At 41.9% G+C, this 523,125-nt stretch overlaps 7 protein-coding genes, 4 long non-coding RNA genes and 3 pseudogenes across 26 annotated transcripts; 5 read left to right on the plus strand and 9 right to left on the minus strand.

Annotated features, from left to right (window-relative positions):
* The first annotated feature begins 9,754 nt into the window (after positions 1-9,754).
* LOC147796778 (uncharacterized) lies at positions 9,755-14,854 on the plus strand. Its single transcript, XM_087145796.1, has 2 exons — positions 9,755-10,042; positions 10,535-14,854. The coding sequence occupies exons 1-2, from the start codon at positions 9,755-9,757 to the stop codon at positions 14,852-14,854; spliced, it is 4,608 nt and encodes a 1,535-aa protein (XP_087001922.1).
* Positions 14,855-23,240: 8,386 nt separating this feature from the next.
* Positions 23,241-24,215, minus strand: LOC147796779 (uncharacterized). Its single transcript, XM_087145797.1, has 2 exons — positions 23,635-24,215; positions 23,241-23,418 (listed from the first exon to the last, which is right to left on the minus strand). The coding sequence occupies exons 1-2, from the start codon at positions 24,213-24,215 to the stop codon at positions 23,241-23,243; spliced, it is 759 nt and encodes a 252-aa protein (XP_087001923.1).
* A 218-nt stretch (positions 24,216-24,433) lies between these two features.
* On the minus strand, positions 24,434-26,268 carry LOC147796780 (uncharacterized). Its single transcript, XM_087145798.1, has 3 exons — positions 26,038-26,268; positions 25,454-25,636; positions 24,434-24,760 (listed from the first exon to the last, which is right to left on the minus strand). The coding sequence occupies exons 1-3, from the start codon at positions 26,266-26,268 to the stop codon at positions 24,434-24,436; spliced, it is 741 nt and encodes a 246-aa protein (XP_087001924.1).
* Positions 26,269-31,246: 4,978 nt separating this feature from the next.
* On the minus strand, positions 31,247-479,050 carry lipt2 (lipoyl(octanoyl) transferase 2). Of its 8 annotated transcripts, none has more exons than XR_002598697.2 (4): positions 55,314-55,432; positions 44,193-44,450; positions 40,742-40,928; positions 36,748-40,342 (listed from the first exon to the last, which is right to left on the minus strand). XR_002598697.2 is itself a non-coding variant. In XM_022242322.2 (3 exons), exons 2-3 carry the CDS (start codon positions 35,582-35,584, stop codon positions 32,066-32,068), a joined length of 717 nt encoding a protein of 238 aa, XP_022098014.1. In that variant the 5' UTR covers positions 35,585-35,597; positions 55,314-55,445; the 3' UTR covers positions 31,247-32,065. The 8 variants fall into 8 exon arrangements, 3 of the variants coding, with proteins under 3 accessions (XP_022098014.1, XP_022098015.1, XP_087001666.1); XR_002598698.2 differs by having other exon boundaries at positions 44,193-44,411; positions 55,314-55,430; XM_022242322.2 differs by lacking the exons at positions 36,748-40,342; positions 40,742-40,928; positions 44,193-44,450 and adding exons at positions 31,247-32,316; positions 35,119-35,597 and having other exon boundaries at positions 55,314-55,445.
* On the plus strand, positions 63,238-118,491 carry dtymk (deoxythymidylate kinase). Of its 4 annotated transcripts, XR_002598692.2 has the most exons (6): positions 63,244-63,522; positions 76,656-76,764; positions 87,881-87,971; positions 96,013-96,201; positions 112,767-112,941; positions 117,067-118,491. XR_002598692.2 is itself a non-coding variant. In XM_022242308.2 (5 exons), the coding sequence occupies exons 1-5, from the start codon at positions 63,399-63,401 to the stop codon at positions 112,875-112,877; spliced, it is 624 nt and encodes a 207-aa protein (XP_022098000.1). In that variant the 5' UTR covers positions 63,244-63,398; the 3' UTR covers positions 112,878-118,491. The 4 variants fall into 4 exon arrangements, 3 of the variants coding, with proteins under 3 accessions (XP_087001570.1, XP_087001569.1, XP_022098000.1); XM_022242308.2 differs by having other exon boundaries at positions 112,767-118,491; XM_087145444.1 differs by lacking the exon at positions 87,881-87,971 and having other exon boundaries at positions 63,238-63,522; positions 112,767-118,491.
* On the minus strand, positions 98,535-127,887 carry LOC110983226 (uncharacterized). The gene is made up of 3 exons (XR_002598693.2): positions 127,736-127,887; positions 99,407-99,544; positions 98,535-99,285 (listed from the first exon to the last, which is right to left on the minus strand). It is a non-coding gene; the product is annotated as an uncharacterized LOC110983226 (long non-coding RNA).
* LOC110983222 (uncharacterized) lies at positions 131,154-135,725 on the plus strand. 2 transcript variants are annotated; one of them, XR_002598683.2, is made up of 3 exons: positions 131,154-132,060; positions 132,958-134,787; positions 135,452-135,725. It is a non-coding gene; the product is annotated as an uncharacterized LOC110983222 (long non-coding RNA). The 2 variants fall into 2 exon arrangements; XR_002598682.2 differs by having other exon boundaries at positions 132,958-134,420; positions 134,667-135,725.
* cog6 (component of oligomeric golgi complex 6) lies at positions 143,734-348,456 on the plus strand. The gene is given in 20 exon segments (XM_022242307.2): positions 143,734-144,089; positions 160,371-160,514; positions 180,686-180,757; positions 191,921-191,979; positions 196,645-196,756; positions 210,025-210,107; positions 216,631-216,701; positions 224,064-224,157; positions 226,058-226,134; positions 237,947-238,041; positions 238,044-238,092; positions 255,121-255,185; positions 277,155-277,246; positions 288,265-288,379; positions 305,788-305,919; positions 319,124-319,291; positions 320,140-320,247; positions 322,310-322,363; positions 338,138-338,217; positions 346,941-348,456. Coding segments are annotated over 20 exon segments (2,007 nt in total). The 5' UTR covers positions 143,734-143,900; the 3' UTR covers positions 347,089-348,456.
* Positions 144,096-153,284, plus strand: LOC110983224 (uncharacterized). Of its 4 annotated transcripts, XR_015427714.1 has the most exons (5): positions 144,096-148,619; positions 149,280-149,455; positions 149,820-149,967; positions 150,370-150,492; positions 150,781-153,284. It is a non-coding gene; the product is annotated as an uncharacterized LOC110983224 (long non-coding RNA). The 4 variants fall into 4 exon arrangements; XR_002598689.2 differs by having other exon boundaries at positions 144,096-149,455; XR_015427715.1 differs by having other exon boundaries at positions 144,096-149,455; positions 149,820-149,954.
* LOC147796781 (uncharacterized) lies at positions 149,462-170,149 on the minus strand. Its single transcript, XR_015427716.1, has 3 exons — positions 169,878-170,149; positions 150,294-150,466; positions 149,462-149,894 (listed from the first exon to the last, which is right to left on the minus strand). It is a non-coding gene; the product is annotated as an uncharacterized LOC147796781 (long non-coding RNA).
* On the minus strand, positions 232,253-233,184 carry LOC147796782 (uncharacterized; annotated as a pseudogene).
* Positions 316,914-317,694, minus strand: LOC147796783 (uncharacterized; annotated as a pseudogene).
* Positions 391,730-484,854, minus strand: LOC110983239 (phospholipid scramblase 1-like). 2 transcript variants are annotated; one of them, XM_087145538.1, is made up of 7 exons: positions 484,687-484,850; positions 470,994-471,214; positions 448,567-448,644; positions 425,152-425,281; positions 408,381-408,555; positions 403,981-404,142; positions 391,730-397,763 (listed from the first exon to the last, which is right to left on the minus strand). In XM_087145538.1, the coding sequence occupies exons 2-7, from the start codon at positions 471,196-471,198 to the stop codon at positions 397,701-397,703; spliced, it is 813 nt and encodes a 270-aa protein (XP_087001664.1). In that variant the 5' UTR covers positions 471,199-471,214; positions 484,687-484,850; the 3' UTR covers positions 391,730-397,700. The 2 variants fall into 2 exon arrangements, with proteins under 2 accessions (XP_087001664.1, XP_087001665.1); XM_087145539.1 differs by lacking the exon at positions 403,981-404,142 and having other exon boundaries at positions 484,687-484,854.
* A 5,116-nt stretch (positions 484,855-489,970) lies between these two features.
* Positions 489,971-491,748, minus strand: LOC147796784 (uncharacterized; annotated as a pseudogene).
* Positions 491,749-523,125: the final 31,377 nt, after the last annotated feature.

Here is a 523,125-nt window from a genome sequence, read left to right on the forward strand (position 1 = left end):
TGTCTTTAAAGTTGTGAAACACGTCAGCATCGATGCAACTCGAGATATAGAATGACCCCGGAGTTTTACAGAAATTTCTTTGACCAAATTACGAGCTAGGTTTTTATATACACTTCAATTATCATCTGTTCCCCCATCTAGATCCAGTTTAAACGCAAGTTTAATCATTCCCGGAACGATCATGTCGTCTACGCCCAACGGAGGCAACCTACGATTAGCTTTTGATTTGCAGCAATTACAATCGGTTGTGGGTAATAAATACTTCGCGTCTTTCACTTTTGATGGATCCGGGTACTTTGGGTCGACGATTTGGATTGAGCTTCTTGCCTTAGTTCCTGCTTTTATTACTAACTTTAAAAAATGGTTTGCTTTGTTGTTTAAAAAGATGGCGAGTGTTGCAATGATGGTCGGTAGAGTGCTGGTGAATGCGTTAGCGTCTAAGGGTAGTAACTTTTTGTTTAGCATGATTGGAAAAGGAAATGTTGACGAGGAACGTAAGATCACGATTTAGAACAATTAGTTCAAGCCAAAGAAGAACGGTACGAAAATTGTACCCGACGTTTAGATTTTTTAAACGGGATAATTCAAAAAATAAAAGTGTCAGAGAAAACGTTTAAAGATGTAGACGAGGCCTTGATGGTGTACAGCAAAATCACGGGTACCAATCACTTGGGACTTCCACCAAAACCTACGTTGAGCGATTTTTACACGCCAAGCAACGACCAACGAGAAAGAAAACTAGTGTTTGTGTGGGTGAAAGTGTACTTTTTGGTTATGTCGAATTATCGGTATTGGTAAAACGGTATTGGTAAAATAGTATTGGTAAAATGGTATTGGTAAAAACGTTTTACTTGTTTTTTAAACGAGAGAAATGGAAGCGAGTGAAACAAGCGAGCCAGAGTAGTGTGTGGGGACTGTATGGCACAATAGCAAAAGGTCACATCAATAATAAGCATAAGCATAATAATTATGATCATATGGATATGAATAGGAATTAGGTGTAGGGTAAAATGTTTGGCACAAGATGACCTTTTGTATTGGGATAGGCATAGCATGGGGTCAGAAGGTGTGGTACAAGATGACCTTGTGCAGGGATAAATATGAATGAGGCATATCATGGGGTAAAAAGTTTCGGCACAATTTGACCTTTTTATGAAACAGGATGATAAAAAATAGTTGATGAGCCACAGGTGGTGTGATGTCGTGGAGAAAAAAACTGACAGGCCCACCAGGAGGTCCTACGGTAATCAAGGAGTAGGAAGCGATAATCTGTAAGCCAAGGGCCATACGTGCCGCCAGGTAACGAGAGGGATAATCCCCAGACAACGGACGGTACGTAGTGCATGAGCTGTGTCGGCGGACTACTGTGTTAATGATCATAATTATTGTGTACGTCGGAAGTGAGTGATGGTCTGACTTTATCCTTGGACACTAAAGGAGAGAGGGCGCCCACATAATAATGGTCTTGCGTTCGGCTTACTATGGCTACTGAGATCTGATCAATACAGGAGGAAGACCCTCCTGTCCCTAGCTGAGTTTCTTAATCCTCTGAACTAGTGTTTAACGTCCCGTTGCCCTGTACATGTATATGATTTTACTCTGGCTGAATCTGTTTTAAATCTTTTGAACTGGTGTTTTACGTTGGTGACGTTAACCTGTATATGTATACGGTTTTACAAATTCAAACATTGCCCCCAAACAAAACGAGTAGGGCAAAAATCAACTTCTGATCCAACCTTCTTGCCCTATCAGAAACCGTACGCGTATTCTAGCAACTATAGTGACAGAAAGCGGTCACGGACTAGTTATTCGAGAACATCGCAGTGCTCGTCCCGCCCTACAGTAGCTCAAAAAAAATGGAAAAGCTACAATGTGGGTCGCCACCCTCAGACATGACCGAGAGGCAACCAGCAGAGCAAGTGCGAATCAGGCAAAATCAGCCTTATCGACCCTGCAAGATGGGGTAAGCATGCTTAATGTGCAGTCATTTGAAGCAGGTCGATTGATGGAGTTTGCCTCCAACTGGGAAAAACTTACATCGGACAAATGGATCCTCGAAATAGTCAACAGTTACAAAATCGAATTTACAGAAATTCAAGTTCACTGAGAAAGCCCCGTGCTTTGTGTGGCGGGCGCGCTCCCATTCGGAGGTTATTTTAACAGGGTTCTTTGTTCAGCACTCTGAAGAGGCGTTGTAAGAAAGTCCCTCACTGTCGTCTGACCGCGCAATAGTTGGTGGGGCGCCCTCAGTAGTTTGCTCATTCTCGCACCGTACATTCCGTTCTAAAGTCAGGTTTACCAAGCACATGTCCAATTAAAATACCTCCAAATTTGCCCTTACCGTGCGTTACTGACAATTGTGAGTACACCCATATGTTCTTTAATGTTTACAGTATAAGATCATATAGTGATTCTTGTGTTAGTATGTAAAATAGAGGAGTTTAGCGTACAAACCTTAGCCTTAATCGGGGCCAATTGTTGCAACGTTACATGTACAATTATGTTGTCGTCTAGTGGGCACATGTACGTGCATTCCAGTTAATTTAAGCTGCTGAAGAAGAGGCACTTGCAGCTAGAAGACGAGCAGAGAAAATTGAAAGAGAGGCCCAGCGCCGGCGAGAACAGCTGAATACACAGCTCTCCAGGAGAAAATGACTATTAAGAGAGGCCGAGCATGAGCTAGGTGAGTCAAGTGACACCTTACCTCAGCCACAGACACTTCAACCAGAGGTTTCCACTGTGTCCCCAGAAGAAAGGGCACAATCCACACCCAACGAGGCCCATGCCAAGTCACCTGCCATACACAAAGAGCAAATCCAGAAGCTAGTTGATGCAGGCTACGTGAGAGTCCTTAGTGATGCAGAAGCCCAGCAGACTGAGGAGTCATGGTACTTTCCACATCGCATTGTTGAAACCAGCAGTAACCCACGTTTGGTGTTCAACTGCTCATTCGAACATGATGGACAGGTGCTGAACAACCATCTCCTACCCGGACCCAAGTATGGAGCATCCCTCCTTGGAGTCCTCCCCAGATTTAAGAAGCACCCCGTGGCAATATCCGGGGATATCCAAGCAATGTTCCACCAGATACGTCTCCTACCAGCTGACAAGCCCCTCTTGAGATTCATCTGGCAGAACATGGACAGAGCATCTAAGCATGATGTCTATGAGTGGCAGGTTCTTCCGTTCGGCACAACCTGTAGCCCCTGCTGCGCCTCATTTGCCCTGCAAAGGCATGTACTCGACCACCAGAAGGGCAACAAAGAGGTCGCACGTGCTGTCCAACAATCCTTTTATGTAGACAACTGCCTGGACAGTCTGCCTTCAGCCAAAGCAGCTAAAGAACTGGTCATGAAAATACGCACACTGCTTGCAACAGGTGGCTTCAACATTCACCAATGGGCAAGCAATATCCCCTCAGTAGTGGCAGATCTGCCAGCTGCTGCCAGATCTGACAGATTTGACCTTTGGCATGTCTTTGGTCAGAGTGACACACCCAAGGCCACACTTGGACTGCAGTGGCAGTGCGATGCAGATGGCCTTGGCTACAAGCACCGACCCATTGCTTACCAAATGCTCAACATCAGAACTGTCTACAAAATCATGGCCAGCCAATATGATCCGATTGCTTTCCTTGCACCATTCACTGCAAGAGCTAAGGTAATCGTCCAGGATCTGTGGAAGTCAAAGAGAACCTGGGATGACCCGATAGAGCCTGGAGATATCCTCACCAGATGGCACACATGGGAACAGGAACTGGCTGACCTACCAAAGCTTTGACTGCCAAGGTGTTACACACCACCTGAAGTTGACACCAAGACGACCAACCGAGAAGTCCACATCTTCAGTGATGCCTCAGAAAGAGTCTATGGCTCGCTCCATACTAGTTTCATCCTCTCACGTTCCAGGGTAGCTCCCAAGCGGCAACTTTCCATCCCAAGGTTGGAACTTTCTGCTGAACTGGTCGGTGCACAGTTGGCAGATTTGCTCAGAAAGGAGTTGACCCTTTCCATCCAGAAGATTACCGTGTGGAGTGATTCCACTACAGTACTATGCTGGCTGAAGTCCGACTCCTGCAGATACAAGGTGTTTGTCGGGACACGAGTAGTAGATACAAGGTGTTTGTCGGGACACGAGTAACAGTCCCTGAGCAATCCAGAGAATTGGCGTTATGTTGAAACAGCCAACAACCCTGCTGATGACATCACTCGGGGTAAGACCGTGTCTGAACTCTCTAATGAACAAAGATGGAGAAATGGCCCATGCTTTCTGTCCTTACCTCCTCATCACTGGCCCGGCAAGCCCCTTGGTCGACGAACCGGAAGACACCGTAGAACTGAAGGGAGCAACATTCTGTGGAGCGATCACCGCAAAAGAGCCCCAGTTTCCAAACCCGGAACAGTACCGTAGTTAGAATAGCCTCATCTGGGCTTTCAAGGAGCTTCATGACGCAGCGGCAACTGCTGACATATCTCCTTCAACACTGGTTGAGAGGGAAGAAGCCATCAAGACCAAACTTTTGCTTCAGGTACAAGTACACTGCTTCCCATAGGAGGTCCATGCTCTGATGCAGAACAAGCAGTTACCTTCTGGGAGCAGATTAGCACAGCTCAGCCCCGAGTATGATGAAACCTCTGGACTGATCAGAGTGGGAGGCCAATTGCGACAGGCAGAGGACCTCCCGCACGAAGTTAAGCACCCAATCATTCTTGACCCGAAGCATCATATCACCAAGCTTCTTATCCGAGACTATGATCAGCGACTCCTTCATCCTGGAGCTGAACATGTTCTTGCCGATCAGTTCTGGGCTCACTTCATCAAATCGTACCTTCCCAGTCTACAGAGTCGGCAAAAGTGGCAGACTGAATCCAGAGACCTGGCCTGTGGAGACGTCGTCATGGTCGTGGACCCCCAGCTGGTTAGAGCTCAGTGGCCAGTAGAGAAGATATGTGAGACACATCCTGGAACTGATAGACATGTGAGAGCGGTCAAGGTCCGAGTCTGTGACAAGGTGTACACCAGACCAGTCGCCCGCCTGATCCATCTGCCAGAATGCAAGGACGAGGACAACTGCCCGTCTGAGGACCATCCACAGACTGAACACTAACTTAAGACTTTCTTGGTTTCACATTTAGTACCCAAATGTGGGGGAGGCTGTAAGAAAGTCCCCTCACTGTCGACTGACCGCGCAATAGTTGGTGGGGCGCCCTCAGTAGGTTGCTCATTCTCGCACCGTACATTCCGTTTTACCAAGCACATTTCCAATCAGAATACCTCCAAATTTGCCCTTACCGTGCATTACTGACAATTGTGAGTGCAGCCATATGTTCTTTAATGTTTATAGTATAAGATCATATAGTGATTCTTGTGTTAGTATGTAAATAGAGGAGTTTAGAGTACAAACCTTAGCCTTAATCGGGGATAATTGTTGCAATGTTACATGTACAATTATGTTGTCGTCTAGTGGGCACATGTACGTGCATTCCAGTTAATTTATTAGTGTTTAATTCTGTTTATTCCCCAGTCACCACGGTTTCCTGTTCCATATATTTCCAAGACTTCATCACTGGTTTCAGCTCCACCATTCCCTTCACAAATCACAGTTTCCCCAAGATTGCTACGGTATCGTGGCCAATTGCAAGTTACTACCCCCTGTTTCTAATTATCTGGGTATAATAAACAGACAGTTTCTTCATTAAACCATCCTGCTCATCAGTTTAATCGCTGCCATAGTGTCGTTGTGTTTCCCCTTTGAGCCACGCCTCCCTTTCCAAGTGAACCTTGTTACTTCTTCACAGGCGTGGAGAGTCACGTTTCCACTCACGAGGCAGGCAGGCGATTTTTTTTATTCCAATCACACAAGCATAAAGAGAAAGAGGGAAATTATACAAAATTAGCCACTTAATATTCAAAATAAGTACAGTCATGTTACTCAAACATAAATAAATTGGTAAAGAGTACGGCCCTAAGCAGACTACCATGAGGGACAGTGATGTCACAACTGGAAAACCTCAGGAGATTCATGGATGAACATGTGTCGTTATATGTGGTGCAGTGATAAGCAGATGACACAAGGACTGGGAAGCAAGTCTATTGTTTGCCAGGGAATCTAAAATGCACAGCAGTAATACACATTCCTAACTGTGTCATCCACATTCCAGCAAAACATATGTAAATGGACATTATTCAAGATGAATATCTATTGATAATACAATGCAGTTTGAGTTGATACACTGTACTTTTCATCTACTTGCAGTAATTTATAAAGAAAATCTGCGAGCACACTCGATCACATGAAACAAAATTTAAGGCCTAAACACAGTACAAATTGTTACTGACTCTACATAAATATACTGTGGCCTAACTATAAACCAAGGCAATTTAGTTAATGCGCATGTGAGGACATAAATCGTAGCATATGTGCACAATGACAATAAATCTCGATCAATTATCTCGTGTAGGCCTATGTCATGTGTAAACACAGAGCACAGCGTTCTATGGGCGGCGACATGTTGGAATAAAACTTCGGCCTAATTTTGATCCTTACGAGGCTTTAAAAAGTACATTAACACCTTTACAAGCACTACACAAAGATATAGGAAAACTTTGTGAACTCTGGTTGCATCCATATTATGTAAAAATAAAGAAATTCTCATACCTGAAGAGGCGTGGAGAGGTATGTTTCCACACACGAGGCTGGCAGGCGATATTTTGCCCACTGCCGCGTGGTGGCGCCGTGACTACTCCGTGGTGGGTCACGCAAGGGATGTCGCCTTACCGCCCCTACATTTGCATATCCAATCATTAAGTGAGGGGCTTGCCATAGATAGATTTGGAGATCCAGAAGTTACTGGAATTCGGATTAATAGTTGGAGCACAACACTCCAAAGATGAATTTGTATCCACTATTTTTGTTCACCTTAAGAAGGATGGTTCTTACCGCATGATTCTCAAACCCTAAAACAATTAAATCAATTGGTTGAATACTGTAACGGAATCCATGAAGGACCCCGATAACAAACGTGGGATCAAAGAAAATAACTGAAATGTATGATACTTGGCCAACTTGCCAATCCGCAGAAATCTTTCAGCGGCTTATTTATTTTCTAAAAAATAATAAACAAAATCAAGTAATTAATCACACAGGAATATGGCTATAGAGATAACAAATTAACTTAACTACAAGCAGTTGCTCCCTGCACCATGCAGGGTGCAGTGACATTAAATATGCTCCTGTACATGTTGGCCATTTTAAATCACACACATGTGAACACAAACTACCTCAAACCCAAAGCGGGCGACGCCCTCCCCCCAGAAATGGACCTGTAACAGGAGAAAAATACCCTGGCCACATGCACAAGAGCATAGCAGTCCAGATATAAGGAATGGCTGGAGCGGAGTATCCCAAATTTTTGTTAAAGAAATAAACACAAAAACTTACATACAGAAAAGATACAGGACCATCCCAGTTGTGGATGTTCCCTTAAGCGTCCCAGTCAAAGAAGTCCCTAGTGAGAATTTTTACACTCCAGTTTTAAGGATAGCCCAATGAATGCAAACAATAAGAGTGTGGCATGCCAAGTCCCAGGAATCTTTGTACAATACAAGATCATTGAACCAAGGTAGTAGTCCCCAGTAGGCTAATTAACTTAACAATGAAAGGTGTGGCATGTTGGACTGTTCCATTTAGTGGGACTTAACATAGTGGTATAGTCCTACATTTAAATCCAGATCAACTGATATGGAAAGCAAACTACACATATACATGAACATCAAAAATATAACAATTTAAAATAAAATCTGTAACACACAACAAAAATTAAAATAAAACTAATTTTGTTACAATACCACCATTTTAAAATGGATACTATTCACACGGTTCTCAAAGTGGTGAAGCCCAGCTGTTTAATGGCATCAGTAGATTTACGGTGTGCATATTATTTGGTTTCTATTAACAAAAGTTATCAGCATTTACTCAGGTTTGAGTGGAAAGGAATGCTCTTTCAATATACCTGCTTACCTAATGGTTTAGCATCTGCCCTACGGGTGTTCACAAAGTTACTTAAGCCTCTGTATGCTTCTTTATGTCAGAAGGGACACACATCAGTTGCATATATCGATGACATATTTGTAAGGTAGCTCTTTCCAAAATTGTGAGTGGAATGTTAGAGACACCATTGTATTATGTACGGATCTAGGGTTTACCGTACACAGCTAGAAATCTGTACTTTGTCCCACTCGGAAACTGTTTTCTTTGGTTTTGTCATAGATTCCTTGAAAACGATCGTGTCTCTGACAAAATAAAACTTGGCTGGGCTAAGAAAAGCTTTTCAATCCCTTTGTGACACCAGCTGTCAAACTATACAAGAGATAGCTTACGTGATAGGGTGTATGGTCTCTGTCTTTTCAGTAGTAGCCTTTGGACAACTGTTCTACCGACAGCTTGAGACTGATAAAATTGAGGCGTTAAAACATAATGCCAATGATTTTCAGGCTTAAGCTTCTCTGTCTAGCCGCTCCAGGCAAGACATTCAGAGGTGGATCAAACATCTTGTGAGGGGCCTGATTATGCGCTTTGCTCTGATGCATCCACAGAAGGATGGGGGACATCGTGTTCCAAAGACTCCACTGGAGGCCGCTGGTTAGGGAACGAGTCAAGTTTTCATAATGTACTTAAGGATTAAGGCTGCTTACTTTGCCATCAAGGCCTTTTCCATGCGTCGAAGGGCATCCACTTATTGTTAAAAATAGCACAGCAGTACATGTAACGCACATTAATAATGTGGGTGGCACACTCTCTAAAGGCTGTAACGCACTAGTCGAGACCACCACAAGACCACGCAGAAGACCAGTCACAAGCAACAGGGTGAACAATGACACAGGAATGCTTTTTTGCCGTTCATTCGAATAGCTTGGGGCTTGAATTCAGACTAGAGGTCTTGTGCTGGTCTTGTGCTGGTCTTGTGAAGGTCTTAAGTGGTCTCGACTACAACACTGAACGCAGTCACAAGAGAACTCTGGCTATGGTGTAGAGATCCCAATACTTGTGTAGCGGCGTAAAACTGTTTTTGCGCCCTCTTTCGGGTGATTAGTGAAATGCACCGTTCGCTTCTTCCACTCGATGATCCGCTACGTACATGAGCGACATCTTTCCTTTCGATTAAGTAAACCCCCAGGAATGCAACAGTTGGTAAGACAAAGGAATTCTCCCATATTATGTGTCATAAAGGGATATTAGAATAAGCTTAAGGGTCATCTGGAGAATAAGGGTTAATTTGGGAGAAATAATGGGACGTTGTAGCGCTAGTAAATTATGAAGGGCCGTTATTACTGGGTTCATGTAGGCCTATTACCCTACTGCTCGGATTTACCTGTACATGTACTTATATCATAAGTCACGTGGTCATTTGGCATTTACACAGTAAGACAGTTTATGGGGGCACATAGTAAGGGTAAATTTATTCATAGGGATGTGTAGTCAACCGTTTCTTTATTTCATCATAATGGATTTGACTAAGCCTTTATGTACATGTATTGCTACATAAGGTGTACTTCTATTTTCTCTATCCATTGTAGTGAACCGCTGACTTGGGACTTGGAATGGGCTGCCATCATTAAGGGTAGCGAATAAACAGTTCAAGTTCTGGAGAGAGCTGTTTCCACGGGCCAAGTTTTTTATCAGTGTGTTCACACTTGCGTTCCTTGTGTAATTTAAGAGGTTACATAAAAGTTCGCAACTGCATTATTCGTGGAGATGGATGCACCGAGTCACGTGCATCAGGATGCAGAGATGGCTGGAAAGGCAGATTCCAGAGCGACGGCGGGTGGAACGACCGGGGCCGGCACGGAGAGGAGCATCACCGGGGCCGGAGTTGCTGGTGGGGCTGTGCCTGCAGCAGACGACGACATCAAATCAGTGACCTCGTCAAGAACTTCAAGAGGTAGCATCTCAAGCACCAAGCTTGAGAGTGCAAATGTAGAAGCTGCCATCTGGCAGCAAGAGGCCATGGATCAGGAATTAGGAATCAGGAATGATGCACAGGTGCATGTGACAAATAGAACAAATGATTGGTGTGAAAAGAGTCAGTTGTATGCAGCTAACCATCCAGTGGTACCTATACCTGCAAATTATTGTAATGATACAGATGCTGTATTCAACGTACCTGTAAATCATGGTGTTGATAATGGTGCTGTTGTAAACATGCCTGCTACTCAGAATTCTGACAGTGCTTTAGTGGATATGCCTTTAAATAGGATTCATGACAATGCTGCAGTAAACGTGCCTATTGATCAGAGTCATGACAAGGCCGTGACGAACATGCCTGTAATTCAAAGTCACGACATTGGTATTACACGTGATGTACATCCAAACCAAGGTTCACAGCAGGGTATTTGTGGTGGCACATGTACAAATTATCACTCCCAGATGTATATGGCCATGAACTTGCCAAAACCAGAGATAAAGAGTTTCTCAGGTGATCCAGTAGAGTATTGGGGATTCATAAATAACTTTGAGGTTAATATTGCATCCAAGGTTCAGACCGATAGGGAGAAACTAGCTTACCTTATCCAGTTCTGTAAAGGTAAGGCACATAATGCCATAGAAAACTGTGTTCTGTTAGAACCCTCTAAGGGTTACCAAGATGCAAAGAGCATATTGTATGACCAGTTTGGCAGGAATTACATTGTTGCACGTGCCCATATAGCAAAGGTGGTTGATCGTCCTGCCATCAGAGCGGGTGAAGGTGGGAGTTTGTGGGACCTTGCACGAGACATGAGGCGATGTCAGATGACCCTTACACAGATGGGTTACACTGCAGACTTGAGTTCAACCGACAACTTGCTGAAGATACAGCGACTTCTGCCAGTCTATCTTCAATCCAAGTGGGCTACCACCGCTCACAAGTTCATGGAGGGAAAGGTTGTACCCAACTTTTCTCACATGACCAACTTCGTTGAAGAACACGCCAAGGTCGGGAGCAATGCCTATGGCCAGAATATTGGAAGATCTGTTAAATCGCACACCAAGTTCGGTCCCCCCTCGAGCAAAGGGAACAGCAACAAGGTGTCATCTTTCACAGTGCAAGAGAGGACGGAGAACAGGCCCATGGGGACATGTCCATGCTGCATGGGAAAACATACAATTTACAAGTGTGACAAGTTTAAGGCCAAAAATCTAAAGGACAGGTTGGAGCTGGTGAGACAGAAAGGGTTGTGTTTCAACTGCCTCCAAGGAACCCACCTTGCAGTCAGATGTAATTCTAAATGGGTGTGCAGCCGAGAAGGATGTAAGAGAAAACATCATACACTCCTGCACGCAGAGACACAACCCAAGGAGGAATCAAGTAAGGCACCAGGGGCTAACCAGGAATCGGCGACAAGCCCACAGAAAGCAGAATGTAACTCCGTCGGATCAAGCAGGGGTGTTTGCCTGAGAGTACTTCCTGTTAAGATTTGGAATGAAGGTAAAGCTGTAACAACTTGGGCCCTCTTGGATGAGGGAAGCGACATCTCCCTGTGTGAAGAAGGGATTGCGGAGGAGCTTGGCCTTCAAGGGAACAAGAAGAAGTTCACTTTGACGACGGTGAACAGCGCAGAAGTTGAAACTCAAGGTATGGAAGTAAGCCTGTCCATTGAAGGGGCTCAAGGAGGACAAACCATAGAAATGCCAAAGGTGTGGACCGTGAAGAAACTACCTGTCTCACGCCACAGCATTCCTACGCAAGAAGATATCACCAGATGGTCTCACTTAGATGGGATATTTCTTCCGCCAACTGAAGATGCCAATGTGAGATTGCTCATTGGAAGTGACATGCCTGAGGCCTTTTGGGTACAAGAGGAAAGGAGAGGTGGCAAGAAGGAGCCGTATGCCGTCCGTTCACCTTTGGGGTGGACTCTGTTAGGACCAGTGTCTAGATTCAAGGGACGACATACCTTTGCAGTTAACCATGTCCATGCCGATGAGGAGCTGAATGACCAGGTGAGGCGCTTCTGGAAGTTGGATTTCGGCCTTGATGACAAAGACGAAAGGTTTGGAGAGTCAGTTGAAGATCGAAAGGCGAGAGCAGCCATGGAGGAGTCCGTAACCCTGGAGGATGGTCACTATCAGATGTGCTTACCTTGGCGGCAGTATCCACCATCCTTGCCAAACAACCGGCAATTGGCCGAAAAGAGGCTCCTATCTCTGAAGAGGAGATTGGAGAAGGATGAAGGCCTACACGAAGGCTATAAGTGTACTATTCAAGAGTACACCAGGAAGGGCCACGCTAAGGAAGTTGACGAAGGAATTAAGAAGGACGCCCAAACTGGGGCAGTCTGGTACCTCCCCCACCATCCTGTTACTCACCCCATGAAACCGAAGAAGGTCCGGGTGGTGTTTGATTGTGCTGCTACTTGCCGAGGTGTCTCCCTGAACAGCCAACTCCTGCAGGGGCCTGACTTCACCAACAAGTTGGTAGGAGTGTTAATGCGTTTTCGCCAGGAGAGAGTGGCCTTAGTAGCCGATGTGGAAGGAATGTTTCATCAGGTCAGGGTGTTACCACGAGATACTGATGTACTGCGGTTTCTGTGGTGGGAGGACGGAGACATGTCAAGAACCCCAAAGGAGTACAAGATGCTTGTTCACCTGTTTGGAGCTACCTCCTCACCTAGCTGTGCAGGCTTTGCACTACATAGAGCAGTGCAAGACAACAAACACGACTTCGATGTAGATGTGGCAAAGACCGTCCTCGAGAACTTCTACGTCGATGATTTGTTGACATCGGTTCCCACAACTATGGACGGGATGAGGCTGGTTCCCCAGTTGTGTGACATGTTGAGAAGAGGCGGCTTCAGGCTTACCAAATGGGTAAGCAATGACAGGGAAGTGCTGTCTAGTGTTCCAGCTATGGAAATAGCTGCATCAGTCGTCGACCTAGACCTAGACCGCCTACCCAGTGAGAGAACTCTTGGAGTTCTGTGGGACGTTGACGCAGATGAGTTTGGTTTCAAAGTATCTATTAAGGATACGCAGTTGACAAGGAGAGGGATTCTCTCAGCGACAAGTTCCCTCTATGATCCTTTGGGCTTTGTAGCTCCCTTCATCCTCAAGGCAAAGCTGCTACTACAGGACCTTTGTGCTCAGGGCAAAGGTTGGGATGAGAGGGTTGGTGACGAAGAATTACAGCGTTGGAAGAACTGGATCCTTGAGCTTCCAGAGTTGACAGCTATAAAGGTTGCCAGATGTTTTAAGCCTCTCGAGTTCAAGGAAGCCAACATTGAACTTCACACATTCTGTGACGCATCAGAGAGAGCCTACGCGGCATGTGCCTATTTGAGAAGTGTCAGCCTTGAAGGCAACATCCACTGTGCCTTTGTTATGGGCAAGACCAGGCTCTGCCCTCTTAAGCAGATAACGATTCCCAGGCTCGAGTTGTCTGCGGCCGTGCTGGCAGTGAAATTGGTTCAGGTCATAAAGGAAGAGCTGAGACTGTCGTTATGGGATGTAACCTACTGGACGGACTCAACCTCAGTTTTGCAGTACATCAGTAATGAGAGCAGAAGATTCCGCACTTTCGTTGCCAACCGGGTTGCCAAGATACATGAACTGAGTGAGGTGTCCCAGTGGAGACATATTGACTCGAGCAGGAACCCTGCAGATGATGGTTCCAGAGGAGTGCATGTAAAGAACCTGTCACGTTGGCTTACAGGACCAGAGTTTTTGGTTGAAGAAAGGAGCAGTTGGCCTGACAAACCATTTGTCTCTGGTGGAGGGACAGTTCCCAAGGAAGATTTGCAGAGTGACCCAGAGTTTAAGAAGTCACAAGTGTATGCAGCTGTCTCTTCGAGTCCCACACAGGATCTGTTGTCAGACTATTCCTCGTGGTCCCGCCTGAAGCAGGCAGTTGTGTGGATGCTACGGTTCATGAAGTACCTTGCCTCTCGTGTTAGAGAGAAGCCAACATTCAAGGAGACGGGTCCCCCGACTGCCCAAGAGTTGGACATAGCTGAAAGGCGCATAATTAAGTTCGTGCAGAGGCAGTCGTTCCCGAGCGAGTTCCAGCCAGACGCAGGAGATGAGAAGAGGGCTCGAAATTCATCCAAGGGCCTTGAAAGAACAAATCCCATTCTATGTGACGGCCTACTTCGTGTGGGCGGTAGGTTGGAAAGGTCACCACTGTCTGATGAGCAGAAACACCCTCTAATCCTTCCTGGTGACAATCACATCACCAAGCTCTTGATAGTTCACTACCACCTCAGGATTGGACACTGTGGATCGGGAATGACATGGACAGCTCTCAGGCAGAAGTATTGGATAATCAAGGGTGGCGCTTCTGTACGACATGTGATTGGGAGTTGCATACACTGCAAGAAGCGGAATGCGAGACGAAGCCAACAGTTCATGGCCAACCTACCAGAAGCAAGAGTAACGCCAGACAAACCACCTTTCAGCAGTACCGGGGTTGATTACTTTGGTCCATTCTTGGTGAAGCAAGGACGAAGCCAGCTGAAAAGATATGGCTGCATTTTCACGTGTATGTCCAGCAGGGCAGTTCATTTGGAGGTGGCCTTTTCACTTGAGACGGATTCATTCATCCAAGCCTTCCGCCGATTCATAAATCGTCGAGGACCTCCTGAACACATGTACAGCGACAACGGGACAAACTTCAAAGGGGGCCACAAGGAGCTTCAAGACGGTCTAGCTGCGGTGAATAAGAGAAGGGTCAACAATTTCCTTGTCCAGCGGGGTATCGAATGGCACTTCAACCCCCCAGGAGCTAGCCACATGGGCGGGGTTTGGGAAAGAATCATACGGTCAGTCAGAAAGATCTTGGAAGGTCTCTTGCAACAGCAGATAGTCACCGACGAGAGCTAGATCACCATCATGACAGAGGTTGAGGCAATCCTTAACGCACGACCCCTCACGCAGTTAAGTATGGATCCAAAGGATGACGAACTGCTAACACCGAGCCACCTGCTCCTGATGAGACGAAACCCAAGCTTACCACCTGACGTATTCTGCAAAGAGGACAACTACAGCAGAAGGAGATGGAGACAAGCCCAATACATTGCAGACCAGTTCTGGAGAAGATGGGTTCGAGAGTATCTGCCACTTCTCCAACAGAGGCAGAAATGGACCAAACCCGAAAGGAACTTTGAAGTCGACGATTTGGTGCTTGTGGCGGATGACAGTGCTCCGCGTGGTCATTGGCCCTTGGGGAGAGTGGTCAACATGTACCCAGATAGGCATGGCATGACAAGACAAGTTGAAGTCAGAGTTTGATCTAAGTTCTATCGGAGGCCAATTTCCAAGCTTTGCCTCTTGGAGCCAAGTGTAGGAGACTGAGCCCACTTAAGTAAAGAGTGTGGGACACGTGACCAAGAAAGCCATTACATTAAAGACATGATGCATGTAGTCAACTCAGTAATTAGTAAGCAGTTGCCGTTTAGTCTAAGGTGTATTCTTATGATGTAACCACGTTTGGAAGTAGTTACGCCGCTTTATTGTTGTTAAAAATGAGTTAATTGTTATTAAGCTCATTTGGGGCCGGTTATGTAGCGGCGTAAAACTGTTATAGCGCCCTCTTTCGGGTGATTAGTGAAATGCACTGTTCGCTTCTTCCACTCGATGATCCGCTACGTACATGAGCGACATCTTTCCTTTCGATTAAGTAAACCCCCAGGAATGCAACAGTTGGTAAGACAAAGGAATTCTCCCATATTATGTGTCATAAAGGGATATTAGAATAAGCTTAAGGGTCATCTGGAGAATAAGGGTTAATTTGGGAGAAATAATGGGACGTTGTAACGCTAGTAAATTATGAAGGGCCGTTATTACTGGGTTCATGTAGGCCTATTACCCTACTGCTCGGATTTACATGTACATATACTTATATCATAAGTCACGTGGTCATTTGGCATTTACACAGTAAGACAGTTTATGGGGGCACATAGTAAGGGTAAATTTATTCATAGGGATGTGTAGTCAACCGTTTCTTTATTTCATCATAATGGATTTGACTAAGCCTTTATGTACATGTATTGCTACATAAGGTGTACTTCTATTTTCTCTATCCATTGTAGCGAACCGCTGACTTGGGACTTGGAATGGGCTGCCATCATTAAGGGTAGCGAATAAACAGTTCAAGTTCAAGTTCTGGAGAGAGCTGTTTCCACGGGCCAAGTTTTTTATCAGTGTGTTCACACTTGCGTTCCTTGTGTAATTTAAGAGGTTACAACTTGTATTTGGCTTCTCAGAACAACACACAGTGGCAACTCAATGAGAGCGTTTTCATGTTAATGCTCTTTGTTAGCCCAGATATCGACTTTTTTCCTCACGCATCAACCATCATTTTAATACAGAAATATGTGTCTTGGCATCCAGATCCACAAGCGTACGCAACTGATGCATTTACTTTTAACTTGGGTCATCATTTAGTGTATGTGTAGCAGGGGCAGATTTAACTTAGTTTTTTTCCTTTGTACTAAATGCAAATATCCAGGCACTGTATAGGAGTAGCACCCCCTAGTCTACCCATCCTAAAGTTGCATGGTGCCCCTCATAATTGTTTACTTGATGACGACTCATGCAACTGGACAGGCACTGTGGGCATGCTTTGAGCCCAAGTCTCAGTAAGCAGGTTGGCAGTCGGTGAAGTAACACACCTATTAAATACCAGTCAAATTCTGCCCTGAAAGCTCAGACCTGTGGTGGACTTGGTGAGTTTACTTTTATTTCTGCATTAATCTGTATTGTTAAAGAGAAAGACTTTTGTATTGTATGTCAGCTGACTGCTTTTGATGATAGATGTCACTTTCATTGTTTGAGGTACTGTTTCATCTTTACTCACATTATTGGCCAAGTGTTCTTTTGTAAGATTTGAACCAAATTCTAGCCAGATGACTGTAACTTTTACAAGGTGTTTTGCTCATTGCTGAAAACTTTTGGGCTACTCGGATATTTTTGTTATTGTTGCTTAGCCTGTTTAAATATGAACATAGTGTTTGTATTCACACAAGTGCATTTTTTTTGGAAGTTCTTCACTAGGAAGATTGACGATGGAGTCTATGCAGTTCTTTTTTTAGCAACAAATAGATTGAAAGTGAAGCAGAATAAATTGAGCTGAAGTGTATTTCTGCTGACTTAGTTGGTACATATGACAGAACACGGATAGATTTGTTTTACTTTTCTTCATTATGTAGTCTTGAACTCGAGTGCGTATATTCTATTATCAATTTTTTGTGCTTTTACCTGTGTGTAGTATGTACATGTATTTTGTAACCATGTGGCCAGTACATGCATCCTGTGCAAGTCAGTTTTCTTTGTTCATGGACTCCCATATGCTTGTGCACATGTTTCAGCAGGAGGCTTAGGTAATTGCAGGGATTAAGGATTAGTGTGGCCTGCCTTCTTGGAAGTGGTCTCACCTTTTGTTTATTACCTCATTGACATTCACGAGTTTTGGCAGGTCTCAGCCTTACTGCACATTTGTTACCGAAGCTAAAATAGTTTGTGATGCAGATTGAGCAACTGTGGATGTGCAGAGTAGCACTTTGTGCATTGGATAATTTCTTTGTCTTCAACTTGTAATTATATGGTTTTTATTACTTTTCCTTTGATTACAGGTAGTTAACGCTTGAGTTGAATTGATCTGTAACTTTTCTTAGGTGCTGTGTTGGTTTTGTTGGTTCTTGTTTTCTTCTTTTTAGTTTGGGTTGGTCTTGTTTTAGATTGGTTAAGCCTTACTCTGTTGCGGGTTTCCTTTGGTCTAGGATTGGTCTAATTTCTAAATTTAATTTTGGTCTTGGTCATATTTCTCTTACATTTTAGGTTTGGTTGCAACAATTCTCTGATTTTCGACCTAGTCCTGTTTCTTTTAGTTCTCCAGTTGCATTATTTTTTTGGGGGGATATTTCTTAGAAAAAAATAAAAGATTGTGCTGTTGGAATCAAGTTTCAGCTTCTGTATCCCTATTCTTTTAGACTTCTTGCGACTCCTCCCTTTTGATCCTTTTGAAAGTTTTTTAGCAAGTTCCCCAAGTGTTTTATTTTCTTCAAGTCTCTTCTTTATTTTTTTATTTTCATCTGAAGTGTGCCATTTTTCCCCGTTACATATGCATTCCTGCCATTTTCACTCATGACTACAGTCTTGCAAAAATTGGAAGAGGACTCTGCAGAGGCAGTCGTGGTTGTCCCTTATTGGCCCACCCAACCCTGGTACCCATTGCTCATAAACCTTTGTGTTTCTCCTCTGTTTTTCTTGCCCAGAAATGGCAAGACTCTAAGGATCCCTCACGATCCAACAGCAGTTCATCCCGCCACTGCACAGGAAGATGCAACTCATGGGGTGTCCGGCACCCACAGTCACTACAGAATAAAGGGATTTCAGACGCAAAAGCAAGATTGATCGAACCATCCCGCAGGGACGGAACTGCCTAGCAGTATCATCGTGTATATCTTAGAAAATGGCAACAATACTGGTGTCACAGAGTGATATTAAATTGAAATTACTTTTAAATTATTAATACCATATAATTTTGGCCCTAATTGTTGAAAAGATAGACATGCTATTTAGTGGTGAAACAAGATTTTATTTTCTTGAGCTGCCACACCCAAACATTCCTGAAGTCAGTCAACCTTACCAGAATGATGGGCTGAGTGCCAGTTGAGTTGTTATTGGTAGATGTAGCCACTTATGCATTAATTTGAATAATGAATATTTATGAGGGGTATAGTAAACAAAACATTTTGAGTTCTTTGGAATAAGGCGTGGCAGTGCTGGAATTTTTCCTTCGGGTTTAAAAGAAAAGATATGGGGTGATGTGATCCGTTCATTGCTAGATTCCGAGGAGAGGGTAGCGGCCAGCCTCGATGACTTGTAGTCGTGAGTCGAGTTAGTCTTGAGATAAGTGACTTCTAATTATGGAAGTAGAATAAACTACATGTACGTTTGGACTGTTCTGAGAAACAGAAAGCCAGGAAATGCCCAGTTCCTGTAAGTTAGCCATGTATAAATATGATATATTGGATATTTATTTTATACATTTATTCCTTGCAAAACCAGATCTTGATCGAGCCAGTGAAAATGAGATTTGCCAAGATATTGAATAAAATCCTTATTGATTTAAGTAATTTAAGTTGAGTATTGCAGCACTGAAACAGTTATCTTGAAAGTTGACACACTTCATCACTCTTCAAATCCATTAATGAATATTTTGCGTTAAATGTAACTTGGCCAGAAAAACCAGAAACATGGGAATATGGTGGTAATTTTCAGGGTTTAAGTTAAGAGGAAGAGGGAGTCGGTTGACTGGTGGTGACAGAAGGGTTGGACCGCGGTGGCGGGATGCAGAAACTTGCCGAGTCGGCCACAGGCCACAGAAGCCGACTACAACGCAAGAGACAGAAGCAACATGGAGGCGGGACATTGAGGCACTCATCACCACATTTACTCAGTAACAATGTAAATGTAAGAAATAATCCTTATTTGGTGTTACTTTATAAATAAATGGAAATATTGTACAGGCAAAATAAATTTTCAGCAACAGGTGTGTATATATTCGTGTCTCAGCTACCAAAGGTCTGTCCCTAAGGGTAGGACAACTCTAGGGGTGTGACAACGGGTGTCTCATGCGCCAGGTTGATCTGTTTACACCACAGTTAAATAGCGGTCTTGATTCCTTGACTAGTTTATACAATGATGGCGCAGGTTATACGCCCTCAATACTGCTCGTTCAGCTCTGTCTCCCATTGTTTCCTTGTCCGATGATATTGTTCCTTTCGGACAATATCCACTTGTTTCCCGTACATGTATGTTTAAAGGTTGTTTCCAGTTACGGCCTTGTCTTCCCCGCTATCACAAAATCTGGGACGTTAGTATTTTGTTACGTCAGACTGAAAGATGATGATCGAAATAAATTACCTTTGAAACAGTTAACAATGAAATCAGCAACGCTAATTATGCTATTGTTACCCGGGCAAAGCATTCAAACCATACACTCTTTGGACCTAGGTTTCATGCAAGTCACAGAGTCCAGATATTCTTTTCGAATACCTGCATTGATGAAGCAATCGTGGCCAGGAGTCCATGATAATCTTTCCTGGTTACCCAAAGAACAGAAACCTTCGTGTTGTGACCATGCTACAGAGATACTTCCAACTAACGGGTAGTTTCCGTAATGGAGAAAAAAAAACGTTTTTAAACCGTGTCAGAGCCTCATCGAGTGGCATCAGACACTATCTTTCACTGGGTAGCCTAAAGTGTACACTGGAAGAGGCTGGCATTGATACAGCGGGGTTTAAATCTCAAAGCTTACGAGCATCGTCCACAACAGCGGCACACCTCAGCGGACTGCCTTTTGACTTTATCGTGAAGTGTGCAGGATGGTCAAATGCATCGACATTTGCTACTAGTTATAATAAACCAGTAATTCCTCACGATGTCGGGGGCACGTTTGCTAATGCACTGCTGGATATGTCGCAGTGGTGAGCAATTATTGTTGCTTAGGGTCAATTGACCTATTGATGGAAAGTTTTGATGGAAAGCTTTGATGGAAAGTTTTATTTCATTTTGTTCTAGTGGAGTTCAAGTATAATTTTGTAAAGTTAACAGTACAGTTTCAGTGCTTTCTGAGGTAACCTGCTTACCGAGAATTGCTTTGTAGTCAGAAGAACCTATGTTTGAAGATGCCTGACTAAACATGGTCATTTAAGTACCTTTGATGGTTATGGTGATTGTTATTTGAAAACATGTAATAAAACAGTAAAGTTGTTTGACGTACACCACGCACCTCCTGTTCTTTTGCTTTTCTTGGGTGTCATATTCACGCATATTTTTGAACATCTCACGTGATCACGGAGTTACGTAATACTGCGCGAGGTAGAATCCTAAACTTAAACGAGCTTCACAAAAGTGAAGTTTGATTGGGATTCTGCCAAGCCTTATTACGGCACGGAGGGATTACGTGCCCTCCCCGCCATCTTAAAATGACACCCGCCCTATGGTCGATATTATTTCTGTGGTGTTGCTACGTACCTTGGGTCATCAGAAACAGAAGTTTAAAAAACACAGCTCTGGCGTTCGTTGAGTGCTTGGTAAACAAAATGGAACACAGCAGTTCACATGGACCATTTCGGACGATAATCAGGAATTTCTTTTTTTTTAAATTTTCTTCGTGTCAGGTCGATACACACACCATATAGTACACGTTACACATAACGTGTCACGTCGACGCGTTCCTGCAACATCCCAACCTTTCATCCACAATGCACCGTGGTAAACACTGCATTACGTCATTATGTTGTAGGTCTATAACCAGAACGATGTATAGACCGTGAGTGTAAGTTCTCAGTGGGATTTGCAGGCAAGAATTGGGTCAAGTTGGACATGCACAGGTCTATGATTTGTCACTCTTGGTCTTTATTCCTTGTGACTCCCATCCACAAACATGCATGCGGTCAACTAGAACAGTAAAAACATAAACCACGTTGCTACATACTAAACTACAATAACGCCATTACAAAAACCATGCGAATTCTCATGCAAGGCTATTTATCACAGCTATCTAAATAACAATCAGAGTCAGCCTAAAGGGCTACAGAACTAAATAAGAACGTGTGAAAAAGAAGCAGGACTCTCAGACTGCAGTCCAATTCACGAGAAATCCCGAAAAGCAATGTTCTTTACATGTATATAGCGAGAACCCATGCACATGTAAATTCACACGGCATTCCAACGTAACCTGTGCATAACACGTGCAAACTTGCTGCAGAAATTCACTAACTTTAATCCCAATAATCGCCTTGAATAACTCTGAAATATAACAGGCCTCAACGGAAGTAGGTCATCAGCACTCGGACTAAGGAAACACAATGGAGGACTGTTGTAAATAAGCTCACACTCTGCGACCACTGTAGCCGGCTGGTCCTCAGCAGGTGTCTGTCCCTTTGATACAGTCAGAAGGCCACGTCGAAGTGCCCGGAACGGTCATTCGAAAAAGGCCATTTCTTGCAGAAGCCTTCGGCACATTTGGTTGCCACACAATCTCTTGTTGCCTCGTGAAGTTTGCAACCTTGCTGCTGTTCCACACCCTCACCAAGATGTTCATCTCCACAACGCCTGCGGCGAAGTTGCCAGCGTTGTCAGTGACCATCTCGGTAGGTAGGGATCTTCTTGAAATGAAGCGACGTAATGCATTCAGAAAGCTGGCAGTATCCAGTGATGGGAGGAGCTCGAAGTGCACTGCTTTGACTGAAAATGATACAATGCCCAGTATCCAACGCTTGACATTTGATCGGCCAATAGGGATCATAACAGGACCCATGACATCTGCTCCAACAACACCCCCGAGTGAGTTGGACTCCACACGACTTTCAGGTAGGCTTCCCTGGAGCTGTTCCTTGGGCTGTACGATTACTCGTTGACACTCAATGCATCATTTCTCCACTCCATACGCCAACTTGGGTCCATCAATGGACACTCACGCAGCAGACACAACATCGTACGTGAAGGAGCATGGTCATAGGTGACATGATACTCTCGGCTAATGATGGTGGTCACGTGATGGCTCTTGGGAAGGATGATCTGGTGCTTTTTTCCATAGCTGATATTTGCCTTGTCCAGACGCCCACTCGTAACAGCCCCACTCCATCGATGAAAGGTCGGAGGTTGTTTATCTCTTTATGCTTCATCCTAGGCCCGCCCTTACTCAGCTTACTTATGACATCAGCAAAGCATCGGCTCTGGATGTATTTGAGGATTAACTCTTCGCTCTTCCTCATCTCTGCTACAGAAATATGATCGGCAAGTGCTGACTTCTCTGTGCCACACATCCCTTTGTTTGCTGACAGCCAATTCACAAACCTCACCAGCCACGCCATTGCAATCTTCAACTTTGTCCACGATGAATACCTCTTCACCAGCTTCATCAGACTATCTCCTGCAGTTGTGACGCATACTGATGCTTCCTTTCTAAACTCTGGGTAGTAATTTGGTAGCTCTTCAACGATTGGAGATTTTGGCCAAGCAGACGGCGGTTCCCATAGAAATGCTGGTCCCTATAGTAGCGTTCGTTGCTAACAAATTGCTCCACTGTCTGTCCTCTCGAACAGTCATCGGCAACGTTCTCCTGGCTGGGCACGTGTCGCATCTCCACCTTCAGCTCATGGATGATCTCTCTCATGTCTTGTACTCTATTCGCTACGAACATTTGGAAGCGTCTGGTCTGGTTTTGAAGCATCTGAAGGACGACAGCGCTGTCCGTCTACTGGTAAACCGAGTCAATTCCTACATCGGCTTCAGCCATCACAAAGCTGCAGGCTCTCAGAGACAGCAGGCAGGCCTGCAGTTCTAGACGTGGGATCGTCTTGATTCGCTTCGGAGCCACCAGTGCCTTTCCGAGTAGAAAAGTGACATGGGTCTTTCCGTCATCGTGTACAACTCTGTTGCGCAGGAACAGGACCAGTATAGCACAGACAGTCAGAATAAAAAGAAGCCATAACCCGCTTCTGCACCATCGGACATTGCATGTAACTCCACCCTGACTATCATACCGAATCCCTTTGGGATGTGGTATTTACTTCTGCGTATGGCAGACAGCTTCTCCAGTGATGCTAGCCAACAACACAACCATTCTTCGTGAGCTTATGCAGCAGTACCTTCGGTGGTAAGAGCACCGGAGCCAAGTTTCCTTCTGGATCAAACAGGGAGGCAATCTGTCCAAGAAGTCCTCTTCTGGTGAACTGCCTCTCCTTGGTGTCAACAATAGGGTATCCTCTGTTGCATTCCAGACAACTCCAAGCACCCGACCCGTATCATCTCTAGGAAGATCTCTGTCCAGTGACTCTTTGGACAGGCGGTCAAAAGGAATCATTTCCCGCATCTCCAGGTCTGACATCAAAAATTTGGCCAGCCGGAATCCATCCCTCTCCAGTAATGGAACAATCTGGGACACTGTGACCTTCATGACTTCATGAGACCCAGACTTTAAGAAGTTGTCCATGTAGAAATTCCGCTTCACTGACTTGCACACTTCTGCATCAAAGTCTTGTCGACTGTCATCTGCTGTGCGATACAGCGCGTAAGTAGCATTTCCCGGCAAATGTGCTCCACCGAAGAACGTGACTGTCTGCTGGTACTCAACAACAATTCCATTAATATTGTGATTCTCGTACCACAGAAATCTCATGAGATTCCAATCTTCCCTGAGGGCACAGACTCTATTGAACTTCGCGTTCATGTCAGCTTGTACTGCAACTTCCCCACCAAGTCGAAATCGCAGCAGGACACCAAACAAGGAGTTCAGATGGTCTTCACCAATGTATACATGGTCGTTTAGGGAAGTCCGAAGGTACTTGGTGGCTGCATCCCACACAATTTGAATCTTTCCTGGTTTCCTTGGATGGGTGACGTGATGGAACGGTAAGTAGTTCACAACATTATCTGTCTCCAATTCCTCTATCCATCAAAAGTCTTCTTGTACTCTTCATGGACCTTGGGGTCTTTGCGTAGTTTCCTTGTTGTGCTACACAAGCGTCTCGCCGCCACTGCTCGATTGTTGGGCAGGTTCTTGTAAGAGCCCTTCAAAGGCATAGGAACATAATACTGGCCGTGGCACCAATAGGACTTCTTCTCCAGAATCTCTTTGGCCACCACATCCTCCACAGAGACAGGGCGGTCAAACATGTTCTTGGTGCCGGCATACTCCAATTCAGCAATGCCCTCCAGCTGCTGGCTCAGTTCCTCCAATTCTCCCTTCACCTCTGCTCTCCTGGACGTTTGGTGCTAAATGTGATTGCATTCGATCCATGGAACATTCCCACTACTGCCAAGCAGGCTCCATCCCCATAAGTTGCAAAATGCAACTGGTTGCCCATCTCGGTCTTCACGGCACTCCAGCTGAACATGTGCCCTGGGCACATCACTCCCTACCAACAGGCCAATCCTTCTATTAGCAGTAAATCGCATAGGCAGATCCTGTAGTTGAGGGTATCCACGCCAGACTTTCTCACACGGTATGCGACTGCTCTCCACAGGGATTTCACTCCACGAGTAGACTCTGGGAATTATCAGTCGACCATCACCATCTAGGTTCGACACTTCAAGTGACGTCAGAGTGCTGGGCTGTTCCTTCCATCCATGAGCAGTCCTCAAATTGAGTGATTGAGGATTACTCGGCACCCCCAACTCTCACAGGAGAACTCCAGAGCAGAGACTGGTTGATAAACAAGAATCCACGACTGCGCAGGTTTCAACTGTCTTGCCCGTCACAGGACTGTACACTCTCACCCCCAAAACTTGGAAGAAGACAGCATCGCTTGAGGAAGCCACACAGCTTTTCACTTTGCCATCTCCTCCTGATCCTGCTGACTGGTTTCCATCCCCATCAGCCTTTCCTCGGTGCAAGAGGGTATGGTGCTTGGACTGAGATTGACAACCTGGGATGCCGCATTCCTTTCCCAAAGGACAATCCTTCACCATCGAGTGGGTATGATCACCTTCGTTGAGGTAATTATAGCATAATCTATAACGTGCGATCTCCCTCAGCCTGGCTCGAACTGGCTTCTTGGCAAACTTCAGACATTTCCAGAAGATGTGCTCGGCCTGCCCGGGACAACTCCTGCAATTAGTCGACTTCTTGGAGCCACTGGGAGGACTCATCTGGGACACAGAGGAACAGACATTTTGACCGCAATCCTCACGTGACATGGCATGTGATGTTTTCCTTCGCGGGTCTCCCCGTTGAACATCTCCCGACTTCTTATTGTCAAGCACAGTACGAAACTCCTTGTCATTCAGGGTTTGGACAACTCTTTGATGAATTCGGTGACGTCCCAAAACTATACTGCTTGCTGCTTGCCACGGATCTCTCTTGCTTTCTTCAGCCAAGAACGCCTATCGCACGGTGGTAATTTGGAAACGATGTTCACCAAATACGTGGGATGGTCCATAGCGTCTTCCTTTTCCAGGCTTTTTGGTGAGATGAGTGATGAGTCAAGTAGCTCTGCATATTTTTTCATCATCGCCCAGTCACCTGTCCTCATCTCGGAGAACTGACTGACTTTCTTCTTGATTTCCTGGATGATGATATGTGGTTGTCCAAAGTTCGTCCAAAGTGCTTGTTTGGCTTGGTTCCATGCCTTCACTGGATCCAGAATCACATCAAACTTCTTTATGACATCAGCTGCTCGGTCCATGCAGTACTTATGGAGGTACTGGTACAGCTCCGCTGGATCTGAAGTGCAAGCTTCAACATACGAACGAAATGCCATCTGGAATCGCGCGTAGTCCATCAGGTCTCCATGTCAGAATTCTCCATTAATTAATTCCATATTTTATTCCTATTTTTCTATCAGGTCAATTAATGTCAGATATTTTCTATTTCAGTGTCAGCTCCTGTGCCCAATTTATTTGAACTAAACTTTGGCATGTATTATTCACTAGATTTTCTCTTCATGTTTAATTCATCACTTTACTTCTTCAGGTTACACATCAATGAACAGGGCCATGGCTTTCTGTACTTAGGAATTTGGATGTACTACCTTGTCCTTTTGTATTGCAGTGGAGCTTTCTTTTGTAAAGACTTGTCACAGGTTGTGTAGATAAAGAAAATAAGGCTGGAGTTCTGTGGGCGATTTGAATGTGAACAGAGCACAACTGAGTATAAATGTGATGAACAGTGATAGACATTAGAGAACTGAGAGATGCATCATGATGATGAGGTGTGTGGGCGGAGTTGATAGTCCCTATCCCAGTGCCGCGCGAGTTTTGTACTTTGGTTGCGCCATTTGCCACAGCCAGTAGCAGATTTGTCAGGCTGCTTATGAGGCAAAATTGGTTGTCAGGATCATCGTAGCGGCTGATTGACATTCCAAGATTAGAAAACTGAAGAAAACCGTAAGTTTAAATTCAAGTTATTTTGTCATTTATCAGTGCTTTTTGTTGTGACTCTCAAGAAACTGGATGGAGTGATATTTTGAACTTTAACAGCATCAACTAATTTGTTAAAGAGGTGTTCGAAATCAACTTGACGCTAAATTACTGATCGTAGTTGTTTGAGTTCTGACAAGTTTTCTTTGAAATGACTGTTCGAGATTGAGATACAAATTTTTGTTGTTGTACTATACTATTTGGCATTTTGGTGAATTATTGATTCAATTAGATGGCCTTGAAGATCTGAGCTTGGCTCAAAGACTGGTTGAGTTCCGTTCCTCCTCATGCTCGATGGCTAGTTCTTGAATTCCGATGTAACCGTGGTCACAGCACACTGCAGTGAGGGTTCACATCTAAGTTGCGGAAGTGGTCCCGCAGATGTACCAGAGTCGATGATCAAGCTAGCAAGGGCAGATTCTTATCAAGGAGAGACGAACTGATATTACGTCGAACTGTATGTCATATTTTAAATTTGAGAGCAGACGTACACTTGCGAATTTTGACTGAAAGATCTACTATTACATGTACATGCCTTGAACCTTTCAAGTTATTTGACCAACCTTGTTTTTTTTCTGGAGTTTATACTGACATTTGTTTAGAAGTTTTCTTTTGAATACTTATTTTCCTGGGAGGAACTTTGATTGCTAATTCTTTTATTTTGAGGTAGTTTTCAGAGCTAAAGATTTACAGCATTGTATTAAAGAAATTGTAAACTATCAAGTGTATCTCTTTGATGCACTAGTTTGTGAATTGACTGAATTCAAAGTTTTAATTCACTCACACCTATACTTAACTGTACATACTTGAATTGCAAATACTGATTTTCATGCGGGGGTAAATAGACATTCATTTGATTAATGTAATTTAATTCTGAGTTGTAGCTACACTCACTTGGGAGACATCTGATTGTAAATACGGAGGTGTATATTTTGTATTATAGAATAGAGAAATTTTGTAAATAAATTCGTATCAAATATTGTAAATAGTATAGATTGGGTGTTGTTACAATCATTTTTCTGGCCTGCATCCAGTCCTTCTGTTGCAGTGTCCGTAAAGTGACCACACTGTGACACTCCATAGAACCCCTTTATGTCGGGGTGTGGTAGTTCCAATCGAGACGAGAGACTTCGCAGGTATGAGACCATCTCCAAGTTGAAACCAAGTCCCGTCTGTTCAATCCAGCTACTGCCCTTCATCGCCATCAAGCTCTGGGGGTCAAGGGCATTTGCTTGGTCGGACTTATTGCCATCACCGTCTTTCTGCATTGATCTCTCCACTGCTGGCTGTATGGCCCAAATGTCCACGAGCCTTTCCCCGTTGGACAAATGTCGGATGAGCTTCTCTCGCCCTCTGCAAACCTGAGGTAGGCTTTCCTTCTCCTGCAGATTCTGTGACCCCCTGCTGATGACCGTGTTTGCCACTGGACTGGATTTTTTCAAACGACGTAGACTTCTGTGGCTTCTTGATGGGACCAGAATTCGTGGTTCCCCTTTGAAACAACTGATTCTGGTGCCACGAACCCAGCTACCTGTATACGACTCCACCCACTTTTCTGACGAGGCCTGATGGACATACTGTCTTTCAGCCGTTTTCTGCTTGCAAGTCAACTCTCTGTGCAGACCATTTGAGTTCGGTTCTTCACGTTTCTGGCCTTGTTCACCCTTGTGCGATGGCTCATCCATAGCTAGTGCTGGCTTCAGTTGCTCCTTATGGCAGCTGTCACGTGACTCTGAGTCAAGGTCACCATTGTAAGCAGAATCCTCATCTGAGAAATCGTGTTTTATCGAGTCGTCACTGGATCCTCAGTCGTCATCTTCCACAACGTTGTCGAGGCCTTCCCTTTGTAATTCGAAGACCCTTCATCTATATTCAGCCTTTGCTGTTTTTCTTCAATTTCAGCCATCCTCAAAGCTGCTTCTAATTTAGCCCTCTTTTGTGCTGCCTCCAGCTCAGCTCGGTGTTTCGCCATGTCTGCCTCCCTACAAGTGCGCTCAATTTCAAGCTCTCTTCTGAGTGCAGTTGACCTTGAAGATTTGCTTGAGGACTTGGAAAATGTGCTGCCTTTCTTGCCTGAAGACCTTGTCTTTACTGAACGGTTACCGGTAGCACTCTTTATTTGTGATGACTCTGCCATAACATTGGAAACTTTGGTGGACTTACCGGATGATAACTGACCCTGATCCGGTAAAACTGTAGCAGCTCTATTGACGTTCTTGCCCGACATCTTGCTGAAGGACCGAGGCTTGAATCTGGCACTTTCCAACTTCACACCACTCCGCAACAGCATGCCATGCAGCACTGAAGGAAGTGTTGACTGTAAGTTCTCAGTGGGATTTGCAGGCAAGAATTGGGTCAAGTTGGACACGCACAGGTCTATGGTTTGTCACTCTTGGTCTCTATTCCTTGTGACTCCCATCCACAAACATGCATGCGGTCAACTAGAACAGTAAAAACATAAACCACGTTGCTATATACTAAACTACAATAACACCATTACAAAAAAACATGCGAATTCTCATACAAGGTTATTTATCACAGCTATCTAAATAATAATCAGAGTCAGCCTAAAGGGCTACAGAACTAAATAAAAAGGTGTGGAAAAGAAGCAGGACTCTCGGACTGCAGTCCAATCCACGAGAAATCCCGAAAAGCAATGTTCTTTACATGTATATAGTGAGAACCCATGCACATGTAAATTCACATGGCATTCCAATGTAACCTGTGCATAACACGTGCAAACTTGCTGCAGAAATTCACTAACTTTAATCCCTTGAATAACTCTGAAATATAAAGCCAAATTCTGACCACTTTTCCCCTTCCCCACTGAGGTTACGATACATCGGTGAGAGGACTACATCCTATCTTTAGGGCAAGGGATTGTTATAAATCTGAACGGTACGTGGTCTAGAAATTTCGATCAAAGTGGAAGTTGCACCTACTCTGCTACCAGGCCCGTGCAAGGGCAAGGGCGCCACCAGTCAGATTGATACTGCTGAAACTTACAGTAAGAGACAGATGTCCCAAAGTAGCCTGAAATTTAGTTTCTGTGATGACCACATGACATCAGTTTTATTGGAAATACTATTTCTTATGATAAAACTTGTTACTACTCATAAATTTTACGGGTTTTGATAAAAATAGTGATTTTGGTGAAATAGTGTGGAGGCAGAGTCAGCCTCCCCAATACATGTACATGTTCTGTGATATATCTTTATAACAGTTTTCTTTTTATTGTAATACCTCGATATTGTGGCGAAACAGGGTAGCTGCGCAGACTTGTGTTTATTTCAGGTCATTAATAATTCAGGCACGTGTAAATCATGCTTTAAACATGCCCGCGGCAACCAATCAGAGGCACGCATTACCTTAGGTCTGGGCGCTGGCTGTGCGGGTTGTCAGGACTTCTCAAGATGGCAGCGTACTAACCAGAGCTCTGCGGAGTTGTGTTGTCTTCTGAGTTGTGAGTGCTAACTCTGACGCACGACCTCTAGTGGTTGGGGATCTACCTCAGGTGTGCCTGGTGCGATCGCTTAGTGTGGTGCTTGTTCTCAGTTGCCGGAGCTGCCGATTATATCACATCTCTTTGAAGATTGGGGGATTGTTAGACAGTCTCATTTATTTAAGAAGTGATAGATTATAGGGTTAGGGAACCCGTGTGAACCAGTTAATTGAGGAAATAGCGGAGCTTAGACTGGAAGGATTGTATGCTGTTGTTCCATGCTTGTTGGCATAGCGACGGTTGCAGTCCTGGTCTGGGAGCTTGCTTTCCTCATTGAGGTTTACTGGGTGCAGGTTTCCGTTAGAGTTTGGTGAGGACTATTATAATCGCCTCCTTAACTTACCTGTGTTATTTCATAATGATTTGAAGTGGGTGAGGGTTATTAGTTACCTGGAACCTTGTTGCAGTTTGGGAACTGTGTTGCTTAGTAAGGCAGTAGAGATTATTGTTATATAAGTCTACCCTCAGTCTGTTGTGCTGTATAATTGCAAGGATTGTATTAGCTAGTGTGGTCAAGACTTATCAGTTATAAGCCATCGGTAGATTATTTATTCAGACTTGAGGGTTACCTGGTTATTGTAAGGGTTACCCTGATCACTGGGAGGGTTACCTGGTTATTGTGAGGGTTACCCTGATCGCTGTGAGGGGTACCATGATCACCGTGAGGGTTACCCAGGTGTAGGTTAAGGATAAGGTTGATTAATCACGTTAGTGGTGCAGTTGACCATGTAGGACTACCTCCCCGTGAGGATAATTTTGTATATAATTAATTGCTGTTGTATAAAAAGGATAACGGAGCACTGACATTGAATAAATCAATCATATAAATGCCTTAGAAATCACTGGTCACCATGAGATTTAGTTCAGTCCTGTATCACTTGTATTGACATTTATTGTAATCTTTATTGACATTGGGATCAATTACCTAATCACAGAGCAGTGGTAAACTTCCACCAAACGAACAGCCCCTAGGGACATAGTCCACCGTTCGTTAACTGATATCCCCCCTTGCGTTTGGATAGCCGCTCATTCTTGGGTAAGGTTAAATAAATATATTTGTGGTGTTCGGCCAGGTCAATTCCATCTCCGATCAGCCAGTCTGCTGGTCCGCCACAAAAAGGTGTCAGTTGTCCCGCCACAATGTGTGCTTCGGGTGATGTACACGTATCAATTATTTAAACACCAATTTTGTGAACATTTCAAATCACATGGCGGGGAAGGGGGGCTGTACCCCCATCCTCATCCATGAGATGATGAGTGAAGGCCTTTTTAATAGTTTAATTATGCACAATCTGCTTCTCTCCTCTTTTGGAAGTTTTATGCAGGGTTTATAAACTTAACCACCTTCAAGGAAATGCAGCTGTACAATAAGCTAAAACCTACGCCAACAATTCATTTCAGTTATGGACTGCTATTCACAAACCAGTAATTGTGCTTTTCATTGATATAAATTACATGTATTTATGGTAGTTCTGGTGTCTAGTTTTCAAGTACGATATACAAGTAACATTTTTAATAATTAAAAACTCATACGTTCAATATCATGGAGAATAAGTTGACAAGAGTGCTGACAAAAGACCAACAAGATGCAATTCTGCCCCTGCATACAGATCAGTGCTTACATTTTCATAAAAGCTATGATTAAAATTGTTGGCTGTTTATGAGGAAAAATTTCTTGGTAGATCTGTCTCCTTTGATTCTACAAGCAAACAGCTGAATTGTTTAGCAAAAGCCTCTAAAAAAACAGGTAGTACTTCCTGTACAGTAATATTTTGTTTTAGTTCAAGACTGAGAGAAGTAACACCTTTGTTTTTTACTCCACAAGGAACAATATGGTCAAACCAGGACAGTTCTGTGTTGCAGTTCAAGCTCAGTCCATGCATCGTGACATATCTGCTGCACTGAATGCCTGTTAATTGAGGGAAAAAAAGGTTGAATAAACCACTGCAGCAAGTTGGGAAATAAAAACTTCATAAAAACATCTTCTGTATGTTAACTATCAAAGTACATGAACATGCCAAGGTTAAGTACAACATATGAACCAGTGGTCACTCTTACAACAACTACTGCTTTTACACTTTGCAACCAAAAACTTGTGACAAGGGGAAAGTGAAAATACAGTGCCATTCACATGTATGCTCTATTAACATGACGGAACATTTCTCTCATAAAACTGTATACATGTTCCTGTTTCTGGGCAAAATATTTTTTATAAAAAGGCAGTAAACAACCTTAAAAGCAATAACTATTCTCTCAGCAACAAACTTATTAAAGATCTTTTGGACCCTAACTTATAGCCCTAATTAACATCAGAACATGGGAATGTGGATCAATTGCTTCTGCATGCATGAGGCATATTTCATAGAGTGCTTGAATTGCAACACTTTGGCTGAGTTCAGGCGGCTTGTTCCCGTATGTTCAGGAACAGCTCGATTTGTTGTTCGTGGGTCTGCCACTCAAACGCCGGGAACAAACAACCGGTTATCGCTGGTAGTTAGTGATGAGCAACATGCAACATGGTGGCATCCATGTAGGCTACGTTATTTGAGAGTTAATGTTTGGATGGGCTGAATTCTCTTCTATATAAACAGGAACATTCATTTCTGTGTCACAGAAAATTCTTAATGTTAACTTTGCAAAAGTTCCCATAGTCTATGGCTTTGGAAGCCATGTCTTTACTTTTTACAGCTGTTCAAAAATCAAAATCTCACGAGTTTTTCCGTGTGTTCCTGTAAAACCCTGACGAGGAGGTGGTGTGTGATCCTGTTCCGAGAACAGTGTTCTTGAGTCATATTCCCGCCGTTCGAGCGCGAGAACAAGAAACCCGTGTCAAGAACAGGCCGCCCAAACTCGACCTATGATAGAGTTTCCCTATTCAACAACATGCAAGGTTGTCATGTTTTACGTGTACATTTGATAATGCCCAATACATAAAAATGTAGTGACACAGTTTAATCCATTCCTATTAGTCAAAAGTCTGTGTGTGCCACGGCATGCTAAACTTACTATGCACGTGCCAAGTCCACATCAGGAGTTTCTTCTGGACTACTTGCACAAGAAATAAACCATAAAATGGACAGGAGAGTCCAGGAAAATATAAGTTGAATTATTGAACAAAACCCTCCAATATTTATCACACGTTGACTTTGTTTGACTCTCTGACTAAAAGGGTACTTATGAATGGGAATAATTATATGCTTGGTCAGTCTAAACTAACGTTTAAGACGGGCCAAGGAGAATGAACATTGATAATGCCGGAGTTACAGTCAAGGGCATTCATCATGTCCTTTTTGCTGAGCTGGTCTGAACACGTTGACTGCCAACTGCAAGTATATTGCAGTAACTGGTGTGACAGGTCACTTTTTATGTTATTTGCCTAGTGCCCTCATTTGGCTGTGCCAAGTCAGCTGTTTTGTGAGTTCATTCTGAGACCCCCTCTTGGACCTTGTGAGTTCATTTAGTGACCCCCTCTGCGCACCTGTGTAGCACATTGTCCTTTGTTTCATTGCACACTGAGTCTTCAACCAGTAAACACTAAGAGTTCACCCGGCTAAATAACTGCATTTAGCATCAAGTTCTTCAGAGGTTTGAGATAGCCAAGGCTGGGGTAAGTTTATTATATTGTACATGTATAAAGTGCCCGAGAAAGTTGAGGGTTGCCACTTGAAAAATGGCTGCAATCAGACTTGGGAAAAAATCACTTTTTGGGGGGTGATTTTGTTTTGTAGGAATAATTAAAAATGTGATTGGTTAACCCACAATAAATTGAAAAGAAATTGAAAGATGAGTGACCAGACAAGAGTTTCATTTGTGTTTCAGAAATCTCAGGGATGTTGGCGTGCATGTTATTGGGCCCTGAACAGTGCTGATTTTACACAGTTTTCAATGGGGCTCGAATTAGTGGACTGGACCCAGAAGGCCTGGAGTGAATAGTTCATTGCCCTTTAAGTACACCCTTTAAGTACACCCATGTGCTTAGCTTTCCCTTGTGTATTAGTTGTGCAATGGAAGAATTGATATTTTGTGTCTTTTAATATAGGCTTCTTGCTATAAATTGGTAATTTCCAATGCAGAGGTGTACACAGAAAGCGGACCAGATTTAAGTTGCAGTTTTTGCCAGAGTTTATATCTGTATTTATGTTTAAGCTCAATTTACCCAAGCAGTTTGCTTTGACATAATTATTTGAACTGCTAGTTTCTCCATATTGTGCGTTGTTATCTCAGGGCATTTTCATTTAATATTTCTTTAATTTTGTATCTTTCAGGGTCTTCTTTTCCTGCAATGCAGCAACGCCATTAAAAGAACCAGACCAGTAAATGTACACCATCCTTGTCGTGCATTTTCTTGTGTCACACAGGTGTATCAGTTTCTGCTACGAGTATACTCACAGGAAATGAAAGGCTATTGTAATGTAAATTGAAAAGACTGGCACCAAGGACACAACAAATATGTTGCTGGCAGTGGAGGGTACACATCAGTAAACCGTGACACTCATGTTCAAATCGACACCTGAAAAGTGCCCATTAAACATAAAGCGCATGCATACAATGCTTCGCAAATGGGAATGCCCTGTGAATTTATGCACGGCAGTAAATGTGTTAAACGCACGTTTAAGACTAGCCAAGCACAAATTTATTCCCTAGTCAAGGCATTGCAGACAAAATAAAACACTAACTGTTAAAGAATGTATACATGTATTTTATACCATACCTATTGCTGCTAGTTTGTTGTCCTTTACCCAAACACCTCTATCGGATGATTGTATGTTGGCGGCAACTCCAAATTCTTTGGATGTGTTAATAACTGTCTTTTCAAGCTGAGAAATGTACCATCGCACACTCTTATTGTAATGAGTCAAATTGATGATCGGATATGCAATTAACTGTCCAGGTCCATGGAATGTTATTAAACCACCACGATTTGTTCGATGAAAGTCAGCTCCTAATGCCTTGAGTCTTTGCTCCTCAGTGGCTGGGTAATCTGTATTCCTTACACCAACAGTGAATACTGGTTCATGTTCACATATCAGCAACATATCGCTCACTTGTGAGTGACCAGTTTGAGCTGAATAAAGCCTGTCCAATAAGCATCTCTTCAACAGTTTCTGTAGTTTCAAGGCCCTATGGTAAGCAATCCGACCAAGTACAACAAAGGAGACGGAATGATTAACGACCATGACTTCGCACTCCCTGCAAAAGAGCAAGAAGACAGAAAGCACATATAGTATAAATCTCTGTTTACTAGTATGTAAATGTACTTCTCAGAATGACATAGGCCTGCATTAACTGTTGTCTGTTCTGAAGATAATAAACAAGAATGGCAAAGATGCCATGGCTTGCTGCTTCATACACATCTAAATTTCTTCACAGCAAAAATAGCTCATGTTAAGAAACTTCGGCCCCCTACTCCTTATCCTTTCTATCTCCTCCTCTGGCACCTTCCCATGGCATTCCCTCATTATTAATTTGCTTCATTTGTTATTTTTTATTGACTCCAACACTTAATTACAGAGTGTGAAATTTTCTGATTTGTGGCTTCAGAGGATTTTTCTTTTCGGGAAAAAAGTCATAAATGAATAGAAAGTTAAGATGACTATGTTGGTAAAGATATGTCACAGTTTCCGGACAATATGTTTAGTTAAAGTTGCTGGCGACGGCTTAATATCCACTCCCATTTTTGAAGGACACCAATCACTCTGGGCTGAAAATGAGTGTGACTGGGTTAATACTGGACAAATGAGTGAGGCTTACAAGTTATGATTCTGATTGGAAAATACTAATTCATAAATGTTCATGACAAAAACTGGTGTTCTTGGAAGAGTTTTAAAATTCGAAGTTTGTGAATGTGTATATCCAAAATCTATAATGCAACATTGTGTGCAAATGGCTTAATGGATTAAGAGCTGTACGTCAAAGTGGAAACAGATTAATTAATGTTTTGCAGGTTCACTTCTCCCATAGGGTTGGGCATAAAATTAATTTGCTCTTTTTTGTCATCCAAACTCACTTAATCTAATATTTAACAATGTAGCTACAAATACAGTACATTACTTGTAACGTGACTTCTAAGTTCTCTAGTTACAGCACTGCATAATTTCACTGCCAATCTATATAATTAAGTTTCAATTTCGTATTGGCAATGCCACTGATGAATGGCAGTTACTATGATTTTGAAAGTTTAGACACATTTCTGTCCACTTTCTTGCACCAGTCGATACATTGGAAACAGGAACCAGGCCAGTCTACAACAAATGGATCTTGAACTTAATTTCCCTTTTCACCAAGGTTATTTTAACAGTTGGATACAAATTTAAGGTTTGGACAGCTCAACCAGATATGATTTCAATTTCATCATCAAACATGAATGATTTATTTTTGGAATCACATGAGAAAATCACAATTTACCAATTCCTAGCCATCTTTGATTACACATGTATCCCAGCATCCTTTACTATGTTTACATGTACATGTATTTAGTCTTTAGTTGAGTAATTATGTCAGCATGTTCATTGTTATGTAGTCCAAGTACACAGTCACGTCTGGTCTGTGACAGTATGAATCTACCCAAAGAGAAAAGAAAAACATGCAAAACAAGACAAACGTTGCGTTAAACACTGTGCTGTTTCGGGAAACTCTTTGGTTTGAAAAAAATTAAATAAGAACGGGCAGGAATCGAACAGCTCTCGTTAATTCTGCAGTTCAAATTTAACACTTACAATATATGCAGGGTCCAAACATGCATGGAATTCAGAAGATACAGTGCATTTAACATCACAGAACAGGCCAGCATAAAATTTGGGTCAGAGTGTGGCAATACACAATCAAATATTTTCCCTGCCACGTGCATGGCATTTTGCCAGATTCCCCCAAAAAAGTGGGGCTCTGTTACACGCTTTACATGTACAAAGCATACATGTACATGTATATAGCACTTAATACTGCCTCAGCTCTTGCCCATACGTGCTGTGTTGCTGGCACTGGTAGTGGAAGTCAGGGTTGATTTTATGAGGATTTTTGAAGATTTTGTATTTTAAGAGCTTGCAATTTGACATCAGGTGATGGCATGACATCATTTTTTTAGTACATTGTTGCTGTCTAAGGATTTGCTTTGTGTAACTTTGATGAAGTTGCAAGATTACCATGTGGTCCAAAAGCACTGTCAAAAGCGTGAAAACCTATAGGAAAAAATTAAATATTAAAGATTTCACAATATATCAGTTGATGACGTCATGATTCACCATACATCTTCAGATGGTAGTCTATGTGCCAGGTTTGAAGGCCCTTCAATGAAGAGGATGGACCTCAAGAGGCAAAAGTCGTAGGTAGAACGACCCTGTGATATGTCAATAGGTAAAAACTGGAAAAAGAAAAACGAGCTAATGTCTTGCAACAGAACATAGGCCCTTTTCCCAATTCTAAGCTTTGAAATTAAAATTACCTTACCATGTCTGCACATTCCATAGGCCTATTAGATGAGACACAGAGATTTAAATGGTCACCCTTGATGTCCCCTGATTTGGAACTTGATGATATCATCATCACATGATATCAATTTTCGTCTATAACACATCCCCTTCCAGATACCTGCAAATTTTCAACCCAATTTGATGTGTACCTTAGGAAAAATAGGGCTTTAAAGGATGCACCTTTAATGTCATATGATTTCTCGATTGATGACGCCATGATCACAGGCGGTCAATATTCGTCTATAGCACTGCCCTTTCAAGACATCTGCAAAAATTTCAACCCAATGGGACATGTGCCTCAGGAAATATAGGGCTTTAAAGGATGCAACTTTAATGTCACGTGACTTGTCAACTGATGACATCATCAAGACACGAGGATTAATATTCGTCTGTAACACATCTCCTTCTAGATATCTGCAAAGTTTCAACCCAGTGTAAAATGTACTTCAAGAGATGTAGGGCTTTGAAAGATGCACCTTAGATATCGCATGACTTGTGACCTGATGACGTCATTATCACATGAGGTAAATTTTCCCCTATGACTTCTCTTTTTCTATTTATCTGCAAAGATTCACCTGAATGGGATATGTACTTCAGGCTTTAAAGGATACACGTTTAATGTCACGTGACTTGTCACCTGATAACATCAGTATGACGATTTTGTTCTTGGACCCTCCCCAGATGGTGGACTAAGAATATGTTCCTGTATATAATGTAGTTAGTCAGATCAATAAAAATGCTGCAGCCTGCTGTAAAAAAACGTGTACAAAACACATGGGAAAAATGAAATATTCAAAATTTTATTTTAAAAAAAAATGGATGAACCATTTTTGAGATATTGGTCTATGAAACATTCCACCTGGCAAGCATGTCACGTGACTTCTCAAAATCCCCATTCTAAGTAAATGTTTGGGAAAAACACTTGGTTTGCTCAGGAGATATGTCGAAAACATTTTGAACTAATGAGCAGCAGTTTTTCGAAATATTTCTATTTTGCTCCATCCCCAATACCTGGCTACAAAAATTTAACGTCATGGCTGATACCGGAGTTTAAAATTGCCTTTTGCAGAAACAAACCCTCCTCGGTTGAAAAGTACAATGTCAGTAGGGAGTGTTCATTCTGGTTTTAGCGACGCGACCTAAACACATGCATTTGATAGTCGTTTGTGAACAAAGTAGTTTCCATCAAAGGAGGTTCCCTCAGTCTAGCTCTTGAACTGACCACGCCACACTGCCTTTACAATGCTTGCTTTCCTATCATCATTCTCAGTAGATTGTGGACCCACACTAGCTCCGAAGGAAAATGCATATGTAAACAAAAAGTGACTTGATCAGTACATACATGCAGCTATTTTCCCAAACTAAGTTATTACAATCAAATTATAAGTCACTAAATTTGCTTCAGGTTCTTACATTTTTATCACTAAGCAAGAGAAGAGGAAGCATTTGTCTTTGACAAGATTGCTCAGGTACTCAACAGAAATTTACATCATCAGAAAAAGTCATTACATTTAGAATAGGAAATAGGTACTTAAATCCTTTGGTTTATTTGTGTAAACCAGAAGACCCTACGTTTCAGACCAAGGGTACAATCAATTTTCTAAATATGAAAAAGAAGCAAAGGGGATTATGTTAAGAAACCGGCCTGCAAGCATTTAAATCTGCGTGTTGTGTCTTTAGCTCTTCAAATACTAGCTTGTAAATTGTGCACAAAAAGGCATTCCAAATCTGAGGTTTTCAAGCACATGGGTGCCTGCAAATTCGACACAATGGGACTTTCAATTAACGAGGACAATGATTTTACTTGTTATAAATCTATTCAGGTTGACCCCAATGATAATGGGCAATGGTTTCAACCATCTTTCTCAGCACATTCATCACTTCAGAGAAAAAGCTTAAAACATTTACATGTTTGGAGTAAAAATTGAGAGGTACATTCAAGATTTCTCTTTTGATTAGGATTGCTTTTGTGATCAAGTTGAACAAAACCAAAACTAAGTTCAATCACAACTTCAGGTCTGGAGTGTGTCTATCCTTCATACAGGCTTAGTAATTATTTATGTCACAAGTCTCTCAGCTTATCCAGTTGCTTGAGGCCAAAAGTTACTTTAAACAAGTTCCATATAAACTGATGCATAAGACAGCATGCTTGAAAAGTCATGTCACCTTTTGTTAAGGTCAATGTTTCTTAATGTTTATTTCTTATTATGGTATATGTACTCATGAAAAGCAAGACCTTAAGTGACCTCTCAGAATCACAGCTTAAAACTTAAAAGGTCAATATTTCTTGCAGCTTATTGTTTTTTCAACAGCGTACATTTAAACAGTACGTATGTGAATCAATGACCGAGTCAAACAAAGACTGCTCTTTTCAGTTGACCTTGTCACACTGTTATCAGAAGCATCTTCCATGCAGTTTGCTGGTCTTCCAGTTAGTCTGCTAGCACCAGCTGCAAACATGTGTACCACCTGAAAAGAAATGAAACCATTTTATCATTGTCTATTGTTTAATATTTCCTTGTGAAGATTTAAGGGGTAATTTTTGTTCTGTAGAGTAGCTTGTTTATCGCTGAAAGAACTTGGGTTGCATTGGTTTACATTTTTCAGAAAAATTGAAAATATCGCCGATAAAACAGAGCGAAATTTTTCTGGAGTCATTCATGCAAGTTTGGTAATGCTTGACAAATGCAAAGGACATCATGATCCAATGATGACATGTGTATGCGTACATATCATCAGTTGATCCTATGCACAGTCCATTGATCATGGGTGTCCTCACTAATCGATTACAATGTGCCTGAATCCTTACATGCTCAAAGTCGAAACATTTAACGCATACATTCCGACAGACATCTTACGTTTACTTACCTGAACAAGTCAAATCCATCGTCAAGTATAGATTGTGTGAGAAGTGAGCTGGTGCTCTTTTGCTTTAAAGGACAACTGCTTTTGTCAGTAGGGGGACCCCAGCATGTACACACATCGAGACTTGACTAATGCATGCTGCCCGAAAGTGTCTGCCTGATGTTTGACGAAGAGTGCCACAAGCTGTCAGCTGACAGGAAAAAAAAGTATGTTAGCAATATATGGAGGTAATACTGTAATATTCTTGCAAAGGTGAATCATGGGTTATTTTCTATTTGTTAGAGGGGCTCATTTACTATGTAAAGATTATTCCTGGGATTACACTGATTTTTTTTTTCTGAAACACTGAAAAAAATCTAAGACAAAACAAAATGGATGAGTTTTTTAATCACTCATTCAAGTTTGGTAATGCTTCACAAAAAACAAAAGACACTGATGTTAATCACAATCTGTCGATCTGTATGATCACTTGATCTTTGTGTGATATTTTGATCTTATTGCAAAACGTGCCAATAACTGTCATCAGCTTGTACTTTGTGATTGTTGAAGAATGATGGTATCAACCAATAGTGCAATGCGATTATTCTGAGTGACAATTGTGCCGATTAAGCCCAACATATGAAGGTCTTGTGTTTTTTTTATATACATGTATGACCACTAGAGTACATAAATATCATTCCATGCATCATTTTTTGGTGAATGCGCAAACAACATGCACAACTGCTCCTGTTTCTGTTCATATGCACACAGATACACGTATGTGTAACTCCTGCATGCACATGTACATGTATGCCACGGAAGATTTGGCTTTAATACCTTTACTGAAACCAGTTTGGAACAGCAGAGTCTTTTAAAATAACTATCCAGTTGTGTTCAGAATTACATAAATACTTGGCAAAACCTGCAGTTTTAACACTTTAATTAGGAAATCTTCACACGATACATGGGAAGGAAGTTCCAGTTTTCTGTGTTAGATGTTCTTGGCACTGCATGGTGACTCAAAGCTTTCACGGATCATAGGTAGGCCCATTTTCTGCCCGATTTTTCACCTGTTTTGATGAAACAAATCTGGAAATGACAGACTAGGCCAAGCGTGTCCAAACATGTATGTAATTGCGAACACAACTGGACAGTTACATGAATGTACAAAGCTTTTGATGTTCCTGACCATTTCTGGTGGGCAGGGTTCTCCCACACTACACATTTGTGTATCGGCCCGATAGGCGAAATTCCTTTCCCGATCATCACTAATATAAAAAAATAATGCTTGATACCCATTTTTTGGCCCCAATATGCACGTTATTGGGCCTACCATTGCACAGCCAAAAGTACATGTAGGAAACAAAATGGGATACTGCACACACATTGTGTGAATGGATCTTTTTTGTGTATGGTTCCTCGTCTCCCTATTATATGATGAACCAAAAAAGATTTCTTCCCCAGGGACCACACTATTTCCATTGGTTTTTGGCATGAATGGATATTGTTTGAGTTGCCTAAACCACATGCCTCAACTACTTGTCAACGACAAAAGTTCCATGAAGAAAATGTGAAGTTTTCTGGAGGTTTCATTTGTGAAAATGGGTATTTTTTCAAATACATGTAGCATTTTGAAGGCTTTCTGTGACATCTACAGGAACAAGAAACTAGGTATCATTTTAAAAAAAATTGGATCAAAAATACCTTAAAAAGACTGAGGTTTACATCATGAGTGTGAGGCATTTGACTGTAGAGCAATAAAAGTTCATTGTGATTGTCCAAGTGGCTGCCGCAGGGCCCTGCATGTGCAGGGCCTCACGGCAGACCCTGCATGCACGGCAGCCAGTCAACACACACAGTGGTCTGTGTATGGTAGCTTAGCATGTGCCACGTGCAATACACGGGCAGATATGGATTGCCTTTTGTGATTTTCTCCATGGTTGTCATGTGTTCACGGTTAGCACTAAGCACTTTTTCCAAAGAAATAACATGAATTATTCTCTGAAAACCTTTCTGACTTTTTCATCTCAATTTCAATGGAAAAAGGTACATTCAAACACAAATTTATGTGGTTTGAGAGAGATTTTGGCAGCTTTGCAGGTACATGTAAACATGTACATGAGATATGAACTTGACTTCACGACAAATTTCGATGCCCTGCATCTGAGCCTGACGTGCCTGACCTCCATACCATTGTTTTCCTTTCAAAAATTTGAAAAATTATGGGTATTGTAATAATGTTAAGTGCATTTACCTATACATGTAAGTTGAGTCGTGGCTGAGAAGAGATTTCTCTATGCTCAAGATTTTCCAAATGTCTCACTGTTCGTTCATAGTTGTGATTGACAGGGGGCACTAGTTTTTTAATTTCAAATGTTTTTCCCCCAATTCTTCACTGCAGGCATGTTTATAAATTCATCTAAACTTACATACATGTACATAATAAAATAAAACATTTGATGAACATGCATCAGCAAATATTAGATGTATGCCCTATAAGTGTAATGCACATCATGTACTGAAAACTTGAAAATTGCTGAATATTCTGCTCCAATATCAACTTCATTTTGCTTTAATTAGTACAGCAAATGACAATGACTTAAAAGACTGATCATAAATGAGAGGGAGGCAATCACACTGTCTCAACTTGCAAGAAATTTAAAAAATGAAACTTTGCAACACCTGCCAATCAAGAGATATGTCCATTTGAGATCATTTCACCTGAGATCATTCACCGGTGCCAACTTGTTTTTTCAATGTGGAAAATAACAAATCATTGGAAAAATCGAACATACCGGTAGCACTGAATTACTTTTAAATGTCATTTTCCATGGCTATTAACTCACAAAAAGCTCAGAAATGCTCTAGAATGCACTAGAGCACCTACATATAAAGTTCAAAATTTTTCGGGGCCCCTCAGAGAACAAGGACAGAAATCTCCCACACTTTGGAAAAATCCTGGGGAGAAAGCTGGGTGGGAGTATTAACCCTAACAGTACCAGCTTAGAGTACTCAGTACTACAAAATACTATGTAACATTCTGAGGCTGAAGGACCTAGCGCTACAAATTACTATTTCTGGCTAGGTTTATCCCATTGTTACTTGTACAGACAACAATGAGACCATGCATTCATAGTGCCACAGCATTGTATGGTACATTGTCTTTCCTATTGTATTTTATGACTTCAGAGAATAATAATGTCATGTCTTCTTACAAGCGACAGGGCTGAGTACTACATTTACTACTAAGTAGCACTTTATAGCATTCGGGACTGTTAGGGTTAAAGAAAAACCTGCTCTCCCTGTACAAACATAACTGTCATTGGTTGATTCCGTAAAGTATGGGCTGCCATTGCTAATTCATTGATCTCAGTTATCCTGTATCCACATCGTTACATACATGTAGCCTACTTAATCTTGGGATATTGTACACATTAAATTCAGAAAGGGGTCTATTAAATGTACATGTACTTACCAGTGCAATACAAGTCTTCTGTCACGTATTGTTTGAAAGAGAAAAGGGGGCTATTCCTCTCTTGCATTCGGCAACCGCGTGTGCATGTGATGTGCTACTACACACCGTGGAACGTGTGCTGTGCTGAGCAAGTGTACTTGCCCCATGTAGGCCTACATGTACATGTATATGTACATTGTACATGGCGGATCGGAGTGTGGATACCGCACAAACTGTCAGCTGAGGGCAAAGGTTACCATGTACAGTCCACAGGGTCAGCTACATGTAGTGAAAATTGTTGCAAATAATCATAGAATACATCACGATATAAGTTATAACTTCACATACTTGCAACTTCACCATAAATTCTGCTAACCTAAATGTAGTGCTCACCAGTGTCTACATGTATGTGCAGAATAACATTGATTTATCATGATTTATCAAAGTATTTTGACTTAAATAAATATTATTGAATGACGTCATGATGACGAAGTTTCATAGATATGATCAGGGAGATCAACACAGCAAATCTGGTATCAATCTGATATGTCAATCAAAAATTGCATTTTTGATGACGTCATCATGAGTTCAAACAATTTTCCAAACATCCAACACATTTACTGGGCCTACCCATGGTCTTGCCAAAATATGTCAAAAATACCTTGTTTCATTCAGAAAATACACTGAAAAGAATGTCACAAATCTGAAAAATGAAAAGATCTTAAAAATCGTGTGATGTCAATTTTTACATATGACACATCTTGATTTATGTCTGTACCAAGTTTGAACCCAGTTGGACCAATGGTTCTGGAGATATATGTGTATGTGTGCCTGCAAAGAAATCAATATTGAGGGCTTCAAGACAGGTCTTTGCTTGAGTCAACATTGATGAAGATACAGTACGGACTTGCAAACTGGCTGAAGTCGTGGATAGAAAAACCCTGTACAAAATGAATGGGATTTTGGAAGAAAAACATGGACAAAAATGTGAAAAAGGAGCCAAAACAAAAACAAACAAACAAAAATAGAATGAAAAAAATTTATGAAAAACAACAGCTGGTTGGGCCGGTGCCTGAAAGAACTAAAAGTAAAAAGGGAACAACTAAAATAACAAGAAAATAAAACCTTAATTCACAAAACAAAAGCTGTTTCATCATATTTTGATGGTTTTTGGTTTTATGCTAATGTTATTTGCATATTCATGAGCAAAACTATGATGTCATCCAAGGCACTGAATCTCAATGTTGCACTGATTTGTGCGCAGAAAATTTCTAGATTTTTTTTACCACTGCTGCGGCAGATTTTATTTTCTTTGGCAATTTATTGCTGTCTAAGTATATGGCAATAATCCAGCAAAAATTCTTTGCACAGAAATGTTCCCAGATAGCAAATTTGGGGTTCACAATTTGAACATGAAAACATGCAACCTGAACCATGTCTTCCTGGATTTACATCAAGGCAAAAGCGCCCTCACTTGTTCAGAAATGCTTGGTAAATTATCAATGTTTGAAAAAGTGCACCATTTAGTTCACGTAACTCAAAAAAAGATGTCAAACAGTCTTCACACATGGAAGAAGAGTACAGAGATACACAAAAAGTGATTCTCGGATAAATTCATTTTCCGGTTCCTTTAACATTTCCCCGATGCACAGTACATGTACCAGTAAATCTTGAATTAGTTTGCAGTACCCGTTGCTGAATCTGACCCTGACCGGCAGTGGTTACACTGTGTGCACTAGTAACGGGGGGGGGTTGTGGGTTTGAGTCCCGCCCAAATAAAGGCCAGTTCATACTTTGCACAAAAACAAAAATAAATGCTAATTTGCTGTTCGCTGCAAATACTGCTGTTCAACTCGAGCCAAATTTCACAGCAAATTTTTCATGACATCGAATGAGCTTTGCTTTTACCTGAAGTATGAACCAGCCTGGAGCTTGTGAATTTTTTTTTTAAGTGCTCAGCAGTAAACAGTGTTAATGAATATATGTCAGAGTAATTAAAATTGCTCTGGTTCCTGTTTTCAATGGACAATGCACAAGACGAGTGTAAAACAAGTAGACTAGACTTACACTTACAATAAAGGCCTCTCACCCATAATATCATGGGCATTGATTACCTTTCGTACCCTGCTCCTATAAAAAGGAAACAAAGTCCACTTTCTCAAACTAACATTTTGACCTTAAGGAACCATTACTCAATCCTGATAGACCTAGTTTATTAATTTTGACAATATTTAAGCAAGAAACTTCAAATAGGTAGGTTCATGCAAGCCACCACTGCAGGTGCCCTATATGACACCGCGCGCGTGTACATGAAGTTGTGTCGGCATCACAATATCCGTGTCACTTACCTAACAGGACCATTTGCACACCTTGCGGAATAATATGTTTTTCTTTGACTGTAAAGCGGTCCAGTCCTGCAATCCACCATTTTGGTTTATTCATAAGTTTGTGTGCCATTGTGCGTGATCAGTGACCGGCTTGGAAAGTTTTTCCCATGCCAAAATTGAAATCGTTTGAAGTCCTGTTTTCGAGGATTTTGGTTCAACGTTCAGCTGCAAGGTACGTAATTAAAACATCATTTTATCAACTGAAAACTATGAAAAACAGAAACTAGATGTCGTTATTGTGCTAAAAAAGCATCATTTTGAATTGCAGCAACACTTGCACTTTTGTGATAAATGTCGGAAATTGCGAATGCCGTGCCAATGGGCAAAGCAAGTGGCAGGATGGTGGTTAGCCGTGCCGATCCCGATGGGCAAGACCCAGCGATCAAGGTCGCCATTTCTATCATATTTTACATTTTTGGGCACGTTTCAGTGTTGTAGTCGAGACCTTTATGTCCGAGACCGAGACCAAGGCATTCGAGACCGAAACCGAGACCAGCTCTTTCAAGACCGAGACCAGAACTTCGAGACCGAGACTTTTGCAGTTCGAGACCGAGACTGAGACCAAAATAAGATATCCAACACTTGGAGACTCTGTTACACCTCGCGCCATGGAGTGCTTTCATGGACGATCGTGATCCTGAGGCATCCTGGGAGGGCTTCACTGATATACTTGATGCAGCCATTCGCGACAGCATTCCGTGGAAGACTTGTGGTCGACGCATCTCTCCGTGGATTACCCCGGCATTGAAATGGCTTATAAAACAGAAAAGAGCGCTCTTCATCAAAGCTAAATCATCTGGTAACAGCGATGTCTGGAGGAACTATAGGCAAACACGGAATGAGGTTAAGAACACAACGAAAAAAGAATACTGGAAGTATGTCAATAGTCTGTTCAATTTACCAGACAATAAACGCAGCTTTTGGAAATTCGTCAAAGAACAAAGGAAATCCAGATGCCCACCAGCATTCAAGATTGGCGATGTGCAGGTTAACAAACCTGTTGATATCTGTGAAGCATTCAACAATTTTTTCACTTCCGTCCTTACCCCCTCAACGGCTTCTGCTGAAATATCACCGGCATGCAGTCTACCTATCCCAGAGATGCCTCCTGTAACTGTAAACCTTGGCTGGCTTATCAAGTCCTGGTCTAACCTGAATCCCCAGAAAGCACCAGGTTATGACGCCATACCACCGAGAGTACTCAAAGCAACTGCATCATCAATCGCTCCGCCACTAATGCGATTGATGAACACTTCATTAGTTACCGGTGTCCTCCCTACTGATTGGAAGCGTTCACAAATCACTCCAGTGTACAAGTCTGGCAGCCGAACGGACATCAAGAACTACCGCCCCGTCTCACTAACTTCAGTTATTTGCAAGGTTTTGGAAAGGGCTGTTGCCGACAATATTAACAGCCATATTACAGCATACTGCCTCAATAACCCTCAGCAACATGGATTTACACATGGAAAATCATGTGTTACTCAACTGGCCAACACAATTCACGATTGGACATCTATCACGGATAAACCACAACCTCCACGCATTGACGTCATTTTCCTGGACTTCAGTAAGGCATTTGACACCATGCCACACCACATCCTACTTAACAAGCTAGCCAGCAACTACAACATCAGGGGACCAACCTGGGCATGGATAAAGTCATTTCTAACAGGGCGTCAACAACGAGTTGTTTACCAGGGATGTTTCTCTCAATGGGCACCAGTTACTTCTGGTGTCCCACAGGGGAGTGTCCTTGGCCCCCTCTTGTTCAATTTGTTCGTTGGTGATATTGCCCGCAACATTACCACCAACTGCTTGCTGTTTGCAGACGATACGCTCCTGTACCAACCAATCACATCTCGTGATGACCAGGAGTCTCTTCAATTAGACCTTGCAGAAGTCCAACGATGGAGTGAATGCAACGGCGTGCAGTTAAACCCTACAAAATCCAAGGTCATGCACATTTCAAGATCTCGGAAAGCAACTGCTCTTCCCAAATATGAACTGCACGGAACCCCTTTGACTCCAACTTCAACATTCAAATATCTAGGTGTTACCCTCAATGACTCACTGAACTGGAACGATCATGTGGCCACCACTGTATCTAAGGCAAACAGAACTCTTAGCTTCATTTGGCAGACTGCCGGTGGATCATCACCTAAAGCCTTGGCATCCTTGTATCGTTCACTTGTTTTGCCAATACTGGAATACGGCCTGCCAGCATGGCACCCTTACACCGAGTCAAATGCTGCCAAACTGGAGAAAGTTCAAAGAAGGGCGAGTAGGGTGTGCCTAAAGCAGCATAAAGGGGAGATGCCCTATGAGGAGAGACTTCAAAAACTAAACTGGATGACTTTGCAAGCACGCAGAGACAGAAACATGATCATGTTCACAGTGAAATGTCTGTTTGGCTTGGTAGACTGTCAGTCTGTCAAAGCCAACATAACAGTTAACACTCGGCATCAAGATATTCTCTCGTTTAACCATCAATTTGCCAGGACTCTTGCTTTTAAGAACACCTAGCCATGTCTTTCCAAGGATTTGGAGTAGTTTGCCATCAAATATTAAGGACTCCCTTCTAATAGGTTCCTTGAATCACTTCAATGCAGCTCTATCCACTCATTTTCACGAAGCCTAAGTGTTGAGTTTCCTCTAGCACATATGTATTGCTCTGTTTTGTTCCCCTTACACTCGGTTCATCCTCAAAGAGTAATTTATTTTGCTACTACTGATTTCTTGTTATGGAGGAGTTTTTGTTTGTTGCTTTTTTTCATTTGTCGTATCATGCATTATGCAACCGTAGCTACCGCTTAATTTGTATTTTCCTGCTTGTTCATTTTGTTCGTGTATTTGTTTCTTTTTAATACTCTGTCTCGATTCTGTGTTTTACTGCCTTTTTATTGCTCTGTTCTTTATGCTATTTTTGCCTTTTCCCCTTGCATATTACTCTTGCTCTCTTCTTGCTGTCCCTGTGTTTATTAGTTTTTGTATAAATGTATTCTTTTTATTCAGAGGTCATGTAGATGCTCTTCTAGTTTTTATTTTATGCTTGCTCTTTTATGCATTTTATTGCTTTTTTATTTGCTCTGCTCTCTAATGCCATTCTTGCTTGTTTATCCGATTTTTTGTTTTGCTTTGATTTATAAATGTGAGAAATTTATTTAGTTTATTTTGTTTGAATTTATGTAATATATTTATATTTCATGTTTATTTATTTTGTTGTACTTGTAATATTGTCGCTTAAGATCTTCTTGTGTTTCCCTCCAAGTTAGGATTGGCAGGCCCTTGGGTCACAGTGTTTTATTATACTTTTGTCATTCCGGGCCGACTTGGTTGGGGTTATGTCTTGTTTTTGTTTTTGTTTTTTTTTCCTTTTAACTCGTCTTACTTCTTTTATCACTTGTTTTTGCTGTCATTGTCTTGTTGAAGGCCGAATAAATAATAATAATAATAAAATGACTGAGACCGAGACCTTGCACAACATATACATGTACAATATATAGGCCTGCATGTAGTTCATTAATGGTAAACGTGGTGGACAATTGGCATTAAACAGCAAAATTAAGTGCAGATTTTACATGTAAAGCACACAACATATTCCATATTCCATGAAGGAGTTTTATTTGAACTCTGGGAAAAAACAGCACACAATTATTTTGACCATGAAGGCATGGACTGCCGATGCTATAGAATTTTGTATAGAGTATACGGCATAATTGTATATTAAACATGTACATGTACAGAGTTTTTGTGTTCCATATGTATAGAAAAATTAACGTGGGCGGGCCATGTCCAAATGTTTAAAAAGGCAAAACGTGGGGTCTGAGTTGCTCGGACTATGCCAAAAGGTGTGCATGAGTTCAGTTTATGAGTTATACTCTGTAATGATCAATGGACAGGTTAGTAGGGTCACACAACATCGTGGGCAGTTCCCTATTAAAAGTACATGTACATGTAGCCTATATAAAAATCAGGATTTTACCAATCCAAGTTTCCTCACTGATGTGTAAACATTCTACCGTAAGAATACTTTCCTGACACTTTGTTTGGAACAAGAGTGAAGAAAGACAAAAGACGACCACAATTTAAGTTTCTAACAAAGAATTGTACTATCCAGATGGTACCTGACTCATCAACTGTGTAAAAGGGTCATTAAGATGAATGCACTCTCCTCTATTTGTACAATTGGCATGAGAACGAGTTCTGTCGGCCGGCCACGTGTAATTTGCTATGCGTGGCGTGCGTGCAGCCGGCCCGGCGTGTCATGTGCATAGTACAGTGTGTACATGTACATGTATGCATACACACAACTGACGTATGTGTACCAGTGAAATGAAAGAGGTGCTGCACGCAGGGTACCAGTGCTCCGGGCGGAGAATATGCATTAGTCTCCATTCCAGCTTTGATTTCATTCTTTATCATGAATACCATGTCATACATGTTCCAAGCATACATGCGGAAGTGCGTGCAGTTCGGAACAAGACTCATTCGGAGGTAAACTTGCACTGCAAGCAGCACTGCTGTATACATACAGTATGTGTGCTGTATTTACCGTACGATCCGCGTACGTGATTTTGCCGCAGCTGAGCATGAATTGTTGTCGCACATTTTCTGCATTTCTGTCATGGTCTCGGCAGGTCTCGGGTCTCCTACCCGAGACCTCGGCATCCGAGACCGAGACCAAGACCGAGACCAGCCCTCCCGAAACCGAGACCAACCCTCCCGAGACCGAGACTCTTGTAGGCCGAGACCAAGACCGAGACCGAGACCTCAAAAAAACGTCTCGAGACCAGACCTCCAACACTGGCACGTTTGTGGTTGAAAACATTTTTAGCCCATCAAATCTGGATTTTGAAAGAATTACAATTACATGTACCCAAACACTACATGGAACAGTCTGCCTGCTTCACAAACGTCTTGTAAGTGGACTCTTCCATTACTTAATATAGGTGTGGAGTTATTAAAAAGTGGCAGGGGTTGTCCCATATTTCATTAAGTGGGCCTATTTTACTTCTTTTCATATTTCTTCACCAAATTCACATTTTAATGAAAACTGAACCTTCCCTAAATTTAATACTCTTGTGTTCTGAATTGATGCTTTAGATTTTTGGTTCTTTTTTTTTGTTTGTTGGTATGTTTGCCATTGTTGAGTGTTGTAGGCCTAGGCCTATTTTTATTTTTTATATGTATTTTTTTTGGCAATGAAAAAACAACTGCTTGGTTCTTTTATAAAGGGTTTAATTTCTTTGAACATAACATGCAGAAATAGGGCCCATTAGAATACTCAAATGTCAATAATTGATGTCAATAAAGTAGTTTCTTAAATTAAAAAGATTTTTTCTTTCTTTCTTCTGTGAAAAAGACAGCAAGATGGCAGCCATGTTGGTAACAATATGGTGACTATTTTGAAAAAAAATGGCAATCATGCACTTTCAATAATGTGAATGCCTATTATCACTGTGCACGGGCCTAGCAAGTCAGCTACATGTATATGCACTGCATACAGCTGATAATTGTCACAAGAACTTTGGACCTTGCCCCATAGTAAAATTTCAGATGTAACATAAAACTTTTGCCATAACTTTTGAACAAATTGCTCATTTTAATACAAATAGTGAGCTCTATAAAACTGAACAGAAATAATAGTGATTGAATGTATTCTGAAATTTCATGAACCTGCCTAGAAAAGACAACTGCTCAGCTGAATCACATCATTTTGTTTTTTATCTGGTTATCTGACTCAGGAATTTTGGATCCATCACTACAAATATCCATCCAGGTCGAGGAACCAGACTACATTCGCCAATTTGTTTTTGGGGCGGTGATGTGCGCTGCCGTTTTACCTCAAAATTTCCGTCAAAAACTAAAAGCCCTGTTCCCTTTTCTTTCTGATATGAAAGAGGACATCACTAAAAACCTGTTCAGATAAGTTGTTTCAAAAAAGTAGAATTTGTTCCCTTTTTTGTATAGGCCTAATAGGAACAGGGTCCTATAGGTATGTAGCCCAACCCATCTTAACTCTTGCAACAAAGTAGGCCTACTGCGACTTTAAGCCTTATCACAAATACTGCATAGGTGATTCATGGTAGAAAGGCATCGTGGGAAGGAAAAAGGGACAATGTTTGCTCCTTTTGCCTTCCCACAATGCCTTTCTACCATTGTGCAAAATCACCCATGCAGTATTTGTGATGAGACTTATGGAGATGGGCACCCCCACAACCATGTGTGGTCATGCTATTTAGGTCAATACGCATCAACATACCCCCAGAACTGTGGGGTCCACAGGGTTCTGCCCAGGATGGTTTTAGTGCCGGCAGGACTATCTAAGCGGAGCGCAACCATCGGTTGGCGCGGAGCGTACCAGAAAATTTTTGGAATCTAAAAGCCCCCAGATGGCTGGAAACAGCACTTTTTGGGTGTTTTTAGCTGTGTATACACAGCCTAGAATTAGGGATCTCATGTCTGAAATTTCTGAAATTTAATAAAAAAGTTGAAAATTTGTAATTTTGGTCAACTAGGATGAGGTGATAATTTTAGACGGGCAATTGAATTAGAAAAAAAGAGTAGAAATAAATATGATTTTATTCTGTAAATCCCTTAAATATTGAATTAATTTCTATCTCTATGATGCCCATAATTTTTCATTGCTATTCAAATCATTTTTCATTTTTTTTGTGTGTGTTGAATATGAGGCGAAACATGCAAAATCTTGGTGGAATATTTTCCTTATTTTCTTTGTACGAAAGTTCGTACAGTATGCATATGGGATAACGACATTCATAAATGTGTGCAGGGATTTTCTGAACAGTCATTTTAAAGTCTACATGAACATAATGTAGATTGGCCATTTGCTTTTCTGACGCATCTGGCCATGTGTCACGTGCATACTGAGCGCGTGTATCTTGCCATATGGAACTCGTTCACGGAAAAGGCAAAATCATGCTGTTACTTTTGAATAAAAATTTGCGGAGTTAATATTTTCACCGTGGGATAAACAACAATTAACGAATGCGGTGCGATCGTTGGTTTAAAAAATGATCGCAGTGATCGTTTTATGCAACATCGAGCAGAAAATGCATGCACCGAATGTTGCATGGTCGGCGCGGCGAAAAACAGTCACGGTCGATTGTCTGTTTTGCAAGTACATGTACAATTGTTTTTCTGCCAGATTTTTAAGTGTTTAAACGAAGTGTGAATGGGGTCATTTGCAATTTTATCTTTCTGAAAGTTAAGCCAAATTTTCTTTTCAAGTTGTAGAACTGGGTAAAATGCGGAACTGGACAAACAACGCTGTACATCATGGAGAGGGGGTTTTCCGATCTTTGCGCACTGAGCGTTGCATACGCAAGCCTATGTGTGGCCTTCCAACCAGTGGAAAGATTCGTTACACATTATGTACACGTGCATTGCGCGTAACAAAGCCTCCTATTGGTTCATGTTAATATTTGGTCCAGGTATGTTGCATATGCATGTACGTGGGTGCGCAGATAATATGTATGGCAGTGCAAAGTGAAATTTACGAAGAAATTTTACCGTTTCTTCACGATCTTCATATCTTCACGATCGATCCCTCGACCAAGATGCTATTTTATTTGGGTTCTTATCGGGAATACGTGCCGGTCGGAAAAGTTGATTTGGCAGATTGTGGCGGTCGGCAATTCTGCGTGCCGGTCGGGCCCGACCGGCGCCGACCGTCAGCGGCAGATCCCTGGGTCCGACGTCCGCTCTTCTCCCACAAATCGAACATGTGAGCGGAGTCGAACAGATGTAGGCCTACGTCGGATGGCGGACCCCACAGTTCTGGGGATACAGGTAGGGGGTAGCCCCACAAATAGGGCTTGCAGTGGCTCGCTTGTGGTGGTGACAGATAAGAGACAGATTGTAAAAGCGAGCCACTACAGCCCTATTTGTGGGGCTAGGGTAGGGGGCTGCTTAGCCCCACTAGTGTGACATGGACTCTCACTCCCGATCCATCCTTAGCCACACATCCGTATGCGCAACTTTGCGTTGGCGTACTGAACATTTTCGGTGCACCCACTTATCATCGTGGGCACAATTTCTTTTGCACACGGACATGATCCTTGACCTTTCCGTTTTCTAAAAACCATTTATTTAATGATTTCACTCACGTTATTCGGGTATTTTCCAGTCTTTTTGTCTTTATCTATTCAATCTAACGGGCTCGCTCTCGACAGCTGTTCCATGTCAAGACATCTAAACTGCTGCCAAAGTTTTGAAAGAGCCCATTGGTATGTGTAGTATCTTATCCCTCTTCCGCATATTACAAATGTCTTGACATGTAAGAGCCGTCGAGACGATAAGGGGTCAAGTGACGTATTGTTCAACAATCTTATTTTAAAGATGACGACTTAGAGCGAGCCCGTAAGATTGAATGGATAAAGGCAAAAAGACTGGAAAATACCTGAATAACGTGAGTGAAATCATTCAATAAATGGTTTTCCGAAAACGGACAGGTCAAGGATTATGTTTGTGTGCAAAAGAAATTGCACCCACGATGATAAGTGGATGCGCCGAAAATTTTACGCCGACACGAAATTGCGCATACGGATGTGTGGCTAAGGATCGATCGGGAGTGAGAGTCCGTGCCACACTGGGGCTAGGGGCTGCTAAGTTAAGTTTGGCTAAATTGCGAACGTCGTCGTCGATAAGACCAGGGTTTAGAGTATTTGTAGAATACCTGCGAACTCAGAAAATCCTGTGATGTGACATGTGCAACGGGGATGTTACTTACTTGAAGCCTTTTGATGTTAATTCAAGCGATTTTCACCACATCACGACAATACGAAATAAGCAGTAAGAAATAGCCACTCAAGTCACACCACGTTCACGCGTAGTCTGGTTACCAGACCCGATGATTCAGACTACCCGACGAGTCGCAAGGTACCGGCGGTGGTTCGATTAGCTTCCCTGAATACACCAGTGTTACATCAAGGGGAGCCTCGAAATGAGGCTAATCGAACACTTCAGCGCTGCAGCGCGCGTATTCGCAAAGGCAATCTGGGAAAAAGGTCAAGCCCCCGCTACGCGTAAGTGAGCGCTCGTTCCGTTCACTGATCTCTATTAATATATGTCTTATTTTTACTCCACTCCACTTATTACACGAACACCTTATACTGAGCAATAGCACATCACTGGAGACACGAGGTCCCTTTATTGAAGGCTCTATACAACAGTCTGATAAGACTTACAAATAGTATGTTATAACGTGACGCAAACACTTCGTGAACTGGCAAACATCTGGAGGTGCGCCGGTACTCTCTTAAAAGCAATAAGGCCAGTTACCATGGCTGAAATAGGTTGAAAACCAATAACAAAATCTCCAGCCATTTCAAAAACTTGAACGCTTCATCGGGGGATTCGATGTCCAGGAAAACAACAGAGATAAAATAACAAAAATGCTCTGAAAAACCTGTGCCCCAAAACATTCAGAATCCTCCTCCGCGAGGGTGTTGGGCTTCACCCTAAAATTATTGAATATTTATGCCAATAAAATAAATGTACGCGTGTCTCGTGAAGAGTGCTTGCTAGAACTGATTACAATTACTACTTTCTTCCCTATTATATGCAGATCCCAACGCCCCATTACGCAACGACCTGTGCGTTGCTCGAATTCCTAAGACAATAGTTTCCCGCTATTTTCAAAACGCGGGAGTCTTATTTTTACTCCACTTGTAATTATACACACAGATTCTTATATTACGCGGGCAATAGCACAGCACTAGCTGCAGTACCTTAGAACGTTACCAAAGCATGGGATTAGGAAAGTTAACTTAAAACATTATTTTATAAACCCAGTTTTTGGGTCACTTCTCGCCTCCTAGGCTTTTCTAGTGAATCTTCCACATATCCAACTTTACTCTCATCACGCTTCCAGTGCCCATTTCGCGCCATATCTCGAGAACCGCTTGTTATCTCCGTTAGGTTTATTCTTGATGTGAAAATTTAGTTTCTCAGCTCCAAAAACGTGTATTTTTCATTGTATCAGCAATGAAACAAGCCTGTCAAAATCGATTCGAAAAGAAATGAAATCCAACTTTTGTCTGTGGGCCGCCCGTTTTTTGTTTTTTTGGTTTTTTTTAGCTTTTTGAGAGTGTAGCGTTTTCTGCACAATTACTTGAATTATTTGCATTTATTTCTTTTAGTGAATTTAGCTTTCAGAATGTTCTTTTTGAGTTTGATAACTTTTTCATTTCCTATATATATCCTGTTTGCCATTTCTTAGACACATTACTCCCTGCATTTTCCTTGTAAGAGTTCACCCACACAGTGTCTTGTACAGTGTATATTGCTTCCGCCTATTTCACCTTGTTAGCCCAGAGGCTGTGGCACACTTCAGCATGCTTCATTTAAGCTTGTACTATCATCCACCAAGGACTTTGTTTTAAGGTGAAATTATTCATTCACAGTCATTATTCTAAGAATCCAGCTAAGACATGTGACTAAGACTTTCCTTTCTTAAGTTTTGTGACTTTAACTGCATCCTGTTTCTAACCGTATATAAGTCCTGCATCATCGTACAGTTCCTCAGTATCCCCGGTATCCAGATCCAGTATCCAGTATGCAGTTTTAGCAAAGATGATGTAGCGGGTAATTCTGCTATAAAGGTGTTATCACGATAGGCGCCATTCGAGTGTGAACGTTAATGTGTGGGCGTGCCTGTCGATGTCGCGGCGCCTGTGCCTGTCGCGGCGCCTGCGCCTGTGCATTAACATGCACTGCGCAGGCGTAGTCTAACCAGAATGGCGCCCATGTAATAACAATGTTTTACGCGTATTCATGGTGAAGTTCCCCATCTTGCGCGCTACATGGTGCTATACGATCTTTGGTATTAGTCTGCTTTTCAATTTCCAATTCAGTCAACAGTTAGCTTGCAATTCTATCGCAACCTTCTCGGTCGTTCTTGCAAATAAAGTTGGTGACAACGCTGAATTAGTACTGACTCTCATGACAACCCTATAAGAGCCTAGGGGTGCAGACCACTAATTCAAGTGAGAATTTTGCTGCCACAAGCAGCTTTAAACCCAAGAAATTTTCATAAATATGTAAAACAATGGATTTAACTGCCATCTTGTTGCCTTATTATTCATGCTAAATTAACTGTAACATTTGCTTCGTTTTTTCTTCCAAAACTATGGTTGCAAGCTATCAAAACCATACATTTAACTGTGACTTAATAGATTGTATATGTACGGTATATTGAAATATATTTCATTCTCTATATATTCCATAGGCTCACACAATGTCCACGCATAGTGCGGCCTAGAGTTTGGCTGTGTCTTTAGGTTTACAATTGACTCCAAACAAATTGATGTACTTAGCATTTTGTCTTTGGAAATTAATTGGCAACTGTTGCTTGATCTAAAAGCGGGTTTGAACAAATGAGCAGAAGTGGTATTATCTACGCCAGCGGCTGACATATTATATCCCAGCAACATAGAATATGGACCTGCCGAATTAGAACCTTTGGAAATTACCACTTCTATACCAGAATGGTAGTGATCCGTTTTGCCCTTTTTTTTAATCATGACAGTTAAATATGGTGTACTATTTACGAATCACATTTCTCTCTCTCTCTAGTCTCCCTCCAGGCGACACAACTACACGACGCGACGGCACGACGGTTCCCTTGTGTCGTGCTGTCGGGTTGCACCGTCGCCTTCTTGCCATTACTTTTGTACACACACGACGTGTCGCGTCATGCGTCGCGTTGTGCCGTCCGTCACCCGTCGCGTCATGCTGCCTCGGGTCCTTTCCATGTTGCATTTTCCCGCCTAAACGTCGCCCCTTCCGTCGCCCGTCTCGTCGTACCGTCGTGCGTTACGTCGTGTCGTGCATTGCGTCGCCTGTTACGTTGCCTGAAGTACGACACGACGCACAATGGGACGCGTTGTGTGCTGTCGCCCTTTGCTTCTTGGCGTTTATAGAGGGCGACTTCACTGTTTTCTTTCATTTCCGCCCCCCGTACTTGCATAGTAGGGTACCGTGAGTCCACTAATTCAAGCCCCATTGAAAACAGTGTAAAATCGGCACTCTTCAGGGCCCAATAACAAACATACCGTTAACATCTTTGAGATTGCTGAAACACAAATAAAATTATTGCATGGTCCCTTATCTTTCGATTTCTTTTCAATTTTTTGTGGGTTAACCGATTCAAATTTTAATTATTCCCACTAAACAACCCCCCCCAAAAAAAGTGATTTTTCCGAAGTCTGATTGCAGCCGTTTTTCAAGTAGCAACCCTCAACTTTCTCAGGCACTTAGGCCTATTTTTCTGTTGTAGTTTTTAGCCATTCTGCTCTCATAGGATAGCTCAAAGACCCAGACAGTTGATCCTGGGCTGCTACTTTTAATGCTAATGAGCTGACCAGAAATTCTCACTTGAATAGTGGACTACATGCAACCAGTATATTACAGCGTGTCCGCCTTATTGGGCTCTGAAACTGTCACAGATACACACAGTCAACCACAAATCGCTGTTCCGGGCAAGAAACCTCTGTTTATTTTCTCCGACGTTAACAACACTGTTTTTCATACACAAGCTCTAGACACGAGGTGTCTGCGGGGACTGTGCAGGCGCGAGGCTGGAAAACCGCAGGCCGTTCGCATACCATCGGGGGCAGCCAGCTAGCTCCATGCGGGTCCGAGCTGGCGCCCCCACCGGCCGCCCCCACCGGCCGGACCCACCGGCGCTACACCGCCCCCTCTGAGGACTCTTGTTCGTCCCCGAACGAGGCGGCGCGACCCGGCGGGCCAGCCCGCAGCCATCCCAGTCGCCCCTGCGCAGCTTACAAGGCAGGGAATTAGCAAAAGCAGCAAGTACAAGAACTACAACAACAAAAAAGAAATGTCTACACAAAGGGAAAGCTATGACTAAAACTGGTAGTCCGGTGGGCTCCACGAGTCTTTTCCGCTACCACGGGAGGGGATCCAGGGGTCCAATGTGGAGGAGACTCCGGTCGCCGTGGCGCCCCCCGGCGTTGCCTCGCTGCTCGGGGGGGGGGCGGACTCCGTTCGGCGGTGATGGTGCTCACAGAGGGGCGGGTCCATCATCTGCGTCTCTGGTGGCCCACTCCTCCTGCAGGGTGGCTCGCAGCCCCAGTCGCAGGCGGACGCCCCCCACACAGCTACACCCATATACACACATACGTCTCCCAGGAGCCGGGGGCAGACTCCGGTGGCCCCCGCTCCAAACTGAGGCTGGGGGCTCTACCTAGGTCTGCGTCCCCGTTTCTACTGAGTGACGCAGGGGGGCGGTTCCGGCCGTGGCGGCCGCCGTGGGGGCCGAGGGCCCGGGGCCGCACCGGAAGGCGAGTCCGACTGGTCTCGTCGATCCGGCCGGCCCCGCGACCCCCGCCTTTGGCGACGAGAGGACACCGGCGGCGACGGCTCCCCTGCAGCAGCTGACCGGGGGCGGGTCCGGGCGGCTCCCTCCAGAGGGCAGGCAGGGGGGGGCAACCAATCCATCCTTGGGAGAGAAACAGAGGGAGATTCAGGAGTAAGTGTGGAGCAGAATCGCGCCGGGCGCCGAACCCGCCGCCCCTTGCGAGTCACACGCGCGCCCCCCCGCCTCCGGCTCGCATGGCGATGGCTCCGCTGGCGCGCTGCCTCCACGGCTGCCTGTGTCTGAGTTCTTTCCGCTCGACACGCCGCCGCTCCTGCCCGGCTGTCCCGACTTCGTCCCGTCAACAGGTTCCAGTACGGTCCCTTCGTCAACAGGGGGAGACAGCCCCCGTGGGCAGGACTGGGGGCCGGATCCGCTAGCTCCTTGCACCCCTGCAGGCGCGGGCGCCTCCTCGGCCAGGGCTCCGCAGGCCGCGCGCTCCCATCATCCGAGCAGCACGTCGCCCAGGTAGCACTTGAGCCGATTGCGATGCACGATCTGAGGCTTCGCTCGGGCAGTACGCTGCACTTTGTAGGTCACATCGTTGAGGCGTTGTAGCACCGCAAAGGGCCCGTCCCACCACCGTTGCAGCTTGGGGGCGCGACCGACCTTCTTCTTGGGGGTGAACAGCCAAACAGCCTGGCCGGGCTCGAACCCGGCCCCTTGAGCGCGACGGTCGTACTGTTGCTTCTGGTAGCTCTGAGTCCACCTCAGGTGTCGCCGGGAAAACTCGTGGGCCCACGTGTGCCTCGCTCTTAGCTCGTCGACGTAATTTAGTGCCTCAGTAGTCTCTGTCTGCTCCTCCGGTGACCCGACTACGACGTCCAGGGCCACCAGCGACGACCACAGGCTGTGCAACGGTTCAATTACCTCATCCGCTAGCATCTGGTCCACCTTCCTCTGGGCCTCCAACCGCTTGTGGATCGGAAACCGCCGAGGAGGTTGCTGGATGGGCGGCGTCGTCCCTGTTGTCGGTTTGGCCGAGCCTGCCGTCCGGCCCGGTGAAGGCACCCTGGAACTCTACCAGCAGGCTCGCCAGTCGTGCATGCCCCCACCGTCCAGATGGGCGGCTCCACGGTCCAGCAGGTCCTGCAGGTGGGCGGGCACACTATCGCCCAAGCTCTGAGAGGAACCTCCCTGCAACTGTGGCCCGCCGGACCGCCCTCGGGGCTCCAAATGGAACCTTCCGTAGGGCAGGGCTCTGAAACCACCCGTTGAGAACTCTCCTCGGGGTCGATCACGGCACCTTCTTCCGCGGGGGCGAACATGGCCAGACAACTTCCCTTATAGACTGTAACTGGGTCTCCCGTCGGGTTGAATACTCGCACCGGCACGGCCCCGTGACTGGTATCCACGAGGCCCGTCGCGACGGCCACCTGGCAGTGGTCCGTGGCCGCCAGGCTGGGGTACACCATCCCCACTCCGCGGGCACGATCCCCGCAGACTTTCCCGGTCACGATCGCCTCGTGCCCAGCGGGGATTACCACGCTCTCAGCCACCTGGACCCGTGCCACCACTGGCTTGCAGCTCGGCCCCTCCAGGAAAACCAGCTTGCCGTCAACTACGAGCGAGTTGTCACTCAACCTCCACTCGCAGCGGTATTAAGCCAGGAAGTCTATCCCCATAATGACGTCGGGTTCGATATCCGCGAAAGAGAGAAATGTTTGTCGTAAATAGTACACCATAGTAAAATAATCGGATGCAATAGTAATATCAGAACAACGCAGAGAACTCAATTCGTTAAACCGAAGAAATCCTGCAAATGCTAAAGTTACTATAGCTAGATCTCTAATAGGCCTAACTAATAAATCTGTTTCGTCGGCATACATATCACAAAGCTTGACCAACATCTCAGATGTTACTGCATCTTTTTTTCTGCGTCATGAGCCCGGTTGTACGACTTGATGAATCTGCCAACCGTTTGTACATAGCGATGGGCTCATCTACCAAAAGTGGTAGCAGCCAATCACATTGCCGGACTTGTTTTTACGTCGTTCATATTATGCAAGATCATGTCGTTCACATGCAATAATGAATAACTACATATCACCAACAGGGGTCCTATTGGCTTATCCGTCAAGTCGGACTTCCTGACAGGTTACGTACTACACGCGTTGTACAATAAAGGCTATAACAAGGGCGCCTTATGGGGGTTATATTAAATGAGTTGCCAGGCCGAACGCGACCACCGTGTAGTGCGTACCGGTTGAAGGGATGGTTAAGGAAAAGCAACGTAAGTCCGACTTGATTAAAGTCAAATGGAGTCGAGGATAGCCCTAACCGTTTAGGAAAAAATTACCCCACCCGAACAGGGCGGTGGGAAGGGCTGATGGCCTGTGTGCGTCACGCTAACATGTTTATTAGTCTTAGCCAAAAGCATGCAGTTGAGAGGGAAGATTGTTTGATCGTGTGCGGAGCTTGTGGGCGAAAATGTCGTCTGCTAAAGAAATACTTATTTTATCAGCTGAGACTATAAACAATTTGTAATCAAGCTGAATTATAGTCTTGTTGCTTTCCATATACACTTTTATTTGCCGTACTTTCGTTCGTTTCAAGTTGAGTTTCAGGCCTGATTTGTTAAAAGCACCACTTTGGCCCCGCTTTCATCCATTTTGAAAGTTGGCAAACACGTCAGTGAGCGTTTCCCAAATTTTTGCTGACGCTGCCTTCGTACTTGACGCCAAACGTGTTCCTGTTTGAAAAAGTGTGCATAAAACACGCAACTTTCGGGTAGAATTTCCCCTTTTTGGGGTACATTAATTTATAATGCCATTTGTATAATATATTTTTCGTTTGTGTAAATATTAGCCGCCTCTCTATTTCTCATTTATATTTGTAGGCTTACACGTTTCGTTTGTATATTTTTGTTCGTAAGGGCTTATATTTTTCGTTCATGTATTTTTAGGTATGTATCATATTTATATTATTTTTATATTATGTATATTTATATTTTGTGGTTTCATTTATAATTTTAGTTTTGCCTTTTTTGCCTCAAAGACCGCCCATATGATAGCCTTTGATCAAGGCACCCGCGGCGATATGGATAGTAGCTTAAGAGCGAGGAGCTGGAGGAGACTACTTCAAGCACCAAACCAACGCACGAAGAAAGACTACACGACTGTGGCGCGCACAGTCAGTCCCACCGTCAGCTCTCGGCTGCTGGCTGCTTGCGCATGACTGGTTGCATGCAGTTCGTCGTGTGGTCTTGATCATTACGCCGCTGGCGCCTTGATCCAAGGCTACCATATGAATGAGGGGTCATTGACTGATCGCGCGGGAAATGTCGAAGCCGTGCTATCTGTGGTAGCATTATGTAATGTATTCGTGGAGGAGTGCGAGCGCCTGACGTTCACTTGCTGCAGACGGCGTGTTGTTTCTCTTTTTACCGAACACTTTCCTACCACAGTCCAATTTGAAAATCTTATTTCTTTCAGAATGAAAAGGGGTGCTTTAATTGTTTTTGAAGGTTGTGATCGTGCAGGCAAGTCAACGCAATGTCGAAAGCTTGTTAAAGCCCTCGAAACGAAAGGGAGAACAGCTGAGCTGATCCGATTTCCAGGTAACAATGTAGGGCCTAGGCACAGATTGTAGCGCCCCACATGCACACGGGCTGTTGTGGCTCTCTTTTACAATCTGTCTCCGCTCCCGGTACATGCCGGTTTTTTTCAAGGCGCCATATATCGGAAAATAGACGATTCTGGAAAGCATTAGGGTGCTTGTATGAAAGTCCAAACTCTGAGAAATACTATTGTATAAGTAAAATTGTCGAGTTATTCTCATTTCGGAAGATATTAGGATTCAAAGTTTGTGACAATCCTGCAGTTTGGATTTCAGGCATTTAAGACATGCCTTGAACTGAAGTAGGGCTGTGGTGGCGACAGATAAGAGACATTGTAAAAGAGAGCCACCACAGCCCTATTTGTGGGGCTACTTCCAGGCATGACTTTAATGCCAGAAATCCAAACTGCAGGATTGTCGCAAACTTTGAATCCTAATATCTTCCGAAATGAGAATAGGCCCAACTCGAAAATTTAGGCCTATTTTGACTTTTATATGAGCACCCTAAACTTGAAAAACCGTATATTTTCTGATGTAGGCCCTATGGCACCTGAAAAACGGTGTGTGATATTTATATGCAGACCATGGGCAGTGCCATTTTAAAAAACGATAGCCACCCTTCCGGGTGCCTAGACCCATAAACCCGTAAACAGGGCCCAATGAATAGGGATTTCTTTCGAAAACTTTATCCGGGACATCTGGGGCATGACTAAACATCTGTTTAATTTTATGAGCTGAAATTGCACCAGTATGTTCACTACTTACACTGTGAAAAATCCACTCGGTTGCTAATTGTACAAAACTGGCCTTTTCTTCCTTTGGAGGAAAAAAGTTGCCTTTTTTGCTGTTTTGCCACTCCGTACAAATTTTCGCCTGACTTGTACGTTACACAGACTCCTTTGTATGGTTAAGTATGGTACCCTGTGCGATAGCCCCACTAGTGTGGCACAGCCTCTCATTCCCGGCATCCTTAACCACACATCCATATACGCAATTTTGTGTCGGCGTACTGAACATTTTCGTAATACATGGACTGAGCGATAAGATACTACATGTACTAATGGGCTCTTCGAAAACTTTGGCAGCTTAGATGTATTGACACGGAACAGCCGTCGAGACAATAAGGGGTCAAGTGACTTAATGTTCAATGACCTTATTTTAAAGATGGCACTGTGAGAGCGAAACCGTTAGATTGAATGGATAAAGGCAAAAAGACTAGAAAATACCTGAATAACGTGAGTGAAATCATTCAATAAATGGTTTTTAGAAAGCAGAAAGGTCAAGGATCATGTCCGTGTGCAAAAGAAATTGCACCCACGATGATAAGTGGGTGCGCCGAAAATGTTCAATACGCCGACATACATTGCGTATGCGGATGTGTGGCTGAGGATGGATCGGGAGTGAGAGTCCGTGCCACACTAGTCGGGCTACCCGTATGAGAGCCTGTCTAGTTTGCACCCAGACTTCAGCACCTATGGATCTCGTTCAGATCTTCGAGAGTACCTGTCGATCTAAGTACTCGTAGAAAATTATAGCTGTTTTGTGTCGCAGCTAATACGTAACGCCCTTAGCTGGTTCCCGTCCAGACACACTGTTTGCAGCAAATCATTGGTAGCGCGGCTCGCTCTCTGTAACGTGACACGAAAGTGATGAAACAGCCGTCGCTTTTGTGCAAGTGGGGCAAATTTCGGAGTGGGAAAATGGCAAAAAAAGCAACATTTTTTTTCTCAAATGAGGAAAAGGCGAGTTTTCTACAGTTAACAACCCAGTGGATGGTTTACACTGTAAGTAGTGAACATACCGGTGCAATTTCAGCTCATCAAATCAAGCGGATGTTTAGTTATGCCACCGGATATCCCGAATAACTTTTTTGAAAGAAATATGAATGAATCAGGACAGGGCCCAGTATACAACAGAGGAGTATTTGTTGGGTTCGTTTTCGTGTCTACTGGGTGCCAGACCACTACTTGCGTCGGATTTCAAGGCACCTGACTGGCGCTCTGGTATAGGTTGTATCATACAAAAGTGGTTCCCCATCACATCTTGCGTGACAGACAAACAAGGAACCGGAGAAATTAAATTTGAACAACATTAATACATGTAATATGCATGTAACTGTATCATGCTCCACAGCACACACATGCTATTGGCGTGCTGTACATGAGCAAAGAGCACAATACTAAGCAATACTGTGACAAGAAGGTTTTGTCTTGATCTGAAACCGACCCAGAACTAGGAAAGGTGTCGTTGTGGCTTTCGTGGATCCTGTGATTCCAAATATAAAAGCTTAGACTTCGGGAAAAAATTAAGGTAAACACAAATTTGACTTCTGACCATATTTCACTTGAATTTGAGGATTTGTGGAGCTGCAATCTTACTGAATAATTTTGGCAATCTGGAACTAGGAAAATGAATGTACCAAACCTATGAATAAGAGACTGAAGGAATTTTGTCTTCTGAGGTGGAAGTGCTTTCGATGTACACTTGTATGACTGTATTTGTAACTTTCAAACCCAGTTGACCCAAATGACTTTTATACGGAAGTGGTAGTGTTTATTTTTGATCCTCTGGGTTGCCGCCATGACCATGGCCATTACCGTAGAGTTGCAAAATCTCTACCTGAGTGTATTCTGGTTCGAGCTGACAAGGCAATATTTCTTGTGCCTCATCAGCTCCTTCAATGTCGCTTTCTTCGTCGAATGAATAAGACGAACCTGATCGCTGTCATAATCAAAAAAAGCATCAATGCTGGAATTATCGTCTTTTGAGTCTGACATGATTGCACATGCTACCGCTACTACATGTACGTACATATCGATGCGTCATTGCATAACAGTAAACAGTCACCGGATAAAGGACTCCGTCCTATGACGTCATGATTCTTGGGAATTTCTTCAGACAACTATCTGTACCCGAAGGCTGTGGTTTAGCTTTTGCTTCGAGAAGGGAGTGCAACAGGGTCGTGAAAACTATAAATTACGCTGATTTTTGTTTTTGTTATTGTTATACATGTACACGTATATACATGTACAGGCCTCGATCTTGGGGAAAAAAGGGACAGGCCACTTTGACCTTGCCTTCATCAAATTTCAACAGAGCACCAGGCCAGCTCGAGGGGGCACCAAGGCTAATTATTTCGAAACCTTTGATTAACATTTTTGACAACCAGTCATGTCATGAGTAGACCTATAAGCTATTGTTCAGTTTTTGTACACCGTGCCATCCCCCTTCAATAAAAGGCATTTATCATGCTGCTATTATTTGTCGCATTCCCTGTATTAAATTGTAATGTTCATTTTTAATTAATTACAATTGCCCGGACGATTTTTTTTCTTCCGAATCCAGTCTCTGATTTAATGCTTGCTTGGATTTTATATCCCTTTCCCATTAGAATTCATGGATTCCTAAACCCCTTAAACTAAGTTTAAAATATACTAAATAGTGTTTATCCTTTTATGTAAATGAAATGGGGATCCTCATAAAATGTCCTGTTTGCTAAATGGTTACGAAAACTCTGGTCAAGTTGGCATCGTGCAACTCGTAAGTCGGCCTTTCGCGTGTTGTATATTTCCATTGATAATGTTTAAGTGGGCCTTTATAAGCCGTCGTTTCGTTCAAGTCGGCATGTTCTCTCGGTTCCTTTTCCACAAAACCACAAAAAAAATCCTCGGTATAAAGTGGGCTGTAAACAAACAATTGATTTCCTGATTGCCTACGTGGCATAGGCCTACATGTACATTGCGTGTGCGCGAGCATGACCACAAATGGGTTTTCCCAATATTTGCATCAATACCAGTACCCCCTGTAGTGCACACGCATGCGATCTTTCCCTTTTTGGGGTCGTCCTATTGAACAAAGTTTTTACTTGCGGCCGGCACAAGATCTCACGTGCACATGCCAGTGCATGACGTGTGCTGTGTGTGCTAGTATTATGTCAGTTCAAACGGCATGCACGGGTCGTCCTTAGTACGGAGCGATGATCAAAATCGAGGACAAACTTACCTGAATCGACAACGGAGATAGAAATAAACCAGGGCAGATCAAAGCAATTAAACTGGTGCAATGAATTATACATGTATGAATGGTATTACCACATAAGTCGGCAAGCAGCACATGTCTGCATTTCGAAGTCACTATTTTTTCGAGTCAAGACTGAGTACCGACTTTGCCAGAGTTTACAAGTTTATAAATACTTGATCCTTACTTTTTCTGGAAAACAGGTTTTCAAGCTTCTGATACTTTGAACTCTCCTGTAAGAAAGCATCCTTTTAGTGTTTCTTTATACGATCGTGCGATGGCTTGATTTTGAGATATAGGCGTAGGCCTAGCAAATGGTCAATACTTATTCTTAACACAATAAGTGCTCGCCTGGTTTCCGACTTTAGTTGTGCAAATTTGCATTTAAGATATGCTGTTCACCCGTGCGGCGCTGCTAATGATATCTAAGGCTGCATTTGCGCAGTTACTCCTGATAACCTGAGTGTGGATGCACGTGCATTACACTCGGGTCAGGCGTATACACCTCTGTGATGGGGAGTATACTCTTGCTGACCCGAGGACGGTACTCCTGCCATTCGTGCGCTCAGGATAGTACTCGGGTTAGCAGGAGTAGCTCGATCGAACACAGCCCAAAAGGTTGAACTCACCCCAATTCGAGTCGCACTGCATGCATTGACTTACTGTACATGGTACACTCTCATTACACATACAGCCGGCTGCAAAGGGGGAAGGGCACGCTGGCCAAGGTAGCTGCGAAATGTGAGCTTTTTGGAAGGGCATTACGGCAAACTGGGAAGGGCATGTGGCCATTGGCCGCAGTAAAGAGCGAGGCCGGCATGTATGTTTGTTTTATGTGTTGATGCATGTTTTACAAGAAATCTTCCCAGCTCGGCCCATCCCCTTTAACGGAAAGGACAAGGGATCATGCAGTTGACCTGCAGACGATCCACATGGCAGAGTTTGACAACATAGGGGCGGATGCACTCTCCCTGGGATGATAGAGCAGCCTTACATCGATCTCTTCGCTTCCTTGCACAACGCTCACCTTCCCACGATCTTCCTCTTTGGCAGGACTTTCTAGCAACGCTTCAGCCGTGGTCACACGGGGTGTCTTCTGCCGACTTTTCAAATTTGTGACAGCAGATTTTAGCATTTTATTTTGTGCGATAGTCAGGCTTTGGCTCGAGCTAACGCTCCTATGAGTGCGATATAACAGACTTCCTTCTGTACTTCTTTCATTTGGAGCTACAAGTATCTACAACGTTGGTTTCAAAATCAGTTCAACTGCCCTTAACAGCATGACATTCCATCACCTTTAGTATGATATATTTATCCAGTGTCCCCTTGTTGGGAAATTGGTCTGGTCATAAGACCTAAGCTATTCTCCTGATGACGAGCAGAGCATACTGCTTAAAACGTCGAGTACCACTGGTTCTTTTCAGAACCGTAAATACTCACAAAAGAGATACGTCCATGGTGCTACCGCAAACCTACTTTCTATTAAGACCTAAGCTAGGTTCTCTAGATGCTTTCCGGTCATTTCTTTTGAACCCTACATGTGTAGATAATGCCTGCATTACACACACCCGTGTCAGGTTGGCCTTTCTCGTGAAAATAGTTACCTCCAGAGGAGGCAGCAAACTACATGATAGGCTCTCCCATTGCCAAAGGCCCTTTACATTGGAAGACGCATGATGTTCACCTCATTCTTTCGATTGGCTTCCTGAATATCAGACTTCCTCACCCGATCTTTCTGATATCTTTGCACTCACCCCTCCTTACATCCTGGAGATGATAGGGATAAACTTTGGGGCCCTGTTCATGTCCTGAAGTGGTACCTGACTAAAACAATAGCATGAGAGGGACGATATTAACCCTGTCGCTTATCACTATTGTGACAAAAATCACTTTGCCTTCGAAGTAATTCCAGAAATTAGTCAAATGACTCTTACTGTAGAAATTAGTCTTACTTAAAAACACATTCTTGACATTTCTTTTAGCCATGGTAGCGCTTACCAACTTTTCAGGGACACTAGGACACATCCCAGATACATGTAATTGTCTTGAAAGCATGTATTTATCTTGCAGTGTTGACTAATTTCCTGAAGAGGAATTGTTTCTCTACAGATCCTATTGACAATGATTTTTACATAACACAACTGGTTAATGGCAGAAGTGTGTGTATGCAGGCATTGCATTATGCTCAAGTGTACAGTACATGTATTAATTAGGATTTGTGTGTTAAACAAATACTGTACCTAGGTACATGTAAATGGCAACAGCTGATCAGTATGAGTGACTCATTTGCATATAAGCCATGCACACGTAGCCATTTGTAGCATGTGTGATGTATGTGGCCTAGTCCTACCCTGCCAGAAATCTATAAAAGGCGTGTACAACCAGCATTTGGGTGGCTCGGTTCTTATGAACGAGTCCTGTGTGCTGAAGGAACGGCTCGCAAGTGCCGTGTGTGCAAGGCTGACCAACACTGCTTATGAAGTCAGCAAATAAGTGCCATGAAGATTAATTAGCTTACAAGTGCTGTCGGCAAAGAAGTGCCGCAAAGATTAATTAGCTTGCAAGAGCTGTGAAGAATAAGTTGGCAAAGAAGTGCCCTGAAAATAATTATAATCAGTTGGCAGAGAAGTGCCGTGAAGTTTATTGGTCAGCGTCTTTTGAGATCAGCGTAACAGCTACATGTTGTTTGCTCAAGTTAGTTTTGACCAGCCTGCCCAGCCTAATTACTGAAGCACGTGTAGTAACAATTAGTCCTGCAGACTGTTGTGATATGTAAAATAGGGGCTATTTTACTTAGCGTATGCATACTATGCCATCCGGCTTCCCACCTTTTTCTTCTCTTCATTCCTGGGTGTGTATGAATAAAACTGCTAGGCAGTGGCACAGGAAAAGAACTTTCTTTGTCCTGAATATCCTAGATTCATCACACTTCACAGACCAGCATTTTAGAATGTGTAACAGGCTAGCTGCGGCGACCTGAGTCACTCATTCTGACCAGCGAGTTGGATGAACTAAATGTAAATAATTCTTTACATGTGATAGAGACACCCAAGTGATTTCTTAAATAAATGAGATAATTTTGAGTTGCTTTCTGAATACAGAAGCTGTTTCAACGAGTAATTCTCTTCATGGTCCGTCACTCATGCATGCATGTGCCTGCACAATTTTATTAGTTGACTGCTTCTTCTTCTGGTGGCGAAACCTTTCTGGTGAGCCTGGACTACCTGAACCCCTCCCCGACCCTTCGAGCTCGCATAATCAGGAAAGTTGTTTGACACTTTAGATTTCTCCCCCTCCGTCGCTCGTCCCCGCCCTTTCCCCATCGGCTGACTGTGACTGAGACTACAGACAGCAGGCAAGACAGCTGTAAGTATACGGTGGGTATATACGCCAGGTTCTCATCATTCTCAGACTCAATGGGCCCCCTCACCCGTCACACTATCATGATACCACACCGTCCAGTAGTGTCAGTACACTTTTGCCCGCTGGATGGCTTCGGACATTAGATTTGCCAACCTGACTCTCGGGGAGTCAGGTTGGCTAGGTAGTTCTTTCCTCCCCTTCCACCTCTGTGGTTCCAGGTTTGATTCCTGGCCCGGTCCTCATGTGAATTGGGTTTTCAGTCCCTACCTGACTCTGTGGGTTTTACCCAGAATATTTCTCTGGGGTTTTTCTCCCACCTCTAAAACTGTAACTGCTTCTTACTATCTCCCCTTTACTGATGTTTGTGAATGTGGGTCGTTTGGCGGTTGCCCGAGGCGCCCTTGTATGCCATTGGCTCAACCGTGTTTAAATGTATTCACTGTTCCAATGTCTTCATTGTCTTCATTGTACAGCGCATTTGAACATATCTATATGAAATTTTTGCTTTATAAATGAATAAATTATATTTTATTTGGTAATCCAGGCTGGCCGTCAAGCTTTGATGAATGTAGTCAATACTTCATCAGGGTTCATGATGTAAGAGCAGTATCTGCATCTTGGTCTTACTCTTGAGATGTTTCCATTGCAGACATCTACAAAACTGTGTGTTGGAAGTCTCCTTCTACCTCCTGCAACTTGAGGGATGTCCTGCAGAGCAACATCACAAATGGCAGGCCAATCCTACTGTCTGCAGCGCAGAGGTCATAGGGACCTCCTGTAGGATGGACAACAAGTCATGAAGTTCCTTTACTATTTCTTAAATTTGTACATTCATCCTTGTCTATATGTAAACGTGTATTCTCGGCATTATATGTCATTACCAACCCCCCACCTAGACCGGTGCTACTCTGCACATGTAGTGACTGTTTGGGTACGTAGAACGCCGTAGACTCCTTTCCCACATTAAGTGTGGGTTGGGTCTACTAGAGAATACCTACCCAATGAGTCCTCTCCCGCCCGCCCTCCCCACTCTGGCTCCTACCTTTAAGTTGCTTTCGAAAAGGACGATTATGGCGGCTAGGCCGTGTTGCCTTGTAGGAGGTCAGGGTGATCAAATCTTTTCAGGGAATGAATAATAGGTGCATGGGAAATTTGCATATGTAGTGACTGTTTGGGTAGGTACATGTACTCTCTAGTAGACCCAACCCACACTTAATGTGGGGAAGGATTTAAGAAAATCATGACTAAACCATAGTTTTCAGTCCCAAAATGTTTAAGAAAATAACATCCACAAATTTTGAAGAAAAAAGTGCATCCCTCGCTAATAATCTTTCACCATACCCAAAATGTCTTTCCAAAGTAAAATAAGATACTCGCCATCTGCTGTCCACACCACCAATACATGTAGCTGGTTTCCTCCCATTTTTATGTGCAACAAGCACAGGTCTGGTGTTGGTTACCAACTAAAATGTTTGTGCGTGCATGTGGATCTCATGAGAGCATGCAGGGCCAGGGAGGTGTGATACAGCATCACTCCGAATCGACAGGACTGGTGAAAATTCCACTTCCTCCTTTCTTGCATTTTATAATTTTTCTTTAGTACAAGTCTTTATTCATGGCTTTGGATGTAGACCAGAGGGGATTTCGAGACTGCCCCCATCCCCTTGGGTCTGATGCCAATGGTTACATTGCTTTGCAGGTGCCTTCAATACCCAAATTTCTAGGCACTATCTACAGTAGCAATGTTCTAGCAGATATTTACTCAGTCGGATGAATACCTTTGTCTGCTCATTCGGCTACCCTCCCGCAGTCATGGCTGCCTTTCGTTCGACTGGGGTCATTATTGGATTCCTACCTTTGTTGATACAGGTAATTGTTACATGTGCATGAGTTCCTGTCACAGCAACTTGATTCCTGTCAGGATCAATCCATACTTCGTTGGAATGTTGTTTTACTTCCCACTTCCATCCTCTCACCTGGGCTTTTTATCCCACATACATATCTTCGGCCCTAGGGCAAATCCTTGCAAACATTTCGTACAGCCGCCCTTTGTTGCTCCCAATAGCTGCTTCATTCCTGGATAGTGGTCTGTTGATATCCGCTACGCAGACTCTCATAGGGGGATAGTTCCACTGCGCCCTTTTTATCTTCGTCATAGGAAAGCTACAATTCAAGGCCCTGTTCACCCTCTCGGTACTAATAGTGGGCCAGGAATCAAAGCTGAGAGGTATTGTGCTTCAACTCTCATTACCCTCAACCCTAACTCCCAAGGGTGTATGTAATTGGAGGATTTGGACTGTTAGGGTTAAGGTGAGAGTTCGCCCTCGTTATTTGGATTTCCTCGGCCATAAGCATAATTTGTTCCAAATGGCTGATTTTCACAGATATCAAATCTTTCCACCCTATCACGATCCTTGACGCTAGGTTTATATACATGCACAATGTCGACATCTTCCGTTAGTGTATGTCAGCGGTTATCTACATGGAAATATGTTAGATTTCATTACAACTATTTACCTCAGGCTATGGATTCTGTAATGAGTTCTGCAGAGACATGCCAATAATACCCTCTTCGCCGAGACCAAAAGAACAAGTAGTCTCCCTTCAGCTCTACTCCGTATCTTCGGGTGCCCTCCTTTCATGGTCCTACACACTATTGAGTTTGGTACAGTATGTTGACTGGCCATGTGGCCCAGACAACCAATGTACATGTAAATGACACATTTGCAGTGTTGTAGTCGAGACCTTTATGTCCGAGACCAAGGCATTCGAGACTAAGACCGAGACCAGCTCTTTCAAGACCGAGACCAGGAACTTCGAGACCGAGACTTTTGCAGTTCGAGACCGAGACCAAGATGACCGAGACTTTGCACAACATACACAATATATATAGGCCTACATGTAGTTCATTGATAGTAAACGTGGTGGACATTTGGCATTAAACAGCAAAATTAAGTGCAAATTTTACATGTAAAGCACACAACATATTCAATATTCCATGAAAGAGTTTTATTTGAACTCTGGGAAAAAACAGCACACAGTTATTTTGACCATGAAGGCATGGACTGCCGATGCTATAGAATTTTGTATAGAGTATATGGCATAATCGTACATTAAACATGTACATGTACCGAGTTTTTGTGTAGGTACTACATACCTACCAGATTACCAATCTCCCTCCCTCCTTCCCACACGACCTCGGCACACTTCGCACTATGAAAAAGAGGACGAATATGGCTGACGCCTTAGTGGGGGGAGAGTGAGCGGGGGTACACTATTGGTGATCGAGAATTTAGCAAGTTGAAGTAATGGACCAGGAAATAATGCGTAGGTATTGGTAATCTGGTAGGTGTGCAGTAGTAGAACCCGCATTTACATGTACGTGTAGGTTGGGGGAGACTTTAGCTTATTAGCTACATGTATTCTTTGGACATACATGCAGCATTTCTAATCAATGTTTTGCTAGATATTTGGAAGTGTTGTTTATCCCCAACAGTCCTAAATCCTTTGATTTCAATATGATTTTACATACTCCCTGGGGATTAGGCTTTTGGTCTTGTTATTTCTCATGGGAATGTATTCTCCCTGATTTTAAATATGGCAGCTGGGTTCAGGTTGGAAAGATTTGTATGTGAATTACATGTACCCAACCCTGTTTTATTATCTATGGAAAATTACTTTGGAATTTGCACTAAAGCTTGGTGGTGTGGCCAACAGAGTGAACTTGCAAAGAGTTCTTCTGTGTACTGTATATTTCTTCCTCCGGAGCCAATTACATGTAATGATCGCTAAACAAATTTTTGATGACAGTAGAAGTACCTTGTTTGAAGTAGACTAGTTGTTCAAAGAATGGGAAAAACCCCTCTGCTCTGTTGGCAGACGATCAAGCTTTAGTTTTTATTAGCTGTTTCGGCCACTCTGCTGAAGCAATTCTTGTTTTCATTAAGATTTTTTTCTTTTCCTTTTTTTTTCTTTTTCAGTAATCGTCCTACCAGTTGACTTTGGTAATTTACTAAATCTGTTCAACTTCAAACTTGGCAGACCTTCAGAGAATCATCCATGGATGTTTGTAGAACAAATTTGTAATGATGACATCATCACGTGATTTCTTATTGATTTTTTTTCTCACATTGATTTTTGAATATTTAATTTGTTGCCATTGGGTTTGTACACGTTTTTCTCCCGTCAGTCAACTTTGGAAGTTTACTAAATCTGATACGCTTCAGACTTGGTTGTGTGCACTCGGACATTCATAAAGGAATGATCTTAGAAAAAAATTTGTCCTGATTACATCGTCACATGATTTATTTTTGAATTTTCAAACTTTAATATTTTGCCATGGGGTTTGTACACGTTTTTCTACTACTCACTATTATCATTAACTTAATGAATGAGTAGTCTTCAACTTCGACCGAAATTTACTACCACAACGAAAGAGAAATCAGACTAAATTTTCCCTTCTGTTCAATTACAAATATACCCACGAGTCAAAATATCAAGCAATATTTCATAAAAATCTTTCAGTTTAAATGCAAGTCACGTGACATGAAGTGAAAGGAGCAGTTTCCCTTCATATGTGTTTTAGCTCATTGACTTTGTACATGTTTTCAAGCCACTATTATGGTAACTTCACGGTGATTGATCATTATCAGAGTGAAAGTCAACAAAGACCCTGATACAAGAATTATTGCAAATGAATAACGTCATGATGACGCCATCATGTAATTTTTTATTGATTTTTAAATATTTATTTCAGCCCATTGACTTTGTATTCAATTTCAAGCCACAATTTGAATAACTTTGAGATGTTTGATTATCATCAAAGTTACAGCCAACCAAAACCCTCATAAAAATTATTAGCTTAATGTATGACATCATGATGACATCATTGCCTTATTTCTTATTGATTTTGATTATTTAATTTCCCCTATATGTTTTGTACACGTTTTTCAACAGCCGGTCTTCAGCACTCTGGTCAATCTGACTGAACTATGTACATTGTAACATTCATGAAATGTCAGTGTTTTCTGTTCGGTCTGATATTTTCATGGTTATATGTTTTTTCAATGCCTTCTCAAAAATGCCGAAACAGGTTGCAGTTGTTTTAACAACCGTCAAACCTCTAGTTGTTATTATTGTTTTCTGTTAGTTTTCAATGAAAGCAAATTTTTCCTGCTGTTGAGTCCAGTTCATACTTCAAGCAAAAGCGACTGCGAAGCAAATTTGTCAGGGAATTTGGCACACGTCACAATGGAACTTCAAATGCTGATGTCGATGAAATTTGCTTCACATTCACATTTTCTTGAAGTATTAACCAGGCTTTAAGAAAGCAGATAGATTTTTGTGACTCGGTTGTTGTGTTCTTTGTATCCAAAGGAATTCCACTTCACTTGCACTTGTATATAACAGATTTTACCACGCATCAAGCTTGCTTGAAGATAAATTTGTTGTCACCGTCGCGCTCTTGGAATACAGACTAATGTACTGGTTGTGCATTTGCGTCCCGTATATCACAAGTATATCACAAGGACACGGACGCACTGCATTTACATTCCACTCACACTCGTATGACAACTAATAATGTAAATATATTGTTAAAAGCAGGAATTCAAAATAAATTTAGAAATTTAACCAAACCAAAACAACTCCCCCTCTCCAAAAAAATGACTACATGTTTTTACTGCATTTTCTTCATCTGGAAACAACTGTCTTTGTTGCCTATTTATACATGTATGTACACTTTTTTCCTTTCAGACAGAACCACTTTAACCGGCAAGACGATTGATGCTTACTTAGAGAAGAAAATTGAATTGCAAGATAATGCAATTCACCTATTGTTCTCAGCAAATCGATGGGAACTAGTGTAAGTTACATGTACTTCTGCTTCTTTGTTTAGAACATACCGGTAGTGGTAATTAGTTTGTACTGGCCAACCACACTCTAAATGTAAGCAGCAGTGTAACCCGTAGTTCACATTTCAAAATAGCAGGAAACAAATTTTGTATTAATTTGATTCCTTTGAAAAAACTCTCAACTTCACACAAGTCAGGATTCACATGTATATACAAAAGAGATTTTGTTTTATTGGAGGGAATAAACAAGTCAATCAATACAAAAAATATGAAGTGAATGCAGAAAACACCAATTCAGATGGCCATAAATTAAGATGTGAGATAAACATGCATAGAAAGCACAAGATTCTGTTAAATTAGAATACAATCTGAACTCAAGAAAAAAATTGGCGCCAAAGTTCTAAATGTAGGGATGAATCGCGACAAGCCGTTCCAAGGTAGGAAAACAGGAGTCCATCATGTTGAGTAGCCAGTTGATAAAAGTGAAGAGCAAATGTTCAGCAGAAGAAATGTAACACAAAGGAATACATGTACATGTACTTGCAGATCTTGCAAGATCGATGCCGGTGATTAATGCCACGGATGCCTTGGTGTACTGATAATGTACAATGTACCTGCAAGTCACAATAGCTCGGTGGCTGGGATGCCTGGGGACAGCTCTTCAGGTGGACTGCAGATACTCCCCTTTAGACACTCTTTCATAACATGCAGTTCAGTAACTAAAATAGAGTACATGTATAGTGGTCCATGCCACATTACTAATCTGAATGCATATATACGAAGTCAGGATAACGCAACCGACTTTCATAATCATCAAAAAAGCATTACAAAAACATCAGTCCAAACTGTAGGGCTGTCTATCACACACCATGGATATGATGGGTGATAAGTCCTGACTTAATTTCACTTAAACATACATATACATGTACCGGTACACGCATACATACAAAAATCTGCAAATATTTCTCAACGCAGTAAAGGGCACAACTTATTCCCAGCCTCTACTAAGTTATGTCTAAGTGATTGGAAAGTACACAATCTCAAATATCTCATTAAACACAAGCAAAGCTTTCCGAGGAAGCATCTCTTTTTGATCTAGTCTCAGAACATTACTGACAAGTGGAAATTACGAGATACCTAACCTTCAACATCATAAATTTGCTTGGGCTTCTCAAAATATCCCAAAGTCCAGACTTCATTAAAATCAATTGGTACACTTCTTTTCACAATTTACAACATGTGTCACAGTGAAAAATGCAATGACTAAACCCCAGACAAGACACACAATAGAATGAACACATGAATATTCCTTTAGCTCCGCGTTCAGAATGCACAAATTTAGTTTAGGTCATTAAATATCAATGTCAACTGGACAGCCCATGATTGGGAATGGCTGATTCAAAGACCTGTGTGTACCAGAGAGGCTGGCCAAACCGTGATCGGAACGGCATGTTCATTAATGGTTGGTCATTATGCTATGATCTGAATTTGGAACTCCTGACATAAATAATTGGGTGGTTCAGTGATGATAGTAGGCCCATGCGACTCGTCAAATGTATGTGCCCTCAACTACACAGTGGATGGAGTACCTGCCAGGCCCCACAGAGCATGCAGCACAGCGCTGCGCCAGGTGTGCTCAAAATGCACTCACGATCGCCAGTTCAGAGCAGCCACACGCTGGCAATGCACCTTGCCCATGTAAAGTTTGTACACACCAAGCTTGGCTAGTCAGTTCGCACACACTACACAACTAGACAGCGTGAATGACCACTACCTTGTCTCTTTTCTCCGTAGTCTGATGGTATGGACTAGTTGAGTCTTGTTGGCCAAGTGCCAGTGGATTACAGCCAGGACTAGTCCGATATCCAGATATGATTGCACAGAGCGTGGCGCAAACATGATCCTTCTTGCTGGAAGATATTTTTATTCACAAGCGGGGCCATGTTACTGTGCTTTAAGCTTTGGGATTCTTGCATTTTCAAGATTTCTGCAGAAATTGTAAACACAGGTTTCACAGCTGCATTGTGCAAAGTTTTCAATGGTCATAAGTTGCTGATATTTTAAAACTGCTCCCATGTTTCTTAAGTACATGTATCTAGGGCACAAAATGTTTACCGGTATTTACATGTACATGTATATAATATACAATAGTGAAATGCCCTGATGCAGTTTTTCTCTTTTCTTTTATAAATAGTAAGGACACTTTAACATTCTTGAACATAACTTTAACAAGACGTCTTTCAGTGTTCAACATTTTGAGCACTTGCAAGATACAGTTGTTAAAAGTCATCATTTGTCCAATTCTGTTGATAGGAAATAAATATTTTTTGAAGAATTGTGTGAAATTGATGTTTGCATTATTTGTCTTCCCGTCTTTGAAATCAACCTCTCTTAGTTTGTGTATTTTGATGGCCCTAACAGTCCCATATCCTCTGGTGTTAAGATGATTTTACATCGTCACGGTTGCAAAGCCGTACACCCAATTGCAGAAAATTCTCCCGGCAATCAAACCCTTTACAAGAAAACTGAAGTGCGCCCTCACTTGATGCAGTTCCATGTTTTGTTTTACCTGACTGATAATTTCCCTACATTCGATCATATTTTTGCCAGGGCTGAGGCAAGAAAGTACACAGTGATTGAATTAAGCATTAGCATTTGAAATAACTATTCATGGTTTGTTGCCCATTTTTCTATTTTTCTTCAAAGTAGGCAAGGGAAACATTGTGTTTGTCTCTGAGATCCCAATCAAGGTCATCTTATTCTAAACAGATATTAAAGGGACGTTGATTTTTGGTCTTGCGTACAAATGAAACTGAACTGTCTAATAACACGTTTGTGAAGTCCTTTGTCAGTAGCCGAATACACGTATCTCCTGAACAACAAATGCACATATTCCATCAGGATGAAATTTTGCAGATAATTGGAAAAGCGAAATGTTAAAGCCGAAGGTTGACCTCGTTATGATCTCATGATCATCAGGTGACAATTCACGTGACATTAATACATGTATATGTATTGCATTCTTTGACATGCTATATCTTCTGAAATACATGTCTGATCAGGTTGAAACTTTAAGATACATGTACATATACATGTATCTAGATGTAGATGTGTGATAGATGAAAATTGACCACACAAGATGTCGTCATTAGTTGAAAAGTCACATATGACATTAAAGATGCATCCTTTGCAGCCCTATATTTTGAAAAGTAAACATTCCAGCGGGCTGAAGGTGAAATTTTGCAGATACTGTACATGTATCTTCAAGGAATGTGTAATAGATGGAAATTGACCTCATGGGATAATGACGTCATCAAATTACAAGTCATGTGACATTAAATATACATCATTTCAATCTCTGTATCTCTTGAAGTACATGTCTCAGCCAGTTGAAACTTTGTAGATATCTGTAACGGGGTGTGTGATAGACAAAACTGGACCTCGTGGGTTGATGACCTCATCAGATGACAAGTCATGTGACATTGAATATGCGTCATTGAAAGCTCTATATCTCTTGAAGTACATGCCCCAGCCGGTTGAAACTTTGTAGATATCTGTTAGGGGGTGTGATAGACGAAAATTGACCTCATGGGATGATGACGTCATCAGTTGACAAGTCACATGACATTAAAAGTGCATTCTTTAAAGCCCTCTCCAAAAGTACATATCCCGGCAGATTGAAACTTGCAGATACGCAATCACGACAAACAAAAGGAACAGCTCTGTGATTGTCCACAAATACATCTCATTTTACACTGTTTCGAGTGAGACATTGGTTTGTTAGTGAAATGTTTTTTCAAAATGTCCTCTCCTGAACATGGTTTTGCTTCTAGAATGGAAAGAAATGAAATGTACATGATGTAACTCATTATCCGTCAACACAACACTACACACTCTAGTAACCTAATGGGTAGTTCCACGGTGTCGAACATACATTCTGGACACTTCAACAGTGTGTGCTATTATACTTATAATCCTGAAGCAGAATATGATTTTGATAAAAGACATCAGCTAGTTGGTACATTCATTTAATAAGCAAATTCCTCACCCAGAATTATTATCCTTGTAGAAGCTGACTCATAACACCATGGTGTTGGACGTACTCGGAGAAAGTTAAATTTTTGAGTTTCCATTTTTGTATCGCAAACTCTGTGAAATGCTGGGACCTGAAGTAGTTTTCCTGTGTTTAGTTTTAGCAGACCCTTGTTAATAAACTTCAGGGCAAGACACATTTTCATCTTGTTGTGACTTGCAGATAAAGTATTTATTATATTGGTGTCAGACGTACATGCACATTTTTTGGTGTCGGACGTACACGTCCAAACTGACTTTTCAGAATAGAAGGTAATCAGTTCAAACCCAAGCTTGTCTCATTTTTCTACCTTCATGAAGGCTCTTGTAAACTTTCCAAACCAAAAGAAAATGCCAAGCCATACAAAAATCATCAAAAGCAACTAGAAAGGAATTGGATGATGGGGCATTTAATGAAACAGTATGAAGGAAAATATTGTCTAGAAGTATTTATGCAAATTTTGCTCACTTAAACAAGTCATGTACTGTCAAACATTTAAACTGAAATAAGTTTTCTACAGTTGACAGTCCTTTAGATAAATAAATTAAATTAAAAGACAATTGCATACATGTACCGGTAAGATCTTTTGGTTTTAGAACATGAAATTAAACATTTTTGTATGCAAATGCTGCGTGTGTACTAAGCTGCAATTTTAAAGATTTCCAGTTCACACTTCACAGGTTCTAGTACACATGTAAAATCCAAAAAGAAGCTGAATGAGTAGATGTACATGTACATGTATATACCCTTCAAGTTGATTGCAAAATCAAAGGAATGGGCTAGCAATTAGGCTGAGAGATTATCCTTTTTACTGAAATTTAAGACTAATGGCATAATGCTTTTAAAACTAGTCTTACATTGTATGTTTCATGATAGATACTGTACATGTATATGCCATGGAAAGCATATAAGTGGAACACCCCTTTTAATTCCTCAAGCAACACAAAGTGCAACCAATTGATTTTACATGTACATGTACCTTTAACAAAGGTATAAAAACACATCTTTGTTTAGTCTTTGACAATTCTTCTTTCTTGATGTGTATTACATATACATGTATACAACACCTACATTGTAGAACTTTACTTGTCTTCATCAAAGCTCACACTGACATGACTTACTTCTGAATACATGCAAAGCACATGTTTGTCCACACATGACACACGTGGAATGGTTTTGAGCCCTAATTATGTCCAAATAGTCAAATTTATGCAAATTAGTAAAAAACAAAAGTGAAGCCTATTTGGTACTTTAACAAAAGGTTCCATCATGCAAATGAGGTGGTAGTGGTTTTTGTACAGTGTAAAAGCATTGTATTGCCAGCAATGCATGGTTCTGACAGTGTCGGACGTACACGGTGTCGAACGTGCACATCTGATTCCACAATTTTTGAGTATTTGAACAAATAATTGGGGGAGTTAAGCCGATGTCTAGAAAGAAGGAACTCATTGTGCTTTGTATTAAAAATTTGGCAGTCTTTTGCTAAAGGGTGCACTGAGGGGATAAAAAACTACGTCATTTTGGTGTCGGACGTACATAAGAAAAGTAAGTGTTACGAAATAAGATTTGACATAGAATTTCAAAAGGAGAATGAAAAGTCATCTCTGTCATTGTGTACTTATTGGGGCACTCTTCAAACTGTAACAAAACTGGAACAAAAAAATTATTATCAGGCTAAAAAACAGAAAATCTTTCACAGGGGAAATATTTTCCCCAATTTCTCGGTATTTAAAACCAATTTTTCAGTATCTTATAAAAGCCAAATTCTTGAATGTTGTTAGAAATGAGGTATGTTTCATGAAAGTGTACACCATAAGCTTTAAAATGATATATAATTTGTCACATTTGGACCAGTTTGAAATTTTGGCCCAGAGGTTGATGTTTCCGTGGAACTGCCCTAATATAAAAATGTTGTACTGCAGTGATCACAAGTAAATAAGATATAATTGCTCATGAATATGCCATGCAAATGTTAGTTAAAAACGTCCTTTCCATGGCATTCCATGATTTGCAGAAAGTCTGAAAAATTGTTTTGGGGGCATTAACTGGTAGCTTGGCATAGACTTACATGTACAAGATCAAACAGACACTGTTTGTCACGGCATTGCTGTCATGGCATTGTCGTTAAACTTCATCGTCCTTTCCTGAACATTTAGTACCCAGTTAAGCCTCTGTTGCTTAAATTTGATGAAGTGTATGCTTACATAAATATTGTCTGTAGAGTTTGTGTTTTAAAATTAAAACCAATTAATTGGCCCAAAAATGCTGGTATTTTTTTTTGGGGGGGGGTTCATTTACTTGAGCATTATGTCCACATAACATGAATAATATATGCCATATCAAGTATCCATCTAATTCATACTTAATCAAATATTTATCAGAAATTGGCTGATTTACAGTTTCATACATGTACAGGCAAATTCACAAAATTAATGCATCAGTTTGTCCTAATTTCAGTATGATTTACTGTTTCAGACAAATTTTTGGTTATTAGAGTGTTCAGGAAAGAACACTTTTTTAAACAAGTTTAAAACCATCTACATGTACCTACGCGAGTTTTAAACATAACATTCTGTTCACAGCCATTTCATTGGTTTTACCATAGAGCTGTGTGATTTTATCTATGAAAAATGGAACAATTCAGCTTATCATGCACGGATCATGTGCTGATCACTCTTCTGTTTTAATTTTTTACATTTTAAAGCATCCTTCCAGGATACATGTGTAGCTTTCACCATGTAGATGTATGCATGCACTGTGGACACCAAATGTACAGTACATGTATGAGCCAAAGTGCACTGTTAAACAAGCAACCTTAACATGGCAGAGAAACTACACGTTAAATTTAACTGGGGCCTCAGGAAGAGAAAGAAATGTCTGAAGAAGGAGCTTTGCAGGACAATTGTGTATTTAAACAAACTGAAGGAAGAAAACCCAGTGATGTACAATGTACATGTACATGTATGAAGAACACAAAGCAAAGGAGAGAAAGGCGAAAAGCTATGAAAGTTTATGGCAGAAGTAAACCTGCTGAGGTTCATATTCTTTAAAATGATAAGCGCAAATAATTTGTTCCTGTACAGTTTACATGTACATGTATGTATTCATACGTATGCATTTCTTTGTAGGGGCTACCATAGACCAACATCAGTACTCGTGCCACTGTTTTAAAGTTGTGATTTTACCATCACATGATTAGTAAATCATCCTACTAATAGCCACAATGGCCATAATTACTTCAGTCTACATGTACTTCATTATTACATCTATACATGTACACTGTAAGAGAAGGACAGTATCATTCTACACCTTATTAAATATTGTGTCCATTCCTGAATACATGTACACAGCAGCTAGCTAGAGCATAACAAGTTACAAAATTCTTCTTAAAACCATTATTCTCGAACACATATTTTACTCAAGTGTGTTTTTGGTATTTCAATATCTGAAGTTTGTTGATTTATACGTGCATAGTACAGTGTTCTAGCTAGGACCATTTTAGTGCCGGGTAAATTTTTGGATTATCAAGCGTAGTGAGTGGAACTCTCACAGCCCATACATGTACATGTAGCTGGGTTTTTAGGGGAATACCAGAAGGGATTTCCCCCACGTCATTCTGAAGGCATGTTTACAATAATGCTTTTGCAATCAGCTGCTGATTTGTGAGAAATATATTTCTTAGGTCTTTACTTACTTGTTTAAATTGTAAAATAGTGCAAAACTACAATTTTGTAAGCTTGAAATATGATCAAATTGGTACATTTTTAGCAATATTTCAGTTAATTATTTGGAAAATCTGTGCTGGGCAGCACAGCCAATTTGAACCCAAGAGCTGGGCGGAAATTTACAGTACCAGTTGGTGCCGCCCGGCGGCACCTATCGTGGCTAGAACGCTGGCATAGAATATAAATATGTGGACCATATCACACATGTTTACTACTTTTATTTTGCACTTCATAGCAAAACATGTTCAAGTGTTTATACTGGTCCTGTCTGTCCATCTAATTAGCTTTATGATAAAATTTCTCAAAATATTGCTTTATAAGATCAAACTTGATGGAAGGTAGCATTACGTTAAAATTGTGTCCTTTCCTGAACAAAATGAACCGTTTTCATAGCATCAAGAGAGGCCACCATAACTCTTGAATGCAGTAACCTAGGAAAACAATTCTTTGACTGCTGTTCTCCCATATACATGTATGTACATGTAGCCCCTGGACAAAGGAGAACATACTGAGCAGGATGCATGATTGTCTGAATCAGCAGAAATGACAGGTGGTGTTTTAAGAAAAAAAGAGAGTAAAAAACTTAATTTTCCCAAAATATCAGAAAAAATGCATTGTGTTTTACGGCATAACTTGCATTAGCGTTGAAGACATGACTATTGTGGTGGCTGTCAACCAGTTCAAAGCAACTTCAAATATGTCTGGAATGTGGAAATAGCAGTTTATGATACCTTCAGTTGACAAAGTTTATGAAATGCCAAATGCAAAGTGTCTTGAAATTAAAACAGGAAAAGGTTTAAGCCTTGAAATTAACATTTTCTGTTACCTTTATTCATACACTTACAATAGCCAAACACGGTTTATTGATATAACAAGTTTCATTTCTGACCCCCCGTGAGACTTTTTTGCAACCTTTCCCGTGAAACTGCCCCAAATATCCCACAAGTTTGAAATTGCCAGGACAAACACAGATTCTCCTTTCACCTCAAACTTCATCCGCAGGGGTGATCATCTGACAAAACTGTACTCAAGAGCAGGAATGTCCGTAACGCTGGCTGAGTACTTATTGGACTAGCTGCAGGTTTGCCTGATTGAGAACCCTCAATCTATGGAGGATGCACTCCATCAGGAATGTGCTGAGGAGGTTGTTCATTGCCGTGAGCACTTGATGAAGGTGCTGGTGAAATGACAAAACTATCTGCTGTTGGTGCCTCTTTTAAATCTGTGTCAGGCAGGAAAAAGTTCAGTGGCACTGGGTACGCCATTTGGGTTCTAGATGACTCTTCAGTGCTATCTGGGATTTCCCCACAGGGAGACGAAAGTTGTTTAGAGGATGGGTTTTCCCCAACATCACAAACTTCCTCACAAGAAGGTGGAGGATATTATGGGATTATAAGCATGGTTCACCAACTTGTGGCAGAGGAACAAACTCAGGGGCCTCTGCATTAAAGTGAGGACTGCAGCAGTTGTTTGGGGATGACTACAACCAGCTCATCATCACTGGAATCTGGACTTCCAGACAAATCAGATGGACATTGTGAAACCTTTGCCTTACCTGTGGCTCTCGTTACGGGACAATTTGGTTTGGTGCCTGAATGGTGGGACTCTTTGCCATTAAGATAGTCAGTGGGTAAAAGGATATTTCTGTGCAGGGTTCGGACACACCCATCACTGCTGGTTTGACACGATAGACTGGCATGTCTGGACTAATCCGATCTACAGTTAAGTGAACTGTTGAATCCCATTGATTGGGATCTTGTGCTTTCCTTTCAGACCAAGATTTCTGACTAGAACACGATCTCCAGGTGTCCAGTCATTTCCTTGCACACGTCCATCATGACGTACTTTGTTAGCATGTAAAGCTGACTTAGCTGACTCTTTGGTTGCCAGCTAATATGCCCTCGCCAGTTGTTCTCTTAGGCCCTTGACATATTGGACATGGTCACTATGGGAAAACCCATCTAGGCTCACACCAAGACGCAAATCCACCGGGAGTCTCACCTCTCTGCCAAACATAAGGAAATAAGGCGAGAAAGCTACATGTACATGTATGCTGTCATGCCTAGTGCAATTGTACTGCATGCATGAACCAATGCACCTACGTGCTTACTCCAGTTGGCTTTCTTCTCATTGTCTATTCAGCAAAGTATGGTTGAATCGCTCTGGCTTTGCATCAGCCCACTAATGCAAAGCTTCCAGGCTCTTTTGGATTTTGCTCAATGTTACATACATGTACATGTAACTCTGCCCCTTGCAAATCGTCAGGCTATCAACATACATGTGTTTCTAAACGTGGATATATCTGAATTCTTATATTTATTCAAAGCACTGTTAAGCATGCAGAGAAATATAATCAGAGCTAAAATGGCCCCCTGTGAAACCCCTTCCAAATGCATTATCCAATCAAATAAGTTTGTACATGTATTTGACACATTGCTTCCTACCAGAGATACCTGTTACGTCAACCACCCAGCGCACAATAGGAGACCACCCAGATCAATTAGATTGGCATAAGCGATGTGAGCGATAACATAAAATGCCTTTGAGAAATCAGTTTGTACCAATGTGTTAATGTTGCCTGATTTCTCAGCTGACAACATCAGTTCATCAGTCCTTTCTTGTTCCTATACTGTGTACTACATGTATCAATGTGACGCTGAATTGGATTCAACACAAATCAGGCAATACTGTTTTCAGCAGTTTTAGCCAAAACTACAAGTCAATGAGATTGGCCTCAATTTATCAAGTGAGGGTGGTGTCTGTTACGTGTAGGTACTGGGATTACATTAGCAAGTTTGTACTGACTTGGAACAAACCCCTTGTTCAGTGATATTAATAATTTTGGTAACCGGGTTGCTGAGCTCACATACAAATTCTTTTATCACTCTCTGAGGAATGTTATCCGGCTCTCTTGCCTTGGAAATAGACACTGCCTTCAGTTTCTTATAAGTATCCCAGACTTGGAATTGAGGAGGTGCTTCAGGACTTGGGAACTGAGCCAGTAATTGATTTGACTTGCATGTATTGTTTACTGTACCCTTTAGAAACTGGCAAAAGTTGATTAACTGCATCAGCAACAGCATCATGGTTACCTGATTCAATTCCTGATACTGATATCGGCCTTGTGATCTAATTTCCTCATGCCATTTCCCATTTATAGTTTCCCTCAAACTTGTCTTTGTCTCTGTCAAACCAATTAAAACAAGCCATCAAACTCACTGATGTGCTAATAATATCAAGATAGTGTACCAAAATAAAATGAAATTTATAACTACTGTACATGTATACGAGATGTAGATGTAACGAGGCGTTATTTTTTTCCTTGCATAGGCCATATATGCAAAAACAGCTGAGTCAGGGTAAAACTCTGGTGGTTGACAGATATTCTTACTCTGGTGTTGCATTCACAGCAGCGAAACAAGTAAGTGAAGTTCATTAAACCTTACATTGTTCATCTACAGTATAGGCCTTTTCACACAAACGGCTTGAAACACGCATCTGCAATGTTTGGCACTGAGTATCTCCCAAGGGTCGCCTGCGATTTCATCACAAGCTTCACCATAATGTACATCTAGCATGTTAGCAAACATCCGTTTTGCAGGGTTGACGTTTGCGTCACTGGTACTGCAATATTCTTTGAATGTATGGATTACTGGTGAACTTCCAGCCATGATATACATGTACAGGAATGCTTTCTGTACATGTAAGTTTCCACAAACATTTGTGTAAAAATTCCGCAATGAAAAAACTTTGCCTGTCGACAGCTGCCTTAGCTTTGTGCCTCCTTACAAAAAGTCTTATAGGAATCCAACAGGACTGTACTGAATCCTATAGGAGTCCAAAAGGACATGTGAAGGACTGCAGTAATTTCTATAGGATCTGTTAAAGGAACCAGGAAATGAATTTTTCATATGATAACTTTTAGTGTATCTCTGTACTCTTCTTCCATGTATGAAGACTGTTTGACAACTTTTTTGAGTTACCTGAACTGAACGGAGCACTTTTTCAAACATTAATAATTGAGCAAGCATTTCTGGACAAGTGAGGGCACTTTTCCTTTATTGTAAATCCAGGAAGACATGGTTCAGGTTGCATGTTTTCATGTTCAAATTGTGAACCCCAAATCTGGGAGCATTTCTGTGCAAAGAATTTTTGCTGGATTATTGCCATACACTTACACTGCAATAAATTGCCAAAGAAAATAAAAACTGTCATAGAAGCAGTTAAAAAATCTAGAATTGTTCTGTGCACAAATCAGTGCAACATTGAGATTCAGTGCCTTGGATGACATCATAGTTCTGGTAATGAATATGCAAATAGCATTAGCATAAAAAAACAAAAAAATCAAAATCTACTGCACTCTACCTACCCAAACAGTCACTACATACGCAAATTTCCCATGCGCGCATGGGCATTCACTGAATAAGACTTTATCATCCGAGATGCTCTATGACCTCCCACTATGCACTGCGGTCTCGCCACCATGATCGTCCTTCTTTTCGCAACGCCGTATTGCAACTGATGTGTCATTTAGACATCTTCAAATTTTTCGAGTTTTCTGTTTATGCTACACAGTTCTGTGTTGACTTTATCATCCAGTCATCGTTTCTGAATAAACCTTTACCTTGTGTGATTTCATTTGTGTTGGTAAGAGTGTTATTTCCTTGTTTCTTGGTGCCCTTTTTCTCTTTTTGTTTGTGTGTGCATTCTGCAGGTGTTTACAGAGAGTGCTACGAGGAACGGTCAACCCTACACTCCCCATAGGCCGGGCCGTTTGTGTGGTCCGTTCGTTCTATAAAGCGGCCCGTAATATCCACACAACACTTGCTGCATGAGAGAGCGTGCGTTTTCCATATTGTAGCAGCAATTGCGGGTTATGGCCTAACCGCTTGAGAGAGTGCTTCCTATTTAAAACAGTTTAACGGGGACAAGGCCTAGCCTCATGGGTGCTTCACCCCTATATGTGGCCCTGACGAGGATATAGGCCTTAGCCGCAAGCGGGAGGGGCCCTTACTGGGATCAGTGCCTCCTGCTCAACAGTCATGCTCAGGAGCCAACTGATGCGGCTAGATCGAGCCCACGTGTTCATGCCTGAGCTCTGATCACTGACAGAATGAGGGCAAGGCCAAGCCACACAAGAGAGTGCTCCATTTCCAAAGCGGCTCAGACGAGGACTCCGGCCTTAACCACGACACTCATTTCCATGGTAGTCAGACTCCCATGGGGAATTTTCTGACTTATAATTTCTATTTCTCCGCTCCCAACAGACCGCCTAGTGAACTGAGCCAGCGCTTCCTACGACCGTCGAAGACCCAACGAGTCGACTGACAGAACACCCGTGGCTCACAAAAGCCAGCGGACCAACAGGCTCCTCTTCCCCCGCCACCCACAAGGGCTTCCGGCTGCTGTAGCTCTGCTACACGCAAGGCCGCATCCTTGGTAATGCCGGCCAACCCGACACCTAACCAGCCTCATACCGACGACATCAGGGTGGGCTCCCCGCGCTCCACCGGGTCAGGACCGCCTGATGGTTCTCGCCAAGCAAGAACTTGCTGGGCACCGCGGAACCCACGGGACTACTTTGCCGACGTGGCTTCATTCCTCCGCAACCCATCCGCGGCTCTGGCTTCCGGCTCGGCATTCCCGGTAATTTGGGACCCTTCTCGGCTGGCCCGCCATCCCAAGAAGATGGCGTCCAACTCCCGTCTGCCCTCTGGGGGATCAGCCTTCGACTTTACCTGCTGCATCGACTGCTGAATCTCCCCCTCGTTCCAGACCAGAAAGCAAGTGCTCTTCTTCCCATTCAGCGGTTGCTTCGACGACCAAGAAGAGACGTCATCCTAAACAATGCAAACGCTCCCCCTGAGCTATGGATGACAGTGCTCCAGTCCATCAATGAATCTCTGTCCTCCTTAGTTCGCTGCCTGAGCGACAGACCCATGCCAGTTTTCACCGCTCCAGACCCAGGCCTTTCGCCCCCGGCTCCCGCAACCTCAACCCGCTCCGTGGTTATGGACAACTACTTGGAGCGTGGTACTCACCGAAGCCTGGGCCAAGGTGGTGTCCCCTTCCGGAACCTTCAGTCACATACGGGAGCACCCATGGATCTGACCCTGGAATGGCTGCACCTCACTCTGAGCAACAGACACCATCGTCAGGAGAAGACGACGCCGACTCGACGGGCGACTACACCCCTTCTGAATGCCGGCTTCATCTCCTGCAGCGTGATATGATCCAAGTCCTGGGCCTTCCAGCTCCCGCTCCCCCCGAGAGGGGCACTGGCTGTGCCCCCTTCAAGCGCCACGCGACCAGGTTGGAGTCTTCGGGTCCAACTTTCTCAGAGATATCCCGCTTGACCGCTCTTGCACCGAGATCTTCGATTCAATCAGCAAGGCCACACGCTGGTGCCCTTGTCCTCCTAGGGCCCTGGCTTATTACCACTTCCCGAGGGAGGACTACGATAACTTCTTATCGGTGCCGGAAATTCCAGATGCAGTTTGGGACAAAATCATCACTGACTCGGGCAAGGCTCCTCAAAAGTCGATCTTCCGCAATAGTGACAAGTCCCGCCTCGATTACCACTTCCTGAGGGAGCACTACGATAACTTCTCATCGGTACCGTAAATTCCAGACACAGCGCGGAGCAAAATCATCTCCGACTTGGGCAAGGCTTCTTGCCTTAGCCTTCGCTGTTCAGCCTTCCTCCTCCTCTCGGAATACATCGCATGTGCATGCGAGGAGAATTCACCATTGTGCCCAGACTTTGCGGCTCTGGCACTCCGGGGCCTAGATGAGGGCTTGGCCCTCACCTTCGAGCAATTCACTCAGATCTCCTGCCTGGCTTCCTCCACCTGCAGAGCTAATGCCTTGGAGGCGATGCATATCCCTTTGTGAAGGTGTGAAGTCTAGACTTCAAGGTCTCCCACTTTCTGGCAAGGATCTCTTCGCCGGCAAGTTTCTGGAATCTCTTTAGGCCGACTGAACAGCAGAACAAAGGGTTTGCTGCAAGTGTTATCGTCACCGATAAGTTATTTTCCTTGTAGTTTTAGTGTAATGTAATTTGCATAGTACAGTACATGTATGTCTAGTCCAGCTGGGTTTAACTTTTTTGAATTCTTGCCTTTGAAGATTCTTTTTATGACTGGGTTAAATTTGCATACGATGTCAGGCCACACGGTTCTTACCTTCTTTATGTATTATTAATTGGTATGTAATTTGCAATGCATATTAAGTCATCATTAAATATCATTCGGCCAATCACGTTGCACTATTCCTGTACCATGTGAACGTACTGAGTATATCATTTCGGGAAGTTCCAATTGAGGTCAGTCTATGGGCGTATCAACTGTACGGAATTGCATGTGTGTTTGTGCATGTATAAGTTGTGATATGTCATTTGTGACGTTTATTTTCTTATAGTTGCTCGGTTTATTTTTGTATTTTTGGCACCGGAATGTCGCTGTAAACCCTGAAACCTCCTGCTGGCCCATTTATTTCAGTATCCATCTTGAATACCATTCACTGTGTGTATTCCAGGGGGTGTTGATGCCGCAAACGATTTCTAAGTGTGTAATTGAAGCATATGTTGTAATGATACATATAATGATGTGTGTACAACTGACGGAGCGATTAATTTATTGGATATTAAAGATGTTGTAAATTCATTTGAAAGTACAACTGCTGGCAACAAAATCAGTTTTTAGTAAAGCGGCAAAATTCCTGAATTTTTGATAGAAGATGGTACGTATGGTTAATGTGTAGTTTGGACTTACACGTAATTATAATTGGGGTTTAATTTTTTATACTTATTATTAATGTCTAATCTATTTAAATGTATCAATGTTTATTTCAGTTTCACCGATTCCTCATGGAATTGTTATTAAACTAATGGATTGGCATCTTGCGTCACCGTTTCTCATTCTCTGGTGTTTCCACGTGCCCGTCATTGACAGCAAGTTTTGTGGTCAATGCAGACACAGGAGACACCATTCGTAGGGAAGTAGGAAACAGCCTCAACTTTGAATTGGTGAAAAAAATGTAAGAAAAATGCATCCAGGATACCATTGATATACAAATGCCCTCAAAATTGTGAGGCTCTTGTTGTACCCAAAATTTACCCACAAATCTGGGAAAACATCAACTCCAGGTCACACAATCTGAGCTCCGAAGAGTCCAAAAGTCTATTTTTAATTTTGTGTAGTCTTCATTTTTAATTCTTGTGATTATCTTCAATTTTTTTAACCATCGTGTTTTATACGATGTGTGAAGGAATCTGTTGGCGTTTTCTGTTTCTGTATGTGTGACTTTTGTGCCAACTTGTCTTCTTCAAGAAGATTTTTGATCAACTTTTTAGCACCCTTTGAGCATATCATGTTGGCTAAAATTTGGACAGGACTTCTGCTTTTCATATATGCCTCCCAGCTTATGTAAGTACTTCATCGAATCAAGCTTTATTGCTTGTGAACAGAGTGACCATTGCTGACAAGTTTTCAAGCTTTTCTCTACCCTGGGTTGTTACACCTCTACTGATGAACGTACGGGTAGGCGTTCACGTTGAAATGAAATCTAACTTTCGTCATAAAATTTTTCTTGGGAGGTGGAATGAACATGTCTATACATCTTTACAACTAGCTGGGCTAAACCCTCCTTTGGATCTCACAGTTTGTGTCGGCATTTCTCTGAGCCCTGGACCGGAAGTATCAGTGAAGTTGAACACAAACCGGAGCTAATATCATGCAATTCAAAGAATACGAAACAGATAAAGAATTCACTGCATCAACTGTTCCCTTATTGTTGTGCTCACCCTGATCATCACATTTTTGGAATACTTAAGAAGAATGGCCTCTTAAGATACAGGGGAAAGAGAGCTGGTCGCCATGCCTGTACAACTTATGTCCTGGGCATCAGCATTACCCAATTGCTACCTTAAAGGAAACCCGTCGATTGAATACTAAGCCCATTTCTCGTCCAATCGACAGATCTCTGTTAGTTAACATCAAAACAGTACAAGTCCTACCTTCAACTTCGGGGCCACTTTATGATAACCCAGATACTCGAACTACCAGAAGTCCTGAACTTAATGACCAACCTGGAAAACATTTGATGGCCTTGACATCATTGGACATTAGGTATATTAAAGGTATCAAGATTTTACATTTGAATACTAGATCTTTGTACATCAAACTTGATGAGATACGCTTGCTTGTAGTGGAAAGCAATCCTGACATTCTGCGAATCTCCGAAACATGGCTGCACGATGGGATTGATGACTCGGAGATACACATACCGAGTTTTACTTTACTACGGAAGGATAGAGGAGACGGCCATGGTGGTGTGGCACTAGACATGTATGTCAACAACAGATTGACTGTAGACCTAATTAATGTGCCAGATTATCAGCATACCAAAGTTGAAAGCTTATGGGTTAAGCTGAGTCTACCGCATACTTGTCCTATTCACACCGGAATTGTCTATGGGCCAAATGTCTGTAACCAGGTTTTTTGAGGAACTGGAGGTTGTGCTGGACGAGATTATGGAATGCTGTGCAGAATCAAGATCGCATGGAGAAATTGTTTGCGTTGGGGACTTCAATTGTGATGCTCTCAAACACTTTGACTGGCAGTGGAAAAAGCTTAACGAGCTAATGTCAGCAAGGCATTTATCGCAGATCATCTCGAAACTTACCAGGGTTACTGATAATTCAGAAACACTGATTGATCATGTCTGGACCACCCATCCGGATATGTACACATATAATGGTGTGTTAGCGTCAGTTATTAGCCACCACTCACTAATTTATGCTATTCGCAAAGCACTGACACTTCTAAGGGTCCCGCTCGTATTATTAGGTGTAGGTCCTATCGGTCATTTGATGAAATGGACTTTACTAATGATCTGGGATTAATCTCTCGGGCAGATGTTCGAAATGCTGGAAGTCCTGGCGTAGCATGGACATCTTTTGAGGAAACTCTTGGCAAAGTCTGTGCAAAACATGCTCCTTTTAAACAATTTAAAATCCCTAATAGGGGTCCCAACTGGTTCAATGATGAGTATCTTGTCTTAAGAAAACGGTTAGTGCAAATCAGATGTCGCGCCTAGTTTACAAGTTCTTGAACTGATTGGGCTGCTTTCCGTCAGATGAGAAACAGGGTTAATAATCTAGCTCAAAAGCTGAAGTGTGAAGTTTATGAGACGACAATCAACAATGCACCCTCTGAATTAAAAAAAACTTTGGAAGGTAATAAAACCCTTATGCCCTCAAATAAAAATAAAAATGTTACCGAAAAATACAACTCTCATGGGCAGCCAAAAATGTAATACGGTGGTAAATAGAACATATTGATACTGCCTTTTCCAAAATCATGGGGTGGGAGAGCACGTGATTTCAAAATCAAGAAATGTAGGAGTTTTCAAGATGAGACAAAATGGATACTGAACCCAGAAGTTTTCCAGATACTTTCCAAAGAATGTGAACCTGATATTAATGCACAGGCGCTGCAGCAGGCACGTGCACCTGGTGAGTCTGCACCTAGGTGTTGCCATAAACTGCGCAGGCATATCGCCTGCTCAAATGGCGCCCATGGTAATTAAACCCTTTAGGCAGAGTTATTCATCTTGCGCCTTCAGTGCTATACGATCTTTGCTGTTGGTTATCAACAATTGATGAACCATCGAGGGTGCTGTCAAATTGCCACTCAGTGATTTTTAAAGTCTAAGTTGACTTCGTGTTGATGTGGAACATTTTTCTTCCCGTCATAGTTGAAAGCTCCTACTTTGAATGTTGACATCAGTTGAACTTACTTGTAAGAGAGGTTTACATGAATAAACAGATATTCCTGTGTTTCTGCATCGTGTGGACATCGTTTGTTCACAAGTCCTCACTAGCACATACCTGTTTTACATACAAAGTGTGGACGTTTCTTTATTCTCCTGTGGTTTAAGGAAACTTGAGGAAAATGCTCCTTTTTTGTCCAACTTGATGACTTCCTGGACTGTTCTTCATTTTGCCATGGATAACCTTGATTCCAAATGGCGGTGAAACTTTTCCAGAGAGGGGAAAACATTGTGTGGACATGTGCGAGTCCACACAATGCCATCATACGTACATATACATGTATGTGGACTTCTTTTGCGCAGAGGTCCATACTATGTATGCTCACACACATATAACCTTTTTAACATACTAGACATCAGAGCCACTTTTTGAGTTACAGGCCTTTTTAAGATTCTTACAGTGTTAAAATCATAAGGAACTCTCAACACTTTCATCTACAACAATGTCCATTTTTATCAGGTACCAAAATCAAAACAAAAAGATTTGCTAGCTCTTTCTAGTGCAAACGTAAACACAATCAGATGGCTATGACTTATTTCACATTGGTTCGCATTTAAGAATGAATAAAATGTACATGTATATTTTATGTTTGGACTTTGCACTTATCGTGCTATGTGTTTGATCACAGGGTATTGATCTATGTTGGTGCAAACAGCCAGAAGTCGGCCTCCCAAAACCAGACCTCGTGTTCTTTCTAGACATCAGAGCGGGAGATGCTGAGAATAGAGCAAATTTTGGAGAAGAACGTTATGAAAGTGCCCTCTTCCAGAGCAAAGTGAAGGACATCTTCTATCAATTAAAAGATAGCAGTTGGAAGGTTAGTCAGCATTTTTTTCAGAAATGTATAGTGTGTACATACATGTACATGTATGTAAAATACAGAGTCACTGCAAACAATTTGCTCATGCATTGTGAAATACTGCGCAGCGCATTCTTCCTTCACGTTGTTGCTTTGTAGTCAGCTCCCCTGTGACCTGTACACAACAATCTGTACGGGACAAGTATTGGTACGAGAACAAGATCTCGTTGGAAGTCTGCGCACCCTGCGAGGTCCGTGTTGTTGCAAAGTAAAATTTTGCTCGCACTTTTTTCCCCCCGTCGCAGTAATTGTTGGCTTCAAATCCCCGTGACTATGGCAAAATCAGGTTTCCTACTCGAGGTCGCCAAGTATCACCAGGATAAGTAACAGTATCACCCACACTGCAGAGCTTGACACATTTGCTTTTATATATTCACTTGTCAGCGTATGGGGTAAAGTAGGCAGTGAATTAAGGTCAAATCAGACAACATTAAATAAACTTTAGTGCAATTATTTTCAGAAAAACGCGACATTTACAGCTAAAGGAAATAATGACTAAAGAAATAAATACCTGTATAGGCCTATGGTTTAAAATGAATTCAACAATAATTAAATGAGTCAGAAACATCTGGATAGCGCAGTGTTAAAAATTCATCACAGTAGAAAGTAACATTTTTAATACCTACATTATGCGGAAAGCTTCTCCCACTATACTTTGGAAGGCCAGTGAAGTTCTACAATAAAACTTTTTTTCCTCCCCATTATTAAATATATTTTCCGACCCGTATCATTCTCTCAAAGCGCATGGGAAAAATTATGTCAATCTAAAACTCAATAAAATATATAAGAAAGTGGTTTTCGACAGCATCAAAGCGAAAGAAACATGGGCTTCAAGAAAAAAAAGAGGGCTACCGACAAAGTATGAATGGACGCTAAAGAAGTCAAAAGAATGTTTGAGAAGCCCGCATGAACTGCCCAGAAATGCCTGTGGTTTATGAACTAAAAGAGCTTCCAACATATTGGCCACAAAGAGATTGGAGCAGCAGTTAGTCCACGAACCTTGCGGAGTCGCTAGTGTTGACTCAGCAGACCTGGAAAATTAGCATAACAAAGCCTTTTGTTAGGTGACGATCGGTTGCCAAGGTCCACATTTTGTCCGTGAGCTACGCGGAGTTTACAGACTGTCAATTTTGACAAGAACCCTAAGGGTGGGAATTGACATTTAATTTTAAAAATGTTTAGAAAACTTCCCCACACCGTTTAAATATGTAAATGTCCCACACTTAGGGAGCTTGTCCAAAAGGTTGAACCGCGGTTTGAACGCAGACACCACTGTTTTCACAGGTCCTTACCAACCAGCCGACTGTCCACTGCCCGTGCTAATTTACCCTATCAAAGGAACTGACTAACAAAGCCCCCTATTGTTATTTAAATTTTACATGGGTCCACCTAGCAGAATCCGGCTGCGGTCGGTTCCTCGGATGCTTTGGAGAGCCACGGTCACCGTGTCTATTTTAATTTACTGGAATCCAGTCCCCTATAGCCCTTAATTGTTTCACAAGAGTGATGTTCAGTTGACTTGTAGTCCTTGAGGTCCTTCTTTACACGTTGCACTTTTGTACCTCAGAGTTTGTCAGTGCGTGATTGGCTACCTAAATTCATGCACTTTGAAATAGTTGGCACTGACCAAACCCTTTCACTGCTGTAATTACAGCGTCAGTTGTCATCATTCAGAGGCCCACTTTAAAATTCCCAACAACTTCCAGTATTCCGATAGGAGCTTTCTATCCAACCTCAAAGAAATGCTTTGTATAAATGTTTGAGGAGAGCCACCGCCAATTTGAATAAAATCTGGTACACTGAGTTCTTTTAATTCACGTGAACATAACTTGAATTCTCCATACTAAAACCACTGTTGCTATACCCAAGCTTTTGCTTAGTTACATTGGAGACGCCTTGCAACAATACACTGTTCTCAATGGATAAGAACGGCACAAAGGGACCAGTCCATTCCAGAGTTGGTGGTCACGATGCAAAAGCTTGCCCCGAATCACGAGGTATAGCAACAGTGTCTTTAGTCTGAGGAATTCAAATTGTTACGTTCCTGTGCAATCAGATAACACAGTGTACCGGATATTATTCAAATTTAACTCGCAAGTGGCTTATTCTTGGAACCGGTCGGAGAAGTACACACACTGTTTAGAAAGGGGATTTTTTTTTCTTTGCACATTGGATAATTTTTTTACTTTTGTTCTGGTTGAAAAGGGCCCTCGGCCGTTAAAAATTAAATGCCCCAACTGGAATTCTTTTTTGTCTAAGAAAATGATAATTGTTGGTCATTTTTTGCAGAATTTTTCAGGTAGCAGGGGGTAAGTTGATTGTTTTCAATCTGAAAACAAAGACTGAGCATTTATTTCAGAAATGTTGCATGTCGTAGCACCTCAAATAAGCATTTTTCCCCCCAATGCTTAATGACAGCAAACCCGTTTTCTGCTTTAGATTTTTTGTGAGTTCGCCCGCCCGCGCTGTGAACAGGTTTTGCGGTTTATATGCTGCCAAGTGTTTTCATGGTTCAATGCTGGAGGTATTCAAGTAAAAAGACAAGGTCATGCTTATGATGGGTTTTATATCACAGCGGCTGGGACTCCATCCTTGCCACTTGATTTCATATTGCCAACTGATACTTAGTCTTCATAATGGTTTTAGTAATAAGCCCACGATCAGTAAAGCAGTTCAGTTATCAACAAGCATAAGTGTATGGTTTTGCCTTAAAAATAGGGATTTTTCATTCTAAAAGCAGTTTTTGGGGGTAGGCATGTTTTTCTATTATAGCAATAGACACTGGAATTAAACCGTCCAAAAGTGGACATAAGTTGGCATGATGAAAGTCCTAAGCATAAAGCACTAAGGCAGAAATCCCAAGCGAAATGAACTTAGGGTAGTCCTGCACTAAAGGAACTGTATCCTGAAGTCATGGACACTGCACGCTCCTTCATTGAGAGCAACACGTTTAAGGCTCATAGAAGATGGCAGGAAGATACTGGCACTTGTGGTACTACCTTGAAGGAAGTGAAGTAACACCTGCTTCAAACCATCCCAAACCTGCAAAATGAAAGGCCAAATATAGGTATGTGAACACTCACAGGTCAACTTGTACCCATACTAACTCGCACCACTAGGTCTAAAAGTTGATTTACATATAAAATCTATTTGAATTGGATACCTCCTTGTCCTATCGGGATATCTCAGGATGAAGCCGTCCACTCAGATGACCAAAGATCACCTTGGAAGAGACCAGTTTGTGTAAGTAGAACTGGTTACACTTCTTAGCGTCAACCTGTGTGTACACACATAATTGGGCCTGTCAACAAAGCGTCAAAAAAAAAAAAAACGCTTTCATTTATTGAAATTATTCCATCAACTTAAGATCCAAGAATATGCCAATATAGTGTCAGAAAACTTGCTAATTTACTTCCTGATTCTTGCAGTTACTGGTTTTCATCTATCTTGTCGCTTTTTCAATGGAAGAACAATATGGCAGCTGGTAAGGCTGTGCTAGGAGTGGTAGTGACTTAAAGTTAAATTTAAAAAACCAGACTATATTGTACGATTTCATTCTGACGCCCCAAAATCACCTGGTAGCATTCCATAACGAGTTTAAAATTTACACTGCTGCAAATATCACACAAGGGTGTTGCAACACGGACGTATATAAAAAACCTGGACTTGCAATGCCTTTGTATGAAAAAGAAGCCAACCAATGGCCATTTTATGGAGCCGAATACAAAAGCATGGGTTGGCTCCCTTCTTTTGACGTCAGGAAGAACAAAGGCAGGCATTGCCAGGAAAGCTTTGTATTTGGCTCGGTAAAATGGCCGCGAGTGGATTCAATGACTCTATAGCTGATTAAGGGCATTGCGACTCCAGATTTTATTATACACTTCCGTGCATTGCAGGTCCAGATTTTTTTTTTATATGTATACAGTACATGTACATCCATGACCAGTTCCCATAGGAAAGCATACATGTACACAAACTTTAAGCCATGGCTTCCCAATAGGCACACTCCATTTGGCTCCGTTTCAGGCTTCAACTGTTTCTTAACTGCCTGACTTTGAGGTAAGCGCAATAGTAAGTCTGATAATGGCACAAAACATCAAGTAGGATGTAAAAGAACCAAACAATACAGTACTTCAATTTAATTTAAATATTTTAGGCCTACAATCGGGTATTGGTTTTGGAAACGCAGCCTGAGTCGGAGACAAAGTTGAATATGGGGGGGTTTGGTATCCCGAATTGTAGGGGCTGGCCAGCAGCTACCTTGATTGATGCACCAATTCACGCAGCAAATGCATCGCACCGAGACATTTCTCCTAAGTTTAATTAGGATCGTGGCTATAACCCAGCAAGCATGGCAAACATTAAAATCAAATAAAAATTTTTAAAAACCTTGTAATCTTTTTATCCTAATTCTTGTCTACTTTGTTGTGTTTCCTTGTTCTTTTAGACTTCCAAAAAATGATCAGGCGACCGTCGTTCTTCAGAGCCCTCACTCACCGTGCACGATTGCAACGCACATCGACGATATCTTAGGGGAGCTCAACTTGGCCGTAGATGTATCAGCTGGTAGATCGTTGATGGTGATGATCGCTGATGGTGGGGCTGACTTCAATGTAAATCACACCGTCAATGAAATCTACTACGCCTGCCTTTTCCGAAATGCTGGGCTTGATGCTTTGGTGGTGACATCATAATGCCCTGGACATTCAGCAAAAAACCCATTCGAACGAGTCTGGGCACCGTGCACCAAAGCGTTAACGTCTGTCCGTCTGCCTGCATGCGTAGATGGTGAGACCAGCCCCCCGTGCTCAAAGGCATCTCTCAAAAGACGAAAGGGAAGAACGGGAACATCGTGTTTTCAACAGCACCATGAGCCTCATTAAGGACATGTACTGGGCAGGGATCACTCTTGCCTGTAAAACAATCAGGACAGTTGTGCGTGACAGTGGGTCTGCAGAGCAACCATACAGTCATGACAACTACCTCAAGACTCATAAGGCTGTATCGGGGTCTGCCAAGAAGTTGTTGGAAGATGCTAGAAGCCGCAAGGACTACTTATTCACGATGAAGCACAGCGACACAAGAATAGGGATGTGCATATACATGTATACAAAGTGCAGCAACGCTACATGCACTCACTGCGCAGCCAACCCTCCCCGCAAAGAGTCTTGAGAAATGCTTGAATGTGTTCGTAGGTTCCCCTCCCCCAAACCATCCATGGACAACCCAGGACATTTCATGACTTTCGCCGAGGCCCTAAACTCCAGCCATGCACCAGCATGTGACCACCTTCCCATATTCCAGCAAAAGGGACTAGGTACATGTACAGTAGGTGCCTTGAATCTAACTGCAAGTATGTTTTCACAAGCAAGAAAGACATCGGCGACCATAGAGCAAAGGTTCATGGCAGGTATTCAACATAGAAGTACATGTACATGTCAACAATATCTGTTGGGGTCCCATATTGTATTTTAGGTGAATTTTGCAATGGGAATATTTTGAAACAGGAATATTTATACATTATTGAGGTTTGTGTAGGTACATGTACAGTATACTGTAATGTATGCGCGTCATTCCCGCCTACTGGGTCTAAACAAGATAGCATGTATTTCTCAGGGTAGACGAAAGTAGATACGATGGAAACATTTATCATATTTTAAACATCCAAGTTTATTTAAAACCTTCAACATGTATATGTACACTCGTATGTCAGGCCCGTCCAGCTCACAGTTTGTAGTGTCTCATCCTTTACAGATTATTAGCTGTTATGATTGTAATAACAAAACTCACCTTTCAGTTTATTCTGTGTTGTACTCCTAAGATAGGCGTAGACCATGAAAACGATAGTCGGAAGCACAAGTGCGTATAATAGTTATTTTTAATGCTCTGCCATTTTTGCGATTAGTCCAGTATCTGTATATATACAAGCTCAGTTTTGTTTTGAGCATGAGACGTAAGGCATTAAAATAAAGTTGGTCTGATATTTAAGAAACGTATTCCATCCAACATACAACCTCCACGTTCCATATAAGGCAAATGAGGTCATTAAGTTGTCAAACAGAACAAGTTTTGAATGGATGCTGCGTTCTATATACTCGCAGCTGGCCGGCCAAAGCGAGTTGACACGCAACGGGACGGAAGCTGCACGGCATCGCAGTGCTAACGGATTGCTTGCACAATATGGCCGGGCCAGGTCAGTGCTTTACACGAAGGCATTATCAGTCTTACAGAATTTGATCGTTTGTGTAGTAGGTAGGTATGCGTAGATATACATGTACATATATAGGACCCTTTGGCTTTTGCTGCAGTATGATTTAGTATTTGAAATGGATTTTTTTATTCCTGCATTTTTCTGAAAATAATGAATTTTTTTGAAATAATGAACTTTTTCGGCTGGGTGTTTTGGACAATGCGGGCAGTGGATGCAAATCTAAAATTTTCATTCTCATGGCTTAAGTTGGTGCTCGGATTTTTGCTATAACGTTAAAAGAAGGTAAAAAAAAAGTTACATTGCCTAAAATGGGTATTCAAGTCGGAAAGAATGTATTTTTTAAAGTAGGAAAGAGGTATCCCTCACCACTTCCACTACCTGACGGGAACCAAAGTGCACACAATTGAAATGGGGGCTTCATAGTCGATCAGATAGTAAAGCCAAAGCAAAAAAAATAATCACATTGGATATCTGTAAACTTCTGGTCAGCGGATACAAGACTTCTCTCTCATCATTTTCAATTTCTGACTCCGGAAGGTCAGCAGGTCTGAGTACCACCTTAAAAACTCTTGCCCGTTAAATGCAGGCCGATTTTTTTACTTTGATTTCATTGAACCTTTCTCAAACATTTCGTCTGCCACAAAACCTATATTTTAAAAGGGCAGGAGTTCTTCATGTCTTTCCCATGAAACTTTTGAACTGTGCATCATTTTGCGGAAAAGTTTTACCTTGAGATACACCTGCAAAAGAAATGGAAAAGTGTGGTTAAAAAACATTCCACAGATTTACAAGTGTTCTGTATCCATAGGAAATCAAACCGTGAGCGCCGATATGTAAGTTTATCGGATACTTCTTGTAGGGTCGATCAATGTGTGTTCACACACCGTGACCGTGCTAATATATTGCTGCCTACCAGACACGCTTGAAGCATGGGGCGTGTTGTGCAAGTGAAAGAACGGTGAGATTAAAGAACAATAGGGCGTTCCATCCCATTCTCACACGTGAGAACAGGAAGAATGTTTTTGGTCTTGTCCCTAACTGTTTTATGTGTCTTCGGTAAAGGATGTAAGTTTCTGAAGAGTAAAAGAGGCAAGTCAGAACCACTGCTTTGTAAACTGTGCACTTGGTAGCCAAGCTGATGCCGTGTTTTTTCCAGAGGAGGCAGTGACTGCGCCAATACACTAGTCAACTTCTTTGTCAAGGCTGTTGTCACTTGAGACTGTGCTGTCAAGATATATGTAGATGAAGTGCTTGACTGCATTCAAGCGGCTGCCATTCAGCTTTACGGTGGGTTCAGGGGCTTCTGAGTTGCAGGCATGACTTCTGTCATGCAGCTGTCCAGCATTCTCTGCAGGTCATCTTCTGAGTGGGACACCATGGCAGTGTCATTGGAATAGAGGAGGCAATAGGCATTGAACAGCTTTCATCTGAGCGGGGGGTCAGGATACACACCCCCATTTGCTGGGCAGTACTGCTTTAAGGCACAGTGAGAACAGTGAGGGGCAAGGACACATCCTTGTTAATGTTTTGCAAATTGGTTCACAGTGAAGCATTCAGAGGGGATGCATTGAGAGACAGTTGAGCCTTCATTCCAATGTGAAGGTTAGAGATGAGCCTGACAATGCTATCAGGGCAGCCATATCGTCTGAAGAGTGACCATAGACATTCCCTGTTGACGTTGTCAACAGCTTTAGTAAAGTCTATAAACGCTATGAAGAGGGGCATTTTCTGTTCGATGGCCTTTTCCTGTTGTTTCATAGTAAAGATCATGTCAGTGGTTGACCTGGAGCTACGAAAGCCACATTGAGATTCAGGGATCATGGTTTCTAGCACAGGTTGAAGGTGTTTTAGAATGACCTTCCCCAAGACCTTACCAGACAAGAGGGATATTCCCCAACACAACAGATTACTGTATGCATCCCTCAGTAGAAGAGGGAACATGACTTCTTCTTGTATTGTCAAACAAAAATGCCTGTATTGTCAAATAAAATAATCATGTATTTACCGTGCAAAGAACTGGAAAAGAAAGATTAATGAATGAATATGGATGCAAAGTGTTGCGTAACTACTGAGAGCATAACAGGGGACTTTTGACAGAGAAAAAAAAGACAAACTAAAACATTTTTTTTTTCAATGTTCTTGTACACTTGAACATTTTGAAATACTTAATGGTGCACCCTGAAGCACTTTAAAAGAGCTTAAACTGGAAAACCCCGGGCCTGGCCAAGCGAGAGAGCAAGGGCTCATGGCATTGCCCTGTGTACAAAATGAAACAACGTGAAAAAGTGTGGCAAAAAGGTACACAGTTTTGGTTTATGTCTCATATGTCAGTAGTATAGAAAATTTTATGTAAGAAAAACATGAAACTCGGCTGATTCTTCAACATATTTATTCGTTGATATACATGTACATGTGAGGAAATAACCATTCATAATGTCTTCAATAGCTACTGCGACAGAGTGGGCCATAACATGATCAAAGTGCATCAAAACAGGGACTTAGTGAATGTCATTTTTCCCAATTCGGGATGTTTTTTATGAAAGGTCAGACCCCAACAGATATTGAGAATATTTTACTGAGCAATAACATTCAGTTTTTTTTTACTTAAAAAATGAGGAAATAGTCCAGTCAATTTACATGTATCACCCAGAAAGGCCCTGACCTACATATAGAACAAATTGCAATAGAATTTAGTTTAGCAGTTCCATGTATAAAAAAATCACTGATCATCATACTAAAAATCAAATTTTATCCATGGAGTGCAAATGTGGTTTTACTCACCATTCCTTGGCTGATATTCAGCAAGTAATTAAAACGTAAACTGTCATTTGGACCGTGTCATGGTTTTTCGCTTCACGTCTGTTCCGCACCATGGCTTACAGGTTCACATAATGTGGGACACGTCAGGGAACGCTTATTAATAAAGACATTTTAACCCTAACTGTTCTCAATCCTTCATCTGTTGGAGGACTCAGGACTGTTTTATGGTTAATGAAATCCTGAGATTTAACTGCCTGGTAGCTGCCGCGCTAAAATAACACGTGTTTCGCTGTTATTCCTCAATCACCTTGTTTGTTTATATTGTTCTGACTCTTGTGAATGGTAAGATTGTTCCTTTTTCATTTTATTTCTGGATATTTTACTGTTGCCTTTTCAGGTGGCAGACTGACCTTACATTGACCTATTCTCAGAGTTCGCCAGGTGGCGCTACTGTTTGTGGATAAATATATTTTCGTTGCTTTAATACACATTGAGAATGTGTGGATAGGACAACGGATGACTCATCAAGATCAAAATTGCATATTCATAAGCAAATAATGACCGCGTCATTGTCACCGCTAGCTAATGATCAATCTGGTTCTGCAATGATGACCCCCAGATCCGAACATAAATCAAGAACAACTGAATGAATGAAAAGAGACCAATGAATTCTTTTTAAATTCGTGTATTTACACTCTATTTACACATCTATTTACAAATTTACAGAGGAGACATGAATCTGAGAAATATGCCCAATAACTGTTCAGCGAATCTGTTCTCGTATTTAACTTCACTCCAAATCAGTGCACTTAAGTTTTGTCTATTTACAAATTCACTCGGTTTACAGTTTGGAGATTCTAACTCTTCAAGTCGGCAAATAAGCGAACAACTACAGAATTTACAAATAATACAGGTATTCTTAATTTGACTTACTTCGAATTGAGTGAATAACCAACAGTTAAGTTTATACCAAATTTATTTAGTTGATGAATATGGAGCCGGGTTCTCCCTCAATGTGTGAAAATAATACCGACGCTCTCGTGTCCAGCTAGTTCAGCCTGACTAGGAGTAGGAAGCCCCAGTTGGAGAACACAAGTCTCGTAGCCTTCTCTCAAGGATGGAAATGGAGTCCTAGCTAGTGCGTCACATGGTGGGGAGGGAGACGTCAAACCCAACAGTTACAGCCATCTATTAAAGTAAAATTCAACCGAATACATGCAAGTATCGTGCCGACATTACCAATCATTCGTTAAAACTCTTCTCAATTCTGTGACATTACTCATCTTTCTTACAGTATCCTTCAATAAATATACAGGTCAGTCAATTTTCCTTCATAATCCAATCATCAGGTCAGCTATTCTTCTATCGACGTCAATGTTACAAAAAAATGATGAATTATTTCCTCATACACAGCTTCGTTTATTTTCACAGTTAAAGTTGTACTAATTCAATAAGTTATATCTTCTAAGTTCAAAATATTTTCTTCAGTTTTACATTCTTAAGTACAAAATTCGTTCAACTTATGGTTATGTCCATCGTAACTAGACAACGTCTAGGCTGATTGTTGCAGAGAAGGGGATCGGTTTCCTGACAGATCGTATTGGCACTGAATTTTGCCAAAACTCGATCTGATCGTGCCGGGACTGAAATTCTCCGGCCGATCATCGCCTGCTGGATCAGGGACTTCAGCGAAGTTGACACCGGTCACAAATCTCTCACTCAGCTCAGCTTTTAGGATGTTGTCACTTTAGGATGTTGTCAGATTGAGAATCAAAAATCTTCTGCCAACACTTCTCATACACACCAAACTCAACTCCAAAAAAAAACTACACCATCCTACGAATACAGATAAAGAAATTGGTGGGGGGAAAAAACCGGACCCTAACACAAAGACAAAAGTATGTTTGGACAATAACCATGGCCGGTGGTTTTACGTAATTCATGGCAATGAAACCGCGCATCTCTCGATCGCGATTAAGACGCCCGATCCGTGTTCGACGAAGTTCTACTGGCTGCTAGGAAAACAAGCGCGAAATTTTGATTGGTTAAAGAAGTGACGCGTAAGAGAGCGAGACTATTTGCTGCCAGGGGAGAAATTTAACAGACAAAAACAACAAATAAATAAAACTACCAATATTTTCAGAGGGATCTTAACAGTCATCAATGAAATTTGACACGCACGCGCAAACTCAGTTGTGTCGCCATTGGAACGTGTGTACTCGTCAACAGCGAGCCACGGGCGGACTGTCCTCCATTTCTGGCCCTGCCCTGGTGGCTGTGCCGTTCGTATTTGGTCCTTCTGTTGCTTTCTCCAATCCACATCCACATTTTAGGTGTCCAAATTCACAAAACTTTACACCGTAGAAGATTCCAAATGCTTCTTGTTATTCAGACACAAGATCCTCTGATGTGGGCTCGTCCAAATCCACATATAGTCACTGTTACGAGGTCCAACAAAAGTTGGACTACTGTCGGCCGCAATTTTGGTTATGAATGCCCTTGGGTTCCCTCTTCCGATTACACCCACGTGATTGATATGAAGAGATATACTCGGAAGGGTTTTGTCCAATTTTCAAATTTATACTTCCCTTCATCAGAAAATAATTTGGAACATCGGAATGGATTTTTTATGTCCGGTGGTCCTGACTGTGGGTATGTTGGGGTTAAATTTGTCCCTGTCAGGCAGGACCAGCATTGGGTGACTAATACTTTTATTTCTCACAGATGCACCATTTGAGACTAAGCTTTTTCTGTCTTTGGCCAGGTGCATGCACTCAGACTTTAAGTCCCCATGCATGCGGTAAAACAGCTGGAGTCCTTTAATAAAGAAACGTTTACGGCTATCCTATGTATAAGACATCACTCATTTTTTCATTCTCCAGAAATGTTTCACCGACATTCGCATGTGCTGGAGCTATTCATTTTCACGAGGTGCAACTTCCATCTGACGTAACTAGTCTTCCAGCAATGACTCCTTGCTCAATAAATATAGCCTAACCTCCTTCATATATCTGGGCCACACAGAGTTTTCTGCGACGTTTTCATTGTTCATAGCTTATCAGAGTACCTTCCTTTTGCTTGGTAGCAATTTCCCTTGTTGTCCAGCCCTCCCTCACTGCAGTCATACTTGGGTAAAAAAAAAAAGTTCACCTCTTTCTTGATAATTCATGACGTTTTCCTGTCTATCCACACCTACACATAAGACTTTGCTCAGGAATGGGTGTGGAGTAATTTCCATGTGAAAAGGGTTGATTTAATTCTACCCATCTCTAGACAGGAGAAACCCATTGCTAACTTACTGGTGGTCATGAAGGATTTGGAGGAGATACAATGGAACAGTTCTGGTCCTCTCGCTGATTTTTTTGTCATGGGCAGGGCTTTGGATGTAGACCAGAGGGGACTTCGAGACTGCCCCAATCCCCTTGGGTCTGATGCCAATGGTTACATTGCTTTGCAGGTGCCTTCAATACCCAAATTTTTAGGCACTATCTATGGTAGCAATGGTCCAGCAGATATTTACACAGATGAATACCTTTGTCTGCTCATTTGGCTACCCTCCCGCAGTCATGGCTGCCCTTCGTTCGACTGGGGTCATTATTGGATTCCTACCTTTGTTGATACAGGTAATTGTTACATGTGCATGAGTTCCTGTTACTGCAACTTGATTCCTGTAAGGATCAATCCAGACTTCGTTGGAATGTTGTTTTACTTCCCACTACCATCCTCTCACCTGGGCTTTTTATCCCACATACATATCTTCGGCCCAAGGGCAAATCCTCAAAACCTGATACCTCTTGCCATCAAGACACACTTTGTTAACAGTTGAAATTGACAGATGGGTCCTCAACTACTGGTTTCTACTGGCACTTCCTGAGATTCATGGGGCACACCTGTTCCCAAACTTTCAAATTTCAGGCGCATGGGAGTATGTGGGTTAGTACATTGTAGTTTCATCAGATAAATCACTATGGAGGTACACTCTCACTACGCCTCAACCTCCTGAAAGTTGGATGTTCCGTTGAGCCCTAGGCTTTGGGATTAACCTGAAGGTAACTCATGTCTCGAAGCCAATAACTCCTTCACAGACGTCTGCTCCAACCGAAAGTTTCAATGTGACTGAGCCAGTCCCTTGGTACCGGACCGTCTGCATATTGCTGGCTCTGCCTTGACATGGATCTAGTTTCTGTTATTCTGCACCAGACTCTGAGCGATTTTGTCAATATTGGCCAGAGAAAACATCTGCTATTCAGACCATTAGACCTTCCTAACCCTGAGAATTAATTTACCCAGATTCCTAGGGTAACATTTATACTGGAGTACACAGTGTCAGCTACCTATGTGCTAACCAAATTAAGTGCTATCCCTTAGACAACACTTACTCCATGTATCCTCTTCCTGGCAAACATTTTGGTACTGCCGCCCTTTGTTTCTCCCAATAGCTGCTTCATTCCTGTATAGTGGTCTGTTGATGATATCCTCTACACAAACTTTTATTGGATAGTAGTCCCACGGCTCCCCTTTCATCTTCCCCGTAGGCTACAATTCAAGGCCCTCTATATTCTCTCTGTACTAATAGTAGGCCTGGAATCAAAGCCGAGAGGTATTGTGCTTCTATCATTACCACGTTAAACCTTGCCACCCTATCACAATCCCCGACGCTAGACTTATATACATGCACAATGCCAACATCTTCCATATGTATACATGTATGTTGGCGGTTATCTACATGGCTATATGTTACATAACGTTTTTACCTCAGGCTACCTATAGCATGGGTTTTGCAATGAGTTCTGCAGAGATGTGCCAATAATACCCTCTTTGCCAAGACCAAAAGAACAAGTAGTTAGTCTCCCTTCAGCGCTACTCTGTATCCTTGGATGTCCTTCTTTCATGGTCCTACACACTATTAAGTTTGGAACATTGACTGGCCTTCTGGTGTAGATGACACATTTTTGCCCATGATGTCCTGGCCGTTTCATCAGTAGGGGCCTATTTCAAAGGGTTTCCTGAAATAGAGATTTGTAGAGAGCCTTGTTGGGAAACCCATACCCCATTCACCTCCTGTTACGTGTATGATGTTAGCAGGAGGGCCATACACATGGACTGATTGTACGCTGTAGGGCATTGCAGTACATGTAGCTCCATTCCAGACCATCCTCTACCCATGCAGGAGGAGGTACTCGAGCAGTCACTATAAGTTGGCTAGATACTACATGTATATGATCTTATACTATAACACTAAAGAACATATGGCTGTACTCACAATTGTCAATAACACTCGGTAAGGGCAAATTTTGAGGTATTCTGATTGGAAATGTGCTTGGTAAACCTGATTTTAGGACGGAACGTACGTTGAGAGAATGAGCAAACTACTGAGGGCGCGCCAACTATTGCGCGGTCAGTCGACAGTGAGGGACTTTCTTACAGTAATGAAACTATCCATTTCATGATACCCTTTCCCCACAAATGCTCTCTTCTCAGTTCCCAATAGAACCATGTTGGAAAATCATGTGCACTATGTCTGAGCTTGGCAATGGTTTGGTCAACAATTTTTGCATGAGTTATTTCCCAATCAATTACACGATGATGCATGTCCTACTGTCGAACATTGAAGTAACAGCCATTAAGATGCCCACGCTTCCATTGCTACACAATAAAATCATTTGTGACAGTTAGTACTCTTCAAAGTGATGTGATGGATATTCCAAGGAAAACTTGATAAAAGTGAGAAAATAGGGTTCAGAGTAAGACAAAATCTACAAGAATTTCATTATTTCTTGTTCCACCTTTTGTTGTAAAAATCATTCTTATCACTGTGTCATATCTTTTCCAAGTGTCATATTTGCACAGCAGCAATTATCACAGTTTTAAAGACTTTTCAAGTTTTATTCTGCTAGTTAGTTTGCAGGGAAGTGCTTATACAAATTCATCATGTGTAGTCATTGATGTGTCTTGTCTGCTACATTGACATATCATTTAGAGGCACACAGCCGATAGGTCACCACTGCACATGTGCACAAACACTAACTACAAGTACCTGTAAAGCTTAAGACTCCTGTTTAAAACAATCGGGACTAACACCTTTACTTTCTTTGTAATACTTGAAGGGAAAATGTTTTGGCACAGGGCAATTTATCCAAGGTGTTGGCCAAGGAGAATTAGACAAACTTGTTGAACATTGCTGACCATGTTACAGAGCTGAAGCTCAACTACGGTATGTATGTAAAATTTATCATGAAATGGCACCGGACTATGTCAGTGATAAATTTAGAAAGGTTTCAGACATGCATTGTCCTTCTACCAGGGGTAGTTTTATCAATTTTGTAGTTCCTAGAATAAGAGGACCAGAGTGCAATACATTTTTGTACTGAAATTCCTGAATGGAACTTATTACCTGATGGGATCAGATACTGCAACGATTACTATCAATTTGAAAAAGCAGTGAAAAGCCATCTCTCTTTTCAGTCTAGTTATTAAATGGTTTAAGGGTTCTTTCAAACTTGACCGTCCGCGAACTCCGCTGAGCTCGCGGACTAGCCCTTGGCAGCCGATCATCAGCGTGCAGGCAAGCTTATCTATCCCATTTACTACTTCCCAAGCAATGTTCTATATCATTTTGTATTGTATATGCTAACTTGTGTTCTTAAGGCCCAAACGGAAATAAGCCACTTTTTTTGCAACTAGGTTTGTAATTGTTACGTATTTTGGATGTAAGTACGTGTGTGTGTCTTTTATTGATGTGGTTCCCTAGTTTACTTTTGCAATAAATGCATGTTAGGTCAATGGGGTGACATGTGCAGCTGCATACCATTTCCCACACTGTATTCAGTTATAATTAATCTGTGCAGTGTTTTATGAATTTAAAAGATCCAGGAAATGAATTTTTCATAGAATAACTTTTTGTGTATCTCTGTACTCTTCTTCCATGTATGAAGACGGTTTGACATCTTTTTTGAGTTACATGAACTGAACGGTGCACTTTTTCAAACATTAAAAATTGACCAATCATTGCTGGACAAGTAAGGGCGCTTTTCCTTTGATGTAAATCCAGGAAGACATGGTTCAGGTTGCATGTTTTCATGTTAAAAAAATTTTGAACCCCAAATTTGCTATCTGGGAACATTTCTGTACAAAGGATTTTTGCTGGATTATTGTCACATACTTACACAGCAATGAATTGCCAAAGAAAATAAAATCTGCCATAGCAGTGATTAAAAAATCTAGAAATTTTCTGTGCACAAATAAGTGCAACATTGAGATTCAGTGCTTTGGATGACATCATAGTTCTGCTCATGAATATGCAAATATGCATCAGCATAAAAACAAAAAAAATCAAAATATGGGTTAAAATTGAAAAAATAAAATTTAAAATCAGGTTAATTGAAACGCAAAGATGCAATTTCAAGGGTTTTAGTAAAATTTATAAAATTCTTTTCTACAGGTATTTCCTGGTTCCTTCAAGTAGCATCAAAATGACATTTTTACTGTAAAAAATGTTGTCATAGACTTCAGTTCTAATTGAATTTCATACATTTCCAATTCCTTTCGACAGGTTCTTGATGGAAGTCAGGGCATTGAAGATATCCATCATCTGGTTCTACCAATCGCAGAAGATACTATTGATGGAGACTTACCAAACCCAATGGACAAACTGTGGAGCTAGAGTTCTGCAGTGTTTGCAGTGGCACTGAACGTGTAAACTTTTCACATGTAATTTAACTGGAAAGGTTTGTACATGTAAAAACTCCATTCTAAAGTGCATCAACGCATGTGGTAGAAATACATTGTACTTGTAGTTATATCCTCACTGTTTGCACTGCTGGACTCTCAAAGACACTTTTAGTATTTGTCACAGCATGTACAACATGACCAATATTGAGCAAATGCTAGCTTTTGTGATATGTACATGTAGCATATTGTGCTTGATTGTACCTACATGTACATGTAAGTGCATATAATGTATTATTCATTCCATTAGGGGCAACAAGATGTAAAGCAATCGATTGTTTGATGTATTATGCCATAATAAGTCAAAAAGATAACTTTTGACATACTTAGTACAATATGAATTAACCACTTCCTGCCGGGGACTCCGGATCCGGACACGCATGCTTTATATGCGTGGCCGGGGTCTCTGAACTGGGACAAAGGGAACAGGGCCTTGTAACAAAAGACCGTACTCCGAACAAAAGACCAGGCTGCTAGGCATTACCGACATTTTTCACTCTCAAAAGTCGAGATAATCCTGCCTTGTTTTGAAACAGTATACCACGGTTTGGGGCATTTCGAGCCAGTGGATTACCACCAGGGACAAAAGCGCTCCGCAGCCATGAGCCACACAGCACCGCTGCATGCTAATCTGACCCCTATTGAAAAGAGGTCAGCGGCGCACTGAGCCTTGTTCGTGAACAAAAGAAACTTACATAACACCGCACAATCTTATCTCTTTTTACAAGGCTGCAGGCCTGGCTGAAATACTCGGGTGTCAATAGATTTTGTCTGTCTGGCTAGAGTGGAAACCAGACATGCCTTCACGTGTTTGTAAGTTTCCAGTAAACGATAGCAATTTTTTAAGAATTTTGAAAACAGAAAGAAATGATAAATATTCCGCCCCAGTATCATCAACATTGATGAATGCCCTAGCAGGAAGTGGTTAGAGCTAAAACGTCATGACTTTTTTTTTTTTGGATCAAACACAAATTAAGAAATTGTAGGATAATATTTACTGCATTCTCTGGACTATTCATTCAGTGTTTTGTCAAAGGCACATACTTCTTTTCCGACTGATAAAATGCACAGCAACACTTTCGATTTTTAATCACACAAATCAAGTTCATTTTTCTTTACAACTTGGCATATGACTGTATGTACATTGAACTGATGAAACTTAAAAATCCGAGCAATAAATTTTACTTAGACTTAATTTTTTTGTACGTTTACTCTCTGCTGGAATGTATAAAAACAGTCAGAAATCCTTTTTGAAGATGAGTATACTGAAACTTGTCCTGGACAAGTGGGGCCACTGTTATTGTTGTGTAATTTCATTTATTGCGATATGCTTCACATATGTTGGCGTCCCATTGCCAGATGGAAATTTAGTTGATTTAGAACAGTTGTGCATGGTCAGTACGTAACTGCTGCAGACAGCAGCGTTTTTTGGCGTGAGCAGACAATGCATTTTGTGGCTGTCTATAAAAATTGAACAGTGAAAAAACAAGGATTTTCACCAAACTATGGTTATTTAAAAGAAAAAGTATGTATATGTAAAGAGTAGGGTGTGTTTCTTGCATGAAATTCAGGGAAGAAAATAGACAAGTGCAAATAATTAAAATGTGATTTTATTGACTCACTAACCATGACCAAAATTTAAAAAAATGCGAATTTGATAGCAAAAATGTCTTCACTGATATCTCTCCATATTGAGTTTTCCTTGCGTAATGCACCAAGCCATAACATAGTAAAGGTTCTGAAAAATCTTCCTGACATTCCACCATAGCCACAACACTCTTTTTGCAAAGGGCTGATCAAATAGTCTCGATTCTTGCTCTTAGTATCGAAACAAGGCATAGTTGTACTCAAATGAATATTGCTGTTCTCACTGTTGCCTTTGGTATGGATACTAGCGATACCAGTTGCACTGTAATTCGAATACAGGCAACTTATGGTGAACACGATTATTGATGGGAAGCTTGGACCGGAAATATCTTAGTAAACTTTGTCAGGCTTGCAGGAACAGAAATTCAACATTCAGGGCAAATGTCAACAAAAGCAAAGATTTATTGCCCCCCAGTGAGGAAAAGAGAAGTGTTTGAAAGGCATTTAGAACTGAAAATTTCAATGAGTACGGTGACCCACTAATATCATGGAATGTAGAATGGAAAAATAATTCCCCTGTTCTATATCTGTGCCCCTAATTTAAAATGTAAGTTTACATTATACAAATACACACAAATAGTGTCTCCTAAAATCATATATCACATTCCTGTGTACCCCACGTATGTTCGGTCCCCATAGACTGTGCATGCATTTAGCCTGTGTATTCGCGCATGCGCATTAGTGGCATAATGAAAAAGTTATTCTAGCAGACAACACATATCAGTGGTGACCCATGTGAGGGATTTGTCCTGCCATTTCCCTTGAAGACCTCGTGTGTGAATAAATTGCTGAGAGGCTATCAATTGATGATATTTAATAGCTTCTGGTAAAAAAGATCGCTGGAAAATAATTTTAAAAAGTGACAAGGTTGATTTTATGACAAAATATGATCATGAAAAATTATCAGTTTTTTTTACGAAGCTTTGTGTCTAATTTTCACAATTTTGCCGAGTTTACCATCAAATAACTTTGATGCCACATGAAAGACTAGTAAAAAAAAATAGTTTTTTTGAAATTCACCCCATTTTTCTTTGGGACCCATTTTCGTCATTTTCCATGTTTTTACCTTACTAACATGTAGTGTCCAATTTCAACACTTGTGTCGAATTCCACTCAGATCATTGGTGATACTGTCTGGAAGACTAATAATTTTTTTGCATCTATCAGCTCATTTTTTTCAAGATTGAGAGCCAACTGCTTTGTTAATAAATGTGAACATTGTAATTGAAATGACACTACCCTAATTGGCTTTTTTGCAATTTTGCGAAAAAAGGCCTTCTTTTTCTTCTTTTTTTTTTTTTTTTTGGCTTCTTCTTCTTCTTCTGCTCAAAAGCCTGTTTGTTTTGTAAACGTTTTTTGTCACCGCCACAACTTAGGATTTTCATCAAACTTATGCCGATGAAGAACCCTTATGCACAGATGGTCCTAGAAACATGATGTTATAATGACATCATCAAGCAATTTATTTTATTTGAGCCCATTGACTTTGTACACGTTTTCGAGGCGCTATTTTCCTACCTTAGTTATCGTTGATCATCGTCAAATTTACAGCAAGCACTAACTATAAAACAAAGATAATTCTGAAATATTTACGTCATGATGACGTCATCCAGTGATTTATTATTAAATTTTGAATATTTATATATTCAGCTAAATGTATAAAAATCCATATAAAATCAACTGTGGCCTCCCGCAATATCCTGTTTGCAGCAAGTGCCAGGATAAAATGTGGTCTTGAATTCATCTTGTGGGGGTCATATCATGTGACCCTTCCTTCCAGTCGAAACCGGAAGTGGCCTTATTGTTTAAAAGTGGTAATAGGTATCAAGTTGTTTTCAACGGTTTTAGTCTGTTGGGTCATAGTATTCTTCAAATCATCCACTGATGACGTCACGTAATTGTCGAGCGCCCTCTAGCACAGGTTAAAAATTACGAAAAATGAATTTTGAATAGATGTCTGTGGCGAAGTTTGTCCGAATCGCCTGAAAAATGATGTACATGACCATTTTTACCCAGTCAACGTGTATAAAGTTTGGGGCTGATGACGTGATCAGACCAGAAGTTACAATAAAAACTTCTTTTATTCTTCAAAATTCGGTAAAAAATCAACCATAAGAGATATAAGCGTGAATTGTGCATGAGATGACAGCTAAAACATTGAAGTCAGCTTCATGAAGTGCATAACTGATGTACTTTTTCACATATGTGAAGCGCCGTCGACAAAAACCCCTAAAATATAAATTGCCAACTCGAAAATCCAATTCGCATGCTGGGCACATGCTACTGAGTGTGTGTGGACGCCCAATATCTGCCTGCAACATAGACGGCGCACCATGCGTATGCCATATACTCGGGACCTGGCAAAATGCCGACCACGTGCTGCAGACAGCAGATCATATTGTACATGTATGGAACGCCAAAAGGGACAATTGTTTAAGATACCTAATCTCTAGCATTATATGTGATATTGTTTTCAGATCATACCAAGCATCATCGGTTGCATGAATATTAAACTTCCTGTACTTCAGGGCACAACATTTTAAGGATGCAGATTACCAGCAAAAAATTGCGGTGATGATCATAGGGTATAAAAGGTGCTTATGGTTGTGAAACAGATGGTGTGTAGCAAGCATCCACTGCGCTCTGGCTATGGATGTACCGGACACGCCAGAAAGCGGTAATTGGCCAGATGTTATAGCCTGGGCAGTTTAAACTCCTCCATGGTTTAACATGGTAAAGTATCAGTACACATTAACCTTTTACATCTCTACAAGTACATGTATACATGTATTTTATTGAGATTAGAAATGTTGGCCATTATAGCGTGATTTCTAATCAAGCCTAAGTCATTGCTCTTTGAAGCTGGATCACAAACAAAATGAGACTGCTTTTTATACATAAAGCAAGGTAAAATACTAGCATTTTGTACCTACACCTGTAGCATACAAAATAAGTGCATACATGATGTTCATGGCATGTTTCTCACTCGGTCATTTTATGCATGTATAAGTACCCTATTAACAAATTCTTGTGAACTCTACTTTTGTCTAAACTTAAGAGTTAAGTTTCAAACCTGATATGCACTTTATCCTTGGTATGTGTGCACGTACTTGTCTCTCAAGGAAGTGTCTTCTCTAAGGGTGCATGTACTGGCAGGTGTTATACCGTGTTAATTTCACCAAGGCTGAGACATGGGGGTTTGTGAATTTAATCAAATTCCTTGATTTAACTTTCTTAATTTAAGTTCAAATTTGTTTAATTTTGTCACAAAACAATAAAACTATTACACATGCAACTAATATGCTTGCTTTTGAATAGACGTTTGAGCCAACTTATCTCACATTTTTATAAACATAAAAAATCTGATTTAAATTTTAAAAATCTGATGTTTCTTATTTAAAAAAAAATCAACAACCCTGCCTAAAATTGTTGTCTCTGAACAGAACATGTGGATCCATCCTCATTATTTAAAACCTGTTCTGACTAATATTTGAAGGTGAATTGTAAGGTGATGTACATCAAACAATCCCAGTCATAATTTATTAGTTGACAGTGAAAACTTTATAACATAGATTCCTGCCAGTTGCGGGTAGTTCACAGATAGTTAGTTCTGATATACTGGCAATTAAAGTTCTTCTTTTACACTATGTATATAGCTGCAGATGACCCATGACAACTTTATACAGGTTTATACAAACAAAATGTATTCAACAAATAGAAGACTTTTGAGACACTTGATAGCAATACATGTCCTGCTCTCATGGCAGCGGTGCACTAATGTTTGTCATGTACAATCAACAAATGCATGCTCATAATGATGTTAACAAGAGTGGACTGGTCACATTGGATAAGTATGTTTGCAGTTATTAAATATCTTGAAAGTCTCATGCCATGACAAGGCAGCATATGTTATGTGGAGCTGTATGATCATGATGGTGAACCAGGACAGGGTTAAAGCCACAGTTGTGTACACATGTACCGGTACATGTCTGGTGACTTAATTCCTCTTCCCCCTTCCACTTGGCTGTGAATTTTTTTTCACCTCAAATTGTACATACTAATGCGCAGTGATATCGACTGAACACAACAGTGGGACACTTAACAAAATATGTAGAATATTCCCAAAATGGTTTATTAGGCATTTCATGTGGACAACTTATTCAATTACTCAACTTCAGGGGTTTGAAGTTCATCAAAACAGCATTTGTGTGATATAATTGAAGGAAATCGGAAAACATGACGTCGTACAGTGCAAAATATGCCACTATCCCGTACTACATCGATTTGCAATTTAAAAACAATCTAATGAAGTTGCCGTGATGAAAGTTAAAAGGAAGCTTGATCAACATCTAAACTACACACGAACATGTGTTCTTTTCCCAGAAAAATGCAGTATTTGAGTGAAATAAAGAAAAAAAGGTGGTTTGGGCCATTTTTAGAAGGAAAAAGTTACAGTTTAAAAACCACAATTTTGATAATTCCAAGCACATTTGAAATGTTCAAACAAGAATCCTCACATTTAAGTAAAACTTTCACTTTGAATTTAAATGATAAACTTTTGTAGCCCAATCACCATATATTTATCAGTATTAGAAAAGTTCGTTTACTTTCGTTGCTCAAACCGCCCGAAAACAAGAAAACAAAATTTCGGTAGCGAATATACGTGACTTGCACTAAAAACATACATTTAAAACTTACAAACTTACATTTAAACATTTTGATACAAAACATAAACACAGTATTTAACCAGCTCACGCTGGATTACCTTAAAGTTTCTGTCGAGGGGTTCTCCAACTGGTTAATTAAGGAATAGGGAAATATATATATATAAACGTTAAAAATGCAAAGACTGAAATCCTATAAAACAAATACACGTGTAAACCCAATATGCGGGCTTTTGTTATAAGCGCACATTGTTTCTTTTGAACCCCAAATGTGATAAATACTTAAACTGTCATTTGAAGATTTGAGTGAGATCATAGCGTGATTATCTTGGACGGAGATTTCTTGTTACGTTGGAGGGATGAGTTCTGAAAGATCGTTCTTCTGCAGAGCTGAACATGGCAGGGTCCAGGGTCCTACTTCGATTAGGGGAAGGTATAATCAGTGCCTGAGAAGTGTAGGGGGCCATATTGGTAATCCTCTAGTTTAAAAAATGAGGGAGGTGCCCATCCCCGAGATTCCACCCATGGTCATCAAGATCAAGTCGCTGCAGGCCCATAAACTCGAAATTTCTCAGGCCAGTATATCCAGAATCGGAGGTCCGTCTCCAATGACACTCGACATGGACCCAAACCTGGATGTATCACAGACTACATTTATATCCGGTGACCGGAATCAAAGCCATGACCACGCTTTCATCCTGTCCTTACACAGGGAATACGCGTACATGTAGCCTATGTTATATATGTTTCACCAACAGAGCACTGTGACATGTCAAAAGGTGTGCATGCATTCACATTAAACTGTGCTTGATGAGTGTGATGGGCTCCCACAGGAATGGAATCTAAAGTGATTCTGGTATTATGATTTCATCAGCAGAATGTTAAGGTTTTTTACACATTTTTCAACTGCCAGAATGGTAAAGAATTTGGTCACTTCACAAAATGAAACTTGGTCCAAGCAAAGACCATATTGCATAGATGAACTTAGAAGCATCATTTTTGCAGTCTCGCGTCAACACCTGGATTCGATCGGGATGATGTTTTCGACAGGCCCGTGTGTTTTCTCAGGGTAATTGGTCACTTCGGCACCTTGCCAGCACGGCACCCGCCAACTCGGCACCTATACTAAAACTTCGATAACGAGCTTTCATAGAATTGCCAAGACGAAGCAAGGGTTATTTTTCTCTGTTTAAAATTAAAATCGGACTATAATTTCAAAAATGGGTTTCCTTCAATCTTCCCTTTTACGTAAGAAACTCGTTCCTTTATGAATTTCCACGTTGTAATAATTGCGTTGCCATAACCCTTACAAAAATGTCCCATGAGAGTATCCGATGGGAAAATTTCCCATGGGATTACATGGTGAATTTGCCACCATGTAGCGTGGGATTTTGCCCATGTGTATTTCAAGAACCCCATGTAATCTCGCAAAATATTCCCATATTTCATATTTTTTATATTTTAAATATTTCATTGGTGATTTTCCCGCACATCCAATGGTGATTGTCCCATGCATCCCATGGTCAGTGTCCTGTGCATCTGGTGTCCTGGTGACGGGTAAAGTTGCAGTCATCGAATCAACATTCCATTCCACACTGTGTACTGTAGTTCGTGCCAATGCATTTTAATGCCAGCAGCTACTGTGGTTTACAATACAACAAAGCCTCTAAGTGTACCTGTGTAGATGCCACATCAATGCAAATCCCAGTGTTTTCTTGATGATTGCAAAAATTTGAATAGTGTTTGTGTGACGTTTCCATGGTGTCCGCATACAAATTACATTGTATTCCCATGTAGAGTATAAAAACCCTATGGTGTTCCCATGCTGATCCTAAAAGCCCCATGGTGTTCCCATGCTGATCATGAAAACCCCATGGTGTTCCCATGCTGATTATAAAAACCCCATGGTGTTCCTATGCTGATCATAAAAGCCTCATGGTGTTGCTATGGTATCCACAAAATGTCCCATGGTGATCACTTCAACCAACATTATTTTTTGCCAGTCCCATGGCGTACACATGGGGTCCCATGGGCAGCCCGTGGGATGCCCATAGGATCTGCAAGGGACATTTTTGTGAGGGAATCCATGCGGATTACCCAATCTCCAAATCAACCCGAATTAACTAAGCACATGTCCAGAATTAATACCAATTGCTTCGGTTCGAGCGCCGAGTTGCTAGGTGCCGAGTTGGCACCGGACAGGGGTCCGGACAATTGGACCGCTTGCCAACTCGACTTCTGACAACTCGACCGTTGAGACAAGTCATTCATCCGTTGAGACAAGTTGTCCGTTGGGACACTGATCCCCTCAGCCCAGTCGTCTACTGAGGCCACAGTGTAAATGAGAAACATGTATGCCTTAATGATGGGATGGAATTTCACGTAGTAGATATAGACAAGCCTAATTTCTGAGGTATTTATAAAAATGGTGGCTGTAGTAAGTCAATCTTTGCGCAATCAACGATCTTGCACCCGCGCAGCATGTGTATGACCCGTAAACATTACAATCGTTTCCCTAGTTCCAGATAGCTTGGAATAAAAACCTACCTTCTTGGTGTTTGTCTTTCAGTTCTACATTCTCAGACAGGGTTTGGTTTAAAGTGAAATGTAAACTTTGTGTTGAACAAAACTCTGGGAAAATTCCTAGTACAAAACAAATTATGGCCAGAATTCTGATTTGCACTTTGACATTTTGGCTGGTAGCGGGAAAAACTTGCGCATAGTTATAAGGCGATATGTCACTCACTACGAGTGATTCCAAATACTTTTTTCATACTCAACAGTCATATAAACTTTTGCATCTAATATTTGTTTAATCAAAAGGACTTTCAAAGTTCCGTTTTATTAAAACTGGCCGAAAACTAACGCATATTGTTCCTAGTTGTGGATCACGCATAAAGTGCATGCACCCAATATACTGTGGCGGGACAACTGACACCTTTTTGTGGCGGACCAGCAGACTGGCCGGATTGGAGATAGAATTGACCTGGCCTACCCCACAAATATATTTATCAACCTTACGCAAGATTGAGCGGTTATCCTGACGCAAGGGGGGATATCAGTTAACGAACGGTGGACTATGCCTTAGGGGCTGTTCGTTTGGTGGAAGTTTACCACCGCTCTGTGATTAGGTAATTGATCCCAATGTCAATAAAGATTACAGTGTGGTTTGGCAAAGATGCCCCTCACGTCTGCCTCAGGAACTGCTAAGTCAGAGTCAACCTCACGGCGACTCTCCTTCTCAGACACAACCGTTGGATTTCCGGCAACTTCCGTTGCCCTTTCATATCAGACCGACCACACTGTTTACAGACCTTCCTAGACAACCCGTCAGCATTTCCATGCTTACGTCCAGGTCTGTGCTGAATGGACACGCCATACTCGGAGATTACCTCAAGCCACCGAGCAAACTGACCCTCGGGGTTCTTAAAATTAAGTAATCACCTAAGAGCAGCATGATCGGTGCGAAGCAAAACTTTCCGACCATACAGATACTGTTTGAACTTCTTCAGATAGACAACTACCGCTAAAAAATCTCTCCAGGTAACACAATAGTTCCTCTCGGCCTTGCTGAGCTTGCGGCTTGCAAAGGCCAGGACCTTCTCATGACCCTCATGGACCTGGGACAAAACTGCCCCCAGTCCATCCCCACTTGCGTCCGTGTCCAAAACGTAATCAGAGTCAGGTATGGGATATGCCAACACAGGTGCAGTCTGCAGCCTCAGTTTCAACTCTTCAAATGCCTCTTGGCAGGCACCCGTCCAGCGAAACTCTCTTGACTTTTCAGTCAGCGCATGCAGAGGCGATGCTACCTCGGCAAATCCCCTGATAAACTTCAGATAATAAGAAGCGAGGCCTAAAAAGCTTCGAACTTCTGGGACACACTTAGGTGTCGGCCACTCAGCCACTGCCCGAACCTTTTCAGGGTCGGTAGCCACACCTTCAGACGACACTACATGTCCCAAATAGGTCACAGAGCGCTGGAACAAAAAGCACTTACTAGGCTTCAACTTCTATCCAGCTTTTCGGAGTCTGGAGAGAACGACTCGAAGCCGTTCAATCTTCTCTCTCTCAGTCCTGCCATAAACAATGACATCATCCAGGTAGATGAGCAGTATCTCCCACCGGAGACCCGCCATCACCTTCTCCATCAACCTCTCGAACGTCGCAGGGGCGTTACAAAGACCAAAGGGCATGCAACGCCACCTATACAACCCGTTCCGCACCACAAAGGTTGATTTCTGGCTCGCGTCCTCGTCAAGGGCGACCTGCCAATATCCCGACACCAAATCAAGCGTCGAGAACCACTTTGCCCCTGCTAACGCATCTAGCGTCTCATCAATACGAGGGACAGGGTAAGCATCTTTGATTGTTACCCTATTCAACCCTCTGTAATCGACACAAAATCGTCGGGTCCCGTCCTTCTTCCGGACCAGCACCACGTTTGCAGCCCAGGGACTGTCAGATGGTTCTATAATGCCCCTCTTCTGCAAATCTTCCACCTGCCTCATTATTTCCTGTTGGTTACACAGGGGATGACGCCTTGGCCGCTCCTTAATAGGCCTCGCGGCGCCAGTATTGATCTGGTGCTTTACCACATCAGTCCGCCCTATGTCTTCATTACCACGGGAAAATACGTCCTGATATTCAATCAAACAAGCCTTCACCTCCTCATGATACTCCTCACCAATGTTGATCTTACACTGGTCACACAAATCATGCAGGTGACTCGGCAGGTCTCCATAGACCTCACACTCATGGTTTTCACCAAGCAGGACTGTGGAGTCAGCCTCAACCGCAGCAATTGTACCAACAGCTGTCCCCTTTCGGACAACGCGTCTCTCCTCATTCGGATTAAATATCCGCAGCGGTAGAGACTCGGCGTTTGGCTCCACCAGCGACCGGGCTAAAACTAACCCTCGCTGAGCCAATTCGCCACCACCTTCCACAGGTTCAACCAAGGCCGGCTGTCGCATTGCCTCACAGGTACTAACTACAGTACCAGGCACAATAGCCTCATGGCCCGCTGGGATCTCGGTGGTTTCCGCCACCAATACTCGACCGACACACGGCTCACCAGCACCATTAGTACACCTTGATCTTTCTCCATTCAGCCTCAACTCCAAAATCTAAATTACCTCTGGTAGGTAACAGAAAGTCCATCCCCAATATACCCTCACACTTCATGTCGGCAAAATTACCCTAACCGGGTAAACCGTTTTGCCTATTTGTATATCGACCCAAGCAGTAGCCATTGTTGCTAATGGACTGCCATCCACTTGCCGAATACTGGCCTCTTCCGCTTCAAGCACAGGCCTTTGCTCCTTGGGAATTTTATGATAAACAACACTACTGATTTAAGTGTCTATTGACCCTGAATCAACTAAGAACCGACACTTCGCCCCTCTAACGACTCCATCGACAAACAGCCCACACCTTGGCCGGGAAACAGACTTGGGCTGAGCACCTAGTGTCTCTCTGCCTTTTTCTGTCCTGTGCCTCTGGTTGGCTTCGTTTGTCCCTTGTTTGGGCACTCGGGGAGGTCCAGCCTGCCCCTTTCTCTCTTTCCGAGGCTTGGTACATTCCTTGGCAAAATGATCAACCTCTTTACACCTGAAGCACTTCAACAAACAAGGCTTCTTTTTCTCTAGTTTCGGCGACAGCCTCGCTGGAGGCTTTTCGTCACCCTGGCTCGGCCCCTTACTCGTGAACTCAGTCAACATCTTGACCACCTGATCTATCTTCTTGGCTTGCTGCCCAGCACTCTCCTCCAACTTCTGCAAACGCTCTTTGGTGCCCAAGTCCATAGCCCTTGTGAATTTCGTTGGCTTCTTCCCTATTTGCCTTTCACTCTCAATTTTCTCGAAATTCTCCGTCTCTATAGCTGCACGTATCGCCTCGTCCAGTGTCTTCGGACGGGTGCGATAAATGCCTTCCCGGACTACCTGACTCGACACAGCATCCATGAAGTGATTTTTCCCCAGGCGCTCACGTGCCTCTTCGGGAATCTCAGGATAGGATTTTACCACCAACTCACGGACTGCCTGCCCCAGTTCTTGAAGACTGTCCTTCAACCCCTGACGTCGGCTCCTTAAGTCCACGAGGTAGTTCTCAGCCTGTTGGCTGGGACCAAACCTCCTGTTTAGAACCTGAACAAGTTCTTCAAACGTGAACTTCTTGGACCCGTCGCCAAGAATGCGGAGCGCATCACCCTGGAGGCTAGCAGCCAAGAACTCGGTTGCCTGCTCCTCACTCCACTGATTCACCTTCCTACACGCCTCAAAGTGGCGGTAGTACTCGTTCCAAAGAACCTTACCGTTATACCGATCGGGGGTAATCGTAGGCCTTCGAGGCCTACCGCCGGGTGTACCATAACCCTCACTACCCACCAACCTAGACTCCCTTTTTAGTGGCCAAGGGCCAACTCCAGGTGAGTCCACCTCATCGACAACTTTGTCAGATTTCTCCACAGTAGGGCGAGTACGAAAACTCAACAACTCACTGTGTAACCCTCGCTCCTTCTCGGCGCAATCAACCTCATGGTTCAAAAACGGATTGGTGCTAGGACTACGCATGGGAATAGGCCTCACAGGCGTACTATCAGCGTACCTCGGCACTTCCTTCGAAACCAATTCTGGCGATGTGCCGAGACAGGAACGCTCTCTTGCCTTCAAGTCATACCCGAGGGTACCCTTAGGCAATTTCCAGCTAATTTCAGAGTCAACTTCAACCAGAGGTGTATCCCTACTCTTAGGGGTATCCTCATTCGTTTTAGGCTGTGTACCTTTCTTTACAGCCTCCAACTCTGCGGACAAACGGTCCCTCTCCCACTTTAACCACTGAACCTCCATTCTTGAACGGTTCAGCTCGTCCAGGACAGAACCCTTGTCAGTCCCTATCGAGCTAACACCACTGTCCTTAACCACGCTCATACTGGAGTTCCCTCCTGAGCAGGGATCTCAGTCTCAACTAGACTCTCTAGACTCGGCCACTGGCCACTTGGCGATACTGGTAACTCACAGGCAAACTCAGGCTGCGGGACTCCCAGTCCCAAGCCTCCAGAATTTACCAAGCTTTGTATACCTACTACCACCCGGTGAGTTCTCGACAGGATTGGCAGTTGCTGTCCTGCAGTACGTCGCAAGGATCGCAACTCCGCTCGAATCCTAAACAGAATCCCCACCAATGTCACCAACCCAATAAGGAATACAATGTACAAGGCAGTAACAACCCCAGTAAGCATAACCCGCCTACCTCGCTACAATTACCCTCGCTGTGCACCTTTGTGAGGCACATCCACTTCACAACAAATTACAAAAATTTTACTCTTTATTGGTAAACACAACTATAACAAAATCACAGAGTATCCCACTTCTGACACCATTTGTGGCGGGGCAACTGACACCTTTTTGTGGCGGACCAGCAGACTGGCCGGATCGGAGATAGAATTGACCTGGCCTACCCCACAAATATATTTATTAACCTTACGCAAGAATGAGCGACTATCCTGACGCAAGGGGGGATATCAGTTAACGAACGGTGGACTATGCCTTAGGGGCTGCTCGTTTGGTGGAAGTTTACCACCGCTCTGTGATTAGGTAATTGATCCCAATGTCAATAAAGATTACAATTAATGTCAATACAAGTGATACAGGACTGACTAAATCTCACGGTGACCAGTGATCTCTAAGGCAATTATATGATTGGTTTATTCAATGTCAGTGCTCAGTTATCCGTTATATACAACAGCAATTAATTATATACAAAATTATCCTCAGAGGGAGGTAGTCCTACATGTACGTGGTCAACTGCACCACGAACGTGATTAATAAGCCTAATCCTTAACCTACACCAGAATAACCCTCACGGTGATCAGGGTAAACCTCACAGCGATCAGGGTAACCCTCACAATAACCAGGTAACCCTCACAGTGATCAGGGTAGCCCTCAAGTCTAAATAAATAATCTACTGATGGCTTATAACTGATAAGTCTTGACCACACAAGCAATTACAATCTTCGTAACTGTACAATACAACAAGGTACACTTATACAAGAATAATCTCTACTGCCTTACGCAGCAACACAGTTCCCGAATCGCAACAAGGTTTAAGGCAACTTACAAAACCCTCACCCACTTCAAGTTATTTATGGAATAACAAAGGTAAGTTGATTAAGAAGGCGATTATAATAGTCCTCACTAGACTCTAACGGAAACCTGCACCCGCTAAACCTCAACAAGGAAAGCAAGCTCCCAGACCAGGACCGCAACCAACCGTCGCTATGCCAACAAGCGTGGAACAACGGCACACAATCCTTCTAGTCTAAGCTTCGCTAATTCCCCAATTAACTGGTTCGCTCGGGTTCCCTAACCCTATAATCTACCGCTTCTTAAATAAACGAGACTGTCTAACGATTCCCATTCTTCAAAGAGATCTGATATAATCGGCAGCTCCAGCAACTGAGAACATGCACCACACTTACCGATCGCACCAGGTACACTTGAGGTAGATCCCCAACCACCAGCGGTCGTACGTCAGATTTACTCTCGAAACACAACACAACTCCACAGAGCTCTGGTTAGCACGCTGCCATCTTGAGAAGTCCCGGCAACCCACGCAGCAAGCGCCCAGACCTAAGGTAATACACGCTTCTGATTGGTTGCCGCGCGCATGTTTAATGCATGAATTAGACGGACCTGAATTATTAATGACCCAGACTAAACACAAGTCTGCGCAGCTACCCTGTTTCGCCACAATACTTTGCGAACTCGTCTCGCTACACGGACGTTGCAGAAATGTTCGTGAGCATGACGTAATGAGTTCGTCAACTGTGCGGGGTCAGGACAACCCGACCGTTTGCCAACTCAACTTCGGACATTTCGACCGTTGAGACAACGCGTCCGTTGAGGTCATTTATAAACGACTTGTCCGCTTCGCCAGGTGGTTTGTGTATAAGTTGAATAATGGAATTTCACATTTATATAGGCCCTTGGTCTGAGTTAATGTAATATAATGATGGCAGTAAGTAGCTTTGTGTAATCTACGGTCTTTATCAGGCGGGGAGCAATTTACATATCGCAGTTCTATTCCAAATCCCTGCTTCGTTTTACAACGGACGATCTGCTGGCCCAGCTATTTCTCGTCCTCTCTAAATACTGACAAGGGGGAACTGGGTGGTACTCGAATATTGCAATGAAAACGGGCTAGAATTTTGGGGGTGTAGGGATTAAATTGCATATGGATTAAATGGGACTTTTAAACACTGTCTAATCAAAAGGGATGGCTATCCGGCTTTTTTTTCTTTTGATACAAACTCACGTCAATTAACAGCACTGCGGTTTCCGTGGCGCGGCAAAAGACTTGCCGCCATAGACTGGTACAATAGGAAGAGCTCCAGAGTGACAGGACAAGGATCATTAACCAATCATCGTAAGTTACCTGATGACTTTGCTTTTACTTAACAATAAAACATGTCATTCACTCACGGTACCGTAAAGTGAAATTTTTTTCGCTGGACATTAATTATCGTCTTGCGTTTAATGTTTGCCAAATTAGTTACTATTTTCAAAGGTATTGAGCTTAAATGTGTAACACTGTCATACTATGACCAGTTCCACCATTCTGTGTTTAATTGCAACAAAAAAAATGACTTCATGCAATTATCCTTCATAATTTTTCTTGACGATCTACCATGTCGGATTTGTGGCCTTGCGTTGTACAGCCGTTTGTCTTCGACAGCAGGCAATCCAATGCGACAACTGCGAACAGTGGCAGCATTGCCTCTGCGACGCAGGTATTTCTTTTTGGGGGGCGTGAGAGAAATTAACAATTCTGTTGAAATATTTGTGAGGGCTCCACAACGTCACCATTTCCGACTCGGTTCTTGATTTACATGTGCCTATTGGAAAGCAAGAAGCCTTCAGTGCCCAAGTTGACAAAACAAAAATTGGCAAATTCGAAATTAGAATTGAGAGACACGTACATTGACCTCATCCTGTCATTATCTACTCCGTGCACCTTTAGGGTGTATTGCGGGTTGATGGTAAAAACAAGAATTCTGCCCGATAATACCAATCGATTAGCGAACTGGTATCTTCAGGTTTGCTCTCTCTCGAACAGGATTGTAACATCCTCCAGATTGATCACCACATTTTTGTCCTTGAACTGACCCACAGCACAACGTATCCCCAGTGGCAGTATACCCTAGGCCTTCCCCGCCCACAGTATAGCATACCTGCCAAGTCTCATGCATAAGGCGTGTGACACACGTATTTTGACCAAATCTCACGTTCTCACGCATCAAGCTCAAAATCTCACGCATTCTGCAAATGATAACGACAATGCACAAAAACCACGCATTGGACAACAAGGTCGGTCGCGCGCATCAATTTGCTTTCTATATACTGTACTGCACGCGCGCACTGCACTGTATAACAGTATTAGCCTTCAGTCAAGGCTTACCTGGACACATGGCGCATACATGAGGAAGACAGGCTGTGCAAAGCGAGTGGCAAAGCTCGTGAATTTTGTGGAGAACACGTGTGGAGCTAATCGCCACGCGCGCCTTGACTAACGACTATTCACGCCACGTGTAGGCCGTCTCCGAAACCGGCTTCTAGAGCTTTGGCTAGGTCTATTTTCTCGGCGTCTCCGCATACAGCGAAGACCTAGACCTAGGTCTAAACAACAGATCCAGATGCAGCATAAATAGCCCGGCATTGCATGCTGTACTGCCGCGTTATAAATTATCCGTTCCGTTGTGGATGGGCGCTGTAGAATGTAGTACATGTGCTATGCACTCAAAACGTTGTATAAATGTTAACTTGAAAACATCATTTTCACGACAAACTTGAAAACATATCGTGATGTGATTTAGTCTTGCGCATGGGAATTTCTGAAACTTGGCAGTTCTGGTATAGTCTACACCGGGTATCTTTATTGGAACAAAACTTGGCAACCCCAAACATGTCAAAGGAATACAAACTTTCAACATGTTTCCACGTCAGTAACCACGATAGGGTCCTGGCCCCACACCAAGTGCCAATTTCCCGCCTAATAATTAACCAAAACATGTCCAAGGAAGGCAATTTCCCTACAAGTTTCCACATCGGTGACCACACTGGGATCCTGGCCGCGTATTTTTTATTTACACCGTAGCCTAGGGTTTTTCGACTGCTAATTCGCGCTTGAAAAGAGACTAATGCTGACTGAACCAGTCAGAGCAAGCGCGCGAAAACACGAAACGACGGTGTCTGTACTTCAACAAATAAATCTCTGTATTTAGTTCCAACAATTGATACTTCAGAGGTGATAGACTGATGGATTGTGACAGTGTCGGGGTGATTCCTCTTCCTCTTATGGTCAAGTTATTTCTGTGGTGTGTGTGAAAAAAAGTAGAATTTTAATCACCACCGTAATCGCTGGCTTGATGAGCTAGGTTAGCCAAGCTCACGCAATGTTTTTTAGCATTATTACTTTTTTTCGGGAGAGGGGGATAAAATACAAGTGCGATGTGACAAACATTATGAACAATTTAGGTGGGTCATTAATGAGGGCTGTTTTCAAGCAGATTGAGATTTCCAGCCCTTTCGTCTCTCTTATTTCATTTTTTGTTTCCATTAAAAAAATCAATATTTCAAAATATTTTACTTGAAATGTGTTCAGGGTGTCATGTTCTTGAAGTCTTGATTGCAACCTCGTCTGCGTCATTTCCTCTAAGCGTTCAGCTTACAGAGTCGAACAAGCAGACAGGTTACGGCTTTGCAAAGTGCGTCAATATTGCTACATATACCTATGGTAAAAGACTCCCGATATCAAAAATTATAACTGCTAGCTGTGCACTGTATAGCACAGCAAAAAATGATATAAAAAATTCGAATCCTTGGTGCACTACTGTTTTTGCCTGTATGCATTTGAAGCATGGAAGAAGGAAAACGGTCTAAAGACTGAATAAAAACTTTACTCATTATGAGCCTTGTATTTCGGTCGCGAAGTTACGTTTGGTTTTTTCACGTTTTGTATTGCGTAGGCCTACCACGATTCCTGGCGGAGCTCTCACGTGTCATTTAGCAGTATCTAAAGCTATGCAATAAGGAGACGTTTTCCAGTTTTTAGTGACATGCATTAAAACCCTTAAACTGTCTTAACAATTATGTCATGTTTCCGCCCCCACGTTAAATATGCGTTCGCGTACGTACTCAGCACCAGTCTCTTTTCATGTGCGAATTGGCACCACCACAGAAAAGATCCCAGGCTACGGTGTAAATAAAATACGCATCCTGGCCCCACACCAAGCGCCAACTTCCCGCCAAAACACTGAGCCGAGTTTCTCCACGCACACGCACCACTGAACTTCAATCGGCCATCCACAGACACTCGCGTGATTTCTTAGTGATTTCTCCAAAGTCTGCAACACATGCTCGAGAAAGGCTGAAGCCACTGTAATGACATATGACTCCACCATGTCAAGTCCTGCTTTAAACCTTTCGTCTTCTCCTCTCCAGTGCTCTCAACGCTTTATCCTTGAAACTGATCTGTTGGATTCAGTATACATTCCGATGACCCCGAATTAGACGAGCTTGCCAAAGAAATGAAAACTTCTCTATAAAGCCAGCTCATTGAACGGGACCAAGATCAAGGAAATGGATCAACAGCGAAGAAGGACAAGAGCGGAAGTAGCAGCTGAGGCACTGACTTGAGAACGAAGATTATAAATTCACTCGACATCTTGCGGGGCCACTCAAAGCACTGACCGCCGGACGCCTTTCAGTCAGCCAACAGACCAAGAAGCTGGAGCAAGCTTTACAAGTATGTACTAAACCACCGAGCCATTGTTCAAAACAAGTTGTGCAATTCATCATTCACAGGTCCCACTAGTCTTCATTTTGATAGCTGAGAGGAAGAAGAGAGACTACAAGGCAGTTCAGAAGGCCGGCCGTGCGACGGCTTCTTCAAGAAGAGATCTGCCTCAAGGAGGTCCTCACTGACTTTGAGGCTGCACACTGGGGGGCTTTGGCATCAGTGTTTCCAGGTATTTCTGTGAAGGGCTGCTGTTTCCACTGGAAGCAAGCAGTCTGGAGAAAGATCCAGGAAACGTGGCTCCAACCAGCTTACATGGAGAAAGACAATTCGTACAAGCTGCTACAGAATCTGATATGGGGCTGCCGTACCTGCCTCATGAGCTTATCCCAGCCATGTTTGAATAGAGGGAAGGCTCAAACTACAATGCTGTACAGGGTATTTTAATACTTTTCCTATAGACCAATCCGTTTAAACGCCATAACTGCGGTGGCACCACACTCACACGCACAATCCTTCGGCTTCACGCGCGCGTACATTTGGTAGACCACGACACCATATTGGTCCTAAAAGTGTCTGCTTCTGTAAATGTATTTGTTTCTTTATCTGCTGGTTAACCCCACATCCCATGTACGTATATTACATAATTCTGAATGTCTATTAAACCATTGACTTTTTACAAGGTTTTAGGAGTGACTTTTGTTGATGCATGTGATGTGAATTATAATGTACATCCTCAGAACTATCATTCAAATCAGTATGAAAGTGATGTCACAATGATACCGACTGTCAGTGCAGTTTGTGATACTGAGTTGTAAATCAAGCTGGAAAACAAATATGAAGTAAGGACAAAACTTTTTTATTACAAAATACATAAATATGTTTTTCTTCTATCTTTACCTGTAGTTCTTTGACTATGTGGCATCAACATGGATCTACTCAGATGTGTGGCCTCCAGCACGAACAATGACTGTGAAGGTTGGCTCCGCAGACTTAAGACCAAGGCCCAGAAATCAATGTGCCAATGTACATGTTGATTCAGCTCCTTCACTCTGAGGCCAGGTTCGTTGATGTACAAGTCAATCTGGTCTCAGAGAAGAAGCTCCATCGCCACCAGCGGAGGAAGTTTAAGAACTCACAAGGACGGATCTTCCGCTATTGGCAGGAGTTTCAAGGAGAGTGAACTCCCAAGTCCCGGCCTAAAGCATGTGCCCATGTACCCGTTTGTAAACCTGTTTGCATATTTTGTCAAAACTCGTTAATAAGAACACTGTTAAAACAAGATTCTGCTTATAACAAGGGAATTGTAAGTCTGAATACACTGTTTTTTATTGTTTAATTACTGATAATTCAAGGTTCCTGTTATAACAAAGTTCAAAGGACATCGTATTAACGAGGGTGAACTGTATATGACATTTTTAGTTATGAAATTTTAAATCATTAGGCCTATGAACTCTTTGATATCGGTATGTCTATCTTGTACTTGATGTGGAACTGGAAGAGAAATAAATCAAGTGATATCAGTTTTGTGAGATGAAACAATTTTTGTTCCAATCTGCTTAGTTTTCAGTGAAATTAAGATCAGGAGCATTGGGATAGTATCAAGGTTTCTTAGAAAACGAGGGTCAACTGTATATGACATTTTTAGTCATGAAATTTTAAATTATTAGGCCTATGAACTCTTTGATATCGGTATGTCTATCTTGTACTTGATGTGGAACTGGAAGAGATATAAATCGTGATATCAGTTTTGTGAGATGAAACAATTTTTCTTCCAATCTGCTTAGTTTTCAGTGGAATTAAGATTAGGAGCATTGGGATAGCATCAAGGTTTCTTAGGAAAAAAACAGACTTTATTTCTCTAAGTAGAAAAGGATTTGATTTTCTAAGCAATTTAGATAAAATGTCAATACTCTCATATACATGTAAAAGGTTATCAAATCATGCTACTTACGTACGTGCCATGCCTTTACCACCAATGATCTTTTTTTTTTCAGCCTCATAATTCCGACACCTCAAAGGTCCGAAGCCTCATAAATCCGACGTCGGACCAACGAGGCGTCGGTCTTGATATGAGGCTTCAGTGCAATCGACTGTGAAACATGGAGGAGTGCGGGCCCGCGCGACGCGTCGCCCGCGAGCGAGATTCAACTTTGTTCCCAACTCGTGCTCATAGTTATGGTGTACTATTTACGACAAACATTTCTCTCTCTCTTTAGCCTCCCTCTAGGCGACGCGACCAGACGACGCGACGGCACGACGGCTCTCTTGCGTCGTTTTCTTCGTAATGACGACATCCAGAGAGTCCCCTTGTTGCGGTCTGAGCACCAGTCTGGTGTTTTCCTGCGTGTTTCTTGAGTTCGTTGTATGTAGGTCGATCTCGTTTACTCACTTTTTATAAGTTTTCTGTTAAAAGGGTGTGATGTGGTTCTCATATTTTGTTTTGAGGGGACTACAGAGTGATCTATATGTTAGTAATTCCTTGCGTTGGGACATGGGGTACGTGGCTGTGGTAGTGAAGCGTTGTTCGCGGCTGAGGTTTTACTACATTCACTTACAATCGGGGCTTTCAATAATGGACAAATGTTTCTCTGTCTCTCTCTTTAATCCTTTAGAGTAATCATGCCTAACTCTACAGACTCAACGGTTCCTGTCTTTATATCTGTGGACCATACACTCGTATTCGGGAAATAAAAAGGAGGGACAAAGAGTGGCATTTGCGAAGATGTCAAGAAAGTAACTACTTTGGTTCCCTAGATCATTTACTGAAAGCTGAGACTGCCTATTCTGTTTCTTTTGTATCATTTTCAAAATACATGTAGTGGACTCGGTGAGCTTGCATGCCATATAGTAAAAAGATTATTATCATAGATTTCACCGTTCACATTATGCTATTGTGTGCAGGTTACTTTTTTGGTGGGTTCGGCTGTTTAATCCCATTGTCGGTAATTGGTTTCTTAACAGCTATTCTGTGATGTGCCATCAGTGTATACTCGGTCATTGATTTTCTAGTATGAAGACTTGGAGTGGAATGAGTGGGTTGAAATTCAAGAGGAGTAAATTTGCAGGTTTTCTGCGGATCGATTTAGCTATCGTGTGGTTGAACAGAATATGCACTCACTTAAAAAAAAGCCATTTACTGACAGTTTGGTCAGTGCCATCTCATTTTGCATAGTCTTGTCTTATTCTCTCTGTCATACCTAACCTTGTTCACACACTGCAGAACCAGAAGTGGGAAAGGGTCCTGCAGAGGAGCGTGATAAAACCGAGAAAGAAAAGCTCCGGGTTATATGTACATGTGTCTACGCTAGGATTTTCTGTTGCCTCAGTGTTCTGCTGTTTTGAGACCACATGACTTGTGAAATTAAATACTAAATTATGACATCTTCTTTCACCTCAGAGACAAGCCACCCCTGCCAAAATGCCCTTGACCACCGTGGGTGCAGGTATGGTTTAGTTAATAGGGTTACAATCTCTGTCTAGGCCAATCTGCGTGTGTTTGGAGAAGAGGTGCATGCATGTTGATGTATTGGCTTGTATCATGAGCTTGTTTCAGTCCGGTTACAGAGGGGTGGCGGTGTGAGATTTGTAACATTTTAGTGAGACATTACATACAGCAACCTGCAGAACAAGATCATTCCACTGTATTTTTTTTCCTGAGGGAAGTCAAGGACCAAAGGATAATATGGAAATAGAGCTCGCAAACGGCCAAGGGCACAGTATACCAGAAGAGGAGTTTGTAGACAGATTAATTGAAGAGAAGGGGTTGAAAACAAGGATTTACCTGAAAACAAAGAAATCAGAGGTTTGTATAAATTTACATTAACCTGAACTTTACTGTTTGCCCTATTATTTTTTTATTAATGAAGTCAAAGTAAGTTGGAATGTACAAATGTGGCCTTGATGCTTTGATTATTAAATGGGGATGCCATCAAGCCTTAAGAGTCGTTGATACATCTTGATACTTGATGATACATCTTTAGGAGCATTCAGTAACGTGACTCAAATACTTTGAGTCTGAGCAGCCATATAGGAAGAGAAGTAGCTTACGGAAGTAATAAAAAATAGATTTTTCCACTGAAAATATACTCAAACTGCATCAGCACTAAAACAACCAAGGCAATATAACATATTCCTTTTCATTGAACTTGTAAACATTGCCATTTTTGCAGTAAGAAGTGATTAAAAATGACTTGCATACTACTCCCATCATGACAGCATAAAAGTTGAGAAGAGAGATGAATTCAGTAACTGAATGAAAACTTGCATTCATTTGTTGTGTGTATTTAAATGGGTGATTTCTTCTTCGTCGCCCTCAAGCCAAGCAGACATCCCCCAGCCTGACATTTCTATTTCTAGTGAAGTCTCCGGACCTGACTCAGTGGCTGCTGTAGTCATCATTGATGACAGCTCTGCCGCAGAAGAAACTGTAGGGCAGGATGACAGCCTTCCCGTTACATTCGATGAAGCAGACACACCCACGGTAATGTAATATCAGCCGTGAAAATACTTACTACAAGGAATAATCAGTTTAGACCAGGATTTTTGTGCAAATCTTTCAGTGACATTCATTACTTATATACCATGTACATAAAGTTACTAGGCAGAAGTTTGTGTCAAAGGGGAGTTCTTATAATCTTTTTGCATTCTATGTTTTCTCTTAACTTTTGAACTGCTGCACAGTATAGAATCAGAAATTTAAAGAAAGGATTTTGTAGCTAGTTATGGCAGATGGAGATATGCCACAGTACCAATAATTGTCAGTATAACATTTTTACTCGTACATTTCCAGGTTCTCTTCAGGAAGACAGGAGGTACAAGTCAGCCGCAGCAAGTTCAGGCTGATGCTTCTCAAGCCTTCCAACAGCGGTGCACCTCCTAATCCATATTCACCCAGTTCAAAGTGTGCCATCTGTTGTGACAGGGACAAGCAGTCTTTTTTATTCCTTGTGGCACTTCTTGTGCACAGTCAGTTCAAGTGCCGTGGAAATGAACGGTAGTCCATGCCCATTTTGCATGATATAAATCACAAAAATCGGGAATATTTTTAAACACAACTGATACACAATTTGAAGCAAAGCTCAATATTTAACATAAAGAACTAAGAATTTTAATTCTTTGCTTTTTATGATACTCTGTTATGACATGTAAGTTCTCGATTGATGCTTAAATGTCCAAGGTTTGGAGTGGGTTCAAATTTATTTTTAGATGTTTGAATAATCTGTATTCACCGATCACTAATCTTCTCAATGCACGGTCAGTGTTTGTGTTTCATCTGCAGCATTATCAATATGGGTATCCTGGTATATAAAGCTAGGAGGAAACTAAGTCAGTTAATTGCTACCACCTTGCATATATTGAAATCACTATTATTAAAAGCACGAAATTATTTTCACACAGGTCTATGTGCATTTTCCTCATTGTTCCATGCATTTTAACATACACAAATTGGTTTATAATTTTTTATTATGTTGTTGAACTGTTCCTACTTGGTTTTGAATAATGTATACGTTCTACATTATACTAACTCCAGTTATATAAAGTACTTGTATAATAGTTACACTTCGGCAGCTGTGTCTTAATGTTTTTTAGCATTTCTCACTGTGTATTTTATCAAAAAGTTCTTGTTAACTTTTTAAATGTGTGAGAGTCAATACTGACACTTAGGCATGAGAAAACCAGTGTCATTTGCTGATTTATAAAGGAAACTGACGGTTGTAGGAAGAGACAAATTATTTTTCTGTCACATCATCATGAATAACTAAAAGGAGCACCAATTTGAACCAATTATTTCACAATTGTGACATTTCCTCCCACTTTGATATTATTGTACAATTGAAACCATTCACATCATGTCTTTTCTGAGATTTTTTTCCCTTGGCCCTTTTCCCCTTGCTTGTACACAATCACACAAACAGAGGATGGGTCAAACCACCAGAGTAACAGGCATGTTTTCCTTAAATATCCACGCAGGTCATGCCTGTCTAAGGGAAGGTCAGCCAGCGCTTTGAAATGTGGTGCTGCCCGGGGAAGATATTTTCAGAAAATGCATTAAAAGTTGAATGGGGGCCTGCTTATTATTAACTTGTGAGGAGACTTTTTAAAAGATTTTTAAAGGTCAGGCAACTTGAGAACATTTGATGGGTCGTGAACAGGAGGGTTTTCAAGAGGTGTAAACCACACAGGTGTAAATCTCGCACATTCGACGTGAAGATCGTTGGAAGTATCAACCCCCCCCCGAGTCTCGTCAATCCTTGAAAAATTGTATCCACTCCAGTCCACTTAAACGCTTCATTTGAGACCATCATGCTTCAAATCCGTTGATTGACATCTGAACGACCGTGCATAAATCCAAAGATCGTATAGGCGTAGTGCCGAAGGCGCAAGATGGATAACTCTGCCCAAAAGGTGTAATTACCATGGGCGCCATTTGAGCAAGCGATACGCCTGCGCGGTTTACGGTAATGCTTCGGCGCAGGCTCACCAGGTGCACGTGCCTGCCGCGGCGCCTGCACCTATGCAGTAACGTGCATTGCGCAGGCGTACCGCTTGCTCAGATGGCGCCTACGCGATTGCAACAGTATTCGTGGTGAAGTTCGCGGCGCTAGCGATCTTTGCATGAAACTTCCTTCAGCACTAAAATGAATCGTAGTGGTATAAACGGGATGCTGTTTGGATATCTCACACCAAGGAGTTTCCGGTCGCTCTTACTATTTTAGGAACACCTTGCAGCCTCTCGATATACTCCAAGAAAAAAAAGTGCGATATTTCTTGGATTTTCATTCGAAGGTCCCACAGGATCCGTCTTGAAAACCCGTCAATCGCGGCACAAACAGATATTCCAAACGGCTTCAGTTTATCAAAACCGTCTACATGGATCAGATAATTGGACCCCTTTGAAATGTAGTGTCGCCGCCTGAAGCGATGAATGGATCTCAGTCGTACTCCCTCTGGACCAAGGGCTTTCAAGAGCTGCCTGACGGTATGCTGGGAAACACGCAAGTTGTACTGGGTTGTCAAAAGTCGCCACAAGAAACTGTACCCCAGGGTGCACCCTGGTAATTAGGCCCTAAATATGTCCGCCGAGCTCATTAATAAAAGTTATACACTCAAAATATTCTATATTAGAGAGTCCTGAGAGCCATGAAATTGAGGAATTGGGGAAATATGGCACTGAACCCCTGGCCCGGACTCTGGGCATCAAATTCCGAGTAATTTGGGTGCAGTTGGGTCCGAAAATGGCACTATGCAGAGGGATGGTTTTTCAAAATGGCAACTTTTCTGGGCAGGGACATTTTCTTCATTTTAGGGGTGGTCTGCTTCTGGTGAAAATTTCTCAAAAATTCATTGGTCAACCCCCCGAAATTGAAAGGAAAATGAAAGGGGACATGTCGATCATCATATTTCTGTGCAGCCTGGACACCTGTGAGAGTTGTGAGTATTTTTAAAATTATTGCAAAGTGTGGGGATTTATCATTGCAGTCTATGGGAATTTATTTGTAGTGGTGCACCCCCCAAAGAGTTTGATGTGTTCTTGAGTACCAGAGCCGTTACCTCAGCAACATATCGTAGATCTGATTCCAGGCGACGACGTAATCCAAGCTGTCTAAGAATTCTACGCAAGTGACGTAGACTTATAGTAATGTCATGCCGAAAACAAAGAAATGCGATGATTTCATACGCAGTGTAGCCACTTAAAAAGTAATCAGCAGTCAATTCCTCCCCTGTAACACCATCACATATGCAGCAAGGTATGAGACGGAGAGAACCCCCCCCCTGCTTTGTGTTGGTCATTGTCTCGCAGGAATCTGGGGAATTCCTTTCAGACATCTTGGGGGGGTGTTAAGTAACAAAAGTCTGGAATGTGTATAGGGATTGGACATGTTGGGGGGTACCCCTCGGTCTCATTTCCTGCTGGGTATACACCATCATGTCCTGCTATTTCGGCAGCTCTGCCAGCTGTAGCAGTCGCAAAGGTGAACACGACTACCTGGAACACACGAGGGAATAAGGATCATTGTATCTAACCTTGGAAACGAGATGTTGCAAATAAGTTACCTTGTAAGCTTGTGTGTGACGACGTTTATTGCGAAAACTTGAACGGGAAACGAAAAGGGGGATATGAACATGTTGTGAATTTCATTTATTTATTCAACTCCCATTGTAATGTGTCATGGAATGGGTGGAAAACAGTGACCAAGCTCAGCTACAAAATGACTTAAGGCACAAAGTTTTTAAAAGGATCAACAATGATTGAGGGATACTTCAAGACTGAATCAAACAATAAGGAATTATTTCAAGGAATTCGAAGAACTTCCCTAAATATAACCAAAGACACTTACTAACAGCAGGCAGTAAGGCATTATGACAGCCAGGGTTAAGATCATGTACGTGTATGTACGGCAATAGGAAGACAATACTTTCGAAGCAGCACTTCAGGCCACCTATGCTTACTCAAGATGGTTTGTCAATGTGCCACTGACAAAACATATGCAACAAATATGATGTCGTCAGGCTGTGATAAATTATATCAGGATGTCGACATCCAATTTTCACGATGTCGTCATCCCATGAAAATTATCTGAGGATGTTGTCGACCACCTTCACGATGTCGTCATCTCATGATATATTATCTCAGGATCTTGTCATCTCCATTCGAGGGTCTTCATCCCGCGATAAAATATGTCAGGATCTCAACAAGTCGGATGGCACTTCCACAGATCCGTATTTTTTATACTAAGTGTCGAGTTCCTAATTTAAACTCAAATTTACGAGTCTCATCAGAACAAACATTTCGAGAACGTGGTTGATATTGTACGTTGTGCAGTATATCCAAAAACATTCGATACAGTTTTATTCCAACAAAGCAACAGAGACTTTCAAATTCACTCTGCACTCTATTCTAAATTAGCTGGAACAATCGAATAAAACACGCAGCCCCGAACCGAGCTTATCATCAACAGTCGTAATTCTTCAGCGCCTGCCTGTCAATCATCCTGTCAGGCAGAGTGGAAAGTCATTAAATTAGGGACAAGAGTAAACAAGGAACCTACGGAGGGAATTAAGGCAATTAAGGTAACAAAAAGAAAGAAAAGCGAGAGATCTTTCTTAGTTTTAGTGCATTTGCTGGGTTGACACAAGTCCTACCTTTTTGAAGGAGGGTTTAATCTTATTTTTTGAAGTTGTCTCTGAAGAAATCCAAATGTATTGAGTGTGTCCACATCTGGTTACATCATGCTATACCTCCCCTTAATACTAACAAAGGGTAGGCTAAATCTCTTGCAAGCTACTAAAATGTTTCCGGGGTTACTTTTTAAGCCACTCAACTTGTTTAGTTTCTATGTTGAACCGTTTGCAGGTAACGAGATCGAGGAATATATCGGGCCTGGACTAACCATACTATCACTAACAATCACCTCATTGATAATTTATTCATTAGCTTAATGTCACAGTCACACAGGCAAACAAAAATCAAATGAAGTTGCAACATCCCCACGTGGCTGCTTTGTAGTGAGTGATGCGTGTACTAGCACGTATGTGCATTAAGGTAAACAACATTGTGGTATTTCCCCTGAAATTGTCATTGTTCGTTTCACATTTAGAACGCAGATGTTGCAACTTGCTAAATGATGAACATGACTAATAGGCGCCTTGCTTCTCCACAGCTCTGATTGTATGTACATGTACCTTTTTCCTTTTGATCGAAGCTTGCATCATCCTTTAAAACGGTGTCATTGATATATGATCCTGTCATTAGTTCAGTTTTGTTTCTTCTGATGAGACTCGTAAACTCGAGTTTAAAATAGCAACTCGACACTTAGTATAACTACAAATCCTCTTTCCTCCATGCTCCCACGCCTCTAAAGTCTGAATTTTTGGACCTATGAGGCGTTGGAATTATGAGGCGTCGGACTTACGAGCCGACCCCAGAGCCTCCATGGTCAAAATTGTGCTGCCTCACCACCGGGGTTAGCTCGGAAGTCTGATGCCTCATACTAATTCCCACGCCTCATAAGTCCGAAAAAGGGTTTTAAAAGTCCATAAGTGCGACGCCTCATAAGTCCATCGCCTTATAAGTCGGACGCCTCACAGGTCCGACGCTTCATTAGTCCGACAAATGCGTTGAAAAGTTCCAACGGTTTTTTCGAGGCCCGTGGCACAGATCCTACGCTTCAAAAAATCCGACGCCTCGAAAGTCCGACGTTTGATTTCACGCTCGTTCCGAGCGTACTTACATGTACATGTATATGAAGACGGCGCTAGGAACAAGACTGGTTCCTCGTATCAAGTATGGTGTACTATTTATGACGCATACAAACATTTTTAAGATTTCAAAAGTATTACTTTGGAAAAACATGCACTTTATTGGAATCTAGAATGGTACAAAATCGTTTGAACAAGGACATCGCTACAGAAACTGATTTTCAGGGATTTGTTTCTATTTGGGGTGCGTCGTCGGCTCCTGAAATCAAGACCGCCTATGGGCCAAATCATTCGGGGCGCTCATTAAGTGTGCCTGGGCGTCCTCCCTACACACTCTTTTGTTGAAAAATGCACTTTTCTAGAATCTAGGAATGTACAAAATCGTTTGAAAATGGACATCAGCCCAAAAAGTGATTTTCAGGGTTTTGTTCCTAATCAGGTGCTTTGGCTTCTGAAATCAATTGGACTGAGACCGCCTTTGGGCCGAAAAGGGGGCGCTTATGTGCCTGGGCCGACTCTGACTTTTCCATTAACGTTCCTTATGTTTGATCTTACCCCGAAATCAAAGATCGTATAGCGATTGAAATTATCAATAAAGAGGTTTTATTTCCAGTCGCTGTGGCGCGTTGTGAGAATTGATGCCTACGCGTATTTGCTAAATAAAACGATTTTCGCGTTTTCTTGTCTGATAATTTCGAAATAAAGCGTATTGTAGTATCATTCAATCATATTTATGTATTTATTAAAAGTTTTATTTTCGTGTGTGATTTTTATGCTGTAGAAAATGAAATAAATCTTGAATCTTGAAATAGATTTCGGCACTCTTTTAAATCCCATGCTTCTTCTTTACAAACCATCGAGTTCATGTACCGCGAAATTCCAGATTAAAAGAAAACTTGATGCAAATTGTCAATCAGTCCGGGAAGGCATTATTTTGGGACCACCTCTGGCCGGAAATTATGTCTGTACCACGGACGTATATAAAAAAAAAACCTGGACTTGCAACGCCTTTGTATGAAAAAGAAGCCAACCAGCGGCCATCATGATTTTACCGAGCCGAATACAAACGCGTGGGATGGCTCCCTACTATTGACGTCAAGAAGAACAAAGGCGGGCATTACCAGGAAAGCTTTGTATTCGGCTCGGTAAAATGGCTGCGAGTGGATTCAATGACTCTATAAGCTGATTAAGGGCATTGCGAGTCCAGATTTTATTATACACCGTTACACGTCCGATCTGAAAGCGCCCCCATCCATTTTGCACGAAGGCCGAATGTTTTATTTGTTCGTGTTCCAGTCTGTGTTTCCTGTTGGTGAAATTAAAGAACCAAATTCTCAATTGTCTCCTTTGTTTTATAGCTAAGATACATGCCAAGGAAGGATTTATTTAAACCTTTTCCCTCTGTATTTTGTTGTTTGCTGTATTCTGTAGTTTACGAGCTCTTGCTACTACGCTGTGATCGGCCTCCGTAGAATTTATGGCCGGTTAATTAATTACGTGAACGTATATTTGCAGCCGTAGAAATAGCGTCTGGCCCGAAAATCGGCAAGCCGAAAATTGAGCCCGCAATTCGTGCCAGCTTCAACCTGGTTAATGCCAAATTTAGCACGACCGCTTGTATTGAACTTGAAAAAGAAATTGCTAAGATGTCTGCCAGCCCGGCGATGCTTCGATCGCGATATGTATTGTCAACTGACATCTCAAGTGAGCACCATGAACACGAAGTTGCTGGACATAGCCAGCATGATACATCAACCCAAGACAGTGTTCAGTTGGCAAACCCACTTTCAAGAAAACTGAATAAAATACTTGATATAAGGCTTGAAAACGACAAGGTAGGCCACTAAAATTTCCTTCATTAACAATTCTGGCAGCTGCCTAGTATTTTTGTACCCTACACTACAGTCCTACAGGTTTACAGTCACTTCGCCCCATTTCCACATCGCCCCATGGGCAATTCCACGCCAACTGTGACATAAATGCCAAAATTCAAAATTGATTGTATAGTTTTTTTCTCCACTATGTTTGGTTAGGGGTATACCTATACTTAATTAATCTGAAAAGATTTTACCTCGGAATGTGCGTTTTACTAATTATATTGTTCTCTGAATATGGGTATGTCGAAATGCGACAAACGGTAGACGTATCAAAAAATAATGAAGAAAATAAAGAATGTCCTAAAAATTCTTCATTTATCTCTTTAAAAGGGGCGTGGGATTGTTATTTGAGATATTGGGTATAAGAAAGCAAGCTTCAGATAAATGGAAAAAGAACAAAATTATATCTCATCAGCGAAGTCCAATATGCGTAATTGGGCCTAACTTCCGGTGCCATTTTTCCACTGAACTATGTAACGTCCGTAACAATGTATGCACTCTTTTTAGCTACAATGAAATAAATTGACTGACTTTCATCATACCACATATTTACCGCCAACTTGCCATGGGTTAACTTATAGAGTAAGACTGTTTTAATTATGATAATTAGAAATAGACTAACACGCGTTACAGATGTTACATAAATTGTTACGGATGTTACGTTACGGACGTTACAGCTTTACTTAAGACACTACAGAACTTTATTTTTATTTACCACCTACACTGTATGTAAGATATCACCCACTTTACAAATGCTACACCCTGGAAGTGCCTACAGCATAACTCATGACCCTGAGGTCACAAGGTCATGTGGTCACTTCTCCTCAGGTTGCAAGGAACCAATTCAAGCTCCATTGAAAATAGTGTAAAATCAACCAACTTTGGAGCCCCATGGCAGGCAACAGGTGAGGTTGCACTGATGGTTCCCTTGTATTAATAAACTGCTTGCCGAACCGCACCGCTTATGCTTCACGAGGAAGGTGAACTACACCCAGCCAATTACCGACTTGATTTCAAGTCTAGGCTGGGGCGTGCATTCGTGACGGTTGGCCTAGTGTACCTGCATGCAACTGCAAGCCTACTGTGGGGAAGCTGAAATTTAGATTTGTCTGGCCTGGTCATTTTTGCAGTACATGTATCTACATGTACATTGCAAGCCTTTGTATAATACATGTATGTCAGCAGGTGGACTTTAACCCTAACCCCCTAGTCCTTTTTACTAGGAATCATTTTGAATCCTATGAAATCCTCAGATTTTCAGTATGAAAACATTGCATTCAGCTAAAATCCTCCAAAATTTCTTGAAAATGTCATTTTGAGGTGTGCCTAACTGCCCAAATCCTTCAAAATCATCTGGCAAATCCTGTCATTATGTTAAGGCAGTGTGAATGGCACTCTTGAGCTGTTTAGTTGATTCAAACATCAGGCTGAATTTGTGCTTGACTAAGCACAAACAACATAAGGTCAAATCCACGACCTTCATGTGTAGAATCCTTCAAAATCAGCCATGCACTTTTGCCATACACCCTGAATCCTCCAGATTCCTCCACTTAGCAGAAAAGGATTTTGGAGGATTTGGGAGGGTTAGGGTTAAAAAACAGTCTGACAAAACCTGGTCGAAATTTTATCTGCGGGGCGAGATGCTTTCCCCGGGGCGAGCAGGTGAGTGGGAAACGGGTCGGGGGGTGAGTTCGCCCTGGGGTGAACAATGGCACAAGGGTCACTATGAGCACAGGCTAATCGGAAAATTTGCATACAAACCACAACGAGAGCAGAACATACCCTGTAATCAAGTGACACAGGCATGAGTTGTCATTTCGATTCTTTAGAAAATGTCTTCTTTAGAACCTTATGTTTATCCCCTTCTTTGGTTCAGCTGTCTGTCACGTCGTCTCCTATCGCTTATCCCAATCCATCAACTGACATTCAAATGCATTTACATTTGTCTTGCTCGCAATTGAGGCATGTTACTTGACTCGCATCTCACTTCATAAATCGGATTTAAGGTTTCACTATAGAGAGGTTTTCTACAGAAAATTTGAGTGGATTTCATGCTATTGCCTTCAGTGAACTAAAGGAAAGATGTATTGCCATGACGAAGGCCTACAGGTTCCATTTTTACGTCAGTCCAATTTCTATATAAAGTTCCTGCTAAAAATGTGGTGATCTGGAGGTGAGAATTTCAAGTGGGAAACGTAGCAGATTTTCACCCCCTCATCACCCCAGGGCCACCCCCGAGATATGGTGCAGTTGGAAAAGGCCTTAAGAGCTCAGTCTCCCTAATACTGTAACATGTTGCCACCATTGGTTAACAAAGTGGATATTTTGGAGTCCATATATTCTATTGTCCTATTGATAATTTCCAAGGGAATGGAACATATGGAACATGGTTGCAATGACTCGGGCTTGAAACTTTTGATAGTTCTGGGAATAAAACGTGATGTGTGATGGCATCCTTCTTTTGTTTCTCTCCAACAAGTTTGAAAATGTTTTCGATGGGATTCAAGTTAAGGCTCCTCGGAGGAATAGGCATCAGTTCTGCAGTTTGTATCCCGTCTCAGGTCAATCAGATCAAAGAAAGTGTGAAAGTCCAAAAGAAAAGCACCTTTAGTAGCGGTATGAAATAACTGGTCATCATCTGAAATGAGGTGATCGCATCATCATGACATCACTGCAGTCTTCATTGACATATAGAGCATCATAATTTGTGTCTGTGCCAAGTTTCAATGGAATTGGACAAACATGTATCATTCTGTAAATAGAGGCCTGCAAAGAAAGATGACGTCATTATTTTGCATAGCTCAGAGGTCCAGTTTTTAATTATGTTCCAGTCACATCTGACATGTTTTTTGTAAGTTCAGGACACATTCTGTAATTTCCAAGGAAGATGAATTGATGCAAATTACCTTCCAAACAAATAAAAATACTTGTACATGTAGTTTGAAATCAATTTCATTAATATGTTCCATGTCAAATTACACTGTTTAGGTATAACAGGGACATAAAATGTCACACTTGGACCCTGAATTATAGAATGACCTACATTGCATAACACATCTTCACAGACCATCCTTCAGTTCATGTCCTTGGGTGGTGGTTTAGGTACATTTACACATGTACATGTATGACAATTTTAAGGTGATCACACTTACATGTATAACGTTTTGAACAAAAAAGCATTCTAACCCTCATTCTGCCAGCAGGTAAAGTAATGTGTATAATGGGGCAGTGACTTTGGTCATTTAAAACACAATTTGCACCAAGTTTTAAGTCAAATATTTGTACGTGTACAAGATCACTTGATTCCAAAACTTCTCTCAGCAACAAAGAAAATTTAGTATACAGTACAGTTGAACCTTGTTAATAAGAGCACTGTTAATACAAGATTCTGCTTGAATAACAAGGAAAATTTTAGGTCCTAATCCTCCGGTCTCTGGCCGAAATAGATACTGTTTTTCTTACATGTTTTTTTCTTTTTATTTTATTTTCTTAAATTTCATTTCTTCTTCTTTTTCAAATTTTTCCTATTGACATAACACAGGGTCGTTCTATACACCACTTTTGATCGGGCCGATTTACCTCAAACCTGGCACATTGTTAGACTACCTTCCAAGGATGTATGCCGAATCATGACATCATCATGATGACATCACCTGATTTATTATAGAATTTTGAATATTTAATTTTTCCCCACATGTTTGTACACGTTTTTCAACTGCCAGAATGGCATGCTCTTTGGCCACTCCACAAAAGAAACTTGGTCCAAGCAAAGACCATACAGCATAGAGGGCCATAGAGGAATGACGTCAGTTTGACCTCATAATTAGATTTATCATTTAATTTTGAAGATTTAATTTCTTCCATTGACTTTGTACACATTTTGAAACCCATTGACTTTGTACATACACCCTGTACGCGATCGGTCGATGCATGGAGCATTATGGCCGATGTGAGCATTGTCGCACAGTCTTAATGCAGGAAGACCTAAATAATTTGGCTAGAAGGTTGTGAAAAAAATCGTGCAAAATATATCGAGGGGAATGAACTCTGAGATTTCATGTTTCAGGCCTCAACCAATTTTGATTCTCGACATAAATCATCCGTGCTTGTTTTATTCCTCCATGGTGCATGTATAGACCATTTGCGTGGTCTCGCGTCAATACATGGATTTGATACGGACAATAATTTAGACGGGCCCATGTGTTCAGGATCTCTTGGGACTTCCCGGACCCAAAAATATACCGATTGAGTTCTTACATGTCTGAATGGATTTTTCTTGATTGGAAGATTCGAAAGGTAATTCTATGAAAGCTGAACTGAAACCAAATTCATGCAAAATGCTGGAGTTGTTGACACCTAATAAGCATGCATGATCACAGTGATCGTTGGCAAGGGTGCACCGAGCCCAACAGCTACACGTAGTGCGGCGGGCAGGTGGGTTTGGAAGCTGGATGGATGAAGTGCTGGAACTGGGTCTGGTAGGCAAAGGTATATGTATTACAAAACATTCTCAATTGCAAGTTTTTGTCTGCACTTTCTGTGCTAAGTCTGGACAGTGATGTTAGGGGAAGAAAGCTCACTCAAATTAGCTCTGAATTTGCTCTGACATACACGTACATGACATATCCCAAGAAAGTTGAACTCTACAAATGGCCTTTTTAAAATTTCAATATGCACACCTTAGCTTACATGTATGTCCAAATGATGAACAATGAAAAAGGCGATTAACAGTGATTAGTAAGTCCTACGTGTTCAGCACAATCCAGTGATCAACTTGCACATATTCATCAACTCCCTCCTGTGTACATTATTCAATGGTTTTAGAGTGATGGATTTTATTCAAAGGCATGTCAAATCAGGATGGAGCACATATGCAATACATGTACATGTGCAAGTTTTACAATTGCGCTGAATGTAGAAATCGAACTGACTAAAGTCCCTCACGGTCCATACCGTATTTCATAACTATGCCCCCGAGAACAAACCTTGTCATTACGGGTTTACGATACATATGTAAATATCCAAAAATGTATGAATTCGAAATCAAATGTAGACCTATGATTCTTTATACATGTCAATTAACGTAGCGTAAGCTGATTACACGAAATAATTGAATATCTTTGTTTTCTTTCTTGTGTATACATGTAGGTGTCCTTTTTACTACTGCTGGAGTGAAAGCTACAGATAAATCTGTTCTCCATGTTAGTTCTTAGCATTGGAATTCAACGTACATGTACATGTAACTACAGTTACTTGTAGATGTCAGAGGCATGGGTACCAGTGATAAAGGAAGCTGCTGTAGAACAAAGCAAGGAAATTAACAGGTGATGGTGAAAATGCCTACTGTTGCATTGACATACAGACAGATTGCCAGTTCTGATTAATGCAGTCATGAATTAAAGTTTGTGTGTACAATGTATGTGCGTGGGAGGGGGGGTACATCCATGTACCACCATCATAAATGGTTCATCCATCGACATCCATGCGCATGGTCCTCCACTTAAACATTCAGGTCTCCTGTACCCCCCATTTAGTGAGAACACAACGTTGCTATGCCAATGAACATATGTGCACATGTACGCTATATTTGTGTTCAAGTTTTGACACAAGTTTTCCCATGCATCAACACATGAACTGCTGCACTTGTAATGAATGTTTTTCTTTTGCAATGATACACATGTTCATCAGCACAGACATGAGGACGGTCTTCACACGTTTTGGATGTCCCCGTTATGATTGAGTGCAGTCAAAGCAGGACTGATCCTGAAAAGGATAAGAACAGCTTTATAAAACTACTTGTAGCAAGACTGCAACCATCAGGAAGTGAGATTTACTTGTATGTATACTTGTAACAGCTAACATTTATCGAAAGACAACTGCAGAAATTGTTCAAACTGGTTTCAGAAGAATAGTGCAAAGTTATCAGCCTTTAAAACATCCCAAAGTTTTCAATTGGTCCCCATGTCATTTGAAGTCTCTGCAAATCTTCAGAACAGAAAGGAGTTGGCGGTTTTTGTATGATACACTTCACAAAAATGTATACCCCAAATCATAAAAGTAGATTTTTCTTTCATCTTTTCAAAACACTCCAAGTGCATATTTCATTGTTATTCCCCCCAACAAACCCATAGTATTACTGGTTCATGGTTTTTTATGATTTACTTGTTGATATAAGCTGAATGTTCCAATTTCCTTATCTGTTTCTTGTATATGGGCATCCTTTATGCTGCTGCTGAAGTGAAAGCCACAGATCTCCATTTTAGGAATTGAATGTCGTTGCAGTTACATGTAGATCAGATGCACAGCTACCAGTGATAAGGGAAGCTGCTGTAGGCCTACAACGAAGCAAGGAAATTCACAGGTAATGGTGAAAAGGCCTACTGTTGAACTGACATACAAACAGACTGCCAGTTCTGATTAATGCAGTCATGAAGCAAAGAGAGGAGGGGGACCCATGCATGTACTAATGTAAATCACTCATTGATCAACATCCATGTGTCCAGTCCCCCATTGTAGCCATTGAGGAATAAGAACGAGTTCCTACTCATAGCCAAGTGATATCAAAAGTGTTGAAAGTTCCTACACCTTTTTTCCATGCATCAACATGTAACTGACACACAATGAATTAATATTTTCCTTTTTTTTCTAGATGACACTGAAAAATGTTTACCAGCACATACACGAAGGAAGTCTTTCACCAAGTAGGTGTTGTCGATGGAAATGCAATTCGTACCAAGACTGTTCTACAGAAGGACTTCATCAAAATAACATGATCATCTGCAACAAACAGCAACCACTAGGACATGAGATAGATGTATCTGTACATGTCCCTGGCCTATTTTGTTCAAGATTTCTGCAGAAAATGTGAACACAGGTTTTGGAGCATTATGCAAAGTTTCAACGGTCACAAGTTGCTGATATTTTAAAACTCTTCCCATGTTTCTTAACTATCTAGGGCATAAAAAAATTACCGGTATTTATATAATGTACAATAGTGAAATGCCCTAAGGCAGTTTTTCCCTTTTCTTTTATAAATATTAAGGACACTTTAACATTCTGTAACATAACTTGAACAAGGCCGCTTTCATTGTTCAATATTTTGAGTATACATGTATTTCTTAACATACACTTAATCTGAGTTTGTGGTGCTGTACGCTCGCAAATACAGTTGTTAAAAGTAATAATTTGTCCAGTTACTGTTGATATGAAATAAGCACTTTTGAAAGAATTGTGTGAAATTGCTGTTTGCATTATTTTTCTTCTGTCTTTGGAATCGACGTCTCTTAGTTTGTGTATACCGATGGCTCTAACAGTCCCATATCCTCTGGTGTTAAGATGATTTTACATCGTCACGGTTACAAAGCCGTACACCCTATTGCAGAGATTCTTCCCGGCAATCAAACCCCTTACAAGAAAACTGAAGTGCGCCCTTACTTGATGCTATTCCACGTCTTGTGTTACCTGACTGATAATTTCCCTACATTCAATCATATTTTCGCCAGGGATAAGGCAAGAAAGTACGCAGTGATTGAATTAATCATTAGCATTTGAAATAACTATTCATTGTTCGTTGCAACTGATAGTCTAATAACAAGTTTGTGAAGTCACGTATTTCCTGAATAACAAATACACATATTCCATCGGAATGAAATTTTGCAGATAATTAGAAAAGCGAAATGTTATAGTCGAACCTTGAACTCGTTATGATCTCATGATCATCAGGTGACAATTCACGTGACATTAATACATAAAGATAAGGTGCTTGCAGACGAAAGTGCATCCAGCTCATCCCATAGTCTGTTTGCTGGCCGTGCCAAACAGAAACTGGAGACTGTCCTCAAGAAAGCTGACTGAGCCTCCAGATTTGATGTGTGTGCCACATCCTTCATGCTCCTGCTGTCTGAATATCTTGTCCGGGGCTGCGAGGTTGGCACTACCATTACCACTGATATACTGTTTAGGACCTTTTACTGTCTCGACAATTTGCGTACACAACACTCATGACTTCCTGTCGATGGAGCAACACTTTATGTGCCTTCTTTCTTCAGTCTGAAGGAGCCAGAAAGCATCTTGAAGCTCTCCCCTTGACGCTATGAACTTTCAACACCGTGAAAATGCAGTTTCACCATTAAATCACCGTGAAATTTTTTTCAAAGCAATGTAAGCCCGTTTTCACGGCGGAAGGTTGGTCAGTTTGGGAGCGGATTAGCTCACGGCAGTTTCACAGCATTTTCACGTCAACTTCTTGGTAGCTTGTGGTCCTATTGTTATTTATAACGGTACACCGGTTCAGCTTCCCACCATGGAAGGTGTGAAAACAGCAGATTAACTGTCGACGTGTACTAAAAGAGTAATGTGATAGATAGCCAGGAATTAGCGCATCAGTTACCAACAAAATGAGCGATTGAATACCCCCGTTTAGGTCTGGAGTGTAAACTCCTCGCTCATGAACTCAACGGACTGTACCGTAGCAAGATCCGCTGTCGGCCCTTGACACTCATGCCACATGTAAACACGTAGCTAGCACGCGGCACGACTGTTCATTGTACGGTCGAATGTTGTCCATATGGCTCATTCTCTTGCAAATGACCTGAGTAGATGTTGGCTGGTATCATTTTCTAACAGTGCCAGTTTACATATATTCTTTGCCAGTTTATATATATTCCTTCGCATGGTGCAACCGCAAGCTTTTCCACCTATTGCTGTCTTTCACCATGAATAGCCTGAAATTCCATCCAATGCCTGTTTAACGTTATCTCCCACGGACACCAATGAAAACCGTAGTGAGGTCATGTCGTGCCTCGGGCTGATCAAGCAACATACATGTAACCTCGAATTAAATTTGTGAACACAAAAAGATAGATACATTTTGTATATCCAACTAATCAAGTTCTGGGAAGTACACGTACATGTAACTTGTACTTCCTGTGACATCATTTTTCTATGTGAAGCCACATAGAGTTTTGTGTGGGTGTATGGTGAATTGCACAATCCTATTTTAATGCATGGGCTGGTTGCTGCGTTACCATCACACCTTTTTGGCAGTGGCGCGGCGCAGCGGGAACCAGCGGAAACCTTGCTTCCATGCATCAAGCAATATTGCGCGCCTGTTTTCACCACTGCAATAGCGAAATGCAAAGGGAACTTGTGAAAACCACAAAACTTTCTTTCCACATGTTGGGAATGTAAAGCAGGTGTTTTGTGAAGACGGGATCCTGTCTTTCCTGGGAAAGACAGGATTTATTTTTCCATTTTTGAGTTGTGAGAAGAGATGGATACACGTACGATGGCTTAATTTCCTGGATGCAGCTGAAAAATTCTGTATATTTCCAACTTTTGTGGGCAAAACTAACTTTTGTGATTATTCACTCTACAGCCAGGGCAGAATGTTGAATCGACCTTTTCAGCCCTAAAGTGTGACACGATTTAGGTAATCAAGATCATGCAGTGCATGTATCTGTAATGCATCAGATTTAACGGAAGTCTTACGGTTTTGAAAAGACCAATGCTTACCTTCGATTTGATACCAAAATTTCAATTCTCGAGAAGAATTAATGTTACTTTGTTTACACTGGAGGTGAGGGCCCACATAAATCATAACTTCCAAGTTTGAGCTCGCAGAAAATAATGTTTTCATGAAATATCAAATAAAGTAGGCATATGAAATTAAAAATGAGTTTGCAGGGCAGGAAGATAAAATGCATAATACACAATGAAACTGTCCAGTTACACAATGTGCATGTATTTCCAAATATTGAATTATGATATTGTCAGACTAATGAAATGGTGAAAATGACCAGCTCAGCGATGAAATAGATTAATTGAAAGTAGAAAATGGCACATGGAGTGTTGAAGTTACCACACCGAATCATAGAATTGCCGAAAGACTGTGAAACTGTATACAAAGTGGTGGAATTAACAAAGCCAACAATGTAGCATCAGAGCGAGCAAGGATAGCAACGGTGTGTACATTGTTTTCTGATCCAGCACGCGCAGGGTACATATGACATCGTGCATCATGGACAGGGTTTGCGCGTAACTTTTGTTTTCACTTGCCAGCCGGACCAGTAGTGATGGCTTTTTACTAGTCCATGAGCAGCATTTTCACTAGTCCGCGTCTTCCCCCAAATTTCAACATTCTTTTTGGCACTAGTGTTTTCTGCTCCAACATCATGCATAACAGTGTGCACTCGGTGCTGACTGTTTAATTGTTGATGAGTAATCATAAATGGCCATGGGAATTGTAAATTTCCAGAATATTCATGAGTATAACTCTACTCAAGCAAATTAAACACACAAAGTGGTTACCTGCTGAAATGGTTTATTTGATTCACAATCGGAGACAGAAAAAAACAAATCTTTATGAACAGTTTATGTACATGTATGTTTTATGCAGTATGCACATGTACACGCACATACATGTATGTACAAGTGCATGTACATGTACGCCGCGCCCGACAAAATGTACAAAGTATGTACATACACTACATGTTCGTTCTCGACTGTGTCCAGTACCCTTGAGGTGCATTCCACCAAATGGTTGTGCGGGGATTTTACAATAAGACACGCCATCATCAGGAGGGATCATAAAAATATTTCTATAAATCCCAAATTAGGGACTGATAATTTCCAGTTCGGGGTATTTCTTTCAAAAGTAGCAGGCGGCTACATTCAGAGCTGAGCGCCAAGTGTTACTACTATTTTGGAGGTACATGTATCTTCGGGGAAAGGCAAATGAAAAAGAATCATGGCAAACCCCCATAAAATTGAAATGAAAAATGATCTTCTGGCCACAATCTTGAATTTCCAGTGAAAAAAACGGAGGCCAACCTCTTTCCAAGAGTCAACAGGGAGCGCTGTTTCGGTCTGATTTTGCAATGTTTTCTACGGGCGTGTATTTGGTGTAGCGCAACCCATAGCGTGCGAACCCAACACAAAATCACAGCCGTGACATTGCTAGTGTAACAAGTACCAGTGACCAATCAGAAAAATCAGTACTGCATAGTCATAGTAACGTAATGCGTATACACACACTGTACACACTCAGTACGTCATACACGTGGGATGCATATTCATGACTTCCGTGTACCTCTACGATGCAGTGCATGAAAGCATGTGCTGATTTAGATCTTGTACACACAACCATTGTCAAGTCATGGCGTTGTCCAGTCGCACCGGCCACATGCAGTAGTGCTGTACAGTAAACAGCCCTCGATGACGCTGCAAAGGCATTGCGGAACAGAAGTTTCATACAATTTACTTTACTTCCAAAAGACAAAACCTTGCAAATTGAAGCCTCTCCGGTCTCTTTCTGGACACCCTGCAAGGTCCTCCCAAGCCAGGCCTTTTTGCTGTTGCGTTTCCGCTTCAGTCAATACAGAAACAATGGCACATACCTCTGACCAATGCAGCTGCTCCAAAAATCAAGTTACACTGTTTTGCCTTGAGAGGGCCTAGTTCTCTGGGGGTTGGCACCGCTGACTTTCCAGAGCCTTGGTGACCCCTACTCCTGGACCCGTGGGCAGCTGCCTTCCGTGTTTCCAGAGGTCCTGGTACCGGACCGTCTCCAACCGGTGGGTGTTCCAATTCAGTTCCGCAACCTTCTGGAATTCACAAGCATCCCCTTCCCCCATCAGACACCATCATTTATCAAACCAAAATCACAACCCACCCGGCAAAACACCCAGCCTTGGAAGTAGAAATTGAGTCCCTCTTCACCAAGACTGCAACTCATATAGTTCCATCGGGAGACAGATCGTCAGGTTTCCTGTCAACCTTTTCTGACACTCAAAAGGGACATCACAGCATGGCGGCCTATCCTAAACCTAAAACCACGCAATGCGATCCTCGATTCAATCCAGATACGATCTTGGGCCACATCCTTCAGTCTCAAAGATGCATATCTTCATGTGCGCATTCATCCTCAACATTACCAGTTCCTTAGATTCCAAAAGAAGGGAGTGACATATGAATTCACAGTACTCCTTTTCGGTCTGTTAACTTCTCGTTGGGTCTTTACATGAATTGTAAAGGCCGTGGGGGCAGTGCTTCACAGGAACAATGTCGCAGTTTTCCAATATCTCGAGGACTGGCATGCACGAAAACGAAAGCCAACGATGCCCTCCAGGAAACACTGACCATGACCACACAATTGGGGTTCCATGTCAACATGAAGAAATCAAATCTAATCCCCACGCAGACAAATGTTTCACGCTGTGTTCACAAAAGATGCACACTGTTTTTACACGATTTTGCACTGTTTTCACACCTCATTCGCCCCTTTTGCATCCGATTCGCTGCAAATTCTCAAGGGGGAAAAGTTGTGGTCAAAATGCAAAATGCGAATGTGGATTCCTTTCGCTTTATTTCCCATTCCTTTTCACAGCGCTAACTTTCAAATGCAACGTACTGTAACCTTGGAACCATCCCATGAACATTATTTTTCCCAAATAATCTTCCCCATAATTATAAAATATACAGACACAAGATGAACACCAGAAAAATTTTTCTCACATTGCTTCTTCTCTTGATGACTTGTCATTTCTTTTTTTGTTTTCTTATATCTTTAATTCTATGTACACTTTCTACACCCTTACATTAAAAAAAGGGGGGGGGGAAAGGAGAGTAGTTGCATTACACAATGTCTTGAATTTAGAGAAAACTTTTGTAAAAAACGTAGCCGATAAAGGAAAGAAAATGTCCTGTGCATGCATAAGTAATTGATTCAAGTAAAATAAACCTTGAAGGAGTTGCCCTAAAATTTCATGTACTATTTCATTTACAATATCTTGGAATAAAGGAAACTTGGCCTAAATAAGCAATTGATTCAAGTGTGATAAACTTGAAACAAAGAGCAGCGCAAAGTGGAACTTCCCACATTTCTCTCATAAATTTAGTCTCTTTTCTTTTACCATTTCTAGAACAAACATCACACCAGCTGTATGTCAGTACCACCAATTTCCTTACACACAAGATAAGAGTTTACAAGAGCAACATCAAGCAAAAATAAGAACCATTTGCTTGATTTCCTGACTGAACGGTGTGATGATGCCAGCTGGTCTGCAATGTCCACACCCTTCATCCCCTTGTTGTTGTCGAGTACACACTTGGGTTTCTCCAAAGTGATGCCATCATGGTTCCGCTTGCCAGTGTTGGTCATCTCGGCTGTATGCATCCTTGACAACATACGGACATCTTTTTTGTCTCGCCAGACCAAGGCGAGCAAGCCTTTGTCGCTGGAGAGGTGAACAACATCACCTCTCTCGAGTTTCAAGGAGAACAAGTCCTTGGGCATGTCTTGACGATTTTGTCATATCGTCCTGATGACGTTCATCTTCTGGTCATGTAGTTTCAGGTACAGATCTGGGCTGCTGAACCAGCTGTCCAGGAAAATGGTGTACCCTTTGCCAAGAAGATCGGCATTCAAGTCAAGTACGATTTTCGTACTTGCCAATTCAACAGTCTGGTCTTGACAGGTGTAAACCTTGAAGTTCCAGGTGTATCCAACGGCAACTCCCGTGCTGTGGTAGACTCGATACTTCTTTGGGTTGTACTGCTTGAACTTCAGTCTCCCTTTGAATTTCCAAAGGGACTCATCAGTAGTAATCTTGCTAGACGGAATGTAGATGGACTTGAACTTCTCGGCCAGTTCTTCTACCACCGTGCAGAGATTGTATAGTCGATTGGTCGCCTCTGCACGGCTGTTATTGACGAAATGCAGATAGGACAGCAAGTCCATAAATCTGTCGCATGGCATGGTGTTAGGAAAAAATGGAGTCTCAAGTATTGAGTCTTTCGTCCAGTGGACTTCAAGTTGAGTTTCGGCGTCAGTTCCATGATGAAAGTCATGGACAGGAACACTGACATCTCGTCTGGTGTTGTGTCAAACTAGCTTCGCGTGTGACTTGGACTTGCATCTGATTGACTTTTCGGGTGTTCAGCGGCATAGCGGTTGTCTTGTTGGCAATGTGCATTCAGCTCTGGGGTGAAGAACTGCTTGAAGATATCGAGAGGAGTGCTGTTCTCGTCTAGTTCTTCAACTTGAACACCTGCTGTGCCTTGAAAGCTGTGTTGGCAGGAGAAGTTGCCATCAGCCTTCCATTGAATGGACAAAGTCTTGGCCTTCTTGGGAGGCCTCGCTAATGGTGGTTGCCTGTTAGAATCGCTGTCACTAGTTTCAATTTCTGAACTATGTTCAGATTCCGATGTGAAAGCTGAACCACTAGTCACCGTCAAAGTTCTCTTCACTTGAAGACATCGTGTAATGCAGCTGAAGGGCCGGGAAGTGGCCAAGCAAATATATACCCAGCTAGGGTGCTGCCCACGTGTTCCCAGCCCAGCAGGACAGTAAACAATGGCATGCACACCATGTCAATGGCCTGTATTCATCGTTCGTGCTCCGCGCCTCAAGCGATGCTCCACGGAGATTACCCAGGGTATTCAATCAAAGACAGTGGGGTGTCCTGACGAAAAAAAGTCTCATTTACCGAGTATCAGGGGATCAACCAACTCTCCAGGTTGCCCCAAATTTCCATTCAGTGCAAAGGTCTCATTAATTACAGATGTACACTGAATAACAGTTGCATGTGTGGTATGGTGCTACAGCAATCTCCTGGTAATAAGACTTTTCTCCAGGCGCGACTGTTGCCGTTTCCCGGCCGGAAGGGGTTAATAATCCAATCAGAACAACAATCAGTTCACCGTTGCCTAAGTAGTAATTTTACCCATACATGCCATATACAAATGAAATTGTCGTAGCATGTGATGTATGGACCGGATCATGTGTACTTGTTGAACATGTACAAACACATCGTAAATGGCCATGGACCATGTATAAACTGGTCATGGTAGGCACTAGGTATTCGTCCACAGTTGGCTCTCATATGTACCTGTAAATATAAACTCGAAACGACCATACATGTATGTCTGCTATCTTGTAAGCGGTACCACTGCCCGTGTCCATGCATGGAATCAGGTCCATGCATGGAACTGGCTCTGCGCTATTGCTTATCAAGTGAGAAGTTGAGAACCAGGACCCTCGCTGGAATAGCTGAAAAAAAAAAAAACTTAAAAGAGAAAATTATGCAAGGTACATGACACAACAAGGTGAACATTATTCAGAATACAAGATCAGACAGTCCAGTGGCCTCTTTACTTGCGAATCGGGTTCTCTTGGCAGTTGCTGCACTCCCAGACATCTAAAATCAGCAGACGGTATGTGTTGTTGCTACTCAGGATGAATACATGTATGTAAAGATGTGGTAAGTATTCACAGAAGATCAACAGTAAACATGCAACATACTGTATTCCTTGAGCATGACACTGCCAAATTCTCCCTTCATTCAATTTTGGTTGTGTATATTTATTCCAGTATTCTGCATACCAGCTGCCTCATAGCCATGCTGTTGTGTTCCATATAAGGCCAAAGAGATCATCAAGTGGACAAACAAAGCCACTTTTGATTGGATGGTGTGCTCTGAACGCCACACTATTTAACTGGAAAGCAGAAACTGCACTGCCACTGAAACTGCAAACACGTGCACCTTAACACACAGGCATTGTACCCTGTGCATGATGTACATGTATGTACATGTACAATGTCACTACACAAGGGTGTGGTAGGTACATGTAGGCTGGAGTGGTGACTTGGATTTAATGTTTGGAGTTGTCACTCACAGGCACGGTAGGCCTGCCTTAGGTGGACTTAGACTTGGATTTGATGTTTGGAATTGGCTCTTTGAAGGTGGAACCGCTGATGGTAGATATGCGGTTCTTCACAAAAGCGGAGCCGCTGATTCTGATTTTCTTTGGAACCGCGATTCCACTCAGAGCCTGAAGTGCCGCCCAAGCCGAATGGCTTATACTTGTATATTTTGTGGAACCTGCCATACCAGGATTAACTCCAATCAGACTGACAAATCTAAGTTTTTGACACTTGTTTGGGTCAGTAGGCACTGATATCAGATGTCTGTCAATCTAAGTGTTGACTGTCATTGGAATTTTCATTATCATTTACTGTAACTGCTCAAAGACTTTCATTTTCAGCGACTGCATTTGAACTTTACAAGTAACGAATGATAACCGTAAACTGTATATTTCAAGTAGAAAAACTGAATGTCCTACATGTAGCGGTACATACATGTAAATGGTGCATTCATACATGTGTAAGAAGTTCTTGATGTGGTCCTACACTTTCTGTGATTTCATTTTCTTAATAACTAAATTATGATCTGTTTGTAGGATATTTTGGAAGCGTTAAAGGTATTGTCAGCATTTTTTGGCAAGAACACCTTGAGGAGCCGTCGGAATCTGCGTGGTGACATTGAACGACGAAGTCTTGCAATAAGTGAAGATTTTGCACAAGCATTCAAAAAAATGAAAGAGGTACAGTAATTTTGTTTTTCTTCTGTAAGAGTATAATTATTCAAAATCATTCATTGGTATTGTACAATTAGTTGGGTGCACATTGGCCATAGAGGATGGAATGGACACAGTGGACACTTTTTGCCTGTTGCCACAACTGCCACTGCGGAGATTTATTTCCAACAAACTGCTTTAGGTCTAATCACAAGCTCAGTTTACTAGTTCAGCAGTACATGTACAGTACAGTGTATTTCACTCATTGCTAATGTAGTAATAAACAATTACGGCTGACTCGCCTTTCCAACATGGTTAAAACTGACCGGCCTTAACCCCCAATAACATATCAAGTTTCATATACAGTAGATTCCCATTATACATGTAGTTTTCCCTAATACAATGCTCTTGCCGATGTAAAGCTCTTTTTTCATTTCCTCAACTGCACACTCATTCACTGTGTACATTTATCTGTGGTTATAGCTGCCCTGTTTATAACACTTTTGGGGATATAATGCTCACTATTTTAGACCCAGAGAACCATATTGAACATGTGAAATGATTCTGGTTACAATGCTCTTTTACCTTGGACAGTCAGATTCTTTGAAAATTGACAAAACCGTACTGCGTGGCCACCGCAATTGGCTGTCCTCTGCGCCGGACACCAGCAGTACAAGCGATTCGACACGCACCCGGCCGTCCGTAAGCTTGACCCGAATACCCTCCATAGACTTGATGTCATGCACTGCAGGTGTGTTGTGCTGGACCTACATGTATAAGCATACAACATTACTATGGTTCATGTCTGCTAAGCTGTTCGCGAAACCCATTGCCATTAGTGGCTTGATTTCAAATCTAAAATGTACATATACGTTGCATGTTTTACAGTTTTACAGCATTGCAAAAATCAAACTAAAAGTGACAAGTACCCAGTAACTAGCCTCCATCACAAGTGCTGCATAGTTGTATATTCATTTTAATTTTGAGTTACCATCTTGTAAAAAATTACTGATTTCGCACTTCTCAGCCACACCATGCACTTGCGGCATTGGGTACTGCCTTGAATGAAGCCTAGAAGCTCACTTCCGCCCAGTGCAATCGCGAGCACATGTTAACCATTGTGAGATTGCCAACTTGACACAAACTGGCATACAATGACATGTGTACTTGTGCTTTTCCTCAACGTTATTTGTAATGATGTTCAGAGAGATGGGTAAGGTTGACAAGTTTTCCCGATTCTTGATGTTCATACAAACAAGCAAAATATCCATCTGGATGTTAATTGTTATGCATTTAACAGCAGAGAGATTTTTTAATCACAAGTCCAAGATGAATTGTAAGTTGGCTGAATACATGTATTAGCAGCTTGGGAAATGATATACATGTATGTACGCGTAGTTGTTTTTAAGAATTAAAAACGAACTCCACAAATTCCTTCATAATTTACTCGACTGTTTTATTTGAATCTTCAAAATTCACGTATCTGTACTGCATGTACATGTAATTTTGTTTTGCAAAGTGTGGCAATTGTAGACCTTGCATCTCACATTTGCAACAAAATGAATTAATACTAAATGCCAAGTTCTAATCAACGCATGCAACCAGTTCTACACTTGTGTACAATTATACATCTGCTGGTACATGTACACATAATGCACATACACAACATAGATATCTGTTCATGTATGTGTACTATACATGTGCATTGTTCATGTTGCATGTCCAGTCTGTTGTACCGGTAGCGCTGTGCGGTAATATTATGCTCAATGCAATTCAGTCCCGTTGGGAGCGCTGTAACGTGAATCTACACTGTACATGTACTGTAGTGCATTAACCACTTCGTGCCGGGCATTTTTCAACGTTGATGATGGGCCTGCATAACTATCATTTTTTCCGTTTTCAAAATCCTTTAAAAATTCATCATTCCATTTAACAGTCGTTTATAGCTGAACGAAGTAATCTTTAGGCACTACTCTAAGTTGACAGGTGACCTTTATTGACGCCCGAGTATTTCAGCCAGGCCTGCAGCCTTTTAAACAGACCCCAGATTGTGCAGTGATATACAACTGTCTTTTGTTCACGAACCTGGCTCAGTGCACTGCTGACCTCTTTCCCATAGGGACCAGATTAGCGTGCAGCGGTGCGGTGTGGCTTATCGCTGCGGTGGTGGAGTGCTTTTGTCCCCGGTGGTAATCCGCTTGCTCTCAATGCCCCAAATCCTGGTGTACGGTTTCAAAATAATGCTGGACTATCACCACTTTTGAGAGTGAAAAATGCCGGTAATGCCCAGCAGCCTGGTCTTTCGTTCGGAGTACGGTCTTTTGTTACAGGGCCCTGTTTCCTTTGTCCGAGTTCGGAGACCCCAGCCACCCATATAAAGCATACGGCTCTGATTTCGGAGTCCCCGGCTGGTAGTGGTTAACTGCGATCATAGGAAGGACTTTACATTTGACAACATTCTCTTGTACATGTACATTACACATGACATCATGCATAAAAGTGATCAGCTTGTAGGAAAGTAAGTTACTTGTAAGTATGATCAGTCCAATATGCTCACTCTATCCTGTCAAAGGATGGTCTGCACATTGAGGCTAAAAACTGCAATAAGGAGGTGGTAAGAAGATGCCAAACTAACCTGTTATAAGATGTACCAAAGGACCACTTTACTACTCGAATATAGCATAACCTAGCTTTCTGCGCCAAAAAAGTTTGGTGTTAAATGGTGTTATATGTAAACTTGGCTTGGGCGGTATTTCGGTATTACCAAATACCGCGCTTTTTTTTCAATACCGAACAATACCGACTAACAATCCATGAATACTGGAATACCGACTAATTCAGTATGGAAATTCAACACCGCGGTATTCTGGCTAATTTGTTCAGAATGTTCCCACAACCCTCATAAGATGAAAGCAGACAATCATTTCCACAACAGTGGCTGCATACTTTGTGGTTTCAGTCATCCAGCATCACATTTGTATTGTCTCTTTTGGTGAGGAGAAGTAGTAGGTAGAAGCAGGTTCTGGCTCAATCCCCTTTTCCACTCTGCTTCCACGCTTCACCGCCCACAGGCCCATTCACATCCGTGCCAGGGTTTCCCACTTCACCCACCTTGACCTTTGACCCCGGCGCTTCCTCTTCACCCACCTTGACCTTTGACCCTAGTGTAAACAACTTGTGACTCTCAAAGAAAAAAGGGAATTCCCCTCTTTTTCGCTCCTGCCACAAGTCTCGACTTGCCCGGCCGAACTTGCGTCTCCTACTTCCCGGAAAAATTCTTTTTGCACTGAAGCTCTGAGAAAAAATGAGATTTATTGTGGAGATATATAAAAATAACTAACGATGAACATAACCGCCAGAGCTTTTAAAAAAATGAGAAAAATTTTAAAAACCTATATATAAATAGAGACAATAGAGACTACGTCAAAAGCCAAATGAAAGTCAATTCATTTTTTAGAATGCAAAAGGAGCGCACCTCGACTTACACAGAAGCAGATGACCTAAATTTCACAAACATAAGCTTTCCAGTGCCCATTTTGCAAATTCCACGAATCAAATCACAAAATACAATCAACATATTTGGTTACGACAAAAAAGATGGCGTTTACATACTTTACAAAACTAAGGGCATAGGTGAACTGTTAAATTTACTTTATTTTACCCAAGGTGAAAAGAGTCATTACTGTTGGATCAAAACTTTTCCCGGTTGACTGGTGACATTTATAAACAAAAAAGTAAGAAATACTGGTGCTTTAATTGCATGTCGCTCTTTCAAACAGAAGAAAAGTTAAGCAGGCACAAAATAGATTGCCAAGGGTTAGACGCAGCACCCTGTAAAGTCGAATTACCCGTCAACGGCAAAAACATTTTCCAGTTTGAAAATTACAAAAACAAACAAGATGCACCTTTTGTCATTTACGCAGATTTTGAGTCGGTTTTAGAGCACCTTCCTCCGACTTCACCAAACACGGTTAAGACCCAGATCCACAAACCCTGCGGCTATTCTTACACAGTCGTTAGATGCGACGGTAAATGCACGAGTCAAAAGACGTACAGACCTAACCTGGTCGCGCGAGTTACAAAAAATTTACGAAAATTGCAGTCGCTACTGGATTTGTGAAAAGCTTATCTGGCAAGATAAAAGAATTGCATTGCCAGTGCCCAATTCCAAACGAGCCAAAGACCAAAGGCGATCAAGCTGCTTATAGTTCTGGTTTCAGAGAACTGCTCTGTATGACATGCACAAAGCCAATTAACAGATTCCTTAAGGTCAGATATCATTGTCATCATTGTCATTGTGGGACACTCTGTTAAAGCACTTGGGCATAAAATTGGAACTATTGATAAACATTGATAAGCACCTGTTCTTAAAAAGGGCTAAACGAGGCGGTATCTCGAACATGGGTGCCAAGCGCTATGCCAAGGCGAACAATCCCAAATAACCATACTACGATCCAAAAAAGCCAGAATCGGCATATTCTTTACCTGGACGCGAATAACCTGTACGGCTGGGCCATGTCACAATCATTACCTGTGGGTGAATTCCAGTGTGTTGGAAACTTAGACAAGTTTACTCCTGATTTCATTTTTAAACTTTCGCCGGAACCCACTTTAGATTTGCGGGGGTACATGTTTGAGGTCACTTTGGACTATCCGCAAGACCTTCATTCATCACACAACGACTTCCCACTGGCGCCTGAGAACTTAGTACATGTAGTTCCCAATGAATGGTTTTCAAACTACCAACAAAAATTAATCGACAAAGGTGAGCAAGTAACTTCTGTAGATAAACTTGTCGCGACTTTAGGCACTAAACATAAATATGTAGTTCATTACCGAACGTTGCAAAAGTACGTTAAAAGAGGTGCTCCGTGTAATATCGTGTAAACAGGCCCCGTGGATGAAAAGTTATATTGATAAAAATACCGAATTGCGCAAATTGGCCAAATCTGATTTGTCTAAGACCTTAATGTATGATTTCTATTATAACAAATAAAAAAATTAATTTTGGTAATAAAGCAAATTTACTTTACACGGACTCTTTGTTGGTCGAAATTCAAACTGGCGATTTAAACGGCTACTTGAATAACAAACGTGAGCTATTTGACTTTATTAATTACCTGCCCGACCATAAACTTTTCGACCCCAAAAACAAAAAAGTAATCGGTAAAATGAAAGAGGAATTCGGGGGTAAGGTTATTTTAGAAGTCGTCTGCATTAGGCAAAAAATGTATTCGATTTTAACGGAAGATCAAAATTTAAAGAAGGCAAAAGGCGTCACTAAAGTCGTAACCGAGAAACGGTTGTCGCATGAAGGGTATAAAAGCTGCCTATTTGAAGGGGTGCAACATGTTAATCAGCAGTTATTTAGATCAGATAAACATCAAGTGTACACCATCACACAAAATAAGCTGAGTCTTTCACCGCTAGACACTAAGCGTTACATATTACCAAACGGCATAGATACGTTGGCTTACGGGCACTGTCAATCATTAATTCGCGAGTTTAAGGTGACTGACCTAGAGCGCGCCAAGCAAGCGTTACAAGGCATTTAGGTCCTAGACAAAAGAACAATCATCATTCATCTATCACTGGGTGTATAACTCAGATTTTAAAGATAAAGAAAAGGCCCTTAATTCAGTTTTTGTGCAGTTAAGCCTAAAAAGCTAAGCTGTCTCGGGCAGTAATTCAGTATCCTCGGGCACTACTTGAAGCTCTTCTTTGATGAAACTTCTGTTTGGCCTGTTTAACAGATAGTACAAAGTAGGCCCCGTTTTTACCCGTTTGCACCGGACTCGTTTAAATTGGCTAGTGTGTTTTTCAATTTGGTAAATGTCTACAAACCAAACGGGATCTGTTGCCCTTCTGACGGTCCCACCTTCCTTCTCACCCGGGTAATAAAGGTAACGCACGACCACGCCTGGAGGAAGTTCTGGCTCACTCGCTTTTGGGGGTGCTGCATGTGTTTGTTTCACTCGGTCTAATTTGACAGCTTCTGCGGGTTCTTTATCGATTAAACACGTTTTTTCCTTGTTTAGCAATTTTATTACTTGAGGTAAATGCTCTACCCATTCTACATGTACGTTACGAACGCCTACATTTAACATTTCCTGCGCGTATTGATGACCGAATAAATGCTCGGCCAAAGTCCTATTAAACTGTTCTTTGATTCCCTGTGACCTATGAATGCCTGGTTCACCTACTTGCACCGAAACGCCTTTCTTAGCAAACGCCTTTTTAAACTCGCCTTTAAATTCTGACCCCGAGTCTACGCCCTCCGCTGCACAGGGCCTACATTTTAGGGTTAATGCTCGAACATGATACAATTGAGATTCCGTCATTATAACCCTTTTCCCAAATCCACATTCCCTTCTACTGGCCTTTAAATTGATCAGAGGGTGTCCCCAAGTGCCTACAAATAAAAAGACCTGCACAAAAAAGGACAGAGTATGGTCACGGTACCCTTTTTCCAGTCAAAGGGGGGGGTCCCACCACAATCAACAAAAATTTGACACCCCCCAACGCAGTGAAACTACTCAGACAGCTGTCTAGACAGCTCAAAGACACATCAGAGAGACCGACCATTGATATAAGACAGGCCCAGGTTTGCCCAGGCACTTGGTTTGTCAATAACCATTATCAGCACGTGGCTTAGATATTTACATACAATCCCCAAGGGACTTGGCTGGAGGCAGGCTCTGGAAAAGAATTAGAGAAGTCCCCTTGTTAAAGGTGACTAAACTAGGCTGTTCAGCATCTGCAGAGAGACAAATTAAAAGGAGGTTTTCGCATTTGGCCGAAAAGTTTTTTAATTACGTAATTAGAAAAAATTGGATCCCCATGGGAGCAACTCCACTCTACGTCAGGTTAATTAACTTGGGTCAAGTCAAGGGCGACCTTTTATAAATTTGTTTCATAGCTTCTAACGCTTGATCAGCAGTTTTACTGGTCAACGGTTCTGCTTTTTTGTACTGCAAACCAACGTCTACTACGGTTAAGGCATATTTAAAAGTTTTACGATTTACTCGGTTCCAAGGCAAGTATAAAATAATTGATGCGCTTCATTCGGACTAACATATTCGGTTTGCAACATTGTAGGTCTCAGCACGTAATCGGGTGCAGGTAAATAAATTTGCCAAATAGCCTGCTTTTTTAACCAGTTTTTAATACTTGACTTGTCTGCGCAGGTTTTTTCTTGTAAATGGTCGACGGCGCTTTCACCTTTCCAGTTTTTAAAAGTTTCTTCTTTTCCTTGGTTCATTGAATTTATAAACGGTATATTTTTAAAAATGGCGAGTGTTTTAATGATGGTAGGAGGAGCTACATGTATAGTAAACGCTTTAGCTTTCACTGGCAGTAATTTTTTGTTTAGAATTTTTACACAAAGTAAAGTCGACGAAGAACGCAAATGTCACGACCTAGCGTTAAAACAACTGGCTCAAGCAAAACAAGCTTGGAGCAAAATCACGTACACGTTAGACTTTCTAAACGAATGCATGAAGCAAGAGCGTATTAGCCAACACACATTTGTAAACGTGGACGAAGCCTTGTGAACTTACAGTGAATTGACGGGTAAACAGGTGTTGCCGTTGCCTCCAGAGCCAAAGTTATCCGATTTCTACGTACCTTCTGAAGATCAAAAGGTGAGAGAATAAGTATGGACTCTAGGTGGAACTGCTGTGGTGTTTTTTTTGGTTTACCGGTACAGTTAAGTAAGTTTAACTTACTTTATTTCAAAAGAATGGATCATCAATTGAGTGAACTGAAAGCTGACGTAAGCAATATCGAGCAAATGCTTGGCGACATGCGTGCGGATGTGGATCATTGCGCCGATATGCTTCTAGATATCCAGAATGAAACGTTTTGTAACTTGTAAGCGAAATAAATTAATTGAATACGAAGAAATGTTCTTTGCAGTGGGTACATCGTTCATCTGGTTTTCTTTCTTGTTTAAAATTTTCCAGTAAGAAGTAAGATTTAAAAATCATAGAAATAAAAATTGTATAAATAAAAATCATATATATTAAGAAAATGTCGCAACAATACACTAAAAAACTAAACCCGAGTCGCAGGCTCAAAGTACCTCGCGCGATCAAAGGCGAAAGACACAAATTAACCAACACGCATAATCCGAGCACAATAGCTGCAGGTAACACGTTGACTGTAAAATTTCCCGCTTTAGGCATTGATGACGTAATCGTACCCGGCACCGTGAAACTGGCCTTCAAGTTGGACCTAGATGGAGCATCAGACGATAATCAAACTGTGTATAATAATGTGGCAAGAAATTTGATAAAAAAATCAACGTCAGCTTTAAGGGAAACAAAATCGTCAGTTAAAGAGATGCAGACTTGTTTCACAATTTTAAGGATAATTGATTGCCTCTGCCGCAGACTAAAAATATGGCTTACTTTGGTCTAGAACGAGAAAACGTCGCAAAGTTACGTCTCGGGGCGGGCGACAAAAACAAAGCTGCGAACAACGGCAAAGATAAAGCTAAAGAGCCTTTGACGTATCAGTTAACTTTTAACTCTCATGATAAAGTTGTCAATTCAGCAGATACATCAGCGGAATATTTGATTTCAGACATGACTTTAGAATGCGAAGTCGTCACAAACCGAGACCTGGCAATGAGTATCCGGCAGAAACATAAAGGGCTGGTGTATTATTTATTTGACAGGATACACTCGTGGAAGAAACAAGCAGTTAATAAATCAGACACGTTATGGAACATTAGCATAGATCAGACGATTAAAAGTTTGAAATGCTTTTTGATTTTGTTCAAAGGTCTGGCGGTTAAAAACCATCAAAGATTTTACAACCCACACATAACTAAAATTGTAGTCACGGTCGAAGGCAAGCCGAATCAGCTGTATTCACAGGGACTTTTCGAATACCAACTTCTTCGGTGACTTGGAAACTGAATCGGCTCGATCGGTAGTCAAAGACATAAATTTAACCAGAGTAGACATGGCTGATTATCTAATAGACAAGTACGGACTCTGGCTCAATTTTAGAAGTTCAGATGATAATTCTGCGCACGGATCGGGTAGGCCTCTCAGTGGCGGCGGTGACATATCTATAGAAATGGAGCGACATGCAGGCAGAGACTGCAGGGTCTTTGACGATGTACATGTTTTTGGTGATGGATGTGCGATTAACGGGAGGACAGGAATTTCAAGAGCTTAGTGTATTAAGTAGAGTTAAAAAAAAAAAACTGGTTTAAAATAAATGAACCAAATGTTTAAATCACCTCACTGCGCTTTAGTCATAGGCGATACGTGCAGCGGGAAGACACAGTGGATTTTGGATCTTTTAGAGACTGAGTATAAATTTACTTTTGGAGCAGTAGTAATTATTTGTCCCACGTTATTTAAGAACAAAACTTACCTAGAGCGGCTATGGATCTACGCAGACGACAACGTTTATATGTGCGACCTGTTCGAATTAAATTAAGCGATCGATCTATACCAAAAAGTTTTTGATGGAGTAAATACGCTTTTTATTATCGATGACTGCACCTCAGATCAGATTATAAAGTATAGAAAAAAATCCAAAGGAAGCAGTACATGTGCCTTGAGCAAAATGGCTTTCAGTGGTAGACATTACTTGCACTCGTGCTGGCTTCTTACACAAAAATACAATGCCATTTTAAAAGACTTTAGGAGTAATACAGCGTGGGCAGCTATATTTTACTGCAAAGATAAATCGTCTTTTGATCAAATGCTTTATGAAAATGATGTTGTGCCCTATAAAGAACACGATCGATTGAAACAGCATGTACGTAGTTGTAAATTTAGTAAATTAGTTGTAAATACTCGGCCGCCGGTAAATTATATGCTCAAATAAAAATGAGATTTATTTTGGAAACTTATATAAAAGTAGAAAGATGGAGAATAAAATGTGTAATCGTTGTCAAAAAGTAAAAGACCTTTCTAATTTTAGAGTTAGATTAAGTGGTACTATTAATTTTGGGTGCAATGAATGTCTTAATAAAGATATAGAGAGACATCATAATAACAGGTGGGTGCATGGCAGACAGAAGTGTATGTGCAAGTTATGCAATGATCCCATCAAAGTCACGATTTACGAATGGCTTTATCACTCCAGCCAAGAGGATTAGAAGCGTGGCCGATTTGACCCAGACCGTTTTATAGACACAGACGTTTGTCGCGGTTTGATCGAAGATTACAAATGCTGCTATTACGACGACTGTGGACAAAAGCTCCAGTACATAGAGTATAAATCTAACTTGGGCACTAGAGCGACAACAAAATTGGTCACATTAAGTCCAACTGCGTACTCTGCTGCCTAAGTTGTAATAAGAAGAAGACTTGCTTTGCAGATTAGTTAAATTAACCACTTCCGGGATCGGAGACATACGGTTTATATGGGTGGCCGGGGTCTCCGAACTCGGAAAAAGGAAACAGGGCCCTGTAACAAAAGATTGTACTCTGAACAAAAGACTAGGCTAGGCTGCTGGGCATTACTGACTTTTTCTTTCTCAAAAGCGGTGATAATCCAGCCTTGTTTTGAAACCGTATACCAAGGTTTGGGGCATTGAGAGTGAGCAGATTACCATCGGAGACAAAAGCGCTCCACCATCGCAGCGATGAGCCACACAGCACCGCTGCAAGCTAATCTGGCCCCTATTGGAAAGAGGTCAGAAGTGCACTAAGCCAGGTTCGTGAGCAAAAGACAGTTATACAACACTGCACAATCTGGGTTCTGTTTACAAGGCTGCTGGCCTGGCTGAAATACTCGGGCGTCAATGGAGGTTAACTGTCAACTTAGAATAGTGCCTAAAGATTGCTTGGTGCGGCTATAAACGACCATTAAATGAAATGACGAATTTTTGAAGGATTTTGAAAACGGAAAAAATGATAGTCATGCCGGCCCAGCATCATCAACATTGAAAAATGCCCCGACATGAAGTGGTTAATGATTAATTACTTACTCTTTGCGATAGTTGGGCTGTGCGTGCTTGGCTGTAGCTTTTTTAAGTTTAGTTATAAATAAAGAACAGCAATGCTACAATTGATTCAAGGAGTTACTGAGCTAATTATCGCAGCTAACTTGACTTGTTACACCCACAAATACGTACGACTTAAATTAACGTTCAGTTCAAAATTTAAAACGTATATATTAAAATGGATATCAAATCAATTATTAACGACACAAAAGACGAAACCACAGAATCAAAGGCCAACATCAAAGACCACTTCTGTTCAGTAGTTGCCTCGGGAGAAAGTAAATAATACCTGGGCAAAGAATTCACTGTTAAAGACATAGAATCTTTGAATCCGGCAGAGCAGGAAAAATTGTTTAATTTGTAAATAGTCAAATTTGGCAAAGAGATTGTTAAAACTTTAGGTCACTTGATTTGCAGTTTACATGCACGTTTATTAGGAATAGCTAATCCAGTAGATCTCTTAGGATTCAACGTGGACTTGAAATCTGAAGAAGCGTTAGCTAAGGACCTAAACGACGACCCTATCATTAGTCAGACGATGGGTCATGTTTTATGGGAATTTTGCTACAAGTATGTGTATACCTATCACCACTGGTAGCAACCTTAATTTAAACTAAACATTTGGAATTCAACAAGAGTTCTCTTATAATAAAAGAAGATGTCTACAGAAGAAGTAACACGGAGTCTGATAAAGATGCAAGTTCAAACGGTAGCCAAGACTAAGCATCCAAAACGCGTAGAGCAAGGCAAAAAATTAGCCAAGCATAACAAAAAGATGAAACAACAGCTTGCTAAAATGGCAACGAGTGAACCGATGAAAGTGAAGTCTACGCGAATGTGTTTCGTAATTTTAAAGACCAACCAACAACCAACATTTGATCCTGGGCGGGTTATTTCTCGGGGGAATTTTACTTGCGTTTTACTTGAAAAGGAAGCCCGGCCAACAAAAACAGCCGGTTCAAACAAAGCCGTCACCTAAAGGGAGCGTAGCGAGCGACCAAGAAGTTTTAGACACGGAGTAAATTTAAAAACAGTATATTTAAAATTACTATATGTTAAGAATGAGTAACACATATATAAACGTAAACAGGATTGCCAATACGGTCTACCACGGTGCCGTAGTTTCTGCAATTTCCATGGGATACGTCATGCTCGGTAAAAGGCTGTTAAAAATTAAACCCCAAGATTTGGATCGGTTGAGTATCAAAGACTAGCAAAAATGACCGCACTCGCTAGTGGTGCGTTAACTACCCAGGGGTGGCTTGTGGCGCAAGGTGTATTACCTGCAAGTTGCCCAGTAGTTAAAGTACAGGTTTAATTTGTTTATTTTAAAGTTAAGTAAAAGTTGAAGTAAAATGGCAGAAGGTGAATTTAAACCAGTCGATTTTGACCCAAATGATGATATACCCCTAGAAGAACGAGAAGAAGCCGATAAAGAAGACGTGACATGGGATGACTTTTCTAGAAAGACGGGGGCTAGACCTGTCAGATTTAAGGCAGGCGTTAATTGAAGGGAAAGTAGACGACTTTTACGACGCGAAAAGAAACTAGGTATGAAGCATTAATTAGGGATCCAAACGTATTTAATTTAGATAGCAAAGACCGCCTGTACGTCAAGTTCGAAGGTAAAAAAGTTCTCTTAACGGAAGAAAATAGAAACGTATTTCTTAGCCTAAACAGAAGTAGGCAAAAAACAAATATAGATTGTATAAGACGCGTCCTGGGCTTACGAGACTATGTTTCTGGTAAAACAAAACAGGAAGTTCAGGAGATAACCCGTGTACTTCAACCCGAAAGTATAGATTTAAGAGAACTTCCACAAGCATCAGATCGAGTCATTGATATCGTAGAAGAGCTCACTCAAGATACAGAAGGACTAAATGACTGGGAGCTCGTAGCTTTAGACAAATCGTTACAGACGTTCAAAGGAGAATTAACTTTAAACCAGGGCAAATTAGATCAGTTGGACGCAAAGATTCGACAAGTCAAAACCGAGCTAGAAGAAGCGGCATCTGAAGGAGAACGTATGGAACTTCAACAACAGTTGGACGACTTATGAGTCGAAAGACGGGGTAGGTTAGAAGTCATTAATAGGAACACGGACCAATTAAGGAGCCAAATCAATCCCATTAAGGGAACAATTGAAAAGGTCATGAATTACGACACAACTTTACGTGGGAAGATTTGAACTTTGTTTTGAGGGCAGGGCGTAACGATCGTAAGCATTTTGACGGAATCATTTGCAGTATTTTAAGCTGGATTTTCAACGTGGCGAGTAAAGCAGTTGGTTGGATCAGTGAGCACGTGTGGACTTTCTTTGTAGGCGCGGGTGTTTTGATTTTGACTTACGTGCAGAGGATGCAAGCAGGTAAAGTAGGGCAAAAAAATATTTAAACTCCTCTTCAAATTTGAGGAAGGTTTTTTACGTCTTAAGTTATTCCATTTAAGTTAAAACTTTGTATCTAAGTTAATGCTTTATACAACATGAAACCGATTCCACCTACGGCAATGGCTCCTACGGTTAAAGGCAGTTTTTCTTTGTTGTGGATGTCTAACATTTTTTTCGGTTGAGGCCGTAGTTGAGTGGTTAAAGGTTCCGGTTGCTTTGGTTCTTCCACTTCATCGTTAAAATCACTATAAACTGAAACTCCACCAGAATTTAAAGTCGGAACGTAGCCCGTCTACATGTCTGTGGTCGCAATCTGCAAATTGTTGTTGTATCCTTCAAACATACCGATACGTAAATCCATGTCAGAGGGCACCAAGTACAGAACCCGGCGCAATATGAAGTTTAAAGGTATTTTTGCATATTGTAGCAAATCTTGAAATTGGTTTATCGATTGTTCTAAATTTGGTTCTGAGTTGATTAAAGATTCTACGATCATAATAAATTGTCGTTGTGCGTCTAATCCGGTGCCAGGAGCTAAAATGCTGGTCTTGGTCTGAGCTTGTGCACCCAATAACACGTATACGTAAGCCCTAATAGACTCGTTTACCTTTGTAATCCCCACGTCTGTCAACCTAGACTTTTTAGGAATAAAATCCCACCAGGCCAGTGTGACCATGTTCGACTGTTGTTAAAAAGACACTTTGTACACGGTTGGGAGATCGGTATCTATCCACATGTACATGTATATCAGGCCAGCGTTTCTCCCGCTAACTATGTGCATGTCACATCTGTTATAATTTTTATCGGGAACAAAGTTGGTTCCTGTATTTTGCTCTATTTTTCGTTCCTCTTCGTTGGCTGGCGATTCTGCAGAGCTTGCCGCACATTTTCTAAAGGCCGCAATTTCGTCTGTACTTAACCCAAAAAAACCACTAGCTTTACCCAGCATACAAAAAGCAGCCCCTAATCCATTTGACAAAGTATCCCTCTTTTGTTTGTAGGACTTATTTGGGTCTACTTCATACAATAGACAAGTTTCTATAAACTTCTGATGATCGTAACTGTTGTGCAATGCGTCAAATACGTCATCACTCGGAATAGGCATCACGCAGTCATAGAATATTTCCTCACGGTGTAATATACGTGAAAGTTGAATAAAGCCGATACGTATGGATTGCGATCGGACAGTAGATCAAAACCTACGCCACAGGCCGTCGTTGCACAGTAGACAACAAAGTTAAATTGATTTTGGTAGAACGAAATCGGCTCTGTAACCCAGTGATTGACAGCTTTGTTTGTCTTGACTTTCGGTAATTTATACGCTTGAGTTAAATTTGGAAACTCAGCTGAAAATCAGTTATCCTTATTGACTACAATCAATAATTGACTTAAGTTAGCTCCTATGTTTAATATACACACTTTTTATTCACTGCTCTACGCTTTAAAAGGAGGCGCGGTGGGTTTTACTTCTTGGTAAGCAGGTGGTTTATCTTTGGGCTGTTCTTGGTATCGGACCGACTTTGTAAAACTTACTCGCCAAGTTTTTTCATAAGGTCTTTTTTTAAAACGGCTGCCCTTTCGTTGGCTAGCGTTTCTGCTCTTTCCTTTACTTACTTGACATTCAAATTTTTCTTTACTGAACGTTTTAGCTTCTTGTAATTTGGTAGACGTACAGTGTACTTGACCTAATTTTTTCCTTCATTTCGTTAAACTTTTTCAGTTTGGATAAAATCTGTACAAATTCTTCTTGTGAAATGTCACTTTCTTCTATAGTGTGAGAAACATATTCCTCGATAGTGTTTAGCTTGGAGTCTGCCAACATTCGAATTTGGTCGTGTTTTTTAGTTTTGTGCGACAGCCTGCGACTGGCGTACTTTAGCAAAGCATAGGCACCAAACGCGCCGATAGCAATTCCTTCCATCACTAGTCCCACGGGAGCCAACACGCTGCCCAAAAAGAGCAGGAATTCTGACGGTTGCCAAAGTAGCGCCCAATTCTTCTACGCCATATTCCACATAACCGAGTGCAGTGACTGAGTGCAGTGTTGCGACATGACTGCATGATTTGCTGGTCATAATTGTTAGGAACTACTAGTGTGAAATGTCCATACTTGAATCATATTTTAACACTTTCTTTGAAAATTATGGTTTAATGCTGAATAAGTGTAGAAAGTTTTGGATTTACAGTAAACTGTAACATTAAACGGTGGCGTTAGTACCTTTGCCCTTATCCCACTGAAAAGGAAATCTCATGGTGCTCCTCCCAAAATGTACAATAATATAACAGAATCTTGGCATTTATGGCATAATTATAGGTGGTTTTCCATTTTAGGGCACACAAGGGGACAACTGTGCCACAACGCACAAAGCTATTAAAACAAATAAAGCTACAGAAACCAAACATACTAAAGTGTTTTTTCTCGTGGACGTTGGTGTACTCAGCAGCCATATAAGCCCAATTGTCATAGGAAAAAACATGGCCGGTACAGTCATGCTGCCACTCCGTCAAAGTTCTAACATAGGCCTGAAGTACTACGTGGCTGTACATCAGTGATGTGATTGGAGAAAAGACAAACAGAAGACAGGTTTACACCATCCGGAGTCATATCAATTGTTGTCTAAAATGAAGTACATGTATGTCTGCCTCCTCTAGATAAATATTCAATTATCTACGATGTGAATATAATGCTCATGGCACATTATTAATCAGCAGAATAAAGTCTCTGAGCTGGCTGGCACGTCAGCGCGGTCGAACATGTTTGCAAGCATGGTTTCCGTGTTCCTTGTGTTCTTATACCTAATTCAGTGCAGTTTTTTGGACGGCGAACAGACTATCTGAAAAAGCAGAAATTGCATACTAACATCATGGGAAAGTCCCAACTTAAAAGCTGTTTAATGTATGATGGAATTGTTTTATGGTGAAAGAACGAAACTACGAAAGCGTTCAAATCCGAACAAAAACTTAAACAAAAACCTTAAAAACTAATCCAGATGTTCACACAATAAATCATGTTTTGAAATGCCAGTAACAATTGTAAAACAAACTTCACGAAACAGGGATTGAATTCTGTGCCCGCGTCATGCCTGCTGCTTGGGAAAATCGGTGGTATTGTTGTTGGTGTGATATGCTTGCTGACTGTTTTCGGATGACTTTACTATCTTAGGCAGTCTAAGTGGCAGCATGAACAAGAAATTTTGCATGCTTGAACAAGTTTGCTGACGATCAAGGATCAATGAATTTTTTTTCCCTGCAGTGACGAGAAATATATTACTGCTAGTTATCTACGTTTGGTACAAAATTAAGCTATTCCTTTCATGGTCAATTGTAGGCCGAAAGTAGCCTGGTAGCAATTTTTTTTCCGAGCCAGGAATCTGCGAAATGTCAGGCATATTCATGAGACTGGTAATTTACATGAACCTTGCATATTGCGTTCCATCCGCTGGCACGCCCGGTTGTCAAGGGGGTCTTTTGTTTCGTGGGGACTGGCGTGCTCGCCGTGATCCTGTGGGATGTCCGCGGCACGGAACGGTTGGTCAATTTTGCGATGCCACCTAAGCTTAGCTTCCAGGAATCTCCACCAGCGACTCCACCTTGCCAATCCCATCCTGATGACCGCCAGGCTCAACCCTTCAGACATCCGCATCATGGGCAATTCTTGTTCCTTTCGCCCCTTTTGTCAACCCAGTTACCAGACAGATCACGGCCGTCCATCCTCCTCTTGACCTACTAAACCACACCAGAGAAGCTTCAAGAGAAGAACTACTGATCTATAGTAAAGATTGCGGTAACACCATGTATTTATCTCTTCTTTGAGTATGTGTGGTTCTGAGAAGAACCGGGGAATAACTCGACGTTTCGAACAGTGTACTCTGTCCGTCTCTCCTGAAGACGGACAGAGTACACTGTTCGAAACGTCGAGTTAGTCCCCGGTTCTTCTCAGAACCACACATACTCAAAGAAGAGATAAATACATGGTGTTACCGCAATCTTTACTATAGATCTAGTTTCTTTCACCATGAAAACCTTTAAGTCTTATAAGAACTACTGAGTCGTGCTGCCCGCGACCTCCCGAGGGTAGACGTCGCTCACTATTCAGCCCTGCCTCTGCCTGCCGATCCGGGACCTGTTGGTGGACGACTTCAACTCTTTGTAGGGTCTTGGGAGAAAGTCACATTGGACAACTGGGTGCTCAGGACCATTTGTTACAGATACGCCCTCGAATTCACAAGCATCCCTCTGTCTGTACCTATCTTCCGTCCGACTTCAGTTCCTCCCGACAGAAGCAAACAACAGGAACTGGAATCCGAGATAGACCCTCTCCTTCAGAAACATGCTATCTGCCCGGTTCTCAAATTTTAAGCGAACAAGGGCTTCATTTCAACGTTCTTCCTTACTCTAAAGAAGGAAGTCAACAGGTAGCAACCTATTGTCAACCTCAAAATTCTGCCTGGAAATCCTTCGGACGGTCACCCAATCTCTACAGATTCCATGTTGGGCCTCTTCCATAGACTTGAAAGATGCCTACCTTCTCATCCCGATTAACCCATGAAGCTATGAATACATGTACCTACGTTTCCTATACAACAGGAACCTTTTTGAATTCACAGCTCTCCCCTTCGGCCTCTCCGCTTCACCAAGAGTGTTTTCCAGGATTACAAAGATCGTTCCTGCTCACCTTCGAAAGCGGGACGTCATGCTGTTCTAGTACTTGGATGACTGGCTGATTATTGGTAGATCTGCCAATGAAGTAGAGGTTTCTACCTTCCTTAATTGCGATATCACAAATCGCCTGGGCTTCTGGGCCTACGCTTTCCCTCCAATATCCCTAATACCGGCAGTTCTCTTCGAGATCGAACGGGAATGCTGTCGTGTCCTTCTCATGGCCCACTTCTGGCCACACCAGCCATGGTTCCCATGTCTGACCAGACTTCTTGTCCGGGTACCGATGATCCTTCCTAACAGATCGATCTGTACATCAACCGAAGTTGGGCATGCTTCACCCTCCTCTGACATCACTACACCTGACCTGTTGGCCTTGTCAAACAGTCTTCCAGATCTGCAGGACTTTCTGATGAAGCTGCCGAAATGGCCTCAAAGAGTCGATGCCAGTCTACATGCAGCATCTATGTTTCCAGATTACGACATTTTACTTCGTGGTGTTCAGAGTGAGGTCTTGGTAGGACCAAAGTTTCTGTGACTTCTTTAGCTGACTTCCTCATGCACCTGTTCAAATCAGATCTCCAGGTTTCAAGTATCCGTAACTACCGGTCAGCCATTGGGGCTATACATGATGACTTCCCAGATGGCTCGACTGTGTCCGACAATAATGCTTTTAAACATGTACTCTGGGGAAAGTTTCTTGAGCGTCCCCCAACTAAGAGACTAATCCCTTCATGGAACTTGTCAGCTGTTCTCCAACTGCTTGCTGGTCCCCCCTTTTAGCCTGGCATTCCTGCTGGCAGTTACTACCTCACGACGTGGCAGTGAACTGAAAGCATTGCCCATCACAGGCCACATTTGATGGGAACCCCATGGTGTTCTTCTCATCCCAGTCAGTTTCCTCCCATCTTCCTGACATTTTTGTACCAGACATTACCAAACACACTAGGACTCCTGACGACGAAGCATGGTGCCCTGTGCAAACTCTTAAATGGTACTTAGCCAAAACCAGAAAACTCAGAGGTACAACTTTGCGGCTTTTCATCACCGACCTGCTACCAGAGACACTGTAGCCAGATAGATAGTTTCGGCTATCAAGTTAGCCAACCCAGATTGGCTGAACTCTGTGGACAGTGAAACACGACGCCTCATCAGAGCTCATGATATCCAACCAGTTTCCACATCATGGACCTACTTCAGGGGTGTACCAATGGAGGAAATGTGCATGGCAGCATGCTGAAAGACCCCATCTACTTTCACCACATGCTATCTCACCAATATTCTTCAAAAGGACTCCGCACATGGCAGAGCGGTCCTAACGTCAGCCACATCGATGCCAAAGGGTTCCTCATCAAAGCAGTCCACCACTGGAATGACATAACAACTCCATTATTTTGTAAATCTGCAATTAAGTTTAGACAATTTCATACTCCTCTGGCACTCATGTTTAATATGTAGTATGTCCTCGCCGCACCCCCCTCCAAGGGCTCAGTGCTACTCTGCATATTTAGCGACTGTTTGGGGTATGCTGATAGCAGAAGACTCCTCCCCACAGAAAAGTGGCGAGGTCTGCTATTGAATACCTACCCCAAACAGTTGGCTCCCTCCCATCCTTCCCTACCTTTGGCTTGGATGGTTTTAATACTGGAAAAAAAAGTGATAATGGCAGCCATTCCGCTATGCATCATGAGACTAGAGGGCGCACTGCGGTTGATCAGAAGTTTTAGCGAATTGAATCAGCTGCAAAGGAATTTGCATATTTAGTGACTATTTGGGGTAGGTATTCAATAGCAGACCTCACCAACATTTCTGTGGGGGAGGAGTTTGAAGGTCAGGACATTTGTGATGAAAATTGCAAAAATTTTGCATAATATTTTTTAGTAATTTACAGGAGGCATGATATTCGGGTATGTGTTGCTGATTTTTAGAATGTTAAAATTCAATTAAGTTAAAGATTTGTTTGAAGAGAATTGCAGCATTAATAAGAAAAAGAAAAGCCTAAACAGTGTTACAGTATGACTTTGTTATGCATGTTATCAGCCTATATGTTCATTGTAAATATACATGTACTAAAAACTACTATGTACGTACACAGTACATTTACATGTATGTACAATACCAGCTAACTATAAAAGTGTGTATTCCAACTTGTAACCAATACTGCAACATTTTTTTCAGGGCCTAGACAGTATTCACAATGATGTTGAGTCTATGAGATCAAGTTGTCAAGATATGACAGGAAGACTTAAGGTGAGTAGAACCCATGAAGGTATTATATGCCATATGTTTAGGACTTATGAACTAAATGTACATGTATACAAGTCCAGTGTTCTCAGGAAAGTCTTTAGCATGATGGACTACCTTGCCAAAATATTATGCTGCCCCCTGTAAAATTTTGCCACCCAGCTAAAATTTTCACTGCCTTGCTTTTTTTTTTCTGCTGTATTTTTTTTGCTGTTTTCGTGACAGCTCTAGCACAAGGAAATTTACTGCACACTGTGGAACAAGCATGAAAAGTTTGCCAGCATTAATATTCAGCAGTATTAGAGTAACATTTCTAGATCAGGACCCAACATAAACTTTATGCAGCATGTAATATTGTGGATAAATAAATGGTAATACATGCACATACGTTTTCCTAGATTCATATCGTAAAATGACTCAGTCAGACAACAGCTCAACAATCCAAAAATTAATCACCCACTTTAAAAGGAGATACCACAAAATTATTGTCTTGTGGAACTCATCCACAAGATGAAAAAGACTTCGAAGTTTGATCAATTTTTCCTTCTCATAGAGTAAAATATCAAGTCTACAGTGCTCATCTTACCCATAAAGCCACTACATGTACATGTACCTAAAGGCTACCCACAATAGGCTACCCACCGTGCCCTGCAATATGCCTACCATCTTATTTTCTTCTTTCCTCTTAGTGTCGGATGGTGACAGATTGTAAAATATCTGTGTCATTTTTGGTGAGCTGTGAAGCAAATGCGAGCCTATGTAATACCGATTTCCATCCGTCCGTCCTCAAATGTAAAAGTTTTTCCTTGCGAGTACATACATGTAGGTGGTACAATGTACCATTGAGTGCTTGTTTGCTTTCCCTCTTGAAATTTTATCAGTGTACAAATAGTCTCATATGACATTAACGCTTAAAATATTGAGAGCCAAGGACGATGTTCGGTATGGCCGAATGTTTGAAATAGCGGTGTTCAATATAGTGATATTCCACTGTATTGTGTACTTACCCTGTAGTACATACTGTACATGTATATGTACCCACTTGTACACATGTACTGAGCACTCCTCCAAGTGACAGATACGGATGTTTGTTGGGGGAGGGGTACCTGTTGGAGGAGGATCATTGGGACAAGGTACGTGTATGTAAAAGTGGATGAAATGCTGGATTGCGTTGGTGTAATGGTTGGGCTGGATAAGTGGGATGATAGGACAGCCAGAGTAAGAAGTGAAGGGAATGATGGGAAGGGGTGGAGTAAGAGATGAATGGGATGATGGGGAGGGGGCGGAGTAGGAGATGGATAGGATGATGGGGAGGGGGCGGAGTAGGAGATGGATAGGATGATGGGGAGGGGCGGAGTAGGAGATGGATAGGATGATGGGGAGGGGGTGGAGTAGGAGATGGATAGGATGATGGGGAGGGGCGAAGTAGGAGATGGATAGGATGGTGGGAGGGGGTGGAGTAGGAGATGGATAGGATGATGGGAGGGGGCAGAATAGGAGATGGATGGGATGGTAGGGATGGGTGGAGAAGCTGATGAATCGGATGATAGGATGGGACAAATTAGGAGATAGACAAGATGAGGGAGGGGTAGAGTACCATATGGATGGAAAGATAACATGGATGTGGGATTGGGGATGGAGTCAAAGCAGAAATGGTAGATATGGGATGATGGGGGGGTTAGAATTGTAGAGGATAGGATGATGGGGTTGGATGCAAAGTGCAAAACTGTACTTATGAGGAATTTTAATTATGCACCATCCATCAAACTCACAAATGCACTGCTTATCTAGGTATCCTTGGCTGGATAATGTGCACCCACATTATTATAGGCATTCCTCTCCTGTTAAAATTGTGAAGCCTTTGTATGCTTATTTTTCCTTGTTGGTGGTCTTATGTTTATTCACTTTTAGGGATTTGATTGCATAATCCTTTTGAAAGGGAAAGAAAAGAAGACAGTTTTGTCCTTTGCTGTGGTCATCTGGGTATGCTCTCCCTTCGAAGACAGAATTTAATTACCCTGTTGACAGAATAGTGTATTCCAGAACAGGGTGGACTTCATTTTGTATAACTTGGATGTCTCTTAATAAGCTGCTATTACAGGAAAGAAATTCAAATTCTGTGGTGGTTTTGCCGTTCTAGTTTTTGGGTTTCTCTCCACCATCCTCCATCTGCTTGTATTAATTTTATCGATTTAATAAAGAGTAGAGGTTGCCTCTGTTTTTTATTCTGTATCTTTAGTTTTTGTCCCCTGTAAGTACAGATTTTCATTATTTTTCTACACATTCGATTATGGGAAGATCCGTGAAGAGGAGATTGGCTGGAGCCACTGTGATCAGTGGACATGGGACTCCCAGCATCTGTAGAAGTATTTCCCTCTCCTGGGTCAAACCTTGAATGTGAATGTGCTGGGAGCTCTCTCTCATTGGCAGAATTTATCCTATCACCTGAGACATGGAGATAGTGTCCCAATAGTCTGGGAGCCAGGCCACAGTAATACCACCCCGCTTTTTGGGAGGAATGACAGCTGATAGAAAAGTTCTCCAGTAAGAGCCACCAACATGGGACCGCAGCAGTAAATTTCATGGGCAAGTGGGGCACCCCCCTCCCTGCAGATTTGCCTTTCCAGGCCTCAGCGCAAGCTCCTGTTTCGAGCTCCATGTCCAAGGCCCCTGACATGCCTGATGTGGGCAGTCGAACAGACATATCCCATGGGAGAAAGATTCCCAGCAGAGAAAGATCCTCTGGCTCACAACAGCCCATGGCTTCCCCGAGTTTACCATCAACTTCAGAACTTATTTGTTGCTAGGGAACTCCCACGGTTCTGCCTATAGGCCTATCTGAACCTGCCTTGGAAGAGCAGCACAGTCACCGGGCCAAGAAAGGGAAGTCTCACTGTAAAAATATGCAGCAGCCTATCGGTGTCTGAGTCATCCTCAGACTGATCCCTGCACCAGGCCAAATTGCAAAGGTATTGCAAGAAAAGTTTGCAGAAGAGTTTTGTTCAGAAAATACTTTGAGAAGAGGGCTACAAACAGAACATTTACAAAATATCATAAGAATCAGTTAGGGACAACATCAAAAATACATCAACCGGTCACACGTGTGCAAATGCCAGGAACGCCATCTTTAGTTCAAGCTGCCTCCATTGGCAGGCGTCCGAACGGCCCTCCTGTTCTTTCACGTTCCCTTACAACAAAAGGCCGGTCATGGTCTTTGCAGTCAGCGTGCAGCAGGCTTGGGTGAATCCATGCTGGAATCAAGTAGAATCGATTCCAAATTGGGAATCGGAGTCACGATTCCACTTTTTTGAGGCGTCAAATCCACACCACCGCCGATTCCATAACCTTGAGATCCGATTTCAGGAAAAGTCCAGTGATTCCAAAAGACTGCCGTTTAAAACAATCTGTCGATTTTTGAAGAAAATGTGTGGTTTTATATCAAATAAAGGAACCTAAACCACATGGCTTTATTTGCATTGCCAAAAATTGAAGTTCATTATGCGACTTTGCAGAATCATAGCAGGTCCGTGCACGGCGTGCTGTAATCTGACCCATTCGTCTGCAGCACACCAATGGCCCACTGTTGGCTTCCTGCCATTTGTGACTCCTTAATATGCTGGGCATTTGGGTGCTACATTTTGTGCGATGAAAACTACATCAGAGTTTTTCCCAGATGCCAAATTGCTCGCAATGAAAAATTTCTTGTCGCTGATTACCCCGTATTTCTTATTGGAAACTCAACTGCAATATCTGAAGGATCGACACAAATTAGTAACTCATTGCTTGGAGTGTTAATGTCTTCCAAGAAAATCTTCTGCTGGACCAACATCATGGCTTAATCTTCAAGAATCAAAGCAAACTGTCGTGGAAAAAGTAGGCCTACATGTACTTCGTCACATATGACCAAAATTTGCTGAGAACTGAAAAAACCTAAACGATGCAGCCCTTTAGCCTGACATAAATTCTTCCTTTACCTTAAAAAACTTGAAATGCAAGTAATTGTTGAAGCATTTGAAATTCCCATGGTGCCAGCTTTTGAAAAATTCTTTAAATCCCACAAACCTTGGCAGTGTAATCTCCCATAAAATCAGCGATCCAAAGTTATTTAAAGTCAAACAGGGTTTGACAACTGAACCTAAACCATTCATAATAGAGAGAAGCTGGTGAGATCGGAAATGGCATCGGTCCAGGTGGAGATCGGTGTTCATGCATGTTTCTAATAGTCATGCATGCATCAACTGCTCTCCGTTGGTGCACGGACATGTGGTTTTGGGCCGGCTGCAAGTGTTTCATTGCGAATGCTTCGTTTTTGAGTCTGTGAGATATGCACCATAATAACTATCATTCACTCTGCCAAACACAAATCTTTGACTACTTTCCATCATTCATTTCTACCATGAAGGAAAGAAATTCTACTTAAACCTATTGAATGAATTGAAGGTCAAATGAGCAGTTCTTAAAGTTTTCCATCTCCACCTTGGAACAAGACTAACGGCCACATGTTGAAGCTGGTATTCGGCACAAAGGAAGAATGTAGCTTTAGCCATGTTCACCAGTGATTGCACAAATAGACGCAAGGGGTGCGGTACGGCGCGCGATGTAGTCCAATTTTTGATGGAATTTACAATCAAAAGATCAAGAAAACTATAAAAGGTCATCGTCGGTGGAATAATGTCACTTTTTGGGGGACTTTTAAGGAAATAAATATTTCTTCAGTAGGGTTTGGGCAGCATGAAAATAAAGGTACGTACATTAAGTTTCTTCCTTGTCAAATATGCATTTTAGAACTCATGCTCAATTCTATAAAAACTAAAAAAATTGAAAGCTGGTGGGCTACGTAGGTGGATAATCTTTTCCCATAAATGGTGTGCTTCTATGAAGTTAAAATTTTCAATTTAAAAATCTGTAATGATAATAAATCTTTCATTTTTCAGATGCAATAAGAGGATAATTTTTAATGACAGGCACGACTTTTGAGGAAATAACTTACAAGTGCATTATGTATCATCTCGGGCATGCTCAACATGGCATTCGCACACATTATGTAAAAACTGGAATCATGATTCCTGGACAGAATTGGAATCGATTCCAAAAATGCTGGAATCGCCCAACACCAGCGCGCAGCCCTCTGTTAATAAGCATTTTTGGCAATTCCATTTGGGAGTACATGGGAGTTTGCGAGAAAAAATGAGAATACAGTAGTGTCCAGCCAGGAAACCTGTTGCTTCATTTGTGGGTCGAAATGGCTTGGTGTGTAGATAGTTGACGTTTTTCACTATCAATAAAGTTATGTTTCGGCGATGATCAACGATTTATTTGGATGCAAACTTAGTGTTTTTCATGACAATTGCAGGCCGCTTCTTTTTTAAGTGCAACTGACTGTTTTGGAATAACTGGATAAAGTTGAGACTTACAATTCTTCACGAAAAGAATTAAATATCCGTTTAATACTAACATTTTCACTGCCGGGCCAATCAAATTTTTAAAGTTTTATGCATTACTCACTCAGCGATCCCATTAGTGTTTACATTTTTGCAAGACGAATGGTACGTCTGGTTCTCCAGTAAATGACTGACCTGATTCACTAGGTTTCCTTCAATGCAAAGTCTGGGTTCCCGATTTTGGTCACACGCATTTACGCGTATCTCTGATGTCATTTGATCAACATATTCTCTCTAATACTGGCCAATCAACCAATCACAGATAGTCTTTCACGAAACACATACGGCAGTTTTCTCAGTTAATCTCACAAAGTCTAAACCTGTGATAATGAAATATTTCAGGTGCACTTGACTGTTTCGCAATGACTTGAAAAGCAAAAACTTATTATTTGGCTGGATGTATGACATATCTATCTTTCTGCTGTCAAGAAAATTCTACCGGCCCAGATTTGGATTCACTAAAACCATTTTTTTTGGTACCCTCATTTTTACACACGAAAGCCTACGTTCAAAAGAGACTTTGTATTTTTTACAAAGGACATGAGACTCGTATCTTAAGTGTTCATTTATGTAAAGATATTCCATTCTTAAAGGTAATACAAGGTGGTATACAATTTTGAAAAGTCCACTAAGCTAAAACTAAAATTTGTTCATCTGTCAGTGGGTACACGTATGTAGGCATACATGTAGTGTCCAGTCCATCTACATGTACATTTCTTTTGATGCAGCTATTTGTGGTAACCAGGGACACAGTCTGCCTTGTAATTGACCAACGTGTAGTATCTCCTGAAGCAGGGTGCTGGGACACATGGGTTTCTTCCATTCAATGCACAGGTGTTGAGCTTGGTGATGTTTGATGGCTGGGTTTGAACAGACAACAAAGTCTGGTTTCAGTGGATATCCAGCTGGTGTCAGGTCATTGTTGATGGCCAGGAAGTGATGTTCTGTCAGGCGGGAAGGGGCGTCAGTTGGCCGATGCCCAGGTCTCCCACCTGGCCTTGTGTATCCCTCCAGTAGCCCATGAATGACCTCATAGTAGAATTTCTGTTATACATTAGATTGAATTATGCTCTAAAAACTCATAAGTGCCAGTCTGGAAAAAAAGCATCCTGACATGAGGTTTTTTTGGTGCCTGACCTAGTGCATCACAATATCATTCGGCACAGTCTCAATGAACTGAGGTAAAACTGCGGCTGGGAGCGTATGTCCTTAACATATTGCAGTTACAAGCACATTGTGATGAAAGACTTTTTGGGGGGTCTTGTAGTCAGCAAACAGTCTATGGTTTCGCAAGTAGTGTAAATAGGGCTAATGTCTCAGAGGGGGCACCTAGGGGTGCACACATTTTTGTCAAGTGGCACCAAAATAAAATAAGCTGCAGCTGCATAGGTATTCAAGCTCAACAGAATTTATTCACAGATTTCAAATGTGGCCATCCCTGGGGCACAGGCATTCGCTGAGGGTAGGTGGCACGCGCAATCCCCAAGGCCAAGGTTGGAAATTTTTGTTTGGCCCATTTTTTGTTCTGATTGAATGGGAGCAAATCTAAAAAACATTAAAACAGACAAATGATAAAAACTTGCATTAATCAATATAAAAATACCTACAGGCAACAGTACTTAAGAATATTGGACAATCCACACGACCATGTTCAAATTTGTTTGGTTATCACGACATGAAACTGACAGACAATGTTCATATATCCTGTGGTAAGCATGCGTGATGCATTTAGAGGGGTGGGCGCTAAACCTTGTGCCATGGCAGTAATTTTTGTGGAGCAGTACAACCTCAAGTTGAATTCATGAATACAGAAGATACATCAAGTTCTGTGAATTAACTTGCAAAGATCTTACAACATCAATTTTTTTCTTTACAATGTGCTACTGTAGAGTTGCTTGCATGTACATTGCAGTTTTAATTGGAAAAATGGCACACTATGGGGAACTCGCCAAACAACAAAAACTCTAACTAAACCAAGGATCTTTGAAGGAAAAGTCGCAGGAACTGAATTAATAAGGACTCATACACCAATATTTGACTGTTGAAAAAAGGACAAAAAAAATAATTTACTAATAAAAAGTACTTAAAAAATAAAAAAAACAAAAGGACCAAAGGACTTAAAAGAAATTAAACCAAAAGGCTAAAAACCAAACCCAAAACCCAACATAGTATGTAAAATGGACTGAATGAGTTTACACTCGGACTTCCATCACTGACTTCTAGCAGAATAGGGCTCAAACAGAAAACCACACTCCAGTTAGGAGGAATAATACATGTGAAGGTGATTGGTCTCTGCTGATCTGCTGAACTGAGTTCGGCCAGACCATGTGGCCAAGTTATATGGGTAGAAGCAAGGGACAAAGTAGCACACTACTAGAAAAAAATCAAGAACTCTAAACTAAAAAAGCTAAACATTTTTAAAGGGGAACTACTTCTATGCAAAACATGTATTTAATAACATCATCATTTCTGGCTGTGGCAGTTATGGCACTATTTTCACACGGATGCATTGACTGGTTGCCGCAGTATCAATGTGCCTTCTTTGCCAGGCAATGCGGGGCATGGTGCAAACTAGTGCCATTTACTTGGATGCATTAAGCATCATTGAGCACGTGTTTTCACCACCGCAATAGTGAAAGGCAAAGGGAACTTGTGAAAGTAAGGAAGTTCCTTTCAAAAGTTCCAAATGTAAGTTGGCAAACATATTAATACAAGTGTTTAGATGTGAAAAAAGTTGTTGCAGGTGTTTTGTGAAGACAGAAAAGACAAGATTTTTGTCTGCAATTTTTAAATTTATGTTAATTTATTTTTTAACTTGCCAATGCAAATTTTATGGTTGTATCAACAAATTGGGATCAGTCGGGAAATCAGAAGCCTTAAAAATGCATTTAAATCCAGTTGGGATTGCCAAGAAGCTGTTTTGGTAAAGGAGTTTGACTGACACAAATGGGCATGTGTGATGGGCCTCATCAATTTCAATACATATAAACTCAACCCAGACCACTACATTTTCAATGTGGTGCACTTCCCACTGACCCTGTGGGCAACCAAGAGCTTTTAACCACTTGCTGCTGGGGAGCCCGGTTTCATGCACATACTGTAGGACAAAGGAGCTTGGCCTTGTAACAAAAGACCGTACTTGGAATAAAGGACTGAGCTGCTGGGAATTGCCAACTTTTCAAACAATTTTTGGAAAGAAATTTGAAAACGGAAAATCTTGAAAATCCCCTGGTTTTATGTCATACAACTTCAAATTCCACCTGGCAGCAAGTGGTTAAGTTAATTTTGACCCTTGTGATTCAGCTACAGTAAATGTCTATTGTAATCCTGGCCTTGACCATGCCAAGGCATTGGACTTGTTAATAGTGTTTACAGTCACTCTGCTGGTGATAAACAACTAAACTTTTGCCTAATTAGTGGCACATTGTCTGCATATCCAATATAATCTGTAATGTCATAACTCTCACCCTTAACCATTTCATGCTGGGTGGAGTTACCGGCATGCATGACCTGATGCCGGGTGGTTTTTCATGATTTTCTGGTTTCAAAATTCTTCAAAAATTCATATTTTCATTTACTGGATGTATACACCCAAACGAATGACTGTCTTGTGACAAGTCTAATCTGACAGGCAACCTCCATTGCTGCGTAATTATTGCAGCCACGCCTGCTGCTTAGTAAAGAGCCCCCATTGTGCGGTGTTGCTTAATTTCCTCTTTGTTCTGGAAATTTGTCCGGTGCGTTGCTGGATGGTGGTGTTGTCTTTAGTAATGCGGCCAGGTTCCACAAATGCACAGTGGTATTGTATCACCCGTCGCTGGAGTGCTTTTGTCCCCACTGATTATCCGCAAGCACTAACAGTGGCAAACAATGGTACTATTTCAAAACAATGACAGATTACCTCCGCTAATGCCAGCACTCTGCACTGACTGCATATGAACCTTTATCGGCAAGTCCCAGCAGCTCAGTCTTTTGTTGCCAGTTTGGTCACCCTGGCCATGAATAAACGCCCAGTTTCAAAGTTTGATTTCGGGCACCCCAGCCATAAATATAGGCCAAGGTCTCTGGTATTGGGAACCCCAGCAACAAGTGGATAATAGTGATGTAGCCCTCTGCATGTATGCACATTGGTCTTTCAACCTGTGTGTGACACATAACATGTGCATGCATGATAATACAGGGATTTGTATTGGTGGACTTAACATAATATGGGGTTAGTACATGTCCATGTATGCTGTTCTGTGGTTTGCACGTGTGGGGTGCGTATTGTAAGTCCGACACCTCATAGGTCCGATGCCTCAAAGGTCTGACGCCTCATAAATCCAACATTGGACCAACTAGGTGTTTGACTTAATAATGAGGTGTCAGTGCGATTGACTGTGAAACATGGAGGAGTGCGGGCCCGCGCGACGCGTCGCCCGCGAGGGAGATTCAACTTCGTTCCCAACTCGTGCCCACGGTACTGGCCCTGTTAGGAAAACTAAATCAAGCAGACTACCTGCACAGTTCGTACACTGGTCCAGTATTTGTTTAATCCAAAACACCACTACATGTATGTGTAAGAATGATGTGCGATACTTCGCTAAATATAAAAAGCATTTTTTCGACTGTAATACCTTTGAAATCTTAAAAATTTTTATAAATAGTACACCATACTTGCACCGGGAACCAGTCTTGTTCCTAGCGCTGTCTTTGTACGCTCGTAACAAGCGTCAAATCAAGCGTCAAACTTTCGAGGCATTGGATTTTTTGAGGCGTTAGATCGATGCCATGGGCCGAAAAAACGGAACTTTTAAACGCTTCTTTTGGACTTATGAGGTGTCGGAATTATGAAGCGTCAGAATTATGAGGCATCAGACTTACGGGCTGACCCCGCATGTGTGTAGGTCCAATTGTCTCTCATGGATAAAAAGCCATAGAAACTGAGCAGTGCAGTCTTCAAAAATTCTTTGTCATTGAAAATTATTTTGCAATTGTTTTTTCCCTGTACTGCATTTTACATATTTTGGGAAAATCTTTTTAAAAATTGCCCCGACACATTTTTTGAGTGAAGTGAATCAAAAAAGCCATAGTATGAATACACCACCGACTATCACTGGTTTTCTGTTACAAAATATGCTTCGTAATTTTTGTGATGCTCTGACCCTGAAAAGTTAAGTGATTGTTAAAATTTCCATTTTTGTTCTGCCCTTAAAACTTCAATGCTACTTTAATTAAACATCATTGGCAATTTGCAAACTCAATGCAGTGGTCAGGCCAATGAGACTGTACATGTACATGATGCATGCATTTTGGAAATATTATAAAAAATTGAGTCCAAGGCCAAAACTATGCATGATGTTTATTGAAGCACAATACACTGTATGTACTTGTATTTGATGTGGCAATTTGAATTGTCACATGGTGACATGGGTGAATTTCAGTAGATATCTGTTTCTTGTGTGTCAGTGTTCAAGCAGTCAGTTGCCAATTTTGCCACAAAGGCAAAGAGTTTAACTTCAGCAATTTGAGTCATCTTGGGGAGTCAGCAAAGAAGTTTTGCACATGCGTTTAGCAGAAAAAGTAAGGTGACTCCAAAAAAAGTGAATTAAGCTAAGGCCTTGGCCAGTACTTAAGATTTCCATGTTTGTAGCAGGTACTATATAATCACACTACGCATCACATACTCTTTGAGTTGTTTATTATTTTTTGATGAGTATTTTTCTTTCAAATGAATTTTAATTCTCAGGCCGCACGTGAACAGACATCAGATTTGATCAGCAAGACAACAGATCTTCACAAAGAGCGGTGAGTATGGTAAATGCCAGTCATTGTGTTGGCTGAATATTGAAATGATTGGAAGCCTTTGTACAACTCAGCATAAACCAAGGTCACGTTTCAGTGATTGTCAAGATGGCAACTGAAGGGCCTTACAGGGTCTGTGCTTTCTATGCCTCAGTTATTTTAGTTGTATGTATCACCAGTCAAATAGAAGAGAAAATGTTGCTGTTCATTGCCTAGGTGTTGGACTGGTTCATTTGTTCATGAATGTGACCCCCCAACCAAAGATTAGAGCACCCAATCAACCAATCAAACAATAAAGGTTTATTGAAATATCCACCTTTAGTGACACAAGGCCAAATTGTGGTTGAATTTCTGACAAACGTAAAAAAAATAAAGTTTTTACCATTGAAATAAATGGAAAAACCTTCTTAATAAAATTGTATATAAATATATATGCATGACAAGTATCTGTGGATGGCCTTGCTAAGGGTGTGTGTAAAATGCTTACACTGGACATTGGCATCAGAATGTTGGATTAGTTCAGATCAGTTGCGGTCCGCCAGCTAATTGTCAAAAGCTCTCATTGTACTATCAAGCATACATGTATGTTGACCATACTGATAGTTGGTCTGGTTGGATTTCATTGTGCACTCCAACTTGGGTGACCAGTAAAGGGCATTGTCATCAGACAAACCAGCAGGAGATTTCATTTGTACACCATTATACCAAAAACTCATATTAGTAATTATCTTATATAAGGTGTTTGCCCCTCTAGTAGGAAGGTCAGCAATTTGACCATACATCTAATCATCCATCCCCCATAATGCAAAAATCAGCATGTTATAATGGCACAGCCCTGTCTCTGACCGCTCAGCCAGCATTTTCTTCCGAGGAGGACAAAGTTGACTCAATTAGTACCCTCTCTCCATCTGAGGGCCGCCTCTGTCTTCTTCAGCGGGACATGATTCAAGTGCTCGGCCTGCCATCAGCCGCCCCCCCAGAAGAGGACACGAGCCACAGCTGGTTCAAATACCACATGGCTTGAATGGAATCTCCCAGACCAATTTTTCCTGAACTCCCGCTCGATCGGTCATGCATGGAGATTTCCAAGTGCCTTGTCAAGGCCAAGCAATGACGTGCACTTGCCAACCGAACCGGTGTTCTATTATTTGCCAGCAGAAGATTTCCAGAATTTCCTGTCGGTCCCGGACCTTCCAGATGCAGCCAAAGACAAAACTTCTGCTGATTTGGGAAAACTGTCTGCTATTAAAGACGCCTTTCCAGGATTACGACAAATCCCTGCTAGAATCCACACTCGCAAAACTCAACAAAACCTCCCACTTTGGGCTGCAGTGTACTGCCTTCCTACTCCTCTTATTGGAGTTCATCCCATCCAAATTTTCTGGTTCTACAATTCTGGACAAATCTCGTTGGAACATGTCTCCCCTCACCCCCTGTCAATGTTGCTTCTCATTGGGTAAGCTGGGCTAAATGACCGCAATATTGAATGGGGGAGAGGGGATCTTTTCACCACGCTTCCCACAAGGTGTTCCAACTATTTTGTCCAGGATTGCCTGAGTTTTAGTGGAAAGTGGGTGTCATGAGTGTGGGTCTGTGTTACCTTGGAGGGCGGGGCTTGCCGCGTTGCTGTTTTGGGCACTGCTGTGTGCTATAAACATTAGATGGTTATGGAATGGAATAAATAATGACTACTATTGGCAAGGTGTGGTAGTATGCCCTGTCAAGAGCATAATACCCCCACCAAAAAAAAAGAAAGTACAAGTAAATGCATAGTTATTTAATATTTAGTTATACAACAGCTATGGGTTATGATCACCCATTGGAACGGGATTGTTTAAGTGGAAGGGTTCATAGTAAATTTGCATGGATGGGATTACTGCTCGCAGGTATCAGCAACAAGAGTTAACTTGGCAATTGAAAATGGGATAAATTGGGTGCATTTTGAACTGTGCACCATACAATCTCAGCACACATCTCTCTCAAATGAAGTTTTTTATTCGCTCTGAAGGGTTATATGGCTACATGAGGAGTACACACTTCTCCCTGAGCTCTTGAAGCATAAACATATTCATCTGCCCCAAGAACAGCTCAATTTAAATCCTCATGGCTGGCTGATTCCTTAAATTGCTGACTTCCTCACTGGCCGCACCCAATGTGTGTGATATCGTGGTTGCTTGTCCGATTGCTCCCCAGTTACAGTGGGAGTTCCTCAGGGAACATGGTTCTTGTTCTTATGATGCTCTCGCCTCTGTAGGACCTCAGTGTTGGAAGTACTGTATGTCGACGACATGACAATCGCTGAGTCAACACAGCGGGGCACTGAAGCCCACACCACACTTAATACGTTATTATAATATGGTGTACAGAAAACAACATGTGTCTTTATATTAACAAATGCCATGCTATGAGAGTTTATTTTGGTAAAAATGTTCTTCAGCCACTCCATCTGACTATTGACGACCAGGTATTACAGCAAATTGACTCTGTGAGAGTTTTGAGTGTTCTTATTCAGTCTAACCTTAAATGGAAAAACATATCCAATAAATTGTTTAAAAAGCGAATATCAGAGTTGCGTATGTTACGTCAACTGATTCCGTTCAACCTGCCTAGGTGTGATCTCATTACAGTATACATCTATAGGGAACATTCGGCCACTTCTTGAGTATGCTGCCCCTGCTTGGCATCCAGTTCTTACTCGAAGCCAAAGTCACCAAATTGAAAGGGTTCAGAAACAAGTGTTACGTTTAATTTTAGGCATCCAGTATCAAACATACAAAATTGCTCTGACCCTTGTTCAACTTGAAACACTCTGTGATAGAATAATTAAACTTTGCCTAAAGTTCACTCAGTCACTTGCGAAATCTCCTCAGTTTTGTCACTGGTTGCCACTAAATAATGCCACATCTGGGAAGTTAAGAAATCGTAACCCGTTTAAGGAAATCATGTGTAAACCTGAGCAGTTTAAAAATAGCCTGATTCTTTTCTTTACCAGGCTTTTGAACACACGTAATTAAATCCATCTGGCCTTAGACCTTGTTAGCTGATAATAATTACCACAGAGGTTTGTTTTTTTATTTGTCTTTGTATTTCTGTTTGTTTTTTTAATTTAAATATTATATTGTTTCTTGTCTTTAATATTATCCTTGTGAAATCATGTGCAATTCAGCCTGTTTGGCTGCAATGATGATTGAATTAAACACCATAATAATAATTTTGTTTTATTTTTATTTTATTGTTTTTATTAATTTTTAATCATTTTACTTGTGTATATTGAATTATAGCGTATGATTTTCATAATTTTAACCTGTTCATATTTATATGCAAATTGTCACTTTTATGTTTTAGTTGTCTAGGTATTTTCTTTTTGAAATTTTCATTTAGCCAAATTATTAAGGGAATAAATATGTGCTAAATATGTGTTTTAAAAGTGCATTTACATGTAAAACTAGTCGAGGAGAATGGACGTGACTAATGCTCGAGCCGCAGGCAAGGGCATTATCAGCATTCATTCTCCTTAACAAGGAAACGGGCCAAAAGAAGTCAGCATACGATGGATTTCCAACGATTTTGTTCTAAAACTTTACTTCATTTTCCCAAACACCCCCGTCCATTTTCTGGTATATTCCTTTTGAAGATTGTCCAGTGGAATACCTTTCAATGAACTTGGGGCACGCTTGGCGTGTCGCGTGCACACTGACTCCTGACCAATCAGACCCGATTAAACAGTCTTGTATCCATATACCAGCGTGTAATTTATTTAGCGGGCATTATCACTTCTAAGCGGGTATTATCAAACATACACGATCATGTTACGCGTTTCGACCAACAGGAATAGAAAACTGTCCCAGGTATTTATGAATTATGGTTGAATCTCAGTTTAAACTCTTCTTCTGAAAACCAATTCTTTAAAATAACTTTGACAATAATTCATGGATAATTTATGGAACAGGTTTAATTATTTTAAACCTTATGTGTGATATTTCTGACATGATATTCCAAATGCATGAATTTTCCAAACTAAATAATCTCCTATGATGACCGAGGGAGTTTGATGAGTAAGCATGTGTAATTCCAAAGTTGTAAACGTGGTCTTCATCTGAAGAGACCGTGAACTGTGATTCCCAAATTAGCTGCTTGACAAACTTGCTTGTTGGTGGTGTAAAAGTTCCCACTCCCATACAGTCATATCAATAGCATTTGATGTGAATTTATTTCATTTCTGCAGCTAACATATAGATCCATTTGGACTTGAGAGGAAGTGAAGACAGTTTGTGCACACTGTGACCCACTGTTGGTGCCGACTGCATGTGTCTGTGTGTGACTTTATAAGCATGCATGAACTGTGCATGTGAATGTAAAAAATAGTTGTGCACCCAGCCGAAAAGTTACTCATCAAAATTGCCAGGGCCAGGAGTAAAGCTTTTATGTACATGCGGATGTGCATAGCTAAGCAACGCTGGTCAAAGGACGGAATTCATCCCTCATGGCTCAAAGCATAGTAAAGACTGTTTTCCTCTTGTGCAATATGGACAGTAGCGAGGGAGGGACTTTCAGTCTGAGAAACAACTCAAAAGTTGGAGATTCTGTTTCGTTATTTCTCCTTAACGTAAATGCACTGATACGGTGCTGAGTTTTTATAATTATTTGTTGGTTTGTTGTATTTTCTAGGCAGCAACTTGATATGAGAGCAAGTGTAACTGATGCATTTCTGGAGAAGTTCCAGCTAACAACAGATGAAATCATTGCTTTAAGAGGACCAAGAAGTGGGAAGTTGCTGGAGGTTTGTTCACTTTGCTTTTAAGTGAATGTTAACATGGAAGATTTGATACAGCTGATGAACATGTGCATGTACAGTACAGGCCAGAATTTTTAGCCGGCACGCAAACACAAACAGTTAACCTAACACGCTGTTCAATACAGTATTTTTTTGCATGCATTGCTTGTCCAATGCACGATAAGCCAGGCTGTGAACCTCATCATCTCGATGGGCTTACAGATCACAGATGTCACTGACAACATACAGTATAGTGAACAACTGCACATGCAGTGCTGTGGGTCTGACTTTGTGCATGATGTAATGAAAACACCAATAAGTAAAATCATGGAAGGTAAAAGCATGTAGTGCTGGCTGACTGCGTGTAGATGACTAGAACTGGTGATGAAGTGTCATGATACAGCTTTTTTCTTAGTTCTTGATCATTAACATTATTCAGTGTCATTGCATCTAAAATTTTTCAAAATCCAATGAAATTGGTCACTTTAATATACATGTACATGTACCGTAGTGCACCTTGTGTGTTTGGATACTACAGATTTATTTTCCAAATTTTAGCTTGGGATCGACTGAAGTGACGGTGACGCTTTTCCTGGTTCTGGATTACTTTTGAGCAATTCTGGGTCTTAACAAAAACTCCTACACAAATAAAAAGTAATCATAGAAGAAATCTATTTCTCATCCAGAGTCATTATAACAAGCTGATTTTCTAAAGTAGGCCGTCATCTGAGACTAAGAAACAGGCTGTAAAAATGAGTTCCGTTCCAGCAATGCCGGGAATACTTTTGAATGCATAAATGTGAGGTTCTGTACATCCGAAACACCAGTTGGATGTTTTGTACATCACGTTTAAATGTATATGCTTTGACCGTTGTCGACATGGGGCGACAGCCGAAAAAAAAGTCGGAAGCCGTTAAACAGATTTACAAAATGTCGCCTGTGACTTGGCCTTAATTTGTCATGGTGGATGCAGGGTCGGAATTTAAAGGCAAATTTAAAAAGTTGTTGGCCAAACACGCAGTTGAAATTCAAGTGGGCAAACCCGACGTCCATAGGTCGTTGGGAATTGTCGAACGGTTTAACCGCACATGGGCCAAGCATTTATTTTGTCATCAATGCGAAGAAATGTTAAATGTAGGTGAACGAAATGTAGAACGGGTGAAGCATCTGCATCAAGTAATAAAATTGCTCAACGAGGAAAAGACTAGATTAATTGACGAAGATCCCGCAGCAGCCATCAAGTTGGACCGTGTGAAACAAGCATCCAGTGCGCCTCCTAGGGTTAGTGATAAACAACTAAAAGAACTTTTCCAAAAAGAACTTTCTTCAGATGTTTTGGTTTAATTTAGGTGTCTCTATTACCCGGGTGAACAAGAAGGCGGCACCCTCAAAAGGGTGACCGATCCAGTCTGGTCCGTAGACGTTTATCAAATGGAGAAGCGCACGAGTCAATTTAAACAGGTCAATGGCAAGAGGGTGAAAACGGGGCCCACTTTGTACTATCTACTCGAGGGACCCAAACAAAGTTTTGTCAGTGAAGAACTTCCGGAAGACACCGAATTGCCGCCTTCTCGAACAGATAAATAATGCCCGTAGGCCTACGTATCAACGCCATTTTGCAATCGGTAACACTTTGTGTCCAATGGGGAAAGGCTCAGCTTATTTTGCGAGACTGTAAATAACAGATGTTTATCTGATCTGAAAAGTTGTTGTTTTTTAAAATGTTGCGGTTTTTCAAATAGGCACCTTTTAAAAGCCTCGTGCGTTACGCATTTTTCAGTTATTACTTTAGTAACTCCCTTTGCCTTTTTCAAATTTTGTTGTTCCGTTAAAATGGAGTACATTTTCGGGCGTAGGCAAATGGCTTCCGATATCACTTGACCAACAAATTCTTCTTTCGTTTTGCCGATGACTTTTTATTTTTTGAATCGTAAAGTCGATGATCCGCTGGGTAATTGCTCAAACCAAATAACTTGCGCTTTTTACATAGGTAATTGGTCAAATCATTGATTTTGAATCTCAACTAATAGGCTGTCGGTGTCAGTGTACAAAAGACAGACGTCCGAGCCAAAACCCGCTTTTAACTCTTGTAGTAGAAGTCGAACATTAAAGTTTTGAATAGATCTAACACACTTACAACACAGTAAATTGGCTTATTTAACTTTGCTTTTGTGCGGTACATTTCGACAAATGAGAGATCAATGAGAGATCGCACTCTTTAAACGGAGTCGTCGTTTTATAGTTTGGTTTAAAAGTTAGTTTCTTGTACCTTTCGGTGTCTTGAAAATCTCTCAGCAAATGTCCGTTGATGCGATATCTAACATTTTCCATTGTCTTGCCAAATACTGAATTATTCATCAATTTGATAAAGTTCTTTTTGAAATTGGACTTGCCCAATTTTCGCAACTTGGTATTTTTGTCGATGTAATTTTTAAAAGACATTGCTCGTTGAACCTCTTGTAGTTGTAAACCGAGTTCCAGGTACTTTTGCAACGTGCGATAGTGTACCACATATTTGTTCTTGGTGCCCAAAGTCGTCACCAGCTTGTCTATTAAAGTAACCCTATCTCTGCTCGATAGCAAGTCACTTTGATAATCCGAAAGCCATTTGTTGAGGACCGAAATATTTTTGGGTGCCAGCGGGAAATCGTTGTGTTTGTCGTGTAAGTGTTTTGGATAATCTAAAGTTAGGGCCGGCGACCAGTTAGACCCGGTTTGAAAAGGGCCCCCCGGTAAGCTCGCCCTGTTGCAAAAATCCCTTTCATACCGGCCTCGCTACCGGACTGGGATGCTGGACTGGTTGTTGATCTCAAACTTCTCCATCCTGGGGTCTATTGTTTGCAAGTACTGGTACATGTAATCTATCCCAGAAGGAACCTGCTTGTGGTTTTTAATCCTTCAGCTCTATACAATGTTTACACTAATTCGCTTAGACCCCTTTTCATTTGTGGAAGCGTGGTGGGAGAAGCCTTTCATCAGGGACTTTGAAATGCCAATGTGCAGACAGGCCTGATACCGGCCTGGAGTAGCCTGAATACCGGGCAGGCATTATACAGGGTGGGCTACCAGGGGGCCCTTTTCAAACCGGGTCTAAATGGTCGCCGGCCCTTACTTCGAGCATATAGCCTTTCGACGCTTTCGGTGAAAGTTTTGAAATTTACCTGGGAGTAAATTTGGCCATGTCTTTTGTTTATCGAAAGTTTCTTACGGGTAACGGTTGACTCATGGCCCAACCATACAAGTTATTTGCGTCCAGATACATGATGTAAGACGTCTGAATATTTGGATCGTAGTCTTTTAAATCTGGATTATTAGCTTGGGCAAAACATTTCGGCCCGACACTCGAAATGCCGCCTCTTTTGGCCCTTTCGAAAAATAGGTGCTTGTCAATGTGGCCAGGTCCAAACAGTACTTCTTCTTACAGACTTTACGAAAATTTTCAAATACGCCTGCTAAAAGCAAAGTATCCGTATAGATCGTGGTAGTCTCCGAGATTTTGACAGTCGAAAGCTTGCCACACGTGTCAGGCTCTTGTATATTCTTCTTTGCGTACGGTTTGCTGCTTCAACGAGCCATAAAAAGCGTCTATAGGAGGCAGTTTGATTTCTTCAAATCAGTCAAAGGAGTCTATGTACTCGTAAGGATAAATTCCTTTCTCTAAAAGCAAGTCCAAGTTGTCTGGGAACCTTGCACAGAGCAGGTTGAAATCTTCCGGAGAACAATTTTTAACCAATCTATCGAGTGATGCAGCCATGAAATGAAACGAGTCGAGGAATCTGAGTTGGTCGAGGCTAAACGAAATGTAAGTTTCGGTGTTTTGGGCAATGACGTTGATTTTACCACCGTCGAATGCTCAAGCTCCTTGCATAATTAAATGCACGTTGTATTTCTCCAAGTTGTGTAAAATAAAGGGGACTGGCATCTGATTGGGCACCACTCGTAGTTTTAAATTACAGCGTGTGCAGGACCCCTATATTTGCCCGTTACGTGACAGTGATCTCTGACTTTGCAAAACTTGTAGATGGGCTTTTCGCAAGTCATGCAAATGTTGTCTCTGAAACCGCGATCTTTTAAGGAACTAAAAGCCACCCTTTTGCCTTTATTTTTTGGCTCGTCCGGAATTTCGCATCGACACTGAGGTTCTTTGGTTTGGTAAATTGGCTTTTCGCAAATCCAGCAGTCGTTGCGTTTGTTGTGGAGTTTCTGTAGCTCGGGCGACCAAACAAGGGGCTTTGGATCGGCAAATGTTTTGTTGATCGCGTCAACTTCTCTGGACAGCGATTGCACAAATTTAACGGCCGTGTCTTGGCCTCTGTAGTTTTTGCAACTGGTACAAATACCGTCACATTTAACGATCGCATAAGAATAGCCGCATGGCTTGGGTGCTGTACTTTGACCGTGTTTGATGGTTTTGGCGGGAGACGCTCCAAAACAGATTCAAAATCCGCGTAGATGATGAAAGGGGTGTCTTGCTTATTTTTGTAATTTTCAAACTTGAGAATATTTTGACACTTGATAGGTAATTCTACTTTACAAGGCGCCATGTCTATTCCTTGACAATCTTCTTGGTTTCTGCTGAGTCTTTCTTTCTATAGAAAGTGAGACAGGCAATTGAAGCACCAATACGATTTGCTGTCATGCTTGTTGACGTCGCCCATCAACCGAGAGACATTTTTAATCCAACAGTAATGGCCCGTTTCACCTCGGGTAAAATAGAGTAAATTGACGGGCTCACCAATGCGTTTAGTTTTGTAAAGTATATATTTGCCGTCCTTGCTCGTGTAACCAAGTATGTTAATAGCTAAATTGTTTTGTGATTCGATGCGTGGAATCTGCAACACGGGTGTGGGAAAGTCCACGTTTGCAAAATTTAAGCCGTCGTCTGTTGTGCAAGTTTTAGTTCTATCCTCGTGTATCTTATAATTTGGATTAGTTTCTAACTGATTTTTGACGTAGTCTGATATGATTTTAAAGCAGCTCTCAATGCCCAGCGAATGCACTCAGAATCATTTTTGTTTTGAACGTAAGTCGCTCCGACTGGGTTATACTTTACCACGTTGATGTAAAATGTGACAACTTTATAAAACACCCAGCTGGATTCTCGTTGCTCGTGAGCTTCCACGTCTTCTAGGTGCTTTGCAATTTGTTGGTTTAATGCATTTTTGACTTGTTGTTTAGAAATGACTACATTATTTTTACTCGTAAATGTGAAAACGCCTAGTTTAGTTTCGACTCCGGGCTTTTCCATTTTGAATTTGACTTTGATGGCCGTTTGCAACTTGTAAGAACCAATATCTTTAAACTAGGCCAATGTTTTGTCTTGGATATACTTTTTGTAAAAAACGAAAAAGTGAATCAATCGTCAGCAATGAAAGTAGGTGTCAATTCCCAGTTTCTATAGTTGCCTTTAAAGCGCCTGATTCTTTAGATGTTTACCTCTTCGATTGCTTCCGGTTTAATGTATGATTTAATCGCGGTGATTAGGTCTTTTCGTAATACGTTGCCTTTTGTGCCAGTGGCTGTAAATGATATGTCGTTGTCTTGTGCTATTTTTAAAAGCTGATGATACGATTTGCAGGTAAGATTTCTAAATTGTTGTTGGCTCGCTTGAATCGCTCGTACGAGCTTGGGCTTGGCGTGACTTTTTTTACGAGATGGAGATAATGGAATGTGATATTGTTTGACAAACTTGGATAGAAATGATTTTTTCAATCGTCTAAAGTCTGCTAAGATAGGGCGTCATTGTGATTTTTTGGAGTGTTCATGTCTCTATTTATATAAAGGGTTTTCTTTCTCCATTTTTTGTCACTTGAAAATCAGCAGTTGTTTGTTTTAAATTTACATGTAATATGGTGGAATCATGCAAGAGTAAGCTCTGTGTTAATCCACCCAGTTTTGTTACATTCGGTTTGTGTCACCACATCAAACCCAGAACTTGATCGGAACCACGTGACTTTTGTCCCCGCTGCCAACCTTGTATGCCCGAAAACACCTGTAGAATCTGCCATACACGGGTGATGAGGATTGGGACTCAGTAACCACTTAGCTTAATTCCCGGTCCGCATCAGTTGATTTGACTGCCTGTACTTCACCAGACTCTTTGTGTCACAAGCGGTCGTCAAAGTAAAAATCGGGGTCATCTGAGTCACTTACCGGGGACACACTTCCTGGGCCTCTAAACCCCTGGTATAAATGCTCTACAGGGTTGCCCATGTACCGAAGACATGCATTCCGGGCCTCCAGCACCCTATTCCCAGTAAACAAAGAAATAAGAGCTAAGACCACGCTGGAGCTGCACTCCCTGGACCTCCACTCCCTGGACCTCCAGTCTCCAGCCCCTCATGTGGCAGAAATACATGTACCTTCTTGGAAATGATGTGATTGCTTAACATACACTGTACTGCCAACAGATGATCCGGCAGCAAACCTAAATGACCAGCGTTCTTTAAAAAAATATACAGGCCCACCAGATTCACAGGATCCAGATTTCCCGGCATTTCTTATTGCCTGCTGTTGTGTCGACCCGATCCAAACATGAGCGGCTGTACAAAAATGGCAGCCATTTGTGGCAAGAGATGTTTGGCCCTTTCGGGTGCTGTGGTCTGACTCTGATGGTTTTCTGACACTCCTGACGATGTCAGACACCGTCAGAGATAAAATCATGGCCGCATGGCACATAAATCCCCATTTGCCAGTCGTGAAAGGAATAAAATTTAAGAACCGCCGAGGTTCTTGGAGGAAATGACTATTCAACTCCTGTTGGCTCCTATTCGGGGCCAGTAGGGAGCCATCTGAAACATGTCACAAAGACTTGGGTCCATTTTTTGTCAAGACAAGTGGGTACTCAATATCATCGGACTGGGATACACTCAAAGTTTACAAACAGGCCTCAACTAGCATTTTTGGCTCATCCAACACCTATTTCTGTCGACACCCAACAGCGTCTTGTTCTCAAACAAAATTCAAACCTTACTTCAAAAGAAAGCAATTCACCTTGTAAAACCTCAAGATGCCAATCGAGGATTCCTCTCATCATTCTTCCTCATGCCAAAGTGCAAGTAGCATCCCATTCTAAACCTGAAAGCATTAAACAGATACATTTGCCCGAGAAGATTTAGAATGGAATCTCTGCGCACAGTTCTTGATGCTCTACCAGTACCAGCCTGGGCAGCCTCACTAGACTTTAATGTAGGATGTATACCTTCATGTCCCAATTCACAAGGAACACACTCAATTTCTTCAGTTGCTGTATAGTGGCCCAACTTACAAGTTCAGTTGCCAACCATAGGCTCTCAACAGCCCGAGGAATGTTTACCAGATTAGCCCAAACTGTAGCCTCAGTTCTGTAGAGACAGAATATTCAGATCTTTGTTCATCTCGACAACTGGCTCATCGTGGGTTCTTCAAGGGAACAGACTGTGAAAGCGGTCAGTTTAACACAAAATTAAACTCGTCACCTGGGGTTTCTGATAAATCCAAAGAAACCAAAGCTAGAACCCTCCCCAAATCCAGTTTATCTTCGAGTGGAGCTAGATCTTGTGTGCGGCGTGGCCAAAACCCACTTAACGCAGAATTAACAATCTAATAGAGTGTGTTGCTCTTTTCCTTTCCACCGAAAGCTACCAGCTTTGGCTTGGCTGTGCCTTCTGAGTTTCATTGCAAGTCTGATCGATCAACAGTCTTGAATAACATTTAACTTTTATGACATCTAAACCAGGGCATGTTCATAAGTTGCCCACCTTTGCGCCCGCTTAGTTCCCTCTTGGGACTTGGTCTTAGTCCTTACAACCTTGACCAAATCTCTGGTTGAACCCCGGGCTGATGCTTCTCTGCTTTTAACTTTTGACAGTACATTTACCCTTGAAAACACTTTTTCTGGTACACTCCAAACTCCGAATTGAGCGTTATAACCGCACAGCGTCATAACTAACTGGATATGCAACATGTAAAACGCACATGTGTACATGTATCTATGTCATGTGTGTACATTACGAGTGCATTTACTGGTAGATGTACTTGTGTGTAAGTGTAATAATAATTCGGATAATTTATTTTATCGTTTTGGGATAAAATGCATTATTCACTACAACGCACATTGTTTAGTCTTTGAAACAGTCCGGGTCATCTGGCTTATACCATGGTGAACAAGGCACTACTGTCTCACCCATCACTGTCTTGCACTAGCTGGCTTAATGGGATCAGCAAAGTGGCTGCATGGCCTTGCATCAATCAGCAGAGGCCTCACAGGGTTCAGAGAATGTGGCACATCTTGGGGCCCAGAAACCTAAACTGTCTGAGGGGAATAATTGGTGAAGCCAGAAGACCTCAAGGAAATAATGGTTGAACCACAGCAAGTTTAAAATGGGCCACTTCGGCTTAGATTTTCGAGGCGGCAACACACAAATTAAACCCACCACCTCCCCATCTCCACCATAATTTTTTGACTATAAATTTAGCTTTTACTGGTTTAATGGCAGGAACTACCTGGGAGCGACACACAGTTTCCGAAGTAAACAAATAAACAATTTAGGCGACTTATCTTGCAGGGATTATAACGTTAGTTGTTAGTAATGGTTCGTTTTGTTTTTCTTAAACACTATGCCAAGCACCCTCTTGTTCTGGTGGGGCTTATTCCAACCGCCTGTTCAAGCGGTGGAAAAAAACGGCGTGCTTTACGTATGATTTTCTTAATTCATAGGATAAATAGAATCACATGACGATTAATTATAGGACAAGCACCTACTGGTTCCGGTGGGATTTGTCTGCATGGCAAGTGTGCCAAGGAATTCCAACCTGCTATGCCAAGTGTGGCAAGTCTTTCTGCTAACAACCTTGCCTTTTTCTGCCAAGTATGGCAAGCCTTTGGCGAGTTTGTTCCTGTTTTTCTGCCAAGTGTGGCAAATATCTCTTTGGCAAGTGTGCCTGAGTTTCTGCCAAGTGTGGCAAGTATGGCAAGTGTGCCAGGAAAATCTTACAGAATTTCTGCCAAGTGTGGCAATAGAAAGTGGCTTTGAAATCGGCAAAAACAAATAAACCTGCTGTTCGGAATCTTTGCCAAAAACCGAAACGTGTGGTGTCAATGCGTGGTTTGTGCACATATAGTTGGAGCATAATTGTCCGCCTAATGTGAGTTCCTTTCTTACCCAAAAATGCAGCTGTGCACCTCCTACAGATGGGGGAAATCATGGAATATAATGGTCGGTAATGGTACTTTAATAGTACAATACAATGGTCAAGTACTTTTAGGAAAACAAGTAGATTAAAAAAAAAGTATTTATGGAAGACCCGTTGTTATGAGAATAATCACTGGCCATTCATAATTGTTCAAATCAAGAGAAAAATAAAAGTAGCAAGGGAATACAATCAGGAGAGTATTCCAAATAAAGTCTCTGAGGAGCTTTCATCCAACCAAAGATTGACAGCTGACCGACCATCATGTATTACAATTGCTCCACCAGACTTGGTTGGGTGGTCTGATTGATAGCCCCCTTGGCATTTCTTCATCGAAACTTTGGGCGACGACGTTTGGCTTTTGTTTTCCTTGTCAAAATATTGCTTCTTGCCTCTTAGGCATTTTCTATCCAAACCTAGACCAGGTGTGGTTTTGTATTTTTCACTTACACAACCTTCAAATTATTTTATTTGGAGCACCCCACCAAAGATATTGATTCTTCCCCCCTCTTCTCTAAGGTTTTTATTTTTTTCTGCAACACAGCTCTTTTTTATTCCTGGGACCCAACCCACCAAAAATATTAATTCTTCCCTCCTCGACATTTCTTTTCTATCCACACCTTGATCACTTGTGGTTTTTATTTTTTCTCGGAACCACTGCATTTTTCTTTAGAACATCCATCCCAACCCATGAAAATAAATTAATTCTTTCCTCTTCGTTTATTTTCTGTCCAAACCAAGACCATGCACCTTTTTTTTCCTGTACCTGTGCACATTTTTTTCCTTATTCCGAGCACCCAAACTGTCAAAATATATTATTTCTTTGCTCCTCAACATGTTTTTTTATCCCAACCTTGACCATGAGGGTTTTTAATTTTTTTTCTTGCACGACTGCACATTTTTATTCCGAGCACCCAACCCCCCAAATATTAATTCGTCCCTCCTCAGCGGTTCTCTATTCAAACCAGGACATTTGAGGAAGAATGTATAAAATGTGGGAAGTTGGTAAATCAAAGGGATAGTATGAGCGTTTATAAGAGGCAGGAAAAAAATCTTATTGGACCAAACACTGGCGACACTTATTTAGCCAACAGACTCAAGAACAGCTTGTATGCATCTTCTTGGCATCTTTGTTGTGACGCTGCCGTTCTCGCACACACAGAAACAGCTGATTAAAATAGCAATACTCTCTGAATCACTCATATAAGAGAACGGACGACAACGCGTTCTGAAGTGCCCTTCAGAATGGGGGTGAATAGTAGGGCGTGTAGAACAGAAGGGAAAGCATGTGAACTATATTTTTGATTCCGTCCCTTAATTTATGGCGGCGGTTCTGTAAGCAAAATTGCTCTATAGATGCATGTATATAAGTAAGGAACACGAAGCAAAGACAATGCATGCATGTGTATTAAGTTCGGGAAGGCATGGCAATTTGCAGTGATAAACTAAAGCTGTGTGTTCAACATCCAGGTTATCCCTAATTACATACGACATGTGTGGACATTTTAGACTTGAAATCAAGGTACATGTACTAACGGCCAGGAGTTTCGTAAACAGCTCATGGGTATTCCAACACAATTATACCTCTGCATGATATCAAGTCTGTGGATGGTATTTGGGCCTACGTGCGGACAGCTGGGTGCATGTCTGCACTCTGTGTGATCGCTTCTACTACAACTGCTGGTGTCCCAGAGGACAGTCAATCGCAGCGGTCTCGCGATGCAGTTTCGTCGATTTTCAAAGAATCTGACTTTCCGAGGTAGAGAGCTCTGTAAACGGAATCATTTCACATGCTTAATATGGTTCCCGGAGCCTAAAATAGTGGGTGTTTGAATTGGCCAACACAGACTGATAACTTTACCCATGCTCATGATGCGAGAGCAATGACAACATCATAGGCATTCTTAAAAAATGTTCCTCTACTGAACCTCTTGCAGGTGGCCGCTTTGAAAATGCCGTCAACCTTTGTCTCGTGCTACCTGTAGGATGTGCTACAGTGAGATGGCCAAATAGGTCGAGTAGCCCTCACAGCTGCCATGGCATCTCACCCCATCAGTCAATACAGGATAACTGCCACTTTCACTCAGACGTCTGGAATGCATTGAGTTCCTATTCTTCATATTTGCCATTTTATACCACAATTTGCATGGGGACATGCTAGTCTGTTAATATATGTATTGCTTGGTAGATCCTTGCATTATGGCAGCTTTGCCCTACCCCTCCATCACAAATGGTGCTATTTTATGCAAAAGTAAAGTTAACAAAGGTAGTCCCAGAAGTGGACTCCCCCAAATCAAAGGTGATTTAGGAGTCCACAGGAGACAATACTTACCTGTTAACCCTCTCCCTTTCCCCACATGGGACTCGGCTGACAGGAGCTGTTTAAGTGCTCGTAATAGAGACAAGGGATAAAGGAACCAGATTAATGTGGGTGGTAGGACCTGGATGCTATTAACTGTGGTTTTAAAAAAACAAACAGTTGGGATCCTTAGTTGGAGAATATGCAGAAAATAGGTTTAACAGGTAAAGTATCGTTCCCTCATGGACTCCCAAATTACCTTTGATTTGGTGGAATGTATGTAAAGACACTCATTATCACTACAAATGTGAAGTTGAACCCACTCCAGTACATGATTTAGTAACTACAGTCATTTGAAGTTCAAGCCTACATGCATGCAAGCCCACATTTTGAGCATGGTAGTGAAAAAATACACATTTGTGGCTGACCTGTCTCAGAAAAATTGGTACTGCTAAGAACAGTTTGTTCAATGAGCCAGTTCGGTATTTCAAAATGCCAAGGTCTTTTGGGAACAAAGCAGGCGCCTGAATCAGTGTATGGCTGCGCTGATAGGACAGACTATCACACCCTATTCTATCGGATTCTGACCTTCAGTCTGTTGGGGCTTGAACGAGGCACACTGTCCATTGGCAATACTAAGTTTCCTGACCGTCAGGCTTCACGTGTGCCCGTGGACCGGCTGTCCCATCCTGCATGTACATGTAGGCCATGCTGTACCATGTTAACTGGTCTGCTAGCTAGTTCCGCACATTTGTCCACTCGTTGTCCACCCAGTTTTGCAAGTGTTGGCTGTTGGAAGTCACTTCTCAAGCTAATCTATTGAGACCAAGAACTCTCGCGGCTCCAAACTCTTTGTCCCCCACAAACTCAAGATCAGGATTCCACCATGGAGGTACATCTACATGTACATGTATCTCCCCTCTCACTATGGCCACCAATTAAATTATCTTTTTCAATAGTTCATTTAGCTTGAAGTGCCTGTCTTGTTCTGTTAATTTGTATTTAATAAAACAATTTTAATTTCTTTCTACTTTACTTTCGTTCCCATTTCCTTTACTTTACGTTTGTCTGTTATGTCATTTTCTGACATTTGAAGTGACTTTTTAACACTGTTCACGAATAGCCTTGTGCTGGGCATGCACTGTGGTCATTGTTATGAAATTGGTGTCAAAAGTGACTGAAATTTTTTTAAAGCTCGGCTCGTGAAAAAGAAATGCATCACGGTAATATGTGGAAAAAAAAGGGAGAGTGGGGAGCTGGATTGTGCCCCCCATATCTTTATGGTTAAACACCCAACATCATCATAAGCATGCAAAGTTAAAAGCCAACAATTTTTGCTCCACTTTTTTCCTCAAAATGATTGGTCTTTTAGCACATGCTTTGTGTTTAGAAAAACATTAACTAGCAACAAAATGGGTAGCTTTTTCCTAATTGTAGTGACCATATTCGATAACCACATGATTAAAAAGCCAAACTTGTGGCTTTATATTTTATTAAACAACCCCTTCAAAGTGTACCACTGAGATTGGTTTCCTTGGAATCTTTACAAAAACAGATATATCCATGTTTATATTTTCTGAAAGAAGGTATTTTATCATGACAGTGTTTTTGCAGGCACTTATATCTAATGCAGTGCTAAAGACAACTTTTTATTTCTCAGAACTGTAGCTAATGGTAGTAAATATTTCTATTTGCCAATAAGAAATCTATGTGTATCTGTGATGATGGCAGTTTGCTGCTTTTAAAGCTCTCTTGTGAATAACAAATGATGCTTGATCTTGTAAATTTTTTTTTTCAATTGCAGAACTTCTTTGCAGCTCTGGAACGAGTGAAACAGATACATAATGATTGCAAGATTCTGTTGCGTACAAATCAACAAACTGCAGGGTATGTATAAGTACTGGTACCTCACATTTGTGAAGAGTAGGGGATTTTTTTTAATCATTGGCATTCTATCAATGGGAAAAAAAATTAACAAAAAACAGTGATGGATGTACTCTCAAGAAGCCATGTTTATAAATGTAGATACTTTTACATGTACCTGTGTTGCATTTCTTAGCACCAGGGTAGGAAGGGGGATAGTCAGTTGGCATTAAATTAACCAATGAATCTTTTTACCACACTTGATTCATTGAATGTTTATAAATATCATTTAAAATGTTGTCATGGAAACTGACTATGGGGATGACAGAGCTAATCAAATTCTTCGTATGTACCAGTATCCTAAGTTGGCACAACACTTGTTTTAAACACTTTTGTCACCGAACATCTTTATTGTTGAGCCTTTTTTTTTTTTGAAAATTATTAAGTTATTTTTTTAACGTTAACAAAACAGTCAAGATGTTTGATGTTTAGGTGATTTAAAATTTAAGCTTAAAAGTCACAAAAATGAAGTCCGGAAACTGGGCATCTGACCTCATTTAATAATTTAATTTTCAATCATATTCATGAATATTTATCTCACTCATCCTTTGTGGCGTGCATGGCCAAATTGCTGGAAGTTTACATCAATTAGCAGTTAAATCAAAAAAGATAAAAACCTTACAATAACCATCAGAATGTACATTATACATGTATTTACAGTTGAAACTAAAAAGTCATACTGTAATAACCTTAAAGGGTCCATGAAGACCTCTGTGGGAAAAATGTTGATTAATTGTTCTAAGTGTTCAATAGAATGCCAACAACATGATCTGGGGTGTAAAAATGGAATAAAATTCCCTTTGTTGTGGTTGAGGATATTCTCCGTTCAATTTGGCATGCGGAACAGAAATGATGTCATTTTTTTAACATTTTGGTGACTTTGAAGAAATGATTCATGAAACAAAACATGAATTTATTGGAATATGGATATTACCACAGACACAGGCATAGTTTTTATTCACATCTTTATTGCATTTAATGATCAATAGGAATAAATATTTTGTATAAGTAGGTGCCATCAGACTTTTGCACGGCAGCGTACATTATTTAGTCACAGAATCTACTTCTTTGCATCCTCCCAACGCAGCACTTTCATCAAAAGCAACTGGATGGGCTTCTTATTTTCTCTTAGCTATACCAGGGAAATAAAGATCTACATGATGTTATCAGCGATTCAAAACTGACACACATGTTCAGTGTGTGTGCTATTGTTTATGACCCTATCATGATCCGTGATGCTAGGCTTATATACATGCACAATGTCGACATCTTCCATTTGTGTATGTTGGCGGGTATCTACATGGTTTTATGTTAGATAACGCTACGACCATTTACCTCAGGCTACCTTTAGCATGGCTTGTAATGAGCTATGCTGAGACGTGCCAATAATACCCGCTTAGCCAAGACCCTATGGTAAGATCTAGCACTTGTCTACTTTCAGTTATACTCCGTATCTTTGGGTTTCTTTTCGTGGTCCTACACACTATTAAGTTTGCTATGTTGACTAGCTTTCTGGCCCAGATGACAAATTTAGATGACACATTTGTGCCCATGATGTCCAGGCTGTTTCATCAGCAGGGGCCTATTTCAAAGGTTTACTGTAATAGAGATTTGTAGAGAGCCTTGTTGGGAAACCCATACCCTATACACCTCCTGTTACCTCTATGATGTTTGCAAGGGGACCATACACACGGACTGACTGTAGGGTGGACGGCATTGCAGTTGCACCGTTGGAAGCCAGTCTCTACCCCTGCAGGAGGAGGCACTCAAGCAGTCACTATAAGATGGCTAGATACTGGTAGTGCGTCCTCGCCTTCCAACCGTCTATTGGTTCAGTGCTACTCTGCATAGGTATTGGTAATCTGCATAGGTTGCAGGCACAGTAGACTCTCCCCTACCTAATGTGGGTTGAGTCTACTACTGCATACCTACCAGATTACCAATCTCCCTCCCCGGCACACTTCACGCATTGAAAAAGAGGATGAACATGGCCAATGTTTTTGTGGGGGGAAGGGGGGTGAGTGGGAGCACACTATTAGTGATTGAGAATTTAGCGCATGGAAGTAATTGACTAGGAAATAAGGCATAGGTATTGGTAATCTAGTAGGTATGCAGTAGTAGACTCAACCCACAATTGATCAACTACCATTTGTCAAAGGACAACCTAGATGAACTATTGAACCTTTTGAGCTCATCAGTGGAAGAAATTAACCCAGGAGTAGACTGACTGGGCTCAGTTTTTTGTTCATGTTCAGTGTTGGTGCATGGGTGTGACACTGTCAGAGATGGACCAGGATTTGGATAATGCTGCCAGACTTGAGTAGTTGGATTTGCTGAGTTGCTGTAGATTTACTGTAGTAAGGTAACCAACCTCCGTTAAATTGATGGTAAACACGCTGTTTGTAATAGACATGGAAGTTTGAGCCACCAAACATTGTGACACACTAATTCCGAGTAAGGTACAGCACAAGTAGAAGGCAGAAAGCAGGTCCTATTGTTTGAAAACAATTGTTTGATGCACCAGGGAGATAGTAGGTGAATGCTTGCTATCTTTCAATGTTCAGTCAAGTGGAGAATCCAATTATGTTGCTTACACCACTAATCCAGTATGAATGTCTGTAGAGGATCTTAAGATGCCAAGATGTCTGTGCAGGGTATTGGTAGCACTTAGGCTCACATATATGACAAATAAGTCACATCAAGTTGTTCAAAACCTGGCCCAGAATCCCGGGTAGAAATGGACATATGGTATCAGTTCCCATTAGCAAGGCTCCCAATACTAGTTTCAAAGCAATGGAAACCACAGATTGCAAAATCTGAAGAAAAACTAGGAGCAGTTTGTTGAATATGGCAGCATTTTAGGCGCACATACTTTGACATGAATGTCCCATCTGAGGTCATTTTGAATCCATATCCCCAATAACTTAACTTACATCTAGAGTGTAACTGCCAGTACAAATTTCAGGTTGTTGGGGTTGAGTGTTCTTAAAACACAATTTTTTGTTATTTTCGTGAGCCTCCTCTAACAGCATTCCCAGGCCATGACTTTTGTTTGCTGAGATCAACTTAGCACGATGGGCAAGAAGCTGGTGAATGGAGCATGTGAATCTGAAGTTTGGGAAGTGCTCAAGAAACAGCATGTTTGTGTCTTTGCAAAGTGTATCTAATTTGTCAGGATTGACAAATACTGTGGATGATACCAGATGGAGAATAATCGTAACATTTGCAATGATCTAAGAGAGTTGTGATCTGTCGTCACCTTGTTTTAGTACACATTCCATGAGGACTTGACATTTTTCACTCTCGTGAAGCAAGCGCCTGGAAATTAGGCCAGTTGTAGATGTTCCACCTTTGCCGATTGGATCTGGTTCGTCAACCTGTATGCCTGTTTTTTCGTATAAGTAGGACTGCACCTTCTCTTTAGCTTTCTTAATCATTCCCTCATTCATGAAGTTTTATTTCCAGCTTCTTATGCCAGCAGGCAAGTGGTACATGATCTTCAAAATCCACTCTCATAATCTCCGAGTCAGGTCTTGACTTGCCCTTTGGTCTTGCAGATCTTGAAAGAGATTCTTCAGAGCTTCATTATTTACTTCTCCAATTTGGAAATCATCCTCAATGGGTTCCAGATTATGGCTTCCTTCTCTAGATGTTGGACAAAGGACACAATACCAAAAAGCAACATTTTGTTTTAAAACAAAATGTTTTTGGCCTCGGCAGATATTTTATATTGAAACAGAATGTGAATCCTTTTTGTATTCTACTCTTGTTAATTTGTACACGTACATGGCAACTGTAATACATGTATCCCCAAAACAGAGGTTTGAATTTCAAAATGTAGTTTTCTATACTTAAAACTTGTGTTTTTCAGACTCCAATGAAATTTTTTTTGCTGTATGAAAAACAAAAAACTAAAATCAGACTGAATGTCTGGGTCTTAAACCACTGTGCCATGTCTATGCTTGTACCGGTAGTGGTTATTTTGGGATGATGTCACACTGTGCATTCCGCTTATTTCATTTTGGTGGTTGGACTTTGAGTTTACACTTTCTTGAATGAAATATGAGGCCGTTTTGCAAAATAAAAAAATTCGTCAAAAACACTTGTGATATTTCTGATTTGTTTCTTTGTTTACTAACAACCACTTTTTTGAAGGAAACCTTGATTGTTTTCCACAAGGTGATTGGCAACAAGTACTTAAAGATGACAATCCCATGCGTTTATACAGTTATCAATGTCTGAATGGTGCCGACTTGCTCAAACGGTGTCTGACTTGCTTAAAGCATGGGTACATGTACATGGCCCTGCTAATAAATAAAAATCTTCAAGCAAGGAGGAATCGTGAAAAACAAAGTAGTGTAAGTTCGCGCCCTCTTGGTGTTCTGTGCAATTTTTCTGGATCGGACCAGTCGTCCGTATTAAGTATGTACTGTACTGGCACATTGTGTGTATGCATACTATTTACAGTGTACGTGAGATGCTCAGCAAATCTCTGTGGACAAACTGTACGTCATAATACATTGTGCATTGCTAACTTTTGCTGCACTACACAAGATGAGAGTTGTGTTACGGTGCTGCGCTGCGTGGACTGGATACTCCACTGTGTAGTTGTATTGGCATGAATGTACAGTTGTGGGATCAGGCCACAAGTTTCAACCACTTACTAGTCGCCGCATCACGACTAATTGATTATCTGGAAATTGATAGCTGTGACCACCAGTACCTTTTGTGTTGTGACTAGTCGCATGGGTTTAATTGCAACCAGGGACAAAAAAGGTAATGTAGCCATGCTTAGACCACTTTATTAGTGGTCTTTTTGACACGAAGAACCCTTTGCTGCACACTTTATCCTGGACATGAAATTCACCGTAGCTTCATTAACAGGTTTAAGCGTGATAAAAGTGGCAAATTCGGCAGACCTTCAATGAAAATATGCTACCTTACAATTTGTAACAATCTGTAGAGACAGTAATATGTAAAGTGTGTTGCAATAGCGTCACCACAAGGATCAAGCAGGGATGATGAAAATTCAATTAAAAAAAACACCAGGTGACAGTCAAAACAGCATGAAATCACACAAAGAAGGTGGACTTTCAAGTACAAGTCGCATCAGAATGGAAATTAGCACAAGATGGCAAGAACAAAGTGTAGATTTTAGACAATCATAAAATTAAAAATGTAGAGAGTTAAAAAAGTCAGATGTGACAGCAGATCAACAGCCCCCCATGCCTTTAGCAAATGTCAGTCAATTCCAATCAGGTAGTTGAGAAATTTTTTCCCTGAAATTAAAGTGGATGTGATTACCGATTATTTTCTACTTTCACATTTTCACATTCATACATACATGTATATTTCCATGCATCATTATTAGGGATAAGGTGCCTGATTTTTGCACCCACTTCTGGGCATCATTCTTCTAACTTTCAGCCATAATTTAAGGACGTTTAAACATCAATCATATTTTGTTTGTGGTTATTTTCAAGATATATATGTATATTGCAGATTAGCACATTAAAAGCACTGTTTTTTAAAATCAGGAATAAAGATGCTTGGTAACAAAAGCGTGAAATACATATAGTCAAGTTCTCTTCTGGCTACTGATGCAGCAGATCCAATCAATTTCCACCATGTATGCTATTTTTGTATGAGTGGCAAATAAACCAAGAATATATGTATTATATACACTGTATATTGCAGTGGTATTGGTTCATGTTTGTGTGCTGTTCTGATGACTGTTCTACCAGTTGTCAAGAGTATGCCATTTCAGGGCAATTAATATTTTCACTACTGTATTTAGATTTCTCGAATTGTGGAAGCTGCCATCCTACTGCCCCCCCCACAAAAAAATGACACACACAGCAATAAAGAGATACTGTCTGCAAACTGAATTTATCTGGTTGAAATAAACAACCCACTCCATGCCACACAGTTTCTCTAATTCAGATTGAGAGCAGTTAAAACATGCATTTCACCATCACAAGGCACACACCTAAATTAGCCTGAGCTCGGCATAACAATACAATAATCTTTTGCAAATTTGGCCAAACTGAATGCAACATTATCTTGAATACATGCATCTGGAAGTGTATACTACTAGCTTTTAAATGGTTTAAGTTTCCCCAAATTTTGCTGATAACATAAAGTTATCCACCAGAGAATGTTTTGAACTGAATCTGCTTGCCCTGAAGAAGGTACTCAGTTACCGAAAGCTCGGCAATCATATATTTCAGAGCACTGATTTATTCCTGTATTCTTGTCGAGAGAATGTTGTGGTGTTGTTTTCTTTTTCATTTTTGATTTTTTAGTGGTAACAATTCTACCTTTCCACAGTAAAACCCATTTAATTCTCTCCACAGCTACTCATGCGTGTAAGATATGTAGTTGGAACTTTTAAAATGTTAAAATGAAAATGAACTTACATGTAGCATGTACATTCAATTTCACCTTGTGAATTTGGAATCAAATCCATGCATTTTGCATCCCACAGGCTGGAAATAATGGAGTCCATGGCCCTTCATGAGGAAACTGCATATGAACGCTTGTATCGATGGATTCAAGGTATGCATTTAAGAATCATTTTACTGCTTCTTACCAGAAGATATATCTGCAACACAGGTACAGCTGAGAGATAAGTGTCTAGCATGCTTCAACTCACCTCTGGCTGAGGTCTCAACATGCTAATTCCCTAGTTGCTTCGTGCACACAAGTCACAAAGTATTTGGAGGCAGACTGTGAGTTAAACATGAATTTGGCAGGTCAAGTGCTGCTGTAGCGAAGATCACTGAGGGATGCTCCCTGAAGTTTTGAAAGGGTGCAGTAGGAAATGTGGTACAGACACTGTTGACACTAAATGACTCTTGCAAATCAGTGTATGTGGCATTTATATGTGGCTGTATATTTTTCTTATAAACTCAAAATTTTCAGCAAAAAATAATACTGACAACTGGTCAGTTTTAAACAAATATCAAGATGTTAATCTAAATTTAAGTTTATTATGAAAAAAATATAAATTTTCACAAATTCCAAACTTTCTGTCAATTTTTATCTCGTGACACGTTTCTTTTGCAAAACAATGCAAGCCTCTGTAATACCAAAGTAAGGGTCAAGTGATTTTAATACATACACAAAAAAAACAACAAAAAGAAAAAATCTTTAAAAAAAGAAGCTATTTCAGCTGGTGTACAAATCAGCTAGTGCGACGAACGTTGTGTCTGTCAGTAGACAAACACTGTGCTGTTTCGGGAAACTCGGTTTTATAATAAATGAAGTCGGAATGTGTGGGAATTGATCAGCTGTCATTAAGTCTGCAGTTCAACATTTAACACTCACAGTATATGCAGGACTCAATCATACATGCGCTTCAGAAGATACAGTGTATTTACCAGCACAGAATAGGCCAGAATCAAAATCGGGTCAGTGGAACCACTACCTTTTTTTGCTACAGCAGAGTATGACAGTACATGATCACACGCTTTCCCTGCCACGTGTTTGGTAGTTTGCCAGATTCCCCCAAGTTAGGGCTCCGTTATACACTTCACATGTACAAAGCATATGGCTCTTACCGCTATGGCTTTTACCCCTACGGGTTGTGTTGCAGGCATCAGCAGCATAATACAATGTTGTCATTATTGGTGCGTGGTGAGTATGTAAAATAAAACAAGCCCAACATCTTGGACAACGGATGCAGATAATTACTCTTTTATTTGATGAGCAGTTTCAGACTGTAGCTGTCGAAATTGATTTTTTAAAATTTCTAATGAGTTAAAGGTTTTTCATTATTACTTCCAGTCTGATGACATCATCAGTCTAAATTTTTGCACAAACTTTACAGGCACAAAGGTCATTACATCTACCGATTTTCAAGAAATTCCAGCAAACTTCACAACGGACATCTGTTCAAAATAGATTTTAAAATTCAAAAATCTATCGTAGAGGGTGCTTGAGTGTTGCATGTTGTTACCAATAGATGTTTTGAGGAAAACTATTGGGTCGGAGACTAACACCGTTGGAAGCAGTTTCATATCTATTATCAATTTCAAATTATGAAGCACTTCTGATTTGGACTTGTTTGGAGCGGGAGTAAGGGTCAAGAGATTTTACCTACACGAGAAGAAATGACCAATTATCACTCTATCACTAGGCACAAAATAGAAGCTGCAGGAAGTCATGGTTGATTTTATGAGGATTTTTTAAGATTTCATATTTTAAGTGCTTGTAATTTGACAGCTGATAACGTCATCATGACAATTTTTCCAGAACATTTTTGCTGTCTAAGGATTTGCTTTGTGTAACTTTGAAGTTGCCAGATTGCCAAGTGGCCCAAAAGGGTTTTCAAACATGCGTACAAAAGAGATAATTTCAGACACTTTATGCTGGAATATATGGAGCCTTGTCTTGGCAGGACAGGATGGGTATAACTCATACAGGTTCAGGATTACGCAAAAATATTAAGCAGTTGTACAAAACACATGCATTCTTTTGCAGATATTTACCTAACTACATGTACATGTACATGTACTTGCAGTATGGATATGAATTTTACATGAATGGATAGATGAACATGTTCCCTTTTAAATGACATCTGGATAGCTAGATTTAGATAATTTTCGGACATTTTATACTTGAATATATGGAGCCTTGTCTAGGAAGGACAGGACCGGTATAGCGCACACAACTTGAGATTTACACAAAAATAGGAAACAGTTGCACACAAGCTCGTTTGTTGTGGCAGGTTTGAAGGGGATGGACCATAAGGCAGGGAAGAAGTCAAGTGTAGAATAACCCTGTGTTATGTCTATGGGGGGGGAAAGTGGGGGAAAAAAGAACAACATCCTAGGTAAATAATGACCAGCATTTAGAACACTCTTTTAAGTAAACTAAATCACAGCGCTTACAAATGAAAATTAGTTGAATAATTACATAAACTTAATCAATAAGCTTATTAAGCAAATATGGTTCCTGTTCCAAAGGTTATTCCATCCACACCTGAGAAACTTAGACTTATCTCACTTACATCCTTTTTATCCCAGACAGCCAAAGGTTTTTTAGTAAATGGGTCGTAAATTTCATTAAGCCAAATACTGACCTTAGCAATTTGGGAATCAAAAGGGTATTTCTACTAGCCATTGTCTTGTTGACTTTTACCATTATTTGATTTCAAATGTAAATAATGTTGTTGGTATTTTAGTGTTAACCACTTTCTGCCGGGGAACCTGGTTTCCGGTTCGTTTTCTTTATACCTAATGCCGGGCAGCCCGAAACCAGACAAAAGAGCTGGGCTTTGTAACAAAAGGCCATATTTAGAACAAAAGACCGAGCTGCTGGGAATTTCCAACATTTTTTCAGTTGTCAATAGCGGAGTAAATCCATCATTGTATTGAAAGATTATACCTCTGTTTATGGCATTCATCACAAGCGCATTACCACCAGGGACAAAAGTGCTCCAGCATTCAAGTGATGAGCAATGCAATACTGCTGCACACTAATCTGGCCCCTACTGAAAAGACGTCAGCATTGCACTGTGCTGGTTTCAGGAACAAAAGAAAATTACATGACACCGCATAATCTGGGCTCTTTTTACAAGGTGGCAGGCCTGGCTAATATAATCAGGCCTGAATAGATGTTGTCTGTCAGATTAGAGTAGTCATCAGACAGTCATTTGTGTGGGTGTAAACGTCTAGTAAATGAAGTTTTGAATTTGTAAAGAATTTTGAAAACAGAAAAAAAGAAAAATTAATTGGCCCGGCAGAATCAACATGCATAAATAAACCCGGCAGGAAATGGTTAACTGATTTCAGCAAAGCCTTTGATACAATTAATCACCAAATTGCTGACGTAATTACTGATCAAATTGAGGCTATTCAAAGAGAATTTGTCAAATAATTCTCGGAGGCAAATACATGAGTTACAGTAAAGCAATGACATTATTGGGAATTCAGCCTTTCCTTGATTGACGAACTAGTTTGTGTCAAAAATTTGCTTTGAAAACGTATAGGTCGGGTAATTTTTGTCACTTGTTTCCAGAGTCTAAAAGGAATCATAACATGTCCCTCAGGTCTAGCGGTACTAGAGAAGGACAAACTAGCTGTACTAAAAGATTCAAAAACAGTCCAATACCAAATTTTACAAGAATTTTGAATCAATTGTTAGGTTAAATTTGAGGGTAAAGGTACAGTAGAGTGTTCTTAAATTTGTATTGTGGTTTTGGATCTGATGATGGTTTTAATTAGTTGAATTACCATAGTTGTCTTCTGTTTTAATGTGTTTCATAGTTTTTATATAGGTCATTTATCAAAGGAATTTTTATATTTAAAAAACAATGTACTTAATTCATGCCTACTGAACGGGATGGAAATAAACCAGTAATAATAATAATAATCAATGCATTAATAAAGTTAACATCGAAAACATATTATTATCGCTATCATTACTGATAGAACAGGTAGGTTTTAGCATTTTCTCAAATTGCCCTAATGATATGGCACTCTGAATGTGAAAGGGCCAACTGTTCCATTCCTCTGCTGTAGAGACTGTGAATGTCTGTTGTCAGCTTTGTTGTGGGTACATGGGAAGGTCAATCAAAAGGATTAGTATGAGCAATAGCTTTGGTCTAGAAGGAACATATGGCAGAATACAGGACTGCATATATTATTACCGGTTTCACACAGTGCTTTTACCTGGGTAATCTCGGGGTTAGCAAAAAATAAACCCTGAGATTACCCGGGTATCTTGGAGCATTCACACAACTCTTCTCAGGGTTAGAAATTCTCAGGGTTAACTGCCTCAAAACCCCACTTAACCCAGGTAATTTCTAACCCTGCCCTTAGGTGGGTTAACCCACCAATCTTGGGGTTAATGGCGGCCTTGAGACGATTCTCCGGGTTGACTTTGGGTATGTGAACACTCGCCTAATAATCAAACCCGGGTATGTTCGTCCCTGGTTCGTTGAGCTGTCTGCGTGCTCTCTGATCTGCACTAAAGATGGTATAGCAGTGCACGGCATGATGTCTTGTCTCAATGCGCTGATTGGGCTGCAGTGACGCAACTATCTTCCATAGCTGGTACCTTGTTGCAGCGGGTTTACGTCCGTCTGGTAACTTGTGTTGTTTATTTGTTTACCGCACAAAAAATTACAGGGCACCAGTCTTGACCGCAACGATAATGTATATATATGTCAAGGGTGCATTCCACCAAATCATAGCATTTCTGCGCGCGAGCTCATTACTATTTTGTGATCCCACAGAATTTTTACAAAAAGACAGGCCATAATCAGGAGGCAGCATAGAAATATTTGAATAAATCCCGAATTTGGGACTGATAGTTGCCAGTGTGGGGCATTTCTTTCACCAAAAGCTCCAAATTGTGGACCTATTTTGGATAGAGGCGGGAGGCTACATTCAGAAATGAGCGATTAGTTTAACTGCTATTTTGGGGGTATCTTCGTTCAAAGGCGAATAAAAAAAATTTTTGTGGCTAACAATTGAAACGAAAAGTGATCTTTTGGCCATAATCTTGAATTTCCAGTGAAAAAAACGGAGGCCAACCTCTTCATGAGAGTCAACAGGCGGCACTATTTTGGTCCGATTTTGCACTGTTTTTTATGGGTGCGTATATGCCCTTTTCCAGTACTCGACTTGGGCTCCGTCTCAGGCTTCGTTCCCAAAACCAATCCCCGAATGTGGGCCTGAAGCGTTTAAATTAAATTGGATTACTATAATTTCTGGCTTTTTTGCATCTTATTTGATGTTTTGTGGCACTATTAGACTAATTACTGCGCTTACAGCTTCAAAGTCAGCTAGTTAAAAACAGGTGAAGCCTGAGACGGAGCCGAAGTTGAGTATTGGAAAACGGCCTTGGTGTAGTGCAACCCCAAGTGACAGCGCAATGCACTGTGGGAAGGCAAAGGTCAAGCGATGCTATTCTCAGGGTTCACATTTGCGATCGCGCTCGGTGTGTGAAAGCTGTCGATTATTTACCCGGGTACGGACCAAAGCGGGTAAGATGAATTGCGGGGTTAAGCATGTTGTGTGAAACCATTTCTCCGGGTTATTTTTTACCCAGGTGTGGACAACTACCCGGGTAATTATGTACCCAGGTAATAAGAGCACTGTGTGAAACCGGAATCTGATGACTGATTATGAAATGATTTGTATACTTGAAGTAATAAACTGTAGCAAGTTCATTTGAAAATGGGTAGCTGTTGTAGTGATTGTAGCAAAAGAGTGGTATCCTGCCTGCGGTTAGTTTTATAAATTAGACGAGCTGCCCACTTCTGAAGGCTCTGGAATCTTTTAAGATAACTTACTGGAAGAGATGTGAGAAGCCCATTACAGTAGTCCAACCTTGATAGGATAACACTTTTGACTTTATGTTTGTTAGTATTCTGATTGATGAATTTTCTAATTTTTGAAATATTGCAAATGTGAAATTTAACAACATTGCATAATTGAGTAATGTGAGATGACATGGGCATATTAGAATCAAAATGTACATCAAGATTCCCGGCAGATACTGATGGTTTGACAATTGTGTGACCTACTTCAAGTACAGTTTCTTGAGGTCTGTTAAAGTTAGAAGGTGAACCTATTATGAAAAACTCGGTTTTGTCTTCCTTAAGTTTCAGATTGCCACATTTCATTCAAGATTCAATATCAACCAGACATTTACTTAAAGTTTCAAAGGCGTGAATTCTATCATTTGAAGATTTGGGATCAAACGAAATATAGCAGTGATGTGACATACCATGATAACAAGCTCTATCTCCACCAGAAAGTGTTTAGATAAAATAACTAAGTGGCCCAAAAATGGAACCCTGTGGTAATCCTAAAGTTACTTCTATGGGTTGAGACTTCTTGCCCTCAATTTCCTACTGTTGTTTACCAACTTGCAAGATATGACTTAAACCACTTCAGTGCAACATCCTGAAAACCAATTCTAGATGAGAGACGAGATATTAAAATCTCTCTGTTTATGGTATCAAAAGCTGCTGAAAGATCTAATAGTACTAGGAAGGTAACCCGATTCAAAGCAAGGTCGATCATAGTGTCATTTTTCACTTTGATGAGCAGAGTTTCTGTACTGTGGCGCATCCTACACGCTGATTGATGGAGATCTATCTGTTTGTTGCATCCATGTGGGCTATTAGTCTCGAACAGACAAGTTTCTCAATGATCTTTCCCAGAAAAGACAGGTTAGAAACTGCAACATCTCCACCACTTCCAGGGGTACACTCGCCTATGACAAACCACATCCAGGGGTACACTCGCCTATGACAAACCACATCCAGGGGTACACTCGCCTATATGACAAACCTCATTCAGGGGTACACTCACCTATGACAAATCACATCCAAGGGTACACTCGCCTGTGACAATGGGATCATCTTCATACAGCCAACTTTCAGTGTTTGCAGTGATGTCTATATCATGTTCAATAATTTAGTTACACATTGAGAGTGACTTATTCCGGAGGTAGTGGGCATTCCAGATGTATATTTTGGAGTTGGTTGCATTCGTGCTGTGATTCTGTTGTGGGATATATCATAGATTTTCATAATTGATGCCACGAAGTTTAAAGCTAAAGCCAAAACTGTTTCAGCCGGTACTCAAAACAGGTAATTATAGCTGTGTAATACTAACAAATTTGAATGCATGAAATCTGTGTTACCTGTGATTGTAAGTTCATTCAAATGAAAAGTCAGTTGAATGAACGTACAATCACAGGTGACACAGTTAAACAGCTCTTATTGACGTTATTTAATGGTGGTATAGAACAGATTGGGATGTTCTGATCACTTTGAATGAGAAACCTTATCACAGTGATGTTGCAATGATTGAAAATCAAGAAGAAAACTTTTCTAGAATTCTACTCGGTAGTTAAGCTTGATGTGACAAACAGAGCCTTCCTTGATTACCATGACAGGAGAGTGCCGAGCTCTAACTGGGGACACAGTTGAGATATCTGCCCTACACTGTCAAGCAGTGGCAGCTTTACAAGACAGAGCTGTGCTCTTTAGGTGAGAGTTATTTTGCTTTTTCCTGTTAAAGACTAAAAGAGTATGCTTTCCTTACGAAGATCTTCTGATGATAGACAGAGCATAATGTCAAAAACATTGACTGCCTTCCACACACGTTCACAAAAGAGGCATTTGTATGTGTATGGTGCTCTTGCAAACTTTTGACTTAACTTGAAGATTTTATGTTTTGGTTGCTCTGTTTACACGTACATGTAGATGCACTCACATGTAGATGTGCTTGGGGGGAAAGAGGTTTTATTTCAGTGTCCTGCCATGAAGTGCTTTCCTCCAAATAATTTACAGTCTCAGTTCATGGATACTGATGTACATGTAGGCTCTCATGGTTTTACAAGTTTTTAAAATGACAGTGATTTTAACATTCTTTTTAGGTGAAGTTACCCAGGAATGTACAATGTACACTTAATTTTAAGGTGGTTGTTCAGCACAAAGTACAATCCACCGTCTAGTCATGCATACTTATGTATAGCACCTGAAGAAACATCATTACATACATGGACATCAAGCTGTTGTGAATGACTCAGAGAGGAAGTATCCCCCCACTTGTTAATCAGTCTTGCTGTGTTTGTTTCCTGTATTTTCACAATGGGGCAAAAAAGAAAGAGGAAAGGTACCTGTTTACAAACTACATACATACATGAACTATGACATATTTTGCATAAAAACGTCTAAATTTAATGGTTCAATAAATTGCAATGAAGTGTTTGAATAGCTCTGAAAAATTGGGAAATCAAAAGAAGAAGGATATTGCTTTGTGTGACTAAAGCATAAAACAATTCATACCACCTTGGTATTATGAATTGTTTTATGCTTTATTTTGAATAAAGCATAAAACAATTCATACCACCTTGGTATTATGAATTGTTTTATGCTTTATTTTGAATTGTTTTATGCTTTATTGTGAATTATTTTATGCTTTACACCAAGCAATGTTTGTCAAAATATTTTCTGATAATCAAAGGCATTTACATTTAATTAATTGATCACATTTCAGCATTTCACATGTGTACGCTTACAATGATGTTACCTGTGGATTGAGGACTTTTTCATGTGAAGAAAACTCTGTGAAATTAATCCCAACTCAAAAATGCCTCTAGAACTGTTTTCCAGAAAGGGAGACACCTTGGTGTGGTGTTGGCTTTGTAGTCCACAAAAGGTTTGCACGACCTGCATTGTGTGGACCTTTTTTGTTTGGGGTGTACAACACGGATGTGTGGTTAATCAACACACATGCCAGTCAAGTCACACTACCAATATTTCATACTGTCGCCACCCAAATTCTGATACAGACTGTACGGACTCCACATGTGAGCACCACAGTAAATGGAAAAGTGTGCTCTGCTGGCCCTTCACAGATAAAAGTATTGAGACACTAAAAATGAAAAATAAATATGTGTGCTTTGTAAATGTACATATAAAACCAAAAATAGTCGAATTCATGAAGTAAATGTATTTCTCAGAAGTCCTAACATTTCAATAGTTTTCAGTGCTTATCACTTTGTAATGACGTTTTTTTATCACTGAAGATGAGACATGAACTCGTCCCATGTGGGTCCATTGCTATAGTCTGGGTCCCAATCCATTCATTATTGCTGCTGTTCCTAAAACTGCTCCTTCAGCCAAAGGAAGTGTTGCAAAGGTGTGGAATATGAGGTTTGAACACCCTTAGGGACTTCTTGAGGACTTCACCTCGGATACTGTGAGTCCTCGGATGTTAAAACATCATACTTCACGTAACAGCAGTCAATAACGAATACATCCAACACTCAGAGAGATGTATTTTATTGACACAATTTGTATTTAAACACTTAAACATAATTTTGCAAATTTGGGTGTACAGATCAAACTGAAGTGGGTTATTGTTTCATTCATTTGATTACAGGTACACACTAGATGAATTTGGTACTGCAAGGAGAAGTGCAATGGTTAGAGGATTTATTGAGGCTTTAACCAAAGGAGGTATGAACAGTAGTGGTATGGGAAACAAGAAAATTTGAAAGATGGATTTGCGCCGGGGAGATGGATGTCTTAACCACTTGAACCAGCCAGCTGACACCGGTAAGCTCGGTGGTCTAGTGGTTAAGACATCTATGTATGCCCGTGTTTTTTCACAAGCCTTTGGTGGCTTAAAATGAGTATACAGTGTTAAAATATACTCTTCGGGCAGACAAAAATCCAAAATTAAAGAAAATTTGAAATCCTACAAAAAAAAATCACCATTTGTTCCTTAGGTTTAGCATCCAATTTCTAAAGTCTACATTAAGCCAAGCTTGTGAAGTAAGAATTACCCATCTACTCAGTGCTCAATTGTAGGAGTCTACACAGTGTACTGGCACATTTGAGGTACTTTGAAGAGTCGCTTTGCCGAACACCGCTATATCGAACATTCGGCTGTACTGAAAATCGTCCTTGGCTCCCAGTATTTTGTGCACAAAACCTACCGAACATTATGTAGTTGCAAATTATAAACCGAGATTCGCCACAGTATGCATCACAGATCCTGAGCAGTAGCTTCACAACTTTTAAGATAAACTAAATACCAATTTTGTAACTCAAGATTTAATAAAAAACAAAAATAATTAACAGATACATGTACATTTCTAGAAACCTCAAATGCGAATGCAACCGCAAAATATCAGGAAAACAGAAGAGGGTGCAATTCAATAGACAATAGAGGGCACTATTCAACATGGCAAAGAAATGTTTGCCAGTTAATTTCACTGCCATAATGACCAGCCACAAATGCTCTCCAGGTCAATCGGGAAGGGATGCTGGGCTACGCCTCTCCGCCAACATCCCTGATCCCAGCAGTTCTCTCAAAGTTAGAGCAGGAGCTTTGCCGGGTACTTCTCATCGCCCCATTTTGGCTAGTCGTTCAGACACCACTCGTCCTGCCTTCCAAACCAGACCTCATCCATCCGCCGAAGTCCAGCATACTCTACACCTGACCAGCTCAGCGGGACTTTCTGAAGAAGCTGCTGAGCTGGCTGAAAGAAGCCGATGCCAATCAACATGCAGCGTCTGCAGCAGTAGAATATGACATTTTGCTTCATAGAGTGCAGAGCAGGGTCTTGCCCAAACCGAAGCCCCTGTGACCACAGTTGCTGATTTTTTCATGTACGTGTTCAAATCAGGCCTACAAGTAGCAACCATCGTATCTACTGGTCCGTCATTACAGCTATACATGACAGCTTTCCTGATGGCTCGACTCTGTCAGATAATTACACACTTAAACATCTTCTCCATGGAATGTTTATAGAGTGTCTCCCTACCAAACGACTTGTTCCTTCCTGGGACTTATCAGCCATCCTCCAGCTCCTCGCCGCCTCTCTATTTGAGCCCCTCAGGGAGGCCTTGTTACTACACACAACAGTGAAGCTGGCCTTCTTATCAGCAGTTACCACTTCACACCTGGGCAGCAAACTGAAATCACTATCCATTGTCAATGGCCACATCAGATAGAAACCCTATGGTGTATGCCTCTTTCCAGCCCTGGGTTTCCTCACCAAGAACCAGTTGGCTTCTTTGCACCCTCCTGGTATATTCGCTCGTGTTATAACCAAATGTGCTGGAGCCCCAGATAAGAAACTATAGGTTTCAACCCTCCTCATTTGATGTCATCATCACATCAGGTATATTTTCATCTAGAATACTTCCTTTCTTTGATATCTTCAAAGTTTTAAATGGATGGGATTTGTACTTCGGGAGACACGGTGCTTTAAATAGTGCACCTTAATGTCACGTGACTTGTCACCTGATGACATCATCATCTCATCAGGTAAATATTCGATTACAATTACAACACTTCCTTTTCTTGTTATCTCTAAAGTTTCAACTAGATGAGATATGTACTTCAGGAGAAAGAGGGCTCAGTTTTTAAGGTCACAGGACTTGTCACCTGATGACGTCAACATCAAATGAGATCAATAATCGTCTAAATCACTTCCTTTCCAAGAGATCAGCAAGGCTTGAACCCAATTGGAGATATCCTTCAGGAGATATAGAGTTTTAAATAGTGCACCTTTAATGTCATGTGACTTGTCTCTGGATGATGTCATCATTACATGAGGTAAATATTTGCCTAAAACACTTCCTTTCCAAGATATCAATGAGGTTTGAACCCAATTGGACATGCACTTCACGAGATATGGAATTTTAAATAGTGCACCTTTAATGTCTCATGACTTGTCAAAAGATGACGTCATCATCACTCACATCAAGTCAATTTTTGTCTAAAGCACTCCCCTTCAAAGGTATCTGGAAGGTTTGAACCCAATCGGATAAGTACTTCATGAGATACAGTGCGTTGAAGAGTGCACCTTTAATGTCACGTGTTTTATCACAAGATGACGTCGTCATCACACTAGGTCAATATTTGCCTGAAGCACCTCCTTTCCAAAGTATCAGCAAGGTTTCAACCAATCAGACATGCACTTCAAGAGATATAGTGATTTGAAGAGTGCACCTTTAATGTCACGTGACTTGTCACCTGATGGCATCATCATCACATGAGGTCAATCATCGTCTAAATCATTCCCTTTCAAGATATATACAAGGTTTGAACACAATTGGACATATACTTCAGGAAATATTACTTTAAAGGATTAAACTTAAATGTCACATGACTCCTTTTCTGACAATATTGTCATCACCTGAGGTCAATCTCCCTTTATAAACCTTCCCTTTCTAACTATATGCAAGGTTTCAACCCAATCAAACGTATACAATACAAAATACAACACACTGCATTATTGTTATCGCAGAAATAGCACAAATTAGAGATTTAAAACATTTATCCCTTTTGGCATTCCATACAATGCGATCTGCGATCAGCACCACATGCTCGGCATTTTGCCAGGTCCTGAGTATATGCTGCAGGAAGTCATGGTTAATTTTATATGGATTTTTACGTTAACCTAATATTTAAATATTCAGAAATTAATAATAAATCACTGGTTGATGTCATCATGACATAATTATTTTAGTATTATCATTGCTTCCAATTCTTTCCTTTGTGTAACTTTGAGGACGATTGAAGATTGCTTAGTTACCAAAATTTGGCCTTGAAAATGTGTACAAATTCAATCGGCTGAAATAAATATTTAAAAATCATTAAAAAATCAGTTAATGACATCATCATGACGTCATTCTTCTATGCACATCTTTGAACTGAGGTCCTTCGTTGATGTAAGTTTGATGAAGATCCGAAGTTGCAAAAGGACTAAATTCAATGGTGGAAGAAATGTGCACAAAACAAATGGGCTTTTGGTCAGAAGAGGAAGAAAGAGACGAAGGAAGGAAAAAAACAAAACAAAAAGAATGCCTTTTTTTGCAAAATTGAAAAAAAAAAGAAAACACATAGCTGTTCCCAAAGTGTTTTTTATTGTCTTTTGATGACTGTCAATGAGCATCATAAGTTTGCAATGAATTGGATTACAAATAATTGCCAAAGGGACATGTATAACGAAAAACCAATTATCACTGCAATTGAATGTATAGTGCATGAGATATGACAATTTGTGTGTTAAAATACAAGTTCTGGTCAAACCGGAAGTAGAGGTCACATGCGGTCAAGATATCAATTTTCATCTATAACACGTCCCAGACTATGTGCATACCAAATTTGAGTGAAATCTGTCAAATAGTTTACTAGTTATTAGACTGTGAAGAATGAACATTTGAATTGAGGTCACGTGACCCCTGATGATGTCACGATTACAAAAAGTTTTGGGGCACATCTTCTGATGATGGTTAATTACTATACCAAGTTTGAAATTGATCGGACGTAAAATAATTGCCAAATAAGCACCTTGTAGGAAAAACAGTGGAAAAAGGAAAAAAGGGGAAAAAAAGGAAAAAGAAAAACTTTTTCACGATTACAAAAAAAAAATAATCAGAAAAGCAATAGCTGTTTCGGCTGGCTTGCCAAACAACTAACAAACTGCTGCTTTAAGTGCATGTCACGTGATTTGTGATCAAACTGAAGAACTCTTAGTTATATGTGTAATTGGATGAAATGGAAAAGTTAGTTTGATTTCTCTTTCATTCTCATAGTAATCTTGAGCCGAAGAGAGGACTAGTCAGTCTTTAGTTTTTAAGTTGAAAAATATGTACAAAACCTATGGAGAAGACTGCAGCTTTAATCTCATGTCACATGCCTCAGATAACACAGTGTAAAGTAACTAATTTTTCTTTCGTTATTATAGTAATCGTGAGCTGAAGTAAAGGGCTATTCTTTTACTAATGTCAAGTAGAAAAATGTGTACAAAATCAATGGAAAAAATAAAATATTCAAAAATCAACATAAAATAAGGTGATGACGATTACAATAGCTGTTTAGGCAAGTTGCCGAAATGGCATGTAAAGGTTTGATGGTTTTCAAAACAACCGCAGGCTGTTTTGGGATTTTTGAGAAAGTATTTAAAAAAATTTAATTATGAAAATATCACAACAACGGTATAAACCTTGACATTTCATGAATGTTACATAATTCAATCAGATGGGCAAGAGTGCCAAGCACTGGCCCTTTAAAAATGTGTACAAAAAACTAAATATTCAAAAATCAATTAAAAAATTGTTTGACTTCATCATGACATCATAAATTAAATTAAACATTTTTATCAAGGTCTTTAGTTGGCTGTAACTTTTAAAATGATAAAACATCTCAAAGCTACCCAAATTGTAGCTGGAAAACGTGGACAAAGTCAATGGGCTTAAATAACACGATGACATCATCATTCATGATGTCATTTATTTGCTGCAAATTCTGTATCAGGCTCTTTGGCCCCAGAGGAAATAAGAATACAGAGATAACTTTCTGCCATTTCTTTGGTTGTCCACCACCGAATTTATTTTCTTGACTTTTTTCCAAACTTTTTCAACAAGCAAGAACACTGAACAAGTACATGATTTAAAGTATTAAAATCTGTAAGAGATCAGATGAAGTTCGAACTAAACTGCCAGCTGGGCTTTAATTGATGATCAGATTTACCGGTTTTCTGGTTCTACTTGAAACAAGAAAGCAACACTTTGATCAAAATAAGGAATGCTCTGTCGCCTGGAACAGCCCTGTGCTTCAACGAAAACTAAACAAAAAAGAGGCCCCATTTGGGAAAAATTGCTAACCTGTAGCGATCTGGCAGACTCCGCCTCCCGACGGGAAGGTCCCTTCCCACAACCACCTCCCCAAGGCACAGGGAGGCTAGCCCCAGGAAGATGTCCCCAGGCTGGAGAAGGGGCATTTCCTACTCAAATTGAATAGACATACCACCAAACAAGTTGACATTCAGGAAACTTGCCAACCCCCCCAAAAAAACAAAACAAAACGAAACAAAATTAACCAGACTAAATAGCCAAACCGGTACCGGCTCCCGGGGGTGTGTGAAACCTCTAAACATTAAGCTGGGTAACACGGTGCATCTGAATAGAGTGAAAAGAAGGCCAGCGCGTTGTGCAAATTCTCGCAGAACCTTATATTGCCAACATTGGAGAGGTGTAGGCCATCGCGCCAGAATAGGGATTGATCTGATCTATGTTGTATGCATGAATGATTGCACTGGCATTGCCAATTTGGTGGCAAACCCTGTGAGCAAACTTGTTTAAAGCACAAACATTGGTCTTGCCAACCCCATGTTTTGTCTCCCCATGATGAAACAATCGATATAAGATATCAGACCAAACAATGAGTGGTTGGAGTATTTTCCGAACAGTATAGAGGTACATTTTCATCTTACGACGTAGCTCCCTGACCGGGGTTGAGAACAAGTCGTTTGTACCCAAATGAATGACAAGGGTTTTTGGCGCTGGCCTTGATTTCAAAAGACGGTTAAGCATGGGAACTAGCTCTATCAGTTTTGCTCCCCTCACGCCAAACCACTGGAGGCACTGTGTAGCTGAACATCGAGGGTCGGACCGACTGGTTCTGAAGACGATGCTGTCTCCAATTACCCATGTGCGTGTAGTGCCTGTGGATAAATAAAATAAGGGAATGAGAGCAAAGGCCTTTCCAAAACCCAGTGTTAAAGTCAATTACCCGGTGAATTGTACTTAGCAATAAAGGAATGAAATATTTTCCTAACTAGACCCTATGGGGACGGATGTAGAGATTTACCGCTGGGGACTTCCAACGACACAGAGTCTGAATCTCTGAGACTGAAATACCATTAAGGGCCGCGGATGTGGCGGCTCCTATGCGGAAGCTGTGACCGCTGAAGCCTGCTGAGGGAACTCCTGCTGCTTCCAATGGCTTTTTGAGCATGTGACGGAACTGAAAGGCAGTTAGGGGGGATCCATCGAAGTGGATGAATAGAGGGCCCCCTGAAGTGGGCCGCTTGTGCAAATAGCCTGCTAGTGAGTGTACTGGGCAGAAGGAAGGGGGGAGCGTACTATGAAAACGGAGAATTGCAGTCCCTCCCCGCTGATCAGTTTTAGAAAAACGGAGTCTTACAGTCATGACTAATGGATCGGAGCCCTCAAACCAAACATCATTGAGCCCCAGAGTGCGAGAGCTGTCGGCATGTTTACTGCCTACAGTAAACTCACCTACCCGTAAAAATCCATAGAACGCTAAGAGGAAAGCAGAACAAAACAAGGAACGTTCGAAATCCGATGAAGTGATGTGGCCTAATATGGTGCAGATCTTCTGCAAGAGGCCAGCTGTGATGGGGCGACGGCTGTCTGACTGATGAGGCTGCCTTCGGTGACCCTCCCAAATTTTTTGAACCAAGAAGTTATTAGTTGGATCGGGCCAGTTGTGTATGTTGTGAACAAACGAAATAGCAGAGGTGTAGGAACTAATTGTGGAGGAGGCCAGGCCTTGCAGGGACAAATGAGCTATGAATGCCACAACCTGGCCATATGGAGCCGGCCAGCAAGTCTGTAAGCAGGTTTGAAGGTGAAATTCTTGAACAGTGAAACCCCTCTATTGTAGCTCACCCACATGCTGCTGGCCATGGAAGCTCCAAGGAGTCGCTCTGCCTCGCCCATTAAATTTTCCAAAGGAAGGCTGGGATTTCCGTACCCTGAATGGCCGCATGTGGAGCCAGCTCCCGAAACCGGGTCATCTGGGAACGAGACAAGGCGTCAGCAATTTGGTTTTTAACACCTGGAATGTGAGTGGCCTTGAAGGAGACATTGTCCGAGAGGCACCGCAGGACAAAGAATCTGACCAAATGCATAATCTTAGGGCACTTGGAAGACTGTTTATTAACAATAGCAACTACAGCCTTGCTGTCAGAGCGAATGATAATCCGCTTACCTGTCAGACGCCTGCCCCACAGAGCTAGTGCAACAACTACCGGAAAGAATTCCAGCCGTGCGATTGACTGAGAATCAGCCAAAACGGACTGGGGCCAAGTGTCACAGAACCAATTTCCATTGATGTAGCCACCAAACCCGATGCCACCGCTTGCATCCGTGAATAACTGCAGGTCGGTGTCTTCCAACCAAAGCCGATCTGGAATGATGGCCCTTCCATTGAAACTACGCAGAAATACCAGCCACATATTCAGGTCGGCTTTGGCACCCCGCGACATTTGAATGAAGTGCCAGGGCTTCTTAACACCTGAGAGTAGGTCAATGAGGCGTCTGAGGAATGCCCGCCCAGGGGGAATAAGGTAACTTTCTTTGACTGAGCTACAGACTGAACCTTATCTATGATGTTTTGGAGTTTCGTTTCTGGAACCGAAATCATTTGGGTTACTGAATTTATCTCAAGTCCAAGGAACGTCAGCTTAGTGGACGGCCCGATTGTTTTGTCTTCTGCCAACGGAATTCCAAACTCTTTGCAAACTTTTCTTAAACAGTTTAAGATTTCCTGGCAGGAGATACCCCCCGATGAGTTTGAACTCCCTATGAACAAGAAATCATCCACATAATGACAGATGCGATCTGTACCTGACTCTTTCCTTACCCATTCGAGAAAGGTGGAAAATGTTTCAAACAATGCAGGGGCACAGGAAGCCCCCCCATTGGCAGAGCTTTGTCAACTTAAAAGTGATCGAGCAATTTGATGCCCAAGAGACAAAAATCGTCAGGGTGAACAGGGAGCAGACAGAATGGTGATTTTACATCTGCTTTAGCCAAAAATGCACCTTTTCCTGCCCCTACTACCAAGTCAACCGCGTGATCAAAACTTGTGTAATGCACCGTGCAAAGCTGTGTGTCGATCCCTTCATTAACTGACCCAGATTCTGGATAAGACAAATTATGTATAAGACGATAGTGTCCTGGTTCCGGTTTCGGGACAAGCCCTATTGGGGAAATTCTGAGATTTGGCAATCTGTAAAGGGACCCGCCATGCGACCATGAGCAATCTCATTGGATAATTTATCTAGGGCAGCAGAAGTGTGTTTGTTGACAGATTGAGCATTGGGAGAATCAAAACGAGTCCTTGCTCCTTGGAACCCCAGTTTGAACCCAGCGGAAAACCCATTACATAGGCACGTCGCAGCCTCTTTATTAGGGTACAGGTCAAGAAATGGTAATAAAGCAGATGACTGTACTGGAGTATATGCTGGGCAGCATAAACAGTGGGTTTTATTAATGCAAGTTTTTGAGATGTTCGGGTTACAAGGACTAGGAGTGGGAAGTAGCGCCTTAGCGGCGGGAGACATTAGATTTGCTGTTTTGTGCTGTGTATGAGGCGCCCCCAGGTTCGGGGGATTGGCAGGAGGAACACTTGTGGGCGTACTTGCATTGGGAATTGGTACACCCTGTACGGTTGAATGCGAAACAAAATCCGGATCCACTGGACGAAGCCCTGCCACAAAAGGAGTTGAAAGGGTGCTGCTTGGGAAAGCTAGAATTGACCCCTTTTTGGGTCTCAAGGCTGAAGCTGGGGCAAGCGGGGGCGGTCACAAACAGGGCCCACAGTTCGCCGTCAATGATAGCCCAGGATCTATTATGGTGGAATTGTTGGCGCAACCTGAATTGGCAATCGTATTCTAACCAGCCCTTACCCGCAAACCGCGCTGCGGCCATCCTAATCACATGCATGTACTTAAGGAGTTCTTGGGCCCGCTCGGGGTGCACACCGATAAATATCGAGGAAAAGACAAGAAAAGAATCCGTCCAGCCCAAAATAGATGTAATTCGGGGCTTTTTCTTGGTGTCTTTTAATAGTAACTGCCCAGAGTTGTCAAAACTAAGTGTGAGGTTTGAATTGGGGGAACTGTGAAAGTGGCGCTCCAGAAGCAGATCTAATTCAATGAATTCACTTTTTATGATCCTCTCTCTAGTACTAGCTAGAATTGTAGCCCCCAAGGGATCACAAACTGAAACTAAGGGACCCTCATCCACCCGTTGTGTAGAGGTGTTGTGCCAAGCAAAAGGAGGCCCCTGAATAGGAATGCCATACTCACCAAGAGGGCGGTGACTCAAGCCAGGCACCACTGAACTTGGAGGGGATCCGACCCCACATGCTCCACCTGGTCATGGTGGAAGAGATGGTACACCTGTGGGTTGGGATGTCACCATAGCTGGGGCTCCAGAAACGACCTGCTGAAGGGGAAGAGCATCAAGACTGCGCCTGCTGGGATGAGTTGATGGATGACTAATCGACCGAATGATCGGCGCTGACGATGCTGGAATGGCTGGCGGGCACTCTAGACCGCTCGTTTGCGACTGGCATTGGCAAGACTGGCAAGTTCCTGAGGGACCAAGTTGGCTTAATTCTGGCAGCGGAGTGCTGAGTGAACGTTGAGGAAGGGGCCCCTGAGATACCAGCACTGGAATAGGCTGAAGGGAGCTCGGAGGGGCCGACGAAGATGCTACACTTGGGGCCAGAACGGGCGACGAGATCGGCTGAGGACGGCATGGTGTACATGTTGCAGTGCTCGCGCTCTGCGAACCCTGGCCACGAGAGGGCGCTGCTACGATCATCTGACTCTGCTGACTTGTTACCACGGGGTCATCGGGGCCGCTGTAAGCATGTACGTCTGGCGGGCGTGCAGCCAGTGACGGCGGGGCGAGCAATGCCTGCATAGCTCTGGCCTGTGACCGAGTCTGACGTGGAGGACGTGAAGCGTTGGCCGAATTTCCCTTCTTTTTGGCCGCTCCGGTGCTCTCAGGAGCGTTTCTCTTCCGACCTCGTCCGCTCTTCACCATCGAGGATTCGAGAAATTAGGTTGATAGGCAGGATTTTTGACAAAAATTACGATGTGAACCGAGATGAAATTTTGATGCAAACATGTATGGTGGGGAAAACCAAGAAAGTGACGGCCTTCCCGCGCAAACTGGGAAAGCGCGCGACGAAGCCCAGCCTGTGACTGGTCTGATCCGCATACCAGCTGATCCAGCTTGGCATGGACCATACTTAGAATGCCCGTTCTCACTCCCCCTGGACCCAAATTATGTTCTTCGGAGACGAGCACCGAAAAACTGTATTCTTGGCTCTCACTTTGATAACGATCAAACATCTCGAAGCTACCATAATGCTGGCTTGAAAACATGTACAAAGTCAATTGGCTAAAATCACCAGTTCAGAAAAACTGCTCCTTTAATGAGAATAGTCCTGATCTTCGGCTGAGGATTACTATGAGAACAAAAAAGATTTTTTTTGTCTTCGTTTGATTACAGTTATACCCAAGAATCCAAATATTAAACAATATTTCATAATTTTTAATGTAAATGCAAATAATGTGGCATGGCTTCAAAGCTTTGTGTACGTCTACATACAGTGGAACGCCCCTATAACGAACATGACGGAGTCCACACTAAATGTTCGGTACAGCGGTGGTTTGGTAGAGCAAAATTTAACTGCCGAACGTTTTGTTGCCATGTTTAATAGCCCCCTGTCTTGTCTAACTGAAGTCTACCTTCTTGTGATACTATGATTTGCTGTTTTCCTGATGTTTTGCCGTTGCATTCACGTTTGAGGTTTCTTGAAATGTATCTGTTAATTATTTTTGTTTTTTAATAAATCTAGAGTTACAAAATTGATATTTAGTTTATCCTAAAAGTCCTTAAGCTACCACTAACGATCGATCTCTGATGCATGCTGTGGCGAACCTCGGTTGATTTGCAACTACGTAATGTTCGGTAGGTTTGTGTACAAAATATTGAGAGCAAAGGACGATGTTCAGTACAGCCAAATGTTCAGTATAGCGGTGTTCGGTATAGCGACGTTCCACTGGACCTCTGAGTGACTTTGTATTGGGAGCCCATGGGGCTGTCAAAATAAAATTGTCATACTGACATCATCAGGGGTCACGTGACATTAGATTAAAGTTGCAGTTTGCTTCCTAGGTTTTGTACACATATTTCTACTATGCAATATTATTAGTCCTGAATTTCAAATATCAAATCAAAATATCAAATAATATTTCATAAATTGTTTTTCAATATAAACACACAAATCATGTGACATGATTTTAAAGCTGCAGTTTTTTCTCCATAGGTTTTGTGCACGTTTTTCTGAAGTCAAAGACTAGTGCACTCATAAATCTGAATGACTTTGAATTGGGAGCACGCGTAGTCCATCAACTGATGGAGCTGTCAAAATAAATTTGTCATGGTGATGTCATCAGGGGTCATGTGACACGAGATTAAAGCTGGAGTCTTTTTCCGTAGGTTTTGTTTACCGTTTTTCTCTTCACACTTTTATCGATCTTATCGTTGGTTCGCCAGGGGATTACTGTGAGAATTCGAGACAAATCAGAGGAAACTTTCACTTTTAAAAATTGACAAAGCTGAAAAATGAAACACTCCTAAACAGCTCTGTGTTTGTGCACAAACACATTTTGTTTTTTTCGTTTTTGTTTGTTTTGCTTAGGACCAGGTGGAACTCCTCGTCCCATTGAATTACACTGCCATGAGCCACTTCGCTATGTAGGTGATATGTTTGCCTGGTTACATCAGACAACAGCATCACGAAAAAGGAGCATATTCACAGTTTCCTTAAACTTGCTTCATCACAGCGTAAGTAAACTTTGTACCCTTTCCATTGTCCTCTCAGTTTTTCCTAACTCATCTTGTCTGTCTGATTTGTAGTTGCCTTTACTTGCAACTAATAAAGTAATTTAAAGATGTACATTTAACCTGTGATTTAGTTCCAATTAGCAGGAAACAATCTTTTAATCAACTCCTTTTGGAATAGGGTGATGTCTCCACTCAAGACTCAAGTGCATAGTCAGTCAATCTGTTTTAATGCATGCTACCCGAATAATGATAATTAATCAACCCTGCCTACAGCAATAGCTGCTCCATTTTGGAGTGCCGAATTACTTGATTAAAAAAAAAATACGGCCAACTATCAAAACCTTCCATGATTTCCTCCCTCTGTTCATGCTGAAAAGCCTGGTTTAGTCGCTGTACACACAGGGGCTTCCCCTCAGCCATGAAAAAATATTCGAGCCGGTCCCTGAGTAAGGCCCATTGAATTGTGTACAAACATCTTCCAGATGTGAGGCCCAAGTGATTGTTTACATCAGGCATGCACTTATCAGTGAAAATGCCCTCCAAACACCCTTTCAAGGGGGTGGGGCCCCTTTCATGTTTGTGGCTTGGGCTGACCATAGAGACACATGTCTATACATGCATTAACCAAATCAGCTGTGCTCATAGCCAGTCAGATCTTCGGTTGCACCCCACTTCACCCCCTTCCCCAGCACCTAAAAAAAATTTCAATGCCATTTCTTTTCTTTGGAAGTGTGGAGGACATCCATGTAGCAACTTTGAACCATTTACCACAGCTTTTGGGTCAAAACAAATACAATTCACAACGTTGTAATACCACTCTCCAAAATGGAGCGTCTAACTGGCACCGGGGAAATCAGAGGAAACAATGCTGCTTAGGGTTCAGTGACACAAGATATCATTCTGTTGATCATTATTTATTGTTTAATACAGCAATAATGCAATGAAAATACTATTTCCTTTAAAGATGAACTTTTCTCAGTTCAGTATCTAAGGAGCAAATCAAAGTAAATGCAGGTATTGATCCAGTGGGGTCAGGAGGTGGAAAGTGTCATTTGTTATGAGACCCCCCAAAAAAATTTAAAAATGGGGAAAATAATAAAAACTACAAAAGTGCACCATTGCCTTTGTAATTCTTGGATTCACCCCTGAAATGTTGCCATGTATACAGGCACCATCACACAATAGGAATAAAAATAGATGTCATGATGACATCATCACGTCATGTGACATTACCCTCAATTAGGATACCTAATGTTACAAGGTATAAGATCATTTGAGATAGTATTTTGCAGAAAGGATGGTACAAACTAGATTTTCCTGATGACTTACACCAAAATTCTTTGACACTTTCAAACCAGAGGTTGATATCACTTAGTCCTCTCATGTTTGTAACTGAAACAGCACAAAGGTGTGGTTGCTCTTAAAAAGTTTTTTAATTCTTCATAATTTTTTTTTAATTCTGACTGTACTAATTCTTAACATGTGCTGCTAGGTAAAATATCTCTACCCATAGGAAGCCTTCAACAAAATGGATTTCCAGGAGTGTTTCCTTCACCAGACAAGTCTGGCAAGAAAGCTTTCAGTTGACCCACTGTTACTTCATTATTCCACTACGTTCAACCTTCCCAAACAGTCAATACATTTGCAAATTTCCCACGCATCTAGTGTTATCGCTGAAAACACTTGATCATCCATGGTGCACCCTGACCTCCCACAGTGTATTGCGGTCATGCCACCAATTTCGTCCTTTTCTTTAATAGCACCGTAACATAACGGATATGTCTTTTAGGCATTTTCGAGTTTAAAAGTTTACTGTTCTTGCTACACGGTTCTGTGTCAACTTGATCATCAGTTACTTCTTTTGAATAAAATATTCTCTTGATTTCACCTATTTTTTGGTAAGAGTGTGGTTTTACATATTTTTGGGGCTTTTCTTTCTTCAGTTTCTGTGTCTACGGGCTTTGGAAAATATATGCTAGTATATCAATTTATAGAAACTGAAAAATCACCTGACCTAAAAGAGAAATATCCTGCCAAAAATTGACCCATCATTTCCGAAAATCTAAAATACATGAAGAACAGTGCGATGAGGCAGTCTCGTACGCAGATGAAAGTTTACGGTTTGAAATTTTATGGTAGTCCATCGGTAAATGCTGAAATAAAAAACAGATAAAAATATTTTACAATTAAGTAATAATTGAAAGCAACATTCTCCTTCAATTTCGAAAGATCCTAATTTTTTAACTTACCTTTGCTGACAACAACTGTGTGATGTCAACTCAACGGAATCTGGAACCCATCAACTGCAAGGAGGTAAATCTTTGCAATGTTGCACAATCTTGTTTTCACGTAAGCACAGGCAGTGAAAACAAACGTGCATGAACAGGGAGACCTAGGTATGATATCGCCGGAGGTGCTGTTAAGAGAATTTGTTTTTTTACCTATCTCCATGTGACTTTTCCTAAATATTACTTGAAGATGACAAAGGTAAAATTCCAATATGAGTGTTTCATTGGGTGGTTTCAGTTAGGAATTATTCTTCCAAAAATTATCGAACGTGATAGGACGGCCCTATGTAAAATTCCCATAGGAGGACCTTGCGAGGGTTCCGGAAGCTCGCTGTGTAATCTTTTACTTTCAGGCTCTATTGCTCAAGAATACGAGATTGGCCGCTCAATGGTCAATGAAATCTACAAGTTGCCGCAGGACAACATCATGGAATTTCTGGATACCCAGATAGACACCCCAGTTGGCATGATGCAGAAGAAGATGCTGCAGCTTCAACTGGCTGGTTGAAGAGATTTAAAGAAAGGCACGGGATATGCAAACTTACCATGTCAGGAGAGTGCCTATCCATGCCAAGTGAGGATTCCATGTCCGAGTTCCAAAACTCATATCATCGCTACCTAGATGAAAGAGAACTGTTGCCAGAGCAGTGCTACAATGCTGATGAAACTGGTTTGTTTTGGAGACTTGCTACTCAACGAAACTCTCGCCCATAGCTGTGAGAGCAACGCACTGGGCCACAAGCAGGCAAAGGACCAGGTGACACTGCTCTGCTGCACCAATGAAACTGGTGACCACAAGCTGAAAATTACTATGTTGGGCAAGGCTAGAAACCCACAATGTGTTCATCACATTGACCACAAGACCTTGCCCGTTGTCTACAAGAGCCAAGCAAATGCATGGGTGGACTCAGAACTGGTCAAGCACTTGGTTCTTCCAAGAGTTTGTCCCACAAGTGAAACATTTCCTGACAAATAAGAACATGCCTCATAAGGCAGTTCTACTGCTTGACATCTGCTCAGGACACATGCCCAAGAACCCCTTTATGAGCCACTGTGGGAGAATTCAGTGCAAGTTTCTTCCTCCAAACACTACATCGAAGATGCAGCCGATGGACTATGGTGTGATGCAGCCCACAAAGAAAGTCTGCCAGAAACATCTTCTCTGCCAGAAACATCTTCTCTGCCGGGTATTAGACGACAATGTGGACACTGACTTCAGTTTTGAAGTCTGTCACTCTCAAGGACTTATGCTACATGATTGCGGAAGTATAAAAAGTGGAAGCATGGCAAGGAGTCAAGCCAAAATGCATTCAAGATGCCTGGAAGAAGACCTTTGGCACTCCAGTTCAAAGCAACGATACGGCAGAAGATGATGATTGAAGTACCCCTTGCACAGCTGGTTTGGCTGCTTGAAAACCAAGGGAACTTGGAAGGGATGGGTGAACCAGCAGTTATTGCTGCATGGGAAGCCCTCGATGACAATATGCCAACGGATGCTGAAATGGAATGGAGTGATGACGAGATTGTGCAGGTTGTGACAGGAGGGCCTGTTCCAGTGGCAGATCCGATCTCTGGGGATTATAGTGATGACAAAGCAGAGCTTCCCCCACTTGCTACTGAGGCCCTGGCAGGTTTTGGTCTTGTTCTGCGCTTTCTATAAATCTCAGGAAAACATTGACCCCATAACAATCCTCAACACGCAGTACATCAAGAATGTCATCAGATGGAAGAGAGATGAGGCAATGAAGCAGAAAAAGCTGACAGACTTTTTCAAGATGTGTACGGCCTCCATCAGCTTAAAACCAAACGGTTCTTTTCAGAGATCCTGTGCAACTGCTCTGAGCCCCAATCCACTCCCTCAAAAAGGGATAGAAATGTAAATAAAACACAAGCACCTCCTTCTCCCTTCCCTTCATCATGTTGTCATTTATTATACATTCATTTATTTTATTGTTTTTACAAGTACATTTCATTTTAAAAACGACATTAAGACTGAACAGAGATTAATCACGCCTTTTAGGATAAACTTGAAACCAATTTTGTAACTTAATATTTAATGAAAAAAAAATTAAACAAATATGCGTTTTTAGAAATTTTAAAACATGAGTGCAACAGCAAAGCATCAGGAAAACAGTGAAGCATAGCATCACAAGAGGGCACACTTCAGTTAGGGGGCTTACCAGTAAGGCTTTATCATTCTGCGGCGTAAAATCGGCTTTTTTCACGGCAAGTCTGCCGCAAGGGGAAAGAAAGTTCTCAAACTGCACACCCGTGCGCACTCAAGCACGCAACGAGTTAAAGAGCTGGCCCAGCCAGATGCTATTGTTGCAGAGCAACTACATCATGAGACACAGAGACATTTACATACTGCATTCTTTCTGCGGACTTGACAATGTTGGAAAGTACGATCGACTCGGAGATACATTTACATATTGTGTTTTTTCTGCAGACCGTTCAATGCTGGAATAAAATGATCAACTCAGAGAAACATTCACATAATACGTTCTTTCTGCAGATTTTAATGCAGTTGACTGTCATTATTATGAAATCAGCCATAACAAAATTCCGGTTATAATAAACACAAGTCTGGTCTGGTGAAAAGGTGCATGTTGCTATGAGGGGAAAATTTGTTAAGCGAAATCGCATTGTACAAAATTCCTGTTACAACAAATGGTTTTTGTGACTCTGTTGCATGAAAAACCATTGTTGACGACCCATTTATAATGAGCATTTACAAATTGCAGTGGTGAAAACATGTGCGCAGTACATCACACTGGTTCCTGCCGGGCTGAACTGTTGCCAAAGAAGGCATGAGGGAAATGCGGCAACCAGTCAATGTACAGTTCCTGTCAAAAAGGGTCGCAAACATTCCACTACATGTACATGAAGATTGTATACGAATGCAGCTCTTTAGCTGCAAGTCCAAAAAAATACTGCTTTTTCTGCAGGTTCATTCACAAATATTGATCTGTCCATATTTGGGTTTTCTGTCTTCATATATTTACTTTGAAGATGTACTGCACGTAAGCAAATTGCCTGAATGCCAATGAGTTTATAAACATTCATGATGCATGTTGACGTATGAGGTGGGTCTGGATAGTCAGCCACAATCACATGACTCAGACTCTTCCGTTTTCTTTAAGGAGAGAGATGAAACCCTATTTTTATATAAACAATGTCGGGAAAGCTTATAGTGAATAAAATATTTTTAAATCACTTTGCATAGAAAGTAATTATTACTATATGCAAACAAAACTTCTTATTTCACAAATGTTCATACATGAAAAAATTAAATACAAAAAAAGAATAAATGATCCCTATTTTGATGAATGAATTCTACTGGGCACCAAACAGTTTACAATTCAGCCTTTTTATGGCGGAGGAATTACGAGGAACCATTTGGAATCACACATCACAAAATAAAGCACCGATTTGTAAATTACAACTGACAAATAAAGAAGACTCCATCACAATGTGTACATTCATTGGGCATGGTGCAATACCAGGATGTGGCTGCTCAGAACAGGCGATTGTGAGTGTATTTTGTGCACATGTGGCACTGCATGCTCTGCAGGGTCTGGCAGGTACTGTGTAGTTGCGGGTACATATACATGTATGTACAGGTACATGTACAGTACATGTACATTCAACTGGTCGCATGGGCCTACTATCATCACTGAACCTACCAATCATTTATATCAGGAGTTCCAAACTCAGATTAGCATTATAGCCGACCATTATAATGAACATGCTGTTCCAGTCGCGGATTGGCCAGACTCTCCAGTACAGACAGGCCATGGAATCAGCCGTTCCAATCACGGACTTTCCTGTTGATATTGATATTTAAATGACCTGATCTAAATTTGGGTAGGGCATTCTGAACATGGAATGAATGGAATATTCATGTTTACTCTTGCCTCGTACGGTCGTCATTGTCAAGTGCTCTTTTGTGTAATAAAAAAATTTGCAGACTCCAGCGGACTTCCCCCAGGATTTCTTCCTAGGGGAAATCCGCTGGAGTCTGCAAATTTTCAGGCCTTACTGGTAAACCCCCTTAGGCAAGAGAGGGCAATATTCAACATGACAACAAAATGTTCGGCAGTTAATTTCGCTATACAGTGGACGTCACTGTACCGAACATTTAACGTGGACCCTGTTGTGTTTGTAATATTGCGGCATTCCACTGTATTTCTCATGACCACGAAGCCCCATCGCCCAGCGGCAAGAGACACCATTGCCTGCTAGATAGTCTTGGTCATCAAATTTGCCAACGCAGACTGGCCATCATGCCCTGATGAACAAAGTCAATGCTACATCTGGGCCCATTGCTTAAGGTTAGGTAACTACATCTTGGTCCTATCTTCAGGGGCTTTCCACTGCAGACATCTGCAAGGCTGTGTGTTAGAAGTTTCCCTCTACCTTCACCATTAGCTATCTGATGGATGTCTTGTAAAGCGACCTTTACCATTAGCTATCTGATGGATGTCTTGCAAAGCGACCTTCACCATTAGCCATCTGATGGATGTCTTGCAAAGTGACCTTCACCATTAGCTATCTGATGGATGTCTTGCAAAGCGACCTTCACCATTAGCTATCTGATGGATGTCTTGCAAAGCCACCCTCACCATTAGCTATCTGATGGATGTCTTGCAAAGCCACCTTCACCATTAGCTATCTGATGGATGTCCTGCAAAGCCACCTTCACCATTAGCTATCTGATGGATGTCTTGCAAAGCCACCTTCACCATTAGCTATCTGATGGATGTCTTGCAAAGCCACCTTCACCATTAGCTATCTGATGGATGTCTTGCAAAGCGACCTTCACCATTAGCTATCTGATGGATGTCCTGCAAAGCCACCTTCACTATTAGCTATCTGATGGATGTCTTGCAAAGCGACCTTCACCATTAGCTGTCTGATTGATGTCCTGCAAAGCGACCTCCACTATTAGCTATCTGATGGATGTCTTGCAAAGCCACCTTCACCGTTAGCTATCTGATGGATGTCTTGCAAAGCCACCTTCACCGTTAGCTATCTGATGGATGTCTTGCAAAGCCACCTTCACCGTTAGCTATCTGATGGATGTCTTGCAAAGCGACCTTCACCATTAGCTATCTGATGGATATCTTGCAAAGCCACCTTCACTATTAGCTATCTGATGGATGTCTTGCAAAGCCACCTTCACCGTTAGCTATCTGATGGATGTCTTGCAAAGCCACCTTCACCATTACCTATCTGATGGATGTCTTGCAAAGCGACCTTCACCATTAGCTATCTGATGGATGTCTTGCAAAGCGACTCTGCACATGGTGAGACGATCTTACTGTCAGCCGCACAGAGGTCAAGGGGACTTCCTGCAGACCAGGCGGACGGCAAGTCATCCTAATGACCTAATTATGATGAGTCTGGTCTTTGACCCACTCTAATACGTAAGTCTATCATTTACATTTCAAGAATTTGTACTCATAATTTCCAGTGCATGTGTTGTAGCCAACCAATGGCATTCTGCATATGTATTGACTGTTTGGGTATTGACGAGTCTGCTAGAGAATACCTACCCAAACTTCAACCGCTCGTCCTCCCCACTCTGGCTTCAACCCGAGTTGCTCTTGAAAAGAAGGACAACACGGCCACGTGCAATGCATTGTGGGGGGTCAGGCTGCACCATTGATGATCAAGTATTGTCTGCGAATAACAATAGGCACATGGGAAATTTGCATATATATTGACTGTTTGGGTAAGCATTCTCTAGCAGACTCATCCCACATGTATGTGGGGGACTCTTTTCTCCCATTTCCTTAGTCCCTTCTGTGGCAATATTGTATGCCTGTCATCAGGGACTGTTGCCTCCCTCCTCCCCCAAAGTGTGATAAAGTTCTGCCTTCAGTACCAGATCTGGGGCCCCTCCACTGCAGCCTAGTGTAGCTTGAACTTAACCCTAGCCAAGTGGAAGAAAAACACACAAGCATTCCTGTGGCCTTTGCAGTGGTAGGCAGCTACCAACCCTACTTTTCCTTTATGTTGTGTGGCTCCATGATATGAAAAGCCATTCTTCTCTGTAAAAGAGAGCCCCTCTCACTAACCCAGATTCATTCTCCAATCTATCCAGAGGTAATGTGATAAGGATGCCTTGTCATGTGACAAGCCCTTAATTTTGCGAAAGCCACCATGTAATTTTTCTTATTTTATTCTTTTTATCTGCTGAATTGCTGTGATGTAATGATGACATTATCACATAGTTTATTTTCTAAAACACATATGTGTACAAGGCAACATTGGATCATCACCCAAATTGGTGTGCACATCACTTACTTGGCCGTGCAATGTAAAAGTAGTAATGTATTGCAACAAAGATCTCCATTAACAATCACATTAATCCCAAAACAATCAAGTCCAAATCATTCGGCCATTGTAGTCTACTGTGTTTAATTTATGTGAATCACCTGCTAATGCATTATTTCCCCAATGCCAGTTAACCACTCACTTAAACTTAATCAATTGCTGTACGCCCTCATCCGTCACAAATCTACGGATCGTTGCCGCCATGATCGTAATCCTTTTTCTTAGCGCCATAGTTCACGGACGTGTATATAATATGTCTCGATGTTTCGGCATCCCTGTTTCACTTCCTGTGTTTCTTGATCAACTGAGCTTATAATAAGTTTGTCTTTCTATACAGTCTTGTCTTTTCTCTATTCTGTCATCTGAGAAAATAAATGTGTAGTAAATATCCCACTTTTCTGTGTGGGTGCTTGCCTGATTTGCTTGTATACATTAGGGTGTATGTGCATTAGGGAGTGTCTAGTTGCCTACCATGCCATCTATGAGACCCACTGGTTGTTCATAGGAAAATACTTGGTTACACTGCATGGAACAATGAATTCCTACTCCCCTACAGTTTTTATTAGATGTTGACAACGACAGTCTTCTAAGATAATCTGTTTGTTCCAATGGTGTATGATACAAGCTTTTGAGTTGCCACCTGCAAGCTTATCTTGTTGACCTTACTAAGCATCATAAATGGTGTACAGTCTAAGCATCATAAATGATGTACAGTCTTATGACAGACTGAATTTCAGTCTCCCCACAACTCTTACATGAGGAAACCTGCACCGAGAGCATGGAACGTTTGGCCAAGGCTTTAACTTGGCAAACCTCTACTAACCAATCTAAAGAGAATATGACCTTCTCCGGTTACTGGTTTAGGCTTCTATATCTGTATGAAGAATGTGGGGTCTTCTTTGAGCAGTTCAGCCACATCTTACTTTTGACAACTATAAATTGAGGTTCCATCTGCCTAGAAGTGTTGAAGTACCATTTGAGGTTTGTTTATGTCAAGTCCTGCCTACATGGCTTTTCACTCCTTGGGAAAGATGTATATATTTGACCGATTTATGGAGCAATTTCTCCCACTTAGACATGCATCCCACCCACAACCCGTAGATAAAAAACCAGTGTTGCAGTTAAGACCATCACAAGACCACACACAAGACCAGGCTCAAGACCAGTCACAATTAATAGGGTGAACAATGACAAAGGAATGCTTTTGTTGCAGTTCATTTAAATAGCTTGTGGCTTGACTTCAGACTAGAGGTCTTGTGTTATTATTATTGTTATTATTATTGGTTTATTATTTCATTCCTTCACCGCCAGTGGTGGAATTGCAGAATAATTACATAAAAGACACACACACACACACTGAGATTAAAAAGATTTACAGGGTGTAGAAAATATAAAAATAAATCCAAGTAGCGCAAAGTCAAAGCATTGTCAAATTGCAAAAGTGAACAAAGAACAATACATAAATGATAAAAACTAGCAGTCATAAAATAAACAAAAACATTTAGAATGTACAAATTGATATGATTATGAGAACCTGGGAAGTAAAACAAATGGACAGAATTGGGGGTTGATGGATGTGGAACATAATGTATATGAGAGGAATGGGGAAGAGGGAGAATGTTAGGAGAGAGGAAGGGGGGTTAAAACTGGTAAAAAGGAGTATCGATAGAATATCATCCAATAAAAGAGCCAATACTTAAGATATAGATCTAATAATAGCCCTAGAACTAATAATATAGAACTAACTAATAGAACAATTGTGTAACAAATATGAGTTGTAGTTCAGTCCTAGATTACACCATATCAATGACTTTCATTCCACTTCTAAGTCGTATACATTATGGGACTTTTTTGGTACTGCCTTGTTCTACAGAAAGGCAAGGAGAACTTGTCAGAATTTCTAATATCTCGCTGATGCATCTCTTTTCTACTTGGGGTAGCCAACTGCTGAAGTGTTCAGATGCGATAAGGGTTTCAAAGAACTTCATGCCCATCTGCTCCCTGCTTTCAGCCAAAGTATTGAGGTTGCAGGCAAGAAGTGCATGTTCATAGTCTGTGTACTGCCCGCCCTGCATAATTGTACAGACTCGACGATGATTTTTTTCGAGCATTTCTCTTTCTCCAGCAGTTAGCCCTGAATGCAAAGTGGGAGCTGAATACTCAGCTATGGGTCTGATATAACTTGAATGAATTGTAACCATGTCCTGCAATGGAATTTTAAAATGCTTCAATGTCTTTACCATATGAATCTTTCAGTTTGCTTTTTTCAAAATGGATTTAACATGAGTGTTCAATCTTAAGTCTTTGGTTATTTCGAGTCCCAAAATCTTAACTGCATTTGCTGACCAAAGGACTGTAGAATGATCACTTGCCCCGACGGGAGCAGGTTTCCGGAGTGTGATAATGTTTTGATATATTAGTGATAATCTTATCCAGGATCACTGCGTTGCGGGTAGGCTGCTTAACGACTTGGGTAAATTCAGTTCCTGCACAGAGTTGACTCGTGTCAATCCGGTTAATGTCACCCAAAATAGTGATCCAGCTCAAGGATAATTGGTATTGACATAGTCGATATTGTCCAAGAGATGGTCGATGAGGGCCTGTTCATGTGGGTTGTCCGATGATCTGAATTCATCAAACTTGTTTACTAGAGAACGTGGGTTGCATAAGTAAAAAACAGGCAGGTCTGACTTTCACATTCTATCCTTGGCAATTTGGACAGGTTTGCGAGACAGACATTACGGGTATAATGGCTAAAATAGTGACGGTGCACAGTTATGTGGTTTTTGATGATCCTTTGTCTCTACCTGCTCTGCATCCACGTTTTGTGACTTTCCCTATGCCTGATTGCTTGATAATTGTCTACACTTCCTGGTCAATCCTGTTCTTCATGCTTTAAAAGATGATTTCCAGTGTTTCACAAAGAGTCTCTGGTAAACCGATACATAGTGGCTCAGTCTATCATGGATATGAAGTGCCCTTCAAGATAAGTCACAAAAACTGGCGCCTAAATGGAATGTGGGTAGTGAAATGTATTGAACGCCATTCAGACTGAATGGGTGTGGCATATATACACGTTGCAGTCATACAGTCAGTGTTCCCGAGAAAACTCAATTACCAAAAATCAGTGGAATCCAGTCAAATTTGGTGATAATTGTAAGTAGAACATTCAGTTGAAATACTCACAGGTGCAGTGATGGTAGAACATAAAGGAAAAAACGAACATTAGAGATAAGAAAACTGACTATAAAACTATTGGAAATCAAGAGCCAAAAAAAAATAGTAGTGCTGCCACATGAAGGGCGCCATCTATTTATGTGCTGGTCATGTGCTGGTCTTGTGAAGGTCTTAAAGTGGTCTTGACTACAACACTGATGAAAACCTTCTTTTTGTGTGACCCACACACGCTTTTCAACCTACTCAGACTCTTCAGTGGGAGCTTAAACCAACCTCCTCATTTCACCAGACATTCTTCTAACCCAACTGTATTCCATGTGGATGCGCTTAAAGTTCTGCACTAAGACATGTGCCTCCTGCTTTGGAGGATGGCGTAAATAACACTACTCTGCACCAGCCCCCGCCTCTGAACTTGTTGGTGGCCAACCGCAACATTTCATAGAGTCATAATCAGCGGTAACTCTGAATGGATGGCTGTTGCTGCAATTTGTTACAACCACTGGCTCAAAGTCTCAGGCACACTTGGCCCTGTCCAACGCCAATCGTGAATGACAAGAACAATTGTCGAGCCTTAGAATAGGACATGCACTCCTTCCTACAGAATCAGTGTTATTTATAGTCCCTTTGGGCACTCAAGACATTGACTTTCAATCTACTTTCTCAGTCCTTGCGATTTTGAAAAATGAATCAAAACCTTGGGTCAATCAAGACATAGTAAAATAAAACATACATGTATAAACAATCAACAAAACCAACAAAAAAAAGGTGCATTAGTTTTAGATCCTACCCGCTCCAATACTTCAAGCAAACTTGAAGAGATCCAATACATGTAAAAAGATTCAAAGTTTTATGACAGTCACAAAATCATGCCCTTTCCTTAACCACTACCAGTCGGGGACTCCGGGATTGGAGCCGTATGGTTTATATGTGTGGCCGGGGTCTCTGAACTCGGACAAAGGAAACAGGGCCCTGTAACAAAAGACCGTACTCCGAACAAAAGACCAGGCTGCTGGGCATGACCGGCATTTTTTGCTCTCAAAAGTGGTGATAATCCAGCGTTATTTAGAAACCGTATACCAGGGTTTGGGGTATTTAGAGCAAGCGGATTACCACCGGGGACAAAAGCTCTCCACCACCGCAGCGATGAGCCACACAGCACCACTGCATGCTAATCTGGCCCCTATTGAAAAGAGGTCAGCAGTGCACTGAGCCAGGTTCGCGAACAAAAGACAGCTGTATAACACCGCACAATCTGGGCTCTGTTTACAAGGCTGCAGGCCTGGCTGAAATATTCGGGCATCAATGAAGGTCACCTGTCAACTAAGAGAAGTGCCTGAAGATTACTCCGTGCGGCTATAAACGACTGTTAAATGGAATGATGAATTGTTGAAGGATTTTGAAAACGGAAAAAATGATAGTCATGCCGGCCCAGCATCCTCAACGTTGAAAAATGTCCCGGTCCGAAGTGGTTAATAGCAGCCTCAACAGACCATGCAGAGCTCCTCTGAGCCACAAGATCACTCCAATTCTCCATTAAATTTTTCAAATAAATCTCCTGATTTTCCAGAGGTTTCTCTTCGCCAGATCTCCCTCCTGTGAGTTATTTCTGTTCATAACACTAAAAATGTTTATTGGGAAATATCAGGATGTTTACGTGTCTGCACACAAAAATCTGCTGCGATCCACTTTGGCATGATTTCTCCGTGGCTGATCGCACAATGTTGTGCATCATGATTGACTGGTCTGGTCCCTTTAAAGGAATTAGTTGTTTCACAACGCATAGGGCGCGGGAGCCTGCATCGTGAAAGGATTATGAGTTCTGGAGATCATTTCGTGCAGATGCGAGTAAAAGCCCAAGTTTTTTATGAAAAATGCCATTGTTGTAATCGGAACAACTTACAGGACAGACATCTCTATGAAAAACTTGGGATAATCAGGGAATTCATTGGGAAAATTTGACTGAAAAGTGGTGGGATCTCGTGGCACTGTGTTTGACATATAGAAGCACGTAAAGCCATGTACAGTCTAGTGTATGTAGCATTACGCATGCAGCAATGTTTGCTGCAGTGCTGTGTGACGTGGGTGTGCTGAACGATTGTACACTGACAGAGCTGTTGCACTCAACTGTTTCGCGGGGAGAATAAAAAATGATTCTGTCATCACTAATTGTTAGGAAGGCGTAATGTTCGATTCTTTTTGTTTCATTTTTCTCACAAATTGCTAAGCATAATTATAAAGTAAACTCATGTCGATGAGTGCGGTACGGATGGTTTCAGACATGCAATTATTTGCACTTCTCCGGAAGCTTTTAGGCGTGTGATGGCGTGGGAGTGAAATCGCACACCTTAAAACAACAGGACTAAAGTCCTGACACCAAAGAAAGATTCAGGCAAAAAGTGTTATAAGCATCAATTGGAACCGCTCAACAAATTCATTCAGATCTGGAAAAGAAATTGAAAGCCATTCATGACTCCCAGTCTAACACTTTTTGATGTGGTAGTATTGTTGCCTAGCAATGTGGTTCCAAAACCAGCACCTTGAATAGTCTTCTTGGTAATGGCCCTAGTCTGCTAATAACGACTGTTTGCTGAGTAGGCTGAACATAAAAGGGAAAAACTTGAACATTGGGTACTTAAAAGTTTCACGGTTACAAAGTCTTCTTGTGTTCCTCAGTAAATTTCCACCTTCTCTTTGTTGAGAGGCAGAATCCTTGTGCCTGTTTTATTACAAATCATAAAATTTCCTGTCATCTTCAACTGATGTGGTCTAAACAAAGCATAACTTAAGAGATATCGATGATGAAACGCTTGCCCCACAAATATCTCCTTCCCTTGTTGGAAGTCTGGAGGTCATGAAAAGGAGTTGTGTCAGGCCATGACTTCATGATTTGCTGATCATAATTCTTTTTAACTAGGAAGTCCATACTCTCTGACCTGTAACACTTTCTTTGAAAATGATGGTTTAGTGCTGAATAAGTTGAAAATAAAGTACACTTATTTTAATGTTACAGTAAATACATTTACAGCATTAATCCACTGATGACAGCAGACTGCTCAAGCCACGGCTCAATGGGAGGATTATTGCATACCACACATGTCACATACTTTCTATTCATCATGCACCTGCAGTTTCAATGTTGGCCTGCTGCTGGCCATGGCTCTGCATACAGAGCACATCGCAGCCCATGGGATTGATCCTGATTCCATGGGATGTTCTTGGCGCAGAACAGTTGATCAATTGCGCGATGCTGCCAAATAGTGATAGCTTAGGTGGCACTTGCCTAACCTGTCTATGTTAATATGCACGGCATCTTCTCAGCTGGGCAGTGGCCAGTGCAATGAATCTCTTGACCACCCGCAATCCAGGCACTTCAAACAATCTGGCAGATACTCAGCAGACACTTCACCAAGAATTAACCCAGTCAGTATTTACCCTAAAAATGGGATATGTCCGGGACCAAGGAACTCAAAGAGTACAATTTGACCAAGAGTACAATTCCTGACTTCAACTCAACCCCTTGTCTAGTGACATGTGATACCATTGCCCAATGCAATAACCAATGTCAAATTTATAAGTACAAATTGGCCTCATGTTGGTAATTTTCAAACTCTGTTTGGATGATGCGCACATCATGGGCATACTGCAAAAGTGTGCCTATTGCTGACATCTGCAAAGCGGCATGTTGGAAATTGCCTTCTATATATACATGTATTCCCTGTCCCCTGGCAGGCATCTTATAAACAGAATCTGTCCACTGCAGGACAGTTCTTACATCAGCAATACCAAAGTCCCACAATCCCATTTTGGTGAAGTCCACCTGCAAGATATCTAGCATCCTTTGTGGGTTAATGTCATTTAAACCTCACAATTTATATTATAGTGTTTTCATGTACCCTTTGGTCAGGTGTGATTTATATTAAATGTCAGGATCTGTATCTAATAGAATTTATCACATGACCCTAAGATTTGTGTGTCCATGCCGACCCTCTTTTGGCATGTTTGGTAAACAGTGCTGTTCTGCATTGGTAGATGATTCAGGTAAGTTGAACACAGTAGACTCCCCCACCCCACAGTAGGGTGGTACAAGTGTACTGGAGAATACTTACCTGAATCATGTACTCCCTCCCATCCCTCACCACTCTGGCTATGACACTGGAATGCTTTTGAAAATGAGGGACAAATATGGTGGCAATGATACATGTACATTGCATTGTGGCAGGTGACAGTGCACTGCAGTTGATTAAGTTTTAGCGAATAGCTAACTGGCATTTGGGAAATAACGCATAAGTAGGTGATTCAGATAAGAATTCTCTAATAGACTCGTACCACACTACTGTGGGGGGGGGATGAGGGGAATTTAATGGAAGATTTGTAGTAGAACATAATTTTCACTGTCCAAATATCATTAAGACGAGTAAGGATCTTTAGATAATAATATAACTGCCATTCAGTGTCCTAAGTGATACAAACTGTACAAGAAAATAATAACAGTAAGCTCAAACTTACGGTCTGCTGGCAGAGATATCGGTTATTGCTCCTGGAGCCCACCGCCGGCCCAAAATGTGGTCATCTGTGTTTTTATTAATTTAAGCAAGCTTGCGAAGCCATGATTTGCAAAGCTTCCGATTGCAACCGATATAAGAGAAGCGTATATTTTGTCATTTTAAAATCCACAGGCTTAGATTGCATGACTCCATGGTTCAGAAGACGATCCTTAGAACATCCAAATGATGCAGACCATGGCGACATAAATATTTATTTGGAATCATGCATTATTTATTAGTTCTCACCGTACACATTTTATCTGGGTATACAACGAACATGAGCGACACACACAGCACAATCTACAAACACTGGACACACAATACTGAAGCATTGCAGGATCTGTTGCTAGGACAATGCTGACACCTCTCCAAGTTTGGCGTGGGCCTGGTGAATCCTTGCCATAGTGTTATTGACTTCACTCATACCTTGTTATACTTTTCCCGCCACTTTGCTTGTTTTGCATTACAAATTATGCAATGTGTCTTGTTTGTTTCAGGATTTAGACAGTCTGAGAGTTTTAAGAGTGGTCCATGAAACTTTACATTTCCAACTGATTTTTATTTAAGGAGCAACACTGCAATAGTAATCATGATTGAATAATTGACTTCAATTATCTATATGATACAAAGATGCCACATTGTTTTGATTTGTCTGCAATGGTTTGCTTGTTCAACAGCAAGAAAAAGTGACATCGAGGATGTTCTTGGGCATATTACAGAAGGAGTATGTAGGCCACTGAAGGTTAGTATTTATCAAGTATTTAATAATATGATATCTTGCCACTTACCCTGTTTGACATGTCATTTTATGTTTCATTAGCATGGAATTTTGTACAAATAATGAATGTTTCATATTTGTGCAATGGTAAGTAATTTCATTAGGTAACAGATGACATGTCATTTCAAGTGTGGAACATGTCATCTGTCGCCTTAAGAAATTATTTTTACCATTGAACGAATGTTTATAAAGTACCTGCTTTAATTGGATCCCATAGGCTGATCTTCTTGGGTAGGCCTACAATGTGCCTTATCCGCTGTCAGTCCGTGAAATTGCAACAAGAAGTTGTCTAGTTGGGAACCACTATCTCAGCAGATGTTTTTGTCTGTCTTGCAAATTCATCTGAGCATTTAGCAGAACAGGAACTGTCGCTTGTCTCTTTGTGTTAGCAATGTCAGCATCTCCTTTAAGTTCCAATATCGCCTCTGCTGTTAAGAGAGCAAATGGTCCTTACTTAGTAACAGCCGCCATTTTGTGAAATAGATTTGTGTCTGAAGCACCACCCACTGGTAGCACCATGCAATGTTAGATGGTTCCCATCCTCTTTCTTACTGGGAAATAATATATGAAATGCGGAACCAGTCAAGTGACATGAAGTTCTATCAGTGGTTACCGTGGAACAAATAATCCAATGATGTAATCTACGATCCACCAATTAGATAATTGGGATTTATGCACATATTGTATAATATGTCATGTAGCAAATAATTTGCATGTTCCTTGATCAGGATATTGTGTACTAATACCAGATGATTTGGCAAATAAAATAAAATTTATAAGAAATGTTGTAAATGAGAAAACAATGGCCCCTTTTGTGTGTGTGTGTGTTTGTGTGTACTGCGTTAATCTTACCTGTAGAGTCACTACCTTTGCATATTTCCCTAGAGGGCGCAATACATCTGCTAAGAGTTCACACAATAGGCTACCCCCAGTGCCATGTGGCGTACCATCTTATCAGATCACAAAATTTCCCTTGTCATTTTTCTCAGGTTTATTTCCACCATCCTCCATCCACTTGTATTTATTTCATTGGTTTAATAAAGAGTAGAGTTTGCTTTTGTCTTCTATACTGTATTTTCATTTCTTGGTTTTTGCTCTTGTAAGTATGGATTTTGTTATTCTTTTCTACACACTTGTAATGGAAAGATCCATGAAGAGGAGATCAGCCAGGGCCACTGTGGGCCCTGTGGAATGGGACCCCCATCCTCTGTAGAAGCACAAGGTTGGGAGGCATTATCCTCCCGTGGGGCAAACCTCAAATGTGAATCTGCTGGGAGCACCCCCTCCTCGGCAGAATTCACCCCATCACCCAGGACCTGTTTTTTGGGAACAACAGCTGACAACCAAGAAGTTCGCCAGTAAAAGCTGCCAACATCAGACCACAGTCATAAGCTTCAAGGGCCAGTGGGGCACCCCTCCCCCCTGCAGATTTGCCTTTCCAGGACAAGCTCTAGTTTTGAGCTCCTGTGACCAAGGCCCCTGACATGCCCAATGTGAGCTATTGAATGGACACAGCCCATAGGTCCCAAATGGGTAAAGATCCGCCAGTTAGTTCTGTTCCACAATGCAACCCCACACCCACCTACCTGCCTGCTTTCCGTCTGCCTGCCTTGGAAGAGCTGCCCAGTCACTAAGTCACTAGGCCTAGAAAGGGAAGTCTCACCGTAAAAAAGTGCTGCAGCCTGTTGCCATCTGAATTGTCCTCAGACCAGTTCTCGCACTGGGCCAAACACTGCAAATGCTTGGAATCAGTGTCTCCTTCCAATTTCTTCAAGGCGTTCTTGGCCGTATGACCCAGGCGGGTTTCCCGCAGGACAACTTGCCCCATTTATGGGACAGCTCGCCCCCAACACGGGTCATCACATCCCGCAAGATGGGCGCGCTCCAGGCAGATACCATACCCCTTGTGCCACCCTATCCACCCACACCAATGTTCCCAGAACACAACATGACTTGGCACAGGACAACTTGCCTCCAGTGTCACCCAGTCGGCCATACATAACCCTGGGTGGATTTATCCAGACCAACAGCACTTACCTCAAACCTTGGGTCACCCTCCTGATTTGCCCCCGGCAGTTTCTATCCACACATTGGCACATTTTTCTAACTCTGATGAAAATCAAGTGCCTGGAGATGGGAACCATCGCCATCCCCGAGAGTCTACTGTGCTCTACCTACCCAAACAGTCACTACATATGCACATTTCCCATGCACCTCTTATTATTCATTGAAAAGATTTGATTAGCTGTAGTGCACCCCGCCTCCCACAATGTAACACAGCCATGCTGCCATGATCGTCCTTTTCTCAGTGCCATAAATAATGGACATACCTTTCGAGGCATCTTCGATTTATCAAGTTTTCCGTTTTTGCTACACTGTTCTGCGTCAGTTTGATCACCTTTCCTTCCTTTGGGAATAAAATGTTACTTTGATTTCACCCATTTGTTGGTAAGAGATTCAATCATGTATATTTTGTGTTGTTTTCTTCAGTTTTTCTTGTGTGCACTCAGCAGTTATTTATTATCTACTGTATTACAAGGTTTATTCCTGGTCTACCTTACCAATAAATAACAGGCCTTAGCCGGTTGAATTCGGGGGGTCGCTGTCTTCTCCGGCTACCAAGATGAGAAAAAGACCTTGCTGTTATCCAGGGTGTTCCAACCAGGATCTGGCCAGGCCCCTGGTTCATTCAACCCCACAAAGCTGACGGGAAAGCACCTTGGTAGACTGTGGAAGACCTAAGCAAGGACACGGCCAGGATCTGGCAAGGACCCTGTCTCCTTGGTCAATCGCTGGCCTGGCGAGCCACCCGGGACTCCCAAGAGAGTACCCCATCAGACCTCTTCTGTGTCTATCTTACCATCATCGTATGCCACATCCTTTGACTGCCATGGCCCAGAGGAATCCATGCAGTGCTCCAGCCAGCGTTCCCCCAGCGACTTTGAAGAGCACCACCTGCCATTCGACATCGGCCAAGAAGACTACTACTCCAGTGGTCTCTGTGCATACTCCCTCTCACCCAGATACTGAAGTCACCATGCAGGATTGGCTCCCCCTGAGTGTGAGGGCCCACCTTGCCTGGTGCACCGTTGAGCCGTGACACCCCAGCACCCGCCAGTAAAAGCTGCCAACATCAGACCCGCCAACCCTTTTTCAGGTTCCGCGTAGCCTACCAGGCTATTAAGCCACCAGAACTTCAAGCCACCGCAGGCTTGAGCCAAGAATTCTGCAGAAGAAGAGGCACCGCTCCTATTATAAGGAGCTTACTGCTAAGCTGTGGATGTCCGCCTTCCTATCCATCAATGAGGCCGTGACTTCCGTTGCCTGCTGCCTCGACGATAAACCACCACCGGCCTCCACCGCCTCGGACCACATTCCTGGCAGATCAGCCCTTTCTGCCCCCTTCGGCTGCAAGGCCTTGATGACACTGGGGTCACACTGGGGTCACATCAAACAGGCGTTTCTCCATCGGAGTGGGGCACGGTGCTGTCGCTGACCACGCCTACTGTAACACTGCACAATCAATGTACATTTAAAAGATATCATTTGCAAAATGCTAATGCACTCTCCCCTCCCTTTCGTTAATTGCCGAAATGCTAATGTGAGACCAGTGCACTGTTGGGACGGGAACGAGTCTGTTATACGAGCGCAATCATCGAATTCCCTGGTAGCCTATGCACAAAATGTATAATGGATACCTGACTAAAAACTGATTAAAGGACCACAGTTGTTGGTTCTCGAAGTGTTTCGTGCACGTACGCGTGTGCAACGTGTGCATGCACCGTTGGTAGAATGAGATGTCTCACTGTGAGTGCAATATGCGGAAATGTCACCCAGTCATGTGATCATTCTGGGCCAATAAACAGAATGTATCCAAGACAGAGGTATGACAAGTACTGATATCGTACACACATGTGTCGAACATTAGGATCTCGCTAAAAGTCAGACCGGAGTGGAGGACTGTCAGGATTGTCGAGGATTTGATTCTCGGATATTTGGTGAGCAACTGGACTTGTTTTGCACAGTGGCAACAAGTGGGCTGAAGTTCAGGGACGAATACACCACAAAAATGGACCTTCATTGAAAAGTCTTGTTGTGGAGAAGCTTACTTGTTTTGCAATGCATGTAACTGTGTCTTGATAAATACTGCCCACGCTGGATCTTATGACACAGAGAAGCACATTAGTTAGGCCAAGAAAAGTTCTTTTGATTAAATAGGGTTGGTAGGTAAGGATTTTTTCAAAATTTTTGTGCTGATGATTTGGACAGAAGTTGTCAAAAATTGCCACAAAAGTGATTAAAATAAACACTTACCAGAATTAATGCGGAAATATAATCAACAATTAATTACAATTCACTTTTGCACAATGCTATTCAGGTAAATACAATTGTTTTGCCATGAAAAGAAGTTGTTGGCAGGCATATGTTTTGAAAGAAATGACAACAGGATCTTTGAAAACTTCTTTAAAGTTTTTTCTAACTTGCCGATGAAAATTGTTAGGGTTGCGCCAAAAAATTAGGATTGGTTGGGAAACCGGAACTGGAAGTGCAATAGCATTACCCTTTTTTTGAAAAGTTGGCATCTCTGCGTTGGTGAGGGCCATCTGAGGGTCGCTTCCATTTTCTTCAGCAGGACATGATTCAAGTGCTTGGCCTCCCAGCAGTTGCTCCCGCGGAAGAGGACACTAGCCACGGCTCGTTCAAACACCACACAGCTCAAGTGGAATCTCCTAGACCAATTTTTCCTGAACTCCCATTCGATCGCTCATGCATGGAGGTTTTCAAGTCCCTTGCCAAGGCCAAGCAATGGCATGCACTCCCCAACCGAGTGGTGGTGTTCTATCATTTACCGGTGGAAGATTTCAAGAATTTCCTGTCAGTCCTGAACCTTTTTGCCAGCAAGTTTGTTCACATGTTGCAGACCTAGGCTAAGGCATGGAATCAAAATACATTGACCGTTCACATGCGTGCGAATGCCAGGAACGCATTCTTTTGTTCAAGCTACCTCCACTTTGCATGCCTGAAAACGGCCGTCCCATTCCCTCGTATTCATCTACAACGAAAGACCCGTCATGGTCTGTGCACACAGCAAGATGTTGTGGCCCCCATGGTGGCACAATACCTATGCAAAGAAAATGTGAAGTCACCGAAACAAGAATGGTGTTCTAACAACCATCCATTAAATTAAATTCTTCTGCTTAGGGCATTTCGTTTTAATTCTCTGAAGTAGAGCACTTAAGCAGTGCATCCCACAAAGTAATACCATGCTTCTTATCAACAAAAAAATATACATTGTTTTGAGAGGGTATTTTGTTCTCGAGTAGAAACATTCTTCCAGCCTTTGAGGTTTGCAGATCGTACCATTATTGTTTTCATTCAGTATGTGGAACCTGCCTATACCCATACCCAAGAAAAAACATTAGTGCTTATGGTGTCAGCACTCTTCACATGACAATTGGGGGTAGGATTTTGAGCCCTGCTAAACGCATTATTATTTTCATTCCAGGTTGAATTCCTCCCTGTCAGAGCGCATTATTACATTCACAAATTTATTCTACCATTTCAGGGTTTTGTCGTTGAGATCTAGGAAAAAACATTTCAGCCCCCAACTGGCTGCTCTTTCTAAAGATTTTTAATCTTTAATTTTTATGCACCTCCAGCAAAGAGAATATTCCTGCCTTTGCACATTCCAAAAATAATCCAACATTTAGCAACTTTTCAATGTGCTGTTTAACCGTTTAACCAGCACAAAAAATAAAAGCCGCCGCATGTGACCTCTGTTTTCACCCAACAAGTGAATTTGTGGTTGTCCGAGTGTATGCCGTGTGCTATTATTGACGACATACGACTTTACAAAACAGAAAGAGTGTAATTATGAGAAATATAGTCATTTGGCCTGTTCAGCAGAAATTTTTTTCTAACCAAAAGATGATCAAATGTTTTGTGGAAGGAGTCATAAATTTTGTAGCCTGGAGAATGCTATTTGCCATAATTTAATATCACGTGAAGGAGGTGAAGGAATTTTATTTAATTTATCCAGGGCTGTACAACAAAGTCTGGCTAGTGCCCAGGCAGAGTCATCGCAGCGTGCTTGAAGAGGCCCAAGATTTCCCATGGTAATACTGTTTGTTGGCAACAGTGGCATAACACTGGGACTGCACAAGTGTAGCAATCCTACCAATGGCTGCTTTACTTTCAAAGAATCGACTTATCAATTGGCTGAGGATTTACAATCAATATATCTGCCCAGCATGTCTTCCTACAAATAGTGGCATCTTCAAAGATAGCCTGCCTGACCTAGGCAATCCTGGCCTGTCAATCACTCCTCAGAAGATTTATTTTCTTGCAGAAATATTCGTTTCTATTCTAGAATTTTTTTCTTTTCTGGATTTGCTGAGCCACTTGCAAATAATCATTTAGTCCCAAGGTATTTTTTGGTGTATTTGCGTCTAAGTCAATTAAAATCATGATATTAAGTATTAAAACAGCCCAATATTTTGTTCGATGTTTAGACAAATCAAATCTTGGGAAGGGTACTTAAGGGTTAAGACTACATTAGCCAGCTGTAAGCCTGAGTTATCGAGTTCCTGAAGTGTCGACTTTCGTAGCATCTTTCAAAAAAGAAATTAACCCAGATTGCATCAATTGAACTTTGTGAAACTTTCAACAGTTAATACCATTTAAATGTTTTGGAAAATCTCTCTAATGGATTTAAGTTGTTTTGTTGAAAAGGTTAAACATTTAAAAGTCCGACCCTTACTGTCATGGAAAAGTTTTCATCCAGACATATCCAAAACAGCTAGCAGTTGGAGATGATAATTTGGATGACGAATGCAAGTGGGTTGGTTGTCCACCTAATGCCATTTCCTTTTTTACCCGAAAATGCAACCGTGCACCTCGTATAGATGGGGGAAATCATGGAATATAATGGTCGGTGATGGTACTTTAGTACAGTACAACTGTCAAGCACTTTGAGGAAAAAAGTAAATTTTAAAAAAGTATTTATGGAAGACCCGTTTTTATGGGATTAATTCACTGGCCATCCATTATTGTTCAGACCAAGACAAAAGTAAAAGTAGGAAGGGAATAAAATCAGGAGAGTATTCCAAATAAAGTCTCTGAGGAGCTTTCATCCAACCAAAGATTGACAGCTGACCGACCATCATGTATTACAGTTGTTCCAACAGACTTGGTTGGGTCTTCTTGGCATTTCTTCATTGAAACTGTGGGCCACATGGGCCTTTGTTTTCCTTGTCAAAAATATTGATTCTTCCCTTTTTTGGCAATTTCTATCCAAACCTAGACCGTGTGTGGTTTTTCCTGGCGCCGCCGCATTTTTTATTCAGAGCACCCAACCCGCCAATAATGTTAATTCTTCCCTCCTCGGCATTTCTTTTCTCTCCACACCTAGACCTCTTGTGGTTTTTATTTTTTACCGGCACCACTGCATTTTTATTCGCAGCATCTATCCCAACCCATGAAAATATATAAATTCTTTCCTCCTCTGCATTTTTTTCTGTCCAAATCAAGATCATTTTTTCCTGTACCTGTGCATATATTTTTTCTTTATTCCAAGCACCCAATCTGTCAAAATATATTATTTCTTTCCTCCTTGACATTTTTTTTATCCCAACCTTGACCATGAGGGTTTTTTTTCTTGCACGACCGCACATTTTTTATTCCGAGCACCCAACCCCCCAAATATTAATTCTTCCCTCCTCAGCGGTTCTCTATTCAAACCAGGACATTTTAAGCAAGAATGTATAAAATGTGGGAAGTTGGTACATCAAAGGGACAGCATGAGCATTTATAAGGAGGAAAAAGTCTTATCGGACCAAACACTGTCGACACTTATTTAGCCTTAAGACTCAAGAACAGTTTGTATGTATGTTTTTGGCATCTTTGTTGTGACGCTGCGGTTTTCGCACTGGACGCTTGGCACTGGAATTGGAGATGAATTCCCTTCTAAAAAGGACTATCCTTCATGTCAAACCTAGCCAGCTCAGAGTGGGGTTTGTTTCAACATTTTTCCTCTCACCCAAGAAAGGAATTGATGAATGGCGTCCCATCATCAACTTGAAGCCATTGAACACATTCATCCACCCCAAGATGTTCCGCATGAAAACCATCTTGACAGTGATTCAATCCCTACCGGTTCCATCCTGTGCCTCATCGATCGTTCTTCGCGACACTTGCCTTCATGTACCCATTCACGAACGGGACCGCAAGTTCCTTCAATTCATGTACGAAGGGAAATTATACAAGTTCCGTGCCCTACCATCTGGCCTATCAACCTCGCCCAGAGTCTTCACATGTATTGTGAAGATCGTCGTGGCTTACCTACACCAGCTAGACATAATTTTTTCCAGTACCTGGACAACTGGCTGATCTTGGGCCGATCCCAAGACAAGGCTGTAGCCGCAACTCGCTTCACTTGCGACCTCACCTCCTGTCTCGGCTTTCTCATTAACCTAGAAAAGTCGGACCTGATATCATCCCAGCATCAGACATGCCTGGGGGCAATACTCGATCTCCGCAGGGGTATAATCACTCCAACAGCCGACCGAGTCACCAATCTTCAAAAGTGCATCTCTTTTTTCCGCTCATCGCAGTCACCACCCGCCCTCACTTGGTTTCATCTCCTCGGCCTAATGACCTGATATTGTGGTGCAGACTCCACATGAGACCACTCCAGATTCATCTGCTCTCTTGCTATCAGCCCAAGATAGAACCCATCAAGTTACTGGTCCATGTTTCAGAGGATGTCTCTTAACATCTTCTGTGGTGGCTAAAAAGAGGACCACTTGCTCACTGGGCTCCCCTTCATGCAAGCCAAACCCGAGGTAGTCATTTCAACCCGATAAGCCATTTTTCAAATGGGGCCTCACTTCCTCCACACCAAGTGTCACGGAACTGAGACACCGAATTCCAAAGAAATCACATCAGTGTCTTGGAACTGCAGACTGTCTTTTACCCCCTTTGTCATTTCCTCCCATACATCAAGGGGAAAAACGTCCTGATCCGCTCGGACAACTCCACGGTGGTAGCGTACATCAGTCATTAAGGTAGTACACTCTCCCGCAGATGTGCATCCTGACATGGGAAATCTTCCATTGGGCGATGGATTACTCAATCAATGTGGAAGCAATCCACATTGCAAGGCCAGATAATACCATAGCGGATGCTGTATTTATCAAGCACCCACATGTAAAGCGCTTAGTCACGTCATGGGACTTGAACAAAGTTGAGCAAAGGTACCACCACCCTGCTGCATGCCAGTGTTAACGACTTCCTGGGTGGATTTTCCTTGAGCGGGATGAGATCCCGGGACCGTTTCAAGATTTTCCGTTTCCAAAATTCTTCAAAATTCATGTGTTCATTTACTGGATGTTTACACCCACTCGAACAACTCTGGTGGCATCTCTAATCAGACAGGCAGCATTCATTGATGCCCGAGTATTCAGCCAGGCTTGCAGCCTTGTAAAAGAGAGCCCAGAATTGTGAGGGTGTTGCATAATTTCCTTTGTTCCTGTGAATGTCAGTAGCATCTTTTCATACACGGCTGGATTAGCAATTTCTCTCATCAATGGGGCCCTGGAGCACTTTTGTCCATGGTGCTAATCTGTGGGTGCGCTATGCCCAAAACAGTGGTATACTGTTTCAAGACAGTGCCAGATTACTTTCGAAAAATGAAAGTCGAAAGATGATGGCAATTCCCAGCAGCAGGTCCTTTGTTCCGAGTACAGTCTTTTGTTACACAGACCAGCTCTTCTGCCCAAAACTGGGCACCGCGGCTCTGCAGATAAACACACAGTGCCTTAAACCGGGCACCCAGGCAGGAAGTGGTTAAGCCAGCCATCCTCCTGGCCATGGCCACTTCCAGAGGAGGTTCCGAACTTTAGGCCTTCTCCATTGCTGAGGGACAACTACATTGGGAGCCACACAGTGTCTGCCTCATTCCACCCATTGGCTTTCTAACTAAAAACCAGTCTCCTTTTGATCCTCTGGACATTTTTGTTCCAACCATTGTTTCGCATACAGGAGACAGTGCAGACAAGCTATGGTGCCCGGTTTGTACGCTGAAGTGGTACCTAGTCAAAATCAAGAACCTGAGATTAATTATATATATATAATTAAGAACCTGAGAGGTACTGTTTCCCAACTCTTTATTGCTTCTACCCGATCCACACTGGCCAGTGGCAAGAGACACCATAGCCCGCTGGATAGTTTCAGCCATTAAATTTGCCAATCCAGACTGGCCATCACATCCTGATAACCAGAGCCAGCACTATATCAGAGCCAATGATGTAAGAGCTGTATCTACTTCTTGGTCTCACTTCTCTGGGATTTCCATAAGATCTATTTTGACTAAAAGCTTTCACCATAGGAACCATTACATTTTAATTGTATTTCTAATCACATCATGGTCCTGATGTTGCCAGCAAGTTCACACAATCCTATATCACCAATCTGATGGAAGGCAAACTTTTTATTCACCAGATGGCACATGTACCCTCATTACATGTACATGCATGTCTATTTTGGCTAAAATCCTACTTTGAAACATTTCTTGTGAGCCTGCTTCTGTGGTTCTTAAAAACGTGTACATGTACATACATGTATGTTGACAGAGAGCAAAAAAGTATTCCCATTCCACCAATTATGTGTCATTTCCTAAAACTGCCCCACTTTGTTTGCGTGAGTTGGAGAGTCCCTTTCCACTATTCAAATTCTCTGTTGTATCTTCCAGCTTTGGCTCAGGGCACACAACATCTTGAAGCTCAGGTGGTACATAAGGTATGATCTTCTCAAACAGGTACTGCTGTCTTGCTTGATTTAATCCGGGTGGCTGCATAACTTCAGGAAGATCATCAGGGGGAGGTGTAGATTTCATGATGTTGAGACTCTCCTCGGGACCTGTTGCCCTTCTCTTCAGGTAGACCACTCCAGGTTCAGCTGATGTCATCCTACATTAATCAAAATGTACCCAAAGTATTAAGGTTCATCTATTTCAGAGAACACATACACACAAGTCACATTAATTTTGTACCTCTTAAACCTACCGAAAATGGAAGTAGTTGGTTATGTGTGGAATGGTCTTGAAGAATGCAGAAAGATAATCATTCCATGAGTGCTGGGGAACTTGGATTGTTCCATCTTCAAGTCCAACTAGTTGTGCTGAATTCATGATGCTACTGCTTGAGACCATTGCAGCCAATTCCTCCAGTAAAGAGACTTTGGATTTCCTATGTCGCTGCTTGATTAAGCCAAAGCCACCATCAGGTAGGACTTTAGTGTGCCCTGGCAACAAAAAGTTGTAGTTTATGCTGCTGTGCCTTCCAGTCAGTACCCTCCACAGAAGATACCAGACAACAAAGTTATTTTTGTTCTGTCCAGTGCAGTTGTCAGCATGTAAAACTGCATGTTGTTCACCTGGAGCCCAGTAGCCAAAGAAGTGGTCTAGCAAGTTGATGACAAGTTCAGATCCCTTCTGTATCACATGGGCTTCATCAATTAGATAGTTAACCTTGTAATAAAGAGCAAATGAATTAAAAGTTAAAATTAACTGGCACCTCATGGCATATCAGTTATTGTCATACTTCCGTCTTGGATATTGCTCCTAAATGCACTTTTCCATCCACCAGGCCAAGAGGCTTGTTTGGGCCAAGATGGACATTGTTGCCAACTTGAATTTTACAGTCAGAGACAGCATTGTTGTAGTGGGTACGCTGTTCAAGAGCAAGGCGAAGGTGACACTGTGCTGCCTCAACTCTCTCCAACTTTGCCGCTTCTGACAGGTTTGTACATCTCAGCAGGAGGCTTGTGTTTTCCTGGCAGGTCCTACAAAGATCTGACCTTGGCTTGGCAATGACATGTGTGGAAACAACTGCCTCCAAAGCTGGCGGAATGTCACAGTAGAAATGTCCTTGCAGGTTGGATCTATTGGGGGGTTATAAGTACATGTACAACAAAGTTACTAAGTGTTTGGACAACAATTGTAGGACAACACTGCAGCAGAAAAAGGACATAGCCAGAATTAAATTCATATAAGGTCACATCTTTGTGTTGACAACTTGGTGAACTTTTATGGATTTTTTGACCTGGATCTCCAGTCTACTGACGCTAGCTATTTAAACAACACACAGGCATTAAGCAATGTGTATGGTGAGCACTGTACCTTTTGCTTTTCGTGCTTCACTGAACAACTTGCAGACCTCTGATTTGTAGTGGAACAAGAGAGTAGCATGGTTCCCTGCATCATCGAATTTCGCTCCAGGAATTGTTCCAGGAAGTACCAGAGCATGTTCCTTGGCATACCTATTCATGTAGGACATGAAGTACCTGTATCCATCAAGAGACTGCATTGCTTGGACCGGACCACTGTCTAGATACTGGTGTGAGGCCTTCTTACTTGTACCATTTGATGAGAGCTGTCAGCTTGTTCTGTAATACACTAAAATGGAATAATACATCCAATGTAGTTACACTGTTATATAGGAAGAGGCATTGCTAATAATAATTCATTTTTGTTACAAACTTTGTCTGAAACCATTCCAAAGCATGGGTCTAGTTGTTAAAAAAGCCTGAAAAAAGAGATCCTTTTTCCCAATTTTTTTTCCAAACAATAATTACCAAAACAATACTGGACATTTTTAAAGACCTTTCAAACAACACTGAGTGAAAAGTGTAATGAGCATACTGGTTGGAGTAAGGGCAAAATTCTTGAATGAAAATTAGCACCTCACATGCAGCTATTCCATAGCTAATTAGGCTAAAATGCAAATAATAATACAAAATATAAATGAAATAAAAAGGTATGTTATGTACAAAGAAAAATACTCACTTATACAGAAACTTGAATGTCTCGCGGCAATCTGCAAACTATGGTAGTAGTAGTTGATTCGCTTATGTTTCCTTTTTGTGACGGTTTGTGACTCCTGCAGATTTCCTCCGAGAGATTTATGTGACATTGTATGGCTATTAACAGAACAGCATCTTTCTCCTCTGTGTTGGGGCAAACACATTACAAAATGAGTCCAAGAAGAACAATTTTGAGGTTGTATTGATTTTCTGTCTCATTATCCTGGCTGTACACAGAAGATGAACATGTCTTTTATTTGGAAATGGATTAAGCTAGCATAGGCAAAGTCTGCATGAACAGCAAATTTTCTCTCTGCAAATTTTGGGAATATTTTCGAGTTTTAAATTTACTTCACCAACAGAGTCTTACATTTTCTGTTTCTTACTCATGGCTTTGGAGGAACAATACTAAGTTTAAAAAAACAAAACAAATTGTTAAATGGTCTGATTTCCCTCTTGTGAAGACAATGTTGGCATGGAGCCGGTCTAAGATTTTGTATGGCTAAATTTGGCAGTGTCTACATGTATATTTAGAAAGCGCTTGACACCCTTTGCACAACCCTCTTTATGACACTAATGTCGGAAGAATTTGCAAACGCTGTTTTAACTTAGGAAAAAAGGGTTTTCAGGCTTATCTCGAAAGAGTTTTATGTACGGAAGGCACTAATTTCCCCCTCCCCATCATAGTGGCCTACAGCCATCAGAAAGCAATAATGTCCTAAAAGTCCTGCAGGGAGAATAGCAAAGCACTAACTCAACATAAGCACTGAAAAAAAATAATGTGCGTAGGGTGTCAAGCAGCATCCGTATTGAACCCTTTCCGCTAGGCTAATAGGCCCCTAATACTAAGGCCTAGTAGCCTAATTGTAAAAACAGTAAGATAATTGACAAGTTGGTCAAGTATTAAAATCTAGTAGAATTAGATTAAATTCCATCCTCCTAAATTATTTCTTCACTCAAAAATTTATATAATACATACATGTTGTACTTTATGTAGGCATCGTTCAGTACGTTAGGCAACTTTACCTGGACTTAAATCCAATATCTCCATTCTGACTTTGACATAGGCTGTCGGTGCCAATTGGGTCGAGCACTGTCGTTTGCACTTGCATGCAAAGGCAGCTGCTTTGCTTAGTTCTTTTGCTCCGATTTCATCAGCATCGCTGTCATGACCATCCATTTCATCAGCATCGCTGTCATGACCATCCATTTCATCAGCATTGCTTTCATGACCATCCGTTTCTGAGACAAGTGAGAAACTGTGCTCAGGTCTTCGTGCTAGCAGTGGAAGCAGTGGCGATTTTGCCTTCGCACGATCGGGAATGTAGCTATCACTGTCAGTGTCACTGTCGATGTCCCTGCTACCGCAGCCATCATGATCATCATGAAGGTTAGCGTTTTCTCGCCTCTCGTATTCGTCTTCCGAATCACTATCTGAAACATCTCCGTTATCTGATGTGAAAAAATCACTAACTAGGTCCTCTATGTCATGAGGAATACCAGTGAATAAATTAAGTCCAAGCAAATTCTCACACAACTCCGCGGCCACGTGACGCGCAGCCATGGTTGCAAATTGTTTCATATGCACGACACCATGTCAGACGATGTTTACTTCTGGATATTTTGGGTGGCTTGAAGTGCTACGCATGCGCATTGATCATGTGATCGCATTTTGACCAATCATCACTCGCAGTGTACTCTCCTTGAGATTTTTCGCTCCATAGGACACACTGTACAGTTATGCATTATTTGCAAGTCACCTCTATGCAAATAAGAGTTCATTGCTATATTTGGAAAGTTCAAGACCTGACCTTTCAAACATTTTGAGACTTTTTGCAATGATTTTTGGTAAAATCTCAAATTCACCAAAAATCAACCATACACGTTATTTTTCACCGTAACAACAAAACACATTCGCCGACATCTGACTCATTTCTCTTGATCGGGTCACATTTTTTTCTCTTCCCAAGGAATTCTTTTTCATTTCACAAATTGTGAAAAAGTGTGCCAAAAGTGGGAAAATATTTTCACACCTTGTCACACAAGTGGGAAAATATTTTCACAGATTTTCCCACAAGTGGGAAAATATTTTCACAGATTTTCACACAAGTGGGAAAATATTTTCACAGATTTACCCACAAGTGGGAAAAGATTTTCACAGATTTTCCCACAGTGGGAAAAGATTTTCACAGATTTTCCCGTAAGTGAGAAAAGATTTTTGCACTTTTTCTCTAGGGGGAAAAGATTTTCACAAATTTTCTCTGGTAGTGGGGAAATAATTTTGCAAGTTTTCTTCATTTAGTAGTATTTGTGCATGTACATGTAGACATCAGGAAGTTTTTATTCTCTGTGGTTTCAAACATGCGCATCTCTGAATATGGAAAGTGGAGGAAAATCAGTATAGGAGAAAAGTTCTTCAATTCTCAGGAATATTCAGATTACTTGAGGAAGACAGAATTAAAATTTCAACACAGTATGTTTGTCGGTTTTGAGCACAATACAATGCGACAGTTGAAATCAAAGCTGGCTATGGTGGAGGTTGGAGACAAGCACTGAACACCGAACAGCTGATTTACAGTAGATTGCCGTTATAGCGCTCTCTTACATGTCTTTAAATTTAAAGCATTTAAATTAACCCACTTGAATGGATGCTCAACATGTGCACGGCATATGTGCACATATACATGTATCCACGTGTTGTCATGTATGTGAATTATGTTTACATGTACATGTATGTACTGTGATTTTGGAATAAATGCCTTGTATCCGGTTATCTCGACGTTTTCGTGACGCCGATCCTGATAAAAAAGATATCATCTAATCTCTTCAAAAACAGCCACGGGACCTCATGCATGCTGCACCGCATCGTGAAGCACAAACTGCATCGACACCTACTGCGACATCCTGACTGCTACTGCATGCCCATTCATGGACAGTCATTTTTAGTGCATATTTTTTGTAGTCACGACTATCACATTTTATGTTATAGCCTACCCTTCTCCTACATTGGTGCCACTCTGCATATGTAGTGACTGTTTGGGTAGGTAGAGCGCAGTAGACTCCTCCCCCTATATTAAGTGTGTGGGTCAGGTTTACTACTAGAGAAGACCTCCCCAAACAGTCCCCTCCCGCCCGACCTCCCCATTTTGGCTCTGATCCTTTCGGTCAGCTTGGGGCAATACTTATCAAACATACTTAAACAAAATCTATATTGTTCAAAAGAAAGCCTTAAGAGTGATTAACCACTTCCTGCCGGGGTATTTTTCAATGGTGATGATACTGGGCCGGCATGAATATCATTTTTTCCTTTTTCAAAATCCTTCAAAAATTCATCATTTCATTTAACGGTCGTTTATAGCCGCACTAAGTAATCTTTAGGCACTACTCTAAGTTGACAAGTGACCTTCATTGACGCCCGAGTATTTCAGCCAGGCCAGCAGCCTTGTAAACAGAGCCCAGATTGTGCGATGTTGTATAACTGTCTTTTGTTCACGAACCTGGCTTAGTGCACTGCTGACCTCTTTTCAATAGGGACCAGATCAGCGTGCAGCGGTGCTGTGTGGCTCATCGCTGCGGTGGTGGAGTGCTTTTGTCCCTGGTGGTAATCCACTCGCTCTCAATGCCCCAAACCTTGGTATACGGTTTCAAAACAAGGCTGGATTATCACCACTTTGAGAGTAAAAAAAGTCGGTAATGCCCAGCAGCCTGGTCTTTTGTTCAGAGTACAATCTTTTGTTACAGGGCTTTGTTTCCTTTGTCCGAGTTCGGAGACCCCGGCCACCCATATAAACTATATGTCTCTGATCCCGGAGTCCCCGGCAGGAAGTGGTTAATAACTCAGGTTTAATAGATCACACACTGGACCTCTCTTCTGAATATTCAAATGTCTCATTATCTTTAACATTTACAAATATCACTTGGGCATTTTGATGTATAAATTTGAGCGCCGGATCCTTCCAACGGCCATACAGACTATGTTTACTTAAAACAGTTCAATCCATAATTATAATACAAGATTGTCATCCAAGTTTCACATCTTTAGTGTACGAACAAGTTTCTCCAAATCAACTGTAAGATACCAAGGCCCAATTTTATTGAATAGCTTAAACTGCCTATATCCCCAGCATGTACCGTTTATCAGTTCAAGAAAAATCTTAAGAGTTTCTTACATGTACTTACCAGTGATTTGAACGCATAAATATTCATGGTACTATTTACATGCATTACGAAAGACCTAATTTCTAATCATTAACTGCCTTAATCCTGAACCAGCTATTTGTATTGTATTGAGACAATTTGATGTAACTTATATTTTATCAAAAACGTGTAGAAATGGAATGCTCATTGTAAGAAGGGTTGCTGGGTCTTTTATAAGCCTTGGCTTTTTTCCCAGCATCCTACATCTTTGTTTATAAATATGAATAAATATCATAGCATTGTGTTTCTTGTTACTCTGAATTTATTTTCATTATTCATCTAGCTGCAATAATAACAAAGATGTAAAATAAACCACACCAAACCAAACCAACAGCATAGCCGCATTGCATTGTGAGACGTCAGGGTGCACTGCAGGTGATCAGATCTTTTCAGCCAATAATAACAGGCGCATGGGAAATGTGCATATGTAGTGACTGTTTCGGTAGGTATTCTCTAGTAGACTCGACCCACACTTAATGTGGGGGAGGATTCCAACTTACAGGCTAAAACTTCAACAATGGGATCACCTCGACTCTCCCAATCGAACCATTCCTCAGATGTCAAGGGGGAACAACGCCTTGGGTACTATTGTAACGTACCGCCAACCCTCACACCAGCTGAAGCGTACCACCAGATGGACGCTGCAAAAACAGGCCCTCCTGACAAGTGGCTATCAGGAAAACCCTGGCACGTAGCTTCGTTTGGGAGAAATACACCCCCCGGCACCACAGCACTTCAGAGAACACCCACACCCCCACTAGTCGTAAGGGGACACTATTAACACATTTATTGGTGTAACTTTCAGCATGGTTTATTGTGCCTATGCCTTGGAAGGTGACTCCAAAGTAGGTGTCAACTGGTATTGAACTGATTCTTTCACATAGCTTCTCTCTAAAGCTAGTCAGACCTCTCACCAGAGTGATGTCACAGTACTGGCCCACCAGGTAGGTCCCCTTCCACGCGCAGAGCAAGAATCGCCATCGCCCACGAGAAAACTACTCAGGAAATGCACCAAAGTGAAACCAGAGACTTAAAAAGCAAAGAGACGTAAAAAGCCACTGGGAAAAGTGGGAAGCTGCGCACGGCGCTGCCTTATAGTGAGCCACGCGCACCAGCTGCAGCGGTGTGGGACCACCACAGCGGGTACCAGGACTAGACTTGAGTCTGCTTCTAGGATCATCCGGCAAATCTTCACTGGAGATGGTGACTCGAAGGTATACCCAGCCTCCCTAGGCTTACCTGCCTTCTTCACTGCGTACATTTTTGGTGAAGGGAAATAGGAAAGAGCAAATTTAATATACGCCCATAAAAGTGTAAAGGCTGGTCCATACTTCAGGCGAATTCAAAAATAAAGCAAATACGACGTCATGAAAAATTTATAGAGACATTTCACCAGAGATGAAGTGAGTTCGGCTTTTGCGATTTCTGACCTCTAAATTTTGCGTACGTGTTCTTTTCCGCTGAATATGAACTGACCCATTTATAACGAGTTGGTGAAATATGTGCGCAGTGCATCATCCACCAATGAGACTGTGCATTTTCATGGCGTACATTTTGCAAGACACAGCACAGACATCATTCGCCAGTTTCCTGTATTCATGACAAACATGAAGCATGATTAAGAAATCAACAATTTTTTACATTGATTACACAAACATTGAAACTAAAATTCCCTTCCAATTCTGATAAAAATACTTCCAAACAAGTTCACTTGACTACTGTCACATCTCAAGAACCCTACTTATCGCCCAACACTGAATTATTCATATTGCTGTGAAAAGATCTAGCTTGTCCACCAATAAGACTGTGCGTTTTCATGACGTACATTTTGCCAGACACAGCTATCCAATAGCATTACATGTATTCCTTCATGACATGATGCTGCTTCTACGACCATCTCTCACGCGGGCGGCCATGCCACAAGGTGGCTTGCAGGTACACACAGGCCTACATGTGCATGCTGTTTTGCTTTCGTCGTCATCCATGGCAATCGAAGGCCTTTAAAAAATACCTGAATGCCGGCTTTCACATGTATTTACTTTTTAGTATCACATGCACGTTAACATTTTTTCATGTGACAGTGAATTTTATTATTCAAAACACATCACAGGATTTTTGATTAATTTGTCAGTGTTTTCACTAAGTGACAAAAACCCACAGGTAGAAAATAAAAAACATTTTTATTTCGAGTTTTTCCTACCATGTTGCTTCCTTTGATCTAAAGAACACGTAAGTGTTAAATCTACTTACAGCAGAGGGCCTGTAACTTACTACCCAAACTATTAAGCTTTGTTCCATCTGCCGCACATTGTCAGCCTATCCGGTTTTGTTGAGCTTAACCCCGGCCCTACAAAGTTCCCCTACACTCTCTTTGAGAAAGCAGTGAAATCCATCCAACGGGGCATATGTTGTGATGTATGTGACCTTTGGACTCATACCAGATGTGCCTCAGTTAGCATCAAGGATTACCAACAATTGTCTGTTTCCAACAACCAATGGCTCTGCAGAAAATGTCTTCTACACAAGCTCCCCACTCTGCCCTGTTCACCAGATTCGTCACTTGATGACTTGGATGTTTCAACTTCGTCAGTGAATTTGTCCTGCACTGCATCCTCCCTAACTTGCACTCACACTAGCCTGTCCAAGCCTGGAAAGAGAGTTGGGGGAATCTTGTTCAACGCCCGGAGTCTAATCAACAAACCACAACTCTTCTAGTCCGAGGTAGAGCTGAATAACCCTGACATAGCTTTCGTCACAGAGACTTGGCTTGATGGACCTGTGTACGACGGTGGAATCTTACCGAACCGTAACTACGGTATCTACCATATGGATCGTAATAGGCACGTTGGCGGTGTCATTATCGCCGCTGCCAATCACCTTCACCCTGCACGTGTCTGTGATTTTGAACATGAAGAACTGGAACTTCTCTGTTTGGAAATAGAATCTGACCATGATAAAATCCTTTTTGGTTGCTTGTATAGGCCACCTAATAGCTGTGCCAATTTTTTTTATTACCAATCAGTTTTAGACCTGGTTCTCACACATTCCTATAATTACTTGGTTATTGTTGTTCTGGGTGATTTTAACGTGAATTTTATCCATCACACATCGTCCAGTACTGCCAGCCTTCATGAACGGCTTACTGTGGCGTCGGACACTCTTAACTTCATCAATTGGTCTGCCAGGTTACTCGTAAATCCTCTGACAATTTATGTCAGGGGTCCATACTACATCTGGTCTTCTGTAATAGACCTTATCTGGTAGACAATATTTCCATAATACCTGGGTTAGGCTTGAGTGATCACAATGGTGTCTCTTTCCAGCTGACCACCGCTGTTTAACCGCACATTCTACCAGTACATTAAAGCAGATGAGACTGCTCTTTGTGACACCCTCGCTCATATCAATTGGGCTTTTTACTTGTCACCTGGGCTGGACATTGATCAAGTTCGGGATAATTTCAAGGATCTTTTGTTTGCGGCTGTTCAAGATACTTTTCCAGTAGCTAGAGGAAGAGGGAACAGAAGATGGCCTTGGATATCTAGTGAAATAGTCACCTTGGCTTGGAAAAAACCTAGGGCCTTTAAAGCTGCTGTGCGATGTGGCGGTAATGCTCATCTTTGTGCCAAATACAGATCTTTACGTAACCAAGTGAAACATCTCACTAATAAATTCAATAATAACTACATTCAGGACCTAGCTCTAAATTGCAAAGCTAATGCTAAGCAATTTTGGTCTTTTGTTAGTTCTAACCGTAAGAAAACCTCCAGTTCTAGCCTCCTCACTATATCACTAGTGATCCTAGGGTCATCGCTAATGAATTTAGTGCCAAGTTCCACAATAATTTTACCAAAGATAATGACCTATCCTGTAGTATTACTTTCTTTTAATCATGCTTGTAATAAATTCTGCCTGTCCAGTATTCAGACCAAACATTTTGAGGTCAAGAAATTACTGAACACTCTTCAAGCCTTCAAATTACCAGGTCCCGACGATATTTCTCCCATGTTACTTAAAATCGCCGCTAACAGTCTTGCTTATCGTTTAAATTTGATTTTTAATTTGTTCCTAAACACTGGTAAGGTCCCGACTGAATGAAAATTTGCCAGTGCCGTCCCCATACATAAATCCGGTGACCCTAATAACACTGCCAACTACAGACCCATTTCACTTTGCTCGATGGTCAGTAAATGCCTGGAAAAAATCATTGCGCGCCATCTTGTTAAACACATGTACAGGAGCGGTATTGTCTCTGACTGCCAGCATGGCTTCCTCCCTAAAAGGTCTTGCGTTACCAAACTCACTACTTTATATCATCATTGGGCTGTTACTTTGGATGCTGTGAATCCCCCTCGCATTGACACCATCTTTTTGGATTGGTAAAAAGCATTTGATCTTTGAAATTGGGATATTTAATGTGATATTTCGTTTGTAGACCGGAATAAGGTCTAGATGAATTTCAGGCAGATGGCCATGATCACTTGCCAAGAATGACATGTAACTTTCTCTACCCGTTTTTTCTTCATTCTTGTGCCATGAACCCTATTGCAGGCACAAGATCAAGAAACTCCGGGGGAACGAGAGCCGTATTGTGACGTCATCAAATTACTACATTTGTTTGCCGCCCTCATCAACACTTTTTTCTCTGAGCATTCTCGCGGTAGAACTAAACTCTCAAAATGACGATTCATTTGTTATTAATGCAAAGAGATGCTGCCACGTTAATCAAGATATGGGTAACAATGACCAATTCCCTGTTAAACAGCCATTTTATGTCAAAGCAATGTGATTGATCTTTAAAAATCTGCCGAATATTTCTTCTTGTGCACAATTCATTGAATTAATGAGAGAATGATATTACTAATACACATGTAGGTTCGAGTGGAGCAGGTTATTGTGGCTGAACCTGGGCCAGTGCTTCTCTACAGACTTGCAAACCTGCTGAAGTTTTATTCTCATACTATCAGGTAAGTAGTCACATGTGCAAAACATAAAATGCATAATAAGGTAAAAGCCAAAATGTTCATTTTTCTTTCTGAAATTTATATGCTGTTAATGTTTTTCTGACTGAATGCAGTATTGTGAATTGATTCATAAGGGGCAGTTCAATGACAAAGGGGACACGACCATCAAAATTTCAAATTAGATTTACCAGTTTTCTTCACATTTTTATCATTTTCACAATTTGTTCGGTGGTTTATCATATGCCATAATGTTTTAAGTCAAACGGCATTCAGTGATGGCAGTAATGAAATTTGCATTTTTCATCAATACTAAGATATTTCATGTTTATGTTAATAGGTGAAACCTCCCCAATTTTAGAAGAAAATTGTAGTTTTGTTTGGTACTTGTAAACATATATCTGTCAGTTTTATGTAGTGTCCATAACATTTTATACGTGTTTTCTTACACCATACAAACAAGTCCACAAATTTGAATCAAAATAAGGTATTGCTTCGCAGATGTGAGGGAATAAAGAATTATTTGAAGTAGTGATTTTGGCTTTGCTCAGTTCTTAAAATACTTGTTAAAAGGAACAGTGCAATGAAATTTTCTTACAATTCCTTTTGTGCGTGTATTAAAGCTCTTTAATGTATGAAAACTGTCTGAAATCTTTTTAGAGTGAAATTTACATATTTTAAATGTCCCAAATAGACTGAGCTTTTCCAGACAAGTGAAGGCACTGTTAGTGTGATTTAAATCCAGGAAGACACTGTTCAGTTGCATGTTTTCATGTTTACATTTTGAACCCCAAGCTTGCCCTTTGAAAACTTTTCTGAGTTTTCGCTGGGTTATTGCCATATACATATACAACAAAAAACTGCCAAAGGAAATGGAAATCTTTCATAGCAAAGCACAGAAAAAAAAGAATTTTTGTGCACAAATCAACATTAAAGTTCAGTGCCTCACAGTTTTGCTCATGAATATGCAAATTCATATTAGCACAAAGCAAAAGGCCCCAAAATACAAAGATAGGAAAACAAAAGCCGATAAGAAGATTAATTAAAACACAACGGTGCAATTTAAATGATTTTTATTAAAGGGTTCTATTACATGTTCCCTTCAAGACCAAGCAAACACAAATTTATTCCCATTTGTAAATACCTGTCTGTATACTTCAGCCAAAATCCTGCACAGTTTGGATTTAGGCTTTGTTAAGTCGCCATTTTGGGGCATTTCTCCTGTTTGTGTTCACAGGCCAATTTACACAATGAGAGTATTAAAATTGCACGAAGCTGATCATCATCACACTGAAATGGCCATTATTACATGTACCATTGCTGATCCAGAGTATTATTTGCCAAAGAAAAGAAAACAGTTTGAAATTTGTTAATACCTGAAAATTGAATTTCTCATAATAACAAAAACAACATTCCTACATGGATATGCAGTCAAATTTAACCTGACCTTAAATTTAAATGTTTTGCTGGGAAGGCAAGGCTTTCCACTTTGTAAAATTCCATGTGCCTTGGTTTGCCACAAGGAATAATGAATAGATTAAATATTAATTACAGCCAGTTAAAAATGTATAAATCTGTATTAAATTACTTGATATGTCTTTGTAAGGGACTATTGTCTCAATGGACCAAATTTTGAGCTCGATTTCGGCCAGGCGGATATTAGCGAAGTATTTCTTAGGAATCAAGTTGATAATTGCATCATAGTCTATTTGAAACCGCACTGGCTCACATTTGATTTCCGTGGTGCAGTACACTGGCTTGTAAGGGACTTTTGTCTTGATGGACTTTACTCCTGTGAAGTTTCGACTAAGTTTGATTTGGAACGGTAACCAAAATTACAAGTGAAAGGAAATAACAATAAACTAAATCATAAGAGTTATTTGTTATGGAGACCATATCTTCCCTTGGCATTTCAACACGATCAGATAATCTTGAAAATGATAAAAGTTCCTTATTTTTATGACATCATCATGATGCCACAAATATTCCACAAAGTGTGACTATTTACACTGCCTAATAAAGGTCATGCAAAAAATTGAGAAAGTTGTCTAGTTCAGTAGATATGTGAACAAGAAGAATAAGACAGAAAAGTATTGTTTAAGGTGCCATTCCCAAATTGACCAAGCATTCCAGGATGCAACATTTCGCGGAATCATGGAGGGCACCCTTCTCCCTGCCAAACAAAAGAGTTGTTAGCAACCCGGGCAGATCCGTGCCCGATCTTCCACGTATTCCATGACCACTCAACTCCCGTACGGGTGAGAGCATTTATGGGCTCCGTCACTTGTGACAAATCTGGGAGGAATTTTGACAGGTAGTTTACCTGTTTACCATGCCTCTCAGTTTGTCAACATTGTCTTTGCTTGTTGGTGGCTTTATGTTGAGTACACCCTCTATCTTGGCAGGATCAGCTTTTAGGCCATCTAGTGAGACTATGTGGCCAAGGAAGTGTACCTCACGTACTGTGAAGTGAGACTTCTCCCTTGCATCTTTGCAGCAGTTTGCGAACACGATGAGCGTGTTCCTTCAGACCTCTGCCCCACACAATGACGCCATCTGCTATGCAGCGGATACCCTCAAGACTCTCTGGGGCTTGATGTAATCACTTCTGGAAAATCTTGCTGCTCACCTTCAAGCCAAATGGTAAGCGTTTCCATCGGAATCTGCCACATGGTGTGGCAAAACTAGTGAGTTTACTGTACTTGTCTTCAAGCTCACAGTGCAGGTAGCCATCTGTGAGATCACAGATTGAGAAGTGAGTGGCTTTGTTTAACTCTGGCAAGATGTCATTCAGTACTGGAAGAGTGTGGTGCTCCCTCATGAGGTATTTATTCAGGGGGCCAGGATTGATGCAGATTCTGGCAGAACCGGATTTTTGTTGGCTACAGACATATGACTGACCCATTTGATGGGCTCATCAACTTCTGCTGTCACATCCGGGTGTGTCAATTTCTCAAGCTTGGCTTTCACAGCAGGTTTGAGTGACTCAGGAACTGTTCGTGCGGGACGTATTACAGGTTTGGCATTTGGGTTAACAGCAAGGTGCACACTTTGGCTAGGCAGAGTGCCAGTGACAGATTCATCAAACACATCAGGGTACTCACTAATAAAGTCAGCATGAGTCGGAGTAACATGATGGACTTAAGAGAACTTGTCGCAGTTGATGAATCCCATCTGTTCAGCAGCTTTCCGACCAATGAGAGGTGTGAGGTCCTCGTCCACAATCATGAACTTGACTTTGTACTTTTTCTGTGTCGCTGGGTTACTAAGCTTGACAGTGCTTCTGCCAACAGCACTCGTACAGGACTTGTTCCAAATTTTGAGCTCGATTTTGGCCGGACGGATATCAGTGACATATTTCTTAGGAATCAAGTTGATAGTTGCATCAAAGTCTATTTTAAACCGCACTGGCTCATCTTTGATTTCCATGGTGCAGTACACTGGCTTGTTATCACCTGTCACTGAGTTAATTTCCGCTGTGACACAGCTCACACTCTCTGCTGACAAAGAAGTGTAGCCGTCTTCTTCAACTGCATGAACACGGTGATTCTTGCACACTCTGGATTTCTTGAAGTGGTTTTTACACCGCAAGTATCACAGGTACGGCCCCCAGGCTGGACAAAGCTCTTTCTTCATAGCGTGGTTTGCATAACAGAACTTGCAATATCTAGTGGATGGTTTCCCACTTTCAATGACTGGAGCTTTGCGAGGGGGGCGTTGCTTTGACTTTTGTGGCTTTTTGTCAGATTTCTTCGGTTTCACTTTGTGTACAGTTTCTTCTGTCTTCATGGCGTTCATCTGCAAGGTTGCCACCTCAACTGCTTTGCAGATGTCAATTGCCTTGGTCAAAGTGAGATCATAAGGTGCCATCATCTTCTCTCTCATTTTATCATCACGTATGCCCATCAATAGGCGGTCCATCAGGAGTTTGTCCTTCATACATTCACAGAGGCCACATGTTTTGCTCATGTTGCAGAGTGTAGAAATGTATTGCTCAATGGGCTCACCTTCCTCTTGATTAGGATGGTTTAACTTGAATCATTCTAAAAATTTCTGATATTGGCCCAGAAAATGTGAGTCAAATTTCTCGAGAATCTTTGACCATTTCTGATTGTCCAGAGTGGCCTTTCCTGGCGAGTCCATTGGAGCTAATTAACATATAATTTTTTTTTTAAGTCCAAATTCCACGACTACTTATCATATCCTACCCCTGAACATGCTGAAAAGCCTGGTTTAGTCATTTTACAGCCAGGGCTTCCCCTAGCCAGAATAAATGCAAAAAACCCAGACGGCCTTGAGCCAGCCTCCAGGCAATTCCCATAGGACTGTGTACTAATGGGTCCCTTGTGCACAACCTAATGGGCTGTTTACAAAACGGTGCCTGGGGCAGGCAGTGGAATGTTCTTTATCAGTGACAGCTGTCTGGAACTTGTCAGAGGCCTCTGTCGGCTGTCTTTGAAGTGTTATTTTTGTTGGGGGGGGGTGTGTTGTGGTGGTATGGCTTGGCTGGCGCGTGGCGAGGGGTCCCCCTTCAAATCCGGATAGCCTGGGAAAACGGCCCCCCGCGGTACTGTGATGTACTTTTGGTGGGTTTCGGTGGTTTGTAAGATCTGTAGAGGCTATGGGACAATCTCTGAAGCATTAATATACCTTCAGGACGGACTCAGGGCTCTGCAAACCTGAAAAATGCAATGGACTCAACGGACGAGTCCGTCCCCGTAACCGTGTAGATTTGACCTTGGGAACGCGTCGCAGGGTTTTTTAATTAATTAACGGCTTCGACGGGGAGAGACCCAGTGGAATGAATAGACTGAGATTGAGTGAGCTATGCCGCAACAATGCCCTGATCACTGATGACCATTACCGGAATTGATCGGGCTGAGCGAGGGGTACCGTAACACTGCTCTTGATCACTGATGACTGCTCCATACACCTACTGACCGGGCTGACCGTGTCGGGCCACAACACTACTCTGGGACATCAACGCCCACTCCATACCCTTGATCACGGCTGGCTAGAGAATAACGGGCTGTTCCTTTCTCTGTGTTGCAAGCACCGGGTGTCGCTGTACTGACCGATGGCCCAGCGGGGCTCGTGGGACGACGGTCCGCCCTCTGGCCTGGGCTCCTCACCGGCTTTTGCTGGCCGGACGGCACCTGTTTGGAAGCCGGACCAGTCAGCTCCCTCCAAGCGGGCAACAGGTTCTACAGCTGGTTCACCATGCTCCACCGCATCTGCCACGGGCGAGTCTGCAACTCAGCATGTTGCTCAGCCCCTCCCCTGGTATCGGATGGCATCCCCCCCTGGGACTGCTATGCTGCTGGGGCTTTCATCCGCCACATCCCATTGCCATCCACAGCTCTGGTCTGCCAATGGACTCGGGTCATGAGGCCGCCGATCTTGACCTGGGACACTCCTCACAGGATACGACAGACCATTTGGGGGACCCTCGCCCCGGCTATGCCTCCAGCTGTCCCAGCCTCTGGCTCACCCGCACCGGTGAAGGCAAAGGAGTGCAAGGCCAAGATGTCTTTTTCAGCTTTTTTTCCTGGTCCAAGGCTAAGAGGACTCGCTGCTCCGATCCAGATCCACCCCCGTAGAAGACTGCCCTCCAGTCCTCTTGGAAGCCTTCACATCTCTTGCCCGCAAGATAGACACTAAGCCTCACTTAGCGGCGACAGCATCCAACCCCAATCCCCTCCCGGTCATCCCTCCTCCCTCACAAGGGATGTTCTAGGAGGCTGAAGTGGTCTCTATTGTCCAGCCAGAACCGTTCCCGCAGCGGGACTCGGCTCTGTCACGGATCATGTCCCGGATCGTGGTGACTCTGTCTGTTCAACACTGCATTTAGGGTGAGTACACTTATTTTCCTGTTAGCCGGGTCTGGGCATCTGGCATTCACCCCCAGTTCCAGTGCTCTGAAGTCCTCTGGCAGTCTCCCTATTACCAGAGCCTACGGTGGAAGCCTTTGTGTATTCATCAGTATGGGTCGCCAGTCTACACACCAGGACAGCCCACGCCTCCCGGCCAGCTACAACAACCCCCACATGCCATGAACTACAGCTGTCAGACAAACTTCATAGCGGTTCACTCAGGCGTGACTTGGAAGTTACAATGCTTCAGGCTGATGGCCCGTTGTTTTGGGGGGCGGCCCATTCAGAGGCGCCATCTAACTATGTGGGCTCTTCACCGACCACATTTCAGGCTACAGAACTGTATCATCGCTATAGTTCTCAAACACCACTCATCAATGCAGTTTCTGGCTACCGGCCAGAGCTATCCAACTGGTGTGTTTCCATCTCAGCTCTCCGGCGGCTCAGCCCGCTTTGACTTATCATGACCTGCATTCTAGACATGCTGCTGACGTCCTGAGTTTTAAGGTTCTTCATTCGGGTTTTATGGCTGGACCACTGCACATAAGAAGCGTAAATGCAAGAAATCTTGCTGTACACCAGGCAAGATACTTCTTCATTGGGTTTGATGACAGCGGTCTGCTCTTTCAGAGACGCTGCCCACTTTAGCCAGCCGCCTTGAGTCAATCTCCACTCCCACTGGTGACTGCCTTGGATCCAGATGCCCTGTGCGAGGGTCTTCTTCCAGATTCTCACCTGGATTTGAGGCTGACTCCGCTTGCGATTTTGGGTCCAGTTTCATCTGCGGCTTCACATCCAGCTCTGTTGGTCTGTCTAATACACGACAGCACCCATTTACACGTGTATTTTTTAATTGAATTTGCGTTTACTAAATTCATTCAATAATAATTCTTCAAATACCCAGGTTCTACTTACGACTCACATCTAGCTCCGCCTCTGCCTTGATCTGTCCACTTTTTAGGGCATCAAGACGTGCAGGAACTACTTGTACTCTCTACTGGGCTGCCTTCCGTTATTTGCTTGTGCGGCCCCTGGTGATTGTGAGTCTAGGTCACCCATACTAAACCCTGACTGTGGCTCAAACGATTGCTCATAGGCCTATCGCTACACTATGTATCAAAACGCCGGTTAGCACCTGAAATCCCCGTGCTGGGGGCCAGCTAGGTGGAAAAGAGAGAAATCTGCACTCCAGGTATTGCTTCACCTTTTTATGGAGCTGTTCCAGTGAATAAAACACGATACGATTAGCCTACCATATGTGTTTTATTCTGACCATAGGTATTATGTTCATTAATTAATGCTTGTAGTAGATGTCATCGCCCTACCTGCAGCCATCTGATGTCTGAAACTTTGTCATCGGAGGCACTCAGGCTTGTAACAATCAACTGCGATCTCTGGACAGGCCCCCCTCTATCTCTGACTGGTGATCAATTCAGTATCCATTCCTTGAGCATCCTAATTTGCTGAATTTCACATCGTCGTGAATTCTACTTCCTCATTTCATCTAATAGTTCTCGACTCTCCATATATTCTTCCGCTTGGCCTGGCCATGCCCCACATTGCTTTCCAGACATGAGTTCTTCTGTAGGGTGTGCATCCAAAGAGTTTATACTGTGACTGTTACGTGACTGAGATCTGACAAACGTATGCCTTCTGGCGGCTCTCACTTTTAATCACGGTTTGCCACGTTTGCCTTTTCAGACTGTGCCCCGTGTAATCGAAACGAAAAGGAGGACTTGGCAAGTTTTTGTTGATTTTACCATTTATCCACTCACGATCTCTATTCCAGTGGGTAAATGGAAATGTTCGATGTAGGATGAAAGTTTTTGGTTATGGAGCAGTCTTCCATCTTTGGGCACTCCTTACCTGCAGTTTTTCTATTTTTGCGAGGCATACGGAATGATCTGAATTCCCCTTGTATGTAATGACGTGGCCGTAGTCCTCCAACTTCAGGATACAAATGCCAACATCGAACATAGTACACTGTAACAGGGCTCACTATTCTTTTCTTATAATGAATACTTCAGCTTGTGTTTACATGTTGGCCGACCTCCCTATGCAATCACCTCCGGTGGTGAACCATCACTTAACACCTGCCGGCCTCCCCTTCATACCGCTAGATCCGGATGTAACTGTAACGACAGACGTGTCGCCATTCAGATGGGGCCTTTCTTCCTCCACTCCATGCCTCTAGGGTCTGGGACACCACTTCTCGAGACAAACAGATTAACAGGTTGGAGCTCTAAGCTGTGTTCCCCATTGCGCTCTTCGCCACTTCTGACAGCACCTAGTAAGTTGCTCCCTTCAAGTCCAGTCCAGCCATTCCCGCCATCCTTCCCCACTTTGACTCCGGTGGTTTTCACCGCTTAGAGAAGAAGGACAAACATGGTGACAGGATCGTAGTGCATTGCGGAGGGTCAAGGGGCAGGATGCATAATCAAGTCTTTTTGGCGAATTTTAATAGGCATATGGGAAATTTCCATATGTAGGCTGGCAGGGGTAAGTGTCACTAGGAGACCTGACCCACACTAATGTGGGGAGGAATTTGAATGTTTGAAGGGCCTGTGATTTGAAGTATTTAAATGTAGTAAACAGAATGGATTGTGCATTTTATAGCAACTGACACGTTAAGAATACTACAAACCTTAGATCAAGGGCATAAATCCTATAGGGGATGGGGTAGAGGATTTATTAAAACTCACTTGATGTAACTGCATAGGTTCAGGTTTAAATGTTTCAGTGGAGAATTTATATCCATAGCTTGGATTTCTGTGCTTTTATGTGTTTCTGATTTGTTGTTCTTTGTATCAACCACTTGTCGCCAGATGACAAGTAAACACACAAAATTTTCCTTATTTGTTTCATGGAGGACATATACACTCATTTAACTTTTTTTTTCATTTCCAGTTGAAGTATCAGTCAATCAATGTTGGTTTATTAACATACCCTCCTTTAGTAACACAAGACTGAATTGCGGTTGAATTACAACATTAAAAAAGATAAAGAGAGCATATAGAAAACTTTTATCATTAAAATGAATGAAAATATGATGGAAACGTATATATAAATATACATCCACATGGGGGAGTCAGGTTGGTGTAATGGCTCTTTCCTCGCCTTCCACCTCTGTGGCCTGGGTTCGAATCCCACCTTGGTTAGCATGTGGGCTGGGTTTTCAGTCCCTGCTTGATTCTGTGGATTTTCCCTGAAATACTTATCCGGGGTTTTCCTCCTACCTCTAAAACTGATCATTTCTTCATTAATGTAATTGGGGCTAAATGGGCTGTTGGATGACCAGATATTAAAATAAAAAACGACTTACACTGGAGGTGAAATGAGAAAATAAAATGGAATGGAAATGAAGGCAGAAAGGAACAGTGACGGAATAAAAACAAAAATCAAGCAAACTTTTAAAAGGAACATGTATTAACGGTACGTATTAACGTCAATGTCAACGTGTTGGGTCAAAGCATGGAAAACAATCGTACGCGTGGACGATGCTACTAAGTGGACCCCCCACCCACCCACAAATATCCGGAAATGCCTTTTGTTAATAATTAGAATTGAATTGGGGAGCACACATTCACAAAGAACTAAGAGGATTAAAGACCTCCTTTGTTTGGGTAACCTGATTTTCCAGGAAACGATATACAAAAGAGATAAGGTTACAAAATCCCAACTACATGTAGCAGCTCTTTTGCATCAAAACAATTTGCAAAAACACACATGGCCATGGGTGACACCTTTTATGTGCTGTTGACCTTTTGTATGTGAGCTGGTTGACGTCTGGACACAAGCCTCAATTTTTACCATGGCAGTTGAAAAATGGCTGAACAGAAGAACTCGGGGAAAAGAATGAAAATACTGATGCCTAAACTCAAGAATTGTGCCTCCCTCCATATTTTATGGGTGCCAGAAATAACTTACAAGGTTTAAGAATTAGAGAAAAAGAAACCTGCCCCCAGCCACTTTTTCGATAAAGAAAAACCAAACATTAACTGGTTAATCTGAAGTATACACAACTGAATATGCAGCATGCAAACATTTTTGGGAGTAAGCGCTAAGAAAATTTATGCAAGTAGAAATCACTGCTTCAATGAAGTAAAACACACTGTTGTATATATACCAATTAATTTGATTTAACACTGATTTTTATATACTGTTTATATTTATACTGTTTTGTTATACTGTTTATCATTCCACTTATGTAACTCAAGCCCCATAGCTTGGGAAACAATTGTCATATTTAAGTTTCTCAATAAGTAGGTTAGTCTTGGCGTCCTCTAGACACCTGAGAAGTCATGAACTTGTGCATCAGCTATGTTATACTTCAGGGCTTAAATTTGGGTTGTACTAAACTGTAAGATTGACTAATGTTCTGTTTTATTTATTCCTGTTGCAAAGTGGTCAGTAGTTACTGGAATTGCCCCAAGAAAAAGTAGTGTAATCATTGTGGCAGCTTCCTAGGGTGCATGCTATTATGCTTGTGAACTTACATGTACCAAAGCTGATCCCTTAGATATATCTGTAAGATGTACAATTGTTTGTATTGTTTGTGTTATGGTAGTTTTATGCATCGAGAAATGAAGTGGGAAGCTACACGTAATTTACCATTACAAAGTTATGCTTATTTTCAATCTTTTTTTTGCAAAACTGGTATCTCTCATGAACTGTTTCTTTGTGTCCCACACCCATATTAAAAAAAAAAAGTGGGTTAGTTAATTACAAAGGTCCATATAAGGCCCTTTTTTCTGAAGATGTTTTTTTTTCATTTTTTGAACATTGTTCAATTGCTGTAATGTGATATACTCATTTACACAACACATGTCAAGGTTTTCCATAAATAGGATGTTCTGGCGCATAGTGCTGTGTGCTAAAGACAATTATTACATGCTTCCTAGAAACAAAAAAAAATTTTGGTATGGAGAACCGAAGTGAATATATCACGTGCACAATTATGAGTTTGAAAGGCATATAATACTCTATATAACAGTGAGGGAAGAATTGTGGGTCAAGAAGTGACTCATCTTTCAACCTATAGATGTCGTCACTATTTGTATGAAACCAACTTGTGAATAAAAAATTGTTTATCAAATTCATTGGTGTGAGTAGAAAAAATCATGACATTTTTTCCCTTAATTTTTCATGTAGACAGTTTCTCGGTAAAGAAGCTTCAATTCTTGTATGTCTGGAGGAAATGGAAGAGCTTTGTCAGAAGGTTTTTATTAATGCTCTGACTGTACTTGCTTCCAAGTTAGTGGAAAAGGTACGTATAAAAATTATCAACATCAGTGTGGCTTCCAGGAAAAGGGCCAACAATTTCTCTTCTCAATTTTATTGTGTGACAGTTTCATCTCAATTTTCCAGAAATACTTTCTGAACAGTTAAATAATTTGATTTGACACCTTAAAGACTAATCCAATTAGACACCATAACCGCAGTGGCACCGCACTCACACGCACATGCTTCAGCTTGACACGCACGTGCATGTGCCAAATCATGACACCCTGTTGGTTGAAGAGGCATGTAACGCGCGTATACCACCTGCCCACGAGCGTTTTGCCACCGCAGTAATGGCTTCAAATTCTAGTGGTCAAATTACAGTAAAGAGTGCCCTGGCAGCATTCCTTGAGTAAACATTGTTGAACAAACACACAAGGATATTGGTTTTGTGCATGGAGGCTGATGACACCTCGAGCCATGCCTTTCATGCGAGCTATGAAATGACCAAAATTGCGTGCATTATTTTCTCAGTAGTGAAATATGGATGCTAGGAGGTATGTGCACTGAAGAAGTTGTGTTACTCCTTGGACTTGACTATTCTGCCTTCGGCTCATGGAGTCAGCAAAATTAGTGTGTTTTTAGTTACACTATTCTGTTTATGCCAAATGCATAATTTAGAGTTAATACATGCACATTGTAATAAAATGCATTGCATTGAAATGTTCATGCTTTGTTCATGCCGTGATTTGAGCACGGCAGAAACCAAAGCGAAACAAGAACAATGACCCAGCATGTACACACAACAGGACTCGCTAATGTGTGCTGTAATACTGTGCCTGTCTGATGGACAACACAGAGTGCCTACCATAAAAGCTGTTAGTTCAGGGCAAAGGTGTACAGTTTGTAGAGGTGGTGTAAACATCCGTAAAATTATTGCGAGATATACAGCGTGATATAACTTCACATGCTTGCTCCTTAACCACTACCAGCCGGGGACTCCGAAATTTGAGCCGTATGGTTTAAATGCGTGGCCGGGGTCTCCGAACTGGGACAAAGGAAACAGGGCCCTGTAACAAAAGTCCGTACTCCGAACAAAAGACCAGGCTGCTGGGTATTACCGGCATTTTTCACTCTCAAAAGTGGTCATAATCCAGCGTTATTTTGAAACCGTATACCAGGGTTTGGGGCATTGAGAGCAAGCGGATTACCAACAGGGACAAAAGCGCTCCACCACTGCAGCGATGAGCCACACGGCACCGCTGCACGCTAATCTGGCCCCTATTGAAAAGAGGTCAGCAGTGCACTGAGCCAGGTTCGTGAACAAAAGACAGTTGTATAACACCACACAGTCTGGGCTCTGTTTACAAGGCTGCAGGGCGTCAATGAAGGTCACCTGTCAACTTAGAGTAGTGCCTAAAGATTACTTTGTGCGGCTATAAATGACCGTTAAATGGAATGATGAATTTTTGAAGGATTTTGAAAACGGAAAAAAATGATAGTCATGCCGGCCCAGCATCATCAACGTTGAAAAATGCCCCGGCATTGTCAGAATTTTTCAATTATTCCACACATCTACTGGGTTTCCCCAAGGTCTTGCATAAAGAATTTCAGAAATACCTCGTTTTGTTCAAAAGATACTTGAAAAGAATGTTTAAATTTTGAAAAATAAAAAAATCATTATAAAATCAAAAGGTGACATCATCATGATGTCACAACAATTTTCACATACAACAAAGCCTATTGTGTGTCTGCACCAGGGTTGAACCCAGTTGGACTAATAGTTCTAGAATGCTAGTTGCCAAAGAACTCACCAATGACTTGAGCAATTTTCAAATCACATGTACAAATTAGCTGTGTGAGGTTTGCCTCATATATTGCATATACCTGTCAGCTTTGGTATGAAACAACATTCCTTACAGCTAAACACCACAGCCGTAATAGAAATTAATATATATTAAATGAACCAGAGTAAACTAAACAGAACAACAACAAGCTCAGGCAGAGAATGACACAGCCTATTAAACATTATCAAAAGCAAAAACTCCTAAATGCATCAACCAGGGTGACGTCCTTCAGAACCCAACTGACAGATGAAATCGCATTTGCAAAGTGTACACTGAGACTGATTAGCAACCTGACAAAGAACATGTAAGTCTCATGAAATTGTTTTGCTAATTAATGGAGGGGTTTAGTCATGTGTGCTGGCTTGGGTGCGTTAATGAAATAATTTTCATACAGACAAACAGAACTCATTCTAGAGACGCCCATTCGAATGACACCTGTTAATATAAAACAAGAAAACATGGAATAAGTTAAGATACATGTAGCTGTAAAGATAATAAGTAACCATGGACACGACTTGGAAAGCAAACATGATTTATCATGGTGCTGTTGAAGGCATTCCTTGGATGGGTTAAGATTAAATCTCTGGATCTGGATAAAGATTCGATTGCAGAATATGCCACCAAACCGATGGCTGTGATCATCAGTGCATTGGCAGTAGTGAAGCCCGTCTAACCAGGTAATTTGCCCCGCCCCCTGACCGGCTTTTGACCAATAAGAAGGCCAGATTCTGTCCCACTTGACCCTCATTAGCATAAAATGTGGAACGGGAATATTCCATTGTACATGGGGGTGTAGGTGAAGGGGTGTAGGGCTGTGGTAGCATTTTAAAAATACAGGAACGTACATTTACAGAGTATTGTGGCGAGTGACGATTGAAAGACTGTGATGGCTTCTGAATTTCATATAGTGACTGATTTTCATTGTATTCGGACAGAGGCCTAATGTCTTCTTTAAATCTATGTAGATCCCCTAAAATCAAAGAAAAAACTTCCAAAAGACCCTGTGCAATGTACCTGGTATTGATACGGCACACTATTCAATCCACCGTTTTCTTTCTAATCCAAAGAATTTAGCATTTGGCTAATCGATTATAATCACATAACCTGCATTGAACATACAATGTTTCGTGGATAAAGTACATGGAAAGTATTTATCCACGGAACATGGCAGTCACTGGATGTTTGTGTCTATACAATCATTTATGAAATTTTGTGGGGTTTTCGATAGTGTAGTCTTGTCAACGTAAAAGGTTTCCATAATGGTATTGTGCTGTGGTTCAAACGTGGAACTAAGAGCTTTGACCCCTCTTGGTGACATTGTGGCTATGACTTACTCCATTCATAAAAAATAATCCTGTCCCGTGTAATGGGCCGGTCTGTGTTTACCACCTCAAACAAAGTGGTGGGTTCTAAGCAGGATCATTAGCCTTCAGCTTTAGAGAAACTAATCCTTCAGATATTAGCGGTTGTTCCACATAGAATCAGTGATATAGTTCCGTGTCAATATAGACTTGTCTTATCCACGTGAGACTTGTTTCCCATTATCAACATGATACGTTTTGCTCCAAAGTTTCCAAGCTCTGCCAAAACAACTGGTTTACTGAGAAATAACACTTTACCCTGCACCTCAGAGAACATGCATGTGTGTTCAGAGTGTTCTTAAAACGTCACTGTCACCCACCAACCACGATTACTTAAAATCGTACCCGATCAACAGTACATTTCAGTTGTATTCCCTACAAAAGACGCAGAGGTATAGGACACGACACGATGGTTGTGTTTGCCTATCGATTTCAACCTCAAACAAGGTAACAATTAGTAAACCTGTATATAGTGCAAGTGGTTCCTAGTGTTTGAACTGCGTGAATAACCTCGTAAGGTTCGGCTGAGGTCATGCTTTGTTTCCATCTAGACTGCCGTACCATACGTCTTACATTTTTCCCATTTCTCATTCAATTCGAAATTTATTGTTCCCCTTTGTACACTTTTACAAGAATGCAATAATTTAACTACAAATATGTACATATTTATGAATTTGTTAATTTGTATTTTAACACTGTTATTGTTTGAAAACAAGCTAGAAATGTATTTGGCTCAAAGTAGGAAGTTCGACTTCATCGCATTCGCATAATTTATTACAATATACAAACTCCACGGTGATACACTTCAATGTGATAAAAGTTCACTAACTATTCAAGCTACAAACAGTGGATTAGCAAAATGTTACTACTCTCAGTCATAAACATACCGTAGAATAACACTTAATAAAGTAACACAGAGAGTGGCCAAATCAAAAGCGCTTCTTAATTTTTATCTAACAGATTGAAGTGTACCAGTGACCGAATAATGTCCATTCAATCGACATTCGATTAATCAATCGATTAGGCCCTTGGACTTGAACTGCAATTTTCCGTCGCTTTAGATACAAATCACAATGTACATGTTTGGCTGCAATCATGTAGACTCGACACAACTACTTAAGCGTTGCTCTTACCTTTTCGGGTGTAACAGTCAAATCACTAACATCACTGTTATAGGTTCATCACTGTTATTACATCGAGTGCAAATGTTTGACATGGCAGTTTCCATTGCAGAGTTTTTGCTCTGTTAATGTAGTGTACATTGCAGTTCACTTTAAAATTAAATGCGACAATTAACTTTTTGTCCAAGATGTCACTCTTTCGTATATCAAAAGGTTTTGACTTTTTAAAATCATCAATGCGTCAAAGGAGTGGATGAGGTATACATAAACACGTAAAGGTCAAGAGGTGAAATATTAAAAGCCATAAGGCACAGTGTCGTAATTCTTGAGTGGCACTCGCTTGGTGTAGACCACCTGATAAAATCTCTTTTCCTCTTTCGTCTCAATATTCACAGTTTTCTTGTTATTTTGTACGGATCAGTCACTTGTACTTAACTTGGGCCCTCTCTGCGCGCCATTTGAGACATAGTGTCAAAATTAACGAGGAAATGGTTCCTGTAATTCAAAGTAATGCCTCTGACCTTGATTGATTGCCACTCTTGTCTTGTTTGGATAATTTGTAACCATAATTCTTGGGACCTCCTGACACAGACGTAACAATATGGTTATCTGTCTCCAACTCAGTGGTCAGCTCGCATAGGAAATTGCCAATATCCGGCTCCCATTCACCCTCTCGACTGACATAAAAAACGCTGTTGGTATCGTAAAACAGAACCCTACAATCAAGTTTTTCCAACAGTTTATACAACTTAAGTCGAGCTTGACACGTCGTATAGGCAGCCAGGATCATGTTGGTCCTCCCTGATGGTTCCACAAAGTCCTCTGTGTGTTGCCACTGCACCTCCACCATCTCTTCGTTGACAAAGTTAGTGCTCTGAACCTCGATGTCATCACGGGTCATCATGTCGAGGTATTTGGTAGGGTCTTTCAAGTACAAAGTCTTCGCCATGTTTTGTCGCTGTCCAAACTTCCCTCAGAAACTAGAGAAGGGCAGAGAAGAAAACAGAATTGTTGTTATTTATCATACATGTACATGTGTATGTGATTTAAATTAGGAAACTGAATACATGTATAGTAACCAAGATGGGCCCAACAGTGCATTTTAGAATTTCACCAGAACTACTACAAGCGACCAATTTTTTTAAAACAGGGGAAAATATTAATTTCTTAGTGAAACGTTCTAAGCTGAAAATAAGACACAGCGAAGTTTGACATAGGTTACCTGTTAAGCATCAGCTTGGCTATGGCCCTCAATCCTGGGTTCTTCTTAATGTTGCCCCACTCCAACAGGATCCCTTCCTTGTCAAAGTACCGCTCGATGTACTGATGTTTCTGCTCGTCCGTCTGACACCAGAAAGGCTGGTGGCTCGCTTCCTGCTTCATTTTGAGGAAAGCATTGACGTAGTCGGCAAAGAGACCACCCTCTTTCATGTTTGGATCGTAAACGGCCACTTCATCAAAGTGCCAGACTTCGTAGATTTGTATGAGCTTGTACCCTTTGTCCATTGCTTTTTGTATCTCCAGAGTGGCCCACGTGCCGATCAAAGAGTGTTCTTCGTTGCTGCGTTGGCACAGAGACTGTTGTAGGGTTTCAGCACACTTGGCGCACAGGGGAAACATTAAGCGACCCTATGCTTTGTATTGGATTACGGGTGATACAAGCCTCTCGCTGGAAGTACCTTGCATTTAATCAGCCCCTCGAACTCGGTGACATCGCCAAAATTTTCAGTAATAACGGTGGGATGGACGATGGGATACCACCCGTAGTTGTTGATGTAAGGGTATAGGGAGGTAAAGTCAATGCATTTGATCTTCTCATTGGATCCTGCCACGTAATGCAGTCAAGTAGCATTAGTGCGACCACCGCAGAAAGCATCTAGGAGCACGAGAGGTGTCTGAATCTCCAAGGAGGACACGAAAGATGTCATATCTGTGTTTTGTTTAAGCTTGGCGTCAAACTCACACTCCCATTTCTTGTTAACGTTGTATCCACACCCCGTAATGTACCGACGTTTGTCAATGGTTTTTTGGTAAAGCTCTTCCATCGTGAGGCCGTTCAGTGGGTGCTTGGTATCCCGAGCCAGGCAAGTATGACCGTGATGAAGACAACCGTGAAACTCGAGCACATTTTCAACCCGTTAGACTCGTAGTAGCCATCGGCCTTGTAGGGACCGATGTGTTTCTCATCGCCTTTGGCCGCATGTTGGATGAGGTGACCTGTCTGATGAATCACCCATTTTAGCCACTGGAGAGCCTTGACCGATTGACGATCGTTAGAAGGATATCCTTGAGGGTGAATGATAGCGATGGTGTCTGGAGCCAAATACTTACTACCATATACCAAGTTACAGGCCGACGCAATTGTAATACAATGGCGAAATGGGCTATACCGGGGGTTGATTCTTTGGCAGTCATGCCCATGAAGGGGAGATCTAAAGCTGAGACAGCACCGACGGAGAATGTCCACGTCCAAGCGGCAATATTTGACAAGTTCTCTTAGAAAGTCAAAGGAGTCGTCCTGGTGCTCCTGATACCACTGAACAAAAGTTTGTCTGTCTGCCGGCTTCATGGAATCAGGATTGTAATAATGCATGTCGGGAAGGTGATCCAGTACAAGATTCTGATTGGCCCAAGTATTAAACAGATGGGGAAAGTAACCTTTGGCCAATTCCTTTAGACCGAAGGCGCCAGGGAGCTTAGAGAGGGCCATGGGTAAAAAGTTGAAGGAGTCTATAAATTTCATGTCGGTGGCTGGTACAGTGATGCTCATGATTTTGGCCCCGTTGAGAATGACCTTGGGTAGTTCAGCATTGTCATAGAAATACCGTAGAATGAAATAGGAGTCGTATCCTTTGAAGTTGTGGCAGAGGACAATGGCACCCGCATTCTCTTCACTAAAGAGCCATTTGCAAAATTCCAGCCATGTGGTGGGCCCTGCAAAAAGACGCTCACGCTTTCCACATTGTGAACACGATGCCAATCGTTCCTCGCTCAAGCATTTGGTACATACTTTGTGGGCAATGCAGTGCTTCGTGCACTACGCTGTTTTTATTTTCGACAACCGGTCACATGTAGCACAGGTGATCGGGAAGAACAAACTCTCAGCATACGTTGCAGTACCATTCTCTGCATCTGTGATCTTTGCTTCTGAGATGTCTACGGCTGACAAACTGACCGCAATCTTGGCACCTGAAGTGGGTCTGGCAAACTGACGCCCCCTAGTGTTTCGCTTCAGGTGATTTTCGTAGCACATGCCGCTTCTGAAGTGTCTGTTGCAGTCTGAGCAATATACTAACTCACCTTCTTCCTAGTTGGCCTGGAAGCAAAGCTTATAAGAACCGTGACATCTGTGGTCTTCCCGATGATCGTGACCTTCTAGACATAATACAGAAATAACTTCTGTTGAGGAACGAAGGCATGCTGGTGATGACGTCGTAGTGACCGTCGTGATGATAGAGGTAAAGCTGCTGATCGGCAGAGGGACCTTTGTATACGACAGCATTTGCGTAATCGTATCCTGTCATTACCCAGTGCAACGTACGGTCCTTTTGTCTAGGAACTATCGCTTCATACTTCCTGATTACTTTTGGATCTCCCTGTAGGCTGGTTGGTATCTTTTCATAACGTCGCACAACATGAGTCGTCCTCTTTCATCATGTTGTTTAATAATTTCATAAGCAAGGTCAAATTATTGTGCTGAAAATTTTTACCCCATGATATGCCTTATTCATATTTTATCCCATACTTCAAGGGTCTATCTGTACCCAAATTTCTCATGCCTCTTTCCACACCCACACAAGGTCAAACCGTACCCGCATAAGTTTTACCCTGCCCTTATTCCTTTTCATCTTCTTATGATTTTTATACATATTTATGCAAGCATTTCCAATGGTCAAACTGTCCTATAGTTGAAGTTCAAAGTATCTCATCTCACCTTAAAAAACACTGTTCACCAGACTCAAACTTTACTAATGCAATATCGTGGGGTAACGTGCACGACTGCATCTGTACGTTTGTGTCCACCTCTTGTTTACGGCAGACAGACGGTTCATAAGATTTCGTATTAAAAATTTTGTGCTTAAATTTTGTTGATTTTGATATTAAAAATTATATTTAGTTATGATACTCAAAATGTAAAGCAAACCCCCAAAGTATCTTCTCTGCATCATATTTTAAAATTTGAAATTCTATACAATTACATTCATACGGCTTGTTGGCGGCCATTTTGTTTGAGATAAGCTTCCGTTGTTTCAACAAAAAGAATTTATTTTTGATATAAATACATACGGCGCCATATGGGGTATGTGAATATTTGATCATTCATTTCTAGTACTATCAGCATCCTGTTTTTCTTTGATACGTGACAAGGCTGATGAGAATTACTCTCCGTGACAGCACCGATCATACAGACTGAACGGACAAACCAAATTTTTGTGGTTGGTTGCCGACGTTCTTATACAACATTAACAAAAACACATCGAGCCTATTAAAGAACTGTTCAAAGATCTGGACTTAATCTTACATCTGTACATATTTGAAGAGGTATAAGACAATTGAAAATACTCTTCATGCATTACATGTCTCCTGAATGAATTGGGAAAACACATAAAAGCAACTGTACTTGGTCATCAACTGGACGGACGACGTATGCCTTGATAAAGGTAGTTTACACGGAATAGACGGGAGTCTTCATCTTACCTTCATAGGTACTGCGGTGAGCCATGAAAAGGCTTTTAAAATTAAAAAGGCATGCATGTGCATAAGGCTACCAATGACACTCACCCTTCTTACTATGATCCTGTCCTTACAGTTCGATCAGATAATCTATCCAAGCGCACTCCGAAGTATGATACGAATTTTTCTCACCGACGCAGCGGCACCAAGTAAGACACATCAAGTGGTTCATGCGCTTGGATCATATACATGTCCTGGTGTTTGCCTCCTGACTCTTCAATCGGTGTTACGTAACGCACCACTTCCAAATCTTTACATGATACGAAGGTTTATGATGGTACATACAATACGATTACGTTCAGTAAAAATGTTTACTTAACTGTTTGACTGACCATCTTCCATGTTGGTTAAAAAAAATACACATGTGCAACTTTCTCAATGTCGCTTTTATTTCGTTTTTCTCAATGAAATATTGCACAACAACCTGTAATATTGCATGACGTAATTTCTGAAGATTATGACTCGTCATTTTTAACACAAGAATTACCAAACCTCAGTAACAATGTTTTATATGAGGTTATTGCGTGTATCTTCCCTTCCTACTCTTCCTTCCGATCCACTTTAAAACATAAGTGCATTTATTCTGGATGACAAAATTCATACGCTCCTATCGAAATATTACATCGTTGACGCTCAGAGAAGCTTTTCAGTCGTAGCGCTCTTATAAAATTGACGTTTCCATTGTACAAACGCATGCCACAGAATTATACGGATGCAACATCAGACATGTTTTGAAAACGACAGTTTATTTTTCCATAGTTTCACCAAACTTTGGTTGTTTGTATCGAAAGTATAATCCTATACATACAACAAAATCACTGCCATTTATGTTCAGGCCCTTTGGAAAACATTCCTCTTATTTTTTATGGGGATTAATTTTACATCTGTAGGTGCTGTACCAATAAACAAATCTTACCAATATACTTTTGTTCTTTCGAATGGATCATAACGACTACAGTGAAATACAGTACGGTACTATCCAGAATTTACCGACACTATGTATGTAAGTCCGGATTTCCTACTTTCTGTTTATACAGTGTCCATTCTTTTGAAACTGTTTTCTTTGATTTTAGGGGATCTATTTTGATTTAAAGAAGACATTAGGCCACTGTCCAAATACCATGAAAATCAGTCACAATATGAAATTCATATTCATCTGTATTGATTTAAAGAAGACATTAGGCCTCTGTCCAAATACCATGAAAATCAGTCACAATATGAAATTCATAAGCCATCACGGTCTTTCAATCGGCGCAATAACGTCACTGGCCACAATACAAGGTAAATGGTACGTTCCTGTATTTTTAAAATGCCACTACAGCCCCTCCTAAAATCACCTACACCCCCATATACAATGGAATATTCCCGTTCCACATTTTGTGCTAATGAGGGTCAAGTGGGGTGGAATCCGGCCTTCTGATTGGATCAGGGGGCGGGGCAAATTACCTGGTTAGACCGGCTTCACTACTATTGGCCAATCAAAATTTGTTGGCGACTTGGCATAATATTCTGGGAACATCACCAATGGTCCGGATCCACCCCCGTGGATAACAACCCTCCAGTCCATCTCGGAAGCCTTCACCTTTCCTACCCGCAAGATAGACTCCAAGCATCAGCCAAGGGACGTTTTCAGAGGCTGAAGTGGTCTCTCTAGTCCAGCCAGATCCATTCCCTAGTGGAACACGGCTCCGGATCATGTCCCGGATCGTGGTGGCTCAGTCTTGCAATTGGTACAAGTAAACTTACTCCCCCATTAGCTGTGTCTGGGCATGACATTCGCCCCCAGTTCCTGTGATCTGAATTTCTCTGACGGTCTCCCAACTACTAGCGTCTACCATGGAAGACAGGTATTCATTGTATAGCTCGCCAGTCTACACACTGGGCCAGCTACAATGACCGCCACACGCCATGGACTGTGGCTGTCAGATGAACTTCTCAGCGGTTCCCTCAGGCGTGGCTTGGAAGTTATAATGCCTCTGGCTGACGGCCTGTTGTTTTTGGGGCGGCCAATTCAGAGGCGCCGCCTACCTATATGGCTTTTCACCAACCACTTTTCGGGCTACAGAACTGCATCATCGCCATATTTCTAGAACGCCACTCATCACTGCGGCTCCTGGATACTGGCTAGGGCTATCTCACCAGCGTGTTTCCATCTTCTCTGGTGGCTTGGTGCACTTTGACCTATCACAACCTACATTCCAGACATGCCACTGATGTTCTGGGCTCGTAGATTTTTTGGGTTCTACAACCGGACCACCGCACATAAGAAGCGTAAATGCAAGAAATCCTACTCTATACCTGGGCAAGATATTTCTTTATCAGGTTTGATGATGGCAGTCCACTCTCTCGCAGACACTGTCCACCTTAGCCAGCTGCCTGGAGTCAATCTCCAACCCCCTGGTGACTGCCCCAGATCCGGATACCCTGTGTGAGGATCTCCTTCTGGACTCTCACCCAGATTTGTAGCCGGCCTTGCTTCCAGATCCAGTTTTATCTCTGGCTTCACCTCTGGCTCCGTCGGTCTGTCTAATACACGCCATTCAATCGAGTACCCACACCTCGCCCACCCTTATTCACCGACTTTCCATATATTCTCCCACTCGGCCGGACGTGAGTTCTTCTGGAGTGGGCATGTCCAAAGCTGTATACTGTGACTGTTATGAGGTCTGACAAGAATGTGTCTGCTGTCCGCGCTCGCCCTTGTTAATGGATTGCCACTTTTGCCTTTTCAGACTGTGCCCAGTGTAACCGAAATGAAAAGGTGGACTTGGCAAGTATTAGCCGATTTTACGGTTTTATTCACTCGCAATCTCTATTACAGCGAGTAAATAGAAATGTTTTAGCGCTTTGATGTAAGTTGAAAGTACTTGGTTATGGAACAGCCTGCAGTCTTAGAATGCTCGTTACTCGCAATTTTTTTTATTTTTGCAATGCATACGGAATGATCTTGATTACCCGTGCACGTAATAATATGGCCGTAGTCCTCAAACTGCAGGATACAAATGGCCACATCAAACATAGTACAATGTAACAGGGCTCACTTTTCTTTCCTTATTATGAATACTTCAGTATCTATGTACATGTGGGCTCTTCCACTCTATGCCTCCGGGGTCTGGGACACCGCCTCTCAAGACAAACACTGTAACAAGTTAGAGCTCCAAGCAGTGTTTTACACTCTTCACCACTTTTGACAACACCTAGTGGGTTGTTCCTTTCGAGTCCAGAGCAACAACTCCACGGCAGTGATGATGCATCTAATCTCCATCTCAGCATCAAACTGGTGTTCCTGCTTGTGGTCGTTACATCAAGATATGGTAGCGAACTGCGTGTTCTGTCGATGGCCAAAGGTCACGTCCGCTGTGAGCCGTATGAGGTTCGCCTTATCCCAGCCATCAAGTTTTTGACGAAAAACCAGATGCCTACCTTCCGGCCTCTCGACATATTCATTCCCGACATAGCCTCACTTTTCGGAGATTACTCTGACAAGATATGGTATCCAGTTCACACTCTCAAGTGGTACCCTGCCAGGACCAAGCTTCATCACTACGAGAAAACCCTTCCATTCAGCGTCAAAGGACACTATTCTCGGCCATCATCTTCGCGAACCGTGACTGGCCGGCACAACACGATGAGATGACCCGATCTCGCGTCAGAGCCCTCGATGATTGGGCCACTTCCGCATCCTGGTCATATTTCAGAGGAGTTCCTCTAGCAGAAATCTGCCAGGCGGCTTGCTGAAGATCCCCCTCCACCTTCACCGAGTGCTATCTGAAGGATGTTCTGCAGAGCAAAACAGCCCTTGGCTCAGCAACATTGCACTTGGCAGTCTGGACAGTGCCCACCACTGCCCCGGGCCGGACGGTGAATACTTTATCGTAGACATTTCTTTCTTCTGGTGAGTGTTTGCTTGAGTGACGCCCGCCCATGTTCTTTTAGTAACTACACTAGCTCCTGTCGCCGACCCACCTCCAGGGTACGGTGCCACTCTGCACATGTAGACTGGGCAGGGGTATGTGAATGCAGGAGACTCCTCCCTGTGTGGGTCAGGTCGCCTAGTGATACTTAGCCCTGCCCAGCCACTTCCACCCGTCCTTCCCCACTTTGGCCCCGGGGGTTTCCTCCGCTTCGAAAAGAAGGACGAACATGGCGGTGTGATCGCAGTACATTGTGGAGGGTCAAGGGGCAGCATGCATAATCAAGTCTTTTCAGCGAACTGTAATAGGCACATGGGAAATTTGCATATGTAGGCTGGAGACACAGAACAGCAACACATATCAGCAAAAGTACCAGTACTATGGCAATCAGCACTTGTCAGCAATTGTTCTCGCCCGAGCCAGGTGACGCGGAACAGCAACTCATATCAGCAAAATACACAAAGCTATCAGCAAAATGTATGAAAAGCATTTATCAGCATTTGTTTCCGCCCAAAGCACATTGAACGGTAAATTAATTTTTGGAATGTACCTGCGCAGTACAAAGCCTTCAATATGCAAATTCAAACAGCAATTCCATCTGGCAGAATGCAAAATTACCCAACTTTCATGAACAAATTAACAAGGATTTACTCCAGTATACAATAACTTTGGGCCAACGATCAAACGCTGGGATCGGACAGCAATTTCCAAGAGGTGCGGCCTGGGCTTGGGTTTACACTGGGTTGCTGGAATAACCGTCAACTAATGAGTGTTTGCAACGACCACTTACAGCTATTTATGTCAAATGACAGAAATTGGTGAGTATGAAATGGCTTCTCTTAATTTGGCCTTAAATAATCTAGTGCCTTGCTCGACAGAGGATGGGGTCAGGCCTTTCCTTTTGGCACATTCCCATAAGTGTCATAAATAAGAATACAGTGCCTTAAAACCGAGGTCAATTTGCAGTCCCTGAATAAAATTCACGCCCAACGGGCTTGTTGCTGAATGAAGTTGGCAGCATGACTGCCACCAAATAGACCTCAGGTAGTGGTATTAAGGGGAGATGCAACAAGCAAACAATATGACGCCAGGGCTTGGTAAAAGTTGCCGAGAATGAACAAGCAACTATCATCAGTGAAATGAAATTCGTCCGCATGATATAACACCGGGGACGACCACTGGATCTAGGGGTGCCAAATAACATCCCCATGAGCGTTTCGAAATAATGAATGAACGTACGCATTCAGCGAACGTCGCGTACGCTCAAGGGAACTCTGCTTCAAGGCATTAGGGTTAGTTTGGTGGGGCAGTAACTCGGAATAAAAAATGACAGTATGCGGCAGTGCTGCTCTGGTCATATTGATGCACTGCCATGCTAAAATACTCGGTAAATATTTGTGTACAACCCCAGGTCGGTGGCGCCTATCTGTAGTATGATGACGTCGTGTAGTATCGGAACAGCTGACCACACTTCCAACAGGAAATCGGAAAACTGGAACATCTGGAGTCCTCGCCGTCCCATCTAGTGGATATAGGCCAGTCGATTGAGACGCTTTCCCCAGGGTGATGACCCCACCATTCAGGCACACGAAGCCATTCCCAATGACCCACACAGTTGGCTTACCAGGGGCCAATTCTCATGAGAAAAATGAAAAGAAAATCGGAACAACAAGTACGAACAAAGTACTTAAGCTAATACAACATGTAGCATTCAATGGAAAATAGCTGGGGAAATCCGAATGTAACGTCGGTAAGCCCCAGACTTCCAATGCCCCAAAATTTTAATATCATCCTCAGACACACCTGCCATAGCTGCAGACGTGGCTGGGCCTACGCGAAAAGAATAAGAGATTAATCTGGCGTTGTAAAGCCCTGTAAACTCAAGGGCACGACGGAGTACCGCGACAAACTGGTAACGCGTGACACAACTCCGATCGAAATGTGAAAAAAATGGGCCATGGGGGGATGTGGAACAGGAAAGAGGAGACCAAGTCGCCCGCACGAAGCACATCATGTTGTGGCGGCTATGCACTCCTGGGATGGAAACTACATAACCATGGCCATATTGATCTGTTTTCGAGTGGCGTAGGATAAGTTCGACCCTTAAAGGGGAGTCTTTGACGGTAATATCAGACCGACAAAACGGGCTAGAGATTGGTAGGATTGGGCAGTAAATTCCCCAATGTGAAGGAACCCAAAAAATGCAAGTAAAAAAGCCTCTCGGAAAAGTCAACTTCAAAATTACTCAAGCAAATAGCCTGCAAGGCTGGGACCATACGACATAAAATATCCTAAGTGATAGGGCGCCGTCTGTCGCGACGACTACTACGCCTACGACATCCCTCCAGTAAACGTTTGACCAGAAAATGCTTAGTTAAATCAGGATAATTCATTAACTACAAATTGGAGGAAACCCCCGATACGTAAGAGGTAATCGTTGTAGGGGCATACACAGATACCGACAAAAATGCAATAAATCGAACTATCTGAAGCAGGGAAGGGGAGTGCTTGGCATCGAAACCATGGGTTTGACTGAACCATTGAAAAAGATGCCAAGCCCTCTGATAAGACAAGTTCGTGCGGGGGGCCACGGCGTCATGCAAAAGACTCTGACCTCTAACTGAAGACACTCCACAGGTTGTCGGCCAAGAGGGTTATATCGCGGTCTGCAGCGGGTGCGAGATGACAAAATCTGGTCATCTGAAAACGTGAAAGAGCATCAGCAATGCCATTATCCAGGCCTGGAACATGCTGAGATTGAAACTGGATATTATATGTGAGACATGTCACCACACGGCGTCGCACCAAATGCTTCATTGAGTGATGTTTAGACGTTTGTCTGTTGATGGCACAAACTACATACAGCCTGATTGTCACAACAAAATATCACACGTTTATTATGCAATGGGACAGCCCACTGCTGGACTGCTAGCACAATGGGGAATAACTCCAAGCAGAAGCATCAGTGTACATGTGCAATTGGTCACTATTGTTCCATACCGAAAAAATTTTCGTTCCGCTGAAATGTGGCAAAAACTGCTGCCACGCTAGCAAGTCTGTTCGTGCACCTGAAGTGATGCGAATTTTGTGATGAGGTTTGGAGATACCCCTAGCTAGATCATGCAAACGATGGAGAAAGTCCCTACCAGGTCTTACCGCATTATAAACAAAATTGAGACGACTTAGCAGACGACCTACGTTACATGTAGGTTGACCAACTCTGGCGACTGGGTGCCAACAGGACCCGAAATTGGACCAGGGGCTGGAGGCAGTGGAGGGGGCACGCTCGCATTGCTGGTACGGACAAAATTGTGCTGGTGCGAAACGGGCACACCAAGCAGCATCAGCCAAAGTTCGGCATCAATAGTTGCCCAAGAGCGCGACGGCACGCGCACCTGGCGCAATCGAAACTTGATGTCGTACTCACGCCAACCATAGAGAGTACAATGCAATATTTTGTTGTATATCACAATTTGTAAGTCATGAAATAAGCACAAATTAAGGGAGAGACTAGAAAGAGTCTGGAAAGCACAAACAAATTTAAATGTTCAGTGCTGTTTGTACACAGTGTAGCCCCAAAATGAATGTCAAGTAGTTTTCATACTTTTAAGAAGAGTATGAAGTTTCACAAGCAGTGATTCTAATTGAAATTAATCACCTGGACTCTTTGTTCAAATTTCCTGGAAATATTTACATATGTAGATTTATGTGTACATGTAATAAAATAATTTAAGTACTTAGTCTAATAATTTACAGAATGTAACCTTTTTTCACCTAAATAATTTGTTCTTTGTCCAATCATCTGAAGGAAATTTTTGCAATGTTTCACTGTATGAACTTCTTTCCTTCTGTTTCTCTTCTTTGCTTGTTTCTTAATTTTGCTGTGTACTGGAATATTGCAAATTTTGAGCAAAACTATGTTTTGAATTAATATCCCACCCATTGGAAGTTGAAGTCAAACCTGGATGCTATTGATGTTTTCAGTACTTGTCGTAATGCATTCACAATTCCTAATTCATAACTGTATTGAACATTACCTTTAAGTCAAATTGAATTCTTAATTCTGATTGGTTGGTCCATGGCAACAATATATAACAGTATTGCACGATTCATATCAAACCCAGCATAGTGCGCTATTCTAACTCTGTGCATTGTGCTTTTTTGAGCTAAAAGCAAAACGCACGGCTACGAAGTTTACTATAAATTCAAAGGTGGTGTGTTTGCATGCATAGGCCCCATAACATCTTTACTATGTGCCAAGTTTGCTTGCAGATAAATTCATCATTATGCTTGTGCTCTTTGAACACGGAATAATGTAGTACATCTGTATCCTGTAAAACATGAGGCTGAAGTCTGAGTGGTATGGGATACTCTTGCCCATGTGATAACTAATAGTGAAGCAAAACCACCCAAATGATGCTTGAGTTGACAGAAATATTACTCTCCAGTTTTCTTGCACAAACTTTCTATCACATAGGTTGAATTACCTCCTGCTGATCTTGGGCCAACTCCGACACTTACACAGAACTTGGCACTTCTGAGAGAGATACTTATGTCTCATGACTCATCAGTTGTTCCTTTGGATGCAAGACATGCTGACTTTGTCAAGGTATGTTACATTGCTAAATGCTGAAATCACACTACTTGTCAGGAAAGAAGCAAAGTGTTGTCAGGCTAAGTCTCGACATATGTTTAGTCCTTAACCCTACTTCACTTAACATTTAAATGGTAAAACGTGCCAAGTTACATGGTCCCCGATATATACATGTAGGTGATCATATGTCCTGATAATGACTAAATGAGAATACCATCTTGTACATGTTTTTAGTTCGTGGTGGTAGCGTGTCCACAGAATGGCCAGAAATCATGTGTTATGTTCGTTCCGCTAAATGCTGTGCATGACCTAATCCACATCCCGTGACTGCTAACTATCTCCGATGCTACTTTTAGAGGGGGTTTCACTAATGGAGTCATCCGGGCAGTCACTGAAACGGCGGTCCAAACCTACACTCTCATATGTTTGTGCACAAAGTGCATCTCCCATATGTTTGTACACAGACTCCCTACTGCTACTTGTCTGCTACATGTTTGTGAAGAAAATACCCTCTCCCCTCTTGTAAAGTAAACCAGGCCACTGAGTCACTGCTTTTTATCATTGTTAACGTGTCTGGAGCCTTCTGGCTGGTGCCCAGCAGATAGTTTACTGACCTCCAGCTCCCTCCTCCCCAATGTGATTCTGACCACGTGGAAAAAATTCTGTGAGTGACCGCGCAAAATGACACACACAGGCTTGTCTGAGATGTTTCCACCTCTTTTACTTAGAAAGCTAGCTGGAGAATGTGATTTATTAGTCCTTTGTAATATAGATATGATTTGGCCATAATTTGGACAGCGTGCCGCACAGTTGCCCAAATTGACTTACCTCCACCTCAAAGTGTTTTGTTTTAATTAAGTAATCTTCAGAATGGCAATATGTACTTTTATGATGCCTCAACACTTTCGTTTTGTAAACTCAATGATTTTGCAACGTTTCAGTTCAAAATCAACCCTGCAGCCTTGAAAAGTCTTTCTTTTGTACACAACTGAAGAATGGAGGAGTCATTTGGCAAAAACACAGCTACAATTCTAAAATTCTTGTCAACTTTTACAGATAAAGATGTACAAGAATACATACATGGTACATTTATATTGTGTAGTTGGCAGGAATTTCTGTGCCAATTACCTTGATAGTCACATAAACACTTTTATGCCGTTGCAGATAATGTTTTTAATTGTCCTCATTAGTGTGGATGCATCCAACACTGTCAGGGATCTCGATACCACTGGGAATTGATTAACCTTTTCACTGGTGCCAAAAACATGTAAAAGATGCCTTCTATTGCTATAGGTTACATGCGTAAGGTGGTTAATAATTCACTTTTAAAATTCATCAAGACATGAGATCTCACAGTAGAACATGACTGATATATTATCTATCTAAATCTTTTCCATCTATCTGTCTTTTAAAATGGAAATTATTAATTTGACAGTAGCACACAGTTTAAGGAAATGGCAAAGCTATGTGGCCCCTGACATGTAAATGTGACAGAGTTTTAAAATGCATATTAAACACGATACATGGATGATGTGCCTTAATTTTCATGCTGCCATAAACTTCATGAAGCTAAAGTGTATTCTATAAAGTCCCAATAAGTGTAAGCCTTTTTAGTGAATACTCTATTTTAAATTCAAGCTTACCAAAAGAACTTGCATCTGCTGAATAGAAACAAAAGTTAGCCTGCTTTTGCCAAGGCTTACCAAGTTAATTAATAAAAGATTGCCCCAACCTGCCGAGCTTACAAACTAACTATGACCATCAAAAAGTAGACAAAATATGACCTGGTAACCTGGACACATCAGTTGTGAGGGGCAAACGCCACCGAACCAAATTTCGAAGCCCTCCTAGCTGTGAAGAACGAACTTTGATGTAGAAAATCACAGGGAGGAAAAACTTTAATCATGTCCCGGATCGTGGTGGCTCTGTCCATTGGCATTGCATTTGGGCGAGTAAACTTACTCCCCCGTTAGCTGGGTCTGGGCATTTGACATTCACCCCCAGTTCCTGTGCTCTGAATTCCTCTGGCGGTCTCCTCAGCATCTATCGTGGAAGATGTGTATTCACTGTATAGCTCCCCAATCTACACATCGGGACCTTGCAGTACTGGTACTCATACTCCATAAAGATGGTGTCATATAAATGAACCATTCACATAATCCAAGAAGTCTTTCCTGAATGTTTACACTTAAAACTCATGGCATGCAGGCCAATTTAGTAGGCTCATTGGTAAGGCATGACACCAAACCGGAGCGAGCATGAAATGTGTGCAGCTGTGGAGCAAACCAATTACACACTGATGGCCTCGTGCACCCTCATGCTTGCAGCGATGCAAATAGGAGACAGGCTACTCTTTCCAAGTATTACAAAATCCAAAAATTTACCTCCACCTCAGTAAGACTTTGAACCCTCAAAGTAGGAAAGAGCAGGATGCGGCTTTACTCTTATTTTGCTCTGATGGGTAGCATATGTTCTATGTAAAGTTTTAATGTTGTAAGACTTTGTTAACCACTTGCTGCCGGGTGCTTTTTTTTAACCGTTATATGCGCTGCCGGGCTCTTTTTTCATATTTTCGTTTTTCAAAAATCTTCAAAAATTCATATCTTTTTTTTCTGAACGCCTAAACCCCATAAAATGGGTGTCCCGTGGCGAGTCTAGCCCTCACAAGCAACCTCCATTGACCCTTCGGTTTTGCGGCCACGCCGCCCGCTCTGTGTAGAGCCCCCATTGTGTGCGTTACATAAGGGCTCGTTTGTTCCGGGCCTTGGCCCAGTGCGTTGCTATGCTGCCGTGTTGCTATGCAGAGCGATTGACGGTCAAGACCCCAGCGTGTATTATGCGGTGAGTGAATGGGAAGCTGTGCACGTGCACTGGGCTTGAGTGAATGGGAAGCTGTGCACGTGCACTGGGCTTTGTCAACTGTTCAGTGAGTGCGGGCAATGACGGACAAATGAATTCATGCTGTAAAAAAGGGGTCTAAAAGTGTGTCTTTTTCGTGGCGCTGCTGCGTGTAACTTTCGCTATTTTTTGAAGCTATTGGGGTTATTTTCTGTTATATATTTTCCCATCTACCAAACTTATATCCCCCCCCAAACCACTCTCATATTTTATCTCCCAACTTGTTCATTTTCCCTCCCGTAGTGTAAGATATTCCCTTCCCAAACTTTATTTCCCAAACCATTTCAAGTAAAATTTAGAAACCAATAAAATAAAGTACACATAGAAATACACACAGACAAATATTTGGAGAGAACTTCTTTTTCTCTTATTTTCTTGTCATTTCTCTTGTGTTTTCTTTTCTCATTGAAGTAGTCGAACTCATAAAAGTAGTAAAATAAATTTCAACTCTTTCTCATCGAATAAAAATCAAACACCGGTGCAAGGAATAAAAAGTACTTTCCAGAAACTTTGTCTTTTTTGTCATTTTTTTCACATGCTGAAAACATGACCACCTAGTGAAACCATTACAAGGAAATGTGCCACTTTTTCAAGAGATGAAAATACTACATCCTCAAAGCAGTACGTTCCAGAAACTTTGTCTTTTTTGTCATTTTTTTCACATGCTGAAAACATGACCACCTAGTAAAACCATTACAAGGAAATGTGCCACTTTTTCAAGAGATGAAAATACTACATCCTCAAAGCAGTACGTTCCAGAAACTTTGTCTTTTTTGTCATTTTTTTCACATGCTGAAAACATGACCGCCTAGTAAAACCATTACAAGGAAATGTGCCACTTTTTCAAGAGATGAAAATACTACATCCTCAAAGCAGTACGTTCCAGAAACTTTGTCTTTTTCGTCATTTTTTTCAAAGGCTGAAAACATGACCACCTAGTAAAACCATTACAAGGAAATGTGCCACTTTTTCAAGAGATGAAAATACTACATCCTCAAAGCAGTACGTTCCAGAAACTTTGTCTTTTTTGTCATTTTTTTCAAAGGTTGAAACTATGACCACCTAGTAAAACCATTACAAGGAAATGTGCCACTTTTTCAAGAGATGAAAATACTACATCCTCAAAGCAGTACGTTCCAGAAACTTTGTCTTTTTTGTCATTTTTTTCACATGCTGAAAACATGACCACCTAGTAAAACCATTACAAGGAAATGTGCCACTTTTTCAAGAGATGAAAATACTACATCCTCAAAGCAGTACGTTCCAGAAACTTTGTCTTTGTCATTTTTTTCAAAGGTTGAAACTATGACCACCTAGTAAAACCATTACAAGGAAATGTGCCACTTTTTCAAGAGATGAAAATACTACATCCTCAAAGCAGTACGTTCCAGAAACTTTGTCTTTGTCATTTTTTTCAAAGGTTGAAAACATGACCACCTAGTAAAACCATTACAAGGAAATGTGCCACTTTTTCAAGAGATGAAAATACTACATCCTCAAAGCAGTACGTTCCAGAAACTTTGTCTTTTTTGTCATTTTTTTCAAAGGTTGAAAACATGACCACCTAGTAAAACCATTACAAGGAAATGTGCCACTTTTTCAAGAGATGAAAATACTACATCCTCAAAGCAGTACGTTCCAGAAACTTTGTCTTTTTTGTCATTTTTTTCAAAGGTTGAAAACATGACCACCTAGTAAAACCATTACAAGGAAATGTGCCACTTTTTCAAGAGATGAAAATACTACATCCTCAAAGCAGTACGTTCCAGAAACTTTGTCTTTTTTGTCATTTTTTTCAAAGGTTGAAACTATGACCACCTAGTAAAACCACCAGAAATGACATATTGTTTTCTACTAGATAAGTGGGGCATCAAGTCAAAACACATGAAAAACGCAAAATATAATGTCAATGAAAATGTCCATGAAAATAAATGTTCAAAGTGTCAATTAGTGGACAGTGTGGTACTCCTTGAAGCAGGGGGCGACGCAGAGGGGCTGGTGGCACGTGTTGCACTCGAAGTGCGTCTTCTTTCGCAGACCACGGGAAGCGCAGAGGACACACCGCCGGTAGCGGAAGTCGCCATAGCTGGTCCTCTCGAAGTCCACGGGGAAGTGTCGGCCGACAAAGCGGGAGTTGCTGACTGGTGGAGTATCGTGCTGAGGGCGGTACTCGGGCAAGGGCTCGTCGAACAGCAGCTCACGGACAAGACCCAAGCGGTAGTCGAGGAAGGAGAGGCGGTGACCAACGGCCAGGTACACGGCGTAGGTGTTCACCAGCGTCAAGTCGAGCAGGTAGAAGAAGAGCTTCTTGTACCACTTGAGGGACTTACGAGTTGCTCGATGATTTGCCGCTAGTTGGTCGCTCTTGTCAACGCCCCCCATCAGGGCGTTGTACTCGATGACACAGGTCGGTTTCTGCTTTTCCTGCCCTGTCCTGTCTTGCTTGCCGGTGCCACGGATGTCTGCCGTATGCATGGTGGAGAGCATACGGATGTTGCGCTTGTCTCGCCACACCATGGCCAGGAGAGAACCGCTGACACCCAGGTCGGCCGACCGGGACGCTGTTTCGCCCCGCTTCAGCTTGACGAACTGCAGGTCTTTCGGCATCCCTTTTCTGTTCCCCATGACGGTGCCGACGACGTTGAACTTCTGGTTGTGAAGTCGTCGAAACAAATCGGGACTGCTGAAGGCCCGGTCGAGGGCAAGGTTGTAGCCCTTACCACTTAGGTCGTTCACCAGGTCCATCACCACTTGTGTAGTTGCTGGGAGGTCTCCTCTACTTTGGCCGGTGTAGATTTTGAAGTTGTAGCAGTACCCAGCGGCACTCCCGGTGCTCTGGCACAACTTGTACATCTTGATGCCAAAGCGGGCCCTCTTTCTGGGGTTGTAGGTAGCGAAGCGGAGACGCCCGTAAAACTTCAGCAGGGAGTCGTCGACGGAAATGTCCCGTTGAGGAACATAGACAGTGGCAAACTTCTGAGCAAGATGGTCGACGACTGGGCGCACTTTGAAGAGGCGGTCGGTGCAGTCATCTGGCATGGCGGTGTTATCGTTGAAGTGCAGGGACTGCAGGATGGCAAGGAAGCGATCTCGGGGCATGACGGACGGGAATAGGCTCATCTTCAGTAGTGGGTCGGTGGACCAGAAGCTATGAAGGGTGGGGTGCTTCGCAATGCCCGTCATTATGCAAAGGCCCAGAAAGGCCTTCAGTTCTCTAATGTTCAGATCAGTCCATGATCGCATGTGCGCCGATGTCGTAGCGGGCCTCTGCACGGCATACCGGTTGCTCTCTTGCACTATCTTGTTGTAGAGAACATCGTCAAAAAACAGTTCAAAGGCTTCACTGCAGGTCGAGCTGCGATGCAGGCGGGGGTCGACGGCACCACCATTACCGGTGAAGCCGTACTTCAGCGGTGTACTGTCTTCATCTGTCCACTGGAACGGTGCGGCACTGCTGCTGGTCGACGCGGCGGTCTGTGTACGGGACTGTCTCTTGCGCTTGGCATATACCGCCAAGGGTACATCACTGTCAATTTCTGTACTTGACTGTACTTGAACAGGTGACGGCGGTGATGAAAAAGACGAAGAAACTTCGTCTGAACTCAGATAAAACTCGCTTTCGCTGGAAGAACTCGACTCTCCGGATATAACTTCAGCCATGTTGTCTGTACTCTAAATAACACGATACCCAATATGAACACACGCGAACACTGCAAGGCGTTTTTATTCTCAAGCAGCGAGGGCCGTGCCCTGTCAGTCAACGTGGCAAGGGCCAGCAGCGCCCGGGCCGGGTCATTCATGGGGCGCAGGTGCATAATGAGCCCGCACAGCCCGCGCTTTGTCTTCGGTGCAGTGCAGCGATAATCCCCTGCGAGCGCCCGGCCGCGCGAACAAATGCGCTCTGCTAAACAATACACGGATTACCTTCGCTAATTGCAGCGCTCTGCGCTGAAAGAATACAGGGATTGATTGGCAGGGCCCAGCAGCTCTCAGGAGCTCGTACTTTTATTCAAGGCTTTGATAAGTTCGGTCACCCCGGCTATAAAAGAAGTTCGGTCACCCCGGCTATAAAAGAAGTTCGGTCACCCCGGCTATAAAAAAGTCACAATTCACCGGCCAATGATGGCCTAAACTTTTTAACTGACAGCCCCAAACTTTTTTAGGAAACGCCCAGCAACTTTTTTTTTTTTTATAGTAAAGTTCCGATCTCGGAGTCCCCGGCCCCAAATATAAGGCCTATGGCTCCGTTACCGGAGCCCCCGGCACGAAGTGGTTAATGCCCCAAATACCAACAAGAAAAATATGTGTACAAAGTCTGTGGGATATGGGATAGCAGACCAAGGGAAAAAAAATTTAAAAATAAAATAAAGAAAATAAGGAGAAAAACAATGCATTCTCCGCAAGGCGAAAAGAAAAAATAAAAAGGAAAAGGTGTGTGCTGAATTTTTTTCTTTAATGCAATATTTCAGAAAGGACCTCTTAGCACTGACATGACAATGTGCGAATTGTGGACGATCGATGTGGATGGACAGCATATTTACGGCAATTTATGAACTAGGTTGAACATTTTTCACATGGTATGCACTTAAATATAATACATCAGTACAAATTCTCTTGAAAAACTGTGGACTCAATGTGCAGGCAATCCATCCTATTATAATGCATGCATGTGCACACTCAAGCTGTATAGAGCTACCACTAAAAGGGCTTTTTATTGCCGCATGTGTCAGACACAAAATGAATGAAGTCTTACACCAGCGCAAGTTTAATTCTTTTGTTATCGTACGGCCAGAGCAGTTTTAATTCCAGATCAATAACCAATACCATTTTATGTAAGTGATAGTTAAGCATATCCCCGGGCGAAGCGTAAACGGTGAGACAACATTGTAAATAAGCTAAACTAAGCAAGTCCCGGTCAAAGCGTAATCCGCGGACTGTAACTGGCTCAACTTATCAAATCCCCTGTCGAAGTTTAAGCCGCGAGACAACAGTATAAGACAAATAATCATAGCTGGTCTCCGGTCGAAGTGTGAGCCAGGAGACAACAGTATAAGACAATTAAACATGGCAAGTCTCCGGTCGACGGGTAATCCACAGGACAACAGTATAAGACAATTAAACATGGCAAGTCCCAGGTTGAAGCGTGAGCCACGAGACAACAGTATAAGACAATTAAAGACAAATTAAAGTGAGGTAATAACGCTCGGGTGACGGTAAGAATTTGTTTAATCCCCTCGATCATTGATTTCTTGGGGACGTTGCCCAGATCGTTGGAGCCAACGTGTATGATGATCCATGTTGGCAATGCTTACTCCGCCATCCAGCAGCTGTGAAGGAAGTCGTTGAATTGGTCCAGCTGCAGGCCCCACCGACCCATCCAACAAACAGTTGCCAGCCCGTCAAATGCCCCAAGGAGAGGATAATGCTGCACGGGAGGTCCAGTGGATGAAAGAGTCACCAACCACCCTGACAAGGGGCTTGTTGTCGATCGGCAGATTTGCTAATGGAAGTAAAAAAGAAATCAAATAGCTATCAATACTTAATGAAAATTTAGCGTATGGTTTGAATCACGGTTGTTTTTGGCGTGGAATAACATGACCCCAATGTACAAAGCAGCCACAACTTTAAAAGCAGCATCATGGGAGAAGCTCACTGCTAATACGAATATAGTGGTGGTAAACCCTGACTGCCAACGACCCATCTGTTGGATCTCATTGTCAGGGATTCCCGCCATTGCCGCTGCTGTGGCCGCACCAATCCGGAAGGAATGAGAGGTATATCGGGTATCATGTATGCCAACAAAGTCAAGGACCCGCCTTAAAAACAGCTGTGAATTGAGAACATGTAACTGGAGAACCATCAAAATGGGATAAGAAATTGCTGAAATGCTGAGGACACCTGCTGAGGAACTGTGTAGTGACCTGAACAGGGCACAGGGAAAATTCACCCTCAGAAACAGCACGTATTGGAATGACACAACCCTGACCGTACTGGTCGGTCTTGAGAAACTAATGTTTAGATTAACCACACTGCCAGAAGAGGTACGACAAAGGATAACATCAGAACGACGTAAAGTTGAAATTCCAGATTGAGTAGACGCCGTGAGTTCATCGACGTGCAGAAAACCCAAAAAATGCTAACAGGAAAGCCACTCAATACAGTAGGGCTTCATACTGATTGGTACAAACAGAGTGCAAAGCAGGAAGAATATGCCGCAGTAAAACAATCGTAATAGGGCGGCGTTGATCGCGCCGATCTACCGGCGGCAACCATCTAACATTCATTTCACAATAAAATGGTTAATTATGTCATGGGAACCCTGAAAGCGGAGTGAAGACACAATCCCTGAGACATACGATGCAACAGTAGCCAGAGCGTACCCATTAATAGACAAAACTGCAATAAAGTGCACGAGCTGCTGCAATGTGGGACTAGAAGATGTATTAAGAAAACCATGGCGGGAAATAAACCAACAGAAAACTTGCCAAGCACATTGGTATTAACTGAATGGGTACACGGGGCGACTGAGTCCAGCAAAAGATTGGGAAACTCTAAATTAAGTTGTTCCAAAGGTCTGCAGGCAAGGGTATCATAACGGGGGCGGCCGCCTGTGCCAGCCGCTGGAAATGATCCATCTGAAAACGAGATAGAGCGTCAGCGATGCCATTATACCAGGTACATGGTGTGCCTTAAAGTGGATATTCAACCTCAAACAAAGCACTACAAACATGTGAACCAATTTCATAATTCTGGGACACCTTGATGTTTGGCTATTGATAGTTGCCACCACAGCCTCATTATCACACCAAAATATGACTCGCTGGTTTTGCAAGGCCGGGCCCCATAAGCGCAACGCAAGGGTGATCGGGAAAAGTTTGAGAAAGGCAATGGACAAATTCAAGGAGCGCCATTTTAGTGGCCACATGCCTTGCGTCCAACTCCCATTAAAGAAAGCTCCGAAACCGAACTGCCGGGATGCATCCGTATACAAGTGCAAGTTGCCGCTAGAATACCATACCTCCTGAGGAAAAATAACCGAACCATTAAAATGGAACAAAAATTCCCGCCAAGCCAGCATGTCGGCCCACGCTCCAGAGGAAATACGGATACGATGATGTGGTTTCTGAATGCCGCTTGTGAGATGGAAGAGACGACGCAAGAAGGCCCGGCCCGGCCGTATCACCTTACAAACGAAATTTAGGCTACCCAGCAATGATTGAAGCTCTCGTAGGGTGATCTTACGCTTGGACAAAGTGCAATCCAACTTCGCCATAATTGCAAGAACCTTGGCTGTAGGAACCCAAATCTGCTGGGAAACTGTATCAATCGTTAAGCCCAGGAAATCTAAGCTTGTCACTGGCCCCACTGTTTTGTCACTGGCCAAAGGAACACCAAAGTCCCGGCAAACTACTGTGAAAGAAGTAAGCGCATGTGCACACTCGTTGGATTGTCCTTCGCCCACAAAGAGAAAAATCATCCAAATAGTGCAGAATGTGTGGAGTAGCTGCAACCTTGCAAGTGCAATACTTGAGAAAGGTGCTAAATCGTTCAAATGTGGCACAAGAAATGGAGCAACCTATGGGCATACACTTGTCATAATAAAATAAACCGTCAAATGAAAAACCCAGTAAATCATAGTCTTCAAAATGAACAGGTTATAAACGAAAAGCCGATTTAATATCTGACGTGGCCAGAAGGGCTCTGGGACCCAAACTAGAAACCAATTCAACAGCATCGTCAAAAGTCGTATAAGACAACGCAGCCCTGGCTGAGTCAATATGGTTATTAACTGAATCACCCAAAGGAGACGGCAGATTATGAATTAAACGGAACTCGCCAGGGGTTTGTTTTGGCACTAAACCTATTGGAGAACAACGAAAATTGGGAAAAGGTGGACTGGGGAACGGGCCAGCAATCCTACCCAAATGTAACTCACGGTCAATTTTGCCTTGCACTACACTACCTCTCTATTTTGTCGAGCAGAGACCAAACTACGGGCAGAAGTGCTAACCCAAGGATCCGTATACCCTATACAGAAACCTGACGTAAAACCCTCCAACAGTACATGAGCGTCATGCCTGTCACCATATGATGCCAGAAAGGGGCACAGTTTATTTATTATTACTGGCATTGGGTGGTGTGGTTGGACCGAGTGGTCCCTGCACCGAGTGAGGGCCACCACGGCATGAGGCAGCAGAATGGCCGACGGACAAGCAGGTTGCACATTTGTGGGCAAAACGACAGGCAGGTCTGAAGCAGTGGCCGCAGTTAAAATCGAAACAGATTCCAGTATTGTGATTGCGGTAGGCGGTCCGGCTTGACCCAATGTTGGTGTGACCGATTGCCCGTTGGTGGTTGCCCTGGTTGGAATAGGGACAAAAAGTGGCTTGGTGGATGGGCGCACCGACCAACATTAGCCATAGTTCAGCGTCAATGCTGGACCATGACCGAGACAGCATGCGTGATTGGCGTAACCTGAATTGAATATCATAGTCGCGCCAACCATAGCCTCCTCGCCGAAAAGCAGCCAAACTGACAATGTCGCCATATTTTAGCAACTGCCTTGCCTGAGTAGGGTGCCGCATCAAATAGATCGATGCAAAAATTAGAAAAGCCGAGGTCCACTGTTCAATTGAGGTGATCCGAGGGGGTTGATTGATTTTGGGGACGAATTCGCCATGCTGGGGAATCGTGCGACCAAATAGTAAACACGCAGTCACTGGCATTATTGACACTGTTAGGGGGCTGCAAAAGAGGCACAAAATCTACGAATTTCCCATTCCAAATTTTGTCCCGAAGGTGTTGAGAAACCCCTGACCCAAGATCATCGCAAAAACTTGTTAGGGGCGTGACATCGCCACCCCCTATGCCCGACGAAGTGGTAACAGACATAACCGAATGAACAATAGAGGGAGACGTAACCGAAATGGCCAGGCCATCAGGGGCAGATGTGATAGAAACTACTGGTCTAAGCGTTAGCTCTGACAGTATAGAAAGAGACTCACCCGATGACACAGCAGTCGTCTCTGGGACAGGAGCCAAAGATTCGCTCGGAACAGCAGCCAGCGCGATGCGGTCCGAACGAGGCCTCCTCCTTGGTCTCGACCCCTCAGCGCTGGCAGGATGCGACATTGTCTTCCCAAATAACTGGAAGGGGCTGCACTAAACGTGGTATACTCTCCAAAGTTGCAAACGAAATGCAGAATATAGCAGACGACTAAACTTACGAAGGATACTTTGCAAATTTACAACAACTGACACTGATTATTTATCTAATAATAAACCAAACGAACCGACCTAGCAAACTGCTCAGACAAAAGTGACCAGCACACACATTGGTTTTGCCTATGAAGTGCCTGTGTGGTAAGCGGAGGAATTTACTCCAGCAACCCAGCCTAGCAGCAATAAACTATTTGAAGCCCCAATGGTCTTAAAATGAATTAAATATCAAAACAATCAAATGTGTATAAATTCATCCAATACCTTTAGTGCACACCTGATGGTCACCACAATAGTATCAAAATGCATACTTCAACAGATTCAAATAAATATTTCTAAAGCACCCTGATTTTGTAATTCTTTCCCTAAAAGTATAATTTAATCAGAGACGTCCCCGATTCTTAGGTGTCCCAGGTTTGAAGGTGTGTATTTTGACAAATGTCTGCATTAGTAAAGTTAAAGGCCTTTTTATCACTGTGTCCTCTGACAAAAAAGCTGACAGGATTCCGTGTGTTTAGTCTGGATGTCAGGCCAACCATCTGTGTTCATGCTAATTGGCCTCAGTGGTATAAATCTGTGTTGGGGGAGGGATTGGGAAAAGTTGGGGGGGGGGTTGATTTGCCCCATAGACACTATGTGGGGGCGATGTTCATAATACAGATGTGCATCTGTAATGTGTATCATATTTATGCAGAATTTTTCATCAGAATGGCATATTTATGGCTCTTTAAAATTGCTTTCCCTTTTTAGTGATATTGCAAAAATTTCAGTCGTTGCAAAATCCTGTAAATTCTTCATGATCTGCTTTAATTTTTTTGCTCATCTCAAAAAGTGGTGGGATAATTCTACAGCCCATCCCCCACCTCAAAAGAGGGGGTGTATAGATACCCATCGCCCCAGGATTTACGCCCATAATTGATTAGAGAAAATGCCCAAAAGTAGGTTCACACTTTTCAAATTTCAGCTATTCAGCATTGGTCACATTGAGCAAATGAGTTCAAACTTAGGCATTGGTAATCTGACGTAAGTATGTATTTTTTTTAGTATTGCAACTGCCTTCACGTGTACCTTTACAATATACATATGTGTATCTGATAAATAGATACTTAGCTGCATGATGGATCCCCTACTTCAGATGTGTTCACTGTCAGCTAGTCGACTGAATCCATGTGACATGGCAGCATATATGATCAACTGTCTCTATGCCATGCAGTCCTGCTTGGTTCTTTATGAATTTACAGACCAACGCTTGGAAATGCTTGCAGCTCAGGTACATGTTTAAGTGTGAAGTAAAGTGTAGTGCTTTAAGTGGCATACGGAATGAGGATTTTTTGAGGGAGGGGTTCATGAGAAAAGTATTTATGGGTTGTTTTAAACTAGTACGTTTTAATCTGGATAGAGGCCTGTCACAAGTAATACACTTTGCCTTTTCTTGATCATTATCATTCCATGCCGTTACTCAATTTAAAACAAACCATGTCAAAACAGCACAGTAACTTTTTAGTTTCTTATCCAAACTGTTATTAATGGTTTGAAAAGAAACTTGTTGAATTCATACTAAAATGTTTATCATGTCATGAAATGTACCTCAATGAGTGTGACTTAGAATATTTCATTTAAGGTGGTGCTGTTTCAAATAACATTTTCAGGATATACTCGTACATGAACCAAGAGGAGTATTTTATCATTAATCAATCATCTCTATCTGTTACAAGCCGTCTAAATGTTCCTTGTAGTTACAGTCTGGTTAAAAAAGGTGTCTTCTGATTTTTTTTCTAAAACTCTACAAATTTCATATTGTTTCATTTCTCTTACCAAAGGCAGAGATAGAAAAAGGCTATGACTGAAAAATTTAGTATGGAGAGAATCTTTCTGAGACCACACACTAGTCAGTGTAAATACTGGGAAAATTATCGTTTTTCTTGCTTCTGTGAAATTTTATTTTTCATCACTCATTCATGTACATGTATCTGTGCTTCAGTGTCCCTGTCTGGGCTGTAGTAACACTCAAGGTGTACAATTATTGCTATATATTTATGTAAATATGGGTATTTCACTTGTTAGCTTTCATGTAAAATTTACACCAAGTCTTCCTTTGTTTGTATTTTGTTTGTGCAGATAGCAGCCCATCAAGATACATTGGTCAATGAGCAAGCTGCGTATGTGCTTTCAAAAGTTTCTCTGATCCAAGTGTACAGTATTGCTCAACAGCACAAACTGTCTGAGGTAAGTGGAAACCAAAGATCACATAGTGCTGTGTAGCAGTGTAACATGGGGGAATCTAACATGTGTTACATTGAAATTCGACTTAGGGCCATTTAAGCTAGCAAACCGTAGACATAGTAACTCGATGTAACCTAGCCATTAACATAAGAGGAATGAAATCTGGACCCTTATAGGGCTACAGAATAAACTATTTCATCTTGGCATATTTTGTCCATGACATACATGTAGGAGGTATAAAGGTTCATTAGTGTTTAGTCATTAATGTAAAACAGTCTCTGTTGAATATAACATTAAAAGAAAAAAAATGAAATTCCTTTAATCAGCTTCACATGAACTGGGGAAAATAAAACTCCTACCTGCGATTGTCAATCAGTAAACATTGACAGTAAACGTTGTCATATGAAATGCTGCTACCAGGCTCACATCCATTCCCACCGTCTTCAGTTTTTCACATTTTCATCTGGACAGAAATGTGGGAAGGGTTAATTTTCTTGAAACCAAAGAAAAAAATGTTTATAGGCTCCCAATTCTCCAGTGGTACATCCCATTCCCAGGGATGTGCATCACTTTTTTCACCTGACAATTTTGATTTTCATCAACTGGGAGTTTTGTTCAGTAAGAGAACACCACTCGAAAAGAAATAGAACATATACAAATGAATACATTTCACAGCATGTACCCTGTATTTTATTAACTGACGATTCAAATTTATTCTGTACTAGTAAAAACATTAGTCAATCTATTGACACTGTAAATTTGGAACTTGTTTTAATATCTGACTGGATAAAAGCAAACAAACATTTATTAAATGGGAAAAAGACAAATTGTATGTTAGTAATTCCTTTCAATCATTACCAATGCATATTGTTATTAACAACAAAATCACCATTCATTTCTATATATAAACCAAGATCAAGCAACTATTAAAGGACCTGACTCCCTTTGCCTGTTCAATTCCTGTTTTGGTTGATGGATCAAGTCCTTTATGATTCTGGGAACTGTTTTATAAAAGCAATGATATTTATTCATGAAATATTTATTCTTCGAAGCATTATTATCCCTTGTGATCTTTGCACAAACATGTAGCTTATATGATTTTCATTCTTTTCTTTTTAATAATCACCATGTTTCAGTTCATTTTAGTTCATTTGTATTTTATTGTTATTGTCATTCAGTTTATTTCTTTACATTTCAACATTCGCTTTCATTTCATTTATTTATTTTGCAGGTAAAAATCGACAATCAAAGTACATGTACATACAAGGAAATAATTACAAAATGTAGTAAAAACTGTCACAAAAAGAAAGCACAAGTCGCGCCCCTTCAAGGTTGCAAATAGCAAACTTAATCACCACCTAGTTGCCCTCCTATAATTTAATATAAATGTAAATAATATACATGCTTAAAGCATGTAGTTTTCCATATTTCCAGCTTTCCATATTATTTTGTTTAATGACATTGCCTTTAGCATCAACTTCAAAAATTGTGAGCCCGTATATTTAAATTAAAATTATATATCTAAAGTTTCAATACTTACCTTCATGCAAACTCACATTCATTGTCTTGTAATCTATGTGTACGTGTTTGCATACATTTATCTAAGGTTTATGTTGTGACAGAGTCGTTTCCGGATGGCTGGCTGGCCTCCCTCTGTCCTTGTCATGATAGTTGGTTGACTGCACAATTATGCACATGAAAAAGGAGGGCACAGTTGTTGGATAGCACACAAATGCAACTGTGCATCCTTCGTTATGCTGCTTACCAGCTGACCCAGTGAATTACTTGCACGTAGGAAGGTGTTGAAAAGTACTTCACTGGCTAATAATATCTCAGAAACTACATATGTACTTAAAATGGAATGTTGGTATTTTTTACAAAAGAAAACCTATAAGGGATTAAGTGACACAGTCATTCGGAATACCCAGTGCAAACAATGTCATGGATCTGTATGAGGTGTATACATGTAGTTTGATGTTGGTTCACATTGATCATTAACACAGTTGTTCTTGTGTGAAAACCTTTGTGGAATTACACTACATTATTATTTGTCTTTTTCTTTCAGGGTCCTCTTTCATTAGTGCATGGTATGGATGCAGTGGCACTTAAAACTGCAATGGTAAGATAGTTGATGAAATTTGTATCAATAACCTAGGGCTGGGTCAATTTGAACATTCGATCTTATGGACAGCAGAATTTCGAGGTAAAGAGCATGCCCAAAGTTATTTCAAGGAAATGACCTGACTGCTTGTACTTGAGCTCAGGTTGGATGCTTCAAAAGCCAGTGTTGTAACAAGTCTCAAGTCAAAATTTTTCAAGTCAAGTCTCGAGCCAATTTTTTCCAAGTCAATTTTCAAGTAAATTACTTTTCAATCAAGTTTTCACTTTTTTGAAGTTGGTGCTCCAAGTTTTTAAGACAAATTTTAGAGAATGGAAAAACAACCCAAAAAAAGATTTTCTGTGGTCTCAAGCTAAACAAATAATGGTCTTCAAGTTGGAGGGAAGAATACACTTTTTTCCAAACAATTGAAAAAGCAGTATCCCTTACCATTAGCGCTAGCCAAGGACAGGGGACTTCATAGTCGGTAAATTGTTAGTTGGGGGAGTTGAGACTTCTCAGTTCTGAATCCGAAAGGTCGGCAGATCCAACCAACTTAAAAAAAAATCTCGCCTTATATCCATGCAAGCTCTACATGGTTCCCATTTGAACAGTTGCTAACATGCAGTGTAAGTCGACAAGATGTATGGGAACCAGTTTACATGTGTGCCTGTCGAAGTGTGCATTATGTTAGGAAAATTTAAGTACAATTTTCATACTTTTCAAATTTTCTTTTTCATACATACAGTCGACAAGATGTATGGGAACCAGTTTACATGTTTGCCTGTCGAAGTATGCATTATGTTAGGAAAATTTAAGTACAATTTTCATACTTTTCAAATTTTCTTTTTCCATCGCAGTGGACTTTATTGTTTTGACTATTAATTAACTGATTGGCAGATTGAAACTTTATAATACTCCGTATCTCGATTCTTTTGAAGTAGTGGTTGTTAAGAAAAAATTAAAATAAAGAACGTTTAACGTCCTGTAGCATGCAGTGCCATTGTTTGCATCGAGGTGTGATATTTTTCACATGAAACACTGCATGCATTAAGGGCACTCCACAAATGGATCGGGCTTGGTGCAGATTTGTTTTTAGCTGGGCATTATTTTCAGATAAGAACATTTATGTTGTGCCTGCCGGGTGGACCATCATACGTAAACATGGCAGATCGGCAGTTTTCCGACATGCCTTCCCTCGAAGGATATACCTTTTAATGAAAAAAGCCTTAACCTTTTTCAACTTCATTAAACCAAACACGGACAGAATGACTTGTCTATACAGGTGTATACATGTTATACTATGGTAGAAAAAAGTTTATACGTTCAACACATTTTATAACCCAAACCTCAGTGGATAAAATTTGACTAATCTGGTTTTCAAAACACTACTAGCCCCCACCATGGCTATTGGAGATATTATAAGTGGTTGTTTCCTTCAACAAAAATTCTTCTAAAAATCATCAGTTTGCCGAGATTGCATGTTCTTATTATGTATGTGAAATTTTCTATTCCACTGATGAAGTATTATAGAAATCACCAAAACTGTGTACTTTTTGTGACATTTCTCTCGCATGGCATGATGTGTACAGTGCTTGCTTGATTAGCCAGTTCTGGGCATGGGGTTTTTCTCTTTGATTACAAGACCATTTCTTTTCAATGGCTTGAGAGCAAACCATTTTGCATTTCAAAACATTTTGAGTAAAAAATTTAAAAAAATATTTGTATGTTTTCTTTGTCTTTTTACTCCTTCACGTTTCCTTTTTACCTTTTTAAAAAAATTCGATTGAGATTTGGCAATGCAAAATAGCGCATTCCCAGCACTGCTTTAGGAACGCTTGTCTATTGTGTCTACACATTGCTGTGACTGGCGATGCTCAAGTGCTTCAGCTGCAATTGGGCAGGCGGCAGAAACCAGGCTTTAGCGGTGCCATGCACAAAGCTTACTTCGGATGGGTTGCATGGCCACTACAAAAAATCCATGATTGGACTGCAAACTTGGAGGTGCATTTGGGCCACGATAGCAATAGGGCTTGCATGAAAGGATCTCTAGGGCAGTGGTCGAGACAAATCAGTTACAGTGGTACTGGCAGCAATCATGCTCGCTTCCAGCAGGCAAAAATGAAATATCTAGACTTTCAAGAGTGGTACACCGATCATAAATGTAAAACTGTTAATAAACAAGCAATGCAAGCAGATTCAGTCGGAGTTTAAGCAAAAAGTACCACTCCAAGAAATAAACCTTGGACAAGAACTTTGACACAGCCCAGTCTTTTCAGCTCCTTTAGAGTCCATTTCATAATATTATGTTTAATGGCATGTATTTTTGGTGAAACATCCGTTTGGTTGAAAGTAAAAGATGGAATTTGAAATAAACCTGAAATGTTATATCCAGGAATGGCAAAGTTAATCGAGGATTCAAAGGTTTTTGAGAGAATTTTTGTTTCTGTGACCTCAGACATCATTTTTCATTTAGAGGTTGTTAAAACCAAGAGAATGTAGCTCACGAGTAAATAAATCGAACAATATGTGCATACGAGTCACAGGGCTAGAAAATATTGGCAAATGTGGTGATTTAAGGGGGCATTGTTTGCCAAACCGCATGGCAGGGGCTTTGATGTGTTGGTGAGGGAGGCTCCATTGTTACGCCCCTGGCCAGCACCTGGGCAGAGTACGGTTTCATTGTGTAATAAACCACGTGGGCTGTGGCTTTTTTGGAAGGCTTGGGAAGGTTTCTATTGTTTAATGTTGAATGCAAAAAGCGTGACAGGGGTTTCTTCTGGGTTGGATTGTGCCAAACTGTAAACAATAGACTCCAGGATGGATGAGTGTTTGATCAACCACCAGACCAGTCTCCAAGTCCGGTAGCGGGTCCAGTATGAAAGGGGTTTTTGCTACTGGACTAGCTTAGGGTCGGCGACCATTTAGACCCGGTTTGAAAAGGGCCCCCGGTTAGCTCGCCCTGTTGCAAAAACCCCTTTCATACCGGCCTGGCTACCGGCCTGGGATGCTGGACTGGTTGTTGATCTCGGGGTCTATTGTTTGCAAGTACTGGTACATGTAATCTATCCCAGAAGGAACCTGCTTATGGTTTTTAATCCTTCAGCTCTATACAATGTTTACACTAATCCGCTTAGACCCCTTTTCATCTGTGGAAGCATGGTGGGGGAAGCCTTTCTTCAGGGACTTTGAAATGCCAATGTGCAGACAGGCCTGATACCGGCCTGGAGCAGCCTGAATACCGGGCAGGCATTATACCGGCTGGGCTACCAGGGGGCCCTTTTCAAACCGGGTCTAAATGGTTGCCGTCCCTTACCGCAGGGCCCTTCACTTACCAGACCTTAATGGTCACCATACCCAACCACAGTCACATTTGTCATGACCTCATCAGGTATAAGGTTAGATCATATTAAAGTTGCACAACTTAAAGCACTATATCTTCTGTAGAACAGGTTGGATTGGATTGAAGCATTGCAGGTACTTAAAAGAAACATGTTATGGATCAAAATTGAAGTGACCTGATGATATGGTCATTGCCTGTCAACTGACGGCACATTAAAACTGCAGGTCTCCTGTGTTCACATACCCCTGCCCAGCCTACATATGCACATTTTTTTACAGACATGTCTTTATGGCATTAGCAGAGTTTTGAGTCCTGTAACCTTTCGCGTATGTAAATTGACTTGATTCTTGAGTAAGAATAAAGAGTGTTTTCTGTGCTATTGGTGCTTTTCTTTGTACTTCGTACTTTTGTTGTTCTTTTCTGCCCCTTTTTCTGTGCATTATCTACAGGTTTGGGTGTGACCTACCATTGGATTGTTTGTGCGTGGAAATGGCTGTTGAACAGGGCTAGCAGGCAGCCCTTTGTTCTAAATGTGGTGCGTAAGTTCGAACAGTAACAATCCAGCACTGTATGGGTCTGGCCGTGGAGCGGGGCTGGTGGGCTACCTCGCTCCTTTGTGGTGCGGTTTGTGTTATTCGAGATCCAATGGGCCAGGGTTGAGTGAACAGTTGCCGCAAGATACCCCAGACCCTTATCTACATTCATCTGGTTGAGCAAGCACTTGCCACAACATTACCCTTGATTACTGATGACCATGGCTGGAATTGTTCGGGTGAGCGAGCAGCTACCGCAACATTACCCTTGATGACTACTCCGGGTGCCTGCCGGTCGGGCCGAGCTGAAGTTACCCCTGATCATCGTTGACCAAAGCCTAAGGAGCTGTTTCTTCTCTATGCTATGGGTACTATGTGCCGCTATCGGCTACATCCCCGAGCGACCCTACCAACCGATGGCCCAGCAGGGCTCACGGGGGGACGGTCCACCATCTGCCTTTGGTCCCTCACCGGCTACAGCTCGCCGGGTGACGTCCGCTTGGAAACCGGGCTGGTCAACCCCCTCCAAGTGGACAACAGGTTCCACAGCTGGCTTGCCGTGCTTCATTGCCTCAACTGCAGGCAAACCTGTGCTACAACACAGCACCCAGCCTCAAGCTACATCGAACGATGCAAGCCCTTTGGACTGCGACGTTGCCGGGGCTTTTGTCCGCCACACCCCATCCGCAGTTCTACCAATGGACTCCAGACATGAGGCTGCCAATCCCGACATGGTATGTTCCTCCCAGGATAACACCGATCACATGGGGGATCCCCACCCGCCTGCATCTCCATCTGTCCCGACTTCTGGCTCCCCTGCTCTGGCAGAGACTAAAAAGCGCAAGGCCAAAAATCTTCTTCGGCTTCTTCTTTCTCATTCAAGGGTAAGAAGAATCACCGCTCCAATCCAGATCCCCCCATGGATGGAGACCCTTCAGTCCCTCGCAGAGGCCTTCACTTTCTCGCCTGCAGGATAGACTCCAAGCCTCAGCCGGCAGCAACGGAGCCTGACTTGGATCTTCTTCTGGCCATTCCTCCTCCCTCGCAAGGGGCACCCTCGGAGGTGGAAGTAGCCTCTGTTCTCCAGCCAGACCAATTTTTCAGCGAGATCTGGCCCAGGATCGTGGAGACTCTGTCCGTCTGGTGCTGCACTTGGGGAGAGTAAACTTACTCCTTCACCCCAGCTCCTGTGCTCTGAAGTCCTCTGGTGGTCTCCCTACAATACAAAACCCCAGGCGGACACCCCATTGTTCCCAGGGGCAGCCCATTAAGAGGCACCACCTAACTATGTGGGTCTTCGCCAACCACTTTTCAGGCTACAGAAATGCATCATTGCCGTGGTTCTCGAATGCCACTCATCGCTATGGCTTCTGCTAGGACAATCAGACCAGGTTGCTTCTATCACATCTCTCTGGCAGCTCAGCCCGCTTCGACCTGTATTCCAGACATGCTGCTGACGCCCCAGGTTTTTAGGTTCTGCTGCCAGATCACTGCACATAAGAGGCATAAACACTCGTCGTCTTCTGCGGGGTCAAGATGCAAGAAATCTCTCTTTACACGTAGGCAGGATATTTCTTCATTGGGCTTGATGATGGTGGTCTGATCTCTCAGAGACGCTGCCTGCTTCAGCCAGCTGCCTTGAGTCAATCTCCACTACCCAGGCGACTGCCTTTCATTCAAACAATAATAATAATAATTCAACTTACCCAGGTTCTACATACGACTCACATCTAGCTCCACCCTGTGAACATGCTATGCCGGGGGGGTTCCTTTCCATATTAGATACAGCAGGTGACGTTTCCCGTTCAGGCCTATGCCTCTGCCTTGATTTGTCCAGTTTCAGGAATTCCAGGTGTGCGGGAACTACATGTACTCTCTACTGGGCCGCCTTATGTCATTTGCTCGTACAACCCCTTGTGAATGTGAGTCTAGGTCATGCATACTAGACCCTGACCGTGGCTTGAACAATTGCTCATAGGCCTACCACTACACTATGCATCAGACCGCCGGCTAGCACCCGAGACTCCCGTGCCGGGGGCCAGCTAGGTGGGAAACAGAGAAATCTGCTCTCCAGGCATCGCTCCACCATTTTATGGAGCTGTCCTGGTGAATAAAATGCGATACAAACAGTGTACCATTTGTGATTTATTCTGACCATCTGTCTTCTGTTTATAATGCCTGCGGTGGATGTCATCACCCTACCCACAGACCTATCGAGCCCTCCAATATCTGAAACTTCATCATTGGGGAAATTCGAGCATGTAAAATCAACCGCGATCTCCAGACAGGCTCCCCTCTATCTCTGACCAGTGATCACACCATTCAATTCAGTATCCACGTCTCAGGTGCCTTAATTCACCGAACTTCACATCGTCGTAAATTCTATGCGCCTGGGGTCGACGACTGTCCACTCGCAAGATTTACAACAGCCGACTACAACATTTTACTAGATGGTGTGATGACCACGATATTTCTCCAACCGAAGCTCCTGTGAGCTCCGTTGCAGACTTTCTCATGTACCTGTTTCAGTCGGGCCTCCAGGTTGCCATCATTCCCAGTCAGTCGGTCTTGGTGGCTGTACGCTCGGGCTTCATCGATGGATCGATTGTCTTCGACAATGCTGTCCACCATCTTTGAGAAATGTTTGTCGAGCGCCCCATGTAAAATGCCTTCTCTTATCCTGGGATCTCGGAAACGTTCCACGCATTCATGCTGGTCCCCCTTTGAACTGTTAGCTAACGCGTCTGACCTCCATCTCAGCATCAAACTGGCATTCCTCCTGGTGGTTGTCACATCGAGATAGGGTAGCGGGCCACATGCCCTATGGATTGCCGATGGCCACATCCGCTGGGAGCCTCAGAGGGTTCGTCTCATCCCATCCATCAGGTTCCTGACTTAAAAATCAGACACCTACCTTCCGACCTCCTGATAAATTGGTTCCCAATGTAACCTCACTTGCTGGAGACGACACTGACAAGAAATGGTTTCTGGTTCAGACTCTCAAGTGGTACCTTGCCAGAACAAAACGTCGCATGTAATCTGACTCTAAACTTTTCGTCACCACGACAAAACCCTTTCATCCAGCGTCTAAGGACACTATCGCCCGATGGACGGTCTCGGCTATTATCTTCGCTAATCAAGATTGGCCGGTTCAGCATGATGAGATAACTTGGGCTTACATCAGGGATCATGATGTTTGGGCCACTTCTACATCCTGGTCATACTTAACAGGGGTAGTTGAAATCTGCCAGGCGGCTTAGTGGAAATCTCCTTCCACCTTCACTGAATGCTACCTGAAGGATGTCCTGCAGAGCGAAACTTCCCATGGCAGAGTGACCCTGCAGTCAGCAGTCCAGGCAATATCCAGCACTGCTCAGGGCCGGGCGGCTGTTAGCTAGCCTTAGTAGAGTTGCTTGGTGAGTGTCCATTCTCGCGATGCCTGCCTTTTGTTCTCCTAGGTACTATACTCCTGTCACCAACCCACCTCCAGGGTACGTTGCCACTCTGTATATGTAGGCTGGGCATGGGTATATGAATGCAGGAGACTCTGCATGGCGAAGGACATTTACAGCTCCATGTCTTCTGAAGTATAGGTCCAATTGGGTTAAAGCCATGCACATACTAAGACAGGGCTTTGTTACAGATATAAATTGAGGTGATGTCACAATGACTTGTCAAGTTACTCCACATTAATGGTGTACTGCTAAAAGCTTTATATTTGTTGAGGTCTAGGTCTGATGGGGTTCAAATGAAGGATTTTTACACACACTTGTTCATTTTAAGCTTCACAAAAGGTGAAACAGCTCAATGCTCAATGGTTGTTCACTACAACCACAATCTCTATAACAACCACAGTCTCTATTTCTTTTTCATCTCTTGATTTGTGGCTCCACAGGATTTTTTTAAAGGAGAACAAGTGTTGTATTTTCAAATTACATACCAAGAAAACAGTTTTAGATACAATGTAGACAAGCCCAGGTGTCAAACTGGGTTGAAAGTAATATCTAACCCATAGTGTGTCATGTGAGAACTGGAGCACCATCATTATGATGTTATTTCTTATCAATTTTTTATTAACTGTTTCGGCAAGTTAGCTGAAAGTAAATAAGCTCTGTGAATTAACTTGAAGAAATCTTGCAACATCAATGTTTTTTGGTTTTTTTTCGATGCGTGAGGTCATGTACATGTACCGTCGCTGCGGCATAAATAGACTGGTTGCCACACTTCATCAGGCATTATTTTGCATGGGTTTGGCGTGGCGGGAACCGGCACTTTGCACATGAGTTTTTATCACAGTGACATTGAAACACGAAGAGAACTCGTGAAATTAACTGAAGTTGCTTTTCAAATGTTGCAAATGTAACTGGGAAAACAAGTAAACACCAACGTTATAATTAGGAAAATGTCATTCTGAGTATTTATGAAGACAGAAAAGACAACATGATTTATTTATTTGTTTTCCTTATATATTAAATTTGTTTTTTCTAAGTTGCCAATAAAAATGCACTAGTCTCGCCGGTTGGGTCGGTTGGGAAATCGGAAGCATTGTTTTGGACTTTGCAAGTTGGATTCGCCGACCGTTATTTGGGTACTTGAATGTTGATATTTTATTTGCCTCTGTTACTAAAGAACAGAATGAACGATAATCGATAGGGCAAAGTGGGAATGGAGCAAAGTGGTTAGGGACACAGTGGCATGGGGCGGTTTCGAGTCAACTTGGACCGAAACCAACTCGAACCCGAAGCCAACTCGGACCCATGACCAACTTGGTCCTACAACCAACTTGGACCCATGCCAGCTCGGACCCACCTTGAGTCAACGGGGACCCAACCCAAGGAGTGTTCAGTTTCTGTGTAATTGATTTTACCAGAGTGTTCCAAGTGGCACTATTTTCAACCTTTCATTATTTCATTCAAACTTTAAAAAAAAGTCTTCATTTGTCCGTATCTTACTTCGGTCGAGGGATGCTGAATGAACTTCTCTACATCCCTACAAATGGAATTCCGTGTGTATTGGCCCATGCAGCACCATGAATGAGTTTGAATGATTGACAGATCCTATAGATTTTTTAGAAACTTTCTGACATTAACCATACCAACAAATGTCAGAAGTAATTAGAGTACTGTCTTCTGTTGCCCGAATAGGCAATGAAGTTTATTTCCACTGGAATGTGAAAATGTTTGACTAATCTCAGACATTAGATTGACTTTTAACCGGTACTGTATAAAATTCTGAGACGAAATTGAATGTGAAATTTTGAAAAATTATTATCACTTACACTTTTCATTGGATACGTAAACCCCAGAGTTTACTGCTTGCAACTTATGCAGATTACCAATACATATGCATTATTTCCTAATCCATTACTTCCATTCACTAAATTCTCAATCACCGGCAGTGTGCCCTCACTCGCTCGACTCCCGTGAAGGCGGTCGCCATGTTCTTCCTGTTTTTCTTAGCACCATTTCTATCAGATGTGTTTTTGTCCAGCTCCAAATATTGGCCGAGTTTTTCCTTCGCTACCTGTGGTTTTGGTGTCATTTCTCAATCACCTTGTTTTTGTGTTCATTCTCGTGCTTGTGAATGGTAATGAGGGTTCCTTTTCCCCTGTATTTATTTGTGTTTTTCCGTTCCTTTCAGCCTTGCGCAAGGTGGCAGGCTGTTTTTTTGTTTGACCTAATTTTGTGTTGACCTCTTCCAGACTTTGCCTAGGTGGCGCTGTTTGTTCTTGTATATATTTCTTAATTCAGAATGAATTTGTATTCATTTGCCTTTTTATATTCTGTTTGTTTTTTCTTGTTTGTATATATCTTGATTAGCTTTGCCTACAGTTGTGACTTTTGTTAATTTAAAAAAAAAAAAAAAGCAGAATATCTTAGAATGGTGGTCTTGTTATTCTGGTTTCTTTGTTCCTATTTCAATTGGTTTTCGCCAGAAATTTCCCTGTATTTCTTTGGCTGTGCTTCTCTTTCTTGTGCATTAGATTAAGCTCTAGACAGGGAAATTATCAGAACCCTTCTAACCCTGCTCCGAGTACAGTAATTTGCCCATTTGCAGGCCCGGGATTGCTTGGTTGGTAACAACAGTTGTGCGGCATTTTCGGTCCTTGCTAACCCAGGAAATAGGACAGTGTGTAGTTTTACTATTTCCTTTCTTTTGGTCGGATCGGGGTACGACCGTGTGATACCTGCATTGCGAGTTCGCTTTCACGTTTCTTCGCAACTCGCAGCAGTCTTATATAACAGGTTTTGCCTTTACCCAACGTATATTAATAAGCACTGTATGCTCAGTGCTTGTCCGAGAGCTTGCGAAAAAACCTCACAAGCTTACTCGGGTGGGACTCGAACCCACGACCTCCTGCTTACTAGTGCAGATGTCTTAACCACTCGACCACCGAGCTTGCCGGGGTTGGCTGGCCGGTCCGAGTCAAATGAAGCAGCGGGTACCGCGAACTATTTTCAAGATGTATTTTTTTTTTTTGCGTTGGGGAGATGTTAATTTTATATAACAGGTTTTGCCCTTACCCAACGTATATTAATAAGCACTGTATGCTCAGTGCTTGTCCGAGAGCTTGCCAAAAAAAACCTCACAAGCTTACTCAGGTGGGACTCGAACCCACGACCTCCTGCTTACTAGTGCAGATGTCTTAACCACTCGACCACCGAGCTTGCCGGGGTCGGCTGGCCGGTCCGAGTCAAATGAAGCAGCGGGTACCGCGAACTATTTTCAACATGTATTTTTTTTTTTCTCCTAGGTTTGTGACAATGGCCTTTCACTGTCTTGACGATTCCTTGCTTATGGGGCTTGAGCAGTTTGCCAGAGTATCTCTTCGAGCTACTGCCTCTCGTAGGGAATCGGCTGTTCTCACTATGACTATTTCCCACGAGTCAATTAATTCTGCCCTCAAGAGTCTCCCTCTGTTTGATAAAGATATCTTTGTGGGCCAGTTTACCTCTCTCCTTCAAAGTGAGGTCAAGTGGATTGATAAGGCATGGAAGATCTCCTTTCGTATGCCGTCCGACTCTCAACCCCGTGTTTCTCATTTGGCTCCCTGAGACTTCCACAACATTCCGCTCCTCTAATGCACCATCCTGGGGGGCCTCCTAGGCATGCTCGTCGACCTTTGCAACCTGCTTGGGAACAGACACGCTACTTGGCTCCAGCTGCCTGCAGTGCCCAGCGTGGTGTCGCCTGCCACCCCCCGCGGTCTTTCGGGGGTCAGCGTAGGTGACTACTCCACCCCTTCTTCGGTCGTCAATCTCGAACCCGTTGGCGGCCGTCTTCTAACTTTCACAGGGTTCTGGGGGGAAATAACATTGGATGGATGGGTTCTTGATACTCGAGTTCACGAGTGCCCCTCTTTCCAGCACCGTACTGCAGCCAACTCAAATCCCCGTGAATCAGTCCAAACACAAGGCTTTGGAGTCGGAAATTGCAAACCTGCTACAGAAACGGGCTATCGTTCCAATTCTCGAGCTTCATGCCCGTAAGGGTTTCTGGTCCACCTTTTTTCTAACTCCAAAGAAAGATATGGGGAAATGGAGACCAATTCTCAACCTAAGGCCTATCAACCAATTCATTTGTCCCAAGCACTTCCGGATGGAGACACTCTGCACAGTTCTTCACTCAATTTCCATTCCAGCTTGGGCATCCTCCATTGTCCTCAAGGATGCTTATCTTCTCTAACCTATTCATCCCAACGATCACATTGAGATCAAACCTACAAGTTTTGCGCTCTCCCATTCAGGCTTTCCACCTCACCAAGAGTCTTCACCAGACTGGTGCAAGCAGTGGGGACTTATCTTCGTCGTTCTGACGTTCTCATCTTTAAATGCCTGGACGACTGGTTAATCCTAGGTCGATCAAGGATCGAGGCCATCGCGATGGTTTGCGCTCTTACAACTCATCTAAGATTCCTAATCAATCATGACAAGTCAAGGACAACTCCGTCATAGATGCCCATGCGTCTCGGAGCTGTTCTTTGATCTTTGTCGCGGCATGGTTTTTCCTACTAATGCCCATGTGGATGATCTGATAAAGTGTGTTGCCCTGTTTCAAGTCGGTCAACGAATAAATGCTCGGGTGTGGCTTCAGCTTCTCGGTCTCATGGCCAGTCTTGTTGACCCTGTCCCTTGGTACTGACTCCACATGAGACCTTTCTAACTACGGCTCCTGTCTCACTTCAGACCACACACAGACTCACTGGACCTCCTCGTCCCAGTTCCAAGTTTTCTAAGTCATCTCCTGACGTGGTGGTTGTCCAAGACTAATCTCACCACCGGCCTTCCCTTTGCCCCTCCAGGTCACGACGTGGTACTGACTACAGACGCTTTGACCTATGGGTGGGGAGCCAGTCTGCCTCCGTATCAGATCTCCAGCCAGTGAGAACCAGCCATGCAAGACTCCCACATAAACGTTCTCGAGCTGCAGGCAATCTTCAATACTGTACATCACTTCCTGCCACTCCTGACAGACAAGACAGTTCTAGTTCGTTCAGACAATGCTACGGCTGTCACCTACATCAATTGTCAAGGGGGCACTCATTCGTCTACCCTTTGCTTGCTGGCCTGGGAGCTACTTCAGTGGTCCATCTGTCATTCTGTCCTGGTGCTTGCCGAGCACATTCCGGGTTACAGAACAATCTGGTCGATGCTCTCTCCTGGAGTAAGGTTTGCCCGACAGCATGGACTCTTCAACCAGAAGTGGTCCGTGCTCTTTTTCAAGCAACCGACAGACCACATGTGGACCTTTTTGCCTCTCATCTGGATGCTCAACTTCCAACATTCTCCACTCGATTTCCGCATCCTCAGGCTTGGGCGACTTGGAAAGGTCTCCTAGCCTACGCCTTTCGCCCCATTTCGCTGATTCCAAGAGTCCTGTCGAAGAGATAGAGCATTGCCGAATTCTTCCCATCGCTCCATTCTGGCTGAGGCAGCCATGGTTTCCCCGCATTGTGAGGCTGTTAGTTGACATTCCCCTGTTGCTCCCTCAGGGCCACGACCTGCTTTTCCAACCCGGCTCTCGCCATCTCCATCTAGATCCTCTTCGCCTACACCTAACATGTTGGATATTGTCCAACTATCCTTTCAGCAGGCAGGGTTTTCTCAAGATGCTGCCGCCCTGGCTGCCAGAGGCAGACAGCTGTCAACGAGAAAGATCTATGACAGCCACATTTGACATTTCTACTGCTGGTGTAGACAACATTCTGCGAATCCAACTGAAGCAACTCTTTCCCTTGTAACAGAGTTCTTCTACCGTTCGGCTTTTGGCGGCTATCCACGGTGGGTTTCGCGATGGATCCTCTATCTCTATTAATCTTCAATGCCCAATTCAAGTAACACTGTGATCCATCATCTTCTTCAAGGCATGTTTATTGAATGTCCCCCAACCTGGCGACTCACTCCTTCATGGAATCTGGGGGGTGTCCTTCGACTTTTGATTAACCCGCCTTTTGAACCAGCGGGACAAGCTACCCTACTTCATTTGATTATGAAGCTGGCCTTCCTTTTGGCCGTCGTCACTGCTCGATGAGGCTGCGAGATTAAAGCACTGTCCATTGCTGATGGCCATATTCGATGGGAACCTCTCGGGGTTCATCTAATTCCAGAGATTGGCTTTCTTACCAAGAACCAAATACCTTCATTTCAACCACCGGACATCTTCGTCCCATCCATCCGGTCATTAGCCTCATCTACCTCCGACAAAATCTGGTGTCCTATCCGGACACTCAAATGGTATCTCCACTGGACTAAGGACATCCGAAGGCAAATAACTCAATTACTCATTACATCTACTAAGCCTCACCGTGCAGTTTCCAGAGACACTATTGCCATGTGGGTGGTTCCACTATTAGGTTTGCAAATTCAGACTGGCCCACTGCTTCTGATGATCAATGTCGACACCACTTACGTGCTCACGATGTTCGGGCTGTCTCTTCCTCATGGGATTATTTCAAAGGCGTCCCGATTTCAGACATTTGTGAAGCCGCTAGTTGGCAATCCCCCTCAACATTTACCTCTTGTTATCTCTGTGATTTTTTGCAGGGGGATCATTCTTACGGACTAGCCGTGCTCAAGACGGGATTTCAGTAGCTCCAAGTGGGTGCACTCAAGACATTTTCATAGTGTGTTGTTCTTCGTGCCTACCTCATGCAGTTCTTTACTAATTTGTCATTTTTGTTCATTGCAGGCTGTACGTGACTCTTCCTGGGGTTCAGGGTTGTCAGTGCGCTCTCGCCTTCCCGCTGTCCTCTGGTTCGGCGCATATGTATTGGTAATCTGCAAAGGTTGCAGGCAGTAGACTCTCCCCCACCTAGAGTGGGACGAGTCTACTACTGCATACCTACCAGAAGACTAATCTCCCTCCCTCCTCCCCTCGCGGCCTCGGCAAACTTTACACATCAAAAGAGAGGAAGAACATGGCGCCTCCTTTGCGGGAGTCGAGCGAGTGAGGGCACACTGCCGGAGATCAAAAATTTAGCGAATGGAAGTAATGGACTAGGAAATAATGCATATGTATTGGTAATCTGGTAGGTATGCAGTAATAGACTCGTCCCCCCCCCAGGTGGGGGGATATATTTAATTTAAAGTTGAATTTGTACAAAGATTGCTGTATTCTGCTCCCGTATGTGGTAATACTCTAGACTGATTATTACAAAGTTGCCACAATAGTATAAGACTCGGTGGGTCCAAGTTGACTCTGGTTGGGTCCATGTTGGCATGAGTCCAAGTTAGTTACAGGTCCAAGTTGGCATTGGTCCGAGCTGGCATGGGTCCAAGTTGGTTTAGGTCTGAGTTGACCTGATGGAGTGAAGTGGAAATGGGGCGAAGTGACCAACAACCGATTCAGCCCAAGTTTCACAGGTTTGGGTACTCCTGTACTGACCACATTATTTCCTGTGGCGTATGAATAGTCTGTTGCCACTGCATGTGAACACGAGTGCACTGTCCCATGTATGCCACGCAAGTTACATTCCAATCCACCTTCAACGTCTCGTACTCTTTCATTTCAGAACAAATCTCACAATTATTTTGACCAGCTAAGAGTGAGATTTTAGGTTTATGCATCTTAGAGATTAATGAATAATATTGTGCATTTTCTACACATCATCAAAATTTCTCGTGTTAATGCATTTGGGCTGTAACGATGCCAGTTTACATATATCCTCACACATGCTTCATGCAGGCCTATTGTGCCTTTCTGAATATGTCATCAACCCAACACAAACACAAAATTTGACCTCATGTGCTTGCGAAATCGGCCAAGTTGCTTGTGGACAGAAATTGCCTCTTATTTCTCTTGTTTTGATTTTCGGAAGATATTGATTTCTGAGTGGCCAATCTGGTTCTTCATCACACACGTGAAGTTTCTTTTGATGTAGAAGCAAAATCTTTCTGATAAGAAAAGATACGCAATGAAAAGATGCAAAACGAACTTAGGCAGTGATATTTTTTATTTGTGGATTATGCAGAATAGGAGCTTTGTATTAGTTTTAATGTGCCATAATCTAAACTTCAGTAATAGAAATAGCAACTGTTATCTGTTGTTCTAAAGATAATTATCTTTTGACAAAGTTAATTAAAAATCGTTATTGTACTATGATCAACTGACAGTGAGTTAATGACTGGATGAATACTGGTTTTACATACATTTGAAGTAACTACAGTTGACAAAGGGTAGATCACTTGAAACCCAAAAATCAACCACCCCCTCAAAATATGGCATTTCTATAATGTACATGGAGCTGCAAAATGACCATTCAGATTTCAAGCTCATTTTGCTATGACAAGCCACGAATGTATACCAAGTAGGTACTTTTGGAACCTGTGGCTCTGTCTCTGTGTTAACGTATACATTACAGTATACATTCATTCATTCGATCACTCCTAATATTTGATATTTTGCATGCCTTCTTTCTAGGTTCGGTTTGACACTTTTCTATCATCCCCTGACAGTTTTGTCCTCTCACAGTGTCACTTGATCAACAGTCCTGCCTTGAGGTAAATATATTTTCAAGTGTAATTAATTTTGTATTTTTTGCCATGCCCGACATGTATTTTAACACTGTATACTCGGTGTATAATCAGTGTGTGCCCCCAAAAATCCCAACAAAATCCCCAAATCCAAAATTAATTAACATTTCCCTGGTGCAAATCCATCCCTGAAATAGTTGTAAATGTAATGTCTGAAAATACATTTGTATAAAAAGTGAAATTTTTCACAGCTCCCGGATGTTTTCTCTGCAGTTGTGATTGGAACCAATATAGGCTTTGTCATGTCTGGTGAAAAAAATCCTGGCATTATTCCTTTGTCAAAAAAACATTGCCCACAATGGGGTCTCCCTCATACATTTTGTACATTGGGTTTTGACGCATGCAGTGAAGCTGTTTCATTTTTTTTAAGTGTCCAAATATTTTTTTTACCAATAACAGCATCTGAAAATGTGTGTCATGTTGTAGTCTTTGCTACCAGTGGTCTGTGTAGATTGGCAAATACTATCTGGTTTTTTATGGCTAGAAATCAGGTTTCTCAGCACAGATTTTGTTTTTAATGAATTGCACTCCCGTACAAATTATATGGTCTCCTACGTGCACATACCCTTGCCCATCGTTCATATGCAGATTTCCAATGTGCCTAATTCGCTGAAAAGACTTGATTATGCATGCTGCCCCTTGACCCTCCACAATGCACTGCGATCCGGTGTTTGTGAATTGACTTCATTCCTGTAACGAAGAGTGATTTCTTGTATTTTGGTAAGAGTGCTTATTTTCATATCTCATTCTTAGCATGCTGTGTTTTTTGTTGTTCTTTTTTGCCCCTTTTTTTCTGTGAATCATATACATGTTTGGGTGTGACTTACCGTGATGCATTGTGTTGAGTATGGCTATTGAACAGGGCTGGGCAGCCCTTTGTTCTCTATGTGGTGCGTGCATACGAATAATGACGGCCCAATGCTATATGGGTCTGGCAGCGGAGCTGGTGGGCTGCCCCGCTCTTTTGTGGTGCAGTTTTGCGTTATCCAATTAGCGGCCTCGGCGAGGAGAGACCCAGTGGAGTGAATAGGCCAGGGTTGAGCGTGCTCTGCCGCAACACTACCCCGGACCTTTATCTACAAGATCGGGCTGAGCGAGCGGTACCGTAACAATGCCCTTGATCACTGATGACTACTCCATTCACCCATTCCAGGTTCTTAGGTTCTTCCTTCCGGTTCTACGACCGGATTACCGCACATAAGAAATGCAAGAAATCCCACTCTACACCCAGGCAAGATATTTCTTCAGCGGGTTTGATGACGGCAGTCCACTCTCTCGGAGATGCTGTCCATCTTAGCCAGCCGCCTTGAGTCAATCTCCACTCCCTTGGTGACTGCCCCGGATCCGGATGGCCTGTTTGAAGATCTCCTCCTTTATTCTCACACGGATTTAGTGATGTACATCAACCGCCAGGGCGGCACTCGCTTTCCTCAACTCGGCGCCCTTGCTTGGCACCTCTTCTCGTGGACGGACAATCAAGAGATCACCCTCCAAGCCATCCACATAGCGGAAACCAGCAACAGCATAGCAGTCACACTCTCTGGGGTGCCATCCGACCAACAGGGTGGATTCTTCACCCGAACGTGGTAAGCCATATCTTTGCGAGGATCGAGCATCCCCATATCAACCTCTTCACTTCCACCAACAAAACCTATCTCTCGAAGTTCTGCTCCAGGTTCCCTCACCCACGGGCATGGGCCACAGGCACCCTACAGTTCGACTGGTCGGGCCTTCTGGTGTATGTCTTTCCTTCAATATCCTCTGCATCCTGTAAAAGATAGAACAGGGCCACGTCGGGTCCTCCTCATCGCCCCGTTCTGGCCTTGCCAACCGTGGTTTCCGAGACTGACAATACTCCTGGTAGGTTGGTAGGACATTCTTCATCAACCCAAGTCAGGAGTCCTCTGTCCAGCACTGGGGGGGTCTTCACTTGCTGGACGTTGTCCAACAATCCTTCCAAGTGTCAGGCCTTTCTGCACATGCTGCGTCCATGGCGGCCCGGGGTCGATGACTGTCCACTCGTAAAATTTACAGCAGCCGACTACAACATTTTACAAGATGGTGCATTGACCATGATGTTTCTCCAACTGAAGCTCCTGTGCATTCCATCACAGACTTTTTCTTGTTTCTGTTCCACTTGGGCCTCCAGATTGCCACCGTCCGCAACTACCGGTCGGCCTTGGCAGCCGTTCACTCGGGCTTTGGCGATGGATTGACGGTCTCTGATAATGCTGCCATCCACCTTCTTCCTTGAGGAATGTTTGTCGATCATCCTTATGTCAAATGCCTCGTTCTATGCTGGGACCTTGGAAGCGTCTTACGCGTTCTTGCCGGTCCCCCTTTGAGCCACTTTCTGATGCATCTAATCTCCATCTCAGCATCAAACTGGTGTTCCTCCTTGCGGTCATTACATTGAGACGTGGTAGCGAACTGCATGCTCTATTGATTGCCGAAGGTCACATCCGCCGGGAGCCGCATGGGGTTTGCCTTATCCCAGCCATCAAGTTTGTGACTATCAAAGACGCCTACCTTGCGGCCTCTCAACATATTCTTTCCCAAGATTGCCTCACTTTCGGGAGATGACTCTGACAAGATAAGGTGTCCAGTTTGCACTCTCAAGTGGTACCTTGCCAGGACCAAGCATTGCCAAGAGTCTTAATTCCCAGCTCTTCATCACTACAACAAAACCCTTTCGTCCAGCGTCAAAGGACATTATTGCCCAATGGACGGTCTCGGCCATCTTCTTCACGAACCAAGACTGGCAGGTACAACATGACGAGATGACCCAATCTCACGTCAGGGCCCTCGATGTTCAGGCCGCTTCGGCGTCATGGTCATACTTCAGAGAAGTTCCTCTAGCAGAAATCTGCCAGGCGGCTTGCTGAAGATCCCCCTCCACCTTCACCGAGTGCTATCTGAAGGATGTTCTGCAGAGCAAAACAGCCCTTGGCACAGCGACCTTGCGCTTGGCGGTCCGGACAGTGCCCAGCACAGTCCCAGGCCGGATGGTGAATACTTAATCATAGACATTTCTTTCTTCTAGTGAGTGTTCGCTTGAGTGACGCCCACCTTTGTTCTTTTAGTAATTACATGTACACTCCCGTCGCCAACCTGCCTCCGGGGTACGGTGCCACTCTGCATATGTAGGCTGGGCAGGGGTATATGAACGCAGGAGACTCCTCCCCCACATTAGTGTGGGTCGTGTCTCTGAGTGATAATTACCCCTGCCCAGCCTTTCCCACCCATCCTTCCCCACTTTGGCTCTAGGGGTTTTCTCTGCTTTGAAGAGAAGGATGAACATGGCAGTGGGATCGCAGTGCATTGTGGAGGGTCAAGGGGCAGCATGCATAATCAAGTCTTTTCAGCAAATTGTAATAGGCACATGGGAAATGTGTATGCGTAGGCTGGGCAGGGGTAAGTATCACTAGGAGACCCGACCCACACTGATGTGGGGTCAGAGTTTACTTCACTCAAATTACCTGTAGTTACTAATGCATATATCCCTTTCATACAAAATAGAGCATGTAGTAAAAGGACTTGCTGACATCCACATAAGGTTTCCCCCTCACAGAAAAGGAGGGTTAGATTTATTTTAGTGGTAGGGAACATCATAAAGTGTATTAATAGTGTTGGGGTTGTCCATGGCCAAAGGAATAGGAACAGTGATGGAAACCATCTACAAAACTCCAGCTTAAAATAGTGTTCACAGGTCTGAAAAGTGGGTATTCTCATCAAATTTTCCTACGCAAACATAAGGGAATATCCATATTAGGTATTCAAGTTAAGTACTTGTGGGTGTGTGTATGGGGTGGTATGTACTAGCATACGTTAGTCGCGTGTGAAACGATGTTTTCTAAATGCTCCCATTTCAACATGAATCACTTTCCTAAGTTATTTTCTTACACATACAAATATTTCACAGAATTAAAGTACTGAATACTTGTCTCATCAGATGCAATCCTCGGCTCTCACGGTTCTGACTTAATATTTCAATAAAATGTTTGTGTTATATACCACCTAAACTTGGTCGCTGCATATGATTCATCGACTTGAATACTAAAAAAGTACATCACCCTGCTCCTCATAATTGACTAAATCCTTTGACCAATCAAAATGCAGCTAACATGACTAACTTGAAGCCTAAAACCAATTTCTTATAAAAGGGTCACCCCCTCATTTCAAAGAAATATTCCTTGAAAAAAGGTCAGTGTGGGGTGCACTAACCTCAGCTCCCATATTCCATGGCACGCAGACTAAGTTTTATCAATGGTCCAACTAATAGGGAATAGGAATTTGACGGAATGGAATGGGCATTAGGTAGGATGAGGTAGGAATGAGGCTACATTGTTATTAATTAAACTTAAAAAATAAAAGGGGCATTATCACAATGGAATTCTCAATGCAGTTTGGGTATGTATGTCTTGGGTCTTGTTATTGTCAGTAGTATTGTTTGAGCACATGCACCTTGGAAACCATTGGTAGGTAAGTAGAAGTACCCTTTTCAAAGTTGAAAGCTGTTACAAATACCAGATATAATAAAGCAATTGCACTGAAACAGAAAATAAAAGACGGCTAATCCACCACCATGACTAGAAACCAACACAAAAAGTATAAAAATACCAAGTACATATAGTTAAAAATGCTACATATATTGACATAGAGACAAAAAGACCTTGTACGTGACGTGGTTACGAGGGCAAAAAGCATTTAAGATAGTTACATTCCTCGTTATAAAAGTAAGTTTTCAAAATATGATTAAAAAACAATCAGGGGTTTCAGTTCCCAAAACTTACAGGTGCTTGCCAATTTGAGTTTGATAAAAGAGTTTAATTGGAAAATGACTAGGTAGGAGTGTAAGGTATCAGCAAATGTATTGTATTGGCTGCATAAGACCAACAGGGATCATGCGCCAAAGGTTGAGTCAGTACCGGTTTGCTTGCTTCCTCATTTCCTTTTGTACATTCTTTGTGGCTTTAGGCCTGGTAAGATTCAAACGAGTGGACGTCATCGAATCAAAATACTTCAGGGCCTGTTCATGCACAGACACGGTATAATCCTCCCTCTCCTGTCTGTCTGTCTCATTGATTGCCTTCAAGAAAACATGGATTTTCTCTGGATCCTTTGCCTCCCCCGGTTGATTTGCTTGCAACCAACCTGCTCTGACTTCAGCAATTTCTTCAGAGACATCTGAAGGTTACATCTGACAAGACAATGGTCTGTATCCCCATCAGCAGAATGAATCACTCTCGTGTGGAGAACTTTTTTGAGAAGGCTCCTGCTGCAGAGAATTTGGTCGAGTTCGTGCCAGTGCCATGATCTTGGGTGCTGCCAGGTGGTCTTATGGGAGAGCCGTCCAGTGAAGTAGGTGTTGGTCACACAAAGACGCTGGTCCCTGCATATCTCCAAGACACGCTGCCCATTGTTGTTCATATGCTGACACCCTGTTTGCCTAGGCAGTCTGGCCACTTAAGATACAATTACAGTAGAAAAGTGGCAGACTCTCTTGCAAGACTCCCTTCCGCATGATGACAAAACTGGAGAGAGTGTTGTCACGGTTGCCAGTGTGCTGCCTTCCTACTCCTCTCAAAATACCTTGACAATATGCCTATGAAGAGGAACTCGCCCCTTTCTCCTAATCTCGCTCTGATCACTGGATGAAGGCCTTCATGCTACGTCCAAACAGTTCTCACGAATTTCTTCCCTAGCAACCGCCACGCCCAGATCAAACACTCTGGAGGCTATGAATATTTATTAGGGCATCTAATCTAGACTTCAAGATCTCCCACTCTACAGTAAAGACTTCTTCAGTGGCCACTTCATGGATAACCTGAAAATGGAGTTGAAATGGATCGACACCACCTGCAAGTTGAGTTTTCAAGTGTCCCTCCCTCCAAACACTAACCAGTCCGTGAGTCATAGATGCTGACATTTCAAACTTCCCTCACAGCCTACAAACTCAAGCCCCTCTCAGTCCTTTGGTCCTCCGTTGCCCAGTATGACCAGTCTCCGGGCCTCCTTCCATGCTTCTACCATGCAACACTGTGGACACAGGGAAACACCTTGCACAACCCGGTCCCTACGGGGGATGGCACTGGTGACTCACAGGTTCACTCACAGCCTCCAAACCCGTCGGTGGCCATCTTCAGTCTTTTGCAATTACAAAAAGTTAGTTTGATATAGGACATTCCCATAGGTTTGTACAGCGAATGTCGGATTTTTTCCTCAACACAGTGGACATCCCATAGATTTGTACAGGGAATGTAAAAAAACAGATATTCACTGTACCAAGTAGTGGTAATGTCTGGTGTCCAATATCAAACTAACTTTACTGTCAGTGTTTTGCAGGGTTCTGGCAGGATATCGCATCAGACTGATAGGGACTTACCACCATCACTCTCGGATACACACTAGAATTCATGAGTATTCCTATGTCCGAATCGATACTTTGTCTTACTGCATCCCCCCCCCGCCACAAGGAGTCCAAGAATAGATGCTCTCCTATGCAGACAAGTAATCGTAAATGCCCCACCCAGCGGTAAGGACCGATGGTTTCAGTCAACCTTCTTTCTCAGATCAAAAATGGAACCAGGCAAATGGCAACCGATCATCAATCTCAAGCCACTGATCAAATTCATCTGCCCCCAACAAAAATCCACACGGAGAGGCTACGGTCAGTAACAATCTTTCCCCACCCCATCCTCAGCAATATTGATCAATCTGGAGGATGTATACCCCCACATGCTGATACATCCTCAAGACTGTAAGTTCCTCCGATTTACATACGACAGAGAGGACCTTCAAATTTTCTGCCTCATTCAGTCTGTCAATCTCCCCTGGGCCTTCACTTGGGCAACAAAAGTGATCACTTCTCATATCTGCCAACTGGATGTCATACTACTCTGTGGATGGAACCCAGAACAAGGCCAAAATGTCTACCTGCCTCACCTATGGCTTAACTATTCCTCTGGGCTTCACTCACCAGGCACAAAAACTCTAGACCTATCTTATCACAGAATCCAATTTACCTTGGTGCAATACTCGACCTTTGGCAGGGCATGATTAGTCCAACTGCCAATCGCATTGTAAATCTCCAGGTATGCATTATGCCGTTCATGGCCTGCCGGTCTGCATCGGCTCGCTCCTAGCAACACCTCATTGGTCTAATATCCAGCATGACAGACGTAGTTCAGTGGTGTCTGCTCTGCATGAGCCCACTAAGCCCACTTTCATCCCAATGCCATCGACATCCTGGTTCCCATAACAACTACCTACAGATCAGAACCGGAGGTCACAATCACCAATGCATCTCAGTTGGGGAGCCTCTCCTCACCCTAACAAATATCAGGAATCTTGAATGGTTGAAATCAGCAAAACCTCATCAATATTTTAGAGCTCCAAGCAGTGCCCAACAATCTGTCACCTTCGGACAAGTGTCCATGCAAGATCATCAGAATTTGACCACACAACATACATCAACCATTAACGATCACTCCTCTGTTGATCCTCGCTCGTTCACTTACAAGTTATCTGGTGCATAATCACTAACCCTCCCTACCTAGGATCCGAGCTGCTCTGCATATATAGAACTGTTCAGTAGGTTGAAAACACAGTGGAGTCCTCCCCTACAGTAACGTAGGACGAGTCCACTAGAGAAAATCTACCAAACATTCCATGCCCACCTACTCTTCCCATTCTGGCTCACATTCTCAAACACTTTCAACAAAAAAGGAAGAACATGGCAACGGCGCTGCAATGCATTGTGGTGGGAGAGTGCGCATTAGAGTTGATCGTTTTTAGCGAATGGCAAAAAGGCCCTTTGGAAACTTGCATATATATGATTGGGTAGGTATTCTCTATAGCAGACACGATCAACATTATTGTTGGGGAGAAATTACACTTTTGAAGCACCTCACATTGAAAAAGGATTATGGCTTTTTAATGTTTTCCTTTTTTAATACATTCTGGTTGTTGAGAAAGCCAAAAAGTTGTCATGTTCTGCCTCATTTTTCTCACGAAAACTGGGGAGGAAATATACATATACCCCCCACCTGCATAAAGCAACTGATACACCCAAAAGGACCAGGACAACTACTTCTTGCTTGTTCATAGACATTAGTGTATCGTTTTGCTTTGCCAAGAGTCCCATTTCCATGTTGTGTCCTCCACTGTGACTTTATTGGAAAGGTTCAAACAAGTTGTTCCTCTTTATTTACATATAGGCAACCAGCTTAGCAGACGTGGCTCATTTAAACAACAGACATATATGGTAGTTTGTATAAAATGGGACCACAGTTTTCTTTGACCTGGTAAAAAACACTGCCTTTTTCAACAGCTCCAGCACACAACATTGCACTGTAGTGCAATGCCGGTATTAATTGTGGTGATCCATAAACATAGAGCCAGTTATATGGGACTCCTACCAGCCAAGCAAATGGAAAGCACACAGAGTTTTTCCAGTCCATTCAGTTTAACTTTACATGAAAATGAACACCACAAATCCCAGATAGTCACCACAACATCATAAAAACATCAGTTTAAAACTTAACCAGCAACCACAAAATGCATTGCAAGATTTCAGGGTACAAATAAAAAAATGCAGCTTTCTGTGAGATGCCAAATTTCAACTCATGTGCACAGTGGACAGGAATAAAGGGCACCTATTAGCTTTTAATTTTATATTCTTCCTTCAGAGAGGAGATTGTAAGAAGAGGCACTGAGCTGGTTTGCGGAGCATATCAGTTTTTATTTGACTGTATCAACAACGCTGCAAATGGTTATGTGGATCCAAAGAATATTGTTGTAAGAACACCGGAACAGGTCAGAGTATTGCTTCTTTAACAACCTTAAGTTTGAAACCTGTTTTTGCCAGAATTGATACAGCTACTGAAGCTGTATTTAAAGAAATTATGTACATGTATGTGCAAAGGTGAGTTTGGATTTCAAACGAAACAGGCTTGATGAGCAATTATCCCTTGGTTCAGATTTGTAATGAAATCAATAAATTTTCCTAAAGAAATGATTCTGCCAGTTTCAACACTATTGAACCCATTCATGAATATGTTGGAAGTTATGCGAATTTAAGCACATTTGAGATACATAACTTTAAGATAACTGGGATATATGCAAGTATTTAGGATATATGTAAGGTTAATTACAGAGTACAAATTCAACAAAAGTAGCTTTATGAATATTATGTGTTAATGAAAAAGTAAAAACATAAACATATATGTATGTATAAAAATGCATCTTCACGGCTTTTTTGAAGTGTTACCAAATGCATTTGGCAATAAAATACTTATATATATGCTGAATGATCATCTGAAAATGTTCATCGTATCCCATTTATCATTACTGGGTTCTTTAATGAATGAAGTAACCAGAAGAGTAACATTTATCCAACAGATTCACTGTTTGAATGTTTGTTAATGTTACAATTTTGACAATGTCTTGGCATAAGCATACAGATTGGAAAGCATTTGCATGAAAATATTTTATCATTTGAATGTCACTCTTAATAAATGTGAAAATGTTTGAGTTGTAAGCATGATCACAATATCCAAGACCAAAATCAAGATCTTGAGGTCTGAGACATAGTATGAAACCAAGAGATTCAAGAACAACGCTTGGTTTGAAACTCCAATCAAAACTAGTTTTGTGATGAATTACAAAATATAAAAAGTAAGTAGAATGCTCAAGTTCACATGGGTAGTAGCATGTGTAAAAGCTGCAAGTTTTCTGGGGAAAGTTAGGTTATCAGATTGCAAGACGAAAGAGTAATTTTAAAATATCCTCTTTTATCACAGTATCTAAAAAACATTAATGTAAGAAATTTTCATTGGGTAATTGAGGAAAAATCGATATGTATCCGTTTGAGTACCAGAACGAATTGGAGTACATCGAATTTATCATTGATATTTTAACGAGTGTATAGTTCAGTGGTCGGGGCTGGAATTTTGAATAAGGTGTTGGTGCTTGATTTGTCCTGAATAGATGCGTGATTTTCACTTTCCTTTGTGTGGGTGTGCGTGTTTTCTTGTCTGGCGAGCACCAGAAGCAATTGTTGATGGCGATTTAGAATTTTTCATTTAGTTGGACTGTAAAGTGTGAATTTACCATGAGGGTTGTGAATTTTAATCTTAAGCGAAATGCCATGTGAATAAACAAGTCGGGTCCAAGCTGGTTGCTGAAGCTCGCACATTACCCAAATCGATAAGTTTGAATATTTATTTTAGGGGCAATGTCGGAGCAAAGTAAGAAAAAAATGCTCACCAGTTTGCTCCGGTGCTGAATTTTCGGCCCCACTGGGCCTTCATTGGAGCTGGTGGTTTGAGTGCAGAAAAGTCTACAATTTCAACTCAGTCCCGACCCCCCAGCTGAAAAACACAGACAAATGATAAATATAGGGGCAATAATTAACTGAATAACTAGGTAAACGTATCGTAGCATTTGCTAACTTTTAATTTACAACGAATTAAAAAATGCGTTAGCCTAGTTCCAGCATTTTTAAACAAATTATTAAATTATAACGAGTACGATATAGGTCCAGCGTTTCGTTTAGCTCAAATTTTCCTTGTCTTAATCACACAAATACACGTTCTTATCGGTTAAAATCAAGTCTTTCTAAATACGTTTTATTTTTTAAATAGCGTGGGGCAGATGATCACAATGGCTTCAAATACAAACCAATATTTACTTTCCAAAAGGTCCAACACCCACTTTGTTATTCCAGACCCCGTCTTTCTCACTATGAGAGCACTGTGCGGGTTTTTATACATGCTCATTTTATCTTAAACAGGATTTAATACACCAGACTCTTAAAATTACCATCCTCTATTGCGCATCCATAATTAAAAACACACACATCAAGAGTAGCCCTGCCTCCGCCTCCTAGTGGTGGACCAGGTCCGTGTGCCGAGTTATCGGAGCTTCTGGAATCTAGCCGCAGACCGTATTTATCTTTCAGGTAGTCGGCCATTTCCACACCCGTCAAGTTTAAGTCCTTTACAACCACTCGACCCGATTCGGTATCCAATTCACCGAAAAACCTGGAGATTTCGTTGGTATTCTAACAACCCTTGCGAATATAGTTGATTGAGTTTACCTTCGACTGTTACGCTAGTTTTCTTAACTCGAGCATTGTAAAATGTTTGATGGTTTTTAACAGCTGGGTATTTGAACAAGATAAAAATGCCTTTCAAGCTTTTAATCGTTTGATCGATGTTAGTATTCCACAAGGTATCCGACTTGTTGACCGCTTGTTTTTTTCCACGAGTGAATCCAGTCAAACAGGTAGTACACGGTGCCCTTGTGTTTGGCTCGTAAAGATTGAGCCAAGTCGCGGTTGGTCACGACTTCGTATTCGAGCGTCAGGTCCGACACTGACGTACTCATGTGCGTACTCTGCGGCGGTATCTGTCCCTTTAACATCTAAGGGAATGGCGTACCTGTTCTTGAAAGCGTTGGCGATCGCTTTGGCTTTACCGTCGTTACTCGCTTCGTTGGCGTCACCTGCGCCCAGGTGCAGCTTGGCTATTTTTTTCCCTTTCTAGACCAAAATAAGCCATGTTTTCAGTCTTCGTCGAGGGCAACCAGTTGTCTTTAAACTTGTGAAAGACGTCTGCATCTCTGTAACTCACGATTTCGTTGCCTTGTAGACTGACGTTTAGTTCGCTGACCAAGTTACGTGCGACGTTGTTATACATGGTGCCGTCCAGCTCCAACTTGAAAGCGAGTTCAGCCGTACCCTGCACAATGATGTCATCTACGCCTAGCGCTTGGAACTTGACGGTGAGCGTGCTAGTGGCAGCGATAATACTGGGTTTATGTGTAATCGTCACCTCGCGCCGATCGCCTTTGACGGCTCGAGGCGTTTTCAAACAACGGCTTGGATTTAATTTCTTTGTATATTGGCTTGCCATTGTCTATTCGTTTTATTATAGACGGTTTTATATTATACGGTTTGTTTTAAAATTCCAAATATGAACGATAAAACGCAATCAACGACACACCGGGGGCAAAAAACATGTCTTCGTATTTAGTCAATTGATCTTTTTTGTGGAACGTTTCGGCTCGCATCTCCGCCAGTACGTCCTGGATCTCTAACGGAAGTTCTTGGCTCATTTTTAAATTAGAGCGTTTATAAAATAAAATGGCGAGTGCTTTAATGATGGTAGGAGGAGCTATAGTAAACGCGTTGGCGTTCACGGAATACAACTTTCTGTTTAGTAGTCTGTCTCAAAAACGCGTAGATGAAAAACGAAAGAGACAAGCCAAACAGACCTGGGAAGAAAATCCCTTTCATCTGTTGGATTTTTTTTTTAAAAAATGCATGAGGCAAGAACTCGTGAGTCAACGCGAGTTTACCAACGTAGATGAAGCCTTGCGTGTTTATTCAGAATTGACGGGGAAAAACGTGTTGCAGACGTTGCCACCTGAACCCGTGTTGTCGGATTTTTACGTGCCTTCGGAGGACCAACGCATTAGAGAGCTCGTGTGGGTTCTCGGAGGAACTGCCTTGGTCGTTTTTTTTACAAAACGGTTTGCTTAACTTGATTTTTAAACGTTTTAATTCTAAAATGGGCAAAGAATTTTCTAGATTGTTTTATAGTCCGCAAGGCTATTGGAAAGGCGAAAGCGCTGTTGATCACTTGCACAAAAAGACGGGTGCAGACAAAAGCGCGGTGAGAGGGTGGTTAAAAAACAGGCCGTGTGGCAGTTATACCTAAATACGTACCCAGGCCGATGACTTTGCAAAAGACTGTCGAACCTAGCGACACGCATCAAATGGACGTGTTGTATTTGCCTTGGGATCGTGTAAAACAACAAACGTACAAATACGCGCTGGCGGTAGTGGACGTGGCCTCAAGATACAAGGAGGCAAAACCTTTGACAAGCAAAACGGCCTACCAAGTAACCGATGCCATAAACAAATTTATAAAAGGTCTCCGTTGACTTGGCCTAAAACAGTTAAATGTAGACTGATGATCGGAATTTAAAGGCGAGTTTTAAAAAAAGTTTGTTAAAAAGGGCGTTCAGCTACAAGTAAGTGAACCGGTGTCCATCGATCGCAGGGGATCGCAGAACGGTTGAACAAAACATTGGCCGAACGACATTTTGGACATCAGTACGCGCAGGAAATATTGAACGTCGGTGAGGGAAACGTAGAATGGGTGGAGCATCTGCCCCAAGCCGTAAACCACTTAATGAAGAAAAGCCCGGTTGATAGACGCAGTTCCTGCGGAAGCCGTGAAACGCGATCAAGTGAAAACAAGCTCCAGCAGCTCCTCAGAAAAGCGAGTGGACAGAGTTGCCTCCAGACGCTGTCGCCCGATATTTTTATTATCCGGGTGAACAGGAAGGTGGCACTGTCAAGAGAGCGACTGATCCCATTTGGAGCGTGGACGTGTATTAAATTCAAAAGCGCACGAGTCAATTTAAACGAGTCAACGGCAATAAAACGGGTTCAACGCTGTATTACTTGCTCGGCGGTCCCAAGCGTTCTTTTGTGCAAGAAGAGCTTCAAGTGGAACCAGAAGACACTGAGTTTCAACTGTTTCAACGTATTGTAATAAAAGTCATACATCAACGGTTTAGATAAATCCAAGATGCAAACGCCGTAATAAATCGGTTTGTTCAGGTTCGTTTTTATTTTGTACATTTCGACAAACGAGAGATTGCATTCGGGAAAATTAAAATATTCAAATTATATTATAATATAGATTAAAAACTAACCCCGCCAACACAACAACTAGGCCAAAAAGGGCCTGAACATACTAACAAGTTAGTGAAGTTAAAAAAGGAAGACCATACTATATGGTAATAAACTAATTACAATTAAACGAGACATAGTAAAAAAAATGTAATTTAATTTTAAAAAGGTGGATTTACAAAGACAAAACTACGCATATCTTATGTAAGACTAAATCCGAAGAACAGGACTCAGAAGATGAGATAAACCAACTCCCCCCGAAAAAGAAATGTAACTGGTCAAATTACTAAGACAATTACGGAGCACTTAAGACGGTGAGGGTACACATACACCGAGCACCTTAATAATGCTAAATATAAGTGGGAATTAACGTTAACTAGGAATAAGAACACATTAACTGGAAATATATTTAACTAAAAATAAGTGGGAAAAGCATTATCTGGATTGGTCGAGCCTGTCGACCAGGGCTGGAATACAACTACTTTTATACCGATTCGTCCGACATTTGAATTTCGTAAGTTATTATTGCGGTTCTGAGGAAGCCAATGCCTGTAAGTTTTGGACTTTAGAAGGGTTTTGCCAAAATTAATTTAAACTCCGACAGCAGGTTTTCTTTGTTGGAATTGTTGCACTTTTCAGTTTCCATGTTTGATGGGTGTTGCGAGTTGATTTTATAACACATTTTACCGCATTGCAGGTAAAATTTATTATACTCAACGGAAAGGTCAGGGGTGAGTGATCCGAAGGGCTATTCCTATGCTGCTGGCGTTCTTCGGTTTCTTAAGGGTTAGTGAGTTTGCAGCGCATTCTCGGTCTAATGTGCAGGACTCGGCTTTTCACATTTCAGATCTAAGCTTCTTGCAGGGCGGAGAGGGAGTAGGCCTTATCCTCTCCTTGCGTCAGACAAAAACAAACCAGCATTGCCCCCCGCAGCTTGTCCATGTGGGCAGATGGACCGATGCTTCTCTTTGTCCGGTTCAAGCGCTCCACACGTACCTACAGTGTCGCCCACGAACGCTTGGTCCACTTTTTTGTCAAATAGACAGCCAGTCCCTTACACGCTATCAATTTGATACCGTGCACGATATGGGGCCGATGGGTCCCCCCCCACATGTCCAATCCCTCTAGACTATTGTCACCTAAACACATCCTCCCTAGAAGTCTGTAAAGAATTCCTGATATTCCGATCAAACAATCACCAACACAAAAGCGGGGGGGGGGTTCTCTCCGCCCCATATCTTATATCATATGATCAATTTAATACGGTGTTGCAAATGGTGTTAGTAGGCTGCGGTATTACCAATGCGCACTATTGATCCCACTCATTCCGTTCGGGGGCGGCTTCAACGGCCTTTGAAACGGGAGGTCCTTTCGCCGATATACAGCGCGTGGGTCGATGGCGTTCGCATGCACTGGCCACCTACCTCCTCCCCTTTTCACCGGTAAACTTCGGTGCGTGTTGAGCATTCAAGCTGTGTCCATGTAATTTGGTTTTAAGTCAGGTCCCATACATGTGAGAGTGTGCCTGGATTGTCGGAGACTCGCTGGATCGATGGGCAGCCAATAACTTAGGTGTCAATTTCCTGTTCAATGGCGGGGAAGGAGTGGAGCACGCATACACGAATTACCACAATTATTGGACAACATCAGGGAAGCGCGCATCATCGTCGTACACATTGGGACCAATGATTCAGTGCAGCTCAACTTCTTGGCGTTCCGGCAGACGCTGGTTATATTATCTGGGGGAATGCCAGGAGAGGTTTCCGAATGCAATTTTGTCCTTACTGTAACTTTGGCGTTTGGGGGCAAGGCTAGTTCTTCTGTGGGTGGCGTTACTCGCGAGTGGCAATTTACGGCCCCAGAAGAGCTCCATTATCCAAACTTTTTGTCACTCAATCGTTTTGTTCCCCGTAATGTGCCACATGGGCAGATTCAGGTTTTATTCAATATAGTCCATATATTTTGCAGTAGATTCATGGCCAGTGATGTGTCACAGCTAAGCTAATTGGATTGAAGCTGGAACTGGAAAGAAAGACCACACTGTAAATAATCCAGTGATTACAACTGTTTTATGAACACAAAAGAAAATTTAATTATCGCTTCCAATTAATTCCAATTTATTATCTAAGGACAAGTGTTCTACATACACAATTAAAAGAGAAATTTAAGTACCACTTCCAATTAATCCCGATTAACTATCTTTTCCTGAGGTCGAGTCCCCAAGAGAATGTACCACTGATTAACATAGGAAACCCAGTGGTAAAATGCACAGCCTGTTATCTTTAAAATATTATGGAAATAAGCTCTGATAACAAATAATCTCAATGATTCGTGACTATAGTGAACTACATGTAGCTTCAAAATCTTCAACCCGTAAACCTCAACTAAACTTCAGGGCATCATTCTCATCTACATTGTCGACTACACTTCAGAGCATCATTCTCAATCTATATTAGTGTCGACTACACTGAACAATGGGTAAAACTACTCAGACAAATGTGCTACAATATCTGAAGTTTAAAATCAAGTTCCCGATTCTCTAGCCAACTTGCCGATCAGATTCAATCTGAAAATACCAGGGATCTCATAAATCACTTAAAACCACAATTATCTAATTGTAATATATTGTGACGGGACAACTGACACCTTTTTGTGGCGGACCGGCAGACTGGCCTGATCGGAGATAGAATTGACCTGGCCTAACCCCACAAATATATTTATTTAACCTTACGCAAGAATGAGCGATTATCCAAACGCAAGGGGGGATATCAGTTAACGAACGGTGGACTATGCCTTAGGGGCTGTTCGTTTGGTGGAAGTTTACCACCGCTCTGTGATTAGGTAATTGATCCCTATGTCAATAAAGATTACGATTAATGTCAATACAAGTGATACAGGACTGACTAAATCTCACGGTGACCAGTGATTTCTAAGGCAATTATTTGATTGGTTTATTCAATGTCAGTGCCCAGTTATCCGTTATATACAACAGCAATTAACTATATACAAAATTATCCTCACGGGGAGGTAGTCCTACGTGGTCAACTGCACCACGATAGTGATTAATCAGCCTTATCCTTAACCTACATCAAAATAACTCTCACGGTGATCAGGGTAAACCTCACAGCGATCAGGGTAACCCTCACAATAACCAGGTAACCCTCACAGTGATCAGGGTAACCCTTAAGTCTAAATAAATAATCTACCGATGGCTTATATCTGATAAGTCTTGACCACACAAGCAACAGGGTAGACTTATACAACAATAATCTCTACTGCCTTTCGAAGCAACACAGTTCCCAAACTACAACAAGGTTTAAGGTTGCTTAAATAACCCTCACCCACTTCAAGTTATTATGAAATAACACAGGTAAGTTGATTAAGAAGGTGATTATAATAGTCCTCACCAGACTCTAACGGAAACCTGCACCCAGAAAACCTCAACGAGGAAAGCAAGCTCCCAGACCAGGACTGCAACCGTCGCTATGCCAACAAGCATGGAACAACGGCACACAGTCCTAGTCTAAGCTCCGCTAATTCCCCAATTAACTGGTTCACACGGGTTCCCTAACCTTATAATCTACCACTTCTTAAATAAACGAGACTGTCTAACGATTCCCCAATCTTCAAAGAGATCTGATATAATCGGCAGCTCCGGCAACTGAGAACAAGTACCACACTAACTGATCGCACCAGGTACACTTGAGGTAGATCCCCAACCACCAGCGGTCGTATGTCAGATTTACACTCGAAACTCAAAAAACAACTCCACAGAGCTCTGGTTAGCACGCTGCCATCTTGAGAAGTCCCGGCAACCCACGCAGCCAGCGCCCAGACTTAAGGTAATGCGCGCCTCTGATTAGTTGCCGCGCGCATGTTCAATGCACGAATTAGACGGACCTGAATTATTAACGACCCAGACTGAACACAAGTCTGCGCAGCTACCCTGTTTCGCCACAATATGAAAAATTGATAAAAGAAATACAGTTCACCGCAATCGCAAAATTTTGTTCTGTTGAAGTGAGGTACTGGTCCAGTTCAGTTGACGACCAAGGTGCTGTGCCTCCACTTCACCCGGTAGGATCATTCACATCACCGTTAGCATGGTTTTTATGGTGCACCGTGCAGTGATCAATGGCGTCAATGGCGGTGATTTGCTGTGCCGGATTTGTCAGCGCCCTCTATTGTTGGCCTATGATGCAAGATCGGTCATCTGGAGTCTTGTTCGTGACCACCACAAGGCTCAACAGGAAAACATCAAGTCAGAGCGAGCCATCTAATATTTAATGAAACGTTGGCCACTGTCACAGTTTGATTTCATTTAGAGATTTTGTTTTATTATAGAAATGTGCCGTGTTTTGTTAACTTAAAATTGTGCTAAATTCTAGAATGTTGTGATTCAATTGAACTTAATGGTTAAAGGTATTCACTGGCGGACGAAATGTCGAGGCCAGTCCGTGCGACTTTATATCAAGTAGTTAGTGAATGGTTGAAAAGTATGGACTGGACTCTGGTCAGTAGTCAATGGTCGTTAGACAATAAGAAAAGACTGTTTATTGGCCGCGACCATTCTAGTTTAGTTGGTACGGTTTTAAGGAATTTGGGACAATGCATAGCGCTTCCGTATAAAAAACCTGGGAAGGGCGTCGGCTTGGCACTTGGTGACGAGATTGACTGCTAGCACTGCGTTGGGGCATTAGAGGCCCGTCTAACCCGTTCACCCCCGATGCGTTTGGTCGGGGATTGGGTTCGTTTTCGCAAATACTGCATTGTATTGGGGAGCTTGAGGGCACCAAGATGCGAGCGAAAATGCCAGCAGTCTAGAAGTCTTGTCACCTCGTCGCCCACATCTTCAAACTTGACAGCCATGCCAGGTTACCTGATATAGCCTGTAAGTATTTTATTTTGTTTTAAAAACTGCAACAAAATTCTGTGAAGTGTTGTTAATGTATTATTGGAAAGAACGTAGTAGTTCATGGGTCCATGATGAAATGAATTATGTTCATTTTGTTTGATTAAAAGCGAACAAAACGTTGTAATGTTTTAGGAGATTTTTATGAAACAAACACTGTGGTAAATTATTCAAGCGATAATCCGAAACATTGGAAATGTAGTGAAAGTGATTGGTCAGAAATTGTTTGAAAGTAGTTCATTGTAATGGATTTAGTTAATCAAAATGGATTTTGTATTACAAATAGGGCTTTTTATCTTGGACTGGGGTCTTGGTTGACGGGTAGACGTTCCCCCACTGATGTGCCGTGCCAGGATGACACCTAGCCCCGGGGACGACAGCAGGACCCGCCTCAAACCGCGATCCGGACCAAAGACCACAAGTGCCCATCAGTATCTTTTAATTTTGATATGTTCTCCTCGAGGTTTGCTTTGAATGTGTTTAAGATGAACTGTGTAATTAGTGGTATTTAAAGGGGGATTAACATATTAAATGTGTTGAACTATATTTGATCGTGTTTGGTCCTATATTTTCTCTGAGTTGTTCTTTTCAGAGTATTGGTTCAAAGGTATGATTACCAAGACTTTTTAGGAATACTTGTGACAGCCATATATACCACAATAATATTCGAAATCCTAGCTATAAAATCAGCTCTTTCAGGTATAATCTTGAAGTCACATTTTTTAAAACACCATGAAATTCAGTTGAATAATCACTGTGCGAGATCAATTTCATAATATCGACACAACCAACCATTATGTTCGACATGGGCATAAAAGAAAAGGGAGAATAACTGATGCTCCAAAGCTTGAACTGCTGTTTTAAAAGACTACAGAAGCAATACAGCGTGGGTAGCAATTTTCTATTGTAAAGATAAATCGTCTTTTGATCAAATGCTCGATGAAAATGATGTGGTGCCGTATGACGAACGCGATCGACTGAAATAGGATTTACGTAATTTTAAATTTAGTAAATTGATTGTAAAAACCCGGCTGCCTGTGCATTATGTGCTCAAATAAAAAGGAGATTTATTTTCAGAAATTATATAAAAGTAGAAAGATGAATAACAAAATGTGTAGTCGCTGTAAGAAATTGAATGTAATTTCCGATTTTCGAATCAAGTCAAACGGCGAGGTTAATTTGAATTGTAACGAGTGTTGTGATAAAATTACAGCGAGTCAAAATAAAAATAGATGCGAACACGGGAGAAGAAGATGCCGATGTATAAAATGTGACGGCGTGGGAATTTGTCAACATAATAGATTAAGAAGCACATGTAGAATTTGTAGCGATTCCATTAAAGTCATGATTTGCGAATGGCTCTATCACTGCCGTCAAAAGGATAAGAAGCGTGGCTTATGGGATCCCGATCATTTTATACACACAGATTTTTGCCGCAAGTCAATCGAGGATTATGATCATTGCTTTTACGATGATTGCAAAATAAAGGTACAAATTATAGAGTACAAATCTGACCTAGGTACTATAGAGCGGTTAAACAAAATTGGTCACATCAAGTCCAACTGCGTACTCTGCTGCCTAAGTTGTAATAACAGAAAAAGGTCAAATAAGTTTGCTTTGCAGATTAGTTAATTATTAATTACTTACCCTTTGCTACAGTTGGGCTGCATAAGCTAAACTGTAGCATTTTTAAGTTTAGTTATAATTAAATATAAGCTGTTACAATTAATTCAAGTAGTTATCGAACCAGTTATCGCAGTTAATTTAACTTATTACACCTACAAATACGTACGACTTAAATTAACGTTCAACAAATTTAAAACATATATATTAAAACGGACGACATTATAAGCATCATCGGCGACACAAAAAACGAATCCACAGAATCTAGGGTAAACGTCAAAGATAGGCCCTGTTCAGTTGTAGACTCAGGCGAATTTGAAAAATACCTAGGCAAAGAATTTACCATTAACGACATCGAATCTTTAACCCTGGCAGAGCAGGAAAACTGTTTAATCTGTACGAAGTTCGCTTTGGCAAATTTTAAGCTTATACGCACGTGTATTAGGCATATACCCCTATAGATCTTTTGGGCTTCAACGTCAATTTGACATCTGAAGAGGCATTAACTTAAAGACTTAAACGACGACCCTATCATTAGTCAGACAATGGGACATTTTAAGTGAACCTTGTTACAAGTACGGTGTCTACCTGTCGCCCCTGGTAGCAACTTTAATCACGACTAAGCACTTAGAGTTCAACAAAAGTTCTCTTATATTAAAAGAAGTCAACGGAAGAAGTAACGCCAACACCAGCACCGAGTCCAGCAAGGACAGTGACTAAAACTAAGAACCCAAAACGCATCGAACAAGGTAAACGACTTGCGGAACATAACAAAAAGATTAAACAACAGCTCGCAAAAATGGCAACGAGTGAACCGATTAACAGTAAAATATACGCAGCGTGCATCGATAACCAATATTTAATATTAGGTGGTTTAACAATTGGTGGAATTTTACTTGCGTTTTACTTTAAAAACAAGCCCTGTCAACCAAAAGAATAGGTTCAAAAAGCCCAAACGCCGCCAAAAGTTCAAACAAACGCACCCGAGATTTTAGACATGGAATAATTTTCAAAGTGGGTCAGTTTAAAATTATTTTATAATAAGAATGAGTAACGCAAACATCAACATAAACGGTGCAGTAGTTTCAGCCATTTCCACGGGATATGCCATGCTAGGCAAAAGGCTATTGAGAATTGAGCCCCCAGATTTGGATCGAGTAAGTATTGAAGACGTAGCAAAGATGTTCGCCGTAGCCAGTGGTGCGTTAACTACCCAGGCTTGCTTAGTAGCGCAGGGTGTATTGCCTGCAAGATTACCCAGTAAGTTTAAATAGTTCATTTTAAAGTTAAAGTTAAATCAAATTTGTTTTTTAGTTAAAGTTAAAAAAGGTTTATTTTAACGTAAATGTTAAGTAAGTAAAATGGCAGAAGGTGGATTTGACGATTAGATTAAAAGACAATTGCAAAATTTGGCAAACGTATTGAAGAAACTCGGTTTGTCTGCTTTAGGCGCTTTGCCGGGATTCACCGGAAGCGTTTTAAGCTGGTTATTCAACGTGGCGAGTAAAGCGGTGGGTTGGATCAGTGAGCACGTATGGACTTTGTTTGTAGTTGCGGGCGTTTTGGTTTTAACTTATGTGCCGAGGATGTAAGTAGGTTAAAAAATCTCGGGCAATTTTATAAAGCATAAAACCGAGACCACCGACGGCAATGAATCCTAAAGTTAAAGACAGTTTTTCTTCGTTTTGTATGTCTAACGGTTTCTTTGTTAAAATTGGCCTGACCTTTGGTTTTGGTAAAATTGTTGGTTCTTTTTCTGGTTCTTCTTCCACTTCATTGTCAAAATCTGCGACCCCTGAAACTCCACCAGAATTTAAACTCGGTACGTAACCGGTCTGCATGTCATTAGTCGCGATTTGTAAATTGTTATTGTATCCTTCAAACGTACCGATACGTTAATCAATGTATAACCCCGGTGCAACTACGAAATTTAGAGGCGTTTTCGCGTATTGTAACGAGTCTTGAAATTGGTTACCGATTGTTCGAGGTCGGGCTTTGAATTGATTAGAGATTCTACAATCGTAATAAACTGTCTTTGTGCGTCTAATCCGGTGCCAGGGGCTAAAACGCTAGTCTTTGCTTGAGCTTGCGCACCCAGTAACCTGTAGACATAAGCTCGAATCGGTTCGTTTACCTTTGTAATTCCAACGTCCGTCAAATTGGACTTTTTAGGAAAAAAATCCCACCAAGCCAGAGTGACCGCATCTGACTGCAAAATCCAATCTACCGTATAAGGCAAGATCCTTTCGGTCGTTTAACCCAACGAAAGTCCATAAAAGTGGTTCCTGCGTATTTGCCGTTTGTCATGTGTAAATCGTGTGGATCTTCTTCAGGTTCATATTCATCTTCAGATTCTTCTTCGTTTAAGTTTACTTCTTCAGTTTCGTCGACCATTAGGCCTAATTTTTTCAAGTCGGTGTCTAATTTTGTTTCTACTTTAGATACGCGGTCATTTGGTGTAATTAATTTCAGTCTTCATAATGCCCATTATCTTGGTCGCCTATGAGTATTAATAAACCATCGTTACTCAGGCCTATACAATTGATTGAATAAATGCAACCAGAGCAATTGAAGCATTCGATACAATTGCTACAGTCAAAATAATCCCAACAACTATCGCATTCTTGGCAATTTTGGCAATCTTGGCAATCTGAACATTTGACACAATCTGTAGCATGACCGCAATCTTTACACGAATGAAAATGCTGAGAATCTAAACAGTGGTAATCGCTGCCGTCTATTACGTTAAAAGACGCTTTTACGAATGGAGAATGGAGATTCACGAGTCAGTCAACGAGAGTAAGCGGTTCCACACGTTTGTTGCCAACCGCATGTCTAAGATTCAGTCTGCATCAGAGGTGTCCCAGTAGCATTATGTCAATTCCGCATCAAACCCGGCTGATGATGGTTCAAGGGGCTTGAAGGCGAAAGAGTTGACTGAGGGTCACCGATGGGTGACAGGGCCTGGGTTTCTCTGGAAGGGAGAGAATTATTGGCCAACTCTACCAGTGTTAGTGTCTGGGAAGATTCAAGACATTGATGAGGTGACCAGTGACGACCCGGAGGTGAAGAAGCCGTGTCAGGTTCTCTTTGTAGAGCATAGAGATGTGGTTGATGACTTCGTGTTGTTCGAGTTCGTGTTGCTCAGCATCGAACATTCCTTGAGACCTTCAAGAGCTTGAGAGCATCTTGTCAAGAATCCCAACATGTTGAGAAATACAATACTGAAGGGCGTAGTTCTCTTCGTAGGGTGAACCAAATGATCAGGAACGGAGTTCTGCGTGTTGGAGGCGGATTCAAAAATGCTCCGTTGGAGGAACGTGTCGCTCATCCAGTGATTCTCCCAAGTGACCATCATGTCACTGCCTTGTTGATAGTGCATCATCATTTGTTGGTGGGACATTCAGGAGTTGGAATGACTTGGTCATCGCTTTGTGATAGATACTGGATCCTAAAGGGTGGTGCCACAGTCCGTCGAGTCATTGGGAAATGTTTCCATTGTAAGAGGAGAAATGCGAGGCGTGGCCAGCAGGTCATGGGTGAGCTGCCTTCTGTCCGAGTATTACCCCAGAGAGACCACCTTTCACTTTTGTGGGTGTCGACTACTTCGGGCCTCTGTATGTCAAGCAGGGTCGTAGTCATGTGAAGCCTTATGGGTGTTTGTTTTAGGGTTGTACGGGTTGTCCAGATAGAGATTGCTCATAGCCTCGACACAGACTCGTTTATCAACGCTCTTCGAAGATTCATTTCGAGGCGTGGGAGGCCAGAGAAGATATTGAGTGACAACGGAACAAACTTTGCCTTGCGGCAATGAATCAGAACAAGATGTGTAGTGCACTTCACGAGAAGGGCATTGACTGGGAGTTTAATCCCCGACAGCAAGTCACTTTGGAGGTGCGTGGGAGCGCATGGTCAGGTCTGTTTGGAAAATCTTGAGGAGTCTTCTGCAGGAACAGATTGTTTCTGACGAGATGCTGTTGGCCTTGATGGCTGAGGTGAAGCTATACTGAATGCCAGGCCGCTTACCAGTCTGAGCCTGGACCCGAAAGATCAGGAGCCCTTAACTCCAAATCATTTGTTGCTTCTGAAGGGTGCACCCTCAGAGTCTCCTGGTGAGTTTATTCAGAAGGATTCATATGGAAGACGTAGATGGCGTCAGACACAGTATTTGGCGAGTCAGTTCTGGAAGAGGTGGCGTCGAGAATACTTGCCATTGTTGCAGACAAGGCAGAAGTGGAACCTGCCTTAGCGAAACCTAACGGTAGATGATCTAGTCCTGGTGGCTGATGATAGTGCCCCTCGAGGTCGATGGCCTTTAGGACTAGTGTCAGGCAGGTTGATGTCAAGGTTGGAGCAAGGATCTACAGAAGACCCATTGTGAAGCTATGTCTGTTGGAAATGAGCGACAGTGATTAGTTTTTGCATTAGCTACGCAGTAGCTTGAACCAAGATGCATTACCAGTAGTAAATTGTGAGCCTATTTTTTGAGTTGTTTCAAGTTATGTATTAACATCCAACAGGGTTTGCCAGAAGTTACCTTTCAGATGTGATCAGGCTTTAGGAGATAAGACGAATCAGTGTTCAATCGTTATGTAGTTGTTCTAAGTTTGCACTTATGTTATTGAATAAATGGTTATCCACTCCGATGTTTAAGGTTAAGGTATGATCACCCTGATGTGTAATCATAGGGGCCGGTATGTAGCGTCGTGCAGTAACATTATTATTTGTTTAATTGCGCCCTCGCTTGTTTACTTTGGATAAGGGGGAGCACCTTGCACGGACGTTGGGCGCCATGAAAAAAGAAAACTCAGAAGGAGTCGTTAACATTCTGTATCGTGAAATTTCATATCCCTGACTCCACAAGTGTCGGTAATTATATTATGAATAGTTATTCTACAGTTGGGTCTTGTGGGGGGTAAGCATTATTTCAGGGGCGTTTAAAAAACGTAGGTTTGGATTGCATGCAAGTGTTTACTTGCGTTATGTGCGTTGTACATGAACTTCATGTAAGGCATCATTGTGCATTGTGTTTAAGGCTATTTATTCTATTTTTTCCTTTCATATAGCGAGCCTCAGTTACTCGCTCATTCACAATGATGGTATGAGGCGCGAGATCGCTAGATGACATTATTTGAAGTTTGTTGAATAAACAAATGGTGGATGAACAACTGCAAAAGTCTGCATGGTGTATATTTTGAGCGTTCAGACATGGAGAAATTTATATGTGACAGTTACAGGTAGCATAGTTTTGATCGTGCACCATGCACTGACCAGTGGAGTCAATGGCGGTGATTTGCTGTGCTGGATTTGTCAGCGCCCTCTATTATGTTGGCCTATGATGCAAGATCGGGCATCTGGAGTCTTGTTCGTGACCACCACAACGCTCAACAAGAAAACATCAAGTGAGGGTGGGCCATCTAATATTTAATGACAAGTTGGCCACATATACAGCAATAATATTCAAAATCCTAGCTATAAGATCGGCTCTTTCAGGTACTTTTTTCCCTTTGGTTTTAACCCCAAAAGCTATCGAAGACTGAATTTTATTGTACCATTGAAAGTTACACTTATTTTTTTCTTTTGTTGCATCCAAAAATTATTGATGATCTGAGTTGTACAAGTTTCATATAATGAGCAGTTTTACTGTAAATAGTTTCTCAAAATAAAATGAGGGTATGTGTTCTGGATTGACGCGGTGTGGGACTACCAAAGGAATGTCCGGTGGAGACATTGAGCATGGTACTCAGTCTTGGTTATATTTATTATCTCTGCATAGATAATCTCCATCTAGGTTCATGCATGGGAAGCCCGTTCTGATAGAAAACATGATACAAAACAAGTACACGTATTTAGGAAAGATAATCCTATACGATGATTATTGAGGAATGGCAACGACAGTTAAGGATTCTGAGATTTTGGAATGGAATTTGGTGTCTAAATATTAATCACTCTTTATAAGGATCAGTTATCTAATTATATAAATTACTCCTTTAACCCAGATATTAATAAAAAGTAGTGAAACAGATTCCCTACCGTCCTTTATCCGGCCATTAGTTCCGGTATGAGTTTTACGCTCCGTGTGTGAGCGGCGTGACAGTGGCTCGCAGGCTTTTTGTTGTCATCGCGCGGTGGCGGCCTCCGCATCTAAGCTAAACTTTTCGCAACACAGCCGCCCCTTTACTGCGAGCAGTAGTTTACAAAAACACCAGAAAAGTTCCTTGTTTATAAAGAGTACTTCAACAACAAGTAAAAAGTGTGCCACAGCTTTGGCAAAGGGCAAAGTTTAGAAATAGGTTTACAGGATGGATAGTATAAAGCATAAGGGTCGTTAAGTCAGTTGAACCCGTTAGGGGTTTGGATCATCTAAGAAGTCAGCATCTGGTTCTGCCGGCAAAAGGATGAGACGGGCAACTGGCCAAATATATTCTCGACCACTAGTCTGCAGCTTGACAGTTCTGACCCGGCTATCTATCCCCGGCAGAGCCTCAATGACCCGTGCCACTGGCCACGAGGCACGCAACTGCCGAGGGTCAACCATGAGGACAGCATCACCAGCCTTCAGATTATCTGCCTCACCCTTCCACTTCTGTTGCGCCTGCATGGCAGGTAAGTAGGACTGTATTAAGGCCTGGCACTGCCTCCAACGGCGGCGACTGAGTACATCCTTATCTGGATATACCAACTTAGGAGGTGCATGGTCTAGCCACCCCATGAGCAACATAAAGGGTGTAATCGAATCTGGGTCTGCCATGTCGGAGGAGATATAGCTCAGCAGCTCCGAGTTCAGAAGTGCCTGGACTTCGGTGAGGCTGGTGTGCAAGACTGAGGGGGAAACTATCTGATCACATAGAGTGCCGACTTCACAGATCTTACCTCCCTCTCCCACGTGCCACCAAAGTGAGATGCAGTGGGGGGGGGATTAAACTTGAAGTGCACCCGATGCTTAGCGAGCTTCTCTTGGATGCTGGGAGTCATAGCGTCAAAGGCGTTTGTCATTTCGGTCTGGCCTCCCTTGAAGTTTGTGCCGTTATCGCAAAGGATCTCATGAGGGGTTCCTCCTCTGGAGCAGAAACAACTGAAAGAAAGGAGGAAAGCGTCAGAGTCAAGGGACTCTAAAAGGTTAAGATAGACAGCCCGTGTGGTGAGACATTTCCATATAATTCCATATAATTCCCCAATGCTGTTCGTGACGTTTTCCAAAACAGTCTACACCAGTGGAGTAAAATGCAGACTTTCCGATCCTAAGACGAGCCACTGGAAGATCTGCCATCTTGGGCACCGACGGACGCCCTCTTTTTCTCAGGCAGCCCGAGCAGCGACTCTGCAAGCTGCGAATAGCCTGGCGGCTTCGCAACACCCAAAATCGGCGGCAGAGATCAGCTAGAACTGTTCCAGTTCCACAATGTCCAAGACGACTGTCTGCCTCCTGAATAAGAAGGCGAGTAGGGGTGCTTGGGAGAAGGGGTGCTTGGGATCCCAGACAAACAGGTGCTTCATTGTCTCATCCATCGATTGGGATTGACGGAGCCTTCTTTCCACCCGATAACTTGGCATTAGGTATCTAATTCTGGGGCAAGGCTGGCAAGACGACTCTTCCAGGACACATCCTTGTTGGCACGAAGTGCCACAACATCTTCTGGAAAGCTGTCAGCTTGCACTCGTCGGTATAGGAGTTCCTCCGTTTTCAAACGATCAACTGCGGTAAGAAAGTCGGGCTTTGGGTTTCTCTTAGACTCAGAAACGGCAGCAGCATAACCTTCAACTATGTCTTCCCAGGAGGCATGTTTAGTGAAGTCGACATTCGTCTGCGGCTCCGCAAAGGCGACAGTATGTGCAGCAAACCCTTGATGTTTGAGGTCCGCTTCCACCTCTTCTCGTTTACTCTGGTCTGGCAAGACTGGCCATTGCTCCCTTGGAAGGGGCAGGAACGGCGGGCAATGCTAACGGCTGCTCTTGCCTAACTGATCAAGCATTAGACCTCTAGTAAGATAGTCAGCTGGATTGTTTCCTGAATCGACATATCTCCAAAGTATGTGGTCAGTAAGTCTCTGGATTTCAGCAATGCAGACTCCAACGTATCGACAGGATTCAGACTTGATCCACGACAACACTGTTGTACTATCACTCCAAGAAGTAATTTTCATCTCATCCACAACAAGTCTGTTAACTCAGCTCCACTCACGGCTGCTTGGAGTTCTAGGCGGGGCATGGTTAGGACAAGCTTTGGATCAAGCCTTGAACGAGACATCACAAACCTCACACTGATATCAGAGGGGGAAACTGTGGCTCTTAAATAGGCCACGGCACCGCAGGCCTTCTCCGAGGCATCGGTGAACACATGCAGTTCACATTTGGCATGACCAGGCATGAAGTGATTTGGGATGTAGCACTGGGGAAAGATAATCCTGGGTAGGTCTGCAAGCTCCTCTCGCCATTGGAGGTGTTTTGCTCGCAGCCCTTCTTCCCCTACATCGGAAATCTCGTCATCCCAATTCAGAGGCTGTTCCCATAGCTCTTGCAGCAACATCTTACTCCTGACAGCATAAGGCATTAGGTAACCAAGAGGGTCCTTGCCTGCGCACTGCATAACATTGCTGAGTATGGTTCCTCTGGTCGGAATCGGGTTGTCTCTGAAAACTATCTGGTAGTTTAATGTATCATCCTGAAAGTTCCATCTGGGACCTAGGGCAGCTTCCTCAGGGGAACTGCCATTCAGGTTAATCCAACAGTCTGCATTGGTGGAGCGAGTTTCAAGTGGGAGTTCACTAACTACAGACGGACATTGCTGACCCACTTAACTACTGGGAACCCCCCAATCCCCAGAGAATGGACTAACATCTCCACCAACACCTTCGCCTCTTTGGCGGTCGGTTTTCCGTCCAGACATTATCGACGTACAAGGCTTCAAGTACAATTCTGACTACATCAGGATCTTCAGCGTTATCGTTCACATGCTTCTGGAGAGCGTATGTGGCGCAGCAAGGGCTGCAGGTTGTCCCAAAGGGCAACACGTTCCACTCAAACTCAGTTGGTTCGGCCTCAGACCAAAGCTCCCTTCCATAGGAAACGAAGTGCTGAACGGTCCTCTTCGCGGATTTGGACACAGTGAAACATTGCCTGTCTGTCTCCAGAGACAGCAACAGGGTGTCGACGAAACCTCAACAGTACTCCAACCAAAGTGGATCCATGGCTGGGACCACATAGCAGACGGTCATTTAGGGATTCGCCCTGGTATTTGAAAGTGCAGATAAACACAAAGTGTTTGCTATTCTGCTTAACAACGTGATATGGGATATACCAGTGGCGCTGGATGGAGTTCACCTTTCTCTCAGTACCTGCAGTACTAACAAGTCGGGCTTCTCTCAATTCTCGTACCTTCTTGTCATTGACTTCGGCAAGATCGGGGCTCCTCTTGAGGCGCTGTTCATTTCTTCGCAGTGCTGGCAAAACTGAGAAAGCTGGACTGGAAAGTGTATCTTCCTCACACCTCCACAAGAGTGGTGTTGCCACTCGTCGCACACCGTTAACCTCCACATACGTTGACTTAGATTCCAAAAGATCTATTGCTCTTTGATCTTGTTTGGACCAGGTGACCTGTTTCCGCTCATTTTACATCTGTACATCATTCTGCCACATCCTGCAGACGCTTTCATGCAAAACCTCGTCGGCTTCACGGCTAGTAAGCCCTTGCAGGTGATTCACCTCCCCTCTACATCGGTGGGTGAGCACCGGGCCCTGCACTGCCCAACCTAATTTGGTTCTAACAGCGACTGGCGCTCCCTCTAGGCCAAAGTGGCTCTCGATTGGGACAATAAGGTCTGCTCTGCCACTGCCAATTAACATAAGAGGGTGAACATCTTTTCAATCGGCAAGTGGAAGACCTCTGAGATGGGGCCACCTTCGCTGAAGCTCTGTTGCGGGGACCGAATGCTCGGAAAGCCTCAGCATAGGGGACGAGAAGACCTGCGGGTTGGATAATTTTTATTAACATTTTGTACACGTTTCACAATAACAATTTTTTACAGTTCTTCAAGAATTTTTCAAGACTTTTGCATACTAATCGGTAAAGTTGAGGCATATATTTGTTCAAATCTTGCCCATTTTCCATCATATACAATATCCAGTAAATTAGAGTTTATAATCTATATACTAGTTACTCGTCGCGTTAAGGATTGAAGGGAAAATTGCCAAACTTTTATTTTTGTAGAATCCCCAAAATACTTGCAGAACTGTTGGAACAATAAAGAAAATTTACTTGACATCTCACTTGCTTTTTGTGTCTATTGTTTCAGTTACCCCATTGAATTAGAATCCTACTTTCCAAGTAAATGTACTGTCTACCAATCATAAGGCTTTTAAAAATTGAAATCACATGTCCATCAACTAAATATTTGCTGCAAGAACATAACCAAGGTATGTTTGGTAAAGTATGTTTACTGGTATTACTGGTTTACTGGTATATGCCAGTATATAAGACGGAAACATAACACTGTATGGTGGTCTATCTCATCAAGAATCATTCTTCTGAGGCTTTTGTACAAATTCATTCCCTCTTGAACAGTAACAGGCACAGACACAACGCTCCTCTATCAGGATTGTACAAAGCTCGAACACAGATTCATTGCAAGGGCATCGACGTTTGTAGATGCACTCACTGCTGCATACGTCAATTTCATCTTGAGGCACCTCTACCAGGAAGTTATTTGCTCCATGATGGAGCTGTGGTATAGTATGCATTAGCATGGGGCGTCCAAATGGGCTATGGCAATTTCTTAAGGGGGCTATATGATGGGCATTACACTCCTTTACAAAAGTGTCCAGTTCTCCCTAAAGTTTTTGAAATTTAAATAAAAGTCTTTTAATAACATTTCATTGATTATTGGTGTATTATTATATCATTGGTGTATGAAGATACACCAGCCTGAATACTGTGCAAAAATCATACTTTCCAAGACTAGTTCATGTGGAACTCACCTGGATTATATTCAGAAAGCAAAGCTCCAGCAGAGATTTGTCTACAAGATCTCCACTGAAATAGCCTTCTTCTTTCAGTTGGCAGAAGAAGGCTATTCAAAATTGAGTGAAGTGTTTTCTAAGCATGTCCCACTAAAACTCAATCCTTTGGTTATTTTTGACTTTTTCCCTGCATGAAACTCTTGTCTTTAGCAAATGAATAATCATGATCCCTTCTAAGAAAATGCTGCATCGGTCGGATGTGAGTGTTTTTAGTTCCAAGATCAGCTCTTATGATTCTTGGGCATCCCATGGTAGAGCGTACTGCGTTCACGTAATATCCCGCAAAGAGCAGGGTTACTGCTCAATGTATATGCTTCGAGCCACAAAACACGCCTCGAGAAACCATCATTAGGCCTAGATCCATTACTGCATATTCCCTAAGGTTTGCAATTACCGTAAGAGTCAACATGCCACATATAATTTGGACCACGAACTGGATATAGTCGTCTTTGTAATCTCTTCCTTGCCCTCGTTTCGACTCCATTTGGATCTAAAATTTCAAGTAACAGGCGCATGGTTTCTTTATCGGTGTTCAAGCCATGCACTTCAGGTGCATCCATCGGTAAGCCTGCGGACTATTGCAACTGTTCTTGTAGAAAACAGGCAACATCTATCACATTTTGATTTTTATTTCTACAGATCAGACAAAGATTTCCCAATTTTCGACAGAGTGTTCGCTTACTTATTAATACGCTTTGATCAATTAGGAGAATATTAAGAATTTCCTCGTAAGCTAGACCAAGAAGTAGCATCGAATGAAGCACTCACGCTCTTGTCGTGCCATACTTGCAGGAACGCCTGAGAAATCCGTAATAACGAATTAATAATCCTTATTAACGAATTATGAAAACATACATGTACTTGCCGTGGCACTAATGGGCTTTCGTACAAAGGAAATTACTGCATTAAGTTTGTAACTATTATTGTACATAGTCTAAATGATTACCAACATGTAGGGAAAAAAGGCATGGATGCCAGTCTAATTAATTAATTATGAATGCATGCGTTGACCACTCAGCGGTGCGTAGAGCACTAGGTCTGGGCGCTTGCGGCGTACTTAGGGCGCGCATTGTTAGTTTCGCTGCTGGGTCGCAGAGTGACAGGATCGCCGCCGAACGTTGTGAGCATTACATTGCGCCGACTGTGAGGTAGCGTGGGACGCTGCACTGGAGAGCGCTGCATCGTGTCGACCGGTAGGTGGAATAGTGTATGTAGTAGTGAACCGTTCACTGGGTCTTGGTTAAAGTGGAAACAGTCTAGAGCGTAAGGTGTAAGCCCTTGGCTGAGAGCTAGTGGTACAGTGATTCGTTTTGGATTGTTTGCCATCTGTGAACACCGTAGGTGGGGTGATGGCTGGGTTGCGATCCGGGTATCTTTGAACTGGCATGCCTTCAGGGTTACTGGGAGCACTCTGGTTCCTGTAAGGGTTATTATCCCTTGGATTAATGGACCGTGGGTAGTGAGGGTTTTATCCCTTGTTTGATTAACACTCCACGTAGATTATCACTGCTTGCCAGTAGTGTGTAACGTCGGCAATTAGCCTTTTAGAGGTATGGCAGACACAATAGGAGGGCGCTGTTTGGTTGGGGTAAAATCTTTTGTGTTTGCTCCAAATTTACCATTTCAAACTTGCGCCCTCCTACTGTGTCCGCCATACTTCTAAAAGGGTAAGGATCTGGTTGCCATGTGATTAGGTTTACCACCTGAGGCTTATTGAATTGCCTTGTGAGGTGTATTGTATAAATAAACCTTGTGTTTGATATGCCCCGTTGATTTATATTTGTAATAAACCTATTGAACTGAGTGATTGTCCTTGGAAATCATGTGTCATTGTGAGGTTTATTAAGGTTTCCCTGTATTTCCTTGCTCTGATACCAGTATTTATCTGTCTGTCCTAAGTGGTGGTAAATTTCCACCAAACGAACTGCTCCTAGGCTTAGTCCGCCGTTTGTTAGCTGATACCCCCTTAATGGTGTCAGGGTAGCCGCTCATCCTTGCGCAAGGTTAATAAATATATTTGTGGGGTCAGGCAAGGTCAATTCCATCTTCCGATCAGGCCAGTCTGCTGGTCCGCCACAAGAGGTGTCAGTTGTCCCGCCACAATACACTGGCAGGATAGACAGCAGTTAAAGACAGATGTGGTAGATGTTGAGACCAAACCTTTACAGAATGGAAGTAGATTGGCAAAATTACATGATCTGACTTTCATTATTCAAACTAATAAGGTAGGTTTGGAAATAATTAGTGCTACATCTGCTTCGGTAACGGCAGGGAAAATAAATCATGCGCACATCTGTCATCAAGAAAGTGTTCAAATATTGCCGTTCTGACGTGCTGTCTCAGCTTTAGATCTCTCTTTATAAACACGACTCTCGGTATAGACCGTTTCGACATTGTATTACAGTTACGTGTGCTTGTAATCTCGTGAACGTAACCAAGTACTTGGCTCCAGATACCATCGCTATCATCCATCCTCTGGAATATCCCTCTAACCATCGTCAATCCGTCAAGGCTCTCAAATGACTCAAATGGATGGCCCATGAGACTGGCCACCACATTCAGCATGCAGCCAACGGCGGTGAGAAACACATTGGTCCCTATAAGATTGACAGCTACTACCAGTCGAATGGATTGAAAACCATACTCGAATTTCACGGTTGTCTCCATCATGGGCACGCTTGCACTGTCAAACATTTGCACTCGATGTAATAAACAGTGACGTGCGTGTAAAGAAATAACAATTGCGCGCACCATGTGCGGGTAATACATTTTTAGCATGTGAAAGAATCGCGGCTTTTTTGTTCTTTTTTTGTCGATGATTGTTTCACGAATATAATTGAACTGGCTGGACTAAATAAAACAAAGGGTCCGTGGATGTGTATGTGAATGAAGACATTAACAATTACATCCGAGAGCGTGAGAGCAATGTTTGAGTAGGTTTGCCATTTCTGCGTGGTTGGGGCCAAACAATGTACCATGTAATTTGTATCAAAGCAGTGAAAAGTTTGCGGCTCAAGTGCAAGGGACATCGTAAAAAGTGGGAATGTCGATTGATTTGATACTTTGTGCCAAACGCTTCTTTCTTCTGGCTTGTTTTCAAACTATAACAGTTTTGAAAAACAAATTATGTTTAACAATTTCATAAATGTCTACACACTTGAAGTTAAATATTTATGGATTTTTTGCATTCATATAAAGTCTAAATTTCGAATCGAATGCGAAATGGAAAAAACGTAAGACTTATGGGACTCCAGTCCAGATGGAAAACAAAATCATGACTTCATCTAAACCTTACAGGGATATTCACACAGTCCAAACACCAGTCACCACACTCAAAAAGTCTTTCAAGATTACGTAACTGTAGGCTGATTTGGGGCTGAAATCGAGAGGTAAACACTACCGTCGTGTCCTTTATCTCTGCTTCTTTTATGAACTGGGAATACAACGGAATTGTAAGGTGAATAGGGTACGGTTTGTAAGGTATCGTGGTCGGGGATGAGGGTGACGCTTTCTTAACACTGCACACTGTATGCACTTGCATGAACTCTGACGTGCATAAATACGGTAAAGTGTTAACTTCTTAGTGAAAGGAACCAGTTGTTTTGGCACAGCTTGAAAACTTTGGAGCAATAAGGTGCTACACCCCTGCAGGAAATTTAATGTGGAAAAAACGCTCGAATGTCTGACCCTCCTGCTGCATGCTGGACATCTCCGATCAGACTTGTTGTCCAGTTGTTAACGACCACTGATGACTCACACCATGACGTCACGTAATCGCCCATTGAGTACACGAAGGCTATTGTATCTTCGCGCAATGGAGACACCCTTTTTGCATCGAAGGTGGGCTCCTGCATAAGTTTGTGTGTACATACGTTTCGGTGACTAGACATGTAGTGCTCGATTCTCGTTCGTACTTTTAGTGTTAAAAGCACACACATACGTTGTGCGTGACATAAAAGCATAACGAGTACACAGTTATGTAAAAGCAAGAAAGTACTTACGCTGCATAAAACAAAACGGATACAACGTTAGTATTGAAAACGAAACCAGGTCAACAGATGTTTCACCATGATTACACCAAACTTGCGGTTGTTCAGTGTTAAGAAGTTTAATCTTATATAAACAATTATATTTTTGTCATTGGAGTTGGGATCCCTTTTAAAAAACCTTCATTGTTTTATGAGGGATTAAATTTACACACAGAGTTCTGTATATACATTTTTGCAGATTCGTAACTAGTATAAAGAAATCTTACCTTTTTCTATTGAGCTTATCATATCAATCACACAACCTACCATAGTGGTACCATCCAGTATTTATTGACACCGTCACTATCCCCTCACAAATTTCCTATACCCCTGCAGGAAATGGAATATTCCCGTTCCTCATTTTATGTTAATGAGGGTCACGTGGGGCCAAACCGGACTTCTGATTGGTCGAGAGCTCGTCAACGAGAGGCAAAATATCCTGGTTAGACGGGCTTCACTACTCTGACAGTACAGCGTTGAGTTCCACATTTAATTCCATCCATTATGTGGACTAACATGCGGTATTCTGCTTCCAGATTGGAGGATGGAAGCATACTGATGATATAGGAAAGAACTTCTATGCCGTTTTTGACGACACAGATGGGGTCAGCAACTTTAAAGATTTTACAAGAAAATATTGACTCATTATGTAATATAAGCGGGCTTTGTTGCGACCACTCCAGGAGGTTGTCCATCAAGTGGCAAAGGCATTACAGTTCCTAGACCTCTGTTTTTCCGGGACTGTACTTTAACGGGATGGTATCTACATAGTTGTCTCCAACGAAATCGACTCAAGTAAAAGTGCCAATCCCCATTACCTTGTTCAACACCCTGTCGCAGAACTCCCAGACACTTCTGCAGTTTTTGCCCTGTACTGCATGAGATTCAATATCATACTCAGTTCAACAACCAACAGTGACACTGTGGATTTTGCATGAGAGGCTGGAGCTTGAGGTAGGGTTTGAGATGACTTTTTGACTGAAGACAGTCCTGCAATACCAGTTATGGGAGTATGAGACCAGATTGGAGAATAGACTACGACTGAGAAGGGTACTGCTGCTGCGACAATGATGGGAGGTTAAGGAAGGGTCGAAGAAGACTGACCCTGCTGCATCAGTTAAGGGAGGTTGAGAACTTATCTTCAGCCGAGGAAAGATGCTCGATTTGGGGGTTTGATGCATTTTACCATCATTTGCAAAAGCTGGCAGCGTGATTTTGGGCTCATATTCTATAACTCTGACAACCTCATTTCTGCGATAGCAACCACCACTTTGAGGTTCTGTACCAGTTTCTGATCCTCTCTAGGTGATAAACACAGGATGACATTGATGTTTTTGGAGGCACTGATGGGAAGTAAGAGGGACTCTCTTGGTTAGCTTGGCTGTTAAGTCAACGTTGCGCATAGGCGCTCTGATACATGCCTATGGTAAAGACTCTACCTTCAGCCTCAATAGTCCCAAGCAATCTCGACATTTCATCTTCTCTCCCCATCAGCTGGCCGTTATTGATGTACCTCAAATTCTTTGGGACATTGCCAAAGGGGTTAAAGGTCAGCTCGATCATGGCTACAAGCTTCTTAACATCAGACTTGAAATTCCTCTGGAATGCATCATAGCCTTCATGGTGTTGATGGTAGCCAGCTGAAGGGCAAGTGGTCTTGCTGTATTTGCTTTCATACTCCTGAGTGATCCTGAAAAGCTCAGGTGCCAACACGTTCCATCGCATTGCCATTGTCGTTTTTATTAAGTAGGTCAAGTCCTCCATGTGCAGACTTTACTGGAGCATTGATCTGCTCGTGCGCCTGACCAAGGCGATTGACGAATTCAAGCGATTTGACTTTGTTACCACAAAGTCCCCCTGCAGAAACTCCTCAAATACTGATGGCGATGTCCTCTCAAGTCGTAGTACTATAGTTGCAGTGGTTCGTGATGAGAATGAGAATGGCATTAAACCCTGCAGCGCAGCGAAGTGGGTCAGAAAGTCCCGCTGTCTTTGGGAACTAATGGAAGGAAGCAAAGTTTCTCAAAATGCAGTACAAAATTCCAGAACTGTGTAAAAAGTTACAATCTTTCCCTCATTAATACAGTTATTAATTAGCTAATTATCTAATTGATCCTAGGGTCTCAGAAGTTTGGACTTAATACCAAAAATTGTGTGTATTGAAAAAAGTGACAGTTTAGTCTTGGTCCCATTGTTCTAGAATGTACGGTTAACAAGATATGATTTTGCCCTAATTAACATTAATTAGCCAATTATGTAATTGGTCCCTTGTCTGGGAAGTTTGGACACGCTACAAAAGTTGTTTATATTGAGCAGAGTGATAGTTTACTCTTGGTCCCATTGTTCTAGGACCTTTTAATCAAAAGTTACAATTTACCCAATTATCACTAATTAGCTAATTATCTAATTGATCCAAATTTCTGAGAAGTTTGGACTGTGCATAAAAGATGTTCGCATTGAGGAGGCTAACAATCTAGTCTTGGTCAAAGTGTTCTGCGACCTACATTTCAGAAGTTACAGTTTTACCCTAAGTAAGGCCTTAATTGGTTAATTAGGTCTAATTAATGGCCGGCTAGAATTTGTCTCCCGCCCTAAATTTGATCCTGGCATCATTCTTAACCTTTTGTGAGATTTGAACATAATGAGTCTTAATGCAAGACATTGAAATTTTTTAACGCTAAGAGCTCCTAGTAGAAGTTTTTTTGTATTTTCATTTAAATCTCTTGCTCACTCATCGGTCAAACAATGATGTCCAGAGATTGTATCGGCGTTTGTAGTCCAGATGCTACGAAATCCTTTGTTTTCTCTACACCTTCGGGCTAAAGTAGGATCGATGAGACGGCCGAGATTATACGCTCTCTTTGTTGTGCTTATATAACAATACGCATATTTTATTTGTAATTTCGACCTCATCGTTGTTAGCTTGGGGTCTCAGGGGATCAGGAATGAAAATAATAAACTATGCGTATACTGGACAAAGTGCGACTCATCCACGCTTCCGTTGAGAATGTGAGAGGCAATACGAGCAATTCACAATAGTGCATCTCCGAGACTTTGCAAGGCGTTGACCAATCACGATGCGTAAAATCTGTCGACCCAATGCGCGTTTGGAACTTGGGCCGACAGATTTCGTGCGTTGTAATTGGTAAACCAGTTGTAAACTCTTGGAGGCGCACTGTTGTGAATCGCCCGTATAGAAACAAGTAGACAAATTAGATTGAGATATTTTAAATTCAGAAGGAAATAGTGTGTTCATCAGTGCTATGGAAGTGCCTAGCTAGATATGTAGGTCAATGAATGACAAAATAGTTCTGCCGGTTCAGCAGGTTCAGCAGTAGGCGTAGGAGAGTTCTGGATCAGCATTACCCTCCTCTACATACCCAACCCACTCAACCGGGACTTCCCCCACCCTCCAGACCAACTCCCTGGGACTCTTCTCAACCCTCGGGATTCCGCCCAACCCCGGGGAATAGATCGCCTAGCGACGACATGTCGCGACATCTCACAAAAGGGGCCAGATTTCCCCTAACCGAAAACTCTGAAAAAAAATTCCAAGATATCTCTAGAAGTAAATGGGTTTAACTTTTGCCACTAAATTTGATTATCCCCGCATGCACAGGACCAGAGAAATGAACTCAGGGACAGGCGGACACTCGCATTCTAACTTTTGTGTCGATTGGCTTGAGCAGCCGTTTATTGAACTTGACACAGTTCAGGTTGTTCCCGCCCGAAGCTGGTGACGTGGAACTGCAAAAACTACATTGCGCACAATCAAAGTATAGCTACTCAGCCATACATGGAAATAGTTCCCGCCCGAAGCTGGTGACGCGGAACTGCAAGTATATCAGCAAAAGTACCGGTACTATGGCAATCAGCAAACGTCAGCAATTGTTCCCGCCCGAGCCTGGTGACGCAGAACAGCAACTCATATCGGCAAATACATAGAGCTATCAGCAAAATTGTATGAAAAGCAATTATCACGTCAGCATTTGTTTCCGCCCAAAGCACATGGAGCGGTAAATTAATTTTGGAATGTACCTGCTCAATACAAAGCCTTCGATATGCAAATTCAAACAGCAATTACAACTGGCAGAATGCAAAAATACCCAACTTTCATGAACAAATTAGCAAGGATTTACTCCAGCATACAATAACTTTGGGCCAGCCATCAAACGCTGGGATCGGACAGCAATTTCCACGAGGTGCGGCCCGACTTGGACTTACACTGGGTTGCTGGAATAAAGGGCAACTAATGAGCATTTTCAACAATCACTTACAGCTATTAATGTCAAACGGCAGAAATTAATGAGAACGAAATGGCTTTTCTTAATTTGGCCCTTAATAATCTAGTGACTCCCCCGACAAAGGAAGGGATCAGGCCTTTCCTTTCGGCACATTCCCATAAGTGTCGTAAATAAGAATACAGTGCCTTTAAACCGAGGTCAATTTGCGGTCCCTGAATGAAATTCACGTCAAACGGGCTTGTTGCTGAATGAAGTAGGCAACATGACCGCCCCCAAATAGACCTCAGGTGGTGCAACAGGCAAACAATATGGCGCCAGGGCTTGGTAGAAGTTGTCGAGAATGAGCGAACAGCTATCATCAGTCAAATGAAATTCGTCCGCATGATATAATGCCGCGGACGACCACTGGATATGGGGATGCCAAATAACACCCCCGTGAGCGTTTCCAAATAATGAATGAACGTACGCGTTCAGCGAACGTCGCGCAAGCTCGAGGGAACTCTGCTTTAGGGCGTGAGGGTAAGTTTGGCGGGGCAGTAACTCGGAATAAAAAATGACAGTATGCGGCAGTGCTTCTCTGGTCAAATTGATGCATTGCCGTGCTAAAATACTCAGTAAATGTTTGTGTACAAGCCCCAGGTCGTTGGCGCCAAACTGCAGGATGATGACGTCAGGTAAGATCGGAACTGCCGACCACGCTTCCAACAGGAAATCGGAGAACTGGAACATCTGGAGTCTTCGCCATCCCATCCAGTGGATATAGGCCAGCCGATTGAGACGCTCTCCCCAGGGCGATGACCCCGCCACCCGAGCACACCAGCACACAGAGCCGTCCCCAATGACCAACACAGTTGGCTTGGCAGGGGCCAATTCTCCCAAGAAAAATGAAAAGAAAATCGGGACAAAACACGAGCAAAGTACGTAAGCTGATACAACATGTAGCGTTCAATGGAAAATAGCTGGGGGAATCCGAATGTAACGTCGGTAAGCCCCAGACTTCCAACGCCCCAAAATTTTAACATCATCCTCAGACACACCTGCCATAGCTGCAGACGTAGCTGTCCCTATGCGAAAAGAATGAGGTAAATCTGGCGTCGTAAAGCCCTATAAACTCAAGGGCACGACGGAGTACCGCGACAAACTGGTAACGCGTGACAGGACGCCCATCGAAATGTGACATAAACGGGTCACGGGGGGGATGTGGAGTAGGCAAGATAGGACAAAGTCGCCCGGACGGGGCACATAATGTTTTGCCGGCTATGCGCTGCTGGGATGGAAACTACATAACCATGGCCATATCGATCTGTTTTCGAGTGACGTAGGATAAGTTCGACCCGTAAAGGGAGTCTTTGACGGTAACATCAGACCGACACAACGGGCTAGAAAATTGGTGGGATTGGGCAGTAAATTCCCCAATGCGAAGGAACCCAAAAAACGCAAGTAAGAAAGCCACTCGGAAAAGCCGAGCCTCGAAATTTACTCGAGCAAACGGCCTGCAAGGCCGGGACCATACGACATAAGATATCATAAGTGATAGGGCGCCGTCTGTCGCGACGACTACTACGCCTACGACATCCTTCCAGTAAACGTTTGACCAGAAAATGTTTAGTTAAATCAGGATAGCTCATTAACTGCAAATCGGAGGAAACCCCCGAGACGTAAGAGGTAATCGTTGTGGGGGCATACCCAGATACGGACAAAAATGCAATAAATCGAACTATCTGAAGCAGGGAGGGGAAGTGCGCGGCGTCGAAACCATGGGTTTGACTAAACCATTGAAAAAGATGTCAAGCCCTCTGATAAGACAAGTTCGTGCGGGGGGCCACCGCGTCCTGCAAAAGACTCTGGACCTCTAACTGAAGACACTCCACAGGTTGTCGGGCAAGGGGTCATATCGCGGTCTGCAGCGGGTGCGAGATGACGAAATCTGGTCATCTGAAAACGTGAAAGAGCATCAGCAATGCCATTATCCAGGCCTGGAACGTGCTGAGATCAAAACTGAATATTGTATGTGAGACATGTCACCACGAGGCTGCGCACCAAACGCATCATTAAGTGACATTTAGACGTTTGTCTGTTGATGACACTAACTACAGCCTGATTGTCACACAAAAATATCACACGTTTATTATGCAATGGGACAGCCCACTGCTGGACCGCAAGCACAATAGGGAATAACTCCAAGCAGGCAATAGAAAGGGACTGACTTTTTACATGCTCGGGCTACTTCCCTTGACACCAGTGCGCAGCAAAGTAAGCCCCAAAACCAATTTCAGCAGAAGTATCAGTGTACATGTGCAATTGGTCACTATTGTACCATACCGAATCCGGAAACATTATCGTTCCGCTGAAATGTGACAAAAACTGCTGCCACGCCCGCAAGTCTGCTCGTGCACCTGAAGTGATGCGAATTTTGTGGTGAGGTTTGGAGATACCCCTAGCTAGATCATGCAAACGACGGAGAAAGGCCCTACCAGGTCTTACCGCCTTACAAACAAACTTGAGACGACCTAGCAGGGACTGAAGATTGCGCAGCGTGATTTTCTTCTGATCGAGCACACTCACAATCGTATTTTGTAAAGCAACTTGCTTATCAATCGGGATTTGGATCTGCCGTGCAACCGTATCGATCGCTAAACCCGGGAAAGTGAGGTCTGTAGCTGGACCTTCGGTTTTTTCTTCCGCGATGGGAACCCCAAATCGCTGACAAACTACTCTGAAAGATTGGAGGGAACGTGCGCACTCGGCTTGACTAGCCCCAACGAACAGGAAATCATCCAGATAATGCACAATGTTAGGAGATTCGGCCACCTTACGAGTACAGTACTCAAGGACAGTACTGAACCGCTCGATATAGCACAGCCCACAGGCATGCATTTATCAAAATAAAATTGGCAGTTATGGGAAAAACCAAGCAAATCGAAATCGCTTGGATGGACGGGAAGTAAACGAAAGGCCGATTTAATATCCGACTTAGCCATCAGGGCACTGCGTGGTAAACCTGCGATCATAGTTATCGCCTCATCAAAACTCGTGTATGAAACGGTGGTGTCTGCGGGATAAATGAAATCATTCACCGATTTGCCGATATGGGACGACAAATTATGGATTAACCGAAATTCACAAGGAGTCTGTTTGGGCACCAGGCCCATAAGTGAACAACGGAAATGAGGAAGAGGCTGGGACAAAAACGTGCCAGCAACGCGACCCAAAGCAACTTCACGATCAATTTTTGACTGCAGAATGTTGGGATGTTTGCGAGCAAATGCAGAATTACGAGCAGAGGTACTAGCCCTGGGACCTGAATAGCCTACCCGGAAACCGCGCAAAAAACCTTCTTGCAAAATGTGGGAGGGTAAGCCCGTAAAAAAGGGAGCATACTACTTAGTTTTACCGGGGTTGATGCCAGCTGCCGGCACCCGTGCTGTGACGCGAGACTGTGAGTTTCCCCGACAACGGGTTGCGGGGTGGCCAAATGCCCTGCAGGTGGAGCAGCGATGCGCGAAGCGGCACAACGAGCGATTGCACTGACCGCTGTTGAAGTCGTTACATGTAGGTTGACCAACCCCGGCGACTGGGCGCCGACCAGGCCCGAAATCGGACCAGGGGTTGGTGGCAGTGGAGGGGGCACGCACGCGTTGCTGGTACGGACGAAAATTATGCTGGTGCGAAACGGGTGCACCAAGCAGCACCAGCCAAAATTCGGCATCAATAGTTTCCCAAGAGCGCAACGGCACACGCGCCTGTTGCAATCGAAACTGGATGTCGTACTCGCGCCAACCATACCCCATATGTCGATATGCTACAGATCGAATAGTGTCTGCGTACTTCAGTAACGAACGAGCATGGGTAGGATGTCGCAACAAATACACAGATGAAAAAACTAGACACGCTGACGTCCACTGCTCGATAGACGTAATACGCGGAGCCTGCTTACGGGGACGAATCTGCCAAAATGGGGACTCATCGGACCCGACTGTAAAAAGTGTCTCGTCAAAGGAATTATCCAAGCCGGTGCCGCGCGACGACTTCAACAAGGTTCCGAATTCTACGTACTCCCCCCTCCAAATTTTGTCTTTTAGATGTTGAGGAATCGCGGCCCCGAGATCGTCACAGACGCTAGTTAATGGCATATTCGAATCGGGAGAGGAGGTAATTGACAATGTGATTGGAGCTGAAGTTCCCGACACCACGGGCGTGACAGTGGAAGGTTGTGGGGCGAATGCAAAAGGAGTAGCAACAGGGGACTTATCCGGCTCCAAAGTTTAGCGCCGAGCTCCCTCCAGGCCGACTGATGGTAGCGGGCGCTGGCGTTGCATGGGTAGCCTCTACACTCGCACTGTCTGGAATCATTCGACCGTAGCCAACGGTATAATAGTGGTATCCGGACCGGGCGATGCAAGCTGCGGTGCAAGGGCCGCGACCACCGACGCATCTTGACGGGAAGACTTGCGAGGCCGCCCCTGAGCACGCTTCGCTCCACTCGTCGGCCCAGAAGGAGCCCGCCGCTTGGAATTGGCGCGGGGCATAGCTAACAAAATTGCTTTTGCAAAAAAGACAAATTTTCTCTTTTCCAACCAAACTCCACGGCTGCTCAAGCAAAAGTGACCGGGAGTAACTCTCTCCAGTGCTACTACCATTTTAAGGTCACGCTAATTCGAGGCATAAAATCACCGTGCCAGCAACCGCAAGTGAACACTACTGACCCACTTAGTGACAAGAGCCTCCAATGTCCTGCGGTGATAAATTATTTGAAGCTGCAACTTATTTTGCCTCAAATTGAGTATACTAAATTAGTAGCGACTCACGCGGGGTGGGTAATTGTAAACGGTTGTAAAATGAAACGTGATTTAATCGAGCAAGCGAAACTGGACGTACAGAGACGAAAGGCATCACATCTGCTTGGTGAGACAAACCAAAAACAGAAATAAAGTTTATAAACCGAAGCAAATATTTATCCCCAGTGATTTGATTACCGATTAAATTTTTTAAAAATGTTTAATTTCGTTAAATGGAAACAAACTATAAAACAAAAATGTCAAACCAAAAAACCAACGTAAACTGTTTCTTTTGCAAGGACACGGTTGAATCTAATAACGTGGTAGATGCAGTCAGTTGTATTCATTGTTTAAACTCTGATGCATTGTTCGAATGTATCGACTGTAACGAATGCCACAGTTGTCACAAATATCACAACGACGACAACGAGCGACTCAAAGCCAACAGCGATCCCAATGTTAATTACGGACCTTTTGATTCCAGCAAACTGAATATTTCAAACCCCGTGATAAAAGAAGGCACTTATGCTATTCTCCCATTTATTATAGTCACGACGGCCAAGAAAAGCGCTTGTTAATTATGACAGACACGACTTGTTACGGCATGAATCCGCTGTATAAATACGGCACGCGAGATATTTTTTGAATCTGAAACGCCTATGAAATTAAAGGTGGATTAAACTATGAATTAATTTAAAAATTAACTTAAGCCTCGGTTGTCCTCGGATAACTGAGGTTAATTTAACGTCGCTTAAATAAATAAACTTTTAAAAACAATGAACGATTACTCACCATCAGACGAACGAGAGTTATTCGTTTTGTTTATTAAAAAATCAGCGTATATAAAAATCGAGGAAGAAGACACATGCCCACACGTCAATAAAAAAGAATAGAAGACGGAGTGTATATTGCCCCGATTGTATTAAAATACTACAGCCTTATTCGGACTTTGAAGCAGAAAACGTAAGCGGCAAATACAACCAGCGCTTTGTTTACAAAAAGCCCAAATCTAAAACTAGTATAATATTTAAAGAATTAGACGACAAATTAACTAAGGAACAAGCAGGTCTCATAAAAAACAAATTAAACCAAGTTTTAGCAGGTAAGATCTCCAGAGGCAAACCACTCAGGGCTTCAATTGCCGTCTGTTATCAAGACGTAACGAAAGAAACTGTAGGCAAAGTAAAAGACCTGTTTCAAGTCTCGAAGAAACACTTTTGCGACGCCACCAATAAATTTAGAACCAGTTAGATTTTTTAAAACGGTTTATTTTGTATCAGGAAACGTACCAGAAAAGAGTCTATCCTGTACGTAGCTCAACCGATGTCACCCTATTGACAAAAATGTGTGATTGTAGTGCCTCATATGTGTGTGATTCCATTGAGGAAGTGAATGCATTGTGTTGTACTATAAAAGTAACAACGGTGAATGCAGTTGAAGTCTGTGTCTTTTATCGGTCTACAATAACCAGTTAATGTACTGTGGCGGCGACACTCGCCGTCGCCCGCCGGTCGACGAACACCGAAGTACCCACCAACAGCGGGCGGGGCAATCCCACAAAATTATTTAATAAACCTCACATGCACATGAGCAGCTATGTACACACAAGGGGGGATTATGTCACGAAGGGAGGACTCTAGGCCTGTCCGTTTGTTGGAAATATACCAACCCTAAAGGAATGACAATCAACGTGGCTACCAATCTACCAAGTCAGGTAAATCTCAATAAACCTCAGTACACATAGTGTCTTAGAGAGCAACAACAACAACTGTTTTATTGACCCAAGTCAACCTCACAGTACATGTATAAGCTTCAACTGTGCATCCAGGTCTGTGACTAATAAACCTCAACACAGCAATCAATTTATGCAAGTGATCATGGAACATAAGCATAAAGACTGTGTAATAACCCTCGTGTATTACCACAAGTAACCCACAGCGACAATAACCCTCACTGTGGCACCTAGTATGATCAACAGTAACAATGTCATGCAACTGCACACACTAGCCCAATAAACATAGGAGTAACCTCGTAGCAAACCCCAAGACATGCAAGCTTCGGCTTAGGTTACGGAGCTCTGAGTGAACCTCAGTGTGACCACATGCGTCCAGGCCGACAGGCTTCCAGCAACCCAATCCCACGTAGTGAGAACACTGTTGCACAAGCCACACAGGCGTAAACGTCTCACACCACTCTTGCTCAACCTACAGCCACCAAACTGACACTCAATCCCACTTATTATAAGTGATAGTTTGCTAACAAATATTCTGAGGTCTCACCGTTCGCTGCCCTCGACAGATCGCCGAACACCGCGCTGCACAACCCGCCAGCTGTGTGTGAGGCTGAATTAGCGTTTCGCTCTATCTGCACTGCGATCCTTCTACCACGATGCCTGGAGACGAACTAACTACCAAATTACTGACTACGCGCCAATGGATGCGCCGCGCGTCAGGGAACCAGACATGTATTACTAAACTTGCATCAGTCCACAGACTGTTTCGCCACAGTACTTACATGCAGCAAGAGAAACAACAGAGTGCTCAGCGATCGGACAAGCATCAAGTAATCATGGAAGAAAGGAGTTAAAGTCAATATCTCCATCATGTTGCCAGCTACCGAAAGAATGTGAGATTAAAAGATACTGCATCTATTTATAATTGAGGGAAACTTGGATCAACGTCATAGTAAAACTGTGTAGGTATTTTCAAGTACAGCTGTTAAGATAATTGTGCGGTTGGAAAAACAACCTTCTAGCGTATCCGAAAAGTGCTGGCATATGCTCTAGACGTATCCAGAGAAAAATTACTTGAAAGTTTTTTTAACCTACTGTGATAAAAAAATTAATTTAGAAAAGGCCGCTCTCTTTAAAGACGTTTATAAAAAAATGGACACACATTCTTTTTATTTGACCAAAAATCCACAGACGTTTAAACTGAAACATGAGATCAATAACACAAAAGGCGACAAAAGCCGTTAGAGTAAAAAATCTACAGTTTAAAGCTGGGTATTTCAACGTGACAAACGCTACTGAAATCGAGTGGGATACAAACTTTGATGGTAGACCCGCTGGTGTCAGTGGTGAAAGACCATCTGGAATACCTTCAGAGGAAAGAAGGGATGTAGCCTCAAATTCAGAATTAGTAAAAAGAGCTAAAGACAGACTGTTACAAGCAAACGAAAAGGGGACTTTACAAGAAGAAATCAGAATCATCACTGAGGAAATTGAACAGCTCAATTAAGAAGTCAAATCGTTAGAGGCGCTGTTAGGCCAAGGACAATCATTAGACACGCGAACTCGTTTACATTTTGAAATCAACAATAAAGAAATCGAATCAGTGTCATTATATGAGGAGCAGGGAAAAGCCTTATAAGAGATTTACGAGGGCACCCCCTCCCCAGCTCAACCAACAACAAACCCCCAGCACAACCAACAACAAAGCCCCCTGCGGGAGACCAAAACCAACCCGGAAGAGACAGGGACCATGACATAGGTAAAAGACTTTTCCTCACAGGGTTAAAAGAACCTATATACGATGGGCTTCATTCTCAAGGCTCGTTTCAAGCTTTACTCCAAGGTGAAAGAGGAAGCATCGTGGTGTCTCCCGGTTATTACAGCATGGACTGGTTGGACTTTTTAATAAACTCGATCCCGGTTGTATCTTTCATAGTTAACTGAGAGTCTAATCGTTGAACCGCTTCGGGCAGGAACAACCTGAACTGTGTCGAGTTCAATAAACGGCTGCTCAGTCCAATCGACAAAAGTTAGAATGCGAGTGTCCACCTGTCCCTGAGATCAGTTCCCTGGTCGTGTGCATGCGGGGATAATAACCATCTTACAAATCAGTTGACTCGTCGATCATATTACACTTCTTCATCAAACTGCATCTTAGGCAGCAAAGCACGCAATTCCACTTCACGTGGCCGATCGACGTATCCAACCGTTCGATGGCCGGGGTTGCGCGGAATCCCGAGGGTTGAGAAGTGCCCCGGAGAGTTGGGGAGTTGATCTGGAAGGTGGGGAAGTCCGGTTGAGGGGGGTCAGGTAGGTGTAGGAGGGTAAAGTTGGTCCAGAACTCTCTTACGCCTACGACTGGTTCTGCCGGTTTCGCCAGGATGTTATCATATGGAAAATTAATTTCGTATCTACCTGGAGTAAATATGGGTGTCCACAGTGGCTCCGGAGTGACCCATAACAACTGGCATCCCATCCAGGGGAAAAAAAGAAACGATATTCTTGTCGTGGTTAAAACCTGATATAAACACCCACCTGACACCTCAATTTATTGGCTCAGACCAGACCGACGCGTAATGAACACAGGTGGCCTTGAGTGCTGGTAGGCTGTTACAGGGAACACATGCTTAATTTGGTACTGGGTTGCGTAACAATGGCATCGATGTAGCTTCATCGCTCTTTCTTCATTGATCAAGAGAGATCCATCGATCGATGTAGGAGAACGATCGATCGATGTAGGAGAATGATCGATCGATGTAGAACGATCGATCGATATTGAAGAACGGTCGATGTGTTGCCTCCAAGTTTTTGCCTCAGGTGTTCCATGTCATGTAAAGACTGCAAAAACGTAACAGGCCCGCTAGGCCCACCTTCAGGCCGAGGAAACGTTGACGGCATGCCCAGATTGGAGCCAATTGGTGGGGTATGAATGACGGACGCAATCCAAGAGATTTTTTATGCGTTTGGGTGCTGGTTTGAATATCCCCAGCGAAGGTCGAGAACCAGACGGTTGGTCAAATTCTGGGTAGGGACGCGTCTGGATTTGTGTGGTTGATGAGAACACCAGACGGCTGGAAAGTTGGCGTGTGGAAGTTACAGCCTAGTCTGGAGATCTTCTTGCAATCAGACAGTCAAGGAAGTGTTGGAATACCAGGACGTTCAAACCGGGGAACGTTGACAGGCCGAATGACATGGTAGAAAACCCCAAAGGTTTCTTCTGTTGTAGATAAATCAAAGGAATTTGCAATCCAGTGGGGTACATTCGGATGCTTCACATCCACTTTTCGGACCCACATGCGGCTCCCAGCTTGGAATTGGAGTTACCATTCGGAGAGTCTCCACGCGGAACTTTCTGGGACGGACGAACCTGCTCAGAGGCCTCAAGCTCCCACTTGCCGAGCTGTGTCTTTAGTGTGAGGAAAAACATGGAAGATTCAGTCGGCAATGGTCACGGTCGGTCAAGTCAGTCGTACCGAAAACGGATGTTGGGCACCGACCGTCTTGCCAATGTTGGTAGGAATGTAGCTTACAGGCACACCCAAGAAGAGATTTCCAGCCGACGTCTGGCCGACGTCTGGCCGACGTCGGCATGACGATTTCAATCGCGACAAGTCTGTTGAATAACGGTTAATAAGTGGACCGTGGTCGAGGCACAGTCCTGATTTTTAATTATTTTTAGGTCAACAGCAGTCTTTTCAGTGTTCTGCATTTGACATTTGATCAGATTTTTATATCAGACTATATGATCTTACATATTGCAGTCGTCTTTTTCAGTCAACGTTTTTAGGTACTTATTTTAATATGCAGATCAAAAATTTACGCATTGTGGGTGCGGCCGTGTTAACTATGGGGTCCTATCTCTTGATATAACAAACATAATTATTTTCTTGAGCCATGTTAGAGGGAAGACTATATTAAGGCAAGGACAGGTATTGTTTACAAGGAAAACGTGTATATTGTAGTTTGAAGAGTTGAACACGAGTCGATGTTTGCATCCTGAACGTATATATTAATGTTTTTTAACCTGTTTACAATTTTAAACAGAATATTGTTGAGTAGACTAAATACACCCATACTTTTTGGCGTCGCGATTTAGGGACTTTATATTGAAATTGTATAACTTCGCATTCTCAGGGTGTTCTTATAAAAGTGAACCAAGTTTCGATCGAGATAAATGTACATGTATCTGTTTTAATGTGAAAGTCGCTGTGGTAATAAATTTGAATTTCATGTTGATTCCCGGCGAAGAGCCGTGACGTATTTTGTGGACGACTTATTACTTAATTTAAAAAAATAAAGCTAACCACGAAATAATCACCTCCCCCATCAAATCCTACCTCTGTTCATGCTGAACAGCCGGGTTTCGATACCTTTTATATAGCCAAAAAAAGATACTGCCAGCCACTGGCCAAATTCCATGGGACTATGTATAAACATCTCCGGCACGTGGCCCCACGGAAATTCAATGGGATTATTAACATAGATCGACCCCAGGGCAAGCCAAGGCTTTTCATTCATCAATGCCAGTTGCCTTGTCGATCTGTGTAATATTTTATACACAGGCCTCCGAGTTCATCGTCTCTATCGATTGACCTGATAAATTGACCATATAAAAAAGTTTTTGCACCCTTGTTTTGGATGTTCGGAAAATCTGCGAAAATTGCTCGAAGACAGGGTTGATGTCTCGTACAGATCCCTAAGAGCAATTGCTACCAAGTCCGGAGAAAGAAGAGCATTTTCTTCACACGTAATAAGAGTGATAAGATTGAGAAAAAGGCAGTACACCAGACACCGTGACGAGGCTCTATCCAAATTGGATAAGGTAAGCTTCAGGTTTTACTTGTTTTTGTCGAGAAGGGGTTCTTGCTGGAAAACTGACCTTTTTAGCGGCAGTAAGTAACTTTGGAATGGACAGAAAGTAGCTGAAGTCGCCTTGGGGTATTAAAGCTACCATCGAAGTCTATTTTGTCGTCTCAGGAAGACACATTCTGAAGGTTGGACTTTGGCTGGACCGGGTCATGATGCGTATCTTGGGTGAGATTGCATGCAATTTCAGATACGTGGGTTGAATGTCTGCTGGACTATCTAAGCCCGCACTGGCAGCCGATGCGTGTCGGCATTGGTTGGAAAAGGTAACAGAGCGTGGATGCAGATCGGCAGGCAAAGGATCCGAATGCGATGGTGTAGGGGGCGCTTTAGGCTTCAGATCGAGGCGACTGTGTCACTAATTGGACCATTCAGCTGTATATCTACCAACCTAATGTTCACTTTTTCAAGCAATCTTTGTCTCGATCTCAAGGTGCAATGAAAACAACGCGTCACAACACTCTACATATGCACAAACGCTGACAAAAACACGGATTGAAATTACGAAGACATGCCTACGTTTCTACATTATATAAAACGCGTATGCTTTTTACCCAACCCCAGACTGATCAGTTCCTAGAGCAATCGAGGGACCCAAGTGTCTGTTTAAAGAATTCTGGGGAGCAAGCCAGCCTCATCATGACTAGGACTGGGGAAGGGAGTAGCAGAAAGCTGCCATATAAAAAAAGTTGAGTGCGATTTTTTTTTTTACAAAAAATATAGACTGGCAGAACTTGTAAATCTTACAGGGGATTTTCAGTTTCGCTGACATTTCAAAGCAGATTTAACGAATATCATTTCTACTGTAAACTAACCAAGAAGAATCCTCTGTTGTTTAAGATGCTGCAGACAAATAAAAACGTGGAGCTGGGAATTGGAATATGCGTCATGGGCAAAGAAACATTGTGTTTAATCAAGTGTAAAAAATGATGACAGCACAATCCTCCATCTGTTGCAAGCGACCCTCTTAAAACAGGCAGGGTCGTTTAACTGATGGATGAGCGCGCACTAGCAGTCGATCAAAATAAAGCAAATGGCACTTGGGAACTATATGCACATTGTAGGTCAACTATGCACATGTATGTTGAACCTAGTTGCCTCGTTGCAGTTATTGTCAACGAAGCATACTCACGTGAGGAAAAACAAAACGTCATTTTTGCTTTCTAGCGCCTTCGAAGACCCGAAATCCCATGCCACCCAGGCATGCCACATCTCTGTGACTTTTGCTGGTGTTTGTCTCGTAACTCCTGACACAGTGCTCAGAAGAAAGAAAAGGGCATCATACATATGGTAGAAGTTTCTGCATAAAATCGCAGTTTTCCACAAAAATCTGATGAAATCTGTCGGGCCAAAAACACATTTTTCAGAGGCCAATTATTTTAAAAAGTACTGTCATAAAGAAACGTGTCATCTGTACTCGACTGTGGTGACGGAAAAACACACAGTTTTCGGTGGCCCTGATTACTCTGCTATTATCTCGTAAGTACCCACATGCAGAAGTAGCCGCACCGAAACGCGTCTGCTCGCACAAACACTTGGCAAAAGAAAAAAATTAGATTAATTTTAAACTACCAAAAGTTCGCTTATTTGGTTATTAAATCAGAGAGCAGCCTTCGAACGCCAAAGAAAGAAGACTGACCAAGCAAGATTGTAAATACACAAATACAGTCAGTTCATTACGAGAAATTAAGAGACTCAACGAACAACGCCGACAAAAAATAAATTTAAAAAAAGGCGGAGGAAACATTTTCAAGTGGATGTCTAGTTTGGATGTTTGAACTAAAACCAATTTACCTCATTAGCCGTCATACATGTACACGCTGCCACCGGGATTTCAGTTCTGAAGAAACAGTTCAAGGCTATAAGATCGGTCGGCAGTAACAAGGTTTTAGGAAAGTATGGCATCCTCCTGAAGAGTACAAAAGCGTTCTGAAGTGTAGGAGCGTGTCTTCTAAAAAAAAAAGCCCACCTTTTGTTTGTTTGACCCTCTTTTTCTTAGTGTCTTTCTTTTCCATTATCTCAAGAATCGTTTGATGAAACGATATTAAACAGTCGGATCATAAGATGATATTTAGGTTTGGGTGGGTTCGATGGGTTGATTTTTCTGTTTCAAGAACAACTGGTTGTCTTTCAACGACACTTGAGACTTTCAAGCAGGAGAAAATCGTTAATCAATTCTAGCAAATACACCAAGGATTACTCAAAAGCACCGTAGGCACCGTAAGTTCGCAAGCCTGAAGAAACCCGAAGCGAAGAAACAATAAGCAGCAGTTACAATTTTAAAGGTGGGAGGAAAACACCACAAAATCCGGTGGAGACAGAAAACCTAATCTACATGTAGACCAAACCGGTATTCGAACCTACTCCAGGTAAGCTTTTTAGGTAAATGGCAAATTTCGAAAGCATTTATAAAATGAAATTACGCCCAAGATTGAGTGGTTGCAACCCTACACATGTACAAAAGTACACTACTTGCAGACGTGGACAAAAAAGGCTTGCACTTTATATAAGAGTTACTTTGTGGTTAATAATGAAATTTAAGCAAACAAAACAACTGCACATTAATGGAGAGTAAATTTGAGAGCCAACCACTTTATTACTACTATTGCATCACATGTTTTTTTAATACAGCCAACAATAATTCGAGAAAGATTACTCTAAACTACACAATGCTGACAGGCAATATACTGAAACCAACTATGTCTACCTCTACTTTATAAACCTAGAAGTATTTTGAAAAGCGAAATACAGAAGGTATTCTTGTGCTCTTCGCAATTCAGAATTTTAAAAGAAAGTATCCAACCCCCCCCCCAAAAAAAATTGTAAGAATTCAACCGCAATTGACATTTAACATCTGAGTTCGTGACAAATGAGTTTCTATTACATCAATTAACAACGCGCACTACGCCTTCCTATATTGGAAGTCCAACAACTATGCCAAACATCCTCTTGCAGGATGTAAAGCTACAGATATTAATATAAACCCCTTGCCTATATGATTGCCTAAAAAATATGAGAAAAACATTTCACAGCGTTTTATGCTGTCAGATGACAACATTTTGTACATTCATCAAATACTGCGGCCAATGACAGACGTGGTTCTGCAAATACGCCTCAAAAATGGTTTGTTGTAATACTTTCGGGATGTGGTACCTTTAACAGTGAAGAATTAATTTCCAAGTAATTACTTTTTCAATGTTAAACAGTTCCATGTTAGCCTGGGGCGTCTGAAGCGGCATGAGTATGGGGGTAAGATGGGTTTTTCTCAAGTTACCATGTTTCCCGATCAGAACAAAGTTTGTTACCTAAACTTCCCAAATTATCCTACCATTTCTGACGTTTAACGTTTAAATTTTGACTTTTTTGGTGGTTCAATTTATATCCATATACAATGGCTCAGAAAATTAGTATTCAGACCGTATGCTAGTAGAGACTGAGTCTCTATTACTGCGATATCGAGAAATGGTTTATAAGAAGGCCGTTCAAGCACTTTAAAATAAAGATACAAAGATATCTATATATTATATACATATATAATAAAAATATAAAGTAGGGTTATACTGCAGGGCCTTACACACTTAGAAAGGAAAAGGGGAACGGTAATCAATTTTATCTGACAGCCTATACGTCACAAACCTCGTGAAATCAGACCAATCACAGGGCTCTGGCTGTTTTCATGAAATGAGGCGCTTTCCTTAAATGTTGGAGGATATGCAACAACATAAAAAAGGGGAAATTTCGGTTTGCAAATATTGGATTGGCTGTGTAAAAAAGATATCAGACATCACCTGTACGTGTAAAAAAAATACGTTTGTACCAATGCGATAAGAAATCCATATTTGCTAACTCAAGTTCAAAGAACGTTGAAGTTGGACGAAAATTTTGGCGATGACCACTGAAACATAGTAGGGGCACGGGGAGAGGTCAATATGCACACACGTGGTAACACTCCTGAGTAAAAATCTACTTCTATGCACCCCTGATTTTACCTGGGTTAACCAGTTACCAATTACAGGGTAATTGGTATACACAGGTAACATCAGGGGTACATGGAAGTTAACCATGTAATTGTTGTATCTTCATTGGAATGTACACCTAGATTTGAGCATGCTTCAGCAATTTATGCGGTAATGGAGCTGTCTATACTTCTGTAAGGCTAGAGAGAGTAGCGCCAGCTTCAGATTTTGGAAAGAAATTGGTACAATAGTAGGTACGGGTAGTGTTCTCCCCCACAGCAGTGAGGGATGAGTCACTATATATATCCGATTTACCAATACGCCTTTTCCCGTTCTTGATTTTGATCAAATGCAGTACACCCTTTATTACTACAATGCACCGCGGCGCTACCGCTATGTACGTCCTTTTTCGGAGTGCAAGGTCCGAGCCAAAGTGGCGGAGGACGGGAGGGCGTCGACTGTTCGCTTGCAGCCCCGTCCCACAACACTGTGGGGGAGGACTCCACTGCACTTATCCTACCCAAACAGTCCCTGCCTCTGCAGAGTAGCACCGTACTCTGGAAGAGGGTTGGCAAGGAGACACTAAAGGTGAGGAAATCCGTGTGGAATGATGAGGACCCACCAAAGAAAGGAGGCCATTACGTAGAGCAGCAGGTGGCTTGCCCAGTGTGGTCCTTGTGGTTTCGTTGAAGAGGCTAGTATTGTCTCGATATCTTCAGGACACCGCCAAAGAATATCGGCAAGGTAGATACCGTTCTAGCATCGTGAGCTGCGATAGGGCGGCTGGGTTTGTGATTTAGGAAGGTCGACCATTTTTGACAGGCGAACGTGATGGCTAAGGAAACCCAACTAGCCGTTGTGTCTCTGATTGCTGCTCGATGAGGTTTACTAATGTAATGACGGAAGAAATTAGAAGATCTCAGCTTTGAGTCGTGAAAGGACGGCAAGGTTTGCTACTAGGCTGTTCTTATGAAGTTCGAGACGAAGATATCTTATTGGTGGGGTGAATTCGAATAGGACCGTGTGGGCTTCTAGGGCTAGGGTGACATAGACGCCGATCATCCGTGATAGATACTATCGGTAATCCATTGCCTCGTAACGCAGAGTTACTAGAGGTAGAAAAAGCAGCTTCAATGAGGTGAGTGATAATGAGGTCTTGATAAAAGGCGCGGAGGGAAAACTTTTGAAGTGCTCAAAAACATAAGATATGCCCCACCAATGAATGAGTTGTCTTAGAGGGGAACGCTCAATAAATATCTATGTACTAAGAAAAGATAATTGAGGCCATTTTTTTCCGAGGGAGTGGAGCCATCAGGGAAAACCTGAGTGAAATATAGCCATGACGACAGAACGGTAGTTGCGTACGAATGCTAAATGTAGTTTGGAGTAAGTAGGGATAAGAAAGTCGACCACTGCGGTTGCAGGCGTGTTGGTAGGAAACACACAACGACCTGCCTGCCATAAACGTAGAAAATTGTTGTGTGTTGGTGTAGCCTCAGTTCAATACCACAGCCCATCGCCAAAGGGGGCAATTGTCTGATCAAACAGGACAGATTTGCCCTAGCCGTTGTGCTGCAGGGACACATTGCGCTGGAGATCGCCTGGAGTTCCGCACTTTGAAGAGACTTCCCAATAACTGAGACCTGGAAGGTCTCATACCTTTTACATACCCCATGTAAACCTGGACGGGTTGGTAGAAAGTCATTGCCTAAGGATCTATCTTTGGGAGAGGGAGGTCGTAAACCAGATGTTTCCGTGTCAGCTACCAGCAAAGTCCTGACTGGATGAGGTCCATTGTAAAAACTGGGAGATCGATCAGGACACATATTTTGGACGGAAGAACAGCAGTAAGTGGGCTGGAGGGGCCCTACTAATGAAAACGTTAAGAGGTATCAGGTCCACCAGACTCATCATCAGGCCGAAGAGTTGTGTTTGTGTGCCTGAGCACAAGAAGAATCGGGAACTGCATCTACACCAATCAGGGCATGAGTTTGGGACAGATCTGAATATTCCTGAGTGATGAACAGCAGACGGCAGCTCATAAGGCTAGTGTTGACTGCAGTCTTGCCTGGATAACTGTCTACGCCCAGTTAGCTGTCGAAATGTTCGAATGTCGGAATGGTGAACTGGTGTAGGTAGGCGGCCAAAACTTCAACCATTTGGGTATTAGACGTCGAGTGATCAAAGGGCAGATCGAATCCAGAAAATTCTTCCAGTGTACAGGAATCAGAGGAATCTGTAAATCCCTATATGGACTGAAGGCGTGAAAGTAAGTGATTTTCAGATCAATCAAGTATGGCCAGGATAGAGTCGATAGGGGTTGACACACTGTGGAGTGTTTGTGATCCCCCATGCAGAACCTAGGGGTGAATGAACCTCTGTTTTCTCTGTATTTTTTGTCTCCAATCCAATGCCTGCCCATTCGATCTTGTCCGAGGGTTTGGAGTAAAGAATTTGGTCAAACATAACGGCACTCGTATCCCAAGGAAAACACCGAAGGGCAAAAAGGCCCGGGGCGTGGATATCAAGTCAGTGTAGCAGGCCGGTGGATTCGGATGCCAGGGGTGCCGCCTGGGGAGATGTGGCCACAGATCCGCATTCCAATGACATATTTGCCGGGACAGCCCCAGGAAGTGACAGGGTGTCGGTCCGGTAGCGCTATTCTCTATTTCACGCCTAGATGCCCTCGTTGAAGAAATCTCGGTCGACGGAGGGCTGATGCGTACGTAGCAGGCCAGTGGTTTCTGTTGTATGTGTTACGGTCTACGTTGTGCCCGTGTGGCTTGGCATTGTATCCACCAGGACCGTCCCAGGTGTCAGTGGGGGAGTAGCCCAGGAAGGTGTAGTGTTTTATTTACGCACGGCTGACCCTTTGGAAAGGGGTCTAAGGGCGGTGGCTCATGGCGTGAGGTGGTCGACTTAGCTGGCATGAGTAGTGTGGGGTCAACCCTCCGTGAGCCTTTGTGAGCCATGCCAGCAGAGTGCGGTATTCTTCGGTAGTAGCTGTTGGAATGAGAATTGCCTCAAGAGATCTCGTCATCCCGTTAGCGACACTCGGGGAACTGGGTGTTCTGACCACTTGCACCACAGCTCAGACCCCTGTGCGTACTTGGTGTTGGCTAATGCTGGTTCTGCGTAGAATCTACGTCAGAAACCTGCAAGCATGCACAAAGAAAGAAAAAAACACAAAAACAACACCCACATAGGCAGTAATTATGTACATGTACAAGAACCACAGTTTATTGCGGATATGTTTACAGTTGATCCATGAAACAAAAACTCAGAAGGAGTTTGAACTGCCAGACTCATCGAGCACTTTGAAGTGCCAGAGTTGCAACTCTTTCTGCATCCTTCCTCCATGGTTGATCACATTACCACAGAAAATGGAGCGAAAGTGGAAACTCGAAAATCTCAAAAATGCAAAAGACACTATCCATTATCGATGGCGCTAAGAAAAAGAAGGACGAACATGACAGCAGTGCCACGGCACACTGTGGTAATAGAGGGCGCACTAGAGTTGATCAAGGTTTAACGAATGGCAAAAGGCGAAAAGGGAATTTGCAGAGATAGTGACCGTTTGGGTAGGATGAGCGCAGTGGACTATACCAACTGCCCAAATGCACTGATGCATACACCTGTCAGTTTGTTTTTGAACAATGTTGACACTAATGTCACAACTCTCTACATGGCTCTATGATAGTACAGGCTCATAAGCCCTTAATGTAAAATGTGCGTGCGTGTCCTTTGTCTTCCGTGTATTTTGTTAAATCAGAGTGCATTTTGAGAGGCTCTAGCTTACTACATTTGTAATGATCGAATGTACAAAGTTCATTTCCCAAATAAGCGTAGTTATCATTAAATAATTATTCTTGGTACTGGTAGGCGAAACGTACCCAGAAAGTGAGTACATTTTCTGAGCATTTTTCTGAGGCTAATAATGTTATACATTGACCATAACAATGTTTCCATAAGCATCTTTTTGGATTTATCAAAAATTTTTGATACTGTTTCGATCATTAATTGGAACATTAAACTGTGCATGAAATAGCCCAAGATTTGTTTACAGTTACTTTATGCCAGCGTGTATCAATTCACACAGTTATTTTATTGTTAAGGGGAAAGCATGTTCTACAGTTTCAAAATATTCATGGGCACAAATGAGAAATTTTGACGTGGTCTACGCAAAAAAGAATGATTTAAACTTGTCGCATTTATCATCACTACCCCTAGGCTGCATAAACATTTAAAAATTCGATAAAGTAAGAGCATTCAATAAAATCAGTAATGAAAATAGCATTCTTGGCTAAATACAGAGTATACGTGTACTTGGCTAAATCGTTGTATACATGCAGAATTTGTTTCACTCTTTCCCTGTTTGGGCAACTCTAAAGTTAAATCATTAGTAAATGCAAGCCTTTACCCCATTTCACCTCAATACTCTGGAAAACGTTGTGGTTTATGTAACTTTTAAGTGACATTCCATACAATGAGATGATCTTTTGTTACATGTTATAATAATTCAGTCCTCATATACATTGCAGTAACACATTATCATGAGTGATAACACTTTGCCACAGATACCAATTCTTACATCATGCCTACTTTTCGTTGGTCTTTTTTGTTTCCGGAGCGTTCAAAAAACATGAAGTCCTGAAAGGGAAAGAAAACAAAACAAAGAAAATTAAAATCATCAATCTTACTGTATATTTTTTATGAAAAATGAAACCATGAAAAGCATAAGAAAGCTTATGTGTGTGTGAAAAAGAAGCCATGGAAGAGGCTTTCCACTGATATGCTTTCTTGCAAGTAAAAAGAAAATAACATTGGTAAACACTATGTAGACCAATATAAAAATACATATAAATATTTAAAATACAGTAATGTTATGCAATAACATTACAATCCAAGCACGTGCGAACTGAACACGCATACATTTTGTTTGTCATATCATCAGTCGACCAAAGATATTTCAGTTATATACCACTTTTTGAAACGAACTTCAAAGTTTGACGTCATATTTAACCTAAATAAAATCTGCATGGGTTACATTCACAGTGGAAATATTGAGATGCCATTTGTGAGAAAGGCACAGATGAAGCAGATCGGTCAACTTTATACTATGCCATTACAAAGCTAAATTATACTAGTGTACATGTACATGTAACTCTGAACAGGCTTGGCTTATTCAGAACATCCCACTGCCACTAAGATCTGGGTGTCTTGGCATGCAATATATTAGACATTCTTGAGTAATTGTACATTTGTAATGTTTCAACTGAATCCAACCTAGAATCTTTTGGGTTTTTTCATATATCCTGGCATATTTCAAAAACTCATATTGTCACACATAATAGAAGACTCCCACAGGCTTGGAACCATATTTAAAAGCGTATTTTACCCCCCTTTTGTTTTATGCTAATGAGCATAGATATATCAATAGCTTTGCTCATGAGCAAAACTGTAATGGCATCCCAGGAAGAAAGCTTCAAAATTACATTAGTTTGTACCAAAAAGGTCCTGCAATTTTATGCATTTTGCAGGACTAACTTTTCTTTTCTTTGCTGATTCATTTTTTTATGTGCATACACATGTAGTTATAAGTTATATATCAATAAGTTATAAGTTGTATATCAATCCCTCTCTCAGAAATGTTTTCAGTGAGTAAATTCTGGGTCCACAGTTTGAACAGAAAAAACCTATGCACTGAACTATGTCTTCCCTAGAAGACTTAACAGAAGTGCCCTTCGGTTGACAGAAGGGCACAGATAATTTTAAGTGTCTAGAACAGTGCACTTTTCAATCTATTTAACCCTTTTAAGAAACATAATTTTTTCATACAATGAAGAAGACAACAAAGTTGTTGAAAATTTAAAAAAAAAAAAAAAGAAAAATTCATGGCAGCAACACTTTTGCTCTCTGTGGTAAATGCACGTGATTAGTTCAATGTTTTAAAGACACCATGTAATAAAATTGTTTTACAGCAACTCTTCATACTGTAAGAGTAATGTTCCAACTAACCTGATTTTCATTTGTGCCTTGCTATTTTAAACCTGTATTTTGGAGCCTCTTGGGTTATGAATTATGACATTCATGAGCAAAACTATGTTGTCATCAAAGGCACGGAACCTCAGCATTGTATTGATTTGCGCAAGAAAAACTGCTCTTGTTAATGTTCATTTCTTTACCAATAACTCGGCAAGTATCACTTTTTCCAGTAATTTTTTCAAAGATCAAATTTGGGGTTCAAAATTTGAACCTAAAAATGTAAATTGAAAAGTGTCTTCCATGATAAAAACATCACAGCAATAACACCTTCACTTTCCTGACGGAAAAGCTTGGACAACTTTTAATGTTAAAAAGTGCACTTTTCAATACACTTACCTCCAAAGGGATTACAAATAGTTTCCATACATTTAAAGGATCCAGGAAATGAATTTTTCTTGGAATCACTTCTTGTGTACCTCTGTAATATATGAAGACTGTTTGACATCTATTTTGAGTTACGTGAACTGAACCGTGCACTTTTTCACACATTAAAAATTGACCAAGCATTCCTGGACAAGTAAGGGCACTTTTGCTTTGATGTACATGTAAATCCAGGAAGACATGCTTCAGGTTGCATGTTTTCATGTTCAAATTGTGAACCCCAAATTTGGTATCTGGGAACATTTCTGTGAAAAGGATTTTAGCTGGATTATTGCCATATACTTACACAGTAATAAATTGGCCAAGAAAATGAAATCTGCCACAGCAGTGGATAAAAAATTTAGGAATTTTCTGTGCACAAATCAGTGCAACATTGAGATTCAGGACCTTAGATGACATCATAGTTCTGCTCATGAACATGCAAATACGCATTAGCATAAAACCAAAAAAGCAGCAAAATATGGGTTAAAATTGCAAAACAAAAATTTAAAGTCAGGTTAATTTAAACCCAAACTTGCAATTTCAAGGGTTTTTAGTAAAAAAATATAAAAACATTTCTATTTCCTGGTTCCTTTAGAAAGACTTTAAAGATGTACACAATGTGACTCTACCAAGAAAAAATAACAATTGTACGGAAGCTTTAATTCCATTAGGCAGTATTACAAACAAAATACAAAAGCGATGAGTCTTTCATCCTAACTTCTCAGAGGAAGAGAAATTTCAATTGAATGGGATTTGTTATGTGTTTTGTTGCCTGAAAGGTCAAACCACTATACTAGTTGACATAAGAAAACAACATTGCACTGCTGCAGTAAATCAGAACTGCTAGGCCCGCTTTCATGTAGGAAGCAATAGACCATTTCAGACTAATTTCATGTCTAGAAAGTTTATTATGGTACCTGGCATCCACAGGAGACCAGGAGACCAACACTTGGCAGAAGTCCTCACTGTGCCCCAACCCAGTACGAAGGTGACCTATCACAATTGTCACCAGTGAAGGGAAAGGAAAGCTGGCTAACATCACTCATTTAAGGGTTCTGGCAGATATTGAGAGAAGGGTACTCAGATATGGAAGGCTCCTGAAACCCATCCAGCAAGCCCAGCTTGCAAGGGCAACACAACATGGCCAATAAGGCAGGTAAAGGAAACCATCTGCTTCAGAGAGATGTGATCAAAGTCTCCAGTACAGGGTGAAAGGCCCAATTCTGTAGTAGCTAATAAAGCTGTTGAAAGAGTTCTGACTATTTGGAAGAGATGTGGGTCCATCTAGAATGGTTTTAGGCAGAAAAGTGTCATATTGAGGGTAAGAACTGTGCCTTCTGTTTGAGTGGAATGGGTGTGGAGCACCAGAGGGGAAAACATAGGCCGTAGTGGTGGAGCTGCTTAATGTGCCTGTGATTTAGTGACAGTGAACTTGTTTGTTGGCCAAATGAGTACATACTCCAGGGGAGTAGGTATAGCAGTGGCTGCAGTGAGGGTCCTAGTAGAATGTGTCTGACAACTAGACTTCTTGGACTTAGATTGGGAAGAGGTTGCTCTCCTAAAATGAATTAACACTTTGGTGTGAGGCCAAGAAGGGGACATAAAAGTTTGGGAGAAGACCTGGCTCAAGAAAAGTAAATACTCAAGGAAGATGTCACATGTAGAACTAGAAGAGACTTGGGGAAAACTACTGCTCACACGCCGTGAACATACACCATTATGTAGACTTTACCATGTGCAGAGGTCAACAGGGTCAGCTCAGTCTAAAGAGTTAGAGGAGACTGCAGAAAAGGAGGCATATCATCTGCAGACAGATAGGTATCACCCACTAGACAACAGCCAGCATAAGCAGTGAGTCACTGCAGATGGGACATATCACTTCCTTGTACAAGCCTAATGCTGCCCTGCAATAAAAAGAGCGAGTCAAGTCGCTAATTTTGGCAAATACCATTCCATTGATAACAAAGCTGGGCAAAATGTACATATACTGTAGTTTAACTCCAGCACTGATGATCATGCTTTGCAAAATTTTCATTTAGTGCTTGGAATCAAGTACATGCCATTTTCTGTGCAATGTACTCAAATCTCAGACCTTATTTTCAGTTTTGAGTATTTTTCCAAGATTTATTATTTACGCCAATTAATTCACACAATAATGTATGGGAAGCACAGGAGTCAAGTAAAAGTTTGCCAGACTTCAGTTCACATGGAAAAGGAGTGTTTAGCATCCAACTCCGTAACTATCATGGCACAGCACACCACATCATTCAGAGTTTAAGAAAATACTGTGACATCTTTGATATTCATGCCATCTGTACAAGTAGTTGGTGGTGCACTGTATGACCACTATTTTGTGACACAAAGCATACTAGTGTTCAATGGACTGTGAGACATGAACAAATGAGAAGAGACCAGAGAGAAGCTCATTTGTTGACTGATTGGAAGATCAGAGATTTCAAATTAGAAGTAACCTACTGTATGGATCTAAGTTAATGACAATAACTCACATATTAATAATGTAAAAAGTATCAAACTTCATAGAAAAGTTACCATGTCTCATCTTTCTTTGTGCCAAATTGCTACATTTCAGCTAACAAGAGGAAAGATTGATACCAGTGTGCATTTTATCTCCTCAGAAATTATTTGAAGAACACTGATTTTTCAGGCAATGATGCATGGCACTTCCTTGAAAATAATTATAAAAAATGCAATGAAGAGAGATGCGTGTATATTAAGAATGAACAATTGTGAATGTTACCAGAAACAGAGGAAACTTTATCCTCTATGGATGAATATAGATGCTAACAGCAAACTGAAAACCAAATACAAATCCTGCAAGTATAACCTACATGTAGTATAAGAACAAGGTAGAAGTGCATATACATGTAAGTCTCAGCTAAAGATCAACTCCCCTCACTCCTAATCAATCTGAAGAGAATTCTTGGACAGCAAATCGAAATCTGCCTACTCTACTGTGGAATGGGATTATTCAGCAGACTGCCCACGCTATGTAGTATTGTGTATTGTCTATGTAGTTCTGAAAAGGACAACTTGCTCAGGTCTATTCATGATTTTTAAATGCTTCTGCTCTCCCAGCACACCTACTGCAATGCTTATATTGTCTCCTGTATGCACTTTGATTACTGAATCAGGCAACTGTATGGACTCTGAACTGTTCATGTTAAGCAACTGTGTGCTGTTCAATTAAAATGCTACAGGCACTATTGTATGTACCGCAATTTTTTATGCAAGAGAAATCTTTCGTCAAACCACGTAATGAGTCATACGAGTATATGATGACGCAAATATCTATTAATATCTTTCATACGCATTGGTCTAGTGATAGCTTTTTCTAGGTTTCAGTGTTATTAATACACAATTCTCTTGATCTCAGGTGTTAACTTGGAAGCCAAAAACGTGGACATTCAAAATAATTAGCAATGAACAGTGTGCTTTTATATCCATACATGTTTCTTTTTCTTGGTAATCGAGGAAAACTTGATGCTCAAAGAGAGAACTAGCATGCTTGACAGTACGATACTGAAGTAAATAAGGGTATCTTACAGTCATACCCCAGAACGACTGTAAGGAAGGGAATAGTAAATTAATGCACTGTCCGATTCCCAGAGTTTGGAAGGACTGAATCCACTGCACCAATGTCCCTTCGAACTAGTACGAAATATCTACTGATCTGGGACCTAATGAAAAAAAAAAGGTGGAGAAATCATACACCACAAGAGAAAAATCAAATAACAAATGCTACATTCCTTGTTTAAACTTTATCACGGGACCTAGAAGATATATACAAGAAGGGAAATCCGGGATATATACCAGAATAACAAAACAGGATGTTCCTCCGTTAAACTTTATTTCAGTAACTGGAAGATATGTACAAATATACAAGGAGTAAATATGCAATGTCTAACAGGCAAGGGAAAGTCTAGGGACAAGACCCGACTAAGGTCAAGTCTAGGCGAAGGTCAAGGGAAAGTCTGCCATCCGTGCAAGACTGAACACAAATATGGAAAAAGACTTCGAAAAGCGATAAAAGGAACAGTCCTACCATTCAGAAGGACGAGAATGACCAGGGAAGAAAGAATAAGGGAGTTGATCGAGAAATGAAATGGCACAAAGCTTAGTGAAGGAAAACTCTCGAAAATATCAGAGCTGGACAAGAGGACGTCCATTAGTAATGGCCCTAAGAAAAGAGCAAGATCATAGTGGCCACTTCCGCGGGAGTTGAGCGAGTGAGGGCGCACTTCCAATTGATCGAGAATTTAGCAAATGGAGTAATGGACATAATTAGGAAATAATGCATATGTATTGGTAATCTGTCTAAGTTGCAGGCAGTAGACTGGTGAATTCAATCCAAAATTTTGTTCTAAATTGCTATTAAATAAGTCATTACAGGGATAACCTTAACGTGTATAAGACAGTTTCTACTATACACTGTACTTACAATTAGGAAGCAGGCTCCCAGCATGACTGCCTTCATTTTCACATCCAAATCCATGGGAAATGAAATACCGAAGTTATCTGCATCAGTAAATACCTCCTTAGCAAATCCACTCCACTGTTTGGATATTTTTCCAACTTTTGTGTTGCCATCTGCTGAAAGAACCTGTCAAATAAAAGTCACAGATATGGGCACTTGCATTTCAGTTTTTTTACTGTTCCTAGTTTTATTTTGAATTAAGGCAGCATTTCAGCTAGCCTTTTTCAGCTTTCTGCAGGTGGGGGAATTTACGGCCCCGTCCAAATCTAGTGATTGTTTCCACACAGTGGCCTTACATGATATTCGGTTTAAAGATGTGGCCCGTTCAATTATGACCCTAATCCTATGATTTTCCAAAACAGACCAGACAGGTTAGTCTGCAGTCCTGTGTTTTCACAAAAATGGGTCATCTCCCTTGTGCCCAGTTTGTCAAGTAACCCAATACCTATGCCCACAGATGCCAGGAGTTAGTCCTCTGTACATTCATTTTGATGGGTCCCCTTAACTTCCTGTCAGTTTCACCGCATCTTCCAAACATGCATGAGGAGCCTTGAGTTACCCCCTCGGATTTTTAGCCAACGTAGTTTTCGGATCATGACAGCTGCAGAGGCCACTATTAATGGGGTCCCCAATTCACAAATCCAGTCAATGGGCCGGTGCCACCATGCCACCATGCAGGACATTGACCTGGTGTGGTTTGCGAGGCGCTCAATGGGAGGCCCTAGTTCCAACATTGCGACGGCAACTCTGCAGCAACCATGTACCACACATGATACTCATCTATTCAGGCACTAACAACCTGTTCTCCACTCCTGTCAAGGAGATTAGGCAACAGATAGAGGAGGGATTGCACACCACACGTAACATATTGCCAGAGACAACCATAATTTTTGGTCCGACATTCTCACATGACTCTTTTATTTTGAGGAGCTGAGAACGAAGCGCAGGCAAAAAGAATGTCCGTGCCTTAAACAGATTTGCTCAGAGAATCTGCGTGAAATCGGGAAATGCACACAGAACTGTTCACAAACACTGTTGACACACACAACCTCACAGCTTCACAGCATGCATTGCACGGCAGTGATGGGAGTCCACTTGTCTGTACTGGGCAATGAGATACTCTGCAACAACTTGCACTAAGCGATGGGATATTTTGCTGTGAAGCTGCACTCCTCCTGTATCCACTCTCTCATTCTCTCCCCGGCGCAAATCCATCGAACAATTTCGGAGGAGGGCTTGCAAAATTATTTTGGGATGGGATTACGATCATTATGATGATGCTTGTAGAATTCTCTGCCTTGACACTTTAGCCAACAGGCGAGAAGACCATTGCCATAGTTTTGCAAATAAGATCCTTTCAATCCCTGTACTAAGCAATTGTTTCCCCTTTCTAGGCTTGAAAGCCATGGTAGGAATCTGCGGAATAGTAGAAGCATCACTACTAGGCAGTGGGGCAACCCTTCATGTCATTCCATTTCATCTGACAAAATACAGGCAACCTACAAATTGTGTAAAGTTATAGTTTAAAATATGCTTAGCAAGACTTTTGCTTCAAGGATGTTAACTGATTTTGGAGTTTTGCCCTGCCCGACGTGTATTTTAACACTGTATACTCAGTGTATGCCCCCAAAGGCTTGTGAAAAAAACCACAAGCGTACTCGGGTGCGATGCGAACCCACAACCTCCTGCTTACTAGTGTAGATGCCGTAACTGCTCAACCACCGAGCTTGCTGCTGTTGGCTGGCTGATTCAAATCAGATGTAGCAGCGGGTACCGCGAACATGGCTGCAGCACAGCTAGAATATCCTGCCAAGCAGAAGGGTCATTGGGCAATGTCCAACAAGTTAAGTGTAGGTTCTTAGGTTCTGGATGAGGGATCCCTGACTTGGGCTATTGGAGGATAAAGAGGTTATGCTTACAGTTGCACTATGTAGAAGAAAATATCTCTTTAATGAACGTGTGGTTCTGAGAAGAACTGATGGTGCCCTAATCGTCTTCAGGAGGGTGACTGGTTGCCTGGCACTGAGGATGCTGGTTATCAGTGCTGGAGAGGATGCTAAGGGTGCATTGGAGCAGAAAGAATTGCTCGTGGTGGATCTGTGGGCTGAAAGGCTATTGAGTGCGTTCACTGATGCATGGCAGTGTGGTGTAGGTTTTAGTGGGACAAGGAACTAGTGACCGTGGGCATAGATGATCCGTTGGTCGGGGAGGTTAATATGGAGTGCTACATGCTGCTGATGTGGAATCCAACGTCTTGGGGTACTGTGTCATGCTTGTATATCTCGATAGCTTCCCTGATGTGTCTTGGGTACAATCAGTGAGAAAGGTGGGAAGGTATACACTAGTAGGCCTGTCCAGTTAATCTGTAGAGCGTCCGTGGCCCACGCCCATGGATGCACTGCTCTGCCTTGCTGAGAGGCTTGGAGGGATGACCTGCAAGGAGCACAAGGACAAGATACAGGTCACAACAGGAAATGAGCTGTCTTGGAGGGGAACGCTCAATGAACATACAAAGAAGGAGGTGTTGTCTGGGGAAGTAGAGCCATCAGGGACAACCACCGTGGATAGTATATGATTGTTAACTGGATTCCTGACTCAAGTAGGTACAAGAAAAAGTTGGCTACTGGGGTTATAGGTGCCTCGGTTAGAGCCACACATTGTCCGTCACACCATGACGTAAAAGGCTGTTTTCTGCGGATATAGACTTATACTAGCAGCCTGATTAATCGGGCATCAGGGCAGGTGAGGACAGAAAGGGGCAAAGGGAAGAACATGGCAACATTCCCGATCGATCCTGACAGAACTGCTGGGATTAGGGGTGACGGAGGAAAGGCGCACAGGTACATTAACCTTCCCAGTTGAAATAAAGGATATCTGTAGCGCAGGTCTGTAGGTGAGGGAACTTGGTGCAGAACGTATGCAGCTGTGCATTCTCTGTCAAGGTAAAGAGGTCAATTTGTGGATTATTGAGTACCTTAAAGATTTACTTTGCCATGCAGAGTTTGCTCTGTCAAGTGAATCCTTCCCTGAGAACAGACATCTGCAATGGAGTTCTTGGCTCCTGGGATGTGGGTTGTCTTCAAGTCAATCCCGGAGTCCAATGCCCAGGGGAACATTTGTCTTGTCAGGAGGCCGAGGCATAGTGAGTGTGTGCCTCCTTGGTGATTTATGTATATGGTCACTGGTGAGATGTCTCATCGAATCAGGACATTTGCCTTAATGGCTGTACAGAAGTGACGCATCACACTGAAGGCTGCTTGAAGTTCCAGAATGTCAATGTAACTTCACAATAACTGAGGCACCCCTGTGCCTGCAACCTGGAAGGTAGGGAAGGGAAGTACCCCATCTAAATTGGGATGGATCAGTAGAAATCGTGAATCCATCTCTGGGAAAGAGCACCCGCAATCTAGATGGTTCCATATCAGCTACCAGTGAAGGTGTGACCGGATGAAGTCCTTTATGAAAATTGGGAGGACAATCAGGTCACATTTGGGCTGGAAGAATAAAAGTAGGTGGAGCTGGAGGGGCTTCATATGGTCCACCAGGCTTGTCATCAGACCGAAGATGGGTTGTGTTGGTGTGATGGACCCCTGGCAGCGGTCAAGAACTGCACCCAGGTAAATGGGAGTATGGGTAAGAATGGGTCTAAATTTTTTGTGGTCGATGAAGAACCCGAGACTGCTGGTAAGCAAAGTAAGGATGGTGTAAACTGCAGCCTAGTCTGGAGAACTGCCTAGAGTGAGTCAGCACTCAAGAGTTTCAAATGTAGGAATGACTAACTGGTGTAGGTAGGCCACAACAATTTTCGCCATTCAGGTGAAGACCACTGGGGATGTTGAGAGACCAAATGATAGGCCAAATCTCGAAGGTTCTTCTGTTGTATATGAATCAAGCATATGGATGGGGATCGGCAGGTAGAGGGTTAGGATCTGGAGTTGTAGTGGAGGTGTAGGCTTCGGATCGAGGTGGCTGACCAGTGAAGAGAAAATCTAAGAGAGAGGCTGGAAAGTGGAGATGATAGCTGAAGAAAAGGCATCATGAAGTTTGGAGGAACATCACTTCTTAAGAGTTAAACCAGCAATGGATCAGTTTAGCACAGAAGATAGAGCGAAAAGGAAAACTCAAAAAACTTGAAGATGACATGTCTGTAATAGCGATGTGCACTAAGAAAGAAGGATGAACATGGTGGTGGCGCCACGCTATGCCATAGCACTCGAGGGCACACTACAGTTGATCAAGTTTCTAGTAAATGGCAAATGGCGGGAATGGAAATCTGCATATGTAGTAAATGTTTAGGTAGGTTGAGCGCAGTGGACTTATACATGTATATTTCATTTCTATAGATTAAATGTAAGGAAACTTACATCAAATTCCACATCTCCACACAGGTTCCAGGTGCACAGAGGTCCCTCAATGCGCAGAATAGTAGTTCTGCTTGCATCTTCTATGGTGAATTTAGGAAAGCACATACTCCATGACTGACACACATAGCCAATGACTGTGCCTGGGGGGGATGACACTTCCACTTTCTGAAGACAGCTAATTGTACAGTGAGAAATAAAATTCACCATTAACATGATTCTGTCAGGTACTGCACTAAATGTAACAACACCATACACAAATATGATTCCTAACAGTGTGCTGTAAACACACTGTAAGAAACCACACTGATTGATTTAAGTTGGGTATTTTTAATGAAGGAGTAACAATGCATTTCTTTCCAAAGCTGTAAACCCTAAATCCCCTCAATCCTTTCAAATCCCTCATGTGGTGTTGGAGGATTTGGGATGATTGAGGAAGACTGGCAAAAAAGTTTGGCTGATTGTAAAGGACACATTGTGTCAAGGTTTAGGGTTAGAGCTTGTGATTTTTTATGCTAAGCCATACCTAAATTTATGTCTAGATTGTACATGAAGCCATTCAACCGCTCCAGGATACCATTTGCTTGAGCGTAAATACAAAGACAGTAATTTCCAATGGAATTTTGAAAGATTGAGGCAGTGGGCACCCCTCAAAGGAGCATATTTGAGAAATATAGGTGGATTTTGGAGGATTGAGGCTGAATGCAATTTTTTTGTAGAGGACTTTGAAGGAGTGAGTGTGGTGCCTGGCAAAAAGGCCAAGAGGGTTAAGGTTTATCCGTGTATGGTCAACGCATTTGCATATAAAATAACAACTGATGAAGATATCAGCATTGAAAATTGAACAGTGGCCTCTCTGAGGCATGATTGGTACCTTGTATTGTGAATAGCTCCTAATGAAAGGCAATTTCAATGTTGCAATGTCCCCCATGTCCAAGCCAACTTACATTTCTCTTCTCTGAATTCCAATCCATTCAGAATAAGCCTGTCGACCATCTTAAATTTGTTCTCGAAAACAACTTTGACATAGTTGCTATTGCTGGAATTTGGTTGAAATCTGGGGATGATTTGACTACTGCTGGGTTAACATAAGCTGGTTATTCATTTTATCATGTCCCTAGACTTAAATTTTCAAAAGGGGTCAAATTTCTCCATAAGCCTACTCAATCAGTAACTGCCAAATATGATTCTGGAGAATATCTGCATTTGAATCCATCCATGTCATGGTCACTCCAACTCCAGATCAGTTTGGCTTGTGAATGTTTATTGCTTGTGAATGTTTATCAGCGCATTTGAAAATATCTATATGAAATTTGCACTTTAAAAATGAATAAATTATTAGTAGTAGTAGTACTGCCCTGCTAAAGGCACATCTGGTCGCCATATCAACATAACCTCATTCCTTCAGAAGTTTGAGAATATGATTGAATTGTATCTATTGATCCAAGGAACAATAACCCAGGGATGTGCTAACCGCGAGTGGCCCCAGTGCAAACATATGTGCGACATGGGTTCCATGCGTGTTACGGATTGTTATTACCCCTGCAGGCCCTCTCGACTTTCTTGAGAAAACTCCCGACCACATGACACGCGTTGCAGCATGTACAATGCAGCCATGGTTATGCCGAGAAGACGCGCCGACGCGGTGCTTAAATCTATTCGTTTTGGCGAATAAATCTTCTTCATTTATCGATTTCAAGGAGAAACTAAGTTTTAATCAGGCAAAATTCCCCAATTTTCTCAGAATGTATAGGATGAAATATCTTGAGCAGCATATTTGTAGAAAAGGTGTACCCTGACTTAAAATATTACAAGAAAACAAAGTGGTAGACAGGAATATATGTTTTATTATTAGAGAAAGTGTTACATAATCCAACTTATTTTCTGCTTTGATATTGTGCCGGCCGTAACAAGCACTGAACCAGCTCTGAGCTTAAGTTGCACATCCCTGGGTAAACGGTCCGTGGTTGCACCCATCCGACCTCATTGTTACAGGTGATTTCAACATTCATGTTGGCAACCCTCTAGACCCTGCTGCCAATCGGTTTAAGACTCTCCTTGCATCATATGGTCGTGTTCAAAACATTACTGAGCCAACTCATTGTGCAGGACATCGTTTGGATCTGTTGATCACTTGTGGAAATGTGCTATTAATTCGCGAACTTCACATTCATCCAGGTCTCTCTGACCATCTTGCTATTACGGCCAAACTTCATCTTAGCCAGCTTCATAGTTCAAAGACACATTGTGACTGAGTTATTACATTGTTGAATAAGAGTAAAAAGCCCATATTACCATTATGTCACTCTGATGCCGCTCTAGTGACAGTTTTCCTGAATATTTTGTTAATAAGATTTTTACCATATGCAATGCTTTTTTCCTCAACTTTTACCCTTTGTATTATTCACATCAGGCACATCTTATAGTTTTTCAATCTACCACTAAGGTTAAAAAATTGGTTTTGAATTCCCCTTCCAAATTGTGAGCTCAATCCTATACTGACAAGCTTGATAAAGGATTGTAGTGATGAGATCATTGCCATTATTGATAGTGTCAATAAGCCCCTCACCCCTGGTACATTTCCTAGTTCTTTAAAGGTTCCTTGTATCCATCCTTTGTTGAAGAAAGCTTGCTTAGACAAGGAAGACATCAAGAACTACAAACCAGTTTCCAATTTGTTTTTTGGGGGAAAGAAAGCCGAATGAATTGTGTCTTCAAGGTTGTCTGCTCTGATGTGGAACAGTGATCTTGTGGACACACTTCAATCTGCTTACTGGCCTAATCACAGCACTAAGACTACCCTGTTGTGTGTTCTGTTGAATGCAATAGATCAGCAAAAGATCACTGCTCTGATCCTCCTTGATTTAAGTGCAGCCTTCAACACTGTGGACCATGTCATCCTGCTGTCTTGACTCCAAAATATTGTTGGTGCCAGTCTTGAGAGCAGGTAGAAGTATGTGTGGGTAGACCATGTTAAATCTCTGTCTCTGTTGATTTTTCTGTTTCACAAGGTTCTGTTCTTGGCCCACAATGGTTTTTGTCTCTGCATGTTATCAGTTGAGAGAAATCATCTGGCAAATAACAAAATCACATATTTGCTAATGACACACTGTTATATCTCACTTTTGATCATTCACAACAACATTTTGCTTTTGCTTGTTTGTGCAAGGCACCTCAAGCACCTTAATGGTAGATATGTTCTGTGCTTTACAATGCCCATTATTAATATTATATACATACGACATGACAGGCCTCGAAAAAGTACTAGCCAGGTGTACAAATTCTAGCAAAAAATGGTCCGGGCTACCTAAACTTGGTTCCTTGGTTGCCCGGTGGGCTAGTGAAAAATTCAGAATAAGCCTACCCGTTAAAACTTAGATCAAAATATATAATGCTTGTCTTGATAATAAATACAAGATCGTAAAAACTGAGTTGTTGTGGATGTGTTTTTACTTGTGTTTTTGAAACATGATTCTCGCGTGACAGGGCGATAAGTGACCATGAACGCCATGAACAGAGTAGACTGGTGGGTTGTAGTACTGGTACAGCGTAGCACATGGTACGGCGCGATACCGCACCTGCACACTATTCTCGTTCACTGTTTAGGCCACTTCTGCTTCTGACTACATGCATCTCAAAAATAGTATCGGTAGGTCAGAATTTTGTTTGGTCAATTTTTTGTGCTGATGTAATAGCCTGAATGGAGATGAAAGCTTTCAAAAATTGTCTCAAACAGTGATAAAAACATGTCTTGATATATGTAAAATTTCTGCAGTTGACAGATCACAAGAATTATGGACAAATCACACAATGTTAGTCGGGTAATCATGACAGCAAACTGGCCAGCAATGTCCGTGTATCGCGTGGTAAGCGTACATGATGCATCCAGACGGGCGATAAACCACGTGCCATGGCAGGAACTCGTGAGCACAGAAAATAAATACATAAACAAAAGACCAACTTTTGTGAATTAACTTAAAGAAATTCTCTTGCAACATCCATGTTTTTTCGACCTGCAGCTGTATGGCTGCATGCGTGTATGACACTGATGTAGTTTTAATCGACTCGCAACCGGGGCATGTAAAGACTAGCACATTTCCATCTCGCGTTCTTTTGCATGGGTGCGGCGTGGTGGGAACCAGCGCAACTTTACTTTCATGCATTGAGCTTTGCGCACAAAATTTCACTACTGCGAAACATGAGTGGAACTCGTGAAAATGACAGAATTTTTTTTTTGAAAATTGCAAATGAAGTAGGAAAACAAATAAAGACAAGCGTTATAACATTAGAAAAGGTTGTTGACAGGTGTTGTGTGAAGACAGAAAAGACACCGGCATTAATTTTTATTTTTAGCTAGCTATACTGGGCATTGCAGGAGTCCTTGAAAGTGTTTGATATGAAAAATTTTCTCTCGTTCATCACGCGCGTGCGGAGGTCAGAAAGTAAGCAAAAAGTAGCATTTTTTGCTAAACGTAAGCAATGAGAGGAAAGATGGAGCAAAGAGATGATTTGGATCCCGGCTCTGTGACCAGTGACTTTTAACTAAAACATACATGCCTCTTTATTTATTTATTACCATCAGCCTTTTATTTTTCGAGATGTCAAATTCTGCATTGGTAAGCTGATAACAAATTTCTGGTTTTAACATTTTTTTTATATACGGACTAGTAAAACTCTAAAAGGGCTAGTAAAATATCCATTGAACTAGCCCAGTGGGCTAGCCAGGAAAAAAAGTTAGCGCAAGGCCTGCATGAATGTCCTCTCCTCGCCTTGATGCACCTGGTGACCAGGAAGACCCAGTATGTTGTAAATTTCATTAAAACATGGCTAGGATGGGATGAAACTCAGAAAAAGTTGTTTTTTCCAGATTGGACAAGGCTGTTACTGTGTTGCTGGCATGTGTATCAAGTTCCCATTATGTTCTCGGCACAATTAAACTGAGCATGAGTCCCAACTCTGCTAAGATGCAATCAGATCGCTCCTATATATATATATTGGCTGAAACAGGGCACCCCATCGGTTCTCCCCAGCCTGAAAGACGGACATGATGCTGCTCTCCTGCAACTTGCTCTCCTCCAAGAACAACAGGCTACGCTTGATGAAACACGCCGATTGTAACGCAGGATATACAGGTCTGTGCGACTGCCACTTGTACAAGGTGAGCGTATGATAGCAACATTAATTAAAGGAGCATGGCATGTTTAAAATTTCTTAGAACGAAACAATGCACATCAAATATGTAAACGCGGTGCAGTACTGTTCTACAGTTACCACAAAGCCACCTATCTATTGGCGAAAGCAGAAAATTTAATGACCTTATTTCAAGCCACATATTTATGGTGGCCACTGAATGTGCACTACATAAAAAACTGGAGATTGTTTGTCACTACTTCCACTGATGCAAAGCGGCTTCAAAGAGTCCCACTGATGCATACATTAATATTAATATTTCATGGGCAGCCAATCACAACATACTTGCCGGATGCTGTTTACAAACAAGGTTTGTACACGCGCGTGCATACCTTGAACGCACGTACATGTACATGTGCAAATGCATATGTACATGTATCTGTACACTGGACATGTACATTTGCAGCTGTTTTTTCTAGCATAATGTACACTCACAACTGTTGAACTAAGATTTTTTTCAGGTGTGTCAAAATCGTCAAAACATATGATTGAATTTTCAAGAATTTCCCACAGGAAATACAGCTGAATTGTACTAGTTAGCAGGTCTGCATGATATTTGTGACATGAATAACTGAAGAAAGAGCGTCCATAGGAGCTCACATCAAGGAGAGAACTCATTGTAGTACATGTTAAACTTGACTGGAGGAAATCGCTAAAATTTTCCGCTTACAGAGGGGATCTCCACTGACAAAAAAAAACCACTTTGATATCTGATATCATGCTCAGAATTAACAACTGAAAGTATGCCCCCACCCAAGGTGTTAGGGTCTTCTTTACCTAAAGCCACCCCATCCCCCCCTTGGCATAAGGGTCCCCTATAGCCAAACCCAAGATTTCCCACCAGTTCCAGAATCCAACACCTTCACACAACACCCCACACACGCTGAGTCACACAACCCGCGAATCCCGTTCCACCGCTTCCAGATTACCTTTATAACCAACTATCCACTCCAGTCTGGCACACTCTCCTGAGGACAGCCACAGTACACTGGCCGAAACGTCGAGTTAAAACTCAACGATTCTTTTAAGAACAACTTGCCCAAGAGAGATTGATTCCATGGTGTACCCACAAACCCATTCACCACCTCTTCATTTCAATCACGCTGGGCGTTATCCGAAGAAAAGGCCCAGAACACCATTGCAACAAAACAGTTGGCTCACAGCAGGCCTACTTTTGATGGACCTCGTAACAGTCACAGTAAACACATTTTGGACACATACAGCTTCCTCGTCAGCTCTGTGGGGTCAAACGAACTAGGGGCCTGGCCAGATCCTGGCTGGAACCCCCTGGACTATGGCAGGGCCTTTTCGTCATCCTGGTAGCCGGAGAAGACAGGGGAGTATGACAGATCCTGAGAGCAAACCCCTGATTTCAACCAGATAAGGCCTGTAATTTATTGGTAGGATAGACACAGGCATTGCTGGCATGAACAGAATAACTTGCAGGGTGCACATACAAGAAAAAATAGAGAGGAAAAGAACACGAAATATACACCAGAAAAACACTCTTACTGCACAAAGTATGAAAATTAAGGTAATGCTTTATTCAACAAGGAAGGATGGATGATCAAATCGACACAGAACCGTGTAGCGAAAACGGAAACTTGATAAATCAAAAATGCCTCAAAAGACACGTCCGTTATGTTCTGCCGCTGAGAAAAGAACGATCATGGCAGCGTGACCACATTACATTGTAGGTCAGGGTGCACCACAGGTGATCAAATCTTTTCAGCGAATAAATAATAGGCACCTAGGAAATTTGTACATGTAGTGACTGTTTGGGTAGGTATAGCACTGTAGACTCTAGTATTTACACTAGTAGTACATGGATGTACACTATTTACGAAATGAAAATCAAATACCAGGAAATTTCAAGTCTGAATTAACAATCATTTACGTTCCACTTGGACTCTTACAGAATCAAATCTCTCCTCAAATTAACAATTGCATTTGTATGTTTCCAAAATTATCTCACACAGCATGAAAACAAGAAAATTAGTAAAACACTGAGCTTATTCTATTTGATTATTTAATTAAACGTAGGTTACTCCCTCACATCTGGTGTGCACGAGTGTCGTATCACAGCTGGGCATTCAGCAAACAATGTTGTGGCAAAAATGGGCCCTTGGTAGCCTTCTTTCAAGGACAAATATTTTCTGCTGTGTGCTCAGAACTCACGAGGCCCTCTGGCTAGTACAGCTTAAAGAGCAAGAGGAAAATCTCAAAACCAAGGGGTACAGCCATCTGTAACAGAACAATATTAAGCAAAACATGTGCACGTTCCGTAGCACAATTAGCCAAACTACAACCAACAACTTTAATAATGATAAATCAATACTTCTGGCATCTTCAACATTGATTTCTGTTACTTTTTTGACAAAATACAGATGTGAATTTGATATGGCACCTACATTTCAATCTCAAAACAGCACTCTTTAAATCAATTTTTACATGAGTTTCAACATTTCCTTCTGAAAAAAACAATATGGTCGGATTTCCGGTACACAACAATTTTGATATTCCTCAAATCAACGTAAATCATCTTCAGCCTCTAAACAATTAGTTAAGACACATTAATGAAAACTTACGGTTATCTCAATGAGATTAATCTTAGGCTGATTTCCCGGCTGATTGTTGCAAGGACTCTGGACCAGTTGTTACAATTGATTGGCTCTTATTTGACCAACATTTGACCAGATCGCACTGGAACTGAGATTTACCAGCCAATCTTCACCTGCTGAATTAGGGGTCTCGGGATGGTTAGTTAGTACTGGTCAACCATATGCTCCCACTAAGCTCACACACTCAAGATGTTTCTTGACTATCAAAGTCATACTGCATCACACTCATCTCTCACTACCTTAATTTTACCAACTCACTGCCTTAGCTTTATCATTGGATAAGATATGCCATTAAAATGTCTGGAATATAATCCTAACAGTGACATTATTGCAAGACTCCCGTTGAGGTTGACTCATAAATGAGAGAATCTGTTCCTTATTTCACATTGGTTTGCTGACCTCATGTCATTGTTGAACCACTGGACCCGTATTACAGTGGTTTTTCTTTCAACAGGAGCATGAATGTCAAGTAAAGAACAAAGGGTAGCATCATAATGAATTACATGATTGTCACATGTCACACTAGGATGAAAAAATATTGCTCAGGATATCATTACTACATTCGTAACCATCAATGGCTTTAGTTTAAAAAACAAAAGCATTATCAACGAAGATGGCTTTATAATATTCAAAGAGCACATAACTGCAAAATGATCTGAAATAAATGATCTGAAACTAGCTGTTCAGAATAGATCCAGTCTTGTCAACTAGATCCAATGTACATGTATAACCACAGGTGAATGGGAAAGCCAACATGGTGTTGAAAAATTAACAAACAACTCCAGAAAATGTATTAGTATTAATACATTCACTGATACTATATGATCACCATACCAATCAGAGTTTCTCTGTTCATTAAAAGTGCAGAGTACTACTAAACACTTTAAAAAAATAAAAAATAGTCAAACCAGATAAAATTCCACCCCCCATTACCCAAATTAATTCTGATAGTACCTCAAAACTAAGTAAACAAAAAGGCTTGGTGAACATGAGTCTACTGATCTGGAACTGATGTGGGTGTCTGTGTCCTGCCTTCAACACCAAATGGCTCATTGGGCTAATATACAGACCCTCTATGAGAACAGATCCTACTGGGACATGCTGAACAACAAAATTGGCAATATGGATCATCTTATTCCCAACTTTGATGAGATTATTCTCATAGGAGATTTCAATGTTGACTGTTGACAAGGAGTTGAGTCTTCGAACCGGTCATCACTTTTTGTATTCGCCGACTCCCTAATGCAGCTAGTTTCGGACATTACACATCCTTCACCTAATAACTCATCTGTTGGATCCATAATTGATTTGATATTAACCAATAAGCCAGATAGCATCACACAAGTCAGTACAGCTCCAAATACAGTTTCCAGTGACCACATTTCGTAATTTTTAACTTTCATGCTAACCATGCTCCACCTACCCCAGCAGTTGTGTGACAGTTCCTTTCCTTTAACAATATTGAGTACATCCAATACTTGAATAACCTTCTACGTAATACACCCTGGGACCTATTTATTGAAAAATACGACATCGAATCAACATGGGAAGGCTTCTTAGATCTTGTGGATGCTGCAGTCAAGGATGCCTTACCATCATCCACAAGACGTGTGAAAAAGAAAAATAACCTATGGATCAATGACAAATTGAAACACCTCATCGTCAAAAAATGTAAGCTCTTTAACCACTTGCTGCCGGGTGCTTTTTTTAACCGTTACATGCGCTGCTGGGCAGTTTTTTAATATTTTCGTTTTTAAAAAATCTTCAAAAATTCATATCTTTTTTTCTGAACGCCTAAACCTCATATAATGAGTGTCCCTTGGCAAGTCTAGCCCTCAAAGCAACTTCCACTGACCCCCCGGTTTTGCAGCCATGCCGCCCTCTCTATATAGAGCCCCCATTGTGTGTGTTACATAAGGGCTCGTTTGTTCCGGGCCTTGGCCCAGTGTGTTGCTATGCTGCCGTGTTGCAATGCGGAGCGATTGACGGTCAAGACCTCAGCATGTAATATGCGATGAGTGAATGGGAAGCTGTGCACGTGCACTGGGCTTGAGTGAATGGGAAGCTGTGCAGGTGCACTGGGCTTTGTCAACTGTTCAATGAGTACGGGCAATGACGGACAAATGAATCATGCTGTAAAAAATGGGGTCTAAAAGTGAAGCTTTTTCGTGGAACTGCTGCATGTACCTTTCGCTACTTTTTTAAGCTACTGGGGTTTTTTTCTGTTATATATTTTCCCATCTACCGAACATATCTCCCCCAAACCACTCTCACATTTTATCTCCCAACTTGTTCATTTTCCCTCCCCAAACTTTATTTCCCCAACAATTTCAAGTAAAATTTAGAAACCAATAAAATCAGGTACACATAGAAATACACACACAGACAAATATTTGGAGAGAACTTCTTTTTCTCTTATTTTCTTCTTGTCATTTCTCTTGTGTTTTCTTTTCCTTTCTCATTGAAATAGTTGAACTTATAAAAGTAGTAAAATAAATTTCCACTCTTTCTAATCAAATAAAAAGCAAAACTCATAAAAAAGGCAAGAATGAGCAAATTCCTAACACCGGTGCAAGGAATGAAAAGGATAAAAATACTACATCCTCAAAGCAGTACTTTCCAGAAACTTTGTCTTTTTTGCCATTTTTTCAAAGATTGAAAACATGACCAATTAGTGAAACCATTACAAGGAAATGTGCCACTTTTTCAAGAGATGAAAATACAACATCCTCAAAGCAGTACTTTCCAGAAACTTTGTCTTTTTGTCATTTTTTCAAAGATTGAAAACATGACCAATTAGTGAAACCATTACAAGGAAATGTGCCACTTTTTCAAGAGATGAAAATACTACATCCTCAAAGCAGTACATTCCAGAAACTTTGTCTTTTTTGTCATTTTTTTTCAAAGGTTGAAAACAAGACCAATTAGAAAAACCATTACAAGGAAATGTGCCACTTTTTCAAGAGATGAAAATACAACATCCTCAAAGCAGTTCTTTCCAGAAACTTTGTCTTTTTTGCCATTTTTTTCAAAGGTTGAAAACATGACAACTCCTAAAACCACCAGTAAATGACATTTTGTTTACACCAGATAAGTGGGGCATCAAGTCAAAACACACATGAAAAACACACAATATAATGTCAATGAAAATGTCCATGAAAATAAATGTTCATAGTGTCAATTAGTGGACATTATGGTACTCCTTGAAGCAGGGGGCGATGCACAGGGGCTGGTGGCATGTGTTGCACTCAAAGTGTGTCTTCTTTCGCAGACCATGGGAAGCGCAGAGGACACACCGCCGGTAGCGGAAGTCGCCATAGCTGGTCCTCTCAAAGTCTTGCTTCTTGTACCACTTGAGGGACTTACGAGTAGCTCGATGATTTGCCGCTAGTTGGTCGCTCTTGTCAACGCCCCCCATCAGGGCGTTGTATTCGATGACACAGGTCAGTTTCTGTTTTTCCTGCCCTGTCCTGTCTTGCTTGCTGGTGCCACGGATGTCTGCCATATGCATGGTGGAGAGCATACGGATGTTGCGCTTGCCTCGCCACACCATGGCCAGGAGAGAACCGTTGACACCCAGGTCCGCCGACCAGAATGCTGTTTCACCCCGCTTCAGCTTGACGGACTGCAGGTCTTTCAGCATCCCTTTTCTGTTCACCATGATGGTGCCGAGGACGTTGAACTTCTGGTTGTGATGTCGTCGAAACAAATCGGGACTGCTGAAGGCCCGGTCGAGGGCAAGGTTGTAGCCCTTGCCACTTAGGTCGTTCACCAGGTCCATCACCACTTGTGTAGTTGCTGGGAGGTCTCCTTTACTTTGGCCGGTGTAGATTTTGAAGTTGTAGCAGTACCCGGCGGCACTCCCGGTGCTCTGGCACAACTTGTACATCTTGATGCCGAAGCGAGCCCTCTTTCTGGGGTTGTAGGTAGACGCCCGTAAAACTTCAGCAGGGAGTCGTCGACGGAAATGTTCCGTTGAGGAACATAGACAGTGGCAAACTTCTGAGCAAGATGGTCGACGACTGGGCGCACTTTGAAGAGGCAGTCGGTGCAGTCATCTGGCATGGCGGTGTTATTGTTGAAGTGCAGGGACTACAGGATGGCAAGGAAGCGATCTCGGGGCATGACGGACCGGTATAGGCTCATCTTCAGTAGTGGGTCAGTGGACCAGAAGCTATGAAGGGTGGGGTGCTTCGCAATTCCCGTCATTATGCAAAGGCCCAGAAAGGCCTTCAGTTCTCTAGTGTTCAGATCAGTCCATGATCACATGTGCGCCGATGTTATAGCGGGCCTCTGCACGGCATACCGGTTGGTCTCTTGCACTATCTTGTTGTAGAGAATGTCATCAAAAAACAGTTCAAAGGCTTCACTGCAGGTCGAGCTGCGATGCAGGTGGGGATCAACGGCACCACCATTACCGGTGAAGCCGTACTTCAGCGGTGTACGGTCTTCATCTGTCCACCGGAACGGTGCGGCACTGCTGCTGGTCGACGCGGCGGTCTGTGTATGGGACTGTCTCTTGCGCTTGGCATATACCGCCAAGGGTACATCACTGTCAATTTCTGTACTTGACTGTACTTGAGCAGGTGACAGCGATGATGAAGAAGACGAAGAACCTTCGTCTGAACTGAGATAAAACTCGCTTTCACTGGGAGAACCGGACTCTCTGGATATAACTTCAGCCATGTTGTCTGTGCTCTGAATAACACCATACCCAATATGAACACATGTAACCACTGCACGGCATTTTTATTCTCAAGCAGCGAGGGCCATTCCCTGTCAGTCAATGTGGCAAGGGCCAGCAGCGCCCGGGCCGAGTCATTCATGGGGTGCAGGTGCATAATGAGCCCGCACAGCCCACGCTTTGTCTTCAGTGCAGTGCAGCGATAATCCGTTGCGAGTGCCCGGCAGCGCAAACGAATGCGCTCTGCACAAACAATACACGGATTACCTCTGCTAATTTCCGCGCTCTGTGCTGAAAGACTACAGGGATTGATTGGCAGTACCCGGCAACTCTCAGCAGCTCGTACCTTTACTCCAGGCTTTTACAAGTTCGGTCACCCCGGCTATAAAATAAAGTCCCAATGCTCTGGCCCCAGCAACCCATTATTGCCTTGGACCAATTTATTTACCGCCAATGATGGCTTAAACTTTTCAACTGACAGCTCCAAACTTTTTAAGAAACGCCCGGCAACTTTTTTTTTATTTAATAGTAAAGTTCCAATTTCGGAGTCCCCGGCCACGAATATAAGGCCTATGGCTCCAGTACCAGAGCCCCCGGCTGGAAGTGGTTAACAGGGCAAGACACTCTGCAAACCAACAAGACTGGATCACTTATAAACAATCACGGAACCAAGTCGAGTACTAAACCCGGGAGGCTTACAAGACATTTGTTAATGAACTTTTTAAATCCAACAACAAAAAAACAATTCCGGGCCTTTGTCTGAAGTAGAAAACAGTCGCCGGCTCCCCCCTCATTTAACCAAGGTTCGCAAGTTCTTAGTAAACCTACTGACATAGCTAATACCTTCAATAGTCACTTTGTTTCAGTTTTGTCACCACCTGTTACTGTTAGCGATGATCCTCCTACTTGCAATTTCCCTATTTCTGAGTTTTCCTCTATTGCATTTACCACCAATGACATTCACAATATCATTAAGTCTCTCCCCGCTGGGAAGGCCTCTGGTCCTGATGGAATTAGTGCTACTTTTTTGCATAATACCGTGTCTTCCATATCACCCATTCTTTATAACATTTTTCAAATCTCTCTCATTAAGGGTCAACTTCCGAAAAACTAGAAACTTAGTAAAATCTCTCCTATTTCTAAGTCCAGTGAACGTTCTCTATTTAGTACTACAGAGGAATCGCCTTCACCTCTTTGGTTAGCAAGTTGATGGAAAGGATTTTGTCAAATGGTATATTGACTCACTTGAATGACAATTGTCTTCTCAACAAAAACCAACATGACTTAATTGCTTGTAGGTCATGTGTAACCCAGCTTTTGAACGTTCACCATGCTTGGGCTTCCATTCTGGAGAAGCGAAGCACACCTAGGATAGATGCTGTTGTTCAAGACATCTCCAAAGCTTTTCATTGAATGCCTCACCATCATTTGCTTACCAAACTTGCTGTCAGGTTCAACATTAGGGGTTCCCTTTGGAACTGGATTAAAGATTTCCCGGTTGGCCGTCAACAAAGGGCATGCTTTCCTGTGGAAACTCTGAATGGGCCTGTGTCTTGTCAGGTGTTCCACAGGGGAGTGTGCTTGGACCCCTAATGTTCAATATATTCATCAATGATATCACCTGTGGTTTGAAATCTGACTGTGTCTTACTTGCTGATGATGTCTTGATGTTCAACCCAATTAAATCTGATTCCAACGTTGCTGTCCTACAACATGACCTAGATAAACTGTATGAGTGGAGTACTGACAATAGAATGACCTTTAATGCTACCAAATCTAAGGTAATGCATAGATAAGTCTTGAAAGTTTGCGTGGTGAAGAGGTATAATAGAAAGTAGGTTTGCGGTAGCACCATGGACGTATCTCTTTTGTGAGTATTTGCAGTTCTGAAAAGAACCAGTGGTACTCGACATTTAAGGAAACTGGCAGAGATCTCACTACCAGACTCAATGAACACCGAGCCCACGGACAACAGGGGGATCTCGAGAAATCTGCCATCATCAAACACTCCAGCACTGAAGACCACCAAGTCCACCGGCAACAAGCCCATCTCATTGCCAACATAGAGCAATGGCATCCACGCCGTGTTCGTGAGGCAATTGAGATTCACAAGAACAGAGCAGTTCTGCAAGACACAGGCTTCACCATCAGTGACATCTGGCGCCCCATCCTCAACCCTTCTTAGTCCGCCTCATGGGTCATCTATACCCTTGGCACCCTGCCCCAGTTCTTCTCGTGTTTACCCATCCACACCCACATCTGTACTGCCACACCTGAGCAAGTTTCCACCAAGCATCACCCAGCCAGCCTAATCCCTTCTCCAGAGTTCCCGCCGTCATGCATCATCAGACTAATCCCTGTCTCCAGAATCCTCCACCAGACTACTTAAGCTCCACTCCCAGTCAGTATTCGGCATTCTCCTGATGACGAGCAGAGCATACTGCTCGAAACGTCGAGTACCACTGGTTCTTTTCAGAACCGCAAATACTCACAAAAGAGATACGTCCATGGTGCTACTGCAAACCCACTTTCTACTAAGGTAATGCATGTTGTTAGAAAAGGTAATTTGTGTTTGCCTGTTTATACTCTTGGTAATTCTCCATTGTCAGTCACTGGTTCATTTAACCCCTTGACGATGGGAATTTCTTTCCAAAAGCCAACTCCAAGAATTCAAGCCTCGTTTGGCCACCTGCCAAACCGCAATTTCTCGGTTTGTGGCCCTGCGTGCTCTACACCCTTTGAATTACACGGTGAAAAGGCTGATTGTTTGGTGGCATGCGGCTCTACTCACGCTTCCACATTCCCATTGCCTCTTTTCATAGTGGGGACTATTGTGAAGCTGGTGATTATGATGCAAATTAGGTCTTTTCATTTCTGGGCTACACACAAAGGCCAATTACCATATATGCAAGAGCCAGGATCTGCCTTCTTTCACCATGTTCGCTCGAGCACGGGCCGAGAATCATAGCTGAAAAGTGGGCTGAGGATCTCAATTTTTACGGCAGCTCTAGCCACGTCCCGGCACAAAGTATCTCAGTGTTACTCTGAATTCCCAATTAACATGAATGATCACGTTGAGAATGTTGTTTCCCGTGCTTACAGAATGCACTGACTAATTAAGTCTGTTGCTTTTAATTCTTCTGTCCCCACCAAATTATGCTTGTATAAGAGCCTAGTTCTTGCCCTGTTGGAGTAAGGAGTACCTGCTTGGCTCCCAAGCAACTAAGATGCAGATGGAAGCTTTTGAGCGTGTCCAGAAGTGTGTGACCCAATTTATCCTAGGTCAACAAATTGGTGAAATGTCAAACTCTGACCGACTTACAGCTTTGAAATGGTCTTCTTTATCATGTCGCCGTAATTGTTTAATAATTTCATTTGTTGTCAAGTGCCAGTTTAATATAATTAAATGTGAATCGGTCAATAGGGACATCATCACTAACCACAGATATGATACTGCTTTAACGTTTAAACATTTGCAGGCTAGATCTCTACATCTGGATGCAATTAATACATTTCCAAGGATTTGGTCAGCCTTGCCAACAGAATTCTGCAACTCGGTAATTACTAACTCCTTATCCTCGTTTTTGAGATTGCTGAAATATGAGGAGGCTGTTGCTGTATTAAATAAAATGAAGAATTTTTGAAGGGTTTTGAAAACGGAAAAAATGATAGTCATGCCGGCCCAGCATCATCAACATTGAACATTGCCCCGGCACGAAGTGCTTAATGGACGTTTACACCCACAAAAATTACTGTCTGGTGGCAACTCTAGCCTGACAGACAAAATCTATTGAAGCCCGAGTATTTCAGCCAGGCCTGTAGCCTTGTAAAAACAGCCCAGATTGTGCGGTATCACTACTCTGGTAGTGATACCGTACCATGTATTTCAACTGTCACTGCATTGATGTTTGGGCAAAATCGTATCACACATGTACATGTATATTTTCAGCACTGTTTTTGCACGGTCATCACAACCTACTTTTTTAACCACTTCGTGCCGGGGCATTTTTCAACATTGATGATGCTGGGCCGGCATGACTATTATTTTTTCCGTTTTCAAAATCCTTCAAAAATTCATCATAATGATTCTGTTTACACCTCAGATGATCTAAATATCAGCCAAGTCTGTAGATAATTGGGTTCGTTTAAAGGCAAACAGTCACGTGAAGAACGAAAAGATGTGGTATCCTATGGAATTTAGAGTGAACAAGGGCTATTTTGGCCATCACCCAAACAGCAAAAAATGTATGATAAACTTTCTTGAAGATGAGCCGCTTACCATGGACACCAGCAGCTAGTGCATCTCAGGCCACGATTCAAGTGCACCACCTCTCTTGTTGCATTATCCAGTATCTTCATATCAAAACACCTCCAGTTTCCCAAACAGTTGCGAGTGCAGCAATTTGTATCTGAGAGAGAAACATACCTGCAAGTGAGTACTGTCCAAAGTATCAATTTAGTGAATGATGTCATAGCGACATCATTGCAGGGGGCAAATAATACCTGCATTTCCTCTGCACGCATGATGTTTCAAAGAAAATTGACTGAATTCACGGTAAAAACCGATCTATTCAAGAAAATGAAAAACTCAACATTTTATAATAAATCATATGATGAGACCATCATGATGTCATTTCAAATGTTTTATCACGTCATTTCAAATATTTAATCATGAGTGAAAGAGGTACTACTTGCGATTGCAATTTTTATGTAAATTGAAATTCGCCTGGAATGTTTTTGCAAAATTTTTGATGGCATCATCATGTTACAAAAATTTTGAAACAGCACACTAATCTACATGTACATTGATCATAAGAAGTCTAGCAGAAAGACCCAGCACAACGTTCAACAGTCCACTAAGCTGAAAGTGTACAAGACAGTGGTCCTCACCAGCCTTCTCTGTGGATGTGAGACCTGGACCTTGTACAGGAGACACATTAAGCTGCTCAGACACTTCCACATGCACAGCCTGGGAGCAATCCATGTGAGACCGGTCTTGTTTTAAACAGGTCACAGGAATATCTTCTTAAAGGCATACCACTTGCATATAGGCTATAGATTGGCATAGGTCATTCTTTAATAAACATAAACTTTGCCCTCTATAGTCAGAAAACACTTTGAAGAAACTTTTTACCACCACACCCAGCCCTTGCTTGATGCTTGCATTATAGCAGATTAGTACATTTCCGAAATATCTATTAGATCATTTGATCATTATTTTTGGATACATATCATTTTGGATACCTTTGAAAATACCTGATTTTGTTCAGGACACGTCAGAAAGAATGAAACTACATGTAGAATGGCGAAGTCGCCATGGCTTGCTGATTGATATGAATCTCAATTTCTTTACTACAACAGTACCGGTAGCACATATATACATGTAGAGCCACCCATACAAATTACAAATGGCACTGAAAAGTCATCCATGCAAATTAAAATGGCACTGAAATTAAACAAGGAATCAAGCTAACAAAGTGCAGGCTTGCCAAAATTTTTAAAAATAGGAGGAAAAGAAAAAATGGCTGATAAATGACTACATCATAGATGTAAAATGAATGGCACTGTAAAGGTATTAACCACATCACATCACATCTATCTCCTACTCAACCCATATCCCATCATCCTATCCACTTCCTACTCCATCCACATCCCATCATCCCATCCATCTCCTACTCCACCCTCCAACCCATCATCTCATCTACCTCCAACTCTACCTCTCCCTTCCATCATCTCGTCAATCTCCTGCTCTTTCCCCTTTTTAATACCCAGTCATCCTAACCTGTCTCCCTTTACATGTGTGGCACACACTGTATAGACGTGTGTGCATAGTACAGGAGTGTACAGCACTCACATGTACATTGTATGTATTAAGTAAAAACTTTAACGTTTTGGGTTCAATTTCTTCATTAAATATGCACATGTATGTAAACAACATTTTAAAGCCACGATCCCACATAAAGACTTGATATTAATAAATTTGAGATTGAAATAAATGAGCACAAATGGCACATACTATAACCACAAGTAAAAACTTTACCATTGAGCGGACGGCCCGACAGATGGACGGACAGCCCGCCCGACGGACAGAAATTGGTATTTTATAGGCTCGCACTTGCTTTGCACCTCACCAAAAATATGAGAAAAGCAACAAATAAAATCATGTAATGATGCCACCATGACATTACCAAAATTTTCACATTTAACATGAGTTGATATGGATTTATGCCAAGTTTGATCTTATTCAGGTGGTTCTCGACACATAGGCTTGTAAAGACTTCAAATTTGCAGGTGTGTTTACATGAAGTAACTAATATAAACTTTTTGTACCAGGTGTACAACAGCAGTGTTTGGTATTTTATTTTTTCTCTAATTCCTTGTATAGCCTCAACCAGAAGGGTCCCTGATTGGGATTCTACATTGAATTAACTTGCAACTAATATGTATTTTACTTTGGAGGATTGGGAACTTCAGAAGATTAACCCTCTCCACTGTGGGTTGGGACCCTTATTGTTAACCTTGACTTTATTGTCCACCACCATGTTCCTGCAACTTGGACACTTTTGACTGAGGAATTTCTTTAAGTTTCTCCTATAAAACTGTTGGCTGTCTCAGTCCAGAGTGCACTCCATGACTGAGCAACTGCCGGGTATATTATGTTTGTTTTATGTTGCCAGTTCCAGCAGGACTGCACTGCTGCCGTTTGGTTTATGTACAGCATAAGTTCGTTTACTTTCTATGTATTTTCATTTACTTTCTTCATTTACTTTTGGAATAAAGTTTGTTGACTGTACATATATTTCAGTCTCTCATTTCCACTATTTTGGGTTGTAAAAAGTGAGATGCAGTTACAGTTTTTGGGCGACCCTGCCAGGATAGCAATTTAAATCACATTTATTGAATCTGTTGTGATGCCTTGTATGACTTGGAAGATGTTAGACAATGGCGGCACATGTCAATACTGTTACAAAACAAATTAATTGAGCTCTTGCATTGATGGAGGAAGAGCTAGATGTTAAATTTTCCTTCACCAAAAGTGGGCCGAGTCTACTACTGAATACCTACCCACATTATTTGCACAAAGGTGGGGCTCATTAGCTGTGGGAGGCAGCCTGCCTAGAAGGAAACTCTGATTGACAAACCAAAGCTGGGTGAGCTCCTTAGCAGATTTCACTCTGTTGTTTGCCCGTGCACTAGGTGGTGCCTGACAAACTGGGCTTCCAGGAGGGTGATGCAGCCGCCCCTCAGGCCAGTCGTCGTGGATCCTCCCATGCCATCGGGTCTCTCATCAGGTGGTCAAGATAGTGAGTTGGAGTCTGCGCACCCCCTTCCACTTTAAACTTCCTTCTGCACACGTTTCACTTTCAGCTTGAATCTCATCTTCCTCCAAATATACCAAAGTCCTAGGGCGACTGGGCTCGAGGCGATGGGGCAGGCTTTGGATGGAGCTGGGAACCCTTAGTCTCGTCCTAGCATGTACAGCGGCTGGAGGTAAGTGGTCATGGAGGACTACGACTTGGAGCAGCAGTCCTCCTCGGCAGCACCTTTAGTGACTGAGCAGCCCTTTTTAGGATCCACACTGGTTACCTAAACTTCAAGGAGGGACCTAGAAAAGGTGGTCTAACCACTGTCTGCTCCATCACCTCCGGGGTGGAAAATTGCATCTGTCAGGGCATCCCAATCCTGCAGTCGTAAAAACAAGTACATTAAACACTGACTATCTCTTGTGGTCACCACCAGGAACATCACAACCCTGATAGACTCCAAGGACGGCTCCAGCCCTCAGCACCGAACAGCACTTGTTGCCACGAAACTGCAACGTTACAACACTGACGCGAGACTCGTCTTGCACACCACAGTTCGCTGTCTGAAAAAGGAAGTGGCTATACATTCTTCCAGAAAGGCTTGGTGTCAGTTTTGCCATCAAAATATCTTTGCTCCACTCTCTTCCTGAGTCCCAAAAAGGCCTCAATGAGCGCATCACAACCCTCCAGCTCCCCCTGGGTAATAACGGCTACGCCACCGTATGGTGATTTGTGCATATGCTTTAACCTTAACATCTGACGTATCCATGATATCCTACACTCCATTCTCAGAGCTATCCCCCCTGGCGATAAGATTACCTTATTGGGAGATTTTAGCACTAGAGTGGGATCCCAGCACAATGTATCGACTGGTGGTATTGGACGTCATGGCGTAGGAAACATCAACAGCAATGGGATGCGCTTCTTCACTGCTCCAAGTTAGGGCTCTCAATCACCAATACAGTGTTCCAGCTGCAGAACATGCACAAGACATCATGGATCCATCCCTGGTCCAAGCACTGGCACCTCATCAGCTCTGTCAGAGTCTGCTAGTCTGAACTCTGTGATGTGCTCCTATCCAGGGCTATGCAGGGAGCTGAAAGATGGATAGATCATTGTCTCAAAAGGACCACACTCCGGCTTCAAATTCATCCTCTTTCCTGCAAACAGAAGCATTCCAAGTACATTAATGTTCACTCCGTGATCGACCCAGACACCAGAGTTCCGCTTCAAACCCCAACACACCACCAAAGTCACTACTGAGTGCCAAGCTATCGCCAACTGACTTCTCGTGGCCTCTAAGTCTGCACTGGGTTTTGTTGATAGACATCACTAGGACTGGTTCGATAAGCCAGCATCCGTCCTCTTCTCGAGCAGAAGAACAGCTTCCACAACACAGTTCTTAGGCATCCTGCTTCAATCAACCTCTGGGCCAAATGGGTGACTTTGTGCTCTACAGTGCAGACTGAGTTGCGGAGACTGAAAAACGAATGGTGGAAGTCAAAGGCACTCAAAATCCAAAACGATGGGGGCAACAATGATATCCATAACTTCTATGATGCTGTTAAAGCCATGTATGGCCCACCACAGCAGTGCTTTCAACCAGTCAGAGGCAAGGACGGCAACCTTTTCAAAGACAAAAACAGTATCCTTGAGAGATGGGCTGAGCACTTCCAGGAGCTTCTGAACCACAAGAAACTCGTTGATTGTTCCATTCTTGACGACCTCCAGACTCTTTCCCCATCTCCATTAGAGCTTTACCATCTGCCTGACATCACAGAGCTCAAAACAACCATCCGTAGGTTGAAAAACAACAAAGCCACAGGTCTGGATGGAGTTCCTACGGAGGTGTTTAAACACAGGGGGACAGTCTCTCAGTGACCGTCTCCTTCGCCTCCTCTATGATATCTGGAGCTGTAGGTGTCTACACCAGAAGTGGAAGGATGCCAACATCATCGAGATCTACAATGGTAAAGGTGATAGGGCTGAGTGTGGGAATAGCCCGGGCATCTGTCTCCTTACAATGGCTGGTAAAATCCTTGCCCGAGTCAACCTAGCCTGTCTGTTAGACATGGCTATGTTCTCGTCCCTGAGACCCAGTGTTGCTTTAGACATGAGTGCAGTACCACCGACATGATCTTCGTCACTCGCCTTCAGCAAGAAAAATGTTGAAAACAGCACCAGGACCTTTTCTTAGCCTTCATAGACCTCACAAAGGTGTTTGACTCCATCAATGGTGATCTCCTGTGCAGCATCTTACACAAGTTCGGCTGTCGCCCACTTTCTTGGCCATCCTGAAAGAATTTCACATGGGCATATCTGCATGTGTCATTGTAGGAGGCGACCAGTTGGCCAGCTTTGCTATTAATGTTGACGTCAAGCGAGGCTGTGTTTTAGCTTCAGTCATCTTTAACTTATTCCTGGTGGCGGTGACCTCAACATCCACTACTGCCTGGACGGGAGCTTATTCAATCTCCGCCGCCTTCAGGTGACAACAAAGACCTCAATGGATGTACTTTTCGATCTTCAATATGCTGATGCAGCCTTCCCAAGCCACACCACCGATGGTCTCCAGAGGACTCTAAATATACTGTACCACAACTTAGACCTACTATTGTGTCAGTCTCTCAGTCAACTATAGGAAGACAGAGATCCTCCTAAATGTACCGGTAGGGCAGGAACCAACTTTCTCAATCGGTGGTAAGGCCCTGAGAAACGTCAACAACTTCACCTATCTTGGCACCATTCTCACCACCGCATGTGATGTCACTAGTGAGGTACAACATTGCATCAACCTCACCTCCTTGGCTTATGGGCGCTTAACGCCCACAAGTTTCACAAGCAAGGCCCTTACCATACACATCAAGCTGGCAGTGTACAACACAGTCACCATTTCCACACTTCTGTACAGCTACAAGGCTTGGGTCTCTATCAGAGGCACCTGAAGCAGCTCCAGATATTTCACACCCATTGTCTTCAGTAGATTCTGGGTCTCCACTGGTGGCAAAAAGTCCCTCACACTGAGCTCAGGAGAGCTGGCATGGTGCCTCTTGAGTCTACCCTTCTTCGACGACAGTGGAAGTGGGTTGGCCATGTCATTAGAATGCCAGCCAGCTGCCTCCTATGCCACACTCTCTATGGACAGCTATCCTATGGTCATTGGCCCAGAGGTGAACAGAAGAAGTACTATAAACAATAAAGTGCACACTAAACAAGGGGGGCATACCACCTGATAACCAGGAGAACCTGGCAGCTGATAGGACAACATGGCACTCCATGGTCAGCGCTGAAGCTACCTGCTTTAACGATACATACAACAAGGCTGCTGAGCAATGACGTGCCCGCAGATATCAATGCGGAGCTGCAGAGATAAGCAGAGATGTGCCTCACTTACTGGTCTCCACAATCATATCAGGAGTCACCGAGACTGGGCTGAAATTATATCGTTCATCAGCAATGAGGGACAGTGAAAAGCAGGCAAGAACATTTGCACATTTCCATAGTCTATTACGCCATTTGCTAAATTCTCAATCAACTGGTAGTGTGTCCCCATCTCTAACAATCCCTGGCGGAGCGTCCGCTATGTTCTTCCTCTTTCGAAGCGCAAGAGCGCTGACGCCGGGTTGGGTGGAGGGAGGGAGAGTGGTAAGGCACTACGTCCAATGCTGGCCGGTTTGTCTACAGGCCAGCCCCTTTCTGGCCGATAGCTTTTAATCCCCTTCAACCGGCCGGGCTACCGGCCGAACCTGTGCTTAACCCCTTGACGACAGAAACTTTTTTCTGAAAGCTGTGCATGACACTGGTTCACGCCGGGCCGAACTGTTGCCAAAGAAGGCGTGAGGGAAATGCGGCAACCAGTCAATGCACAGTTTCTGCAAATAAAGGTTGCAAACGTTCCACTACATGTACATGAACGTTGTATACGAATGCAGCTCTACAGTTGCAAGTCAACAAAACACTGCTGTCATATTTAATGCAGGTTAAGTCACACAAATTGATCTCATGTCTGTGTTTGTGTTTTCTGTGTTCATGTATTTAATTTGAAGATATACTGCTCGTACTTGAAACGAGCAGTTTCCAGCTAATCGCCCGCCCCTCCAAATACGTCACTCGTGCTAACAACGTGATACACAGACACAGTTTGCCAGTTTCCTGTGGTCATGAGAAGCGTAAAGCACAAATCAAAAGTCAGGGATTTTTACATTGATTACACAAATGTCGAAACAAAAATTCCCTTCCCAAATCCGATAAAAATACGCCCAAATACATTCGCTTGACTACTGCCGCATCTCAAGAGCCCAACTAATCGCCAAACAGTGTACCCGCCAATGAGACTGTGCTTTTTCATGACATACATTTTGCAAGACACAGCTATCCAATGGCAATATTCCTTCATATCATGCTTCTTCAGCAACTATCTCGCGCATGGGCGGCCGCGCCACAGTGGGCAAATTAACTCGGACTATCAATGCTATGCAGCTAGTTTTTGAAAATCACAAGACAGACGGAAAATTAAATAAAAATGTCTCTCTGTGACACAATTTGTGTTGGAAAGACTACTTACATGCATGTACACGCAGGCCTACATGTGCATGCTGTTTAGCTTCATTGTCATCCATGGCGATCGAAAGCCTTTTAAAAAATCCCTTGGTCGATGCCTTCATATGTATTTGCTTTTTGTTAATCTCACATGCACATTAAACATGGTTTCATATGACAGTGAATTTTATTATTCTAAACACATCACAGTATAGTTGATTAACTATAACCAAGAGATCTTTTCGATATGACATCAACCATGTTATATATATTATATGTTATATATATTTACTTATGTATGCACATAAGTAAATAAATGTGCATATGTACAACAATGCACCGAAGCCACTGCCCTATGTTAAACCCTACAATGAATTTCTGATACTACAAACGTTTCTATGTGAATTTCGTAATAATGAGAGTTGACAGTATGTTGAAATGCAGTTTGGACTTCAAGAAGCATTATCAGCTGCCAATTTTGTGAAGCAGGTTTCAGTTTAGAAAATTTGCAGCACAAATTCCGCACCAACTTACGTAAAAAATTATGTTCGCGCCGATTATTTGAGAGTTGGCAAATGTTGAACATAATTTGCCCTCTGGCGAATTATCGGTGTGAACCTGCATTAAAGGAACCTGTATTACAGTCCATTAATTTACCTTTACATCATGAATTTTGAGTTGTACTTCACGCAAATGCGATGTGAAATAAAATAATGTCACCGTACAAAACCTTCGGTGCAAAATTTTGCCCGTATTGTGCACTTGAGCAGATCACCTGAATGTTAACGACTTTCCAAACATGCATGATGCATGTCGACGGGCGAGGTGCATCCTGGATGGTCAGTCACGTTCATATGACTCAGACTCTTCCATTTTCTTCAAGGGGAACAATCAAACCCTATTTTTATATAAACAATGTCTGGAAAGCTTATAGCGATTGAAATATTTTAAAATCACTTTAAACAGAAAGTAATTATTACTATAGGAATATACAACTTTTTTTATTTCACGAATGTTTATACATTAAAAATTAAATACAAACTAGAGGTTTGACGGTCGTTAAAACAACTGCAAGCTGTTTCAGCATTTTCAAGAAAGCATTTCAAAATATATACAACCTGTAACTATGGAAATATCAGAAATAGTAAACATTAACATTTCGTGAATGTTACATAATTCAATCAGATTGACAAGAGTGCTGAACACTGGCTCTTGAAAAAACATCTACAAAATGTATAGTGGAAAATCAAGTAATCAAATATCACCAAAAAAAGTGAATGACATCATGACATCATAAATTAAGCCAAAAATTTTATTAAGGTCTTAGTTGGCCTTAACTTTGATGATGATCAAATATCTCAAAGTTACCCAAACTGTGGCTTGAAAACGTGTACAAAGCCAATACTGTTGCTCAGCAAACATGAGAAACCTGCCACGTGATGCCCACGTGTTAATACTGGGCGTTCATGTCCTTCAGCTGGCCAATCACCTAGCCCACCGTGTTACCAGGTACACGTATTGGGCATTAACTCGCCTCAATGGTCGCACACCGTGCCCAAGCTTCTTTCTGAATCAAAAAAATCATTTGTAGGGGCCATTGACAACTAGAAATATTAAATCAAAAAATAAGGACACAAAACGAAACTTTAGTATTTAAACATATGAAAAGTAAATTTTTGCAAAATCAGAGGATTTGGTTCGTCAATTTAAAAAGCAATAAAAGGATTAGATGGTCAATAATAAATCAATGAAAATTAAAACTAAGGATGATACATAAGCTTATGACTAACTTCAAAAGAAAACAATTATTCAAATATGAACCATTACTCAATCAATTAAATTAATTTTACATTCGTGAAAGTTAATCATGAAATATATCTGGAAATACACGCAAAATTATATTTTAATTTTTCTGTCATAATTCCACATTTTGAACAATTTATTTAAAAATAGGTTTATAATTCCCATTGGTGTGTGGGGGACATGGTGCAATTAACTTGAACCCCATGACGAATTCTAGAGCAGATAGCACATGATGAACAACATGGATTACACAACGGGCAAAAAAGAACAGACCCAATACGATTTGTGAGGTGTGAACGGTACTTACGGTACATTTACGAGTTCATGCAGTCTCTCGACTGTTTTCACTATCTCCAACTTGTGAGTAGAGCCAATGCATAAAACGCTGACCAACAAAAACATAATCGCCTTGTCGCCCGAGCCTGAAGCTCTGCGCCGCTGGCACGCGTGGCTGGCCGCGGCGAGGTTGGCGGCGGCCCGGACTTCGCTGCAACGTTAACTGATTGATTTCATTCTTCAAATGTTGCAGTGTAAATCACTCAGATTATAAGCCACTGGGACATTTTTGGCGTGGGGATCAATGTATAAGCCATTTCTTATCTTACGAAAATTACGGTATTCAAAAAAAAAATTTGTAAAAACACATACCACAAAGAGCAAACTCACAAGCGGGGCGGGGGGGGAGTTCAAACCCCCAGCCTATCGTTGTTGTTTTGTTGTGTTTTTAGTTTGTTGGGGTGTTGGGGTGTTTGTTTGTTTGTTTGTTTGTTTGTTTGTTTGTTTGTTTGTTTGTTGGGGTGTTTGTTTGTTTGTTTGTTTGTTTGTTTGTTTGTTTGTTTGTTTGTTTGTTTGTTTGTTTGTTTAAAGAAAAATTAAAGTACTTTAATTCCCTCCGACTTGAAGACCATCATTTTGTCTTGAGATCATAGAAATACTTTGGTTTTATTCTGTCCTCTAAAATTTGTATTCCAAAATCAGGGCACCAACTTAAAAACAAAAATCGCTACAGATAAAGTGAAATAACACATTTCATAAAACCAAGGTAATTTTCTGACCAAACACTAGCAATGACAGAATGTATTATTGACTGCATTAACGGTGGCCTTATGCACGTCGCAAGAAAGGTGGACGGCACCGAACCAGGACCAACTTGATCCCAAGTCTATTTTGGAACCCACGATGGCGCAGCAAGCCTTGGCGCAGTGCCAGGATCCATTAGGGTTTGCAGTGTGTGTAGATCCACAATGTGTGGGCACTTTTTATACAGTAGATCGTTCGGAAAATGTGGCTTTTTTGTGTGGGTGTGTGTGTAGAAAGAACAACTTTTGTTTCCCAAAACTTGTACCTTGGAGGGGAAGGCGGCCGTGGTTATGTTCTCTTATGTGAAGTTTATACAGCCCGTTTTGATCGTTTTTGTTTTGAATGAACGTTTAACCGTATGGTATTTTATTCCATGGTCGAGGAAAATGTCCCAGCGGAATATAAAATGCGATCTATTATATCATCGAAGCTGTGGTTGTGTTGTGTGTGGTTTTAAGCCATCATCAGTGGGCCAGACTAACGACATTCTACACGGGCAGGACTTGTGAGCGTTCCAATTAGGGTGATGGGAGTACTTTCACGGGTCAGTGAACAGTGACTGCGGGGTACTGCTGCAGTCTTATTCTTCCTTCGTGCGCTCTTCATGCACCCATAGTGTGCCCGTCGTGTAAGAACGAGCAAATGTCGAGCGAGATAGGGCGAGTGCCAGCGCTCGTAACACGCACGACCTTCCCTCAAACTCGAAAGGGTACTTACTTGAGATCACTGCTGTACATGTCCATGTAAATGTACATGTAGGATTATGTACATGTACACATAGGCATACTTGTACGTACATAAAAATGGCATGCACATTTTGTCATGTTCGCTCCATTAATGCATGCATGTATGCACATTACCCGGTACATGTACACAATGTACATGTACATTTCTTGTACATGCATCCCAAGTTACATGTAACCGAGTGGTATAAGGACTCAGTTAAAAGTAATAAATAAACAAAGACAACGGGGAATGTGGCGGCACGAATACTACATTCAGTATTTTATTTACAATTTGTACAATGCCTCAAAGCGTGAGAGAACTTATATTTATACAAATAAAAAAAAAAAACGACAGTCAGTGATCTCGACCAACATCGTATAGCTGGCAGTACGTAGAGCACTGCTACACTTTAGGTGTGAGGAACTCAAGGATTGCATGCAGCGTCCCTCGACCCATGCCAATCACTAATGATGTATGCACCAAGGCAAATAGATATAACAATGTTTCATACAATGTAACTATGTATAGTAGCAGCAAGTAGCAGTGCAGTAGCAGAAAGTGATGTTAAGGCAATGAGGCTCTGAAGCAGAGTGATCTGATTACTATGTTTCTGCCCGCTCCACAGGGTGGGGGAATCACAAAAGCTTTTCATACCAGTGAACAAATGCAGGGCAGAAACAATACCCTGTTCAGATCACTATTGTCAGATGCTGGCCTGCACTTGTATGGCTCTGTAGATATGCAAATGCGCTACTCAATACAAGAAAGTCACAGAGTGCACTACACAGTATTGTTGATAGCTGTTTTTACCATTTGCATTTGAAACAACTATTCATGAAATCATTCATTGCCCATTATTCTTTAAAGTAGGCAAGGGAAACATACTGTGTTTGTTTCTGAAATCCCAATCTAGGTCATCTTATTCCAAACAGGTATAGAAGAGATGTTGATTTTTTGTTTCACGTACAAATTAAACGGAACTGAAGTCCAAAGTTTGTGGAGTCTGTTGTCGGTTAAATTTATATGTGTATTATGAAAAGAGTGTAGTGGGCCTTGACTTGATGGAAGTCAACAGTGTGTATTAATTATGACAGTCATTAAGATAACTAGTGACGGAACTGTTACAGACGAAAATTGGCCTGTGATAATGACATCATTTGAAGTCACATGATATCAAGGTGTACTCTTTGAGGCCCTATATTTCCAAAAGTACATGTCCCAGCGGGTTGAAACTTAGCAGATACCTGGTAGGTTATGTGTGATAGACGAAAATTAACCTCATGGGATGATGACATCAGTTTACAAGGAACGTGACATGATAGAAGCATGCTTTAAAGCCCTATATGTGTAAGGACACAATACTGGCTAACAAAAATGGGACACATAGGTAAAAATTCAATCTAGTGAAAGGTGTTTAATTTACTTTTAAATTATGACAATGGACCACCCTCTATCAGAAAATAGCAATGGGAAGATAATCGGCCCAAGAAATTTTCTTCCATGCAGTGCTTTCTGTAGAGGGGGGCCTCATAAGTTAACGTTGGTTACGGTGTCCACTTTGCAGTCAACCATGCAATAATAAAAGTCAAAGAAAAACAAGGTGGAGTTGTATTGTTGTGGTTAAGCTTTTCCTCCTTTCTGAAAGTCATCTTTAAAAAAAATGTTAATTGTTACTAATTTTACGATATCTTAATAAGGTGGACACCGTAACTAACGTTAACAAGAGTACTTTTTCACACACAACAATTTTAAATGATTTGCAGTTTGATGACTTGAGGAAAACAGCTGGTTGCGAAGCTTGCAAGTACTTCAAAGAGGACATTATCATTGACAACCAAAGAACAGATACCCTCAATTTCAAAGATCTTTGTCCTGTAATTTAACGTTAGTTACAAAAATGACACGGACACCAAAAATTTCGAATCAAAGCTAACATTTCATGTGACAAGTTTATTATGACTTGCTTTACTGGAGCCCTCAAGGTAGTTGCCTCACCTTCAGAAAATTGCCTATGTTACTATGTGCAGGTGTTAATACATGCATATGCTTTTTCATTTCTTGGGAGCATCTCTGTGATCTACATATCTGATAAGCCACTTCAGCCTATTTTTAAATGCCCTATATGCATGCAAGAAGGTTATACATGAGCTTCACAGAAGTTGAAATCTTTGACATTGTGAACTTAAGTACATGTATGTATATTTAAATGTGCCCCATTTGCAACATTAAACAATTCTGAGGAACAAGTAAATTGAGTCAATGACTATTTTATTTTTCACTCTAATCTTGTTTCTTAAAAACTGTATTTCATTGTGGAGGCTATACACTGACGATCCCATCTGAAGAACATGGCACATCTCATTAAATGAATTTCATTGAATTTATTCAGTTCGTGCCACCTGGGTGACTCATCTTTGCTGAAAAACTGATGACCTTTTGACTACAGACCTTAGACAAACCTCTGATGACATACTTAGACAAAACTACTTTTGGCAATAAACGTTTAAAAATACTTATTAGCATAGACACTGCATAGTGCATTAATTTTACCTACTTCTTTGCTGTCCAAGTGAAAGTAACGCAAAGATGGATCTGGAATAAGTGAACTTGGATTAACAACACACAGAATGAATTTCCTGTTAACGGTCAGATCTTTTTCCCAAACAAAACTTTGCTTATTTTTATTTGGACGATCCATGCAGTATATAACTGCCAGTTCATCACTAATGATGCGCTTGATGGCACCTGGATACCATGCATCCTCAAATGCGACTACAACTATATCCCCTGGAGTGAGCTGGCGATCGGCAGGCTCTTGTGGGGTCCTGAAATTACAGAAATGGCAACAGGAATGGTTGAAATCGAATAATCTTTGATTTAATTACTACTAAAGCTTCTTTCACAAGGACATGTGAATCTACAGACATATAATCTGATCCAACCATTGAATCTTTTTCTCCTTTCTGGCTTCTGAAATAAGATAGAAGAAAAATAAAATTTAAATAGAACAATTTTTTAACATAACCGGCAGTGGCTTGATTTGTGGAAACATAAAAAAAAACTCGAACAAGACCCCAGGGGTTCCACAAAGGCAAGTTCCCCTATCTGTGTAAACATCACTTGCCTACGTGTTACATCAACTTCGCTCCATTTACTTTTAATTCACTGCGAACTCGCCCCCATACTATTGGATGACAAATGGGGCGAATTTTAATACGAATGGGGCGAAGTCGAAAGTGCCGGTGTGTAACGAACGTGAAACACTGATGATTTCTTGAACTTGGCAAGGCTATTCTTTAAGTTTGTTGATTTTTGTGATGGACTTTAGCTTAAAAAGTGTAAATTATTTGTCGTTTTGCAATTTCAAGCGGGACTTCAGATGTTTACTATTTTTTTCTTCCGTTCGTTAAACATGGACACGATTCACACGAAACCATCCAAGCGGTCCGCTACAAAGCCCAAAAATCACCCACTGACTATCCATTAAAATCTTGCCTTTTACAATGCCATCTGACCTCTTTTCACAAAAAAATACAGAAAATAAAATCTATTTAAGTTGATACAAACCTTTTGGCTGCTCTTTTTCCGGATATTGGCTGCTCTTTTCCTGATTGTTGGAGGGAAAGCTGTCGCGCGCAGCAACTTTCTCCGTTCGTTACACAGAGACGCGAAAGCGGCGCGTGGTGGACACGGTGCTTAGAATAGCTTTATCTCGGAAAAGACGTAATCGAGCCTAAAACAATTGACCTTTAGGTCATCCATGCAGGGTACCATTGCACGTGTACGACCACTAGTCAGACTGCGTTGATCACCAGTTAAAACATGTGGACATTTTACGTTAGTTACAAAATGGACACGAAAATTATAGCGATCGATATGCTGATGTTTTCTCATCCTCGAGGGTAATTATGGTCTAGCACACATTTTAAACGATGTTTATTAAGCTCATTTTGAATAAAAATGGCTTTTACAGGTAAGGGTGAGGCTTGTAAATGATGATTCTGGCCCTTTTCGTCATGGTATGGTTTGGTGGACACGATGTGAAACGAACGTTAACGCAGGTTCAGCTGCCATTTTGGAACGTGGATTTATTTTTTTTTTTTTGTAAAGGGCCAAAATATTACTTCATTGCTTAACTCAAAAAATATGACCATTGTGATAAAATACGTGAGCTATAAGTAAAGTAATTGAGTTCATTAAATTTTGTTCAAGCAATGTCCCATTTTTGGGCACCATTTTGAACTAAAATTTGCTCTTCAACGTGAATAAAAATTATAGACTCGCATTTACACTGAATTATTTATCTTTATTTATCTCTCAAATACATGTACAACTATAATCTCAAGCAAACATAGCTTGAAAATGGTTACATCATCTGATAAATTAAAGTTCATTTTTTGCATCATGAAAGTGGGCCAGTATTGTGACCTTACACATATCTCCAAAAGTACACGTCCCAGCTGGTTGAAACTTTGCAGATATCTAGAAGGGAATTCGCGACAGACAAAAATTTACCTCATGGGATTATGAGGTCATCAATTGACAAGTTACGTGACATTAAAGGTACACTCCTTAAGACCCTATATCTCCTGAAATACACGTTCTATCTGGTTGAAACATTGCAGATAACTTGAAAGAGAGGTGTTATATACAAAAAATGACTTGATGTGATGATGCCTTAGTTGTTCAAATGTACAAAAGAATGCAAAAAATCCCTCTGTTCTGTTGGCAAACAGACAGATGACCTCTCGTTTTTCTTCTTCTTCCTTTTTCTTCTTCTTCCTTATTCTTCTTCTGACCTAAAACCACTTTGTTTTGTGCAAATTTTTTGTCGCCGCCACTTTAGTGCTTTTACGACTTTCGATCTTCATCAAACCAATACCAATGAAGAACCCTTATGCACAGATGGTCCTAGAAACGTGACGTCATGATGACGTCATCACATAATTTATTATTGATTTTATCTCATTGACTTTGTGCACGTTTTCAAGGCACAATTTCGGATACTTTGCGATCCTCAATCATCATCAAAGTTATAGCCAGTGAAGACCTTGATGCAAAATCATTGCCTAAATAATGACATCATGATGACATCATCACCTTATTTTTTATTGAATTTTTGAGTATTTATTTTTCCCCATAGGTTTTGTACAGGTTTTTCAACAGCCAGAATGGTGTAGATTGTGACCGCTTCAGAAAATGAAACTTGTTACAAGCAAAGACCACCAGCACAGATAAATGTAGAAGCATGATGTCACTTTGGCATCAAAATTGGATTTTTTAATTTAATTTTGAAGATTTAATTTCTCCTATTGACTTTGTATACATAAAACCCAATGACTTTACATACAGTTTTGCTGTAGGGATGACGCATGTTCGTTGCGTGATCAGCTCAGTGACTTGTGTGATATCGGTCCATGTTAGCATTGTCGCACAGTCTTATTGCATGATTTCTAATAATTTGGCAAGAAGGTTGTGAAAAATTGTGCGAAATATCAAGGGCTTTGAACTCTGAGATTCCATGTCATCAGGCCTCAACCAATTTTTATATTCAACATAAATCATCTGTGCATGTATCAACGATATGTGCTGTCTGGCGTCAACACATGGATTCTATCAGGACGATATTTTTGAGGGGCCCATGTGTTTTCTCAGGACCTCTTGGGACTTCCTGGACCCGAAATTACACCAATTGAGTTCTTAATGGACTTTGCTTGATCAAAGGATTCCAAGGTAATCCCATAAAAGCTTAACTGGAACCAAATTCATGCACCGGCGCAAGAAGTTGCAGAAGGACTTGACACCGAATAGGCATGATCACAATGATCGTTAGCAAGGATGCACCGGGCCCAACAGCTACACGTAGTGCGGCGGGCAGCTGGGTTTGGAAGCTGGATGGATGAAGTGCTGGAACTGGTTCTGGTAGGCAAAGGTATACGTCTTACAAAACATGCCCAATTGCAAGTTTTTGTCCGCACTTTCTGTGCTATGTAGCATGCAGGTCCCCACGTATTCACCATAGTGAGAACGCAAGGTTGCTTTGCCATTGAAAACGTGCACATGTACATGTATGCTGTATTTGCACGTGTTCAAGTTTTGACACAAGTGTGTATGTGTGAGTGTGTAAACGCCTTCAATTGTGGACCTATAACAACAGAGAACAATAGGGTCCACAGTTGCCGAAGAGTTCACGGTTGGAAAACGTGTACAAAACATATGACAGGTCTTCCGAAAAGTCAGTGTGAACAATAGAGGAACAATAGGGAGTCCACGATCGAAGGCGTTTACACACTTGGTAGTGGGGGGGGTACATCCATGTGCCTGGTCCCCCCACCCCTTTTAACATTCAGGTCCCCACGTACTCCCCATTTAGTGAGAACGCAAGGTTGCTATGCCAAGGAATACTTGTGCACTTGTACACTGTATTTGCATGTGTTCATGTTCTGACTCAACTTTTCCCATGCATTAATTAACACATGAACTGCTGCACCTGTAATAAACATGTTTTCCTTTTGCAATGATACAGATGTTCATCAGCACAGACAAAAGGGCGGACTTGTTGGATGTCCCTGGTATGACGGTGCAATTGAAGCAGGACTGATCCCGAGAAGGATAAGAACAGCTTCATCAAACTACTCATAGCAAGACTGCAACCATCAGGAAGTGATGTTTACTTGTATGTGTACATGTAACTGCTAAAATATATTGAAAAACAACTGCAGAAATTGTTCAAACTGGTTTCAGAAGAATAGTGCAAAGTCTTCAGCATTCAAAAGACCCTGATATTTTCAATTCTTGCCATTTGAAATGTCTGGAAATCTTCAGAATAGAAAAGTTGACAGTTTTTATGTGATATACTTCAGAAAAATGTACGCCCCAAAAAAAATTTGCTCAATCAGAAGCCTCTACTTCCCATGGATTCACGTTCTCTTAATTTAGTCTCATGGCTCTTTGTATTATCTCTTATGTATAATAATAAGTTGCAAAGGCCTTAAATATCTTTCCCAAAAATACATGCACATTTGCAGAACAAAATTTCCCCCAAAATGGGCCTTAATGTCTTCCTCAAAGTACATGTATATCTGTAGAACAAAATTTTCCCCATAACAGACAATACAGGAAACACCAATACTAAGTCATCTGCCATTTCATAATGTGTAAATGGACTTACCATGCAGCGTCCCTCGACCCGTGCCAATCACTTGCTGTATGCACCAAGGCAAATAGATATACATGTAGCTATGTTTCATACAAAGTAACAATGTACAGTAGCAGCACAGTAGCAGAGAGTGATGAAGCAATGAGGCTCTGAAGCAGAGTGATCTGATTACTATGTTTCTGCCCACTCCAGAGGGTGGGGTGGATCACAAAAGCTTTTCATACCAGTAGGCTTGGGCGGTATTGCCTTTTTTGATACCACGGTATCCATGAAAAAATACCGCAGAATTTACTAATACCAGGGTATTCGTTGCAGAAGGCAATGACTACATCAAAAAGCAGCGGCGATGCTGGCATTCAAAGGCAAACCACAAACAACACTTGGGGCCAGCATGAAAAGGGTTTTTAACGACACAAAACCCCCTAAACTTAATAACTATTATAATTTATCTGTCTATTTGATGTCAAATAAAAATTTTTTCTTAAAAAAGGGACGGCGATTTTAATACCGATTTGTTACTCCGCAATTCCTATATCTGTGTGGTCACTCGTACATGTTTTATTCCTCCATGCTCATACGGTGTCAAAATCTGCACATGTGCTGCAGTCAAGTTGGTACTCGCTGAGAGTACGATATTGTAATGATTACGTGCGGGTCACCAGTGGCTGCTCCTTTTAGTTGCGCCCTAACACTGCGCGTGTGCAATGGTAAGGTGGCTTTCAGAAAACTCTGCGACGCGGCAGTCGACTCTTATTACGAAATCGGTTGTGACGAAATTCCGATTACAACAAGCACAAATCTGTAGTCCGGTGAAAATGTGCATATTTCTATGGGGAGAAAATGTGTTACAGCGAAGTAGCATTGTACGAAATTCCTGGTACAACGAAAGCTTTTTGTGACTCCGTTGCCTGAAAAACCAAGTCTTGGCGACCCATTCATAAAGCGTTTGCAAATCGCGGTGTTGAAAACATGTGTGCGGTGCACCACACTGGTTGCCGCCGGGCAGAACCGTTGCCAATGAAAGCATGATGGAAATGTGGCAAGCAGTCAATGTACAGATTCTGCCAAAAAAGGGTCGTACGTTCCACTACATTGAATGCAGCTCTATAGTTGCAAGTCAAAAAACACTGCCGTCACAAATTTTTCTGCAGGTTTATTCACAAAAAAGATCTCATGTCTATGTTTGTGTTTTCTGTGTTGATGAATTTAATTTGAAGTTGTGCTGCTTGTACTCAAGCAAGCGTGCTTCCACAAAATGTCCAGTCGTGCAACACAAGGCTTATCGCACGCAACGCGATATACAGTCCTCGGATGCCAGATTCCTGTCGTCATGACACTCGTTGTGCACGATGATATCATCCATGATATTTTACATTCATTACACAAATGCTAAAACAAAAATTCCCATCCCATTTCCGATAAAATACGCCCCAAATAAGTTCGCATGACTATTCTTGTATCTCAAGAGTCCAACTAATCGCCCAACACTAAATTATTCATATTGCTGCAAAGAGATCTAGCGTGCCCGCCAATGAGACTGTGCGCTTTCATGACGTACATTTGGCAAGACACAGCTATCCAATCGCAGTACTCGTTCATGACATTATGCTTCTTCAGCAATCATCTTGCGCACGGGCGACCGCGCTGCAGTGGGCGAGTGATCTCGGACTACCAATCAATCCAGTCATGCAGCTTGTGTCAAAAATCAAAAGAGAGGCAAAAAATTAAACAAAAAATGTCTCTCCGTGACACAGTTTGTGTTGGAAAGACTACTTACATGGATGGGGGCTTTAGTTGATGAGCCTTCAAATTCTTGTAGGTACATCCAGGCCTACATGTGCATGCAGGTTAGTTACTGTTGGCTTCGTCATCATCCATAGCGATTGAAAGTCTTTTAAAAATCGATGCTTTCACATGCATTTGCTTTTTAAAATTTCACACGCACATTAAACATGTCCTATGACAGTGAAGTTTATTATTCTAAACACATCACAAGGTATTTGATTAATCATAACCGAGACATCTTTTTGATCAACCACGTTGTCCTAATTTTATATTCCAGAAAAACTGAAATACAAGCAGTGACAAGTGAAGAATCAGGTTTTTGCTTCTCTTTTCATGAGGTTGGAACAAATGTGAGAATAAAAAAAGATCACTGATTGCCATGGATGTTGCACAGATGCAGATTTATGGAATCATTTTATAGTTTATAACACACATTCCTGGCTTCGGTTAGAAAGATTTTCACACAATCCTTGTACATGTTGTATACAAAGGACAAAAAAGACCCAAAGAGAGCACAAGGCTAGCACAAGCAGCATTAGCATTTTCTGATCCGCCAATAAAAATCTTCGGAAAATAAAGTCCAGTGCGGACACCTAAGACCAGCTGATTTTTTAATTCCCAACCTGTAGGGCTGTGATACATGTACATGTATACATGTGCCAACGAGTAATACAAGAAGCACTGCCTACAAGCTATTCCAAAACTGAAAACTTGACAGCGGTGATAGGGAAACAAAACCTTTTGACAGGCAGGTTGATGGCTGCATGCTGAAGTATCACGTTATGTTACGTCTTATCTCTTCACCAAAAAGCACAACACAAATGGGATGCTGGATGACTGAAACCACAAAGTATGCAGTCACTGTTGTGGATATAATTGTCTGCTTTCATCTTATGAGGGTTGTGGGAACATTCTGAACAAATTAGCCAGAATACCGCGGTGTTGAAATTCAATGCTGAATAAGTCGGTATTCCGGTATTCATGGATTGTTAGTCGGTATTGTTCGGTATTAAAATCAAAACCGCGGTATTCGGTAATACCGAAGTACCGCCCAAGCCAACATACCAGTGAACAAATGCAGGGCAGAAACAATACTCTATTCAGATCACTATTGTCAGATGCTGGCCTGCACATGTATGGCTCTGTAGATATGCAAATGCGCTACTCAATACTAGAAAGTCACAGAGTGCACCACACAGTATTGTTGATAGCTATTTTTACCAGGTGTGTAAAGTGAAGGCTGAAGAGAGAGCACTCTACAACACAAGGTTGCATCTAATCATGTTAAATAGTGGAAGTCTGTTCTTGAGGTACCGGGTACATGTATAGAAAGAAGAATTCTGTAGTCTGAAAGTGAATAAGGAGTGTTGAAGAAGTAGACGGACCAGGTGACTAGAAAAATTGACTGGTCACACATGGTATTGAATATGTACACGTACGACATTACTATGGAGTTCCATGTACGACTTTTTTGCTCTAAGTTAAAGAAAGATTGGGACACAGCAAGCAATTTGCGGCAGTTTGGAATTTGTTCCATGTTTCAAAAGTAATTCAAATTATTAGCCAATACATTCATGAACAGTTCCAACATACTATGTCCTTTAAGCCTCCAACTAGTACAAGCATATTAAGTGGCCAAACTTATCAATCTTTACGAGGAAATCTTTGTGTATCGTCTCCCCTTCACCATGATGTTAAGTTCACAATCCATCTTCGTCTCCCACCGTAAAAATCTCCATGGATTTTTGGCGCCTTTATCAACAGATAGGCCCTCATCTCAGTCAATTATTTGATATACCTTTATGTTAAATGATCGACAATCTTGTGAAACATCCCCAAAATCAACCGATTTGCGGTAGAAAGCCACACAGAATCCAGCACATGTAGGCCTACGTATGTACACAACTCCACACAACATCCATGTTTTGCTGCTTGTGTAGCACCTGCACAATACATGCCATTTGTTGTTGATTGTTTTACACTTATGTTCTGGCCCGCTGCACACATTCCCGTACATAAGTGAGAATACATGATACGCCCAACTCTGCCATTACTTTTACTACCACTAACCCACTCACCCAATGTGCATTCCACAGTATTTCAGAGGGAGTATAATTTTGTGTACTTCTTGATCGACGGAAGTAGACTTTACCAAGTCTCACATGAACCTTATTTTGTAAATAATTCCACCAAAAGTATTAAACTCATTAAACTCGACAACAGTGTGTAGTAGAGGACTACCCACTCATTAAACTCGACAACAGTGTGTAGTAGAGGACTACCCACTCATTAAACTCGACAACAGTGTGTAGTAGAGGACTACCCACTCATTAAACTCGACAACAGTGTGTAGTAGAGGACTACCCACTCATTAAACTCGACAACAGTGTGTAGTAGAGGACTACCCACTCATTAAACTCGACAACAGTGTGTAGTAGAGGACTACCCACTCATTAAACTCGACAACAGTGTGTAGTAGAGGACTACCCACTCATTAAACTCGACAACAGTGTGTAGTAGAGGACTACCCACTCATTAAACTCGACAACAGTGTGTAGTAGAGGTCTACTCACTCATTAAACTCGACAACAGTGTGTAGTAGAAAAACATGTAGAAACCCTATGGCCAAAAACTAAATATTAAAAAATCAATAACAAATCATGTGATGTCATCATAACAAATTTGTTCTACACACATCCTTGGATGATTGTCTAAAGCTCTGCCAAGTTTGAAGTCAATCAGATTTAGCAAACTGCCAAAGTCGATTGATGGCAGAAAAACGTGTACAAATCCTGAGGCCAAAAATTAAATATTCAAAATTCAATAACAAATCAAGTGATGACGTCATCATAACAAATTTGTTCTACACAAAACCTTGAATAATTGTCTGAAGGTCTGCCAAGTTTGAAGTGGATCAGATTTTAGTAAACTGCCAAAGTCGACTGGTGAAAGGATGATGACTAAAAAAGAAAAAAAAAATGAAAAAAATGTCTTAACGAAAACAATATCTGTTTTGGCAGAGTGGCCAAAACAGCAAACAGCTAACAATAACAATATGTAATTTACAGCGCAATTAAATATAAAGAAAGTCTTTAAGAGAAATTCAGGCCACCATGCCAGTGCCCAAACCGCAGTATGGGGATACATCTGTCCCATCAGTGGGGTAACTAATTACTCAGATCTAAACCTATAATTAAGGTTGAGAATAATTGCCCTTGCCCAACAAAAATTGTACACTGGCATTTTACTAATTTAAGAAGTCAATATAGATACCTTTCAGAGCATACAATATACTCACCTTCAACAGCATAGAAAACTTGCTGCCCAAGAGTATTTTTCACAGTGTACTTGTTGGCTGTTTCAAAACCCACAAATGCTGCAAAGAAAAAAAAAGGTTCAAAAATGAATTTTAATATTTGTGTAAAACCATTTGTGTAAAAATTGATTGCTCCCATTTTGCTGGAACATCTGTGAAGAGTATAGGCCTATGCATGAGTATTCTGGGTTCCAAGACCTCCCAGTAATATTCCGTGATCCCAAACCATGGCGCTATCTTCAGACAAACCCCTATCACAGGAAGGTCTTGGATATTTCGTTTTATCTGGGACGGCAACAGACTATGGTAATAATGGTAGGATATGCAATATTCATAGCACGAGTGATACTCAGCAGAAATTATGCTAGTGATTTTCAACATGCTTTACGTTCACAAACATTTTTGAACTGAAGCATCAGCTAATATGGTTTTCCCAGATGCTCAGAGTTAACCGCTCCTTCTCTAGATATTCACTGACATCGTGAACTTGTTACATGCAGGGTTTTTTATATGGTTGCAGCCATTTTGTGTGTCAACCTACTGCACATGATCTGTCAACACAAGAGAGTGGCCCCTTGTGCTTAGGTGAAATTTAGACTTGCTCAACTGAACTATCATGCGTTCGGTACACAACAGCAATGGAGATTTAAGGCCTTGCAAAGTCAAATAAGAAAAACCACACAATAGGAAAACTAAAAGTACATGTATGTTGACACTCTGGATCAAGAATCTAAATCTTGGTACCTGAAAAAAAAACAGAAGCAATTGGCAGGGTCGACCCATACATGTTTACATGAAAGACAGTGCAACTCTTGAGGGATTGGAAACTGCTTCCAGATTTAGTTTACCCCAATATTTTCAATTGCCTGGTACATGCTAAAGGCATACACTCTTAAAGAGTTTAAAAGCTACAAGTCCCGGGAGGCATTCAACCACTTTGTTTGTGGATGGGTCAAGGATGTTTGTTGGTGGACATCAGTTGCCAGTTCTAGGCATCAGAGTGCAGGTGGAAATGTAGTCATTGTTTGAAAGGTAAAATTTACTCTTACCAAATACAATAACATTAACAATAACATGTTTAAAATTATACTAACGTTAGGCCTCAAGCTGTGACCTTAACTTACATACAGTTATCTGCTACAGTCATGACAGTGCTAGCCTATATAAAGTATAATGCAGGCTGGAAATTTTACTTCATAACCCTCACATACCAGAATAGTCACTAATAGTAAAATCTCGGCAGGTTGTAACTGGTTGGCCGTGCTCATAATTCATTTTTAATATCAAGTCAATGATCAAATGCTTTATATTCAGGGAAGGCTTGATTTTATGTGGGTGGCCATCCAGTTCACAAGAAAGGGCATGAAAATTCTTGTCAGGGTCTTGATTGTGGGAAATGATGTGCAGTGTACGCATTGCAAAAGACCTCATCAGTAGTACATGTATGTCAAATGCGGGCACACTGTTATCATCAAAGAGAGTATAGCGCCATGCAGCGCCGCAAGATGGATTACTGACCGCCAGAAAGTGTAATCGGCTACGTGATGCTGCGGCGACCATTCACGTAAGCAATGTTTCCAAAAGTTCCTGGATGTGTGAATATTGACAATGGGCTGGCAGAAGAAATTCGTTATTCTCAGCCCACTATTCGGCACCTCAATGCAGCAATAGGCAGTGCAAATGCCCAGAATTATTTTTTTTCATATTCCCCCAAAATAAAGAGAGGTAATATGAATTATATTTAATATTTTGTTCCTTTTTCTCTCCCGCTCAAGCTGTTGATGCGTCATGGTTTTCTTCGTGTGTATTTAACACAGGCCTAGGCTAGGCCTAAGCTTGCTTAGTTCCATGCCCATGGTGCCATTTTTCAAGCGCAAGAACAAGCCCATTTTTTCGTACATGCATACTTAGACTTTGGTTTGGTAAGCCCAGGCTCAACTTAAGAAAATTAGCGCCAGCTTTGACTGGGGGACAGTCAGTTAACACATTACGACACTTGACAGCAACCAGTGTAAGACATAATTCCGCCTGGGGTTACGGTAGGCCCACTCGTTATAATACAAGAACACAAACAGTTGTCAAGCATTAACGTTAATTTAACGTGGTGCAATAATATTGCCTTCACTGCAAATTCAATTAACCCATGTCCAGCCTAGGCGATAAATTCAACGCATTTTTTTCAGAAAAATCTGTGTACAATTTATAAAGACAAAGCAATGTGATAATAAGCCTAAAAACAGGCATATTTTATTTTTACTGCAATATGTACAAGGATATTTACAAATAAAACACTGACATACTGTACACAGATGAAAAAATTTAAGACAAAATTGATTTTTCATGAGACCTGCCACTTGTATGTGTGTGTCACGTATGAATTAATATTGGTTACGCATACAGTACTACCTGCCATCTTTCCTTCTTACGGTTTCAGTAAATTCCACTCTGTACATGTCTTCATTGATTTAACGCCACATAATTGATGACACTCATATATATTACAAATAATGTGAATGCAGCAAAAATAAAATAAGCAAATTAAAGGCAATTTGGAAGTACATTTTCTGATGTCTGTCAGAAATTGAACAATTTCACTTCATGACATAATGTGGATTGTATTAATATTTAAATACAAGTGTTTTTATTCAGTCTAATGTAGTTAAACTTTTTCAATTCAAAATTCACAAAAACCTTTACAGGTTTACAATGTCAAAAATATTAAATCAAATAGGGGTAGTGTGTCATTAGTATACAAACAAATCTGTGATTAAAGCAACTACCAGATTTTTCATGAGATCTGCCACTTGTATTGCCCTATTTTGAAGGATGCATAAACCTTGGAGATGTCAGGCAGAAATGTTCTGCTAAGACCCAATGCCCTGTTGGATGATCCCTCACTCCTGTTTATACATAACAAGGCCTATGACACATTCAAGTCAGACTTTGGATCCTTGATGGCACCCTCCCTGTGCCTTCAAGCTTTCTGTTCGTGCAATTTTCATTAGTGTGTGAATAAACTATTCTTTGGTGTTCAAGAACATCTATATGCAAGATATCAAAGTGAAAAGGCAATGTAAAATAACAAAGAAAGTGGGCCATAAATGAAAATGGTAAATGCTTCTCCAATGATTGCAATCAGATTTGTTCAGCTGCTTGACACTGTATCATGCATAAACTACTGGTCTCCATTGCTTCCCCATCAAAGGAACTGCATGTGCACTGCGTCCACCTGAACAATACAGTAATGATTAAATTGAAGTACTCCTCGCACTCGTACTCGCTCGAAGTTTCCGCTAAACCCTCCTATCTCCTCGTAAAATTTGCTGCCGGTAACGAGCGCTTGCGGGTACCCGCGAGCATTTACGAGCGCTCGCGAGCGCACACGGGCGCTATCGAGTGCAATAAACAGCGAGTGCATACGAGGGGTCACTCATGCACAACGCGTGACCTCGGTGGAAAGCCCGGTCTGCCGGCCCGGTTGCGAATCGGTTCCCCCACACTGGCGTCATTGCGCATACAAGTCCAGTACATTGTGTTTCGGGACACCGTCCGGTGCAGACGGTAGGCGAACAATGAAGACCTGCTCGTTCTGAGTGTGGTGGAAGTGGAATATAAAATCTCATAACCTCTGTAGGGATATCCTGAAAATCAGACAGGAAACGGTGGTCCTGGAAACAACGTACACGTAATGACATGATTTATATTGATCAATGTCCGATTGCTCGTTTTATGTACAGTTTCACTGTTCCGTAGCTTTTAGCGAGACATAAATCTTGAAATTCTCGTGCTTGAAAACTTTGTGGAATAAAAAATGGTTGAATCACTGGCCCGGTAACTATCTAGGACTAACACATTAGTGTCATGGGTGCCAATTTTTGGCAGAAACGGTGTGTTTAAATTCATTATCGTTGTTATTGATACTAAACCATAAATGCTGGGATTGTTTTCTCTTTTTTTGAAACGTTTTGGATCTGGGAGTCTTCATAACCGGCTACTGTTCTTTTTTCCCTCTGTTTCTTTGTTTTGTTGACAAGAGCTGTAGAAACATGTTGACCAATAATTTAAAAATGGGTTAAGACACATTTTACTGATTTGTAAATCAGTACGCCTCTGTTTGCCTCAAGTTCTGAATGGAATTGACCAATCAGAGAAACAGTATATTATTCTATACCTACCTTGGGAACTGCCGTACCTGCAGGTGCATTGTTCTGTCGTCGTCCAGAGAGCAAGTTGCAACACTTAAATGATGTGAATTTATTAGAAATGTGCAGTTTGGTTGTTGGGAATTTAACAAAACTAGAGTGAAACCCCATTTTCTTTGAGTTCACTTTAATGAAGTGTCTGATGATGCCTTTAAAAGCGAAGACTTTTCTGTAATTCCACCCTTTCACTGGATAAACAAGACATACATGTACAAGAATTAAATTGTTCTTTCACAAGTCATCCAAAGTTTACGTAACTACATGTACATCAAGAAAACGCTCTCTTCTTCACTTATCAAAAAAGTGACATCTTGTGAAAGGGTGGCGTTGTTATAATCAATACATTTCCTTCACCAAAGGGAAATTATTAGTTGGATACTTTATTGGTCCATTTATTACGGTAAACACAGTGGTCCTTTTTATGGGGCTTTGAGGAGTCTGTAGAGCGAACACTTTATTGATTTTTTTACTTGATTTCTGCTGCACATATTTTTCCCCCGAAAAGTGAATAAATAACCGAGACAGACAAATGGGTATTTTAGGTCAATTTTAGGGTTGTTCGTTGCTGATGTATAGGCAAGAATGCCGGAGTCGACCATCTGGAGCCGTTTGAGGGTGCTTACGTGGGCATACAGGTGGGTGTGGACAGACGTGTGTTTACATGGAAATATGGGTGCAGACGTTTCTGTTCTGGTGCCCGCGAGGACATGCAGGCAAGTGGGTGAGTGTTTTCATGAAGGCGCAACAACAACGCCCGAGTCTAATAAATCAAGCTTATGCATGTAGGAGGCTGAGCGGTTTACCGCACAATTTCAAAATATGCTACCGATCCAAGTTTTCATTTTTATATTTGTGTGTGCGATTTCATAGAGTCTAGCATTAATAACTATTGTTAATCAAAGACTGGATTCTCTGGTTCTGCCAAACAGCACGAGCATGCATTGCGATAAATGGTAAAAACATCTCCGTGAGAAAATCGATAGTTTTATTAGTGATTTTATGACTCTTAAGACTCAATTCTAGAGAGACAAACTGATTTTGAATAAAAGGCAGAGGCAAACTCTGAGGGCTGTGATCATCTGTCTTCAAGCAAAAATAATTCCAATATTCATGCGGTAGGAATTTTCCAATGAGGTCCCTCGTAGCTCGGTTAAAAACCTGTATAGTTATTGAGCTCAACGGACTCGGACGTCGGTTCATGTTGTCCGAAAAAAAACCATCGCGTGACATAAGTGTATATTCAGCACAAAAATACCAACTGTCAATATACCTTTGCAAACCTGATATAGACTGTTATTCGTTCATGATTATTTTCCATTAATAATATAATTTGCAAGTTATCAACTGCACTTGCCCTGAACATTCATAGAAACTAAAGAAAATCACTTTCATGTAATTTTGAGAGAAAAGATCGTCTCAATAGTCACGCGGCGAACAGTTCGGTTGTTCCTCAAGAAAGTAAGAGAAACGGGCTCTTTCGCAAAGAGGGCTGGATCTGGACTTCTACAGAAACCCCCGCAAGTCTGGAAAACCTCGTACACGACTTTGTACGAGAATGACAATGAGCTCACGTCGCGAGATGTATTTGGTATATTCAAAAATATATTTGGACTCGACGCCGCAGAGTCCACCATCCGACGCATACGTCCAAAGCTGGGCTGGGCAGCAAGTGGGCCCGCCTACTGCCAATTAATAAGTGCGACCTTGTGCTGGAGCAGAGTCCCTCACTTCTTGAAGCTCCTTGCGCTTTGTTACTTTTAATCTCCGTCTACTTACAAATACCGACCAAGTCCGTGGCAAGAATAATCCCTTTCAGGTCGAAGTCCTTTTGTGTTGTTTAAAGAAGGACGTGGGTGATGGATGTGTACTGGAGAGCCTTGTGACATTGACTGCCAGATTGTTTCCTCTCAAGAAAGTTATTGGGACATTTGAAGCATGTTTGAAGCAAGATATGGGATGGAGAGAACCCCCGCCTTTGTGTTGGTCATTGTTTGATCGGAATCTCAGGAATTCTTTACAGACTTCTAGGAGGGATGTGCTAGGTAACAATAGTCTACAGTGTGTATAGGGATTGGACAGGTAAGGGGGGGGTACCCCTCCGTCCCATATCTTGCCTGGTATATCTTCGGATGAGATCAACTATGGCGGGGATTGCTGTAGTTACTCTGCAAAGAATACACCGTGTATTACATGTATCTAAATGGAAGTTGCGTGGAATTACCAATACTGTTTTCATTTTTTTCATTGACTGCCATGATTGAAAGCAGGTAAAATATAAAATGGGCTTCTGAAAGGTTACCTTTAATTTATATTGCAGAACGCCAACAGGGTACCTTAAAAAGATTATCGGCTTCACACTTCAGTTTGGCTTAAATACTTTTGTGGTTTCTTAATAAAAGTGCGTAAGAAAACGTAGTCTAAAAGGTTGTGTGACCTCAATGACAACACCAATAATACCACTATATGATATAAAACTAGGTCATATACCAACATAAAAATCTTTTGTAAGAGCCAAGATTACACGTGTAATACAGTGCAACTGTCTTTTCGCTTGTTCTTCAGAATACAGGAATCATGGTCACCCAAGGTCACCTGCACCCCGGCAAAGATGGTGACAATCCCGTTGCAGGATTTGCAGATGTTGCGCAATCTGAGGCAAATTTTGCACTTTCTTTGGTCCGTGTATTACTCTCCAAGAGGGAGGTGAAGATAAGTAATTGCAAAGGGGTGCGGGGAAAGGAGAAGCTTGATCTGGTCCGCCTGAATGCCGTCAAGGCCATTGTCAGAGAGAAGTCGTCGCTTGGCCTGGGCCAGTTTGAAATATACTGGCGCCGGGAATGCATCAAGGCAATCGACGAGGGTGGCAGACGACTCAATTGTTCCAAACAGTTCTTGTAATGTTTATGGTTTTAATTTATAACTGGGCTTTGCAATGTTCACAACTTGATTTAATTTTTTTTCTCCAAATCTACTGAAATCACCCAAATCACGGCGATCCCTGTGAGGTAATATTCAACTAAACGAAGAGACAATTTTGTCTTCCATAGATATAACATTGGCAAAAAGATCACAACCATGGGCAAAACTGATTTTGTAGTTTTCAAGAAGAGACAATTTGACTCCAGAAATGTAAACAAATGTAACAATGTTGCACCTGACGTGTGTGCGTGCATTGTGTGTGCCGTTTTCACGAAGAGAACAAAAGTCACACAGATTTGAACATTTCACGAACAATCTTGTTTTCTATAAAGTTGTTTGTTTTGTAAAAAACAAAACAAACAACTTTATCTTCTAGAAATGTTAGGTTTGTATCATGTAACATCCCTTATTGCATATGGCGAAGCATTGGTGAATTTAAAGGAATGCTAAATTCTACGAAATTTAGCATTTGATTTTCTCAAAACCTTTGTTTTGCAATCTGAAGAGAAAATTGTCTCTTTGTGAAAACTATGACGCTATGTAAAATTTATTAATAAAATTTTATTAACACATTTTTGGGATTGTATGTAACTTGAAGTATTGTGGAAATAAAAGTTCATTGACTGAATGAAAGAAAAGGTTCACGTGAATAATTTAAGAAATGCGAGTTTAATTAAAATTCTCAAGTACATTTCTCAGTTTTTAAAAATTTAAAAATTTCTCCTTTTACGGAAGTGTTTGCATGGCTTTTTGTATTTGGCTGCATGCTGTATGATAATTAGGAGAATGGCCAGTCAAGTGAGAGGAATTAACCAATAACAGGTAAGATTCTAATTTTTACGGATCAGATTTTTGTGGACATTGGTCATATTCACGCGAAGTGGCTGTGGCGAAGCGCAAGAAGAGCTAATATAGCGACACCACTCTTCACTAGTTCCCGCCTTTGGTTACGCAAAGAGAATTCACGTTTTGTGGGAATCCGCGAAATTAGTTCCTCGTGTACACTTCGAAGGGTCCCGAAGCGTCGTGTAAATCGAATTATTTCAACGTACAACTTTCACTAAGTTTTAGGGAAATTTTGAACGCCGCGTGGTCAACCATGGGTCAACCAACATTTACCCCACCAAAACTTACCTCCCAGATTTTATTCCATTTTTACACTGAACTCGAAGACCACAAATTTGAATGTGAAAAAAACGGAATTCCAGTTCAACCGGAAAGATTCCCATGCCTGTTACAACCATTATTAATGTTCGGTTCGACATCCTGCCCAGCGTTCGATTGAATCCGATTGATTGTACTGTAATCTTTGCACGCGTGAAACGTTTCACTCAGCTCCCCTGCAAACTGTGTGCGACCACAAACCAGTCGACCCGATACCTAGTACCTAAATGTGCACGTATGTACATGCACCTAAATGTAAACTCATGCTGTGTGTACAGTCTAGTCGATCGTAAGATACTGCGCTACGTACTCAACTTCATCTCTGTCTCAGGCTTGGGGTCGTGTTGTGCAGTTACATAATTTTCTATTATTTTCCTATATTTGGATGTGTAAAAATTGATCATTTGGGTTGAAATTTTCAGGATTAACCCGAAATCAGTCTCCAACATCATACGTCAAGTTTGGGGTCAAAAGATTGAACGGTTCAATTTTTAAGGTGAAAAATTTGTATCTAGGGATTCGCCATAGTTCCGAGCAGTTACATGATTTTCTATCATTTTCATATATTTGGATGTGTAAAAATTTATAATTTGGGCTGAAATTTTCAGGAATAACCCGAAATCAGTCTCTGACATCATACGTCAAGTTTGGGGTCAAAAGATTGAACGGTTCAATTTTTAGGGTGAAAAATTTGTATTTAGGGATTCGCCATAGTTCCAAGCAGTTACATGATTTTTTATCATTTTCCAGTATTTGGGTGTGTAAAAATTCATCATTTGGGCTGAAATTTTCAGGAATGACCCGAAATCAGTTTTCAACATCATACGTCAAGTTTGGGGTCCAAAGATTGAACGGTTCAATTTTTAGGGTGATAAATTTGTATCTAGGGATTCGCCATAGTTCCGAGCAGTTACATGATTTTCTATCATTTTCATATATTTGGATGTGTAAAAATTTATCATTTGGGCTGAAATTTTCAGGAATGACCCGAAATCAGTTTTCAACATCATACATCAAGTTTGGGGTCAAAAGATTGAACGGTTCAATTTTTAGGGTGAAAAATTTGTATCTAGGGATTCGCCATAGTTCCGAGCAGTAACATGATTTTCTATCATTTTCATATATTTGGATGTGTAAAAATTTATCATTTGGGCTGAAATTTTCAGGAATGACCCGAAATCAGTTTTCAACATCATACGTCAAGTTTGGGGTCAAAAGATTGAACGGTTCAATTTTTACGGTGAAAAATGTGTATTTAGGGATTCGCCATAGTTCCGAGCAGTTACATGATTTTTTATCATTTTTAAATATTTGGATGTGTAAAAATTGATCATTTGGGTTGAAATTTTCAGGAATAATGTGAAATCAGTCTCCGACATCATACGTCAAGTTTGGGGTCAAAAGATTGAACGGTTTAATTTTTAGGGTGAAAAATGTGTATTTAGGGATTCGCCATAGTTCCGAGCAGTTACATGATTTTTTATCATTTTCCTGTATTTGGGTTTGTAAAAATGCATCAATTTTGTTGAAATTTTCAGGAATAACCCGAAATCAGTCTCCAACATCATACGTCAAGTTTGGGGTCAAAAGATTGAATGGTTCTCTCTTTGGGGTGAAAAATGTGTATTTAGGGATTCGCCACAGTGCTGTGCAGTTACATGATTTTCTATCATTTTCATATATTTGGATATGAAGAAATTGATCATTTGCACCTGAACAAAGAGTGGCGTTGATGACAAAAACGTACAGTGTCTGTCAGTCTTTTCCTTTTTTTTAAATTCATACATTTCAGAACTAATAATAATAAATAATAACAATGGGGAAGGAAGTAAATTGCATACATGTATTTTTGCCCCTTGAAAATAAAAAAGATCCAATGATACTTCTTTCAAATGGCAAATTTAATTGCCAACAACAAAGCAAAAAGATCTATGTGAGCTTCTCCACAATTGTCCGAGTTGAAGGTACATGTACATGGTATCTCTTGCAGAAACATCCACCCCAGTATCTGTAAAAGAATAATATAAAAGTTAATCACAATCTGAACCAACTAAAATAACGGTACGCAGAGTCATTCACGAAACTTAAAGCCGTGACAATTGTGTGTTAACACGCTAAACTGGAGACTATTGGGTCACGAATTTATTTGCACGAGTACATTTAGGTACGAGTTGAGCAAAGTTCATTCTTAACTAGAAACTCACACGTAATGAAAACCATTTGAATCACATGTGTAAACTCCTTCACGAAAGACGAAGGCACTAAACCCAGTCACTACAATGAACACTGTTATTTTTAAGAAATTCAAAACGGACGTGAAATGCTGGCGAAAACATTCAACGGACAAGCACGAGTCGTTCACTGGTCACACACACGGACAAAACCTCACACACAAAAACTCATTACCACGACGGATATTCACCCAACTACTACGATGAATACCACTTACGACATTGTATGATACAAATGGTTAATTACCTGCGCATTCAAGCTCTATTTAATTTATGGAACATAGAACAAAACATATCGATAGTTTATAACGAAAGCTATTCTCTAATACGTCACACTAAAAAAGGAATCCGTTATACCAGGCCCGCTACGAAGTTGCACATGTCGCGTTGACCGTCGTTTTTCCATCATACCATTCGACCGATCAACAGTCCGTCCACATTAATGGTTCGTAGTTGGGAAGTAGCCGTCGTTTCACGGGTCAATGAACCCTCGCAAACGCTCGTTCGAAGGTTGGTCTATTTACGTGTGCACATGAGGGTTATCGAGCGAGTTCGAAGGAGTTCGGGCGAGTGCGGGGTATTGCGAGACCTCTCGAGCAGTTACGAGACCCTCGAAAGCGCACGTAAACGGCCGTAAATCCTCGTACTCGCTCGCATTTTCATGGGTACTTCAATTTAATCATTAGTGTACATCTGGTTCTACATGTACATCCCAATCCTGACTGTCCTATCTCATCCAGGCCACATTTTATCATCTCCTTAACAATGTTGCTACATTCCAATACTGGCAGACAGTCCTGCATCTCATTCTGCTTGGATAAGTTCAGCATCCTATCCTAGCTGTTACTTGTCATCCGGTCAGGGTCATCCTTTCTGCACATGCCGACAGTCAGTTTAGCACTGGATCTTCGGTGTAGTTGAGAAGGCATCTCATCCTGCATATTTAGTTTAGGTAAAGGTTACAAATAAGTTAATTAGTTTGGACAACCCTAAAACTTAGAACTGCACGTATTCGATATATGAATCACTTACAGTACATGTGCATTTCATACTAGGCAATGTAAGTTTTCTTTATGTCATGGAATCTAGATTATACATTCACATGCCTACTGATATGCTGTACGGATTCAAATGGTCACCAAGAAATGTAGTCCTACATACATGGACATGCTGGATACGGGAATTGTATATTTGTATTCCTACAATAAGTAGGAGATTAAACTTTTGGATTCACCAAGGTACATGTAGTTAACATTGACCTCATGCCAGTATGCTGAAAAACTGTAGGGTTAATAATATTGTGAAAAGAGGACAGAGAGTTGAGTTTTGAGGGAATTACCATGCTTGATGGAAAGAGTGTTTTAATACATGAAACATGGTGGAGTCAAACTTGTTTTAAGACTGGTTTACATCTAGTTTCAGAGAGTCACATTTTCTCACAAATTTTAAATCTAAATTCTCCCAAAATAGGTTAAACGTAACATGAAAGATCAGTTGTATTGAACCGATCAATCCCAAAATTTGAAAAAGAGGGGTAGGCCTGTAAGCCGCCACCTAGTAATACCAGTGCAGTTATTGGCACTGTTAATTAGTCATGGTGTAACCCAGGTTGGATGCTAGTCTAGATTACAGTACGACTAGTGCAGTAAAGAGTCCACCTGCCTGGGCTAGTCATGACCAGGAATACAAGACGAACTCATCAAACTCGATTCCAATATCATGAACATAATAAACCAAACTTTTGATGATGATGATGAATTTTGATAAAGCATCACTGTCTGACTGTGTCATTGACAATGACAATATTGACAATGACATCGCCGATTGTTGACATCTGGCATGATGCATTTGTAACTTAAATATTAGGGCCACGGAGGAATCATCCATAGGCCTAGCTAATCCAAGTTGTTTTACATACACTGTAGGCCTAACAATACCGAATACGTCATGTACGTTAACCTCAATATGGATGTTTTATTTTCTATAGTTAAGGCCAGAGCAAAGGTTCACACGATAACAAGATCACACACACGTTAGCGCAATACATGATTCCTGATATATCGCACAGGGTGTCCTCAATACACACACTAAAAAGGGTTGGCCCGACAACGGAAACGTGTATTGGGTAAACCGCACACAGTATGCCTTCAGTGGTGTCACTGACCTGTGAACGTGAAGCAGGGAAATGCTGCATGCTCGCACACGGGCACTGCATTCCGTTCACCACAATTACATGCATGTTGGCATGTCTTTGAAATTGTGGCGTACGTGTTAAACCCCTTTTAAATTGAAGAGCCCAATGTTTAAAAATCTGATCACGATGCACAACAAACTACACTGAGTTGTCCAACGTGCAATGACCCTAAAATAATGCTTACGATATCGATCTGTGCACCCTTGGTATAGATATTAATGTCCCCAACGAGCAGTCTGTTCACAAAGAGTGCTGGCTTGATTTGATTCAGCACAACTGATTCACAAAATCTCATGAAATGGGATTAACGGTCTACCTTTAGTGAAAAAGATATCTCTTGCTGCTCCAAAATGATCTGGATTGCACAGGATCATCAGGAATACTTTCCTGACGGGTCAACGTACAGTACCTCTCCATACATGGAAAAAGACAACATTAATCCACTGGGGCATCCATCCAGACAAAAAGGAAATTATGCCTGCGCCGCTTTGCTCCAACTTCCACTGCCCCGATTTTGTCCACTGGATTTCCCCCTTTCTGCTATCCTAAGTTTCCAAAGTAAGAAAAAGTTTATTGCGCTACGTTGTTGATATTGGAAATTCTGCAGTACCGTCTTTAGATCTGGATACAATGTAGACCCGTAAACAGGGCCCATTGAATACTCCTCCGTCGTACCAGTAAACAACGGAGGGGTATTCGTTGGGCCCTGTCCAGACGCAACGTAAGAACAGTACGTACCATGAAGAAACTGAAGAAAGATTTTCTTAGTTTTGGATCGCAAAACCGATTCAGTCCTACTGCGGAAGGCCAATCGACAACTTAATCGCCCACATTGTGTGAAGGAGATCCTTTGTTTTCTTCAAAATAAAAGCTTTTAATTGAATATACATGTAAACAGGATTGTCAAAAGCATAGCTGCCATTTTCTCGTTCGGTTTATAATTATCTGGATCAGCAAGTTCAGACAAAAAAAATTAAGCTAGAAAGTGAGAAATCATACGTATCAGTCAGAACCACCCAACAAAATCTGATTTTCTGGCAATGCATTTAATTTTGGTCGTGTAACAAAATGTAATTGACTCTGAAACAAAACTCAATTTCGCGTATGTTTTGAAAATTTCACAAATATTATGTAAAATGGCTTAACTGAACACGGACCTTCATCTCAAACCATGGTACAGTGTAAGAACAAGCCACGTGGAAGAGGCACGGACCGACTATGACCGTACCACAGATCGACCAATCACATACCCGCATAGCACTGACGTCACATAAAATTGATTATGCACGTGTAGTTGGGTAGGTGATCTGTATTGCGAACATTAACGAGGCCTAAAGTCTTTAGGATAAATTAAAGTGTCATTTTTAATTAGAGAGCCAGCTTTGCCTTAATTACGAGTTTCATACAGTTCCCTCTGAATAAAAACTAATCCACGCCGCGTCTGGGCTTTTCACTGGTACTACATGTATATTCGCTTCCAAAAATTTTTTTAAAAATGAAAAAGAAATAAATTGTTGCAAGAAAAATCCTGCTTGTCAAAAATCAGCTTCTGATGGCCAAATGCACGTCCCATCAACTTTAATGTTGTAAATTTGTTTTTAAAAGCCTGTGAAAGTGGCCAGGAAAAAGCCTCAGTCCAAATTTCCCTGGGAACCCTCACCAAAAGCTAATACATCACATTTCCGACTGAAAAAACTTGGATTTTCACCGTCTGTTGCGACGGGCGTAGTCTAGACCTAGCATAAAAATGGAAGAACATGATTCCCCATAATGGAGTCTTCTCATAATCACCTATCTGAAAAGAATTTCCAGGGAATATAGTCTGCAAATAAACACATAGTTTTGTTTGACACTGCGTTGGCCCGCATGATGCCGTTATTGATTGGTATCCAGTACCAAGACAGTGTGTATACTAGATGGCTAATCATGCACAGTGGGACCAAATGACATTCAACTTATTTAAGTCCTTGCGTTTTGTTTTGTCAATTATCTGAAATATAACATTCATGACTTCTTTATTTCAGAACAAAACACAGATATAATAATTAATTTAATTTTAGTTTTAATTACGACATCTACACAACTGCATATTTACAAATTTATTTGCACAGTACATGGTCCTCAAATCACAGATGTGGGAAATCAGGTGAACTAGAGCAAGTTTTATCTGTTGAAAATCATCATGGCGGCATGGGTAAACAATTTTTTGCTGCGCGACATAGTAACTATATCAAGCTGTATTCTTTCTACAAAGCCTTTGCACAGTGACATGTGGCTCTGGAATACAACTTTAATGAGCGATCGTCCGCGCGACTCCCAGGTGAATTGTCAACTTTGGTGCATGCGCTGCCATAAATGTAAATGTATTTTGGAAAGTTCGGAAAAGGGGCCTTTTCAGTCAGGAGTGAAAAATACTGCTTTTAATTTGATAACAGATTTGGACTATTTTCAGCATGATTTTTTTCAGTTTCATGCATTTTAATTTAGAACATTTTTAACTTTCGCCAAGGCCTACGTGTAAGATAAAGAAACTTGGGCAGTACAGCAGTGATCTCAAGTAAGTACCCTTTCGAGTTCGAGGGACGTCGTGCGTTTTACGAGCGCTGGCACTCGCCCTATCTTGCTTAACATTTGCTAGTTCTTACACGACGGACACACTATGGGCGCATGAAGAGCGCACGAAGGAAGAATAAGACTGCAGCAGTACCCCGCAGTCACTGTTCACTGACCCGTGAAAGTACTCCCATCACCCAACTTGGAACGCTCACAAGTCCTGCCCGTGTGGAATGTCGTTAGTCTGGCACACTGATGATGGCTTAAAACCACTCATAACGCAACCACAGCTTCGATCATATAATAGATCGCATTTTATATTCCACTGGGACATTTTCCTCGACCATGGAATAAAATACCATACAGTTAAACGTACATTCAAAACAAAAACGATCAAAACGGGCTGCATGAACTTGACTTAACAGAACATAACCACGGTCGGCTTCCCCTCCAAGGTACAAGTTTCGGAAAACAAAAGTTGTTCTTTCTACACATACACCCACGCACACAAAAAACACATTTTCTGAACGATCTACTGTATAAAAAGTGCCCACACGTCATGGATCTACACACACTGCAAACCCTAATGGATCCTGGCACTGCGCCAAGGCTTGCTGCGCCATTAATTGTGGGTACCAAAATAGACTTGGGATCAAGTTGGTCCTGGTTCGGTGCGGTCCACCTTTCTTGCGATGTGCATAAGGCCACCGTTAATGCAGTCAATAATACATTCTGTCATTGCTAGTGTTTGGTCAGAAAATTACCTTGGCCGTATGAAATGCGTTATTTCACTTTATCTATAGCGATATTTTTTTAAGTTGGTGCCCTGATTTTGGAATACAAATTTTAGAAGACGGAATAAAACCAAAGTATTTCTATGATCTCAAGACAAAATGATGGTCTTCAAGTCGGAGGGAATTAAAATACTATAATTTTTTCTTCAAACAAACAAACAAACAAACAGCCAAACAAACTAAAAACACAACAAAACAACAACGATAGGCTGGGGGTTTGAACTCCCCCCCCCGCCCCGCTTGTGAGTTTGCTCTTTGTGGTATGTGTTTTTACAAATTTTTTTTAAATACCGTAATTTTCGTAAGATAAGCAACAGCTCATACATTGATCCCCACGTCAAAAATGTCCCAGTGGCTTATAATCTGAGTGATTTACACTGCAACATTTGAAGAATGAAATCAATCAGTTAACGTTGCAGCGAAGTCCGGGCCGCCGCCAACCGCGCCGCGGCCAGTCACGCATGCTAGCGGCGCAGAGCTTCAGGCTCGGGCGACAAGGCGATTATGTTTTTGTTGGTCAGCGTTTTATACATTGGCTCTACTCACAAGTTGGAGATAGTGAAAACAGTCGAGAGACTGCATGAACTCGTAAATGTACCGTAAGTACCGTTCACACCTCACAAATCGTATTGGGTCTGTTCTTTTTTGCCCGTTGTGTAATCCATGTTGTTCATCATGTGCTATCGAGAGCCGTACTCTAGAATTTGTCATGGGGTTCAAGTTAATTGCACCATGTCCCCTACACACCAATGGGAATTATAAACCTGTTTTTAAATAAATTGTTTAAAATGTGGAATTATGCCAAAAAAATTAAAATATAATTTTGCGTGTATTTTCAGATATATTTCATAACTTTCATGAATGTAAAATTACATGTAATTTAACTGATCGAGTAATCTTTTGAAGTTAATCATAAGTTCATGTATTATCCTTAGTCTTAATTTTCATTGATTTATTATTGATCATCTAATCCTTTTCTTGCTTTTGAAATTGACGAACCAAATCCTCTGATTTTGCAAAAATTTACTTTCCATACATGTATGTTTAAACACTAATCTTTCGTTTTGTGTCCTTATTTTTTAGATTTAATATTTCTACATGTTCTAGTAGTCAATCGCCCCTCCAAATGGCTTTTTTTGATTCAGCGAATAAGCCAATTGATTTCTTATGATTGACAGATAAATTTTCCCCATTTTTATATTCAGCAAATAGGCCTATTGATTTTTTGTTGACGGGTAAAATGACCCGAACCTTTCCCCCTTTTTAGGGGGGGGTCGAGTTTTTATTCATTGAGACATTCAATCAGACAACCTTCAGCATCTCTCTTTTATTAATGTGTTGGCCCTGAAAAGGACCGTTGGGCTTTGGTGGAGTTAGTAGCCTAATGCTCGCCCTTCGTTCCTGATGACTTCGGGGATAACGTTTTGGATGTGGTTGATGTACCCATGATCATGATGTTCTTGGCGCATGATTCAACGGTTACTCTACATGTACTGTACATGTAGACAGTAGTACACGTGAACTGATTCTGGAAGTATTGGGGAAGGTGAGCCAGTAAACTAATAAACATATTACAAGTGCATAGTTGATTGAACGAAGCTGGCCCAATGAGCCATTCGATCGATGAATTGCATGGTATTTTTATGGTGTCACTAGGTGACCATTGCAAAAAGCCATAGATGGGCAGGTGGCTCACTGCCAAGAAAGAAGCGTGGGCACGGTGCGCGACCATTGAGGTGAGTTAATGCCCCATATGTGTACCTGGTAACATGATGGGCTAGGTGATTGGCCAGCTGAACGACATGAATGCCTAGTATTAACACGTGGGCATCATGTGGCAGGTTTCTCATGTTTGCTGAGCAACAGTGTTGGCAAGGCAACCGTGACGTTTAAAATTACAGCTACCCGATTGGTTATTAACCACAATATCCAAAACTCGGACAAATGGTACACATTACAAGTGTGTTGACGGTAAACCTTTCATAAATACCATTACTTCCAAACATGGAGAAACCGCCACATCGGTATTTTCAACATTTACAAAACTGGGGTAGCATCTTCATCCAGTTTTCCAGCATTTGTATTGAACATCGATGTCACAGGAAGAGTTTAAGGGTTTGTAATCCTAAATGAAAAAAGGTAAGTCAGCGATAGGACAGCATATATATTATTGCCACGTCTTTTAAAGCCGCATCTTAAAAAGTTACAATTGACCTTTAGCCTAAATTACTGATTTCGAGCATACAAAAGTCGGTTGAGCACTAACAGTTCTTTCATAAAAATGGTGCAGGTCACATTTACCACAGTAAATGCTCAGCTTAACTCTAAACTTCCAGGGTGATTCCCGAAAGGACACTTCTCCATTCTTGCAAATTCCAGCGGCTGACCGTGTCAAGTGGAATAAATAGGAGACAAGGAAAACCCCAAATGTGATAGGCTCTGGATCATTTTGTGAAACTTTGTGCTTGTTTCAACGAGACAGGTTTTGAGTTAATAGAACTATTAAGGCCAAAATGTGGGACATTTTTCATCCTCGATAAATACACGTACATGAATTCCGATATCTTTTCATCACTAGACATTTAAAAGGTGAATCAATGAACGTGTGAACATGGTGTCTGTTATTAATTCTTTCAATACCCAGAACATGGAAGTTCAACTCATTTACAGCATACTAGGGGGGCTCAATACCACAAACTAAACCACGTTATGCACTCATACTACTCTGTGGTTCCCTTGCTCCATAAGGATTGTAAGGAATTGACTTACATGTAACAGTTTTCCCTGTGAGAAGAAAGGCCGACGGAATTTTGAATGCTCTATTAAACGAGCAAAAGTATCCAAAAAAGAGAAGATTTTTCATGTTTTGGAGCGAAACAGTGGGTTTACAATTACCATGAAATTTGCCGGGCAGCCTGAAAAGAACGTGACAGACAAGAAACCAGGCAAAACCAATCGTTTACGAAAACAGTTACACTGTACCCAGAAGACTCGGTCAGATCAACATTTTGTTCTATGCATGAAATCTCTGTAAATTTCCCATGTTTGCACTGTCAGTAAATGCATATTTTAGGATTAGATATATTTTTCGTAAAAGTTTATTGCCAGGAATTTTTATCCGCTTTTCTCAAATGTTCAGGAGTGCAACTGGGACCTGGGCACTATAAATAATCTTTTCTACATATAAATTTGCTAGTTCATAATTTTGCAATTCGAAGTATTTTCTGTTGGGTTTTCTCGTGTATCGTGCTGGGTCACACGACCAGGGGCCGATAAATAAAGTAAATTTAACATTGCTTGCTCGTGTTGTGTGTCTGGTGATGTCAGTTGGGAAAAACAAGAGTGAACAATTGCTTCCTTGTCCCAGGAATGGGAATTTTTTTAATCATTTCTCCCAGGAATTTCAAGGAAGAATCAGTAGCACTGAATTTTTTTTCTCGGCGTAGGTCTAAGGGTTGTCGGTTGGTTGTCTATATCTCCAGTGGATAAATTTGTTCATCGGTCAATCAAACTACATGTCGCACCATGTCCACAAAACGTTGTTCGTATAAGTGTGCTTGAGGATGTTTGCATTTACAGATACCTTTTCTCATACAAGTTTATATTTTACAGAAGCTTCCTGTCAACTTTCCGTGAAGTGGATACTTCCAATGCGAATAGCTTTGTCAAATGTGTGAGGATTTATCTGGCCACAGGGACACTACTCGCTGTTCGTTGGGAGTTGTGAATTCATTTGCTTCAATTACTGACAGTTTTACAGATGTTTGTTCTCAGTCTCACACAGGACTTACAAACATTTCCTTTTAGGCTGTGTGTGTTTTCGTGGATCGCGCTGAATATGGGCTGATAAATAAGTGAATTTGACACCAGTTTGCCGACCGCTTGGTCGTGTATCGTCAAGTTAGGTTAGTTGGGTAAAGCTTGGGTGAAAAATTACGTCCTTGTTCACACAATTTTGAAGGTCAGCATATTTTTTAAAGAAAATTGAAGACAGGGTCGGCTGCATAAAAAAGTATTCTTCGGAGATCGAAGCCACAGGGTCGATTGGGTGGTTGGTCACCCGTCCACTGAAAAAAAATCGTTTCACAACAGTCAACTCCAAGTTTTGCATTAAATTCGCCGGGCATGACACGGTTTCTATAAATTCAACAAATTACGGCTTTGCTTTCTGTCCAAAAATCCGTTTGCATGATCGAGCAGCTAGGAAAAATAATTACATGTATTTCAAAGAACGGTTTGCAAAATCATATTTGGGGATTGGGTATATTCTTTTTCTCGTACAAATTTATATTTTACAGAAACATTCTGTTGGCTTTTGTTTTCGTGAAGAGGCTACTTTGAACGCAAATAGTTTTGTTAAATGTGTGGGGGTTCATCCGGCCGCTGGGCCACTACTGCTGATTTTTGTTTCCGTTGGAAGTTATTGAATCTTTGTTTAGACCACACACTGCACTTTTGTTCTCACACTGGACACCAAAATATTGTCTGTGAGGCACTGCGTGTTTATTTGTGTATCGTGCTGAACATGAGCTGATAAATACATGTATGTGAATTTGACACCAATTTTCCCAGTGCTTATTCGTGTATCATGTTCGGTGACGCACGCGGGGATTGCGGTTGACTGTAAATGGCATGGATTGGTTGGGGCTTAGTGGTCTATCCGGGCTAACCGCAACTGCTTGTATTGCGTTCTTGCACACACGTTATAGAGAGCATGTCTTCCACTCCCTATACACGCACGCACGCTGTATCGTGTATCGTGTAAACCTTTACTCTGGCCGTAACTGTATTAAGTCCAGTAAAAGGCGATAAACTGTTGTTAGTTATTAAATAAAGGAAACAAAGATTAAAGGAAAAATAGAGCCAATGTTCGAAGTAATTACTTTTCTTATTCGTCCGCATGATTTCATTTTTCAAACAGACAATCTTGCGCTAAATAATACCAACACAAAACCTTAAGGCATGTACATGTGTGCAGAGTCACACATATGGCAGCACAAAGCTGGTATATTACAGGAAACGATTACTGAATGATGACTCGACAAAAAGATAATCACTACGAATCCACCAGCACCAACGATACACCATCTTTCACATTAGTTGGGCCAAATGACAAGCCCCATCATCAATCAGTCAGAGGCGTGTTTGGCAGAGGTCAGCTTCACGCACGAGTGACTCCTCGCAATTTTGCCATCCTCTAAAGCACACACTGATTCTCGACGCCTGCGCGAACTCCCCCCCATACCCGCCCTATCTTGCTCAGCGCTCGCTCGATCTCGCTCGATGTGAATTCTTCAAAGGAGGCCTAATTTATTGAGGGACACGCGAGTACTCACACCTCAAAGGGTACTTACTCATGGATGGCGCTGTACATATGTAAGGCAGAACATCCTTTCACAAATATTTTATTAACCACTAAAGATTTATCAACTGGTCTCTATTGCAATTACATATACAAGTACATGAAGTTAAGAAATGTTGAACCAAGTGGGTCACACTTCAGAAGCAACACTGATACCACCATCTGCTACCATTCAAGGGGCATTTTTTTATTGATCAATATTATCAAAAATCAATCAAAAGTCTGTTGGTAAAATCTCTGATAAGCTACATGTAAGTGTATGTACGTCATTTGGAAAAATTTGATTATCTAGATGACACCATTAAAAGATTTTTAAACAAAATACCTGCATAGCCATTTCACAGTGATACTTACCGGTACATGTATGTGTCATGTGATACCACCTTGAAGGTGCATTCTTCACAGCCAAATATCAAAGGATTGATACTGGCCAACTGATTGAATGTTATTACACTGTATGGTATGTACTGTATACGTTTACATAAGGGAATAAAATATGTGCTTGTCTAGTCTTGTGTGTTTAACTGAGGCGGTCTTTCCCATTCATAAATACCTTTTTAGTAAGACAGTCAAAAGAACTCTATATGATGGATTTCTACCGATTTTGTTTAGAATTTTACTTTTACTTTCCCGAACACCCCCATCCATTTTATTGAAACTTTCTTGTGCAAATAGTATACTCCCCCGGGAGAGTAAGAATGTTCAGATGATGTGAGCCCAATGTGCAGAGATAATGATAATAAGTACATAGAGACGCTCCGTAATATTCGCTATATCAGACAGATTATTATTATTAAATTGTCTGCACACAGACTCTTGACCAATTAGAATCAATTAAACTGTCTTGTATCCAGGTGCTAGCACATGATTTATGCAGCGGGCATTATCACTTCTCAGTGGGCATTATCAAATGTTAATACATAGTCAAGTTGCACATTGTTGAAAGGAAGATTGTCTGAGGTATTTATGAATATAGAGTAATAAACTAACCTTCAAGGAGTTCAACTTGCTGGTGAACCAACAATTGATCAATCTGTGTGAGGTACTCCAAGCCTGGGGGACAGTCTGCAGGGACCTGAGCTGCTTGTAGTTGAAGTCCTGCCTCCAAGCTGCCTGGAGCTGGTGGAGGAGCTCCCGCAGGCCAGTTACCAGGTGGCACTGCCATACCACCAGAAGGTTGCTGTTGGGGATTCATCACAAGATTTACGTGTCTACATGAAAATAAAAGATAAAATAAAAGAAGATTCCACTTACATGTACTGGTAGTGAATACTGTCGTAGATTAAAAAACTAAGAAAGGCCAGGAAAGAAGCCATACCGGGTAACTATGTACTGCTTGTCGTGACAAGCAGTACATACAGCAGTGTTGTATCCGAGACCTTGATGTCCGAGACCAAGACCGAGACCGAAACAAGGCATACAAGACCAAGACCTAGACCGAGACCTACTCCTTCAAGACCAAGACCAGGACTTCGAGTCCGAGACTTTTGCAGGTCGAGACCGAGACCACGACATCCGATACCAAGACCAACCATAAACCAATGTTTACTTTTTACCTAAAGGTAAACAGGGACTAACATATGGCAGTACAATTAAGTACAAAAGAAATGAAATGAAAAAATTAGCATGAATACACACACACAAATTGGTCATTATAGGGCCTTGATGTTTTTCTGATTGGAGGTTTCAGAAGCTGCAATGTCACAACATGTACCGTAACGAAACTACTAAAACAACATGTACCACACACAAGACAGAATGAAAGCACTTTCACATGTGCACACAATTCATAGCGTGCGCACACACACAGACTGCTTCCCGTCCCGGCTCTACGTTCAGCAAGAGACTACATAGGGTAGGAAACCAGTCTAGTGTGCGACTTCCGCTAATCACAACTTCATCTCCATGGTGTCAAGCAACATGGCTACTCTGGATTGGAAATAAAGTTACAACTTGGGACAGGGTTGCATCATGCTACATTGACTAGTCTTCATTCCAGCATCGATTTCATTGTTTACTGCAAAAAATTTGAACATTATTGTGTTGTATTTATATCAGTGGTTGAAGATTTGACTCGAGTGGAGGTAATGCCTGCAGGCGTGGTAGCTAGATGCGCGCATTTTGTTATGGTCTCAACTGGTCTCGAGGGGGAGACCCGAGACTATGGCATTCCGAGACCAAGACCGACGCTTTCGAGACTGAGACCGGCCCTCCCAAGACCGAGACTTTGACAGGGCGAGACCGTGACCAAAAAAAAAGGTTTCAAGACCGCCTTGAGACCTACAACACTGACATACAGTACCTCTCAGAAATATAAGACTTTTTGCAATCGATTTACTGCAAAGAATTCTTTGCAAATTGGGTGTAATTTCAAAAGTAACACTTGTCCGAGGAGTCCTTTCTTTCACGAAGGTAAAGGCCGATTCATGAAGACTCAGCCACCGCAATAAGGGAGAAACGCAAAGCACTGTTTGCAAAACTCTGGGCCCCTCTTCACAAGCGATGCGCGAACATAAGCTTAAATTTGCAAATGCAAATGACGCCTAACGTTGAAACACACATAATGCCAACTTCCATGTTCAGACTTTGAAAATATTCACCAACGGAAACACCTTCACAATCACAAACATGACCATGCCCAGAATTGGAAGACTTGCCCAGAATTGGAAGATTTGGTATAATAAGTATTGCCGCTATATTTAAAAAGAAGGCCTGCCGTTTAAAGATGCCAAAAAAAAAATGCTTTTCTTCGGCAGTGTGCTAACTTTTCGCTCACAAAACCCTTGTTTTCACAACTCTCATGGGTCTGTTAAAACCACTTGCATGATGAAAAACCCCTGTCCACTTCCCATCCCTCCAATAAAACTAGTGTGATTTTTTAACCTCTTTGCAATGACAAGATAAGCTTTCACACAAAAGTTGGATGCCTTTTCAATCGAAAATTAACATGTCATATCGATGAATTCACTCCCGGAATCAAGTTTGAACCACGTGCTTGGCAGTGTCTGCATTGACATAATGCCCATTTTCATTGGTAGTCAAAGTCTCCATAAGCCGCATAACACATTTTCCAGTTGGATGAAATTTCCTTGTGATTTCTGAGACGTCCACAATACAGAAGTTGCAAGAAAATTCACAGCGACTGGCAATCTGATAGCTAGTGACATTTATTTATGTCTGTTTTGACCAATCTTTGCCAAATGTTATATTTCTTGCTTAATTTCACTTGAAAGTGTGATTATTGCAGAATTATCAAATCTGTTTTTACAATTAACAGATAAAAACTGATCAAAAATTAATAGATTTTTTATTGAACAAACAATTCAAGTGATTTTTTTTTAGTGCTTTAGGAGACTAAGGAAACATTCACTGATCTTAAATCTTAATTTTTTATTTTCTTTAAATTTTTCATCCTCATAGGTGGCCTCTTGTTTTCTGTTTCCAGTGTTATTGAATTTGGTGTTAATTTTTTTTACAAACATTTTAAGCTACTAAGCTCCGTAAAACACTCCGTAAAGCACTGCCTTCACATTTGTGCTCAAAGTTCTTCCTGAGAATAAGGATAACACCAGAAACTTTTGCTGGTTCAGAGAATGTTTCTTTTACCGAACACTTTAATCCACACAAGTGTTTCATTTTCTATCAAAAAGAAACTCTATGGCTGTTCATCTCTCTCTAGTAACCTTCTTTTTTTTGTGGATTTGAAATAAATACCCGGTAGAATGGGTAGAGGGAGTTTATTTTTAGGGCAAAAAGTAAACGATGTATACTACTTTGTGTAACGAAAAACAGAATGAAAATCCCCTCATTTTCTGTACAGACTACTAAATCGGAGAAAAAAGTTGCAGAGGTAAACACAAAATACATGTAATTTGTTTTATGCTGAAACGACAACTGCCCAGATCGTACACAAAGTTATAGTCATATGGTAAAGTTGAATATAGCATAAAGAGAATTGAAGAACAGTTTACAGCTGGGGTGGATTTTCTTGGCAAATTAATGCACTGCATTCCCTTTCATTTTCATTGCCTTCTTTTTATTTGATTTTGTACGTGAGGGACAGGGTAAGTGGTGCCCTTGCCCTCCCCTGATGTGATGAACACGGTTCCTTCTATGGTTCTTGTATTTTTTTATCTTTGGGGAGGCTGGGTTGATTGGTTGGGGATTAACCCCTTCACACCGGGAAGCGAAAAGAGCCGCCGTAATAATTGAGATCCCTGATGCCCTGGCTATTGTACACATGGTGATTGGCCTTTGTGAGTTGCCAAAAAATGAAAAGGCCGAATTTGCATCATAATCACCAGCTTCACAACAGTCTCCACTTTGAAAAGAGACAACGGGACTGTGGAAGCGTGAATAGAGTCGCATGCCACCGAACAATGAGCCCTTTCACTGTGTAAAACAAAAAGTGTAGAGCATGCAGGTCCACAAACCAAGAATTTGCTGTTTAGCAGGTGGCCTTCGTGGCCACGCATGGCTGGAATTCTCGGAGTCGGCTTTCAGAAAAAAGCCCCGGCGTCAAGCGGTTAAGATGACAATTTTTTCTTTATGTTCTAGACAGGGTAGGTGGCAGAAAAATAAAAGAATTTTCTTGGTTGAAAATGCCAGTATATGTAGAGGGTTGGTGAAATTTTTTCGGTAAGAACCAAAAATAAGGGTAAGTCGCAAATGAAAACCATAGAAGAAACTACGTTTGACCTACATGTACGGAGGAAACGAGACATACGTGTAATTATTTTATGTTAAGTAGCTCTTCCACTAAGCTATTACATTGTTGTGTCACTTGTGAACTCTAAAGGAATTCTCAAAAAGTGAATGTTATAAGTGGTGCCGAGTGAAAGCGACTAGTTGAGTATTTTTCAGCATTCAGTTCTTGTACTGAGTGGGAAATTAAAAAAAGGAACAAAGTCAAAACACGGAGAGTGCGTTGAACATTAATAGAGTATCAAATGCCTCAATGCATTATAGGGTACATGAGCAAACATGCATGATGGAGACACAGGCCTGACCCCAACTTATTACGTACATGTACATACTGTACATGTACATGTACAATTTGCAACACAAGTTCCACCCCTTACAGCCTCTCCTCGGGTTGTGTTACTTTGTATCAACAAAGTGAACGCATGTGTCTGCCAGTAGTCTAGTATGTGTACATGATACAACATGCCTGTATGTATCTCATCATGAATAACTCTGAATTTGATTGCCATCTTAAATAAGCTTTGCGCGCATGTAGACTACATGTAGATCTGTGTAAATTCTAAATTTTTATGCTATACTACTTTCCGATCATGAGCATCACAGTATGATTTATCCGGTAACAATGATATACATGTACATGTACTTTCACGGGGAAAAGTGCTAATTTCAAGTGTTTTTGGTGTGATACCAGTCCTACTTGGTATTTGAATGGGAGTTTTGCCAACTTCATGGAATAATTGAGACCACAGGTATTTCTATTTCTTCCCATCACTTCCCTTCTGTTTTTCTCCAAGGCGTGGTCAAAAAAGTAAGAAACAAAATGAAATACAACAAACGAAGAAAAACCTAAGAAACTTGGATGGAACAGTCTTAGTTGGTTCGCTGACTCAAATGTAGGCTGCTTTCAGCTGAACTTGGTTTCTAGCCTTGTTCCCAGATTTTTTTTTTCAAGCCCTCGATCTTAATCTGTCCCCACTGAAGTTTTAGTTGGGTATGTAGAAATTAATGATGTTAAACACAGTGAATCGTGCTGTCGGCATTCAGGTTTCTTATCCAGGGGATAAAGGGACACCGTAGGCTAGATTGGTTCCCATCTATGTACCGTTTCCTCCATATTCCATGGTTGAAAAGGACACTTACATGTATGCTTATTGACTATTAAATCTTCACTTTGAAAGTACACTACTTTCTAACCTTCCTCTTCTCCGAAAATGTGTTTTATTGGGGTAGCGAAAACAAATATAATTTTTCCATTTTTCGCCCTCCTCTTTCAGTGTTGCTGACCAAAATCTTGAGGCTTTACAAGCTCCAGCCTACACCGAAGCTTTAGCCTAGATTATGCATGGTTGGCACACAAGTACTGACGAAGCTTGTGTTCATCAGATTCACGAAGTACCCAGCAATGCACTTTTACATACATGTACATGTAGATGCGTATGTACATGTACTGCATACACACTGTACAGTACACAATGAGTGACGCCTAACCCTAAAGTGCATAGCATGCACATTAGGGTTAGGGTTAGGCGTCACTCTCAACATGTGCACATTAGGGTTAGGCATCACTCTAAACATGTACTGTATACAGTATATGTATGTATGCAGTACACATGCATGTAGTACGTAAAAAGTGCATCGCCGTGGCATTTCTGTGGGAACATGCTGGTCCGTACTTCAGACGGAGTCATCCAGTTGTGTTCTTTGCCGTTGTTTGTTTCAAACCCTAGAACAGCCGTCTTTATTTTTTGATAAGATGAATACATTTTGAACAGATTGTCAAAATGTATTAACACCGCTGTTTATTGGAAACATAAATCAATTGCAAAATGTTCTTGTATTGTACCCATGAAGGAATCACAATTCAACTACATTTTTGTATGCCAACACTACATGAGTTGGATGGGCCTGACTGTAAATCTTTTTACTCTTGTAGGCAAATACAAAAAAATGCAAACTACATGTATATGTGCATGTACCGGTACTTACTGGCTGTCATGACCTAAAACACACAGTACAATTCGAAAGAAACAGAGGGCTCGACATTTCAATCCTAGCAGAATATTTCCTTTTTTGAACAGCAACCGGTGCTATTTAGTTTACACGTCATAATGATCTGTAAGAATTTCTTTGTATAACCAAAACAAAGGATGCCCATCAACAGAATGGGCCTTTTCATAGAATAAAAGGAAAAGTACCATATAATAAAAACTTTACGGGTAGATGCCACCATGGTGCGACCAACACGACAGATTTGTTCACTTGTCCTTCACGCACGTTATGAGCGCATGCATGAGAGATCACCTACAAACTTTCCTTTAAACACTTTGTAGCATAAAGTTCAATTATAAATTGTGCAATTAATTTACCTTTCAAAATGAATGTTCAACACGTCATACCGATTTGCTGGAATACATTCATATTAACGGTCAAAAATGAATACACTGTATGACTTGGCTCGCGGAACGGACCAACTCATTGCATGCCACAGAACATCCATGGCAATGCACTTTATACACGTACATGTATGTGCACTGCTTACATACTACATGTATGTTGAGAATAACGCTTAACCCTAATATGCATGCGACGTACAGAGCATGAGTACACAGCAAAACTAAGAAACACAAGCTCCGTTGGGTCTTGCAGGTCAGCCATGCATAGCCCGGGCTAGGCTGAAGCTTTGATGCAAGTCAGAGCTCGTAAAGCCTTACTTTTGTAATATTTGGCCTCAAGATTTTTATCAGCAACACTTAAAGAGGAGGGCGAAAATAATAGGAAAATAATCTTTGTTTTCAGTACCCCAAGTAAATAATTCTCACATTTTGGAGAAGGGGAAGAATATAAAGTATAACTGAAGGTTTCGTTCCAAAAGCATTAACAACTTTTCACTATGACATATAGAGGAAGCTGCGCTGCATTTTTCCGTAGAGAGAAGAGGCGTCGATAGGGGACTAATCTAACCTACATGTAGCGTCCTTTTTCGCCCAGGTAAAAAAATCAATGCCGGCGGAACCATTCACTGTTTAATATCTTTAATATACATGTACCCGACTAAAACTTCAGCGGAGGACAGATTGAAAATAAAGGCTTGAGGACATGAAAAAAAATCTGGGAAAAAGGCTAGAAACCAAGCGCAACTAATTAAACAGTAGCCCATTTTCAGTGCACAAACCAACTGTTCCTTCCCAATTCCTGTTTCTTTTTGTTTGTTACATTTTATTGCAATGAAGTGTTTAAACGGAACAACATTTCACTATGCCTTGGAGAATAAAGGAAGGGAAGTTATAGGAAGAAATAGAAACATCTATGTGCTCATATTGATTCGTGAATCATTCCATGAAGTTGGCAAGACTCCCATTCAAATACCAAGTACGACTGGTATTGCACAGAAAATGATTGAAATTAGCACTTTTCACCGTGAAAGTACATGTACATGTATATCAGGGTTACCAGATAAATCATACTGTGATGCTCATGATCGAAATGCAGTATACTAATTTTTGATGTAAAAATTCATGATTAAACACAGATCTAGCCTAAATGCACGCAAAGCTTATTTAAAATGGCGATCAAAGTCAGGGTTATTCATGTCGAGATACACACAGGCATGTTGTACCATGTACACATACTGTACTAGACTACTAGCAGACACGTGCGTTCACTGTGTTGATACAAAGTACCCGTAATACATCCCAAGGAGAGGCTCTATTAACCACTTCCTGCCGGGGAATCCGGAATCGGAGACGTACAGCTGTATGGTTTATATGGGTGGCCGCGGTCTCCGAACTCGGACAAAGGAAACAGGGCCCTGTAACAAAGACTATACTCTGAACAAAAGACAAGGCTGCTGGGCATTACTGACACTTTTCACTCTCAAAAGTGCTGATAATCCAGCCCTGTTTTGAAACCGTATTCCAGGGTTTGGGGCATTGAGAGCGAGCGGATTACCACCGGGGAAAAGTGCTCCACCACTGCAGCAATGAGCCACACAGCACCGCTGCACGCTAATCTGGCCCCTATTGAAAAGAGGTCAGCAGTGCACTAAGCCAGGTTCGTGAACAAAAGACAGTTATAAAACACCACACAATCTGGTAGGCCTGTGCCGGGTACCCGGGTACCCGGATACCCGCCCATCGATTTCAAAACCTGGTTCCATTTTTCCGGGCCTGGTACCCGTAAAAAAGTAAATAAATTAGGAACAAACATTCATGCATAAAATGTCTGTGAAATTTCTTACTGAAGGACAGACTTCATGGAAAACCACCGTGCCGATGAAAACCCGGTCCCGCGGTCATACATGAAACTTGAATTCGGAGATCAACAGCTAATTTTGTTACCCACTCCGCCCATTGTACCGCAAGTCGTTTTCCTAGTTCCGGAATTTCCTAGTTCACAAGAGCGAAAAACCACTAAAATTCACAGGCGATAGGTCACTCGCTACGTGTGATTTTAAATATTTCTTTAAGTTGAATAGTCATATAAACCTTTGCATCTAATGTCTGCTTTATCAAAATGACTTTTTTAGAATTTCCGTTTTTGTTAATTTAGCGGAAACTGCAAGCTTTTCCCCCACTCTCGGATCGCGCGGCGTTACCACGCAAAGTCGTTGCGAACTGAACTACACGGGCGCAGCAGAAATGTATGTGACGTAATGGGTTCGTCAACTGTGCGGCGCGGGGAGGATAACGTTGATAGCTCACTGTACAGTTTAAAAGTTGAGTCGAACCTTACGCAATTTCTACCTTTTTAATTCATTGGAATTCTTATTTTTCATCTAATTTTCTCAAAATTAAAAGATTCTCTATTAGAAAAGCAACTTTTTACAATGGTTTTGGCTGAGAATGGATTTTTCGTGTGGTAACTTTTTATTTGTGAAGACGTTTTTGTCTCAATCCTAAACCAATCCAGAACTAGGAAAGGTGTCATCATCACTTTCGTCGATCGATCCTGTGAGTCCAAATATAAAAGCTTAGATTTTGAAAAAAAATTGAAGTATATCCAAAACACAAAGTTGACTTCTGACCATATTTCACTCGAATTTGAGGATTTTTTAGCTGCAGTCTTACTGAATAATTTTCGCAATCTGGAACTAGGAAAATGACTGTACCAAACCTATATGAACAAGAGACCGAAGGAGTTTTGTCTTATGAGGGGGAAGCGCTGTTGATGTACACTTGCATGACTGTATTTGTAACCATCACACCCTGTCGGCCTAAATGACTTTTGTGCGGAATAAGTAGTGCTTACTGTTTGAATTAAGAGTATTTCTGTCAAATAAAACAATATGAATGAAAATTACTTTATGTCGGGATTGACGACGAAGCGAGAGCGGACTGTGTAATATTCCTGCGGTACTGGGACTCCAAGCGGCGTGCGGTAAGTAGTGATCACTCACAAATTGTGCGGCTGATTGGCCTCTTTTTATAAGCAAAGTACTAAATGTGAGCTACAAACCAAAAGAGTCAGAGAACCAGTTTAGTTAAGTTTTATACCAAGAAATATTCCGTTTCAAAATTATTTTTAAATTAAAGCAACTTGAATTTCCTCAGTGATTCAGTGGAACTGTGGATGAGGAATTGACCAAAAAAGCAGGAATGATTTTTTCTGTATGTACTAAAGCATTTCAAATTCAAGTATTTTTTCATTCGAAAAAAGGAAATGTTGACAGGTGCAGGTCATAATACAGTAGGCCAATCAAATATCACTTGTCGAAGTATTTATGCATTAAAATCTCGACAATTTGAACCTGAGGGGAATGGAGTTATCCTGAAAAAGTATTTATAAAACTAAACCACTTCATCGTGGTACGTACCTTCGTGTGGCAAAACTTTCGTATCGCTTAGTCATTTAACAACGTGAAGCGCTGCTATTTTTTTCACTTGGGCTTCCTTATGTGTGGTCACATGATCTTTCTTTTTACGGTCACATGGCTGCTGCAGTGTCAGCGATTGGACTGCCTGAAGGGGACTACAATTGGGCCCGCGTTGCAATCAGGTTAGTTTCAGCGTCTTGAAAGCCAGGATTACACAGTTGCAGCTACGTTGATTTATGTGCTGGTCCTCGTCAGAAAAAAAGGAACTTGCGATGACTCCTGGCCCTATATAGACTTCCGATTCTTTCAACGCCGTTTGAAGCATTTTGGTGGCGGTTTTTTGAATCAGAAACTTCAAAATAAGTGGATGTAATGGTGTGGGCATTGTTCGAGTTACGGTGGTATTTTTGTACATAAAACTTTAAGCCTTAATCCCCGATCGATCTCCCCAAAGATAAAAAATACAAGAACCATAGAAGGAACTGTGCTCGTCACATCGGGGAAGGGCAAGGACACCACATACCCCGTCCTTTACACACAAAAAATCAAATATAAAGAAGGCAATGAAAATGAAAGGGAATGACATGCATTAATTTGTCGAGAAAACCCACCTCAGCTGTAAACTGTTCATCAATTCTCTTTATTCTGTATTCAACTTTACCATCTGACTATAGTGTACAATCTGGGCTGTTTTTGTTTCAGCGTAAAACAAGTTACATGTATTTCGTGTTTACTTCTGCAACTTTTTTCTCCGATTTTGTGGTCTGTCCAGGAAATGAGGGGATTTTCATTCTGGTTTTCGTTATAGGAAGCAATATACTCTGTTCACTTTTTTGCCCTAAAAAACTCCCTCTACCCATTTTATTTCAAATTCATGCAAAAAAGAAGGTTCTGGAGAGAGATGAACAGCCATAGAGTTTCTTTTTAATACAAAATGAAACACTTGGATTAAGTGTGGATTGAATTGTACGGTAAAAGAAACATTCCCTGAACCAGCAGAAGTTTCTAGTGTTATCCTTAGTCTCAGGAAATATTTTGAGCTCAAATTTGAAGAGAATGCCCTTGTTTTACGGAGCCTAGTAGCTTAAAATATTTGCAAAAAAAAATTAATGCCAAATTCAATATTATTGGAAACAGAAAAACAACAGGCTGTCTATGAGAATGAAGAATTTTAAAAAGCAAAATTTTGACATTTAAGATCAGTAAATGTTTCCCAATTTCCTAAAGCAATAAAACAAAAAATTATCACTTTAATTTCTGTTCAATAAAGAATCGTGAAATTTTTGATCTGTTCTATCTGTTAATGAAAAAAAAATTTGATATTTCTGCAATAATCACATTTTCAACAGGAATCGAGCAAGAAAAATAACATTTTGGCACAGATTGATCAAAACAGACATAAATAAACATCCCTAGCTATCAGATTGCCAGTAACTGTGAATTCTCTTGACGCATATTTATCGTGGACGTCTCAGAAATCACAAGGAAATTTCATCCAATTGGAAAATTTGTTATGCGGCTAACAGAGACTTTGACAACCAATCAAAATGGGCATTATGTCAATGTAGACACTGCCAAGCACGAGGTCCAAGACATGATTGCGGAAGCGAATTCATCGATATGACATGTTAATTTTCGATTGAAAATACACCCAAATTTTGTGTGCAAGCTTAAAATGTCATTGCAAAGAGGTTGAAAAATCTTTCACACTAGTTTTATTGGAGGGACGGGAAGGTGGACAGGTTTTTTCATTATGCAAGTGGTTTTAATAGTCCCATGAGAGTCGTGAAAACATGGGTTTCGTGAGCAAAAAGTTCACCGAATACCGAAGAACAGCATGTCTTTTTTTTTTGGCATTTTGTAACGGCAGGCCTACACTTTTAATACTAACTATACCAAGTCTTCCAATTCTGGGCAAATCTTTTATTTCTGGGCATTATCATGTTTGTGACTTGTGATGGTGTTTCCGTTGGTGAATTCTTTCAAGGTCTGAGCATGGAGGTAGGCAATATGTGTTTCAACGTAGGCATCGTTTGTGAATTTCAGCTTTTGTTAGCGCATCGTTCACGAAGAGGGGCCCAGAGGTTTGCAGAGTGCTTCGCCTTTCTCCCTTACTGTGGCTGCCGAGTCTTCACGAATCGGCCTTTACCTTCGCGATGGAAAGGACTCTCCGGACAAGTGTTACTTGTGAAATTGCACCCAATTAGCAAAGAATTCTTTGCAATAAATCGATCGCAAAAGTGGTATTGTAATTGCACGCCTAAAATCATCTGAACCACAGTCCTTGGCATGAGTTTACTTTATAATTATACTTCGCAATTTGTGAGAAAAATTAAACAAAAAGAATCAAACATTTGGCCTACAGAAAAGTTAGTGATGACAGAATAATTTTTTATTCTCCAGGCGCAACAGCATTGTCAGTGTACAATCATTCAGCACACGCACATTGCACAGCACAGCAGCATGCGTAATGCTACAAACACCAGACTGTACATGTACATGGCTTTAAGTGCGTGTGCGTCTATGCGTCAAACACAGTGCCACAAAATCACACCACATTTCAGTCAAATTTTCCCAATGAATTCCCTGATTATCCCCAGTTTTTAGTGGAGATGTCTGTCCTGTATGCTGTTCCGATCACAACAACGGCATTTTTCGGAAAAAAAAAATTGGGGCTTTTATTCGCATCTACACAAAACTATCTCCAGAATTCGACAAGCTTTCATGATGCAGGCTCCCCACACTTCATGTAATGAAAGAACGGATTCCTTTGATGTTGAGACTGGGACCAGACCAGTCAATCATGATGCACAACATTAGTGCATCACTGTGTGAAAGCCAAGGAAAGATCATGCCAGCATGGATCGCAGCAGATTTTGTGTGCAGACACGTAAACGTCCTGATGTTTCCCAATAAACTTTTTTAACATTATGAATGGAAATAACTCACAGAAAAGAGATCTGGCAAAAAGAAACCTCAGGAAAATCGGGAGATTTATTTGAAAAATTTAATGGAGAACTGGAGTGATCTTGTGGCTCAGAGGAGCTCTGCATGGTCTGTTGAGGCTACTAAGTCTTATGGTACTTCGAGTTCTCTAAGTACTATTATGGAAAGGGCAAGATTTTGTGGCCATTATAAAACTTTGAATCAAATAAACCTTTTCAACGTTTGCAATGCATTATGGGTGTGGATGACAAACAAGCGATGCATTTTATGCAGAACCCTATGGGGGAAGTGAACCAGTCAAAAATCAATTTACAGTTTTCAACTAAATATTTTTTATGTATCTGCCCATCAACTCACAGATGCATGCATATTATCAGATTATACAAGAAACATTTTCAGAGATGTTTTCAAATATTTGTAAGAACAAATCACCCTTAACTGCCTTTTTTAAGGGCACCAGTCACTCTACAGGCTGAAAAAGAACCTGACTGGTCAAACTGGGATGAATGAGCTACAAGTCGTAATTTCGATTGGATAATACTAGAACACCAATATTCACGAATTAGTCAAAGCACAGTCCACGACAAAAAGTGGTGTTGTAGGAAGGAATTCTCTGAATTTTCTTTCTCTGCCAAGCTTAAAACTTCGAAGTTTGTGAATACATGTATCTTCGTCCCAAATCAATTATGCAACACTTTGTCAGAAGGGGGTGGCTTGAATGGGGGGTATGAAATAACATGGAAATAGATTAACGTTTTGCAGGTACATTTCTCCCATAGGGTTGTGCATGAACTGCATTGCATGTATGTCATCAAAACCCACAATGCATTGCGAATGTCAAAAAGGTTTATTACATGTAGGAGCATCTCTTCGAGTTTGCTTGAACGTTGAAGTAGGCTACTGTAACTGAGCATGACTGTGTAAGCGGGTGTAATCTGAAACTGTTGCACCATTTTTTGTTGGTTTTGTTGATTGTTTATATGTAATATTGACCCAGTTTTATCTTTCTATTTTACTACGTCTTGATTGACCCAAGGTCATGAAGGCTTTGAATCAAAGTCACATGCCTGGAAAAAATCGCACGCCTGGGAATGTCCAGGAAGTGTTTTTTCACACTCCTGCTATTTCCAAATCACAACTTGTAAACGTAGGTATTTTATGTAGGCCTACACACTGATCCTGCGTTGTGCATTCTCTCTATTCAAAGAAGGATAATCTTACCTAGAAAGATACCAGTAGCTGTTGTTGTATTGACCACAGTTCGGTACAGATGTCTGCAGAATAAGCGCAGCACAATTGCTGTTTCGCAAATTAGGCCTTGATGGCGTAGGCCCTACTTAACATAATTTTATGGCTTTCTTACAATCACACCGTACCGTAGACCGCCCTACATCTAGTTACCAGACATGCAGACCCGATGAATCAACCTCGTTCCCATGGGTACCATTCTGCCGTGCCATTTGGTTCCCACCATCTTTGGTTCCCACCATTTGGATAGGGGTGCAGAACACTAATTCAAGTGAGTGAGAATTTTTGACCAGCTCATTAGCATTAAAAGTGCCCCCTTCCACAGTATCTTTGGAAAAAGGAGATTGTTTGGCCCCCCAAATGGTGAGATTGTGTAAATCGTTGCCAAGATCAACTCCCTGGGTCTTTGAGCTTTCATATTAGAGCAGAAGGGCTAAAAACTACGGTTTAAAAATGGTCCTAATTGGCCGAGAAAGTTGAGGGTTGCCACTTGAAAAATGGCTGGAATCAGACTTCGGAAAAATCACTTTTTGGGGGTGATTTTGTTTTGTGCGAATAATTAAAAATGTAATTGGTTAACCCATAAAAAAATTGAAAAGAAATTGAAAGATAAGTGACTAGACAAGAATTTCATTTGTGCTTCAGAAATCTCAGGGATGTTGGCGTGCATGCTATTGGGCCCTGAACGGTGCTGATTTTACACTGTTTTCAATGGGGCTTGAATTAGTGGACTGGACCCTTAGCCCCACAAATAGGGCTGCAGTCAGCGTCATTTTCGTATTCTACACGACCTGCAGGCTAAGTGAAGGAACCTGCACGCAGCCCATGGAGTCGAGGTTGCAATGAATCTACTCCACGGAAGTCAGGGTACAGTCCACTAATTCAAGCCCCATTGAAAACAGTGTAAAATCACCATTCTTCAGAGCTCAATAACATGCAAGCCAACATCCCTGAGGTGTCTCACACAAAAATTTAATTATTATTCGGTCATTAATCTTTCAGTTTCTTTTCAATTTTCGGGGGGTTAACCAATTACATTTTAATTATTCACCCAAAACAAAACCAACCCCCCAAAAGTCGAAGTTCCCAAGTCAGCACACAGCCATTTTTCAAATGGCAACCCTCTACTTTCTCGGTCCTTTGGGAACATTTTTCAACCGTATTTTTTATCACTTCCGCCCTCAGGTGGAAGCCCAAAGAACCAGGGACTCGATCCTGGCAAAGATTTACACAATCTCACCACTTTGGGGGCCAAACAATCCCCTTTTTCGAAAGATACTGTGGGGGGCACTTTTAATGCTAATGACCTGGCGGAAATTATTGCTTGAATTAGTGGACTGCACCCGTCAATGATCTACTCCCTCAAGTCTGGTTCCCAAACCCGATTAATCTGACTAATATAGACCGTTTTCGAAAAGAGTGGATTCGGGTCAGAAACGGTCTCCCTGATTCCAGTCACAGCTTGAACATAGGGTACAGTCCACTAATTCAAGCCCCATTGAAAACAGCGTAAAATCAGCCGAATGAAACACAAATGAAATTATTTTCTAGTCCCTAATCTTTCAATTTCTTTTCAATTTTTTGTGGGTTAACTGATGTGGCGAGATCTTCCGAAGCTCGTTTTTTCCTCGGGCGAGAGACTAACAAGGCAGCCTCAAAGGGGTGCAGGCCCGTTGGGTGGAAATGTACCGCCGAAGGAATTGATTGCTGAACGTGCTAAATAAGTCACAAACATCAATGCGACTGGACACCTAGTTTCGTAACATACAAGGCAATTCTGGTTTATTGTACAACAAAAACAAAGCACACATGCACGGGCGACTGTTTCAGCGGTAGTGTTAGGCAATGGGCTGGCCTCTGGCCAACGGGTGAAATGATCAATGCATGCGAGCATGTACGTACATGTATTTCCATTGGACGGGTGGTTATGGTCCTACCAGATCGATGTGGACATGTGAAAATCGACAGTCCGCCTTGAGAGAGGGGGGCAAAGGTATGACTACTAACCTTTGCACGTTGGCATTGAATGCATGATCAGGCCCACTGCCTGACGTCACCAAACATATCGATCTGTGAGTGGGCGTTGCGTGGCGCGAATGCCTGGGTGTGAATGGGAGTGCAGTGCGCAAATACTCTTCTGGCACGAACGGACGTGGATTTCCAGTCGAAATGTTACAAATTAATGTTGTGTCACAAGGATGGAGAGGAACTGCGTGGAATTTGAGGGAGGATGACGATGATGTGCGAAGTTGCGCCAGTTCCGCACTGTTTGTCTGCAACTCCGCCATTTTGCGGAAATTGATGAGAGAAGATTGTTCCAAGCTAAGAGTGTTAAGTTCAACACACAATAGTGCGTCGGCTTCGAGGTTATCTCCACCTTCACATGTCTGATATCACAGGTAAATTGTGATATGAAATCGAGGTGGCGACTTTCGCGAGGGGGGTGTCGGTCAGATGAGGTGATGAGAGCAACAGCAGCGACATCCGGATCCGAAGCATCTGCCATGACGCACAGAGGCACGTCTGGCTTTGGATGAGCGAGAGTGGCATTAGTGAGGGCAGTTTTGATCGCTTGAAATGAAGCTGTAGTAGTGTCACTCCAGGGCAACAGTGCTGATTTCTTTCCGGCATTAGTGAACAGATCGGTGAGTGGTTGGAGGACTTGCGAACAATGAGAAATGAAGCGGCGGTAGAAGTTGACTAGTCGGAGAAATTCGCGCAGTTTGGTCATGAATTTGCTGCTTGGCGATCATCTTGACCATGGCAACGGTGGGTGCGCTCGTGCGGGGTACTTGGAGGGATGACGCTCACCTCAGCTCCTGTATCTACGAGGAATTGGCGTGCAGAGTGGAGGTCAGTGACATAAAACAGGCGAGGGGGTGTGGAGTGGACGGCAGAGTATGTCGCCTTTACTTGCCGGCCTGGCAATTTCCCTGGTTGCTGGCGCTAAAGGAACAGGCCTGGTTGCAGATGTGGGCCCCGTCACCAAATATGGCATGATACCAGCACACGTTGGCGTCATCGGAGTTGGAGTTGGAGTGCTGGCACGGGGTCGACGACTGCGAGAGTGAGAACGGGAGCGTTGAGGATTGGTCGAGAGTTTCTGGACTTGAGTGGTTAGGCGATTTATCTCACACAACGTGAGATTTATTGCCGCATATGTCAGACACAAAATGAATGAAATCTTACACCAGCGCAAGTTTAATTCTTTTGTTATCGTACGGCCAGAGCAGTTTTAATTCCAGATCAATAACCAATAGCATTTTATGTAACTGATAGTTTAGCATATCCCCGGTCGAAGCGTAAACCGCGAGACAACATTGTAAATAAGCTAAACTAAGCAAGTCCCGGTCGAAGCGTAATCCACGGGCGGTAACTGGCTGCACTTATCAAGTCCCCGGTCGAAGCGTAAGCCGCGAGACAACAGAATAAGACATTTAAACATAACCGGTCTCCGGTCGAAGCGTAAGCCGCGAGACGAGTCCCCGGTCAAAGCGTGAGCCGCGAGACAACAGTATAAGACAATTAAGCATGGCAAGTCCCTGGTCGAAACGTAATCAGCGGGACAACAGTATAAGACACTTAAGCATGATTAGTGTGCGGTCGAAGCGAAAGCCGCGAGACAACAGAATACATTGTCAATCAATGCAGCAAATAGTCCCCGGTCGAAGCGTAAGCCGCGAGACGTAACATCGATTATTAAAAGCAAGTCCAGTCGAAGCCTAACATTGGGTCTAGCAGTAAGTACTAGCATAATCATTCCCGGTCGAAGCGTAATCCGCGGAATAGACGTTATTCACGTCACACCCGTACGTACCCGTATATAGACTACCCATTCCATCTGGGTTATAAACTGCAAAGTGAACCATAAACATTATACAGACTTCCTATTGATTCCATGTATGTAAGAATTCGTTGATTGCTTAGGTTTTATATAGCTGTATTGATTCATATTCCTAAGGCCCATGACGGTGATAAGAATGAAATTCCGCCACACGGTCATTTATGACCGCCGCCAAATGGGCCGCGTGATAATAGGTAAGTGACCTCGTGTGTGTAGGGGGAGGTGGTGTTTGCGCTGGCATTGTAACAGGAAATCAAGCTACTCCGCAAGACTGAAGTAACGCCGTATGGTAGTTATAAATAAGGAATTCTGAGGCGGCATCCACAAGGTGCACCCCATCTGATAAATATAAATCCTGCCGCCACCACTCAATTTGGGGGTGAGCAATCAACCCACCCGGCGCCCTGTGGAAAAGATTGCCCACCGAATGGTTAAGAGCTCGCCTGGTGCGCTCGACCGAATTTTGTCTGTTAGCTGAGGCATAGGAGACCCTTGGCAAAATTTCCGACCAGTAAATGATGGAGTGAGGTAATAATGAATAATGCTCGGGTGACGGCAAGAATTTGTTTAATCCCCTCGAGCATTGATTTCTTTGGGACGTAGCCCAGATCGTTGGAGCCAACGTGTATGATGATCCATGTTGACGATGCTTGCTCCGCCAGCCAGCAGCTGTGAAGGAAGTCGTTGAATTGGTCCAGCTGCAGGCCCCGCCTACCCATCCAGCGAACAGTTGCCAGCCCATCAAGTGCCTCCCCCCAAGGAGAGGATAACGCCACACGGGAGGTCCAGTGGACCGTCAACGATGCCATTATCGAGACCAGGTACATGGCGTGCCTTAAAGTGGATATTCAAGCTCGAACAAAGCACTGCAAACCAATTTCATAATTCTGGGACACCGTGATGTTTGGCTATTAATAATCGCCACCACAGCCATTATCACACCAAAATATGACACGCCGGTTTTGCAAGGCCGGGCCCCATAAGTGCAACGCGAGGGTGATCGGGAAAAGTTCGAGAAAAGTAATGGATAAATTCAAGGAGCGCCATTACAGTGGCCACATGCCTTGCGTCCAACGCCCATTAAAGAAAGCTCCGAAACCGAACTGCTGGGATGCGTCCGTATACAAGTGCAAGTTGCCGCTAGAATACCATACCTCCTGAGGGAAAATAACCGAACCATTAAAATGGAACAAAAATTCCCGCCAAGCCAGCATGTCGGCCCGCGCACCAGATGAAATACGGATACGATGATGTGGTTTCTGAATGCCGCTTGTGAGATGGAAGAGACGACGCAAGAAGGCCCGACCCGGCCGTATTGCGTTACAAACGAAATTTAAGCTACCCAGCAATGATTGAAGATCTCGTAGGGTGACTTTACGCTTGGACAAAGTGCAATCCAACTTCGCCAGAATTGCAAGGACCTTGGCCGTAGGAACCCGAATCTGCTGGGCAACTGTATCAATCGTTAAGCCCAGGAAATCTAAGCTTGTCACTGGCCCCACTGTTTTGTCACTGGCCAACGGAACACCAAAGTCCCGGCAAACTACTGTGAAAGAAGTAAGCGCATGTGCGCACTCGTTGGATTGCCCTTCGCCCACAAAGAGAAAATCGTCCAAATAGTGGAGAATGTGCGAAGTAGCTGCAACCTTGCGAGTGCAATATTCGAGAAAGGTGCTAAATCGTTCGAACGTGGCACAAGAAATGGAGCAACCCATGGGCATACACTTGTCGTAATAAAATGAACCGTCGAACGAAAAACCGAGTAAATCATAATCATCGGGATGAACAGGGAGTGAACGAAAAGCCAATTTTATATCTGACTTGGTCAGAAGGGCTCTGGGGCCCAAACTGGAAACCAATTCAATAGCATCATCAAAAGTCGTATAAGACACCGCAGCCCTGGCTGGGTCAATATGATCATTAACTGAATCACCCAAAGGAGACGAAAGGTTATGCATTAAACGGAACTCGCCAGGGGTTTGATTCGGCACTAAACCTATTGGAGAACAACGAAAATTGGGAAATGGGGGACTGGGAAACGGGCCAGCAATCCTACCCAAATGTAGCTCACGGTCAAGTTTGCATTTCACTACCTCTCTATTTTGTCGAGCAGAGATCACATTACGGGCAGAAGTGCTAACCCGAGGACCCGTATACCATATATGGAAACCAGACGTAAAACCCTCCTACAGCACCTGAGCGTCATGCCTGTCACCATATGATGCCAAAAAGGGGCGCAGTTTATTTATTCTTACCGGCGTTGGGAGGTGTGGTTGGAGTGAGTGCTCCCCGACCGAGCGAGGGCCGCCCCGGCAAAAAGGCGGCGGAATGGCCGATGGACAAACAGGTTGCGCATTTGTGGGCAAAACGACAGGCGGGTCTGAAGCAGTGGCCGCGGTTGAAATCGAAACAGATTACGGTAGTGTGCTCGCGCTGGGCGGTGCGGCTTGCCCCAATATTGGTGTGACCGATTGCCTGTTAGTGGTTGTCCTGATTGGAATAGGGACGAAAATGGCTTGTTGGACGGGCGCACCGACCAACATTAGCCATAGTTCAGCGTCAATGCTGGCCCACGACCGAGACGGCATGCGAGCTTGGCGCAACCTGAATTGAATATCATAGTCGCGCCACCCATAACCTACTCGCCGAAAAGCAGCCGAACGGACGATGTCGGCATATTTTAGCAGCTGCCTCGCCTGAGTAGGGTGCCGCATCAAATAGATGGATGCAAAAATTAGAAAAGCTGAGGTCCACTGTTCAATTGAGGTGATCCGAGGAGGTTGATTGTGGGAACGAATTTGCCATGCTGGGGAATCGCGCGACCCAATAGTAAACACGCAATCACTGGTACTATTGACACTGCTAGAGGGCCGCAAAAGAAGCGCAAAATCTACAAATTTCCCATTCCAAATTTTGTCCCGAAGGTGTTGAGAAACCCCTGACCCAAGATCATCGCAAAAACTTGTGGTAACAGACATAACCAAATGAACAATAGAGAGAGACGTAACCGAAATGGCCGGGCCATCAGGGGCAGATGCGATAGAAACTACTGGTCTAGGCGTTAGCTCTGACGGGATAGAAAAAGACTCACCCGATGAAACAGCAGTCGTCTGTGCGACGGGCGCCGAGGAATCACTCGGAACATCAGCCGGCGCGATGCGGTCTGAACGAGGCCTCCCCCTTGGTCTTGAGCCCTCAGTGCCGGCAGTGCGCCGCTTTGTTCTTGCTGTCCGTGGCATCTTTTCCCAATGACTGTAAGGGGCTGGACTAAACGTGATATCCTTTCCCAAACCTGCAAATAAATTGCAGAATACAACGTCAGATTTACGCAAAATTTGCAAACACTTGCACACAAAAAATGCATGTATCCTTTTGCAGATTTTTCCCTCAGTACTTGCAATATGGACATGAAACGTAAATAAATGGATAGAGGAACATATGCCCTTTGAGATGACAGCAGGATTGCCATATTTAGATAATTTTCAAACATTTTCTGCTTGAACATATGGAGCCTTGCCTTTTCAGGACAGGACCGGCATAGCGGATACATCGCAAAAATATTAACCAATTGATAAAAAAAATGCATGCATCCTTTTGCAGATATTTCCCTAACTACAGAAACTATGGATATGAGACATACATGAATGAACAGAGGAACATGTGCCCTTTTCGTTGACAGCAGGATTGCTACATTAAGATAATTTTCAAACATTTTCTGCTCGAATATATGGAAGCCTTGTCTTGGCAGGCTAGGACCGGCATTGCGCAGAAAACGTGAGATTTACGCAAAATTTGCAAACACTTGCACACAAAAATGCATGCATCCTTTTGCAGATATTTCCCTAACTACCGAAACTATGGATATGACACGTACGTGAATGGATAGAGGAACATGTGCCCTTTTCGATGACAGCTGGATTTCAAACATTTTCTGCTCGAATATATCTAACCTTCTGTACGCAGGACAGGACCTTAATTATGGAATTCCATATCTGCCGTCGCCCGTCGCATTTTGCTTTTTATTGTGTCCCAATTCATGCCATTTTCCGTCGTGCGTCGCCCGTCGTGCGTCGCCCGTCGTGCGTCGCCCGTCGTGCGTCGTCCGTCGCCCGTCGTGCGTCGCCCGTCGCTCGTCGTCCGTCGCCCGTCGTGCGTCGCCCGTCGTGCGTCGCCCGTCGTGCGTCGTCCGTCGTGCGTCGTCCGTTGTGCGTCGCCCGTCGTCCGTCGTGCGTCGTCCGTCGTGCGTCCCCCATCAAATGTGTTGCATGGGACCTGCAACAACCGTTGTTTAACAAATGACGATGTGATGATTCCATTCACTTCTAAAGATCTTTTCCCAATGAGGCAAGTACAAATCCAACCTGCAGTACTAGTCCCATAATTAATTCCAATAATGCTAGACTACCCCTGCCCCTTGACAAGAAAATATCGCCTCTCTGAGAATTCAACCAAGTGTTTTTTGGGGAAAAACATTTTCAGCAAAAATGTTCCGGCCAACTTATCCACAGTGTTATTCTAATTTGCATACTGTAAACATGTGCCGACTTGTTTTCATCAAATTCCAGGAAGAAATCTGCCAACCGATACAGATATTCTATCTTGTCCTCTCAATTTCACCTTGAAATCCAGAAATACTAGACGTGCTGTGGATAACAAATTATTTATTAAATTTATTGTTAAGGGGCAATTACCACTTGGTTTAGGTTTCAGAAAATATGACGTGTTGGTTTTTGTGGGTGTGTATGCCATGGTGGATAGACCAATGAGAACAGGTTGTCCAGCACATCAGCATTATTTATGGGGCTAACAAGTAACGTTACTGTTTAAAAGACTTCTGTGAGCCAACCTGCAACTAAATTCATGTCTAATTTGGAATATACAGCAGATTTCATCATAGGTATACCCGCCCTCAAAATAATGTTGAATCAGTTCGTCTCTTAAGAAAACTATTGGGAATCAAACATTGTAAATCATCTATTATTTACATTCCGTTCTGTGGGATATCGTGCAGGGACAGACAGAAATATCATATAGGATATAGACCTAAAGTCTGGCTGTTAACGAGTAAAGTTACGTCTAGAGTAATTAAGTTATCGAGAAAAACAATCTACCGTAACAAAAGTCTATTTTGTTGATTTATTTATGTAACCAAAATGGTGTTATTTCATATACACGTTACTTAGCCGATGTCAGGATATTATTTCTTCTTTCAATTGGAGTTTGGCGCAACTGCAAAAACAAATACATGTACATCTTCTAGTTCTATTGCTAAAATGAGAGTCAGGCATGGTGGATCGATCGACCAAGGACATGTACATGTGAAACGATCAAGGGTCAAAGTTAAAATACCACTGCGCAATCGTGACAAAAAAACCCCACGGGCGAGGACGACGCACGACGGACGACGCACGACGGAAAATGACATGTCTGGAACTGGTAAATGGCAGAATTGGGACACAACAAAAATCAAAATGCGACGGACGACGGGCGACGGGCGACGGCAGATATGGAATTCCATACCTTGATAGCGCACACAGGGTGAGATTTACGCAAAATTTGCAAACAATTGCACACAAAAACTCATGCATTCCCATTTGCAGATATTTCCCTCAGTACTTGCAATGTGGACATGAAACGTACATGAATGGATAGAGGAACATGTGCCCTTTGAGATGACAGCAGGATTGCTAGATTGAGATAATTTTCAAACATTTTCTGCTCGAATATATGGAGCTTTGTGTTGGCAGGACAGGACTGGTATAGCGCACACAACGTGAGATTTACGCAAAATTTGAAAACACTTGCACACAAAAACGCACTCTTTCTTTTGGAGATATTTCCCTAACTACTTTCAATATGGATATGAATTTACATGAATGAATAGAAGAACATATGCCCTTTTAGATGACAGCAGGATTGCTAGATTTAGATAATTTTCAAACATTTTCTGCTTGAATATATTGAGCCTTGTCTTTTCAGGACAGGACCGTTATAGCGGATACAACGTCAAATCTATGCAAAAATATTAAGCAATTCAAAAAAAAAAACCGCATGCATCCTTTTGTAGATAATTCCCTAACTACAGAAGCTATGGATATGAAACTACGTGAATGGATAGAGGAACCAGTACCCTTTTAGATGACAGCAGGATTGCTAGATTTGGATAATTTTGAATTGCTCGAATATATGGAGCCTTGTCAGGCAGGACAGGACCAGTATAGCGCAGAGAACGTGAGATTTAAAAAAAAATAGGAAATAGTTGCACACAAAAGGGCATGCATTCTTTTGCAGATAATTCCCTCAGTACTTGCAATATGGACATGAAACGTAAATGAATGGACAGAGGAAAGTGGGCCCTTTGAGATGACAGCAGGATTGCCAGATTTAGATCATTTTCAAACATTTTCTGCTTGAATCAAGCAATTGCAAACAAAGTTGTGCATTCTTTAGGAGATGTTTCCGAAACTACAGTATATACATGAAACTAGCTTGAATTGATAGAGCAACATGTTCTCTTAAAGAGGACACCACGATTGGCAAATCTTATAAAATTTTTGATTTTTCAGAATCGCATATGCGAAGCATTCTTTGAGCGGGACTGAACTAGAGCAGTAGAGATAATGTCAGATTTACATAAAAAATGAAGCAGTTGCAAGCAAAGTCGCGCTTTCTTTGGGAGAAACATCCGAAACTAAACCACATATGGATTTGAAATTTGAATTTATCGGAAGACAAGCGTGTTTTCTTCAAAGTAACACCACGATTGGCACATCTTATAAAATTTTTGATTTTTCACGATCGCATATACGAAGCATTCTTTGAGCGGGGCTGAACTCGGGAGTGGAGAGCATTGTCAGATTTACACAAAAAAATCATGCACTTCAACACAAACTCGCGCCTTTCTTTGCAAGATATTTCCAAAAGTAAAGCAAATATGGATATGAAACTTGAATGAATCAATAGCATAGCATGCTTGCTTGAAAATGACACCACGATTGGCACATCTTATAAAATTTTTGATTTTTCAGAATCGGTATATGGAGCCTTCTTTTAGCGGGGCTGAACTCGAGCAGTGGAGAGCATGTCAGATTTACTTTTTAAAAAATGCAGCAGTTGCAAACAAAGTAGCGCTTTCTTTGCAAAATATTTCCGAAACTAAAGCACATATGGATATGAAACTTGCATGAATCGAAAGAGTAGCATGTCCCTTTAAAATGACAGCACGATTGGCACATCTTATAAAATTTTTGATTTTTCAGAATTGGATATATGGAGCCTTCTTTGACCGGGGCTGAACTCGAGTAGTGGAGAGCGTTGTCAGATTTACGTTAAAAAATGCAGCAGTTGCAAACAAAGTAGCACTTTCTTTGGAAGATATTTCCGAAACTAAAGCACATATGGATATGAAACTTCCATGAATCGAAAGAGTAGCATGTTCCCTTTAAAATGACACCACGATTGGCATATCTTATAAAATGTTTGATTTTTCAGAATCGGATAGATGGAGCCTTCTTTGAGGGGGCTGAACTCGAGCAGTGGAGATAATGTCAGATTTACGTAAAAATGAAGCAGTTGCACGCAAAGTCGCGCTTTCTTTGGGAGAAACATCCAAAAGTAAACCACATATGGATTTGAAACTTGAATGAATCGCAAGACGAGCGTGTTCCCTTTAAAGTGACACCACGATTGGCACATCTTATAAAATTTTTGATTTTTCAGAATCACATATGCGAAGCATTCTTTGAGCGGGGCTGAAGTAGAGCTGTGGAGATAATGTCAGATTTACGTAAAAAATGGAGCAGTTGCACACAAAGTCGCGCTTTCTTTGGGAGAAACATCCAAAACTAAACCACATATGGATTTGAAACTTGAATGAATCGGAAGGCAAGCATGTTCCCTTAAAGTGACACCACGATAGGCACATCTTATAAAATTTCTGATTTTTCAGAATCGCATATGCGAAGCATTCTTTTAAATTCAGAAACTAAAGCACATATGGGTATGAAACTTGCATGTATCGGGAGACAAACATGTTCCCTTCAATATAACACCACGATTGGCACATCTTATAAAATTTTGATTTTTCAGAATTGCATATGCGGAGCCTTCTTTGAGCAGGCTGAACTCGAGAGCAAGGAGCATGTCGGATTTACGCAAAAAAATCATGCACTTCCACACAAACTCGCGCCTTTCTTTGCAAGATATTTCCGAAACTAAAGCACATATGGATATGAAACTTTCCTGAATCAAAAGAATAGCATGTTCCCTTTAAAATGACACCACAATTGGCACATCTTATAAAATTTTTGATTTTTCAGAATCGGATATATGGAGTCTTCTTTGAGCGGGGCTGAACTCGAGCAGTGGAGAGCATTGTCAGATTTACGCAAAAAAATCATGCACGTCCACACAAACTCGCGCCTTTCTTTGCAAGATATTACCAAAACTCAAGCACATATGGATATGAAACTTGCATGAATCGAAAGAGTAGCATGTTACCTTTAAGATGTCACTACGATTTGCAGGATCTTGAGAATTTTTTTATTTTGGAGAATTGCACATCTGGAGCCTTCTTTGAGCGGGGCTGAACTCGAGCAGTGGAGAGCATTGTCAGATTTACGCAAAAAAATCATGCACTTCCACAAAAACTTGCGCCTTTCTTGCAAGATATTTCCGAAACTAAAGCACATATGGATGTGAAACTTGCATGAATCGAAAGAGTAGCATGTTACCTTTCAAATAACACCACGATTAGCACATTTTATAAAATTTTTGTTTTTTCAGAATCGGATATATGGAGCTTTCTTTGAGCGGGGCTGAACTCAAGTAGTGTAGAGTATATCAGATTTACGTCAAAAATGCAGCAGTTGCAAACAAAGTAGCGCTTTCTTTGGGAGATAGTTCAGAAACTAAAGTACATATCGGTATGAAACTTGCATGTATCGGTAGACGAACATGTTCCCTTTAAAGTGACACCACGATTGGCACGTCTTATCAAATTTTTGATTTTTCAGAATCGCATATGCGGAGCCTTCTTTGAGCGGGGCTGAACTCGGGCGTGAGGAGCATGTCGGATTTACGCAAAAAAATCATGCACTTCCACACAAACTCGCGCCTTTTTTGGCAAGATATTTCCGAAACTAAAGCACATATGGATATGAAACTTGCATGAATCAAAAGACTAGCATGTTCCCTTTCAAATAACACCACAATTAGGAGATATTCAGATTTTTCAATTTTTCAGAATCTCGTATACGGCATCTTCTTTGAGTCCGGACGAACTCGAGCAGTGGAGATAATGTCGGATTTACGCAAAAAAATCATGCACTTCCACACAAACTCGCGCCTTCCTTTGCAAGATATTTCTGAATCTAAAGCACATGTGGATATGAAACTAGCTTGAAACGAAAAAGCAGCATGTTCCCTTTAAGATGACTCTACGATTTGCCAGATCTGGAGAATTTTTTTATTTTGGAGAATTGCACATCTGGAGCCTTCTTTGAGAGGGGCTGAACTCGAGCAGTGGAGAGCATTGTCGGATTTACGCAAAAAAATCATGCACTTCCACACAAACTCGCGCCTTTCTTTGCAAGATATTTCCGAAACTAAAGCACATATGGATATGAAACTTGCATGAATCGAAAGAGTAGCATGTTACCTTTCAAATAACACCACGATTGGCACATCTTATAAAATTTTTGATTTTTCAGAATTGGATATATGGAGCCTTCTTTGAGGGGGGCTGAACTCGAGTAGTGGAGAGCCTGTGAGAATTACGTGAAAAATGAAGCAGTTGCGCTCCGAGTCGCGTTTTCTGTGGGAGATAGTTCAGAAACTAAAGCACATATAGGTATGAAACTTGCATGTATCGGGAGACGAACATGTTCCCTTCAATATAACACCACGATTGACACATCTTATCAATCTTTTGATTATTCAGAATCGTATATGCCGACATTTCTTTCATCGGGGCTCAACTCGAGCAGTGGAGAGCCTGTGAGAATTACGTGAAAAATGAAGCAGTTGCACGCAAAGTAGCGCTTTCTTTGGAAGATATTTCCGAAACTAAAGCACATATGGATATGAAACTTGCATGAATCGAAAGACTAGCATGTTCCCTTTCAAATAACACCACAATTAGGAGATATTCAGATTTTTCAATTTTTCAGAATCTCGTATACGGCATCTTCTTTGAGTTCCGGACGAACTCGAGCAGTGGAGATAATGTCGGATTTATGCAAAAAAATCATGCACTTCCACACAAACTCGCGCCTTCCTTTAGCAGATATTTCTGAATCTAAAGCACATGTGGATATGAAACTAGCTTGAATCGAAAGAGCAGCCTGTTCCCTTTAAAGTGACACCACGATTGGCTCGTCTTATCAAATTTTTGATTTTTCAGAATCGCATATGCGGAGCCTTCTTTGAGTGGGGCTGAACTCGGGCGTGAGGAGCATGTCGGATTTACGCAAAAAAATCATGCACTTCCACACAAACTCGCGCCTTTCTTTGCAAGATATTTCCGAAACTCAAGCACACATAGATATCAAACTTGCATAAATCGAAAGAGTAGCATGTTACCTTTCAAATAACACCACGATTGGCACGACTTATCAAATTTTTGATTTTTCATAATCGGATATATGGAGCCTTCTTTGAGCGGGGCTGAACTCGAGTAGTGGAGAGCATGTCTGATTTACGTTAAAAAATGCAGCAGTTCAAACAAAGTAGCGCTTTCTTTGCAAGATATTTCCAAACCTCAAGCACATATGGATATGAAACTTGCATGAATCGAAAGAGTACCATATTTTCTCTTAAATGGCACCACGATTGGCACATCTTATTAAATTTTTGATTTTTCAGAATCGGATATATGGAGCCTTCTTTGAGCGGGGCTGAACTCGAGTAGTGGAGAGCATGTCAGATTAACTTTTAAAAAGTGCAGAAGTTGCAAACAAAGTAGCGCTTTCTTTGCAAGATATTTCCAAAACTCAAGCACATATGGATATGAAACTTGCATGAATCGAAAGAATAGCATGTTACCTTTCAAAGAACACCACGATTGGCACATCGTATTGAAGCGGCACGCCGATCGGGGATGCCCCGTGTCGAACCCCTCCTTAAAAGGGATTCAGGTCTACAGCATCAAAGGGACCCGATAGTCACACACTTGATATGTTATATCAGAATTTTATTCGCTGACCAGGAATTCCCAAGGGGGAAAAAAACCCTACAATGGTACAAAGTAGAAAAATAAAATCACTTTGACTTTTCCATAAATAAATAAATGAAATAAAATTCCACTATTTGATACACCTGTAATGGCACACACAAAAATAGTTTCATGTCCTTTGATATCTCAAACAGGGCAATGATTAATGTATAGTTTCCTCACCCACGGTGACGACCACTGAACTTGTAAGTCAATGTGCACAGGAGCGACACACCGGTACGTACGGCACACGATAGACTGTGAATTCAATGAAATATTTCCAAAAATGAGCATCCATTTCTGTACGTGCAAGTGCATATACATGTATCCTATTAGGCCGATTGATACACTGAATGCAATTTTAACATGTTCAATGACCACCCAAAGAGAGTTATGCTACGGAGCGAAGGCAAAATAACTTAGCACGAACGGGCACCGATTTACATGTAAGCATGAGCGGGGGCACGCAGAGCGTGGCACCGGCTGCATGACACACAATGCACTATACGTACTCCGTTCATCATGACGCGTTGTCATATAAACGCACATATATGTATGGGTATAGTACGTGTAGTACAACTTGCCACACACTCCAGCATGATTTTGGTCATTCTACTCAAACTTAACTACAAGGAAACATGCTATTGTTTTAAATGCAAAGTATTCTGATGCTAGAATGACAGTGCTCTACCGAAGGGGTTTTAAAAGAGGAAAGCGGCCAAACACAACACAAAAATTGTCTTTGGTCATCCAAACTTCGAGAAGCCACTTTCTCTCAACCATGCCGCGTTTTATCGATACTTGAACGATTCTCACACAAGGCGGATCGACTCCACGTAATACCACTAACTACGTGTACAAAGACTCGATTAATGCTTCACAGCAATAAATTCTCATAATAACTAATTGATCAAAATGCGGTAAGGAATAAGGTGATTTACTTGTTATGACGTTGACATCATGAATAATGTATGTTGCCAAGGGTAACAGAACGGTAAATAATAGACTTGTACTTGTGTAATTAACTACACAGACACAAAAGAGTACACTGAAAAAGTCCGTCCCCTTACAGCTTCCCTGCTTGAAGCACCTTCGCCCCGAATGGTGCCCTTAGATCAACACAGATTTCTAAAGATCACAGGAAATCACTTTTTTTTTCGTTAAGAAACACTTGAATACTCGTCAATATATATAGTTTACAACGCGTTTTTTTCTTGCACGGCAGAATTCTCCCCAATAATACTGTATAACAAGTTTTGCAATACTTTACTTGCACAGGAGAATTCAGCTCTTTGCTTTACTCTAAGAAGCAACAAGCAGTTACCTAAAATCCAACATCTTAAATGACCATCTTACAAGTTCACGAAAATAGTAGGGATATCCTCAATTACGACTTAAACTTAAATGTTCCTTTCCCTTGAAAAAATTTCCAGAAGAGAAAACACTTGTTCTTCCACTTGAGGCTATGAATTCTGAGTCAACAAATAATGGTCAGGTCTTAGCAGCACTTCCTTGATTCCGGTACAATATTTCCTCATTGCCCGTTGGGTAAGATGGCAACCATCAGCCAAGTGTCTAGGGTGATTAATACACCTCTGCATGTACATACCCACATTGGGCTGTCCTGCCCTCAATCCCTGACTCAGGTGTGAGTTGTAACGTCTCACACGATGGTTGAACGTTGTAACAGAGACCTGCCCTGGCCTGCTAATGGAAGACCGTTGAATAACTGAAAAATATATTATTCTGCGGGGCCTGATGCCCATGCGGTCAAGTTGGTTCAAAAGTGCAAGTGCGCGCTGCACCACAACCCTTGGACTGTTCCTCTCATTACAAAGATCATTTGTGCCCAAGTCTATGCAAAGGGTATGAATCGGTTCACTGGCCAAACACTGCAAGTAGCGATTTGGATCAGCGAGCACCCTCGAAAACGTCAACCCCGGGTAACCCCTGGCCCTGAGGCGCATTCCAAATGGAAGGCGAACAAGGTGCTCAACAGACACTGACCTGTCCTGAGCTAATTTCTCAAGCCTAGCCGGGAACGAATGTCCAAAGAGATAACAGATTTGACCTGACATATCAATCTGGATTTTCTCAATCACTAAATCGTAAGCTTTAATGAAAGAAAACAAAATGCTTCTTATACAAGAAACTAAAAAAAACAAGAAAGGATATATGACAGGGAGAGTAGGCAGCGCAAACAGTCTGCGACCAAGGGTGGCAGAGGCCTAAGCTCACTCCTGGCGAGCAACCCCTTTGGCTCACAAGCCATTCGCACATGCCAGTTTCCCCAGTCAACTAACCTTGTCAAAAAGGACCTATTCTACTTTTCTCTTATTGGTTCTTTTTCTTTCTATAAGACAACACTACCTTAATTTATGAAATCAAGAATTAGCTCAAACAAATCAGTTTCCAACTTAAAGGGCAAATTAAAGGAAAACTTCAGATACTATTTAGGCTAGGAAGCCGACTGGAGTGGCCTGCAACCAATAGTAGCCAAGGCCTTTTCTCACTCTACAAAGGGCGAGCTACTACTTACGCACAAGGATCAGCCCGGCTTAACAGCCCTCTTGCTGACAATCCCTCGCGTTTCAATCTCAATCGTTCTGAGCGGCATGGCTGCACCTCAGGGGAGAGTGGCTGCTTGCCTGTCTCCTCTGAACAATATCTATCCCTGGCTGTGTTGGGGCCTGTGTTAGCGCTTTGAGGACGTATTCCCCATCCGAGCTCTCTGTACCTGGCTCCTCATCTGAAACAGGAGAATTCAAGCTTTGTGACGAAGGATTTGGGAAGGATCCCTCTGGCAAGTCTAATGGTCCCCTTGGGTCAAGAATCAATTTACGTCGATTGAGCCACTTCTCTGGTCCACCCAACGCTGGACGAACCACATACAGTCCTTTCTTGGGACAGCTTTCTACAACCACGTACTGCTGGTGTCCAAAATGGTTAGCCAATTTATGCCTTTCTGTGAACCCTGTCTGTTGGACAAGCACCCTGCTTCCAACTGGCAAGGGACATGCCCTTGCGTACTTGTCATACCGTCGCTTGTTAGATGCAGCGGCCTTCATCATTCGCTCCTTGGCAAGTGTACTAGCACGTTTCAGGAGTTTGGCTTGTTGTTCAACTGCATTCTCTCCGCAAGAGGGACGGGTGTCACCAAGAAGGTGGTCTAGTGGCAGTTTCGGTGTGCGACCAAACATTAGTGTGTAGGGGGGATACCCTGTAACACTATGGGGAGTGGAGTTGTACACAAACACAAGATGTGGGAGCAACTTGGGCCATAGGTGTCTGTCACGGTAATCAATTGACTTTATCAAACCGCAAAGCGTTCTGTTGAATTGCTCGGTTTGACCATTTCCTTGCGGGTTGTAGGGGCTGGTTCTAGTTTTGGTAACCTGATAGAGGTCGCAGAACTCCTTAATCAATTTGCTCTCGAAATTGCGGCCCTGGTCAGAGTGGATTCTTGATGGGATACCGTAATGAACAAACCAGTGATTGTGAATAGCTTGCGCTATCTGAGTAGCGGTTTGGTCTCTACAGGGCACGGCCATTGCGAATTTTGTGAACACGTCCGTCATGACTAGGACGTCTTCCACATTCCCTAGACCCTGGTCCAATTTCAGAAAATCTATGGCCAAGCACTCTAAGGGCCGGAACGCCAATATGTGTTTCATAGGGGCACGTACAACAGGACTTGGGGTCTTAGCCACAGTACAAGCAAAGCAGTGACGAATATACTCACGAACCTGCCGGCTCATGCCAGGCCAGAAACAACGCTGCTTCAATAGTGCCAATGTTCTGCCCGTGCCCTGGTGTCCCCACTGGTCATGAGCAGTACAGAGTAGTTCTGTCCTTAGCTTCTCTGGAACAAGCACTTGAACAAATTGACCAAGACCAGGATCTTCAAGGGCCCGATAAAGCACACCATCCTTTTCAACCAGTCTGTGCCATTCTCTCACCCAACCGGCTATGGCTTTCTTAATCTTGGGAGGGAAATGATGTTCCTGACCAGGTTGCCAGTGACCCTCCTACAACTGCCAAACCTCACTTAGTGCAGGATCTTCTCTCTGCATGGAGGATAGCTCTTCAAGAGTGAAAGAAGGCAAAGGAGCTCTGCCATCAACAAGTGGTTCGTTGCAATCCTCCTGTCTAGCAGTTGATGGACTGCTGAAGACCCCGTGTGGCAGTGCAGTACTTTGAAGGACTGTTTCTATTGTGACTGCACCAAGCTCTTCATTTGCTGGGTTACGACTCAATGCATCCGCACACTTGTTTGAACGGCCAGATCGATAACGGATGTCCAGGTTGAAAGGTGCCAGCTGGGCCACCCAGCGTTGCTCGGTGGCTCCAAGCTTAGCTGTGAGCGAGTGAGCTAATGGGTTGTTATCCGTCCACACCACAGTGTGGCGCCCAAGAAGGTAATCTCTGAACTTTTCAGAGACCGCCCACTTGAGGGCAAGCAGCTCCAGCTTGAAACTTGACATACTAGGGTAGTTCTTCTCGGCTCCACGTAGGCCCCGGCTGGCATAGGCCACGGGGTGCAAACCACCATCGTCACTATACTGTGATAGACAAGCCCCCAAGCCAAGGAGTGAGGCATCCACCTCAAGAACAAAGTCCTTGTCGAAGTGTGGAAAGGCCAGAACCGGTGCCTCACTTAATGCAGTCTTCAGGGCAGAGAAAGCCTGGTCTGCTTCAGGTGGCCCGACAAAGAGGGGCGGTGCCTTCCCTGCTTTTGCCCCTGCCTTACCTACAAGAGAATGAAGAGGGGCGGCAACCTCTGAGAACCCTTTAACATATCTCCGATCATATGACGCCAATCCCAAAAAGGAGTGGAGTTGGTCAATGTTGGCGGGAACTGGCCACTGCTTGATGCGTGCCACCTTATCAGGATCCACAGAGACACCCCCTGCCTTGACAACATGCCCCAAGTGGCGAACAGAACCCTGAAAGAACTGGCACTTTCCACCATTCAACTTCAAGCCATGCTGAATCAGACGTTCTAGGACAGTCTCCAATCGATCTATGTGGTCTTCAAACGAGGAAGAATACACCAAAACATCGTCGAGATAGAGGATGAGACTAGAGAGGTTGAGGTCACCAAAAATAGCCTCCATTATACGTTGAAAGGTGCTTGGGCTATTAATCAGCCCTTGAGGGAGGCAGAGGAATTCGTAGAGACCCCACGGAACCCCGAATGCCGTTTTTGACACCGAGTCCGGGTGCATTGACACCTGGAAGTAACCATGTGCCAGGTCTAGGGAGGAGAACAGTTTAGCTCCAGCGAGTGACTCAAGTGTCTCCTCGATGCGAGGAAGGGGAAACAAATCCGTTATGGTCTTGTCATAGAGTCTCCTGTAATCTATGCAGAGGCGCAACTGGCCACTCTTTTTCCGAACCAGCACAATTGGACTGGCATATGGGCTCACCGACTTCCTGATAACTCCCCGCTCCAATTGGTCTTGCGGCATCTTCCTGACCTCGGCAACCTCACATGGAATTACCCGTCTGTAAGGCAGGTTTATAGGTTTCTCATCCACTAACTTTATTTCATGAGGTATCAAGTCACAGAAACCAACGTTATATGGGCCCATAGAAAATGCTTGTTCATGGCTCTTGATGAGATTTGCTATGGAAACAGCTTCCTCCTTCTCGAAGGCCTTTAAACCAATGCCCGGAGGCAAAAGGTATGTGGAGTCATCTGGAAAAGTGAACTGTTCACGAGTCAGTTCAACATCAGTCTCAGCGACAGCTATTGGTGGATCAACCTCCTCAACCTCCAGGGGATCAACAACGGTTTTGTTGACAAACACTGTGGCCTGATCACCACAAAGTCCAATTTCAACCTGGTCCTGCTCCTCCACAGGGGAAGCAGTTGCTATTTTAGTAAAAGCTGGAATGGTTAATTGCTTTCTTGAAGTGTTTGCCATAAGCAAAGTGACCGAAGAGCCCTCGATCTTGTCTGTGCCTTCCACAACTGGCCACACTTCAACAGACTCGTCAGAGTCAACAACGCGTTGGGTACCCAGTGGACAAGCCTGAAGAAAGGCAACAATCCCCAAGCCCTTTTTGCCAGTGTCGAATCTCACAAGGCAAAAGTCTGACAGTCTCTGGGGGAAGTACTTCACAGCCTCGAGTCCAGACCTCAGCTATCTCTAATTCACCCCTTTTGTTGTCCTCATCAAGTCCATGATCTTTGTCATGCTTCCCCAAGTCAAACCATCGAAGGGCGATGTCCCACTCGGGAGTCAGCTGCCGAAATTTAGCTTTGTTCAGTTTAGCAGCCAGAGCCCTCAACACATTGCAGCCCACAAGGATGGGGAATTTGTCTCTCCTACCCCCAGGATCCGAAGATCCCTGATGAGAAACCAAGAAACTAGCACGAAAGGTTTGGCCCAAAACCTAAATGGGAGCCTCCAAATAACCTGAAACAGGAATTTCTAAACCATTGGCCTCCCTTAGATTTATGTAAGTGCCCACATCATCAAGTTGTCCCACCTTCCCAGCTAAACGCTCACGGTAAAACTGATAAGAAATAAGGGACGTCTCTGCCCCTGTATCAAGCACACAATTTGCCAGCACCCCGCAAATGCGAATTGTAGCTGTTGGGCTACTGGACAAAAGTTTACGCCGATCATTCAAAGAGATCATGCGGTCAACATCAGAACTTTCCGTATGTGGCACCAGACTAGGACTTGTGGAAGACTTCGAATTACAGTGAGTGGCACATCTAACTTCTCCGCCACAGCGCCCTTTATGACGGAGGGGGCCCGTTTCCCGCCAATGAACCTGGTTTTTGCTTGCTGACATCCCCATTCGCCTGTTCCCGCTTGCGCTTGAAGCAAGTCTCAACAGAGTGACCTTTCTTCTGGCAGTAATTGCAAGACAAAGAGCTTTGATTCCTCTTGTCGGCCAGCAAACTAAGTGAAGATGCCACACTCTGCAGCTGTACAGTCATCTGGGTCTGTTGTTGAACTAATTGCTCCATTGTAGACTGTAAGCTCCGTTGACCCTCCAAAAGGTCAGTGAGACATTTTGGGTCACTGCCATTTGCTTTATCGGGAACCTGAGATGAAACTTTACTACCCCGATCTCGGACATGACGTAGCCCAACATCCTCTGTCTCTTCAGTGTCAGCCAAGAGAGTCAAACAAGTTCTCGAAGCTCATAAAAAGAGGCATCATTGTGATCCAGTGCAAGTCGACGGAGTTCCCGTCTGACTGACACATCTCTAACCCCCTTGATCAGTTGCTCACGGAGGGCACATTCCCTCAAACTGGCAAGTGCCGATTCTTCTGACTGACTAGTAGAAGCAGCCTCAATTCGACTGTACAGGGTGATGAGGGTCCGACTGTAGTCAGACAGGGATTCACCCTCCTCTTGAAGTCGTCCATAGAAAGCTGCCTGTAGGGACTGAACTGACTCAAGAACAAAGCGTCGACTGAGCAAAGCCCCAATTTTCTCAACACTAGTCCTCTCAGCCGCTGGACAACAAAGGACTTCTCCTCGAGCCTCACCCCCGAGGTGGTCTAAGGCCACATCAACTGCCTCTGACTCAGTAAGCCCAAGCTGCTAAGTGTGGGGTCGCCTTGTCTTCGAGGGGGCCCGCTGAACTTTCTTAACTTTACAGACGGGGCACGCTGATACCTTAAGTTCTGTAAGGCACCCGCAAGTGTTTGGGCAAGGGCCTCGTTTGACTTTGCGATAACTTCGGCTATGCTATCCGGCAACGACATGATGCTGACTTAGCTTCGCAATCTGCTAACCCTCGGAAAAAAAGATGAAGAATTGCGTGTAGGTAGACCAAACTGGGCTAGGCCTCTCGGTAGAAAATAAACTTGAATCAAAAATGAGAAACCCTCTTTTTGTTTGGGTTTTTCTTTCTTTTTTTTTAGCTTTCCCCTTTGAGGGCAAGCCAATTTTCCTTTGTTTTGTTTATAACACACTGAGCAGTGAGGGATTGAAGGTCAGGTGAGTAATACTAGTACATGCAGGCCAGGAAACTTGAAGTCATTCATGTACATGCATGCACATGTTCAGCATGAAAACAAATACACGCACTTGCAAAGAACACTACCATAAAGAAAGTAATACAATTTCAGGAATACAACCAAAAATGTCAGAGGCAAAGTTTAAAATCGGATCATGTAAACATGTACTCTGCACCTTTTCACAAGTTCACATGCAATGAAATGTTTCTCAACAAGAGCCAAGAAAATTTTTTAAAAATTACTCATATGCCATCTTCAAAGAAAACAGCAAGGCAGCAAAACTTTATGTAAAAGGTTTCACAGCCTAAGCAATAAAATACATGTACAAGGAATGGAAAAGGACAAATTGTACCCTTATAACCAGGACCTTGAAGGAAAAATAGTCATGAACTGTGACGTCGCAATGTTGAAAAGTCGAAGACCTGAATCTTGTCTACGACACCAGGCTGAAGCGGCACGCCGATCGGAGATGCCCCGGGTCGAACCCCTCCTTAAAAGGGATTCAGGTCTACAGCATCAAAGGGACCCGACAGTCACACACTTGATATGTTACATCAGAATTTTATTCGCTGACCAGGAATTCCCAAGGGGGAAAAAAACCCTACAATGGTACAAAGTAGAAAAATAAAATCACTTTGACTTTTCCATAAATAAATAAATAAAATAAAATTCCACTATTGATACACCTGTAATGGCACACACAAAAATAGTTTCATGTCCTTTGACATCTCAAACAGGGCAATAATTAATGTATAGTTTCCTCACCCACGGTGACGACCACTGCACTTGTAAGTCAATGTGCACAGGAGCGACACACCGGTACGTACGGCACACTATAGACTATGAATTCAATGAAATATTTCCAAAAATGAGCATCCATTTCTTTACGTGAAAGTGCATATACATGTATCCTATTATACACTGAATGCAATTTTAACATGTTCAATGACCACCCAAAGAGAGTTATGCTACGGAGCGAAGGCAAAATAACTTAGCACGAACGGGCACCGATTTACATGTAAGCATGAGCGGGGGCACGCAGAGCGTGGCACCGGCTGCATGACACACAATGCACTATACGTACTCCGTTCATCATGACGCGTTGTCATATAAACGCACATATATGTATGGGTATAGTACGTGTAGTACAACATGCCACACACTCCAGCATGATTTTGGTCATTCCACTCAAAATTAACTACAAGGAAACATGATATTGTTTTAAATGCACAGTATTCTGATGCTAGAATGAATGGTTTACCTAACAGTGCTCTACCGAAGGGGTTTTAAAAGAGGAAAGCGGCCAAACACAACACAAAAATTGTCTTTGGTCATCCAAACTTCGAGAAGCCGCTTTCTCTCAACTATGCCGCGTTTTATCGATACTTGAACGATTCTCACACAAGGCGGATCGACTCCACGTAATACTACTAACTACGTGTACAAAGACTCGATTAATGCTTCACAGCAATAAATTCTCATAATAACTAATCGAGCAAAATGCGGTCAGGAATAAGGTGATTTGCTTGTTATGACGTTGACATCATGAATAATGTATGTTGCCAAGGGTAACAGAACGGTAAATAATAGACTTGTACAAGTATGCTCCCCTTGTATTTAACTACGCAGACACAAAAGAGTACACTGAAAAAGTCCATCCCCTTACATTATCAAATTTTTGATTTTTCAGAATCGGATATATGGAGCCATCTTTGAGGGGGGCTGAACTCGAGTAGTGGAGAGCATGTGAGAATTACCTGAAAAGTGAAGCAGTTGCACGCAAACTCGCGCCTTTTTTTTGCAAGATATTTCCGAAACTAAAGCACATATGGATATGAAACTTGAAAGAATCAAAAGAGTAGCATGTTCCCTTTAAAGCGACACCACAATTGGCACATCTTATAAAATTTTTGATTTTTCAGAATGGGATATGCGAAGCATTCTTTGAGCAGGGCTGAACTCGAGCAGTGGAGATAATGTCAGATTTACGCAAAAAAATCATGCACTTCCACAAAAACTCGCGCCTTTCTTTGGAAGATATTTCCGAAACTTAAGCACATATGGATATGAAATTTCAATGAATCAAAAGAGTAGCATGTTCCCTTTAAAGTAACACCACGATTGGCACATATTATAAAATTTTTGATTTTTCAGAATCGGTATATGGAGCCTTCTTTGAGCGGGGCTGAACTCGAGTAGTGGAGATTATGTCAGATTTACGTTAAAAAAATGCAGCAGTTGCAAACAAAGTAGCGCTTTCCTTGGAAGATATTTCCGAAACTAAAGCACATATGGATTTAAAAAAACTTGCATGAATCGGAAGACGAACATGTTCCCTTTAAATTGACACCACGACTGGCACATCTTATAAATTTTTTGATTTTTAAGAATCGCATATGCGAAGCTTTCTTTGAGCGGGGCTGAACTCGAGCAGTGGAGAGCATTGTCAGATTTACGCAAAAAATCATGCACTTCCACACAAACTCGCGCCTTTCTTTGCAAGATATTTCCGAAACTAAAACACATACGGATATGAATCTTTCATGAATCAAAAGAGTAGCATGTTACATTTCAAATGACACCACGATTGGCACATCTTATAAATTTTTCTATTTTTTCAGAATTGGATATATGGAGCCTTCTTTGAGCGGGGCTGAACTCGAGTAGTGGAGAGCATGTCAGATTTACGTTAAAAAAATTCAGCAGTTGCACGCAAAGTCGCGCTTTCCTTTGAAGAAACATCCGAAACTAAAGCACATATGGATTTGAAATTTGAATTTATCGGAAGACAAACGTGTTCCCTTCAAAGTGACACCACGATTGGCACATCTTATAAAATTTTTGATTTTTCAGAATCGGTATATGAAGCCTTCTTTGAGCGGGGCTGAACTCAAGCAGTGGAGAGCATTGTCAGATTTACGCAAAAAAATCATGCTTTTCCCACTCCAACTCGCGCCTTTCTTTGCAAGATATTTCCGAAACTAAAGCATATATGGATACGAAACTTGCATGAATCAAAAGAGTAGCTTGTTCCCTTTAAAATGACACCACGATTGGCACATCTTATAAAATTTTTGATTATTCAGAATCGGTATATGGAGCCTTCTTTGAGCGGGTCTGAACTCGAGTAGTGGAGAGCATGTAAGATTTACGTTTAAAAAATGCAGCAGTTGCAAACAAAGTCGCGCTTTCTTTGCGAGAAACATCCAAAACTAAACCACATATGGATTTGAAATTTAAATGAATCGGAAGGCAAGCATGTTCCCTTTAAAGTGACACCGCAATTGGCACATCTTATAAAATTTTTGATTTTTCAGAATCGCATATGCGAAGCATTCTTTGAGCGGGGCTGAACTCGAGCAGTGGAGAGCATTGTCAGATTTACGCAAAAAAAAATCATACACTTCCACACAAACTCGCGCCTTTCTTTGGAAGATATTTCCGAAACTAAAGCACATATGGATATGAAACTTGAATGAATCAAAAGAGTAGCATGTTCCCTATAAAGTAAAACCACGATTGGCACATCTTATAAAATTTTTGATGTTTCAGAATCGCATATGCAAAGCATTCTTTGAGCGGGGCTTAACTAGAGCAGTGGAGATAATGTCAGATTTACGCAAAAAATGAAACAGTTGCACGCAAAGTCCCGCTTTCGTTGGGAGAAACATCCAAAAATAACCTCATATGGATTTGAAATTTGAATCTATCTGAAGACGAGCGTGTTCCCTTCAAAGTGACACCACGATTGGCACATGTTATAAAATTTTTGATTTTTCAGAATCGCATATGCGAAGCATTCTTTGAGCGGGGCTGAACTAGAGCAGTGGAGATAATGTCAGATTTACGCAAAAAAATGAAACAGTTTTAGGCAAAGTAGCGCTTTCCTTGGAAGAAACATCCAAAACTAAACCACATATGGTTTTGAAATTTGAATTTATCAGAAGACGAGAGTGTTCCCTTTAATATAACACCACGATTGGCACATCTTATAAAATTTTTGATTTTTCAAAATCAGATATGTGAAGCATTCTTTGAGCAGGGCTGAACTAGAGCAGTGGAGATAATGTCAGATTTACGTAAAAAATGAAGCAGTTGCCCGCAAAGTCGCTCTTTCTTTGGGAGAAACATCCAAAACTAAAGCACATATGGATTTGAAACTTGCATGAATCGGAAGGTAAGCATTTTCCCTTTAAAGTGACACTACGATTGGCACATCTTAAAATTTTTTTGATTTTTTCAGAATGGCATATGCGAAGCATTCTTTGAGCGGGGCTGAACTCGAGCAGTGGAGAGCATTGTCAGATTTACGCAAAAAAATCATGCACTTCCACACAAACTCGCGCCTTTCTTTGCAAGATATTTCCGAAAGTAAAGCAAATATGGATATGAAACTTGAATGAATCAAAAGAGTAGCATGTTTGCTTCAAAGTGACACCACGATTGGCACATCTTATAAAATTTATGATTTTTCAGGATCGCATATGCGAAGCATTCTTTGAGCGGGGCTGACCTAGAGCAGTGGAGATAATGTCAGATTTACGTAAAAAATGAAGCTGTTGCACGCAAAGTCGTGCTTTCTTTGGGAGAAACATCCTAAACTAAAGCACATATGGATTTGAAACTTGCATGAATCGGAAGGTAAACATTTTCCCTTTAAAGTGACACCACGATTGGCACATCTTATAAAATGTTTGATTTTTCAGAATCGTATATGCGAAGCATTCTTCGAGTGGTTCTGAACTTGAGCAGTGGAGAGCATTGTCAGATTTACGCAAAAAAATTATGATTTTTCCACACAAACTCGCGCCTTTCTTTGCAAAATATTTCCGAAACTAAAGCACATAGGGATATGAATCTTTCATGAATCAAACGATTAGCTTGATTCCTTTCAAATGACACCACAGTTGGCACATCTTATAAAATTTTTGATTTTTCAGAATCGCATATCCGAAGCATTCTTTGAGCGGGGCTGAAATCGAGCAGTGGAGAGCATTGTCAGATTTACGCAAAAAATCATGCACTTCCACACAAACTCGCGCTTTCCTTGGAAGATATATCCGAAACTAAAGTACATAAGGATATGAAACTTGCATGAATCAAAAGAGTAGCATGTTTCCTTTAAAGTGACACCACGATTGGCACATCTTATAAAATTTTTGATTTTTCAGAATCCCATATTTGAAGCATTCTTTGAGCGGGTCTTAACTAGAGCAGTGGAGGGCGTATTCAGATTTACGCCAAAAATCATGCACTTCCACACAAACTCGCGCCATTCTTTGCAAGATATTTCCGAAACTAAAGCACATAGGGATATGAAACTTGAATGAATAAAAAGAGGAACATGTTCCCTATAAAGCGACTACACGATTGGCACATCTTATAAAATTTTTGATTTTTCAGAAATGCATATGCGAAGCATTCTTTGAGCGGGGCTGAACTAGAGCAGTGGAGATAATGTCAGATTTACGGAAAAAATGAAGCAGTTACACGCAAAGTTGCGCTTTCTTTGGGAGAAACATCCAAAACTAAACCACATATGGATTTGAAATTTGAATTTATCGGAAGACGAGTGTGTTCCCTTCAAAGTGACACCACGATTGGCACATCTTATAAAATTTTTGATTTTTCAAAATCGGATATATCGAGCCTTCTTTGAGCGGGGCTGGACTCGAGTAGTGGAGAGAATGTCAGATTTACGTTAAAAAAATGCAGCAGTTGCAAACAAAGTAGCGCTTTCCTTGGAAGATATTTCCGAAACTAAACCACATATGGAATTGAAACTTGCATGAATCAGAAGAAGAACATGTTGCCTTTAAAGTGACACCACGATTGGCACATCTTATCAAATTTTTGATTTTTCAGAATCGCATATGCGAAGCACTCTTTGAGCGGGGCTGAACTCGAGCAGGGGAGTTAATGTCACATTTGCGGAAAAAATGGAGCAGTTGCACGCAAAGTCGCGCTTTTTTTGGGAAAAACATCCGAAACTAAAGCACATATGGATTTGAAACTTGAATGAATCGGAAGGTAAACATGTTCCCTTTAAAGTGACACCACAATTGGCACATCTTATAAAACTTTTGACTTTTCAGAATTCGATATGTGAAGCATTCTTTGAGCGGGGCTGAACTAGAGCAGTGGAGATGATGTCAGATTTACGTACAAAATGAAGCGATTGCAAGGAAAGTCGCGCTTTCTTTGGGAGAAACATCCAAAACTAAACCACATATTGATTTGAAACTTGAATGAATCGGAAGGTAAGCATGTTCCCTTTAAAGTGACACCACGATTGGCACATCTTATCAAATTTTTGATTTTTAAGAATCGGTATCTGGAGCCTTCTTTGAGCGGGGCTGAACTAGGGCAGTGAAGAGCATTGTCTGATTTACGCAAAAAAAAATCATGCACTTCCACACAAACTCGCGCCTTTCTTTGCAAGATATTTCCGAAACTAAAGCACATATGGATATGAAACTTGAATGAATCAAAAGAGTAGCATGTTCCCTATAAAGCAACACCACGATTGGCACATCTTATAAAATTTTTGATTTTTCAGAATCGCATATGCGAAGCATTCTTTGAGCGGGGCTGAACTCGGGAGTGGAGAGCATTGTCAGATTTACACAAAAAAATCATGCACTTCCACACAAACTCGCGCCTTTCTTTGCAAGATATTTCCCAAACTAAAGCACATATGGATATGAAACTTGCATGAATCGAAAGAGTAGCATGTTACCTTTCAAATAACACCACGAATGGCACATCTTATAAAATTTTTGATTTTTCAGAATCGGATGTATGGAGCCGTCTTTGAGCGGGGCTGAACTCGGGGGTGAGGAGCATGTCAGATTTACGCAAAAAAATCATGCACTTCCACAAAAACTTGCGCCTTTCTTTGCAAGATATTTCCGAAACTAAAGCACATATGGATGTGAAACTTGCATGAATCAAAAGAGTAGCATGTTCCCTTTAAAGCAACACCACAATTGGCACATGTTATAAAATTTTTGATTTTTCAGAATCGGTATATGCGGCGCTGAACTAGAGCAGTGGAGAGCATTGTCAGATTCACGCAAAAAAATCATGCACTTCATTACAAACTTGCGTCTTTCTTTGCAAGATATTTCCAAAAGTAAAGCCAATTTGGATACAAAACTTGCATAAATCGAAAGAGTAGCATGTTACCTTTCAATTAACACCACGATTGGCACATCTTATAAAATTTTTGATTTTTCAGAATCGGATGTATGGAGCCGTCTTTGAGCGGGGCTGAACTCGGGGGTGAGGAGCATGTCAGATTTATGCAAAAAAATCATGCACTTCCACACAAACTCGCGCCTTTCTTTGCAAGATATTTCCGAAACTAAACACATTTGGATGTGAAACTTGCATGAATCGAAAGAGTACCATGTTACCTTTCAAATGATACCACGATTGGCACATCTAATAAAAGTTTTGATTTTTCAGAATCGCATATGCGAAGCATTCTTTGAGCGGGACTGAACTCTAGCAGTGGAGAGCATTGTCAGATTTACGCAAAAAAATCATGCACTTCCACACAAACTCGCGCCTTTCTTTGCAAGATATTTCCAAAAGTAAAGCCAATATGGATACAAAACTTGCATAAATCGAAAGAGTAGCATGTTACCTTTCAAATAACACCACGATTGGCACATCTTAAAAAATTTTTGATTTTTCAGAATCAGATGTATGGAGCCGTCTTTGAGCGGGGCTGAACTCGGGGGTGAGGAGCATGTCAGATTTACGCAAAAAAATCATGCACTTCCACAAAAACTTGCGCCTTTCTTGCAAGATATTTCCGAAACTAAAGCACATATGGATGTGAAACTTGCATGAATCGAAAGAGTAGCATGTTACCTTTCAAATAACACCACGATTGGCACATCTTATAAAATTTTTGATTTTTCAGAATTGGTATATGGAGCCTTCTTTGAGCGGCGCTGAACTAGAGCAGTGGAGAGCATTGTCAGATTCACGCAAAAAATGAAACAGTTGCACGCAAAGTCGCGCTTTCTTTGGGAGAAACATCCAAAACTAAACCACATATGGATTTGAAATTTAAATTTATCGGAAGACAAGCGTCTTCCCTTCAAAGTAACACCACGATTGGCACATCTTATAAAATTTTTGATTTTTCAGAATCGCATATGCGAAGCATTCTTTGAGCGGGACTGAACTCTAGCAGTGGAGAGCATTGTCAGATTTACGCAAAAAAATCATGCATTTCCACACAAACTCGAGCCTTTCTTTTCAAGATATTTCCGAAACTAAAGCACATATGGATATGAAACTTGAATGAATCAGAAGAATAGCATGTTACCTTTCAAATGACACCACGAATGGCACATCTTATAAGATTTTTGATTTTTCAGAATCGGATGTATGGAGCCGTCTTTGAGCGGGGCTGAACTCGGGGGTGAGGAGCATGTCAGATTTACGCAAAAAAATCATGCACTTCCACAAAAACTTGCGCCTTTCTTTGCAAGATATTTCCGAAACTAAAGCACATATGGATGTGAAACTTGCATGAATCGAAAGAGTAGCATGTTACCTTTCAAATGACACCACGAAAGGCACGTTATAAAATTTTTGATTTTTTAGAATTGCATATGCGAAGCATTCTTTGAGCGGGACTGAACTCGAGCAGTGGAGAGCATTGTCAGATTTACGCAAAAAAATCATGCACTTCCACACAAACTTGGGCCTGTCTTTGCAAGATATTTCCCAAACTAAAGCACATATGGATATGAAACTTGCATGAATCAAAAGAGTAGCATGTTCCCTATAAAGCGAAACCACGATTGGCACATCTTATAAAATTTTTGATTTTTCAGAATCGGATGTATGGAGCCGTCTTTGAGCGGGGCTGAACTCGGGGGTGAGGAGCATGTCAGATTTACGCAAAAAAATCATGCACTTCCACAAAAACTTGCGCCTTTCTTTGCAAGATATTTCCGAAACTAAAGCACATATGGATGTGAAACTTGCATGAATCGAAAGAGTAGCATGTTACCTTTCAAATGACACCACGAAAGGCACATCTTATAATTTTTTTGATTTTTTAGAATTGCATATGTGAAGCATTCTTTGAGCGGGACTGAACTCGAGCAGTGGAGAGCCATTGTCAGATTTACGCAAAAAAATCATGCACTTCCACACAAACTTGCGCCTTTCTTTGCAAGATATTTCCGAAACTAAAGCACATATGGATTTGAAACTTGCATGAATCGAAAGACTAGCATGTTACCTTTCAAATAACACCACGAATGGCACATCTTATAAAATTTTTGATTTTTCAGAATCGGATGTATGGAGCCGTCTTTGAGCGGGGCTGAACTCGGGGGTGAGGAGCATGTCAGATTTACGCAAAAAAATCATGCACTTCCACACAAACTCGCGCCTTTCTTTGCAAGATATTTCCGAAACTTAAGCACATATGGATATGAAACTTCAATGAATCAAAAGACTAGCATGTTCCCTTTAAAGCAACACCACAATTGGCACATGTTATAAAATTTTTGATTTTTCAGAATCGGTATATGCGGCGCTGAACTAGAGCAGTGGAGAGCATTGTCAGATTCACGCAAAATATGAAACAGTTGCAGGCAAAGTCGCGCTTTCTTTGGGAGAAACATCCAAAATTACACCACGTATGGATTTGAAATTTGAATTTATCGGAAGACAAGCGTGTTCCCTTCAAAGTAACACCACAATTGGCACATCTTATAACAATTTTGATTTTTCAGAATCGCATATGGGAAGCATTCTTTGAGCGGGACTGAACTCGACCATTCGAGAGCATTGTCAGATTTACGCAAAACAATCATGCACATCCACACAAACTCGCGCCTTTGTTTTCAAGATATTTCCGAAACTAAAGCACATATGGATATGAAACTTGCATGCATTCAAAGAGTAGCATGTTTGCTTTCAAATGACACCACGATTGGCACATCTTATAAAATTTTTGATTTTTAAGAATCGCATATGCGAAGCATTCTTTGAGCGGGACTGAACTCGAGCAGTGGAGAGCATTGTCGGATTTACGCAAAAAAAACATGGTCTTCCACAAAAACTCGCGCCTTTCTTTGCAAGATATTTCCGAAACTAAAGCACATATGGATGTGAAACTTGCATAAATCGAAAGAGTAGCATGTTCCCTTTAAGGCGACACCACGATTGGCACATCTTAAAAAATTTTTGATTTTTCAGAATTGGTATATGGAGCCTTCTTTGAGCGGCGCTGAACTAGAGCAGTGGAGAGCATTGTCAGATTCACGCAAAAAAATCATGCACTTCATTACAAACTTGCGCCTTTCTTTGCAAGATATTTCCAAAAGTAAAGCCAATTTGGATACAAAACTTGCATAAATCGAAAGAGTAGCATGTTACCTTTCAAATAACACCACGATTGGCACATCTTAAAAAATTTTTGATTTTTCAGAATCAGATGTATGGAGCCGTCTTTGAGCGGGGCTGAACTCGGGGGTGAGGAGCATGTCAGATTTACGCAAAAAAATCATGCACTTCCACAAAAACTTGCGCCTTTCTTGCAAGATATTTCCGAAACTAAAGCACATATGGATGTGAAACTTGCATGAATCGAAAGAGTAGCATGTTACCTTTCAAATAACACCACGATTGGCACATCTTATCAAATTTTTGATTTTTCAGAATCGCATATGCGAAGCATTCTTTGAGCGGGGCTGAACTAGAGCAGTGGAGAGCATTGTCAGATTTACGCAAAAAAATCATGCACTTCCTTACAAACTTGCGCCATTCTTTGCAAGATATTTCCGAAACTAAACCCAATATGGATATGAAACGTGAATGAATCAAAAGAGTAGCATGTTCCCTATAAAGCGACACCACGATTGGCACATCTTATAAAATTTTTGATTTTTCAGAATCGGATGTATGGAGCCGTCTTTGAGCGGGGCTGAACTCGGGGGTGAGGAGCATGTCAGATTTACGCAAAAAAATCATGCACTTCCACAAAAACTTGCGCCTTTCTTTGCAAGATATTTCCGAAACTAAAGCACATATGGATGTGAAACTTGCATGAATCGAAAGAGTAGCATGTTACCTTTCAAATGACACCACGAAAGGCACGTTATAAAATTTTTGATTTTTTAGAATTGCATATGTGAAGCATTCTTTGAGCGGGACTGAACTCGAGCAGTGGAGAGCATTGTCAGATGTACGCAAAAAAATCATGCACTTCCTTACAAACTTGCGCCATTCTTTGCAAGATATTTCCGAAACTAAACCCAATATGGATATGAAACGTGAATGAATCAAAAGAGTTGCATGTTCCCTATAAAGCGACACCACGATTGGCACATCTTATAAAATTTTTGATTTTTCAGAATCGGATGTATGGAGCCGTCTTTGAGCGGGGCTGAACTCGGGGGTGAGGAGCATGTCAGATATACGCAAAAAAATCATGCACTTCCACACAAACTTGCGCCATTCTTTGCAAGATATTTCCAAAACTAAAGCACATATGGATTTGAAACTTGCATGAATCGAAAGACTAGCATGTTACCTTTCAAATAACACTACGAATGGCACATCTTATAATTTTTTTGATTTTTTAGAATTGCATATGTGAAGCATTCTTTGAGCGGGACTGAACTCGAGCAGTGGAGAGCATTGTCAAATTTACGCAAAAAAATCATGCACTTCCACACAAACTCGCGCCTTTCTTTGCAAGATATTTCCAAAAGTAAAGCCAATATTTATACAAAACTTGCATAAATCGAAAGAGTTGCATGTTACCTTTCAAATAACACCACGATTGGCACATCTTAAAACACTTTTGATTTTTCAGAATCAAATGTATGGAGCCGTCTTTGAGCGGGGCTGAACTCGGGGGTGAGGAGCATGTCAGATTTACGCAAAAAAATCATGCACTTCCAAACAAACTTGCGCCTTTCTTGCAAGATATTTCCGAAACTAAAGCACATATGGATGTGAAACTTGCATGAATCGAAAGAGTAGCATGTTACCTTTCAAATAACACCACGATTGGCACATCTTATCAAATTTTTGATTTTTCAGAATCGCATATGCGAAGCATTCTTTGAGCGGGGCTGAACTAGAGCAGTGGAGAGCATTGTCAGATTTACGGAAAAAATGAAACAGTTGCACGCAAAGTCGCGCTTTCTTTGGGAGAAACATCCAAAACTAAACCACATATGGATTTGAAATTTAAATTTATCGGAAGACAAGCGTCTTCCCTTCAAAGTAACACCACGATTGGCACATCTTATAAAATTTTTGATTTTTCAGAATCGCATATGCAAAGCATTCTTTGAGCGGGACTGAACTCGAGCAGTGGAGAGCATTGTCAGATTTACGCAAAAAAATCATGCACTTCCACACAAACTCGCGCCTTTCTTTGCAAGATATTTCCGAAACTTAAGCACATATGGATATGAAATTTCAATGAATCAAAAGACTAGCATGTTCCCTTTAAAGCAACACCACGATTGGCACATCTTAAAAATTTTTTGATTTTTCAGAATCGCATGTATTGAGCCGTCTTTGAGCGGGGCTGAACTAGAGCAGTGGAGAGCATTGTCAGATTCACGCAAAAAAATCATGCACTTCATTACAAACTTGCGCCTTTCTTTGCAAGATATTTCCGAAACTAAAGCACATATGGATGTGAAACTTGCATGAATCGAAAGAGTAGCATGTTACCTTTCAAATGATACCACGATTGGCACATCTTATAAAATTTTTGATTTTTCAGAATCGGATGTATGGAGCCGTCTTTGAGCGGGGCTGAACTCGGGGGTGAGGAGCATGTCAGATTTACGCAAAAAAATCATGCACTTCCACACAAACTCGCGCCTTTCTTTGCAAGATATTTCCGAAACTAAAGCACATATGGATATGAAACTTGCATGAATCAAAAGAGTAGCATGTTCCCTATAAAGTGACACCACGATTGGCACATCTTATAAAATTTTTAATTTTTCAGAATCGTATATATGGAGCCGTCTTTGAGCGGGGCTGAACTAGAGCAGTGGAGAGCATTGTCAGATTCACGCAAAAAAATCATGCACTTCATTACAAACTTGCGCCTTTCTTTGCAAGATATTTCCAAAAGTAAAGCCAATATGGATGTGAAACTTGCATGAATCGAAAGAGTAGCATGTTACCTTTCAAATGATACCACGATTGGCACATCTTATAAAATTTTTGATTTTTCAGAATCGGATGTATGGAGCCGTCTTTGAGCGGGGCTGAACTCGGGGGTGAGGAGCATGTCAGATTTACGCAAAAAAATCATGCACTTCCACAAAAACTCGCGCCTTTCTTTGCAAGATATTTCCGAAACTAAAGCACATATGGATGTGAAACTTGCATGAATCGAAAGAGTAGCATGTTACCTTTCAAATGACACCACGAAAGGCACGTTATAAAATTTTTGAATTTTTAGAATTGCATATGCGAAGCATTCTTTGAGCGGGGCTGAACTCGAGCAGTGGAGAGCATTGTCAGATTCACGCAAAAAAAATCATGCACTTCCTTACAAACTTGGGCCTTTCTTTGCAAGATATTTCCGAAACTAAACCCAATATGGATATGAAACGTGAATGAATCAAAAGAGTAGCATGTTCCCTATAAAGCGAAACCACGATTGGCACATCTTATAAAATTTTTGATTTTTCAGAATCGGATGTATGGAGCCGTCTTTGAGCGGGGCTGAACTCGGGGGTGAGGAGCATGTCAGATTTACGCAAAAAAATCATGCACTTCCACAAAAACTTGCGTCTTTCTTTGCAAGATATTTCCGAAAGTAAAGCACATATGGATGTGAAACTTGCATGAATCGAAAGAGTAGCATGTTACCTTTCAAATGACACCACGAAAAGCACATCTTATAATTTTTTTTGATTTTTTAGAATTGCATATGTGAACTATGTGAAGTTTGCGGTGACACCATGTAATCAAATACTCTCTTTGAGTGTGTGTGGTTCTGAAAAGAACCGGGGTTCACTCGACGTTTCGAACAGTGTGCTCTGTTCGTCTTCAGGAGAAAGAGTGCCGAACTCTGGAGTGTGTGGGGCTTAAGTACCGGTGGAGAGGATTCAGTGCAGTGGAAACTCTTTGATGCGGAACAGCTTGGCTGGTGGTTGGATCCTAATCTTGTGGGTTACTGTCGGTGGGCTCAGTGAAGCATGTCATACTTGCCGTGGGTGCCGTGGGGGGAGGACAGTGGACCGTGGGTATAGGTGACCCATTGGTCTGTAGGGGGAGTAGGGGGGGCCATATGTTGCTAATGTTGAAAGCGATGTCTTGTGGTATTGTGTTGTGCTTGTAGATCTCGATGGCTTCTCTGATGCGTCTTGGGTGCCATCTGTTGACAGGAACAATGAGTTCTGCGTCTTTCCAGTTGATGATGTGGTCCTTGGCGTGTGAGTGTTTGACAATGGCAGATTTGTCATAGTCTCCTCTGCGTCCGTGGGCAATGTGTTCTTTGAGTCTGGTGGAGAGATCTCTGCCAGTCTCGCCAATGTACACCTGCCCACATTCACAGGGGATCCTATACCACTCCAGCCTTGGTCTTGTGTTCCTGCTTGTCCTTGTGGGTCTGCAGGCTGGCTTGTAGTTCTTAGTCGAGGGAGTGGTACACCTTGATGCTGGCTTGATTGAGGATTCGTTGGATTTTGTGTGAAGTATTGCCTAAGTATGGGAGGTTGACTGTGGCCTTATAGTTGGGGGGTTGGCTTTGGGTATAGGGGACCCGACAGCCGGGATGGTCTTGGGTTTTGACTTGATGCTGATGATATCCGTTGAGTTGGAGTGCCGTTGTTATGTGCTGGAGTTCATCTTGTAGGTGCTCTTGGTCGCAGATCTTATACGCTCGGTGCACCAGGGTTCGGTTGACTGAGGACTTCACCCTGGGATGATGGAAAGATGAGCTGTGGAGGTACCGGTCTGTGTGGGTGGGCTTGCGGTAGACGGAGTGCCCGAGGGTACCATCTGCCCGTCGATGGACCTTGACGTCAAGGAAGGGCATATGTGAAGCATTCTTTGAGCGGGACTGAACTCGAGCAGTGGAGAGCCATTGTCAGATTTACGCAAAAAAATCATGCACTTCCACACAAACTTGCGCCTTTCTTTGCAAGATATTTCCCAAACTAAAGCACATATGGATTTGAAACTTGCATGAATCGAAAGATTAGCATGTTACCTTTCAAATAACACTACGAATGGCACATCTTATAAAATTTTTGATTTTTCAGAATCGGATGTATGGAGCCGTCTTTGAGCGGGGCTGAACTCGGGGGTGAGGAGCATGTCAGATTTACGCAAAAAAATCA

This window comes from Acanthaster planci, linkage group LG14 (genome assembly GCF_054643075.1).
Source record: "Acanthaster planci isolate LZ-2023a linkage group LG14, COTS_SCS, whole genome shotgun sequence".
Taxonomy (NCBI): domain Eukaryota; kingdom Metazoa; phylum Echinodermata; class Asteroidea; order Valvatida; family Acanthasteridae; genus Acanthaster; species Acanthaster planci.

Excerpts from the sequence above, each read along its gene's own strand:
- LOC147796778 (XM_087145796.1), top strand. The coding sequence starts at position 9,755 with ATGGATGCACCGAGTCACGTGCATCAGGATGCAGAGATGGCTGGAAAG. Across the intron at positions 10,043-10,534 it reads GAATCAGGAATGATGCACAG|GTTCAGACCGATAGGGAGAA; the intron begins GTGCATGTGACA and ends ATTGCATCCAAG.
- LOC147796779 (XM_087145797.1), bottom strand. The coding sequence starts at position 24,215 with ATGAACGCGAAGTTCAATAGAGTCTGTGCCCTCAGGGAAGATTGGAAT. Across the intron at positions 23,419-23,634 it reads CGGTGCTCTTACCACCGAAG|AGTTGTACACGATGACGGAA; the intron begins GTACTGCTGCAT and ends CCTGCGCAACAG.
- LOC147796780 (XM_087145798.1), bottom strand. The coding sequence starts at position 26,268 with ATGGACTACGCGCGATTCCAGATGGCATTTCGTTCGTATGTTGAAGCT. Across the intron at positions 25,637-26,037 it reads TCCAGGAAATCAAGAAGAAA|ATGAGTCCTCCCAGTGGCTC; the intron begins GTCAGTCAGTTC and ends TCTGTGTCCCAG. Across the intron at positions 24,761-25,453 it reads GTGATCATACCCACTCGATG|CACCAAACGTCCAGGAGAGC; the intron begins GTGAAGGATTGT and ends AATCACATTTAG.
- lipt2 (XM_087145540.1), bottom strand. The coding sequence starts at position 54,114 with ATGAAGATCGTGAAGAAACG. Across the intron at positions 35,598-54,094 it reads ATGAAGATCGTGAAGAAACG|GGAGTGCGAAGTCATGGTCG; the intron begins GTAAAATTTCTT and ends GCTCTTTTGCAG. Across the intron at positions 32,317-35,118 it reads CAACAAACTAGCAGCAATAG|GCATTCAGTGCAGCAGATAT; the intron begins GTATGGTATAAA and ends CTCAATTAACAG.
- dtymk (XM_022242308.2), top strand. The coding sequence starts at position 63,399 with ATGAAAAGGGGTGCTTTAATTGTTTTTGAAGGTTGTGATCGTGCAGGC. Across the intron at positions 76,765-87,880 it reads GCAAATCGATGGGAACTAGT|GCCATATATGCAAAAACAGC; the intron begins GTAAGTTACATG and ends TTCCTTGCATAG. Across the intron at positions 96,202-112,766 it reads TAAAAGATAGCAGTTGGAAG|GTTCTTGATGGAAGTCAGGG; the intron begins GTTAGTCAGCAT and ends TCCTTTCGACAG.
- LOC110983239 (XM_087145538.1), bottom strand. The coding sequence starts at position 471,198 with ATGAATCCCCAACAGCAACCTTCTGGTGGTATGGCAGTGCCACCTGGT. Across the intron at positions 448,645-470,993 it reads GCAAGTTGAACTCCTTGAAG|CATTTGTGGGTTTTGAAACA; the intron begins GTTAGTTTATTA and ends TTTTCTTTGCAG. Across the intron at positions 404,143-408,380 it reads GTGGAGATGTGGAATTTGAT|GTTCTTTCAGCAGATGGCAA; the intron begins GTAAGTTTCCTT and ends TTTATTTGACAG.